Raw genomic sequence first — 576,716 nt, 5'->3', positions numbered from 1 at the left:
AGTTCAACCTCTGTTCAGGAAAGGAGGGAGACAGAAAGCAGTAATGATAGGCCAGTTAGCTTAACTTCTGTCGTTGAGAAACTGTATGGATATAGGATTGGTTAGTTAACAGGAAACAGTTGAGAAAAATCTATCATTTGCAGAATGGCAAACTGTAACGAGTGGAGTTCCACAGCAATCAGTGCTGGGGTCTCAACTATTTACAATCTATATTAATGACTGGGATGAATGAACAGCTGTATTATAGCCAAATTTAAAGATGATACAAATATAGATAGGAAAACAAGCTGTGAGGAGGATATGAAGAGCCTGAAAAGGGGTATAGATAGTCTAAGTGAGTGGGAAAAAATTGGCAGATGAAGCATAATGTGGGAAAATGTAGGGTTGTCTACTTTGGCAGGAAGAATAGAAAAGCAGAATATTATTGAAATGGAGAGAGACTTCAGAATGCTGTAATAGAGAGGGATCTGGATGTCCTTGTACATGAATCACAAAAAATAATGCTGGCACAGCAAGTACAGCAATTAAGAAGGTAAATGAAATGTTGGCCTTTATTGTAATGTGGATGGAGTATAAAAGTAGGGAAGTCTTGCTACAACTGTACAGCACATTGGTGAGACCAAACCTAGAGTACTTTGTACAGTTTTGGTCTCCTTGCATAAGGAAAGATATATTTGTATTAGAAGCAGTTCAGAGAAGGTTCAACTGGCTGATTCCACTGATTCCTGAGCTGAAGGTGTTGTCTTATGAGGAAAGGTTGAGCAGGCTGGGCCTATACTCATTGGAGTTGAGAAGAATGAGAGGTGATTTTATTGAAATATATAACATTCTGAAGGGACTTGACAGGGTAGATGCTGGAAGGATGTCTTACCGCTCATGGTGGAGCCTAGAACTAGGGGGTATAGTCTCAAAATAAAGTGTCTCCCATTTAAGATGGAGATGAGGGGGCAATTATTCTCTCAGAGAGCTATCAGTCTTTGGAATTCTCTTCCCAGAAAGCAGTAGAGGCTTAATCATTGAATATATTCAAGGCTGAGCTAGACAAATTTTTGATCTATAAGGGAGTCAAGGGTTATGTGGGGGGGCAGGCAGGAAAGTGGAGTTAAGGCCACAATCTGATCAGCCATGATCTATTGAATGATGTAGCAGGTTCAATGCGCTGAACGACCTACCCCTGCTCCTATTTCTTGTGATCTTGTGAAAATATTAAACTCTATCACCTGTTAGACACAAGGTGCACCATTAAACTGTTTCAGAAGATTACACGCTGAATTGCTGGACCCCTCTGCCATAACACCCAGCATAAACCCCAGTGCAAAGCCCAAGAAATAGGTCTGGATTATTGTGTTATTATAATGATATAATACCTTGGGTTTATTTACTGTACAAGGCACCGCTCACTCATAAGAGATTGGGTAAACATATTGTGGGTTCATTTATTAAGACTAGGCACATGAGAACAATTATACATCGGTATAGAGCTTGAATACATCAGAAATATGTGTGTGTGTGTGTGTGTGCTCTGCTCAAAGCAAAAGTGAAACTAAGGCTGGATCACATGACACACTTCCCTTCTAGTGATGTCTTGCTGATATGCCTTAAAGGCATATTACAACAGACGATACCGGATTGAAGGTACTGTACCTATATTGCCCGAATGTTGTCAGGGCCCGTAGCCTTTACAATATCAAGTTCCATCAGCTGTTTCTTGATACCACGTGGAGTGAATAAAATTGGCTGACGACTGGCATCTGTGATGCTGGGGACCTCCAGAGCACGCCATGATGGATCATCCGCTCAGCACTTCTGGCTGAAGATTGTTGCAAATGCTTCAGCCTTATCTTTTACACTGATGTGCTGGGCTCCCCCATCATTGAGGATAGGGATATTTGTGAAGCCTCCTCCTCCAGTGAGTTGTTTAATTGTCCACCACCATTCATGACTGGATGTGGCAGGGCTGCAGATCTTAGATCTGATCTATTGGTTGTGGGATTGTTTAGCCCTGTCTATTGCATGCTGTTTTGGCTGCTTACTATGCAAATAATCCTGTGTTGTAGTTTCAGCAAGCTAATACTTCATTTTTAGGCATGCCTTCCTGCATGCTTCATTGAACCAGGGTTGATCCCCTGACTTGATAGTAATGGTAGAGTGGGGGATATGCCAGACCATGAGATTACAGATTGTGTTCAAGTACAATTCTGCTGCTGATGATGATGGCCTACAGTGCTTCATGGGTGCCCAGTTTTGAGTGATTAGATCTGTTTAAAGTAATTCCCATTTATTACCATGGTCATGCCACACAACACGATGGAGGCTATCCTTAATGTGAAGACAGGACTTAATCTGTACAAAGACTTGTGCAGTGGACAGGTGTATCTGCGGCAGGTAGATTGGTGAGGATGAGGTGAAGTAAGTTTTCCCTCTTTTTGGTTCCCTCACCCCTGCCACAGACCCAGTCTGGCAGATAGGTCATTTAGGACTCAGCCAACTTGGTTGGTGGTGGTGCAACTAACCACTCTTGGTGATGGACATCCTTCAGCCAGGGTACATTCTGTGGCCTTGCTCTCCTCAGTGCTTCTTCCAACTGGTATTCAACATGAAGGAATATTGAATCATCAGATGAGATTGGGGGTGGATAGGTGGTAATCAGCAGAAGGTTTTCTAACCCATGTTTAGCTTGGTGCCATGGAACTTGAGGTCTGGAGTCAATTTTGAGGATTCCCAGGGTAACTCCATCCTGGCTGTAAACCACTGTGCTGCCACCTCTGGTGGATCTGTCCTACCAGTTGGACAGGGATACCCAGGGATGGTGATGGTGGTGTCTGGGACATGATCTGTAAGGCATGATTTGATGTATATGACTATGTCAGGCTGTAGCTTGATTTGTCTGTGAGGCAGCTCTCCCGGTTTTGACACACGCATACAGATGTTAATTAGGAGGACTTTGCAGGGCTGACAGGACTGAGCTTGCTGTTATCATTTCCTGCATCTAGTGATTCCTAGCTGGGCGTCCAGTTACATGCCAATGTTTTTGATGTTGCAGCAGTTTTGTGGCTTGCTGGAAGGTTTTGTGGCACGGTGGGCAGTGTCCCTACCTTTGAGCCTGACACTCTGGGACTTGATAGTCACAAAAAATGCAATCATGGCATGGCTAAATGTGTTGATTATCAACCTGCAAATCCTTCCAATACACCTATGGCAGCTGGTAACAGCAGGAAAGTCTCCTGCTCAGCCAGAACCTGGCAAACCATACAGTACTTTGCCAAGTATAACCAAGGACCAACACATGTAAGTCTATGGCTGTCAACACCCTCTTAAGGCATAGTACCTGAAGAGAGAGTGTGGCTTACTAGGCCATTTCAGAGGGCATTTAAGAGTCAACCACATTGCTGTGGATCTTGAGTCGCATATGGGCTGGTTGTACCATATGCCTTGCATGGTGTGATGCTATTAAGGTGTGAATTATATTTCAGCAGTGGTCTGGGGACAGCTCCAGTCATTTCGCAACATTTTAGCTTTGCACCAGCTCTAGTATAACTGTAGCCTTAATTGCTCAATGAAAATGAAAAAAAACAAATATAGAAGACACCTTTGATATGAATCTGAACATTTCAGATCACTGCAAGTATTGATGTTCCATTCTTCTGACAGTGCGGGTCCTTTTTGTCAATATGTTAATGTTGTTTCAATCAGAATAGAAATCTAACATGGCAAAAAGCTGAAATCGCTTGCATCAATGTGTTGCTGAAATGTAGAAGTGGGTTGATACAAGTCCTCCTTCAGATCCTCTTGAGTCGATCATTTCACTTCCAGAAATATTCATGCGATCCCTGATGGAAAAAAGGCATTAATGAAAATCAACTAGATACGGCACTTGAAGATTGTGCTCAATTTGACAAGTACCCAAGGGATTACAAACAATGAATAATACTTAACCAATAAGTATCTCTGCTACTAATCAGGTCGTAAAGTTTCCAAAGTGAGATATGATATATACTGACAATCCATCAACATCCTTGTGTGTGAAGCTGTCAGAAAGTATTCATATAGCGCTAGGAGCTTCGATAATCTCCAGGCAAACTTACAGACTACCTGAGAGATAACGAATGCACGAAGGGGAAAATCAGTGCTTTACAACACAAATGCTACGGAGTGATGATTGTCCACATCATTTAAAAGCTTGGAAGGCAAAAATTTATTCAGGTCAAGTAATACCATAATTTTGTTTCTCGAACTGTCATGCAGTTGTTTTACATTAGAAACGTTCTTGTTTAAATTGAGTTGTCCCAGATTAAAATATTTTTAAGCAGCATTCACCTCGATGCTGAGAAGGATCCTTGCACATAACTTTCTCATCACCTTGTAGCAGATGCAAATTGTTACTATTAGAGACTGAAGCTAAATTTACAAAAAAAGTTTCAAAAATCCTATTGTAGTAAGAGACATTGATGTTTGTTTATGAAATATATCTGTTTCAGGCAGTAATCCCAAGTCAAGAATAGCTCAGTATTGCAAAGCTCTGAATATAATGCTTCAAAAAAGGGCCTGAGGAGCAACCTGAGGAAGCACATTCACTGCATCAGCTTGACATATTTTTATTCCCAACACTAGCTAACCGGGAATGTCAATTTAGTGGCAATTTATGGTGAACCAGGGGCAGTTTGTACTCACTAGGAATTTGATTGGGACTACCATAAATCATTTAACCTGGAATCCATACAGCAAGCAAACAGGGGAGATGGTCATTTCACCTGAACTGAGGGAATTAGTAGCTCTTGTGGAAGTGGTACATCTCTTGTGTTTGTGTGCATTCTAGTGGGCTGCATTGTTGATACCATTTATAAGCTATGGCTCATTCTGAACCTTCATTATTCGGTATGGAGAAGAGTTATATGGCATCTTGCTGGTGTCACATCCATTCTGTCATCCTGTAAATGTCAAAATGACACCTATCCTCTTTGGCATAAGCAAACTCCCTTATCACCTCACTCATTGGTTCATCATGAAAAAAATATTGCTGTTTACTTGAATTCATTTTTTAAAAATTAGAACTTTGCACTGGCGGACCAAATTTTTGTTTCCTCTGTTCCCACACTCTAATTTGAAATATGATTATCATAAGAGCTATTCTATATTGAAGTTATTTTCACTTCATACTGCATATATTGGTCTTTGATGTGGTCTGCAGCAGGATGTCCCGCTTAAATTAAGCCCATTTTCAGTTGAAATAGGTGATAACAATTTTTACAAGTAGTTGCTAGGAAAGTGATCCTGACAATGAAATTACTCCAAGAATAAACCATCATTGTAGCGTCCACATCTGTGGGATGAACAGAGCCCGATCATTCTCAAATTGTACCACTGGATGACTTAAGTTTGACATGACACATACAAAAGACATGCAATGCACATCAGGCTCTGAGAACAGGAGCACAAGAAATGTCACTTTTACCCTTGCTTGCAGGCACTGTTAAAAAACAAAAGAGTTTGTGTGGGCTCACAGAAGAGAGTTAGAGACCTTTACTGGACACACACCATCCAACTGTTGACCCAAAGCAATAGTAACCTTTGTTCATTAATGAATTAGTATCCAAGCTGACTGAGTGGTCTGTAAGATGCCTTGTAATATGATGACATTGCTAGAATCTTTGCAATGTACTACTAACCTCTTTCTGACAATAGAATAGTTGGTTGCACAATGTTGTGATGTCTGCATTTGTAAGAGTTGATTGTTAATTTTCTATAGCAAGCATACCAAGCAGATGTGGAATGATTTCTGAAATCACTTTTTTATTTTCATTAATTTGGTCCCCATTTATATGTTCCTGTATACAATATGTTAAACTTCTTGAAGCTTCAGGCTTTATTAAAACACAGAAGCAAGAGTTCAAAAAACCTGAAACCACAGAAAAACATAAACAATGGTTTTGGAACACTGAATTAGGAGATCAATAAAATGAAACTTGATATGGATCTCATGTTTAAATCTTGAGTTTCCTTGTGTGGTCAAGTTGAACAGCTATTCTGGTATTGTAACTTTCAATAATGAACCATATCAAGGGTTGTATTCTTCTCTATCTGAGGATTTAGCAAGATCATCACCAGAGGGATCCAGGAATTACAGCCATGGCTTTTGTAGGGAGGCTTGAATAGACCTAATCAAAACCAGAAGCAAAAATAGACTCCAAAATGCCTCAGTAATAGGATAGTCTGGCAGCACAACTGAAAACATTTGAGTTGGAGTCTCAAGACTACTCATTATTCAAACTTGCTCTGTCAATTGCCTACTGTAAAGTGTTACAGCGGGAGAAAAGAGGCAAAGGAGAGAAAGAAAGAATTTGGTGCCTTGATCTATTGGAATTATAAATACCACTGTTGAGAAATATTACAAGTGATAGCAAAACCTGAGGTCTCAAATGTTACCTGTCCACTCAAATATAAGGTGACTAGCCAAGCAATTAAATTGTTGAAATTTGCTGTTGATGTTTTCAGGAATTGCAGGAAATTGATATTTTCATAACAGCAATTGATTTTCACTGCTTGGGTGGTGGTGAATGCAATGAGCAAAACTGTTTCTTCCAGCACCACCCTCAACCGCTGCCGTTCCCACCCCAGCTTCCCCCCTACCCCAGCCCCAACACCCTGCCCCTATCCTCAGATGTATGAGGAAAGCTAATTGTAAAGGAAATTCAAATAAATTGGGTGGAAAGGCTTAGGAACGCTTGCACATCTTGTGACACATTCTAGACAATACTCATACGGTAACAGTCACATCAAGATTCAAAAATGACCATTCGAGTAAATGGAATACTGCAAAATAAGTAGAGGTTACAGTAAGCTGTGGTTCAAGCTGGAGATGATTCATTTCATCATTTTGAGGCTTGGGGGTAGGGAGGCTATTTTCACAGATTACTTTAGATGTTAAAGAGGTAAAGATGGGTCTTATGCTGTATTACTGGCTTAGCCTACACTTAGTGGAGACACCATATTGGTAAAGAGGTTGAAGCCAGTGCTTGGGTGTACCTACATCATATAGACTACAGTGGTTCAAGAAGGCGGCTTCCCACCAACATCTTAAGGGCAATTAGGGGTGGGCAATAAATGCTGGTCTTGCCAGCAATTTCAGATCCCATGAAAGATTTAAAAAAAAAATCTGGTTGCAAACTTCCTCCATGTTATTATGAATTGAAATTAATATTTGTTGTTTCTTCCATTATTTATTTGATTAGTTTTCAAAAGATAATGAACTAACTTTGAAAGTTACTTAGTATGAACATTAAATTTACATTTTATCAATGAAAATGATATTTGGACAGTAAGGGGGTAGCTTTACAGTCTCCTGCCAGTGTATTTGCAGGTGGACTGTGCTGGGGGGAACGATGCAGAACACAAATAAAATGGTTGGCTAGCCCATCCGCCCTTTCGCCCACCCCTGCACTATCCCCCATATTACAGTCAGCGGGTAAAGTATCAGCCAGCCCGCCCACCTTTAGGCCAATTGAAGTCCTTAGTTGGCCAGTTTTTTACCTGCACTGCAATAATATGTGTGACTGGGGAAGACAGCAAAGGAGACCTGCCGCTACTTTTTGTCATTGCCCAGCACTTGTGTGGCATGAATGTTACTTTGTTACATGCTCCTTTTCAGCCAAGCCTCAATGTTGTTCAGATCTTGCTTCATATGGACAAGGATTGCTTCAGTATCTGAATGGTGCTAAACATTGTGCAATCATCAGCGAACATCCCCACTTTTGACCTTAAGATGGAGGGAAGGTCATTGATGAAGCAGCTGAAGATGGTTGGGTCTAGGACATTACCCTGAGGAACAGTGATGTCCTGGAGCTGAGATGATTGACCTCCAATAACCACAACCATTTTCTTTTGTGCTAGGTATGATTCCAGCCAGTGGAGAGGTTCCCTCCAATTCTCATTGACTCCAGTTTTGATGGTGCTCCTTAATGCCACTCTTGGTCAAATGCTGCCTTGATATCAAGTATGGTCACTCTCACTTCTTGAGTTTAGCTCCTTTGTTTATGCTTGGACAAAGGCTATAATGAGGTCAGGAGCTGAGTAGCCTTGGTGGAACCCAAACTGAATGTCAGTGAGCAGGTTATTGCTGTTTAAGTGCCATTGATGGTGCTGTCAATGACAATTTCCACTGCCTTGTTGATGATCGAGAGTAGACTGATGGGGCGATAAATGGAATTGGTCAGGTTGGATTTGTTCTGCTTTTTGTGGACATGACATACCTGAGCAATTTTTCACATGTTGGACAGATGCCAGTGTTGTAGCTGTACTGGGACAGCTTGACTAATTCTGGAACACAAGTCTTCAGTTCTATTGCTAGAATACTGTCGGGGCCCATAGTCTTTGGAGTATCCAGTGAAGACTGACATCAATTGTGTCAAAGGCTATAGACAGGCTGAGGAGGAAGAGGAGGGATAGTTTAATTTTATCACAGTCACATTGGATGTCATTTGTTATTTGATAAGAGCCTTTTCAGTACCGTGGCAGGAGCAGAAACCTAATTGGAGGAATTCAAACATGGAGTTCCGAGAAAGATGGATATGAATCTGGAAGTTGAAAACACGTTCCAGGACTTGGAGACAAAAGGGAGTTTGAAGGTGGGGCAGTAGTTTATAAGGACTGAGGGCTTAAGGGTTGTTTTTTGCAGAAAGGGGTGATGGTGACAAAATTGAAGGAGAGAGACAGAACCTGAGGACTTAGAACCATTAACAATTTCATTGAACTGTGAAGCCAGGGAGGAAAGGTGGGTGCCATTAATTTAGTGGGGTTAGGGTTGTGGGAGGGGAGGTGGATCTCATGGACAAGATGAGCTGAGAACGGGCGTGAGACAAGATAGGAGAAAAGCTAGAAAAGGAAACAAGTTCATCGCGAGAGTAGGAATGAGCTTTAGAGGAAATTTGATCTGGTGGGCTAGGGGAAGGGAGGTAAGCGACAATGTCAATTGATGAAATAGTCTTTATCCTGGTGACATAGAAAGTCATGAGTTTCTTGCACTTGTCATTGGAGGAGACAGGCAAGAGGGGTTTAAGAAGATGGCTTGCAGCAGAAAAGGTTAGGGGTCTTCAATAGGGGGTTATATTTGCATTCCAGGATAATCCAAAATTTTGGCAGGAGCAGAAAGCTAATTGGAGGAATTTGAACATGGAGTTCTGGGAAAGATGGATATGAATTTGGGAGGTGAAAACACTGTAATGGCTTGATGTACTGGATAGTTTTCAACTTGAAACAGATAACTTTGTTACAGGAAACTTTTCAGATGCTACATGCTTGAGCCAGGTTCTCAACAAGAAGCCCTGCCCTGGATTACCCGCACTTAGGGCTAAATGGTCGGAGCCTCCAAGAACAATCACGTGAACCCAGATAGACAGTAGGAGAGGTTACACCTTCAATTACTACACTCCATCCCCCTTTAGTTTTTTCTTACAGTTTTTATTTACAGAGAACATTTGAATATCCCCCTACATATACATATATATAACTCAGGTGATTAGAGATTAAGTCTCTGAGGTGGTTTCCTTATTCAGTTAGAGTGGCATAGCTCTACTACTTGATGTTCTTCCACTGGATCAACATGATCAGAAACTGCAGCACCAGATACATCATTAGAAAGTGGCAGTTCAGGATTAGGCAACTCTACAGAGATATCGAGCATGTCTATTCTAGGTCGATCTGTTACCTCAGGGTTAATGGTTCGACATTAATCACAGGCAGAATAGCTGGTTGTTGGAATGTCTCCCTATTCCTAGGATGATCCACATGTTTTCAAACAAATTGGTCTTCCACTTCCACCTGGAAGGACAAGGGACCAGTTTCTGAGACAAGTGTACCAGGAACCCAATAAGATCCACTTCCAAAATTCCACACGAAAACTGTGTCTCCTACAGTAAATCTTCGAGCTTTGCTATGAATACCTTGGTTCAATTTTGTTTGCCCTGTTTCTTCTCTACCTTCCCCTCTGAATTTAGAAGAACCTGACTTAACCTTGTACATAGGTGGCATTTCATCAATAATTCAGATGTGTTGAACCCGTAGTCAAAAGAGGCATTGTACAATAATTGAGAAGAAAGCGGGTAAGTCACATTTCTAGAGTACCTTCTGATAACCTTTTCATTCCAGATTTGAAAGTTTGCACAGTTCTCTCAGCTAAACCATTTGATCAGGGATGATATGGTATTGCTTTAATATGTCTGATTCCATTTAATCTTATGAATTTTTGAAACTCTGTACTGGTAAAAACTGTACCGTTATCTGAAATGATGACTTCAGGTAGGCCATGTATGCTAAAACATTGACGCAGCTTTTCAAAAGTTGTGCTTGATGTCAGTGATCTGACTTCATACACATCCATCCATTTAGAATGCACATCTATGATCAATAAAAATATAGTACCTAAAAATAGACCTACATAATCAATATGTGGGCTAACCCAGGGTCAACCAGGCCACTCTCATGGATGCAATGGAGCTGAAACAGGCAACTTCTGTTGTTGCTGACAATGGAGACAGTGTTTGACCATGCTTTCAATGTCATTGCCTATGCTTGGCCACCAGATATAACTTTGTGCAAGCATTTTCATCTTCAATATGCCTGGATGTGCATTGTGAAGCTCTGTCAAGAGTAGTTTTCTTCCTTGTAAAGGGATGATAACTCTTGACCCCCACAACAAGATCCCATCTTGACAACTTAACTCTGTTTTCCTGGCATGGAATAGTCTCATCTCTTAAGATACAGGTGAATTTAACCATCCTTGCAAAACATTGTCTCTGACTTTTGACAAAATTGGATCTCTTCGCACACACGGACGGGCAAAGAGTCCAAGAAATTCAGTACAAGCACAAGTTCCAATCTTCCAAGAATCCTTAGATTCTGGAAAAGTCCCAGAGGACTGGAGAACGGCTAATGTAACACCCTTATTCAAAAAGGGAGGGAGACAAAAAACAGGTAACTATAGGCCAGTTAGCTTAACATCTGTCATTGGGAAAATGTTGGAGTCTATTATAAAGGAGGTAATAGCAGAGCATTTAAAAATACATAATGTAATCATGCAAAGTCAGCATGGCTTCATGAAGGGGAAACCATGCCTAACAAATTTATTAGAATTCTTTGAGGGGGTAACAAGCAGGATAGATAAAGGGGAACCAGTTGATGTAATATATTTGGATTTCCAAAAGGTGTTTGATAAGGTACCACACATGGGGCTACTTAATAAGTTAAGAGCCCATGGTGTTGTGGGTAGTATATTAGTATGGATAGTGGATTGGCTAATAGAAGACAGAGAGTTAGGATATTGGGGGGGGGGAGGGGGGGTGGGCATTTTCAGGATGGCAAACTGTAATTACTGGAGTGCCACAGGGATCAGCGCTGGGGCCTTAATTATTTACGATATACATTAATGAATCAGATGAGGGAAGTGAACACACTATCGCCAAGTTTGCGAATGATACATAAGTAGGTGGGAAGGCAAGTGGTGAGGATCACACAAGGAGTCTACAGAGGGATAAATACAAGTTAAGTGAGTGGGCAAAAACTTGGCAGATGAAATTAACATGGTAAAATGTGAGGTTATGCATCTTGGCAGGAAGAATAGAGGAGCTGAATATTACTTAAATGGAGAAAGGCTACAGAGGGCTACAACACAGAGGGATTTGGGGGTCCTTGTGCATGAATCCCAAAAAGCTAACATACAAGTTCAACAGGTAATAGGGAAGACAAATGGAATGTTGGCCTTTATTTCAAAGGGAATGGAGTATAAAAATAGGGAAGTCTTGCTAAAACTATACAAGGCACTAGTTAGACCACATGTAGAATACTGTGAATAATTTTGGTCCCATAATCTAAGGAAAGATATACTGGCATTGGTGGCAGTCCAGAGAAGGTTCACTACATTGATCCTGCACATGGAGGGATTTTCTTATGAAGAGAGGTTGAGTAGGTTGAGCCTGTACTCATTGGAGTTTAGAAGTATGAGAGGTGACCTTATTGAAACATATAAGATTCTTAAGGGGCTTGACAGGGTAGGTGCTGAGAGGTTGTTCCCCCTTGTGGGAGAGTCTAGGACCAGAGGGCATAATCTCAGAGTAAGGGGGCACCCATTTAAAACAGAGATGAAGAGGAATTTCTTCTCTCAGAGGGTAGTGAACCTGTGGAATTCTTTCTCGCAGAGTGCTGTAGAGGCTGGGTCGTTAAGTATATTCAAGGCTGAGATAGACAGATTTTTAATCAGTAAGAAAATCAAGGGCAATGGGGAAAAGGCAGGAAGGTGGAGTTGAGGATTATTGGAATAGCCATCATCTCATTGAATGGCAGAGCAGACTCAATGAACCGAATGGCCTACTTCTGCTCCTACGTCTTATGGAGTTATGGTATAACTTCTTGTGGCACTAGAGCATGTACAATACTATCTGGTAATGGGAGATGACTGAGTGCATCCGCATTTGCAATATGCAAGCCATGACTGTGCATTAAGGTATACTCATATGCAAGTAATATCAAAACGTATTCTTGCTGATGCTATTAGAGGAATGGCTTTATCCTCACTAAATAAACCCATTAATGGTTTATGGTCCAACAGAATGGTAAAATGTCATCCATACAGGTACTTGTTAAATTTCTTCAATCCAAACATCTTCGATGAACCTTCCTTTTCTAGTTGGGAATAATCCTTCTTGGCTGTGGAGAAGGTTCTCGAGACATAGGCCGGGATTTTCTGACCCAGTTGTGGATGAGACCCGCTGTGGGTGAGGTGGTGCCCCACCAAGAAGCCCAGTGACTTGTGGCGGGACCGGAAGATCCCGGTGGCGGGCGGGTGTGGAAAATCCCATCCATAACCAATTGGCCTTTCTGATCCATCTTCCATCCTATGTGATAACACAGTTCCTACACCATAAGGAGACGCATCTCATGTTATTACCAATTCTTTTGATGGGTCTAATGTTCCAATAAACAGGAAGAATGTAATAGCTTCTTAGTTTTCACAAAGACTTCTTCCTGTTGTGAATTCCATGACCAACAATGATTCTTTCTTAACAACAAATATAATGGTGATAACGCTGTTGACATGGCAAGAAGCGACTATAATAATTGATCATGCCCAGAAAAGACTTAGGTTCGGTTACATTGGACGGAGAAGGCACCTCTTTGATTGCCCTGACTTTCTCTTCAACCTGATGCAAACCCATGGCATCCACCCTGTGACCCAGATAAGTGACGTCTGGTGCTTGGAATGTACATTTCTCTTTCTTTAATTGTACACTGGCTTCCAAGAATATTCATCGTACCTCTTCCAGCTTGGCCAAGTGTTTGGTTTCAGTTGGCCCTGTGATCAGGACATCATCGAGGCTTACTACTACGTGGGGAAGTCCTTGCAAAAGACTCTCCATTGTCCTTTGGAAGATTACACATGCAGATGATACTCTAAGGAGTAGGCGAGTATATTGATACAGACCCTTGTGCATGTTGATGGTTACATACCCTCTAGATGTGCTATCCAGCTCTAGCTGTTGGTATGGCTCAGGTCCAGTTTTTGTATAGGATTTGCCTCCAGCTAGCTTTGCATATAAGTCGTCTATTCTCGGGATAGGATATTTATCTACTTTGGTTGCTTTGTTCACGATCAATGTATAGTCCCCACAAATGCATATAATTTGGTCAGTCTGCACCACTGGGACCAAGGGTGCTGCCCATTCCAAAAATTGGATGGGTTGGATGATGCCTAGCTTTTCTAACCAGTAGAGTTCTGCATCCATCTTCTTCTTTAAGGCATCAGGTAAAGGTCTGATCTTAAAGAAATGGGGTGGTGCCTAAGAATCCACATACATTTTTGCTTGCAAGCCTTTTATCTTCCCTAATTCATCACAAAAACATTTCTGCATTTCCTTAGCAGTTCAGGAACTCCTCCTGCTGCCAAGTGAAACATTTCAGACCAGTTGAGCTTGATTTTTTTGTAACTAGTCTCAACCCAGAAGATTAGGTCCTTCACCTGTTATTATGATCACTGGAAGCTGGACTGTTTGTTGCCTATAGGACACAGGTACTATGGCGATGTCCTTTACCTGCATGGATTCTCCAGTGCATGCCTTCATCTGAGCAGTTGTCCATTCCAAATTGAATGGCTGGGTACCTTCGTTTAGGATTTAGGTATTTAAATGTGTGCGCTCCCACCAGTGTAGTTAAGGCTCCCATATTTACCTCCATTATTAATGGCTTCCCCTTAACTTGGATTGTGACAGTGATAGATTCAGTTTTTACAGAGGTGACGGTACAGGGAATAGATGTTAATATTGGCAGCTTAAGGTTCTATTGTATTAATCAATTCAATCATATTAGTTTGCTGCCTTATGCGCTGTTTCATGTTGCTCTGCATTGCTTTATTATGTGACCTTTCTTGAGGCAGTAATGGCATTCTGCCTCCTTGAATCTGCAGGTGACCGGTAAATGGTCACCCCCACATCTATAACAGGTTAACCTTGGAGTCACTGTTGAAGTATTTCTACTGCCTTTTCATGTTTCTAACAATGTATATTGCCTCCTGCTTTGCTGCTGTGTCTCCGGTTTTCGCACCACACCTGGCGGTAGGTTCCTGCCCCATGTGAAGAACAGTGTCATGTGAGTCTCTCACAGAACTCCCATGTCTAGTGCCATTTCCAAGGCATGCTTCAAATCAATGTTGACCTCTGTGAGTAAACAGCGCTGAATGGCATCTTCATGAACTCCGCAAACTAATTGGTCCTGCAGCATATCATTGACTGCGTCCCCGAAGTTGCAGTCCTTCAGTTAACTGCTTCAGCTTCGCTATATAGGTTGCGATGGACCCTCCCTGGGCCCTTAATCTGGAATTAATTTTAAACCATTGCATTATGACTGATGGCTTCAGAAATGCATTTTCACAAGGTCTAATAATCCATTAAAGGACTTAGAATTGGGCACGTTCTGGGCTGTCAGACTGAGGATGAGATTGTATGTCTTGCTACCACATACACTCAAAAGGGTTGCTTTCTGCTTCTCCTCCACGGTAATTTTGTTCCCTACAAAATAAAAACAAAGGTGCTCTACATACTGGCTCCAGTCTTCCATGGTTGCATTGTAAAGATCAATTCTGATGAAGAGTTGCGTGACTGGTGAGTATTCTTTTCTTTTCTCTTAAGATTTGATGTATTCACGTTAACAAGGCAAGGTGCAGCACCGGTGCTATTTTACCCTCATCGCCAAAGGTAATGACTTGACTTACCAGACAGTTTTCTACTTGGAACAGATAACTTTATTACAAACAGCTCTTCAGATGCTACATGCTTGAATCAGGTCCTCGACAAGAAACCCCACCCCCGATTACTCATGCTTAGGACTCAAAGGTCGGAGCCTCCAAGAACAATCAGACAGTAGGAAAGGCTATACCTTCAATTACTACAAACACGTTCCAGGATTTTGAAGAGGAAAGGGAGTTTGGAGATTGGGCGGTAGTTTGTGAGTGCTGAGAGGTCAAGGGTTGATTTTTTTATAGAGGGGTGACTTTTCCAGACGAGAACATGACCTGATAGCGCTTTATGTGATGCAATCAGATCTGACAGTGAATGGCTAAACCACTTATCCTCCAAACCTGTTCAAGTCTATGTCCTTTGGATGTAGGAGAGCGGTGATGAGGGTCACCATAAACAACAGCACAAACTAATTGGGCTGAATGGCTTGGTTCTGTGCTGTGTATTCTGTTTAATTTTATGCTATACTGAGTCAAGGCTGACACCAAAAACCTCAGTGCAAGGTTGGGTGGAATCAATAGAGCCAAACAGAAATAAAAAATAGAACTGAAATGCATTTGCATAATTTGATGTGCTCAGACATTGAATTATTGGAAGAGGAAGACTAGGGCAAAGTTTCACCAGCACTCATAGTTCGAGGGATTGATGCTAGGAGTCAGAAAGAGATTGAGCCCCCTTGGACCTCCCCTCATTCTGCACTGTGGCAAAATAGACCTGACAAGCAATCTCTCATGATTTTTGTTGGGAATGTAGAAGCCACTGAGTTTTCCCAGAGAAAAAGGGCATGCTCTGGACTGACAAGAAATTAGCTTTAAAGGAGGAGCTCATCTGTTTTGAGGAGAAAATGTGAGAGTGAAACTTGCCTTGTGTTGTTTTCACTATTCATTTTTGTCTGATTAATGTTTTGAGATTTTTGCCATGGTACCTGATTTTTAGTTGTTGCAAGCATCATTTTGGAAGGGGGTTTTCCCAATGAGGTCACTCGTTATTTTGTGTTGTTTGAAGCAAAGAGGATGAAAATAGACAAGTGATGCAGAGTATGCCTTCACTGTCATAGCTCCATATCCACATACCTTATCAAAGAAAAATTACCTTCAATTGCTCTAGTTCACTGGAGAGCTAATGACAGATTGTGTCATCTCTCATAGCCTGATCTCCCACCAAACAAAGGAATGACACTGCCAGTTACTGTCAAGGTCAGGACATTCTTTTATTTTTATGGGCCTGCTCATTGCAAGTTGCAACAGGGGACATCTTAGATATCAGTCAGTCTGCAGTTCATAGACAGCATCAATTGCTTGAATTTAAATAATGAATTTAACATAGTACCCAAGGTATTTCATAGGAACACTATCAAACAAAATTTGACAGAGCCGCATGAGGTATCCAAAAACTTGGTCAAAGAGTAGGTTTTAAGCATCATCTTAAAGGAGGAGAGAGAGGTGTTAGCTCAGAGAGGTTGTGAATTAAAGATCCTAAGGCCCAAGCAGCTGTAGGCTTGGATTCCAGTGGTGAATTGATTAAAATCGGGATTGTGCAAGAGGCCAGAAGAGAATTCAGAGGGCTTAGAGATGGAGGAGTTATGGAGATAGCAAAGGATGAAGAAATGAAGGAGGAAAATAAGGATGAAAATTTTAAAATTGAGGCATTATTGGACTAGGAGCCAATGAAGGTTAGTGAGCACGGGCATGATGGGTGAATGGGACGTATTGTGAATTTGAAAATGGACAGTATTGTTTTTGATGACTTCAGGGTGAAATAGGGTGGAAGATGGGAGGCCAACCAAGAGGCATTTGAATAGAAAAATGAAGAGGTAACAAGTGTGGGCGAAGCTTTCAGCAGCAGATGAGTTGCAGGGGGGCAGAGATGGGCACTGTTATGTAGTTGAAAATAGACAATCTTGGCGATTGAGCAGACATGTGAATGGAAGTTCATCATAGGGTCAAATAGGATACCAAGGTTGTGAGCAGTTTTGTTCAGCCTTGGGCAGTGACTAGGCAGAGGAATTGAGTCAGTGGCTAGGGAACAAAATTTATGGCGGGCAAAGAAGACAGATCAATGGAGAAGATTGATGTTTTATGCCGAAGGGCAAGCAATTCTATCATTTTCCCATGCCAACAAAATGAGATGTCTGTGCAATTTATTTGAACGGCAGGGTTCCTCAAGTTTCTAGATATTATTACTGTAGTTCTACAGATCCCAGCACAAAATCCCATTAGTGTGAACTAACTAATTGCCATTCCAAATATTTGCAGGTCGTAAAAGACCATTAAAACAGGATCATGCAAGTGAATGCCTTGTGAAGGCAGCAGTCATGTTGCCTTTATTTTTGGGCCATCCATGATGCAGAAGGCAGAGTGTAAGGCACATCTAGGGCACTTCATGCAGAGATAAGTCTTGACATCTCTTAGATAACTATGAACAGCAGCAGAGCACAGATACAAGGTCCAGGGAACCAACAAGGTTCTTACTAAACAGACTTGAGGGATCTTGAAGTCGTGTTTCAGATGCCTGGAGAGCTGAGGGAATGTACCAAGAAAACCATCCTGTGCTCCATTTGTTACAGTATATTGAAATATTGGCCAGCCTTGCCATGGCAGAATTTCTAAGGATATTAAAGTTTACTTTGTCCTCTTGTTCACTGCATTCAACCTTGCACCAAGCAATTTGGCTATCTCTTCAACGAATAAAATGACCTAGGATGTGAAGGAGACCAAATCTTGTTTGTTGTATTCCTATCATGAGCACCTCCAAAGATGCCTCAGAAATTGGAGGTCAACCGTGCCTTTTTCCATTAATTTCTCTTCTTGTACTCAACAAAGAAGCAGCCTCTTTGCATTGCAAATGCAATGTATTCACCCTTCCCCCTCCACTCACAGTCAACAGGTAACCCCGGACAGGCCCAAACAAGGCTAGGGACTCACTAAGAATAAAAGTGAGACCAAACTCAGGAGGTAGGCCAAGTGGAAGTTAGGTGAGTGTTACACTTCCTGCTCCAAGATATAACTTTAGTGCCAAGACTGGAATATTTATCTTAACATGATTGGGGAATGGGACATTTTAGGTACCCACAATAGTCCTACACTTTCTAGGGTAGAGTTTAGTAATAGCACCAAGCTCTCATCCAATGTAATTCAAAAGGTCTTACATATTCCTACATACATGCCAGTATTTTTCCATTCCCTGTGCTCAATCCTCAACTTCTTAATGATAAAATGCCTGATGAAGATGTTAAATTCAGGCAGCTTTTGTGCAAGTCTTGAGCTTAGACTGAGGCCGAGAGAACTTAATTACTTTGTCAGCATTAACAGTCATTAGAGAAATGAGATCTCAGGATGATTGAAAAGAAATACACCCCCAACCTTGCATAATCAACTAATTTTATGCTTGGTTAATTTATAATTAACTAGAGCTGTATAATAGTGGTTGAAATTTAGGAATTCTATTCCAAAAGCCTTTCTAAAATGATAAAATGAAATATTCCATTCTACTAAAGAGATGGTATGCTTTTAATTCCAAACTAAAGTGACCTGAACCTATGGGTTATGAAGAATGTCACCACAGTAACTTGTTAAAGCTGCATCAACTTCCATTTACACTGTCAGCAAATCCAGTTGAAGTAAACAGTCAGTTGGACTCTTGTTTTTGCTTTTCAATTTTATTTCCACCCTTCTTTCCTTAAAACAGTGATTTGTTGGTGAGGTGCAATTTCATGATATCAGTTGCCCTTCCCTCCCCAACTAAGAGTCTTTGGAATGCTTGTTGGCAAGCTACTCCACTTTGAGATGCATCGATACTAAATCCAATTCCTCTCCTCAGCCAACTTACAGGCAAACAAACTTCTAGCTATTGTTGTGGAACGGAGAGCAGGAGTCAGTAGCATGGCTAATATTTCACAATGGTGCAAAGGCAAGTTGTGCAAAATATACAGATAGCTTAACTAAATGAGCACAGACGGGCATTAAATCTGAGGCCTTTCTGGCTGGGGAGGCTAGCCACTCATTGGGTACACTTACTGCCCAATAGTGGGGTGGTGGGAGGATGGTGAAGGTGGGGGGTGGGGGAGTTATTTGTTGAATTTCTAACATTAGGCAGAATTTTCAATTTTATTTCCACCCTTCTTTCCTTAAAACAGTGCACCTGACCCACTCGAGCATGAAATGACACACGATGACGTTGGGCAAACGTCCTGACGTCAAAGTGCAGTCGCGCAATAGTTCAGTTGGCGGGTGCACATGGGACTTGGCAGCGCGCCTTCCGACAATTAGAAGACTCGTTAAGGCCACCAAAGTATCAATTAATTTGAATTTTTCACTGCCCGTCACACCTTATGGTTGACGGGCAGGCGAAAAGGCCACGCAGCCTTTGCACTTTTTAGAAAAACTCATCCATGGGCGCGGAGGTTTCCAACAGCAGAAAGAAATAAAATTAAAAATTTTACATTGCATTCATAACATGTCCTTGCTCATGTGACAGAGTCACATGAGGGGACCTTTTTTAACATTTAGAAATTCTGTATTTTTGTTTCTCAGAACTCTTCTCCCTGATGCAGCTCTATGCCTCAGGGAGCTTTTCCAGCACGCACCTGTACGCATGCGTGAAGTTCACTGCTCGCCCTCCTTCCCCCCGCACCCCCACACACACAGGCAGCACTGAGTGCTGCCGCTCGCGTTTCACACTGGGCAGGCCTTAATTGGCCCGCCAATGTGAAATTTGCGGTCTGGCCCCTATCGTGGGCAGCAGTCGGCTTCCTGACCACCCCCGGTTGTCCTTGATGAGCCACCCGACAAGGGCAAAATTCTGTCCATTTAATCAAACTTTCAGCCCTTAAGAGAACGTGTTCACAAGATCACAGGACAGCCAAGGAAGGTCATCTGGTCTGTTTTAGTTTATCTGCATGTAAGCACTGTATTTCATTCCAGCATTGTTGTTTCTTTTTCTTTATATCAGCTACAATTTTGGAGTGAATGTATGATGGAGCACCAGAGCCCAGCAGAGAGGACACAAAAGAAATAAAGCCTGAGGATGACAAGAGTGTGAAGGTGTATTTCAGCCATCATAGAAGGTATGGGCAGGGAGGGAAGATGGTGTGAACATTAGTAACTATTAGGTAAACAAGGATGTTTAATTCTCCACTTCTTCTAAAACAAAACTGTTCATCCACAAGGACTGTTGTAACTGATGTCTCACTTTAAATAAGTGACTTAAAAGGCCTGACCAGCGAGATGCACTTTTTGAAGGCTTTCACCAAAGTTATAGTAATCTAGGTTGATCAGCTTAACATTAGTGAAATTAGGAATGTACAAATTAAACGGAGATCAATATTAACAAAACATGAACAAAAATTACCATATACAGTACGTAACATTTTCTAACAGGGGTGATTTTAAGACATTACAATTTACTCAAATTGTATTTTATCCAATATTAACACTTAAAACATTCCTGAAAAAACTCTGATTAGTAACACAAAGGTACGAGGCAGGAAAAGACCTTCTGCCCCATCAAGCCTTCCTTACATTCATGGTGGCCAGAGCATCATGACTAAACACCTTTTCCTTCCACCCGCCTTCAGCCATGTTTCCTGGGAGAAGGCAAATAAACAGAAAAAAACAAAGCAAATAAGAAAAAAAAAGGAACTCTGGAAATTCCTCTCTGACCTCCCCAGTTGAAACTAATCTAGGAGATGATGTGCATGTTATCTGTTAATCCATGATTTTGTTGCAATCCCATCAGAGAAAGTCAGCCAGAATTCCAACTTCTGATCATTATCTCAAGACCCTGGCTGAAAATGCACATACGTAGGTGTTAATTGAGAAATGTGTCAGCCTTGAGTGTGATGTCTCAGCAGTCGAATAACTGAGCAAGACTCATTGTCGAGGTTTGCATTTTAATAATGGTTACTTAGTTGAGATACCAGAAGCCAGGTGACACTTAGTGAAGATGAACTACAAGAAGGAATCTTCAGATGGGGAGGGAGGAAATTATCTTAGACAATAGGAAAATAAATAACTCGAGCACTCCTCCAACCAAAGCTGGTCTTTTCCTGCCTTGTACCTTTGTGTTACTAATCAGAGTTTTTTCTGGAATGTTTTAAGTGTTAATATTGGATAAAATACAATTTGAGTAAATTGTAATGTCTTAAAATCACCCGTGTTAGAAAATGTTACGTACTGTATATGGTAATTTTTGTTCATGTTTTGTTAATATTGATCTCCGTTTAATCCCCCATAGCCACCCAACCCAGAATAGAACTGAGCCAGTGACACCAGGAAGGACAAGATTCATTCCTTGGTTTATGATGAGTAAATTGTGTTATGATAACCTTAGACATGGATAACTTTTACAAAGGTATTTGAATTTCCAGTGACTGACTGGAAGGACCACGCAAGGTTTCAACTTTTAAGACTTTTACTGTAACAAACCAAAAAAAAACTTGACTAAACACTATTCATAGGCAACTTAAACACTGCACTACAGAAAAGTTTGCTATTTAACTTTTAAATCAAAAATCCCCTTCCTTATACTTTACCCTGTCCCTTAGGTGGACACCAGGGAGCAGTCCAAAACTAGTCTCAGCTCCAGGTGGCTTACTTCCTTCCCTTTTTCTATCCGGATAACATCTAATCCCTGAATTGGCTTTCACAATGAGGGTTACCATGGAGATTCCTCCTCTAAACAAAGCCTGGTGAATCTTTTATCCTTATTTAAATCCTCACAAACATGGTCTCTTCAATCTGAGAGTGAATTCACACCCACATTCTGTGAAGCCTCTCTCTTTCTGCTCCCTCTCTCAGATTCTTACAGACTGACCTGTTCATGAGGTTCTGGGATTTCTTAAGAAATCCTACAACCCAATCCTATGATGGCTTCATACGGACTTCTCCCTTCCCAAAGCACATCTTCATGGCAATATGAATTACACGGGCCTTGTATCTAGATAGAAAAGCTGATTAACTGTGTTGTAACCTCCCCCAACTGCATTCTATCTTTGAGTTATGTTAATGTTTTAAAGTATAACCATTTATAAAACTCAACATTCCTAACATTTCCCTGTGAGCCTAAGGCCTGAATTTTCACAGAGATGAAGGGCTCCATGTCTCAGCCAAAATGGCGCCAGAGCCCTGAATCCAGAAGTCTTGCTCACTGTTCCTGTATTCAGCACACCCCATTTTCACATGAGGGGGGTGGGGAGGTGGTGGCGGGGGTGACTGCTGGTAAACAGGGGCGGAATGTGTTTTGCATATGTGCAGTTCATGGAGGCAGCGACAGATTTAAATAAGCAGCTACCTTCACTCAGAAGCAAATTTCATCATTTCTCCTTCTTTGTGACAGTCTGACATAAGAAATGGAAAAAGCAAAGCATGTAAGGCTTCCAGCTTCAAATAGGCCAGAATTTTACAGCCCTGTCACAGCAGGGAAAGGGCGATAAAAAGCAGCAAGCCATTCTGAACTCCATTGACTTTGGTGGGACCATAAAACCCTGCTGTTGTAAAATTCTGGCCATAGCCTCGCACATGTATGTCTGCTTACATACATGAACCATGTTCTCTAATGCATCAATGCCTAATGCTGAGGGTTAGGGAATGGGGATGAATGAATGCAGGGTAGCCTGGCTTTTGTTTCGGTCACTCCCCCACCACAAACTACCCTGCTGGTCTGCTCTCTCTGAGTCACATTACTCTGCCATGACAGTGTGCAACTGCGAGGGTTCTGAAAAGGCTCAATTGTATGGCCGCACCCTGAGAGATGGGTGGAAAGGGGATAGGTGGAAGGGCAAAGTTTCATACAAATGTAGTGTCCATAGTCATCCCCTGAGGCATTATATAAATCTGAGTCAATACAGAATATTGTGAGCAGCTGATGCTGCTAAGAGGTTGCTATTCCCATGGTTATGACTTGTGAAGCTTTTCCAAACTTAGTTTTGTGGAATGTGCTCCTTCATTACAAGTTGAATAAGCAGTAGCAATGATTGCATTTGCCTATGGAAAGCCCATGATGGGCCATTTCTTGTTGTGTCAGCAACCATTTGGACAACTATTACAGTTAGCACTCGCCTGTTTGTTGATCGATGTCTCTTCCAAGCAATTGCGTCCACTTCCTGCTTCACAGCAGGAACTCCTTACCAGCCTTCTTTTTATACTTCACCTGAGTCATTTAACCCACATTGGGCCCGCCTCCACATCTTCACTACTTCTGGGGTCAGTGGACCCAACTCCAGTGCAATCTCTGGCCCATCCCCTCCACCACAACCATCCCCACCACCCCCCCGCACCCCCCCCCCCCCACCCTGCCACTCCCCCAGAGCCAAAACCCAGCTGTTCACGGAAGTTTCTCCCAAGTTAAGTTTGGAAAGCTGGGAATTTTCCCGACTTGGAAACAAAAATTCGGTCCTAAAAGTGTCTATCCACCGCCAGCACAGCTGCTCTGGTCGTTGCTTATAGGTGTGAATATCTTGCACCTTTTTCTCCATAAGACAACCCGGGCCTCCTTTAACCTTTAACAACTAAGCCACACAAACCTGTTGGCAGCAGAATTCAGAACAGGTCTTATGGCCTCTTCATTCCACCATTTCACTTTAAATTAAAGAGACAGTCCCAAAACATAACAATCTTGAAAACTTCAAAATTGTAACAATTGATCTCAATCAGGGTAGTTAATGGTAGGGAAGCTACAACTTGGAAGCTTTGCTGAGCCAAGAAACGTTTTTTTAAAAATCAGCCTGGTTTCCTTCCTCTTATTTGCTATCAAGGGGATTCTGCTGGCTCTGTGGGTATCATGTGAAGACAGAAGTGGCATAAGGCTTATAATTCACCTTATAACTATTCCTGCTGACACCCCACACAAATTACATAAATTCAGCCTAAAAGGATTCTTCTTTTGTAGGGGATGGCTTTTTTTTAACTCCTTACTCTACTTTTCTCTTCTGCCTGCAGCAAGATCTAGAGAAGTAGCATTCCAGTCTTATTGCAACTTCAGGTGCATTATGCTTTGCTATTGCATTAAGTAAGAAGTTTTGTTACTTTGGATATGTCAAAGCAGGACCTCACATGCAAAGAGCTAGTTCCTTCACATTGAATAAGTTAACTGTTAGTTTCACTCAGTTGGTAACATTCTTGCCTCTGAATTACAAAGCTGTGGGTTTAAGCTGTATCACTGGGCACTGTGCCTTCAGCTGCCTCAACTTTAAGCATTGGAATTCCCTCCCTAAACCTTTCTGCTTCTCTACCTCTCTCTCCTTTAAGAAGCTCTTTAAAACCTACCTTTCCGACCAAGCTTTTGGTCACCTTTCCTACTGTGTTCTTAATTGGCTTGGTGTCAAATTTTGTTTAGCAAGGTCATCTAGACATTAAAGGCACTATGTGTTTGTTGTTCTTATGAACTTGAGCACGATAGCTTGCTGACAATTCAATGCACTACAAAGGGAATGCTGCATTTTGAATGAGATGCTAACCATGAGCCCATCTTCCTAGTCAGATGATTGTTAAAAGGTCACAAAACACTATTTAAAGAACAAGAACAACTAATTTACAGGATTATGAGGACAAATCCGTGGTGTGGGACTGCATTGGACAGCTCTTTCAAAGAGCTAGCATAAGCATGATGGGCTAATTAGCTTCCTTCTGTGTTGTAAAATCCTATCATTCTATGATTCTCCTGGCCAACATCATCAGGAATGAATTATATGGGCATAGACGCATCTACTCTTCGTGGGTTGGGCACAAATTGGCTGCTACATTGGCTTATATCAGCAATTGTACTTTAAAAGTATTCCCCTGGTTGTTAAGTGCTTTGAGACATCCTGTGATCATGATGATACAATATAAATACAGATTATTTCTGTAATCTATATTTTGAAGCTGCTGAGAAGCAAATATAGACTAAAATATTTGTTCTATATCTTCACTGGAATGAAGGTATCTTCAGTTTGTTGCTTGTATCAAAATTGTAACCGAGTCCTTTATGTATAAAGGACTGGTTTACAATATTGTTATAAGCAAAAGATGTAGGAAATGTACTCTCTAAGTGTGCACATTGGTATGCCCTGTTCATTTGAAAGGCATACAGCAGCTTCTCTCCAATGTTTGGGATATATTTTCATCTTGGCTGCCGCTGGCATGTGAACATTGTCATCCATCATGATCTTTCCCTTTGCTATTGTGCATCATCCACTCTTCCACCATTTAGGGTGGTTTGTGTGGGCTGCTAGTGGTTGCTTGAATATGAATGATCTTTCTACATAATGGGTGCTTTTACAGAAGCACAATTAGTATTTCTGCAAATAAAGGCAAAAGTAGAACTGCTAGTCATCGTATCCACAGTGGATGAATAACGCAAATATATAATGGTTTTGCTTCTAGAGTCAATTGAGAACTGACTGCTGCACACTTGCGTACACTCTCAAGGCATAGGTACCATTAGATTCTACATGTGCAAACCGATTAGTTCACTTGACAAACATACACTGAAGTGCTGGCACAGCTAAGCTTAACATCCCTGCCCAACAGTAACCTGTGGCCATTGACTTGTTGCTATTGGAACATGGGGCAAGTCCTAAGGGAAGTGTAAAAGGAAGTGTTAAAGAGGATGCACCAACTAACATGTGAAGGCAAGTGAAATGACTTAAACATATATTTAGTGCGTGATTGGTGTACATGTCATGGAATATCAAAGGACGTCAATTGAATTAAAGGTATAATTACAGGAGTCAGTGAGTCTAAAGGAACTTTAAGACAGCAAGGTGCACAATTAATCTCTACTTGGCACTTGGGCCCTCTCATCAAAAGAAGTGAATAAAACTACAGGTATATTTTGTCTGTGAACAGTATTCCAGCATTTTGAAAGCATTCTGAATCTGCCAAGTTTAAATCATTTTCCATAAGTGGTCAAATTAAGTATTAAATAAAAAAGATTTCTATATATTACTATTTGGTGTGTGATGCTTCAAGTAGAGAATGCAGTCAATACATCTTCATATCATCTGCCTTTATATAAAGAATCTTACTCTCTCAATGATTCTTTTTCAATTTCATAAAAAGGATGAGTTCCTTTAAACTTTTACTAGCGTGTAACTATATTGTGACAGGCTCTATAAAAGTCAGACAGCCAAAAATTCATTCTTGTCAGGAATAGAAACAAAAGGAAGATTTATGAATAGTAAACTGGTAAAACGTTTTACAGGGTGTGACTGAATAATTGTTGTTCATTACCTGAATAAGATTTATTATAATGAACCTAACATCCAGCCAGAGCCATTGTCCAATAACGCAGTGATGTATAATAACCAGAGACTAGGAACTGCATGTCCAGAACTGGAAGTCCTGTTTGACTAATTAATTGGATCAGACATGTCCTTGAGCAGTGCCTTAGCAAGCGATGCAAAGCTTATGTGAGCATTCAATATTAATTGATTGCTGAAACACAGGCACCTTTTTGGTACTGACCAGTCTGGACAAAATGCTTCCTTCTCGGCAAAAAACTGTATTATCAGTTTGCACAATACGTTTCTTCAAAGGTCCAGTTTCACCCTTTTTACAGCCATTGATCGATTTACATACACAACTTATTTTTCACAAAAGGCTGCAACAAGAATTAACACTATGAAGTCTCTCCATCCTTCTGATGTAATCATGCAATAAATCCAGTGAAACTGTGCCAAGAAGGCCAGATATTAGGCTGGGAACCAGACACAAGGTAGGGTAAGTGAGACGAGTGGCTATGCATTAGGGACACCTGTATAAACTGACCATATCTCTGCAACTAAAATATACCAGGTGTAGCCACAGTGATATGACTGAGGTCAGGCTCCTAGCCTGCCTGCCCATGTAAGCAATGTGGGCGCACTAAAGGGCCACCAAGTGCTGCAAACCTTACGCCCCCACTGCTACCCCCACCCCCTACCGCCCTCCCCCAACCCCTTGGCACGAGTCCACCATGATTTTATTGGGCTGCGGAGCAGTTGGACTGCACATGTTGTACAATCTCCTCGCCAACGCTGGCCATGTAGCAGTCACTGCTGGAGGTGTTCACAGCCCCTTGCAATTTCAGCATCCTGGTTTGGACCAGTGTCCCCCATGTCACAGATTGACAGGGCAGCCATGCAGCGCACTCATCTCAGGCCATCCAAGGAGGCTCACATCTACCACTTATTGCAAGACTTGGTGCCAAGGGGACATGGGCTTTAAACTAAATGTGGGGGGAAGGTTCATTTGTATGGAAATATAAAAAATCAAAGTTTAAGGAAAGGGTAAGAATGCAGGTTAGTGACGACGCTGATTGCTATCAAAAAGTGAAAGGAAGAGACAGAGTGTGTGAACGCCATATTGCACCAAAGAATCATATAAGAGTAGGGAAAATTGACAATAGGGCAAACTTAAAGGCTTTGTATCCGAATGTGCATAGCATTCGTAATAAAACTAATGAGTTAACAGTGCAAATAGAGACAAAGAGGTATGATTTGGTGGTGATTACTGAGATGTGGTTACATAGAGAATAGGTATGGGAGTTGAATATCCAAGGGCACTCAGTGTTTCAGAAGAATAGGCAGGAAAGAAAAGGAGGTGGTGTAGCTTTGTTAGTAAAGGAAGGGATCAGTGCTATAGTGAGGAATGATATAGGCACTGGAGAGCAAGACGTAGAGTCAGCCTGTGTAGAAATAAGAAATAGCTAGGGAAAGAAGTCCCTGGTGGGAATAATCTATAGGTCCCCAAACAGTAGTTTAGCAGTAGAGCATAGTATAAACCTGGAAATACTGGGAGCATGTAAGAAAGGCACAGCAATAATCATGGGTGATTTTAATATGCATATAGACTGGACTAATCAAATTGGCAAGGGTAGCCTTGAGGCGGAGTTCATAGAGTGCATTAGAGATTGTTTCTTGGACCAATATGTTGTAAAACCAACCATGGAGCAGGCTATTCTGGAATTGTGCAACGAGATGGGATTAAATAATGATCTTATAGTAAAGGATACTCTAGGGAAGAGTGATCATAGCATGATAGAATTTCAAGTTCATTTTGAGAGTGCAAAACTTGAATCCCACATGAGTGTTCTGGAGTTAAAAACCGGCATAAGGACAGATTTGGCCCTAGTGGGCTGGGCAGGAATACTACAAGGTAGGACAGTTGATGAACAGTGGCAGATATTTAAGGAGATATTCAATTCCTCCCAAGTAAAATATACCCCAATGAGGAAGAAAGATGGTAAGAGGGGGAAAAAGCATCCACGGCTAAGCAAGAAAGTTAAAGATAACTTACAGGCAAAAACTAAGGCATGCCAAATTCCAAAGGTCAATGTAAAAAGTGATAGCAAAAGCTTCTGCAAGTTTGTAAAAGGAAAGAGAGTAGCTAAAGTGAATGTTGGTCCCTTGGAGGATGAGACTGGGGAGTTAATAGTGGGGAAAGCAGAAATGGCAGTGATGCTTAATCAATATTTTGCCTCAGTTTTCACAGTAGAGGACACTAGTATCACCCCAATAGTAAGAGGTGGTGGAGAGGATATAGAGAAGGAAGAACTTCGAACAATCACCATCACTAGAGGAAAAACACTGAGCAAACTATTGGGATTAAAGGGTGACAAGTCCCCAGGACCTGATGGCCTACATTCCAGGTCTTAAAGGAAGTGGCAGCAGAGATAGCAGATGCACTGGCTATAATATTCCAAAATCCCCTGGATTCTGGAAAGGTTCCAGTAGATTGGAAAAATGCTAATATAACACCCTTATTCAAAAAAGGGAGGGGGAGGCAGAAAATAGGAAACTATAGACCAGTTAGTTTAATGTCTGTTGTTGGGAAATTGTTGGAATCTATTATTAAGGAAGTAGTAATGGGGCATTTGGAAAGTCAAAATGCAGTCCATCAGAGAGAGCATGGTTTTATGAAGAATAAATCATGTTTAACTAATTTTCTAGAGTCCTTTGAAGATGTGACAAGCAAAGTGGATAATGGGGATCCTGTAGATGTAGTATATCTGGACTTCCAGAAGACCTTTGATAAGGTGCCGCACAAAAGATTAATGTACAAAATAAGATCACACGGAGTTAGGGGTAATATATTAGCTTGGATAGAGGATTGGCTAATCAACAGAAAGCAGAGAGTCGGGATAAATGGGTCTTTTTCTGGATGGCAAGCTGTAACTAGTGGAGTGCCACAGGGTTTGATCCTTGGGCCCCAGCTATTTACAATCCATATTAATGACTTGGATTCAGGGATAGAAGGTACCTTGGTTAAATTTACAGATGACACAAAAATAGGTGGGAAAGTAAGTTGCAAGGAAGAAATAAGAAATTTACAAATGGATATGGACAGGTTAGGTGGATGGGTCAAAATTTGGCAGATGGAGTTTAATGTGGATAAGTGTGAGGTTATCCATTTTGGTCGGAAGAATAAAAAGGCAACTTATTATTTAAATGGAGAGAAGCTTCAGAATGCAGAGGGATCTGGGTGTCCCCGTGCATGAATCGCTGAAAGCTAGTATGCAGGTACAGCAGGTAATAAGGAAGGCAAATGGAATTTTGGCATTTATTGCAAAAGGAATAGAGTATAAAAATAGGCAAGTATTATTGGAACTGTACAAGGCATTGGTGAGACCTCACCTGAAGTACTGTACACAGTTTTGGTCCTCTTACTTGAGGAAGGATGTTGTTGCATTGGAGGCGGTTCAGAGGAGGTTCACCAGATTGATTCCAGAGATGTGGGGCTTCTCTTATGAGGAGAGATTGAGCAGTTTAGGCCTATACTTGTGAGAGTTTAGAAGGATGAGATGAGATCTAATTGAGGTATATAAGATGCTAAAGGGGATAGACAAAGTAGACGTGGAGCAGATGTTTCCCCTTCTGGGGCATTCTAGAATGAGAGGCCATAGTTTTAGGCTAAGGGGTGGTAGATTTAAATCAGAGATGAGGAGGAATTACTTTTCTCAAAGGGTCGTGAATCTGTGGAATTCACTACCTCAGAGTGTAGTAGATGCCAAGATGCTGAATAAATTTAAGGAGGAGATTTTTAATTAGTAATGTGTTGAAGGGTAATGGAGAGAGGCAGGAAATTAGAGTTGAGGTCAAAATGAGATCAGCCATGATCGTAATGAATGGCGGAGCAGGCTTGAGGGGCTGAATTGCCAATACCTGCTCCTAGTTCTTATGTTCTTATGTTCTGGCATCCCTCCATCTGTCTGTGACCTTTCATTCCTGTTGTGAGCCAGCTTGTCCTGCATGGATAGAGATGGGGAGAGTGTATCAGGACACCTGCCGGGCCAGATGATAAGTATGCCTGGCCTGTGTGGGCGGTAAGTGGTTCAAGAGATGGGATGAGGACAGTGACGGTGTGTTTGAGAGTGAATGGTGATGTGACCTGCACTGGCAGCAAGTGAGAACCCTGTGGGTGTGTGATGGGTTTGTGAGTGTGTGAGCTGGGAGTGATGAAAGGAGTGACTTACCCTGGTGGAATAGAGCAGACTATTCACCCTTTTGCGGCATTGGATGGCTGTCCTCCTCTGCAGGGTATTTGCGCTGACCACTGCTGCCACCACCTCCCAAGCCAGGTTGGTGACATTGCTACCCACCCTGCGGCCAGAGCTGGGGTGGAGCACATCTCGTTGGGCCTCCACAGCATCCAGCAGTCACTCGAGGGACCTGTCGTTGAAGCGGGGAACTACAGTCTTTTTGCCTTTGCTAGCCATGTCTCCTGCTGTGGTGGTGAGCTGGTGGTGATGAGCGCTTTGCTGGCGGCTGCCTTTTAAAGATGGCGGCCAACATGATACAAAAGGGGGGTGAGGGTGAGTGGGCGAGTGACAGCCCGCCCGCCATGGAAATGGCATGTTTCCCAGGAATGCATAAATAATGAGGCGGGCTCGTGAAGAAAGGGTGTGAAAACTCACCATTTTCGTTGACAGGTAGGACTCCATTTTACCTGCCTGCTATAGCACTTAGTGCAATTCTGGGAAAATTCCACCCAATGAGTCCACAGACTCTTGACTGCAGTGGTTAGGGCAATTTGGTCAGTTGCTCAGCAGAAGCGCACGGAGGATTCGTCATTGGATTGACCACCAAAATGGACTTCAGTTCGCAGGGAAGCTAAGCAACAGGCATTATCGTGAGTATGCACTATTGCTCAGTGGTTTAATACACGGGTATCCCCTTTGGTGAAAATTCATCCAAGTTGTTGTGTTGTTGATATCCAGAGTAAAAACAAAAGAATCTTTAGACCAGGTGGAGGCTCTTACAATAAGCCTGAGCCTCCTGAGCCACTGGTGCTCAGACATCACCAGGAAGACTTGTGCTGAGGGTGCCACTTCCTGTGACATGGAAAGCAGTGCTCATCCCCTCACTACTGTGGAACTGGAGGTGGTTAAGGAGGAGGCTGCTGCTGCAGCTGTACAGCTGCTGTTCCTGCTCCTGATGCAGTTGGTATGGCTGCTGCTGCTGCTGTTCCTGATGCAGCTGGTACTGCCCCTGCTCCTGATGCAACTGGTATTGCTGCTGCTTCTGCTGCTCCTGGTGCAGTTGGTACTGCTGCTGCTCCTGCTCCTGGTGCAGTTGGTACTGTTGCTGCTCCAGATGCAGTTGGTACTGCTGCTGCTGCTCCTAATGCTGCTGCTCTGGCTTCTGATGCAGCTAGTACTGGCTCTGCTCCTAATACAGTTTGTACAGCTGCTGCTCCTGCTCCTGGTGCAGTTGGTATTGCTGCTGTTCCGGCTCCTGGTGCAGTTGGTACTGCTGCTGTTCTGGCTCCTGGTGCAGTTGGTACTGCTGCTGTTCTGGCTCCTGGTGCATTTGGTACTGCTGCTGTTCCGGCTCCTGGTGCAGTTGGTACTGCTGCTGCTCCTGCTCCTGGTGCAGTTGGTACTGCTGCTGCTCCTGCTCCTGGTGCAGTTGGTACTCCTGCTGCTCTGTTCCTGGTGCAATTGGTACTGCTGCTGCTCTACTCCTGGTGCAGTTGGTACTGCTGCTGCTCTGCTCCTGGTGCAGTTGGTACTGCTGCTCCTCTGGCTCCTGGTGCAGTTGGTACTGCTGCTGTTCTGGCTCCTGGTGCAGTTGGTACTGCTGCTGCTCCGGCTCCTGGTGCAGTTAGTACAGCTGCTGTTCTGGCTCCTGATGCAGTTGGTACTGCTGCTGCTCCTGCTCCTGATGCAGTTGGTACTGCTGCTGCTCTTGGTGCAGTTGGTACTGCTGCTGTTCTGGCTCCTGGTGCAGTTGGTACTGCTGCTGCTCCTGCTCCTGGTGCAGTTGGTACTGCTGCTGCTCCTGCTCCTGGTGCAGGTGGTACTGCTGCTGCTCCTGCTCCTGGTGCAGTTGGTACTGTTGCTGCTCCAGATGCAGTTGGTACTGCTGCTGCTGCTCCTAATGCTGCTGCTCTGGCTTCTGATGCAGCTAGTACTGGCTCTGCTCCTAATACAGTTTGTACAGCTGTTGCTCCTGCTCCTGGTGCAGTTGGTATTGCTGCTGTTCCGGCTCCTGGTGCAGTTGGTACTGCTGCTGTTCTGGCTCCTGGTGCAGTTGGTACTGCTGCTGTTCTGGCTCCTGGTGCATTTGGTACTGCTGCTGTTCTGGCTCCTGGTGCAGTTGGTACTGCTGCTGCTCCTGCTCCTGGTGCAGTTGGTACTGCTGCTGCTCCTGCTCCTGGTGCAGTTGGTACTCCTGCTGCTCTGTTCCTGGTGCAGTTGGTACTGCTGCTGCTCTGCTCCTGGTGCAGTTGGTACTACTGCTCCTCTGGCTCCTGGTGCAGTTGGTACTGCTGCTGTTCTGGCTCCTGATGCAGTTGGTACTGCTGCTGCTCCTGCTCCTGATGCAGTTGGTACTGCTGCTGCTCCTGGTGCAGTTGGTACTGCTGCTGTTCTGGCTCCTGGTGCTGTTGGTACTGCTGCTGCTCCTGGTGCAGTTGGTACTGCTGCTGCTCCTGCTCCTGGTGCAGTTGGTACTGCTGCTGCTCCTGCTCCTGGTGCAGTTGGTACTGCTGCTGCTCCTGCTCCTGGTGCAGGTGGTACTGCTGCTGCTCCTGCTCCTGGTGCAGTTGGTACTGCTGCTGTTCTGGCTCCTGGTGCAGTTGGTACTGCTGCTGCTCCTGCTCCTGGTGCAGTTGGTACTGCTGCTGCTCCTGCTCCTGATGCAGTTGGTACTGCTGCTGCTCTGCTCCTAGTGCATTTGGTACTGTTGCTGCTCCTGCTCCTGATGCAGCTGGTACCGTTGCTGGTCCGTTATCTGTTGCAGCTGGTACTGTTGCTGCTCTGGCTGCTGATGCAGCTGCTACTGCTCCTGGTGCAGCTGATATTGCTGCTGCCATGCCTCATTTTTCTCAATGTCAGAGGTCTATCCTAAAGCTGCATAAGTGGCACCCAATGCTGAACTGCTGTTTGGCAGATGGAAGATGTATATTAGCTGCACAAAACTCCATTGTAGTGGAACTTATCTCCAAATAGTAAAAGCACACTCTCAGAACAAGTACTATTGCCTTTCAAGTGGACAAGGGAGCAAATGGGAGGGCCGAGCATGGATTTTTGCCTGTCATTTGTTCTGCTGATAAGTTTAAAATTCTAACCTGAATGTGGAATCAGAAAGCAAGAGTGATCTAGGCCACCATTGCTAGTCTTGTCACTTCCCACTTCAAACCTTCTGCAAATATTCTGTGGCTGCTTCTCTATATCTGTCATGCCTTCCGCCCATGTTCATTATCTTTTGATCTTCTTTCATAATGATTCAGATAAGCATTGGTGTTATGCCAATGTTTTCAATTCCATAGAAAGCAATCTGGCTCCTCCCAGTGCTGCAGGACACTATAAGAATTAAGTCTAACCAGAAGTAGAGTTACACCATAGTTTAGGCAGGTATAAGTGACAATGGATTAGGTTGCAGGAAGCAGTGTTTGAGGTGGGCATTGGGAGGTCATGAGGAAGGTTTGAAATGTATATCAAGCAAATGGTTTATGAACAACAGTTGGTTTTGTGTACAGTATTAGTCCAGTGATCTTGAATTGTAAAATATGGAAAATTAACAGCAAAGCACTGGGAGAGACTGCTCTCAAGTGACTCTTGGTGGTCTCAATATGATCTCTGAACAGAGAAATGGTATTGCTTTAAGAGTCATCTCACACAACACTAACTTACTGGGTCAGTCCTGAGCAACTTGATGATGGAGATAAGGTTGTGCTTTGGGCATAATTAGGAAGTTGGGCCCAAAATGTGCTTGAACGTTTATGGTTCGCTTGCAGTTCAAGTTCCCTCTAAAATTAATTTCCACACTTAAAATCTCTCACGAACCAGCCAAGTCGGTTATCAAGGAAAAGCTGATTTCTTTCTTTGTAATAAAAAGTATAAACTGATATAAGAGGGAGGGGTAGCCTGCTGCAATTTTATTAATATCGCTGAATATTGTTTCATCACAAAAAACCCATCTTTAATAAGATTGTCCTCCACCTGTGAGCAACCTGATTTTAAATCAATGAAGAAGGTTTAACAATACTATACTGAACCATTTACAAGCTTCACTGGTGTAACATTAGTCAATTTCTTAGTAAATTAAACAATTTTTAAAATGCAGACTTTTAAGTTGTGTCTGCCAATTCCTGCGTGCCAAAAAAGCGAGTTCAATTTAGAGATCATCCTTGAACATCCACAAGGAGGCGCAAAAGCTGTCCTTGTTATTTCTATCTGGGGGCGGGGCCAGCTTTATGAGCGGTACAGGCTTTGGGTGAAATGATTTTTAACCCAGTGTTAAATATTGCAAAAAAACTTGATTTACCCTCGATGCAATTTGCATTTAAAATTCCCTGAGCTCTTGCACTGGTTTGGACAATTTCACCTGGATTTCACTGAAAAAACTAGTGGGAACTCTACCCTAGTGCATTTAGTCAATATCTGAGTATGCTCAGACACAAACTCAGATGTAGCGGGAGTAAAAGCAGTAACAAAAAACAAGCTGCCATGCACTGTGACATAATGACTTAAAGTATACAGAAGGAGCATCAACTCACAGCTTTAATTACCAAGGAGTCTCTTTCCTAACTGTTTCGGTGTCACAAATCTGAGACTTTAACTTTATTAGCTTTCTAACTGCAATGAATCTCCTCCCTGTTTAAGCTAATAATTATAAAGATCTGTTCTGGCCTGAAAGCTTGCACTACATAGATCCTGTTAGAAGCCATCAAGCCCTTTTTTTGGAAATATAACATAAGTATGATTTACAAAAAAAAATCTAAACAAATACTTTGGCTGAGAATTTTCTAGCCCCTGTTGTGGCGAGATCTGCTGCACAAGGTTCGGTGGCCAGGCCAAAAATCCATTAACATTTGGCAGGACTGGGTGATCCCGGTAGCAGGCAGGGCACAAAAATCCCACCCTTTGTGTCTGTTTTCACAGAGGAAGACAGAAAGAAACCTCCCAGAAATACTAGAGAACCAAGGCTTTAATGAGAATGAAGAGCTGAAAGAAATTATTATTAGTAAGAAAGTGTTACTGGAGAAATTAACGGGACTGATAGTTGATAAAATCGTCTGACCTACTTCCCAGAGTGTTGAAAGAGGTGGCTGTAGAAATAATGGATGCATTGGTGACCATCTTCCATGATTCTGGAATGGTTCCTGAAGATTGGAAGGGAGCAATTGTAACCCCATTATTTAAGAAAGGGGGGGAGAGAAAACCAGGAATGCTGGAAACTATTGTAAAGGATGTGATAACTCGATACTTTGGAAATAATGGTAGGATTGGGCAGAGTCAACATGGATTTATGAAAGGAAATTCATGTTTCACCTGGAGTTTTTTGAGGATGTTACTTGTAGCATAGAAAAAGGCAAACCAGTGGATGTGGTGTATTTGGATTTTCAGAAGGCTTTCAATAAGGCCCCACACAAGAGCTTAGTAAACACAAAGACATGGGATTGGGGGTATTATATTGGCATGGTTTGAGAATTGGTTAATGGACAGAAAACAGAGATTAGGAATAAATGGCTCATTCTCAGGTTGCCAGGCTCTGACTAGTGGGGTACCGCAAGCATTAGTGCAAGGGCCCCAGCTACTCACAATCTATATTACTGATTTGGATGTGCGGGCCAGATGTAATATTTCCAAGTTTGTTGATGACACAAAACTATGAGAGTTGTGAGAAGGATGCAAAGAGGCTTCAAGGGGTTTTAGACAGGCTAAGTGAGCAGGCAAGAATATGGCAGATGGAATATAATGTGAAAAAAATGTGAAGTTACCCACTTTGGTTTGAAAAACAGAAATGCAGAGTAATTTTTAAATGGTGAGAGATTGGGAAGTGTTGATATCCAGAGGTACCTAGGTGTCCTTGTTCATGAGTCACTGAAAGCTAGCATGCAGGTGTAGCAAGAAATTAAGGAGGCAAATGGTATGTTGGCCTTTATTATAAGAGGATGTGAGTACAGGAGTAAAGATGTCTTGCTCCAATTGTATAGAGCCTTGTGAGAACATACCTGGAGTATAGTTTTGGACTCTTTACCTAAGGAAGGATATACTTGCCATGGAGGGAATGCAACAAAGGTTCACCAGGCTGATTCCTGGGCTGGCAGCATTGTCCCATGAGGAGTGATTGAGGATACTAGGCCTGTATTCTCTAGAGTTTAGAAGAATGAGAATCAATCTCATTGAAACATAGAAAATCGTTACAGTGCTCGACAAGGCAGGAAGGACGTTTCCCCTAACTGGCGGGAGGGTCTAGAACCATGGTACACAGTCTCAGAATAAGGGGCAGGCCATTTAGTACTGAGATGAGGAGGAATTTCTTCAGTCAAAGTGTGCTAAGTCTTTGGAATTGTCTACCCAGAGGGCTGTGGAGACTCAGTCATTGAGTGTGTTCAAGTCAGAGTTTGAGAGTTTTTAGATGATAAAGACATCAAAGGATGTGAGTGTGGGAAAATGGCAGTGAGGTAGAAGATCAGCCATGATCTAATTGAATGGCAGAGCAGATTTGAGGGGCCGAATGGCCTACTCTTGCTCCTGTTTCCTATGTTCCTATGTTCAGCACTATATATAACCAATGTAAAGTGACATGCTATCCTAGTCTTTGTGAAATGTGTTCCTTGTGTCTGGTTCTAAGTTGTAATTACCAAACTGGGGATGTCATTAATGCAGACTCAAAATCAAATTGCTGAATTGTTGCTGGGACCTGAAGAAAATTTAACTTTGAAGTTCAGGCCACATTCCAAAATGGTGTCTTTTTTGCTGAAGGAGGCATTGGGACCTATATTTTTTGGTGCCCAAAACAAGGGGGCAATTCCAGTGACAATGATGACAGCCTGCAGGAACAGAGAGGCTGGTGGATCAAACAAAAGTTGTTCTTGGGCCTCATTGTAATAATTCAGGACAGTTGCAGGTACCTAATAATTAATGACTTCTGGCCTGTCATTCAGCCAATGTCATGGCTATTTAGGTCCATAGGCAGACCTGTGCCTCCTATGAACTGAAACTAAATCTGAATATGGATACTGAGGACTACCATTACAGCCAAGCGTCCACCATGACCCTACGGTCGGTTTGTTTATTCATCCTGTCATTGTTCTCATACACAGAGGTCACAAGTACCTTGAACCTGTTGGGAAAATGAAGATGGTTAGTCTTGTACGACAGCAATGTTTCAGGGTCTCTTGCAATTCAAAGGCGGAAATCCAATCTCCACTTGCGAGATCCAGGTGAAATGGTGTTTGTGCCCTACAGCTACTGAATAAGAAATGGGAATGTTACCAATAAGCCAAAGACTGGCTACATATTTTATTTGAGCTCAAGGCACCTGATGCACTTAATTTGGAGATCACACTCTGGACCAGGGTAAACAGGAAATTGCTACATGTTTAAACGGGCAAGCATTGTCAAAATAGTTTCTGCTATATCAGTGTTCAGGGAAGATTTGTCAGTGTGAAGTGCCCCTAGGTTCCCAGATGCAGCATTAGAAATACTGTTACAGGATGTGAGGCTGAGGAGAGAGGCCTTCTGCATATGTGGTCAGGCAGTGCAAAAACAAAAATGACAGAAGGGTGGGAATGAGCAATATTATGTTCATTATCACCCTGTTTCCACCAGGCCACTGGAGTTCAAATTTCCAGAGAGAGAGAGAGAGGAAGAGTGAGAGAGAAAAAGTAAGTTACAAGAGATGGCAGTCACTAAACCTCTGACCTTTCACTTCCTTCATGGAATTAGTTCTTCAGCTCTGGGGAGGCAATGTTGAGTGTCAGAGATGGGGATGTAAAAGGGGAATGCGCCAGTTGCAGATCTATACTTCTACTTCTATTTTGTGTTATTGTACCCCACATAATACCAATTCCATATTCCCTGTATGTGTTAATTGAGACAAGGTCAACATTTATATACTGACAGGAAGGGCTTAATAAGAGTCTGTAGGAAGAGATGAGAAAGGAATGTTAGCAAACAGTTGTGGTGCCTGATAGTCCGGCTAGTGGAAGGGAGTGTGAAACATGGATAGTTTGCTGTGAATTGGATTAAGGAGAGATAAGAGAGTGAAGGTCATGTCTGACAGCTGTGGTTACTCATGTAGAATGAGCAATGGACAGAGATTGATATCATTGCACAGACACTTTAAGAGAACATCATTTGACATAGTGATGTGTTAGGTAAACAAAATCACGTATTCATTAGATAGGATGCATTGATATAGTAGTGTCACGTTAAGGAGATGTGCTATCCTTAAAAAGAAATGGTGCATCAAAGTCTCCTTAGAGGTTTTTAATTAATCCTGCTTAGGTTAATATGAGCAGTCAGGCCCTATGTACAGGCCCCATGACAGAGACCTCTGTGCTTCTTCCATTAATGTTCATACAGGTGACAATCTCTGGTATCATACAGGCCTTGAGTGTCAGATTAAAGAGGACTGTTGTTTAAGGCTTCCAAAGCATTCAGGACCGGACTGCATACAAGTATGACAATGATGCCACTGGAACCATCAGAGCTGCCTTTTTGTAGATAAGAGCTGAGCCAATGGTTGGTTCTAGTGTCATGGCATCAGTGAGGTGATGTGTGTCCTCTCTCTCTGGATAACAGCACGTGTGATATTGAACACAAGGACATGCTGCTCATGCAGTGGCAGAGTTGCCATAACAGCAAGTCTAGCCTCAGTATCTACTGTGAAATGAGAATGCTTCAGTTTGAGACATTCCAAAATGCTTCATTACTCTTACCATTAAAGCAGCACCATAGAAAAGCAGTAGAGTGAAGCTAAAAGAACATATTTTACACAGTGGCATCAACAGATAATATTGTGGTAAGAAGCGTAATGTTGCTTATCAAAATTACGGTTGCATTAAAGTAACACAAAGGTTTTAAAGTTTCTTGCAGTATGTGCATAACTTTGTGCTTGCTAAAATTTTAAAAAATTGTTCTTCTGATATATCTAACACTGACCAGTCTGCATTCATTGCATATCTCTTTTTGCCCAATAGTGTGGAAGCCTCCTTCTACAATGAACGACTTGCTCGGCTACCTCAATGGCTTGAAGAGTCAACCACTTAACATGGTAAAAAATATATAGGTCAGACAGGGTAGGGGCAATTTCTTTTCCCTGAAGGAGATTACTGAACCAATTTGGTTCTTCCAGCAACCTAGTCCAACAATGACCAGCTTTATTGAATTCAATTTCTCAACTTACGATAGTTAGATTTGAACCTATGACCTCTGGCATGCATCCACGACATAGTTAACGCATCTGTGCTATTGATGTCCCAGTAGTAGACTTGAATACATTAAAGTTAGGGACAAAAAGTTGAGCACACAACCTAGACTGAAACTGTAGTGCTACACCTTCCAAACCTGCAACCTCTACCATCTAGAAGGACAAGGGCAGCATGGGAACACCTCCACCTGGAAGTTCCCCTCCAAGCCACTCACCATCCTGGCTTGGAAATATAGCGCCATTTCTTCACTGTCGCTGGGTCAAAATCCTGGAACTCCCTCCCTAACAGCAGTGTGAGTGTACCCACACCAAATGGACTGCAGCAGTTCAAGAAGGCAGCTCACCATCACCTTCTCAAGGGCAATTAGGGATGGGCAATAAATGCTGGCCTAGCCAGCGACACCAATACCCTGTGAACAAATAAAAAGGAGTGCTGCCCTGTTGGAGATGCCATCTTTTGCCATGATGTTAAACACAGGCCTCTCCTGCCTTCTCAGGTGGATATAAAAGATCCTATGGCATCATTTCAAAGAAGAGCAGGAGAGTTCTCCCACTGCCCTAGCCGACATTTATCTTTCAGCTAATATCACTAATAAACAGTTTAACTGGTCATTCTGATATTACTGTCTGAAGGAGCTTGCTGTGTGTAAATTAGCTGCCCCATTTCTTACATTACAACTGTGACATAGAGTGCTTCATAGGCTGTAAAGCACTTTGGGATGTCATGAAAGATGCCATATAAATGCAAATTCTTTCTGTAACAGCCACTAGCTTTGAAATATCCTGCAGTAGAGCAGTTTGCAGCATAATACAGTGACGACTACCTTGGTTAAGTGAATACTTCATGGGCACTGCTTCTGTGATGAAAGGGTGTACATGTTTCTCTGAATGTACATTCTGCTGTGGTATTACCAGTGGATGGGCCTCCATTGACATCTGACCAGAATAGAATCCTTCCATTGATCTTAAACTTCATGTATAAAGCAAAGATTATGGGGTATTCCCAACCAGAAACTCACTGTTACTTGTCTTAATTGGAAGGGCTGCGGTGAGTGAAGAGAGGGCAAAGGAAGATGTCAATAATAGTTGCCACATCTGACAATTGAAAAATCTTTTGGAAAAATGAGCTAGAAGGAAGAAACTGATACTATCAATGTTGATGCTTGGTTCCTTGGTCATGTTCTACCTTATGGCTGCTGTACCTTCTCTTATGAATGAGGAAGATCCATTCAAGCCAGCAATATGACAATCATTTCACATGGGCATTGACACGCCAGTAGTTAATGCAAATGGTCAACAGTGCAATTATTTAAAGCAATTACATTTGTAGCTCTATTGGTTCTGACTCCAGAGATAATGGTTTTACTCTTTTACTTTCTTTATATCAGAGCAATTAGGGAAGGGCAACAAATGTTGCTTTTGCCAGCGACACCCACATTCAGAAAAGAATTTTAAAAAGGCCAGCAAACAGTCATAATGTGATATGAAGAGGTCTTACCCGTAATTTTGCCTGGAACCCTCAACATTACACCTAACGAAATAATGTTTCTGCTCTCATTAAGAGTGTTAATTGACAAATCATTTAGCCAGATACTTGTTGCAACTTGTCAGAATTTAATAATTTAGCAGGTTAAAAAATTGTCTCAGTGAAGCTCTGAAAAATCTATAAATTTTTGAAAATCAGATCTGTGGATTTCAGGGACTTTAGACATCTATGTTATAGGAAGAATTAGTTGCAATTTAAACCATGGATTTTTTTTACTAACTTACTATTCTCGCTTCCTGCTACAATTTCTGTATTTGAATACAATGTGAATTGTATTCACATTATTACATTAAAAATTGTAATGCCCTGTGGTAAAATATCTAAAATATTGATCATTCAAACGTCATTTGGATAGGGCTTTAGTTCCTAATATTATGGCTGAGTTAATTCATTGGCCCAGAACTTCCAATCTGGGTCAGAATCCCAATTTTCAACCCAGATCAGACAAAAGGTTACCTAATTACCTACCTACGATTATATGGTCAATGGATGGCCCTTCCAAACTCATGCAATATAACAATCTTGGCAGGGAGCAGAGGAGCGAATCACCGTAGAAGCCATTCCACTTTTTACGGCACGAGCTGCTATATTTTGAGAAGTAGAGAATTTAAATGTCCCAAAGCCACTTTGCAAAGCTATGGAGAGAAGGCAAGTGTGTAAGATAAGTATGCGAGGGATAGGGTGGCAGCTAAGTGGGTGAGGGGGTAGCTTTGCAGGTGGGTGGGTAAGGGTTTGGAGGGACAGGTGGATGGATGAGGGGGTAGATTGGCAGGTGGGTGAGGGGATAGGGTGGTAGGTGGGTGGATGAAGCAGAAGGGTGGCAGGTAAAGGAGTAGAGTGCGTCAGGGGGTAGTACGGTGGTGGGGGAATGTAAGAGTATGGGGGGGGTAGTTAGTCGGGTGATCAGGGTTGCAGTCTGATTGGGGATAGTCGGGTGTTTGGGGTGCAGTCAGGGGATAGTTGTGTCAGGGGTTTAGTCAGGTCAGGGTTGTTAGTCAGGTCATCAGGGGGTAGTTGGGGGTTAAGGAGGTTGTCAGGTCAAGTGGGTAGTCAGGGGATCCAGTGGAAAGCTAGGGGTTTAGGGGGAGTCAGTAATATCGTTACGTGCTTGAAATCAGGTCTTTTGTTAATAAATGCTTTAATTTAGATTTTAAAATTTCTAAAGGTGTTAGTGGACTCATTACTTCTGAATTCGGTGCACAAACCATCTCATAATAAATATAAATTGCAAAACTGTTGTGATAGCGTGGCCAAGTTTCCTTTGTGGATTTGGTCTGCCTGCCACACATCACCTGCCATGCTGTAACACTCACAGTTAGTTGCACAGTATGCAATGTTACAACAGGTAATTATTTCAAATTTCCAGCATCTGAAATTTTTTTCTTTCTATCTTTATAACTTACAATGCATTATCCAAGGAAATGATACATGTTATTTTTCTTCTTCCGAAACTTACTATCCACTTCCTTCCTACTTCCTTGTTTTTTGTGTATCAGACATCCTTAATTTCCATCCATTTCTCTCTTTCGCCCTTTTTCTCTCTACTTTGTGCTTGCCCCTTGTGTTTCACTGCCAGCTCAACGTCACCCTGCACCAAAGCGTGTAAAGTCCTAGTCCTTGAGTTTCTGTTTGCTGATGAAGCCGCACTGGCACCGCATACTGAAGTTCACTTGCAACAGCTTTTAGATCAGTTCTGTCAGGCCTGCAAGGAGTTTGGACTGAAATCAGCATCAGGAAGACCAAAGTTATGGGTAGGACATAAGGGACTCCCACTTCGATCAACATCAACAACCTCACTCTGGAGGTCATTGACAGCTTCACATACCTTGTGTCACCAATTACAAGCAACCAGTCCCTTCACGCTGAAATCAGCCCCAGGTTTGTCAAGGACACAACTATCATGTCAAGGCTGAGTAGCTGGGTCTGGATCAACAACAAACTAACTGAAAATACAAAGCTCTGCTTGTACCAGGCTTGTGTTCTCAGCATGGACAACTTCTGCAAGCCAAAAAAAGCAACTGAACAGCTTCCACCTCCACTGCCTCAAATGAATATTGGGCATTTCCTGGCAGGAGACACTACTGAATATGGAAGTACAACAGACTCAGGAACACTCAGCATGTTTTCCCTCCTGAGTTAGCGCAACTCTGCAACTCCATTGGCTGGGTCATGCGAGCTGAATGGATAACAGCCACATCCCCAAAGGCAATACCTATGGTGAGCTTGCTATTGGTAGAGGCCACAGGTCACCTATTTCTCTGATACAAGGATGTCTGTAAGTGAGGCCTCAAGTTGACCGGGTTCACATTTGATGCATATGAAGTCCTTGCTGCTGACCCGAGTGCCTGGAGGCAAGCAGTCAAGAAGAGCATGGAGAATGCAAAGGACAAAAGAAATGACCAGATGCCAGAAAAGAGGCCCTGCCAGAAGAGAAAAAACATCAGTCAACTTCTGACCAATGCTATTTATCTGTGCCAGCTATGGAAGGGACTGCCACTCACAAGTCGGCCTCCACAGCCACAACAGATGATGTTCAATCGAGAAATGATATTTGTGAAGGGATAAGAGCTTTCCATGATAGATAATGGGCCTGAACTTCCTTGGAGTGGCAATCAACGTTGTATTGTCACTCTGTGCTCAAACTTTTACCTGAATTTTTTTCAGATCCTATCTCACCTGAACTTCTGATTCAGGCCAGGCAAGTTCCAAGCAGCGCAGCACTTCCTCAAGGCCTAGCACAGAAGTTCAGTCGAGTTTTTTATGTCATTAGCTGCTGTAAACCAGGTAAGTTTACAGGTCCATTGAAATGTAAAGGCCCTTGATAGGCCAGGGAAAAAGCGCCTAAGGGAAGTGGATAGGGTTTGAGTGCTGGGCGAAAAAGACGGAAATTGGGGGCAGGAAATTTGAGGTTGGGGTGAATACGAGGCTGGAGGTCAGGTGTTTTGTGGGTCAGAGGTCAGGGGTCAGAGTTTGGGAGTCAGCGGTTGGGAGAGTCAGATGTCGGGTTGGGCCAGAGATGGAGAACTGGAGATCAGGTTGGGCCTTGGGGAAGGGCCAGTCCTCGGGGAGAGGAGTGTTGGGCCTTAGTGTAAGCAGACTGAGCCTCTTGCAGGTGGGAGGGGTCAGGACTCGGGTTGGGTTGGGCCTGCGGAAGGTGAGGTGGATGCGAGGGTGCCAGGGCTCAAGGCGGGGAGAGGGGAATCGGGCCTTGGGTCAGGCCCAGTCGAGTCTGTGGGTGTGTTGGTTGTGAGAGTTGGGCCTGCAGTGGGAGTGGAAGGAGTCCCCTGCGGGTGGTGAATCCTGTAGGGATGGTAGTTGGGAGGTTGGGAGAGTCCCCTGAGGGATCAGGGGTGCGGCTGGGAAGCTGGGAGGTTACGGCTAATTGCTGCCAATGATGAGACACTGAGGAAATTGGAGGAAAATTGAGTTGGGGTCAAGCATGCCGGTGAAGGACCGGTGGAAACCTAGCTCATGAAGAACCATTGTCATATGGCAAAGAAGAAATATATCTGGTATTTTGTGTTTCTGAAGACTTCCGTTCTTCCTTTTTAATTATCTTGAAGTGTGCTAGAGAAATGTGAACATTGTACTTCACATTCGATGTAGAAGATTGCTGGGCATGGAATAAATGCCAAATGTATTGTTGTTCTAATATTAACAGATACTGTAAAATATTAAAATTTCGCATTGAAACTTGAAGGTACTTCAAGTTTAATTTCTCAAATGCCTAACATGCTGTAAACAAACCTTAGAATATAAAACATGAATTATTCTATTCTGAAAAATTACTTTGAACAAGTTGAAGAGTTCAAGCTTTATCTTGTCTTTGTTATTTTATAGAAGAAAAAACAAATTCACTGTTCTAAAAATGATTTCCCTCGAGACTTTGAGTCTGGGTTAATTTCCTAAATATAAAATGCTGCTGGCATGTTCGCTGGATAGCAAATCTTGCTGTCAAATTCCTATGTACAGTTACAACCTAAGGATATTATCCTTCTGGATTTTATGCAAGATATTCCACTAAGATTAGTGCCATCAACCACACTCCTAAACGCACCTCATGTCCCCTGTAATCCAGAGTGTGCCTTAAATGTAACAAGACCCAGGTATCAGACAAATATCCCATGCCCATTATATGCCAATTTACTGGGATATCCTTTGTGCTGCCACCTGTTTCTCATCATTTTTGGTAGGCAGTTTTGAAAGTACACTTTTTCAGAGAGAGGTTTAGATTTTAAACCAACAGACAAGTAATTAAACTTAAAACATGTGAATAAACATTTAGGAATAAAATAACAGGAGGGATATTGAAGAAGGTTTGATGCGATCGATTTGGTAACCTGCATAATCTGTGGTAATGTGGTAAACAACATAGGAAAAATATTTTTTGAGATTTGTTAGTCACGCTCATGAGGATCACCTCAGAGATAGGAAATGTAATCTAATGCTTTGGGAAAGGAACAGAATGCACCAAGAAATTTGAGGACATAAATGAATAGCTTGGGGTAGAACAAGAGCCTTTACACTTTCAGAAATTATTGCTTCATTGTATGGAGACCAGGAGGGCATGTGAGAACAGGAAAGTTATTTTAACTGGCAACTTCATTCAATCTAATATAAGCCAGGAAGTCCAAATGGTTTAGACTCTAGAGTTATTAAGTGATGGGTGCATGGCACGGAATGTAAAGGAAGCATCAAGAGATAATGCTTAACCAGGCCTGATATGTGTAAGTTACCCAGACAGTGTATAGAAATGCCAAGCTTGAAGGACAGTGGCCACTAAGTGATTCAGTTCAACATTTTCTATGACCAATTGCAAAAGAGTCGATTTTTTAAAAAATCTGGGAATAAATTAATTATTAGTTGGGGTGGTTACTTTACAACACTTCAGTAAAAGACAATTGGAAAACATTTAAAGTTGTAGTGCTCCATATTAATGATAAATACACACCTCAATTCAACAACAACTTATATTTGCAAAGCGCCTTTAATGCAGTAAAACATCCCAATCTCACAGAAGTGTTATCTATCAAAATTTGATATTGTGCTACTTATTAGGACAAATGCCCAAAAACCTCATCAAAGAGACAGGTTTTAAGGAGCATAAGGATATGATTGAGCAGACTGTTAGCTCCAGATATAGCGATAAATCGTAGGTCAAAGACTGGGCAACAGGGAGAGTTAGGAATCTGAAATTGCAGTTATATTTCCAGAGATATTTTCCACAAAGAAGGAAGGGTTGGAAAGAGAAGGTGGCTGTGGGTGGAGAGGGATGCAAGGAAACCATCAGGGATATTCTTATCTATGATTGATGCAATGGGGTTGGCGAAATGGTAAGGTTGACCGAGATCCAGTTACCTCAGCATAAACAAAAATGATCCTAATGAATTAATAAACAAGTCAAAAGTTAAGTAAAGAGGAAATTACCTCTGTAAATCTTTCAGGAGTACTTGAAACTGGTCACTTTCTCCAAGTCTTCACCCATAATCTTTACACCTTCACTCTGATTCTCTTCCCTAGGCTTAAACTGAAGTCCATAAATTGGGTCTTTAGTTTACTGATCTTCGTACCCGTCTTTCAGTGCTTTTCTCCTGTTATCCAGGTACTCAACATGTTTCCTCCTCATCACCACCACATACCTCAATTCAAAGAGCACTAACCATGGCACTTCCTGTCCCCTGTCTACCGTATTCACTGCTCCCAATGTAGTCTCGTCTACACTGGAGACACTAAATGCAGACTGGGTGACCGCTTTCCTTCCACCACCAAGTTTCTTCTCCAGCCTTTATCCTCCCTGATGATCTTCCACACACTTCTTCACCAGTTTTCTTGATCAAATCTGCCACCGAGTTCCACCTGTCTTCCAAAGCGTCTGTCGTAACTTCTCCTATTTCTCTAATTAGCTGTCTCTCACTATCTGCTCTCTGAATTCCTCCTTCACTTGAGGACCTTTGAGCTTCTACCACCTGATGTTCTGTCCTCCTGTCAGCTGCTATTTTGTTTTCTTAACTTAAAAATGCATTTCTCTTAATACATTAAATTTTTAGATGTTCCACATTTGTCCCCCAGTTTCAAATATCGGTGATAATTGGAATTTATGCAGGTCTGCCCAAAAGAAAATGCCTTACACATGCTCACACAATAGAAAATGTTCTCCTCTTGTGCATATTTATCAAACACCTACCTTCATTCAGTATCCTACAGAAGTAAAGTGCTCATGATGATCAAAGAACACTCACCCTGCTTTTCATCTTACCATTTTATCAACAAACACACAAAGATTAAAGTATATGTGCACATACTGTGAACAGAATATGAGTATTAAAATCATATGCCCAATGACGTTGTGTGTGTTACTCATTTTTATTCATTAATCAGAAATGCAATTAGCCACATCTGGATTCTCAATTAACCACATGCAGCTAGTAGTTGATGTATTGACCAACAATGACTTGTCTATCCAGCTATCAAAGACAATATGAAATAGTTTGACCCCAATATTTCTACATTCAATCAACATTAGTATGTTAAAAATTATAGTACAGGTGCTGAAAATCTGAAACAGAAACATAAAATGCTGGTTACGCACAGCAGGTCAGTCAACATGTGTGGAGAGAACAGTCAAGTTTACAATTCAAAACAGATAAGAGATGGACAGGCATACAAATAAAATCAGAACAAGAGAACGGACATATAACATAGAGTGGAGCTGAATGGTCTCTGCTTTATAATTTTTATGTCATCCTGTATGATTATTATTTATTTCAGTATTCCATTCATGCTTTTTCTCTGGGTGTGCCTGTTTTATTCAAATATCCCCCTCCAGCACCTTTCATTGTTGCTGGTATTATTGGCCAGATGCCGAAGATGTTTGTATAACATTCCTCCGTCCCTTATTTTAATGGAATCATTAATCCTGTTGGAATTAAAGAGGTAATGCCTTTGTTAAATATTGAACAGAAAATGTTATTTCAAGCTGTTCGTTCACTAAGGTGGGAGGTCTTGTGATGTGGTGTGTAGTGTCCTTGCCTCTGAACCAGAAGCTCTGGGTTCAAGTCCTGCCCCAGGACTTGATGGCCACTGGAAGTGTGGTTGTAACGTGGCCAGATTGATTGTCGACCTGTAAATCCTTTCAGCATGCCTATAGCAGATGGTAAGAGTTGGAGAGACTTCTGGTTAGCCATGCTTGATGTGCAGTGGTATCCCTCAAGCTATAGCTTCAGGCTAATAACCTGTTCCAGGAGAAAAACAAGCTACTGAAAACAGGTATATGCAAGAGTTTGCCTGCCTCATGCATCTTAGATGGGGAAGTCTTCTAAGTCCACTCAATGCAAATAATTACTTAAAATCTCCAAAATGCTAATAAAAAGACGAAACTTGAATTTTTGATTCCTATAATATTTTCCAAATGCCTTTATTGCACCTAAATAGTTGACTGATTGGGCAATGAAAACAGCCTGTATAAAAATAGCTAATACTGTATTGTTTAATGGATATTCTTTCCCGTGACATCTTTATCTATATTATTGTGAATTAAGCTCTTTTTGCAAATGGTATGATTTTTTTTTCTCTAAAGGTCTCTTGAAAGGCAAATTAAGTTTTTTGTTTCATAATTATTGGACATTTTAATTTATTTCCAGCCCAGCATTTTTGATATATTTATTTTGTACAGTGTGAGATGGTCAAACTGGAATGAATACTTTTAACCACTGCTATTTACAACAACAACTTGCATTTATATCGCAGCTTTAATGTAAAACACCTCGAGGTGCTTAACAAGAACATTGGCCCAAATCTCCCAATCAGCATTGGAAGTGTTTTGTTTAATGATGATCAGACAGAAAAATGCACACTTACCTGGTTCTGTTTAAAAAGGCCAGACTTCCGATCCATGATGCAGAACTCCCTCAGTGCAGAAATCCACAAAGACAGCAGGGAAGAGAATCGGCGCAAAAGACACGCCCCCTTTTTATGGCACTGGCTGTCGTAAGGGGAGTTTAAATATCCAGTGTGAATGTTAGTGAAGGGCGATGGACGAATGAATGAATAGATAGTGTGGTAGGGTGAGTAGCTGTGTAAGGTAAGTGGCTGAATGGGGAGGGTGAGTAAATAGGTATGTCGGTTAGGTGGCAGGTGACTGAGGTGGCAGGTGGGTAGGATGGCAGATGGATAGGGTGGCAGGTGGGTAAGGTAGTTGATGGGTAGTGTGGTAGGTAGGTAGGCTAGTAAGGTGTCCGATGGGTAGGGAGGCAGCTAGGTAGGTTGGCAGGTGGGTGAAATGGGTAAGGTGGGTGAAGTGGGTGAGATAGGTGTGTAGGTAGGTGGGTCATGGCTAATTAGGTCAGGAGGCAGGGGTTGTCAGTTTGGGGGCCACTCAAGTTGGGTTGGGGGGGAGGCGGGAGGTCAGACGAGTAGTCAGATCGACCGAGGTTAATCAGGGGGTGGGAGGCTAGTCAGAGGGTCGATGGGAGGGTCAAAGGGGTTCAGTGTGAATGATTGGGGGGCTCAGTTGTTAGTTACCCAAGAGTTAGATTAGGATTTTTCTGTCTAACATTTCCTGGGTAACTATCCAGGTAAGTACCATGGAACTGGTCAAAGTCTCCGACTCTAGCTCCGAGTGCAAGACTTTTTCAGAGGGACCAGCGTGGGGGGCAGGGGAATTATCCATCGGAAGTTCAAACTTCCTAAGCAATTCCCACAAAGTCAGCTCATCAGGACTTCTGCAGGATCCTGATGTGCATCTTGGGTCGTATGTCCGGTCTCATACCATCTGGGGAACAGAAGATCTGGGCTATTATTAACCAATATTTTTGACAGCAAGCCACAGAAAGGGGTATCAGGATAGGTTACCAAAAGCTTAGCTTTAAGGAGCATTTTAAAGGAGGAGAGAGAGGTGGAGAGGCAGATTTAGGGAAGGAATTCCAGAACTTAGGGCCAAAGTAGATGAAAGAGCAGCCACCCATGGTGCAGTGATTAAAATCAGGATTGTGCAAGGTGCCAGGATTGGAGGAGCACAAAGACATCAAAAGCTTGTTGGGCTTTTAGGTTACAGAGATAGGCAGGGCAGAGGTGATCAAGGGATTTGAAAACAAAGATGATACTGTTAAAATTAATGTGTTATCATACCAGGGGTCAATCTAGTTAGCAAACAGAGGGGTGGTGTGTCAGTGAGAATTGGTACGAGTTAAAATATGGTTAGTGGAGTTTTTGATGAGACAGATTTATGTAGATGGAAGATGTGAGGCTGGCCAAGGAAGCATTGGACTAGTCAAGCCTTGAGGTAAAAAAGATATGGATGAAAGTTTCAGCAGTTGATGAGCTGAAATGGGGATGGAGCGAGTGATGTTACAGAGGTGAAAATAGGTGGTCTCAGTGATTGAGTGGATATATGGTCAGAGGGTCATCTCAGGGACAAATCCAACACAAAGGTTGTGAAATAAAAATAGGAAGTGTTGGAAAAACTCAGCAGGTCTGGCAGCATCTGTGCAGCGAGAAACAAAGTTAATGCTTCAAGTACAATATGACTTCTTCAGAACTGAGACTGTGAATTCTCTGGCTCAGCTTCAGACTAGGAGGCTAGGGAGAGGGATGGAAATGATGGATAGAGAATATAGTTTGTGGCAGGGACCTGGAACAATGGCTTCAGTTTTTCGTGAAAGAAAATTTCTACTCATCCAATCTTGGATATTGGACAAGCAGTGTGACAAATTAGGCAGTGGAAGGGTCAAGAGAGATCAATCTATGAGGTTTGTAAATAATTCCTTTAAAATGGTTCTGTCTTTACTATTCCTCATGTTCAGGCCACTGAATTCATTATTTTCTTGCCCTTTAGAAGCTGCTTCAGGTTTTTTTAAAAACTTGCACTACATGGCTTCTGCATTGATGCAATGACTTAAATCAAGGAAATCATTCCTATCAGCTTCAGAGAGGAAGCAATTTGACTGCAGAACTACCAGGCAGATTATTGTGAAAAGCAAAGCTGCATGACATAGTGATAAGGATAATAATTCTGAGCACAGTTGAATACAGAATGTAAGTAGATAGGTAGATAAGTAGGTGGGTGTTGCATATGCCTTTAGGGGATAGCAGCATGACACTGTAGTGTAACGTTGTTCAGCAGATCAAGGGTTAATGTGAGACTGGAGAACAGCACCGCCCCTGGTATGATGTGGAGAGTCACATGATTGTAGACTGTGGAGTAGAGTCTGGAAGGAGCCACCATTGAGGCAGCACCCATACATGGCAGTACCTGGGAAATGTACATAGTTATGGGTTAAAAATAAATGGTCTACATTTAAACATACAAGCCTCCAGATGTCTTAGTGAGAGACCAAACAAACCTTTACATTAGAAAGTAAGTAGTAAGGAAGGAGGTACCATTAACAGTGTGATGGTGAATGTGTTACAGGAAGTAAGTGTAGCACAGAAACCCCTCAATTTCAATCCTGTGGAGGGAGGTTGGTGGTGGTATTATGGTAATGCCACTGGATTAGTAATCCAGATGCCCAGGCTAATGACCTGAGGACATGTGTTCAAATCCCACCATGGCAGCTGGTGAAATTTAAATTCACTTAATTAATAAATCTGGAATTAAAATCTAGTGAGCATGAAACTATTGTTGATTGCAACTATGGTAAAAAAACCATCTGGTTCATTGATGCCCTTTAGAGAAGGAGGTCTGCCTAGATGTGATTTCAGACTCACAGCAAATGCCCACTGTAATGGCCTAGCAAACCACTCCACTGCACCAAAGCGCTACAGAAAACTCAAAAGGAATGAAACTAGATCGACTATGCGGCATCAACCTAGGCACCAGAAACGACAATGGCAAGCCCAGCCCTGTTGACCCTGCAAAGTTCTCCTCACTAACATCTGGGGTTTCAACATATACGTACATAAGCCATTGAAGATGGCAGAGCATGTTTAGAGAGCAGTTAATAAAGGCTTTATTATTGGGACATTCATTACAAGAGTAAGAAGGTCACGTTGAATCTAACCCGGGCAATTACTATCCCATCAGTCTACTCTTGATCATCAGTAAAATAATGGAAGGGGTCAGCCACAGAGTTATTAAGTGGCACTTGCTTAGCAATAACCTGCTCACTGATGCCCAGTTTGGATTCTGCCAGGGCCACTCAGCTCCTGACCTCCTTACAGCCTTGGTTCAAATATGAAAAGAAGAGCTGAACTCCCAAGGTGAGGTGAGAGTGACTGGCATTGACATCAAGGCTGCATCTGACCAAGAGTGGTATCAAGGAGTCATACCTAGCACAAAGGAAGATGGTTGTGGTTGTTGGAGGTCAGTCATCTCAGCTCCAGGACATCACTACAGGAGTTCCTCAGGGCAGTGTCCTCGGCCCAACCATGGTGTGACACATCATACCCTTCTGTTGGTATTGGTCTTACTAATTGATTTTTCTGACTATACCACCCAACTATACTGAGCCAGCTAATAGCAACACTTTTGCTGCCTGGAGTTGCTAACAACAGTGCCTTTTTGGTATGGCTCTTTATACGCCTGCTGCAGAACATTGGAACATAGAAGCAGGAGTAGGCTATTCAGCCCATCGAGCCTGCTCCACCATTTAATATGATCATGGCTGATCACCCACTTCAATGCGTTTTTCCCACACACTATCCCCTTATCCCTCTATGTCATTGGTATTAGAAATCTGTTAATTTCCGCTTTAAAACATACTCAATGGGCAGAATTATCCCCCTGATAGGGGGTACGTTGAAGAGCAGGCGGGGGTGTGCCGCTATTTTACATGGGCGGGCCAATTAAGGCCCGCCCAATGTGATGTCCGCACAGAAGCGCTTCCTGTGCGGGCAGGGGGTGGGGATTCCCTGAGCCGAGAGTGCACTCTTTCACGCATGCGTTTGAAATAGCGCACTCATCTCCCTGAGGCTAAGTGTTGCCTCAGGGGGATTGGCGCTACAGTAAAAAATGTTAAAAATACAAAAAAAAATTCCCTGACTTGGCCCCTCATGTGACACTGTCACATGAGTTGGGACATATCCATCACTTTTAAATACACTTTAATTACATTTTTAAAAACCTACATGAAACCTCATCCTGCCCATTGATGCGGTTTCATGCTTTCTCTAATGCCCGCCAGGGGTCCTGGCCTGTCTGCCAACCTTAAGACTGGACAGGCAGGTTCACTAATTACTTCAATGACTCTGTCAATGGCCACAATTGGCCATTGACAGTTCAGTGGGCGCACAGCTGATTCTGCTGAGCCCCCGCCTACCTGAAAATTTAAATGGGATGCGGCGACATTGAGAGTTCTGCCCGACATCACCACGCGTCATTTTACGTGTCGGCGAGCGGGCCCCGCCCACTACTCACTGATTGGGAAATCCTGGCCAATGACTGAGCTTTCACAGTCCTCTGGGGTCGAGAATTCCAAATATCCACAACCCTCTGAGTAAAAGAAATGATTCTCATCTCAGTCCTAAGTGGGCTTCCCCCTTATTTTGAAATTGAATCCCCTGGATCTGGACTCCACAACCAGGGAAAACATCTTACCTGCATCTATCCTGTCTATCCCTTTAAGTATTTTGTAGGTTTCAATGAGATCACCTCTCATTCTTTGAAACTCTAGAGAATGCAAGCCCAGTTTCCCCAATCTCTCTTCTTAGGGCAATCACATCATCCCAGGAACAAGTCTGATGAACCTCCACTGCAAATCCCCTATGGCAATAATATCCTTCCTAAGATAAGGGGACCAAAACTACACACAGTACTCCAAGTGTGGTCTATACAATTGAAGCAAGACTTTGCTCCCCCTGTAACTCTAAGTACAAACACCTTTCCATCTGTTCCTATTCAGATGAAGTTACATTGTTCCATAGTTTGCCATTGCGAGATTTGAACTCTTGATTTTGGGGTTACAAGCCCAGTACCATAACCTCTTGGCTATTTAGGCCAATCCCTTTGCTCCCCCTGTAAATCTTTCGAGTACAAACCCGTTTCCATCTGTTTCAGATGAAGTTACATAGTTTGCCATTGTGAGATTTGAACTCTTGATAATCTTTTAAATGAAAACAATTAAACCAAATCAACAAAATTGGGATAAATCAGGCACAGCCCCTAATTCAGGTCAGCTGTAAAACCAAGAACAAAGTTTAAAGGAAACTTACAAACTTTAAATCAAAATATGATTAAAGGGGTCAACAAAACACCCCAGTCCCCGCGGTGCCCACCGAGCACGGAAGGCCTCGAGAGTGCCAGCAGACACCGCGTGCTCCTTCTCCAGGGACATCCGGCAGCGAACGTAGCCACAGAAGAGGGACAAACAATCGGGCGGGACTCCCCCGTCGATTGCCCGCTGCCTGGACCTGTTAATGGCCAACTTGGCCAGGCCCAGGAGCAGGTTCACGAGGAGGTCCTCCTCCATCCCGACCCCCTTCCGCACCGGGTGCCCATAGATCAGGAGCGTGGGGCTGAAGTGCAAACAAAACATCAATAAAAGGTTTTTCAAATAACTAAAAAGGGAGTGCAGCCTACAACACCCTATGTATACATGGTCCACGGACTCCACAAGACCGCAAAAAGGGCACGTGTCCTGAGAGTCCGTGAACCTATGCATCCTCTTATTATAAGGGACTGCTGCATGCAACACCCTCCAACCCAGGTCCCCGATAGGAAGGGGGAGGACACCTCCGTAGAGGGTCTCCCATCGGGGGCCTCCGCCACCGGACGGCAACAAGGCACGCCAGGGTGTGTCCGGTCGGCGGACAAGGGCGAGAAAATGGAAGGTGTGCAGCAGCAGTCCGTACAAAAAGCCCCTCTTTGCCGTGCCAAAATTCACGGAGGGCATGTCCCCAAGGCGGCTCATACTGCGGGGCACCAGCACCCGTGGGAGGATTCGGGGCTTGGGGCCAATGTGGAATTCCGTCCGAACAGGGAAACATTCAGACGGAAGACCACCGCGCACCTGGGCCACCTCAAGACCCAAAATAACGTCGGGTCCGAGCACGACCGTTCTCAGGTCTTGGATGGCATCGGCTGCGACCTGGACGCTCACAGACGCGCATCGCGCCAACTCCTGCGGGAGTATCCAGCCCAGTCCTCCGCCACCCAGCACGTCCCTGATCCTGGTCACCCCTGCGGCCACAGCCCTCCTCTCCGCCAACCACTGAAAAGGATGGAGGGGCGGATTCCTGAGCAGCGGCTCTCTGACGACAGCCGCTACTCCTGACGGGGGAGAGCTGCGTCACGAGGCGACCACTTTCCAGACTTTGATCAGGTCCTGGTAAAAGACGGGCAACGCCTGCAAGGAGCCACCAAGGCCCAGCTGTTCTATAAACAGGAGCTGCACGTCATAATTCAGGCCGTGCACCTGACGGAAGAAATACGTCGTCAGGGCACACCATCTAGGAGGAGGCTCGACGTAGAGGTATCGCTGCAGGGTCTGAAGGCGGAAAGTCGCCACCTGTGTGTGTAGGCACACTAGTGCCTGACCACCCTCCCTAATCGGGAGACTCAGAACCTCGGCAGCGACCCAGTGCAATCTTTTGTCCCAGAAGAAGTCGACTAACAATCTCTGGATTCTTGTGACAAAGTCCGGGGGAGGGGTCAAAGTGACCAGCCGATACCACAACATGGCGGCGATCAGCTGGTTTATGACCAGAACTCGACCTCGGTAAGACAGCACTCGGAGCAGTCCTGTCCAGCGCTGCAGGCGAGCGGTGACTTTCGTCTCCAGTTCCTGCCAGTTTGCCGGCCAGGATTCCTCAGCGGGGCAGAGATGGACCCCCAGGTAGAGGAGACTGGTCCTGCTCCAGGTGAAAGGCCTGAGCTCCTCGGGTAGGGGATCCATCTGCCACTGACCGACCAGGAGTCCAGAGCATTTACCCCAGTTGATCCTGGCAGAAGAAGCGGCAGAGTAGACCTCCTGGCACTCACGCATCCTCCGCAGGTCAGCCGGGTCACTAAACATAAGGAGCACGTCATCGGCGTAAGCCGAAAGGACCACCCCGATGCCCGGCCCGCGCAGAACCAATCCCGACAACCTCCTCCGCAAGAGGCGCAAGAAAGGCTCCACGCAAATAGAATACAACTGGCCAGACAGGGGGCAGCCCTGACGTACCCCTCTCCCAAAGCGAAGGGGCGCCGTCAGGGACACTGGACACTCCGCGGCGGTGTACAGAGTCGGATCCGGGCGACAAAATGCGTCCCGAAACCGAACGCTCGCAGAGTTCCGAGTAAGTATTCGTGATCCACCCTGTCGAACGCCTTCTCCTGATCGAGAGACAGGAAGGCACTCGACAGACCAGCCCTCTGGGAATAATGGATGATGTCCCGGACCAGATGGATATTATCATAAATGGTTCGGTCCAGGACGGTGTAGGACTGGTCAGGTTGGATCATGTGGTCCAGCACGGCAACACGTTTCCATCTGTTTATACAGATGAAGTTACATTGTTTCATAGTTTGCCATTGTGAGATTTGAACTCTTGATAATCTTTTAAATGAAAACCAAATCAACAAAATTGGGATAAATCAGGCACAGCCCCTGATTCAGGTCAGCTGTAAAACCAAGAACAAAGTTTAAAGGAAACTTACAAACTTTAAATCAAAATGTGATTAAAGGGGTCAACAAAACACCCCAGTCCCCGCGGTGCCCACCGAGCACGGAAGGCCTCGAGAGTGCCAGCAGACACCGCGTGCTCCTTCTCCAGGGACATCCGGCAGCGAACGTAGCCACAGAAGAGGGACAAACAATCGGGCGGGACTCCCCCGTCGATTGCCCGCTGCCTGGACCTGTTAATGGCCAACTTGGCCAGGCCCAGGAGCAGGTTCACGAGGAGGTCCTCCTCCATCCCGACCCCCTTCCGCACCGGGTGCCCATAGATCAGGAGCGTGGGGCTGAAGTGCAAACAAAACATCAATAAAAGGTTTTTCAAATAACTAAAAAGGGAGTGCAGCCTACAACACCCTATGTATACATGGTCCACGGACTCCACAAGACCGCAAAAAGGGCACGTGTCCTGAGAGTCCGTGAACCTATGCATCCTCTTATTATAAGGGACTGCTGCATGCAACACCCTCCAACCCAGGTCCCCGATAGAAAGGGGGAGGACACCTCCGTAGAGGGCCTCCCATCGGGGGCCTCCGCCGCCGGACGGCAACAAGGCATGCTGGGCGTGTCCGGTCGACGGACAAGGGCGAGAAAATGGAAGGTGTGCAGCAGCAGTCCGTACAAAAAGCCCCTCTTTGCCGTGCCAAAAGGCACAGAGGGCATGTCCTTGAGGCGGCTCATATTGCAGGGCACCAGCACCCGAGGGAGGGTTCGGGGCTTGGGGCCAATGTGGAATTCCGTCCGAACAGGGGAACGTTCAGATGGAAGACCACCGCGCACCTGGGCCACCTCAAGACCCAAAATAACGTCGGGTCCGAGCACGACCGTTCTCAGGTCTTGGATGGCATCGGCTGCGACCTGGACACTCACAGACGTGCGTCGCGCCAACTCCTGCGGGAGCATCCAGCCCAGTCCTCCGCCACCCAGCACGTCCCCGATCCTGGTCACCCCTGCGGCCACAGCCCTCCTCTCCGCCAAACACTGAAAGGGACGGTGGGACGGATTCCTGAGCAGCGGCTCTCTGACGATAGCCGCTACTCCTGACGGGGGAGAGCTGCGTCGCGAGGCGACCACTTTCCAGACTTTGATCAGGTCCTGGTAAAAGACGGGCAACGCCTGCAAGGAGCCACCGAGGCCCAGCTGTTCTATAAACAGGAGCTGCATGTCATAATTCAGGCCGTGCACCTGACGGAAGAAATATGTCGTCAGGGCACATCATCTAGGAGGAGGCTCGACGTAAAGGTATCGCTGCAGGGTCTGAAGGCGGAAAGTCGCCACCTGTGTGCGTAGGCACACTAGTGCCTGACCACCCTCCCTAACTGGGAGACTCAGAACCTCGGCAGCGACCCAGTGCAATCTTTTGTCCCAGAAGAAGTCGACTAACAATCTCTGGATTCTTGTGACAAAGTCCGGGGGAGGGGTCAAAGTGACCAGCCGATACCACAACATGGCGGCGATCAGCTGGTTTATGACCAGAACTCGACCTCGGTAAGATAGCACTCGGAGCAGTTCTGTCCAGCGCCGCAGGCGAGCGGTGACTTTCGTCTCCAGTTCCTGCCAGTTTGCCGGCCAGGATTCCTCAGCGGGGCAGAGATGGACCCCCAGGTAGAGGAGACTGGTCCTGCTCCAGGTGAAAGGCCTGAGCTCCTCGGGTAGGGGATCCATCTGCCAATGACCGACCAGGAGTCCAGAACATTTACCCCAATTGATCCTGGCAGAAGAAGCAGCAGAGTAGACCTCCTGGCACTCGCGCATCCTCCGCAGGTCAGCCGGGTCACTAAACATAAGGAGCACGTCATCGGCGTAAGCCGAAAGGACCAGCCCGATGCCCGGCCCGCGCAGAACCAATCCCGACAACCTCCTCCGCAAGAGGCGCAGGAAAGGCTCCACGCAAATAGAATACAACTGGCCAGACAGGGGGCAGCCCTGACGTACCCCTCTCCCAAAGCAAAGGGGCGCCGTCAGGGACCCGTTAACCTTCACTAGACACTCCGCGGCGGTGTACAGAAGTCGGATCTGGGTGACAAAATGCATCCCGAACCCGAAAGCTCACAGAGTTCCGAGTAAGTATTCGTGATCCACCCTGTCGAACGCCTTCTCCTGATCGAGAGACAGGAAGGCACTCGACAGACCAGCCCTCTGGGAATAATGGATGATGTCCCAGACCAGATGGATATTATCATAAATGGTTTGGTCCAGGATGGTGTAGGACTGGTCAGGGTGGATCATGTGGTCCAGCACAGCAACATGTTTCCATCTGTTTATACAGATGAAGTTACATTGTTTCATAGTTTGCCATTGTGAGATTTTAACTCTTGATCTTGGGATTACAAACCCAGTACCATAACCCCTTGGCTATTTAGGCCAAGCCCTTTGTTCCCCCTCTAATCAAACCCTCTTGTGATAATGGCTAACACACCATTAACCTTCCTAATTGCCTGCTGCACCTGCGTGTTAGCTTTCAGTGACTTATTGATGAAGACACCCAGGTCCCTTTGTCCATTTACACTTTTTAATCCCTCACCATTTAAGAAATATTTTGCACATCTGTTCCTCCTTCTCAGGTGGATAACTTCACATTTTTCCACAATATATTCCATCTGCCATGTTCTTGCCCACTCACTATGTTTGTCCAAATTCCCTTGAAGCCACTTTGCATCTCCTTCACAACATTCATTCCCAACTAGCTTTGTGTCATCTGCGAACTTCGAATTTATTACATCCAAATCATTGATATATATTGTGAACAGCTGAGGGCCAGGTATTGATCTTTGCTGTACCCCACTAGTCACAGCCTGTCAATGTGAGCATGACACATTTATTCCTACTCTCTGTTTTCTGCCTGTTAGCCAGCCCTTAATCCATGCCAGTATATTGCCTCCAATCCCATGTGCTTTAGTTTTGCTAACCAACCTCCTGTGGGGGACTTTGTCGAAAGTCTTCTGAAAATCCAAGTACACTCTGCTTACCAATTCCCCTTTATCAATTCTATTAGTAACATCCTCAAACAAACTAAGGGGGAGGCGATAGCATAGTGGTATTGTTACGGGACTAGCGTTCCAGGGACCTAGGGTAATGCTCTGGATCCCACCACGGCAGATGGTGGAATTTGAATTCAATAAAAATCTGGAACTATAAGTCTGATGATGACCATGAAACCATTGTCAATTGTTGTAAAAACCCATCTGGTTCACTAATGCCCTTTAGGGAAGGAAATCTGCTGTCCTTACCTCGTCTGGCCTACATATAACTCCAGGCCCACAGAGCAATGTGGTTGACTCTTAAATGCCCTCTGAAATGGCCTAGCAAGCCACTCAGCTGTATCAAACTACTACAAAGTCACAGCTAAGGAATGAAACCGGACAAACCACACAGCATCGACCAAGGCACTGGAAACGACAACGGCAATCTCAGCCCTGCCGACCCTGCAAAGTCCTCCTTCCTAATATCGGGGGCTAGTGCCAGAATTAGGAGAGCTGTCTCACAGACTAGTCAAGAAATAGCCTGACATAGTCATATTCATGAAATCATACCTTACAGATAAGGTCCCAGACATTACCATCACCATCCCCGGGTATGTCCTGTCCCACCAGCAAGACATACCCAGCAGAGGTGGTGGCACAATGGTATACAGTCAGGAGGGAGTTGCCCTGGGAGTGCTCAACATCTACTCCAGACCCCATGAAGTCTCATGTCATCATGTCAAACATGGGCAAGGAAATCTCCTGCTGATTACCACGTACCGCCCTCCCTCAGCTGATGAATCAGTGCTCCTCCATGTTGAACACCACTTGGAGGAAGCCCTGAGGATGGCAAGGGCACAGAATGTACTCTGGGTGATGACTTCGAAGTCCATCACCAAGAGTGGCTCGGTAGCACCACTACTGACCGAGCTGGCCGAGTCCTAGAGGATATAGCTGTTAGACTGTGTCTATGGCAGGTGGTGTGGGAACCAACAAGAGGGAAAAACATACTTGATGCCATCCTCACCAACCTACCTGCTGCAGATGCATCTGTCCATGACAGTATCGGTAGGAGTGACCACTGCACAGTCATTGTAGAGACGTAGTCCCGGCTTTACATTGAGGATAGACCTCATCACGTTGTGTGCTAATATTACTGTGCAAAATGCGATAGATTTCAAACAGATCTAACAACTCAAGACTGGGCATCCATGAGGCTCTGTGGTCCATCAGTAAAATTGTACTGAAACACAATCTGTAACCTCCTAGCCTGGCATATCCCCCACTCTTCCATTACCATCAAGCCAGGGGATCAACCCTAGCTCAACGAAGAGTGCAGGACGGCATGCCAGGAGCAGCAGCTAAAAATGAGGTGTCAACCTAGTGAAGCTATAACACAGGACCACTTGTGTGCCAAACGGCATAAGCAGCAAGTGATAGACAGGGCTAAGCGATCCGACAACCAATGGATCAGAGCTAAGCTCTACAGTCCTGCCACATCCAGTTGTGAATGGTGGTGGACAATTAAACAACTCACTGGAGGAGGAGGCTCCAAAAATATCCCCATCCTCAATGATTGGGGAGCCCAGCACAACAGTGCAAAAGATAAGGCATTTGCTACAATCTTCAGCCAGAAGTGCTGTGTGAATGGTCCATCTCGGCCTCCTCCAGAGGTCCCCAGCATCACATGTGCCTGTCTTCAGCCAATTCGATTTACTCCACGTGATATCAAGAAATGGCTGAAGTCACTAGATACTGCAAAAGGTATGAGCCCTGACAATATTCCGGCAATAGTACTGAAGACTTGTACTCCAGAACTTGCCGCACCCCTCACCAAGCTGTTCCAGTACAGCTACAACATTGGCATCTACCCGGCTATGTGGAAAATTGCTCAGGTATGTCCTGTACACAAAAAGCAGGAAAAATCCAACCTGGCCAATTACCGCCCCATCAGTCTACTCTCAATCATCAGTAAAGTAATGGAAAGGGTCATCAACAGTGCTATCAAGCGGCACTTGCTTAGCAATAACCTGCTCACTGATGCCCAGTTTGGGTTCCACCAGGGCCACTCAGTTCCTGACCTCATTACACCATGGTTCAAACATTAATAAAAGAGTTGAACTCCAGAGGTGAGGTGAGAGTGACTGCCCTTGACATCAAGGCAGAATTTGACAGAGTGTTGCATCAAGGAGCCCTAGCAAACCTGGAGTCAATAGGAATCAAGGGGAAAACTCTCCGCTGATTGGAGTCAAAACTACACAAAAGAAGATGGTTGTGGTTGTTGAAGGTCAGTCATCTCAGCTCTAGGGCATCACTGCAGGAGTTCCTCAGGGTACTGTCCTCGGCCCAACCAACTTCAGCTGCTTCATCAATGACCTTCCTTCCATCATAAGGTCAGAAGTGGGGAGGTTCGCTAATAATTGTACAATGTTCTGCACCATTCACGACCCCTCAGATACTGAAGCAGTCCATGTCCAAATGCAGCAAAACCTGGACAATATCCGGGCTTGGGCTGACAAGTGGCAAGTAACATTTGCACTACACAACTCTCAGCCAATGACCATCTCCAACAAGAGAGAATCTAACCATCCTCCCTTGATGTTAAATGGCATTACCATCACTGAATTCTCCTCTATCAACATCCTGGGAGTTAACATTCACCAGAAACTGAACTGGACTAGCTATATATACACTGTGGCTACAAAAGCAGGTCAGAGGCTAGGAAGAGTGTGATGAGTAACCCACCTCCTGACTCCCCAGAGTCTGTCCACCATCTACAAGGCACAAGTCAGGAGTGTGATGGAATACTCCCCACTTGCCTGAATGAGTGCAGCTCCCACAACACTCAAGAAACTTGACACCATCTGGGATAAAGCAGCCCGCTTGATAGACACTACATCCACAAACATTCACTCCCTCCACCACCGACGCATAGTAACAGCAGCGTGTGCCAAGTATAAGATGTACTGCAGGAATTTGCCAAGGTTCTTTCAACAGCACTTTCCAAACTCATGACTACTACCATCTAGAAGGACAAGGGCAGCAGATAGATGGGAACACCACCACCAGGACATACCCCTCCAAGTCACTCACCATCCTGACTTGGGAATATATCGCCGTTCCTTCACTGTTGGGTCAAAATCCTGGAACACCCTTCTTAACAGCAATGTTGGTGTACACACACCACATGGACTGCAGGGTTCAAGAAGGCAGCTCACCACCACCTTCTGAAGGGCAGCTAGGGATGTGCAATAAATGCTGGCCCAGCCAGTGAAGTCCACATCCTGTGAATGAATTTTAAAAAATTATAAGACACTAGTTAGTTCTCTTTTGAAGTACTGTATCCTGTTCTGGGCACCATACTTGAGAAAGGATGTGAAGGCATTGGAGAGGTACAGTGGAATTTCACAAAAATGATTCCAGGGATAAAGAACTGTAGCTATGAGAATAAATCGGAGAGGTTGGGACTGTTTTCCTCAGAAGAAAGAAGGTTGAGAGGAGACTTGTTAGAAGTATTCAAGATCCTGAGGGGTAATGACAGGGTGAATAGTGAGAAAGTATTTCCACTCAAGACAGCAACAGGAGTTAGAGGGCATAAATTCAAAATAATTGACAAAAGGAGTAATAGTGATCTGAGGAAATTTTTTTTTCACCCAGAAGGTGGTTGGAGTCTGGAAAGAACTTCCTGAGAGGGTGGTGGAGGCAGATTTGATCGAAGTATTCAAAAGGGAATTGGATTGCTATCTGAAAAATAAAGAATGTGCAGGGTTATTGGGATAAGGCAAGGGAGTGGCCTAGGTAGAATGCTCTTTTGGAAAGCCAGTGCAGACTTGATGGATTGAATGGTCTCCTTCTGCACTGTAAAGATTCTGCTTGTGCTGTCCCACAGACTAGCCAAGCAACAGCCTGACATAGTCATACTCACAGAATCATACCTTACAGACAATGCCCCAGATGCCACTATCATTATGCCTGGATATACCCTGTTACACTGGCAGGACAGACCCACAAAGGTTTCGGCACAGTGGTATACAGTTGGAAGTGAGTTGCCCTTGGAGACCTCAACACTGAAACTGGAGTCCATGAAGTCTCATGGCATCAGGTAAATCATAGGCAAAGAAACCTCCTGCTGGTTAGAACCTAAGGCCCACTACCCCCACTGCCACTAACCCACCCCCCTCACCACCACCCCCCCTGCCCAACAACACCTCAGCTGCTGAATACCAATTAGAAGAAACACCACTGAAGGTGACAAGAGCACAGAATGTACTCTGGGTGGAGGACTTCAATGATTATCGCCAAGAGTGGCTTGGTAGCACCACTACTGACCAAGCTGGCCAAGTCCTGAAGGACATAGCCACTAGACTGACTCTACAGTAGGTGGTGAGGAAAGCAGCAAGAGGGAAAAATCTACTTGACCTCATCCTCACCGATCTCGCAGATGCATCTATCCATTGGTAGGAATGACCACCTTGTGGTCTTTGTGCAGACAAAGCCCTGTCTTCACATTGAGGATACCCTCCATCATGTTGTGTGGCACTACCACAGTCCTGAATGGGATAGAGTTTGAACAGGACTAATCACTTAAAACTGGGCATCCACAAGGCGCTGTCAGCCATCAGCAGATGCAGAATTATATTCAACCACAATCTGTAACCTCATGGCCTAGCATATCCCCACTCTACCTTTACCACCAAGCCAGGGGATCAGCCCTGGATGAATGAAGAGTGCGTGAGGGCATGCCAGGGGGAGCACCAGGCACACCTAAAAATGAGGTGATAATTTGCACAAGCTACATCACAGGACTGCTTTCATGCCAAACAGCTCTGCAGTCCTGCCACATCCAGTCATGAATGGAGGCAAACAACTGAACAACTAACTAGAGGAGGAGACTCCACAAATACTCCAACCCTCAATGATGGGAGTGCTCAGCACATCAGTGCAAAGGCAAAAGCAAAATGCTCTGGATACTGGAAAACTGAAATAAAAACAAAGAATGCTGGAAACCAGCAGATCAAGGATCATCTGTGGAGAGAAACTGAGTTAACGTTGCAAATCGAGATGAGTTTCATCAGAACTGAAGATAGGAATGTAAGAATTTTTAAGCCAGTGGTAGGTGGGGAAGGGACAGGAACAACAAAAGAGCAAGTCTGTGATATCTAGGATGGAGGGCAGGAGAGATTAGATAACAAAATATTTCACGATTTAACAGCCAAGGAGAATGATAATAGTGACAGTAAAGAAATAAAGGCTGTGGCCAGATGACACGTGAATGGCTACATAGCAACCACCTGAATGCAACATGAAGGGAAAGTTAAAAGGTCAAGACCAACCCAGCAAAAAACACACCAGATAAGATGAAGGCAGAGGTTATGATCTAAATTTGTTGAAACCAGTGTTGAGTCTAAAAGCTCCAATGCTCAAGAAGCTCAGGGTCATCCAGGACAAAGCAGCCCACTTGATTGGCATCCCATGCACCACCTTAAACATACACTCCCTCCACCATTGATGCATAGTGGTAGCATTGTGTACCATTTGCAAAATGCACTGCAACAACTTATCAAGTCTCCTTCAACAACAAATTCCATCCTCACAATTCTACCACCTAGAAGGACAAGGGCAGCAGATGCAAAGGAATATCACCACCTGCAACTTCTCCCCCAAGCCACACACCATCCTGACTTGGAAATATATTGCCATTCCTTCACTGTCACTAGGTCAAAATCCTGGAACTCCCTCCCTAACAACACTGTGGGTGTACCTACACCACATGGACTGCAGCGGTTCAACAAAGCAGCTCACCACCACCTTCTCAAGGGCAATTAGGGATGGGCAACAAATGCTGGCCTAGCCAACAAAGACCACATCCCATGAAAAGATACAGAAAAATAAATCAACCAGCAAGCTCAGGTGATGAAGCTATATGCTGAGTTGCAAATCTTCAGAAATTCCTGGTTGATTTACATCTCTCCATTGTTTGTTCTACACCAAAGGTATCCCACCCTTAACCACCCTCTATTTTTAAGAACTTGCTGGATTTGCACTTTAATTGCCCATTAAACTCACTACAGAGAATTAAATCTGGTGAATAAGAGTGCAAGTACCTGTAAAGGGTTAATGCTACTCTAATAATAGCTGCAGGTGCACAAGGGGCTACGTAATAATGATGTTAGATGAAGGAGAATGAGGAGAATCTGAAAGATGAGCAATGACTCTGTCCTAGTGTTTTGTAATCCTGTAGGTAGTTGAGTATCTAAAGAAAAGGTTATTTTGAAAAAGGATCTTTGCCTCCAGCCAGATCTCTTGCTAAGAGTAACTCCCAACAGTGGTGACCAGAGTCAACTGTGTAAAACAGCCGGAAACAGCCTGAGGAGAAGCCCAACAGAATCAGCGAACAGCGGGTGAAGAAATTTGAGGCCTACTCTGTAATTGGACCAGAGGGGAAACTGTGAGGACAGCCTAGTGACTGACACAGAAACCAGCATGGGAAATGGGAACCTCAACCCAGGTTAAGCAAAGACTTCTACCCTACCTCTCCTAGAATATAGAGGACCCTCACAGGCTGAGCAATTGCAAAATGGAGAAGATGTTTCACTCATTATCAAAATGCTTCAGGTCTTGCAAGTAAGGCTAACAAGGACCAGGTTAGTACCTTGTTATAATGTCATTGCTAGCATTGCAGATGATGTGCTGGCCAGGTAGGGGTGAATGAGGAGACAGCCTCCTAAGAGGATGTCATTTCAGCCTTTGACTTGTGTTTCAGTCTGTTGAAACATCATCATAGGGCAGGCAAAATTCAACCATCACAATCAGAGACCAGGTGAAGGAATCAATTCATTTGTAAATATTCTCTATCATTTGTCTGACAATTGTGAGTACAGAATGTTAAAAGGTGATTTAATAAGAGAAAGAATTGTTGTCAATGTTTTGGAGAAAACCCTGTCAGGCTTTCTACAACCTAGAGAAGATCTGACACTGAGCAAAGCAGTACAACTGGCTAGGCAGGCTAAAGTGCGAAAGTAAAACAGAGTATGGTGGAGAGGGGTGAGTGAGAAATCCTGTGGGTAAAGCCATTTGAAGCCATTCAGTTTATTGGATGCAAAGCTGAAAGAGCATTTTGGCAGCAATCATGGAAGTACACTGAAAAAGAGTGCCAACCACCATTTTATAATGTCCCCGCTGTGGCAAGAAGGTTCACAGGCACAAAGAACATCCCCCTCCCCCTGAACTGAATGTCATGGCTGTGGCAAAGTCAGTAATTTTAAAACAGCTTGTCATTCAAAAAAGCCAGTATACAAGAAGTACAGGAGCTAGACAGCCAGAAAATCACTTTTCGGTGAAATCAAAGAGAACAATAGCCAATACAGGAGCACTAACATTGAAGTTAAAGGACTTCATACAGGGTGTAAATTGGATACAGGAGCTAGAGTCTCATTTCTGTCTGGTAGAGTTAATTGGCTTTAATAAGTTACTCTGTAAGCTTCGTCAATCAAACTTCAAGGTCCAGGAAGAATCGAGATAAAAATCAAAGGTCAACTTGATGCAACATTAAAGTACAAAGGCAGAAAAATCTCTAAGATACCTAATGTCACTCAGAACCAGGAATGACCTTGTTGAGCAGGAAAGCTTGTATAGGTCTGAACCTACTCCTTAAAATTGAAGAAGTCAATGACCAAGAACAGGACAACGAATTTAGAAAAGAATTTCCAAAGCTCTTAAAGGCTTGGGGGAATTGAAAACTGTGTAGACATCACACAAAAGACAGATGCAAAACCCATTTGTCTGTTCACACCAAAGGTCCCACACCCACTTCTAAAACAGGTAAAAGTGAGATAGGGACAATGCTTCAACAAGGCGTTATTTCAACAGTTATGAAATCAACCAGGTGGTGTTCTGGTATGATACCATCAGAATCTGCATTGGTCTAACACAATTGTACAAGGCAGTAGAACAAGAGATACACTCAATGACATGTGTAGGCAAGAACCTAGCAAAACTCGGGAAGAGTACAATCTTTACTAAGCTCAACGCAAATAGCGGATTCTGGCAGAGACACTGGACCAGGAGTCAAAACTTCTAGCTACCTTCATAACACCTTTCGGACGTTGCTATTTCAACCATCTACTTGTTTGGCATCACATCCGCACTGGAGATTTTCCAAAGGATGATGTCCAACAATTAGAAGGTAAGGACGTCATCATATGCCACATGAACGATGTTTTAATCCATGGCTATTCAAAGGAAGAACATGACAATCGAGTAAGAGAGTTATTAAAAATACTGCAATATGCTGGATTAATACTCAATGAGAAGTGTGTGTTTTCAAAACCCACAATAAAATACTTAGGTCATATTATCCAGGAAAGAGGAATCACTCTGGACTGGCAGAAGACAAAAGCCAAAAGAGCATTTTCCCTGCCCAGGAATATTGCCGAATTCCAAAGGTTTAAAGGTATGGTGAATCAACCGGGAAAATTATTACCAAATCTAGCTCAAGAAAACGAACCTCTAAGACAACTTCTGATGCAAGATCAGGTGTGGTACTGGACTGAGCATCAACAGCATTCATTTGAGTGAATTAAAATGTTGTTGGCATCTTCAGAGATCCTAGCTCACCATGATCCCGAACTTCCAATTATTGGAGCAGCGGATCCATCAGCAACAGAACCAGGAGCAGTCTTATTCCAGATTCAGAGTAATGGGACACAAAGACCTACATCTAAGCCCTTAACTGAAACCAAACAGCACTATTCATTGCCACTTCTCTTCCAGGAATGCCTACCTTGAAGAAGTACTGCTCTTCGCTCCAACACGATTTCTGCATGTCTCTTTTGCCCTGTTCACCTTCATTGCTTTCCATTTCCCTTCTGATGTTTCACAAGGTGTTTACCAAAACTCGCTTTCACAGCCATATTTCCTTCCTCAGTGACTGTCTCCTTCTCCAGCTTATCCCACGTGAATTCTAACTGAAGTTCCATCCCTCATGTTTCGAATCCACCCAGGATTACAGGTATCTCTGGGACATGCAATGTTCCTCGGACTGCTGTTTTCGCCCCATCCTGAGATCCACATTTAGTGCCATGCGCTGGCATATGAACACACTCGACCCCTCCCTCCAGCAGCACTGACTCGCCCTATCTCAAAGCTGTCCTTGTCCCCAGTTTCATTTTGTTCTTCGTCTCATCTGACGCCTTAACAAGAAACTTTTTCTCTTACTTTCAGGTGCTAAGGAATGCAAGCTCCAACAACTCATTGATACCAATACACATCCAGGACCTTCCACCCCTTCCTGTCACTCTGACCACCCTCCGCTCCCCATCGTCTTCTAATCCCAGCCCTTTCTGTGTATACACCATACCGTCAGACCTTCCCCTCTCTGATGCTGAATGTTCAGTACTCAGCAAAGGACTCGGTTTCATACCCTTACACCCTCACCTCAACGAATTCTGAGCTCGGCAAGATGCTGAACTCTTCTTCCGTCACCTTCATCTCCACGCTCACTTCTTTGAGCAGGAGTCCTCCCCCCATTCTATGGATCTTTTCACCTGCCTCCAGTATTCTCCCTCCACCTGGACCCCTCCCTCTGGCCTCTTATCTGCTCTTGATCTTTCATTGAGAACTGTCAGTGTGACATCAGCCATCTCAATGTCTCTGCTCCTCTCACCCACTTTAACCTGTCTCCTTCTGAACTTGCTGCATTCCGTTCTCTCAGGTCCAACCCTGACTTTGTTATCAAACCTGCTGTTGTTGTCTGGCATACTAATCTCTATCTCGCAGAGGCTGAGCAGCAACCCTTAGACACTCCTACCTCCCCCTGGACCATGACCCCACCGCTGAACATCAAGCCATTGTTTCCAGGGTTGTCACTGACCTCATCTCCTCTGGAGATCTTCCCTCCACAGCTTCCAATCTCAGTCGCCCAACCCCAGCTTTTACCTCCTCCCCAAAATTCACAAACAGAGCTGACCAGGTAGACTGATCATGTCAGCCTGTTCCTGCACCATGGAACTCATTTCTTCCTATCTTGACTCCTTTCTCTCTCCCCTTGTCCAGTCTCTTCCCAACTGCATCCGCGACTCCTCTTATGCCCTACATCATATCAACAATTTCCTGTTCCTTAGCCCTAACCGCCTCCTCTTCACCATGGGTGTCCAATCCCTCTACACCTCCATGCCCCATCAGGATGGTCTGAGGGCTCTCTGCTTCTTCCTTGAACAGAAGCGTGAACAATCCCCATCCACCACCACTCTCCTCTGTCTGGCTGAACTTGTTCTCTCACTGAACAATTTCTCCTTTAACTTGTCTCACTTCCTCCAAATAAGAGGTGTGACCCACATGGGCCACAATTATGCTTGTTTCTTTATGGGGTATGTGGAACATTCCTTGTTCCAGTCCTACTCAGGACCCCTCCCAGAAATCTTTCTCCAATACATCGATAATTGTTTCGGTGCCGCTTCATGCTCTCATCTGGACTTGGAAAAATTTATCAATTTTGCTTTCACTTCCCTTCCCTTCCTTAACCTCTCTGACTTAATTTCTGGTGATAGGCTGTCCACCAATATTCACTACAAGCCCACTGACTCCCACAGCTACTGCAACTACAGCTCCTCACACCCTGCTTCCCGTAAGGACTCCATCCCATTCTCTCAGTTCCTTCCCCTCTGTCGCATCTGTTCCGATGATGCCACTCTCCAAAACGGCACTTCTGACATGTCTTCGTTCTTCCTAAACTGAGGTTTCTCACCTACGGTGGTTGACAGGGTTCTCAACCTTGTCTGACCCATCTCCCGTGCCTCTGCTCTCACATCTTCCTCTCCCTCCCAGGACCATGATAGGGTCCCCCTTGTTCTTGCTTTTCATCCAAACAGCCTCCACATTCATAGGATCATCCTCCGCCATTTCTGCCAACTCCAGCATGGTGCCGCCACTAAACACATCTTCCCTTCACTGCCCCCCTGTTGGCATTCCATAGGGATCGTTCCCTCAGGGGCACCCTGGTTCACTCCTCCATCACCCCCTACAACTCAACCCCCTCCTAAGGCACCTTCCCATGCAATTTCAGAAAGTGCAACGCCTGTCCCTTTACCTCTTACCTCTTCACCGTCCAAGGGCCCAAACAGTCCTTTCAGGTGAAGCAGCGCTTCACTTACACTTCCCTTAATTTGGTCTATTGTATTTGCTGCTCCCAATGCGGTCTCCTCTACATTGGATAGCTAAACACAGACTGGGTGACTGCTTTGTGGAACACCTTTGGTCTGTCCGCAAGCATGACCTAGACCTTCCTGTCGCTTGCCATTTCAACACACCATCCTGCTCTCATGTCCACATGTCCATCCTTGGCCTGCTGCAATTTTCCAGTGAAGCTCAAAGCAAACTGGAAGAACAGCATCTCATCTTCCAGTTAGGCACTTTACAGCCTTCCAGGCTTAACACTGAGTTCAACAACTTCAGACTGTGAACTCTCTCCTCCATCCTCACCCCCTTTTTATCCCCTTTTTTCAATATTCATTCTAATTTCTTAACTTTTATTTTTCATTTTTTAATTTTAATTTTATATCCACTTAATTTTATTATTTTTATTTATTTTAATTTTTATTAATTGTTTTATCCCCACCTTTTATCCTATTTTCAATCTTTTTTTCTCACCACCATCCCCTCTCCCACCCTAACCCCACAAGGGCCATCTGTCACTTGTTCATGTTATTCTTTCCAGAGTGCTTACCCTTGTCCTGCCATTGTCACATTCTGCTTTCTGACCTTAATGCCACTATTAGCACCTCCTTTAGCCAGTATCACTATCATTAACACCCCTTTGTCCTTTTGCCCATGACATCTCTGGAAATCTCTCATTTGCCTCCACCTATCACTGACCTTTTATCCAGCTTCACCTACACCACCCCCATTAAACAGAATAAATTTCATTACATTTTTATTTCTCTTTCGCTCTAAAGAAGAGTCAGAAGTACTTGAAACGTTAACTCTTTTTTTTTCTCTCCACAGATGCTTTTATGCCTGCTGAGTTTTTCCAGCATTTTCTGTTTTTGTTTCCGAACAGTACTATGCTGTAATAGAGAAAGAAGCCCTTGTAGCGACTTGGGCATATGTGAAAATTTTCTGGCTATGCCTTAGGCCTACAGTTCAAAATTGAAACTGACTGGTAACTTTACTGAATACGAAGGAAATCACAAAAATGCCACCCGGAATCCAGAGATTCAGATTGAGGTTGATGCGATGCAATGTTACTGCAGAGTATGTACAAGGAAAATGCAAAACTACTACTGACGCTCTATCACAGGTACCCACCAACTACCCAGAGCAAGAAGATACAAATGTTGTCAAGGCAGTCAACCTTAACCACTCAATATTTGCCAGCAATAATGTGGAAGAATTTCAGAAAGGCTCAAATGCAAGATGAGAAATGTGTGCAGATTCACACATGCTGCCTTGATTGCTGGCCAGAGTATGTTCCCAGTAACCCTGTCCAGAGGCAGTACTTTGAGCAACGTCTCCTCATCAGCATCAATGATTACCCCTTGTTCTATGATGAGAAGTTGGTGGTCCCACAAGCTCTCCGCCTGAAGGTCCTCCATTAGATACACCTGGGACATCTTGGTATTAGTAAATGTCGGGTCAGGATGTAATGATCTGTATGGCGGCCTGGTATATCACGATCTCTCGAAGATATGGTCTTCAACTGCGTCACCTTCACCATTCACAGGCAGAAGCAGAAAGAAACACTCCTCCCCTCCTCTTTCCCATCCAGGCCATGGTATGGGCCTATTCAAATTCAAACAAAAAGTAATTCTTATCTTTGTGGATTATTATTCCTGTTGGATTGAGGTGCAGAAAGATACATGGGTTCATGCCTGAAGCCAATATAGCCTCTACAAGGAGAACATTTTCCATGCACGGCTATCTCGGACCTTGTCGTTTCTGACAATGGGCTACAATTTCGCCAACGAGTGTTTCCAATCTTTTGCAACATCATATGGATTTGTCCACGTCACAAGTTCACCAAGGCACCTTCAAGCCAATGGAGAAGATGAGAGAAGAATACGTGCCATTAACGGCCTTCTCAGAAAAAACCCATAGATTTTGAGTTAGCCTCACTCAGCTACTGCTTAACGCCATTGCAGAACGGCTTTGCCCCATGAGAGCTTTTGATGGGCCGCAGGCTAAGAATCCAACTTCCTTCCCTTCCTCACACATTAACACCAAGAGTCATAGTAGAGGACCATGGCCACGCCCGACAGAAGGAAGAATGTTATAGAGCATGCCAACCCCGCCCAATCAACCAATGGCACAGAACTCACAACCTGCTCACACTTGAGAGAGATGGTGTGTATTAGGGACCAGCAGCGAGAAGGTGTTGTAAGGGAGAGATTGCAACAACCAAGATCATATCTTGTCCAGGCAGAAACTGGTATCATCCGAAGAAATAGGTTTCAATGAGCAAGAAGCTATTAGCCAGATGGGCTGCATGCCCTGATCCTCAGGAAGAAACAATGACTACACAACCATGGAAAAAAAATGACCACCCTCAGAGAATGTGTTTGGAGTGACCAGGCCCTCAACAACATCAAAAGAACTCCATACACATTCGAGGATATTGGTGAAACCGTCACAAAGATTAACTCTGTGAAAACAGAGACTTTGTGGGGAGGTGTAGGAGGATATGTACATTGCATGTAGAGATAAATAAATGGGGAAAATGTTGGGTAAAGGGTTAACTTAAACACTACTCCAACAATAGCTACTGAGCATGTGCATATGTAGCTATGTAATAACGATGTCACACGGAAGAGAATGAGGAGAAACCGAGAGATGAGCAATGGCTCTCCCTGTCCTCGTGCTTTGTAATCCTGTACATAACTGAGTATGTAAATAGAGGTTACATTGGAAAAGGATTTTTGCCTCCAGCCAGATATCTTGCTAAGAGTAAGACTCCCAACATCTTCTAAGGCGACCCAACAACAGCCATTTAACAATTTGATAATTGACCTCTCCAGAAAGGGAACCATTTAAATTGTTCAATCTCATTTCTGCATGCAGTAATTTTCTAAAGATTTTTAAAATGTAACATTTAAGAACATTTATATATTTTTCTTACTTTCCCAACTATTTTTATGGGCCCTGACACAAGATCCGGGGAATGACGGTGATAATTTACCCTCAAAGCGTTTGAATCAGCTGAAGGGAAGATGCCAATCTCTGTCATCTGCTACAAAGACACCAGTGACTACATAAGAACATCCAGAAATCAGAGCAGGAGTAGGTCATTTGGCTCCTCGAGCCTGCTCTGCCATTTAATAAGGTCACGGCTGATGTGATTAACTCCACTTTCCTGCCTTGCCCCCAATATCTTGACTCCCCTGTAGGTCAAAAACCTGTCTAATTCCTTGGGTAGAGAATTCCAAACATGAATGACCCTCTGAGATAGGAAATTCCTCATCAAATGGGAAGCTCCTTATTTTGAAACTGTGCCCCCTATTTCGAGAAGACCCCATGAAAGGAAACATCCCATTGGCATCTACCCTGTCAAGCCCCCTCAGAATCTTACGTTTCAATCATATCACCTCTTATTCCTCTAAACTCCAATGAGTATAGGCACAACCTGCTCAGTCTCTCCAAATAAGACAACCCCTTCAGCTCAGGAATCAACCTAACAAAACTTCTCTGAATTGTCTCCAATGTAAGTATACTCATCCTTAAATAATGAGACTGAAACTGTACACAGTGCTCTAGGTATAATCTTGTCAATGTCCCATATAGTTGTAGCAAGACTTCCTTACATTTATTAGTCCATCCCTTTTGCAATAAAGCCCAACATTCCATTTGCCTTCCAACTTACTTGCTGTACCTTCATGTTGCCTTTTTGTGATTTATATACAAAGACAGCCAGATTCCTCTCTACTGCAGTATTCTCTCTCCACTTAAATAAAGCTCTGCTTTTTCTATTCTTCCCGCCAACAGCCCAGAACTTGCACATGTAGAGTAACAATGATGGTCAGCAGTGGCTTGAAGCTTGGCTGCATTTCCCTGCAGGCATGCTGGATTGCTGACCAATGGCTGGTGTTGTGGGTGGCACTCGAAAAAACCCTCCATGCACACAACTCATTCAGCACTGCTTTCAGCTCAGCAGCAATCTACCAGAAGGCCAAATGCTGTGCTGTAGCATCACTTGTCTGAAGACTCATGCCAGTATTCACTGGTCTCTTCCCTTCCTGATCTGTGACTGCTTAACTTCCTGCACCGTCAGCCTTGGCATGGCTTGCTAACGGGTGGAGATATTAGCTGGGATTTTCTGGCTCCATTGTGGTGGGAGATTCGGCAGCCCAGCCAAAAGTCCGTTGACTTTCGGTGGGACCGGGTGATCCTGGAAAATCCTGCCCATTGTTTTAACGCTTGCTTATAGTTTTCTAAAGTTTTGTCCATCTCCTTGTGACATTTGCCCTTAAATGTTCCCATCCCTTGAAACTTGACTTGCAAGCAATTTATTCTTCTACCAGTGGTGCTATCCATAGATCCAAGTTGTACCTGAAGTTGTAAATAATTATGTAAAGAAGTTTAGGCCCAAATATTTGGACCTTAGGCAGGTCTTAAGGCAGCAAAAGTGAAATAATAGGGCCTAAAGATGAAAACTGCTCCCAATCTGTCAAGGAACAAAATGTACAACAACTGAACTAAACATCAGTCCCTCTGAAAAATCAATTTAACAAAAGGAAGTGTATGAATTCATGATGTAACTTTGATCTTGGATAGATTACCAGGGTAGAAATTGGTTTAAACTCATTTACAGGCACAGAATTGGCTCAGATATTAGAGCTCATGTCTGAATACATGAAAGTAACTAAGGGCCCAAATTGGACGACCTGTTCAAGTAGGGGGTGGGGGTGAGGTTTGGGGTGGGGGGGGTGGAGTCGTCAATGCCATACATGCTGCATGCAGGCAGCTCACCTAATCAGGTGTTGCTGCATGTAATGCATATTGCTGATGCTGGCTTCAGGCAACTGCCGCTGAAGATTCTTGATAATGGGCGGCAGAGAAGTTGCAAGTGCCGTTATCGTTGGAGGAGCATGGCAGGAGGGTGACATCTTTTATCCACCAGACAGCAAGAAGTCATTAAGGCAAGGTGCCCAGTTTGAACAGGTAGGTGGTTACAAAGTGATTGTCGGAGGTATGCCCTCCAGAACATAGCTGCAATACCAAAGTATGCTGTGTGATCTTATGAGGATGGCTGAGGCAAGCTTCTAACTCGTATCTCTCATTACACTCTGCTTAGCTTTGTATTACCTGTTTCCACCGTACTAAATGTTTAATTAGGATTGCTCTCCTTATGATCAATACAATACACTTTATCCCACCTCCTTCAGCTTCTACTGCAGCACTCTACATCTGCTACTCCCTTCATTATTACCTCCTTCTCCTCCTCATGGCCTTTCACATACCAGAAACATTATTCTATCCTGACAAGTGCACTGCCAAAGCTTGTCACTTCTCTAATATTGACTGCCCCTTCTTCCTTGCAGAGGAAGCAAAAGCAGGGAGCAGGCAGCAATGAAAGAACAAGTTATGGAGCAGAAGACAGATCATGAATGTGGCATTTGGTGAACATCTGGCAAGGCTGAAGGACAAGCTCCACAGGATTTTAATCTGTTTGTACTTCCTGATGCCATAAATGCGAAACCCTGCTTCCATTTCATACCCATTCAGAGGCACTGCACAGTTCTCATGAAATGTGAAACAAAGAGAGTAGTACAGCACAAAAGGAAGTGTCACTCAAAGTTACATAAGAGATGCTGGGCCGAATTTTCAAACTGCCACAGAGGTGGGGGTCAAAGACAGATGGGCCTGTGATTTCCTGCACAGGCCAGCATTCCAGTTTGCCAGTGTGGTAACGACAGGTTTATATAAATGTGCAGTATACCTTTATGAAGAATGCTGTTAAGGAAGATCACATGGTCTTGTGTAACCACAGAAGAGTAGCGCAGGCTCCCTCTATAGTCATCTGTAGTTAGTAGCCAGTAGTATGGAGATAAGGTTTAGTGTGAAAGCAGACATGTATAGCTGCTGAGTATCTTTGCAAATGAACAGAATGTGTTCCACCTAAGGAGTGTCTGCAGATTCACTCTATCTATGGTACCAACTCGGCCACCCCATAACAAGCGTGCAACTGGGATCTACAAAATCCAACAAACTGGCGACGAGGAAAAAGCAAGGATCAAGCAAGGAAAAAGTGAGCATAGAGCGAAAGGACAACAAACTGGCACCGAGAATAAAATGAGTTAATGGAAGAAATCAAGGGAAATGAAATCGGGCTGTACCTCACATGGTAATTGTAAGTAGAATTGCCGTCCAAATAGTCGAAGCAATCCCCTCACAGAACGCTGCAACTCGGAAGAATTGATCCTTCCAATCCAACCACAGGCGATCGGTCTCATTATATTGAATGCCTCATGTTCTTTTTCCAAGCGATCAACATTATGGGGGAAGAAAAGAAGCGAGTGACCCTCTTATCTATATGTGGAAATAAAACCTATGGCTTGATTCGTAGTTTGACGGTACCTGGTGCCCCAGATTTGAAAAATTTTGGTGAATTGGTGGACCTCGTGAAGGGTCATTACCAGCCAAAGCCCTCATTAATAATGCGACAGTTCAAGTTTAACTCAAGAAATGGAGCCCCGGGAAAGACAGTTGCTTGTTACATGGCAAGTGTGAAACAGTTAATAGAATATTGCAAGATTGGTACATCTTTAAAGGACACGCTCAGAGATCATTTAGTGTGTGATGTGAATGGGGACATGATTCTGAAGAGATTACTGTCTGAAACAAATTTGGATTTTAAGAAAGTGCTAGAGATAGCATTGGCCAAAGAAAGCACAGTAAAGGATTCAAAAGCCACGCAGGGAGTGTAAAATGGTGCTGTCCCCCATGTTGGCCAGGAAGCCCAAGCCAAAAAGGGCATGAAAACGCAAGACTTTGCCAAGAAGCGGGAAATAACCACTGCTAGCAGAAAAATAAAAATAAATCACTTAACAGTGAAAACAAGGAATAATTGCAGCAGAGGTGAAACAAGCAATCTTATAATGATTGGCAGTTAAACGTCCCAATGTCATCCCGTGCTCAGGTGATATTTTGGACGATGGGTACGTGCAAAAGTCGGAAGTGGCCCGCTGACAATTAAGAGGGCAATTAAGCCAATTAATGGAGCAATTGACTCTGATTTTTTTGCGGTTCATCCAACCTTATGGTTAGTGGTTGGCGGACGGGCAAATCGGCCAGGCAACTTTGCATTTTTCATGAAACCTCATCCAAGAGCGGGATGAGGTTTCTGTTATTAAATAAAATAAAAATAAAAATCTATGGACAGCATTTTTATCACCTATATGTTCAGATGCATGATTATGATGCTTGGACATTCTTTTTCTGATTTTCAAAACATTATTTTATGGTTTTCGGGTCTGTAGCCTCCTGAGGCAGCTTTCTGCCTTCAGGGAGCTTTCTCTCAGCGCTCGTCCACATCTGCGGAAATGTCATTGCCTGGCCATCTCCCGCCCCCATCCTGGCAGCATTGAACATCTCAGTGCATGTTTCATGCTGGCTGGCCATTAACTGGCCAGGCAACCTGAAATTGGCAGTCTGTTTCCCGGCCATTCCCGGGTCCATCGAATGCGCCCGCATACTGACCTGTAAATTCAGCCCATAGAGCGGACTCTGGACAGTTTGCTAGAAAATATGTTGTGGATCCAACCAGGGATCAGGCTATTTTGCATCTGGTAATGTGTAATGAGGCAGGTTTACTAAATGATCTGAGTAAAAGATCGCCTAGGAAACAGTGACCATAACATGATACAATTTAGCATTCAGTATAAGACTGAGAAACTTGAGTCCAAAACAATTGTGCTAAACTTAACTAAGGATAAATGCAATGGAACAAGAGCAGAGATGACTGGAGTGGACTGGGAAAGGAGTTTAGCAGAAAGGACGGTTGATGAATAATGGCAGATGTTTAAGAAAATAGTTCATGACTCACAACAGAGATACATCACAGTGAGGAAGAAGGATTCTAGGAAACGGATAAACCAACCATGGTTAACTAAGGAAGTTAAGGATAGAATCAAATTGAAAGAAAAAAAGCATACAAAGTAGCAAAGATTAGTGGTAAGCCAGATGATTGGGAAAGTTTTAAAAACCATAAAACATGACCAAAAAATAATGAAGAGGGAGAAAATAAACTTTCAGGGTAAACTAGTAAATATAAAAACAGACAGTAAGAGCTTCTTTAAATATATAAAAAGGAAGAGAGAAGCCAAAGTTAACATAGGTCCCTTAGAGAATGAGACTGAAGAAATGATATTAGGGAACCAGGAAATGGCAGAGGAGTTGAATAAATACTTTGCATCATTTACGGTAGAAAACACTAACAGCATTCCAATAATACTAAATAATCAAGGGAAAAAAGGCAGATGGAGGAAATAAATACAATAAGTATCACTAGGGAAGAGTACTAGGGAGAATAATGGGGCTAAAGGCTGATAAGTGCCCTGGATCTGATGGGTTGTATCCTACGATATTAAATAAAGTAGCTACAGAGATAATGGATGCACTAAAAGTAATGTTCCAAGAATCCTTAGATTCTGGAAAAGTCCCAGAGGATTGGAAAACTGCCAATGTAACACTCTTATTCAAAAAGGGAGAGAGACAAAAAACAGGTAACTATAAGCCAATTAGCTTAACATCTGTCATTGGGAAAGTGTTAGTCTATTATAAAGAATTAATAGCAGAGCATTTAGAAATACATCATGTAATCAAGCAGAGTCAACATGGCTTCATGAAGGAGATACCATGCCTGACAACTTTATTAGAATTCTTTGAGGAGGTAACAACCAGGATAGATAATGGGGAACCAGTAGATGTAACATATTTGGATTTCCAAATGGCATTCGATAAGGTACCACACATAAGGCTACTTAATAAGATGAGAGCCCATAGTGTTGGGGGTAGTATATTAGCATGGATAGAGGACTGGCTAACTAGTAGAAGACAGAGATTTGAGATAAGAGGGGCATTTTCAGGATGGCAACCTGTAACTAGTGGAGAGCCACAGGGGTCATTGCTAGGGCCACAATTATTGACAAAATATATTAATGACTTGGATGAGGGAAGTGAATGTGCTATCGCCAAGTTAGTGGATGACACAAAAATAGATGGGAAGGCAAGTGGTGAGGAAGACACAAACAGACTACAGAGGGATATAGACAGGTTAAGTGAATGGGCAAAAACTTTGCAGGTGGAATATCATGTGGGAAAATATGAGGTTATGCATTTTGGTATGAAGAATAGAGGAGCTGAATATTATTTAAATGAAGAAAGACTGCAGAAAGCTGCAGCACAGAGGGATTTGGGTGTCTACGTGCATGGATCACAAAAAGTTAGCATACAGGTTCAGCAGGTAATAGGGAAGGTAGATGGAAGGTTGGCCTTTATTTCAAAGGGGATGGAGTATAAAAATAGGGAAGTCTTGTTAAAAACTATACAAAGCACTAGTTAGACCACACCTAGAATACTGTGAACAGTTTTGGTTCCCTTATCTAAGGGAAGATACACTGGCATTGGAGGCAACCCAGAGAAGGTTCACTAGGTTGACCCCAGGTATGGAGGGATTTTCTTGTGAGGAGAGGTTGAGTAGGTTGGGCCTGTACTCATTGGAGTTTAGAAGAATGAGAGGCGACCTTATTGAAACATATTCTTAGGGAGCTTGACAGGGTAGATGCTGAGAGGTTGTTTCCCGTCGCGGGAGAGTTTAGGACCAGAGGGCATAATCTCAGAATAAGTGGTCACCCATTTAAGACAGAGATCAGGAGGAATTTCTTCTCTCAGAGCGTAGTGAACCTGTGGAATTCTTTACCACAGAGTGCTGCAGAGGTTTAGTCATTAATATATTCAAGGCTGAGATAGACCGATTTTTAATCAATAAGGGAATCAAGAATTATGTGGAAAAGTTGGGGAAAGTGAAGTTGAGGATTATCGGATCAGCCATGATCTCATTGAATGGCAGATCAGACCCAATGGGCCGAATGGCTACTTCTGCTCCAATGTCTTATGGTCTTAGGGACAGAGGTATTCTGGGAGGAGAGAGAGATTCCAGAAGTATTGTTCTTCATTGACTAACTGCCTTGCAGCTGTGGCAGCTCACAGCAACTTTGGTCTTCTTCTACATTCTTCAATTGCTCATCTCCTTCATTTTTCTTCTTCATTTTTTTCCCTTTCGGGCAGCTCCAAGCTTATTTGCCCATTATAAGATTGTGGAGTATGCAGCAAATGATTAAGAATCTTAATACTTTCTCTGGGAAGTACTGAAATTCCTGGAACCATTGTTTCAGAACACCAATGGTTTGCTAAACTCAGAACTCTTACCATTCAATGGTTCTTGGCATCTGTACTTGGTTTCCTGAGAGAAGCCATAAGCGAGTTGGTGAGAGGATAATCTTTGTTTGAGCAGCCTGCCATACAATGGTCTGTGAGAATAGGGAGGGTATTGCAGACAGCACAGTGTTAAAGCCTCATGACTACTGCAAGGAAACAGGGCACCCGCCTGCTTGGGTTGCTGCTTGTGGTAATAAACAAGCTGAGCATTGATTGAATGGAAGCCGGTCCTTTTGAAAAATAGTGCTGATCTGTGATGAGGAGCGCAAATGGCAAAATGCATGGCCTACACCCGTGGGACCCAGCAATGTGAGAAAATCTCAGTTCTCCCTCTTCCCACTTGTCGGCCTCCATGGGGAAAGTAAGGGATGGTTGATATCTCTCACAGAGTGCATCAGTGGACTGCCAGCTCCCCGTGTGCACTGCAAACTGACTGATATCACTGCAGTTCCTGGAGGAAGATTGGAAGGAAGCAGTGGAATAAATATTTTGACTCACAGTGACTTTCACTGCCACAGGCAATGCAGTGCATGTTCTGGTGTTAGATTCCAAATCGTCAGTGCAACATGTAGGACATATCTATGGCTGTTCCTCTGTTGAAACAAATGCAGATACTATAAACTGTGTTCCCTTGAGAAGTCCAAGTATGATGAATACTCACATCTTCTAAGGTCTGCTTTGCTGCAACCTGGGCAGCCTTTCCTTCCTTCCTAGCGGTTGCTCTTCCTCCTAATTTGGGGGCCTCAGTGATAAGCTCAACAGCATCCCCATGTTCATCAGGTGAGAGAAAAAATACCAAATCCTGTGAAACAGTTCTAGTTTTTGAACTTATGTGTGGTGCTTTCTGCTTTGTCCGGAATAGTGCAAGAGCTTGCATGCTGTTTTCCAAATCTCTCCTTGTGTGAGCAAAATAATTTTTTGCTGCCTGAAAAGCATCGCCTGTAAAGTACACAAACCTCAGGGGGCAGACTGACACTGAAACACTTCACACAGCTATTTACCAAAAGGAAATTACAGTTGCACAAATGATTGCTAAAACATAGGGAAAAGATGTGAAAAAGAAAGAAATGCAAGAGTAGCTCAAAATGTTAAAGCTTACAAATATAATTGCCCTCCTCAGCTATTCTCCATAATCCAAAAACAAGAGGCTGTCTTTGTTTTAGTTGAAGGGGAAAAACATGATCGTAAATGATGGGCTACAAATAGAGTGAGGCTGTCTAGAATGCTGCATATAAGCATGGAGAATCAGAATTGCATTGCAGCTTCTGCCTCTGAGCTTGATTTTAGAGAGGGCAGAGTGGTACAAAGCCAAACCTTTAGGAAAACGAGTACATCATTCAGCCCCTTGAGTTGTCTCCACCATTCAATTAAATCATGGGCAGAAATTTCTGGCTGGCGGGCGGGCGGAGTGGGAGAGGGCGAGGACCCGATCACCACCCACAATTGGGTCTGTGCCCCCATTTTACACGGGCGTGCCAATTAAGGCCCGTCCAGCGTGAATCACAGTTCCCGAGGACACTGGGAGTGGGCGGGCGGCAGCGGGACTGCAATGACCACCGGGTCCAATGGCGACCCATCAGTCTGTTTTAAAAAGCTGCTACAGCCTTTCAAAGGCTGCGAATCATGGCCAGTGGAAAGGCTTCCCAGTGCGCTGCTGGTGAGCAGGCCAGGCAGGTGGGTAGGGCAGGGGGGCAATGTGCCCCTCTTTTTTTGGACAATTGTCTTGCTGCCCTCCTTGAGGAGGTAGCAGCACGGTGGGAGGTCCTCATACCCCAGGACGGGAGGAGGAGGCCCCCCCCACATGACCAAACGTGCCTGGGATGAGGTGGCGGAGGTGGTGAGCTCCTGTGATGTGGTGCGGCGCACCTGGATCCAGTGTCACAAGCGGTTCAATGATCTCTTGCACTCGGGAAGGGTGAGTACCATGTTGGCATTGGTCCCTTAACCCAGCAGGTAGGATTTCTCCCCTTTGCGCCCCATGCCCCAAGTCTGAGTGTAGTGATTGCATTGAATCATTGGCGGCTAGTGTCCTTCGCTGGGTGGGTCAGCAGATATTGCCCATGCCGAGGTCACCCTGAGAGGGTGGTGAAGAGATGGGTTCTGCACCCACAGCATGTGGTACACTGAGACCCACATTACTGTTTTGGGGACAACCTGGAGGAGCTGCACCTAGGCGTAGTGCTGGAACTCCAAGACATGTCCAAGTCAGGGTGATGACATGCTGGGAGGGGAGCTTCAAGGTGGCGTGGCACCGATTGATCTGCTGTCCTCTTCGCTCCACGTGCTTGCGCTTCCTTGCTATGGAAGGTTAGACTGTGTGGTGCCAAATGTGATGTAGGCAGCATTTGTCCAGGAGGAGGGCTTCGGGTTGGGGGGGGCGGTGTGGGTGGGGGGGGGTGTGGGGGGTGGGGTGGACAGGCCTGGCATTTTGTGTGAGGGTTCGGCAGCAGCGGGATGAGGGGACAGGGAAGCCCTGCAATGTCCCACACTGGTTGGAGGGTGCCATCCATGAAGAGAATCCAGGTACAAGTAGCACTAATCAATGCTCTTCTCTCCTTTTCAGGAGAAGAATGTACATAATGCTGCTGAGCGGGTGAGGACTGGTGGAGGACCGGCCCAGGTGGCGATGCTTAGCTGGTTCGAGCAGGAGGCCCTAGATCTGGAGAGGCACCATGCGCCCAGGTCCACTGGTGTCGGTGAGGCTGGGGTGCCATGGGCAACTATGTTTGCTCAGCACTGAGGTCACCATTGTTCTCCCAGCAGCCATGGCAGTGCTGAATGCTCAGTGATTGAAATTTGCAACATGGCTTGACCATTGCTTATGCAAGGATGAGCGCATAATGATCCAGGGGACAGGGATGCACATTGACATTGTCTCCACATTAACTAATCAAATGTCCTTGTTCTTCCTTTCAGCATCAGCGGAGCAGGGTCGGGAGGAGGAGCAGCAGGGGCCCCCTCTCACACCTGAGGGCCCTGAAGTCTCGGACTAACCAGCATCACACCATCTTTGCCAGGCAGGCACCACCACAGATACAAGCACCTCAGTGGGAATTAGATCATCGGCTAGTGTCCCGGGGCACAGCGGTGAGGGCACTTCACAGTCACTGGAGGAGCTGGCGGAGATAGGGAGTGCCCATATCGCCAGCAGTCGGAGGACTGCAGGGGACCAGGCACATACTCAGTCAGTGGCTGATGATGTGCCTCTGGAGTCGTCCGCAACGCAGCAAATACAGGAAATGTGGTGAGGTGTGCAGGAGCATCTGGTGGAGATACATGAGGCTATACTTGGCTTGGTGTCCATGGAGGAGTCTATGCGGACCATTGCTGATGCAATGAATCTCATGGCTGAGCGCCATATATCCTCCATGGAGAAAGTGGCGACTCTCATGGAAAGGATCCTCCAGGAGACCAATCAGGGCTTCCTGGGGATGTGCTTGGACCCGCATCAGCACTGACCTCAGCTGGTCAGTGCCAGTGTGGGAGATGGCCTGGACACCAAGTTTCCCAGCTTGGTGCCCATCCATCCATGGTGAGCAGGGAGGTGCGAAGTGACCTCACGTCGGCGCAGCAGCTGCCTGTCATCTCCGTAGGCTCCTCTCAGGGTGCTCCGGATGAGGGCAGCTGCTCCTCCGCCTCTCTGACAGTGACCATTGCATCCGATGAGGCTGCAATGACTGGGGGGATGCCAGCTGTGGATCTGGCAGTTCCCTCCCAGGTGGGGCCAGCACAGGCTCCATGGTCCAGAGGGCAGCCGCCAAGGTCATCAAGGCCAACAAGACAGTAGAGTGAGTAGGCTGTCTCAGATCCCAGTCCTAGCGAGGGCTCAGCACCAAGACATAGCACCCAAAAACGTAAACATGAAGCACTTTAAGCACACCACAGATTTATCACTGGTGGTTTTGTGTTGGCCTGCAATGAGGTCTTTATGAATTGGTGTGATGTTGAACAATTTTGTCATTTTGTTCTCTTAAGTTCCTTTTGTTATACCATTTAATTCAGACATGTCATCATGACTGAGTGTGCCTCTTTTCTTCTGCAGGTGGATGGTGACCAATAATGTAATGAGTACTTTGTGGGACATGCACCTTTATTAACAAGGCCCTTAGATTAATGTTCCTATCCAGGCAAGTTTAGCACTCAGGAATCGAATATGGAGCCTACAACCCAGGCTTGTCCTGGAAGTCCATATGTGGTATGCTAGCTGAAGGTTCATTGGATTAAAGCCTCCAGGGTGTCCCTGCTTCCCTGGAGTACGCCCGGGTCAGCGTCTACCCCCTCATCATTTCCCTGTGCATGCTCATCCTCGGACTCACTGCTGGACTCATCATGTGCAGCCGCAGCCACTGCGTCAACATTTTCATTGTCCAATGCGTCCCCCTTTTCCAGCGCAAGATTATGGAGAGTGCAGCATGCAACCACTATCAGCGACATGTGATCTGGGGGGCACTGGAGTGCGCTCCCTGAGTGGTCCAGGCATTGGAAGCGCATCTTGAGAAGACCGAAGTATCTCTTCATCACAGCCCTTATGGAGGCATGGGTGCTATTATACCGCTGCTCAGCTTCTGTTCTTGGATGGCGGAGAGACGTCATGAGCCACCTTCTGGAGGGATAGCCCTTGTCACCCACCAGCCATCCATCCAGCCATGCTGGAGCACTGAAGAGCCCTGGCACCTGGGAGTGTCTGAGGGTGTAGGTGTCATGGGAGCTGCCTGGGTACCTTGCACAGACTTGTAGAACCTGCATCCTGTGATCACACACTATCTGCACGTTTATGGAGTGGAAGCCCTTCTTGTTGACAATGGCACCGGGCTCACCTGCTGGCACCTTGCTGGCCACATGTGTGCAGTCTATTGCACCCTGGATGCGGGGGAAGTCAGCAATCCAGTGTTTACAACTGCGTCAACTCTCCTGTTGAAAGAACTCAACTGAGTACTGATGTGTCTGAAAGATTGGGTGTACTTGCAAGAGTTGAGGAAACAGATGTGCAGATGTCCACTGAAGAACCTGGTGTTGGAACAACACCAGAAAAGCAGGTTCCTGACAAAATCAGGAAGTCAGCAATCATCATGAAGCCTCTGGCTTGCTGTGTCTGGCTTGCCTGTTCCCAATGGTAGTGGATGAATGTCAATGCATGCCTGAACAGAGCGCCTGTAACCTGCTTGACACAAATGTGGACAGCTGATTGGGAGACAATACAAAGATCACCCACTGACCCCTGGAAGGAGCCAGAGGCATAGATTTTGAGGGCAGCTGTAACCTTCAGAGACACTGGCATGAGGTGCTCACCTACACAGTGAGCGGAGATCTCAGGCCCAATCATCTGACATACATAGCTGACTGTCTCTCTTGAGAGGTGGAGCATCCTTTGCCACTGCACCTCAAACATATTGAGGTAGCTGCTTCGCAGCCTGTGTACCCTGGCAGCAGGATAGTGGCATCTTCTGCGGCCCCTTCTACCTTAGACTACCTCTTGGTCCTGCACCCTTGTGGCTGCGCATTTCCTCCCAAAGGTGCCTCCCCTGGAGGCTGAATGTGCACTCCTGGCCTCCTCCCCATTCTAGCCCTCCCTTCCTCCTCACAGGAGGTGCCCCTGGTGGAGAGTTCAATTCCCATTCCTAGGCTAAGGGAAGGCTTCCTGAATCCTGCAGGCCCCAAAACGATTCTTCACTGCAGAGTGCTGACCTGAAGGTTGTGATTCCAATCCAAGTAACTGGTATGCGTTTTGAAGTATTGCAGCTCACTCAGGCAAGTATCAGTAAATTTGCAAATTAAATATTTGACAAAGCACACTCGTGACCCCAGTGAGCTCTCTTATCCCACCTGTGGCTGAGGTTTATACAAATGTCTCCTACCCGCCTGCCCATTGCACCCATGCGACGACCCAAAGATCGCACAAGCGGCCAAAAATTGCCATCAATTTGCGCCTCAAAGGCCTTAAGTAGCCCGTTAATTAATGGCCGGTGCACATCAGATATCATCACGCGCTGACCCCCAATGAAATATCGCGATGGCGTATGGTGACACCGGGAAGCTTGCCCGACGCCACCACGTGTGATTTTACGTGTCAGTGTGCGGGGCCCGCCCCACATGCCAATGGGAAAATTCTGCCCCATGGCTCAAATTGTACCTCAGCTTTATTCACCCACTCCATGTCCTTTAATACCCTTACTTAACAAATTTATTGGTCTCAATCTTAAAACTCAAATTGACCCAGCCTTTTAGGGCAGAGAATTCCAAATTTCTACCACCCTTCCTTAGGTTTACTTGAGGTGAACAAAAAGACGCCAAATGCTGAAATTAGAATAGAAGTCAGGCAGTATCTGAAACAGAACAGGCCAATGGTCCCCTGCCTGCCTTCAAGTTGATCACAGACAAAATGTTAACTTCCCACAAAATGTTGACTGATGAGCTGTGCTCCTCACGCTTTCTGTTTTTATTTCACAAACGCGTGATTGATTCAGCTTCCTGCAGTTAAATCTAAACCATCAGAAGCCTGGAACAAATTGGCTTCAACTATCTGACTGTAATGCTTGCTCGCTATTGCTTAATTAACTCATAATGTAAATATTCATGTTTCAACTCTGCAGTGAACAGCTTTTACAACACTGAAAATAGCAACATTTAATTTCTGTGCAAATGCAGCAGTAATTTGTGTGGTTTTTTTTGCATGGAATCTTTTGCTTCCATTATCTATTGTTTTGCTATGAGTCGTCAAGAGTTTGGATATTAAAGGGCAAATTTGAGATTCGCGAATTCAACTTTACAAGGGATGAACGAGAGCTAATTTTAATACCCATTGCTGCTTGCTGTCTAATTATGCTTATCTTGATTGGACAGTTTAGTTTTCTTTAAAAAAATCCTCAGGTTTCATTCTCAAAGGAATTGAATGAAACTTATTACTAAGCTTGTAGCTATTAGATATGGAGACAGCAGATATTATCCCAGCATGAGTTAATAGCATGTGAATGGTCAAAACATTTGCTTGAAAATCATTTGCTTGATATTTTAGCAGAGACACTAAAATAAAATTGAGTAAAGCCTCTGATAAAATGGCAGGAAAAAGAATTTCAGAAAAAAGTATTAAGAGTTTCTATGCTTGATGCAATTTCAAGGTCGCAGTTTTCGTTTAATGGATTGAACGTTACTGAGCCCCAAAACAGCACTTTAGTGTTTGATAAATTGTTATGTGCCATGTAAACAGAAAAGGACTTGACAAATCTAGTTGGATTTTTGTTATCAGAATGGTGTAGACTATGAACATTGCCTGGCAACATTTCTGTGGTGTTTAGTTTGTTTAGAGGTTAATATTCGAGTCCATGTAATCCTATAGTCAGTTCGTTCATAAGTCTGTGCTTTGCTCTTAATGTCTTGCTGCAAGCTCTTTTATACTATATTATATATGATGGATTAATATCACTTAGCCACTTTTAAATATTGAATTGTTTTTAGATGTTAAAAAGCTTTAAATACAACCATTAGCAAACATATAACAATTAAAACAGTGTGCGGTGAACAGTAAAATCGGTCATATGTGGTATCAGAAGTCTGGCTTATACATAAGATAATTGTATGACTGCAAACATGACTAGCAAGACACGAATTGCCTTCTGTTCCTGCTTAATTTCACAGAACAGACATCATTTGCAATCCTTGCTTGCGGTGCTTCAACCTTGCTTCTTACATTTGATTTCACTTTGTTAAATGTGGCTCACTATTTTACAAGTGGTTGCATCCATCCAGAAATCTTAATGATCTCTAATACAGTCCATAATTTTAACAATTTAGCTGGACTTATTTGCATATGTGGCATATTACTCCACCAATTTTTGACACTAGTCAAGGATGGGCCTGATGTGAATAAAACCCGATCAGGGGAATTTTAACCAGGAGGCAGGCTTTGGTTTGGGTGCGTGTTTGGGTAGGCGTGTTGCAGAGCTGCTGTTAAATCTAACAAATATTTCAGTGTGCCAGACTTCCTTAATTAACTGGAGTGGGTTGGGTCGGGTATGTAATGTTTGGAGAGGTGATTGCCTATTAACATTTGTTAATCACACAACTGGAGTATAATTTCAACTGACTTAAATGTAACAATGATCTGGGGCTTTCTCAGGCTTTCTGAAAGTCACTGATAAAAGGTGGGACGAGCTGACTCAAACTCACAGAAGTATTACAATAGACACTCAGAGCTGCATCACCTATAGTGGAAAAGAGTTCGTTCTCAGTGCTTTTTCCAAGTTGTTACTTTCCATACAAAGTTTTCTTACTCACAAGATGGATGGCACTATGGTTGCCTTAGATCGGAGCACAAATGAGGGTCAGTGTAACTGGCAGCACCAGCAGCAGCAGCAGCCTGCTGTTCAGAGACTTGGAGCTGGACTGGAAAGGGGGCAACAAGAGAGATGGGAACAGCAGAGAAGGGGGCAGCAGAGAGGTGCAATGCAGCAGAGAGGGAAGCAGCAGAATAGGAGCAGCAAAGAGTGGGTAGCAGAGAAGGGGTCAGTGGTGGGGGGCGGGGGCTGTATAATATATTCCCAGATCGGGAGTGTTCACCACTTTGCGGAGTGTAATATGGGGCATAATGACGTTGGGCAACACTTCTGATGTCATCACACCTGTTTGCGATCATTCGATAGGTGGACAGGTCAAAAAGTCAGAAACCAGCTCGTGTTATTTAAATGAAAATTGAGAAAGAAACTAAGGTAATTAATGACCCAACTCACAGCAATAATATGCTTTGAACGCAATAATACATCTTCAGGGTGAGAAACACGATAGGTGGGCAATATGTTTTTTTGCTGGACAAGCTTGTTTGGGTGGTTTTAAAACTGCAGATGAGACCAATGTTTCAGCTTTGCAGTTAACACTTCAGTCACTCATGTAAATGAACAGAAGAACCTTTTGGAGATTGTTTCATCAGGGGGATCCTCCTCTGATTCAGAGGGCTGCATTCACTAGCGAGACCTGTATCACACTGGACCAAGATTGCTCATACTGATGCCATACTCACCCTGGCCGACCTCGTGAGGTCATTGAGCCTTCTGTTGCACTGGGACCAAGTCCTTCTAAATACGTCAACACTGTTGTCCTCTTTGGCCGCCTCCTCCCATGCAGCATGAGTCTGGCTGGACTTCTCCTCTTGCCAGTGGTTGGCATGTGCTGGTCACATCAATCATAAACACAGGAGGGCACCAAGGGCTGCCTCACTGAATCAGGGAGGCTAGTTTGGCCCTTCTAGAACACCTCTCCCCTCAGTCCAACGGCAAATGTGCAACTCCTCAATGCCAAAATGTGGGAGGCTTGTTGATGTTTAAAACGTCTGCCCCCAATGAAGATTGACACGGTTTGCAGAGATTAGCTATAATTTAAATGCACTTACCTGGCCAGGCTAAAAAATGCACAAATCTTCTCTCATGTTTAATAAATCCACTAAATTGTTCATCTTTTGGGTCATCTGAGATTGTCCCATGCCAGGGTTCCCTTTAAAGTGCTGGCCGTGATGTTGTTCCAAATCATTACCTGCAGCCTCCGATACCAGATATCCTGCCCTCCAGCACTCATTAGGCTGGATGAAGGTCTGTAGCCCACCCTTGCTGTTAATTGGCGACAATTGGTGCAAACTGATGGTGGGCTAAGAAGTCGGAACGCTGCCAACATCTGGGTGCGTAATGCGCCATTGGCATATTATTCAGCCTGGGGCAGCAGGAAAGGGGACAGCAGGGGAGTACTGTTTGCAGGAGGCATTACCTGTGGCACAGGCTGCAAAGGCAGAGGCTGAGTAATTGATATGTTAGAACATCAGTGTCTCAGGAAGCCCAGAATATCACATCAGGTGGCAGTTGATATTTGCAAGCCCCTAGCAAAAGGCCTGCTCCCTTCCAGACCTGGTAACCATACATTATCAGTAGCTGCGAAAGCCACCAGTGCCCTCTTGGGATCGTTCCAGGGCTCCATCAGGGACATATCCAGGATCTCCAACCCAACGGCCCACAAAGGAATAAGACTGGTAACTGATGGGTTGTTTGCCAGATCCAGCAATTTTGTGAACTTCACCTGTAGTGATGCCAATCAGAATGAGTAAGGGCTTGGGTTTACAGCTCTGGCTGGCTTCAGTATGCACCAGCCAGAGTCTCCAGCATGGTAGTGGTTTGCTGTGCTCGGTACAAAATTATGGGAAGAATGGCCATTACATGTGCAGTAGTGAGGTTTGGACCTGCAGGAAGAACAAGGTAAAGAGTTCAGATCCCCTTTGGGCAATTCTGAGGAGGTGAACAAGGAGGGAAAGGTGATGAAGACAATAAACTAAAAGCTGCTCACATTGCTATCCAAGGATATAAAAAAACCTACAAACATACAAAATAGGAGCAGCAGTAAGCCATTTGGCCCCTCAAGCCTGCTCTGCCATTCAATAAGATCATGGTCGAACCGTTTGTGTTTCGATTTCCACATTCCCATCTACCCCGATAACCTTTGATTCCCTCGCCTAACAAGAATTTATCTATCTCTGCCTTAAAAATATTCAGTGATCCTGCTTCCAAAGCCTTCTGAGGCTGAGAGTTCCAAAGTCGCACAACCCTCTGAAAGAAACATATTCTCATCATCTCTGTCCTAAAAGGGCAACTCCTAATTTTAAAACAGCATTCCCTAGTTCCGGACTTATTCACCAGGGGAAATATACTTTCCACATCCACCTTGTCAAGACCATTTAGGACCTTATATACTTCAATCAAATCACCCTTCACTCTTCTAAACTCCAGTGGAAACAAGCCCAGCCTGTCCAACCTATCCAAATAAGACAATCCGCTGATGCCAGGTATCAATCTAATAAACCTCCTCTGAATCTCCTCCAATGCATTTACATCCTTCCTTAAATAAAGAGACCAAAACTGCACACAGTATTCGAAATGTAGTCTCACCGATGGCTTGTATAACTGAAGCATAACAGCTTTACTTTTATGTTCAATTCCTCTCGTAGTAAAGGATAGCATTCCATTAGCATTCTTGATTACATGATATACCTACATTCTAACTTTTTGTGACTCATGCAATAGAACACATAGATCCCTCTGTACCTTGGAATTCTGCAGTTGTTCTCATTTAAGTAGTAATCTGCTTTTTTATTCTTCCTGCCAAAATGAACAACTTCATATTTTCCCACACTATACTCCATCTGCCAGTTTTTTGCCTTCTCACGCAATCTATCTATATCCATCTGCAAACACCTTATGTCTTCTTCACAACATACTTTTCTACCTTTTCTTTGTGTCATCTGTAAATTTAGCTACCACGCCTTCACTCCCCTCATCTAAGTCATTGATGTAAATTGTAAAAAGTTGAGGCCCCAGCACAGACCACTGCGGGACTTCACTTGTTGCATCCTGCCAATCAGAAAAAGATCCATTTATGCATACCCACTGTTTTCTGCCAGCCAGCCGATCTTCTATCCAATGTACTATGTTATCTCCCACACCATGAGCTTTTATTTTCCACAATAACCTCTGATGTGACACCTTATCAAATGCCTTCTCAAAATCTAAGTAGAGCATGTCTACAGGCTCCCCTTTATCCACAGCATATGTTACTTCTTCAAAGAATTCTGATAAATTGGTTGAACATGATTTCCCTTTCACAAAACCATGCTGACTCATCCCGATTACCTTGAGCTTTTCTAAGTGCCCCAGTTCTTTAGTGATCAATCTAGCACCTCCCCCACAACAGACATCAAGCTAACTGCCCTATAGTTTCATGTTTTCTGCTTCCCTCTCTTCTTGATTGGAGAGATTATATTGGCTACTTTACAGTCTGAAGGAACCTTTCCAGCATCTAGGGAATTTTGGAAAATTAACACCAATGCACTTATTGCATTATTAGCCAACTCTTTTAAAACCCAAGGGTGAAATCCATCTAGACACAGGGACTTGTCAGCCTACAGCTCCATCAGTTTGCTCAGTACTGCTTCCCTAATAATTGTTGTTTCACCAAGTTCCTCTCTCCGTTACACCTCCTGATTTACAGCTGTTACTGGAATTATTTTTGTATCTTCTATAGTGAAGACAGAAACAAAATATTTGTTCATTTCGTCCTCCATTTCCTTATTATCAACCCCCCGATTCTCACTTTCTAGAGGACCAACACTCACTTTACTTATTATTTTCCTTTTTAAATACTTCTCTATGCATTTTTACATTTCTAGCTAGCTTCCTCTCATACTCTAATTTCTTTCTTCTGATTAACTTTTTTAGTCATTCTCTGCCATTTTTTATATTCTGGCCAATCATTTGACCTGGCACTCATCCTTGCGCAGTTATATGTTTTTTCCTTAAGTTTATTGCTTTCCCTAACTTCCTTAGTTAGCCACAGATGGTTGGTCTCCCTTTAGAATTTTTCTTTATAGTAGGAATATACCTATTCTGTTAATTCTGAAATATCCCCTTAAATGTCTGCCCCTGCTTCTCTATTGATCTATCCCTTATCCCAGTTCACTTCAGCTAGCTCAGCTTTCATGCCCACATAGTTGCCCTTATTTAAGTTTAAAATACTTATCTTAGACCCACTCTTCTCCCTTTCAAACTGGATGTAAAATTCAATCATATTGAGGTCGCTGTTACCCAGGGGCGCCTTTACTCTGAGGTTATTAATTAATCCTGTCACATTACACAATACCAAGTCTAATATAACCTGCTCTCTGGTTGGTTCCAGAATGTGCTGCTCTAAGAAACTATCTCGAAAGCACTGTATGAACTTTTCATCTGGACTACCACTGCCAACCTGATTTTTCCAGTTTATATGTAGATTAAAATCACCCATGATTTTTGTAGTCCCTTTATCAAAAGCACCCAATATTTCTTCTTGTATACTATGCCCTACATTGTGATTACTGTTAGGGGGTCTGCAGACCACTCCCACTACTGACTATTTCCCCTACTATTCCTCATCTTCATCTAAACTTATTCTATATCCTAACCTCCTGAGCTAAGGTAATCTCTAATTATTACACACTTGCCATCCTTGATTAACAGTGCTACCTGTCAATATATCATAAGTCATATCCCTCTCAATATTCAGGACCAATCCTTGTCATCCTGCAGCCATGTCTCCATAATCGCTATCAGATCATATTTATTTACTTCAATATGTGTTATCAATTAACTTACTTTGTTATGAATGTTATGTGTATTCAGATACAGTCTTTAGCTTTATCTTTTTGTTTTCTTTGTAACATCTAGTCTTGATTGCTGGTGCGTTCTTAATTTTTTTTCTCTCTGTCCCTTCCTGCCAATTTCTGACCTTCATTTTCCATATTACTATATTTCCTCCCTCACCTTGCCTCTACTCTTTGATATACCACATCTTTCCACATTTGATCCCTTGTCCCCACTATTTAGTCAAAAACCTCTTTACTTCCCTATTTCTGCAGTTTGCAAGAACACTGGTCCTAACATGGTTCAGGTAGATTGTCCCAACAGTACAGCCCCCACTTACCCCAGTACTGGTGCCAGTGCCCCACAAACTGGTACCGACTTCTCCCACACCAGCCTTTGAGCCATGTATTCATCTCACTAATTTTATGTACCCTATGCCAATTTGCACATGGCTCAGCTAATAATCTAGAGATTATAACTTTGAGGTTCGGCTTTTTAATTTCATGCCTAGCTCCTTATACTCTCTATGCAGAACCTCTTTCCTAGTTCTACCTATGTCATTGATAGCTACATGGACCATGGCAACTGGATCCTACCCCTCTTACTGCAAGGTCCTCCCAGCCCTGAGCAGACGTCCCAAACCCTGGCACCGGGCAGACAACACAGCCACCTGGACTCTCACTTTTTGCTGCAGAGGACAGTGTCAATCTCTCTCACTACACTGCCCCCTACTACCACCACATTTCTTTTTGCTCAAACATATGAATTAGGAGCAGGAGTAGGCCACTCAGCTCCTTGAGCCTGCCCTGCCATTCAACAAGATCACGGCTGATCTGAATGTAACCTCAACCCCAAATTCCTGCCTTTCCCTGTTAACCTTTCACGCCCTTGTTAATCAAGAATCTATCTAGCTCTGCCTTATATTGGCTCCCCCCACTTGAATAGCTTCCTGTACCACAGTGCCATGGTCAGTTTGCTCATCCACCCTGCAGCTCCTGCTTTCATTCAAACAAGCTGAGAGAACCTCAAACCTATTGGACAATTGCAGATGCTCACACTTGTGCACTCCTGCCTTCTGGGTCTCCTTACCTGCCTTGCTTGCAGTCACAACCTCCTGTCCCTGACCACTGACCAAAATCAAAAGACCTAATTGTAAGTGGTGTGACTGCCTCCTGGTTAAAAGCATCCACATAACTTTCCCCCTCCCTGATGTGTACCAGAGTCTGCAGCTCAGCCTCCAGCTCAATGACTCTGAGCTGAAGCTCCTCAAGCCACAAACATTTACTGTAGACAATGTTATCCAGGAGCCCCACATGCTGCAGCCTTGACACGTCACCTGTCCTGCCATCCTTAATGCATTTTAATTAATTACTTAATTATATGGTTCTCTTATTTATGGTGTTTTTAATATGTTTTACTAACTTTACCACCAATTGGTATACCATTTTAAACCTTAGGAATAGAATAGACCTTAACCACCTACCTACCAGATATTCACCAAACAGCTAACTCCTTTCCCTGTAGGAGAGTAAGATTCAATTCCTACAGGATGAGAAAGATAGAAAAGCAAAAGGAAACAAACACCTCCAACCCCCTCTTCATCAAACTCCCCCACTCACCAAATTCTCAGGCTTGCATTTAGTTTTCTCAGCTGCACTCATTTGCCAAGGCTGCAGTAAACAACCCTACATTTAAAGCCAACTGGACTGGGGCTAGATAAACCAGATTCAACCAGTTAGCTAATTAACTACTCAGCTCTCACAGCAGAGTACGTTTACCCTGTCTAAGCTACAGGAAAGAAAACAACTTAGCCTATACAGTTCTTTCCAGTTATCACTAACTACAGACTAGATTAGATTTTAAGAACAATATTGCTCTTTAAACTCCCTCACTCACCAGAACTCTCAGGCTTGCACTCAGCTTTCTCAGCTGCACGCATTTGGATGGCAGGATAGCCTGATTAATGTAAGGTTCACTTATGTTGCACCAGTGGACCCATGTCAGAAGCACATTTAATGGCCACTCTTCCCACACCACCCCACCACCAATATCCCTGATACAAGCCAGCCCTGCAAACAACCAATCACTCCTTGCACATCTCTCCATTGGTCCTCAACAATTCATATCTTCTCATTTATTTAAAAGGTAGCTTACCACCCAGAAACCAAGAGTGGACAAGATGGATAAGGGTGAAAAAGAATAAAATTCAAATGCTTTAGCTAAATAACAGAAACATAACAACATAACATTTTATCATACAACCTTGCATATATCCATGTGCAATTACGAAGTCATACTCTTTCTTTCCTTACAACTTCTCAGTGGTACAATCCTTATGGTTTGAGCAGAGGTAGAGGCAGGCTGATCTGATCCTGCTCTGATTGTTGAGGTGATCTTGGACAAGTTCAATGGGTTTTGGAACGCATGTGGGCCCTGCCAAAGACTGCTCCACCTGCACATGTGGAGGGGCAATCTCCACCATCGGGAGATGATGCAGCATGTAAGCTGCAGGCTGAGCTGTGGGGCGTTGGGGGGATGGGAGTAGGCAATAAATGAGAAATGGACATGCATGCTTTAAGTGGAATCCGCACTTCCATGTTTTCACTATTATCCTTCTCATTTCCCAGCCTCACTTCACTGCTCTGTTGTGCTGGAGAGCACTTTGGTGCAGATCAGACCAGCATTATAATGCCAAGGCTGTATCTGTCATTCTATTTAAGGTGGAAGATATGTTAGCATGCAGGGCTTGCAGGGCTATGTTCAAGGTGTACAGAGACTTATTTGATTGGGGTGCCTGATGTTCCACCGAGCTGGCCACTCTGCTCCTGCAAGAAGAAATGATCGCAATGCCCCGTGACATCAACTCACTCATGTTTGAGGTGGAATCCTCCATTTCCTTTGTAATCTTGGTCTGTCAGTGCATAACACTGCCTGCTGTCACTCAGTGAATCACCTACAGCATTCGTGTCCAGTTGAGCTGGACTGCATCTTCCTATGCTGTCCCAGCCACCAACATTTCTTCTTTCTTACTGGTGAAGTCTGAGTCACCGTATGAAAACCCAGCTGCATGGTTCCACCTCAGTGCAAGTACCTGAGCAATTGTACGGCCTGCATAAATCCTGTGACAGTGAACCCAAAGATGGACTCAGCTGCTCTGAAGAATCATCATTGGTGACATCCTCTGACTGCTGCATGTGTAAAGTTCCTGTCAGAGATAAATGACATGAGTTAGTACTGGCATGGAAATGGTGCTCTGATTTATCATTATGAGGATGATCATGTTTCATTCACCATTGAAATAAAGTCAACATGACTTTCTGCCATGTGACATGTGGGTTGCTTGATATTTAATTGTGTCACCGGGCAGCTGGGAGCACCTTATCTCCCCATGTCCAATGGCCAAGAACATTATCTCCAGCACCCCTACCTCTGCACTTGTGAGCTGGAAAAGCTGTGAAGGCCACATCTGGTCCTCTTCTTCATGTTTTATGCTTTCTTCTCCTGCAACAGGAGAAAAAACTGGAGTGAATGTGACGGCATGTGCTCATCTGATTGATGCAGAGGATACTAAGAGGGAAAGGCCTGGAATTGTATGGGGGTAAGTGAGAGTGTTGGATAGATAGATGAAGATGGGGTGATGTGCATAGAAAGAAAAGGGTGGGTGGGTGTGCAAGTTAAGTGGTTGTGAGGAGTGATGAGATTGGCCAGAGTTAACAAGGCAAAGTGGGAGTGAGCAGAAGAATGTAGGTGACATGTTACTGAAACAAGGTGCTTGCTTTGAGCATCCTGATTCCGTAATCTATGATTGGTGTTTCTGTTCCAGGTATCCAAACTTCTGCACAGTCCATTTTTGAATTGGCCCTTTAAATACTGGAGATGAGATAGACTCTTCATTACATCCGTATAGATTGGACTGTAAACCCGAAAGTAAAATGATAATGAGGCGGTTGAGTTAAAAAGCAACCGACAAACACAATTAACTGACTTCCGAGTTTTCCACTCAATATCAGACATGCTTTCAACGTATCTCCCTGTAAATATTAGAGAACATGTGTCTGCAGTCAGATGCCTGCACAAAGCCTCCAGATCCTGGACACCATGTATAATGAAAATATCAATCCAATTATAAAGTATTCGGTTTACTAATCTTATTAACCGATAGTGCACAGAAGGAAAACTCCCTCCCTGGAGAAGAACTGTTGGGAAAGTCAGTCCTTCCAATTCGGTAAAAAATTCTAAAGCAGCTGCTGTGCCACCAGAATAATTTAAATAAAAGCAATTTTAGAAAGAGCAAATTATTTAAATTAACTGCTACTGGTGAATAAATGAAATGAAGTGAGACAGTTCTCAGTAGTGGTGCAGGTAATTTTACTGGTATTAGCCAAGGTAATACATTATCTGCAATCAAGAGGTGGCTGATGCATTGTACCAGAAGATTAACTATTGATTTATTTTTTTCCAGGAGTGCAGAGACACATGCTGCAGAAGCTGTAGCTTCTGACACTACTGCTACCTTCCCTAGGGTGCTGGTATGGTGGCTTTAACAATTCTGTTTTGTGGTATCTCTGATCCTCCATGTTTTAGATTGCAAGATTCCTTAATCAACAACCTGATTCAAAAAATAAGTGGTCAACAATACACATAACTAAAACTATCATGAGCACTTGAGAAAAAGTACTGAGAAAACTAATGTGATTAAAGGCTGACAAGCCCCCTGGACCTAATGGCCTGCATCCTAGGGTCTTAAAGGACGTGGTTGCAGAAATAGTGGATGCACCGGTTGTAATCTTCCAACATTCCCTAGATTCTGGAAAGGTCCCACCAGATTGGAAACCCGTAAATGTAACACCTCATTTCAACAAAGGAGGGAGACAGAAAACAGGAAACTACAGGCCAATTAGCCTAACATCTGCCATTAGTAAGTTACTAGAATCCATTATTAAGCAGGCTGTTGTTGAAATATGCCTTTAAGGGACAGCAGCATGGCACCACTAGAAGGGAAATATGTCATGTGATCCTGTCTCAGTTTTACTAACGCTTTGAGAAGAGCACACACACATACATACACAGCTCTGATGTCTTCAAGCTTTATACCTTTGTATAACTGTTCTCATGTGCCTAGTCTTAATTAGCGAACTCATGTTATGTTTACCCAATCCCTTATGAGCGATTGGTGCCTTGTGCCTTGTACAGTAAATAAGACCAAAGTCACTGTCCAGTACAAAGCAGCCTGCTTGATTGGCACCACATCCACAAACATTCACCCCCTCCACCGCCAACGCACAGTAGCAGCAGTGTGTACCATCTACAAGATGCACTGCAGGAACTCACCAAGCCTCCTTAGACAGCACCTTCCAAACCCATGACCACTACTGTCTAGAAGGACAAGGGCAGCAGCTAAATGGGAACACCGCTACCTGGAATTTCACTCCAGGTAACTCGCCATCCTGACTTGGAAATATATCGCCGTTCCTTCACTGTCGCTGGGTCAAAATCCTGGAACTCCCTTCCTAAGAGCACTTTAGGTGTACCTACACCACAGGGACTGCAGCTGTTCAAGAAGGCAGCTCACCACCACCTTCTCAAGGGCAACTAGGGATGGGCAATAAATGCTGGCCCAGCCAGCATTGCTCAAATCCTGTGAATGAATTAGAAAAAAAATTATATGTTTATAATAACTTGGCAGTAATAACAAGGCAATTTAGAAAATCATAATACATTCAGGCAGAGTCAACATGGGCCCAAATCTTCTGTTCAGGGTCAAAGTCCCTATTTCTAACCCTGATCAGACAAAAAAATACACACTTACCTTCTTCCGATTTTCCAGGGCAATCTCCCAATGGAGGTTCCTACAGAATTCAGTTTGTGCAGGAAACCTCAGAGGGAGCAGTGGAGGGATCCTGCACAGGACCCACAACCCCTTTTTATGGTACTCAGTATTATATTCTGCAAGTAAAGAACTTAACTGTCTCAAAGCTTCTTAGAAAAGATAGAGAGAGAAGGTAAGTATGGAAAGAAACAGGGCTGGGTGGGTAAGGATATTGTGGGTAAGGGGTAGGGTGCGTATGATAAGTGGGTAAAGCAGTGGGGTGGGTAAGAGGGTTGGGGTGGGTAATGGGGTAGACCAATAGGTGGGTATGATGGCAGGTGGGCTTGGGGTAGTATGGTCAGGTCCAGAGTATTTGTAAGGTCAGGGGCTAGTCAGGTCGAGTCAGGGGGTAATCAGGTGGTGGAGGCTAGTCAGGTTAGGTCAGGGCAGTCGGGGTTCAGGGGTGGTATATGGTGGGGGCTGGAGGGAATCGAAGGAGTGATCAAAGGGGGAGTCAGGGGGGTTCATTGGGGAGTCAGTTGTATAGTTACCCAGGAGTTGGGCTGGGTTTTTTTCTGTCTCACATGTTCGAGGAGACTTTTTCAGAGAGTCCTGGGAAGCAGGGGAATTGCCCATCAGAAGTTCAAACTTTCCAGGCAATTGCCACAGAATCCTTGTGTTGGGACTGTTGAGGGGTCCTGGAGCACATATTTTGGGTGTGTCCAGTCTCCAACAGAGATTGGAAGATCAGGGCCATGGTTTGGTGAAAGGGAAATAATGTTTGACAAGTTAATTAGAGTTCTTTGAGGATGTAACAAGCAGGTTAGGTAAAGGGGAACCAGTAGATGCAGTGTATTTGGATTCCTAAAAGGCATTTGATTAAAGTGCCAGATAAAAGCTTGCTGCAGAAGATAAGAGCTCATGGTTTTGAGGGTGATTTATTAGCATGGATAGAGAATTGGTTAACTAACATGAAACAGAGGCTGGATAAATTGGTCTTTTTCTGGTTGGAAAACTGTAACTAGTGGAATTCTGCAGCGATCAGTGCTGGGGCCTCAATGATTTATCATCTATATTAATAAATTGGATTTATCCCGCCTCTAATTCCTGTTAGTTAACCAATCCTCTATCAATGCTAATAAATCTCCCTCAAAACCATGAGCTCTTATCTTCTGCAGCGAGCTTTTATGTGGCACTTTAATCGAATGCCTTTTAGGAATCCAAATACACTGCATCTACTAATTTCCCTTTATCCACCCTGCTTGTTACAGCCTCAAAGAACTCTAATGAACTTGGAGGGACTGAATCTATTGTTGCTAAATTTACTGATGATACAAAAATAGGTAAGAAGGCAAGTTGTGAGGATGATACAAAGAGTCTGAAAAGGAATATAGATAAGTTAAGTGAATGAGCAAAAGATTGGCAAATGGGATATAATGTGGAAAGAATTGAGATTGTCCAATTTGGTAGGAAGAAGAGAAAAGCAGAATTTTTGTTTATTTAGTCATTCATGGAGTGTGGGTGTCACTGGCTAGGCCAGCATTTATTGCCCATCCTTAATTGCACTTGACAAGATGATATGAGCTGCCTTCTTGAATGCTGCAGGCCATGTGGTGTATCAAGAAGGCAACTCACCACCACCTGTTTTTTAACTGGAGAGGGACTGCACAATGCTGTGGTACAAAGGGATCTGGGTGTCGTTGTCTACAGTAAGTAATTAAGAAGGCACATGGAATGTTGGCCTTTATTGCAAGAGTGATGGAATATAAAAATAGGGGAGTCTTGCTCAACTGTGCAATGCATATTCAAATCTGAGGTAGACAGATTTATGATTGACAAGGGAGTCAAAGGGTTATGAGAGACATACAGGAATGTGAAGTTAAGGCCACAATCAGATCAGCCATGATCTTATTGAATGGTGGAGCAGACTCTTTGCTGAATGGTCTACACATGCTCCTATTTTTTATGATAACTGAATCAATCACATATATGGAGTATTGTGTACAGTTTTGGTCTCCTTACTTAAGGAGAGATATACTTCCATTGGAAGGAGTTCAGAAAACATTCACTTGGCTGATTTCTGGGCTGAGAGGGTTGTCTTATGGGGAAAGGTTGATCAGGTTGGGCCTATACTCATTGGCATTTCAAAGAAAGAGAGGTGATTTTAGTGAAAAATCTGATATTCTGAGGGGCTTCACAGGATAGATACTGAGAAGACATTCCCTCTCGTGGGGAATCCCCAACAGTTTAAAAACAGAAACAGAATTACCTGGAAAAACTCAGCAGGTCTGGCAGCATTGGCGCAGAAGAAAAGAGTTGACGTTTCGAGTCCTCATGACCCTTCGTCTGTCGAAGGGTCATGAGGACTCGAAACGTCAACTCTTTTCTTCTCCGCCGATGCTGCCAGACCTGCTGAGTTTTTCCAGGTAATTCTGTTTTTGTTTTGGATTTCCAGCATCCGCAGTTTTTTTGTTTTTATCTCTGAGTTTAAAAACAGTCGCTGGTGTTGGTTTAAAACTAAGAGGTCTCCCAGTTAAGATGGAGATGAGGAGGAATTTTTTCTCTCAGAGGGTCATTAGTCTTTGGAATTCTCTTTCGCAGACAGCAGTGCAGGCTGTTTCATGAATATATTCAAATCTGAGGTAGACAGATTTATGATTGACAAGGGAGTCAAAGGGTTATGAGAGACATACAGGAATCTGAAGTTAAGGCCACAATCAGATCAGCCATGATCTTATCGAATGGTGGAGCAGACTCTTTGCTGAATGGTCTACACATGCTCCTACTTTTTATGATAACTGAATCAATCACACCATATTCTTTATCTTTGACTTGCGTAACCTGGATCTTCTGTCAAGCATGTAGCCTTGGAGATAAGTGACCAAACCTTATATTTGTATCAGTTTAGACCAGGGATAGGAAATATAACTCCATCAGATAAGCTGTCTGCCTGTCTTTCATTACATTTTGCATTTTTTTTTTAGTGCAGCTTTGCAGTAATAACACAACATTATCCATTGCCGGTATATGTACCATCACGAAATATATGCAATCCAAATTTTTACTGTCACTGCCAGTATTACTGCTACTGTCCACCACCCATGTGGTGGTTCATATTTAAATGTTCATATTTAATGCTGAATGCTATTGTTCTACATTTCAGTTTATGCCTCCTTAATGAGGTATTTGAGATGGTATTTGAGATGCATTAATTCCTATGTAAAATTACCATATTAAGCATTGTACATGTTAGTTATCAATCAGAATTCCTACCTACCATTGTCATCCAAACAATGACCAGTAACTTTGTACACATTCATGTAATAAAGAATTATTATTCAATATTTTAATATAATACATTCATAATCTCTGTATTTTCTTGTTTTAATCTATGTGTCCCTTAACCTTCTTAAGTGCATAATTGCCTGTGAGTCCAGGGACAGGGAATAATATGCAAATGTTAATTAATAATCTTGATGTGAAAAAGGCTAGAGGAATCAACAGTGTTCTGTATTGTCTGGGTTTAGGCTACAGGAGCAGTTTGGGGTGTATCAGCAGGCTCAGTGTCCATGTTTATATAGTTAATAGCACTGTTTGTGCCAGGATAGAGCAGTGACTTGATGGTCAGCATTCTCTCTGTAATGATTACAATTTACACAGTGCTTTTGCCAGATCCTGGATGCTGTTATTGAAGAGGCTAAATGTCTCTGAATGACAAAACCCTCTCCAATATCAGCCTGCAGTATTGTCTGGGGAAATGGCCCCATATCAGATACAGTCACAGTTGGAGCAGAATCCAATGTTTCTTCTATAGTCTGTAACCATAAGTACCTATTGATTCTATAGAAGCTGCCATGCAGGAAATAATTCCCTGCCGATTACAAAAGCCTGCATTCTGACATTGCCTCCTAAACAGAAGGATATCTTAGGATGCATTTAGCCTGCAGTCACAAGGGAACTGTAAGTGATTCATCTTTTGAGTCATCTCCAAGTTATGATCAAGTACCCCTTGTATCTGGGTGATCAGCATTTCTATCATTTCTCCGTGCTCTCGACACCAATTCAGCTTAATTAAGACAGCTTGGCACTCGTGTGTACTTTTATTCCCAAAGACAAAAATACACATCACAAACCTGTGTCCCCTCTTGAAAATCTGGTCCAATTTGAAATATTGGGTTCTATCACATGCTCCCCACGTTGCTTGATTTACTTAATCAGGGGAACTTATGAGATACCGGGAGCATAGCTAGTCTCTTCCCATGTTCCTAGTGCCCTAAATAACTGAGGTGAATGTCTGTCTGTCAGTAATTAGCCATTACCCCAAGGGACTGTAAGCATTTCTTCTGTTTCATAGAGAGACAAGTGGTTAGAGCTTAGGGGACACCGTTCCACATAAAACATGGCTGAGCAGGAATCGCTCCCACACTTACCACCTGCCATGGGCATGTAGGAAAGATTAGCAGGTTTATTATCAACCTTATTTAGCCATGCCATCAACACATCTTCCCTGACCAATAAGTCTTGATGTGGGGCTTGAACTCAAAGCTTCTTGGTTCAGAGGCAGGGGCACTACCCAATGAGCCACAAGACTTCTCTGAGGTAGATATATACTTCAATATGAGATACAGGAAGTCAACGCACAATGGCATGCAAATTGTGATTTTCAATCCATGAATCTACAGCTGATTTCACAGAAACAAGACACAGAACAGGAGGAATGCACCCAACCCATTGTGTATAAGCCAGCTCTTTGGTAGAGTTTTCCAGTATATCCCACTTTCCTGCTCTTTTTTACATAGCCCTGTAAATACTTTCCCTTCAATTATTTATCCAATTATCAATTGAATCTGCTTCCTCTAAATCACCTTTTCAGGCAGTGCCTTCCAATTCACAGTAAACTCGCTGTGTGAAAGGAAATGTTTCCTCATGTATGGTTCTTTTGCCAAATATCTTAAACCTGCAGCCTCTGATCACAATCCTTTCTGCCACTAGAAACAGTTTCCTTTCAATCGTTTTATAACCTTCTGTGCTTTAAGGAGAACAACTCCAACTTCTCCTGTCTTTCCACATAATTGAAGTTCCTCATTCCAGGTATCAATTTAGTAAATCTCTTCCGCAACCTTTCTAAGGCTTTGACATCTTTCCTAAAGTGTGGTGCCCAGAATTGAATACCACCAGCTGAGGTCTAACTAGTGTCTTATAAAGGTTTCACATTTAGTTTATATTGCCTCTCCTCATTCTTCTAACCAATTTATCTCTGCCTCAGATTGCATCTGCCATGTAACTGCTCATTTTACCATGTCAGATTTTGTTCACCTGAAGTCTGTAACCGTGGCCTGAATTTTAGCCTCGGTACACCCATGCAATCGATGGGCCCAGGAACAGTTGCGAGATCTGCTGCTGTCAGCATTCAGATGCTGACCTCGATTCCATGCTGGCTGGCCAATTAACAACCAGACAGTGTGAAATGTGTGCTGACATAGGCTGAGCATTGTCAGCTGGGGCGGGAGCATGGTGGGCGCTGGGTCCAGTGTGGTTCTGGAGGAGGGATTTAAAAGTGTACATGGAGATCCCTGAAGGCCGCCAAGAGGTGCTCAGGAGCCTTAGGGAGCTGTCAGACATTTCCTGGAAGTTGTAACGAATTTCATGATTTATGGCCTCAGGACCCACAGCCCAACCAGGTGGGAGGGCAAAGCCCACGAGCACTCTGCCCCCAGCTTCTCAGATGACTGCCTGCATGCTCTGCTGGAGCAGTGAATGCCCAGCAGGAGATGTTTGTCCCTCGGGATGGTAAGAGGAGGCCCCCTCATCAAATGAAGAAGGCATGGACGGAAGATGGCTGCACTGGTGAGCCTAGCTGTGAATGGAGAATCAAGGCCTCCTTAGTCTCCCTGCCTCCCATAAAGTTCTTCACTTTGGCATGCACCTCCTCACCCAAGGGCTCCTCCACCTCCTCCTCAGACGCAGCATTTGAATCATCCTCTGGGCCTGTGGAGCAACATCACTGAGTTCATCTTCCAATGGGTCCCCCCTTGACAGAGCCAGACTGTGCAGAATGCAGCACACAATGACAAGACAATAAGACATAGGAGCAGAAATTAGGCCATTCGGTCCATCGAGCCTCCTCCACCATTCAATCATGGCTGATAAGTTTCTCAACTCCATTCTCCCGCCTTCTCTCCGTAACCTTTGATCCCCTTACCAATCAAGAACCTATCTATCTCGGTCTTAAATACACAATAAGTGAAACATGCTCTGGAGGGTATTGAAGTGCTCCCCTGTTTGGTCCAGGCCGTGGATCCTCATCTTGAGTAGCCCAATGGCCATTTCAATTACTGCCCTTATGGAGGCATGACTGCAATTATAGCTCTCCTCTGCCTCTGCCCTTGGGTGCCTGAGTGGTTTCAAGAGCCACCTTTTCAGAGAATAGCCTTTGTCATCCAGGAGCCAACCATCCAAGCAAGCTGCAGCGACGAATAGTGTTGGCACCTGGGAGTGTTGGAGGATGTAGGCATCATGACACCTTCCAGGATACCTGGCACATACCTGCAATATCTGAGTCTTGTGGTCGCAAACAAGCTGGACATTCAGGGAGTTGAACCCTTTTTATTGATGAAGGCAACCAGCTCACCAGCTGGAGACTTTATGACCACATGCATGCAATCTATGGCTCCTGAATGCAGGGAAACTCAGCAATTGCAGCAAAGTCTCTGGTTCGCTCAGCCTGGCTGGCTTTATCAGTGCAGAAGTGAATTAAATTACTGACCCGTCTGAACAGAGTGTAAGTGACCAGCTTGACACACCTGTCGGCAGCCAACTGGGAGACACCACATACATCTCCCACTGCCCAGAAGGGACAAACAGTTTAGACCAATAGCTTTATTTCCCAATTTTTACTGTTTTTTCCTTCTGGGTGAGCCCTGCAGAGAACCTGAGGTGAAAAAAATTCAGGGCATTTTTGTAACCTTAGGATCCACTGGCATAGGGTGGCCACATACACAGTTTGAGGTGATCTCTGGGCAATCATCTGTCAATTGGAGGTCACAGTGTCCCTAGAGAGGCAGAGCCTCCTTCAACACTGAACCTCAGACATGTCCAGGTAGCAAGCGTGCTGTCTGTAAACTCTGCCTGCTGGATAATGGCGTCTTCTGCAGACCCTTCTGCCTTGCATTTCCTTCCGGCCCTACACCCCTTCTGGCTGCGCCTCTCTTTCCACAGACGGCACTCTGGAATGCTGCCTGCAGATACCTGGCCTCCTCTCCCTTCTGGCCTTCTCCTCCTCTTCTGAGGAGGTCCCTCCAGTAGAGTAGACAATCCCCACTTTCTTAAAGATGATAGCAATAGTGTAGAAAAACTCTGCAAATGTTGAGAAATCAATGAGTTCTCCAGAACACAGAAAAAAATGTTGGAAATTGCCTGTAAACCAACTCCAGCCAACTTACAGCAAAACTGCTACCTACTCACCTTGCTAAGATCCTGTTGTTTGGATCAAGCTTTCAGAAAAAACATGAGGGCCGCTTGGCCGAGGGGTCCTTGCGCCGAGCGTAAAATCGCTGTAAAGTGCCTTTTTAATTTGCCTAATTGCCCCTTTAATTGTCAGCGGCTGGGCTTCGAACATCCATGCGCACCCGCCAACTGTAATATCGTGCGATGGCACGATGATGTCGGGATGCCCTCCCAATGTCATTGTGTACCATTTTATGCAAGATCGGGATTGCCGCACGCATGCTCCAACACCATAAAATTCAAGCCATTTTTCCTCACTGCTTACTGGGTTTCAGAGTTTTGATCGGCTGCAAACTTTGAAATTATGCTGAGTATACACACTGATGTGGAAAATTGCCCAGGTATTCTCTGTCCACAGAAAATAGGACAAACCCAATCCAACCAATTGCCACCCCACTCATCGGTCTATTCCCACTCATCAGCAAAATTAACTGTTCACCAGAAACTTAACTGGATCATGCATTAAGATACAATGGATACAAGAGCAGGGCAGAGGTTAGGAATTTTGCACCAATAACTCACCTCCTGACTCCCAAAAGCCTTTTGAGACAGACAAGTGTGAAGGAGGAAGAATGAGGAGAGGCAATAAAAGATGAAGGGTACACTGATAGCTTATCCCTGGAACCTTTATTCATCCTCTCTTATGCCTTCAAATCTTTCCCAAAGTGTGATGCCCAGAACTGGACACAATATCCCTGTTGAGGCCACACCAAAGTTTTATACAGGTTTATCGCAATTAATTGCTTTTGTACTCTATGCCCCTATTTATAAAACCAAGATTTCCATATCCTTTATTAAACACTTTCTCAATCTGGCCTGCCATCTTCAATTATTCATGCACATATACCCCCAGGTCCCTCTGCTCCTACACCCCCTTTAGAATTGTACCTTTTATCTTTTATTATCTCTCCTCATTCTTTCCACTTCACTCTTCTCTGCCTCAAATTTCACTTGTCACTTGGTTGTCACTTGGGCTCTGAAGAAGAATCATACAGACTCAAAACATTAACCCTGTTTCTCTCTCCACAGATGCTACCAGATCTCCTGAGCTTTTCCAGCACTTTCTGTTTTTATTTCATTTGTCACTTGTCTGCCTATTTCACCAACCTCTCTATGTCCTTTTGAAGTTTAACATCATCCTCTTTACAGTTCATAATACGTCCAAATTTTGTGTCATCCACAAATTTTGAAATTGCAACCTGTATACCCAAGTTTAGATCATTAACATATACCAAGAAAAGCAGGGGTCAGGACCCCTACTATGTACCTTCCCCCTGTCCAAAAGACAATTATTCACCACTACTGACAGGCCAATTAGTGGAGCTATATCAAATGCATTTGGAAGTCCACGTACAGCACAACTCAACCAGTAGCCTCAAGTATTAGTCAATTAACATAGAAAGATTTACAAAATGGGAGGGGACCATTCAGCCCATCATATCCATGCCAGCCAAAAAAGAGTTATCCAGCCTAATCCCACCTTCCACCTCTTGGTCAAAAGCTCTGAAGTTTATGGCATCTCAAATACATACCCAAGTTATTTTTTTTTAAAATGTAATGAGGGTTTCTGTCTCTACCGCCCTTTCAGGCAGAGAGTTCCCAGACCTGCACCATGCTCTGGGTGAAAAAATTACTCACCTCCGCTCTCATCCTTCTATCAATCATGTTAATCTAACTTTTCTGGGCTATCAACATCTCAGCTAATGGAAACATCTCAGCTATCCAACCTATTTAGGCCTGTCATAATTTTACGAATTTCAATTAAATCTCCCATCAGCTTCCTCTTTTCCAAAGAAAACAAGTCCAGCCTATGCAATCATTCCTCATAGCTATAGACCTTCATTCCGGGCAACATAATTGCAAATTTCTTCTGTACCCTTTCCAATGTGTTCACATCCTTCCTCTAATGCAGTGACCAGAGCTGTATACAGTACTCTAGCGGTGGTCTAACTAGTGTTTTCTATGATTATAGCATATGCTTCCTGTTCTTATGGTCCAGCCCTTGGCCATGAAGGAGAGTACCCTGTATACCTTCTTGCCAATCTTATCTACCTGTCCTGTACTTTCTAGGATCTGAGGACATGCAGTCCAATGTCATACTCTGAGTATTCCTTTGCATTTCTTAGAATCCTACCATTTATGTATTCCCTTGCCTTGCTTGTCCTTCCCAAATACATTACTTGCACTTGTCTGGATTGAATTCCATTTGTCTGCCCACCTGACCAGTCCATTGACATCGTCCTGCAACCCATGTCCTTCTTCCTCACTATCAACCACATGCCCAATTTTCATATCATTAGCAAACTTCTTAATTATGTCGCCTGTTGTAATATGCCTTTAAGAGATATCAGCATGACGTCAACTGGAAGGGAAGTGTGTCATGATCCAGTCTTAGTCTCACTTTTGCTTTGAGCAGACCACACACACAGCTCTGATGCCTTCAAGTTTTATACCTATGTATAACTGTTCTCATGTGCCTAGTCTTAATAAATGAACGCACAACCTGTTTACCTAATCCCTTGTGAGTGAATAGTGCCTTCTGTCTTGTATGGTAAACAAGCCCAAAGTATTTATAATAACAAAATATGGTGATCAGTGGTGATAAGACAGGCAAGAGTAGATATAGGTACAACATGGTGAACAGCCTTAGATCATGCCACATGGCATGAGATAACCCTCCACATTTTGGTTGGATAGCAACAAAACCACCGCATCAGAGAGTGTTGAGAATGCAGCTCCCTGACTGCAAAGAAAAGCATTGCAAAAAATATTTAAGTCTAAATCATTGCTATATACCACAAGCTGCAAAGGCCCAGTACTGAGCACAGTGAGTTCCACTGCTGGTGAAGAGCAACAGGATTCAGAAATTGTGGAGTTAGATCTTTCTGATCCAAAACAGCACATTTGGAAAACTGAGAGATAGGTTCTGTCCTTTGACCTGCTGGTCCTATCACTGGAAAATCGGAATAATGTCCCAAAGAAAATGTATGTTAACGTAGAAGAAGACATCCAGAAATTAGAAACACGTCAGGAGATCATGGGTCAGTAAACTTGAGGTAGAGATATTCAACTTGTGATCCATGAATCAAATAGAACTGGTAAGGCCCAGCAATCTGTCCCAGAATACCAGAAAACTCAATCCTATGGTTCGCAAATATTATCTGGCATTTGCATACTCTGGGCCTGGAAAGCACTATTAGCTTATTAATGGTTATATCCTAAATTAGAACATCATGGTCTACACTTTGAGGTGCAAGTAGTCCACAAAGACACACACTTGTACACTTTTGTGCTACAAACAAATAAATATAGCATTTTTTTTTTTGCTTCTCGTTAATTTAGGTAAGTAATATTTTGGATGAAAACTATTCTGGGCAATTCCTACAAATATAAAGAGAACTTCAGTAATTTGATTAATATGGGGCAATCCTAATATTTAACACAAAGGAATTGGCCAATACAAAATCTTTGCTAAAGACTTGTTGGCAACTTACAGTGTGAAATGTTGGAGTAGAAATGTATGAAAACATTGAATTGGAATTATCAAGCCAAAAGCTGCAATATCCTCAAGGGGATCAAAACTCATAGGTCGTGTGACTAATATTGAGACCAATAAGCTGTGCACTGAGTTGGTACAGATGTGATGTTTAATTACTAATTGTTACCCATATGTTCGAATTAACTGGAACTAAACCAAATGGACAGTAATCAGGGCTGGAATGGATCTTGGGGGTTGACATGTAAAATGGGCAACAGTGAATCAGCAGCTTGTTATATATTCCACACAATTCAAAGGGAATAAAAGCCAGAAGGGAATAAAAAGTTCCATCTCCAAGACCAAAGTATCTCTACCTCCAGAACATCGCATGACGCTGCCACAGCTCATCATCTATGCCTTTACTACCTTGGCCTTGACTACTCCATTGCTTTCCTGGCTGGCCTCCCATCTTCCACTCTCCACAAACCTGTGCTCATCCAAAATGCTGCTACCCATAAACCCACTCACACCAAGTCCCATTAATCCATGACCCTGGTGCTCAGTGACCTGCATTAATTCCTGGTTAATTGTAAGATTTTCATTTTTGTTTTCAAACTCTACAGCTTTGCCTCTATTGCTATAACATGCTCCAGTCCTGCAACCCTCTGAGATCTCTGATCGCCTCCAATTCTGGCCCTTTTTTCAAACTCAAATTGAATCACTCTAACATTGGTGGAAACACTTTCAGCTGCCCATGTCTTAAGCGCTAAAATTCTATCCCTACATCTCTCTGTTTCTCCACCTCTCTCTCCTCCTTCAGGACCCTCCTTAAAACCTCGTTGACCAATATTTTGGCCATCTGTCCTAATGTGGTTTCCTTATGTGGTTTGATGTCAATTTAGTGCTCCTGTCAAGTGTTTAGGGACGTTTTACTACATTAAAGGCACTATATTAACGTAAAACAAAAACAGAATTACCTGGAAAAACTCAGCAGGTCTGGCAGCATTGGCGGAGAAGAAAAGAGTTGACGTTTCAAGTCCTCATGACCCTTCAGCAGAATTATGTGAATCCAAGCAGAGAGGTGAAATATAAGCTGGTTTAAGGTGGGGTGGGGGGAGAGAAGTGGAGGTGGGTGGTGTGGTTGTAGGGACAAGCAAGCAGAGATAGGAGCAGATCATCAAAAGATGTCACAGACAAAAGAACAAAAGAACACAGAGGTGTTGAAGTTGGTGATATTATCTAAACAAATGTGCTAATTAAGAATGGATGGTAGGGCACTCAAGGTGTAGCTGTAGTGGGGGTGGGGGGAGCATAAAAGATTTAAAAATAATGGAAATAGGTGGGAAAAGAAAAATCTATATAAATTATTGGAAAAAACAAAAGGAAGGGGGAAGAAACAGAAAGGGGGTGGGGATGGAGGAGGGAGTTCAAGACCTAAAGTTGTTGAATTCAAAATGTTCCCGTTCACTAAATTAATGTAAGTTATTGTTGTGCAACTGCCGACTACTAATTCCACTCTTCATTGTTTTTATCAGGCCAAAGTGCTAGTTAATAACATTGAAAGAAGTAAGCCTGTTCAATACTTTTCAGGTAGAGATTCCTGCATTGATTTTCTCTCAGTTAGTTAAAAATCTATGTTTAATTTATTCTTTGTTTCCCAATGGAAGTTACTTGAGAATTTCATCAACATTACTCTTGTTTTACTTACTGGCTTCTCATCAATTTTAAATAGCATTGGAAGCTGAAGTCCCAGTGCCTTTCACTGAAGGAAGTGGATCAACTCTCTGGTATCTTGGTGGATTACTGAGTATTTTCTTTTTAAACTGAAGACACAAGAAGACAGCTACCTAAATAATTAAGGAATTGTGTCTTTTCAAATTCTATTGTTAAGTTTATCTATCCACAAATATAATTAGGAATATTTTTGTTTTTATTTGTTCATGGGATGTGGGCATTGCTGGCTAGGCCAGCATTTATTGCCCATCCCTAATTGCCCTTGAGAAGTGTATGGAACAGGGTAGGCCATTCACCCCTGGAGCCTGTTCTGCTACTCATTAGATCATGACTGATCTGCGGCCTCAACAGCTTTTAGGGGAGAGAATTTTGAGTTGCACCATGTCTTGTGTGAGAAAGTACTTTCTGACACCATCTCTGAAAGATCTAGCTTAAATTTTAAGCTTATGCTTTGCCCTGGGTTTCTCCAACAGTGGGAATAGTTCCTTTCTATCGACTCTATCAAATTGTTTAATCATCTTAAACATCTCAATTTGATCACCCCATAATCTTCTACACACAATTGAATGCAAGGTTAGTCTACACAAACTCAAAACTTAACCTTTTTAGCATTGCTAACATGCTGGTGGATCTGTGCTCTACATCCGATATCCTTTCTGAGTTACTGTGGCCAGAACTGAATGCAATACTCCAGAGGCTGACTAAACAGAGCTTCATATCGTGGTAGCATAACCTTTATATTCCAGCCCTTTGAGATGAAGGCGAATATTTCACTATAGACTTTTAAGACATTTTTTGTACCTAGTCACTAGTTTTTTTTGTGATTTCTACAGGCAAATGGAAGTCAAAAAAGGGAAAATGTTTTTGAGTGATGTTGAATTCATTGATGCCCCAAAGATGCACCAAAAGTAGCAGCAATTGATTTTTCTAGCTATGCAAAATAATTTTGGGTCATTTTTGAACAGCTGTTCTCCATGAATTTGAGCTGCCTTCATATTTCGGAATTTGTTGCAGTATTAAACAAACTTTATTTTCAATGAAAGGTGTACTTGATATGGAGTGTAAAGTGATATATAGCCACTTTTCATTGAATGAATTTCATCAACAGGCACCTTGATTCTGACTTTATTTTGAAACCTTTAGCTCCCAACAGGTGGTCAAATTGTTGGCTTTACAGGAATGAACCCCTCATCTGCATTGCGTGGAACTCGAGAATAGGAGTAGTTTCTTTCAGCCGTGAAGCCTGCTCCACCATTCAGTTTAATCATTCCTATTCTTTACCTCATCTCCATTTACCTGTTTTCACTCCATGTCCCTTGATATCCTTACTTATTAAAAAGTGATCATTCTCAGGGTTGAAAGCTCAAATTGTTCCACATGCATGGTCTTTTGGGGAGAGAATTCGAACTTTTTTGTACCTTTTGTATGTAAAATATCTTCCTGCTTTCCCTCCTATGAAGGAATTCTCCCCCTGTTGGGGTGAAGTTCAGGGGCGAGCGCATGCAGGCACGCCTCTGATTGGCGCCCCCAGTTGGGGGCTTGCCGCCATTTTAAGTGGGCGGGCAAATTAAGGCCCACTCATCGTGACGTCCGCCAGGAAGCGTTATGCGTTCCCTATGCAGGCTTGGGGGGGGGGGAATCCCTAAGCCGAGAGTGCGCTCTTTCGTACATGTGTCATCTCCCTGAGGCTAAGTGCTGCCTCAGGGAGATCAGTGCCAAATTTAAAAATGTGAAACGTAGACAAATAAAATTTCCCTGACATGTCCCCTCATGTGACACTGTCACATGAGTTGGGGCATGTCCATCACTTTTAATTCGATTTTTATTAAATTTTTAAAAACCTACATGAAACCTCGTCCCATGGATGAGGTTTCAGGTTTTTTCTGAAGCCCGCCAGGGCTCCCGGCCTGCCCGCCAACCTTAAGGTTGGACGGGCAGGTCCTTTAACTACTCAGTTAGTTTTTAAATGGCTTCAATTGGCCATTGACGGGTCAGCAGGTGCACAGCTGATTCGGCTATGCCCCCAGCGACCTGAAAATGTAAATGGGGTGTCATCGGGAATTCCGCCCAATGTCATTCCGCGTCATTTTACACGTTGGCGAGCAGGCCCTGCATCCCCCCGCTCGCCGAACTCAATATCCTGCCCTAAGAATCTGTCTTCACGCACAAGAGGAAATATCTACCCTATTAAATCATTTTAACATCTTAGACCTATTGAGCATGCCACCCCTTAATCTTCTGTACTCAGAAGAACATAAGACACATTCTTAAGCTGATAGAGAAAATAACACCAACAAGCATTGTTAGCAGATCCTTTCAGGGCTCCTTTGCATGGGATAGAATTTCAAATATTTAAACAAAAATTGTTTGTTGCTTATCATTTCCTTAGGCAAATATCAACATTTTTAAAATCCCTGAAAACAGGGCTCAGAGATTACTCTGCACAGCAAACTAAACTATACACTCTTGTACATTCTCTTAGTCCATCTCTTGCAGGTGATTTTGCCTGGATTCAGTGTTGTTATGCTGGGATACCCCAGTGGTTGCAGCATGGCTGGGAAAGGTTGCTGGTTTTCACTGGGCAGGACTGCGTATGGCCTTGCAAGGTGCCCTCAAACAGCTCTGGGTCTTGTGGGCCCAGCTTCAGATAGCATCGCCTCAACATGGGTGACAGCTGTCAACAGCAAGGACTTTGCCAAGTGGCAACTGTGGGAGCATGAATACCGTCATTCTGAGAAAGGAGAGCAGGTTCATGCACCATGGGGCCACTGCCACCTCTCTGGGGCAGTGCCTCAACAATCCTGTTGGAGCAAAGATTGTTGGACTGTTATTAGACCCAGCAAGCCCCTTTGTGCACTCGTATGTGCAGCCATGATAGCATCAGTTTGACTCTGCATGACACCAAGTTGGGCTTGCATGACAACGAGCTGAGATTTTGTGACTTCAGTCTGACCTTCCACTGCAAAACTGAGGCATTGGGTAGATTCTTCTTGTACTGCAGTGGAAGCTATAAATCACCAGACCACTGCATCATGGCTTGGTTCAGAATTGCTATCATGGAGTTGGCCACCATTTCCACGCTGGAAAGGATGGGCTCCAAGCTTTAGCAAAGCACTGTGTCAAGTTTCAGCTGAACTTCTCCATGCTCCTTGCCAGTGACAGCAAGCTCTGTGGATGACCTCCCAATGTAACAAACATCTCAGTGTGCATTCCCACCAGCCCTTTCCTGTATGCCGCCCATGAAAATACTCAGCTGAGTCCTATGCAGCAGAATGCATTTACAACCTTGCTTTTAATGAGCTAACACACAACCTATGCTTCCCCACTGGTGACTCACCAATCACAGCTTTATATTACCCTCTACAATTCATGCAGTGCCAATGTCTGAACTGGTGGCTGTGATTGTCAGATCAAGTGATGGTGTTCCTTTATCTGAGGTCTGGCGTAGTTTTCTTCCTTCCTCATGTCTGCAGTAGCTGACCAGGTGGCAAGCCTTGGGTATATGAAAGCATAAATGCAAAACGGGGGTTGGGAATTAGGCAAGATGGTGTGATGGAAAGCGAGAAGTCCATAGTCACAGCATCTGTCGGATAGCAGGTGAAGTGGAATTTGAGAAGCTGCTTAAGGCAGAAACATACCATCATCCTAAATATTTATTCTCAGTGATGGCGGATGTAACAGCTTCAGTCACAGTTGGCCCCAGGATACAGAGCAGTATCTCCTCCTGAGGGCTCAGGCAATGAATGTGCCCCTGTCCTCTCCTGGTTCTCTGCAGCTCTCATGGTTATGTGCCTCCTTATCCTGAGAGAGAGAGAGAGAGGGAAGAATGTAAGTGAATGTGTTACAACATGTTTGGGGATCTGCCTGCCACAGCTGAATAGCTGGAGGTATGTGGAAGTAGTGAGAATAGTTGTCGTTGTGAGGCTGACAACTGTGTAAACATGAGGTAGAACATCTGAATGTTAGACCTGAGTCTTGATTGCTATTGGGTGATGTTGGGGGCTATGAGCATTGGTGCTTTGAGCATTGTGAGATGTTCGTGGAATGTTGGGTAGGATATGGAATTTGAAGATGCATTTGCTGACCTTGGCTTGTGATATAGTTGAATCTTTCTCACACTGTTCACAGGTCCTCATAGCCAGATGCCAGGAATTGACACTCCTGGCTACCTATTCTTCTCAGGGTGTGCCTTGACAGCATCCTGGCACCCTGTAGAAACATGACATCTCTCCTCCCTTCCACCTTCATCACTAAGACTTCCAGCATAGCACTCAAAAGCCTGAGATCCTCACTCTGGTCTGTTTCTCCATTTGCTGTCCTTTACCTTCCAACCAATTGCCTTGAAACTATTGCAGCAGCTCCGATAGTATGAGTGCAGCTCTCCTTGAAGAAGGACAGGTTGTTTTAAGAGGTTCAGGCTAGCTATGTAACATGCTAGCCATGCATGCTGCTGGACCCCTTTCAAGCATGCTACCAGTTAGTACATGTTTCACACTAGGCTGTACACTGCAATCATTGAACTGAGGAGGCAGCACAAAGTTTCTGTACTGCACGTTTCAAGGGGACCGAGCATGGGGTAATAGCCCATTGTGATCCCCCACTTGAAAATGGGCCTTACTGAATTTTTCCATCTTCATCTGAAGCAAGTTAAATCCAACATCTACCAAATCCTGCAGACTTCAAACAACATCACAGGATCAAATTGCTAACTGATTTCTTTTTTGAATACCTTGACATGTTAGAATCTTTGAATGTGAAAGATTTTTAACCTAGTTTGATTGTTGCTGCCATCTCCCAATTTCTGTCTGCTTGGGCACTCAGCTTCAGTTAATGCAATGTAAATCAGTTTGTGCTTTTATGCCAGTGTGAGTTACTTTACATCAGGAAATAAAGAGCTCATAGAAAACAGTCATGAGGTGATGATATTTCAAAAATAACTGCACCATTGGCAGAATGTAAGTCAATCTGATTCTGCTTTAAGAAACTCAAGAAATAGGAGCAGGAATAGACCATATGGATTGTCAAGCCTGCGCCACCATGATCATGGCCGACCTAAGGCTTCAACTCCACTTTCCTGCCCACTCCCCATATCCCTTGATTCCCTGAGAGACGAAAAATCTGTCTATCCCAGCCGTAAATGTATTCAATGATAAAGCATCCACAACCTCCTAGGGCAGAGAATTCCATAGATTCACCACTCTTTTTAGTGAAGTAATTTCTCCTCATCTCAGTCCTAAATGACTAGCTCCTTATCCTGAGGCTGTGCACCCAGACTCCCCGACCAGTGGAAACAATCTCTCAGCATCTACCCTATCCAGCCACTTCAGAATTTTGTAGGTTCCAATGAGCATACTATTCCAGAAATGTGAAGTATTTTTACTCTCTGTGCTTTTTATGCATTTAAGCAACACACCAGATGACCTACAATGGTGTATAGCTTTAGAAATCAAAAGAAAATGATATAAGAAAATCTATGTGATCATTTAAAGGCGGCCCACAGTGTTAATTACATGTGTTGAGCAGCCCTGCAAGCAAAGTTTCTGACACAGTTTGGAAACCCCTTCCCTGGACCTCTATCTCCCATTGAGCATGTATCAATCTTTCACTAAAAGAGTAAGCATCTTGACAATCTTTCAAATCTGTGCCAGTAACATCCTAATCAAATCAAAAGCGAGCAAGAGTAACTTAACTGAAGCATTTCCTCTGCCTCTACTCAGGTGCCATCTCCTTCTGATGGTAAAGTTAGAGCAAGAACTTACTGTGTTTCAACACACTGAACATTCTAAACCTTAAGGTGGTAGCAAAAAAGACTAATTATCCAGATTTGATGTTTAAAACCTGTTGGCAGAGCCTAACACTGATCCATTTTTGTAGAGAGGCAAGCATTTTTCTGACTTGTGCTCAAATTAGCTTGTGCCATTTAAAATGAACAGTTGAAATAAATGAGTCAAGGAACAGCTAATTCTGGAAACTAGGCTTTAGCCTGAGCAGTTACAAACTTAGCATTCATATAGCTGTTGTCAGATGAAGCTTTTGAAGGAAATCTTTAACTGCCTTATCCCTAACTTTTATTTATCAACACACCAGCCTGGTCTCATGCCCACATGTCCGTCCTTGGCCTGCTGCAACATTCCAGTGAAGCTCAACGCAAACTGGAGGAACAGCACCTCATCTTCCAATTAGGCACATTACAGCCTTCCAGACTTAACATTGAGTTCAACAACTTCAGATCATTAACTCTCTCCTCCATACTCACCCCGCTTTGTGATCCCCTTTTTTCTAATGATTATATTTTTTTATATTTTTTTCTTTACCCACCTATTTCTATTATTATTTTAAAATTTATTTCCATCCATTGTTTCATCTCCACCTTTTAACCTATTTCGATCCCTTCCCACCACCTCACCCCCAGTAGGGCCATGTTACTTGCTCATCCTGCTTTCTACCCTTAATGTCACCATTAGCACATCCTTTAGCTAATATCACCACCGTCAACACCCTTTGACTTTTTGTCTATGACATCGTTGGCAATCTCTCCTTTGCCTCCACCTATCACTGGTCCTCTATCCAGCTCCACCTGTCCCACCCCCCTTAAACAGCTTATATTTCACCTCATTTCTATTTCTCTTTAGCTCTGATGAAGAGTCATATGGACTTAAAACGTTAACTCTGTCTTCCTCTCCACAGATGCTGTCAGAACTGCTGAGTTTTTCCAGCTTTTTTTGTTTTTTTTATTTATATAATTTTGTTCATTCACAATGATGGATCTTTTGCGACTAGGTCTGGGATTTCAGGTAACATTTCAACAAATATGAGGATCATCAACTTGATTTTCGCAAGTGGGGAAATGAGATTAGTTACAATGTAAGGTATGACTTTGACCATCTTCTGTCGGTCATTGGAGCTTGTTTGGCAATCATGCAGTTTGAAGCTAATCTTGGACTTGAATCTCCAGTAAATTAATAACAAATCCTTTTCTTATCTTTGAACTCAGCAGGGATTTTCTCTCTTTTTTGTTTCTGTATCTTTCTGTTTTTTGGTCAATTTTGCAGCAACATTTTCATTAAACAAGAGAGTGTGAGCCAATGTTGGTGTTTGGTTGTGGTATTTATCTAATTTATTCCTCCAGCTGCTCTTTTTCTATAGCCTGTTATGTGTTTACGAAGTGAAAACCTATTGCAATACTAGACATGTTTCACCTCTATCGGCCAAATCTCAACAAATTAAAAGTGAGTTTCAAATTGTGATCATCTGATAGGATCCTGCCCCACAAGGTACTTTGTCAAAGTTGAGCTGTTATGTGGCTTCACCTGCCAATTTTCTTAGGTCTATATACCAAGTAAATGCAAGTCATTTTGCTGCAGAATCAGGACCAAAAACTTATTGGAATGCCTCTTAAAATGCTGGCAAAAAATAGTGCAAAAGTCTGTGCTCCTGCTCCCTTGTGCTTTTTTTGCATGGGGTGAAGAGGTAGTGGGGAGAGAGGAAGGAAGCAAAGAAGAAAGGCTTGCGTTAAACTACTTACAACATCCAAAGGGCCTCGCATACAATTAATTACTTTTCTGTGCAGTTATTGTTGTTTGTGTAGGCAAATATGGCATCCATTTATCACGTAGCAAGATACCAAAAACAGCAATGAGATAATTCACTACTGTTGGTTTAGCTGAAGGGCTAATTATTTGGAGATACTAAGGCCTATTTTAGCTAACCAGCATAGAACAGATGGGCAACTCAAGAAGAAGAACTGGGCTGAACACAGCAATGTTACCAAATCAGAGGAGTTTCTGGAGGCTGCAGGAGGAGACGGTCTTGTGTCTGAAATGCCAGTTTGCAGCCTGTACTTCACTGTTACATGAGATAAAAAGAAACTTCTGCTGCATAATAAAAGATAATTGAAGTCTCTACAGATCGATTAAATCTTACATGGCAGGTAGTAGGGCTTGTTGCTCATTTTAGAGGGTTGGTACACCGAACCATTAGATACCCAGGCCTTATTTCCATTCTGCTGGAAAGCTGCAGTGCATCAATTATAGATGGACAGGAAACAGGTCAGCTCCTGTGGAGCCGGCCAACAGGCAAAGCCTGGGGAGGGTTGGGAAAAGCAATCCTTGCCAACTGTTAAGGGTGGGGGCGTGGTGGGGTGTGCTGCTCAGTGAGGCTGGCTGCAGCTGGGTCTTTTTACCGGGGGCCAGGAGGTAAATGCCTGCTCCTCCCGCACCCAGCCATTCCCCAAAAAACAATATTTCCACCTCTGTTTTGAAAGGGGCCTTTAAAGACTGTTGATAAGGCCATTCACTACCTGAAACAAATGGGAAGAACATGCTCCAAACGCACTCCATTTATTGTTCAAATAGCAGTCAGAATCCTATACACATCCCTTTATTGGGGAGGCGGTGGTGTAGTGCTATTGTCACTGGGCTAGTGATCCAGAGATCCAGAGCAATGCTCTAGGGACCAGGGTTGGAATCCCACCATGGCAGATAACATTTGAATGTAATAAAAATTTGGATTTAATTATGACCATGAAACCATTGTCAATTGTCATAAAAACCCAACTGGTTCACTAAGGCCCTGTAGGGAAGAAAATCTGCTATTCTTACCTGGTCTGACCAAATGTGACTCCAGACTCACAGCAATGTGATTGACTCTTAAGTGCCCTCTGAAATGGCCTAGCAAGTCACTCAGTTGTATCAAACTGCTAAAAAGCATAAAAGGAATGAAACTGGACAGAACACCCGGAATTGACCTAGGCACTGGAAATGACGATGGCAAACAACCCCGTCAATCCTGCAAAGTCCTCCTTACTAACATCCGGGAGGTTGTGCCAAAATTGGGAGAGCTGCCCCATAGTCTAGTCAAGCAACAGCCTGACATAGTCATGCTCATGGGATCATATTTACAGATAATGTCCCAGACACCACCATCACCATCCTTGGGTATGTCCTGCCCCACTGGCAGGACAGGCTTAGCAGACTTGGCGGCACAGTGGTATACAGTCAGGAGAAAGTTTTCCTACGAGTCCTCAACATTGAATCGGGATTCCATGAAGTCTCATGGCATCAGGTCAAACATGGGCAAGGAAAACTCTTGCTGATTACCCCCTACTGCCCCTGCCCAGGTGAGGAATCTGTACTCCTCCATCTTCAATACCAATTGGAAGAAGCAATGAGGGTGGCAAGGGCACAGAATGTCATTCTGGGTAGGGGATTTCAATGTCCATCACCATGAGTGGCTTGGTAGTGCCACTAATGACTGAGCTGCCCAAGTCTTTAAGAACAAAGCTGCTACATTGGGTCTGTGGCAGCTGGTGAGGGGACCAACAAGCAGGAAAAACCTACTTGAATTCATTCTCACCAATCTGCCTGCCGCAGATTCATCTTCCCATGAGTGTATCAGTAGGAGTGACCACCACACAGCCTTTGCGGAGAAGAAGTCCTGTCTTCACATTGAGGAACTGACCATCATATAGTGTGGCACTTACATCATGCTAAATGTGATAGGTTTCAAACAGATCTAGTAACTCAAGACTGGGTAATTATGGGGTGCTGTGGGCCATCATCAGCAGAACTGTACTCAACCACAATATGTAACTTCATGGCACGACATATACACCATTACTGCCAAGCCAAGGGATCAACCCTGGTTCAATGAAGAGTGCAGGAGGGCATTCCAGGAGATCCAGGAGATATACCAGGCATATCTAAAAATGAGATATCAACCTGGTGAAGCTATAAAACAGGACTACTTGAATGCCAAACAGCATAAGCAGCAAATGACAAACAGAACTAAACGATCCCAAAACCAATGGATCAGATCTAAGCTCTGCAGTCCTGCCATATTCAGTCGTGAATGGTGGTGGACAACTAAACAACTCACCGGAAGAGAAAGCTCCATAGATCCATGGTCATGATGGGGGAGCCCAGAGCATCAGTCCAAAAGGTAAGGCTGAAGCATCTACTACAATCTTCACAGGGGTCTACAGCACAGAAAAAGGCCCTTCGGCCCATCGAGTCTGCACCTGTCAAACAAGTACCTAACTATTCTAATCCCATTTTCCAGCACTAGGACCATAGCCTTGTATGCCATGGCATCGCAAGTGCACATCCAAATACTTCTTAAATGTTATGAGGGTTTCTGCCTCTACCACCCTTTCAGGTAGTGCGTTCCAGAATCCCACCACCCTCGGGGTGAACAAATTCTTCCTCACATCCCTTCTAAACCTCCTGCCCCTTACCTTAAATCTATGCCCCTGGTTATTGTTTCCTCAACCAAAGGGAAAAGTTGCTTCCTGCCTACCCTATCTATGCCCTTCATAATTTTATACACCTCAATCATGTCTCCCCTCAATATCCTCTGCTCCAAGGAAAATAACCCTAGTCTTCCCAATCTCCCCTCATAACTAAAACTCACCAGCCCAGGCAACATCCTGGTAAATCTCCTCTGCACTCTCTCTAGTGCAATCTCATCCTTCCTATAATGCGGGTTCCAGAACTGCATGCAATACTCTAGCTGTGGCCTAACCAGCATTTTATACAGTTCCAGCATAACCTCCCTGCTCTTATATTCTGTGCCTCGGCTAATAAAGGCAAGTATCCCATATGCCTTCTTAACCATCTTATCGATCTGTCCCACTACCTTAAGGGACTGGTGGACATGCACACCAAGGTCCCTCTGATCCTCGGTACTTCCCAGGGTCCTACTGTTCATCATATATTCTTGTGCCTTGTTTGTCCTGCCCAAGTGCATCACCTCACATTTATCCAGATTAAATTCCATTTGTCACTGATCAGCCCACCTGACCAACCCATCTCTATCCACCTGTAACCTAAGACTATTCTCCTCACTATTTTACAACCCCACGAATTTTCGTGTTAACCACGAACTTAGTGATCAATCCTCCTTACATTCAAGTCTAAATCGTTTATATGTATCACAAATTGCAAGGGACCCAACACCAATCCCTATGGAAACCCACTGGACACAGGCATCCAGTCACAAAAACACCCCTTGACCATCACCCTCTGCTTCCTGCACACAGCCAATTCTGGATCCAATTTGACAAATTGCCTTGGATCCCATGGGCTGTTAGCATCTTTATTAGTCTCCCATGAGGGGCCTTATGAAAAGCCTTGCTGAAGTCCAAGTAGACCACTTCAAATGCATTGCCCTCATCTACACACCTGGTTACCTCTTCAAAAAATTCAATCAAATTGGTCAGACTTGACCTCCCCTTAACAAAACCATGCTGCCCGTCCTTGATTAATCCCTGCCTCTCCAAGAGTAGATTAATTCTGTCACTCAGAATTGTTTCCAATAGTTTCCCCACCACTGAGGTTAGACTGCCTGGCCTGTTGTTCCCTGGTTTATCCCTTCCTCCCTTTTTGAATAACGATACTACATTGGCTGTCCTCCAGTCCTCTGGCACCTCTCCTGTGGCCAGAGAGGTATTGAAAATTATTGCCAGTGCCCCTGCTATCTCCTCCCTTGTCTCACTCAACAGCCTGGGATACATTTCATCCGGACCTGGAGATTTATCTATTTTTAAGCCTGCCAGACCACTTAGAACCTCCTCCCTTTCTATGCTAATTTCTTTAATTATATCACAGCCCTTCTGCTTGATTTCCAATCCCAAGTCATCCCTCTCACTTGTGAACACCAACACAAAGTATTCAGTTAGAACCCTATCTATGTCTTCCGGCTCCACACATAAATTACCACTCTGGTTCTTAATGGGCCCTACTCTTTCCCTAATTATCCTCTTACTCTTAATGTACTTGTAAGGTAACTTTATTTTACCAGCCAATGCTTTTTCATGCCCCCTTTTTGCCCTCCTAATTTCCTTTTTAAGTTCTCCCCTACACATTCTATACTGCTCTAGGGCTTCCGCTGTTTTGAGCCCTCAGTATCTGCCATAAGCCTCCCTTTTTCTCTCTATCCAATCCTGTATATCCCTTGACATCCAGGATTCCCTGGATTTGTTGATCCCACCCTTTGCCTTTACTGGAATATGTTAGCACTGTACTCTCCCTGTTTCCTTCTTGAATTAGTCCCACTTCTCTGATGTAGGTTTACCTACAAATAACTGCTCCCAGTCCATTCTGGCCAAATCATATCTGATCTTATGAAAATCGGCCTTCCCTCAATTTAGAATTCTGATTTCTGGCCCATTCTTGTCCTTTTCCATAGTAACTTTGACTCTAACAGAGTTATGATCACTATCTGCAGAATGCTTCCCCATTGATATCTCTACCACTTGCTGGCTTCATTCCTTAAAATTAAGTCCAGGACCGCTCCCTCTCTTATAGGACTTTTTACTTATTGGCTTAAAAAGCTCTCCTGGATGCATTTTAAGAATTTCACTCCCTCTAAACCTATCACACTATTAACCCAGTTAATGTTGGGGAAGGTGAAATCCCGCAATATTACTACCCTATTATTTTTACATTTCACTGAAATTTGCCTACATATCTGCTCTTCTATTTCTCTCTGACTGTTTGGGGGCCTATAGTACACTTCCAGTCATGTGATTGCTCCTTTTTCACTTTTCAGTTCTACCCATATGACTTCATTTGAGGAGCATTCTAAGATGTCATCCCTCCTTACTGCTGTAATTGATTCCTTGATCAATATTGCAATACACCCTCCTCTTTTACCTCCTTCCCTGTCTCACCTGAAGACCCTATATCCCAGAATATTGAGCTACCAATCTTGCCCCTCTATCAACCATGTCTCTGTGACAGCAATGAGATCAAACTTCCATGTGTTAAGTTGAGGGCACAAATTATCTGCCTTATTCGTCACTTCTTGCATTAAAATAAGTACCATCCAACCTTGCCAAACTCCCTTGTGCCTTAACTGGCCTATCATTTCTATGCCATCCAGACTCATTTGTTCTCTCTTCTAATTTTGGCTTTAGTGCATCCCTCAGCACGTAGTCCTGGACCTCGGAACGTGCCAGTCTGCAACACTCAGTCAGGGACAACTCTTTGTGCTGGAAGACCAACAAGTTTCGGGCAGATCAAAGAGCATCTTTCACCGAGTTGATAATCCTCAAGCTGCAGTTGATGTTTGTCTCAGTGTGTGTACCTAGAAACAGCCCGTAGAGCACAGATTCCTGTGTCACTGCACTGCTTGGGATGAACCTCAACAAAAACCACTGGATCTCTCTCCAGACCTTCTTTGCAAAGGCACAATCTACAAGGAGGTGAACAATGGTCTCATCCACACCACAGCCACCTCGAGGGCAATGTGCAGAGGGAGTGAGACTCCCGTCGTGTTGGAAGGATCTGATGGGGAGGGCCTTTCTCACTATCAGCCAAGCTACATCTTGGTGCTTGTTGGAAAGTTCTGCCAAATGACTTTGACGGTCTGCTTGGGGAACCATCCCACAGGATCCTTTTCCCGCAGGGCCTCTAAGATGTTATGTGCCGACCACTGCCTCTCTTGTTATTTTCAACAAGAACTGACTGCAGAACACTCTTCCCAGACTGCTTCACCACGATGCTGACTGAAGGACACTCTTCCCAGACTGCTTCACCGTGATGCTGACTGCAGGACTCTTCACAGACTGCTTCACTGTGATGCTGACTGCAGAACACTCTTCACAGACTGCTTCACCATGCTGCTGACTGCAGGACACTCTTTCCAGACCAAGCACTGAGTGGATGATTCATCTTGGTCTCATCCGGAGGGCCCCGTCATCACAGGTGCCAATCTTCAGCCAAGTCGATTCACTCTACATGGTAGCAAGAAATGGCAAAAGGCACTGGATACTGCAAAGTATCCAAAGTATCCTAACAATATTCCAGCTATAGTACGGAAGAATTCTGCTCCAGAACTTGCTGCACCCAAAGTCGTTCCAGTACAACCAAATCACTGACATCTACCCGGCAACGTGGAAAATTGCCTAGGTATATCCTGTACACAAAAAGCAGTACAAATCCAACCTGGCCAATTATTGCCCCATCAGACTACACTTGATCATCAGTAAAGTAATGGAAGGGGTCATCGACAGTACTATGAAGCGGCACTTGCTTAGCAATAACCTGACGACTGTCACTCAGTGTGGGTTTTGCCAGGGTCACTCAAAGCTGAACACCAGAGGTGAGGTGACAGTGACTGCACTTGACATTAAGGCATTATTTGACTGAGTGTGGCATCAAGGAGTCCTAGGAAAACTGAAATCAATTGGAATAGGGAGAAAGCTCTCTATTGGTTGTAGTCACACCTAGCACAAAGGAAGATGGTTGTGGTTATTGGAGATCATTCTTTTCACTTCTAGGACATTGCTGGAGGAGTTCCTCAGGGTAGTGTCCTTGGCCAAACCATCTTCAGCTGCTTCATCAATAACCTTCCTTCCATCATGAGGTCAGGAGTGGGAATGTTCGCTGATGATTGCACAATGTTCAGCACCATTCACAACTCTTCAGATACTGAAGCAGTCCATGTCCAAATGCAGTAAAACCTGGACAATATCTAGGCTTGGGCTGACAAATGGCAAGTAATGTTCGCTCCACACAAGTGCCAGGCAGTGACTATCTTCAGCAAGAGATCACCAGCATATGGGACACTTGCCTTTATCAGTCAAGGCATAAATTACAAATGTTGGGAGTTCATGTTGGAGTTGTGTAGAATATTGGTGAGGTCACGGCTGGAGTTGTGTGTGCAGTTCTGGCCGCCACATTATAGGAAGGATGTGATTGCACTGGAGGAGATGCAGAGGAGATTCACCAGGATATTGCCTGGGATGAAACATTTAAGTTATGAAGAGAATTTAGATAGACTTGGGTTCTTTTCATTGGAGCAGAGAAGGCTGAGGGGTGACCAGATCAAGGTGTACAAGATTATGATGGGCATAGATAGGGTGAATAGGGAGTAGCTGTTCCCCTTAGTTGAGGCGTCAGTCACAAGGGGACATTAGTTCAAGGTGAGGGGCAGGAGGTTTAGGGGGGATGTGAGGAAAAACTTTTTTACCCTGAGGGTGGTGACGGTCTGGAATGTGCCGCCTGGCAGGGTGGTGGAGGCGGGTTACCTCAGATCCTTTAAAAAGAATCTGGATGAGCACTTGGCATGTCATAACATTCAAGGCTATGGGCCAAGTGCTGGTAAATGGGGTTAGGTAGGTAGGTCAGGTGTTCTTACATGTCAGTGCAGACTCGATGGGCCAAAGGGCCTCTTGTGCGCTGTGCGATTCTGTGATCCTGCAGTAACTGTGGAACTTGAGTCTCAGGTGATGAAGGTATAGATATGGATAAGAGAGAACCCAACTATTGCCCCTTGGTGTTCAATGGAATTGCCATTGCTGAATCTCCCACTATCAATATCCTGGGGGTTATCATTGACCAGAAACTGAACTGGACCTGCCATATAAATACTGTGGCTACAAGAGCAGGGCAGAGGTTAAGAATCCTGCAGTGAATAGCTTACTTCCTGACTCTCCAAATCCTGTCCACCATCTACAAGGCACAGGGCAGGAGTGTGATGCAATACTCTCAACTTGTCTGCATGGATGCAGCTCCAACAACACTCAAGAAGCTTGGCACAAAGCAGCCCACTTGATTGACACCCCATCCACAAGCATTCACTTCCTCCACCACTGATGCACAGCAGTGTGTACTATCTATAAGGTGCACTGCAGGAACTTACCAATCCTCCTTAGAGACCACCTTCCAACCCTGTGCTCTTGCTCTACCATCTAGAAGGACAAGGGCAGCAGATGCATGGGAATATCATCACCTGGAAGTTCCCCTCCAAGTCATTCACCATTCTGACTTGGAAATATATCACCATTCCTTCACTGTCGCTTGGTCAAAATCCTGAAACTCCTTCCCAGCAGCACTGTGGGTGCACCTACACCACATGGACTGCAGCTGTTTAAGTAGGCAGCACACCACCACCTTCTCAAGGGCAATTAGGGATGAGCAATACATTCTGACCGAGCCAGGGATAGCCACATCACATATATGAATAAAAAAACGTATAACTCCAATTTGCAATACTAAACCAGTTCCCAGCTAATTCTAGTGGGTTTGTCGGTTGCCCTTGGAAATGCCCTGTACAAAATGATGGCAAACAGACATAGGTGAAGTACTAATTGGATGGAGTACTTAGAGTTGCCAACTCTGATTAAATGTATTCCTGAAGGTTTCATCATATGACTTGCCTCCATGCTGCAGCCATTAGTTGGCCAACAGCCTCACCCTTGTAATATACTGCCTTCCAATGCCAATTGGAAAGCAAAAAGACACATTACTCAATTCAATGATGCTTGACTGTCAGCTAATCAGCTGTTTTTCCCATTTTCAATACATTTTTTTTAATCTGGTAAAGAGAGTTGTTCAAGAAAATGATAAAAAATACAATCTTTTTAATGTCCTGATGTTTTTTCTCCAGGGTTGCCACACCAGTGCCCTGGAGATTGAAAATAAAACTTCAAAGAAGAGTCATATTGGACTCAAAAGGTTAACTCTGTTTCTCTCTCCACAGATGTTGCTGGACCTGCTGAGCTTTTCCATCACTTTCTGCTATTTATTTCAGATCTCCAGCATTCACAGTGTTTTGCTTTTATTATCTTGGAGATTGTTTTTCAATCCTGGAAACTCCAGGCCAATCCTGAAGGGTTGGAAACCCTAGGACCACTCCAATTTTGGAATCTCTAATGCCTCTCTCCTGCTAGGCAGACTGAGTGAAAATCATCTCTGAAGCCCTGCATATTCATCACATAGCTAGAAACGTTAATGAATTCCTATGGCCTCTGGTGTTGTGCATATTATATCACTGTTGAATGTGTTCAGTATTTTCAGTGAAAATTAATCAGAATAATATCTACCACAAATAAAATTGATGTGTCCCATTAATAATGCTATCACTTCTTCAAAGGAAATCTATTTTGAGATATGCAAACCATACGATAATATGAACGGGCTAGGACTCGAGACGAAAGAGTGTACTTATTAAAATGATCAATTCCATTACAGTCTCAAATTTCAAACTTATTTTGATGCAGGTCATGAGAGAGCAAAAGAGCACAATTCCACTGTTGATGTACTATTTTCTTCATCAGCACATTCTTATTCAGCCCAATGGCATCATAATAATGACTAGTGCTTCAGGTAGCCAATGGTTATATTTCTAAAATGAATCATTTAAACACAAGAAATTGCAAAGGCATAACAAAACCAACATTACTTCAATTACTGCATAAAGCAATTTAAGGCACATCATTAAGGGAATAATACAGAATGAATATGTTACCTCATGGGCCAGCAACATAATGATGACCTTGGCCTAGTATTAGTATAGATGGAGTGCATTGTAGAGAGGTAAATTATTATCTTGAAGCAGCTAACTTAGAAGTAGATTCAGAGAATGGCACAGTATGGTCTACACAATGTACTCCTTGAATAAGAGGCTGCACTCTTGGCACACAACATCGATGGGAGTACAGTTAGGAGAATCAGCCATGGAGGTTAGTGTATTCAATTTTCAGGTCATGGCTGAAATTTGAGTGCTGGAATTCAGAAGGATAATCCTGCACACCCAATTCTTCAATACAGGCTTTTGTCAATTGAGGCTCAGTGCTGTGAGTGCAACATTGCCGAATTTACCTTTGTCACTCTGCAGGTTGCAATTAACAGTCACAACAACAATTTACATTTATTTAGCTTTTTGCCATATTATTAAGCCTATCAGAGCTTAATCAGACAAAAAAATTGTATCGAGCCAAAGAAATGGACATATGTACAGTTGACCAAATCCTTGGTCGCAGAAGCAGGTTATAAGGAGCACCTTCTATTGTAGACATAATGTAGACATACATTGCTTGAGCCAGAAAAAATGATTATAAGTGTTCTCCTGTTGGGAAATAAAGGTCCCAAGTTCCTCTTGATGATGATTATAAAGCATTAGGGAGGTAAAACTTGCACCAGTGGGTGATTCTCACCACAAATGCAAATGTGGACTATGGAGTAAAGTAATCATTAGTAAGCAACAGGCTACCAACTTCTGTGAAAGAAACTGTCATACTTAAGACAGGTACAACATTCAGTATGTAAATGTTGCAATCATCTGATAGCATAACAAGAAAAGCTTAATTTAAAAAGATCTTTTACTAATAAATAACTTCTGTATATGACATGTTGAATCTATCAGCAGGAAGCAAAGAATAAATCTGGCAACATATAAGATCACATATTATTACAACAGGATTTAAACTTCTTAATATCTGTTGGATCCTTGTCACTAGTTTAGTTGGACAAATGGATCTGGGCGGCACACTTGTTTCGGGATGACCGAGTTGGTACCATAGATACAGCAGATCAGTAGATGGTTCTTATGTAAAACACATTCTATTTATTTACAAAGGGGCTCAGCAGCTACACTTGTGTACTTACCACTAAAACCCTGTCTCTGCATTACAGACTCTTACTCTAGACTACTCACTACAGACTACAAGGTAGCCTGCGCTATTCTGTCTTTTGTCATGTAATCATTTATTAGAATATTCTTCTTAAAGGTATATTACACAGCAGATTATCACAATATCTCTCTGATGTGGCTACAATTAATGCACTGAGGAAATCTTCCCGTCATGGAGTCAGAAGAAAGGAAATAAAGATGATGTTTCTAATATTGCAGCTAGCACCATATTGGTTTTATTCCTTACTTCCCCTAAGACTTTTCCTTACAAGACACATCAATAGTGAACTTATTTACTTCTGCAGGGACCACCCATAAGTATGCCACAGTCCTATGGTAATTACTTTAATTCTCCTCAGTTCCAGCTAATCTAAGAGGTAAGACTTTCATTTACTATTTCTTGACTGTGAATGCCTCAGTCCTTTATTCTGGTTACTTCTCAATACTCCAAGCTAATCTGCAGGGTGCTTTCTTTCGCCACAAGGTCCTGTACAGGGCAGAGTCATCCCAGATTTGCACAAAAGTGTGGTAGCGGGCGTGAAAAAGGACGTTTTAGCTGCCAGCCGCAACGATGGCTTTTGGTGCCTTATCGTCCCATTCCTTGTGCGTCACACCTCATTAATTATGCATTGACGGGGAACCTGCCAGATTGTTGGCGGGCAGACTTGGATTTGCCCACCACGCCATGACCTCAGCGCTTCCTCGCTCCAGGCGCTAAATTTAAAGCACACCAGAATGCAGCCTACTTCATGTCTACAGAGCAGGACTGCTCCAGGCGACATATGGCCCTGAAAGCAAAGAATACGGCAGCCTCCAAATTTAGTGACAAGTCTCTGGGGCACCTGCTGGAGGCAGTGGAAGGCCACCGTGATGTCCTCTATTCCCTTTCTGGCCGCAGGAGGCCGACCAGAGTCACCAATCTGGCCTGGAAGGCGGTGGCTGTGGAAGTCAGTGCCACAGGAGCACAGAGGAGGTCAGCCATTTAGTGGAGCAAAAGGATGAATGGCCTCATTGATTCCGCCAGGGTAAGGTAACCACCTCATCACTCTCACATCACACACTCACAAACCCATCACACATCCACATGGATCTCACACCTCAAGGGACAAAACCACCAACTCTCACACAGACCCTCACATCTCCATCAGGCTCATACCCTCTCGAACTCTCGTCCTCATCCCGTCCATGGCTCCACTCACCACACAAACATTTCACGCAGTGCCATGTGTCCTGCTCACACTCTCTCCATCTGTTTTTATGCAGGAGAAGCTGGCTCACAACAGCAGGGAGAGGTCCCAGGCTGGGGGGTGGAGTGGCCCACAGTAGACCCCTCACTCGCTTTGAGGAGTGTGCCATCGCGCTGACTGGTGAGGACGTGGACTGTGCCTGCGGCGAAGGTGAGGTCAGCAGTGAACACCCACGTAAGGATCGATGCAACCGTGAGTGCTCTCTCTCCTGCCTTTGATTCTGCTGCTATGCAATAACTATTTCTACGTTGGTTCACAGGGAGCTGTGCCAAGGGACCGACACCCTCAGCCAGCCAGTCCCTTAGCTCCATCCACATCCTTATCTCCAGCGAAGAGGACACCTCCTCCATTGAAGAGCTTAAAGTAAGTAACCTGGAAGACCCATCACAGCACTTACCCACACCCTGCACCAGCGCAGAGACATACAGCTCAATGGGACCGAGATCTAAAGCAGGCTCAGGTTCACAATCTGGTGGTCACCAACGGGCAGGTGTCCGCAGTAGGAGGAGGCAGGTTCAGCTGAGCTCCCCGGCACTTGGAGGACTGCTGGGGAGGAGGCATCTGTGAGGTCTGAGTCAGATGACAAGCCTCTGGATCTGGCCTTTCAACTCATCGTGGTCAGCAGAAAGTGGGGGAACATCACACAGAGCTGTTGGAAGCCCTCAACAGTGTGGTACACAAGTCGGAGGAGTGTGGCCACATGCTCTCTGATGAAGTGGTGCCCACATGTGTGCACAATGAGGTCTCCATGGGAAGATGGCTGATGTCATGGAGACCCTGGTGCAGCAGAATGTGGAGATGCGCGGAGACTGGAACTCCATCATGGTAGCCATGGGTGAGTTCTTGCAGTGGGAATGTGAGGGGCAAACGGGACACCTCGACACCAATCCAGGTGCTCCTTCCCCTCAAGGAGTCAGGCCAGGGCCCTCGAGCATCCAAAGGGAGGTGGAGCGGCAGCTGGACACCCCTGAGTCATCCACTCAGGAATCTTGGAAGCTGTTCTCTCCTGCCGAATTCCCTTTGCTTGTGACCCCTTCAGCCTCATCCTCTGTCACAGCAAAGGGAGCAGCTGGCCCACAGGAGGGCATCCAAAGCAAGTCGGGGCCCTCAAGGCCTCAGCTCTCCAGAGGACGCATCCCAAAGTCATCAGAAGCAACAGGGCCAACCATTGCACAGACTGTCTCCACGCACCCCCCCACCCCCCACCCACCCCCCCGAGGATGTCAGGGCAGCACCTAGAAGAAGTGATAGGCCTAGAAAAGGTAAGGAATTCTGATCACAAGTCATGGGTGAACAAATTTTGCCACTTTATAATCTGAAAATGTTTTCACTTTCACTGAATAATGTGTAATGGTGTCTTTTAGCTTCATTTACAGGCTTCACGTCTCTTTCCCCTGCATTACCCCCACCATAGGCAGTTCAGTTGCACACAGCCAGGCCATGAGTTATTCTGGAGGGTGAAGTGTGTGTGTGGCAGGGCTTTTTAGAGCCTTGCGCAAGCACTCCCCAATGCATGCAGAGCCTTTCTCAATTAGACTCATCTCAATATCCTGAGCATTTACAATGCTGCCTGCTGGGGCTCTCTTTCAGTTGTCCATCTGAGCCAAACTGCATCTCCGCCCACCCACTGATCACACTCCCATGCAGCACCTATGCCCATGCAACACGAGGCTCAGCTCACTTTCGATTTGAGAAAAATGGTAGTTGTCACATTTCTGCTCAGCTCCCCCATCCTTTCCCCTCCCCCAGTCACCCATGTATATTCCCCCATCACTCTTGACCCCCACAGGCATCACCTTTCAATTCCACATCACTTACAAACCAGAGCCCTTTTCTTTCCAGGATATCCAGGTGAACATATATGTTTCCTACCTTCCTGATAATCCCAAACCCATCCACATTGGACTCCTTGACCTCCTTCTTTCCATCCCCCAGGTCTGTGTCTGCCTCTGAGTCTCCATCAATCACTTTCCGTCTCTTCTACTGCCACCGTCGCACCCTCACCCTTCTGGCTCCCTTTGCCCCCTCTCGTACCCACTATTCTCTCCTACCATGCCCACCCTCAGTTTGGTCCCCAGGAGGCAGTTATTGACTCCACAGACCCCTCCCTTGCACATTCATCTGAACATCCCCCCGTTATTTCCTCCTACACCCTTACTCCTCTTCCCTCCTCCTCCTTCCTCTACCTGGACTCCTACCCCCTCCGAACTCCTTCTTCCCCCTGGACTCCTTCTCCCCACAAAGCCCTATCCCCCTCTGAACTCCCTTGCCCCTCGAAACTTCGTCACCCCCCGAACTTCTTCCTCCCTTTGAACTCCTTCCCCATCCAAGCTCCTTCCCTTAAACTTTGCTCCCCTCACGACACCTACCTCCCCAGTTGCCACATTCTCCACTGTTACACCCTCCTCCTCCATACCCCTTCCTCACCCCTCCCAACCTCACCTCCTCAATTCCTTCATGACCCCCGGTCCCAGCCTCAACCCCCAACACCTTCATCTACCCCACCCCAACCCCACTGCTCCAGTGTGACTTCCTCTCCCAGTCAAACCTAGACCTTTCTCCCCCAATCCCGCCCACTACAAGTACACTTTACTTTCCCACTCATAGCTGGACTTTACTCTCCCTGCCTCACCGATCTCCATAGCAGCCCATGGCCAATACTGTGATGTTCCAAAGCAAAACCGTGACACAATGGTGACCTTCCAACTTCTGAGAGCTAATTAGAGGCAGAGCCATGCCCATGAGAAGCTACCCAGTATGTGATGCATGTGTTCCTCCAGGGTCTGGTAGCTGTAGGGTTCCAGCATCTTCTGCGCCTTGGATTTCTGCGACGTGAGTCCCTAATTATAAGTCCTGACTTCTGCATATCATGCTTGTCTAGATGTGTTCTGGGCCGGCGTGTTTTCCCTCCGGCGTAACGGTAAATCCGGCGTGCGGGAAAGATTCCAGTAGGGCCTTGCTTTGCATCCCATTAACAGGCCCAGTGGAATTGGCGTTTCACCATGTGGACAATCATCGGATGATCCCACTGTGCTTTCATTCTGGCGTAAAACCGATTTATGGCCTTCTTGCCATATTGCCCCCTCCCCCTGCCCACCATGACACCTGATGCCAAAGGGGCTGGAAAATTCTGGTCATAGATTTTTCCTCTGGTTTCAAACCAGATAATCCTCCAGTTTCTGTTCACACACAAAATTCAAACTGAGATTAAGCCCTACCCACACTCCAGCTAGTGAATGATGACATTAGTATTTTCTCTGTTTACAGTGCAGGTCTAGCTAACAGCAATTTATTGTGTCTATCTTCTCTTAGTGAGCTGAAAACTGCACACCCCAGATGAAACTGCAACTGACTCTCTCAGCAAACATCCAGTTAAATAGAAACCAGAGTATCTCCCTAAACTCTACCCGTCTCTCTGACGATGTTACATACTCTGGGATGTCCTCAAACAGAACTTTATGTTAAGTATCCCTCATTTAAAAGTCTTTCTTTGATTGGAATAAAGAAATGGATTTTATAATGCTTCAGGATTTACTGAATGCTTTTAAACTAATTTAGCTCTAAGTCCAAAAACAAAATCATCTCTCTGGACTGCCTTTACTGTAAGGATTGCAGATGTTATGCCTCCGGTCCTTTAACTAAGTAAGCCCACCTGCTGTTTTATAGTTTTACCTTTCTAGTTGTTGACCCATTAAATTAGCATAATCCCAAATTTCACTCCAAGTTTGCTTATCACTTTCTTAGCCAGATGTGCTAATTTGTCTACATTTAACCTTTTAATCGACAACCTAAAAGTTATATTCCAAAAACTATAAGTTATATTCTAAAACTTGACCTCATCCTTACCAACCTGCCTGCCACAGATGCATCAATCCATGACAGTATTAGTAGGAGTGACCACCGCACAGTCATTGTGGAGGCAAAGTCCCACCTTCACGCTGAGGATACCCTCCATCGTGTTGTGTGGCACTACCACCGTACTAAATGGGATAGATTTCAAACTGATCTGACAACTCAAGACTGGGCATTCATGAGGCACTGTGGGCTATCAGCAGAAGCAGGATTCAAACACAATCTGTAACCGCATGGCCCACATATCCCCCACTCTATCATTACCACCAAACCAGGGACCCAGCGCTGGTTCAATGAAGGGTGCAGGAGGGCATGCCAGGTGCAGCAGCAGCATGCCTAAAAATGAGGTGTCAACCTAGTGAAGCTATAACACAGGACTACTTGCATGCCAAATAGCATAAGCAGCAAGTGATAGACAGGGCTAAGCGATCCCACAACCAACGGATCAGAGCTAAGCTCTACAGTCCTGTCACATCATGTCATGAATGGTGGTGGACAATTAAATAAGTCACTGGAGGAGGGCGCTCCACAAATATCCCCATCCTCAATGATGGGGGAGCCCAGCGCATTGGTGCAAAAGATAAGGTTGAAGCATTTGCTACAATCTTCAGCCAGAAGTGGGTGATTCATCTCAGCCTCCTCCGAAGGTCCCCAGCATCACAGATCCCAGTCTTTAGCCAATTCGATACACTCCACGTGATATCAAGAAACGGCTGAAGGCACTGGATAGTGTAAAGGTTAGGGGGCCTGACAATATTCTGGCAATAGTACTGAAGACTTGTGCTCCAGAACATGCTGTGCGCCTAGCCAAGCTATCCCAGTACAGCTACAACACTGGCATCCACTCAGCTTTGTGGAAAATTGTATACAAAAAGCAGGGACAAATCTAACCTGGCCAATTACTGCCCCATCCGTCTACTCTCGATCATCAGTGAAGTATTGGAAGGGGTCATCAACAGTACTATCAAGCAGCACTTGCTTAGCACTAACATGCTCACTTGTTAGGGTTTGGGTTCCGTCAGGGCTACTGAGCTCCTGACCTCATTGCAGCCCTGGTTCAAACATGGACCAAAGAACTGAACTCCCAAGATGAGGTGAGAGTGACTGCCCTTGACATCAAGGCCACATTTGAACGAGTGTGGCATCAAGGAGCCCTAGCAAAACTAGAGTCAATGGGAATCAGGGGGAAAACTCTCCACTGGTTGGAGTCATACTGATGGATCCAGTGCCTAGTTTGTGGGGCTAAAGGATCTATGTTGCACACTTGTTTCGGGGTGACCGAGTTGGTACCAAGGCAGGGAAGATGTGTAGACCGTTCTTAGAACACATTCTGTTTATTTACAAAAGGAACTCAGCAGCTAACTTGTGTGCTTACAACTCAAAACTCTGTCTTTACTTTTCAGACTCTAACTCAAGGCTACTGACTACACACATAGTCCACACTACTCTGCTATTAGGAATCCAGAGCATGTGAACTTATGCTTTTGTTTTAAAGGTATGTTACACATCAGATTACTACACCCTTCCCCTTTACTCAGAAATACATTTTACAATTTTTCTCAATATATCAAATTATTCACGCACAGTTAAATAATTTACAAAGTCAATAAAACTGAGGGTATACTTATGCATGTAGAACATCTCAGCTCCACAGATTCTGATGTTGATCCAGATGTCACTTTAGTTGTCTGAGCATCAGGCCCTTCAGTAGGTACCTGCAAATCTGTTTCTTTGACTCTTTCAGATACAGTCGGCTCTTCAGACACATCTGTACTCAGTTGAGTTCTTTCAACAGGAGACGTTGATTTAGTCATGAATACTGACGGAATTATCTCCAGGTATTTTGTTTCTCCTCTTCTTATATGGTCCAAATGTTTCCGTATGACTCGATCTTCAACTTTCACCTGGTAGGAAAGAGGTCCCGTTGCTGCACTTATTTCACCAAACAACCATGTTGGTCCTTCTCTAAAATTTTTCACAAATACTTTCTCTCCTACATTAAATGACCTGTCCTGACTGTGACAGTCATGTCCAATTTTTTGACTTCCCTGACTCCTTTCCACTAGTTTGGCATAATGAGACTCAGTCTCGATCAGAGACAGCACTTCACCAACAATTCCGCAGGGGTGACACCTGTTCTTGTTTGAGGAGTGGTTCTATAATGGAAGAGAAAACATGCTAATTTAGTTTCTATACAATCTCCAGGCAATTTCTTCAGACCAAATTTGAACGTCTGAACTGCTCTCTCAGCCAGTTCATTTGAAGAAGGATGGTTATGGTGAAATTATCATGAGTAATACTGTTGATGCTGATAAATCGGTGAAATTCAGCACTCATAAATACTGTTCTATTGTCTAAAATGACCACTCCAGGTAGTCTGCTGATTGTGGGCTGCATCTTCCGGTCGGTGAATGTGGTGGTGTGGGTGGGGGGGGGGGGGGCCCACTCACTGACCCGTAAAATGGCGCGGGGTGACATTGGGCGGCCGTCCCGACATCACCCCGCGTCATTTACATTTTCAGGTCAGTGCACGTGGAGCCGAGGCAGCTGCGCACCTGCCGACCTGTCAACGGGCACTTAAGGCCATTAATGAACTAATTGAACTAATCAATGAACCTGCTCATCCAATCTTAAGGTTGGCGGGCAGGCCAGGAGCCCTGGCAGGCTTCTGAACAAACATGAAAGCTCATCCACGGACAGGATGAGGTTTCATAAGGGATTTTAAATGTTTACAAAACGTTGAAATAAAAGAAATTGATATGTCCCAGCTCATGTGACAGTGCCACATGAGGGACATGTCAGGGACTTTTTTTTCACACTTCCAAAAATTTTTGAAACTTCTAGTGTTCTCCCTGAGGTGGCACTTTGCCTCATTGTGTGCATGCGGGAAAGTGTGCACTTCCGGCTCGGTTCAGAGAATCCCCCCCAACCATCGCCTGCAGAGGGAGTCCACAGAGCTTCTGAGCGGATGTCACATTGGATGGGCCTTAATTGGCCCACCTATGTAAAATGGCGGCATGCACCCCCCCCCCTCCCCGGGGTCGCCAATTGGGAACCTGCCCGCCCGCGCCCGCTCCCGCACGTCCCCCCCTATGGGGGGAAAATTTTGCCCTATGAAACATTGCTGTAGCTTGTCAATTGTAGCAGAAGATATTGGCGACCTCACCACATACATTCATCCATTTTGAATGTGTGTCGACAATAAGTAGAAATATTGTTCCCATAAACAGTCAATGTATACTCGTACCCATGGCCTTCCTGGCCATAACCAGGGGTGAAACTGAGCTGTTGCAGGTAATTTTTTTACTTGTTGACATTACATACAGCCCCTCACTAAATTTTCTATTTCTCCAGCCATCTTAGGCCAACACATATAGCTACATGCTATTGCCTTCATTTTGGAAATTCCAGGATGTGCACTGTGAAGTTCAGATAACAATGGCTTTCGTCCCTTGGAGGAACAATCACTCGTGCTCCCCACAGTAAAATACCTTATTGTCTGGTTATCGTATCTTCTCTGGAAATGCGGTTTCATTTCATCTGATTCTTGTTCTTGTGACCAACCATGAAAAACTTGATTTCACACTTTGTGTTAGACTGGGTCTCGATTTGTCCAATCTTTAATTTGTTTAGGACATATCAGTGATGAATCCAGGGAATTCAAAAATAAAATGATTCTTGAGGAATTGGAACATCCTCATCTTTTACTTGCATGGGCAAATGACCGAGTACAACTGCGTTTGCAATTTGACTTCAAAGATCAAAGCCCATCTTTGTACTCTTGCTGAGGCTAAAGGGGATATAGCCTTGTCTTCACTGAACAATCCTGATAATGGCTTGTGGTCCAATATGGTAGCAAAATGACGACCATGTATGTATTGGTGAAACTTCTTAACACCAAAAATGATTGATAGACCTTCTTTTTCTATTTGAGAGCATCCTTTCTCTGCAGCATTGAGTGTTCTTGATACATATCCTATAGGTTGTTCTGACCCATCATCCATTCAATGGGAAAACATTGCTCCCACTCCATAGGGAGATGTGTCACACGTTAATACCAACTCTTTTCTTGGGTCAAAATATACTAGAAGTGAAGATAATTGTAACAACTGTTTCACTTCTTCTGGTTTTGCTTGAGCAAGTAATACAGCGGTGCCAGTTCTGTCAACAAATTAGGCAATAAGTGTCCATAGGAATTTGTCATCCCCAAGAATAATATCAGTTGGATGTATTCTTTGGCACTGGGGCTTCTCTAATGGCTTTCACTTTTTCTTCCACTGGATGTAGACCTTGTGAATCTACCTTATGACTTTGGTAAGTTACCTCTTTCGCTTGGAATGTGCACTTTTTTTCAAAAACACTCTTACCTGCGAAAAACATTTCAAAATTTCTTCCAAGTTCATCAAATGTTTATTTTCAATGAATCCAGTCACGAGGATGTCATCCAAATAAACTACAACGTGGGGCAGTCCCTGTAGTAAACTTTCCATGTTCTTTGGAATATGGCACAAGCTAAAGATACCAAAAGGTAAATGTGTGTATTGGTACAATCCCTTGTGTGTATTTATGGTGGCAAACTTCGGGAGGCCTTCTCTAATTCCAATTGTCAATAGCATGACTCATATCAAGCTTTGTGCAGGCAGTACTACCTGTCAGTCTGGCGGACAAGTTTTCAATTTTAGGTATGGGATGTCTATCCAAGTTAGCCATTTTATTGACTGTGAATTTGTAGTCCCCATAAATTCGAATGCTTCAGTCAGGTTTGAGAACAGGTACAATTGGTGCTGCCTATTCTAAAAACTGCACTGGTTGTATCACTCCCAGTTTTTCTAATCTGTCCAGTTGACGTCTATCTTTTCCCACATTGCGTAAGATACTGGTCTTGCCTTCATGAATCTTGGTGTTGCCTCTGGATCTACATGAATCTTTGCTTGTGGCTCTTCAGTCTTTCCAAGTTCATCATTGAAAACTGAGGCATAATTCTGTAGCAGTTCTGATAGCCCATTATTTCTCAGTTGGAAGAATACAGTCCATTCCAATTTAATTTCTTTCAGTTAATTTCATCTGTGGACACTAAGTGCCTTGCCTGCTACCACTATCAAAGGTAATTTCATTGTTTGACCTCCGTAGTGTACTGTGACTTCATATATGCCTTGACTTGTATGTCTTCTCCTGTGTAAGTTTTCAATTTGGCATCGGTTTCTTACAAATTTTGTTTATGTTGCCCATGATTCAGGTAATTAAAAGTATGCTCAACAATCACCATAGTGGCTGCTCCAGTATCCACCTCCATTCTGATAGGCATCTCATTCACTCCTGATGGTTATATAGATAGGTTCTGTTCTCCCTAACTTTAAATTATATAATGAGTAGATATCAGCATCTATTACTTCAGGCTTTTCAAAGCTGTTAATCTCATTGGGTTTTTGCTTTTGTCTGAAAGTCTGCCTGATTCCATCTTTACAATGTCTTATGAAGTGTCTGTTTCAATGTCAGAAAAAAAATTCAATATTTTTAAACTGTGATTCATTATACGGTTGTCTGCTTCCACCTCTGTTACCATTATGCCATGCTTTTGCTGCTAAGTTATCTCTTTTAATTTGTCTGCTGCTGGTGGCTGCTTCCCGCTTCTGAATAAAGCTTTGCACTTTCACGCACTTTTTGGCTGAGGCTCCCCGCCCACCCAGTGTGGAAGACTGTCATTTAGAACTCTCGATATGGCTTTCAAGTCTCTCACTGCACCTTCCATTGCCAGAACAATTTCCAATGCCTCCTGAAAATCTAAATTTGTTTCAGACAGTAATCTCTTCTGAATCACATCTTCATTTTTACTGCACACCAAACGACCTCTAAGCATATCATTGATAGGTGTACCAAACTCACAATATTCAGTTAATTGTTTCAGACTTGCCACATAACAAGAAACTGATTCCCCTGCGCCTCTATTCCTTGAGTTAAATTTGAACCATTGCATCATCACCCTGGCTTGGGCCGGTAATGATTCTTTACGAGGGTAACCAGGTCATCAAAACTTTCCAAATCTGGAGCACTGGGTGCCAACAAATTCTGAAATGAATTCAAATGTCTTACTCCCACATGTGGATAAGAGGATCGTTCGCTTCTTCACCTCCCCTGCGATGTTCATCTGGAAGAAGAATGCAAGGCATTCAACATAGTGAGAACAGTCATCTGAGGTTGGATCAAAAGGCTCCACTCTTCCAAATTGCAGCAAGCTCTGAGGGGATTGCTTCAACGATCAGGAAGGAAATTTTTCTTTACTTACAATTACTGTGTGACGTATGGCCCGATTTTGGTTCTTCTGATATCCTTAGTTCTTTCTTGCTTTTTATCTCGTCCTTTTGTGTCTTTTCTTGCTTTTTACTTCCATCACCAGTTTGTTGGATCCAGTGCCTGGTTTGTTGGGGGTAAAGGATCCAGGTTAAATGCTTGTTTCGGAGTGACCGAGTTGGTGTCAAGACAGGGAAGATCAGCAGACTGTTCTTAGAATAAACACATTCTGTTTATTTACAAAAGGAACTCAGCAGCTACACTTGTGTGCTTGCAATACAAAGCTCTGTCTTTACTCTTCAGAGTCTAACCCAAGACTACTGACTACAGAGGTAGCCCGCACTACTCTGCTATTGGGTATCAATATCTTGCAATCTTACAATACAACATTTGTCTTAAATATATATTACATTTCAGATTACTACACATACCTAGCCCAAAGGAAGATGGTTGTGGTTGTTGGTGGTCAATCATCTCAGCTCCAGGACATCACTACTGGAGAACCTCCGGTAGTATCCTCGGCCCAACCATCTTCAGCTGCTTCATCAATGGCCTTCCTTCCATCATAAGGTCAGAAGTGTGGATGTTTGCTGATGATTGCACAATGTTCAGCATCATTTGCAACTCCTCAGATACTGAAGCAGTCCAATTCCAAATGCAGCAAGACCTGGACAATATCTAGGCTTGGGCTGACAAGTGGCAAGTAACATTCATACCACAAAAATGCCAGGCAATGTCCATCTCCAAGAAAAGGGAATCTAACCATTATCTCTTGACATGCAATGGCATTACAATCACTAAATCCCCCACTATCAACATCCTGGGGGTTACCATTGACCAGAAACTGAACTAGACTAGCTATATAAATACTGTGGGTACAAGAGTAGATCAGAGGCTGGGAATCCTGCCACAAGTAACTCACCACCTGACTCCACAAAGCCTGTCCACCATCTGCAAGGCACATTTCAGGAGTGTGATGGAATGCTCTCCACTTGCCTGGAAAAGTGCAAGAAGCTTGACACCATCCAGGGTAAAGCAATCCACCTGATTGGCACCACATCCACAAACATTCACTCCCCCTACCACTGATGCACATTGGCAGCAGTGTGTACCATATACAGCATGCACTGCAGGAATTCATCAAGGCTCCTTAGACAGCACCTTCCAAACCCATGACCACTACCATCTAGAAGGACAAGGGCACCAAACTGTTGGGAACATCACCACCTAGAAGTTCCCCTCCAAGTCATTTGCCATCCTGACTTGGAAATATATCACTGTTCCTTCACTGTTGCTGGGTCAAGATCCTGGAATTCCCTTCCTAACAGCACTGTGGGTGTATCTTCACCACAATAACTGCAGCAGTTCAAGAAGGCAGCTCACCACCACCTTCTCAAGGGCAGTTAGGGACAGGCAAGAAATACTGGCCCAGCCAGCGAAAAAATACCTAAACAAAGTAAATAAATGCAATACAATTAGCAGGATTTGTAAAACATAGCATTATCATAACAATTTAGTTTTGTTTCCTCTTGTTCCCAGTCTTTAACTCAGCAAAAAATAATTCATGTACGTCTACAGCCCAATCATCCATTTCATTCGCTGTAGGTGTAATTCCATCCTCAAGCTCATTTTCCAAACCCAAATGTGGTAAATTCTCATTTCGATTTAAAGTCAAAATGACATTTTTGTGCGCTAACATTTCATTTCTTCTCTGATCAAAATCTCTTTTCGCCTTTTCAAAGATGCTATTGAGATGCTTCTTGTGTTCATACGAAAGGGTTTTGTATTCCTGCATGGTTTGATATTTAAACTTTTTATGATATGGTTATTTCTCCAGATCCCATTTCGAACAGATCTTTTCTACTTCCCTTTGAGCAAAGTTGATTATATTCTCCCTGTGGGGTTTCATAGTTCGTTCCAACCCTTCAATTCTATAATCCACAAATTATATCATTCCAATCTTTTCCAGGTTTTGAATGGTCTTTTGCAAACTGTCCACTTGCCTGGATTCTAAGTGCTGTATTTAGTGTATTAGCACCAGCAAGCACTTGTAAATCTATCTCTCTGGCCATTGACTTTTCCAGACCATTTTGTGATATCAATCCTTTTTGTTGGCAATTCCTGATTTCCAATTCTGCTTGCACATTAGCTGTTTTCATATTGTCCATTACTGAGGTTGACACATCAGTAATTTTACTTGGATCAATTCTTTGCTCAACTGGACTACAATTCAGCAAAGAATTTTCATTCACAGGAACAACTTTGGAACCGTGACAATCCATACCACACATCTCTTTCCTTTCATCCAGTTTGCTTCAAAGTTCGAGAATTTCATTGCTCCTTTCACGACGCAGTTCTAAGAGTTTGTTTGTTTTGCATTCAACCCGTTCTGCAATTATTCTGATTTACCAACAATCGCTTTTCTTGTTCAAGGCATTTTCCCTGATATTTCATAACAACTGCTGATGCTTGAAGTTCATCAAGTTTTAACTGAAGATCGACCTTTGTTAAGTTTTCTATTACAAGTTTATCATTTGGACATTTCAAGTCCTCAGTCAAATGTTCTACTTTCTGCAAATGATTCTCAATTATTCTTACTAATTCTCTTTTTCATTAGCAAACTTCTCTTTCACACATGAAAGCTGGTTTTCTACTTTAATCAGGTTTTCTTTCAATTGCTTGTTATCTGCAATAAGTGTTTCATTTTTGGCCACAGTAGTTTTCTGAAGTTTGTTAAAGTTAACATGATCAACTGCCTGCTGCAATACAGGCCAATGTTACCACATTACTGTCTCTGCTAGCCAAATCATTACCCAGATAAAATTCCACCCCTTCAATAGGTAGTTTAGGAATAATTCCCACCATAACAATTGCATTTGCAAAGTGACTTTGTAAGTTAACTTTAAACAAAGAAACAGGTTCATAAATACCATTAATACCCATTATTAACATTTTTTCCTTCATAAATCTACCTGGAATACCATCAACCACCATCAGTGATTGATCTGCCCCTGTATCTCTCAAAACTTCAATCTGTTTACTTATTTTGTTGGAGGAGTAAGGGAACACTTCTCCCTTTGACACAAAACATCCAGGCCCTCTAATAGTCTGACTTCCTTCACCAGTGATCAAAGAAGAATTCTCTGGACTATCCTGAACCATATGCCCCTTTCCTGTGTGCTCTGAGGGAACAGGTTTCACCTGTATCATTGCTACAGTTTTAACAATTATTTCCTTTTCTGATGTAACCTTTCCTAAGAATTCCTTTGGCGTTCCTACTACTGCAATAAGTCTGACATTTAATCTCCAGCAATCTGCCCAAACATGTCCCTCCTTGTTTCTTGGGCTATTGAATGTCATTTCCACCTTCAGCACCTTCCTTTCTGGTCTGAGGAAAAATTTCTTTAGAGTTCCCAACTGTCTCTTCTCTTCCTTGACTACTTGCCTTCCCTTTACTTTCCCATCTTCTATCCTTCTTGAGTTTATGGGGATGACAGGAAAAAGATTTAGATTTATGGAGCAGTTCATAATCATCAGCCATCTCTGCTGCCTATTTCGCTGTTTTAACCTTCAACATGGGTTCTAACTACAAGAGTAAGTGAATCTTTAAATTCTTCAAGAGAATTATTTCCCTAATAGCTTTTTTTTCTCTATCATTAATGCCCATGTCCAACAGTCAAAATTACTTTGCTTTACCCACTCAAATCCAATATAGGTCTACCCAGGCTGTTTCCTTATATTCTAAATTTCCTGCCTGTATGCCTCAGGGACTAACTTATATGCACTCAGAATAGCCTTTTTTACTGCATCATAATCCATCGATACCTCTCCTAAGAGTGAAGCATAAACCTCGTGAGCTCTACCTACCAACCTATTCTGAAAGAGCAATGTCCAGATTTCTTTTGGCCACTTCATTTGCTAAGCCGCCTTTTCAAATGAAATAAAGGATGTCTCTACATCCCTTCCCTCAAACTTCAGAAGAGCTTGTACAAATTTAAACATATCTCCACTGGGTCCTGTTCTGGAAATAAGTCCTTCCTCCCGTACTGGTGTCTCTTTTTTAATTGCCAATATTTTAAGCTAGAATTCTCTGCCTATCTCTTTTTCTCTTTCCTCTTTTTCTATCCTCACCATTTCTAACTCCCTTCCCTCTTTTCTTTCTCTCTCCTGCCTTTCTGCCTGTTCCCTTTTAAAATGTTATTTTCTTTTCCTGCTGCCTCTAGTTCAAGTTTTTTCATTTGCAGCTGAATTTGAGCCCATTCCAATGAACCACCCCTTAGAGAACCTGATACCTGAGGTATTCCTGCCAGTTTGTCATGAAGCTATTAATGTATATAATATTGGAAAACATGTTTCTTTTAAAATAGAGTTTTAGTCTGTGGGTGTGTCTTAATTAGATTAAAGCCAGCTAGTCTGGGTGCTTTGATGTGTACTAGTTTTGATGTATAAGAGAGATAGAGTGCATTTGCATTTTTTTGAATAGAGCTTTCAAGAAGTGGGGTAAATTCTGGCACCTAGCGAGCAGAGACCAAGCAATATGTTTATATTGCTAATAAAATTGGTACTGTGAAAGGGGTTTTATTGTTGGAAGTAGCTGGTGATGCAATGAGAATTTACGTTCAATAGGCTGTGCTAGGTATAGCTTCAGCAGAGTGTGAAGAGCAGAGGCAATGTAAGATCCAAAGGTAGCTGCAAGCCTCCAACTGTCCCCACAGGAACCACAGTGAAAAGAACCTCATTTTGAATTTGTAAGGTGAAAATGCTTTGCCTGGTGTCTGGTTAAGTTTATGGGTTGCTGTTGCCTTAATGGAGATTAGTTTGGGAATTTGTTAAAAGCTATGACCGTAGTAATTTGTAGCCATATTTAATGTGTGTAAACTAATAAAATGTTTTATTTAGCTTAATATAAAATCTCTAGAGAACTGGTGGTACGATTCCTGAATTTAGAGTTCCATCTCAAACAGAACACTTAAAATGATAGATTATGACAGTTGTTTAAAGTTTCCCTCTGGGATTTTTAAAAACAACTCAGCTTTACCAACTGCTCGGTCATAACAAGTTTTAAATGCTGTGCTATTATCCCAACTATGTTTACTTTCCTCGCCCCTTCAGGTAATTTTAACTCCAGCTCATCCATCAATTCTATCAGCTTACTCTTGGTTAATTTACTGGAAACCAGCCAGAGTTACATTTTCCATCGGTAAAAAAATCTTAGTAAACTTCAACGCCATTTTGAATTCCAACCCATATAACATACCTCACAGCAACTCCAATTCCTATGTCCAGTACCTCTTTACCTCCACGTACTCAGGTCCACGCTCACAGGTCCCACCAATGTCAAGGATTTCTAGTCCCAGACCAATTATTATTCCATGTCCAAACACCCTCTATCCCACAAATTTCAAATCCCACAAGAGCCCTCACTTTGTTACGATCCCAGCTGAGGTTACCCCCAGACAAGCCTGATCCCAGAGTGGAATCCAGCTTGATAGATCCTAACTTTTATTGCTTTGTTTAGATAGGTGGAGAGTTGCTACTGAACGGAGGCACAAGAGTCAGCTGATGAACTTTTAACAAATAAAACATTTATTCAACCAGGGAAGATTAACTATATTAAATAGAAACATAGAAACTAGGAGCAGGAGTAGGCCATTCAGCCCTTCGAGCCTGCTCTGCCATTCATTATGATCATGGCTGATTATCCAACTCAATAGCCTGCTTCTGCTTTGTCCCCATACCCTTTGATCCCTTTCGCCCCAAGAACTATATCTAACTCCTTCTTGAAAGCATACAATGTTTTGGTTTCAATTACTTTCTGTGCTAATGAATTCCAGAGGCTCACCACTCTCTGGGTGAAGAAATCTCTCCTCATCTCAGTCCTAATTGGTCTACCCCTATATCCTCAGACTGTGACCCCGGGTTCAGGACTCCACCACCATTGGGAACATCCTTCCTGTATCTACTCTGTTTAGTCCTGTTAGAATTTTATAGGTTTCTATGAGATCCCCCCTCATTCTTCTGAATTCCAGCGAATATAATCGTAATCAACTCAATCTCTCCTCATATGTCAGTCCCGCCATCCCAGGTATCAGTCTGGTAAACCTTCGCTGCACTCCCTCTATAGCAAGTAAATCCTTCCTCAGATAAGGAGATTAAAACTGCACACAATATTCCAGGTGTGGTCTCACCAAGGTCCTGTCCAATTGCAGCAAGACATCCCTGTTCCTGTGCTCGAATCCACTTGCTATGTAGGCCAACATACCATTTACCTTCTCTACCACCTGCTGCACCTGCATGCTTACCTTCAGCTACTGGTGTAGAAAGGACACTCAGGTCTCATTGCACATTCTCCTCTCTCAAATTATGGCCATTCAGATAATAACCTGCCTTCCTGTTTTTGCTACCAAAATGGATAAGCTCACATTAATCCACATTATACTGCATCTGCCATGCTTTTTCCCACTCACTCAGCTTATCCAAATCACACTGAAGCATATCTGCATCCCCCTCACAGCTCACCCTCCCACCCAGCTTTGTGTCATCTGCACATTTGGAGATATTACATTTAATTCCCTCATCTAAATTATTAATATGTATTGTGAATAACTGGGGTCCCAGCACCAATCCCTGCAGTACCCCACTGGTCACTGCCTGCCATTCAGAAAAAGACCCATTTATTCCTACTCTTTGTTTCTTGTCTGCCAACCAGTTTTCTATCCATCTCAATACACTACCCCCAATCCCATGCACTTTAATTTTGCATGCCAATCTCTTATGTGGGACTTTGTCGAAAGCAATCTAAAAGTCCAAATAAACCAAATCCATTGGCTCCCCTTCATCAACTCTACTAGTTACATCCTCGAAAAATTCCAGTAGATTTGTCAAGCATGATCTCTTCATAAATCCATGCTGACTCTGTCTGATTCTGCCACTGTTTTCCAAGTGCTCAGCTATTAAATCTTTTATAATGGACTCTAGAATTTTCCCCACTACCGATGTCAGGCTGACTGGTTTATAATTCCCTGTTTTCTCTCTGCCTCCCCTTTTAAATAGTGGGGTTACATTAGCTACCCTCCAATCTGGAAGAACTGTTCCAGAGTTTCTAGAATCTAGGAAGATGACCACTATTTCTAGGGCCACTTCCTTCAGTACTCTGGGATGTAGATTATCAGGCCCTGGGGATTTATCGGCCTTCAATCCCATCAATTTCCCCAACCCCATTTCCCTACTAATACTGATTTCTTTCAGTTCCTCCCTCTCACTAAACCTTGTGTTCCCCAACATTTCTGGTATGTTGTTAGTGTCCTCCTTTGTGAAGACAGTACCAAAGTATGTATTTAGTTGGTCAGCCATTTCTTTGTTCCCCATTATAAATTCCCATGTTTCTGATTTTCCCCTTCTTAATCAATCCCTTGGTCCTCCTTTTGCTGAATTCTAAACTGATCCCAATCCTCAGATCTGTTGTTTTTTCTGGCCAATTTGTATGCCTCTTCCTTGGATCTAATACTATCTCTAATCCCCCTTGTAAGCCATGGTTTGATCATGGTTTTACTTTTGCGCCAGGCAGGAATAAACAATCATTGCAGTTCACCCATGCGCTCTTTGAATGTTTGCCATTGCCTACCCAACATCATCCCTTTAGTAACGTTTCCCAATCCAGCATAGCCAACTCGTGCCTCATACCATTGTAGTTTCCTTTATTAAGATTCAGGACCTAGTCTCAGAATCAACTATGTCACTCTCCATCTTGATGAAGAATTCTATCATATTATGGTCGCTCATCCTCAAAGGGCTTCGTACAACTAGATTGCCAATTACTCCTTTCTCATTACATAATACCCATTCTAGGTTGGCCTGTTCTCCAGTTGGTTCCTCAACATATTGGCCCAGAAAACCATCCCATATACACTCCAGGAATTTCTCCTCTATGGTATTGTTACTAATTTGATTTGCTCAATCTAAATGCAGATTAAAGTTAGCCGTAGTTACAGATGTTCCTTTATTGCATGTATCTCTAATTTCCTGTTTAATGCCATTCTCAACATCACCATTACAGTTTGGGGGTCTATATACAACCCCCACTAATGTTTTTCTCACCTCTACCTATACAGATTCCACATTGTCGGAGCTAATATCTTTCCCCACTATTGCGCTAATTTCCTCTTTCACCAGCATTGCAACTTCACCGCCTTTTCCTTTCTGTCTGTCCTTCCTAAATACTGAATACCCCTGGATGTTCAGTTCCCATTCCTGGTCACCTGCAGCCATATCTCCGTAATCCCAACTATATCATACCTGTTTGCATCTATTTGTGTGGTTAATTCATCCATTTTATTCCAAATGCTCCTCGCATTAAGGCACATAGCTTTAAGCCTTGTCTTTTTAACATTATTTGTCCCATTCCCATTATTTTTTACTGAGGCCCTGTTTGATTCTTGCCCTTGATTTCTCTGCCCACCGCTTTTCTTATTCCCCTTTCTGTCTTTTGCTCTTGTCCTTGATTCCCTTTCCTCTAACTCCTTGCATAGGTTCCCATCCCCCTGCCATTTTAGTTTAAACCCTCCTCAACCACTCTAGCAAATGTTCCCCCTAGGACATCAGTCCCGGTCCTGCCCAGGTGTTATCCGTCCAGTTTGTACTGGTCCGACCTCGCCCAGAACCGGTCCCAATGTCCCAGGAATTTGAAACCCTCCCCTTCAGACCATCTCTTCAGCCACATATTCATCTGATATATCCTGCTATTTCTACTCTGACTAGCATGTGGCACTGGTAGTAATCCTGAGATCACTACCTTTGAGATCCTGCTTTTCAACTTACTTCCTAACTCCCTATATTCTGCTTTTCGGACCTCATCCCTTTTTTACCTTATGTCATTTGTATCAATGTGTACCACGACCACTGGCTGTTCACCCTCTCCCTTCAGAATGTCCTGTAGCCGGTCTGAGACATCCTTGACCCTTGCACCAGGGAGGCAACATACCATCTTGGAGTCTCATTTGCGGCCACAGAAACGCCTATGTATTCCTCTTACAATTGAATCCCCTATAGCTATTGCATTCCCACACTTTTTACTCCTCCCCTGTGCAGCGGAGCCAACTGTGGGGCAACGAATTTGGCTGCTGCTACTTTCCCCTGAGAGGCCATTCCCCCCAACAGTATATAAAACGGTATATCTGTTTTGCAGGGTGATAGCCACAGGAGATTCCTGCACTGCCTGCCTAGTCCTCTTGCTCTGTCTGGTGGTCACCCATTCCCTTCCTACCCGTGGACTCTTAATCTGTGGTGTGACCACCTCTCTACACGTGCTATCCATGATACTTTCCACCTCCGAGGTGCTCCAAAGTATCCCCAGCCGACGCTCCAGCTCCGAAACCCGGGCTTTCAGGAGCTGCAGCTGGAGACACTGCTGGCCCCAGGCACTGGAAATGTTCCTGGCTTCCCACATAGAGCAGGAGGAGCACACAATAGCTTTGAGCTCACCTGCCATGACTTACCCCTTTAAATTAAATTAAACCTTTTAGAAGATACTTAATATCAAATAATATCAATTACTCTCAGGCCCTTATTCCCTGCTCCTTGTTGTTGCTGAATATAGCCTTTACAAACAATGAACCACAAAATAAGACCTTAAAAACTATAAGCAATAAAAGTAGTAAATACTTACCTGACCGTACTCACGGTACTCAAAGGATCACCTTGTTCCCGCCTCACGAACTCCCAAAACAGCACTCCAGTGCAGACTATGATGCTGACTGCAGGACACTCTTCTCAGACTGTTTCACAGTGATGCTGACTGCAGGAAATGCTCCCCAGACTGCTTCACAGAGATGCTGACTGCAGGATACTCTTCCCAGACTGCTTTGCAGCGATGCTGACTGCAGGACACTATTCACAGACTATTTCACAGTGATGCTGACTGCAGGCAGGATGCTCTTCCCAGATATTATGGGTCTCTCCCCAACTCTCCCCAGGCACTTATCACATCGTGGGCCAACCAGTCTCACTGAATTTCATCCTTCACATGAAGATTTCCAATCTCTACTCTCCAAGAACTCGCCTTGGAATCTTGACTCAAACTGATGCCTTCTCTCAGAAGCCTTCCGCAAGGTTTCACCTCCAGGGTTTCAAATTCTCCTTCTGCTGTTCCTTTTCCCTGGGTCACCACATGCATTCAAGTTGTATTCCATGCACTCTCTCTCACCAACTCAGCATTAGCAGTACACCACTGTTTCGCATGCCCATAGCAATGAGTTATCGACCTGCAGTTGTCTCTTTGGGCCTTCTTGCCTCTTGCAAGCTGTTCTCGCTTTAAATCTGCTTTCTCTAGCTTTTGTCTCCTTAAGTCCGAAGCTTGGAGCTTTTCTCTTTGCCACTCACTCTTAACTTCACTTACCTGGACCTTTTCCCATATTCCTATCCTTCCTTTGACTAGAAGGTCTTCTATGGACTTCCCTCTCTTCCACTCTCCTGGATTTGTCCCATCTAGTCTGCCTCTGCTTCACAACTGTCTTCAAAGCAGCTGAACTCCAACAGCTTCCAAAACAATAAGCTGTTTCTCTTCTTCTTTGTGTATTTCTGTGTGAGGGACCTGCCTCTCTGGCCCCCTGTTTCTATGTAACAACCAGCTATCTACTGTTGTGTTTGTTTAACTTCTCCTTAGGAGTCATAAAACTCCTTATTAGAAATGCAAGTGCCTTTTTAAAGGGAAACTAAAACTCCATTTCACCTTTCTTAACACACAGGTACAGAAATACAAATCAAACTTAAACTTTAGTGCTCCAACTCATTCCTCACACCTACAAATACCAATATAACTTACTTAAACTATCTCTATTTCATAACAGTCCCATTTTAAAGAAGCATTGTTCCCAATGTACTGAATGGCACCAATTGCACAATCAGGATAATCTTTGGGATTGTTTTAACAAACAGGAAATTGCATTTAGGTGGGATCTTCAGTATAAAAAGAGTTTCAAGGTTCTTCACAGAGAAGTGAATGGAATGAAGAGGAGATAAGCAGGGTGACCAAGAGTTCGATTCAAGAAGTAGGCCTTAATGAGAGTCCTGACAGGGAATGTTAAGTGGCCTTGTGTTGTTGAGTGAAAGATTAACATGTCAGAAACCTGAATCCCAACCCAAAAGTGCCTCCAATTTTAATACAGGCTATGATGTGCAAGCAGCTAACCAACTTCAAGGAAACTGAGTTTGCATTTTAAATATTACAGTGAGAGATTCAATGTTATTCACCATATGATATTTAATTATGGACAGCTGGATTTCCTGGGAAATCTGGTAACTAAATCAAGGGAGGACTCTCAGATCCAGGATTTGGAGTGCTGCTTTCTTTACTTGCTGGATCCAGCATGCCTGCCTTGTCAACACCTTGAGGTTACGTACATTTCCCCCCATCTTCCAATCACACCCCAACAATCAAGGCCTCAACTTTGCTTTTGAACCCTCCAACCTCCCCCTCTGTCACTCTCCAAGCCTCCAATTTCCTCTAGGTCCAATCCCCACTGGGCCTCCAATCCTCAATACGACATCAGAACCTGGGATCCAAACACCCCGTCCCGGGACAGGACCCTGGGAACATTTCACTCCAGACTGATCAAACCCTTCTTCTGCCCCGAATTCACCAACCTGAATCAGTCTCTATCCAGAATTGACTCTTCCTCTGCCCCTGAATTAGCCTCACTCCCTCTCCTGACTAGACCAATCCCCACCTAGTACCCGAGGGATTGCCCCTACTCCCCTATCCAAGATGTTCTTCCAACACTGGGACACAATTTACTTTGTCCTGCGAGCTCCACAAATCTTCTCCCCAGACAACAAGTCAAACTTGTCAATTATTCTGGCACCAGACAGGGGTATTGTTCAGTGATGTTACCAACTCCACACAATGTGGTCTAGGTAAGTTAAAATCCAACCCATTAAGTCCAGTTGCTGCAGTGCATCTTGTATATAGTACACACTGCTGTTGATATGCGTCAGTAGTGGAGGTAGTAAATGTTGAAGGTGGTGTATAGAGTGCTGATCAAATGGGCTGCTTTGTCCTGGATGGTGTTGAGCTTCTTGAGTGTTGTGGGAGCTGCACTCATCCAGGCAAGTGGAGAGTATTCCATCACACTTCTGACTTATATCTAGTAGATGGTGGATAGGCTTTGGGGAATCAAATGGGCAGATAAGCGGCAGATGGAATTTAACCCTGAAAAGTGTGAGGTGATACACTTTGGAAAGAGTAATTTGTCAAGGAAATAGTTAATGAATGGCATGGTACTAGGAAGTTCTGAGGAACAAAGGGACCTTGGTGTGTGTGTCCATAGATCTCTGAAGGCGGAGGAGCACGTTAGTGCAGTGATGAAAAAGGCATATGGGACACTTGCCTTTATCAATTGAGGCATAGATTACAAAAGTAGGGAGGTCATGTTGGAGTTGTATAGAACCTTGGTGAGGCCACAGCTGGAGTACTGTGTGCAGTTCTGGTCAGCACATTATAGGAAGGATGTGATTGCAGTGGAAAGGGTGCAGAGGAGATTCACCAAGATGTTGCCTGGGATGTAACATTTAAGTTATGAAGAGAAGTTGGATAGACTTGGGTTGTTTTCGTTGGAGCAGAGAAGACTGAGGGGAGACCTGATCGAGGTGCACAAGGGACATGGACAAGGTGGATAGGGAGCAGCTGTTTCCCTTAGTTGAAGGGTTATTCACAAGAGGGCATAAGTTCAAGATGAGGGGCAGGACGTTTAGGGGGGGGGATGTGAGGAAAAACTGTTTTACCCAGAAGGTGGTGATGGTCTGGAATGCACTGCCTGGGAGGGTGGTGGAGGCAGATTGCCTCACATCCTTTAAAAAGTACCTTGATGAGCACTTGGCACGTCATAACATTCAAGGCTATAGGCCAAGTGCTGGTAAATACAATTAGGTAGGTAGGTCAGGTGTTTCTCACGTGTCGGTGCGGACTCGATGGGCCGAAGGTTCTCTTCTACACTATGATTCTGTGAGTAAAGAAGTGAGTCACTTGCCACAGGATTCCTAGTTTCTGGCCTTCTCTTGTAGTTGCACTATTTATATGGTTAGTCCAGTTCAGTTTCTGGTCAATAGTAACCCCTAGGAGATTGATTGTGGGGGATTCAGTGATGGTGATGCCACTATATGTCAAGGGGCGAAGCCCAATTTTTAATTTATATTGAAATTAATGGAAATTAAATTGGGCGATTTCTATAATGGATGACAGATCTGTAACACCCAGGTGGCAATTTAACATCTACTCCTCCCTTTCTATTTGTTGTATTTCCCCAAGTTATCCACATCAAAAAGGTCTCTCCTCGTTTCTAAAATGTAACGACTTAAAAATTGGAACTTGTAAACAGAAAGTAGCATTATCAGCTGTTTCCTGAGATTGAGCAACATGCACTTGCAATCCAATCATTTTTATTTTAACAGTCAACTTGGAGGATAGAAATACCTGTTAAACATCAACCCATATCTGCTGTCCTGTTACAAAATACTATTGCCTATGGGAAGCAAGACTTGTCAATATATTAAACAAGATCCCAATAAACATGATCAGATTGTGTTCTATTTTCTAAATTAAATCCGTCACACGCCTATTTATAAAACCACGGAAATGTTTATTTATGAATTTCTGTCATATGTATATATATATATATGTCAAAGTAATTAAATCATTACTTTCAAAGTCTTGATTTATCTCATTGAATGTCTATGTTTGAGGTCTATTTGCTTTATGAATAGTATGACACATTCATTTTATATATTTTGTATGTTTTTGATTATTAAAGGTTTGATGAACATAGTAAGCCCAGAGGTTTATTCTTTTCAATGTCCTCTCCTCAAAACACTGGATCTTGCTGAGTTCCACTGTCACTGGAATCCCTCTCGTACCCTACAAAGATAACCATTCTTCATGTGTCCAGCCAGTGATTGTAGACAGGTTATTCAGGTGTTCTCACCAGGCAACAGTACCATGACACTATCTGGCAGGGAATAGCTATCAGGTCTCGAAGGGTCTTTCATCTTATCCTCTATAGTGTATAGCAACTGTAAGTACCCAAATACTTGCCAAGTTCAGTCAGTAGGAATTGAACCTTTGACTTTCTGGTCATGTCTAGCTTAGTTCAATACTGTACAGTTGTACAGTATTCTAAAATTCAGTTGTACTGTATTCTGATTACTACTGAGAGAAACAAAATCATTTCCAATCTCAGGGGGACTGGTGGGGGGGTATTATTTTGTCATATGGTAGGAGTTTAGACAGGGTTTGGGGATTGTCTAGTCTCCAAAAAGTATGTTGTTTAAGTCCATCGCCTTTTTAACAAGACTATCTATTTACAGCATGTATTTACAAATTTGGACCTCCACACGAGGTAAGAGCTTCTGCTCTCTTCATTTTCTCAGACATGTGATCTGACACCATTATGACATTAGCATCATGCATGCTTCTGATGTGAACCCTTTCTATCTTCCCCCCCACCCTCCAAATGCCCAGGTGCCTGGACCAATCTCCCTGATCTTGTTCTGATCTCCTTTTGAGGTAGTGAATACTCAGTACTCCCCTTTCTGTCAATGTGTGTTTTTTTTTCTCCTGAGTGACTGTTGAGCTTGTAGTCGGTCTTTCCTCTTCTTCAGCATCTGAGTAGTAAGCCCAAAGTTCTATTGGTTTTCTTTTCAAGGATATTAAGGCGCTGAGGTTCCTCCTTATGATACCCTGGCCTGTCCCAATCCTGTACAATCTTGATAGTGGAGTTTTTCAATGATTGTACCCTCCCTCTGTTGGTCCCAGACCCATACTCTCTTCCTGGACTTCAGTAGTGTTAACTCATGTTCTCTATGCCTGAGATTTAAGCTCTGAGTCTGGTTGCTACTCTTTCTTCCTCACGCTGTTTTACCCTCTCGTGGTTATTTGTGATGATGTTGGGTTTGAATTTTTGTGTCAGAGATGGAAGCTGTGTTCTAAATCTCCTTCCCATTAGTAACTCTGATGGTGAGAAACCATTCTGTACTGGTGAAGATCAATAACTCAGAGGAGCTAGATTAAGATATAATTTTTCTTTAATAACTTGTTAATGGTTTCTACCTCTCTTCCAGCCTCTGCATTTGCATGAGGGTAACAAGATGAACTGGTTGCCTGAATGAAGCCATATTCATTTGCGGAATTTTGGAATTGCTAAGTTGCAATTTGCGGCCCATTGTCAAACGCTACAATGTCTGAAATGCAATGTGTTGAATAAAGCCTCGATGGATTGAATGACTGCTTCTGTCATTATACAATGCAATCGATTTACTTCAAACACCATGATTAATAATCAATAATGATAAGGATGCTTAAATTCAAATAAGTCCATTCCCAGCACTCCCGCAAGCTTAATGGAAAATAAACGTTTAGTACTGGTTGTATTTGTTCCTGGCTGTTTATGGCACAAGCAATAGACTTAGAAATCATTTCCACAACAAAGTGATTAATAACTGGCCAACAGACTGTCACACCCTCGGATGGTACTTTGTAATTCCCAAATGTCCTTGGTGAAGTCTTTGAAGAACATCAAACCGAAGGGCTCTTGGTATGACTAATCTCTCGCGGGAGTCTAGTTAGTCGTCAATGACTGTAAGGTTCTTGTGCTGTTCAAAATACTGGCATAGTATCAGATTACTGGAGATATAGTCTAGCCATCCTTCCAGGCAATATTCTCAGATTTCAATACGTTCTTCATCCTGTTTCTGGGGTTGTTTTATTTCCTGCAACTTTCATGCAGTACCTGGTAAATGCTGAGTGATTAAGGCCATATATGCTTCGACCTTCTCAATGAAGTCTAAATCCTCTTGTTCAGTTCCTTCTGATGATGTCCATGACAGTAGACAGAATTTTCAGTACCCGCTGGCATCAGGCATGCTCGGTGGCATGAGCTGACAATATAGCGAGAAAGCCAAAAATCGGTTTCGTGACGTCATGATTGTCCACTCAGCCCGTCCATGGTGGGCTGCATTTCCTGCCATTGGCAGGAGCATCATTGTAATACATCACTATATCCTTATAAGGCCAGCCCGCTGGAATCACCCCCGCCCTCCCACCAAACCAGATTACCTGCACACGTCGGTATGCATTTGGTGGGCTGCACTTTAATGGGACTTCAGCGGCATTGTGGCAGTGACTTCAGTAACATTGCACAGCAATCACTCAGGTCACCTGTTGGACTTCAAGGTCGAGGCACATTGGAGGCGTGAGGGCAAGGGCTGCCCTACTGTTGAGGCGATTGGGGGTAGGACAAGCGCTGATCTGCAGTTCAGGTGCATTGGAGGTGGGGGCAAGGGCTGGCCTGTGGTTGAGGTGACTTGGGGGTGGGGGCAAGGGCTGCTCTGTGGTTGAAGGTGGTGCACAAGAACGTATGGGGTGGGGGAGAAGGAAGAGGCCATGCATCAGGGAAACCTTGTCTAAAGTGATCATTCCTCTGCAGCTGAGACAGTTCAGATGCAGCCACATTGATATGCGTCGAGCTGGGCCTCTAGCTTATCTGCCCACTCAAGCAATGCAGAGGAATGAAAGCACCACCAAGTGACCCAGATATTTTTATCCCTCGGGCACAGACTGCAAACTAATGAGTGTTTTAGTGGACTGCAGAACAGTAGAATGGCTGGGCACATTGTATTTTCTCCTTGCTAAAGCTGGTTGTGGAGCAGTCAGTTGTGGAGGCACTTATAGTCCCTTGCAATGTCATCATTCAGGTTTGGACTAGTCTCCTCCATGGTTCAAGGTAACAGCGCAGCCTTGCAGTGCAGGTTAGGAGAATGCCTGTACCTGAGCTGAGAGCACAGCATGCAGTCCAATGAGCAAAGCTGCTGCCAATCAGTCAGGTGGAATGGGGCGGAGCAGGGTGGGGTTTTGGGCAGCCATGAAGTGCACTAAACTCTAGCCATCCAAATGGTGGCCAGCACTCTTCAGGATGCGTTAAGAGCTTTTCAGGATTAAACAAGGGAGATTCTTATATACCCAAACTAACCCACGTGTCTCTCTCTTTCATTCTGCGAGAGGAGTACATCAGGAGCCTGGAGCTTTGTGATCTAGCTATATGCCTCATGGCATACAGAGAGTGGAGACAACAGAGAGAAGAGCGACAGAGGTGCCTAGCTGCGCATGTGGGAGACGCAGCACCCTTAGGAAGAAGGGGCGGTTGAGGCACTCACACACGCCACTGAAGAGCCACAGCGAGCCATCGCCTGTTGTTCCTAGCTAGACCCAGGGTCCAAAGACGCCGCCTTTCTTCCCTGCAGATGATCGACAGCTAATGCTGCTGAAGGCTGCGAATGTCTAGAGAACTAGTCGGTCACACCTGCCAGCTACTGCAGGATTTGGTGCCAAGTGGACATGGAGGGCATCCACTGCCATTGGTCGGGAAAGTGACAGCAGCGCTCAATTTTTAAGCCAGTGGCTCCTTTCATGGCTCCACAGGTGACCTCTGTGGGATATGACAAGCCTCCTCCCACAAATACATCCATGAGGTCAGGGATGCCTCTTTAGAGAGGGCACACAACTTTGTGCATTTTGCCCAGAGTCAAGAGAGCCAGGATGCAAGAGCGATTGGATTTTCCCAGATCTCAGGTTTCCCACAGGTGCAGGGTGTGAGCGACTGCACTTAAGTGGCGCTCAGATCTCCATCTCAACACACAGTCAACTATGTTAACCGTAAGGGCTTTCATTCTCTGAATATTCAGCTGGTGTGCAATCACCACAAACACATCCTGCAGGTCTGCACAAGGTTTTCAGGAAGTGTTCACGGTTCCTACATTCTCAGTCGGTCATAGATCTCTGACATCTTCCAGGATCCACAGGGGCTGCAGGGTTGGCTCCTCAGGGTCAAGGGCTATCCACAGAAGAAATGGCTGATGACACCCGTGCAGCGGCCTCACTCTGCAGCAGAGAGGAGGTATAACGAGGCTCATGCTGCAGCTCACAACTTGGTGGAGCAAACGTTCGGGATGCTGAAAATTGTGTTCCAGTGCCGAGATCAGTCTGGTGGAGCCCTGCAATATAATCCACAGAGGGTGTCATGCATCATCGTCTCCTGCTGTGCCCTTTACAACCTGGCACAGCAACAGTGAAAAGAGCTCGATGAGGAGGAGATGCAGGTGCTGGAGTCTCCTCTGATGAGGAGTATATTCACGGTGATGAGGGTGAGAATGACGGCGATGGGGCCCTCACACTGGTCAGACGAGGCAGGTACACTTGGGAGGCCCTTATAGCTGCTGATTTGTGGAGAATAATGACAACATGCAGTGGGGAGACCTCATAGATCCTTACATTGCATCTGTGAATGTTTGACTCCAGTCTGGCTTATGCAGCAGGAATACCCTCTGTGATAATGTTCCTGTCATGCAGATGCAGTAGAGGCTCTAATAGTAGCTCGATTCCAGGAGGATGATGATGACATGCAGTAAGGACATTCCATAGATTGTCACATAGCATGTGTGAATGTCCGACTCTTGTCTGGCCGAGGGCACTCGCTTGCACTCTGTGATCAGGGTCATATCATAGATTGCAGCCATGAAACTTTAAAAACATCTGATCCTTTGTCTGCCTTCAGCACCTGAGCCCTTCAGGAGCACAGCATCACTGGTCACAGATGCTAAAGAGATGGGGGCCAGCCCCACCTTAAAGGCGCCGAGAGGACACAGAGAGAATGAGAGAATTCTGTGATGCCTGCCCACGATATTCTGGCAGCAATGACTAGGGCCATTGAGGTGCAGGCATCAGTAATGTGTCCAGGGAGTGTGAGGCCGGATCATCACTTTAGTTTGAAGGCTGCACGGAGCACAGGGAAGAGAACCTGGACTGAGACACCTGCCTTTATATTGTGCAGAAAGGCTTCACATCTGAGTGACATGAACACTGCTCATCAGAACAAGGAGCCGTAGGCAGGAAGACATTGTTGGGAGGTTATTAACAATAGCGAACAGTGTGTACAAGTGATAACACCCATGCCCAGGCTGTACAATTACATCTTAACTTTCCTAACCCTGCCCCTACGTCTTGGTGCTCCGCAGACATCCACAGTGGAGGTGAAGGGAGCCTGCTGACTGCTACGCCATCTGTGATGACCTTGGCAGGTGTACTCTGGAGGGCCGAGACCTGGAGGCCCCGGCCTGCTTTTGGGATCCTGCTGTGTGGCAGTGGCACCTTCCTCAGCCTGTGGAGATGGAGCTGCTGAGGTCACAGGAAGAGGGGATTCGGATGGGCTGGTCCAGAGGCTCGTCATCTGACTCGGACTCAGCAAATTTCTGGCCTCCAGCATTCCTCCGAGTGCCGAGGACCTGGGAAGTCCCTGCCTCCGCCTGCTGTGGATCAGAAAGTGCATCATGCTCACCACGATTGTGATCCCGAGGCTACTCTAAAGTTAGGTCCCATCGAGGTCTGCGCCGGTGAAGGGTGTGGGTGAGCACTGTGATAGGTCTTCAGGGAGTCTTTCAGCAGATTCCTCTTCTGAGCTTCCCCCAGGGCTCAACTGGAGGCCCTGGGTCATGGACCCTGTCGGGTGTTTGGCAGATGTACCTGCGAAAGCAAGGGGAGATAATTAGTACATGGCAGTGGCCTGTGAAACAGGACACATCATTCACAGCATTGTTGTCTGATGGATGATGCACTGCTGGATCCTCACTTGGTAGAGCAGCGCCGACCCCACCATCAGCACAGGACCAGTTCAGATAATCACTGGCCAGCTGGATGGCTCTGTTTTCAAAGTCCATGAGGACCTTGATTTCAGGAATTCCTCCATCAGCCTGCGACCTTTCTCTCTTGTTGTGTGCCAGCTTGTCCTGCATGAATAGAGATGGAGAGAGTGTAAGCAGGACGCCTGCCATGCCAGCTGATAAGTATGGCTGGCCTGTGTGGGCGGTGAATGGTGCCATGGACAGGATGACGACAGTGAAGGTGTGTATGAGAGAATGAATGGTGATATCCCTTGAACTTGCAGTAAGTGAGGGCCTTGTGGATGTGTGAAGGGTTTGAGAGTGTGTGAGTTGAGAGTGATGGGAAGAGTATCTTACCCTGGCAGAATGGAGGAGATCATTTATCTTCTTTTGCCACTGGGTGGCTCTCCTCTTTTGCAGGGCATTGGCACTGACCACCGTTGTCACTGCCTCCCAAGCCGGATTAGTGATGTTGCTGCCCATCCTGTGCCCTGAGTGGGGTAGAGGACTCCATGGCGAGCCTCCACTGCATCCAAAAGGTGCTTGAGAGACGTGCCACTAAACCTGGGGGCTGCAATTATTTTGCCTTTCAGGGCCATGTCTTCTTTGCAGCAGCCGTGGGCTGGAAGCACTGAGAGGTGAATGCGTGGCTGCTCCTTAAGTATAGCGCCCATTGTAATGAAGTGGCAAGGTGATGGCGTGGCAGGCAAATGAGAGCCAGCCCGCTATGGAAATGGCGTGTTTCCTGGGAATGCATAATTAATGTGGCAGGTTTGAGACGATACGGTGTGAAAAGCAGCTATTGCGGCCGAAGGGTAAAACATTGTTTTACCTGCCCGCTACCGTACTTAGTGCAAATCTGGGGTGATTCTGCCCAGTGTGCCCGCTGTTGTTTGAAATTTTTCATGCATATACTCTGATGGAGTCATACCTCATCAATCTTAATCTGAATTGCTGGATTTTAGGCAGCATCCTTGCAATTTCTTTCATGTTCCAAAGTGGTTTATTGGTCTGTTTCGATTTTGAAACATAATCGTATAACATAGTCAGAAATTTTTTCACACGCCCACATTGCTACCAAAGCTTCTTTTTATATTGTGGTGTATGATTATTCAATTTCTGACAGTGACCTAGAGGCACAATAAACTGGTCTACGCTGGCCGTCTTTTTGCACTTGAATAAACCTGCCCTCAGATCTGTAGTCAATGTATCTGCTGTTAGTATGGTAAGCCTGGACTGTAAAGACCAAGATTTCAGAGGAGATTAATAGTTGCTTAATGCTTCCAAATATATTTTGCTAGTCTACATTCCAGCACCACTGTTGACCCTGTATCACAGGCTGTTTCAAGGCCTCCTTAACCTCTGCTAAACCTCTGTCTACTTGGTTCACCTTCCCCAGGAATCTTTGAAGCTCAGTTATGTTCCTGGGTTGTGCATATTCTCAAAAACTTTGCATTTAGCGGATTAACTATGATTCCTGTGGTTTGTACCATGTGACGTAGAAACTTAATCATGGGTTTGACAAACTCACATTTTTCATTCAGTGTTAGGTCTGCATCCTGTAAAGCTCTCAGGACTGTTCTGACTCTGCAATCATGCTCCTCTCTCATGGATTGATGTATGAGTATATCATCCATATGGCATGTTACTCCTTCCATGCCTTCTAAATTGTTGCACATCATTCCCTGGAAAATCCCTGGAGCAGATTTGATTCCAAAGGGCAATCTATTGAAATAATAATGACCGAAGTGCAATGAATGTGGTTGGTGATCTGGGTTCTTCACCCAGGGGCAATTGACAAAATCCATTGTTTACATCCAATTTGGTAAATAAAGTGCTCTTGTCTAGCTTTTCTAGGCCCTCATCCACTGAGGCCATTGGGTGGATCTTACGTTCCACTGCTTTGTTTAGATGAGTTAAATCCACATAGGTTCTTTTCGAGCCGTCTGTTTTTGGGTCCGTAACCATACATGAACACTATTTGTTGGCATGGTAACCAGTGAAGGGTTCTCAAAATTCCCACATTTTTCATATCATCAACAAGGACTTTTACCTGAAACCAGACAATGAGAGGAGACAGAATATGCATTCTTCCCTTTAAAACAATCAACACAAAACTAAAAGATAAAAACAAAAAACTGCGGATGCTGGAAATCCAAAACAAAAACAGAATTACCTGGAAAAACTCAGCAGGTCTGGCAGCATTGGCGGAGAAGAAAAGAGTTGACGTTTTGAGTCCTCATGACCCTTCAACAGAACTGGGTGAATCCAAGGAGAGGGGTGAAATATAAGCTGGTTAAGGGTGGGGGGGAGGTGGTGGTTGGGTGGAGGGAGAGAAGTGGAGGGGGGTGGTGTGGTTGTAGGGACAAGCAAGCAGTGATAGAGCAGATCTGCTCCCATCAATGCTTGCTTGTCCCTACAACCACACCACCCCCTTCCATTTCTCTCCCCCCACCCAACCCCCCCACCACCTTAAACCAGCTTATATTTCACCCCTCTCCTTGGATTCACCCAGTTCTGTTGAAGGGTCATGAGGACTCGAAATGTCAACTCTTTTCTTCTCCGCTGATGCTGCCAGACCTGCTGAGTTTTTCCAGGTAATTCTGTTTTTGAACACGAAACTAAAGCTCATTAAAATCCTGCATAAATAATCACTACTAACTATGGGGGCAGGAAGACACAATCAATGCAATTATGCGAACCCATCAATACTTCACACACACAATCACTTTCAGTTCAAGACTAGTTACGGGGGCATGAAGACAATGATAAACATCATTCAAGCCCATTAAAAACAACGAGACAACAATCACCTGAAGAGGCCCACCAAAAACCAGACAAAGAAATAACCTTTAATTGGATTGAGATAAGAAATTTGAAAAAAAAACAGTATAACTGGGCCAGCAGATCTGAGTGGGAGCAGTTTTGGGCAGGGACACAGAAGGGTGAGCAATTTTGAAAGCTGACACAAGGCAGTGAGCAGTTTTTGGAGTGGTTTTTACAGTGTTTAAACAGGGAGCTGAGCCAAGCAGAGGAAGGAGATCTGGAGGTTTGCAGGCCCGCAGGCAACATCACAGCGAGGGCCACGGGGTGGCAGGCTCAACCGAAAACAACAAGGCCGCAACCGCAGCCCTCCACAAAGATCAATCACTCTCAACCATGCCCTCCACCCAATTGAAGAACCTTCGCAGATTCCACAGACCAGGACCATGTGGGGACGGCAGGCCCCAGAGGACACAAAGAGCGTATCCCAAAACTGCAACCGGCTTACCTGGCTGGATTTTGAACTGTCATGGTGAGCATGAACCCTGACCTCTCCTAGTTCAATTTAGTTAGGCTTTTGGGGTGAGACAAAGGTAAGGGGATTAGTAGCATGATTTTCCCTCATTATGCTGTGTGTTCCTCATTCTTAACTAAGTGTACTTTGTAGATCTGTATAATATCAATGAAATCCTAATGTTATAAGTTCATTTGTGACTTCAGTAAACTCAGCACTTTTTTCTTGCTGCTACAATTTGTCACAACCCCCAAATAAGTCCAAGGTCTAGAACCCAGGGAGTGGGAGCGATTCGAACCACTCAGAAGTCAGAGGTGGAGCTGACACACACACCACCACCCCCTAGACCGTTGAGATAACCCCTTACTGCTCTATCTTTTCAATTTCACCCTTGACTTTGTCCAAATGTGGGTGAGGGACTTTCCTTGGGTTAAAGAGGAAAATTGGCTCAGCATCAGCTCCGTAAGATGATGTGGTACTCAGTCTTCAATTTTCCAGCCCTGTAAACAATTTTGGGAACTTGTTTTGGAATGTAGTGCTGTAATTCTCATCAGCAACTTTGTCCACTATCAAGATTAATTTCAGTTTTAGGCATACCTTTTTGCTTAGTAGAGAGCGTTCTTGATTTTAAATGACATGGACAAGTTCAAGGATTTCTCTATCTTTATATTTCAGCTTCACCATGAGGTGGCCTTTCATTTTTATTGTAGTCCCTCCAGGGTCTGGTAGTTTAATAGATGAGGGTTACAAAAGAATCTGTTTAAGCCATTTTACTTCACCTGATAAAATACAAACCCCTGCTCCTGTGTCTAATTTTGAAGTCTGTGGGGTGTCCATTCACTTCACGTTAATACCCCACAGCTTGCTTTCAGTGTGATTTTTTTCTCCCCTAGGAAGGTTAATTTCTGTTCTTGTGGGTTTTCCCACTTATTTCACTTGGTTCTGCTTTAACATTTTCTCCATCTTTTTACAGGTTATCAGCATTTTGAACGACAGTTTTAAAGTGCCTATTTTTCCACAGCAGTGGCACTCTGCCACCACAACGCCCCCTCCCTCCACACCACCTCCTACCCCGGATATTCTTCTCATATGTGTGGCTTATTCTTGCTGCACCAGAGACCATTTTAAAATGGTGGTTGGTGTGCATTTCCCAGATTTGGCAGGCTCGGGCTTCGGCGCACTTTCCAGTTTATGGCCCACGAATTAAATGGTCCAGCTTGATCTTCTCCCCGGGACCTCTACTGCCCAGTGAATGAACACCTAATTCTGTTTCCTAAGTTCTGTTTGTCTCGCGACATGCACTGCTTTCACCAGTGTTAAATCCTTTCTTGTCTATAAGAGATGTGATAATGTTTTATCTAAACACCTCTGCAATGACCCCCCTCGCCAATCAGCTCATCTTATAAATCACTTGTTTTAAATCACTCTGTATTGCTTTCAAGGTTACGTTTTTGGCAATAAAGCTGTTGAATTTGTAATGAAATTTGTGGCGTTGTAATTCTCAATCTCACGGACGTTATATCAACAATCAGGCCCAAAATTGCATGCTGAAACCAAGCTTTCAGACAGAGCAAGTCTTATTAGCACAGCACCTATTCAGTACCTGTTTTTACCCTTTCATCTTTCCCAGAAGTTTTATTTCCTATTTTAAACTTGTTTACCGCAACTATACAGAATAATATGATATAATATAAAATGGCTTCTTAAAAGCAATTAGACACTTGCAGCAAAAAGCTGGAACAATATTTCAAATATCAAAAACAATTGGTGCTTTCACTGAATAAACTCCAATCTCTGCAGATTGGCTAAATCTCTTAAATAAATCTTCCTTCCAAATGTGTTCATTAAAGCGTAAGCATAATCACAAAGCAACCAATATCACAGTGGTAATTACTTTTAAGAAATATGAAGCTAGTTTCAGGTGGTCTTCTTTTTGGAAAAATCAGGCAATAACACAAATTCTTTGGCCTCAACAGTCAGTGTCAAGATTTCAGCTATTTGTAGTTGAGTTGACAAATTGGCGCAAAATTTCTACTGTCTCTATTCTTCAACATTCCACCAGTCTGCGCCCAATATGAGCCCTGATAAAAATGAAATGCAGCATTAACTATTGCAAGATAAATTAACCAAGCCAAGATGGAATAGGAAAAGGCTATGTACGCGCTGCTTAAAATAAATGGATTAATGTCTGCATTAAAATAAGAGCCAAAGGAATATCTAGGTTATCATTATCTTTTTTTTTTTATTTATAGCCTTGTTGCCTTTTTTCATTTTATTTGCCCTTCATGGGTTTTTGCACAAGTGTGGAATGTATTCAAGATGTAGATTTCATGTCATTAAAATATTTAGCATTTGGAGTTAGATGCCTGACTACATGGGCTAAAATAAAGTTTGGGTCAATGAGTTAAGATATGAAACAATGAATAGAAAGTGATTGGAAGCACTGGCGATTTATTCCAACCAGAGATGCATGAATGATTTGAGATGTTTTTGGTTAATAAAACCAGCTACGTAAGCTCAAATGTTTTTTTAAAATACAGAGTGACCTCACCTAAGGAGGGGCTTTGGGCTGGACCCAGGATAAGACTAATTAGTTAACATGTGCATATCAATCATGCCATAAAATTATGGCACAGCTCACTATGTCCAGGCTAATAGCAGTTTAAATACTTTTCCTACTGCTGTTAATTTTGCACACTTCCACCGGGCACTAATTGTAACCTTATTCAAGCTTCTGTACACTATTAAAGAACATGCTGAAAGAAAGACTTCACTGACTGCTCGGAGAATTAAACCTAGTGAGCAGCCAAACAATATCAACAAGGAATGTTGGATCTATGGGCCGTGTTGAATTAGCTGATCTGAGTTGTGTTAGCAAGATGGGTGATTTAGGTAACCCTCCATGGTATAGAGAGAAACAGAGGTTCCCACCTGCTGATCCCCATCCAGCAGCCCCCGCTGGAAGTGTGCAACTGTGAGTGATGGATGAGTGCAGAGATAGGCCTAGTTGTCATCCCCTCAGCTCTGATATGATGTTCACTGGTGACTAAGGTTTAAACTACTCAGAATCATTTCAAACCCAAGCATTACAGGGACTAAGAAAATTGAGTTTCCATTCTAGCACTTATGTTTGAATTCAATCCCAGAGGTGGAACAGCATTGGTAACACAGTATGTGGAGAATTTTCTCCCTGTCAGGTGGGCCGGTTGGGAGTGGGCGCGGGTGGGGCTGGAGCTGACCGGCACCTGTGATCGGCTGCGCACTGCCATTTTACATGGACGGGCCAATTAAGGTCTACCCAGCATGATGTGCACCCGAAACGCTCAGCGCCACCTCTGCGGGAGGGGGGTGGGGGGGAAGGAGGGAGAGTAGGGGCCTGCACTCTTTTGCACATGTGCACGAAGGAGTGCAAAAATCCCCCTGAGGCAGCTCTGTGCCTCAGGGAGATTAGGTTCATATTTAAACTTTGAAATGAGGAGAGATAAAAACTATTCAGACATGCCCCCTCATGTGACAGTGTCACATGAGCCGGGACATGTTTATGAAGTGAACAAAATGTATTTATTAATTTAATAAAGCCTTCATGAAACCTCATCCCGCCCGTGGGTGAGGTTTCATGAAAACGTGAAGGCCGTTTGGGCCCTTTGCCTGCCCGTCAACCTTAAGGTTGGATGGGCAGCCCAGTCAATTGCCGAAATTAGTTCATTAATGGCCTTAACAGGTCTTTGACAGGTTGGTAGGCGTGCAGCTGCCTCTGGCCCTGCCCGCCAAACGAAAGATCAGAATGGCATGCGGTGACGTCGGAACGCACGCCTGACGTTACTGGGTGTAATTTTACACGTTGGCTTGGGGGTCCTGCCCCCGCACACTGACGGGAAAATTCTCCCCTATGACTTTTGATCATAAGATGCAGTTGTTTGGGAAAACTATCTTCATAGGGTGGATGTGGAAGGCTGTTTCCTCTTGTGGAAAAAATCTAGAACTAGGGGCCACTGCTAAAAATGAGGGGGTCACCCATTTAAAACAGAGATGAGGCAAAAAAAATTTTCTCAGAGAGTTGCGAGTCTTTGGAACTTTCTTCCTGAAAAGATGGTGGAAGCAGAGTCTCTGAATATTTTTAAGGCAGAGGTGGATAAATTCTTGGTAAGCAAGGAGGTGATAGGTTATCAGCAGTAGGCGGGATGCAGATTTCAAGTTCCTTTCAGATCAGCCATGATCTTATGAAATGCTGGAGCAGGCTCATGGGGCTGAATGGCCTATTCCTGCTCCTTGTTCGTATGTTTGTATGTAAGTCATAGGGCAGAACTTTCTGCCTGTTGGGTGAGCGGAGCAGGAGCGGCCAATTAAGGCCCTCCCAGCGCATTTCCAATTCCCGTGAATAGTGGGAGTGTGCGGGCTGCGGTGGGTGTGCACAGACCACCGGGTCCAATGGCGACCCAGCAGTCTATTTAAAGGAAGGCCTGACAGCCTCCTGCAGGCTGCTCACAATGGCCACATCCAGGTCACACCGCAGGGGTCTGCTGAGCAGGGCACACTGGAGGGAAGGGCAGAGGATTAGGTCACACTGCAGGGTAGGCCAACATGTCCCTCGCTTTTCTGATGAATACCTTGCTGCCCTCCTTGAGGAGGTGGCAGCATGGTGGCAGGTGTTGGTCCCCCAGGATGGGAGGAGGAGGCCCCCCTACATGACCAAACATGACTGGGAGTAGGTGGCGGATGTGGTGAGCTCTCGCAATGTGGTGCAGCGCACCTGAGTCCAGTGTCATAAGTGCTTCAATGATTTGTTGTGCTCTGGAAGGGTGAGTACCAAGTTGGCATTGGGCATTTAACCCAGCAGGAAGCCTTAGCCTTCGAGGCCCCTCCCCCGCCAAAGTCTTACTGTTGTGACTGCATTGAATCATGTTGAGCATTTCTCATACGATGGGTGGACAAGCAGATAGTGCCCAAGCTTAGATCAGCCTGGGTGGTTCATGAGGAGATGAGCTCTCCCCCACACCATGTGTTGCTCTTAGTCGCACATGACTAGTCTGGGGGCAACCTGCAGGAGATGTAGCTAGGCGCATACTCAGAACTCCAACACATGTCCTAATCACCGTGATGAGATTGTAGAAGGGGATCCCCATGGTTTTGCGGCCAAGAGCCATTTGCTGCCCTCAACGTTATATATAGTTGCGCCTCCTTGCTTGGGAGCTAAGACCATGTGTTTCCTCAAGTGATGGATGCAGAATGTGTCCAAAGCGGCTGTTGTTGGGCGTTGGGAGCAGGCGTACTATCTTTGTGTGACTGGTCAGTAGTAGTGGGGAGAAGAGACATTGGAGGCCTGACATGGCCCAATGTGGTTGGGGTGCGGCGTGCGCATGCAGAGTCCATGTGCGATTAGCCACAATGAATGGTCTTCTCTGTTTTTCAGGAGAAGAATGCTCACAATTCCTGAGTGTTCATGGACTGCAGGCGGCCAGGCAGATGATTTTAAGCCGCTTTGAGCAGGAGGCCCTGGAGCTTGAGAGGCACCATGCACCAGGTCCACTGGTGTCGGTGAGGCTGGGGTGGAATGGCCAAGTATTTGAGGTCAACAGTGAGATCCACTCTGTCTTCCCACCATCCACAGCACTGATGATTGTTTGAATTGTTGTTGTTGCAACATTGCTCAGTCACAGATTGATAGAGTCAGAGGTGTGGGTCATAGACAAAGGTACCTAGGCCCTTTGAAGATGCGCATGCCCAGCACCTTCCAAAGCCGCCTTATCCCATTTCTGACCACTATCCCCATGGCCTTGTATGCCATGGCATCGCAACTGCACATCCAGATACTTATTACATATTAGGAGGGTTTCTGTGTCCACCACCCTTTCAGGCAGTGCGTCCCACATTACTGTGTGTAAGAGTTGCTCATCACCTCACCAGTCAACCTCATGGCCCTTTCCTTAAATCAATCCCACCAGGTTACTCATCCCTCCGCCAAGAGGAAAAATTCCTTTCGGTCGACCCTGTCGCCCGTCATAATGTTATAAAGCTCAATAATGTCACCCCTCAAACTCCTCTGCTCCAGCGGAAATAACTCCATTCTATGCTATGTCTCCTCATAAGCCAAACTCTCCAGCCTAGCCAACATTCTGGTCAAAAACCTCTGCACTCTCTCCATTCCAATCACATCCCTCCCGTGAAGCACATATCACAACAGCATGCAGAACTATAGCTGTGGCCTAGGCAGTGTTTTCTGCACTTGCAACATGACCTCTCTGTTCCTATATTCTATTCCTCTGCTAATAAAGGCAAGTATGGCATTTACCTTCTTAAATGCCTTATGTGCCTGTCCCGCTACCTTAATAGGCCTGTCGACATGCACAGCAAGATCCCTCTGATCCTCCTTACTTTCCATGGTCCTACCATTCCTCGTGTATTCCTGTACCTTGTTTCTCCTGCCCAAGTGCCTCACACTTATCCAAATAACATTCCTTTTGGCATTCCTTAGGCCATCTGCCCAGCCCATCTGTATCTGCCTGGAATGTTAGGGTCTCCTCCTGACTATTTGCCACCCACCAATATTCATCTCCATAGGTTTTGGAAGGTTGAGTGCATAATGAGCCAGGGGGAAAGGGATGAAGTGTGTCACTGTGTGCACGCTAACTGATCCACTGTCCTTGTTTTTAATTTCAGCATCTTCATAGCCCGTCCACCAGGAACAATTGCAGATGCCCCCCTCACACCTGATGGCCCTCAGCTGTCACCTGCGTTACACCATTTCTGCAAGGCAGGCACCAGCGCAGATACTAGCACCTCGGTGTGCATTGCAACATCGGCTAGTGTCCCGGGGCACAGTGGAGAGGGCACTTCACAATCACTGGAGGATCTGGCAGAGACAGAGAGTGCCGATGGCACCAGCAGTCGGAGGACTGCAGGGAACCAGGCACATGTTGAGTCGGGATGTGTTGATATGCCCCTACGGTCATCCGCGATGCAGCAACTGCAGGAAATGCAGCCGAGTGTGCGGGAGCATCTGGGAGTGTTGCACGATACTATGCTTCATTTGGTGTCTGTGGTGGAGGAGTCCACGCGGAGCATGAGTGATACAATGAGCCTCATAGCAGATCGTCATGCTTCCTCCATGGAGAGAGTGGCGACTCTCGTGGAGAGGGGCTTCCAGGAGAACAAGCAGCTTCTCCTGGGGTTACACTCGAATGTGCAAGCCCTCGCTTCACCAGAGGTCACAGCTGGTCATTGCCAATGTGGGAGATGCTGTGGGCTTCAAGCTTCCCAGCTCATTGCCCATCCATTGGCGGTGAGAAGGGAGGTCCGGGGCGACCTCACATTGGCGGAGCAGCTGCCTGTCGTCTTTGTGGGCTTCTGTCATGGTGCTCCGGATGAGAGCGGCAGCTCCTCCGCCCCTCTCCCAGTGACTGCTTCATTGGGTGAGGCTGCGACAACTGGGGAGATGCCAGCTGTGGAACTGGCAGTTCCCTCCCAGCCGGGCCCAGCACAGGCTCCACGAGCCAGAGGACGGCCATCAAAGCCAACAGGACAGCAGAGTCAGCAGGCTGTCTCAGAAGCCACTCCGAGCGATGGGGCAGCACCAAGACAAAGCACCTGGAAACATAAGCATAAGGCACCTTAGGCACACCACGGGTTTCTCACTGGTGCTTTTGTGTTGGCCCTAGATTAGGGAATTATTATTTGTTTTTGCTTGGAAAACATTTTTGTTTGACTTTGTGTGACCTTATGATGGTGAAAATTAAAACCAGATGTGTCACCATGGCTGAGGGTGGCTCCTTTGCTCTGCATCTGTTTTACATACATGTCATGAGTGTTTGAGTGGACATTGAAGTTTATGTCCAAAGCTCTTAGTTGCAGCTGATGAAGTGGCAGATGTAACATTGAAGTGCCAAGTACGGAAGCGCCAGGCAAGGCTGGTCCTCCTGATTCATTTGTTGGAGCTAGCTGAGGGTTCATTGGATTAAAGTGTCCTGTAAGTCCCTACCTTCTTGTTGTAGCCCTGGGTCAGCGTTTAGCCCCTCAGCATTCCCCTGTGCTTCCTCATCCTCAGAATCAGTGCAGGACTTAGCGTGTGCAGCAGCAGACACTGCGTCAACGTCTTCATCGTCCATTGCGTCCCCCCTTTCCAGCGCAAGATTGTGGAGAGTGCAGCATGCAGCCACTATCACTGAGACACGATCTGGGGAGTACTGGAGTGCACCCCCTGAGCGGTCAAGGCACCGGAAGTGCATCTTGAGAAGACCGATGGCTCTCTCCACCCCAGAACCTGTGGAGGTGTGGCTCCTTTTTTAGCGCTGCTCAGCTTCTGTTCTTGGATGGTGGAGAGGCATCCCCACCTTCTGAGGGGATAGCCCTTATCACCCAACAGCCACCCGTCCAGCCAAGCTGGAGCACTGAAGAGCCCTGGCACCTGGGAGTGTCTGAGGATGTGGGCGTCGTGGGAGCTGCCTGGGTACCTTGCACAAACTTGTAGAATCAGCATCCTGTGATCACACACAATCTGCAGGTTCATGGAGTGGAAGCCCTTCTTGTTGACGAAGGCACCGGGCTCACCCGCTGGCGCCTTGATGGCCACATGTGTAGTCTATTGCACCCTGGACGCGGGGGAAGCCAGCAATGGCCGCGAAGCCTCTGACTCACTGTGTCTGTCTTGCCTGGTCCCAGCAGAAGTGGATGAAGGTTAATGCATGCCTGAACAGAGCATCTGTAACCTGCTTGACACAAGTGTGGAAAGCTGATTAGGAGACACTGCAAAGATCATCCACCGAGCCCTGGAAGGAGTCAGAAGCATAGAAGTGGAGGGCAACTGTGACCTTCAGAGCCACTGGCGTGGGGTGTCCACCCACACAGTTAGGGGAGATCTCAGGGCCAATCATCTGACAGATATAGTTCACTGTCCCCCTTAACAGTCAGACCCTCCTTTGGCACTGCACCTCAGTCATATTGAGGTAGCTGCTTTGCTGCCTGTATACTCTGGCAGCTGGATAGTGGCATTTTCTGCGGCCCCTTCCACCTTGGACAACTTGTTGGGCCTGCACCTCTAGTGCCTGCACCTGGCCCCCCAAAGGTAGCTCCCCTGCTAGCTGATTGTCCACTCCTGGCCTCCTCCTCATTCTAGCCCTCTCTTCCTCCTCAGAGCAGCTGCCTCCAGTGGACATGCCAGAACCCATACCCAGGCTAAAGGGAGGCCTCTGGAAAGTTGCAGGCCCGATAAAGATTGCTGACTGCAGAGTGCTGAGCTGAATGTTCAAATTACACAGAAAGCTGCTGGAATTCATTCTGAACTGTTACAGATCACGCGGGCAATTTTAAAAAACTTTTTGCAACAAATACTTGCAGACCAGATTGACAACCCCACTGAGCCCTCTTTTCCCACCCGTGGATGAGTTTTATTAAAAAGTCTCTTAATCGCCTGCCCATTGCGCCCATGTGCTGACCTAAAGATTGCACGGGCGTCTGAAAATTAGCATCGATTGACGATTTAAGGGCCTTAACTAGCCCGTTAATTAATAGCGGGCGTGTATCAAACTTCATCGCGTGTCTGCCCAACGAAATATCACGATGGCGCGCTGTGATGTCGGGATGCTTGCCCGACATCACTGCGCATCATTTTATGTGCTAACACGCCCTGCATATCAAGCAGAAAATTCTGCCTATAATTTTTAATAAGTCAAAGGATATCGATTTTCAGCTTGTCTATGCAGCAGAGATAATGGCAATTGCAGTCAACTAATACACAAGATGGTGTAGCTAAAAGCTGCAGGAACTAATTACAAGAACAAAAATTCATCTTTGACAGATTCACCTCCACATTTTCTCCCCAATAGAAATAAAATGTTTGCTCAAGAAAATGAAGGAATATAAAATCCTGTTGCAATGTAGTAGTGGTAATCAGCATTGACCTCACTATGCGACTCCAGTGCTGTGGAAGATGAGGTGCTCCTTTAACTTGTGTGGCCTTAATACTATACCCACTGGGACCAACTATTCCGAGTTCATCTACTGAAAAAAATGTTCATAGGTTGGAGCTTAGGAATAAAGTGTGGTTGCTGTCTTATCCTCAACAATACACTTACGCTGTCACCTAGGTTGATTAACACATTATTCAAACTTAACTTCGTTACCATATATTAATAAGCAACCAGAGAACAGTCACCAAGGTGTAGAGTAATGAGGTACAATGTGTGATACGTACATGCGCTAATATTGCTTTATACGAGTATGAAAGAAAAATATTTGTAGCTTGCAACCCGTCATTATATTTATTCCTATATTCTCTCTTGCTTGGTGTTCATCTTTTTCCTCTGAGATGCTCCTTACCAAAGGGTGAGTTTAATAACACAGCTTCTTGCTGTCTAAAGATGAACTGATAAATATGAATCTACAGATAGAAATGCTGGAAATGCTGAGGTCTGGCAGTATGCTCTGGAGACTGAAACAAAGGGCCGAATTTTCATGGAGTGTGGAGGGTTCTACAGACCTTCAAAAAATGGCAGAGGGCGTACCCAGATGTGGAGGTCCTGCCCCCATTTCTGACATATACAGCAGGGGGAAAGAGGTGAGATGTGATTCACACAGGCAGGAAACCCAAACTCAGCAGGGCCATTTGAACGTAATGCTGAATTCAAACATACTCTGTTTTCGTTATTCCAAGGACCTTAACCTAGACAAATTGATGGAGTAGACATAAATGCTCTTGGGGTGTTGATAAGGTCATTTTGAGTATCATGAACTGAAGATTTTTTAAAATGCCCTTTTCTATAACTTGATTTTAAAAATTGTCAGTGAGAGTTCAAAAACACTGTCAGCTGGATGCCTTTGATTATCAGGCCATCTGGTTTAGGTTCAAAAAATACCTTACCCTTTGTTTGTGCAACTTCAATAGAATTCTTTGTTGACATTTCCAAAGGGTTATTATTATGTCCTTATGAATTCTTGCCTTAGTTTCAAAATTATCTCAGTAGGGAGTTCTGAGTTCACAGTTTTATTGCCAATTTGAAGAGGCTATTAAAGTGTTATCTGTCTTTGATATGGGATCTAAATAGAAGGTTGTTTGTTTTTAAAAGAGATTGAGCACTCAAGGAGATTTAAAATTTTGAATATATTTCATGAACTGGAGTTTTTGCACTATCATGTGTGCACAAGTGAAAACTGTATTAGATTGTTGGAAGTTTTTTTTTGTCTCCAGATTGTTCCCGAGGTTTGCCCATGGTGGATACTGGGTGAGTGGCTACAGAGATGGCATGGGAGTATGAGGGGCCATGGTCATGAGTTGGCATGGACTATGGAACTACAAAGGGGCATGGGTGGGGACCATGAATTGGCATGGAGGGGCCATGAGGAGGCATGGGGGTGGGTGAGGGACTGTGAAGACTAAGGGCTAGAGAGCCTAACAGCTTCTAAAACATCTGGGATAAAGTCCTATAGAACTGAGGCAGGCCTTCTAACAAGTCCAACTTGGCACTTGCCCACCTCCACAGCTATCTCGGATCTGCTTCCAAGGCTGGAGGTTCCAAATCTATCCATCCCCTGCTTCCCTGGAGCAAAAATTGGATCTAATGGGGCCTTTTAAACTCAGGTGGGTCTGCCAAGTTGGGAAATTCCTGCCTTGGTAGGCAAAGTCTGGCCCAAAGTCAATGTTTCAGGTCAATGACCTTTCATCAGAACTGGAAAATGTTAGAAATGTGACAGCTTTTAAGCAAGTGCAGAGGTAAGGAGTGGTGGGGAGAAGATGCAAAAAAACAGAAGTAGAGATCTATGATTGGGTGGAGGGCAGGAAAGATTAAATGATGAAAGTTGCATTGGTGCAAGTCAAAAAGGGGTTGTAAGGGGACAAGTAAAGAAACAAAAATGGGCTTAGTGGAGATGTAAATAGCAACAGCACATCACTACCAATGCTTTCTGCCTAAAAAGATGAGAGTAGTGGCTGTGATCTAGAATTATTGCACTCCATGTTACATATAGAAGATTAGAAAGTGATAAATATTTATACTTCTTCTGATTAATCATGTCACTGCACAGTCAATAGGTTATACACATTGACCTCTGTTTACACACATGACTTATGGCAAAGCATTCAGGAACAGGATTCAACGAGTAGCTCATAATTTCAGTATATGTTGCTCTCCATTCCACCTCTCCTCTATGTAATTCTCTTACTTCTACAATTTTGTTCAGTGGTTTAAAATAACCTACTACTTTTATATCCTGATTAATTATAATACTTTCAGTTATAATGTTGCAGTCTCGGATTTTACCATTTTTTTTGTGTGTCTTGCCACTAGTAGATATAGTTTTGACTTACAAAGCCATTAATATTTCTCTGGAGGATCAGGATCCAACAAATAGACCAGAACATAAGGGATTAGTCAGGAAACCAGGGATACAAATGTGTTCAGCAGGGCAAATTACTGCCTCTTCGTGAATACTATAATGATGTGCCTCCTTAAACCAAACTTGGTGCTTTTGCAAGAGTTATCTTTCGGGTACTTTTGATGCTGAATTTAATTGCTTCTGGTTTTCTCATCCAATACCTTTCTAAAAAATAATTCTGTATCAGATAATTGAAATTACTTAAACCTTGAGACAGTAATAAACTGTGGACTAAATTTAATTGTATTCAAAGCATATACAAATTCTATATATACATATACACACACTGCAATTTCATGATTAATACACTCTCTTCTCTAGGCAGTCCCTCAGGTTCAAGGATGACTTGCTTCCACTCCAGTTTGAGGGGTTATGAGATGGCTGATAAGCGCAATGCGCGACCTGCAGACTCTCCACATGCTTCGAGGCTCAGGTGAATGAGTGGTTTGGAGGTTTATGCGCACCCTCCAATGCCTCAACCTCACTTCTGTACATTCCTGACGAAGTCTCTCAATGTATTTGGAGTCTTCAGGAATGAACTTTCTCAATTTTGGTTGGTCACAAGCTAGGGTCTCCCATGAGTCAACAGGCATGTTTGACCTCTTCAGGATGCTTTGAGAGTGTGTCTATTGCTGTCCTCTTGGGTATCTCTTGCCACAACCAAGTTCTAAGTAGAGTAGTTGCTTTGGGAGCCTGGTGTCAGGCATGTGAGTCACACGTACCATCCAGCGGAGCTGGTTTTGAGTGATTAGCACCTCAATGCTGGGTAAATTAGCTTGGTAGAGGATGCTGCTGTTAGATCACTTTTCTTCCCACTGGATGTGGAGGATCTTATGAAGGCAGCACTAACAGTATTTCTTCAGTGCTTTGAGGTGCCTGCTTTCGGTTGCTCAAGTTTCTAAAACATATAGAAGCATGGGAATCACTGCTGCCCAGTAAACCATGACCTCAGTCTCAGGTTTGAGATCCTGGTGCTCAAATATTCTTTCCCTTAGTCAGCTGAAGGCTGAGCTGGCACATTGGAAGTGAAGATGAATATTGTCATCTATGTCTGCCTTCTTCGAGAGGAGGCCCCCCAAGGTATAGAAAATGGTCCAGATTTTCAGTCACCGATGATCTGGAGTGAGCAGTTTCTGTGTGAGCACACACACAAGCATCGCCTGCAAGCTGAAGTTGAGACAGAGGTTGCTGTGGTTTTGGTTTTGAATTGAAGGTGGTGTAGGTTGAACAGTTCCCTGTCTGTTCTGTAGATTATCTCCACACCTGTGGCTAATTTGCTGGAGCTGAGGTACAGTATTGCAGTGAGGAAAATGGAGAAAAGCGTTCGTGAAATGACACAGTCTTGTCTGACCTTTTGTGACCAGGTGAGGAGGAGTGAACTGGCTTCCCTCTATTCAGCTTCCTCAGTTAGTCACAACAAAGGTTTAAGTTTCTTTTTCATGAGGATATGCCTTTTTTGAATCTTGTGTTTAACTACTTAAGCTGTGAGCAATAAGAAGCCAATCAAACAAGGAAATTTATTAACCACTAAGCACACATGCATACACACGTGCACACACACGCACACCAGAAACAAGGGAATGTAGAGTCCAGTAAAGTTGAAAGAATATATGGTTTAGTGCCCTTTGATTGTCCTTGAGGCTGATTTAGGCTGATTTTGTGGATGCACTCAGATGTAGAAAGTATTGCAATTATTACGAGATCTCAGTTTACTGGTAGATTTCTAGTAATGTTGGTTTCTGAACCTGGTAATATACTTATTCCAAGAGAGAGAAAGACCAGCTTTCAGCCTCTTTCCTCTACTGAAAACTCCTTTGAAATCTCTTTGCAGTGGCTGCAGCCTGGCCTGTTATACTTCACCCATTGTGTATTTCCGAAGGTTTTGGTGGGTCTATCTGTGGCAGCCATTGTTTCAATATCCAGTACTTTACATTTTAATGCCTCTTCCTTAGACAGTGACAAGTTTCTATGGGTGTATGAATGATAAGAAATGTCTTTTCCTTCACACCTCCCTGAAGGTGATTTGTTTGTTTTTCAAGATGCTTTGGAAGATGGCCGTACATTTTTAAGTAGCTTATGTCTCATTTCAAAATTTCCAGTCATTTGAAAGTTTAAATCCTATTTTCAACAATAAAGGGGGTCATGACTGACCCCAGTTTCACTAAGATAGGTTTTTGGTAGTTTCATTGGTGAGGATCATGTCTTACATGTCATCATGGAGTAGGCAGAGGATGGTAACACATTTCTGAGGGCAGTCAAATCTGGGGAGGATACTCCATAAATGCTCATGATTCATAGAACCAAAGGCTTTCATGAGGTTGCAAAAGGCCAGATATAGCAGCTGGTGTTGTTCCGTGCACTTTTCTTAAATTTTCTGCGCAGTGAAGATCGTGTCTGTGGCGCCTCTAGATAGGCGATAATTATGCTGCAACTCTGGAAGAAGCTCCTCAGTCACTGGGAGGAGACAATTGAGGAGAATCCTTGCAATGATCTTCCCTGTGGTGGACAGGGAGACTCTTCTGTATTTATCGCGATCGGACTTATCTCTCCTCTTGAATATAGTCATGATCACAGTGTCCCTGAGACCCCCAGTCTGCATTCCTCTTTCCAGATGAGGAATATGACATTGTGCAGCCGTTTCAGGAGTGTATCTCCACCATGTTTCAGTATTTCAGCAGGATTTCAATCTGCTCCATGGCCTTTACTGTTATCAGCTGCATATGGCTTTTTCAACTTTTCTCCAGACCAGGGTGTAGCCAATATTGAACCAAAGGGAGTACTGGGCCATGGATCATCTTGACACACTATTACTATCAGTATCCCTTACTCCTGCTTAGTTCAGTAATCCTCAGAACTAATTTGTTGAGTATATCGTAGTAGATCAGTTTTCTCCTGGAATCCTGCTCCAATTTATCTTGCTATATTGTTATTAGACAATCTTATCCCTTCCCCTATTTGAAACAAATGTGCATATATTCCAGAAACCATCAGGAATATTCTCCCAAAGTGTCAATTCTAAATGCAGCCATTTAACAAGCTTTTATTTGATTTATCTAATAGGAAATCTATCATATAAAGAGTTAGGCTCCCTTTTAAACTGGTGGCTTTAGGTAAATGGGATAGATATTAATTAACTATAATTCAAAATAACACATCCAGAAGAAATAGTTTCTAGGGCAACGTGAACCTAATTTGTTATTTAGACTCTACAGCAAAGTTCTGATAAGCGTTACTATGTCCATTTCTGAGAAATATTGCTCTTGAATTAGTATGGGACTATTGTCTCTCACTAGTAATGTTGGCAACTAAGGGTCATTCCTACAACAAGCAACATTTTAAGAAAATACTTGCAGGGCTACAGAGAAAGAGAACCTCTTACAGCCATTTCTTCATGTGATATTTTCCGCTGTCTGCAGTCAGATTGCAATTTCCTTTAAGAAGTGCTGGCTACCTTTAACGGATGTCAGTCAAGTTTCATCCCAACCTTGCCCACCCCTGCAAACAGGCATGCAGGCAGTGAATAGCATGGGTAGTGCTGGCTGCACAGCTGAGTCATAATAATGAGTTATCAGTGCCAAGATCACGTGATCCTTGGGATCACATAATCAAGCATGTGCAATGGGCAGCCTGCCCCTGTCCGCCTGTTTTCAGGCATGATTGAATTTCCAGGTCATAGTTTCAAAAATGCATTAACCGGGGAGATGACGGAACTGTTTACACCGTCCCTGTGATTTCAGCTTTAGATTTCTTAGCCGTCAAATATGGGGATCAATGTTCATTTGTAATGTAATCTTTTTTTGAGGCTCATATACAAACAACATGTGGAAGATAAAGTAAAATAAAAAAGACCCATCATAAAAGTAAGTAATTTTTACAGGTTACAAAAAGTGACAGGAGATTACAATGACAATTCTTTAGCTGCCTTGGTTGTCAATAGCCTGACGTATTGTTGTGTGCAATACATTTAGTGGACATTTTATTGATGAAATTGTAAAGTCCATTTCTAATTTGTGTTCTCTTTTAATAGCCTGCACTTTTTTCTTACACTGCTATCAATGAGTGTACAGTGTATGGCAATCCTTCATCTAAGACAGCAGAAAATGTAGCCCACATAAAACCATAAGCTTGGGAGGAGATACAGATGAAGAAATACAGATTACTTATGTTTTCTGCTCAAATAACACATAACATTAACAAAGCCTTAGCAAAAGCCAGCATTAGATTTCTTTGCAGATCGATTAAAGCTCAAAATAGATGACATTTCTGCATGTGAATGTGCTCTATATCTTTCAGTTTTGCCCAATTGACTTACAAAGGTTTAAGGGCTGAAGTATGTTTCAAATCGATAACCCAACTTCCTGCTTTAAGTCAGTCACAAAAGTATGCAAAGCACCAACATAGGAATGTCGGAACACGAGTAAGCCATTTAGCCCCTTCAGTCTGTTCTGCCATTCAATGAGATCATTTTTTTGGATTTGTTCTTGGGATTAGAGCGTTGCTAGCAAGTCCAGTACTTTTTGTCCACCCTTAAATCGCCTTTTAGAAGGTGGTGAGCCACCTTCTTGAACCACTGCGGTCCAACCAGTGTTTTGAAGGGAGTTCCAGATTTTGGAGCCAGCAACAGCAAATAAATGGCGATATAGTTCCAACTCAAGATGGTTGTGGAACTTGGGGCAGAACTTGCATGTGATGGTGTTCCCATGTGTCCGCTGCTCTTATCCTTCCAGGTAGTAAAGATGCTGTCATGGGTGCCTTGGGGAATTACTGCAGCACTTTTTGTAGATGGCACACTGCTGCCAATGTATGCCGCTGGTGGAGTGAATGAATATTTAAGGTAATGGATGGGGTGCCAATCAAGCAGACTGCTTTGTCCTGGATGATTTTTTGACTTTCGCAAGTGTTGTTGGAGCTGCAGTCATCCAGACAAGTGGAGAGTATTCCATTAGTGCTGACCTGTGCATTGTAGATAGCGGACAGGCTTTGGGAGTCAGGTGGTCAGTTACTTGCCTCAAGATTCTGAGTTACTGACCTGCTCTTGTAGCCACATTATTTATATGACAGGTCCAGTTAAGTTTCTGATTAATGGTAACCCTCAGGAAGTTGATTGGGGGAGATTCAGAGAAGGTAATGCTGTTGAATGTCAAGGGGAGATAAGTAGATTACTTTTTGTTGTAGATGGTCATTGCCTGGCACGAATGTTACTTGCCACTTATCAGTACATGCCTGAATGTTGTTCAGGTCATGCTGTTTGCAGGCACTGACTATTTCAGTATTTGAGGAAGTGCAAATAGCACTGAACATTGCAGTCATCAGCAAACATCCCCACTTCTGACCTTAAGATGGAGGGAAGGTCATTTGTAAAAAATTATTTATTATTTTCATGGGATGTGGGCATCACTGGCAAAGCCAGCATTTGTTGCCCATCCCTAATTGCCCTTCTTAGGCCAGTTCAGAGTGTAAAGAGCCAACCACATTGCTTAGGGTCGAGAGTTACATGTAAGCCACACCAGGTAAGGATGGCAGATTTCCTCCTCTAAAGGGTATTTAGGAGCTAAATGGGTTTTTACAACAATCAATGATAGTTTCATGGTCATTATTATCAAAACTAGCTTTGAATTCCATATTTTATTAAGTGAATTTAAATTGTACCCACTGCTGTGGGATTTGAACCCATATCCCCAGAGCATTAGTTGGGGTGTCTAAATTACTAGCCCAATGACATTACCACTACACTATTGTCTCCCTGTTTGCTTTGATGCAAAAGCTGATGATGATGATAGGATACTACCCTGAGGAACTACTGTACTGATATCCTGAGGCTGAGATGATTGATCTCCAACAATCACACCAACTTCATTTATGCTAGGTATGACTCCAACCAGTGGAAAGTTTCATCCCTGATTCCCATTGACTTTAATTTTGTTATGGCTCCCTTGATGCCACACTCATTCAAATGCTGCCTTGATGACTAGGGCTGTCACTCCTACCTCATCTCTGGAGTTCAGCTCTTTTGGGCCAAGGCTGTATTAAAATCTGGAGCTGAGTTGCCCTGGCGTAACCCAGTCTGAGTATTGGTGAGCAAGTGTCACTTGATAGCACTATTGACGACACCCTCCATCACATCATTGATGATTGAGAGCAGACAGATGGGACAGTAATTGGCTAGATTGGAACTGTCCTGATTTTTGTAAACAGGACATACCTGAGCAATTTTCTACATTGTCGGGAAGATGCCAGTATTATAGTTGTACCAGAACAGCTTGGCTATGGGTGCAGCAAGTTCTGGAGTACAAGTCTTTCGTGCTACAGCCAGGATGTTGGCTGCGCTCATAAAATTTACTGTTTCCAGTGCCTTCAACTGTTTCTTGATATCACATGGAGTGAATCAAATTGGCAGAAGACTGTGATGGTGGAGACCTGAGGAGGAGGCTGGGATGGATCATCCTTTCATTATTCTGGCTGAAGATGGTTGCAAATGCCTCAGCCTTGATTTTTGCAGAAACATGCTGGGCTTCCCCCATCATTGAGGATGGGGATATTGCAAAGCCTTCTCCTCCTACTGTTAGTTGTTTAAATGTCCACCACTCATGACTAGATGTGACAGGGCTGCATCTGATTTGTTAGGTGTGGGATCACATTGCTCTGTCTATTGCATGCTTCCAGAACCAGAAAGCGAAATAGCAGGCCCTGGTGCTTCTCCTGGTTCCAGGCCCTTTAGCCCTCACTCTTTAACTCTCTCTCTCTCACGTCCTTTGTGTGTCCAGACTTGGGAAGCATAGTCACTGTGGGGTCAAACTATTTTATATAGGTTTTGCAAAACTTCTTGGATTTTGTACTCTATAAAAGCCCATCAAAAGCTTAGGTTTCAAAATGGTACACTTTACAATCACAGCATTGTCAGACAATTGCACACAACCTGGTCATTCATTATGCAACCAGCTCTGCTGCTTTGAACCTGGCCCAGTTATTGCACTGAACAGCAACATCCAAAGGACTTGAACTTCACAAGCATTGCAAACAACAATCCCATGGACAAATTAGAGTATCTTGAACTAACAGTGACATATTCTATTAGCTCATGACTCCTGGTTTCACTTCCAAATTTAAAAACGGCAAAACCAACTATTTCACCTGCAATAATTTGCTACTGGTATCCACACAAGTGGGCTTCTTCTTCAGAAAAATTATATTTTGCATTGAGTGATAAATATGTTCTCATTTTAAATTGAAACTAACCACACTTACAAATGCCCAACATGGAGCATATGATAGGTGAGCAAAGTACAGCTGTTGCTGGAAATCTGAAATATAAACAGGAAATGCTGGAAATACTCAGCAGACCAGGCAGCATTGACTCTGTTTATCTGTGGAGAGAGAAATAGAGTTTATGTTTCAGGTCCACAATCTGCACTAGATCTGACGAAGGGTCACTGGCCTCTGGTTATCTCTGCATAGATGCCGCCAGACATGCTAAGCATTTCCAACACTTCCTGTTTTTACTGGAGCAAAAAATAACCCCTTTGCCAGCATTCTGTGAAAAGCAATCAGGCTCTTGTGAGCCTCTCATTCCCCCCAGCAAGAAACCCAGCAGCAGCTGCCTGAGATCTGGTTTGGCACAACATTAAACATGAATTTAAAAAAAATTAAGGTATGAAGAAAACATAAAAACTTGCTGAGCATAGAAAATTATAAACTTATAAATTTATAAAATTATAAATTTATAAAAAAGAGGAATTAATAAAAATGACCATTAAAAAGTGCCAAGCAGCAGAGCTAACTAATATAACATTTTTTGTCTTTTTGTTTAAGAAGCAGAGCTAGAGGGAGACAGACTAAGCCCCAAGTCCTAGTCACCAGGGAAGTGGGAGGGGAGCCAGGGCCAAGCTAATTATTTCAGTTTAACTAACGCCGACCTTGCATTCGCCTCCAGTGGTGCACACCCCAACATGGCCTCAGCGGAATTCAGACGAAAGGGAGGTTCGGAAGCAGATTGCCTTTAATCCTGAGTTCTCCTCCTCTCCCAGTCCAGTGTGTGGATAGGTCTTTATGGAGGATGAGGAGGGGGTGGGGGGCGATATATGTCTCTGCACCGTGTTTCCCAATCTTAGGGTTCTGTCTCTATAGCTCTCTCACTCACTCACACACACACACACACACACACATTTACTCACCCACTCTCACAAAGGGAAAGCCAGGGCCAGAGACTTACCATCGTCGAGGGCTGTGGAGAGGCCGAGAAGAGCCAGGGGTGCATACACCATCGACTGAGGGAGGACTCGGAAGAGAGGTTAAGAGGGGAAGGACCAGGGCAGGGCCACAGGCATCATCAACTCAAAGCAAGTAAGGGAGGTCGAGAGGAGAAAAGCCCAGAGTCACACCATTGTTGTGGGACTAAGGAGAGGTCACGAAGAGAAGGGCCAGAGTTACTTACACTGTGGACTTGAGGGAGGAGTTGGAAGGGAGGTCGGGAAGCCAAGGGCTGTGTGTAGTAAACTAAATATAGAGGCACTGGATGCTTTTCCTTACCTTACGCTTCTACAGCCCCCAGCCAGGTGTGAAAAGTTAAGAAAGCAGCACCTGACAAGGTCCAAACAGAACAGTCCACAAGGTAAGAAAGCAAGCAAGGACTGGAGAATCTCATGCATCCTACTCAGTCAATGATTGTTCAGAACAAGAGCAATCATTGGCTAAGTGGCCTGTCAATTGGAATGGTCTACTCACCAGATTGGTTGTTTTGGACACTGATCCCCCAGATTGAAAGGCTACTCAGCCAATAAGTCTGGGCCTTCCTAGAGCACAGACCCCAGTGTTTCATACCTTGTGCACCCCCCAGTACAACCAATACCACCTGATTAGTAGGACAACCATTAAGTAGGCCACCAAGCTTCTTAAGATGCGACTCTGGGGTTTGAACCAGTCGGGTGGTCCCCTCCACTACCCTCCTACAAGGATCTTGGTTATAGTAGTGGTCTGCATGCTCTCAAATAAGAGAGAGGTGAGTACAGTGAGGCCCTGAAATATAACAGCTTATCAGGGAGGAGCAGGAGGTAAGAAAGGAAGAGGAGGAGCAGGGAGATGATGCAAAACAGAGAGGTGCCCTGCTTCATGATGAGGTGGCCTCCTCTTGCCAGCCACCAGGAAGAGAGCTGGTGCACCCACTTGGTGAACAAGAAGGCCGACTAGGGCAGCAGGAATAGGGTGAGCAGCAGCTGCTGCCAGTGCAGCCGGCAAAAAAAACCGAACTTGAACTCAAGACTTTATGAGCAGCTTCAGCTGGCACTTAACATGTGTCTGAGGGCGGGGCACTATGCAGTTGCCTCCGAATCCAACCCTCCCTTCCCTGCTGACAGTCCGTCTCTCTGGCCAACAACAAGCAACAGCAGCAAGCAGGCGCAATTCTTTCCTGGTACTGCCCACCACCTGCTGCACATGCTTGCAGACTCCTGACCATTTCCCTTGCCTCGTGTGCATGTGCTCCCTCCATCCAATCTCATGACCCATTTGTTTTGATACCTCACTTTCACTCAGCTGCTCGCTGGCCTTTAGCTGCCTTCCTCACTTGTTTTTGTGAATGCTGCAGTGTGCAGCATAACGTGAACTGGCTTCTCTGCTTTCTGCTGTCACAAGTGCAGCTTTAAAAGCCATCTTGTGCCCTTAGACCGAGTCTGGCTGCCAGGCTAGGCTCTCTGCTGCACCCGCCTCACGGCCGCTCCGTGCTAGCTAGCCCAATCAGCTGCCTTCACACCCAACCAATTGCAGTGATTGCAGGCTGCAGCAGGAGGACCTTTCACTCCTCTGGTCTGCAGGCAGCTCAGTTTGGCTCAAATCAAAATCAACATAGCCAGGCAACAACAACCTTTAAACCGGAGATCATCTGAGAATTAATTAATGGAAAGTTGGAGCAGGCAGGAAAGTAGGTTTCCCAGAGGGCGAGTGCCAGTGAAAGTGGGATATGGCAAGATACAGGCACTGACAGTGTGTTAACATAGTGGTGAGCTTCAGCTTCCTCTAGTAGTCAGAGCAAATCCAGGGAAAACTCTTTATCTGACATGTCATCATGTCAGATAAAGAGAGAAAAAGATCGTCTGGGGCCTAATATCATAAATGGAAGGCTCAAAAGGAAAAAGAACAAGTGAAGCAAGAAGGTTCCTTTTTGAAGTATCTTTGTCCACAACATCAAGAAGATGAAGGTAGCTGCAGGTCATAGGATCAACCTGCTGAAACTGAAGTTGAGGTAACAGTCCTGCCTACAGTCTCACAAGTTGAAGCAAAGTTTGAATGTAGAAGATGATGAACCAAATGAAGAGGTGTGCCAGGAGGAGGATCAAGATTTGAAAAGATGTGGGTCTGCCACCAGTGTGACCAGTTTGAACTATAGTGACCCTGCTACTTGGCCCAAATGTGACAAGGCACAAAGACAATGGGCTGAACTTTACCAGGTCCTTAGGGACAAGCTTGGAGGTGGAAAGGTCGGCAAAATGGCATGGGATGGCAGCAGATGATGTGCTGTCCTGGAGCCTAATTGAACCATTCAACCCTGCTGTGCTCAGAGTGGGGAGTGGGGTGGCTGAGGTTGGGGGGCTCCGGTGGGAGATGCTTCTTTTAAGGCATTTTTTGGCCCATGGAGGACCGCACATCAGCAATGGCTATGCCCACTGCAATTATGTCACCTGCCCCCTAACCTCTGGAAGCCCTCAGTGGCACCTCCCTGATTAGCCCCTGTGCCCCCAGACCCCACTTACCTAACATTGCAGGTGCACAACCATAAATAACAACCTCGTCATGCAGGTGTAGTTCCAGCAGTGACCACCATTATTGATGGCGCTGCTGAAGTTACCCTCTAGTTTCTGATTGTAATGGCAGTTCTTGGGGTTGGGCTTTGATCCTTAATAGGGATGGCAGCCTCTTAATTGGCTGCAGCTGAAAAAATGTGGCCTCAGGTCCCACTGATTGTGAATGGAGGCTCACTCCCTGCCTTCGGCGCCAGCAGCTGCAGCCTACATAAACTTCAACACAATGGCTTCAATTTTCCCAATCCTTTAATGAGCTACTACTCATCTAATATTAGATGCCAGAGAAGCAGTGAGACAACTTAGAGACAGAGGTGGGGTCAAGGGAGGTGAAAGAGAGATGCAGCTGGGTACGATCAGCCTACATATGGAAACTGATTTCAGATGATCTTGCCAAGGGGCAGCATGCAAATAAGAAAAGTCAAAGTAGTCAATCGAATAAATCAACTGTTAAAATACTCTCTCATCTCATATTCCTTCACAAGACTCTAGCTGCTTTTTGACTTTCTTTCCTATAATATATATATAATCGGAATATCACCATTAGTGCTTTTAGAGTGCATTTAGAATCTCCTCCTGAAAGGTTTTGCATCTTTTTATAGTTCATTTTCAGTTATAAGACTGAATTAGCAATCTGTTATTACTACTCCACCTTCTACATGCACTTCTGAATATTTTAACCAGCTGTACAGTTATCCATCTTCTTACTGCTTTGGATTCTTTAGGGAATTAATGCCTGCGATAAACCAGAACATTCTCCCTGTCATTAAAATAGACTGGGCCACAAAATTGATTTCCAATTTTACACAGTACAATAGAACTGCTGCGATATGAATCAATGCTTTCATGCTTTTAATATTAATGAATCATATCCATTGTTTTTTTTCTGGAAAATGCAGGATTCAAGTACACATGATAACTGCCTGTAGAAGTGTTATGCTATCTCCAGAAGTTTTCTACAGTTTCTGTTTATCTTCACACTTAAGTAGCCTAAATTTGGCATTACCCAATATTTTTTGCAAAGTTGATCTCAGTCTTTAAGGGCAGAATTTTCTGCCTGTCGGCCGGGCGAGCCTGACCCAATCTCCAGCGGGTGGGGAGCCGATCCCCACCGGAGAAGCAGACCGCACCGCCATTTTAGGTGGGTGGGCCATAGCGGGAAACGCTATGCACTCCCTGAGCGGGCGGGGGAGATTCCCCAAAAGCAAGAGTGTGCTTTTTTGCGCAAGCGCATGAAAGAGCACACATCTCCCTGAGGCTAAGTGTGGCCTCAGGGAGATCGCCTTGCCTTTGAAAAATATTAAAAATAGAAAAACGAAACACGTTCGGACATGTTCATAATTTACAGAATAACTTTATTAAAATTTTTAAAACCCTGCATGGAACCTCATCCCGCTGCTGGGTGAGGTTTCATGTTTTCTCTATTTGCCGCCGGGGCTCCTGGCCGATCCGCCAACCTTAAGATTGGACAGGCAGGTTCTTTAATTAGTTAAATGATCCTGTCAATGGCTTCAATTGGCCGTTGACAGGTCGGCGGGCCTGCAGCTGATTTTGCTGCTCCCCTGCCTTCCTGAAAATTTAAATGGAGCTCGATGACATCGGGGGTTCCGCCCAACATCATCCCGCATCATTTTACGAGCCGGCGAGCGAGTCTGCCCCCTGCTCACCGACGGCAAAATTCTACCCTAAGGGTTTAACCTCCGAAAGGATTCTGATTTTGAGCAAGTCTTATGAAGGATTTCAATCAGACTTCAACTTTCAAGGCTGCCTGTTAGCCACCAAAATTATTATTGTTCCTGCAGGGGCTTTCTTTCTAGATGATCTACTCCCGGCCAACTGCTGATGATATTCCCCTTCTTCATGAATTCATTATATCTTAAGTCTCAAATACATTTGCTTATGCACTCAAGATAGTATAAACCTATTGGATTTGCACAGTAGGTACTTCTAATCATTGAAACTTTCTTCAAACAGTTTGCGTTTTCTCTCACTTTCCCCTTTTAATTTCTTCATCTCCCTGTTGTTCCTAACTGGTTGCTAATAGTTTTTATTATATTAATGTATTCTGCCAGATGACACCCCTTTCCTCTTTCAATCACATTTTGGTGCTCTGATCTTTTACACAGGCAAATGCTTTCTTTCTCCTTCACCAGTTGCTTAATTTAGTGTTTATTCTATGTCACATTTTGCATTTTAAAAATGCACAGGAAACATATGCGAAGGGGTATGGGGCCTTATTGTAAATCTGACAATCTCAGCATAAAGAGGCAGTGCTGAAAAAAGCAATGGAAAACCTGTAGCCTCACTTACACTCATATTCCAGCTGCTGCCATTTTGGAAGGAGCCTTTGAGTGCCTGTCTGTTTGTATCAGTATAGACCACTTTAATATGCAAATCAGGATGCTATAACATACATGGGACTCCATTTGCAGATTTGAGGGTGAAGCAAGCACAGTACACTCTGCTTATTTGGCCAAGGTGGCACTTTCAAAACAATGTTCCAAAAGATTTTTATTTTAATGCAGTTGGAACAGGAATGCTCCTTAAGACTATGCATGGCTGCTTTGGGCCAAAGTTGCCCAGTTTCAACCTTGCTTCACAATAGATTCCAACCATGACATATCTAGCCGCCTGCCATGGCCTGACATCCAAGCTGTTCAAGGTTTCTCCACTGGTTAACCTGTTTGGGACATGCAGCTCACTGCGGCTGTGCTGCTGAGGCTGTCCATAGGCCAAAGATTTCCTCATCATGTCAAGTTGATGACAATGCAAACATTTTTACCAAACTACTTGGTATTTTTCAGTAGAAGTCAGATAGATTGGAATTCTGGGTTTCATTGTTGAGTTCTTGGGCTTTTTTTAACATTAATGTCAGTAATATTGTAACAAGACTTCATGGCATAAATAGATGCATTTAATAAGACTAGTACTTTTTCCCATAGGACTGCATTTCAAATGCCGTAACATAGGAAAGAGACAGATGTAGATGTGAATACTTGCTGAATATGGCTGTCAACTGTAATATGATGTAATGAAGATACAGCTTTATTCCATGTTACTTCCTGTTCAAATTAATTACTTGTCTATAAACTCAAAAATAGTCAACCCACATGCAGTGAAATTGGTATGGCAGATGAGCTTAATTATTTTTTCCAGAAATAATACCTTGAAGAAGGATATGAGGAGTTGAAAAGGTTACAATGAATTTGTCACATTCTACAATTAAACAGTACTCCTATACCTTTGGATGTTTTGCTTTCCCAGTCCTGGCAATCCCATCAGTCCACTTTTTAAGTTAAAAGCCCAACATAGCCCAGATAGTGCCTACATTACAATAATGACTACAATTCAAAAGTACTTGTAAAGCATTTTAAGATACTCTGAGGTCATGCTATATAAATGCAAGTCGTTAATCCTTTCTTTATTTTTAGATATAGTTACAAAAGTTTTAACTATGGTCCTCACACCAACACTTGAAATTATAATTGATGGTGACTATAGGGTGTATGACCTTTCCTTAGCTATCTTGCAGTCTCATTTGCCTCAGCCATCATTAGGTGTATTAATAACATTTAATAACAGTAATTAACTGCATTGATTCTGGTTGATTGCTGGACACTGGTGGGAAGAAATGATTTAAATGAAATAACAGTAGCAAATCCAACAAATATGAATTAACCAATTCATAGAACAACATCAAATTGGGTGAGAGGATAATTATGATGTAGAAAGCATATGCATAAATCTTGGTTTGTCTGTTAGCAGTCTAACTAGCGTGGAGGTGACTCATTAACCTTATAGTTCTAAAACAATTGCACTCCAGTGCTTTAGGTTTCTTAGGTAATGAATAATGAATGCATCAAGTCAATTGGAATGTGTCCTTTGCTATATATTTTATCACAAATTTCTTTTATCACTTCTAATTCTGTTTGTCCAAGGGCGTTAGATGTTTTGATGTTACTTCAACTATGCCTGGAGCTTTTCCTGTACTCATCAATTTCAAAGCATTCTTTACTGATATCATAAGGTTTGGTTCTTCATTTGCCTCTATGACTGGGATTTTCCAGCCCTGACATCAGCGGGCATCATCGCAGGTGTGATGGGAAAATTTGAAGAGTCATTGACTTTTAACGGCTTCCAGGTTTTGCTGTCTCACCCACGATAATGCCCGCCAGTGTCGGGATCGGAAAATTCCACCTGTAACTTGAGGGCTCCCTCAATTTGGATCATCATACAATTCACTTATATATTCTGTCCATTTTTTTGCTACTTCACCCTTTTTAAACAATATTTTACCAACCATTTATTTTATGCACCCACTCTGTTGTTATCCCTTTATCTGTCAAAGGTTTCACCTTCTGGAGCATTACTCTCGTTTTGTAATTTCTTTCTAGATTCAATATACTTCATTACAATACTTCATCAAATGAGATGTTGCTGTTTATTTCAAGAGGAATGGAATGTAAAAATAAGGAAGTTTTGTTACAGGTGTACAAGGCATTGGTGAGACTACATCAAGAGTACAATGTACAGTTTTGGCATTAGAAGCAGTGCAGCAAAGGTTCACTCAACTGATTCCTTGGATGGTTGCCTTATAAGGAAATTTTGAACAGGTTGAATCTGTATCCATTAATAGATTGAGAGGTGATCTTATTGAAACATATAAGATCCTGAGAAGACTTGACAGGGTAGATGCTGAAAGGATGTTTTCCCCTTGTGGGAAAGACTTGAACTAGGGGACACAGTTTAAAGATAAGGGGTCTCCCATATAGGATGGAGATGAGGGGAACTTTTTTCTCCCAAAGGGTCATTAGCCTGTGGAATTCTCTCCCCCAGAGAGCAGTGGAGGCAGGGTCTTTGAATATATTTTAGGCTGAATTAGATAGATTCTTGACTGACAAGGGTGTCAAAGGTAGAGAGGGTACACAGGAACGTAGAGGCCATAATCAGATCAGCCATGATCTTTTCAAATTACAGAGCAGGCATGAGGGGCTGAATGGCCTACACCTGCTCCTAATTCACATTCATAACGCACATCTTATTATACCATTCCTCTTTAGCCTGTTTACATGCATTCTTTATTTTCTTTTCAATTTCACTATATGCAGGCGTGTTTCTTTTCTTCCCTCTATCTTAATCGTTTGTATCTCATCTTACATTCACTCCTTGTCTCTTTTTCTTTTCCGTTTTGGTAATATTTCCATTGCAGCATGTGTATATTCTAATTCTTGTTTTGTACATTTGCCTTTTATTTCTTGTCCTTCTGTATGTTCTGATTCTTCATTCCTGAGACTTCAGGAGTGAATGCCTTTCTGATATTCTCATCCTTCAACATGTCAAAGTCTAAATGGTTGCACATCTTTTCCTTTTTTTGCTGTTTTCAGCTTCAACTTAATTTTTGCCACAAGGAGACTATGATTTCAATTTATACCCACACTGGGATATGTATGAATGTTCTTTACATTGTTTATAAAACATTGATTCATCATCACATAATCTATCTGATTTCTCTACATATTGCCTAGACTTCTCCAAGTGTACTTTTCAGTTGCTTAAAGGTGTTTGCCACCATCAGATCATTTTCTTGCCAAAATTGTAACAGTCTCTTCCCTCTTTAGTTTTTCAATCCAACGCCACATTGACTGAAGTGTGTTCCTGATGTTCCTTCACTGATTTTAGCATTTATGTCGCCCATTACAATTACCACATCAGTTGACTTAACTTGATCAGAACACTTCAGGATGTCAGCATAAAATGCCTTTATTTCCTGCTCACTGTGATCTTGTGTCAGCTAGGGCATAAACTTGCATAACAATCAGATCAAAAAACTTTCCTTCAATATTAACCAGGATCACTCTTTTTGAGATTGGCCAGTAACCTTGAACTGATCTCCTGTATCTTACTTTAGCCAGGGTTCCTACTCCATTCCTATGTTTCTCACCTCAGGAGAAGTAAAGCACGTGATTCTTCTTTCCATCTGACCATATTCTAACCATCTTACTTCTGAAAGCCCTACTAAGTCAATACAGTGTCTATCCATTATCTGTTTACAGTAATTGCCTGATATAAAGTCCTTATGTTCCTGTTCTCAAAAAGATACCTGGTCATTGAGTGTAACAGGCTCAGAAGCTGACCTCTTTTGTGAGTTTAGGTCAACTTGATCATAAATTTGTTGGTTACTTGGTCATTGGGCAAGGGCATCTCCTTCCCTGTCACTATCTACAACAGAATCAGTTGCAAGGGGTCCAACCCCCTTCTGTATCTCTTCAAACTATGACATTACATGACTAACTATGGGGCTTATACTGTGTGAGGCCCCAGATGCCTCACAGGTGACTGGCCATATTGCCTTACTGAGCGTCTTGACTATGCCCCTTGTTGACTGTGTCACCTTGCTGTTCTCCCTTTCTGAGCCATTGTCCAATATTTGTTAGGACCTTCTGCATCTTCTGCCATTCACAGGCTTTGTGCACATTAGAAGGAGTGATGTCCCCACATCACAGCAGCTGAAGCTGATTGACTCCTCAATTAGTTTTGCACAACTGCTGAGTCGAGATCCTGGGGTATGACTGCTGATGTGCTTAACAAGCTGCTTGGAGTCATAAATGAGAATCCATCCTCATGCTGGACTGACAAGAGAGGACTAGAATGCAACCTCTAAATGCTAGGTTGATTTTCAGTGCGGAACTTACATCCAGTTGAAGTAACCATTGTCTCAGCGGTAACATTCCAACCCCTGAGTCAGAAGAGTTGGATCCAGGCCCCATTCCAGATAATCCAGGTAAGTGGAGATGGGAGCACCCAGCACTGAATACTGGGGATGCCTAATGGAGATACTTAAGCCTACTGGATGGGAGTGACTCCTCCTGATAAAGTGTAAATAGGGCAACTTAGCCTGACTTGTAGCCCACCTAGGGGAAGTTACGCCAAAGATAAAAGCTGTGAGGAAGCTAATGGCTTGACTCTAGGACATTTCTCAGAAGATAGCAAGATAGCATTCTGCATGCATGCTTGGCAAGAGGTCACAGCCTAAGTCAATGACATGTATCGCAAAAACTGGAATAGTGCATAAGGTAATGGCACATGTTAAGGAAACTGCAAATTAAGACCAACCAACAGTACCATTTTCCAGGTACACGACCATAAATTGTTACATATCAACCACATAAAATTTGCTGCTGATCCACCCTTTACTGTTGCCGGGTCAAAATCCTGGTACTCCCTACTTAACAGTAACAGCACTGTGGATGTACTTTCACCAGGTAGACTGCATTGGTTCAAGGAGGCAACTCATCACCACCTTCTAAAGGGCAATTAGGATGGGCAACAAAAGTTGACCTTGTGAGCGATGCTCACATCACATAAAATAATTATAAAAAAGAGGTCCTATGATTGAACCTGCAGCTTCAAGAACCCACCCTCCACCATTAATTGGACAGCAGACCTGCTTGCCTCATTGGCATGGCCTGGTGGTAAATATCAACAGGAAGAAAAATGGCTCAGCTACTCCTTCCTAACGTGGGGCTGAAGAATCTCGTATTAGATTTGTTGAATTAGGTCATGCCTAAGGGCAGAATAGATGGACACATGACCTACCCTTAGAAAGCCTGTAAAAAAGTTTGAAATAGAATATCTACAAGGAAAGGGTTCTCTCATCATGACGCCAGCAGAGATGGGCAGAAGTAGTGGAAGAACACACCAGAGAATATCCCCCCCACTTCTTTGCCCCTATATTTTTTCTAAGTGGCTTTATACATTTAATTGTGGCACACAGCCACTTAATTGCTGATGAGAGGTTGATTTTTCTTCCCTCTACTTTGCTGAGTGTAATGTATTCACAGATTATGAGTATGCCAAGTGCATGTAGACATGATTAAACATGTAAGCTAGCCATCTTGGTGTCTGTCCCTCTTGTCAAGTCCCTCCTGATGTACAACAGAATATGGTGATTGAATGGGATTCAAGTATAGACATTTTTACAGCAAACATCAGTGGGGACCATAATGAATAAAATAAACTGGTTCCCAGTGACCCAACTTTAGGATGGTGAAGATTTTTGACTAGATTGTGTTGAATCTTATTCTTTCTGAAAACATGTGGCTGCGCTAAGTTGAATAGGCTGCTGCAGGGTCCTGGTGAGTTTATTCAGGGTTAGGCTAAATTAGCTTCTATATCACTGTCACAGACAGCCACAATAAAGGGTTTGCTCTGTCACTGTTACATTTGAAAATGGGACAATATGGTTATGCCACAGGATACATCAGAAGGTTACAAATGTGTAATAGAACTCGAGGCCCATTCAGTTCAGACATTGGAAGAATAAACGTGTTCTGCAGAAAATGATGAGGCCCAGTCTAAGAATAGAGTCATAGAAGTCTACGGCATAGAAAAAGACCCTTTAGCCCATCGAGTTTGCACAGGTCAAACAAGTACCTAACTATTCTAATCCCATTTTCCAGCACTAGAATAAGACAAATCTTGAGCACAAGAAAGCAATTCAGCTAACAGAGATTGACCTGGAAGTGTCTGGAACACTAACAAGCCTTCTTGCTCCTAACAAGGCAAAATATATGCTATTCAAAATAATTATCACCATGTTGGAGGAATATTTTAAACCTAACCCACTAGATATAATGGAAAGATATACATTTGGAATCAGGAATCATAAAGTAGCGAAATAGTTGGTGACCACATTATGGCGCTGAAGAATTTGTTATTACATGACAACTTTGGTGCATTCTTAGACCATGCATTATGAGGCAGAATCATGTCTAGTCTAGTAGATGAAGGAATCTAGTCGAAGCTACTAAACACACAAAATCGTACATTTGAGCTAGTGTGTAAAATTGCTTTTACCATGGAGACAACATCAAAGAATATTCAGTAATTTTTACCTATGCAAATGACTAAGGACAGCTTCTGTCCACTGTCAGCAGGATTCTGCCAAGTCTAAAGTGGGAGATCTGATTAGAAAAGTGCTGCAGAGGTTTAATTGCTTGTTATCACTCTAATGACAACCACGTAGCACAGGCATGTCAGTATAAAAATTTTAATTGTTTTAATTGCCAAAATTGCAACTGCTTGCTGAGTGAAGACCAAAGCAAAAAAGAGAACTCATTCTAATGGTAATGGAAAACAGTGACATCACAAGGATGAAGTTCATAATCTTGAAGTGAATTCAGAGAGCTTAAACAAAAGGGAGCTAGGGTTATACATATTTATGCCAATAGCAATCACTTAAATTACAAAACTTTTTATATAACGGTGTTGGTAAATCAATAGTATGTCATCTTATGCATTGATGTGGCTGCAGATTGCTCAAGCATGAGTAAAGACACATACAAAAGCAAATTCTGTGATGTACTCTAACAGCTCAATTGAAAACCTGCTCAGGTGAGGTGCTAGAAATGTGAGGACAAATGGAGAGTAATGTCCAATATAAGGGCAAGTATCACAAGTTACCTTGTTGTGAGAGATATGTCAACAACATGATGTTAATGGGCAAAGACTGGCTTTGAGAGCTGAAGTTAGACAGGAAACATGCTTTTCAAGTTGAGATGGCCAAGAAGCTAAATGAGCTTTTGAATAGCTGCAGCAATATTTTCAAAGACAGTTATGAAGGTACAATCAGTGTGAAAGCACACATCCAAATCAGACCTGATGTAAGGCCAGTATATTACAAGGCTAGGCCGGTTCCTTATGCTGTCAAAAGGAACTGAAGAAGATAGAGAAATGGTGTGTTAGTGAAAACTGATCACAGTGATTGGGTAACTCCAATCGAAGTACTGCACATGTCCGATAAAACAGTGAGACTATGCAGGGCCTACAAATTCACAATCAACCAGACTGTTGATAATGAACAGTATCCCCACTAATGGCCTCTCAAGATTTGTACGCAAAGTTAATGGGATCCAAGATATTCACAAAGTTGGATTTGCCTCTTGCTTATGCACAGCTCAATGTAGAATGAGGGCGTCAACAGTATTTCACAATAAACACACATGGGGTTATATGCTGACAGGAAGCTGTCCTATGGTGTGAAGTCTTCTCCAAAAATCTTCCAGCTACCACTGCAAGGAGTGCCACTTATTTGTGCAATTAGCATGATTTGTTGATTGGAACTGCAATAGAGGAAGGGAATCTTTAAGAGTTGGATGAAGTGTTAAGAAGGTTCAATGATTATAATGTGAAGTTGAAAAAGTTGTTATTGTGCAATCTGAGGTAGTATGTTGGCCTGAAAATTAATGAGCCGGTGAAAGAGCAGATAGAAGCTATGGTCAATGCCCCAACAGCAAAACACAAATCCGAGCTTAGACCTTTTCAGCATGGTGCAATATGGCTCAAGATTTCTACCTGAGCTTGCAACAGTGTTAGCTCCATTACATGAGTTGTTGAAAAAAGATGTGAAATGGGAATGGTCTAAAGCACAACAAGATTCTTATGATGCATGTAATAGAAGCTTGAGCAGTAATACACTAGCCATTCATTGTTACACAAATTGTGACCAGCAGCTAGAGTGTGGTGCTTCAAACTATCGAGTTAGGTCTGTGATTAGTCATGTCATGGATGATGGACATGAGAAGCCCATAGCATTTGTGTCATGTACCTTAAAAAGATTGAACATAACTAGTCACAGATAAAGAGCCCTTGGAATTGTTTTTGGAGTCAAAACGTTTCACTAATTTTTGTTGGGTAGAAATTTCACACTAGTATAAGTCATAAACCCCTAGCAGCCATTCTTGTCCAACAGGTCAGTCTGCATTATCAATGATGGCGGCATCAAGGATGCAAAGGTGGGCTGTACTTCTCTTATAGTATGGCTACAACATTGAATGTCAAGGTTGAAAGGAGAATGCTATAGCTAACGTACTGCTGCTGCTTAAAGACTCAAAACTAAGTTGTGATTTGCAATCTTTACAATAGGAGTTGTGGATGAGGACTTCCCAGTCACTGCAACTGAAATTTCAGCTGAAATTCAGAAAGGCCTAGGCAGGGATTTTCCGTGCCCACCGGTGCCAAGCGTGTTCGGTGGTGTGAGCGGACAATATGGCATGATTGATTTCACAATGGCGCGAAACCAATTTGTGATCTTCCACTCGGCCCGCCATTCTCCACCATCGCATGTTGAGAGCCTTATTGTAATACATCGGCATATCATTATTAGGCCAACTGCTGGAATCATCCCCCCCAATCCCCCAAATTGGATCATCCGCCCATAGTGAGAAGGGGTGCGGAGAGGGGTAGGAGTAAGGTTTGAGGAAGAAGTGAGGCTAGAGGAAGAGGTAAGGCTGGAGGAAGGAGTTTGGGGGGGGAGGAACTAAGGGTGGCGGAAGAGGTAAGGGCAGAGGAAGGAGTCAGGAAGGGGGAGGGACTAAGCAGGAAGGGAGTCTGATGGGGCGGGATGAATAGGAGGAAGGGGTTCCAGTGAGGGAAGAGGTGTAAAGGGAGGAAGGGGTGAGAAGGGGGAAAGGGGTGCAGAGCGGGGTGGGTATGCAGGTGAATGTGCACGGCAGGGGTCAGATAGGTCCATGTCTGTCTCCTGGGAGGCAAACTGAGGGTGGGTGTGGTATGGAGGAGGGTGAGGCCGTACGGTGTGAGGCTGATGGCTCGACGGTAGTGATAGAAGGGGTGATGGTTAGTGGGGACTCAGAGGCAGACATGGACCCTGGGGATGGGAAGGAGGAGATCACAGGTGAATGTAGATGGGGGACTTTTGGGAAAGGAGGGAACATGCACATTAACCTGGACATCCCCGAAAGGAAAGGATAGGGGCTGGTAGGTAATGGCGGGGAGGTGGAATGTGATGCCAACGGGGTCAACTGTGATGTGGGAAAGTAAATGGGTGCCTGGGGGAAGGTAAAGGATGGGGGAGTGAAAGTAAAACTGACTTAGCGCCATGACATCCAAATCGAAAGTGAAACGAGAGTCATGGTGGGCAAGATCAGGTGCTGCATGGGAGTTTGATCGTTGGGTGGGTGGAGATGCAGGTCAGCTCAGATGGACATCTGAAAGCGTCTGGCAGCATTCAAAATGGTCAGGACATTGAGATGAGTGTGAAACATGAAGGGTCCATGTGCATGGGAGAGTGCTTGCACGAGGCACCAAAAGGCCCTGCCACACATACACTCTCCCTCCAGAAACACTCATGGGCCGGCTGCTCCCTCAGCGGAGATGGGTCTTCCAGGCTGCTTACTTCCACCTCTTCACTGGAGGAGAGGAGTCCTCTTGGCTGCAGATGAGGATGTGGATGGAGCTCAGGGACTGGCTGGCTAAGGATATCGGTGCCTTGGCAGAGCTCCCTGTGAAGCAAAGTAGAGATGATTAGTGCATGGCAGCAGGAGAGAGAGCACACACATTTGCATTGAAGGAGGGATGATGGGGTGCAGGATCCTCAGCTGGGTATTGGCCTCTGACCTCACCATTGTCACAGGGTCCACATCCTCATCAGTCACCACAATGGCATACTTCTCAAATTGAGTGAGGTCCTAATGTGGGACACTCCATCCTGGTCTTGGACCTCTCCCTGCTGTTGTGAGCAGGCTTCTCCTGCATGAAAACAGGTGGAGAGAGTGTGAGCAGGACTCATGGCACTGTGTAGAATGTTTGGTGAGCGGAGCTATTGATGGGATGAGGATGTGAGCGTGAGGGGATATGAGCCTGATGGAGATGTGAGGGTGTGTGGGAGAGTTAGTGCCATTGTCCCTTGAGGTGTAAGATCCCTGTGGATTTGTGAGTGTGTTGAGTGTGATGAGAAGGGTGAGTTACACTGGCATAAAGGATGAGACCATTCATCCTCTAGTGGCACTGGGTGGCTGTCCTCTTTTGCAGGGCATTGGCACTGATCACTGATGACACTGCCTCCCAAGACCGGATGGTAACGTCGCTGCCCATCCTGTGGCCAGAACAGGGGTAGAGGACATCACGGCGGGCCTCTATGGCATCCAGATGGCATTCCAGTAACACATCATTAAACCTGGGGACTGCAGTCTTCTTGCCTTTCGTGGACATGTTCCCTGCAGTTGCCCTGGCCTAGAAGCACTGAGATGAGTGCACGCAGCTGGACTTTCAACATGGTGCCTGGCGTGATGAAGTGGCGAGGTGATGGCAGGTGGGCGAAGAGAGCCCGCCTGCTATCGGAATGGCGTGTTTCCCGGGAATGCATGAATAATGTGGCGTGTTTGGGGCGATGCAGCGTGAAAATCTGCCATCGCTGCAAGTGGGTAAAACATCGTATTACCCAGCGACTATAGAAACATAGAAGCATAGAAAATAGAAGCAGGAGTAGGCCTTCGGCCCTTTGAGCTGACTCTGTCCAATTCTGCCACTGTTTTCCAAGTGCTTAGCCATTAAATCTTTTATAATGGACTATAAAATTTTACCCACTACCGATGTCAGGCTGACTGGTCTATAATTCTCTGTTTTCTCTCTACCTCTCTTTTTAAATAGTGGGGTGACATTAGTTATCCTCCAATCTGTAGGAACTATTCCAGAGTCTATAGAATCTTGAAAGATAACCACCAATGCATCCACTATTTCTAGGGCCACTTCCTTAAGTATTCTGGGATGTAGATTATCAGGCCCTGGGGATTTATCGGCCTTCAATCCCATCAATTTCTCCAAAACCATTTCCCTACTAAGACTGATTTCTTTCAGTTCCTCCCTCACACTAAACCCTGTGTTCCCCAACATTTCTGGTATGTTATTTGTGTCCTCCTTTGTGAAGACAGAACCAAAGTATGTATTTAATTGGTCAGCCATTTCTTTGTTCCCCATTATAAATTCCCATGTTTCTGATTTTCCCCTTCTTAATCAATCCCTATGGTCCTCCTTTGCTGAACTCCAAACTGCTCCTAATCCTCAGATCTGTTGTGTTTTCTGGCCAATTTGTATGCCTATTCCTTGGATTAATACTATCTCTAATCCCCCTTGTAAGCCATGGTTTGATCACCTTTCCTGTTTTACTTTTGCGCCAGACAGGAATAAACAATCATTGCAGTTCACCCATGCGCTCTTTGAATGTTTGCCATTGCCTACCCAACATTATCCCTTTACGTAACGTTTCCCAATCCATCATAGCCAACTCGCGCCTCATACCATTGTAGTTTCCTTTATTAAGATTCAGGACCTAGTCTCAGAATCAACTATGTCACTCTCCATCTTGATGAAGAATTCTATCATATTATGGTCGCTCATCCCCAAAGGGCTTCGTACAACTAGATTGCCAATTACTCCTTTCTCATTACATAATACCCATTCTAGGTTGGCCTGTTCTCCAGTTGGTTCCTTAACATATTGACCCAGAAAACCATCCCATATACACTCCAGGAATTTCTCCTCTATGGTATTGTTGCTAATTTGATTTGCTCAATCTAAATGCAGATTAAAGTTAGCCATAGTTACAGATGTTCCTTTATTGCATGTATCTCTAATTTCCTGTTTAATGCCCTTCTCAACATCACCATTACAGTTTGGGGGTCTATATACAACCCCCACTAATGTTTTTTGCCCCTTAGTGTTTCTCAGCTCTACCTATCCAGATTCCACATCGTCGGAGCTAATATCTTTCCTCACTATTGCGTTTATTACCTCTTTAACCAGCAATGCAACTCCACCGCCTTTTCCTTTTTGTCTGTCCTTCCTAAACACTGAATACCCCTGGATGTTCAGTTCCCATTCCTGGTCACCCTGCAGCCATGTCTCCGTAATCAAGACTATATCATACCTGTTTACATCTATTTGCGTGGTTAATTCATCCACTTTATTGTGAATGCTCCTTGCTTTAAGGCACAAAGCCTTAAGGCTTGTCTTTTTAACATTACTTGTCCCGTTCCCACTATTTTTCACTGAGGCCCTGTTTGTTATTGCCCTTGATTTCTCGGCCTATCACTTTTCTTATTCCCCTTTCTGTCTTTTGCTCTTGTCCTTGATTCCCCTTCCTCTGACTCCTTGCATAGATTCCCAACACCCTGCCATTTTAGTTTAAGCCCTCCTCAACCACTCTAGCGAATATACCCCCTAGGACAACAGTCCCGGTCCTGCCCAGGTGTAATCCGTCCAGTTTGTGCTAGTCCCACCTGCCCCAGAACCGGTCCCAATATCCCAGGAATTTGAAACCCTCCCCCTCACACCATCTCTTCAGCCCAGTATTCATCCAATATATCCTGCCATTTCTACTCTGACTAGCACGTGGCACTGGTAGTAATCCTGAGATCACTACCTTTGAGGTCCAACTTTTCAACTTACTTCCTAACTCCCTATATTCTGCTTTTAGGACCTCCTTCCTTTTTTTACCTAGATTGTTTGTACCAATGTGTACCACGACCACTGGCTGTTCACCCTCTCCCTTCAGAATGTCCTATAGCCGCTCTGAGACATCCTTGATCCTGGCATCAAGGAGGCAACATACCATCCTGGAGTCTCATTTGCAGCCACAGAAACATCTCTTACAATTGAATCCCCTAGAGCTAATGCATTCTCACACTTTTTACTCCTCCCCTGTGCAGCAGAGCCAACTGTGGTGCAATGAATTTGGCTGTTGCTGCTTTCCCCTGAGAGGCCATTCCCCCCCAAAATGGTATATCTGTTTTGCAGGGTGATAGCCACAGGAGATTCCTGCACTGCCTGCCTAGTCCTTTTGCTCTGCCTGGTGGTCACCCATTCCCCTCCTGCCTGTGGACTCTTAGCCTGCATATGCACCTCTCCATTCTATTCGTGGATGCTCCACAGTGTCCAGCTCCAAAACCCAGGCTTCCAGAGGCTGCAGCTGGAGACACATCCCACACACGTGCTGGCCCTGGACACTGGAAATGTTGCCAGCTTCCCACATAGAGCAGGAGGAGCACACCATGGCTTTGAGCTCTCCTGCCATGACTTACCCCTTTAAATTAAATTAAACCTTTTGGAAGATACTTAATATCAAATAATATCAATTACTCTAGGGCCTTTATTCCCTGCTCCTCATTGTTACAGAATATAGCCCTTACAAACGGTGAACCGCAAAATAAGACCTTAAAAGCTATAGCGATAAAAGTAGTAAATACTTACCCAACCGTACTCACAGTGCTTAAAAGGGTCACCTCGTTCCCTCCTCACCAAACTCCCTCAGTCACCTCTGCTCTTCCAGCTCCTTTTCAACTCCTGACTCCTCCCACTTTTCTCTTCAACTCTTGGCTCCTCTCGCGCTCGTTTTCAACTCCAGGCTCCTCTCGAGCTCCTTTTCAACTCCCAGCTCCACTTGTGCACCTCTTCAACTTCCGGCTCCTCTCACGCTCCTTTTCAACTCCCAGCTCCACTCGTGCTCCTCTTCAACTTCCGGCTCCTCTCGCGCTTCTTTTCACCTCCCTACTCCTCTCGCACTCCTTTTCAACTCCCAATTCCTCTCACGCTCCTTTTCAACTCCCGACCCCTCTCACAATCCTTTTCAACTCCCGACCCCTCTCACACTCCTTTTCAACTCCCGGCTCCTCTCACACTCTTCTGCTATGGCACTTGGTGCAAATCTGGGCTGATTCCACTGCTGGTTTTAAAAGGAGTCTACAATCAAACTTTACATGGTCGGACAGTGTTTGTTCAGTGTGCAGATGAGGAAATGAAAACATTTTACAATTGATATAATGAGTTGTCATGTGAACAAGAATGCATTAAATGGGGACACAGAGTGCTAGTGCCTCGTTTTTTCAGAGACAAGGTTCTGTGAGAACTCCATACTGAATAGAGGAACATAGTTATTTTGAAATCCATAGCCATAAGTTTTATTTATTGGCCTGGTCTAGATGGTAATCTAGAACCATTGGTAAGCAAATGTCACATTTATCAAAACTGCAGAGTAAGCTCATGGCCATGGTCATGGTTGACTCAATCATTTCAAAGTATGCATATAAACTTTTGAGAAAATGAGGAATATATTTTCTTGGTACTTATTAACACCTTACAGGTGGATTGAACTAAAGCCTGTAGGTTAAAACATCAACACTGAAAGGACAAAAGATCAGTTACATTCCACTTTTGCTTGTCACGGTTTAAAAGAGGAATTGTCTCAGGTAACATCCCTCAATTTCAGTCTGCTCCTTTCCAGAATTTCATAAAGCAAAGTGGTATCAAACAACTCCACCATGCAGCATCAAATAGAGCAGCAGAGAAGTCTGTAAGAATAGTCAAGCAAGCACTCTAGACCCAAATACTGCATGGGTATTCAAATTTCAACATGAAACAGAGATTAGCTATTTTTCAGCTGGAGCATAGAACAACTCCACACTCCACTACAGGCCATACACCTGTTGAGCCCTTAATGAAGCGATGATTAAGAACATGCTTGAGTTTAGTTCTACCAAATTTAATTGCTAAAGTTGAACAAAAATGGTTCAGTCAGAAATGTTAGCGTGACCCAAGGAGAACATAGTTTCAAGGGAAATGAACATGTTCATGTTATGAGCCACCCCCACAAGTAAGATATGGGCAATTTCAGAAACGTTTGTGCTGTTAAGAGTTAATTACTTGAAATTGGTATAGAAAAATGAAAAACGTTCACGTCGATCGTATGCTCCCAAGGAGGAATCATCCAAAACTTGAGCATGATCTACTTATGTAGTTGGTGTAACTGTAAATAATTTATGAAAAAAAACTTGTTTTTAAAACATAGAAGAAGCAGAGTGCTGTATTCATATATTATGATCATGCATAATGATGTAATTAAATGTGCGATATGGCTACCTTGATGCCTGTCTCTCTTTATAAGTTCCTCCCAATATATACCAGTGATTCCCAATTTCATGCTCAATCCATACTGCTAGCTTGCCTTGAATTTTAAATGAGGGCCAACCTCAGAATACCTCCCCGTGTACCTCCCCTGCGGTCTGGCCCCGGTCCTGAATTTTTCAATTGGCATATCTGTGATAATTTACTATAGCCTATGGATAGCCATAAAACTGGTTTCATAGGAAGAGAGGAATATGAATAACCCATTCAACCTCTTGAGCCTGTTCAGGAATTCAATGAGATCACGGCTGATCTGTATCTTTACTCCATCCACCTGCTTTTGATCCATAACCTTGGCTGTCCAAAATCTATTGATCTCAGGTTTAATTTTTTTAAATTGAGCTAGCATTTATTGCTTTTTGTGGGAGAGATTTTCACACTCCTACCACCTTTTATAGGAAATGTTTTCTAATGTCTCTCCTGAATAGGCTGGCTCTGACTTTAAGGTTATGTCCCTTTGCCATAGACTTTTCCAACTGTGGAAAGATGCTTCCATCTATCCGATCAATTCCCTTCAATGCCTCACTCAAATCACCCCTTTACATATTCCAGGGAATACAAGATTAGCATCCTTCCTCATAGTCTAATAGTTGGAGACCTGGTAACGTTCTGCTGAAAATGCACTGCCCTCCATTTGATGCTGAGAACCGCTCATTACACTTGTTGGGTGTAACCAATGTTGCCGAACACTGCGCATGTCTAGGGAAATGGTCGATCACATATGCCACCTGCTGCAGGATTTGCCACCACGGAGACATGGAGGGCATCTACTGCCAGTGACCGTGAAAGTGACCGTGGGACTCAATTTTTATGCCAGTGGCTCCTGTCCGGGTTCTCACAAGCCTCTATGCACAAGCGTATCCAGGAAGCCACTGACGCCACCTTCACAAAGGCATTGTGCATTTTGCCTGGGATCAGGAAAGCTATGAAGCAAGAGTGCTGGGATTTGCACAGATCTCAGGTTTCCCATGGGTGCAGGGTGCCATTGACTACACTTATGTGGCGCTTAGTGGCAACAAGCAGTCAGCTACGTCAACCATCAGGGATTCCACTTGCTGAATGTTCGGTTGGTCTGAGACCACCACAAACACACCCTATAGGTCTGCTTAGGATTCCCAGGGAGTGTCCATGACTCCTATATCCTTTGCAGGTCTTAGATCCCTGACATCTTCCAGGGCCTACAGAGGCTGCGGGGTTGACTCCTTAGGGGCAAGGGCTACTCGCAGAAGACGTGGCTGATGACGCCTGGGCAGTGGCCTCAGACTGCAGCAGAGCGACGGTATAACGAGGCTTATTTCTCATGCTGCGAACCAGACCTTTTTGGAGCAAACAATAAACATTTTGAAAATGAGGTTCCAGTGCCTCGACAGGTCTGGTGGAGCACTGCAATACAGCCCCCTGAGGATGTCGTGCATCATCGTAACTTGTTGCAGCTACACAACCTGGTGCTGCAACAGGGGAGAACCTGGCTGAGGAGGAGATGCAGAAGCTTCATGTCTCCTCCAATGAGGAGGGCATCAAAGGGGATGAGGGTGATGAGGTCCCTGAAGGCAAGGATGTTGGCGATGAGACTATTGCAGTGGCCAGACGAGGCAGGCGCTGGGATGCCCTCATAGCCATAAGATTCATGGAGGATGATGACAAGATGCAGTAAGGACAGTTCTGACATGTTCGACTCCTGTGTGGCTGATGACAGCGCACATACCGTCAGTGCTCAGTCTTTTATCATGGTGAAGCAGAGGAGGCTCTAATAGTCACTAGATTCCAGGAGGATGATGATGACATCCAGTGAGGACACCCCATAGATCTTCACATAGCCTCTGTGAATCTCTGACTCCTGTCTGGCTGAGGGCAGCTTGCATGTGCTCCGTGATCAAGGTCATATCATAGAGACACAGCCATGAAACTTTAAAAGTATCTGATCCTTTGCCCGCCTTCAGCACCTGAGCCCTTTGGGAAAACAGTGTCACTGGTCACTGATGCTGAAGAGATGGGGGGCCAGACCCACCTTAAAGATGCTGAGAGCACATAGAGAGAATGATGGAACTCTGTGACACCTGCCAACGTCATTCTGGCAGCAATGACAAGTACCATCAAGATGTAGACATCAATAATATGTCCAGTGAGTGTGAGGTTGGACCATCATTTTGCCCTGAAGGTTACACACTGCACAGGGGAGAGGCCCTGAACTGAGACACCTGCCTTTATTTTGTGCAGGAACCAAGGTTTCACAGCTGCATGACACAAACATTGCTCATCAGAACAAGGAGCCATAGGCAATGAGACATTCTTGGGAGTTTATTTACAATAGTGAATATTATATACATGTGATTAACACCCGTGCCCATGCTGTGCAATGTCTTGGTCCTCTCCCGATATCTGCAGCGGAGACGGAGGCAGCCTGCTGACTACGACGCCCTGTCTGCGATGACTTTGGCAGGTGTTCTTTGGAAGACCAGGACCTGGAGGGCCCCAGCCTGCTTTGGGTATCTTGCACTGGGCCAACTGCACCCTCCTCGGGCTGTGGAGCTGGAGCTGCGGCTTCACAGGATTTGGATCGGCTGGACATTCCCGGAGTCACCTGGGTGGATGGCCCCGGGGTTTTGAGCTGCTGGTCCTCCTCCCTATGGGTGCCCGACAGCTCCTGGCTAACTCCTTGAGAGAAGGGGAAGCTGGTGTGAGATCGAGTTGTCCGGTGCCCATCTCACTTCAATACCGTTGGACGTCAAACATGGTGTTAATGATAGAGTTCAGCCTGCGCAGTAGTGCAGAAACGATATCCTGGATCAAAGTCTTCATGGCAGCCGCCAGCCTGCCAGTGCTCACCTCGGACTGGAGTTAGATGGACTCCATCATCCTTTGAAATCTGAGGAGTGTGCCAGTCGTCCTGATATTCCCATGATTGTCTTTGCAGCTTCACCAGCTGATTAAGGACCAAGTCCAGGGTCTCATCATGACTCGGATTCAGCAGATTCCTTGCCTCCAGCTGTCCGCCGAGTGCCAGCAGCCAAGGATTTCCTGCCTCTGCCTGCTGTAGGGTGGTAGGTATGTAGGTTGGTAGGTGGGTAGGGTGGCAGGTAGATAGCGTGATAGATGGGTAAGGTGGTAGATGGGTAGGGTGATATGTAGATAGGGTGGCAAGTGGTTTGGGTGGAAGGTGGGTGAAGTGGGAAAGGTAGGTAGGTGAGTTGTAATGAAGTTGGCTTGGGTCGGGATGATCTAAGTCGGGGGGTGGTGCGGTCAGTGACGAGTCGATGATTGGGGGGGTCAGTGTGAGTGATTAGGGCATCAGTTCTGTAGTTACCCAGGAATTAAAGTAGGATTTTTGTGTCTAACATTTCCTGAGTGACAATCTAGGTAAATCCTACGGAGCTGTCCAAAGTCTCCGACTCTAACTCAGAGTCAGACACTTTAACGAAGGGTCCCGGGGAGCAGGAGTACTGCTTGTCAGAAGATCAAACTTCCTGGGCAATTCTCATGGGGGTCAGAGCATTTTGACTTCTGCAGGGTCCTGACGCACATACTGGGTCGTACGTCTGACCTCCGATGATCAGAAGACTAGAAGATCTTGGCCAAAACAGCTAAACCATTTTGCAATGATCTAATTAGTGCGTTGAGGTTGTATTCACAAATTAGGAATTCTCTGTAATAACAGCAAATAGAAAGGGGATTGTGTAAACTGAAATTCTATGCATAAATCAGAATGATTCCCCTATCAGGAATTTTTTTTATCAAGGTTTGACTGTACCCTTACATAAAAACAGAAAATGATGGAATAACTCAATAGGTCTGGCAGCATCTGTGGAGACCGAAGCAGAGTTAATGTTTCGTATCCATATGACTTTTCTTCAGAGCCGTGAAGAAGAGTCATTATGGACTCGAAACGTTAACTCTATTTCTCTCTCCACAGATATTGCTGAGTTTTTCCAGCATTTGCTGTTTTTATTTCAGATTTCCAGCTTCTGCAGTATTTTGCTTTTATTGACTGTACTCTTCATGCATTATATTTAATTTCAAATTGCTGTCAGTAATTTATCTTATAAGCCAGTGTATTTATTTACTGATTCTGTGTGTATGTATGTTTCTGGATCAGGAGCCTGTGACCCTTTGAAATAATTGGCTCCTTTTCAAAAATTTGGTTTAAACTGTGCGTTTGTTGCACTTCAATGAATAAATTGATTATTTTATGACACAATTGCATTAGTGATAAAATGAATCATGTTCTTTACTCACAAAATTTTGGAGGACTTTACAAAAAAAAGTAGCTAGTTACTGAAAAGTAGCTAGTTACTTTTTCCCTTTGTTGCAGCCATGTGAGGAGGGGTAAAATATGATTCCCCTATGAAACTGCCCCGAGCCTGACCATAACAGGTTTTGTTCAAGGACTTAGAAGGATGAAGGTATTGTCTTAATGTCTGTTTTTAACCATTTAAGTACTGATTGCAAAGAACCAAGTCTGATGCACTTTCTTGAGGTTCAAAGCAAAAAGGAGTTCATTTTTTAATGCGTCAAAAACCTACATGGATAAAGATATAAAAATATTTTAAAAGATAAACTTGCGCTTCTCAAACTTTCGAGACCCACATTCACACACACACACACACACACACACACACACACACAAGCATAAAGAATATACAAGTTATACTTTAGGTAGCTACTTTCTTAGCCAAATTAAAGTTCAATGCTGAAATAAAAAAAACTTGAGAGTTCACTGTTTATGAGTCCTTAGCTGGTCACAGTGGCTGTGGCAGAATTTTTTAACAAGTTCCTTTAGATTTCAGGAATTGAGTTGAAGCCTATGTAACTGAAATTGCCAGAGAAAATTTATTTTTAATCTTCAATCTGTCTCTTCCAGAAGCCAATGAGTTTTGCACCTGAGGTTCCTTTCATAGGAAAAATCACTATCTCTGTGCTGGATAGGGTCTTAACTTGGGAGAGAGAAAGGATCTCCTTATTGCTTCATTGGCAGCTTTTCCAGACTACTTACTGCTTCTGCCTTTAGCAGCTTGTATAAATAAATTTTAAAATGGCTATTCAAGTCACATGACCTCTCTCTCCCCATAATGATTTCAGAAGGGGTTTGTTTATCTGTTTTCTGAACAATGGTTGTTTTTGTTTCATGGCTGAGAGGTGAGTAGATTCTGTAATGTCCCAGCCATTAACCCCCTCAATGAGTTAGTATCCATCCTGATGAGAAAGGAAGACATATCTCCGTAGAATCATTATTCTAGCAGACTTTCTGTCTCTGCTGGAGAGGTAGTCTTATAGAAATGCAAATGCTATGTCCAGTATACTTCAGTAAATCTCTTTGAGGTGTCCCTTGACATTCTCAGGTGCCTAATTCTAGAGAAGGATGTTGTGGCATGTCTGAATTGCAATTCACTGGATTCTTTCAGAACCTGGTTAACTTGCAATACCAGACATCAGGTGATGTGTGGAAGCCACCTTTAGTTAGAGTCTTTTCTTACCTTTAAAAAAATCCCTTTTAAACAGTGCAGTATATGATTGGTCAGCTGGTGAAATTACAGATTAAAATCACTCATGCACAAACCACATCATTGTGACACCTTGCCAAACTATAACAAGCTCCCATGCTGAAATATTGGGCCAATGTTCATCCCCAATTTTGGCCAGGGCAGGAGCAGTAGCATACATAAGATTGGATACAAAATATCTCCCTCTTGACGCCTTGTTCTGCCCACTGCCAAATTGATTGGGGTCTTCAGTTAGGTGGTCAAGGTTGTTATGGGGATCAGGAATCCTATGTCATCAGTAGGAATGTGGAAATAAGACTAAGCTGTTCAGCCCTTTGCGCCTGTTCCACCATGCAATTAGATCATGGCTGATCTATATCTTAATTCCATTGGCATACCTTAGGTTTGTAACCTGTATAAAACATTTGCCTAACAAATAGCAATCAATCTCAGTTTTGAACTTTTCAATTGATGCCCAGCCTTGACAGCTTTTTTGGTGAAGAAGGTTCCAAATTTTCACCACCCTTTGTGTGAAGAACTATTTCCTGACATCAGCTCTGAATGGAGCCTCCTCTAAATTTGTTATGTCCCCTTGTTCTGGACTCCATAATTACAGGGAATAGATTTTCTCTATGTACTCTATCAATTCCTTTAATCATCTTTAACACCTCAGCAGCAGTAACAGATGTAGAGTTGCCTAACTGGTAGTTCATAAAGTGACCATTGGATTCTGGTCCTAAAACAGTGCATGTAGGTTTTCTAGCCGTACTTGAAAGATGGGAAGAGCAGTAATACTTCACTGGCCCTGTAAAATTCAAGTTGCTCAGTTCACACACACACACACACACACACACACACACACACACACACACACACACACATACACACACACACACACACACACCCCTTAACTCAGCCTGCTCAGCTTCACAAAAGAAACATTGGTTTCTCTGCCTGATTGGAGAATCATTATCCTGGCCATTTCAGTTCTTGAACTTGTCTCCATCATAGCTCCCACAAACAATGAAAGCATCATGAGATGCCTGGCCATTAACTGTCTATAGACTGTCTAATCACAGAATGCATATCTCAAGGATTTTTCATTGCGTGAAGCACCATCTATTTCCAATTTCATAGAATTTCACTTCCAACCACAGTGTCTCCCTGTGACTGATTTTGTTCTAAATTAATCAGTTTGATGTTTCATCTAACTGGTTCCTGAGGAAGACAATTGACTGTCTTTACCTGGGAACCAAGGTGGCTCGCCATCTCCATATGCCCACCAGGTGGACAGACCTCAAGTAGAAGCATTTCTGTTGCTGTCAGCCAGTCGGCCTTATCCATTTTCAGCTCACTGTCCAGTTATAGAGTGGTGGTATGACAGAGGCATTGAAAGCTGTGGAAGAAGAGCCTTCTGGAGAGAAAGCATCAATATTCATTGTATGTGATAACCTTCACCTCCTACTGACATCTCTGCCATTTTGTCAGGGGGTGCAAATAATGCCGAAAGAATCTGGTGGGTAATACTGGCATCGAGTGGAGCACTGTTTGTATACGCTCCCCACAGATTGTACTTATTTTTATGGGCCTTGGAAACAATTGGCCCAGCCAATCCGTATTAATAGTATTTTTGTTTGTCCAGTGCTTGATTGGGACAATTGAACTTTTCTTCCTAAATCCCTAAGTTTAATAGCAAAGCTGTTGGTGGCCTATGTTCAGAGCAGATGTAACAGTAATGAAAGGAATGTTAAGGTGTGTAAAACAGACAAAACAAGCATGCGGGAGATTAGGAAGCCATACAATTAACATGGCAGGAAGCAGGCAGTGTATTTTAATGATTTAAAATAAATCTCCAAACATCACAAATAGTTATTGTGGATGCCTAGAGCATGTTTTACCATCGATGTCATGGCTAGCTATGATACTGTGATATAGAACACCTGCACTTTATGAGGCAGAATTGAAAAAAAACAGTAACCCAAAATTTATTAATGTGTTTGGGGGAATTGTATCCCTAACTGGTGGGTAAAAATTTGGCATGTGGGTAGTTAAGCTATCAATAGTTTTGTGCCCTGGAAATATGCAGATTCTGGTCTGATGCCATCATTGGGACCCGACTGCAATTTTAACTCAGGCATAAAAGGCCAAGTTATCATGGCTTTCCCTTCACATTGAAGAGAGTAGGGATCTCTGAAGCAAGGTGAAGAGGCCCAGACAAATAGGCTTTCTGTTTGTCTTTGTGGGCTAGAAAAGAGTTCCTCTGCGAGTGCCCTGATCTCCTACCCTTCCCTCCTGTGAGATCTTCCTGGAACTCCCTCCCCACACAGTTACCTTCATGTAACCAGCAGCAGAGGCACAGGCCAATTTCCAAGAGACCAACAGTCACTTCCATTGGTCTGAGTAGGATGAACCAATAACATGCTAAAATAGCTTGGATCTCAATTTATGTCCAGTGAGTGTGTTTCACTTACACCACTGACCCCAAAACGGTCTGGAACTTTAATTGAAACTGGTAACTTTGTGTTCTGAATGCAAATGCACACATAGGATTTACAGCATTTGAGGTTGTCCCTTCTAATCACTTAGTTAGATTTTCTACCTATGACAGAGTAATTTTTTTCCCCACTCCTGTTGAGATCGGTTATATGAGATTAACCTCACATTATTGAAAAATTACTGGCCCATTTGATGGGTTAGGGCACATCTGTTTTTAAGCCATGTGCAAAAGGGCAGCAAGAGGCACTTGAATTATTTGAGTCTGGATTTTTATTATTTTTATATGTACAAAAGCAGAGTGGTTGTCATTATGGACTTGAGTTAAAGCAAGGACATCTGGGTACCTGGGGATTTCTCCACAGTTTCCTGACTCAATCATAACAAAAAGAATTAGACACATTACAAAGGAGTATCTCATCCTCTGCAGGTATCAACACAATAATCGATTAATTACCAGCTTAACAAATTAAACAGTAATATTACTATAGATGCATCCGATTGACACCTTAGTTGTAACATATCCAAGTTTACAGAAAGCATACCAAATTATACATGGATGTATATAAAAAAAAACCCTTATGTGATGTACCAAATGCATCCTAAAAAGTGGCATTGCTAAATTTCCCAGCATTAACATCAGAGTCTGTATTCACTGTAGTGTGGTATCCATTTTCATATCATTATTACAATCAAAAACATTCATTATCCTGAACGTTCATTTGCACGCTAAACAACTTTCTGTCATGGGGATAAAATTGATAGAGAAACCTTCTCCATTATTCAAAATCACTGTGCCTATTGTGGACACTTCAATTTCTTCAACATGAGCACTTTCATGTTCTTAGGAGGAGGAAAGATACTCAAGGCCTTGCGAGTGATGAAAGCACTTTCACTGGTTAATGGACCTTGTCCCATATATCATCTGCTACTTCCATTCTAAGAATCATTATGACCATTTTAACTACTGCAGATTTAAATGCACTTCATCACTGTTTCCGCTAAGTGCACCCATATTAGGGCCCCAGACCATACCCCAACTGCATTCCTAAATGTCGCCGTTAAAGCATTTACAGGATACTCACTCATGACTGACACTTTGCTTTACTGACCAGACAGCAATATACCATTTATTTTCCCCACTTTCTTTTGGGAGGAGCCAAGAGTCCAAGATTCCACCTAAATAATTCTTCAGGATAGCTGTGCTTTATCTGCAAGTGCTTGGTGATTTTCAGGGTGTGTTCTTTTAACAATGAAAGGGAAGTTGTTTGCAAAGCAAAGAACGCAATATCTATTTGCAGTAAGTTATAAACAAAATGCATTAGGTACCTTACTCTGAACAGCCCTCACAGTGGAACCCATGGGATTGCAGTCGAGCAGACAGGCGTATATTTTTTCCTGGTGAAAGGTCCAGCCATACTGACAGAAGGTGCTGTATCAGAAAGATCTCTGAATAGGCAATAGAACCAGATTAGACTCCTACCCACAGTATTTCCTCAGAGTTCTCCTTCAGGACATAATCCTGGACTCTCTTAATGGAGCCAAATGGTGCATGTTATTGAGGCAGTGGAGGTTTACCCTAACCCGAAACCTACTGTGGCTTGAGACACTTTGGGAAATATGCCAGTCCAAAGAAATCTTCTGCTCACTGAATTTGAATAAGGATCTACTAGAACATCTGTACTCTGTTCTTAGTCTACAGACAGACTTGGTCAGCAGGTTAGGGATATTCGCCACAAAAGCTTTAGGACCTGGCGATCTCCTTACACCTGACTCATCAAGACCAAATGTGGCAACAAACAATCCATGGAGGTACAAAGAAAAGCTACCAGATATTAATGCAACTGACAAATTCAACAGTGCCCACAACAGTGCTACCAATCTTTAAATTGAAACTCCAAGAATTTTCACAATCTGCCCAGCACCACCTTTAGATATAGGAAAGAGGACAAAGCACAATTGTAATAGAAAAAAAAATCTTCAAACAGCTCTTGGCTTCATAATGTCACATAGGTTGTTTAAAGGCTCTACACAATTTGTCCAGAGAGATGAAAAAATATATGGTTAGTTTGCACCTTAAACATCGCCTTGTTTTAAAGTAAAATTTCTTCAAAATATCTTTTTAAAAATGTGGTTATAGTGCACTTTTGTAGAGGCTTGAGTAGAACTAAAAATTTGATTGCATCTTACATTATTTTCTGCCTGCGACACACCAGCACAATGACCAGTGGCTGCAGAGTCTTGGCAACAGACACCAATGCCAAAAACAACAACCCACAACAACACTTGGTGGATTCATGGGCAACACTTGTGGCAGAACTGGCTTCTCAAGGATTGGACCCTTCAGTCATGAGTAAAGGTGCACCACATGAAGACACCCCCTCTGTAATGGATTATTTGCTGCATGTCCATCATTTTTCATAAATGGAAGAATGTTGGAACTGACATTGGACTGAAGAGGAGTGACAATCACCATTGGATTACCATTCTGTTCCTATTTACTTAACTTGCACAGGAGCTCCACATTTCTCGCCCAGGCTTCCAAACTGGGCCTTCTCAGAAATGTGGAATGCACCTGTTCAGGAAGCCTTCCTTCGTAAGAGGGGTTTCAGGGGAAGCCAAACCCCACCCTCTTTTTATGGCAATAGCTATCGTGTTCCAGTAAGTTTACATGTCCCAAAGCCACTTTGACAAACTACGGAGAGAAGGCAAATGCGTAAAGTGAGTGGCTGAGGGGTTCGGGTGGGTTGGGAGGTTTGGGGTTAGTCTGGCTAGAGGGGATAGTTGGTTTGGGGGTGTCATGAGGGGTAGTCAGATCAGGGGGGATGGCCAGTTAGTTGCAGTGGGTTGTTGGGTTGTGGGGTAGTTGGGTGGTCAGAGGGGTTAGTCATCGTGTCCAGTTGGGATTGGGGATGGGGTCAGTAGTTAAGTTATCAGGGAGATGGAACTGGTTTTATCCTTTTAACTTCTCCTGGTAACTATTCTGATAACTGAAGCAGAACCACCTGAAGTCTCTGACTCTAACCCAGAGCTTTGGAGGGTTCGAGACGCAGGGTAATTGCCCATTGGAAGTACAAATTTCCTGGGAAATTTCCGGGACATTTGAGGGGTCCCCCAGTGCATCTTAGGAGGGACCTCCAATGTACAACCATCCAGGAATAGGAAGTTCTGGATCATTATCTTCAACAATCATTGGTATTCTTCTGTAGAAACAAGTTTGGAATATAAAGCTTGACAGTATTCTTAAACTTTACAGGGTCAATTTAAACCCAACCTTGGCAGGAAAATGACGGGTCAAATCAGCCAGCCATTTTACACTTCTTTTGATTTTACTACCATTAAATTCAGTGAGTCACTAGCCCAATTCAATCCATCAGATTCCTGCTGGAGTGGTTCTGTTAATATTACCTTCTGCTCTTTCTATTCCGGTCAATCCTAATTCCAAAAAGGCAAACTCTAAACTTCTAAATTTTTTCAGTGAATAAATCCACCCTTCAGCTGAGAAGTTACTACTAAGACCCTGTCTACCTATTCTGGTAGTTTAGCTAGGTCTTGATGGTTCTGTGAAGAGTTCTCCATGTGACCTGGCCATCATTATTTCTCCAAAAAAATTGGACTAAAAGTCAGAATAAATTAGACAACTCTTTCAAAGAGCCAGCAAGATGGGCTGAATGGCCTCCTTCGGTGCTGTAAGTTTCCAGGTGGAATTTTCCGGTCCCACCAGCAGCAGGTTTCGTGGTGGGCAGGAGCGGAAAATTCGGATTGAGGCCAGAAGTCGGATTCCCGCTGGCGGAAAAACGTGTCGAGTTTTCCCCTCACCACATTCATGATGGCGGGTCAGTTTTCCCACTGATCCATGTCGGGGATGCCATTTGCATGCATTAGCATGTTATGAATATTCATTACAAATACAATACGTTGGAATCATGTTCTCCCACCCAATTACGTGCCCATGCCAGTGGAAAATTACATCGGTCTAAATCACGACCAGGTATAAGTGGTGTGCAGCTGTCCATCTTCACTTCATTTGTGACTTCAAGGTGAATGCAACATTCAAAGCCTAACTGTAACAGTGCTGCTCTGGTTCCTCAGTGATGCCACTGTTAGGTCAGACTGGTGGGGCTGTTCAGCTTGGCTGTCGTGGTTGTTGAGTTGGGCTGTTCACAGTGGCTATTGCGCTACTCTGGCTGGACATCATTGAATGCTGTGAGTCTCAGGCAGGGCTGCACTCTATAACAGAGGCCAGAATGAGCGACTGAGGAGAGGGGTAATAAGATAACAAAGACATGAGTGTGAAGGGGGTTGGTAGGATTGTGGGGTGGGGTGGGGGGGCGGTGGGGTGGGTGGGGGGCGGCGATGGCAGGCAGAGGGAAGATTGGGGGTGAGGAAGCTAGAGCCCAACATGGAATAGTAGAGTAAAAGCAAAATACTGCAGATGCTGGAAATCTGAAAGAGAAACATTAAATGCTGGAAAAACTCAGCCGGTCTAACAGCATCTGTGGAGAGAGAAACAGAGTTAACATTTCAAGTATGTATGACTCTTCCTAGGAGCTAAAGAAAAGTAGAAATGTGATGAAGTTTATACTGTTTGAGCGGGGCTCAAGCAGGTATAGCAAGATAGAAGGCCTGGGGTGGGGTGGTGGTGGGCGGGGGGTGGGGGGATGGCGGTGGGGGGCGTGCAAGGAGAGATTGACAAAGGTGTCATGGACACAAGACAAAGGGAGTTTTAATGGTAGTGGTAAGGGCTGAAGAAGGTGCTGATAGTGGCATAAAGGTGAGAAAGCAGAACGTGTGAAAGAACAACATGGAGCAGGTGAGACGTGGCTCTATTGGGGTTGAGTGGGGAAAAAGGATAGAAAAAGGGATAAAAGGATAAAAAAGGGATAAAACAATGAATAAAGGATTAAAATAAAAATAAGTAAATACATTTTAGAAAAGGGATTTAAAAAGGGGTGAAGATGGAGGACAGAGTTCATTGTCTGAAGTTATTGAACTCAATGTTAAGCCCAGAAGGCTGTAAAGTGCCTAATCGGAAGATGAGGTGCTGTTCCTCCAGTTTGCTTTGGGCTTCACTGGAACATTGCAGCCAGCCAAGGACACACATGTGGGCATGAGAACAGGATGATGTGTTGAAATGGCAAGTGACAGGGCGGTCTGGGTAATGCTTGCGGACAGACCAAAGGTGTTCTGCAGAGCGGTCATGCAGTCTGCGTTTGGTCTCCCCAGTGTAAAGGACATCACATTAGGAACAACGAATGCACTGGACCAAATTGAAGGAGGTGCAAGAGAAGTGCTGCTTCCCCTGAAAGTGGTGTTTGGGCCTTTGGACGGTGAGGAGGCAGGAGGTAAAGGGGTAGATGTTGCACCTTCTGCGATTGCACAGAAAGGTGCTATGGGAAGTGAATGAGATATTGGGGCTGATGAAGGAGTGGACCAGGGTGTCCCAGAGGGAACAGTCCCTACGGAATGCAGAATGTTTGAGGGGAAGATGTGTTTGGTGGTGGCATCATGTTGGACTGGGTGGATGATCCTTTGAATGCAGAGGCTGGAGAGGTGAAATGTGAGGACAAGGGGGACCCTATCATGGTTCTGGGAGAGAGGAAGAAGGAAGACATGCCAGTAGCATTGTTTTGGAAAGTGGCTTCATCAGAACAGATGCGACGGAGGTGAAGGAACTGAGAGAATGGGATGGAGTCCTTATAGAAAGCGGGTTATGAGGAGCTGTAATTGAGGTATCTGTGGGAGTTGGTGGGCTTGTAATAAACATAGATGGACAGTTTATCACCAGAAATAGAGACAAAGAGGTTAAGGAAGGGGAGGGAAGTGTCGGAGATGGGCCATGTGAAGGTGGTGGAAGGGTGGAAATTGAAAGCAAAATTGATAAATTTTTCCAGGTCCAGACGAGAGCAGCACCAAAACAGTCATTGGTGTACCCAAAAAAAAGAGTTGTGGGAGGAAGCCTGAGTAGCTCTGGGGTCTGGAACATGGAATGCTCCACATACCCCAAAAGAGGACTGGCACAAGTGGGGCCCATACAGGTATGTGTAGCCATACCTTTTATTTGGAGCTTTACCTGCTCCACTGACACCGCCCCCCGCATGCCCCCCCCCCCCCCCCCCCATTAAACAGTATAAATTCCATTACTTTCTACTTCTTTTTAGCCCTGAAGAAGATTCATGCGGACTCAAAATGTTAACTCTGTTTCTCTCTCCACAGATGCTGTGAGGCTGAAAGTCCAGCACTTTCTGTTTTAATTATAGAACAGTCAAACACAGACACAGAAGGGAGTGAATGGGGCTCAGTTTGCATGAACAGGTGGGGATGCATGCAAAATCTAGAGTATGAAGGTGGGGACGGGGGAGTGGTTAGTATGCCACAAGAGGGAAGGGTTGCATAGGGACTCATAGGGCAGCATTTTCTCTCCATCGGGGGGGGGTTGTGCGGGAGCAGGCGCAAGCAGGTGGGTTCCCGATCGGGGGCGCACAGACATTTTACATGGGCGGGCCAACTAAGGCCCGCCCATGTAAAATGGCTGTGCGCTCCCTGTGCAGGTGGGGAGGGGAGATTCCCTGAGCCGGGAGTGTGCTCTTTCGCGCGTGCTGCCTCAGGGAGATCAGTTACTTTTAAAAAGATAATAAAAGATGAAAAAAGTTTTATTGACACTGTCACATCAGCTGGGATATGTCAATTACTTTATTAAAAATGTAACACAAACTTTAAATCCCTCATGAAACCTCATCCCGCCCATGGATGAGGTTTCATATTTTTTCTGAAGGCCGCCTGGTCTCCCGGCCTGCCCACCAACCTTAAGGTTGGACGGGCAGGGCCATTAATCACCTTAACTACTTTTAAAATGGCCTTAATAGGCCGTTGACAGGTCATCGGGCACGCAGCCAAGGCCGGCTGCGCGCCTGCCGAACTGAAAATCTAAATGACATGGGGTGAGGTCGGGATGCACGCCCGGTCGCCAACTGGAAAATGCTGTCCACGGAGCAGGGGGACAGGAAATGCTTTTGTGATCACTCATTAAGGAGCTGGAGAGCTGAGTGGAAAAATCATAGACCCTGGACTGATACCAAGTGGTTGGGGTGAGAGAGTAAAGGCAGTCCTGAGGCTATGTGGATCTTGTAGTCATGGTGAGAGATTAAAGGCAGTCCTGGGCCTCAGTAGGCCATGTTTCAGGACTATGTATAGGTTACACGCCGTTTTCCCATTCCATGGATGTGCAAGGCCTGTGCATTCAATAGGGATCAGGCACAGCTTGGTGTGCAGGGCATGGTCATTGTCTCAGATTCGGCAGTGATGGGGGGTGCCTGGCTCAGTACTGGGCTGCAGATGGGATGGTCATGGTCAAGGGAGGCATCTGCTGCCTGTAAATAGAGAAAACATAATAAAGTTGGGTGGGAGAATACTCAAACCTTTCTTGGGTAGGTCACCTTTGTATGTGACCATACACACTGCCTCAAGATGGGGAGGGGTGAGGTCTACATGGGGCATGGGCACATCAACAGTGATGGGTTCAAGGGGGAGGCTGAAATGTCCACAATAATAACTCTGGGATCCAGGGTTACTGGGGGAGGCTGTAGAATCATTGGAGGGAGTTATACCTGCCCATCATGAGCTTCCAGGAAGATTGGGGGGACCCAAAATCTGACAGGGGTAGGGTCAAAGCTGGTCTCAAAGTAGAAATGTAGCACCAACATCTTGATACCCTGAAGTTATGATGCAGTTTAAAATTGAAACTGGAAAATAATCTGCATGGTAGGTGGCTGAGGCAGTGTGGGAGGAGCCTAGAGCTGGACTCAGGCTCACTAACAAGGGGCACCCTCACATTGCTTAGAGTAATAACATGGAAATGGAGTCGGTGCTGATAGAATTCAGGAAGAGGTCATTAAGAATGTGCAATTAGAGACATTGACATTTGGAGCGCATTAAAGTGAGAGTGCAGGAGTCATTGGGTTCAGAATTAAGTTGATCAATTTGAACATTAACAGAGAGGAATGTGAGAATGGAAGATGCTGCCAACCATGAAGGGAGCGCAGCTGCTGGATATCTGCAAGATGATCAATGAAAGCCTCTAAGGTTCTTTCTGAAATTGGCATGGCTAATGGGCCAAAGACCAGGGGGCATCCAGTTGTTTCAAAAGTGCAGGATAAGCATAATCAGTGTAGCAGACCAGACATAGTAAGAGTGCATTAGGCAAGGTTGGACATATCCTGGATGCACTCATGCCTCTACCAACCTCTCTGGGATTAAGATGTCAAGTATCTGGGGTGGCATCTTGGTCAGCTCGATGTGTGAGTTTGTGCCTCAGCTGGAACACTGGACCTGGGAAAGGTGAGTAGCATCGCTGCAGCTTTAGGGCATGACAGTAGCTTTCTGGTAGTGATTGAGAGATCCACTTTAGTTGCCCATTATTCATTAATCTGTTGAATCTATCTGTCCGCAGGGAGAAGGAGGATCGAATAATGGAGTCTGCGCTCAATGCTGCTTTCTTGATGACAATGATCCGATTGAGGAGGAGAAGAGGAGTCCAGCGCCGCCTAACACATCTTCGAGAAGAGGCGCGGCCTAAGAACCATGGTTCAGGGGAGCCCCAGCAAGACCCGGAGGATGAAGAGGTCAGACCCATCCCACAGAGGTGACTTGCACAACTAAGGATCTACCAACGACACCATTCCTATCTGGAGATGAGCGAGAGACAATGCCGCGCCCGTCTATGCTTGTCAAGAGATATGGGGATAATATCTGCTACATTCTGCGGGAGTATCTAATGCCCCATAGACTGGGTGGACATCCCCTGCCAGTGCCCCTGAAGGTCACCGCCGTGCTCAATATTTTTGCCAGCGGGTTGTTCCAGAGATCCACAGGGGAACCATGTGGCATCTCTCAGTCCTCAACACATAAATGTAACAAGGATGTGGCAGAAGATCTCTACAGTAAGGCTCATCATTATGTAAAGTTTACACTGGATGAAGCTAGACAGGCTGCTAGGTTTCTGGGTTTTGCTGGAATCTCTGGCTTCCTTAGAGTACGGGGTGTGATTGATTGCACACATGTGGCTTTGACACCTCCATGGTAGCAGCCCCTGATTAACAGGAAATGGTTCAATCACTAAACGTTCAGCTGGTGTGTGACCATCAGAAGCACATCATGTACATTTGTGCCAGATACCCATGACTCAGGCATGCTGAGGCACTCCCAGATATTCAAAGGGCCGTGGCATTTAAAAGGTTGGCTGCTGGGTAATAAGGGATACCAGCTGAAACGATGGCTCGTGACACACGTGCATCATCCTCAAAGAATCGCAGGGGAAAAATACAATGCGGCGCATTGGACCAGTTCAACCTGGTCCATCATAGGGCAGACCACTGGCATCCTGAAGATGTGCTTCAGGTGCTTGGACCACTCAGGTGGGGCTCAGCCGCACTCTCCCCAGAAGTTGTCCCCATCATCGTGCTCTGTTGTGCCCTGCACAATATGGTGATTCAAAGGGGAGATCACTTACCAGAGGGAGCCATGGAGGAGGCTGAGATCTCTTCAGACGATGAAGAGCTGGAAGGGCAGCAATCTGAAGAGGGCCATAAAGGGAAGCTTCCATGTGAGGATGCAATCAAAGCCGCAAGACACAGAAGAGGTGCCCATGACACACTCATAGCCACAAGGTTCCAGGAGGAGCGAAGTGCAGGCAAGTACATTTCTCCTGTCCCTTAATGGCATGCCAGTGATCTGAAAGGTCTTTACGACCACTAACATCGAGAGCAAAGTCAGCACTGGGCCTTGGAATTCCAACCCTAAGGTTTCACCAGGCCCTAATCTTTGAATAGATCACTAGCCAAAGCTGTATGTATCCGCTCTGGGGAGTGAAAGGCTGCACAGCAGCACAAAGCCTGAGTCATCGCCTCCTGAATGAGATACTTCTTGCTGCCACAGAGATATGCACACAGCTGGAGAGGCCATCATGCTGCAGGTCTTGTGCTTTGGCACAAACAATGAAGACAGCTATTTGGTGATGAGACAACATGAGTGGTACATGAGCACACATAACTCCATGGTGCCTCTTAATGAATATTAAACCAACACAATTTGCAGTCAATTTCAATAAAGGGGTTGATACATCTCCCTGAGGGGTCCTCCTCCTTGTGGGTGCCTGAGGGCTCCTACCTGACTCCTTGAGGAGAAGGGCATCTGGAGGGAGGTTGAGGTGTCCTGCACCCCACTCACCTGGCTGCTGATGGACCCCACCAGGGTAATAGAGTGCAGGTCCAAGCGCAATTCCGGCAGCATCTGCTGGACCAAGGTCTCCAAGGCAGCCGGCATCCTTCCCATGGAGACCTTGAGGCATTCCCAGGACAGAGTTATGACATAAGACAGAACAAGGGTGGACTCTTCCATCCTTCGCTCTAGTCAGTTGAGGGCCTCCGCCATTCTGCCTGATGTTCTACCATCTGTTTTTGCATCTCCAGCATTTTTGTGATGGCTGCTTCCAGAGGCTCACTATAACGGTCAGAATCAGCAGTTGGCCATTCTCCAGTGACCTGGTCTGTCACTGCCTCCGCACGCTGCAGAGATGTGTCAGTGAGGTGTTCCCCAAAATGTTACCTCAAGCCTAATGTAAATCTATGACCCACTGGGGTGTGTGTCTCTGAGCTGGTGGAGGGTGCGGGTGAACACAGTGACGTGTCTTCTTCTAATAGCTCCTCAGCTTTCCCGTCTGAAATGGCCTGGGGGCTGTGGCTTATGTTGCTTGTGCTGGTCTGTCTGGACCTGCTGCTGCATGTAAGAGTTAGCAGATAGATTTAGTTTATGAACAGGCTGAATACAACATTGCGTGTCACTCACTGGGAATGTCAGGATGTGATCAACTCATGGAGGAGTCATCCATGCTGGCTTACTGAGGGAGGCCGATATCACCTTCCCCACAGGAGAGACCTCTGTCCTCCCCTGCCAACTCGGAGGCATCCTCCTCAAACTTGGAGAGAACCTGGATATCTACCATCCCTCCTCCAGTCTGGGATTTCTTCCTCGTGTTGTGGGAAAGCTTGGTCTGCATGAAGACAAAGGGATGGAATATAATGAGAAGAGATGGAGGAGAGGTTGGGAAACATGCATGCCTGCTGTGTGTGCTGAGCCCTCCCCAGTAAGGGCTGAGGATGGAGTTTGTGCAGGATGATAGATGAGATGCTGGTGAATAGGCTTTCAATGCTGATATTTCCCCTGCTAATATTGTGTGAGCTCCCTGAACTGAGTGCGTAATGCCACTATTAGAGTATGAGTTTTGAGTCAGATAAATTATGACTTACCCTAGTGGTATGGATGAGATCATTCATCCTTTTCCTGCACTCCTTTGTGACCACCTCCCATGCCGGCCAGGTAAGATTGGTGAACCTCCTGGGACCACCCCTCGGCTAGAGGACACCTCGATGCTGGCACACACCACAAATAAATAACTCAAGGGAGCCATTGCTGAACCTTGGCACTACCTTCTTTTTGCTTGGAGACATCTCAGCCTTGGTCATCCACATTGCTGGGCTGCTGGGGGTAATAGGTGTGTTCAACTGGCATTTATAAATGCCGCTAGTACCTTTGATCCCATAAGATTATGGCGGTGGCAGACAAATCATTGGCCGCCCTGCCACGTGATTCAGAGAGATATTTGCTGATGCATAATTAATGAGCTTCCAAGCGTAAAATTGGGCATGATTTCCCAATCTCGCCAATCAGCAAAAACTCACTGTTAATTCCACACACCACTGTACTTAGTCTCCAGAGCAGAAAATTCCACCCTCTATGATTCCAACAAACTTCAGCAAAAATAAGTAACTCTTCTCTTGACAGTATATGGGAAATTTCTTTGTGAAAATACCTGCTGTCTTTACCTACAGAACAAGCTCTGCATGTCAAGCTAATTCTTTAAAGGTGAAACACTTAGAAATGTTGGTGAGAGCTATGACAAGGCACTATATTTATGTAAGTAATTCTATTTCATTAACTCAAGAAAGATACATTAAATGCAGTCAATGTGAGGCAGAGGAGCAGCAATGTAGATGGAATTGGAGCTGAGATCAGCCAATAGCGGTATATTTATAAATAAATAATATTATATAATTGTTTTGCCTGGCAAACATTCATCGGAAAAGTGAACTGTAACGACTTGCTAAAGCTCCAGAATATGTCCAAAGTAAACCTCTAAACTGAGGCTATTTTGCTAATTTACTTCCAGAGCTTAATTAAACTGTTAGGAAACACATTAGCCACAAGCGGGAATTCAGATTAAAAAGTTAACATTTTGGCCACTCTTTGCAGGCTTGTCTGGCAGTAAGGCACGCTAGTTAAATGTACAATTATAACTATGTACAGTTATCACAAGCTGACTGAACTCATTTTCAGCTCCAGCAGCTAGCAGTAAATCAGCCATCCAACTTCAGCAGATTGGTGCCTCATCTCTGGGTCAGGATGCTGTTGATTTAAGCCCTCCCCAGAGGCTTCAGCATATAAATTAGGTTCCTGCTGCGGGATTGTATCATGGGAGGTGCTTTTCTTCAGGGTGATGTATCTCATGGGAACTGTTGTTTCCCGGAACTAATTTTGACTCACCTTTTGGTGGTTGGAGAGGGATTTCTTTTAATAACCCATGTTATTTAAAAAAAAATTTCTTTCATCTCACAGGAGGACTGCAGATTTTACAACCCTGTTTAAAAAGAGAGGGAGAGGAATAAGCCCGGCAACCACAGTTCAATCAGCCCAATGTTGGGGGTGGGAAAATGTTGAGAGGTAATAATCCAGGTCAAAATAAATCAACATTTAGAACAATATAGGCTAATAAGTGAAAACCAGCACAGTTTTGCTAAGGACAAATCATGTCTGACTAACTTGCTTGAGTTCTTTGATGAAGTAATGGTGAGGATTGATGAGGATAGTGCAATTGATATTCTCTTAAATCTACGACTGTCAAATTACCAGTGGACTCCAAAATATACCGGTATCTGGATGAAGTTTTTTTCTTACACATGAGCCCCTTTGTCCATTGGTTTTCACTACCTTCAAAAAGTGTTTGACAAAGTATCACGTAATGGACTTGCCATTGAAATTAATGACCATAGAATTAAAGGACAGTGACAGGTGGGCAGAAAATTGGCTAAGGGACAAAATAAGCAGACAGTAGTGATGAACAGTTACTTTTCAGACCAGAGGGATGTGTACAACTGTATTCTCAGGGGTTGTTATTGGGACCTATGCTCTTTGATATATTTAATGGAACACATGGTAAAATTTTAAATTTTTAGATACAAAACTTAGAAATATAGTGAATAATGAGGATAGTAACAGACTTCAGGAAGACGTAGATTGGTAAAATTGGCAGACATATGGCAGGTGAAGTTTAATGTGAAGGCATGTGAAGTGATACATTTTGGAAGGAAGAATGAGGAGAGGCAATATAAACTAAATGGTACAATTATAAAGGTACAGATGAGGGAAGCCATTCAGCCCTTCCAGTTCATCCTTCCATTGTACCACATTGTATCTTACACGTCAACATGAGGTCTCCACTCATTTCAAACTCAAATTGTTCTAACCTTGCAATGTTAATAGGAGAGATTATCATTGGACAAGTAATCCAGGGCAATGCTCCGGGGATTCAGGTTCAAATCCCTTCATGGCAAATGGTGGAGTTTGAAAATCTGCAATTCAAAGTCTAATGAAACCGGACGGACCACTTGGCATTGACCTAAGCACCAGAAATGACAACTGCACACTCATCCCTGTCAACCCTCCAAAGTCATCCTGACTAACATCTACAGGCTAGTGCAAAAATGGGTTAGCTGTCTCACAGGCTAGTCAAGCAACAGCCTGACACAGTCATACTCATGGAATCATACCTTAAAGGTCAGGTCCCAGACATCACTGTCACCATCCCTGGGTATGTCCTGTCCCACTGGCAACAAGCCCAGCATAGCTGGCAGCACAGTGGCATAGAGTCAGGAGGGAGTTGCCCTGGGAGTCCTCAATAATGACACCGGACCTCATGAAGTCTTATGGCATCAGGTCAAACATGGGCAAGGAAACCACCCGCTGATTACCATGTACCATCCCCCCTCAACTGATGAATCAGTGCTCCTCCATGTTGAACACTAACTGGAGGAAATACTGAGGGTGGCAAGGGCGCAGATTGCACTCTGGGTGGGGGTTTCAAGTCCATCATCAAGAATCACTCAGTAACACCTGTAGCACTTGCAGAAATCATCAGCCAGAAGTATTGAGTGGATGATCCATCTTGGCCTTATCCTGAGGTCCCCAGCATCATAGATGCCAGTCTTCAGCCAATTTGATTCACTCCACGTGATATCAAGAAATGGCTGAACGTACTGGATTCTGCAAAGGCTATTGGCCCTGACAATATTCCGGCAATAGTACTGAAGACTTGTGCTCCAGAATTTGCCGTGGCCCTAGCCAAGCTGTTCCAGTACAGTTATAACACTGGCACTTACCTCGCTATGTGGAAAATTGCCTAGGTATGTCCTGCATACAAAAAGCAGGACAAATCAAACCCGGCCAATTACTGCCCCATCAGTATACTTCCAAAGTGATGGAAAGGGTCATCAACAGTGCTACCAAGCAGCACTTGCTCGGCAATAACCTGCTCACTGATGTCCAGTTTGGGTTCCGCCAGGGCCACTCAGCTCCTGACCTCATTACAGCTTTGGTTCAAACATGGACAAAAGAGCTGAACTCCCGAGGTGAGGTTAGAGTGACTGCCCTTGACATCAAGACAGCATTTGACCGAGTGTGGCATCAAGGAGCCCTAGCAAAACTGGAGTCAATGGGAATTAGGGGAAAACCCTCCACTGGCTGGAGTCATACCTAGCACAAAGGAAGATGGCTATGGTTGTTGATGGCTGATCGCCTCAGTTCTAGGACATCAATATAGGAAATCCTCAGGGTTCTGTCCTCACCCCAATCCTCTTCAGCTGCTTCATCAATGACCTTCCTTCCATCATAAGGTCAGAAGTGGGGATGTCCGCTGATGATTGCACAATGTTCAGCACCATTCACGATTCCTCAGGTGCTGAAGCAGTCCATGACCAAATGCAACAAGACCTGGACAATATCCAGGCTTGGGCTGACAAGTGGCAAGTAACATTCGCACCACACAAGTGCTAAGAAATGACCATCTCCAACAAGAATGAATCTAACAATTGCCCCTTTACCTGCAATGGAATTACCATCACTGAATACCCACTATCAACATCCTGGGGGTTATCATTGACCAGAAACTGAACTGGACCAGACATGTCCCCTTCAAAAATAAGACTGGTACTGCCAAATCTAGACCCCCTGGTTGTCTAGAGGAATACAGGGGAAGATCAAACAGAAAAAGAAAGCATGCATTAGGCACAAAGAACTAAGCACTACAGATAGCCTGGACGAAAATAGGAAGTGCAGGGACAAAGTAAAAAGGAAATAAGGAAATCAAAGAGAGGGCATGAAAAAAGATTAGCAAGTGAAGTTAAAGATAACCCAAAGAAGTTTTACCAATACATTAATGGTAAAGGGATAGTTAAGGAAAAAGTGGGACCTATCAGAGATGAAGATGGAAACTTGTGTGTAGATGCAGAGGCTGTGGGAAGGATTTTGAATGAATATTTTGTCTCAGTGTTTACAAACGAAAGGGAGGATGTAAATATAGTAGAGATAAAAACAAAAAAACTGCGGATGCTGGAAATCCAAAACAAAAACAGAATTACCTGGAAAAACTCAGCAGGTCTGGCAGCATCGGCGGAGAAGAAAAGAGTTGATGTTTCGAGTCCTCATGACCCTTCGACAGAACTTGAGTTCGAGTCCAAGAAAGAGTTCAAATATAAGCTGGTTTAAGGTGTGTGGGGGGGGGGGCGGAGAGAGAGAGAGAGAGAGAGAGAAGTGGAGGGGGGGGTGTGGTTGTAGGGACAAACAAGCAGTGATAGAAGCAGATACCTTAGGTCTTGAGCTCCCTCCTCCATCCCCACCCCCTTTCTGTTTCCCCCTTCCTTTTTTTTCCAATAAATTATATAGATTTTTCTTTTCCCACCTATTTCCATTATTTTTAAATATTTTAAAATCTTTTATGCTCCCTCCACCCCCACTAGAGCTATACCTTGAGTGTCCTACCAGCCATTCTTAATTAGCACATTCGTTTAGATAATATCACCAACTTTAACACCTATGTGTTCTTTTGTTCTATTGTTGTTGACATCTTTTGATGATCTGCTTCTATCTCTACTTGTTTGTCCCTACAACCACACCCCCCCCTCCACTTCTCTCTCTCTCTCTCTCTCTCTCTCCGCACCCCGCCACCCCACCCCCCCCACCCCCCGACACACACACCTTAAACCAGCTTATATTTCAACTCTTTCTTGGACTCGAACTCAAGTTCTGTCGAAGGGTCATGAGGACTCGAAACGTCAACTCTTTTCTTCTCCGCCGATGCTGCCAGACCTGCTGAGTTTTTCCAGGTAATTCTGTTTTTGTGTTGTAAATATGGTAGTCCAGGAGGAACACTGCAAGATATTGGATGGGATAATCATAAAGAGAGAGGAAGTACCCAAAGGGTTGAAATCCTTGAAAGTTGAAAAGTCACCAGGGCCAGATGGATTGTTTCTGAGGCTGCTGAAGGAAGTCAGGAAGGAGATGCTCTGAGGATGATTTTCCAATCTTCACTAGATACAGGGGAGGTACTGGAGGACTGGAGAAATGCAAACGTAGTTCCATTGTTTAAAAAGGGATCAAAGGAAATGCCAAACAACTATCGGCTAGTTAGTCTTACATCGGTGGTGAGCAAATTAGTAGAATTGATCCTGAGAGTGAGGATTAACTGTCATGTGGAAAGGCATGGACTAGTCAGAGGTGGTCAGCATGGATTTGTTAAAGGAAGATCTTGCCTCACAAATTTGATTGAATTCTTTGAGGAAGTGACAAGAAGAGTTGATGAAGGTAGTGCAGTGGATGTTGTGTACATGGATTTTAGCAAGCCATTTGACAAGGTCCCACATGGCAGATTGGTCAGGAAAGTAAAAGCCCATGGGATTCAGAGTAATGTGGCAAAATGGATAAAAGGTTGGCCTTGTAACAGGAAACAAAGGATAATGGTCGATGGATGCTGTTACGAATGGAAAGTTGTCTCAAGTGGTGTTCCACAGGGCTCAGTGTTGGGACTCTTGCTGTAGCTACAAGGAGAGATTGGATAGGTTGGGGTTATTTTCCTTAGAACAAAGAAGGCTGAGAGGTGACTTGATTGACGTGTACAAAATTATGTGACAAATAGATAGAGTGGACAGGATAAAATTGTTTCCCTTGGTGGAAATTCTAGAACCAGGGGACATGAATTCAAGATAAGTGGCAGAAGGTGTAGGAGGGGGCATGAGGAACAACTTGTTAACAAGGGCAGCAGATATATGGGAACACCACCAGCTGGAAGTTCCCATCCAAGCCAGTGATCATCCTGACTTGGAAATATATCGCCGTTCCTTCACTGCCACCGGGTCAAAATCGTGGAACTCCATCCCTAGCAGCACTGTGGGTGTACCTGCACCACGCAGACTGCAGCGGTTCAAGAAGGCAGCTCACCACCACCCCCTCAAGGGCAATTAGGGATGGGCAATAAATGCTGACCTAGACAGCGACGCCCACATCCCATGAATGAATTTTTAAAAATTGATCCTGTTATTATATGTAATTTTATACATAACATTGAAAAAGTTGCAATATAATCTGTCTTCTTCTTCAATGAAGAAGGCCTCATAATATTTGACAATTATAACTATGGTTCTTTTTCATTTATCCTGTAGGCTTTCCAGAATATGCACCCATAAGGACATGATTTAGGCTTTGCCACTTCAAAGTGTATAAATTATTTGTTCAAAAAAACACTCCAGAAGCAATCTACGCTAGGTGACCATTGAGAGCTGTCCTGACTGAAAGCAGCGTAAAATTTACCAAGACTCAGATGATAAGACTCTGACCTCTATCTGGCAACTAAATATAAAGTATAAAGTAATTGCAAATGTTCCTCTTCCTAGACCTTCTATGTCACATTCATGAGAGCTGCAATGATCTGCTTGCAGGTCATTGACAGTGCTGCCTTATGGCCAGTTATGTGGAAACAGACAGAGAACAGTGTGGGTTGAAATATCCTCTGGGATATCGACTAATCTACAAAGAGTGATCTCACTCATTCCTAACAATGACCTGACCAAGATTAAACTATCTTGTGTATATAAGTCCATGTCCTGCTGCTCAGCAATGCAATTTGTTCGCATGTTGTGCCACCAAACCACATGAGAGGAAATTTTTAGCATGGCTTCATTTTGTGGTTGTTGGGAGGGCCTGAGCAGCATTTATTTCATTCTATGCATTTGCAGAATAAATACGTACCAGCCCGTGGACTTAGTGGCAAATCGTTCTTTAACAACTGAGAGATTAGTGTAGAAATGCCCGGAGATATATGGCACATTCAATATTCTTTGTTTGATTTAATGCTGCATCTGCTGACAAATTTTATGTGGAACTGCAGGTGAAATGATCACTGATTTAGGCTGCTGGAGATAGTTAGAAGTGAATGCTGACAATATTACTAGGAATCAAACAAGTATAAACTCACTTTCTGGATATGAGATAAAGGAAAAAGGTAGGTTTGCATTTGTTTTTAAGTGAGATCTTGGCCTGAATTTTTCACTCGTCGGGCATATGCCATCGACGGGCTCAGAAGCGAATGGGAAACACCCCCGTCAGCTATCAGCCCCCAACCATGATTCAATGCTGGTTGGCCAATTAATGGCCAGCCAGTGTGAAACATGTGCTTAGAAGGGCTTAGCATTTCCGGTACAGGCAGGAAGAGGGTGAGCGCCGATGTTACCATGGGTGCTGGTGAGCACTCCCGCTGAGCTCCCTGAAGGCAGACAGCTCCCCCAGGGCACTGCAGACCTCCACAGAATAAACAAAATAACAAAATTGCTGCAAAATGTGTCCATGCAGCTCAATCTAGCACCTGAAAGCATACCTCATAAAAAAAGTCCCCAGATATCTCTTTTTATTTCATTTTTTCACGGAGATTTCATACCGCCCTGGGTTGAGGTTTAAGCAAAAATTAAAGGCCACCAGGCCAATTGGCCCATCCGCCAACCATAAAAGTGGACAAGCCACAAAAAATCGCTTTCAATTTCCTCCTTTATGGGCTTAATTGTTGGCGGGCACGCTTCTGACTGCCCCATGCACTTACCGAGCAAGATATCGTGCAAGTGCGCGATGACGTCGGGACACTCACCCATTGTCATCTCGCGCTATTTTGTGGCTGGATGGGTCAGGTGCACACCAGCTAGCGGGACATAAAATTCTGGCCCTATATTCTTACAAAGGTGCAGCCTGTCGGTATTGGATGTTGAGAATAAAAATAATAAAATTCATAAAAGCTCCAAGCTTTCTCCATGTAAGGCATTCAGGCGCTTGAGCAATGACACCAGTATTCTGCCAACAGGCATATCAGACTGCCTACCAGTTGACTCTACATTGAGCCTGGATGACACCCACAGGTTTTCTTCACGAATGTATCATAACTCTGGTTCGTATTGGACATTTGAATTCATCCCACAAGCTGCCTTCAACAACTTTGGACAACAGTTCTTTCCTGCAGACCTTCTAGACTGCATGTTTGCATTATTTCCATTACAGTTCTCTTGTTTTATGTTCCTGAAATCGATCTATGTTATTCACTTTCATACATGAAAGGGTAAGAAAGGCAACAATTCACAAGTTTTCATCAGTACTATGACCAAACATTAGGAAGTGCATACCTGTATCTTATTGTGAATGACTGATTCTTTCACCATCATTTTTGTGAGAGTACCCAACTTCCACTTGATACTTCTGCATTGGAACAATGAGCTTAATAACTTGTCATAGGAGTAATAGTGAATGCAAATCTATATTTTACCAATCCATATTCCATAGTATTTGATTTTCAATGTGCTATGACTTTATGCCAGCTTCTCTTTAATCTGTTCTGATGGCATTTAACTTTTGCTCTACAAAGCCTTTAAACCAGTTAAGCATTAATCACCTGCACATTTGAATAAAGGACTGGAGACATCTAATTCTAAAATAAAACTGTTGGTCTTCATCAATCCATTTTACAAACCATAGTCTTTGGTCACTTGGTATAACAGAAGTTGAATCTTGCTGAAAAGAGAGACATGTTGCCAATGATTTTCACTTTGCACTTATTAGGACAAATGTAGAGTGCAAAATTTCAAACAATCACAAAAATGTATAATGTTGCAAAAAAAGGTGCTGATTGGTTGGTAAGTCGACTCTGATTGGCCAAGGCATTGCCATGGAGAAAGCAATGGGGACCTATAGGCTCTCCATGCTCCCGGGTAATTCAAAAAATGGGCAAGGCTTGAATATATTTCTTCTGTATGCAGAGAACGGTCTCTACATATGGATGTGTGTCACTCTGTTGTGATGCTATGGCAGCTCCTCTTTAATCTAGTGTGTGGCATTCAAAGCCATTTAGTGAGGTAGGCATTAATCATCTCTAAGTTTGAATGGAAGACTGCATATGAACGTAAGGCCAAGCAAGCCTTTTCACACAGCTACAATGCAGCGGCTATGCGAGTGGTATTTTCTGTTAACAGTATGCTGCCGTCAGTCCAAAAAGACATTTTGCCTACCACACAATTGAGCAATGTCATGTATGAATTTCAGTGCCAGTGTGATGACAGACAGGTAGGCTGCATCTCCCAACAATTGGCTGATCTAATCAAACAGCATATTCTTTTGGTTGTTCATAATAGGGAGAGTACAGACCGCACTCACCTAGCCTGTGCTGCAAAACCCAAAACAAAACAATTACCGTTCGATGTGATTCCACAATTGGGCAACGTTAGCTGAAAAATCCTGAGTACACTAACAACTAATTTAAGTTGATCTCATAACGTGGCTCATCGACACTTGCTGGAAGTGAATTACATTTATACACAGGGACCCATCCTTTGCAAACAAAAGGGATATGTTCAAGCCTTGCACTTTCTTTGAATTAACCGGGAACGTGGGGAGCCTGTGATTCCCTGTTGCTTTCTGCATGGCAATGCCTCGATTAATCAGAGCCAATTTGCTTACCAATCAGCACCCTTTTCCCCTGTAGGATAAATTGTTGTGATCGTTTGAAATTTGACATTCTTGTGTTTGTCCTGATGTGTGCAAGGCTAAAAGCTTTGGCACCGTGTCTCAATTTTCAGCAATAGATCATAATGTGTTTGTTCTTACATCAAGTATAAAGGTATGAAGTTTCAACTACTGTAAAGGTTTAACCTTTACTTTGCCCTGAAGGTTTTAGTTTCTGTTTAGCAATCAAGAATTGGATAAGCAGTTGGTAAATGCAAATATTGTTCCCCATTCAGTTAACAATTGAACCATCTGTTGTGTGGTGAGATGCTCTTTCTGAAAATGAGCAATATTTTACAGTAAGATATCTTGTCTTTAAAGTACAGTCAATGTCCCCTATTCAGATAGCTATACTGTGTGACCATTTTGCAGACTATCACTCCTTTTCCCTTAGTCCAGGCATGCCAACATTAACTCAAGCAATGAGATTGGACTGACAAGCAATGCATAATTATATTCAATTTTGTCTGTTTTCATCACTGAGCCCAAGAGGGTGCTAAATTATCCATTCTCTACAGATGTCAGTGAGCTGTTTAAAATATACAAGCTGCTCAGCAGCAGAATCAAGTTTCTGGGTGAATAAGATGACTGGAATTTGCAAGCAAGGCTCATTGTTGCAACAGTATTTGTATCCCTAAAATGATGATCTTGATCAAGTGAGGGGATGTAAGGAAGGTGGCATATAGTAACTGGTGAGAAATATAAAAATGAAAGTGGTCTAAAGGGAGTGAGCTAATTGAGAGATTGTAACCAGATAAATGTAAATGTACGTGTGTACAAATGTACATGAAGTGAGAGTTCAGGTGGTGAAAAAGAAAGAGGTCAGGGGATAAAACAGCGAGCATTCGGGAGGTAAAACAGCAGGAGTTCAGGGGTTAAAACAGTGAGATTTCAGGAGATAAAACAGCAAGAGTTTGGGAGATAAAACAGCGAGATTTCAGGAGCTTAAAACAACGAGAGATCAGGAGACAAAACAGCGAGAGATCAGGAGACAAAACAGCGAGAGTTCAGGAGATAAAACAATGATAGTTCAGGAGATAAAACAGCGAGGGATCAGGAGATAAAACTGAGAGTTCGGGAGATAAAACAGTGAGAGTTCAGGAGATAAAACAGTGAGAGTTCAGGAGATAAAACAATGAGAGTTCAGGAGATAAAACCGCGAGAGTTCAGGGGACAAAATAACGAGAATTCAGGAGATAAAACAGCGAGAGTTCAGGAGATAAAACAGCATGGGCACAGAAACATAAATTTCTAAACAAGCATAGGGACAGTAAGAATTTAAAGGCACGGGAGAGGGAGCTGATTTTTGAGTAAGGGCGAAGAATTTCTATTTTCACTAACCTCCAGTTTATAGTTAACAGTACAAAGTGTAGGGTCAAAGTAAGTTAAAGTAAGTAAAAGTAACTAAAGATTAAGTAAAAAAGTGATTTAAAAGTTTAAGGTTAAGGCATGGCAGGACAGCTCAGCCAAGCAGAATGCCCACCCTGTGGCATGTGGGAAGTCATGGACACTTCTCGTAATCCAGACGAGCCCATGTGCAGGAAGGGACGCTGGCTGCACAAGTTAGAGCTCCATGTTTCAGAGCTTGAGGATCGACTGGAGTCACTGAGGTCTATTCATGAAGCTGAGAACTACTTGGATAGCACATTCAAAGAGGTGGTCACGCCACAAGTTAGGGGCAAGCAGGCAGATAGGGAATGGGTGACCACCAGGCAGTCCAAGAGAATCAGGCAGCTAGTGCAGGAGTCCCCAGAGGTCCCTCTCTCTAAGCGGTTTTCCAATCTGGATATCGGTGAGGGTGATGGATCCTAGGAGGAGTGCAGCAAAAGCCAAGTACAGCTGTACAGTAGGGGAGGAATAAGAGCGGAAGGACAGTACTGATAGGGGATTCTTTAGTTAGGGGAACAGACAGGCATTTCTGCGGCTGTCAACGTAACTCCAGGATGGTTTGTTGCCTCCCTGGTGCTAGAGTCAAGGATGTCACAAAATGGCTGCAGGACATTTTGGTGGGGGAGGGCAAACAGCCAGAGGTTGTGATCCACATTGGTACTAACGACATAGGTAGGAAGGGGGATGTGGTCCTGCAATCGGAATTTAGGGAGCTACGTAGAAAATTAGCAAGCAGGACCTCTAAAGTAGTAATCTCCAGATTAATCCCAGTGCCATGTGCAAGTGAGTACAAAGATAGGAAGATAAGACAGATGAATGTGTGGCTGGAAAGATAGTATATGAAAGAAGGCTTTAGATTCCTGGGACACTGGGACTGGCTTTGAGGGAAATAGCACCTGTACAAGCCAGATGGGTTGCACCTGAACAGAGCTGGGACTGAGTTCCTTGCAGGTCGTTTTGCTAGTGCTGTTGGGGAGGGTTTAAACTAACTCAGCAGGAGTGTGGGAGCCAAGCGGGAGTATTAGAAAGTAATACCAGGGTGCATAGAATGCTGGGAGAGGCAGATAGCACTAAAATAGAGAATAGGAAGTTAATAGATGGAGTCAGAGTAAGGGAGCAAGTAATGAAGTTTAAATCAGGATTACACTGCATGTATGTGAATGCATGGAGTATAGTTAAAGTTGCTACAAGCACAGATTGTCTTATGGGATAAAGATGTTGTGGTGATAACGGAGACCTGGCTTAAGAAAGGGTAGATCTTGGTGTTAAATATGCCTGGTTACAAGGTGTTCAGAAATGATAGGAAAGGGAAAAAAGGAGGAGAGGTGGTGTTTTTGGTTAAGAAGAGTATTGCAGTACGAGAGAAAGAGGATGTGTCAGAGGACTCAGGGGCAGAATTGATTTAGCTAGAGCTAAGGAATAAGAAGAGTGCAATTACAGTGCTCCATGTAATAGATAGACCATCAGCTGCTGGGAAGGATACAGAGGAACAAATCCACAAGGAAATTACAGAGAGGTGTAAACATCATAAGCTAGTTATGATGGGGGACTTTAATCACCCATATATGGTGGGATAGTGGTAGTGTAAGGGTCAGTGAGGGACAAGCGTTCCTAGATTGTGTTCAGGAGAATTCGCTACAGCAGTATGTGTCCAGCCCAATAAGAAAGGAAGCACTCTCAGACCTTGTTCTTGGGAATGAGGTAAGCCAAGTAGATCAAGTGACAGTGGGGGCAAATTTAGGGGACAGTGATCATCGTATCATAAGGTTTAGGATGACAGTGGAAAATGACATTGGTCAATCCAGAGTAAGAATAATCAACTGGCAGAGAACAGACTCCAATGGGGCAAGAACGGAGCTGGGTTAGGTAGACTGGAACCAAAGATTGGCAGGAAAAACAGTAGCTGAACAATGGGTTACCTTCAAAGAGGAGATGGTTTTGGCACAGTTCTCCTCAAAAGGGAAGGATAGAACAAACAAATCCAGAGCTCCCTGGATGACAAAGGAGATAGAAATTAAGTTTAAGAAGAAAACACGTGCTTATGACAGGTATCAGGGAGCAAATACAATTGAGAACAAAGCTGAATACAGAAGGTTCAGAAGGGATGTGAAATAGCAAATTCGAGAAACAAAGAGAGATTATGAAATAAAAAGACTGGCAGCTAACATTAAAAGAGATCCCAAAGTATTCTATAAGCACATCAATGTTAAAGGGTGGTAAAAGGAGGAGTAGGGCCGACTAGGGACCAAAAAGTGGATTTGCGCATAGGGGCAAGAGGCATGGCTGAGGTGTTAAATGAATACTTTGCAACTGTCTTTACCTATGAGGCAGATCCTTCTCAGGTCATGGTGACAGTGGAGGAAATTCAGTCACCAGAATGGTTTAAAATTGATAAGGAGGAGATATTGGATAAGCTGTTGGTACATAAAGCCGGGACCAGGTGAGATGCATCCAAGAATATTGAAGGAAGTGAGAGTGGAAATTGCAGAAGCACTGGCAATAATCTTTCAATGTTCCCTGGATTTGTGGGAGGTGCTGGAGGACTAGGGAATTGCAAACATCACGCCCTTGTTCAAAAAACATTGTAAAGTTCTGCCCTGCAATTACAAACCTGTCAGTTTAACTTCGGTGGTGGGGGAACTTCTAGAAACAATTATTCAGGATAGTATTAATAGTCACATGGAATAATGTGGATTGATTCGGAAGTGTCAGCATGGATTTGTTAAAGGAAAATCGTGTCTAAGCAACCTGCTGGAGTTTTCTGAAGAGGTGGCTTAGATGGTTGATGAGGGCAAGGCCATTGATATCGTGTATATGGATTTCCAAAAGGTGTTCGATACTGTGCCACACAATTGACTTGTGAAGAAAGTTATAGGTCATGGAATAAAAGGGCAGTAGCGACATGGATACAAAATTAGCTGAGGGGTAGGAAAGAAAGAGTAATGGTTAATTAGTATTTTTTGGGCTGGAAGAATGTTTGTATTGAAGTTCCCCGGGGTTCAGTATCGGGACCCTTTCTTTTCCTGATATATATAAATGATCTAGATTATAGTGTGCGGGGGACAATTTCAAAGTTTGCAGATGACACAAAACCTGTGACAATTGTAAACCATGAGGAGGACGGTATATAACTTTAAAAGAACATTGGCACATTGGTGGAGTGGGCAGATAGGTGGTAGATGATGTTCAATGTGGAGAAGTGTGAGGTGATGCACTTTGCTACAAAGAACATGGAATGATACTATAAAATAATGTATACTATTCTAAAGGATGTGCAGGAGCAGAGAGACCTGGGTGTATGTGGACATAAGTCATTAAAGGTGGCAGGACAGGTAGAAAGAGCTGTTTCTAAAGCATACAGTATTCTAGACTTTATTAATAGGGGCATAGAGGGCAAGAGCAGAGAGGTTATGATGAACTTATATAAGACACTGGTTAAACCTCAGCTGAAGTATTGTATACAGTTCTGGGTGCCACACTACAGGAAGAATGTGACCGCATTGGAGAGAGTGCAGAAGAGGTTTACGAGACTGGTCCCAGGGATGAGACAGTTATGAGGACAGATTGGAGAAGTTGGGACTGTTTTCCTTGGAGAGGAGAAGACTAAGAGGAGACCTGATAGAAGTTTTCAAAATCATGAGGGGTCTGGACAGAGTAGATAGGGAGAAACTGTTCCTGCTCGTAAATGGATCAAGAATCAAAGGGTACAGTTTTAAAGTGTTTTGCAAAAGAAGCAAATGCGAGGTGAGAAAAACATTTTCACACAGCAAGTAGTTAAGGTTTGAAATGTGCTGCCTGGATGTGTAGTGGAGGTAGGTTCAATTGAAGCAATGAAGAGGGCAATGGATGATTGTCTCCCTGGTGCCAGGGTCAAGGATGTCTCGAAGAGGCTGCAGAGTAAGCTGAAGGGGGTGGGGGAACAGACAGTGGTACATATTGGTACCAACGACATAGGTAAAAAAAGGGATGAGGTCCTACAATCTGATTATAGGGAGATAGGACGTAAATTAAAAAGTAGTGCCTCAAAGGTAGTAATCTCAGGATTATTACCAGTGCCACGTGCTAGCGAGAGTAGAAATAACAGGATATATCAGATGAATACGTGGCTGAAGAAATGGTGTAGGGATGAGTAATTCAGATTCCTGGGTCACTGGGACCAGTTCTGGGGAAGGTGAGGCCAGTACAAACAGGATGGGTTGCACCAGGGCAGTACAGGGACCAATGTCTTCGGAGGGTGTTTGCTAGTGGGGTTGAGGAGGGTTTAAATGAGAATGACAGGGGGATGGGAACTTGAGCAGGGAGACAGAGGAGGGGAAAACAAGGACAAAAACAAAAGATAGAAAGGTAAGAAGCAAAAGTGGAAGGCAGAAAAAACAAGGGTGAAAAACAAATGGGGTCATAATGCAAAATAAAGATGACTAACAAGGTTAAAAAGACAAGTATACAAGCATTGTATCTTAATGCGCAGAGCATTCACAATAAGTGAACAGCGCAAATAGATATAAACAGGTATGAGATAGTTGCAATTACGGAGACATGGCTGCAGGGTGACCAAGGATGGAAATTGAACATCCAGGTGTATTCAATATTTAGGAAGGACAGACAAATAGAGAAAGGAGGTGGGGTAGCACTGTTAGTAAAGGAGGAAATCAATACAATAGTGAGGAAGGATATTGGCTAGGAAAATCATGATGTGGAATCTGTTTGGGTGAAGATAAAAATTGCCAAGCAGCAGAAAACATTGGTAGAGGTTATCTATAGGCCCCCAAACAGTAATGGAGACATAAGAGAAGGCATTTAGCAGGAAATTAGAGATGCATCAAATAAGGGTACAACCATAATCATGGGTGACTTTAAGCTACATATAGATTGGACAAACCAAACTAACAATAATACTGCAGAGGAGGATTTCCAGGCGTGTGTATGTGATGGAGTTTTTAGACCAATATGTTGAGGAACCAACTAGAGAGCAGGCTATCCTCTACTGGATATTGTGCAATGAGATAGGGTAATTAACAATCTTGTTGTGCGGGGTCCCTTGGGGAAGAGTGACCATAAAGTGATAGAATTGTTCATTAGGATTGAGAGTGAAAAAGTTTAATCCAAAACTAGGGTCCTGAATCTAAATAAGGGGAATTACCAGGGTAGGACGCACGAGTTGGCAACGATAGATTGGGGAACCTTACTAAAAGGGTTGATGGTGGATAGGCAATGGCTAATATTTAAGGAATGTATGAATGAATTCCAACAATTATTCATTCCTGTCTGGCGCAAAAGTAAAACAGGAAAAGTGGCTCAAGCATGGCTTACAAAAGAAATTCGTCATAGTATTAGACCCAAAGAGGAGATATATAAAATTGCCAGAAAAAACAGCAAGTCTGAGGATTGGGAGCAGTTTGGAATTCAGCAAAAGTAGACAAAAATATTGAAGGGGGAAATGGAGTATGAGAGTAAACTTGCAAGGAACATAAAAGCTGACTGCAAAAGCTTCTATAAATTTGTGAAGAAAAAAAGATTAGCAAAGGCTTACAGTCAGAAACAGGGGAAATTATAATGGGGAACAAAGAAATGGCAGAAGAATCAAACATATTTTGGTTCTGTCTTCACAAAAGAGGACACAAGTAATTTCCCAGAAATGTTAGGGAACCAAGGGTCTAGTGAGAGGGAGGAATTAAAGAAAATCAGTATTAGTAAAAAAATGGTGCAAGAGCAATTAATGGGGTTAAAGGCTGAAAAAACCCCAGGGCCTGATAATCTACATCCCAGAGTACTAAAGAAAGTGGCCCTGGAAATAATAGACACATTGTTGGTCATCTTCCAAAATTCTATAACTCTGGAACAGTTCCTATGGATTGGAGGGTGGAAAATGTAACCCCACTATTTAAAAAAAGGAAGGAGAGAAAAAAACAGAGAATTACAGACCAGTTAGCCTAACATCAGTAGCGGGGAAATTGTTAGAGTCTATTATAAAAGATATGGTAACAGAGCACTTGGAAAGCATTAACGAGATTAGACAAAGTCAGCATGGTTTATGAAAGGAAAATCATGCTTAACTAATCTACTGGAGTTTGTTGAGAATATAACTAGTAGAATAGATGAGGGAGAACCAGTGGATGTAGTGTGTTTTGATTTCAAGAAGGCTTTTGGCAAGGTCACACGTAAGAGGATAGTGGGCAAAATTAAAGCACATGGAATTGGGGGTAATATACTGAGAATTGGTTGATAGTCCGGAGACAGAGAGTGGGAATAAATGGGTCCTTTTCCGGGTGGCAGGCGGTCACCAGTGGTGTGCCCAGGGATCAGTGCTTGGGCCCCAGTTATTCACAATATATGTAAATGACTTGGATGAGGGAACCAAATGCAGTATTTCCAAGTTTGCCAACAACACAAAACTGGGCGGGGTTGTGAGTTGTGAAGAAGATGCAAAGAGGCTTCAGGGTGATTTAGACAAATGGTGTGTGTGGGCAAACATATGGCAGATGCAGTATAACATGGATAAATGTGAAGTTCTACGCTTTGGTGTGAAAAACAGAAAGGCAGAGTATTACTTAAATGCTGATGTATTGGGAAATGCGGATGTACAAAGGGATCTGGGTGTCCTTGTACACCAGTCAATGAAAAGTAAATAGGCAGGTATAGCAAGCAATTAGGAAGGCAAATGGTATGTTGGCCTTCATTGCAAGAGGATTTGAGTTCAGAAATAAGGATGTCTTACTGCAGTTAAACAGGGCCTTGGTGAGACCACATCTGGATATTACGTGCAGTTTTTGTCTCCCTACCTAAGAAAGGATATATTTGCCATAGAGGGAGTGCAGCAAAGGCTCAATAGGCTGGGGATGGCAGGACTGTCGTATAAGAAGATATTGGTTCGAATGGGCCTGTGTTCATTAGAGTTTAGAAGAATCAGAGGGGGTCTGATTGAAATGTATAAAATTCTAACAGGGATAGACAGGCTGGATGCAGGGATGATGTTTTCCCTGGTTGGGGAGTATAGAACCAGGGGCCACAGTCTCAGGTCACGGGGTAAGCCATTTAGGGCTGAGGTGAGGAAAGATTTCTTCACTCAGAGGGTGGTCAACCTGTGGAATTCTCTACCACAGAAGGCTGTGGAGGTCGGGTATATTCAAGAAATAAATTGATAAATGTTTGGATATTAGGGGCATCAAGGGGTATGGAGAGAAAGCAAGAATATGACGTTGAGATAGAGGATCAGCCATGACCATATCAAATGGCAGAGCAGACTCGAAGGGCCAAATGGCCCACTCCTGCTCCTAGTTTCTATGTTTCTATGTTTGAATAGAAACAATGTGCAGGGTTATGGGGAAAAGGTAGGAGATTGGCATTAAGTTAAAATGCTCAGAGAGCGGGTGCAGACACAATGGGCCAAATGGCCTCCTTCTACACCATAACAATTCTGTGATTCTGTAATAACACAGCAAATACGGCTGAGAAGATGTAACATAGAAATTATTAATAACATAAAAATTAAAGAGATATATTTAATATTTCTGGAAGATATTTAAGGTTAAACAGACTAGAGAGAAACCACCCGGAGATAAACAGAGGACACAAAATGAAGCATACTAAATTAAATATAAGGTTATTTTAAAATTTAGTTCTGAAAAACAATTATTATAATTTAGTCTGGCTTTGAACTTAGAATTAAACAACTTTTAAATGGAACAAGTCTTATATGCATTTCAATGTAAATTGGGTTTGACTAATTCACCTTTCCAACCTAGCTTGGTACTTGATAGGTTTTAAATTATTATTAATAATATAATTACTTTTCATAGCTTGTTTAAGTAATGATCTACTGCAATGAAATGTATTATGTTTCTTAATCACTGTGTAAGAAGTCATCTTAGGGGGAACTGGATAGCACAGTGAACAAATAGGGGCATAGAGTACAAAAACAAGGAAGTTATGCTGAACCTTTATAAACACTGGCTAAGCCTCAGGTAGAGTATTTTACCTAGTTCTGGCCACTACACTGCAGGGGGAATTAAAGCCCTTAAAAAGAGCCCAAAGATTTACTAAAATGGTAACTAGAATGACAAACTTCAGTAATGTGAGAGATTAGCAAAATGAGATTGTTCTCTTTAAAGCAGATAAGGTTAAGGGGATAAAAACAAAAACAGAATTACCTGGAAAAACTCAGCAGGTCTGGCAGCATCGGCGGAGAAGAAAAGAGTTGACGTTTCGAGTCCTCATGACCCTTCGACAGAACTTGAGTTCGAGTCCAAGAAGGAGTTGAAATATAAGCTGGTTTAAGGTGTGTGTGTGGGGGGCGGAGAGATAGAGAGAGAGAGAGGTGGGGGGGGGGTTGTGGTTGTAGGAACAAACAAGCACTGATAGAAGCAGATCATCAAAAGATGTCAACGACAATAGTACAACAGAACACATAGGTGTTAAAGTTAAAGTTGGTGATATTATCTAAACGAATGTGCTAATTAAGAATGGATGGTAGGGCACTCAAGGTATAGCTCTAGTGGGTTTTTTTTTATTTTTTTTTAAATAATGGAAATAGGTGGGAAAAGGAAAATCTTTATAATTTATTGGAAAAAAAAGGAAGGGGGAAACAGAAAGGGGGTGGGGATGGGGGAGGGAGCTCACGACCTAAAGTTGTTGAATTCAATATTCAGTGTTATTCTGCTTCTATCACTGCTTGTTTGTCCCTACAACCACAAACCCCCCCCCTCCACCTTTCTCTCTCTCTATCTCTCCGCCCCCCACACACACACCTTAAACCAGCTTATATTTCAACTCTTTCTTGGACTCGAACTCAACATCTTGACAAGATTGCCCCTCAGTCTTCTATACTCAAGGGAAACAAGCCAAGTTAATGCATTATTCTGAATATTGAATTCAACAACTTTAGGTCGTGAGCTCCCTCCCCCATCCCCACCCCCTTTCTGTTTCCCCCTTCCTTTTTTTTCCAATAAATTATAAAGATTTTCCTTTTCCCACCTATTTCCATTATTTAAAAAAAAATAAAAAAAAACCCCACTAGAGCTATACCTTGAGTGCCCTACCATCCATTCTTAATTAGCACATTCGTTTAGATAATATCACCAACTTTAACTTTAACACCTATGTGTTCTATTGTACTATTGTCGTTGACATCTTTTGATGATCTGCTTCTATCACTGCTTGTTTGTCTCTACAACCACACCCCCCCTCCACCTCTCTCTCTCTCTATCTCTCCGCCCCCCACACACACACCTTAAACCAGCTTATATTTCAACTCTTTCTTGGACTCGAACTCAAGTTCTGTCGAAGGGTCATGAGGACTCGAAACGTCAACTCTTTTCTTCTCCGCCGATGCTGCCAGACCTGCTGAGTTTTTCCAGGTAATTCTGTTTTTGTTTTGGATTTCCAGCATCCGCAGTTTTTTTGTTTTTATCTCAAGGTTAAGGGGATGCTTAATAGAAATGTTAAAAATCATATAGGGTAGCAATAGAGAGCATCACTTGATTTGACATTCACAGCCACAAGCTCAGATAATCTCGCTACTCTTAGCTTGGAGACTAGTATGGAGTTGGGATTGGCACTTCATGAGTCACCAGATATGAGTGGCTGCAGCCAGGCCAGGAGTAAAGGATAGTTCATTGGGGGGTAAATTGGCAGACAAGTACTGCTGCAGAGGACTCAGAATGAAGTTCCCAACATGTGGCGGCGAGAAATGTGGCCCGTCATTGACAGGCAGGGTGGATGATTGCAAATTGGTTTCAGTACGGGGTAAAAATGATTTTTGACCTTTCTGTCATATTGTTCATGCCCGCCATGGCGCCTTTGCAAAGCCAAATGTGCTTTAGGGCAGGAGTATTATCTTTAGCCACTCAAAGCTACCCTGACATTCAGCTAGAACACAACTAATCTGCACCTTGCCTCTGTTTATTCATTTTAGTTACATTTACCTTCTTACGTATACATAATAAAAATATATAAATCTCAGTGCTGAAAGCTCTAATTGACTGAGGATCTGTGGCCATTTAGCAGAGACAGTTCTAATGCCCTTTGTGTGGAAAGTCCTCCTGATTTCCTTCCTAAATGACCCATCTCAAATTTTAAGCTTATGTCCCTTCATTCTCGATTCCTCCACCATACAAAATAGTTCCTCTTTGTCTACGCTATTGATTCGTGCGCTTCAACATCTTGACAAGATTGCCCCTCAGTCTTTTATACTGAAGGGAAACAAGCCAAGTTAATGCAAACCAAATAGTTTAACCGTCTAAGCCCAAACACTCAATTTAGTTAAAAACAAAAACAGAATTACCTGGAAAAACTCAGCAGGTCTGGCAGCATTGGTGGAGAAGAAAAGAGTTGACGTTTCGAGTCCTCATGACCCTTCGACAGAACTTAGTTCTGTCAAAGGGTCATGAAGACTCGAAACGTCAACTCTTTTCTTCTCCGCCGATGCTGCCAGACCTGCTGAGTTTTTCCAGGTAATTCTGTTTTTGCTTTGGATTTCCAGCATCCGCAGTTTTTAACTCAATTTAGTTATTTATTTGTAGATAAAAATTTGATTCACTTTAACATTGTATCACCTCAAGAATCTTTGCCTATTCCAACTTTGCAAAACAATCATTAAGGAGATGATCATATAAAGAATGATCTTTTCTGAGTTATTTTTTATTGTTTTGTAGCATTGCACTACCCTTTCACAGTGAAGCATTGGGACTTTCCCAATTGACTCAAAGAATTGTTGCAACTGAATTGAATGCTGCATGTCTTTTAGCATATTATAGATATAAATGTATATATCGTGGAATTTAGCATCTTTCTACAGCAGAATATTTAGCTGGAACTTATATTCAAATTCATAAGGTGACTTTATAGAGAATGTGTTTGTGTCTATATTGGATATAAATATAGATATATATATATATGTGTATATATATATATATATATATTTATATATATATAGACCGATAGAGATATGGATATATAATGTGTTCATATGTAATTACATATACGTATTACATATTTATTGTGGTAGAATTATTCTGAGCAGTTTTATTTATAAATGTTTAATGTGTCCATATCAAATTTTTCTCCCTGCAATTAAAGCAGTAGAGAGGAACCTGATAGAGATGTTCATATGATTTCATTCCCTGCTTCCTTTTAGCAATGTAATAAATTCATTAGAAAATTTCTATATGATTATCAACAGATGTTTCTGGCCAGCTACCTCAAACTGTGTTAAACTGTTCACCATCTGTTTATTTCATCAATACAAGTTATTGTCTAAATAGCAGACCAGTCAGTGCCACCTGTCTCAAAATCAAATGCCTACAGCGCGGCAGAAAAATCTCATAGATTCATTCTTTGCAATGATTGCAAGTTAAAAGTGAATGCACATCATGCTTTGGAATGGTCTGGTTAAGTCCTCAGAGTGTATATTTTGTTCATTTTTAATTTTCAAATAATCAATAGGTACAAAAGTAAAATAGACAAAATCAACAACACTTCAAATGTGCAAGAGACAGAAATGACACCACCTTGTTCCCAGAAGTATTATGTATATGTAAGGAAATACATTTCCTGGTTTGATTTGACAGATTGCAAATTTGGAATTTGGCATAGAGAGTGGTATCCAGCCTGTGTAATCAGCTAACTGTCATCTGATAAATTAAGCTTCACAAGTACCGTAACTTCAGGCATTTGGCATGCACGCAGTTTGACTAGGAAGATAATGATGAGCTATAATGTTTGTGAATATTTAATGAATCTGCCATTCACATACACACAAGCATAACCATACTCTCTCACACTCAAACACACACAAACATGCTTTTCCATATGGCAGCTTTGAGTGACCACATCCTCCTTCAGCTGTAGAAGCAGTTGCCTATCCTATAGGTGCCTCCATGGCCAACACCAAGATCTTAACACAATAGTCTAACAAATGGTATCTGCAACAAGGCATAAAGAAAGGTGAATAATGTAACTTTTGTTTCCTCTGGATTATGTGATGCAGTTTCCCAAGTTCTCCAACTCACAGCTGGCTAGAAACTCACTAAGTTAAAGTAGATTGGGACACATATCAGTCACGATCCCTGATGGTCACTTTATTTATGTTACAGCATGTGCAAACACAATTATGTGCCATCAAATAATGTTAATTAAATTTAATCACATTTATCATGTTTTATTCTATGTTCCAAGTGTCACATGCAAAATTATATGCAATTTTATATATTCTTCCACGTAAACAACCAGTTTTTAAAAAATTCAGTTAGGGCTTGACTTTGTTCAACAATGAAAATGGATGAAAGCAAATCATTTTTGCACTCTCCCCATTTTCTTTTCACTGACATATGCTGTTTTATACTACGGATCTATTCATTTGAATTTGATGTTATGCATTTAAAACAAAAATAAAACAAAGTATTATTGTGGATATAGTTAATTAATCAATACCAAATAACGTGTTATCAGAAGGAAATACAAATGGGAAGAATGGCAGCAGTGTAAATCAAACAATAGTGAATTGACAGTCTGTTTTGCATCTTTCCCAAATTTTATTTGTCTTGAAGCTATCACCTACTTATTATGAATTTGCAAAGTCATGGTAACTTCCAATCACTCAACATCTGACTTTTGGATAAAGACTTTAGGAGGAGTACGAGAATACAAGAAACAAGAATGCAAATTTCCTTGGAGAATGAATCACTCAATATTATTTGGGGAAATGTTGTCTTGTCTCTTTTCTACAGACAGTTTCCTGAAACTCTCAAACCTATCATGCATGCTGGAAACACTACGCAGTGTTATCATCACTTTGCTCACTTTTCTAAATAAGTTATTAAGACCTGGATTTTTCAGTTGGCTCGTATCACTTTTCCTCCAGGAATAACAACACTCAATGTCAGCACACATTCCAGTTTTTTTACAATAAAGCCCAAAGTGAAGATAAGCCAACATATTTTTTCCAAAAATCATGCTACTCCAGTGTAATCACACAGACCTTACTTTCATCTATTTCAGTGCTTCTTGTAGTTGTAACATGAAGCCCAGCATTATGATAGATGGTGGCTGCTTATATTCTACAAAAGATTCACGGGACTGAGTGTGGCCCTCCTGGTCCCTTCCTCTTGAAAGGGAGGTGCTTCTGCCTCCCTTCCTAGGTTTTGTTCCTAGGCTGCAACACCTATTTCATGAGTATGGTTCTCTGTGGGAATAGGTGAGAGGCTTGGTACCTGTTGCTGTATTGAGATGGCAATATCAGGAGGCTGGATTCCAGCCCTCGGCAGTTCACAATTTTCTAGATCAGCGTCCCTGCTGACCTCATGGCAACCAGCAGACCCTGAAGGCAGAGAGAAACAGCAGCATACTTTGTGGCCATCATGATCTGGAAGCCACTATGCTCTCCATTCTCTCCTCTATCATCAACAAAGCTGCACCCTGTGCTTCCATGGGGGTAGTGGCATCAACTGGTTTCTCATCGTCCTGTAGGTAGGGGTCTGCTGCAGATTTCAGTGAAGCAGCCAATCACTCAATAGGTGCCTGAAATGAAGAAGATTCACATGATGTTGCTATAAACTTAAGAGTCATACCTGTCTGTTGCTGCACATCTTTGGAAGGTGATTTTAGAGACCACACATTGTTTGATATTTCACAAACATCCTTCCTTGCAAGTGAGTATCAGAAAGTTCACCTTACCATAAGCCCAAAAATATAGGCAATTTTTCTTCCAGCTTCAGCTTGAAAGGTGGCACATTCTCACCCATTTACCACTAGTCAGTTCCCTCATGACCTGTGAATCACCAGATGCCATTTCATCATGAGAGATTTCTAATGCTCTATGAGCAAAAGTATTTAACTGCTGCATAGAAGTGAAGAAACAGGTCACACTGGGGTGAATTAGAGTTGGGATTGGGGCATAGCAACAAAAAGCAGGAGGTCTGTGCAAGAATATGAGGGGACTTGAAATCTGGTAGAGGGAAAGGTGAGTTTAGTCGTGGCATCATGTTGTAGATGGCTGAAATAGGACAGGATAATTTGTTGAATGTGTAAGTTGGTGGGATGCAAGATGAGGACAAGGGGACCCTATCATGTTTCTAGGAGGGAGGGGAAGGTGTAAGGGAAGTTCTGGAAATGGAATGGATGTTGTCAAGAGTCCTGTCAGCCACAGTGGAGTGTAATCCTCAGTTGAGGTAAAAGGAAGGTGTACCTGAAACGCTAGTATGGAAAGTTGCATCATCCAAACAGATATGATGGAGACAGAGAAACTGAGAGACTGGAATAGAGTGGAAGGAAGTCTAATCAGTGTAGCTGTGGGAGCCAGTAGGCTTATAGTGGATATTGGTTGATAGGCTATCTCCAGAAATGGAGACAAAGTCAAGGAAGGAAAGGGAAGAGTCAGAGATAGACCATATGAAAGCAAGGGAAAACTGGTAATTGGCAGCAAAGTTTCCAATTCGGAGTAAAAATGGGAAATGGCACCCATTCGGTCATCTTTTTATATTTCAGATTTCCAGCATCTGCACTGTTTTGGTTTTGTATTACCTGATCATGATAGTTAGATCTATGAGCAACAATTTACAGTTGTACTCCTGTAGATCTCATGCTTCATTGCTGATGTGAACATGGTGGTGATGTGATCTGCTTGTGATAATTTACCATATTTTTTAACACATGAACCTGGACCATTTCACTAAGGTAACAACATAGGTACAGATGAAGAAAGCCCTCCAAAGCATTCCGGCATACCAGCCTTACTATTTTCCCAAATTAAAATTCCAAAGATCTAAGCTCAACCATTATTCTTGGTAACCCATTTCTAGCTGTTGATTATTGTATAAAGACATTTGCACTCACTTTTGCCCTAACTTCCCCTTGACAGCTTTGAATCTTGTTGTTTGTGTTAAGTTTATCAATGCCAGTAAACATGGAATTTAGCAATGCACAACACAGTGTATTGTATTGCAAACATCACAAGTCAGATGATCTAATTTGAAGCAGCAGCAGAGAATCAGGCAAATGCATAATGGCTGAAATTCCAGTAGTTTCTGACTAGCCCTTAAAAGCAAATGTTACCATGTGTGCAGAACCAGTATTTGGGATTTCTGCCACCAGGAGTTCCAAACCTTGGAAGAATGGTGGACTGTGAGGGGGATAGTATGAAACTTCAAGAGGAAAAAGACAGGCTGTTGGAATGGGCGGAGAGGCAGCAGATGAAATTTACTTCAGAGATGTGTGAAGTGATTCATATTGGTAGGAAGAATGAGGAGAAGCAACATAAAATAAAGTGTACCATTCTAAAGTGGGTGCAGGAGCAGAGGGACCTGGGTGAATATGTGCACAAATCATTGAATGTGGCAGGGCAGGTTAAGAAAGTGGTTCATAAAGCGTATGGGATTCTGGGCTTAATAAATAGGGACATAGAGTACAAAAGCAAGAAAGTGATGACAAACTTGTTTGAAACACTGATTCAGCCTCAACTGGAGGATTGTGTCCAGCTCTGGACACTACATTTTAGGAAGGATGTAAAGGCATTAGGGAAGGTACCGAAAAGGTTCAAAAGAATGGTTCCAGGGATGAGGAACTTCAGTTACATGTTTAAATCTGGTTACTGAAATTGCAACTAGAAACAGTTTATCCTTGCTTAGGCTATAAAACCCCTTTATGAACACATCATTTCAGCTTTATGTGGATTGCCAAGTACACCTCTGGCAATACACTCAGCTGTTACTTTTTCAAGAAGTCATACGCAGTTTACACAGATAAACGGAAGATACCTTGCAGGAAGAGACCAACTTGATGATCGACCAGATTCATTAGGGTTCACAACCTTTTCCCCTTTCTCACCAACTCTATACTAGATAGTCTTCCACCTGAGAGGGTGTAACTCAGCAGGATATTCACTGTGTGAAGTACTGATAAATAATGAGCATGAGGATCTGGGAATGGAAAAGCAGGAACATGCTATTGCTCAATGAAGGATCAGGAAACAAATGTCCTTGGCTGAGGAGCATGCGGACACGGATTTTAAGGATCAGCCTTCAAAAAATAATGAAGTGTTTATATAAAGTAAATAAGAATAAATTGTTTCTAAAAGGCTGAAGAGTCAATAACCAGAGGGCCAGAGGTTATTGGCAAAAAAAGAAAGCAAATGTGTCATGAGGAAAAATGTTTTTCATGCAATGAATGGTTATGATTTGGAATGCACTGCCTGATAGGTGGTAAATACAGTTTCAATAGTAGCCTTCAAAAAGGAATTAGATAAACACTTGACAGAGAAAAGATTGAAGGGGTATGGATTAAGACTGAGAGAGATGGACTAACTGGATTGTTCTTCAATAGCCAACACTGAGTCAAAGGGCAGGATGGCTCCCTTCTGTTCTGTCACTTACCACCCCAGTGCTCTACCTCATCTCCTTCTTATACATCCACCTTTTAATATGGGGATGTTAGGATTTCCCTTTCCTTCATCACAATCAGCATCACCTGTTTAGCTTCAGAGAGTACCAATTTTTTCTGCATGCTGATATTCTGCAGAATCCAGCAAGGAAGAATGATTTTGGAGACTCTTGCAGGAGTTCCACCAGATTTATCCAAGTATCTGACTTGATGCCTATGATTAGCTCTATTAAAATTCTGGTAGTCCCATGGGCCTCATTATATTCATTTTCACCCTCTGACTGAAGATGTTTTACAGAAGTCATCAGCAGGGGTACATTCCTGACCACTAGTCAATCACCCTAACACATAGTTCTGAGTCATTAAGGTATGTACAGCAGATTGTCACATGATAAAAACATCCTAATGGCTTCAAGGGAGCAGGTATTAATATTCATGACAAGGTAGATGACATTATACACCAGGTGGAGGCTTAGTGAATAAAAGCATTTCCTATTAATGAATTGAGAAGAGTATTATACTGAGGTTTTCAATACTGCATGTGCTCCATCAATTGTTTCTTGCACCTACAGGAACCCTGACAATTTATAGCATTTGAATGCTCATTGCTTTTCTTTAGACAGTGGAGAAGGTAATAAGCTGTGAGGTTGCCTGAATTGAGCAGCATTGACCTTTGCACAATGGTGATCTGCTCTCTGACTAATGTAACAAAGATTGCCCAAGGCTTCCTGGAAGGAACCAGTCGCAAAAATAATTCACAGCAATGGTTGCTTTCAATGTTAATAACAATGCTTTTCTTCCAGTAAAGGTCTTCAGTCAGAAACGGCGATCGCTCCGTAACAGGCCCCAGGGGAAACTATATCCTTCTGAGGTATTATCAGGTGGAAAAATCCAAATAAGACCTTTAGGCTCGAAACTCCAACCTAATCCTTTCCATGTTCTTATTCTTCTCCTCTTTCCAGCACAAAAATAGAGAGTATTCCCACGAGGAAATCTATTTCTGAAGTCTGCAAATGTATTTTCTCAAGATTCAGAAAACTGTCAGGTGAAGTCTTGAGATGGACCAAAAGTCACAGTGCAGGCAATCACTGCAAACTTTAGTTAGGTATTACAGAAACCATCATTTCTAACCAAATTTAATTACACTGTAATTCAGAAATAGAGATTTCCTCTTATTTATGAAGAATAGGTTTAACCTTAATTGTTATAACTTTAAGAATAGCCTTGGTAATAAACTATGTTAACAAGTTAAAGCTATAAAAATTGCCAACGCTGGAAATCAAACTGGAATAGAAAATTTTGGAAATGCATAGCAATTTAGACATCTACAAACACAACCTAACCAAAATATCATGGGGGCCAGATTGAAGCCTCTCACGTATGGAAATAGGGTATTAAGATCCCAAAATGGTGTGAATAACTTGCCTGCTCATTCCAGCTGAATGTGTGGCCATCCCCATCTTAAGCAGGACCCACCAACAATTGAATCAGACAATGGTCCCATTCAATGTGTAAATCAGGTCTCAAGAACACCAACCACCATTTTAAGACAGTACTGAGTGCAGCTAGCATAGGCCACATATACATTCCGTCCTGCATCAATCTTCCAAATTACAGCATTTGTTATGGAAGTTTTACAATTTGCTGATTTTTATTTTCATCCTTATGCTTCTTGACCCTAGTTAGATTTCCACTACTAAGATTTTTGATCAGATTTGGTGACCTTTTGCAAAATGGGGCAAACTTCACTATAATAAAAGCAAAATACTGCAGGTGCTGGAAACCTGAAATAAAAATAGAAAATGCTGGAAACACTCAGCAGGTCAGGCAGCATCTGTAAAGAGAAAAATAGAGTTAACGTTTCGAGTCCAATATGATCCTTCTTCGGAACTGGGCAAACTTTACTTCTCGTCTTACAAGATTCCTGATTGACAAGAGAGTCAAAGGGTATGGGGGTAGACAGGAAAGCAGAGGTCACAATCAGATCAACCATGATCTTATCAAATGGCAGAGAAGGCTCAATGGGCCAAATGGCCTACTCTTGTTCCGCATTAGTATGTTTGAATGCTCATATGAACTAAAGAGCTATGTTCTTAGCAAGACTGTGTGTATTCGCAATGAGACTTTTCTCCTATTGAAGGTGTTTAGCTTTTATTCCATTCCTTTTCAGGGCCATACTCCAAGTTAGCTTTTCAATATTCCAATGTAGACAGTTCAATAAGTTGCCTAAATGTAAACAGCAGTTTTGAAACACAAGGCAAAGTTCCAACAGATGACTTCCCAGTAGAAGATCTTCCACGTGACAGGTTTCCTAAGGAGTTTTTTACAATTGAGAGCACATGCTGTTTGCAATGTGATTTCTCTAGAAAGCTTTAAAATGCATTTTGAAATGGAATTGAGAGTATCCTCTTTTGAACTTTCCACGCTTAAAGTAATTCAGTTAACCTTTCCCTCACCTCTCAGAACCAGAAACATTCTATATCCTTTTGTTTAGAAGCTACAAAATGTTACCAAGTATCTCAGTAGCTTAGTGTTACTGGGTGCATTACTGGATGTATTAACTTTTACCCAGCTAATTAGAGAGAAACTCCCAAGTGTTTTCACAGGTATGCTATTAATTTCACTTTAAGAGGTCTGCTGGGGATTGTCCCTCTATCAGTGAGGTGATAGTAAATGAGAGGCAATAACTGTCATATTATTGCAGACACCCACTGCACATGCCGACAATCAACAATCAAATAAAGCAAAATGCAGAAAGAGCACTTACTCTGAAAAACTTTTACACAAAAAAAACCACTGTGGTAGGCTACAGAATAAGAAAATGGTAGGAAATGCCAATGATCTTGGAGAATTTGGTTTCTTTAGACCAACCCTCTCCAAACATGCAGTGTCTTAGGCCAACCATCTTCAGCTGCTTCATCAAAGATATTTCCTCCATCATAAGTTCAGAAGTGTGGGTGTTTCCTGATGATTGTATAATGTTCAGCACCATTCATGACTCCTCAGATACCGAAGCATTCCATGTCAATATGCAGCAAGACCTGGACAACATTCAGGCTTGGCCGAATAAGAGACAAGTAACATTCATGCCACACAAGAGCCAGGCAATGAACATCTCCAACAAGAGAGAATCTAATCACCAATGGCATTATCATTGCTGAATCCCCAACAATCAACATCCTGGGGGTTGCCATTGACCAGAAACTGAACTGGGCCAGCCACATGAATATTATGGCTGCAAGAACAAGTCAGAGGCTGGGAATTCTGTGGCAAGTAACTCACCTCCTGACTCCCCTAAGCCTGTCCACCATCTACAAGGCACAAGTCAGGAGTTTGATGGGATACACCCCAATTGCTTGGATGAATGCAGCTCCACAACTTCAAGAAGCTCAACACCATTCTGGACAAAGCAGCCTGCTTAGTTGGCATCCTATCCACCACCTTAAGTTTTCAGTCCCTCCACCACCAATGTACACTGGCAGAAGTGTGTACCATCTACAGGATGCACAGTAGCAACTCCCCAAGGTTCCTTTGACAGCACCTTCCAAACCCCTGACCTCTGCCGCCTAGAAGGACAAGGATAGCAGACCCATAGGAACACCACCACCATCAAGTTCCCCTCCAAGTCACACACCATCCTGATGTGCAACTGCATCACCATTTCTTCACTATCGCTGGATCAAAATCCTGGAACTCCCTCCCTAACAGCACTGTGGGTGTACCTATGCCACATGGACTGCAATGGTTCAAGAAGGCGGCTCACCACCACCTTCTCAAGGGTAATTAGGGATGGGCCATAAATGTTGGCTTAGCCAGTGATGTGCACATCCAGTGTAAATAATACATTTTTTAAAAGATTAACAATGAACAAAAACACTGTTGTAGCCTAAACTGAATAAGAGGTAGGGTGGCAAAAACTGACCAAGAACCAACAGATGTGAAAGTGGAGGACTGTAGAGCCATTGAAAAGTTACAGTTCAGAAGGAGTCCATTTGGCCCATCTTGTCCATGCCAGCCTGAGGACACCCAGGTGCCCTTTCTAATCCCACCTTCCTGCACCTGGTCCAAAGCCCTGCAGCTTAAGCACTTTAGGTGTATATCCAGGTACTTTTTAAAAGAGTTTAAAGTTTCTGCCTCTACCACCAACTTGTGCAGCGAATTCCAGACACCCACTAATCTCTGTGTAAAAAAGTTCTTCTTCATGTCCCCCCTACACCTTCTGCCACTTATCTTGAATCTATGTCCTCTGGTTCTAGTATTCTCCATCAAGGGAAACAATTTTATCCTGTCCACTCTATCTATTCCCATCATAATTTTGTACACTTCCATCAAGTTACCTCTCAGCCTTCTTTGTTCTAAGGAAAATAACCTCAACCTCTCCAATCTCTCCTCGTAGCTACATTTTACTCACCCTGGCAATATTCTTGTAAACCTCCTCTGCATTCTCTCCAAAGCTATTACGTTCTTCCTGTAATGTGGTGACCAGAACTGCACACAATACTTCAGTTGTGGCCTCCCCAGTGTTTTATACAACTCTAACATTATATCCTTACTTTTATATTCTATACCTTTGCCAGTGAAGGAGAGCATTCCATATGCCTTCTGTACAAACTTGTCTAATTGAACTGCTGCCTTCAGGGACCTGTGTACTTGTACGCCAAGATCTCTTAATTCATCTACCACTCTTAGTATGTTCCCATTTATTGTGTAATCCCTGTAACTGTTTGACCTCCCTAAATGTATGACCTCACACTTCTCTATGTTAAAGTCCATTTGCCGCTTTACCGCCCACTCCACCAACCCATCTATATCATTTTGGAGATTATGGCTATCCTCTACACTATCCACTACTCGGCCAATCTGTATGTCACCTGCAAATTTCCCAAATCATGCCTCCCACGTTCACGTGCAAATCATTAATATATAACACAAACAGCAAGGGTCCCAACACTGAGCCCTGTGGAACACCACTTGAGACAACTTTCCATTCGCAACAGCATCCATCGACTATTACCCTTTATTTCCTGTTACAAAGCCAACCTTTTATCCAGTTTGCCACATAACTCTGAATCCCATGCGCTTTTACTTTCCTGACCAATCTGCCCTGTGAGACTTTGTCAAATGCCTTGCTAAAATCCATGTACACAACATCCACTGCACTACCTTCATCAACCCTTCTTGTCACTTCCTCAAAGAATTCAATCAAATTTGTGAGGTAAGACCTTCCTTTAACAAATCCATGCTGACCATCCCTGACCAGTCCTTGCCTTTCCACATGACAGTTAATCCTATCTCTCAGGATTGATTCTACTAATTTGTTCACCACCGATGTAAGACTAACTGGCATATAATTGTTTGGCATTTCCTTTCATCCCTTTTTAAATAATGGAACTACATTTGAATTTTTCCAGTCCTCCGGTACCTCCCCTGTATCTAGTGAAGATTGGAAAATCATCCTCAGCGCATCTGCTATCTCCTCCCTGACTTCCTTCAGCAGTCTCGGAAGAAATCCATCTGGCCCTGGTGACTTATCCACTTTCAAGAATTTCAGCCCTTCGAGTACTTCCTCTCTCTCTGTGACTATCCCATCCAATATCTTGCAGTGTTCCTCCTGGACTACCATATCTACATTCTCCCTTTCCTTTGTAAACACGGAGACAAAATATTCATTCAAAACCCTTCCCACAGCCTCTGCATCTACACACAAGTTTCCATCTTCATCTCTGATAGGTCCCATTTTTTCCTTAACTATCCTTTTAGCATTAATGTATTGGTAAAACATCTTTGGGTTATCTTTAACTTTACTTGCTAATCTTTTTTCAAGCCCTCTCTTTGATTTTCTTATTTCCTTTTTTACTTCGTCCCTGCACTTCTTTATTTGTCTAGGCTATCTGCAGTGCTTAGTTCTTGGTGCCTATCGTACGCTTTCTTTTTCTGTTTAATCTTCCCCTGTATTCCTCTAGAGAACCAGGGAGGTCTACATTTGGCAGTACCACTCTTATTTTTGTAGGGGACATGTCTACAATTTGTACAATTAGGATCTTGCTTTTTAGTGCTTCCCACTGGTTTTCCACTGTTTTAACCTCCAGCAGTGCTGTCCAGTTCACCTCAGCCATGTCCCTTCTCATTTCTGCAAAATTTGCCTTCCCCCAGTTCAAGACTTTTACTCCTGCCTTATCTTTGTCCTTTTCCATGGTAATGCTAAATCTAACTGAATTGTGATCAATATCCCTGATATGGTCGCCAACTGTCACTTCATCCACTTGCCCTTCTTCGTTCCCCAAGACTAGGTCTAGAATTACATCTTCTCTCGTTGTGTTTGTCACTAATTAGTTGAAGAAATTTTCCTGGACACACTGCAAGAAATTTTCTCCCTCAGTGCCCCTTATATTGTTTGAGCAGACTCTTAAACACACTCATACGGTGCTCTGTGTCGGCATCCTGCACTTCCAATGAAATACTCAAAATAAATGACAACACCAGATCTTGTCTGTGCTTCTAGCGCAAGAGCTATGAACGAACTTTAAGGCTTAATGTAGATAAGAAATCCACAATCTAATCATAAGGATTTCTAGTGAAGTAATTGCAATTCTGGAGTACTAATGATAAATGTTTAAGGTCTTTTGAAAGAAGATTTTTTTTTACCAAAATGATAGAATTGTTCTAAATGTTGCAGCTTATAATATATTTGCAATTACGAAGATCAGATATGGTTCAGTAATTCGATGCATCGACCTTTCACTTCTTAGGCCTAGAGTTAAATCTAGGCGAGATGAAAGCAATCTGTCTCTCCTAACGCTAAAATTTCTATATGAAATGATTTTGAGCCCTCATTATCTAAATCTAAGTAGGCTCACAGTACAGAATATAATTCAAAGAAGATTGACTCCAACTTTGAAATCTCATTCAGAGATTTTGTATGGATGACTGGCGCAAGTAATAGAAAAAAAATCAAATTGGTACTGCGTGATGCTTTCCTGAAGCTGAGTTTAAAAAGCATTGTTGGGGAAAAGTAGAGTGAACTCTACTCTGGGGATAATCCTGACTTCATTACACACTATTTTATATCTCTCCTGATTTTTATCCCAATTGACTTTAAGAGATGTAAAACAAGCTGCTGATTCAGTATTTTATACTTTTGCATAAAGTCAGAATGACCCCCTTCTATTTAGCCAGATTGTGTGTGGGCACCTTATTGATAAAAAAAAGCAACCAAAATGGCTAAATGAAAAAATCACAAAAGGGAGCAAGAATGTTCAATGGGGAGGTGAAGGTGTAGTGGCATTGTCATTGGACTAGCAATCTAGAGACCTAGGGTAATGTTCTGGGGACTTGGGTTTGAATCCCCCCATGGAAGATGGTGGAATTTGAATTCAACAAAATTTGATATTAAAGGTCTAATGATGACCATGAAACCATTGTTGATTGTTGTAAAAACCCATCTGGTCCACTTAGGAAATTTACTGTCCTTACCTGGTCTGGCCTGCATGTGACTCCAGACCTACAGCTATGTGACTGGCTCTGAACAAGGGCTATTAGGGATGGACAATAAATGCTGGCCTAGCCAGTGATGCCCACGTCCCATGAATGAATAAAAAATATATATATTTCCTCTATTGTAAAGTAATGGGGCGGCTTCAAGTCTGTACAAATGATTAGTGTAAATGTGCTCTTTGATGAACTTTATAATTCCTCACTGCAGTTTACAAGTTTGAGCTTTTGCTTCATCAATTTCCCATTCATTATCAATATTGCGAAAAACAGAGCTAGCAGCTGGTTCTGACTGGATCTGAATGATGAAGAAGAATTTGAACGGTTGAAGAACAAAATTTCTACCATGGCGTTAAGAACTCATAGATGCTCAGCAGGTGAAACAGCCTGCCCTAAAAACTTAGCTATACTCGAGTGAATTATTCAGTATATCTGCACTTTCCAAGGCGTTGTTCTGAAGTTTTTTTTCTTTTTGAAAATCACATAAAATGCAATTTGACTGAAAACATAATTAACACCTGGGGTAGCATGTCTGTATTGTCATTTCAAAGACCTTCTTGTCAAGTAATAGTGGAAATATGGCCTGCTGTGCTTAAAAAACAACAGTGTCTAATCAGAATGTATTATTTTATACTTGCATATCTCCTGTGATTTTGTTCAGGGCCAGATAGATGGTACATTTTTTTAGCAGGGCAATAGCATAATACATTGGTTGGATTTTGCAGTTGTGCAGTAATGAGAAAAGTCTCAGTGTTTACTGTCTGTGAAACTAACGGCAACTTCTTGGGCAGAATTTTTGGGTCAACAGGTGGCCGCAATGGGCGGGCCTGAGAACTACCGGGGAATGGGCCGCCACCCGCTATTAGCCCCCGACCGCGATTTCACACTGGCTGGCCAATTAACAATTAGCCAGTGTGAAGCGCACACGCGCCGCTGGGGTGGGGGCAGGAATGGGGCGAGCGCCGAAATTGGTGCGGGTGTGGGGGAGCGTGAAAGGAAACAATTTAAAATCAATTAAGACAGAATTTAAAATCTGGGAAAATGTCCATATATCTGAAGGGGTCACTTATGTGTGGACATGATAAAAATTCTGTGCATAGATTTTCTTTTTTTTTAAATTGAATGCCAGAAATATCATCCCGTCCTCGGATGACATTTCTTGATGAATGCAAACGACGCCTGGTTGGACCGGCAGTGAAAAATCCCTGTTAATTAATACTTTATGTCCTTAATAGGCCTCTTAATTGTTGGTGGGCATGCTGCCTGAAATATCGTGCTATTTTATGCCCAATCGGGTCAGGCACACGTCCTCCTGCGGAACGTAGAATTCTGCCCCGTGGGTCCAAACACGCTCAGGTCAATGTGGAAATCTGCAAGTTGCTCTCAGTGATTCCTGCTCCACCACAGGCTGCATTGTTAAAGTCCTTGCAAATGGAAATCAATTCCACATCACAGAATTGATATGAACTTCCATTTTGTACCTGCAATACTAGCTGTAAAAACCTTTGAAAAAGTTAAAAGCAAAATACTGTGGATGCTGGAAATCTGGGCCAGAATTTTATGTCTTCCGATCCGAACAGACGTGAAATAGCACAGGCTAAACAGGCCGGCGGGCAGCCCACTTTTAACGAAAACTCATCCAAGTGCGAATTAAAAAGGGTCTGCAGCATTGTCATTGTGAAGAGTAAGGAGTTTAGGAGATAGTTTGCTGCTGGTTGCTTATTTGAACTTGACAGCTTCAGCTCTGTTCTGAGCTTCAGTTTATCATTTCTAGGCTTCATTTCAGGACTCACTGGTGTTACCAAGCCCTCCGAGGGAATGTAGACCATATGGACCCTTCTAGGCACCAGACAGCCTTCTGTTACCCTGGTAATGGGGATTGTGCTCTCCGCTGGAGGCACCTCCTCTGAGGAGGAAGAGAGGGATCAAAGGGAGAGGAGGCCCGGTGTCCCAATGCATCTTCCAGGGGAGCGATCTGTGGGAGGAGAGGCGCAGGCACAAGGGGTGCAGGGCCAGCACGTAGTCCAAGGTGGAAGGAGCTACAGAAGATACCACTATCCTGCTGGCAGTGTTTACAGGCAGCGATGCAGCTACCTCAACATGTCTGAGGTGCAATGTCGAAGGAGGTTTTGCCTTTTCAGGGATACTATGACGTCCATTTGTCAGATGATTGGGCCTGAGATCACCTCCAACAGTGTGGGTGGACACCCCATGCCAGTGGCTCTGAATGTCACAGTGGCCCTCAACGTCTATGTCTCCGGATCCTCCTGGGGTCAGTGGGGATCTTTGTGGAGCATCCCAATCAGCTGTCCACAGTTGCATCAAGCTGGTGACTGATGCTCTGATCAGGTGGGTAATGACATTTATTTGTTTCAGTACGGACGAGGCCAGCCAGGCTGAGAGAGCCAGAGGCTTTGTGGCGATTGCTGGGTTCCTCCCGTGTCCAGGGTGCAATTGATTGCACACATGTGGCTATCAAGGTGTCAGCCGGGTGCCTTGGTCAACAGGAAGGGCTTCCACTCAATGAATGTCTAGATAGTTTGTGACCACAAGACACAGGTTCTGCAAATCTGTGCAAGGTACCCTGGCAGCTCCTATGGCGCTTACATCCTCAGACACTCACAGGTGCCAAGGCTGTTCACTGCTCCAGCTCGACTGGATGGATGGCTGCTGGGTGACAAGGGCTATCCCATGAAAAGGTAGCTTATGACATCTCTCTACCACCCAAGAACAGAGGGTCATGTCTCCACAAGAGTGGTGATAGAGAGGACCTTAGGTCTGCAGAAGATGTGCTTCCAGTGCCTGGACCTTACAGGGGGTGCACCATAATACCCCCCAGAGCAGGTGTCACTGATAATGGTTGCACGCTGCATTTGCCACAATCTGGCACTGGCACGGGGGGACCCACTGGAGGAAGGGGATCTTGAGGCAGCTCCACAGGCCAGAGAGAATGAATCCAGTAGGGAGTCAGAAGAGGAGCATGGTGAGGAGAACACTGAGGATGTGCAGGCAGACCTCTGGATCCTTCAGGGAGACAGTGACACCAGGGACACCTTGATCCAATGCTCCTTCAGCTAGGCTGCCAAAGATCTGCTTCCACCTCATGCCAGGGCTGCCGCCTCCATCCTGGATGTTTGAAATGACCCTTTAATTTGAACCCAAAGTCCACTCAGTGCCTGAGCAATAAAGTTTAGAGCCACTCATGTCCGGTATGAGATACTGACGTGCCCTACACCAATGAAAAAAATGAAGTATACTCAGGTCATTAAGACAAAAGCAAGATTTATATCATGTTGGCACTCACATCAAATGAACAGAACAATATAATGTGCCAATAGTCACACCAGTAAACAAATTGATGAAGCATGGCAGAACAGAAGATCACCCATGAACAGACCCTCTTGTGCTCATGCTGCTTTAAACTCACATTTGTGAGTGATGTGTCTCGTTGCGCCCAGCCATTCCACCCCCCCCTCCCCCCCCCGCCACCCCCCTGACTCGCTGGCAGCGGCAATGGAGACAGCCTGCTGACTCTGCTGTCCTGTGGCCAGTGGAGCCTATGTTGGCCTTGCCTTGTGGGAGATGGCCAGTGCCACGGCTGGCATCTCCCCAATCATCGCAGCCTCATTAGATGCCACGGTCACTGGCAGAGGGGCAGAGGAGCTACTGCCGTCATCCAGACCGCCCTGAGAGGAGCTGACAGGGACAACAAGCAGCTCGTGTGCCAATGTGAGGTCGCTCTGGACCTCCCTGCTCCACCATTGGGCACCTAGCTGGGATACCGAGTGCATCATCCATTTCCCACACTGACCACGTGAGGTCAGTGCCTGTGTGAGGGCTTGCAGGTCTCGTGCGCAGCCCCAGGAACCCCTGATTCTGTCCCTGGAGCTGCTTCTCGATGAGCATTGACGCTTTCTCAACGGAGGAGGCAGTGCGCTCGGCCATAAGGTTCAACACAATGTTCATGCTCTGTATAGACTCCTCCACAAGAGTTAATGGCATGCAGACCCACATGGATCACCGCCAGATCCTTCCGCACATCCGGCTGGGCATCCAGCATCTGCCACTTAATGGACAACTCCAGTGGCTCAAGATTTGCTTTCCAATTAGCATCATCATGGTCTCCAGCAGTCCTCTGACTGCTGTCACTTTGGGTACTCTCCTCCTCTGTCTGGTGCTCGAGTGAGTGTGAAGTGCCCTCACTGCTGTGCACCGATATTCTGGCCAACAATCTAATGCCCACCGAAGTGCTGGTGTCTGCGCTGGTGATTGGTGTTGAGAGGGGGTGTGACACAGGTTCATCTAAAGCCCAGTGGTCCTCTGGCATCAACGGTGGCTCTTTGGGGTCCTGTGTTCGTGAGCGAGTTGGTGATTCTAATGGAGAACAATGATATGTCATTTATTTAAGTCATCACACTATCACAGTGCATTCCAGGCACCCTGATGAGACAATGGAGTTCTGCATCATGGTGCCATCGTCTTTCAATGATCAATGGGGACTCCAGGTTTGAGGCTCCCATTAATGATGAGACTGAATGTTTGCACAATCCGACACTCTCACCTCTGTGCACTGCACTCTTACCATCATCGAAGACCCCCTGCTTTTCCATGACCAGCTGACCGAGGTGGGTGATGGGTCTCCAGGTCCAAGGCATCCATCTCATACCTCATCAGAATGAGAAGGCTTGTGGGACCTCCGCCTGTCTTTAGTTCTTTCGTTGGTGTTATGGCTTCTCTCCTCCTGAAATAACAGAGCAGCATTGATTTGTCCAATCTCTACCTGCAGCGCCATGGCAACCTGGCAAACCCCCCTCTTTGGGACACCTTACTAGGCAAATCTGATTCATGGCCCTCAACCCACAAGGCACTCAGATCAAGCAGCCAGGGCTCTCCCCCTTGGCCGGCACCAGCGTGAGTGACAGTTGGCACCCAGGATCTAACACTCCTGAGCTCCATGGGGGGATGGCCAGCCCTTAACACTTATCCACACTGATCCACACCAACTCGGTACTCACCCTTGCCAAGTGCAGCACATCATTGAACCATTTGCAGCACTGCACCTATGTGCGCCACACGACATTGTGGCCGCTGACCTCAGGTACCAACTCCTTCCAGGCTTTTTTGGTCAGGCGTGGTGGCCTTTTCCTGGGTACTTGAGTGTCCTGCCTGACACCTCCCGTGAGGCAATCATCTGAGAAACGGGGGAGAGCGGCCGAGTACCCATCCGACTTGCCCTCCCACCTGACATCTCCAGCCACTGGTGAGCCCATTGTCCGAATCCAATGGTTTCCTGGACAGACTCCAAAGATTTTCCCCTGACAGCCTTCAGGGAGCTGCTGTACTGGTTTTAAAATGCCCACTGGGTCGCCATTGAACCCGGCGCTCAACAGGCTCCCCCTACCACCTGGCCCTTCCCGAACATTGAGAGGACACATTTCATGCTGGGCGGACTTTAATTGATGATCCTGCGTGAAATTGCATTTGCAATGCAACTGCAACCAGGAACAGATTCCACATCTGCTTCCACTCCTGCCAACTTTGCGTGCACACCAAGCACGAAATTCAGGCCCTGGAATAAAAACAGAAAATGCTGGACAAACTCAGCAGGTTTGGCAACACCTGTGGAGAGAGAAACAGAGGACAGAAATGTCCCAAATTTTCAGTAAGTGCGGTTGCAGGCAGGTAAAACAACATTTTACCCACTGGCCGCAATGGTGGCTTTCCACACCGTCTCATCCCAAACCAGTTGCATTAATTATGTATTCCTGGGATACGCGCTGTTTCCATGAAAGGCATGCTCTCATTTGCCCACCATGCCATTACCTAGCTGCTTCATCATGCCGGGCACCACATTTAACGTGCAGCCGCACGCACACCTCTCAGAGCTTCCAGCCCAAGCCTGCTGCGCAGAACACATGGCCCCAAAAGGCAAGAAGGCTGCAGGCCTCAGGGTCAATGATGCATCCCTCGATTGCCTTTGGAGGCCCACCATGATTCCTCTACCCCGGTCTGTAAACAGGAGGGGCAGCAACATCACCAATCTGATTCAGGAGGTGTTGGCAGCGGTGGTCAGCGCCAATGACCTGCAAAAGAGGACAGCCACCCAGTGCCAGAAGAGGAGGAATGATCTCCTCCATTCTGCCAGGGTAAGTCACTTTTCTCATCACTCTCAACTCACATTCTCACAAATCCATCACACATCCTTCGGGCCCTCACTCACTGCCACGTCAAGGGACATCTTCATTGTTCTGATCCTGTCCTTGCGACCACTCACCACCCTGGTGAGGTATACTTATCATCTGGCCTGGCAACTGTCCTGCTTACACTGTCTCCATCTCTATTCATGCAGGACAAGCTGGCACACAATGAAAGGGATGCATGATATCAAGATCCTCACAAACTTTGAAAATAGCACCATCCAGGTGGCCTGCAAGGATCTGGACCATTCTTGTGCTGATGGTGAGGTCAGCAGTACTCTACCAAGTGAGGATCCATCACTACAATATCCATCAGACAACCATGCTGTGAGCGATGTGTCCTCTTTCACAGGCTGCTGTTAAGCACTAATTATCTCCCCTTGCTTCCACAGGCGAATCTGGGAAACAGCCAAGAATCCATGACCTAGAGCCTCCAGTCAAGCCCTTATGGATGCTCAGAAGAGGAATCCGCTGAAACCCTCCCTGAAGCCCTGTCACAACGCTCACCCACACCCTCCACCAGCGCAGAGACACACACCTCAGGGGGATCTAACTTTAGAATAGTCTCAGGATCACAATCTGGTGAGCACATCGCACTGTCTGATCCACAGCAGGCGGCAGCAGGGATTTCCCAGATGTCTGGCACTCAGAGGAGGCCAGAACTTTCTGCTGAAGGCCAGAAAGGGCTCATCATGTCTCAGTTGCTGGCGCTGCAAAGGCAATCTCGGGAATATCAGGAAGGGATGTCCACTGCACTCCGTAGATTGTAAGGCACAATGGAGGAGCCAATCCGCCTTCAGTCTGAGTTGATAGCACCAGCATGCCAACACACTGGGGTGAACACTGGCAGGATGGCGATTGCCATGGAGACCTTGGTCCAGAAAATCACTCCTACACCGCTGCATGGGCTGACCAACAATGTATATGTGAGAGGGGTGTGGGGCAGCCCAATCTCACTCCAGCTACCCCTTGACCTCAAGGAGCTGGCCTTGTTCTAATTAGCAGTGTTCATGTCACTGAAATGTGAAACCTTTCTGTGCAAGATAAAGGCAGGTGTCTCAGTCCAGAGCCTCTTCCCTGTGATCTGTGCAGCCTTCAGACCAAAGTGATGATCTGGCCTCACACTTGCTGGACACATTACTGATGCCTGCAGCTTGATGGTGCTTGTCATTGCTGCCAGAATGTTGTGGGCAGGCATCACAGAATTCTGTCATTCTCTCTGTGTGCTCTCAGCACCTTTAAGGTTGGGCTGGCCCCAATCTCTTCAGCATCTGTGACCAGTGATGCTGGGTTCCAGAAGGGATCAGGTGCTGAAGGCGTACAAAGCATCAGATGTTTTAAAGTTTTGTGGCTGTGTCTCTATGATATGACCCTGACCACAGAGTGCAAGTGAACTGTGCTTGGCCAGACAGGAGTCAGATATTCTCAGAGATCTATGGAGTGTCCTTACTGCATGTTGTCGCCATCCTCCAGCAACCGAGCGACTATTAGGGCCTCCACTGTATCTCAATGACAGGAGCATTATCACTGCCATAAGCCAGACTGGAGTCAAACATTCATAGGTGCAATGTGAGGATCTATGGGGTCCCCTCACGGCATGTCGTCATCATCCTCCACAAATCTAGCAGCTATGAGGGCCTCCCGAGCGTGCCTGCCTCAACTGGCTAGTGCGAGGGCCTCATTGCCATCATCGTCATCTTTGAGGACCTCCTCACCCTTGTCATCGTCGACGTCCTCCTCATTGGAGGAGACCTTCGGCTCCTGCATCTCCATCTCAGCCAGCTCCTCACCCCATTGCAGCGCCAGGTAGTAAACAGCGCAGCACATGACGACGAGGCATGATACCCTCTGTGGACTGTTTTGCAGGGCTTCAGCAGACTGGCCCAGGCACCAGAACCTCAGTTTCAGCATCCTGATGGTTTGCTCCACCAAGTTGCGAGTTGCAGCATGAGCCTCGTTATACCGTCGCTCTGCTGCATTCTGAGGCTGCCGCACGGGTGTCATCAGCCACAGCCTCTGTGGGTAGCCTTTGTCCCCAAGGAGTAAACCCTGCAGCCCCTGTGGACCCTGAGAGATGTCAGAGATCTGTGACTGACTGAGAATGTAGGAGTCATGCACACGCACTGGGAACCTTGCGCCGACCTGCAGGATGTGTTTGTTGTTGTCATGCACCAGCTGCACATTCAGCAAATGGATTCCCTTGTGCTTGACATAGGTGAACCCTCGTTGTGATGGAGATCTGAGCACCACGTGAATGCAGTCAATCGCACCCTGCACCTGTGGGAAACCTGAGCTCTGGGCAAATCCAATTGCTCTTGCAGCCTGGTTGTCTTGGTCCCAGGTGAAATGCACAAGGTTGTGTCATGAAGAAGGCATCTGAGACCTCATGGATGCATTTGTGGGCAGAGACTTGTGGGATCCCATAGAGGTCACCTGTAGAGTCCTAAAAGGAGCCACCAGCATAAAAATTGAGCACTGCTGTCACTGGCAGTGGATGCCCTCCATGTCCCCGTGGTGCCAAATCTTGCAGCAGGGGGCAGGTGTGATTGATCAGTTCAGCAGACATGCACAATCTTCAGTGACACTGGTTCTTCGTAATCCACAAGAATGTAAAATGGCATCTATAGACCCTGGGTCTGGCTAGGTGCCAACCAATAACGGCTTCCTATGGCTCTTCGGCGGCATGACTGAGATCCCCAGCTGCCTCTTCTTCTTGAGGGTGCTGGTCCTCCCTCTGCGCAGCCAGACACCTCTGTCGCTCTCTTCTCCCATCATCTCCGTTCTCTGTATGCCATGAGGCTAGTTCACCAGGCTCCATAATCCTGATGTACTCCTCCTGCTGGATGACAGAGAGAGACAAGTGGCTTAGCATGGGTGTATGAAAAACGTCTCTTGTTTAAGTTAAAAACCTGTTAACGCATCCCGGAGAGTGCTGGCCACCACTTGGATGGGCAGAGATTATTGCCCTGCGTTGTTGCCCGAAGGCCCAACCACCTTCATCCCACTCCACCTGACCGATTGGCAGCAGCTTTGCCCATTGGACTGCATGCTGTGCTGTCAGTTCAGGCGCAGGTACTCTCCTAACCCGCATTGCAAGGCTGCACTTTTAGCTTGAACCATGCAGGAGATTGGCACAAACTGGAATAATGACATTGCTCTGAGCACCTCCATCAGTGACTGCTTCACGGCAAGCTTTGGCAAGGAGATTGTACAATGTGCCCAGTTGTCCAATGGTTCTGTAGTCCACTAAAATGCAAATTAGTTTGTAGTCTGTGCCCAAGTGGTGAAAAGCTCTGGAGCACTTGGTGGCACTTTCATGCCTCTGCATTGCTTGAGTGAGCAGATAAGCTAAAGGCCCTGCTTCATGCATGTCAATGTGGCTGCGTCTGAACTTTCCCAGCTGCAGGAGAATGGTCACTTTATACAAGGTTTCCCTAATGTGTGGCCACTTATCTCCCCTCAACGTCGAATGTGCTTGTGCACTACTTTCAACCACAGGACAGCCCTTGTCCCCACTTCCTAAGTTTTTGAACTTGAAGTCCAACAGGCGCTATGCAATGTTACTGTGCACTCACCTCTGAGTTTCCCTCAAAATGCAGCCCACCAAGTGCTTGCTTAATATATGCTGTTGTGAAACATGCCAATGTGCAATCATGCCGACGTGGGTGGACAATCCAATGTTGGGGGGTGGGGGGCTGGGTTATTCCAGTGACTTAGCCTTATAATGATATGTATTACAAAGAGGTTCCCGACGTTTGATGGCAGGAAAGATGGCATCAATGGACTGAGCGGATGATCGCAAACTGGTTTCACGATGTCATGAAACCGATTTCTGACCTCCTCTCCATATTGTCCGCTCATGCCACTGAACACCCCCGGCGCCAACGGGCACAGAAAACTCCGCACAGAGTTAACATTTTGACTCTGTATGACTTATGTTTCACTCTTGAAAAAGTTAAGTCTTGCTGAATGAGGTGGAACCATTTTTTTTTAAACAGTGCACCAAGTCATAATTTTGCTGAGCAATCTCTCTTGTCCTGTAATTCTCTCTGGCCCTGAAAACCTATTTTTTTTATTTTTGGAATGTCAAATTTCCCTGTTCCATGATAAAAATTCCATAGTCTTTGAAAATATTTTTTTATAAAGTTTAATTATGATGTGGTAATCCCAAAGCTTGTTCAAATCCTTATTTTACGTTGTGTAAAATTGTAAAAAGTGAATGATGAAACTTGCTTATTACTTCTTGGTTTGCCATTGGTGCGAGTTCTTCAGTTTCATTGGTGCTGGGCTCCAGAGACCTCTTTGGCTGGCCCCAGAATCAAATTAATCTCGGGACAGGGGAAATCCAGAGCAAAGAGCTTGCTAGATCTTTGTGGGAAGCTTGCCTTGAAGTTGAGCACTGTCACTTTGCCACTGACTGTGAAAGCCAGTCCAAGGTAATGCAGAATGAGTATTTCTGCAGTTAAGATGCAAACTGCATGACAGCTGAGGGCTGGATTTTCAGGAACACAACAATCCCAAAACAGAATCGGGAAATGAACCATGCCACCGACTGCCTGGAATCTATTGCCACTGGGGCAATTTCTTGTGAGAAAAAATGGTGAACAAAGGATTGGAGGCATTCAAAATAGATGCTAATGATGGGATTTCATCATTTTACTGATGACCTTTCATGAAACTCTGATCAATGTAGAGTTGCTGGAATACTGATATACTCCTAAGAGTTCCTTTTCATTTATTTTTTATTACATTCATTCATGTGATGTGTCACTGGCATGGTCAGTGTTGGTTGCTCATCCCTAATTGTTCTTGAGACGGTGGTTGTGAGTTGCCTTCTTGAGTTACTTCAGTCCATCTGATCTTGGCACATCCACAGTGCTGTTAGGAAGGGAGATCCAGTATTTTGACCCAGCAACAGTGAAGGAGCGGTGATGCTTTTCAAGTCAGGATAACGTGTTGCTCAGAGGGGAGCTTGCAGTTGGTGGTGGTCCCATGTATCAGCTGTCCCTGTCCTTCTAGGTTATAGAGGTTGTGGGTTTGGAAGATACTGTTGAAGGTGCCTTGGTGAGATGCAGTGCATCTTATAGACGGTACACACTGCTGCCAATGTGTATTAGTGGCACAGGCATGAATGCTTATGTGGTAGATGAGGTACAGGTCAAGCAGCTGCTTAGTCCATGATGCTGTTGAGCTTCTTGAGTGTTGTTGGAATTGCACTCATTCAGGTAAGTGTTCTATCATATTTCTGACTTGAGCCTTGTAGATAGTGGACAGGCCTTGGTGACTCCCATAATCAGGCACAACCAACATGGTTTTGAGAAAGGGAAACCATATTTGACCACGTTATTAGAGTCCTCTGAGGAAGTAACAAATAAGGTGGATGAATGGGAACCTGTAGGTTTGGTGTATGCTTAGATTTCCAAAAGGCATTCAATAAGGTGTCACATCAAATGTTACTACACAAAAAAAGAACTCATGTTGTGGGGGGAAACATATCAGGATAGATAGAAGATTAGTTATCTAACAGGAAGCAGACAGTGGGGGTAAATGGGTCATTTTTCAGGTTGGCGAACTGTTACTAATGGAGTCAGTGCTGGCACCTCAACTATTTACAAACTATATCAATGACTTGGATGAAGGGACTAATGGTAGCTAAATTTGCTGATGATCAAAGGTAGGTAGAAAAGTATGTTGTCAAGAGGACACAAAGGGCTGAATTTTCATCAAGCTGGACTGTTTGATTTTCGGGAATGCCTTTAAAGGGTCTGGGCTGGTTCCTGGCAAAAGGCCACACCGAGCCCTCCCAACCTGGCTGGTTCCATTGCAGAGACCAGCATATCCTACTCCTCCACAATTTTCATGGAATTTGGCCAGATTTTTAAGGAGTCATGGTTCACGGCCCCTAGAGGAATCATAAGCCCCAGTCTGCATGAATAGACATTCTAAAAGGCTAGTTGCAAAGGTTGACTTCATGCTCCCCATGCCAAGATAAGGCCCCCTACCCCCCCCACCACCCACCCTCCCCACACCCCTATTGTCGCTTATGGCCCCAAGTCAAGATTTCATCAAGAGTAATGGATGTCTAGGCTTTCAGCCAAGCATACGTAATGAGGCTTGGCTGAAAGATGAGGGACCTTAGAGTGGGTGTGGCTGGGTGGAGGGCCAGGGCTTGGAATTGGGGTTTTGAGAGGCCATGGCAGAATGTGGAGGGGGCGTCATGGATGGCATTGCTTGGCATCTAGGCAAGAGGTGGCATGGATGAGGCATGGAGACTATGTGTGTTGGGGGGGGGTGGGGGGGGCACGTAGTTTGTGGTGTGAGTGGGGAGGGCTGGAGGGCTTTTGTCATTTTCTTTTAACTGGGACAAAGTCCCATGGCACCAAGGCGGGCCTTTTAAACATTCCATCTCCAAACTTAGCTGCTCCTCTGGCTGCCTCCGAACTTCTCCCTGAGTTGGCAAGCCCAACTCTAGCCTACACCTGCCCCCCTCCAGCAATAAAGATACTGCCTATGTTGGCACTTTCTCCTGAGGTGGTGGACCAATCCCCAATTCCCACTGTGAGGATGAAAATTTAGTCCAAAGCGTCTATAAAGGGAATTAAATAGGTTAAGTGAGTGTGCAAAAAAATTGGCAGATGGAGTATAATGTGGGAAGGTGTGAACTTGTCCACATTGGCAGGAAAAATAGAAAAGCAGGATACTATTTAAATGGAGAGAGATTACAGAGCTTTATGGTGCAGAGGGATCTGGGTGTCCTGGTTCATGAATCACAAAAAGTTAGGATGCAGGTACAGCAAGTGATTCGGAAGATAAATGTAATGTTGACTTTATTGCAAGGGGATTCAAGTATAAAAGTAGGGAAGTATTGCTACAGCTACACAGAGCTTTAATTAGACAGCATCTGGGGTAATGTGCACAGTTTTGTTCTCATTACTTAAGAAAGGATATAATGGAATTAGAAGCAGTTTAAGGAAGATTCACTTGACTGATTCCTGGGATGGAAGCAGTTAGCTTATGAAGAAAGGTTGAGCAGGTTGAGGCCAAACCCTTTAGAGTTTAAAAGAATGAGAAGTGATCTTATTGAAACATATAAGATTCTGAGGGGACTTGACAGAGTAGATGCTGAGAGGATGTTTTCCCTTGTGGTCGTGTCTAGAACTAGGAGAAACGGCTTAAAAATGATGGGTGTTCCATTTAAGAATGAGATGAAGAGAAATTTCTTCTCAGAGGGTCATCAGTCTGTGGAATTCTCTTTTCCAAAGAACAGTGGAGACTGAGTGAGATTTTTGATCAACAGGGAAGTAAAGGATTGCGGGTAGGGGTCAGACAGGAAAGTGGGGTTGAGGCCACAATCAGATCAGCCATGACCTTCTTGAATGGAGGAGCAGGCATAAGAGACCTACTGGAAGCAGCCACGCACTTGGAAAATCTTGTCAAGAGTGAGCATTCTTCTGCAGCTGAAACTGCATATGCACATGATTGGAGTCGGGCCTCTGAAGCTTTTCTTCCCACTCAAGCAACGCAAAAGCATGAAAGTGCCACAAAATGCTCCAGAACTTTTCACCCCTCAAGCACAGACTGAAAATTAATGTGTGTTTTAGGGGGAGCAAAACAATTGGCTGACTGGGCAAGCTGTACAATCCCCTTGCAAAAGGCAGCCATGGCACAGTCATTGGTGGAGGTGCTCACAGCCCCTTGCAATGTCTTTATTCAGGTTTGGACCAGTATCCTTTATGGTTCAAGCTATCAGTGCAGCCTTGCAATGCGGTTAGGAGAATGCCTGTGCCTGAGTGTAAGCACAGCTTGCAGTCCAATGGGCAAGGCTGACGCAAATCAGTCAGGTGGAGTGGGGCGGAGGTGGGTGGGGTTTCGGACAGCCATGAAGCGCACTACGCATTGGCCACCCAAGTGGTGACCAGCACTCTCCTGGACGTGTGATAGGGTCTTTAGACTTAATTAAGAGAGTTCTTAGGATATCTATGCTAATCCATGCATCGCTCTCTCTGAACCTGCAGGAGGACGACATCAGGATCATGGAGCCTGGTGATTTAGTGGTATGCCTCATGGCTTACAGAGAGCAGAGAAGAAGAAGAAGAGAACAGCGGAGGCACCTGCCTCAGTAAAGGGAGGAGCACCTCCCTCAAGATGAAGGGATGGCAGGGCCTGCGCTGCACACAGCTGAAGATCCAGAGTGAGCTGTCACTCATAGGCACTTCACGAGACCCAGCGTCTATAGATGGTGCCTGCCATTCCTGCAGATGACTGTAAACTAGTGGTGCTGAAGACTGTCAGCGACTGCCGCAAGGAACTGGTTGGTCACAAATGCCACCTGCTGCAGGCTTTGGCACATGAGGACATGGAGGGCATCCACTGCCAGTGAAAGTGACCATCGTGCTCAATTTTTACACCAATAGCTCTCTCGAGTGCTCCACAGGTAACCACTAGGGATCTTGCAAGTTTCCATGCACAAGTGTATTCAGGAGGTCATGGATGCCAACTTCGTGAAGGCACACAACTTTGTGTATTTCACCTAGGATCAGGAAATCCAGGAAGCAAGAGTGTTGGGATTTGCGCAGATCTCTGGTTTTCCACAGGTGTCATTGGCTGCACTCAAGTGGCACTCAGATCTCTGTTGCAACAAGCAGTCAACTACATCAACCACAATGGCTTTCACTCGTTGAATATTCAGCTGGTGTGCAACCACCAAAAACGAATCCTAAAGGTCTGTGCACGATTCACAGGGAGCGTCCACAACTCCCGCATTCCTAGCAGGTCTCAGATCCCTGACATCTTCCAGGGTGCAGAGAGGCTGCAGGATTGGTTCCTCAGGAACAAGGGGTACCCACAGAGGACGTGGCTGATGATGCTTGTGCGGTGGCCTCAGACTGCAGCAGAGCGACGGTATAGCGAGGGTCATGCCACAACTCGGACTTTGGTGGAGCAAACAATAGGTATCTTGAAAATGAGGTTCTGGTGCCTCAGCGGGTCCAGTGGAGCACTGCAATACAGATAACTGAGGTTAGCATGCATCATTACAGTTTGCTGCATGCTACGCAACCTGGCACTGCAACAGGGTGAAGAGCTGGCTGAGGAGGAGATGGAAGATCTGCACGTCTCCTCTGATGAGGAGGACATTGAAGGGGATGAGGTGATGAGGTTCTCAAAGGTGAGGGTACCAGTGATGAGGCTATCGCACTGGCCAAATGTGACAGGCGCGCCCAGGAGGCCCTCATAAACGTAACATTTGTGGAGGATGATGGTGAGATGCAGCAAGGAAGGTCCTGATATCCTCATCTTGCATCAGTGAATGTTTGACTCCTGTGTGGCTGATGGAAGCGTGCTCAGGCTTGTGTCTTGGAGACACAGCAGAGGCCCTAATAGTCGCAAGATTCCAAGAGGATGATGACGGAATGCAGTGAGGACACTCTGTAGATCTTCACATAGCCTCTGAGAATGTCTGACTCCTGCCTGGCTGAGGGCAGCTCCATTGCGCTCTGTGATCAGGGTCATACCATGGAGACACAGCTATGAAACATTAAATGCACCTGATCCTTTGTCACCCTTCAGCACCTGACCTCTTCAGGAGCACAGAGTCACCGGTCACAGATATTGACGAAAGGTGCTGAGAGCATACAGAGAGAGTGACGGAACTCTGTGGCACCTGCCCAAGAAATTCTGGAGCCAATGACAAGCACCATCGGGGTGCAGGCATCGCTAACGTGTCCAGTGAGTGTGAAACTGGTCCATAATTTTGGTGTGAAAGTTATACACTGCACAGGGAAGAGGCTCTGGACTGAGACACCTTCCTTTATCTTGTGCAGAAAACAAAGTTTCACATCTGAGTGACACAGACACTGCTCATCAGAACAAGGAGCCAGCAGGGAGATATTCTTGGGAGTTTATTTACAATAGTGAATATTATGTACACATGATTAACACCCATTCCCAAGCTGTGCACATACCTCTTCTTAACATTCCTAACCCTGCCGCTACATGTTGGTGCTCCCCCGACATGCACAGTAAAGGTGGAGGCAGCCTGCTGACTGTTATGCCCTGACCTTGGAGGATGTCCTCTGGTGGGCTGAGACCTGAAGGGCCCCATCCTGCTTCCAGGGCTTTGCTGTGCAGGGGTGGCACCCTCCTGGCCTGTGGTGCTAGCTGGAACTGCTAGGGTCACAGGAAGAGGGGATTTGGATAGGCTGGATACTCCTGGAGTCTCCTGGGTGAATGACCTGGGGGTGTGCACCTGCAGATCCTCCTCCCTATGGGTGGCTGAGAGTCCCTGGCTGACTCCCTGAAGAGAATGGGAAACTGGAGTGAGATTGAGCTGCCCTGCACCCCTCATGCATTGACACTGTTTGAGGCCATCTATGGCGTCAGCGATGGAGTTCAGCCTGCAAACAGTGCAGGACTTATGTCCTGGACCAAAGTCTCCATGGTGGCTGCCATCCTGCCAATGTTGACATTGGTGCATTGGCATGCTGGCGCTATCACCACAGGCTGAAGATGGACAAGCTCCTCCATTGTGCCTTGCAATTTGAGGAGTGCAGTGGACATCCCTTCCTGGTGTTCCCGAGCTTGCCTTTGCAGCTTCAGCAATTGAGGTATGACCGAATCCACAGGCTCCTCATCTGACTTGGACTCAGCAGATTTATGGTCTCCAGCTGTTCTCCAAGTGCTGGAATCCTGGGAAGTCTCTGCTAGGGATCAGAGAGTGTGATGTACTCACCATTTTATGACCCTGAGGCTACTCTAGAACTAGGTCCCACCGAGATGTGTGTCTGCGCTGGTGGAGGGTGTGAGTGAGTGCTGTGACAGGTCTTCAATTAGGGTGTCATCGGGTTTTTCTTCCGAGGTGGCTTCGGTGCTTGAGTCGAGTGCCTGGGTCATGGACCCACTTAGCTGCTTCCCAGATGTGCCTGTGAAAGGAAAGAGAGCTAATTAAGTGCATGGCAGGTGTGGTAATATACCTTTAAAAGAATGTGAACAGATTGACCACGTGACTGTATTACCCAATTGCTGTATAGCATGGGCTACAATGTTAAGCAGAAGTTTAGAATAGGGTCTGGTTTGAGAAGCACACATGTATTAGTGCTCTCATACTTATATTAATAAACAGCATGTGCTTCATTTTATATTGATCTTTTTTCTGCAGTATATTGTTTGCCAACTCACCCACCGGTGGATAGTCATGCAACAGTGCTCACGAGTGAAGCGACCCAACAGAAAGAACAGCAGAGAACTGCGGAACAGGGATCTGACTCACAGCATGGCTGTCTGATGGATTTTGCGCTGCTGGATCCTCACTTGTTTGAGCACCACTGACCTCACTGTCAGCACAGGAATGGTCCAGATCGTCGCTGACCAGCTGGGTGGCTCTATTTTCAGAGGATCTGTGATATCAGGCATTCCTCCGACAGTCTGTGACCACTCCCTTTTGTTGTGTGCCAACTTGTCCTGCATGAATAGAGATGGAGAGGGTGTAAGCAGGATGCCAGGCTAGGTGAGAAAGGTGCCTGGCATGTGACGGTGATGAGTGGTCCCACGGATGGGATAAGGGTATGATCTGCAAGGCAGATGAAGGCGTGTGGGTGAGAGTGAATGGTGCTGTCCCTTAAACTGGCAGTGAGTGAGATCCCTGTGGGTGTGTGTTGGGTTTGTGAGTGGAAGAGTTGAGAATGATGAGAAGAGTGGCTTATCCTGGTGGAATGAAGAAAATCAGTCATCCTCTTTTGTCACTGGCTGGCTGTCTACTTTTGCAGGGCATTGGCACTGACCAGTGCTGCCACCACCTCCCATGCTGGATTTGACACCTTGGTTGCTGGTCTTCGCCCAGGGTGGGGGTGGAGGACTTCACAGTGGCCTGCCAATCCGTCCAGAAAGCGCCCAAGGGAGGCGTCACTAAATTTGGGGGCAGCATGTTTCCTCCCTTTGGCAGCTATGACTTTACAGCAGCTTCTGATCCCTTAGAGAGAGCTAACTCTGTGCAGGGGCAGCCTTTAAATATGGCGCCTGGATTACAGATGTCCTGAGATGATGTTGGGGCGGGAAAATCAGAGGCTGGATGCACTGGGAAGAGGACAGTATGGTGCAAAAGGCCTAAAAATCCACAGAGCAAATCTCTCCCAGCCCGGCATGGAGTGAGTCACTTCCTCCCTCACCTTGCCCTGCAACCAGGTGAAATAAAGCGACTTCATTCATGCCCACTACCGCACCTCTCCCGACCCAACACAGAGCGCGTCTCTCCCGGCCCAGCACAGAGCGGGTCTCTCCCGGCCTTGATGTCAAGGGACGTCACTCTTATCTCACCTCTGGAATTCCACTCTTTTTCCTTTTTTTCTAGCAAAGCTTTAAACAGGTCTGGAGCAACGTATTCCTGCAGAATCCAAACCTAATCCAAGCACCAGTGAGCAGGTTGTTGCTGTTTAAATGCCTCTTAATAACACTGCCAATGACACCTTATATCATTTTGTTGATGATCAGGAGTAGACTAATGGGGTAGTAATTGGTTAGGTTGGATTTGTGCTGGCTTGTGTGAACAGGACATACCTGTGCAATTTTCCACATTGTCAGCTTGATACCAGTGTTGAAGCTGCACTGGCACAGCTTGGCCAGGATTGCAGCTAGTTCTGGTGCACAAGAATTCAGAACTATAGCAGGAATGTTGTCAGGGCCCATAGCTTTTACAGTATCCATTGACTTCAGCCATTTACCGATATCATGTGGAGTGAATCGAATTAGCTGACGATTGGCATCTGTGATGCTGGGGACCTTAAGAGGAAACAATATGGATAATCACTTCAGGCTGAAGATGGTTGTAAATGTTTCAGCCTTGTCTATTGCACTAATGTGCAGGGCTCCCTCATCACTAAGGATTGGTATGGTGTAAAAGTCTGATATTAGGTCAGCTCTACCTTACACATCTCCCCTGATTTTTTGTTACAATTGAAGTCAATGGGGATTAATATCAGGAGTGATGTTTAATAGGCTGGTTAGCTGATATAGCACATCCAAAGTCAAAATTACTCCGCACCAACTCCGGAAGCAGATCATAGTTCACCACGGAGGTGGGCAAAAGTCGAGGCAGGCTGGTTAGAAGGACTGCCTTGGTTCTCTTGGACTTCTTCCCAGTTATTTTAGAAGCTGTTAGCCCCCTACACACCCTCAAATACCTGTTCCCTCATACACTCCATTTCACCACCATAGCCCTTCACCCAGTATCTACCATGGGTAGACCTCAGGAGCCATGTGGAGATGAAAAATATAAACTTCTAGCAATCTAATAGAGGTCTCACCCATACACACCTGATAATGAGAAAAACTCCCATTCATGGAACCCATTCAAAACTTTCAAGCCTCAAGTGGTTAATCTGTTATAAAAATAAACACACTTCTTTTCAGTAGCCACATCAAAGACCATTAATCCTTGAATAGTTTCTTTACTCTGTAAATCAAACTGTGATTTCAGAACCCACTGCTGAGATAATACTTTTGTAGCTTTTGAAAATCATCCAAGAATTCATAATGATATAATAACATCCCTTGATAAATGTCAAAAAAGTACTCTGTTGAAACTGTGGATCAGGTGATTTTTTTTTTTCTAACCTACACTAGATGGCCTGTTAATCAAAGCAGTCCAGCAGACTCTCATTGACAACTTAAGCCTGTTTTGCTTTCAAGTTTAAAGAGTAGGGACATAAAAAACTACAGATCATGACATTTAAACAGGCATTATCAACACTTTAAGAGCATTTACATCTACCCCATCAATTCATTACTCCCTCACTGCAGATTATGACTCTTGCAAAATCGTGTCTGTTTGAACTCAGCACTAAGTTCAAATGGCCTTGCGGTGTTTGGATCCCCCATCTGTGTGAATCATGCCCCACCCAATACCTTTGTTGGCAAAAATTGGATCTGTCAGAAATAGAAGCAGAATGTCTGCATTCAAGTCCCACCTGCCATTTTTAAAGGTCCAAGGTATCTTCCTGACTCTGCAAAAATTTGGCACATAATTTCCTATCCTTATTTTAATTGAGCAATTAACTATCTATTGCTGTAGATCAAAGATTTCCTTTGTGGGCCGTTGGTGGAGGTTATAAACCTGCTTATTGTTTCACCAGCTTGTAGATAGCCCATTTGATTTCATCTTTCCAGAATGTTAACTTAAACATCCTCCCACTGCGGCCTTTGGGCTAGTGTATTGATCTTATCACCCATTTCATGCAACCCACGCCATCTGTCAATCACCTTCTGTGTACAGAAGTACTTGTCCTTCCTTGAACCTAACCATCTGACCTTGCTGCCTGGTAAACCCATAAGTGCAGCTCTGCATTTGTCTTTTTTTAATGACGTTAAGTGTCTTTGTAAAGTGCTCTCTGAGTTGTAATCTTTCAAAATATTACCACTTCAGCTTATCTAGTTCTTCTTCATGGTTTCTATGTTTATCACACTGTGTCTCAAATTATTAACATGCCGTACCCTAGAATGTTATTTTCAAAAATAAATTGATCTAAGTTTTATTTGAATGAATCAATAATAAATCGCTTCCATCATCTCCCTGGGAAACTTGTTCCACTGATTGACCATTTTCTTGCTGAAATATTAGGCTGAATTTTCCCAGCCATTTGGACACAGGCTGGGAGGTGAGAGGGCTGGCAATATATTGGGATAAGGCATCAGGAGGGGAGCTTGATGTCTTCCCACTGCTGTGACATATTCTCAGTGGCAGGAACTCAGCAACTGGGCCACCCGCTGGACGGCCAATTGAGGCATTTAATTTCCCAATAATGGACCACTTCCCTGCTCCACCAGTGTTTTGCCCCCGTCAGGAGGTGCACCATGTAGGGAGATCGCCAGGTTAAATCTGACAGCCACCCAGCGGGTTTCCAGGGGGGTTCCTCCTTGATGCCAACTCCAAAGCCCACCAAGGGTCTGGCGGCAAAGGCCATCCCCATGCTCAAGATATCACCACCAGGAAAACCCACCATGACACTCCCGATCACTACGGTATGCCTGTATGGCCCCAGCTTCTTCAAGAGTGCCTCAAAATGCAGGTCATGTCCTCTACTGCTCTGGACAAGTTGAAAATAGCTGTTCATGGTTTACGTTGGTTAGTCCCTTTCAAATTCAGCAGTCCATCATATCACCTGTCAACTTTCCTTTTAGCAGTGAGAACATAACCAATGGCCAGGATTTTGCCCTCGGAGATTTGGGGGCGGTGCCTGGTCGCCAAGGGGAAAATTAAGCGGGATGATGACGGGAGGAATGCCCGACATCATCCTGGTCCATTTAAATTTTTAGGAAGGCGAGTGGACAGTGAAATCAGCTGTCCCCCGCAGACCTGTCAATGACCAACTGAGGCCATTGACAGGCTCATTAAAGTAATTAAAGTCCTGCCCAGCAAACCTTAAGGCTGGCGGGCAGGCCAGGAGCCCCAGCGGGCTACAGATTTTTCATGAAACTTCATCCACTGGCGGGATGAAGTTTCATGTCCATTTTGTAAAAAATTATTAAAGTCCATGTGTTCTTTATTAACATGTCCCATCTCGTGTGGCATTGTCACATGAGGGGTGCATGTTAATTATTTTTTAATGTTTCTATTTTTAAAGTTTTTTCCACTCTCAGTATTCTCCCTGAGACAGGACTTTGCCTCAGGCAGAAGTGCGCTCTTTCACACGCATGCACAAAAGTGCGCACTTTGACACATGGGGATTCCCTCCCCCCACGGAACAGGAAGCCCACCCACTTAAATGGCGGCGGGCCCCGTTTTGGTGGCGGGCGTTGGCTGGCCGCCTGACATCCGAGGGCAAAATTCTGCCCAATGTAACTGATTTTTTTTTTCTGCAAAAATATACTTTATTCATAAATCTTCAACAACATTTCAAACCATTTCAAAATCCCCATTACAAAAATACAATCAGGTTCAACTATTACAACATGAATCACAAGGTGTATCAGTACAAACAATGAATATTACAATCATTGGCAGACATTCATTTTGAGCTGTACATCCCGAGGGGCTCTGCACAGTTCCCAGCCCCTCGGTGCACTATGGCAGAAAGGTCTTAGACGGCGACCCTTCCCCATTGCGCCTTTGCGGATCTGGTGTTAGGCAAGGTGCCTAATAGAAAAAATAAATAGCCTTAGAACATTACAGGCAACCATAACCAAGTCTGAGATATAATCCATTTTGGAAGAGGGTAGCTCATATTTTCTATATAGATTGTCGCTTGAAAGAGAAGAAAATAGAAAAGCATTTGACCTTTGGTCATTAAGTCACAAGTTTGAGCTCAAGAGTTATGCAAAAGGCAACTATAAATTGTGAAGTTAAATAGAGGTGGGAGTCCATTCTAATTAAATATATATTAATTTCCATAAATTGCATTAAAACAAATGAAGTCTTATTGTAATTCCCTATTTGAATAATCTTTGAAAGCAGGCATTATATTAATGGCTAAATGGGCCACAATATAATGATGCAATTATATAATTATTAATAAAGTCAAGTGTCTGCAAGCAGACTTAGGGAGATAGGTAGGAAATTGAAAAGCAGGGCTTCAAAGGTAGTAATCTCCGGATTACTCCCGGTGCCATGCAGTAGTGAATATAGGAACAGAAGGATAGAGCTGACGAATGTGTGGCTGAAGAGATGGTGCAGGAGGGAGGGCTTTAGGTTCCTGGGGCATTGGGACCATTTCTGGGGGAGGTGGGGCCTGTACAAGTTGGACGGGTTACTTCTGAACAGGAATGGGACCAACATCCTTGTGGGGAGGTGTGCTAATGCTGTTGGGGTGGATTTAAACTAAATTGGCAGGGGAATGGGATCCTGAAAGTTTAGAGGGGAGAGAAGCTGAGATGGAATTAGAAGTTAAAATGCTAGTAAGTGAATCTGGAAGGTAGAGAAAATATAGGCTAGATAAGAAAGAAGAGAGTTTAGCAAAGCTAAATGGAATATATTTTAATGCAAGGAGCTTGAGGAATAAGACAGATGAGTTGAGGGCACAGGTAGGCACATGGGAGTAAGGTCTCATCGCTATGACCAAGATTTAGCTAAAAGAAGGGCAGGATTGGCAGCTCAACATTCCTGGTCATAGGGTATTCAGACAAGATAGAGAGGGGGATAGAAGAGGAGGGGGTGTTGCAATATTGATCAAGGAATCAATTATAGCAGTGGGGAGGGATGACATCTTGGAAGGATCATCAAATGAGGCCATGTGGGTAGAAATAAAAAACACAAAAGGGGAAAACACACTGTTAGGTGGGTACTATAGGCCCCAAAACAGTCAGGGAGAGATAGAGGATCAAATATCTAATCAAATTTCAGAGAAGTGTAAGAATAGTAGGGGTTTTTAACTACCCAAATATTAACTGGGATAGTTTTAGTATGCAAGATAGGAAGGGAGCAAAATTCTTAAGTTGCATCCAGGAGAACTTTTTTTAGCCAGTAGGTAGAAAGCCCAACAAGGGAGGAGGCAGTTCTGGAACTAATATTCGGAAATGAGCTGGGCAAGTGGAAGGCATATCTGTAGGGGAGCATTTTGGAGATAGTGACCATAACTCAGTTAGATTTAGGATGTTTATGGAAAAGAATAAGGTTAGGTCGGGAATAAAAGTTCTAAACTGGGGAAAGGCTAATTTTATTAAGATGAGATATGATTTTGTCCACGTGGACTGGGAGCAGCTACTTGCAGCTAAAACTGTGTCAGAGCAGTGGGAGGCATTCAAGGAGGAAATAACAAGAGTACAGAGCAAATATGCCCCCGTAAAGATGAAGGCAAGTCCAGAGAACCCTGGATGCCAAGGGAAATAAAGGTTAGGATTAAGAAAGAAAAAGAGAAGTTTATGGCAGATACTGAAGGTTCAATATGGCTGAATCCCTAGAAGAGTATAAAAAAAATGTAGGGGGGACGTTAAAAAGGAAATGAGGAAAGCTAAGAGAGTGCATGAGAAAGCATTGGTGGGCAGAATAAAGGAAAAACCAAAGCGGTTTTGAAAAATATATAAAGAGCAAGAGAATAACTGGGGAAAGAGTAGAGCCAATTAGGAACCCTAGAGGTAATCTGTGCATGGACCTGGAAGACATGGGCACAGTTCTCAATGAATACATTGCATCAGTCTTCGCAATGGAAAAGGACAACACAGGTATAGGCATCAGTGTTTAGGAAATGTTAGAGGAAATTATCATAGAGAGAGAGGAGGCACTAGCGGGTTTAGCAGCCTTAAACGTGGGTAAATCCGCAAGCCTGGATGAGATGTATCACAGGCTGTTGAGGGAGGAAAGTGAGGAGATATCAGGGCCCTAGCAGTAATTTTCAAATCCTCTCTAGCCACAGGTGAGGTGCCAGAGGACTGGAGGACAGCTAACATTGTCCCATTATTAAAAAGGGAGGAAGGGACAGACCAGGAAATTACAGGCCAGTCAGTTTAACATAGGTGGTGGGAAAGTTACTAGAAAGAATTCTGGGACACAGAACATATCTGCACTTGGAGAGACATGGATTAATCAGTAAAAGTCAACACGGATTTGTTAAGAGAAGGTCATGTTTGGCAATTTTGCTTAATTTATTTAGAGGAGGTAACCAGGAGTGTTGATGAGGGTAATGCATTTGATGTGGCCTACAGGGACTTTAGCAAGACTTTTGATAAGTCCCCTCATGGCAGATTGGTCAAGAAAGTAAGAGCACATGGGTTCCAAGGCAAAGCGACATGTTGAATCCAATATTAGCTGAGAGACAGGAAGCAGAAGGTGATGGTAGAGAGACGTTTCTGTGACTGGAAGTCCGTTTCCAGCAGGGTTCCATAGGGCTCAGTGCTGGGGGCCTTATTGTTTGTGATGTTCAGAAATAATTTGGACTTAATGATCAAGAAGTACACGAATGACACAAAAATTGTTAGGGTGGTAAATAGTGAAGAGGATAGCCATAAACTGCAGGAGGATATCAATGGACTGGTCAGGTGGGCAGAGCCATGGCAAATGGAATTCAACCCAGAAAAGTGTGAGGTAATGCACTTGAAGGTAGCAGGGCGGGTAGATAAGGTGGTTAAGAAGGCATATGGGATATTTGCCTTTATTAGCTGAGGCATAGAATACAAGAGGAGGGAGGTTATGCTGGAACTGTATAAAATGCTGGTTAGGCCACAACTGGAGTACTGCATGTAGTTATGGTCACCATATTATAGGAAGCTTGTGATTGCAATGGAGATGGTACAGAGGAGATTTACCAGTTTGCTGCCTGGGCTGGAGGGTCTGAGCTATGAGGGAAGATTTGGTGAGCTAATGTTGTTTTCCTTGGATCAATGAAGGTTGAGAGGGGACCTGATAGAGGTGTATAAGATTATGAGGGGCATAGATAGAGTGGATAGAAAGGCACTTTTTCCATTAGTAGAGGGGTCAATAACCAGGGGACATGGATTTAAGGTAAGAGGTAGAAGGCTAAGAGGGGAGTTGAGGAGGACTTTTTTCATTCAGAGGGTGATGGGAGTCTGGAACTCACTGCCTGAAAGGGTGGTTGAGCCAGAAACTCTCATAACATTTAAGAAATATTTAGATATTCACTTGCATTGCAATAGCCTCCAGGGCTATGAGCCATGTACCCGAAAATGGGATTAGTGTAGTCAGATCTTTGTTGACCAGCACAGGCACAATGGGCCGAAAAGCCTCATTCTGTGCTGCAAATGTCTATGAGTCTATGAATATTGCTCATGGCAATCAGTATTTCCTGTATATTGAGAATGTGCTAATTTGGGGTTTTAATTTACTTGAGTAATATTACATTTCACATGTAATTATTTTCTTAAGGCTTATACTGTTCTTCACTGCTTTACTGTTCCAAGAAATTTGAAATGAAGAGCAAGCAATCAATAACAAGAAAGAATAGGCCATAATAAAAGTTAGTGATTTGGGGAAAACCAAAAGAAATATTGTTTAAATTTAAACAAATCTCAGAACAATGCAATGATGCTTCTATGGAGAAACATATAATAGAAGTCACTTATAACAAATTGCCTGCAAGAGAAAGCCCTTTTTGCAATGTTTTTCCTATTGTTTATTCAGGAGCATTTCATAAAAAAGAAAATCGCTCAAGGTGGAATATCAATCTGTTAAAGTCTTCAGAATTTGACCAAAAAAACATTTTCTTGCTTGATAGAATGAACTTTGGCTGCACTCAGATATCCAAAGATGATAGCACACCCCATTGCAACATATGTCTAATGCACAGCAACTGGTGCCTGCAGCAGCTGGCATCTTTCCACAGAGCAGCAGGGTACAGGGAGGTGTATTAGCATCAGGTTAGAGGCAACACCGTCTTGCTGTCCAATAATGAAAAGTAGGGTAAAGCTAAGTTAAGGAAAATTGCACAAAAGGTTAAATTCAGTAATCCTGTGCTTTTATCAGAGAAACATGCTCAAAGGGAATGCCAGTTAGAGACTGCTATGTTGTACTGCTAATTCTATACTTCAGCTACTTCTTTGTAAGCAGCGTGCACTTTATATCCTTCCATTTTAATGTTAACCTGTTCCAAGAGAATGTCAGCCCAGTACTTGGCTGCACTTAAAAGAAGGAAAATTAAGTAATGGATTTTGTTAGAGGAACGTCAGTAAATTTTCCATACAGAGTCTCCAAGCACCAAGCTTTGTGGGACACTTGTGCATATCACAAATTCAGCTGTGAAAATTGCATGATATTTTAGCTGGTTTTGCAAATCTTTGCTGCCCAATTCTCCAGATGTGCCTTCATTGGGCAAAGCTTTGAACTGGAAGCAGTAAGTTGTAAAAGAACCCCACCGTATGGAGATTATATTGCAGGAGCTGCTATATCAGTACACATGCAGCTAACTATGGCAGTGCATAATGGATGATTGTATTAATACATCCAGAGTTGTATCCACATACATATGCAATAACTGCAAAAGCAAATATTAGAACACACTAGGCCACATGTGTTGGTAACATAAGGCTTGCGAGTATCAGCACATGTTTTGGGATTGCATAAACGCATAGACGATCTGCAACAGCACATTTAGGGAGCAATTGCATCTACAGAGTGAAACTCATTGAAATGGATGCAAAAGTAGATAATTAAGCTAATTGGTTGCTTCTGGGTTTGCATAGATAGTAGATACATGGAGCTGACATCTACAAAAAAGAACAAGTTTGTTGGTCCCAAAGGCCATTGTCTGTTTCTAAAATAAAAGAAAATTACTGTGAATACTGGAGATTTGAAATAAAAACAATAAGTGCTGGAAAAGCTCAGCAGGTCTGGCAGCATCTATGGAGATAGAAACAGTTAACGTTTTGAGTCCAATTGATTCTGAAGAAGAGTCACATTGGACTCGAAACATTAGCTCAGTTCCTCTCCCCACTGCCGAACTTTTGCTAACACTTTCTATTCTTAGGACTGTGTCTGAATATTCGATTTCAACTCCAGCACTTACAAAATAGAATAAGCAAATATGCATTTAATAAAGATATGGAACATATTTGCTTCAGGTTATTCAGTTCCTTATGCCCAGGAACTGTAATTATCATCTCACACCTGAGAACATCTTATTGTTTTTGTTATAATCAGCATTTTGATAAGCTCAAGCAATAATGATTGCCTCCAAGGAGAGTCCATCAAACCTGAAGACCCACAAACTTTCAAAATCTTGCATAATTATATTTTCCCATCAGTTTGTCATGTCATGTAAGATTTTTCAGTTATATTCTACAGCATTAGGACAACTAAAAAATTGGTGAAATACAAATATGAGCAGAAAACATTCCTCCTATTCCTCTCACCTCCTGCTGACTGCAATCACAGAAAGGTCACATGATTGGTGAGAGAATGTGCCTCCTATAAATTACATCTGGCAGTACTGATTTTCTGCAGACACAAGACTGCATGTATTAAAAGATTTAACTAAGGATCAGTAATAGAACCCTGACCACAGAGTAGAAAGCTCAGCTTCAACTCCCATCCTAGAGACTTGATCATGCAATCTAGTCTGAAACTTTGGACTGCTGCACTGTCAGAATCCCAACTTCCAGATGGGGTGGGGTGAGAGGGACGGTGGTGTTAAATCAACACCCCATCCCTCCCTTCAGATAAATGTCAAAGATCTCATATTTTGAAGAAGAACAGGGAACATCTTCTGCTGTCGTGCACAACACTTATCCTTCAACAGTACCTAAAACAGATGACCTGGTCATTTATTTCATTGCAGTTTGTGGGACCTTGCTGTGTGCAAAATAGCTGTCACATTTCCTACATTACAACACTGATTTCAATTCAAAAGTATATCATTGCCTGTAAGCGTTTTGGGACAGCCTAAGGTCATGATATTATGAGGAACAGGTAAATCGAGAGAATCTATTTCTACTGGTTGAAGAGACAAGGGGGCTTAATCTGAAAATTAGATCCAGGCCTTTCAGGATTCAAATTAGGAGATGCTTCTACACACAGAAGATGGCAAAGCTTGGAACTCTCTTCCACACGCAGCAATTGATGTTAGACCAATTGTAATTTTTAAATCCTGACATTGATGGGCTTTTGTTATCCAAAGGTATTAAGAGATATAGGGCAAAGGTTTTAATAATCTCACTAAATGGCAAAACAGGCTCAAGAGGTTAAATTGCCTCCACCTTATGAAGTTTGTTCAATAAATGCAAAAGTCCCTCAATCGGAGACTATGCACTTGTTGAACAGACTAGCTTTTAGACTAATTTTTAAAAAAGAAACCATGCTAAGCCATATAACTAAATCAGATTGTTGACAAAACAATTAAAAAGCATTTTTAAAAAATGTTTGTCTTTGTTTTTTTTAAATACTCCCCTTCTTCTTAGATAGAGCAAATGAAGATCCCAAAAATGTTCAAAATGACATTTAACTTAAAATTGTGTCTATTTTTGGGACACACTTGAGTATTAGTCAGTCATCGTAAGCTATCTAACTTCACCAGCACAAATCTTTAAAAGTGGGAGGTGTTACAATCCCAGCTGAGGTTACCCCTGGACAAGCCTGATCCCAGAGTGGAACCAGCTTGATGGATCCTAACTTTTATTTGTTTATTTAGATAAATGGAATGTGGCTACTCAGAGTCACATGAGTCAACTGATGAACTTTTAGCCAAAGAATAAAACATTTATTCAACAAGAAAAGATTAACTATATTACAATACTCCTTCACCCACAACTATACCTTTACAGATATATGCAGATTTCTAAGGATAACACAAGTTACAAAAGCTATCTTCTGCTTTAATGTTCACAGTAAGTACATAGGCACCCTGTGGTCAGACACCCCACACTCTGAAACCAAGTGACAGATGCCACCTCAACCAGGTGCAATTGATCTCTCCACGACTACCCCCAGATGCTTGTCACCAACCAGTCTCACTGAACTCCATCTTTCACACCAAGGTTTTCAATCCCCACTCTCCAAGACCTCACTTTGGAATCTTGTCTCAAACCAATGCTTTTTCTCAGATGCCTTCCGCAAGGGTTTACCTTCAGGGTTTTGAACTCTCCTTCTAATGTTCCTCTCCCCTGGATCATCACATGCATTCAAGCTGTCTTCCATGCACTCTCTCTGTGGCTCACCTATCAATAGTGCACACTGTTTCACATGCCCATAGCCAAGAGTTACAGACCTTTGGCTGTTGCTTTGCACTTTCTTGCCTCTTGAAAGCTGTTCTCACTTTAAATCTGCTTTCTGCAGCTTGAAGCTTTAAATTTGAAGCTTGGACCATTTCTTTGCCCCTCACTCTTAACTTCATTAACAGAACTTTTTCCATGTTCCTGTCCTTCCTTTGACTAGAAGGTTTTCTTGGACTTTCTCTTCTTCCACTCTCCTGGATTTTGGGGTTTTCCTTAAATTAGGACTGGCTATTTGTCCCTTTCTACTCCAGTCTCTGTCTGGCAGCTACTTTCAACCAACGTTAGCTTGGAACTGGCTATATGCCTCTTCTAGGCTGCTCCTGCCTGGCAGCTCTCTTGAAAACCAGCTAAACTCCAACAGCTTCCAAAATAAACTGTGTGTCTGTGGAAGGGACCTGCCTCTCTGGGCTCCTGTTGATAGGCAACAACCAGTTTTCTACTGTTGTGTTTATTTAACTTCTCTTTAGGAATTGTAAAACTTATTAGAGATGCAGGCACCATTTTAAAGTGAAACTAAACCTCAGTTCGACAGTTATTTTGGAAGCTGTTGCAGTTCAGCTGGTTTTGAAGATAGCTGCCAGGCAGGGGCAGCCAAGAAGGGGCAGATAGCCAACTCCAAGCTAAAGAAAACCCCATAATCCAGGGGAGCGGAAGAAGAGAAAGTCCAAAACAGTTCTTAACACACAGATACAGAAATACAAATCAAACTTAAACATTAAAGCTAAAACTCATTCCTAACACCCACAAGTACAAATATAACTTACTTAGACTATCTCTATTTTCTAACAGAGAACAAATTCACAAAATTGTAAAAGAAAAGATAGGTGCATGGGAGTTTTGCTTTTTAAGTGATAGAAGAAATGAGTATAAACATGATAAAGTAATAATTAAACTGTACAACTAATCGGTTAGGCTGCAGTTAGGCTATCATGTCCTTACAAAAAGGAAGATGTCAAGGCAATGGAGAGATTCAATAAGATGACACCAAGGAGGAAAGGCTTTAGCTATGAGAAGAGATTAGAGAAATATGGGCTGAATCTTCAAATGCCGTCGGATTACCATTTCACTCCTTTTTACTTACCCTTGACTGGAGCTGAACATTTCTCACCCAGACTTCCGACACAGGTATGCTCATAAATATTCAGCAAGGCAGCTTCAGGAGTTCCTTCAGTGCAGTGCAGGGTCGTCAAGGGAAGTGAAGCCATACCCCCTTTTTATGGCTCTAACTGCCACAAACTGGCAAGTTAAACATCACCAGCCCTTTTGACAGGAGAGGAGGTAAGTGTGTAAGATAAGCAGGTTAGATGGGTCAGGTGGTCGGGGGGGTGGTGTCGGGTGATCAGTCCCGTTGCTGGGGTGGGTGTTGGGGGGTGGGGGGGTGGCGGATGGAGGTAGTCAGGGGTTGGATTGGTTGTCAGGAGAGGTGGGGTAGTCAGGTGGTCAGAGAGATGGGAGGTAGTCAGGGTGGGGGGAGTCCGATGATCAGGGGGGTGGGAGTGGGTCAAGTGGTCAAGAGGTGGTGGGAGGTGGGTCAGGTGATCAGGGGCTAGTCAGGGTTGGGGAGTTGAAGGTTGTGGGAGGTAATCAGGATGGGTTCAGTGGGTGGTTGGGATGTCAGTTGTATAGTTACCCAAGAGTTGGAAGCGGTTCTAATCCTTCTAACTTTCCTGGGTAACTACTCTGCTAAGGGAGGTGGAACCATCCGAAGTTTCCAATTTAAATCAGAATTTCAGAGGGTACCAGGAGCAGAGAGATTTCATCCCACCCTTGAATGAGGTTTCATGAAAAATGTAAAGGCTGCCTGGCTGATTCCCCTGCCTGCCAACCATAAGGTTGGACGGGCCATGAAAAATTGGAGATAGTTGCACTGTTATTGTCTGCCTTTGTTCTTGCTGCTTCTTAACATTTTGTGTCTTTCCAAATTGGTTCTTTTTGAACTTTAATGATATTTTAATCTCTCATTTAGTCACATAATCTTCACGCAGAGAAACTCTGTACATTTACTGAAACTCAATGCGTAGATATTGAAAATTGTCCTGACACATTTCATCAACACAAGACAGAAAGATCCTGAAAATCAAGTGGTGGATTTTCAATGGGCCAGGAGGCTGGAACCCAGTACAGGCAGGATTTCACAATTGTGGTTATGGTGGTCGTCTCAGGATCCTAATGCCTGCAGGGCAATTGTGAATTTTCAAAGAGCCAGCAGCGGGGAAGAAAGCAAGAAATACTTTATCTGCCAACCCTTAAAGAGCTGGCTAAGGGGCTTGTCCATTTAAGATTGCAATTTTTAATGTATTTTCTGGTGAGCTGAAATGGTCTTGTTCACAGCCATGGGGATCCATTAAATTTCTTTGCATTGTGTTACAAAATCAAATTTGAGGGGCCAGCTACCACTGGCCAAGCAATGCACAGTAACTGGGTGTCCATGGCTGCTTTCTAAAATATTTGACCTCGTCACCTTCTGAGGAGCTGCCTGCTCTATTTGGCAAGGCAGCGTCAACCCACAACATGACTGCTGTCTGGCTATATCGCAGCCACCACACAGGCTGCTCCCGCCTCCTGGAGAGCTCAATGCCCAGGCCCTGAATTCATCTGCATGCCAGGTTTTACACTTTGAAAATTGAGCACCAAGATTCTGAATACTATGTTTTACAGACTTGTATCTGAAGAGTGAAGTAAAAAATACCTTTAGTATATAGAAGAAAGGAAAGATCATCAAAAAACATTTACTAGAAAAAATAGTTTTCCACCTTCTGACTTAAGTAGTGAGTTTTGCTGAAAAAGAGAGACATTTTTTTGTCGAAACTTTTTGCCTTGCACTCATCAGCACAATTCACAAGAAACACTCTTCTCATACAGTATAAATATGTTGTTTTCCATGACATTGGTATTGTTTTGCGAATTGTCCTGATGAGTGCAGAACAAAAAGCTTTGACAAAAAAATCTTTTTTTCAGCAATAACCTTTTGATTTATTAGAAATTATCCTTACTTATGTCAAGAGCCAGTAATATCTTTAAACTATTCTTCTAATGTTTGACCTTCAGATGTTTTTCTTATTAACAAAGAGTTTTGGATTCAAATGATGTGTTGTGCATGTTTAAGACATGCTGTGATTAGGAGCCTTGTTGACTAGTGAGTACGAAATCACTTGACAGAGTCACTGGGGACATGTCCCCAATTAAATAAAACTCAGAAAGTAAATTTAGCAAGCAAAGTGATTATTAGGCACTCAACCATTCAGAACTCCTAGTTCAAGAAGTTGTTGTGTGACGCAGACGTGATCCAGAGGGATAATGGCCCAGATTTTGCTGCCAAAGTAACTGCAATTTTGCTATGCATGGCATTATTAATGTGTAAATCATTCAGCAAATTCTGGTGAGGAAGAGATGCCTCGTGAAATGCAAAACTCCAAAAGATGCTGGATAATTATCCTTGTGAAAACAACAGCTCGACCACAAGCTCCTGCTATGTGAAACTGCTAGATTTGCACATTAATTGCCCATTAAACTTGCATCAGAAAGTTAGGGCTGGAACTTAGCAGCGTAAGTATCCTTTTTATGGTGAGATTTATGTCCCTAGCAGTGTCACTCAACCACTCCTGTTCATAAATAGAGCAACTGAAACTGTGAATTCTCAATTCCTACAGATAGTAAATTGTTGTTAAATTGTTGTTAGAGATGTTTTAAATTTAAAATGCATTTTTTCTACTTTGCTACTTTTCTGTTTCTTTTCCCCCTTTCCCTTAATCCCATCTTTATTTCCTTCTCATTATTTCTCCTTCCATACCACACTTAACTCTAGCAGACCCAATTTTCTTCTCCAATGTTCCAGTTTCTTTCACAATTCTTGGTTCAGGAGATAGGCTGTTAATTCTGTCAATCACCAAGGTCCCAGATGCCTTGTGGTCTTGCTGTGTACAGCCAGGGATTTTCAAGCTAAAACAGTGAGGGAAACAATTTAATGGGCATATTAGATGCCTTGCTTCATAAAAATCTTGGTAATTATAAAACATGTTAATTGGTAACATACTAAGAAAGAAAATAATGGAAAACACAAAAATTTGTTGCACAAATTAACACAATTACCTGTTTATTTTGAAATCTCCATGTTGTCAATTATTGGTCTCCTACTTGTCAAAAGATATTAGATAGAAATATAACATTCTGTTTGCTGTTTATGTATTAGAAAAGCATAACTCACTGGTATCTCCGGTCAAGTCATCATTTGAGAAAGAGTTGCATACCAGTTAGTAAGCCTAAAGTTACCCCAAAAACTTTAGTACAATAAAAAGTATGCATTCCTTGTTTATCATTTAGTACTCCCTCCATTCCACAAAGAAGAAATAGTCAGAATCTTTCTCCAGTTTAGTCATCTGTGTTGTGAATACAGAATGAACCATCTCGTGAATTCTTCACTAATTTAGAAATGGAACAAGGACATAAGGTGCTGGGTGAATTTGCCAACTGCAAACAGAGACCTATGAGCTTCTTCAATACACAATAAAAAAATGAGTTAAGTAATGTTTCAGTAAGTCTTTCTCAGGCAGGGTAAGAAAGAAAGGACAATGGCCTAGATTTTCTACTGGTGGTGTAGCTTTGAACCAACAACAATGACAATTTATATTTATATACATCTTTGGTGTAATGAAAAGTCCCCCTTCACAGGAGCATTAAAATACAAAGTATGATACTAATTAACACACATAAGGACATATTACGTCAGATGAACAAACGCGTGGTCAAAGAGGAAAGTTTTAAGAAGTGTCTTAAAGGAGATAAGTGAGGCAGAGAATCCTAGAGTTTGGGCCCTTGGCAACTGAAGGCATAGCCACCAAAGGTGGAGCAATTATGATTGGGAATGCACAACAAGCCAGAATCAGAGGAGTGCAGATATCTTGTAGGATTGTGAGGCTGGAGGAGATTACATAGATAGGGAGGGACAAGGCCATATGGAGGGATTTGAAAACAACAACGACAATTTTAAAATCAAGAGTTTGCTTGACTGGGAGCCAGTGTATGGTAGAGGCGGTGGGGGCATGGTACTTGCTATGAGTTAAGAAACAGGCAGCAAAGTTTTAGATGACCTCAAGTTTACTGTGAGTGGAATATGGGAGAACAGCTAGGAGCGTGTTGGAATAGTTGAGTCTAGAGGTAATGAAGGTAATGACCCAAATGATTCTTGGTGGGTTTTAGAAAGACTGCAATGGAAGCAGGTTATTTGCATCTTATTTTCCAAGGTCAGTTCATTAGTATGCTTCTCCTGTCTCCAACTGCAGTCACAGGGACAAAAGGTTGCATATTTTAAAAGTAACTTTCACAAAGTACAGCCTGTGTTACTAAGATAGAGCCATAAAAAACAACAATGGGGCAAGTCTACAATTGATGATTTGAGCAGCCCTGGCAGGATAATATAATGCCAGAAAGGTAACTTTTTTTCAGGATGTAAGGAGCAAAGGAAGGATGGGAAGATATAGATTCTTTCTTAAACAAGAAAAATTGGCAAACCTGAAGGAATCAGATAACGTAAGCTAGATGACAATTACAAACTCCAGTTAAAGATGGAGGCTCAACAGCAGTATACATAAATGAAACCACTTCTACTAACCGACTGTGTTATGTCACTTCCAGTGTTACCATGGTGACATAAAAACAAAAGTTATAAATCATGATCCTCCACCAACCATTCTTTAGGTGGTGATATTTATTTATTTGAGATGTAGCAATCTTCATACCCATTCCTGAAATGATAATTATCTCACATTATGGTACGAGATTCAAATTTCTATAACAAAGATCTGAATTTTACGGATGGCAAGGTTTCCCTTCCTGCCATCCTGCCCAGCAGCCATTTTGCACTCGAATGAGTGTCAGTTGGCTGCAGGCAAGACTTCCGCCATTCACTCAGGAGGAATTCCAGCCTTACAGCCTTGCCAGCCAATTTGATTGACAGGCAACTTTCCAGTTCCTTCAGTGAAAAGAACTGCAGTGAACTGAAGAGGAAGTACACCAACATGCCTGAGCCTAGGTCTTAGAACTGGAGGACAAGATAAGTTTAAGGGTTCCCATGGCAGAGAGGGTAGGAATGGCCTGGGGGAAACACCTGGGAGAAGATCGAGGTGTTAGGCGAAAGGCTGGGGCCAGGGGCGGGGGGGCGAAGGGGCCGTAGATTGTTGATGGAGGTCCAGCGGCCAATCGACATTAAAGTGGGGTGGGGGTGTGGTGGAGGGGGGAGGTGGTGCTGGTGGGGGAGTGCCCACAGTCAGAAAAGGGCTTCTAATAGAGGTAAACCCCACCTCCCTTCCCATCCCAGGTCTAGGCTCATTCATTTTTGGGCCTCCCCCATGCTAAGTAAATCCTCCCGACAGCCTAAAAATTGAGGCTGGATGGGAAACAGCCCTTAAGTGGCCAATAATTAGCTACTTAAGGGCCTCAATTAGGGCAAGGGCAGGCTTCCTGTCCTTGGCCTTGCCCACCCCAGCGTAAAATGACTGCATGTTTGGGGATGGTGGGAACCTGGAGGGAATCCCAGCCCTTCAATTTCACACTCCTCCCCAACCTAAAAACTGGTTGGGGTGTATGAAATTCTGGCAGAAGGGCTGATCCCAATTGGACCCTCAGCTCAGTGGAAGGGGGATGGCTGGAGGTGACCTGCATGAGGTTTCCATTTCTCAGGACAGTCGCAGATGCCAGAAATCCAGCCCTTGTCCCTTCAGTGCACCAATGTGAGTGCATCTACTGCATCCTACACTCTGGGAACTCAAAAACACCAATGAACTGGTTGGCCTGATCTTGCTGCTCTCCAACACTCCTAAAAAGTATATCTGTTAGCTGATGAAAGCATGACCAGAGGCACCCTAGCTAACATATTGTACAGACTCATAATTGCTGCTTGAAATGATTCGGCGGCAAAAAAAGAAATAAGCGCAGTTGTTGACATCAAGGCCACACGCAGTGCTGTCTAGGCAAATTCAGAGCCACATGAGGTAGCTAATAAAGCTAATATGTTGAGCTGAAAATCCCATTGCCTCAATGCAATGTCCAGGATATGCCCAAAACAATATAAGACCCTGGGTTGATGTGGAGAGGATGTTTTCTCTTGTAGGAGAATCTAGAACCAGGGGGTCACTGTTTAAAAATAAGGGGTCACCCATTTAAGGAGAAGATGAGGAGAACTTTCTCTCTGAGGGTTGAGGGTCTTTGGAACTCGCTCCCTCAAAAAGCAGTGGAAGCAGAGTCTTTGAATATTTTTAAGGCAGAGGTAGATAGATTCTTGATAAGCAAGTGGGTGGAAGGTCATTGGGGGTAAGTGGGTTACAATCGGATCAGCCTTGATCTTATTGAATGGTGGAGCAGGCTTGAAGGGCCGAATGGCCTATCCCTGCTCCTAATTCGTATGTTTGTATGTTCATAATAAGTGCAGAGCCTGTACCTTTGTATATTTTATGGTCGTTTCTCAGAATCCAGGGTTTCTGGTCGGAAATGCTTTGGTTAGGAATAGTCATTTGAGCAGATAATTACCATAGCAACCAAGTATGATACGGAAAGCGTGACAGGGAAATTGTGACAGGAGAAGCGCTGTAGGAGGTGCAACACTTATCGAGTGCATGCCAGACTTTGATGATATAAATAAAATGAACTTATTGTATGTGTGCATGTACTGCGCTGGCAGATGTTGTGCATGTACATGTGATTGTGTATGTATGTGTCTGTGCGTGTGTGTCTGTGTGTGCACACGTGTTTGTTTTTGCCTGTATTTCACTCAGCCAAATTCTTCAAAGAAAACTTGTAGTATTCCTTATATTCAGAGATTTCTATTTTCACTTAAATGGACAGTATTACAATCTAATTTGATCACAGTTCTTCCTAGGAATGGAGACAAGGTAGAGAAGATGAGTGTCTTTCAAAAGGTGATTCTGATGATGTTGTAAATCTATTGGGATCTTTGTGAAGTTTGTGGCAGAACCTCTGAGTTCTGTGTTTCAGGAGAGAGATTTTCTGAAATATATCAAGTGCAGTATGTGGCAAACTTAATATTCTGTCTGATAGGAATAACAGATTTGAAGCAGTTATTTGATTCTGAGTACATCGTTCTTTTGATTGATTGGTGAAACCTTATACTTAAATGCAGGTAGTGGAGACAGATAAATTAGTGCTCTTGATATATGAACCGTTATACTGTGTAAAATATGTAGCTGGTCTTCTCAAGTAGCAAGAGCTACAACTGTTTGAAAAAAAATGCACAGGAATGAAATTTTAAAAGGAATATAATACACAAAATACATATATTCATTTATCATCTATCAGCACGGTAGCCAAAGGGATGATGGTCCTTTCATTTACTTTTTCAGCTGACAGATGGTGCTTCAGTGTAATCTATACATCCTTATTGTGGATAGGATTCATTTGAGAGTTCCTTTATGGATGAAATTTCCCTAAGTAGCAAGTAATTTCCAAAGCCTTTAAACCAATTGATGAGAGATATTTTTAAGACTGATTTTGTTTCCAAGATATCCCAACTAACAAGCTTCAAACATACCAATTTCAGACTCAGGGCCCTAATGCAAAGCTCTATCCACAGACCTTCTGTTTCATGGCTAACTACAATCTGTGTCAACTGACAGCTTGCGTGAATTATCTCCTTTCATCTGAATGATGATGAACTATTTAGTGCACTTTCATATAACCAATAAAAAATAATGAATAAGAATATAGATCCCTTCATATCCTTTTCATTGATACTTACTTATGAGCAATGGTTTTAAACTGTGTAGTTTATCATTTTAAATTCAAGGAGATGTGAGAATCCTAAACTAGAACACGTTGGAGATTTAGGCCTAAATTTTCACCACCACAAACAGCCTTTCCATTGTGGCAAAAATGGTGGAAGCAGCTCGAATCCAGGGAGATAGAAACATAAAAAACAAGAGCAGCAGTAGATCATTCAACCCTTCTAGACTGCGTCACCATTCAATAGATCATGGCTGATTGTCTATCTCAACACCATGCTCCCACCCTCTCCCCATACCCATTGACGTCTTTAGAGTCCAGAAATATATCTATTTCCTTCCTAATTATATTCAGTGAAAAGGTCTCCACAGCCTTCTGTGGTAGAGAATTCCACAGGTTCACCATCCTCTGAGTGAAGAAGTTTCACCTCATCTCAGGTCCTAAATGGCCTGCCCCATATCCTGAGGCTGTGACTCCTTGTTCTAGACAACCCCCTCCCCCCCCCCCACCCCCCCCCCCCCCCCAGTCAGAGGAAACATCATCCCTGCATCCAGTCTGTCCAACCTGTCAGAATTTTCTACGTTTCAATGAGATCCCCTCTAAACTCCAGTGAATACTGGCCTAGTCGGCCCAATCCCTCCTCATTTGACAATCGTGCCATCCCAGGAACCAGTCTGGTGAACCTTTGCTGTAGTCCCTCTAGGGCAAATATTTCCTTCCTTAGGTAAGGAGACCAAAACTGCACACAATACTCCAGGTGTGGTCTCACCAAGGCTCTGTACAGCTGCAGTAAGACATCCTTGCTCCTGTACTCAAGTTTCTCGCAATGAAGGCAAACATACCTTTTGCATTCTTAACTGCTTGCTGCACCTGCGTGCTTGCTTTCAGTGATTGGCATACAAGGACACCCAGGTCCAGTATTCCTGTGGCCATTTCATCTGCTTAGCTATCTGCTCAAAATGAAATAAAGAACGCTTCTACATCTCTTTCCTCAAACTTTGGAAGAGCTTGTACAAACCTAAACATCTCCCCACTTGGTTTTAGATTAAAGACATTTTTATCATCATAATTCTCCTCAGGATTGAGATCCCTTTTTTTAAACTTCCAGCCTTTTAAGCAGGTATTCTCTCTCTTTCTTTCTTTCTTTCCCTTGCCTTCTTACTTTATCCTTCTCTCTTGCCTGAAATTACAGTACCAAAGTTGTTTCTTTCTCCTGCCTTTCTGCTTGCTCCCTTTGAAATGCCCTTTCTCTTTCCTTTGCTACTATTTCAAGTTTTTTCAGTTCCTTTTTGCTTGTTTAAGTTCAAGCATCTTCAATTGTAACTGAAGTCTCACTACCTGTAGCGGTGATTCACTAGTGTCAGGTATCACTTCCAACTGTAGATGCTGTGCTATACCTTTAATTATATCTGCTTTCTTCACCCCTATAGGTAACCCTAATTTTAACTTATCTGCCAGCTTATTCTTGGATACGTTTTTTTAACCCAGAGTTATATCTTCTACTCCCAGACAAGTCTTAGGAATTGCCAAAGCCATTTGCAGTCTCACCACTTACAAAAAACCTCAAATTCTTGAATTCAAAGTGCTTCTTGTACTCATAACCTTAAGATTCACCAATTCAAAACCGATCAAGGCATTACAAATATCATCCTGCCAAGAGCCCCCAATTGTTATGATACAGCAGCTGGTAAAAGCTAAGTTGTTTAAATCCCAGAGGGAAATTGAACAACTGTCATAACTTATATTTTCAATTGGTACATTTGAGATGCAGTTCAGAAAAAAGACCATCGAGACTCAAGAGGTATTTTATATAAAGCTAAATTAAACATTTATTAATTTATCAACAAATTAAGCATGTCTACAAAGTAGTACCATAATAACTTTTAAACAAATCCCCAAAATTAATCACTCGCCAGTAAATTTCCACCAAGGCAACAATACCCATTGGCTTTAAACAGATGCCTCACAACTTCAAAATGAGGTTCCTTACAGTTTGGTTCCTTTGCAGACACAGTTGTAGGCTTACTGGCTGGTTAGATCTTAAATGCCTCTACATTACACACAATCTCCTTTCCCTCTTTATAATTAGCTTCCCCTTCAAATGTAAATTTTCAATTGTATCACCAGGCGTTTAACTTCTAACAATAACATTTTCATCCCACTAATTTTATTAGTAATATAAACACATTGCTTGCCGCTTCCCAGCTAGATGCAAGATTTTACTTCCACTCTTGAAAGTTTTATTCAACAAATGCAAATTTACATTTTACCTCTTACCCTCCTTACATTTATCTAATTAACTTCTCAAAACTACTTTACATCAAAGCACCCAGACATACACAGACACACACATAGACACAAACCCCCTGCAATTCCATTTTAAAATTAATTTCCAATAACATTATAGACATTAATATCTCTTTATGACATTATAGAAGCTTTTACAGTCCGCTTTTATGTTCCTTGCAAGTTTACTCTCATACTCTATTTTTCCCCCCTTAATTAATCTCCTTCGCTGAATTCGAAATTGCTCTCAATCCTTAGGCTCACTACTTATTCTGACAACTTTACATGACTCCTCTTTGGATCTAATTCTATCCTTAAGTTCTTTTGTTAGCCATGGTTGGGCCACTTCTCCTGTTGTGCTTTTGCATGAAAAGAGAATGTATAATTGTTGCATGGCAGACATTTGTTCCTTAAATAGTAGCCATTCCCTATCCACCATCATGCCATTTAATGATGCTCCCCAATCGATCTTAGCTAGCTCACAGCTCATACCTTTGTAGTTTTGTTTGTTTAGATTTAGGACCCTAGTTTCAGATTGGACCACTTCACTTTCCATCTTAATGAAGTATTCTATCATGTTATGATCATTGTTCCCTAAAGGAATCTGCCCAGCAAGATTATTAATTAACCCCTTCATATTGCACAATATCAAATCTAGGAAAGCCTGTTCCCTATTTGGTTCCTTGACGTACTGGTCTAAAAAATCTCATACACATTCCGGGAATTCAGCTGTCACAGTATTATTGCAAATTTGGTTTGCCCAGTCTATCTGTAAATTAAAGTCAACCATGATTACTGTAGGACCCTTCCTACTTGGATCTCTAATTTTTGTTTAATGTCATCCCCCACCTTGCAATTGCTGTTTGGAGTCCTATAGATGACTCCCACTAATGTTACTGCCCTTTGTTGCTTCTAAGCTCCACCTAGACTGATTCTACATGTAGGTTTTCTGAGCCAATATCCTCGCTCACTATTGCACTGATTTCATCCTTAGCTAAGAACGCCATACCACGTCCTTTTCTTTTATGCCTGTCCTTCCTAAATATTGAGTATCCTTGGATATTCAATTCCCAGCCTTGGTCACTCTGCACCATGCCTCTGTAATCACAATCATATCGTACCCGTTTATACCTATTCATGCTGTTAATTTGTCTAGCTTATTGTGAATGCTCCATGCATTCAGAAACAGTGCCTTTAGGTTATTTTTTTTGTACTATGGCCCTCTTTGGTGCTTGCCCTTGTTTCCTCTGCCTTCCACTTTTGCTATCTACTTTTCTGTCTTTCATTCCTACCTTTGTTTCCCTCTCTTGACACCCTGCTCATTTCCCACCAATCCTGCCAATCTTGTTTAAACCCTCCCCCAAAGTAGTAGTCTTGATCCTGCTGGGGTGCAACTTGTCTATCCTGTAAAGATCCGATCTTCCCCAGGTCCCAATGCCTCAGGAATCTAGATCCCTCCCTCCTACACCATCTCTCCAGCCACACATTCATCTGGTCTATTCTCCTATCCCTGATCTCGCTAGCACATGGCACTGGGAGTGATCCTGAGAAAGCAATTTTTGAGGTCCTGCTTTTTAATTTTTTTCCTAGCTCACTATATTCTGCCTTCAGGACCTCATCCCTCTTTTTACCTATGTCATTGGTACCAATATGGACCATGACCTCTGCCTGTTTACCCTCCCCTTTCAAAATGTCCTGCAGCCACTCAGTGACATCCTTGACCCTGGCACCAGGGAGACAACATACCATCCTGGTGTCACACCTGCGGCCACAGAAACGTCTATCTGTTCCCCTTAGTATAGAATCCCCTATCATTATTGCTCTTCAACTCTTTTTTTCTCCCTCCACTCCCACCACCACCCCCAACTGTGCAGCTGAGCCACTCGTGGTGTCACAGACTTGGCTTTTGCTGTATTACCCTGAGAGACCATCTCTCCCAGCAGTATCTAAAATGAAAAATCTGTTAGAGAAGGAGATAGACCCAGGGGCCTCCTGCACTGCCTGCTGAGTGCTTTTACTCCATCTGGCAGTTACCCATTCCCTTTCTGCCTGTGCACTCCTTACATGTGGTGTGACCACCTTATTGTACGTGCTATCCATGAAGACCTTATCTTTGCGGATGTTCCACAGTGACTCCAGCCACAGCTCCAGCTCTGAAAAACAGATTTCGAGTAGCTGCAGCTGGAGACACTTACTGCACATATGGTTGCCCTGGACACTGGAAGTGCCCCAGAGTTCCCACATTGCACAGGAGCTGCATTCCACTTGGCCGAGCTGCCCTGCCATGACTTACCCTTAAATTATACCCTTTGCTTTTACTTCCTCTAGCTTAGAGAATATTATGGACAGAAGAAATATTCACCAGGTCCTATTTACCAAGGCTGCCACTGTTTTTACACAGAAAATGTAGAAAATGAAAGGATCTCTCCTTTCCTCTTCACCAAACCCCCTCTCTCACCAAACTCCAAATTTAGCACTCTAATGCAGACAAAAGCAGCACTGTGGATGGCTTGCTTTTATGCTGTCTGAATCTAGCTTCTGGAAAGCTGTTTAAGCCAGTTAACTAACTAGCTGCAGCTGCAAGTAGAACATGGACATCCTCTGTTTTAAAGCTGGATTAAAACAAATCTTCTCCTAACCCAAAGAGGATATTTTAGTTGGCTGCTAAATTAAAGAAAGATTAGACTTTAGATAGAAATTAACCCTTAAAAGTCCCTCTCTCACCAAACTCCAACTTAAGCACTCTAATTAAGCCCAAAGCAGCATTCCAGTGCAGATGCAAGTCTGCACTGGAAGAAATCCCCCTGCTGAATGTGGCACCTATCATTTTTGTAGGAATGGGTTGGCCCAGGTTGGCAACTGCACATGCTCATTTCATAGGAGGCAGCTGCCCATAAAAGCAATCAGCAGCCATTTCCCCTCATGACATTTTGGTGTGAGGGGTATCTGAAACCCAATGAGCACTGATTAGACCTGGTAGGGGCAGGTCTGAGCTTTGTCGGTTTGTTTGGATAGCCAGGGAACCCTTTTGGAGGGATATGATCCTGGGACACATTTTGGGGAGGGGGGGAGTAGGGGGGGTCAGGTGCCCTTTGAGAGAGGTCAGGTGTCCTTTGAGATTTCCAAAAGTGAGCACGAATGTGCTTATAAAGTGCACAAACTCTTTGGAACTGCAATGCTCATTGGAACAGTCAAAAGTGTGAAGATGAAGTGTCAAAGGGAGCTGTCAAGCTGCCAAGGATATTAAAACTCCTGCCCTTTAACTTTTTGAGAAAACTTTTTGGCGTGTTAAAAAAACGAATCCTTGCTATTTCACTCTGTCCGGTGACATAAGCCTTAGGGATTCCATTACATAACCATCCATTATCACAGTAGGGTGCCTGCCATTTCACAGTTTGATTGACAGCTGCAAGTAGTTATTTGAATTAGGGCTATGAACCCCAATGTTGTTTTTATAAGTGATTATACAGTTGAATGAAATGTTTGTTGTTGTAAGGGATAATGTAGTTGAAGGAATGCAAATATAGTAAATAAGTTTTTATGAATGAGAGTGTTCTTTTATAAAGTTTGCAATAGACACTTGGAACTTTATTTAATTTAATCTTAGCATGGGTCCTGAGGTCTGCCCATGGTGAATACTGTGCAAATTGGCATTTTAAAATAATTTGTTCATGGAATGTGGGTGTCACTGGCTAGGCCAGCATTTATTTCCCATCCCTAATTGCCCTTTTTCAGAGGACATTTAAGAACCACATTGGTTGTGGGCCAGGCCAGGTTAGGACAACAGATTTCTATCCCTAAAGGACATTAGTGAACCAGATGGGTTTTTTCAACAATTGGCAATGGTTTTGTGGTCATCATCTCCAGGCTTTTTTTGGGTTCAAATTCCACCATCGTCTGTGGTGGAATTTGAACCTGGGTCCCCAGAGGATTACCCTGGGTCTGGTCCATTGACAATACCACTATGCCACTTCCTCCCCCTATGCTGCATGGTAGGTGTAAGGGCAAAGTGTGATGGATGGTGGCCATGGTTGGCAGTAAGTTGGCATAGTGGCTATAAAGGGTCATGGGAGTGGGCAGAAGGGCATATGTTGGAATAGGGGCTATAAAGGTTCATGGGGTGTGAGCAGAAAGGCATATGAACTATAAAGGGCCTTGGACGGTGGGCAGGAGGACAAAGGTTGGTAAGGGGTAATGACAGGCCATGGGGCTGGGCAAAGGACATGAGTTGGCATACGTTGGCATGAATGGGACATGGAGTGTGTATAGGGGGGTTGAGAAGGTGTGAGGGGTGAGGACTGGAGGGCTGTTTTATGTTGATCTTTTTCTTTAAATTAAACTTGAACACAGTGCTGGAGCACCGAGGCAGGCCTTCCGCCCAACTCCCTTTTATACCCGGCATCCTCCGCATTAGTTCTGGGGATGCCTGGCCTGAATCCCAGGGAACCCCAACACCCCAGAACAAAAATTAGATGTTCAGTCAGAGATTTTTAGAAGTTGGGTTCGTGGAGCCAGGAATTCTCCCAACTCTGAGCAGCCGATATGTGTGCGAAAATCTTGGTCATATAATTCTAAGGTGGTGAATTAAACTCACCAGAAAAATAATGCATCATCAGGATCTGTTCTGGAAATGTGCAGTTGTGTGGAAGCTCAACAACTCATAATTATATGCAAAAATTTGAATGAAATATGCCTTTAATAATAACGCTAGAAGCTGTTAACAGTGACTCATTCATGTTCATTTAAACTGGGCTCATAACTTATGGTACAATATTAAAGTTTTGCTTTCAAGGAATATTCTGAATTGTTGGTCCCTTCTGATCATTTTGAAACATTTACTTACCTTGTTCTTTTGACATGTGTTGAACAATATAGGATTGGTGTCAGCAGTCTATAAAGGTAGCAAGGAGCCTAACAAGATGGGAGCAAGGATCAGAGAATCATGGCTGGAGGACACCCTGCCAGTTCTGCCATGTTCTACTTTTCTGCTGTTTAATGTAAGCTTCATTATCTTATCTTTGTCTCCAACAAGAAAACATCTCAAAATTCAGCTGATACAATGATTGAAAAAGAAATTATAAGTTGAGGTTGGAAAGTAGAGAGAGAGAAAGATGCAATGGGACCTCAATCTGATGGGCTGAATGATACGTTGTGTCAGGGTGGGCGGGATTTGCACTCGGAAGCGGGTGGCTTTCCGACTCCCACCCCCCGACCTCCCCATCAAACTGCACTATATAAAATCACAATTATCCAATTGCGAGCCTGAGGGTGGGTTTACAGCCTGCGAGTCTGAATGTGTTCTGACATCTGCCCAAACGATGCTGGAGGGCAGGATGTCCAGTGTCCACAGACATTGGCCGTGACCTATAAGGAGGTCACAACCACGCATTTAAAGGGTCACCTGGCATGGGGCAGCATCAGGTGACCCAGCAAATGTGTGAGTTCTCAATACATATTGTGAATTTAATTCTAGGATATCAGGTTTGGTTTCAGGTAAGTGTGAATGTTTTTAATATTTGTCTGAAATGAGCATAGTCTGAGTTGTTTCTTGCCAGTGACCACAGATAGCATTCAATTTGAACATGAACTTACTTTTAAGATCTTAATATAGAGGAGCTGTCCAGCTCTAGCATATTTTCCTCCATAGATGGCTGAGGCAAGGGAGCAAGGGGAGAGTCAGGGAAGAAGGCCAAGAACAGCCCCTAGGTACGATGATGAATCCCTCTGTGCCCTCCTGCAGGGTGTGATGGTCAGGCATGAACTCTTAATGTCAGCGGACAGGAAGAGAAGAGCCCCCCTCTGTGACAAGGTCAGCCTGGGAGGAGGTAGCAACAGAGGTCAGCAACATGGGTGTTGTACATCACACATGGACACAATATAGGAAGAGGCTGAATGACCTTTTGAGGTTGGCCAGGGTGAGCAAGTTCTCATTATGTGTATTTATGTGCCAGGAAGCTACAGGAAAGACACAAAGCTGCTGGAGGCTTGTGAGGATGTCTGAGGTCGAAGGCAGCATTTTGCAGCAAATGGCACTGTTCGTAGCACCAATGCCTCTGTGGAGTTGATATAGTGATATCATTGGGAGGAGTGGGCGGAGTTCATACAAGAGGAAGGCGCACAGTGTCTTGGCTGTCAAGCACAATGCTGACCATGCATTTCTTTGTTACCTTGGAGGTAGGATGATTTCAAGTAACCTAACAGTGTTAATCATTGCAATGTAACACCTACTTTCAGGAAAAGCAGGTCCACAGACACAGGGAGAGAAGCTGGATCGGAGGTAGAGTCCCAGACCTGGCCATCCTAATGCTACAGGAAGAGGAGGTTCTCCTACTTACCTCAGCAGAATCTGCACAATCATTGGTAGAAGTGAGACTGGAGGAAGGTGTGGGTCTGGTGAGATTGCAAGTGACTGAAGCAGGGACACTGGGTAGGGATGGTGGAGGGCAAGTGGGAGGGGGACTGATGCTTGGCATGCATCGACAAATGTAAAATTTGTTGCCTCAGTGCTCAAAGGGAGGGAAGCTTCCTAGCGGATACCTTCTGATGTTGCTGCAAGTGTGGTTTAATGGTTGCAATGTGTCATATCTCATATTGCCTATGATTCTAATGGCACTGAGCATTGTGACTTTGCGCACCTATTGATTGGTTTCCCATGCCAAGAAACATTGTTTTTCCTCTGTCTCCTGTGCAGGTGAAGCCTATTCTGTGGAAGACGCCAGAGGTGTCGGACAGACAATTGCCTCAGATTATGAAGAATCACCTTCAAAGGGTGCAGCACCACGTCCTCTCTCTGCGTCAAGCACCAGTGCAAATATTGGCACCTTGGCAGGGATTAGCACATCGGGACAAGGGTAGGCACAATCTGGTGAGGGCACTTCACAGTTGCACATGCAGCTGCTGGAGAGTATTGTGGAGCAGACCTTAGGCTGTTGGAGGAGTGTTCAAGGTGAACCAGAGACTGATTCTGATTTGAATGATGAGCTTCTGCAGTTGTCCGTTAGGCAGCAGGTGCTGGATGTCTAGCACGAGGTGCGTGGAGATTTGGTGAACATACCAGAGGGTTGTGTGCTTTGACCCAGACTGTGGAGGTGTCCATCCCGACCATGTGCACTGCAATCACCCACTCTTCAGAGTGCCCAGCCTCCTCCTTGGACAGACCAGTGACTGTCCTGGAGGGGCAAGCATATTGCAGACACAATCATTGGTATGTGCTCCAACCTGCACACCATCACCCTGGCTCTGAGCTCAGGAGCCCAAATCCAGGGCAATAGGGGGACTGGGAGCCAGGACACTGAGCCACCTCCTGGGACCTCATAGTAAGGCAGGGAGGGCCAATCGGCACTAGTGGCAGATGATGAGCAGCTGCTGTTGCCATCTGGAAGCAGTTGTCAGGACTGTTCTGATGGGGGAAGCCTCTCCTTCGCCCATCCATCATTGTCATATTCCTCATCCGTTGCTCCTCAGAAGCTCCTCCTGCCACGCTGCAGGCGTCTTCTAATGTGGCGTGGCCCTCATGGCCTCAGCCGCAAAGAGGATGCCAGCCAAAGTCATCCAGGGAAGGGAAGCAACAGGTCAGCAGCCTCTCTCCAACTCAGCAGCAAGTAACGGCAGAGCACTGCACCCGAACACGAGGAAACAATTTAAGAAATCTCCACAGTGGTCACTAAGTGGGTCACATGGGTGTGTTTTGTATTTTTGTTCATTTGATCTCTCATAGTGATTGTTAATACACCTTACATTTTCTATCCCTCATCCAGAGGTTCATTCAATATGTCATTGCCATTAAACTTCCTTTGGGAGATATATATGAGCTTTAGTAATCAGAGGCAGAGCAGGATGTCTTTAATGTCAAGGACTCAAAACAGTGAGTATGCTGACAGAACTTTGTCAGGAATCTCACATTCCACATGCAATGATATTGCGACACATGCAGTGTACGCATCTCTGAGGCTGAGACTTCCTAACCTACTGGTTATTGCCTTATCGAGGTATCCCTTGTGTATTGGCCATCCATGCGGTCACTTCCAGGACCTAGGCTGGGGTGTTCCCTCACCAGTTTCTCAAGGGTATCCCCTCTCTGAATGGTGAGGTTATGGAGGTTCAGCATACTACGGTTATGAGTGACACGCATGATGGAGTACACTGCAATAATCCTTCTGATTTGTCAAAGATGTTTGAATCTTATCTTCAGTATTGTCTGCTCCATGATGGCCCTAGTGCTCTCATGGCTGTCACTGTAGCTGCTCTCTGCATCTGTTCTCAGTGCCCTCATTGGAGTCATGAGCCATCTCTTCAAAGGGTAACCCTTGTCACCTAGGAGTCAATCATCCAAGGATCAGGTCTACTGAACATGCCTGGAGCCTGGGAGTTAGGCAGAATGTACAAGTCGTGGCTGCTGCCCAGGTACCTCAAGCATACCTGCATAATCCATCGATTGTGATCACAGGCATGCTGGATGTTCAATGAGTGAAATCACTTACAGCTGGAGCCTTTATGGTAACATGCATAATGTCAAACACTCCCTGGATCCTGGGGAAACCTATGATTTCCGCAAACCCTCTGGTTCTTTTGAGTTGACTCTGGTGGTCCATTGGCAATGAAATGTAATTACCTGTTCTTCCGAACACTGCGTCTGTGAAGACCTTGATACAGTGATGTGCAGCAGGTTGCGTAATACCACTGAAGTCTCCACATGCAGCCTGAAAGGATCCTGTTGCAAAGAAATTCAGCGCAACAGTCACTTTTACAGCAACTGGCATTGGGTGACTACCAACATAGTTGGAAGAGATCTCCCCTGCCAGCGTGCCACAGAGGGAGGTCACTGTGACTCTTAAGAGCCTGAGCCTCCTCTGGCACTGTGTCTCAGTCATCTGAAGGTAGCTCAGTCCCTGTCTATATACAGGAGAGTCAACATAAGTCCTTCTACACCTCCGGTGATACATCATGATGCAAGCATCACCATCTTGGTGCTGCACAGATCTGCCAACCTCATGCACATCAATCCTTAACTTCCCGATCTGCTCTTCTGCCTCTCGCGCTCAACCTCCTTCTCCTGTCCTCACTGGAGGATGTGTCTCCCATAGAAATGACTATTCCCATGTTCTCCCTGGTAAGAAGCTGAAGTGCTGTTGAGGGTCTAAATTCACCTCACAGCAGGAAGAACGAGGCCTCAAAATAACAAAAGTATAACATGGAAATGCTGCTATTTACATCAAGCACTGCAGTCACAGCACGCTGAACTGCTGAGTTCAAACTGAGGACTCAGCTGGAGACTTTAGACCCGCCCTTATAAGCTTACTGTTAAAAAAACCGAGATCCCCACCTGGCGTGAATCACTCTCTCCAAGCATTTTATTGCCCCCATCATGTAATATTTAGGTCAATTGGGACATTAACAAGCTTAAATATCTAAATTAATTAATTTTGAATAAGGTGGGTAGGCTCCTGATTTCTAGGCCCACACACTTGCTATATTATCCGGATCGGGTGTGATGATGTTGAGAACGTGACCGGACATCATCGCACAGAATAATACATCAGCACGGGTGCAGGACAGCCTTGTTTTTGCACTGTATTATTAACTTCCTTGAGTCAGATCCATCTCAGACTGACAGGATGAAAATTTCCCATGTCTATTGTTTGTAAAAGTCTTATTAGAAATGAGGCTGAGCAGTTGAAATATGTTCTTATTGGGCTTGGGGCTCAGGACTCAACAATTCCTAGTTTGGTACTAAATAACACCAAGATGAAGAACTGTTCTAACCATTATGGGTAGTGAATGAAACTTTGAAAACTATTTTAATGCATTATGATGTTACTACACATTTCAACCAAAGCAATTCTTACCCTAGATTGGCTAATCACTTAGAAATTTCACAAGATGTAAGAAATAAAAATGTGTTAGAATCAGCAAGGACAACTTCACTTTGCATCTCACCCATGGGAATGCTTGTAAATGAGGCTTTTCTTAATTCACAATCTCATCCTGATTGAATCTATTATCATCCTTGATCTGACCAAAACCATGCTTGCTGCCGGAGGCTCTTTCTGCCTCAATTAACTGGGCCCACCTAGCTGCACACCTTCAGCCCAAATTATCATGCCTCTCATCAGCAAGTCACACCTAGGCACTCCCCCATTTCTTGTGGACTTTCCCTTTTTTGAGTACTCTATCCACATGCATTCTTTCTTCACCTCACATTTTCCACCTCCCATTAGTACTTTGCCTCATCCTCTTCCTATTTCTCTTTTTTTTTGCCTTATCCTCATTCTACCCTCTCTTCTTCATCTTCATCCACAACTCCTGCCTCTTTTTTAAGGCTCTTGCATTCTACCATCATTCTAAATTTCTGGCAATTTCAACGCCGAGATTGTTAATAAGGAACATTAGAAACAGTGTAGTTTATCCTTTTAACTTCAACGAAATGAGCAACTTGATGCAGAATACATTGATATCATTCTAACATGATGAATTAAAAACACAAGGAGAAAAGTTACATCTCTACTTGAGGAAGTAAAATTTAAAATCTCATGATGACATAATTCATCTCTTTAGTAACACAAAGTTAAATTACTTTTAATATTGAGTGACTTATCCAAGTTGGGATAGTGTTCAGTTCCCAGCATTAATGTTCCTGAACTTGTGCACAGTCATCAATGTAAATGAAAAAAGTACTATCGCTTGCTTCCCTTTAAATATGAATATTAAAACCATCATAGATTATGAACTGAGCGATCAAGGTTGAACCATGGATAAGTGATCCTTCACAGCATTAAAATAATAAAATATAATGTGAAAAACAGTATTTTGTATTCAAAGATAGATTGAAAGTGACAAAAACTGAGGAAATAAAAAGTGAAATATCAATGGCTGTCTCAAAACTTCTCCTTCAGTGTCTTTAAGTTCCAATAAATGATATGAAAGTGATTATATGTGCACCCTCACCAACTGTGCACCACGAAGAAGCAACTTTTCAAAGAGAATTTGATTTTCAATGGGTAAGGAAAAATTTACAAGGTTATTGGGAAAGAATGGAGGAGTGGGACTAATTGATTTGCTCTTTCAAACAACTGGCACAAACACAAAGGGCCAAATAGCCTCTTTCTCTATGCTGCATCATTCTATCTTTCACCAGGACCTTAATGTACACAAAGGGCAGGATATTGAGTTCAGTGAGCGAGGATCAGGGCCCACTCGCCGACACGTAAAACGATGCGGAATTCCACCTGACACCACCCCGCGTCATTTAAATTTTCAGGTCGGCGGGGGCGCAGTTAAATCAGCGGTGCACCTGCCGGCCTGTCAACAGCCAATTGAGGCCATTTAAAAACTAATTAAAGTAGTTAATGGAGCTGCCCATCCAACCTTAAGTTGACAGGCAGGCCGGGAGCCCTGGAGGGCTTCAGAAAAAGCATGATAGCTCATCCATGGGCAGGATGAGGTTTCATGTCGGTTTTCAAAAATTTTATAAAAGTTGAATTAAAAGTGATGGACATGTCCCAACTCATGTGACAGTGCCACATTTGGGGACATGTCAGGAAAATTTTATTTGTCTATTTTCATATTTTTGAATTTGGTGCTGATTTCCCTGAGGCAGCACTTAGCCTCAGGGAGATGAGTGCGCTCTTTCCTGTGCATGCGCAAAAGAGCGCAGTCTCGGCTTACGGAATCCGCCCGCTAGCACAGGAAGCACATAGCGCTTCCTGGTGGTTGTCTTGCTGGGCGGGCCTTAATTGGCCCGCCCACGTAAAATGGTGGTGCGCCCCAAATTGGGGCATAGATCGGAGGCGCGCATGCACGCGCCTGCTCCTGAACATCCCCCCCTGATGGGGGGAGTATTTTTCCCAAAGTGATGGTGGAAACAGTGAGCCAACCTCTGACAACATTCCCTTTGAACATGGATCTTTGGTAGGAATGAAGGATCAGTGAATAATGTTTCATGATTAGTCAACAAAACCTCTGCATTCAAAACATTCACTCCATTTCAGGTGATGACTCTCATGCAGAGTCATTCCAGTAAATTATGATTTTTATTCCAGATTTTAAAAGTTTGCAGAGTGGATCATGGTGAGCAGCAGTCTGCTGCCCACCTTTGAGCTTACCCTGGTCCTAAGGTTGGGAGTAGGCTTGTGGAAGAGCCCTTGGTATTGGGGGTAGTATATTAGCATGGACAGAGGATTAGCTAACTAATAAAAGACAGAGTTGGGATAAGAGGGGCATTTCCAGGATGGCAACCTGCATCTAGTGGGGTGCCACAGGGTTCAGTGCTGGGGCCACAATTATTTACAGTTTATATTAATGGCTTGGATGAGGGAAGTGAATGTACTATAGCCAAGTTTGCAGATGACACAAAAATAGGTGACAAGGCAAGTGGTGAGGATGACACAAAGAGTCTACAGAGGGATATGCACATGTTAAGTGAGTGGGCAAAATCTTGGAATATAATGTAGGAAAATGTGAGGTAATGTACGTTGGCAGGAAGAATAGAGGAGCTGAATATTATTTAAGTGGGGAAAGACTGCAGAAAGCTACAGCACAGAGGAATTTGGAAGTCCTCGTGCATGAATTACAAAAAGCTAGCATACAAGTTCAGCAGGTAATACGGAAGGCAAATAGAATGTTGGCCTTTATTTCAATGGGAATGGAGTATTAAAATAGGGAAGCCTTGCTAAAACTATACAAGGCACTAATTAGACCACACCTAGAATACTGTGAACAGTTTTGATTTCCTTATCTAAGGAAAGATATACTGGCATTGGAGGCAGTCCAGAGAAGATTCACTAGGTTGATCACTGGTATGGAGGGATTTTCTTATGAGGAGAGTTTGAGTAGGTTGGGCCTGTACTCATTGGAGTTTAGACGCATGTGAGGCGGCCTTATTGAAACAAATAAGATTCTTAGGGGACCTGACAGGGTAGATGCTGAGGGGTTATTTCCCCTTGTGGGAGAGTCTAGGACCCAGAGAACATAATTTCTGATTAACGAGTTATCCATTTAAGACAGAGATGAGGAGGAATTTCTCTCTCAGACAGTAGTCAATCTGTGGAATTTTTTACCGCATAGGGCAGTAGAAGTTGGGTCATTAAGTATATTCGAGACTGAGATAAACAGATTTTCAATCAGAGGGAATCAAGGGTCATGGGGAAAGTGGAGTTGAGGATTATCAGATCAGCTATGATCTCATTGAATGGTGAAACAGACTGGATAAGCCAAATGACCTACTTCTGCTCCTGCGTGTTCTTATCCTGTGTTTTCCTATATTTTGTATTTTGAAAATGTTATTAAAAGAGAAAGAATCAATTTTAACCTTTCTTACATAGAGTTGGGAGATTCAAGATTATGTGCTACAAAATACAGTGTAGATTCACTTCATCTATCTGGAGCAGCAGTCTCCAATTGTAATTCAGCAAGCAGTGCTTTTGTGCTTTAATATTTGGCTGATATCAAGAAACAACGTTCAACCCACACATCTCTTTAATAAACTCACTAGGAGGTGTCTCATCTCTGGTGACCACTTCATCTTACTAATTTTTCTTCCGTTTCAAGTTGTGAATATAGAACAACTCGAAAGAAGAATAAACCTATTGATAACCTTGAGTGTCATCTCCCCAGGTAAAATCTGAATATGCCAGAATATCTCTTGTATATTTAACTAATGATGAATGGCTCAAAGCAGCAGACTTGTGAAATTAGAACAACTTTTTAGGTCACTAGAGAGTGTTTTCTTCATGTGTGTGCGAGCATGTGATTGTTACATTTTGTCCCCAGGTATCTCAGAATGATAAGCTGATCATATGCAAAAGGACTAAGCAGGTAACCTATCCCTTGATCTCTGCCAATTGCGCCTTTGAACCAGCTGTTAGGAGGCACATGAGAATGGCTGTCAGAAACTTCAGATTTTTCTTTACTGTTTGGAGAAGCCCACCTGCTTGCTGCCTTCCCTTATCACTATGGCTGTGATCATGAACTCAGTGACAGGGAAGAATGATATCCCAATGGTATGGCATTATGCCACCCACTTGCAAGTTCCGTAGGAGAAGAAAGGAAGCTTTCTGTTTAAAATGTATTTTTTTGGTTTCCTTTTTTGCTAATTAAAATACCATGCACATTTTAAATTTATAATGAATATATTTAGAACCTGTGAATATATTTCCACTTTACAAGCCATAGAATCTGCTGAAACAGAGCCTCGTACCTGTCTTATTTTTACCATTTGCTTGTCGCCCAGTATCTTTTCGTAATAAATATACCCTGCATAAGTATGTTGAAATTTAAATTTACAGTCCTCCAAATAAGTAAACACATTTCACATTCATTGGCCTCTACTCAGATGAAGCATTAATATTGTTTATGTCGGAAATATAAATTCGGTACATCATTTCTATCACACAGTTTTGGCACTGAGACCAAAAATATGTAACAGTGTAGAATGTGTTGTATAAATGGTGTTTTATTCTTTTGCTCTATTAATAAAAGGACCCATAAACAATGCTTACTGAATAAGAATAAGTCTTACAGCGACAGGCTGATGTACCCATTCATCAAATTAGTATCTTTTCCAAATTTAGAGCTGTACTTAAAGGCCTAGGCATTGAAAAGATCAGAAGATTAATGCTCACAGCATCGGCCTCAAACAATATTGTACAGTTACCAGAAGAATCAAAAGGAAAACGCTTCATGCTGGCATGCCAACAAAAATTGATTGTGTGGACTCATTGTTTGAAACAAACCAGAATAACAAAGTCAATAGACACACACTTCTGTAGCTGTAGTTTATTGTTCCTTCATCATAGCAGCTTTCTTATTGATCTCTATGGTGGCTATATGTTCGATGTCAGCATGGGCTGCCAGTTGGAGGTGTTCCACTGTTGGGACATCTGTTCCACGTCACACTGCCAAATAAGTGTTGCTTTCCCTCTGCCAAATCTCCTCCTTTACCTTCTCCACTGACTGAAATGTATTCAGATATGAGGATGAATAGATAAAGAGCTGTATATAGGATGAGAAGGCACATTATATGGGATCGAAGAGTTAACAGCAGTAAAAGAGACAAGTTTCTGTTCACAGTTCACGGGAAAACATTGGGCCCAGATTTTCGGTCCCAGGTTAGGCGTGCGGAGATGGGAGAATTCACAGTTCTGCAACCCGGCCTTTAAAAATGGTAGCCCGTAGTTCTGGTTTTCACTCCAGGTGGGGAGTGGGGGGGTGGGTGTGTGGACAGGGGGTGCTGGATAACAGGTCAGGCCCGTCGCCTCCAGAACAGGTGGGGAGGATGCTGGAGGTGGAGGCAGGCTGTGTTGAAGGCCTGCCTCTGTGCTCTGGCACTGTGTTGAATTAAATAAAAAATTGATTAAAACATAAACAGCCCCCAGCCTCCAGCTCTCACTCCCCTCACCCCTACACACTCCTCATGCCCCATCTACAGCAAGCTATGCCTCCTGATGTCCCCAACCAGCCCCCCCATGGCACCTCATAGCCCCTATGTTAACTCATGTCCCCACTTCATCCCCATGGCCCTTTATAGTCCATATGCCAACACATGCCAACCCATATCCCCCACCCACCACCCTTTTCGCTTACCCCCTCCATGTCAACACACCTAATATCTATCATGGGTAAACCCCAGGAGCCATGCTGACATAATAAAAGTTGTCAATTGATGATGTCACTATTTAAAATTAAAATAAACACTCTTATTCAAATATATTCAATACATGTAAATTCCTTCAACTAATTTCCGCACTTTTTGAAAAATTTAAAGCCCAGCAGAGATAAATCCCTTGATAGTTCCAATAAGTTTTGACAGTTCTTTGACAACTTTGACAGTTCCTTGACAGTTCCAGTGAGTTCATGCACTTTTTTATGCACAATCATGTCCAATTTTAACAATCCTAAAGGGTGCCTTACCTAGCCCAAAAGGACCACATCCAAAGGGGTACCTTGACTCTCCAATGGGGTACCTGGGCTATCCAGATGAATCCACCAAATTCAGGCCAGCTCTTACCTGGTCTAATTTGCACACAGCGGGTTTCATGCTCTTGGCTTACCAAAACCCCACTTTAGAGGAGGCAGCTGATGATTCAAATGGCCAGCTGCCTCTGTAACCCCACACAGTCCAAAGATTGCAGAATTTTAACCACAAATTACTTTCAGCACAGAGTTTCCACAACCTTTGCACTAATTTAAATACATTCGACCAGAAGCCCCAACCACAAAACTGTCCACGTCAGCTGATCTAATTAATCATAATTGTGAATTTCTACTAATTGCACTTATTTACAGGTTTTTGAGGAGGTTCTAAAAATTAAACTGGATCTCTTGGGTGCAAGGACAAGAATAGGCCTTTTTTAAAAAGCTTTTATAAAAGCAGGGATGTGCTGCTGAGGCTTTATAAGGCTCTGGTCAGACTACGTTTAGAATATTGTGAGAAATTTTGGGCCCCGTATCTCAGGAAGGATGTGCTGGCCCTGGAGACGGTCCAGAGGAGGTTCACGAGAACGATCCCAGGAATGAAAGGCTTAACATATGAGGAACATTTGAAGACTCTGGGTCTATACTCGATGGAGTTTAGAAGGATGAGGGGGGGATCTGATTGAAACTTACAGAATACTGAAAGGCCTGGATAGAGTGGATGTGGGGAAGATGTTTCCATTAGTAGGAGAGACTAGGACCAAAGGTCACAGCCTCTGAGTAAAGGGAAGACCTTTTAGAACAGAGACGAGGAGAAACTTCTTTAGCCAGAGAGTGGTGAATCTATGGAACTCATTGCCACAGAAGGCTGTGGAGGCCAGGTCATTGAGTGTATTTAAGACTGAGATAGATAGGTTCTTGATTGGTAAGGGGATTAAAGGTTATGGGGACAAGGCGAGAGAATGGGTTGAGAAACTTATTAGCCATGATTGAATGGCAGAGCAGACTCGATGGGCCAAATGGCCTAATTTCTGCTCCTATGTCTTATGGTCTTATAGAGTCCATACAGGACTGATGCTGTCTGAACTTTTTAATCTAATAAGAAACTGACTCTATACACCAATCTAACTAGCAAATGGTTTTGTAACATTTTTAAAAGTAATTTTATGTTATTTAAAATCAGTTACTAACAGGCAATGACCTAAATATTCTGATTAAATACTTATTTTTGTGATTAACCCCCTTTCTGCTATATTGGTCAAACTTGCGCCAAGTTACCACATCTTTATATCAAGGAATTTTTTTTAATCGCATAAACTTTGAAAAAATTGCATTCTAAAACGTTGCCTGATTTTAATGGTTCATGGCCTATTTTACACTTGTTAATATGAGTTTGAGGAGAAGTTTATGAAGAAAAAATTTCTCAAAACTAGCACAATTTTGGGCATAACTTGAGCTTGGATCCTGGATTGCATTCAAAGAAGAAACTCTACCCCTGGGAGTTTGAAGACCTACTTAACTTTCCTTATGACATAACCTCAAAGTGTCCTGATTTTTGACGTTATTCTCACATCTTCCTATGAAGGCATTGTCTCTTTATGGGGATATGACTCCTTTAGGTGCTGGGACCTCTGCGGCACCTCATCCAAATGGTTGCTATTTATGTATGAACTTTAACAGTGAGTGCCAGCAGCCTATCTGTTCATGGGGATGGGAATTATAATTGAGCTCAATCTTTTCCTCACTGAACTTTGCCTCACATGAACTTTTAGCTTGGCTACCAGATAGTGCTTGGGACTGGATACACTGTCCAATATTCCCTTCCCCTAGTCCAGTTGAAATGAAGTCACTGCACCTAACTAACTCAACAGAGACTGACCTGGATAGTGGCCAGTATGGTTTAGCCACTCAATGAGCCATGGAGGGAGAACATTGTTTGGTATGTTAACATGCACAAATGATCAAATTTGTTATATTGCTAACCTGCAATATCATATGCATCAATTGAGTTGTGTGTACAGTAAATATTTGGAGTGTACAAGTTAATGAGGCATTATAAAATAGGGCAGAATTCTCCCTTCGGCGTGTGGGCCCCACCCCTGCTCACCGACGTGTAAAATGACGCACACTGGCGTCAGGCGGGCCTCCCAACGTCATTTAGATTTTCAGTTTGGCGGACGCACAGCTGACTCGGCTGCGCACCCGCCAAACTATCAAAGGCCTATTAAGGCCTATTGAAAAGTAATTAAAACAGTTAAAGGAGCTGCCAGTCCAACCTTAAGGTTGGCGGGCAGGTGAAGAGCCCAGGCGGCCTTCAGAAAAAACATGAAACTTCATCGACGACCGGGTTGAGGTTTCATGAGGGATTTAAAATTTTGGTTGTATTTTTAATAAAAGTAATTGACATGTCCCAGCTGATGTGACAGTGTCACATGACGGGACATGTCAATAACATTTTTCTAATCATTTATTATCTTTTTAAAAGTAACACAGATCTCCCTGAATCAGCATGCGCGAAAGAGCACACTCCCGGCTCAGGGAAATCCCCCTCCCCGCCTACACAGGGAGCACATAGCGCTTCCTGGCACACGTCATGCTGGATGGGTCTTAATTAGCATGCCCACAGGGGCGCCGATCAGGAACCCACCCACACTCACTCCCGCACAACTTCCCTCGATGGGGGGAAAATGCTGCCCATAAAAAAAGTTGATAAGAACATAGGAGCAGGAGTAGGCCATTTGGCCCTTCTGTCCCACCATTCAAAAAGATCCAGGTTGATCCTTTACCTCAACTCCACTTTACTCCCCTTTCCTTTAATTCCCTTAGAATCCAAAAATCTATTCATCCCAATATTTCATATACTCAACAACTGAGCATCCATAGCTCTCTGGGGTAGAGAATTCCAAAGATTCATAATCCTCTGAATGAAGGCATTTCTCCTCATCCCTTACCCTTATCCTGAGACTTCTTCATTTAAGTACTAACTCACATTCTACCCAATAGGTTAAAGCTGTAATGTTGTCAGGAACTGTTTTGCTTTATTTTCAGGGAATGTGTGTGTTGTGGACAAGACTCTAATTACCCTTGAGAGTCTTCTTTTTGAACTGCTACAGCCTGGCTGGTGAAGATGCTCGCACAATGCTGACCATTTGGGAGTTCCTGGATTTTGACCCATTCTGTATTGGAGTAGCTTAAGGATTTGGCTAGTTCAGGAGAAGGTTTCTTCAGCACTACATTAGCAGGTTGTTAGGACCCATACCCTTTTCTGTACCCAACACATTCCGACATTTCTTAACATCATGTGCAGTAAATAAAATTGACTGAAGACTAGCACCTATGATGGTGGGGACCTCAGGAGCAGGCCAAGAAGAATCATCCTTCTGGCTGAGGACATATGAAAATACTTCAGCTTTGTTATTTGCACTCAAGTGCTGGACTGCATGGTGATTGAGGATGGACCCAGTAATGGACCTTTCTTCTCCTGTTAATTGCTTAATTGAGGCATGGTTACAGAACAATACCAGTTAGATTTTTTGATGGATAGCAAAATATGTTTACCCTTCATATGCTGTATAAAATATATAATACATGATCTAAATTATATAATTAATATTACTATGAAGGATAAGCACCAGCATAGACTAGGTGGGTTGAATGGCCCATTTTGGTGTTGTAGACTCTGAGTTGGTTTATAAGCCTAAAATGAATAATACATTTCTTGTCCTCAGGAATCAACTAATATGAAATGGATGCAGTCGCAATTCATGCTTGTGAAGTTAGTTTTCCTTTCACCCAGTTATTGTACACTCTATCAGGAGGAGATGGTTGGTGGTTTGAACCATAAAAAAATTTAGTTGACTAAATACATCTCACTGACTGAAATGATGAAATAAATTCAGGCAGTAATATTCAGAACTGGTATTTCCACTTCTATAAAAGTAATGGATTTGTACCTCCTGCACTCACTTATGTGCATTAAACCACACCACAACTTATTAAAAGAGTTATTTTGTTCTTAAAAATCTATTGTTAAACTTTTTTAAAACCAGAATTGGAGTGATGATGTATTAACCGTTTTATCTACTTCGACCACTCATTAGCTTGCCATGAAATGGAGGTTATGAATAAAAATACAAACTTTTACCCCAGCTTCGACAAGGCTTGTACAGGTCGCCTACACTTGTTACAGTGTCTGATTGGGAGAACGCTACGGTAATTTAACCACCATTAAAAGGAACTCAAATCTCAATTTCACCTTCTCAGTTGAATAAGTTTTTTTGGAAGAAAATTTTTGTATGTTACCTTGACACACCATTTGTGATGTGAACGTGAGAACCACCAAACATTAGCTGTACAAGCTATCCTTGGACAGGTGTGGCTCAGTTTCCATACAATATTTCAACATTTGAAAACTCTGCGAGCACCAGCATTGTACATGATCATCGCCATTTTGCACAGGCACTTTTCATTGGGTCAAGATTATTTTCTTGAAGGAGGTGCCAGCTGAGGAGACAGGCACAGAAGACTCTGAGGTGAAGCATTTCTCTGCTTTTAGAGGGTGTTTCAGTGCGATCAGCAACCACGCCCTCAACTTCCCCTTTAAAAGCAAGCTGCTACACTCAAAATTGCTGCTTTTATATTATTCCTTCTTCTTCAAATAATGTGGACACTTTAAACAACCGCATGGTAAAAATATCACAGATGTTTCCTGGATCAGGCACACTGATGCCAGTATGGCTTGACAGGATCCTGTACCATGAAAGTTTCATGGTGTGGCAATCCTCACTTGCACACAAAAAAAACGGGCCATCCTTGACCAAAACGTTTTCTATAAGTCAATGGGTTGGTACAATTCTAAGGCAGCCTCCCTTATGAAGTGGAGGTAGGCAAGTCAAGCCTTTTATGAACTGAAGCATCTTTGGATACAGACCCCATGGTCACAATGGGTTCTGCCAAATGTTTCAGGTATCATTGTGCTTATGTATGTTGGCCCCTCAGAAGTTCCCTTTACCTCATAGCAATTATGCTGCATGGTCAGAAGCCTCAAAAAGAACAGCCCCATTGGGCCGAATTTTTGCTTGCAAGCCAGGAGCACAGAGTCAGGAAAATTCCTGACTACGCAAACCCGACAAAGGGAGGAGGTGCCTAGGATCTTTGAATATTTATTCCGGAGTGGGTGATGATGCTGGAGTTAGTGGAAGTCATGGCGCTGGCCCTGAAAGGAGTTTGGAGGCAGTAACAGGTGCTGCCGGGTGCCGAGCCAGGCTGTGTGAAAGGCCCACACTGGTGCTCTGGGACTTCCTACTAGCTATAAAAATACAATGGGCAGAAGTTTCTGTGCCCACTGGTGTTGGGCATGTTCGGCAGCGTGAGTGGATAATATGGCGAGAAGGCCAGAAACTGGTTTCACGAGGTTGCATGTCAATGGGCTGTTCTCTGGGTGAGGCGACTTTATTGGGCGGGGTGGGGGCAAGGGCTGCCCTGCGATTGAAGGTGGTGCACAAGCACGTGCGGGGTGTGGGTGGGAAGTGGCTATGCATCAAGGAAACCTTGTATAAAGTGACCATTCCTCTGCAGCTGAGACAGTTCAGATGCAGCCACAGTGATATGCGTGGAGTTGAGCCTCTAGCTTATCTGCCCACTCAAGCAATGCAGAGGCATGAAAGTGCCACCAAGTGCTCCAGAGCTTTTCACCCCTCAGAAACAGGCTGCAAACTAATGAGCGTTTTAGTGGACTACAGAACAATTGGACGACTGGGCACATTGTACAATCTCCTTGTTAAAGCTGGCCATGGAGGAGCAATCACTGGTAGAGGCGCTCACAGCCCCTTGTAGTGTTATAATTCTGGTTTGGACAAGTTTTTCCATGCTTCAAGCTAACAGCGCAGCCTTGCAGTGTGGGTTAGGAGAATGCCTGCGCCTGAGCCGAGAGCACAGCATGCAGTCCAATGGGCAAAGCTGCTGCCAATCGGTCAGGTAGAATGGGATGGAGGTGGGTAGGGTTTCAGGCAGCCATGAAGCGCACTAAACTCTGGCCATCCAAGTGGTGGCCAGCACTCTCCAGGAAACATCAAGGGTCCTTCAGACTTACCCAAGAGAGATTCTTAAAACACCCAAGCTAAACCTCACGCCTCTCTCTTTCATCCTGCAGGAGTACAACATCAGGAGCATGGTAAACTAGCTGTATGCCTTGTGGTGTACAGAGAGTGAGGACAAGTGAGAACAGAATGACGGAGGTGCAGCAGCATCCTCAGGAAAAAGGGGTGGCTGGGGCTCTCACACACGGTTCTGAAGAGCCACAATGAGCCATCTCCTGTCGGTGCCGTGCTAGACTCAGAGTCTATAGATGCTGCCTTTCATCCTGCAGATGACCGAGGACCAGTGTCACTGAAGTCTGCGCATGTCTAGGGAACTGGTCAGTCACATCTGCCAGCTGCTGCAGGATTCAACACCATGGGGTCATGGAGGGCATCCACTGCCCATGGCCATGAAAGTTACCAGCGCTCAATTTCTATGCCAACGGCTCCTTTCAGGGATCCACAGGTGAGCTCTGTGGGATTTCACAAGCCTCCACTCACAAAGCCATCAATGAGGTTATGGATGCCAACTACGCAAGGGCACACAACTTTGTGCATTTCACCCGGGACCAGGAAAACCAGAATGCAAGAGCAATTGGATTTGCCCAGATCTCGGGTTTCCCACAGGTGAAGGGTGCCATCGACTGCACTCATGTGGCGCTCAGATCTTCATCGTAACAAGCAGTGAACGACATCAATCTCAAGGGCTTCCATTCACTGAATGTGCAGCTGATGTGCGACCACTACAAACACATCCTGCAGGTCTGTGCACAGTTTCCAAGGTGTGTGCATGTCACAAACATTCTTAGTCAGTCACAGATCCCTTACCAAGGTGCACAGAAGTTGCAAGGATGGCTCCTCAGGAACAAGGGCTACCCGCAGAGGCCGTGGCTGATGTTGACCATGTGGCAGCGTCAGACAGCTTGCAACATGGTGGAGCAAACCATCGGGATGCTGAAGTTGAAGTTCCTGTGCCTGAACTGTTCTGGTGGAGCCCTGCAATATAGTCCACAGAGGGTGTCACGCATCATCGTCATCTGCTGCACCCTTTACAACCTGGTGGTGTAACAGGGACAGAAGCTGGCTGAGGAGCAGATGGAAGAGCTGGAGGCCTGCTCCAATGAGGGTGGGCGGTCCTTGAAGGTGACGATGATGGTGATGCAGCCTCGCACTAGCCAGAAGAGGCAGGGGCACTTGGGAGGCCTTCATAGCTGCTAGATTTGTGAAGGATGATGACAACATGCAGTGAGGAGGCCCCATAGATCCTCACATTATATCTGTATAATGTTTGTTTGACTGTAGTCTGGCTTATGGCAGCATGCATACCCTCTGTGATAATGCTGCTGTCATGGAGATGACATAGTGGAAGGCCTAATAGTCGCTGAACTCCAAGAGTGAGGGCACTCCATAGCTCCTCACATAGCCTCTGAAAATGTCTGGCTCCTGTCTGGCTGAGAGCAGCTCGCTTGTGCTCTGTGATCAGGGTCATAACATAGAGATGCAGCTGTGAAACTTTAAAAGCACCTGATCCTTTGTTCGCCTTCAGCACCTCAGCCCTTCAGGAGCACAGTGTCACTGGACACAGATGCTGAGGAGATGGGGGCCAGTCTCACCTTAAAGGTGCTGAGAGCACACAGAGAGAATGAGAGAACTCTGTGATGCCCACGAAATTCTGGCAGCAATGACAAGCACCATCGAGTTGCAGACATCAGTCCAGGGAGTGTGAGGCCAGAGTATCACTTCGGTCTGAAGGCTGCACAATGTACAAGGAAGAGGCCTTGGACTGAGAAACCTGCCTTTATCTTTTGCAGGAACCAAGGTTTCACATCTGAGTGACATGAACACTGCTCATCAGAACAAGGAGCCATTGGCATGGAGACATTCTTCGGAGTTTATTTACAATAATGAACATTATGTACAAGTGATTAACACCCATGCATCTTTTAACCTTGTTAACCCTGTCGTTACATCTTGGTGCTCCCCAGACATCCACAATGGAGGTGGATACAGCCTGCTGACTGTGATGACCTTGGTGAGCGTCCTCTGGAAGGCCGACACCTGGCCTGCTTTCAGAGTCCCGCTGTGTGGCAGTGGCACCCTCCTTGGCCTTTGGAGCTGGAGCTGCTGGGGTCACAGGAAGAGGTGATTCGGGTGTGCCTGACTCTCCTGGAGTCACCTGGGTTGATGGCGCCGGTGTGTGCACCTGTGGACCCTCCTGCCTTTGGGTGCCCAACAGCCCCTGCTAACTCCTTGAGGAGAAGGGGAAGCTGGAGTGAGATCAAAATGTTTTGTACCCCTCTTGCATACACACTGTTGGAGGCCAACTATGGTGTTAGCGATGGAGTTCAGTCCATGCAGCAGTGCAGGACCGCTGTCCTGGACTAAGGTCTCCATGGTGGCCACCATTCTAGCAGTGTTGACATGTCGCTCTGTTGGCATGCTGATGCTATCACCTCAGCCTGAAGGTGGACAAACTCTTCCACCATACCTTGCAATCTGAGGAGTGCAGCAGACATCTCTTCCTGATGATCCTGAGCTTACCTTTGCAGTGAATCTGGCTTGGATTCAGCAGATTTCTGGCCTCTTAGAAGCCCCTGCCACCACCTGCAGTGGATCAGAAGGTGCGATGTTGTCATAATGTTATTGAAATTTATTGTAAAATAGAGTCTGTGTCTATGGAATGAATCTTCGGGTCGGTGAGCGGGGCCGATCTCCGCTTGCTGACGCATAAAATTACGCGCGGTGACTTTGGACGTGTGTCCTGATGTCACTGCGCGTCATTCAGACCGGCAGGTGCACACCGGAGTCAGCTGCGCACTTGCCAAGATGTCAAAGGCCTGCTAAGGCCATTTAAATATCAATTAAAAAACTTAACTTAGCTGCCCGTCCAACCTTAAGGCTAGTGGGCAGGCAAAGACCCAGGCAGTCTTTGCATTTATCATGAAGCCTCATCCACAGGCAGCATGAGGTTTCATGAAGGTTTTTAAAGTTTAATAAAAATTTTTAATAACAATCATTGACATGTCCCAGCTCATGTCACATGAGGGGACATGCATGAATATTTTTTTTTTGTCTTTATTAAAAGTTTTATAAATCAAACTAATCTCCCTGAGGCAGCGCTGGAAAGAGAGAGCTCAGCGCTTCCGGGTGCGTGTCACACTGAGTGGGCCTTAATTGGCCCACCCACATAAAATGGCGATGCACAGTTGACTGCGGCCAGCGATCAGCTGCATGCCCGTCTGTGCCTGCTCCCATCCAACCCCCCCAACGGAGAGAAAATTCTCCCCTATGTGTTTAAATGTATGTTTATGTGTGTGTGTATATGTGTGTGAGAATTAATTAAATTAGAGGCATCTAGTCTGGGTGCTTTGATGTAAGAAGGGAAGTTACATTTGGAATGTTAATTAGGTAAACATGGGGAAGTTTTAGAATTGAAGTGTAAACAGGGCAATTTGCATTTTTAAATCAACTAGTGTGGCTTCAATTCAAAAGTGGGGGTGTAATATATACCTCGCCAGCAGAAGTAGTAAGAGATAGTGTGTTTATTTAATTTTCCCAAAGCTTACAAGTAAGATTTAGTGCTATGAGAATTTTTTTATTATCAGGAAGGTTAAGTCTGAAGATATAGTGATACAATGGGTATTTGCATTCAAGGGGGAAAATATTTATAAAGGAGCAAAGGCTGTGTGTAAGGAAGGTAGTTTAAGATTCAACAATAATGTCCATTTTCAGCCTGTATGTACCAAACTGCTGCCTTCAGGGACTGAAGTTAAAAGAACTCACTTTGAATTCGACTGTTCAGGGTATTGTTTACTTTGCCTGGGTCTTTTAAAAACATGTGTCTTACTTTTGCCTTAACAAAAGTATAACCAGGAGTCAGACTAAATAGGCAATTTAGAAGTTTTCATAGTAGTAATTTGTAGATCTATTTATGCATTTAAAGTCATGTCTTCTATTAAAAAATGTTTAACCTATTTCTGTAAAAACCAAGAAGACTTTGTGTTCTTATTACTACTGAAGTCAAGGCACGCATCTCAAAATTTATACAAATTGCAAAACAAGTTGTGGCAGTTGTTTCAGCATTTACCATCGGCTGTGCTAGAATAATGTGCTCACCAGATTGTGATCCTGAGGCTACTCTAAAGCTAGGTTCCACCAAGGTGTGTGTCTCTGCGCTGGTGGAGGGTGTGGGTGAGCACTGTGATTGGTCTTCAGGGATGATGCCTTAGGTTTCTCTTCAGAGGTTTCCTCAAGTCTTGATTGGAGGCCTTGGGTCATGAACTCTGTCTGCTGTTTCCAAGGTGTACCTGAGAAAGCAAGGAGAGATAATTAGTGCATGGCAGTGGCCTGTGAAACAGAACACATCACTCATGGTATGGTTATCAGATGGATGTTGCTTTGCTGGATACTCACTTGGTAGAGCACCGCTGGTCTCACCATCAGCACAGGAACATTCCAGATCCTTTCCAGGCACCTGGATGGCTCTGTTTTCAAAGTCGGTGAGGACTTCGATTTCGGGCATTCCTCCATCAGTCTGCGACCTGTCCCTCTTGTGTGTCTGCATGAATAGAGATGGAGACAGTGTAATCAGGAAGCCTGCCAGGCCAGATGATAAGTATGCCTGGGCTGTGTAGGTGGTGAGTGGTCCCATGGATGGGATGAGGTCAATGATGTTGTGTGTGAGAGAGTGAACCATGATGTCCCTTGAACTGGCAGTGAGTGAGATCCCTGTGGATGTGGGATGGGTTGGAGAGCATGTGAGCCGAGAGCAATGAGAAGAGTGATTTACCCTGGCAGAATGGAGATCATCATTCATCCTCTTGTGGCACTGGGTGGCTATCCTCTTTTGAAGGCCATTGGTGCTGACCACCACTGTCACTTCCTCCCAAGCTGGATTAGTGATGTTGTTATCCATCCTGCAGCCAGAGCATGGGTAGAGGGCATCACAATCTGCCTCCGACTGCGTCCAAAAGGCATTTGAGGAACGTGTCATTAAACTCAGGGGCTACAGTCTTTTTGCCTTTTGGTGCCATGTCTTCCATGCAGCAGTTGTGGGCTGGAAGCACTGAGAGGTGTATGCATGGCTGCGCTTTAAATATGGTGCCTGTAGTGATGAAGTGGCGAGGTTTTGGCTTGGCAGGCAAATGAGAGCCCGCCCGCCATGGAAGTGGCGTCTTTCCCAGGAATGCATAATTAATACAGCAGGATTGGGGCAAAATAGCATGAGAAGCAACCCCTGCGGCCAATGGTTGAGACATCATTTTTCCCACCCGTTACCATACTTAGTGGAAACCTGGGATGATTTTGCCCAATAAAACAAAAACAAAAAGCCCTCTAGCCCTTATTCCTCACACCCACTCCAAACTCCCTTTGTCCCCATCCATGCCACCTTATCCTACCCCATGCCTGCACTGCCACCTCATAGCCCCTCATACCCTCCATGCCAACCTAGAGCTCTCTGCCCTACCCCATGTTCTCTCATACCCTCCATGCCAACTTATGTCCCTCTACCCACTCCATGTCCCTTTATAACCCCTCCGCTAACTTAAAGTCAACCCATGTTCTGAATTTCTAGATATCTATTACAGACTTCGCTATTACAGGCTTCATTGATAAAAACCCACTCACTACACTTAAATCTTTTCAAGTACTTAATTCCTCCTAAAACACACATTTGTATTCATAGCCCCACCTAAAAGATTGGGTGCAATCAATCAAACTATGATTTTACAAGCTCCCAAATGTGATAATAATAAATTGTAGAATCAAATTGTAGAAATAATTATATAATGATAACCCTCAGACTTATGTCAACAGATAGCCCCTGAAATTGATTTTTTTCAACTGCAGAGTACTTTTTTTTAAAATAAAGAGATTGGGGATTTAAGTGCCTTGACAGCTTGACATTTCCACTGAGTTCATTTTTTCACACATTTATGTCTATTTTTAACAATCCTAAAGGGCATCTGGACCTCTCCCAAAGGGTTACCTGGACTTCTCCAAATAACTGAAGCAGTTTTAGACCTTCTGCTCAAATGTCTAAAGCCCATGAGTCATGTTTTGGACATCCCACTAATGAAAATTGGATCTGTTTGGAGGCAGCTGCACTTTAACATTTGCAGCTGCCTCCATGAATCCTAAGTGTGCAAACTATGCCCCACTCCCATTCCACACCCCCCCCCACCCCCCACAGTGAAAATACCAGTTTGGGGTGGGACCTCAAAGCAGGGCTCCAATGCCACTTTGGCTATGGCACGGAGCACTTCTGACCCCATCAATATTTGGCCCTTATGGTCTTTGAATGACAATTTAAAAATCAGGAGAAACCAGGAATAACAAAACAAACACTTAAAATTTTCATATCACTTGTCTATCAAGCTTTTTGACTGTGCATAATTAGTCAGAAATTCTTCTTAACAGATTTTAAACATGGCAGGGAATTTATTTTTATATCATCGCTGCCATAGTCTTTGCTTTATTTTGGAATGTACATTGAAAATTTATGATGGTGGAAGATTAAAGCAATAATAAATTCCCATTCCATAGGTGTGCAATTCATCCTTTCTAAGCAGATGGAGTAGAGATTTACCCATTTTACCAGCTGCACCAAGCTAATGGCTTTGGGTTACTAAACAATGTGTTCATAGCAACTGGTTATTAATATACACTGCGTCATTCATTTGTACTGATGCAGTCAGGACTAATCATAGTCAGTAATTAGCACCAGCAGGCACAATGCTACATGATGAGGGCACCAAATATGAAACTAGCTCTTTACATTCATGTTACATAAAGCTACCTGTTTTGCTTTAAAAATGCATACTGGTGATGCACACCAGGAAAAAAAAGCATTTATATAGCACCTTCTAATCCTCAGGACATCCAAATGTACTTCACAGCTAACAGCTTCTTCTAACAAAATGCAGCAGCCAATCTGTGCACAACAGGGTCACCCTGAGCAATGAGGTTGGCGATAAGTAACCTATCTTTGTGGTGTTGGTCAGGGAGTAAATGCTAGTCAAGGTGCTGGGAGAATCCCCCTGTTACTCTTTGAACACTACTGTCTGTTCATTCATGCCCAACAGAAAGGCCAGTGGTTTAATGTCTAATTTAAAAGATTGCAACTCTCAAAAATGCAGAACTCTCTCAGCACCACATTGAAATGTTAGCTCGAGCCTCTGGTAGGAGGGCTCGAATCCATAACCTCTGTCACAGAGATGAGAGTGTTAACGTAGTTCCAAGGCTGACAGTTAAGACTGTGGGTTAATCTTGTGTCTGAATTAATTAAGATAAATGCAAAATCCAATAATCACTGTTGCATAAGGGAATGGGGTGGATATGGAAAATGCACAGTGCCAGCCAGCCAGAGTGAACTAGCAGAGGAAATGATCTCTGCATCAGAACATAGGCCAGAGGCCCAATCAAAATTGGACCTCAGGCCTCATTTAAATTAAGCTGGTGAGTTGTGAGCCCTTGCTGCATGTCCCCAGGTAGCTCACCGGTGAAACAGGAGGTGAATGTCGGTCTGCTACAATGCCAGCAGCAGGCCTCAGGGAGGTCCAATAGGGCAAGGATCATTGGAGGCAATCAGAATAGGGGCAATGACCTGCAAATAGCCTTTGAGAGAGCTGCAGAGCCAGGAAAAACAAGATTGCTCCTCTGGGTTAAGAGAACAGTTTATTTTTAAGAAAGGGTATTTTAGTGGCTTACCTCATTTTGATGTCAGCCTAAGCAATCCAAGAAAACCCAGTTCAAAAAGGGTCCTTTAATGTGTTTAAGGCCCCTAATTTGCATACTCAAGAGTCCTTATACTTATTTTAGGTGTGGGCCTGAGTTGCCTGAAATATGGGCCCCATGAATTTAGGAGTGGGACCAACACCATCACAGATTGGGCAATGGCCATACCATTGCTGGGTTGGCATGCTTTGCAACCTTTTCCCATTAATAACAGTCTGGGCATACCAATTTCTATTCCCATAATAACTTTTTTCTCCATAAGGAAGATGCTAGTGATCAACTAATGAGACATGATTTCAATTATGTAAATTACATTTATTGATGAAACATTGAAACATTTCACTGACAGGCACAGTATTCCGATCATGAATTAAAAGGAATTTTAATTACTTTTCCCGTAATTATACAAATCTGCTATTTTTTTGCAACTATGTCTGGGAAAAAAAATCACATGGTGAGACAGTACTAATGATATCATTAGGACTGACACTAATCAGCTGAAAATTGCTCAAAGGGTATCTAAATATATCCCATGTCGCAGTATTCTAAAAGAGAAAATTACTTATATGAGGGGAAACATAAGGCTGGAATTTTCTGGCTAGGCCCTCCGCCAGGATCCTCTGGCCCTGTCATAAGTCAATGGACTTTTGGATGGTCCACTGCATCCCCTGCAGTGGCTCCCACCATGGCAGGGCCAGAAAATCCCAACCATAGCATTTTCACGCCGTCCAGCATTTTCAATGGAAATTACCTGCAGCCTTTTTGGCCTGGTCCCACAATAAGTCAACTGGAGTGTTTCAGAAGCCCCCCATATAGGGCCAGGACCTGAATGTTCTTGGACCATGGCTTGTGTTGGGGATTCCTTGAGCGTTTGTTCCCACAACAGCAACTTGTCATTATATTGCATCTTTAGCGTAGTTAAACACTGCCAGACATATGATCATTAAAAATAGGCTCAGGTGTAGGCCATACAGCCTGCTCCTCCATTCAATAAGATCATGGCTGACCGGATTGTAGCCTTAACTCCACTTTCCTGCCTGGTCCCCCATAACTTTCGACAGCCCTTGTAGATCAAATTTCTGTTTAGCTCAGCTTTGAATATATTCAATGACCCAGCATCCACTGCTCTCTGGGGAAGAGAATTCCAAAGATGAATGGCCTTCTGAGAGTAGAAGTTCCTCCTCATTGCCATCTTAAATGGGAGGCCCCTTATTTTTAAACTGTGCCCCCAGTTCTAGATTCCCACACGAGGAGAACAGCACTTTCAGCATCTACCCTTAAGTGTTTCAATAAGATCACTTCTCATTCTTCTAAACTTCAATGAGTATAGGTCCAATAGGTCCTCATAAGCCAACCCCTTCATCCCAGGAATCAGCCTAGTGAACCTTCTCTGAACTTCTTTCAATACATGTATACCTCTCCTTAAGTAAGGAGACCAAAAATGTACACAATACTCTAGGTGTGGTCTCACAAATGTGCTGCACTGTTGCAGCACAAATTCCCTACTTTTATACTCCGACCCTCTTGCAATAAAAGGTCAACATTCCTAGCCTTCCTAATTACTTTTTGTATCTGCATGGTAACCTATTGTGATTCATGTACCAGGCCACACAGATCACCCTGCACTGCAGAATGCTGCTGTCTCTCTCCATTTAAATAATATGCTACTTTTCTATTATTCCTGCCAAAGTGGACAACCTCATATTTTCCCATATTATACACCATATGCCAAATTTTTGTCCACCTACTTAACCTACCTATATCCCTTTGCAGACTCTTTGGGCTGGATTTTTACACTTGAGGCAGTTAGTGCAAGTTGGGGAATTTCCCAGCTCACAACATCCACCTTGAGTAAAAGCATCCCATCAGACCTGATTTTCATACCACGGGAAAAGAGCAGCTGTGGGATGGAGTCAGACCAGCTGGCCCCCGAATGCAGATCAAAGGCGGCCGCAGGGCTGCCAAGTGCCTTTTGTAAAGCCCACCTCAGTTCCCTGGGGCTAGGTTCCAGTTCTCTTTGCTAAATGTTACACCCTCTAGCTATCAACCCTCACACCCTATCAAACTCCCCAACCACTCGCCATGCCCCCTCCATGCTAACTTATCTCACCCAGCTCGTGGCCCCCACCCTCCCCCTTGGTCCCTTATAGCAGCCATGCCATATTAAAATAAACACATGTCAAAACCTCCACCTTCTGGCCTTACGTGCTTCATACCAACTCACCTAGTATCCACCATGGGCAGATCTCAAGAACAATGTTGAGATGCAATAAAATAAAAGGTCTAAATATTTATTATAGCATTTACTATTGTAATAAAGAAATGCTCCCATTCATCAGGGCCCATTCAAAATTTTAAAAAAACTTCAAATACTTAATCCCTTATAAAAACAAATAGACTTGTATTCATAACCTCACATCAAAGATAAGTAATCCTTTAATACCACCTTTGAGCAGTCAGTCAAACTGTGAACTTACAACTTCCCCGCTGGGAAAATTGTAGGTTCTGGGAATCAGCCAAATAGTATTAATGATACAATGATAGCTCTTGAGATAATATCCATAAACAGCTTTTGAAACTGATAGAACAGATTTTTTTCAACTCCCACTGACATAGGCAGGCTGTTTATATTTTAATTTTTAAAGGGCTGGGCACTTAAATAGTTTCACAGCTTGAGTGTTTTTACCCTTCCTGAAACTGGCCCTGCTGAGTCCAGGTTTCCCTCATGTGTGAATCACACCCTGTCCTCCTTCCCTTACTGGTGTAAATGAGATCTACTGGAAATAGATGGCAGGACATGTGGATCTGGATTCCACCCACCATTTTTAAAAGTCCGGGAATCCCCAAGCTCCACGAAAATCTGGAACTTTGTATCTTCCTCACAATTTGCTCACTAACCTATCTTTGTATTGTCAGCAAATTTGGCCCCAATACAGTCAGTCCTTTCACCCAAGTGTTAATATAGATCTTAAATAGCTGATTCACCAGCCCCTATCCCTGTGGCATTTCACTAGTTAGTTTGCCAACCTGAAAATGATCCATTTACATGGTTCTTGTTAGTCAGTCAATCCTTTATTCATACTGATACATCACCTCAACACCATGAGCTTTTATTGTGACGCCTTGTCGAATACCTTTTGGAAATCCAAATACACTACATCTAAGGGTTTCCCTTTATCTACCCTTCTTGTTAAATGCTTAAAGAACTCTAATACATTTATCAAACATGATTTCCCTTTCACAAGCCATGTTGACTCTGCCTGATTGTATTACAATTTTCTAAATGTACTGCTACTATCTCCTTAATAATAGGTTGTAGCAAGGATGTTTCACAGGAATGTTGTTGAACAGAAGACACTGAGTCATTTAATTAGATATTAGAACAGATGATCAGATGCTTTTTTTCTAGAGGTAGATTTTAAGGAATGTCTTAAAAGATGGAAACTGAGTTGTCAGGGAGATGAAGAGGGTTAGTGATTAAATTCCAGAGCTTGGGGCCTAGGTAATTGAAGGCACAGCCACTAATAGTGGATTGACTGAAATAGGGGATGAGCAAGGGGACATAAATGAAAGAGTGCAGAAATCTCCGAGGGCTGTAGGGGTGGAAGGTTTTAGAAAGACCGGAAATGTCAAGGCCATGGAAGGATTTGAAAATAAAGATAAGAATTTTAATATTGAGACATTGCTGGACCATCAGCCAATGTGGGTCAGCAAGCAAAGAGGTGATGGGTGATTGGGACTTGGGACAGAATTTAGTGTTGGCGATAGGGGCCTGCCTATTGGCTGGAAAGCTGCTGGGAACCCTGTGTTGTTTTTCTTCGACACTATTCTAAGGCAATCAGGCAACTACCTGGGCAGCATCGGGTTTTCTGTCGAATTAAACACCGAGCAGGGTGGAAAGCCCACATCTCACAGCTGCCAGCCAGCTCTCTAGTACTGGCACTGCCACAGAGAGTGGTGGTCACTGCCGGTACTACACACAGGCCTTCAGTGGGTATTGTCAATAGATCCCTGGAGAGAGATGAATGCGGGCAGGATTGAGGTAATGGAGGTGGTGGGTACCAGGTGGTGGGCTGAGGAGGTAGAGGCATTGGACTGAAGAGGAGGGTCAAAAGCAAAGGTGGCCGGGGTGGCTTTCTGTGGGCCCTCCTTTCCAATGAAGGATCCATTGATTGGTCACAGAGTGCCTGAGAACTAGGGACCCCACCCCCCCACCCCCTCCCCACCCCCCTCCCCACTAGGCCACAGGCAAGCAAGCAAGGTTTGCTAGGCAGCCTTCCTGGATCGCGAGTTTCCCACCTGCCACTGGTTGATTACCAGTGATGTTAGGATTAAACCCTTAAGGCCTCATTAGCCTTCAGGTGGTAAGGTTGCCCTCTAGCCTTCCCACCCACAGCTTGATTAGGGGGCAGTTGGGAAGTAGTTAGGGTCTCAATTCCACACCCGCCTGCCTTACCAAAAGCACCCCCACCACCAAACTTGCCTCCAGCGAGTCATTCAATTCTGCCCTTGGTTTGAGTTAGGGTATGAACAGCAGAGTTCAAGTTTAGGTAAGGTGGTGGATGGGAGGTCAGCCAGGAGAGCATTGAATAGGCAAGTCTAGAGGTAATAAAGACATAGATGAGTGATTGGACACATGAGCTGAGTTGGGGCAGATTCAGGTGATGTTATGGAGGTGGAAGTAAGCACTCTTTGTAATGGAGCTGATATATGGTTTTAAATTCTTCTCAGGGTCAAGTACGATATGAAGGTTCAAACAGCTTAGTTCAGTTTCAGACACTTGCCAGGAACAGAGAGTTGACAACGTCCTCAGCCACCAATATTCTGTTGAAGGAAAGTTCTGCCCATCCAATACTGAATGTTGGAGAAGCAGTGGTGGGGGAAACTTTTAGAAACAATTATTCAGGATAGAATTAATAGTCGCATGGAAAAATGTGGATTGAATTCGAAGAGTCAGCATTGATTTGTGAAAGGAAAATCATGTCTAACTAACTTGCTGGAGTTTTTTGAAGAGATAACAGAGATGGTTGATGAGGGAAAGGCCATTGATGTGGTGTGCATGGACTTCCAAAAGGATTTCAATAGAGTGCCACACAACAGACTTGTGAGGAAAGTTATAGGTCATGGGATATAAGTGACAGTAGCATCATGGATACAAAATTGGAAATAGAGAGTAATGGTTAATGGGTATTTTTCGGGCTGGAAGAAGGTTTGTAGTGGAGTTCCCCAGGGGTCGATATTAGGACCCTTGCTTTTCCTGATATATAATAATGATCTAAATCTTGGTGTGCAGAAGACAACTTCAACGATTGGGGATGACACAAAACTTGGGAGAATTGTAAACAGTGAGGAGCACAGTGTAGAACTTCAAAAAGACATTGACACATTGGTGGAGTGGGCAGATAGGTGGTATATGTTCAATATGGAAAAGTGTGAGATGATGCACATTGGTACAAAGAACATAGAGAGACAGAGGGCGTGCAGGAGCAGAGAGGCCTGGGTGTATATGTATATAGGTTATTAAAGGTGGCAGGACAGGTAGAGAGAGCTGCTTCTAAAGCATACAGTATTCTAGGCTTCATTAATAGGGGCATAGAGTATAAGAGCAGGGAGGTTTTGGTGAACTTATATAAGACACTGGTTAGACCTCAGCTGGAGTATTATGTACAATTCTGGGCGCCACATTATAGGAAGGATGTGAATACACTGGAGAGAGTGCAGAAGAGGTTTATGAGAATGGTTCCAGGGATGAAACACTTCAGTTATGAGGAATGATTGGAGTCATTGGGATTGTTTTCCTTGGAGAGGAGAAGGCTAGAGGAGACTTGATAGAAGTTTTCAAAATCATGAGGTGACTGGACGGAGTAGATATGGAGAAACTGTTCCTGCTCGTAAATGGATCAAGAACCAGAGGGCCAGTTTTGCAAAAGAAGTAAATGCGAGGTGGAACATTGCAGCAGGCCAAGGACAAATATATGGGCATCCTTTTTCCGCAACTACACAACCACCCCCCCACCCCCACCACCACCCCAGCAGGCAAATCTGTCACTTCTTTCTATATTGTGCTTTCACAGAACGCTGATCCTTGTTCTGCTATTAAGGCATTCTGTTATCTTACCTTTATGCCACTAACAGCACGTTCTTTAGTCTTTAACACTACCATTAGCACTCGTTTTTTCTTGTGTCCATGACATCTTTGTCAATCTCTCCTCCCACCTAACCTGACCTATTTTTCTCCACCTGCTCCACCCCTCTTAAACAGTACAAAACCCATTACATTTCTACTTCTCTTTAGCTCTGAAGGATAGCCATGTGGACTTGAACAGTTAATTCTGTTTCACTTTTCACAGAAGCTGTCAGACCTGCTGAGTTTTTCCAGAATTTTCTATTTTTATTTCAGTTTTCCAACATCCACGCTATTTTGCTTTTATCTTAAAGTTTAGTTACAATTTGACATAGGGCAGGATTTTATACCCCACAGGTGGGCGCACGCCCGACCCAATTGGTCATAAAATAATGTGCAATGATGCCTGGCAAGTGTCCCCATGTCACTGAGGAATCGAGTGATATTTCAGTCAGTGGGCCGCGGGAGAGTCGGCAGCTCGTCCCCCAATAGTTTAGAGGCCTATTAAGGCCCTTAATCAATTAACTTAATCCTATTTTTCGCTGCCCATCCAACCTTATGGTTGGCGGGCGGGCAAATCGGCCAGGCGGCCTTTTGATTTTTTTGAAAACCTCACCCACGGGCAGGGTGAGGTTTCCATAGTAAATAAAAAATAAATCTAAATTATTGGGCAGAACTTTTATTCTGTTGATGGTATTGTGGGTGAGTCCCATGCCGGGACAATTTTTTCAGATTTTAAAAACCTTTATTTTTAATTTTAAAATTGTCCAGCCTTTAGGGATCTAACATTGCACGCTCCTCCACGCTCGCACTCCTCCCGCTCCCATCCCAGTCATGTTGAGGTTTTCAACCTGCGTTTGACACTGGCTGGCCGTTCATTGGCCAGCCAACGTGAAATCGCAGTCAGGGGCCGATTGTGGGCAGCAATCCATTTCCTGGCCATTCCTGGGCCTGCCCACCATGCCCTCCTGACAACCCGAAAATCCTGCCCATAATGACGGAGAGAACGTGAGTGGATATTGAAGGGTGCATCTCCCAGGTGCACTGGACCCCTTGAACTTTATAGATCACATTTGGTGATCAGAGTGGAATTTCCCAGGCTTATTGGGTCTAATTGCTTTTTTTAGCTTCTCCCAGATCATGATTGCTCTTGCATAAGGTAGCACCAGAGACCCATGTTGACATGCTGATACACATGAGCAAAGCACAGGCAAACCAGCTAGACATACCGGCTTGGGATTGGAAAGACCTTATCCCTGGATTTTAATGGAATTCCTCAACTCCAAAGTCAGAACTCAAAATAAATTTTAAATTCTGCTGCAAGTTAGTATTATGTTCTTATTTTACTTGTTTATCTTTTGCTTTCCCATTTATTTTTTTTCACGCTAATCCTCGCTATTACATTTATTTTACTCCCTCATTTTTATTTTATCCTTTTCTAGTTTCTTCTTAATGGTTTCTTTTAAAATCTGTTTCCTCCCTTCCTAGTTGCAATTTGCCCTTTTGTTGTCTGATGAACAATTCCAAAATAGCTTTAGAAGGAACATAACTAATTACTTCAATGTTCATCTGCTAAATATGGATAGCATCTTTGTGACCATGGTAGAGGACAAACGCTTTTCATTGTTTGGCAATAAATTAAAACATCGCATCTGGGTAGTTTTTCACAAGGAAAGTACACTGCTATAAATTAATGCATTGTGAAGCTTTTGGAATGACCACTCTGTGAAATACCATCACTGGTGCGTGAATGGATTCAATCATTCTACTATCAGCACTGACTGTCCTGAACTTTAAGCAACCTTAGGAAAACAAGTAGACTGATTCCAGGGGCCTTTATATTTGCTTAATCATTCCTGGAACATGAGTGTCAATAGCAAGGCCAACATTTATTGCCCATCCCTAACTGCACTTGAGAAGGTGGTGCTGAGCCATCTTCTGAAATGGCTACAGTCCATGTAGTGTAAATACACCCACAATGCTGGTAGGGCGAGAGTTTCATGTTTTTGACCCAGCAACAGTGAAATAGTTTCAAGTCGGGGCGGTTTGTGTCTTGAAGGGGAACTTGCAGCTAGTGGTGCTGCCATGCTTCTGCTGCACTTGTCCTTCTAGGGATTGAACTTGCGGGTTTGAAAGGTGCTGTTGAAGGAAGTTTGGCTAGTTTCTGTGGTGCCCCTTGTAAATGGTACACATTGCATCCGCGCTGTACCAGTGGTACAGGGAGTGAATGTTTAAGTTAGTGGATAGGGTGCTGATCAATTTTTTTTTTCCTTGATGGTTTTGAGTCTCTTGAGTGTTGTTGGAGTTGCACTTATCTGAGAAAGTAGAGAGTATTCAATCACGCTCCTGACTTGTGCCTTGTAGATAGTGCAAAGGCTTTGGTAAGTCAGGACGTGAGTTACTCACCACAGAATTCCCAGCCTCTGAACTGCTCTTGTAGACACAGTGTTTATATATCTAGTACAGTTCAGTTTCTGGTCAAAGGTAATCCATGGGCTGTTGATGGTGAGAGATTCAGTGATGATCATGCCAATGAACGCCATGGGGAGATTGTCTGATTCTCTCTTGTTGAAGATGATCATTTGCCTGACACTTGTTGGTGTAAATGTTTCTGACATCTGTAAGTCAGGGGGAAGCAGTGGCGTAATGGTATTATCCCGGGACTATTAATCCAGAGACCCAAAGTAATGTTCTGAAATTTGATTTCAATATAGTCTGGAATTAAAAGTCTAATGATGACCATGAAACTATTGTTGTTTGTTGTAAAAAACTGGTTCACTAATGTCCTTTAGGGATTGAAATCTGCCGTCCTTACCTGGTCTGGCCTACATGTGACTCCAGACCCACAGCAATGTGGTTGACTCTTAAATGCCCTTGGAGATGGTCTTGCAAGCCACGCAGTTGTATCAAACAGCTAAAAAGTCTAAAAGGAATGAAACTTGACGGACCACCCGGTTTTGACCTAGGCATCAGAAATGACAACAGCAAATTCAACACTGTTGCACCTGCAAAGTCCTCCTCACTAGCATCTGGGGGCTTGTGCCAAAATTGGGAGAGCTGTCTCACAGGCTGGTCAGACAACACCCTGACATAGTCACACTCACGGAATCATACCTTACAGATAATGTCCCAGACACCACCATCACCATCCCTGGGTATGTCCTGTCCCACTGGCAGGACTGACCCAGCAGAAGTAGTGGCACAGTCGTGTACAATTGGGAGGGAGTTCCCCTGGGTGTCCTTAACATCAACTCTGGACCCCATGATGTCTCATGACATCAGGCTAAACATGGGCAAGGAAACCTCCTGCTGATTACCACATGCCACCCTCCATCCCTCAGTTGATGAATCAGTGTTCCTCCATGTTGAACAACACTTGGAGGAAGCACTTAGGATGGCAAGGGTGCAGAACTGACTCTGGATGGGGGACTTCAATATCCAGCACCATGTGCGGCTTGGTAGGAACAAAAATGACCAAGCAGGCCGAATCCTAAATTACATTGCTGCCAGGCTGGGTCTGTGGCAGCAGCTGAGGGAACCAACAAGAGAGAAAATCATACTTGACCTCATCCTCACCGACTTGGCTGCTGCAGATGCATCTATCCATGACCATGTCAATAGGAGTGACCACCACACTGTCATTGTGGAGACATTGGGAATACCCTCCATCGTGTTGTGTGGCACTACCATGGTGCTAAATGGGATAGATTTCAAGCAGGTCCAGCAACTCAAAACTGGGCATCCATGAGGCACTGTGGGTCTTCAGCAGCAGCAGAATTGTACTCGAACACAATCTGTAACCTTATAGCCCAACATATCTCCCACTCTACCATCCCATCAAGCCAGGTTCAATGAAGAGTGCAGTGGGGCATGCCAGGAGCAGCACTTGGCATACCTAAAAATGAGGTATCAACCCGGTGAAGTTATAACACAGGATGACTTGCATGCCAAACAGCATAAACAGCAAGTGATAGACAGAGATTAGTGATCCCTCAAACAGCAGATTAGATCTAAGCTCTGTATACCACCTGTGCCACCTCCTCTGCTGGGTCTGTCCTGCTGGTGAGACAGGACATACACTGGGATGGTGATGGTGGTGTCTGGGACATTATCTGTAAGATATGATTCCGTGAGGATGACTATGTCAGGCTGTTGCTTGACTAGTCTGTGAGACAGCTCTCCCAATTTTGGCACTAGACTCCCGATGGTAGTAAGGAGGACTTTGCATCGTCGACTGGGCTGAGTTTGCTGTTGTTGTTGCTGGTGCCTATGTTGACGCTGGGTGGTCTGTCCTGTTTTGTTCCTTTTTGTAGCTGTTTGATACAACTGAGTGGCTTGCTAGGCCTTTTCAGAGGGCCTTTAAGAGTCAGCCACATTGCTCTGGAGTCACATGGAGGCCAGACCAGGTAAGAATGGCAGAATTCCTTCCCTAAAGGACATTAGTGAAAGAGATGGGTTTTTACAGCAATTGACAATGGTTTCAAGGTCATAATTAGACTTTTAATTCCAGGTTTTGTTTTTTTGAATTCAAATTCCACCATCTGCCATGATAGCGTTCGAACCCTAATCTACAGAGAATTACTCTGAGTTCCTGAGATACTGGTCCAGCAACAGTACCACTACACCATCACCTCCCTGCCTTACCCCCCAACCCTTCTCAAGGGCAACTGATGATGGGCAATAAATGCTGGCCCAGTGAAGCCCACGTCCCATGAATGAAACAAAAAAGGTGGTGAGGGAACCAACAGAAGGGAAAAACATACTTGACCTCATCCTCACCAACCTCCCTGCCACAGATGCATCTGTCCATGACAGTATCGATAGGAGTGATCACCTCACATCCCTTGTGGAGACAAAGTCCGATCTTCACATTAAGGATATCCTCTATTGTATTGTGTGGCATGACCACCTTGCTAAGTGGAATAGATTTTGAACAGATCTAGCAACTTAATACTGGGCAACTATGAGCCGCTGTGGGCTATCAGCAGCAGCTGGACTGAACTCAACCTCAATTTGTAACTTCATGACCAGGCACATTCCCCCACTCTACCAATACCATCAAGCCAGGAGACCAATCCTAGTTCAATGAAGAGTGCAGCGCCAGGCATATCTAAAAATGAGGTGTCAATCTGGTGAAGCTTCACCACATGACTACTTGCATGCCAAACAGCATAAGCAGCAAGCAATAAACAGAGCTAAGTGATTCCACAACCAATGGATCAGACCTAAACTCTGCAGTCCTGCCACATCCAGTCGTGAATGGTGGTCGACAGTTAAACAAATCACTGGAGGAGAAGGCTCCACAAATATCCCCAGCCTCAATGATGGGGAAGTGCAGCCCATAGTACAAAAAATAAGGCTGAAGCATTTGCAACAATCTTCAGCCAGAAGTGCTGAGTGGATGATCGATCTTGGTCTCCTCCAGAGAACCCCAGATTCCAGCCTTCAGCCAATTTGATTCAATTCATATGATTTCAAGAAGTGGCTGAAGGCACTGGATACTGCAAAGGCTATTGGCCCTGACAATATTCTGGCCAAAGTACTGAAGACTTGTGCTCCAGAACTTGCCATGCCCCTAGCCAAGCTGTCCCAGTCCAGCTACAACACTGGTATCTACCCAGCAATGTGGAAGATTGCCTAGGTATATAAACAAAAGGCAGGACAAATCCAACATGGCAAGTTAGCCCCATCAATCAACTCTTGATCATCAGAAGAGTGACGGAAGGGGTCATCAACAGTGTTATCAAGTGGCACTTGCTTAGCAATAACCTGCTCACTGATGCCCAGTTTGGGTTCCACCAGGGCCACTCAGCTCCTGATCTCACTGAAACCTTGGTTAACACATGGACAAAAGAGCTGAACTGGCGAGGTGAGATGAGAGTGGCTGCCCTTGCCATCAAGGCTGAGCAGGGCCACTTGACCAAGCATGGCATCAATGAGCCCTAGAAAAGTTGGAATCAATGGGAATCAGGGAGAAAACTCCACTGTTTGGAGTCATACCTAGCACAAAAGAAGATGGTTATGGTTGTTGGAGGTTAATCATCTCAGTTCCAAGACATCACTGCAGGAGTTCCTCAGGGTAGTGTCCTAGGCCTAAGCATCTTCAGCTGCTTCATCAATGACCTTCCTTCCATCATAAGGTCAGAAGTGGGGACGTTCGCTGATGATTGCACAATGTTCAGCACAATTCACGACTCAGATACTGAAGCAGTCCATGTCCAATGCAGTAAGACCTGGACAATATCCAGGCTTTGGTTGACAATTGGCTAGTAAAATTCAAGCCACACAAGTGCCAGGCAATGACCATCTCCGAAAAGAGTGAATCTAACCATTGTCCCTTGACATTCAATGGCATTACCATCACTGAATCCCCCATTATTAACATCCTCGGGATTACTATAGACCAGAAACTGAACTGGACTGTGGTCAGAGGCTAGGAATCCTGAGGCAAGTAACTCACCTCCTGACTTCAAAAGCCTGTCCACCATCTACAAGACAAAGTCAGGTGTGTGATAGAATACTCTCCACTTGCCTGGATAGATGCAGCTTTAACAACACTTAAGAAGCTTGACACCCTCCAGGACAAAGCAGCCCGCTTGATTGGCACCCCTTCCACAAACGTTCACTCCCTCCACCATCAACACACAATGACATCAAGGTGTATCATCTAGATGCACTGTAGGAACTCACTGCTTAGACACCACCTCCCAAGCCCATGACCACTACCATCTAGAATGACAAGGGCAGCAGACATGTGGGAACAACACCACCTGCAAGTTTCCCTCCAAGTTACTCACCATCTTGACTTGTAAATATATCAGCGTTCCCTCACCAACACTGGGTCAAAATCCTGGAACTCACTCCTTAACAGCACTGTGGGTGTACCTACACTGCATGTACTGCAGCAGTTCAAGAATGCAGCTCACTACTACCTGCTAAAGGGCAATTTGGGATGAGCAATAAATGCTAGCCCAGCCAACGACTCCCATATCCCATGAATGAATAAAAGCAAAGTTGCAGATTTATTTTATTATTGTTATAATCCCTGCAGCTAATTTAGTTTCTCCCCAACAATAAAGATCCACACTTCACACTCTTGCATTGTTCATTAGCTTGGAGCTGGTGTCTAATGGTCATGATTGAGCTTTATCATTGGACATTTAGACTACTCAATCACCTGTTTCAAAAGTAACTGTAAAATATACTATATTTAAATTCTCCAGTTGTGCCTGCATCATCTCACTAATTGGGATTTTCTTCCAATCTCTCAGTACAAGAGATATAATTGATCTCATTGTCAATCTTTCCTTGGCCAATGTGACTACTGCTGTCTATTGATCATTATTGAAAAACCAACACACCTACGTTATTAAAATGCTCCTAAAAGACAGTATAAATATAATTACTTTATTTAAGTAGAATATTTCATATTCATTATTATATTTTTTAATTGCCCGTACCAAAAGGGGCAGTTTGTTTAATGATGTCAAAGCTCACCCTACCTACCATATCACACCTAGAATGGTGCTTGGACCATGAAATAATAAATCTGCATTCCCCAACATTAACAAGTTCCACTGTGGAGAACATAAAAAATCCTCCACTACCAAAATAAAGGAACACAAACATTAAATTCAAAAATAAAATCTCTTTACTGCATTTTTTTAATATTGGTTTTACATTTTCAGTTCTGGAAAAATCAGTAGAGACCTGAACAAGTTCCATTCAATTATTAGGGTACAGTAAGTAAACCAATAGGTGTTTACATAGGGTAATTTTAAAATGCACATACACTGCAAAGAGCATGTATCTGATTCAATGAATTTATTGATACTAACATTCAAATTTTGATTGTCATGTTGCTCAGTCAGTGGCGAGGAAAATAATGAAATAATTTCATTATATTGATCCCAAGGTTTTATGACATGTGACAACTCATTCCAAAACAGATAAACAATGAGGCAGTATTTGAACAACCTTCCTGGAAGTTTGGCTGCCAAATTAGACAGGGCCTGAAAACAGGTACAGGTATTGCAAGTTGTAATTAGATTGTGCCCCTTGCTGCCGACGCAGGCAGCACACCAACTTTGTGCTGCCTGCTGATTTACATGATAATTGCATGCAGTCAGTGCTAAACGTGTTGCTGAGTGGCTGCATGCCTGAACAAGGGTCACAGGTTTGTGCAACACCAGCACCACTTAAAGCAGGCTTCTAACTCTTAAGATGGAGGTGTTTTCTGGCAGGAACAGGTGCATGCTGGAACTAACTGCAGAACAGCGTGTGAGCAAGAAGAACACTGAATTATGGTGCAGCAGGGCAGTGACCATGCTGGGCTCTCAGATGCTGGATGGATTGGCAAAGGAGATGGACGGGGAAAGAGAAGTCCTCTATTCATAGGGAGCCAGGAGGCCCTCAAGACAAACTCTACAAAAGTAATGGGAGCTGGTAGCCCTGTTGGTCAATAGCAGCATTCTAGTCCCAAGGACCATTAGTGTCATAAGAAGCTGAATGACCTCATACCAATAGTTAAAGTCAGTGAATTCATCTTCTAATGCCTTATCCCACCACTGGCCCTCACAGACTGTTCCATTCACCAACCCCCGTCATCCATCTACCAACAACCAACCATGGATCAGGCCTCACATTCATAGTTTCACTTTACCCTTACATACTTAATAATGTTGCAAACCTTGCATTGCATAGCTTGTCCATGTTGCCAACTGTTCAATCTAAACACATTGACCGCACTCATTGACACATTCCCTCAGTGGCACATAACCACAGCAGCAGCACCTATTGGGTGGGGGTAACACAGGTCTTGTGTGTCCTCACCTTCCCCGATTCAAGATACAATGCTTAACATCAATGGACCAGTCATGTCTGAGGCTATGACCAATGATGTGGCTGAAACCATCAAAGACAATGGTGTCTTCATCCTCTTCCTCACATCCCACTTCCTCCTCACCCCACACGGTCTTCTAATTTAAATTCTGCAAAATGTGCAAGTATGGACCTCTTACTTGTCATCTCGAACCCATCATCACCATCCCCACACTCCCATCATCATGACATAACTCTTGTGCCTTTTTCCTTTCTGAAATAAATTTATGTTGATTTTTGTTTTGCATTGCGACCAAGAGGAGGTTGTGATGATCAGTAACAGAGGGATGTTAAGGTTTGATACTTGACAAATGGGAATTGGGTTTTGTTCATTAGTACTTCAGTCAGATCAGTCAATCATGGACAACCCAGCGCACTAGGGCTTTGGTCACCTCCTCACTTCCTCCTCCTCTGCCTCCTCCTCCTCCTCTTCAGGTGCTCATTGTATGGTGGCAAGAGCTGTACCCTCATGATGGTAAGGGAGTGCAGTATATTGTAAGCCATCATGAATCTTCACATCCGCCCTGCTAAATGCTGCAATGCTCTTCCAAAATGATCCTGGCAGCTGAATTGATGTTTAAGCAATCCAACAGTTTGCTTGATCACATTGTGTGTGGCAATATTCACACAATGATACAGCACAGAAGGAGGCCATTCAGCCCATTGGCTGATGCCAGCTCTTTGATACAGTTATCCAATTAGTCTCACTCTCATTCCACATTGCCCTGTAGATCTTTTCAAGCATATTTATCCAATTCTCCTCTTGCAAATTCCTATTGAATCTGCTTCCACTGGCTTGGCTTTCATTAAATACATGTTGCCCACATGTGTGTTACACATCAGAGTCATGAGCCATCTTGTCATCCAGTGGTCACCATTTGGTTTGTTGTGGCTTAAATGCATATTAGCAAGTGCACTGCTGCTGAATGAAGGCATCATGGCCAGAATTTTTAGCTCGGCGGGCAGACGTGCGCATGACCTGACCAAGCGTGAAATGGCACGGGATGACATCAGCCGAGTGTGCCAATGTCAACGTGCAGTCACGCGATAGTTCAGTCGGTAAGTGCACGCCAGAGCCAGCAGTGTGCCCGCCGACAATTAAAGGGCCTATTAAGGTGATTAAGTTATCAACTGAGTTTAATTTTTCACTGCCCATTCAATCTAACTGCAAAAAGGCCAAGCAGCCTTTGCATTTGTTTGGAAACCTCATCCACAGGTGGGGTGAGGTTTCCAAAAGCAAATACAAATAAAATAAAAACTTCATTTTCAATTAAAAACATATCCCTGCTCATGTGACAGAGTCACATGAGGGGACATATTTTATTAAACTTTTCTGATTTTCAATAATTTTTTCAAAATATTCTTCATCTCCCTTAATCTCCCTCAGGGAGATTATTCTGTGCTCTCTCACGCGCATGTGCAAAGTTCGCGCTAGGCCTGCTTGCACCCCTCCCCCCACCCACTCAGGCAGCGCTCAGCACTGCTGCTCGCATATCACACTGTCCAGGCCTTAATTGGCCCATGTAAAATCATGGAGCGCTGCCAATCGCGGACAGCAGTCGGCTTCCTGATTGCCTCTGCCTGCCCCTGCCAATCTCACATGCTAAGGGCAAAATTCTGCCCCATGGCTACTGCCAGGATACTGAGCATTGACCTGTATAATACATTTACACAGTGGCTAGATATAAAGGGAGTAGAATTCTTTCTGGTTGTGATACATCTCAGAGTTGACATGCAGCATCCGTAATGAGATGTGTATGCCTCAATGGCATTCTGCACCTTGGGGAAGCCTGCAACCCTCGCCAAACCATGTGTTTGCTCCATCTGCTTCTCTTTGGTAGTAGAGTATGAAATGTATTCAGTTATCTTTGAATGCAGAGCCTCATGATCTTCCTTATGCAACAATGGATGCTGAACTGGGAGATCTTACAAATATCGCTTGCTCCTGCCTGGAAGGAGCATGACACATGAAAGTTCTTAGCCATAGTCACCTTCACAGCTCACTCTGCTCGGAAGATACAGTTCAGATTTCAACAGTTGGCAAATGTCAGTGAGCACATTCTTAGTGATGAAGAAACATCTGACACATTGGGTGGAATTTACCCAGTCCTACTGAGATGGGTTTAAAATTAGGGCCGAGAGCAAACCTGGACATAAGGGCATTGGGCCAGTTCCCATATCCAGGTAATGTTGCTGGAGTTGGGATCAAACTGGCAATGGTGGGTGGCCACTTGTGGCCAGTTTGGAGAGGCCGCTGGGATCGCACCAGTGGTGGACAGGTCCGCCACTGATGCCAAATTGCAGCAGATGGCTGGATGCAGCCTCCTGTTGGCAGGTTATGGGTAGCCAGTAAAGCCTCCATTAACTCTCCCTCCCACACCCCCAGTGCTGCACCTGCCAGGGGGTGAGAGCTGCACCACAGGCATTATACATAGTGTTAACACATTCATTTTAAATGGATGAGCACCAGCTTTAAAAACATCCCTATTTAAAAAAGCCTAGATTACAGACTTAGAAAGAGACACAGAGAGTGTAAATATGCAGATAAAGTAAAATGTACACATCGAAGGAAAGACAAAGACATAAAGAACCAGAGCTGGATGTTCAGCATTGACTCACTCACAAATCCAACTTATGTTAACTCATGTTACAAGGTTGTCACAAAATCTAGGTGCATTTTGGATTTGCACTTCCAGGTCTGTTTTTCTTAGGACAAGAAAATACATAATGATCTCACATTCATGGCTGTTTGCCATGATCACATACACAACTCCTGAGCTAAGCGTGCACAGTGATGGCCTTGCGGCTGTGGCCACACTTATTTTAAAATATTTTTAATGATTTCAGAGGACACCTCTATGTTGAGGCGCCCCCGCTGTTTATCTCCTACATGGGCAATGCCCACCTCTCCCAGTGGAGCAGCCAGAAACCCAGAGCCTCCAGCCTTCTCATTGGCCCTCCCACCACCTGCAGAGCACCCTGCCATCCCTAACTGGAGAGACTCTCCAGAGGCAGCTTCTTAGTTGGGAAAGTTCCACAGATGGCCAGGACTTACAGACTATTGGAGTCGGGACCCATGTTTGTCCTCAACGGGTGATTATTTTCAAAGGAGGCAAGATTCCACCCATTGTTCTTCGCTGAGGTTCACTAGGAGAATTGCTCACTAAGCATTCGGTGTGGATATGGCCTCCTGCTAAGATCCCTCAAACTTCCTCCTCCTAATCGCTCTTTCAGCAGTTTGTGATTATGAGATGTGATTGATAGAGATTATTGATAGGTGAGTGTTGAGGGTGTGATACATTGAGCTTCATATAAGTCTAGTATTACAGTTGGTAAGATGTAGCATTTGAAGACACCTTCACTGATCCTGATCACTTGTGTCAGATCATTGAATTATTTTGCAGCAACACAGCCAGGTTCTTGAGGCTAGATTCCTGGCAGTGACTATCATGGTCACCTGGTCCCACAGCCTTCACAAAGCTTGTCTGGAAGACCTCCTGGCCTCTTGTGGATAGATGCCATCTCTCCATCCTGTCCACCTCCTCCATCAAGGACTACAGTGTAGCATCAGAAAAGTTTGGAGCCCATTCACTCTCATGTTGTGCCATTGTTGTGTGTTCCTAACATCAAAACCACTTTTAGGATGACTACAACACCTGTTCCATCTACAATGCACCTCCCCTTTAAGGGGTTTAGGCTGACTTTAAGTAGTGCAGGCTAGTTTTAACTCATGCTAGCTCTCGCAATTTTGTGTCCCCTGTTCACACATGCAGCTACTCAACTGTGCTTAGCACTGGGCAATGCATGATAGCCATCTAAATTTGAAGACCGTATGAACTTTTCATGCTGCTTGCTTTGGAAGCGATGGACACAGTATAATACTGCATCTCACTCCCCGTGCCCGTTTTCAGACCCTGTCCTATTTCACGGCCTGCATGTTGTGGTGGGGATTTTCTAATGTCACAGATAGCACAGATCCCCAGTCGAGGGTGCCGCAGCCAATTAGATGCTGGTTTAGAGCAAGTCTCTATTCAAAACCAGTCTTTCTCGCCTTCTCAGTTGATGCACCTTACTCACAATGAAGAATGGCTCTCCTACCTAGTTATCTATGCAAAATATCTATACCCATCTCTGCTCATGGTCTTGCTTCAGATATTGCAATGTGGATGGAATTGCTGGCTGCACATCTCTCTAATCCCAGAAGTTGATTCCTGACACTCGCTGCATTTTAGAAAAATAATTCAGCTTCTCTGTCAACACCATTCTTTAGCTGTTGATACTTTAACTATATATTTATGTTGCCTTCTTTACCTTGAACCCCAGCTCCTGACATGAGGCCACTACTCATTCACACCTTACTAAATATATCTTTTGTACCTACAGTTTAGCTCCTCATCTAATTATGGGCAATCATCCCTCCTTTATAATTTCCTATTTTTTTCTCACCAATGCTCCCACTTGCAATCTACACAAAGTAAATTTTAGTGGGAAAAAACACTGGATAGTCAGATAAGCAGCTAACATGATCAGTGTAATCCCAAATTGAATATGATTGGGAAAAAGTCAACGTTCAAAATGTTTCATCATCATTCATTGGAAAATCAAACACATTAGAATTTAATTGGTATTTCTGTGACATCTTGGAATGAAAAGGATGTACCAATAAACATAGCATCACTGAAATCAGGACCAGACATTTTTGGTTCAGTTATTAATTAAGTACATAATTTGAGGAGACAGAACAAGTGTTTCAGATTTGTCATGAACTGATTAAGCATCTAGGCAGTTGATTAAACAAAAGGTTAGTGCACAGCATCTGTTTTCTGAAAATCAATAAGAATAGCATCAAAAATATTGGAAGTGCAGTAAAGTACATCAAATTAAAACATTTGTCAACAAAATAGGGCATTTAATGGTACCATTATTAAATGGGGTCCATTTAACCTCAGCCAAGTGTCTTGCCCACTAAAAGGCTCTGAATCTCTTTTAATCGCCAGAATTAATTGAATTCAGGACCATTGGATATCAAGATAAGAAATCTTGCTGTGCAATGGGTAACTTCGCTTGCCTCTGAACCAGAAGCTCCTGGTTCAAATTCAATGCCAGTACTTGATGGCCAAGGAAGGTGCATTCATAACATGGTCAAACAGGTTCAGTATCAACCTGCGAATCCTTCCAACACAAACCCATGGCAGGCGGAAAGAACGGGAGAGATTCCTGGTCAGCAATGTGATGGAAAGAACATTGGAGTTTTTGCTGTCACTACTAATGGCTCCAGACTAAAATGTGTATGTTGGCACAACAACTTAGAATCTCTGAGCAAACTGTAACACACCATCACCAGATACAAAGATAACTTATTTTTCAACATATAAAACAAGTTGTTGCTTAAATAAATGCAGTCACTGTGTAGTACAGAACTTGAATATTGCTGAAAACAGATATGTTGCTGAAGCTTTTTGTCTCATCAGGACAAACCAAGGATGTCATATTTCAAAGAATCACAACAATTTACACTTTAGAAGAAAAGGGTGCTGATTAATTGGCAAGTAAACTTCGATTGGCAGAGGCATTGCCATGGAGAAAGCAATAGGGAACAAAATGAATATGTTCAAGCCTTGCACCTTTTTGGAATTACCTAGAAACTTGGGAGCCTTTAGGTCCCTGGTGTTTCCTCCATGGCAATGCTTTGGCCAATCAGAGCTAACTTGCCAAAAATCAGCACCTTTTCCTCCTATAGTATAAATCGTTGCGATTGTTTGAAATTTGGTATTCTTGTGTTTGTCCTGATGACTGCAAGGCAATAAGCTTCAGCAACATCTCTCTTTTCAGCAATGTTCAAATAAATGCATCCAATTTATCTGTAAACCATTCTAAGTTAGAGTAAGGTACCCTATTCAAACAGCCAGAGTTATAGTTATCCGTTTTCTACCCCACAATCAGCAGGCCAAGTCAAAAGTGACATCATATAGGTTAGGACATCACATGCACATTGAGTAGACATTTGTCTGGGCTCATGTTCCAGCCCAAATTTGGTGGTGCATGACTATCACATGTCTGAACCAAGAAGGCAGAGGCCAGTCCTAAATTGGGCATTGGGGCCTCATCTAAATATTCCGAATGAACTGCTGGAGTCTGCCACAGGTAGCTCACCCATTAGGTGAATGGAATTTTAGGCTGTTTTCCTCACTAGCAGTAGCCTCAGATAAGTCCGGAAAGAAGGGGAGGGGTAGAAGAACAGCAGCAGTGGGGCCAATCAGGACTTGCAGCAGCCAGCCAGATTGTTGTACAGCTTGTTACCCAACACTGGCTCCCAATCCGGCAACTCCATTTTAAAACATTCATCCTCCTTTTCAAATCTCTCCAAAGGCTCATGACTCCTTATCGCTGTAGCCTTACAGTTCTCTGTGATATCTGTGCTCTTCCAATTCTGGCCTCTTGTACATCCCCTATTTTAATCACACCACCATTGTTAGCAGTGCTGCCAAGGCCTTAAACTCTGAAATTCCTTTCCTGACTTGAGTACAGAAGCAAGAATGTCTTACTGCAGCTGTATAGCTCCTTGGTGAGACCACACTGGAGTATTGTGAGCGGTTTTTGCCTCCTTACCTAAGAAAGGATATTCTTGCCATAGAGGGAGTGCAGCGAACATTCACCAGACTGATTCCTAGGATGGCAGGATTGTCATATGAGGAGAGATTGGGCCAACGAGGCCTGTATTCACTGGAGTTTAGAAGAATGAGAGGGATCTCATTGAAACATATAAAATTCTGAAAGGGATGGACAGACTGGATGCATGGATAATGTTTCCTCTGGCTGGGGTGGGGAGTCTAGGGTAAGGGGTCACAGTCTCAGGATACAGGGTAAACCATTTAGGACTGAGTTGAGGAGAAACTTCTTCACTCAGAGGGTGGTAAACCTGTGGAACTCTTTACCACAGGAGGCTGAGGAGGCCAGGTCACTGTGTATATTCAAGAAAGAAATTGATAAATGTTTGGATATTAGGGGCATCAAGGAGTATGGAGATAAAGGGGGAATATGGCATTGAGATAGAGGATCATCCATGATCATATCAAATGGTGAAGCAGACTCGAAGGACCAAATGACCTGCTCCTATTTTCTATGTTTCTATGGACCTCTCCTCCTCTCTACCTCACTTGGATGCTTTAAGGTGCTACATAAAAAAACACCTCTTTGATCAATCTTTTGGTTATCTCTCCTAAAATCTCCTTATCTAACTTGTCATCAATTGTGTTTTATAATGTGAAATACCTTGGGATGTTTTACTATTAATTGTATAATTTGTGTTTACTTAAATGTGGGTGGAGGGCATTCACTTGAATACGTGCAAAGAGACACTGACTGACATTGTGAGGAAAGGGTGGTTGAGTTAAGAGCTGTATGCTGGCAATGTTTCACTCCCTAAGTAAATGTAGGACTGAATAAAAGTTGACTCCAGTATCATCCTTTATCAACTGGCTTCCTGGAATAGAATTTACTACATTGATGAGCTATATCAATACAAGTTGTTGTTGTTATTGTTGTATTGCAGGATGACTTAGATATCGATTAAGATACATTGTTGGGATAGTTTGCAGGAAAGTTTCTTCTACATCTAACGCATACTACACATGGCACTGCTTCAAACAATTGGATATGACAATAAAGAAAGAGAATTAGAGAGGTTTAGGGAAAGAATTCCAGAGCTTAGAGATTTGGCAGCTGAAAGCAGAGTGATCAATGGTGCAATGATTAAAACCAGAGATGCTCAGGATGCTAGAATTAGCATAGTGTACCTTGGAAGGTTTTGGGGCTGAAGGAGGTGACAAGGAGCGGGGAGACCAAGGAGGGATTTGAAAATGAGCCAAGCTGAGTAGCAAAAAAAACTGCTTTTAATTTTTTTCAGAAAAATGTAAAAGCGAGCACAAATACTGTTCAAAACATTATGATAAAAATGAATTGTGGCAGTTGACTTGTTAAGGTCAACAGTGATGAACAAGATCATTGCAAATTCATGTTCTCTGTGAAGGGAATTGGCAGATGATCAAACTTCACTTTTAATCAAGAGAGAAGAGACTCTTAGCTATCCGCTTCAGATATACATGAAAATGTAAATGTGATATTCAAAGTTTTAACTCTGGTATACAATTTAGTAAATGGACTAAAGATTTACAGTAACATTCTTAATTACTGATTTCAGAGTTTGAACTATAGATCACACACATCAATATTTGTAGAAGCATCACACAGAGCCTTCAGTTCATTCCTGCCACTTTCTGAACTCCTAAAGGTAGATCCTTTTGATAGATCAACACTGCCAGCCACATTCTCGTATCTCCCTTAGCCCCTTTTCTCTCTGGATATACTTAGCCCCGAGGCCCATTTATCATTATCTTCTTTTCTTCTGTGCTTAGTGATACAGAAAACAACCCATTTCTTCCACTAATTTAAATCCAGCTCTGGATCAGTTCCATAAAGAACTTCCTTTTTACATGGATATTTGATCAGCCTGACCCATGCCTTCCTACCAGAACATATGGCTAGATGTTGCACTCCGCTCCCATTGGATTTAAGTATCCCACTGGATGTCATCCTAGTATTCCATGACCAAAACTTTAATCTCTGCTTGCTGGGACTGTCTGGAGTGGGGTACAAACTCAAAACCTTCTGACTCAGAGGCAAGATTGTGACACTGAGCCAAAACTCAGTCCATTCATACAGTACAAGAATGTGACTGAGGTATTAAAAAAACCTAATCAAAACACTAAAATGAAAAGAACGCCTACATATTTTTGTTGAACACTGTCGGTTTTAGTTGTTACAGCAAATACATAATGGAAAAGTAGAGCACCCTCACACAGATTTCACATCAACGTTAGCATAGATCCAATTTTTCACAGATATCCTATGTTTAAAAATAAAGCTATATTTCTCAAAATATTATAGGAGTTCAGGATTACTAAATAAATTTCCATTAAAGATTTATATCATGGGCCAAGTTTTAAAAAAAATGCATTTCTGTAGTCCCCTTCCCGCAAGTACTTCAAATTTGCACCATTATTAATTTAGAGACATGTTATCAAAAAATCAATGTCCCCATCTTTAAATAGTGAGCATTTTGTAGGAAAGATTGTTATATTTGCAAGAATTGCATGAAAACCCAGAGTGATGACATAACTATGAGCTCCTTTTATGACTAATCACAACTAACATACTTGTCAACTTTGCAAATCACAATCTCTCGACTGCAAAATAATCAAAAGTGCAAAATACTGCGGATACTGGAAATCTGAAATAAAAACAAAGAATGCTGGAAATACTCAGCAGGTCTGGTAGCATCTCTAGAGAGAGGGGTTAATGTTTCAGGTCCAGCATTCCCTACTTCCCTTGCACCAAACAATGGTTTGTTGTATGCATGTTGTTGTGGGAGCCAAACGGAATAGAATTTCCTTTTAGACTGTAGCTGGACAAAATTAATCAGTAATGTTCATCAGTGGAAATGTACTGGAACAAGAGAAAATAAGATTGCTGAAAACACCATCATTGGAGCTGATTATTGCATCAGAAAGACTCACATTAATCCCAAGTGCATTTGGATATCATTGGCAGTGTTACATGCGTTTCACTGATACAGAGCCAAAAAGCAGTGAGAAAGGGAAATTCATAACTATGAATACATGTGATCTTATGCTATTTCATATGGAACTATGTTAATATATATATGCTTATATTCGTATTTCTTTCTGTAGTTGAATTATCGTGTTGTCTGACTTATCCATTTCATGGGCCTTCTTCAACCCTATGTAATTATTTTGTGTGGAGTGGCATGAGTTGATAGTTCTCAGGCTCACTCTGGTCAATTTAATCATAAAATTTAAGAACCAGATTTTGGTAAAACCATTGATAATATCTATCACATTCATTTATTCTTTCTCTCTCTTTCTGTTCCTTTATTGTCTCCCCATTCCTATTTACACTCTTTTTTTCCATTTTTTTTCCTCCCTTGTCTTTTTTAATTTTTGTGTAGCTGAACCAGAACAGAGAGAAGATCAGAGGAGTGAAGCCACCACTAAGGTTCGATTGCTTTGCTCGAAGATGATAGGCTCCAAGGGCATACGTGCATGGCCTTCCCATCTTCTCCCAGTGCAGTGCCTTCTCTGCAAGAACGACACGAACATCCTGGAGAGAGGCGCTCAAAAGTGATGAAAAGAGAGACTGATACAATGTGAGACCACAACAGCAGGTAAGCTGCTCCTCACAGCAGAGACCTGCAAGGGTGAAGCAATCTCACCTCAGCTGTTGTCAGGATTCTTACCAAAAAGCAGCAAGAAGCTACTGCAGACTGTAACCTCTACCAGACAGGATATCAGCATTTCTGTGATGTGGTTATCGAGGGAAGAATTGAAAAGTCACGAGATTCTTAGAATGACACAGCTAGACAGTTTGTTTAAGAAATGAATCCTGGAGAAAGAAGGTATTAAAGCTTCCTCATATGAGACCTATAATCTCATTGTAAGAATGTCAAAGTGTTACCCCTTCCCAAAATTTCTCAGATCATCGCAAAGTAATGAGAGTGATCTTGTCTTTGTTGAAGATCTTGCAGCAGATGAAGTTGTTGATGAAGCAGTCAGAGATATGTCTTCAGAAGCAAATGCAACCAAGATTGATAAAGATAGATACCAACATGGATTTTGGAGCCACAGGTCCCAGAATATAAAATTCAAACTTTAATTCTCATATCTAATGAGCTGTTCAATTTCCTTGCATGGGCAACAGGAATAACAAGAACTCCTGGATGACAACTCGCAGGTCCCAGTAGATGAAATCAACAGCCACAAGATCCTTGTGCCGAAACATCATGAACCTAGGATTGAAGAGGAGGAGGCTCATGCCAACACAATTGGCTCTGGCAATGTCTGTCACGCACATGACTGGCTCAGTGCAGGTAATCAGACATCTAAATGGTTTAAGGCACTGCCCTTCAAACTCTCAGTTGTTATAGAATACAGTTCAGCACTGGCTGAGCTTCAGATTCGATGAGGGGAGAAGTATGTCCCACGCAATAGCAAATCCAATGTACACACAATGCTAGTCTGGGAAAATGATGACTTCGGAGAGGAGACATTGTCAGGAAAGGGAACAACTCAATACAAATGGCATATCAATTCAAGGGGATGAGTCAGCCAGAGCAAAGCAACTTGTCCTGAAGAAAACTAAAAAAAAAAATCCCTACAATCACCAACCCCCACCCCCACCCCACCCCTCACAAATATTGATTTGTTTAGTGGAGGATAAAAGACAAATTCACAGCTGTTTGATGAGGGAGTACAATTAGAGTTTGAAAATCATAAGCATATCAAAAATACAGCTTGGATAATACAGACTTCCTCAGCAAGTTGCCATAAATGAATGATGATGTTTTGCCTGGATGGACTGGTTTCAATATCCTGCTTCAGAGAACTTCAATCTCATGGAAGTCAAACATTGACTACCTCCCAGTCATTAATGTCAGCCCGACTAAGCTCAGTACAGTGAACACAATCTTGCAACAAAGCATTGATATTGCAGACACACTCAGACTGGATAAGATTGTCATGATAATGGACCAGACAATTTACTTGAAGGCCCAGGAGATTTGTTGGAGGAACACCCTGTTCATGCAATGACTTATCCTTCACATAAGGTAGTTTCAGACTGCAATGGTATTTCTAGCATGCATCAGGAAAAAATGTGCCATTGCTGGTCTTCAGAGCATCATCATTGAACCTGAATTGGTTGCAGCAGGTTCTGTCAATGGCGTTGTAAGTGGCCATCATTACAACGGGACTGTTAGAACTCAGAAAGTTGTGTGTGAAGCTCTACAAAGGTTGAGATGGCAGGTTTACAGCAACACTACGAGATGATGAGCAAGGCCTGGCTTACAATCTAGCAGTTGAACTTCAGATACCCTTCCCAAATGATGATTTCGATGACATTCTCAACTGTCTGAGAGATTCCAGACATTCATTAGTTGCTGCAGCAACTTTGTTAATAACAGCAAAAACAGCATGACCTTTCAGTTCCTGAGCAGTTACATCAATATGGTAGAAGAATTGCTGCTATCCATCAGAGAATCCAGGGTAGCCAGCTGGGAACTTCATCTTTCAAGTTAATGATTGAGTCAGCTATGCCAACTATCTTTCAGCATATTGGTTTGAAAGGTGCAGCTTGAAAGTAAGTCACCCTGGTATCAATGCAGAGTTACAAGCAAGGCAATTTGTTGCCCAGGGTCAACAAGTGTGTGACTTCTCAGGCTGCATGTGATGATGTTTTTGAACAGACGGCTAACAACAACCCCATGACAAAGGGAGTTTTGACAGGATTTCTCAACAAGGGCACTGTAAAAAATGGACCTTGCCGCATCATGAGAGGGCTGCTATAAGCCGAACCTGTCAAGGGATGGCTGGTCACAAAACATCAACGAGATCTCACATTGACTTGGACAAGACAAGAAGGGAGCATAATGAAAGGGATGCGAGGAATGTCATTGACACCATTCAAAATATGGTTAATCCTTTTGATCCTTCCTTGGAAACAATCAGCTGTATCACATCACATCAGGCCAAGTTGCACCATTACCTGTAGTCAAGGACTTTATAGAGGCCAAGGAAAAGGGAAAGGAAGCATTAACAAATCTAGTGGTGATACCAGTCCCAGTCGCCAACCAAGAAGAAGCTGACACATGACTAGTGCTTCATTGTGCATTTGCACTCAGTTCCAGTGAGCATGTCTTCATAGATAGTCCTGATACTGATGTATTTGCATTGTGCTTGACATTCTGCAAGGAAATTGATGCTAAGCTCTACTTTCGCACAGGAAGAGAAGACAACACACGTACAATTGATGGCCATCGCACCTTTGATCACTTTGGTAGAGATGTGTGTGCTGCTTTTATTGGGTTTCACCATTTTGTTGGGTGTGACATGAGTGCCCTGCATGGAATGGATAAGGTGAAATCAGTGAAAGAGCACTGTGCAATATTTGAGAAGTTGGGGATATAATTTTCTCTTTTACAATCTCTATGTGAGGAACTAGAGGTAGACACTCGTGAACTCTGTGGTCAGCTGGATGCAGAGATGTGAACCAGGTCAGATGTCAAATGTTCAGGACTGGAAGTTATGTAGAGACGCTCTTACCACCAAACAAAGATTAATTGTACAAACATATATAGCGTGCCAATTACCAGTCTGCAAGGGCCATGGGTGGAAACTAGAAAATAGTGTACTTGTTATCGGTTTCCTCCATCACTAGCAAGTGTAATGGATCTTGTGCATTGTTCATACACAAAGGCACAGGCCCGAATTTTATGTCCTGCGGGCAGGCGCACGCCTGAACCGAACGGGCGTAAGATCACGCGAGATGACATTGGGTGAGCGTCCCGACGTCATCACGCACTCACTCGATATTTCACTCGGAGGCTACATGCAAAAGGTGGAAGAGCACCCGCCGACAATTAAGCAGGCAATTAAGCTCATTAACGGCCCAATTGTAAGCGATTTTTTGTGACTCATCAAACCTTACGGTTGGCAGACGGGCCAATTGGCCAGGCGGGCTTTACATTTTTGATGAAACTTCATCCAAGGGCGGGATGAAATCTCTGTTAGGATTTAAAATAAAAAGAAATACCTGGGGATTGTTTTTTTTTATGAGGTATGCTTTCAGATGCTTGATTATGCTGCATGGACATTTTTGCAGCATTTTTGTGCTTTATTTTATTATTTGGAGCTGTTTGTCTTCAGGGAGCTCAGTGGAAGCAATCACCAACACCCTTTTGACATCGGTGCCCGCCCTCTTCCTGCCCCCACCGGCAGTGCTGATTTATTCTCAGGGCGCATTTCAGGCTGGCTGGCTGTTAGTTGGCCAGCCAGAGTGAAATCTCAGTCGGGACCAATCACGGTGAGGGGAACGGTTTCTTATCCACTCCAGGGCCCGCCAATCACATGCGCCTGATGAGCGCAAAATTCAGGCCTCAGTGTACACTAAAACTTCTCGGCAAACTACCTTGCACTGACATCTGCTTGTGTGTCCATTGTGAGAAAGTTACATGTTTGCCTGAGACTTCCAGGGCTCAGGAAGTAGATAGTCTCGATTCAAATGGTGATGATTCATGAATATGCAAATGCGCAAAATAAGTAAACAAATAATAAAGAATGAGAAATATAAGTGTGGGGAAAGATTTCCCTCCACCCATCCCCACCCCAACCACCTTGGCTACCAATCTCCACCCCCCTCCCCTTTATGACTTAAGAACTGGTTACAGCTAAATAGGTGAATATGAGAATGTTGGATGATAAATAAGTGCAAGTGCACCTCTGAAGTGTAAATGATCTTGCATGCAATCTATGATTGCTTTGCTAGATTTCTTCCTTAGTAATGGATATGAAAAATAACTTGTATGAATGCACTATAAGATAATTCCATATCTCAGATATCCTCAGTTTTTTTTGACCTTTTCTTACATTGCCGTGTTCAATATTTACCAGTAGTGGTGATATGTCACTGGTGCTAGCAAAAAGAAAGTCCAGAGTAGTTTTATGTTTTTCACTGTTTCTGGTCATTTCTCAGTAACACTCGATTCTTTGCCTTGGGGACATGCAGCATTTGCTTCAGATACATATTTAGAACATATTTACATTGGTTCTAGGTATTTCCCAGGTGGGGACTAAGGAACTCAAAATCTAGACAAGAAATGAGGCTTCGATCCACAGTCCAATTGAATGGTTGACAGATTATAGATGATATCAGAAACAGGTTAAGGAGTGATTATCTTTTATCAATGTTGCTTTCTTCACAGACAAAGGGTTTATCCGGAAACTATATTGAGCAACATCTTAAATACTCTCTCTTTCAATGTAATTTCAGTATTGCAATGAAAAATAAGGGATCAAAACAGTTTTATAGAGTCACGGAAAGAGGCCCTTGGACCCATTAGGCAGAATTTTGCCGTCGGCGAGCAGAGGGTGGGGCCCGCTTGCCAACACATAAAATGACACGGGATGACATTGGGCGGAACCCCCATTGTTATCCCGGCCCATTTAAATTTTCAGGAAGGTGGGCCTGCCACAAAATCAGCAAATTAAGATTGGCGGGCAGGCCAGGAGCCCCGGCAGGCAATAGAAAAATCAAGAAACCTCATCCACCAGTGGGATGAGGTTGCATGGAGGGTTTTAAAAAGTTTAATAAAGTTATTATGTAAATTATGAACATGTCCCATTTCATGTGACATTGTCGCATGAGGGGGACATGTTAGGAGACATTTTTTTTCTATTTTTCATATTTTTAAAAGTGTAAGCGATCTCCCTGAGGCAGCACTTTGCCTCAGGGAGATGTGCGCTCTTTCGTGCGCATGCACGAAAGAGCGTACTCAAATCCCCTCTAAACGTCCTGCCCCTTACCTTAAATCTGTGCCCCTCATTATTGACACCTCCACTCAGGGGAAAAGTTTCTTCCTATCTACCCTATCTATGCCCCTCATAATTTTGTACACCTCAATCAGGTCCCACCTTGGCATCCTCTTGTTCTAAGGAAAACAACCTTAGCCTATCTAGTCTCTCCTCATAGCTGAAATGCTCTAGCCCAGGCAACATCCTGGTGAATCTCGTCTGCACCCTGTCCAGTGCAATCACATCCTTCCAATAGTGTGGCGACCAGAACTGCACACAGTACTCCAGATGTGGCCTAACTAGCATTTTATACAGCTCCATCATAAACTCCCCGCTATTGTATTCAATGCCTCAACTAATAAAGGCAAGTATCCCATATGCCTTCTTAACGGCCTTACCTACCTGTCCTGCTGCCTTCAAGGATCTATGGACATGCACACCATTAAAATAAATGCCATCCAGCCTTGTCATGCTCTCTTGTGCGTTAACTTGACTATATGTGCTCTACTTTCCAGACTGACGTGGTTTCTCTTTTATACTTGTCTGTACATCACCTTCTACTGTACCTCCACTCCTGATCCCATCTCCCTGCCAAATTAGTTTAAACCCCCATCAGAAGCACTAGCAAACAGCCCCCCTGCAAGGATGTTGTTCCCGTTCTGGTTCAGGTGCAACCTGTCAGACTTGTACAGGTCCCACCTTCCCCGAAATGGACCCAGTGATCCAGGAATCTGAAGCCTTCCCTCCTGCACCAACTCATTAGCCACGCATTCATCTGCTCTATCCACCTATTCCTATACTCACCAGCAAATGGCACCAGGAGTAATCCAGAGATTACAACTTTTGAGTCCTGCTTTTCAATCTGCTACTTAGTTCCCTAAATTCTTGTTGCATTCCTCTTTCTACCTATGTCATTGGTACCTATGTGAACCATAATCTCTGAATGTTCGCCCTCCCCATTCAGCATGTCCTGCAGCCATTCAGTGACATTCTTGACCCTGGCACCAGGGAAGCAACACACCATTCTGGAGTCATGTCTACGGCCGCAGGAACATCTTTCTGTACCCCTCACTATTGACTTTCTTACCAATATTGCTCTTCCTCTCTTTCTCCTCCCCCACTTGGGCAGCTGGAATCTGGCTGCACTCCCCAGACGAACCATCACTCTCACCATTTCCCAATGCAGGAAAGCTGTTCTTGAGTGAGATGCACTCTGGGGCTTTCCTGACTACCTGCCTGCTTCCTTTCTTCTGATTGGTGGTCACCCATTCCTTCTCTGACCACACGTCCTTAAGCTGCGGGGCGACCACATCTAAAAACGTGCCATCCGCATAACTCTCAGCCTCTCGGATGCACTGCTGCGCCTCCAGCCAACTCTCAATCTCTGAAACCTGATGCTTGAGCTGGTCAAATCGGTGGCACTTCCTAAAGATGTGGTCATCCAGACTGCCAGGAGCATCTAAGACTTCCCACATTCTGCAGGCCATGCAACACATGGGACTAAGCTCCTCCGCCATACATTTAGTTAAAATATTCTTACCCTAATTTTAAGCCAAGCAGAAAATTATTTAAGTTTCTTTCTTTTTTTAAAAAAAAGCTAGAACTCTTACCTTTCCTTAATGTAGCTTTAAAGTAGAGAAAAACAATTTACCCACTACCTACCAATAAGCTCTCTGCTTTGCGCTCACATCACTTTCGTCAGCCTTTTCGAATTCTGGCATGCTTCCTGTTGGGGTTAGCTGCTGCTCCAACTGGCTCAATCTGGGCCTTGACCCTCAGGCTTTCGTTCAGAAGCTCAGCTGGCGCCATTCACGCCCAGGTTTGCCACTGTCCACTGCCACTGCTGCTCCAACTGGCTTGATTTGGGCCTTGATCCTCAGGCTTTTATTGAGAAGCTCTGTTGGCGCTGTTCACCCCCAGGTTCACTTTGCTCTGCTCTGGCTGCTGATCCAACTGGCTTTCACAGCCCCTTTGTCATCTGTTGGTTATCTCAATGTTTTGACTTTTCTACTAACATTGAATATCAGCAATGTACAATTTGTGCCTTGGACCCCCCCCGCCCCCCCAACCAGATCTTCACATCTACCTTCATACTATTTTCAATTTAATGGAACAGTTCAGGTTCGCACTCACAGAATCATAAAAGTTACATCACATAAACCGGCCACTTGGTCTATCAGTTTGGTGTTGTACACAATATGAACCTCCTAATCTCAATTAATTTCCCTACATACTTTTAAAATTATTAGTTTCAATTATCTTACTAAGTTTTAAAAGTATTTATGGATTTGGCTTAAATAAGGAAAGCGTTCCATATTCTGTTCATGCTCTATGTAAAGAAAGTTTTCCTTGCCTCCCTTCTGATGCTTTTTGCAAAATTTAAGTTGGGATGCTACAATAGGGTAAGAAGGGGTAGAATGTCTCCCCTCATGTAACTGCGACAGTTTTTATTAAAAGCATATGCTTGCTAATTCAATGAATGTTTGACTGTTCAAGTGCTGTGACTGTAAAAAGCACAAACATACAGTTTCCCTTTCAAGTTTTTAACAAGAAAAGAGAGTGTATTGTACTTAACCTGGTCTAAGTAGAAATCTTGTAGGCTGATGGGAAATTGGGTGGATTCAAGCTGAGTTTGGTGGTCTCCATGATTCCTTATGTCAAGGTGGTTTAAAAATGTTGACAAACAATTTATATCTGCTCTGGTGGAGTCAGCAGCTGCTGGCTTATTTCTTAAATAACAGCCTGTGGCAGGTAGATGCAACAAACAGGGCTCAAACTTGCAGGAGGGATGGAGACAGAAAGAGAGCAAGGGAGACAGAAACAGAGGGAAAGGGAGAAAATAGAGTGACCCACTCAGAGTTGTTGCTTCTCTGACACCTCATTTGCTTCTGTTCTTGTAGCTTGGTATAAAACAGGTTTTTTTAACCATAAAAGAGATTTGGCTTGTTACATGACCATCTCCCTTCAACTGACCACTTACCCAAACATGGTTGAGGCTAGTGGATTCTAGATCCATAGTTTACATGGTTAGATTATGGCTGGGTGAATTCCTTTCTCAGCCAGATTTCAATGGCTGAGGTGATTGAGGTGATTACATCTAATGCTAGATGGGGCAAATAGGGCTCAAACTTGCAGATGGGATTGGAGACAGAAAGAGAGTAAGAGAGACAGAGACAGAGACAAAGGGAGAGAGAGAAAAGAAGAGTTACCCACTCAGAGTTCTTGCTTCTCTGACATCTCTCTGTTCTTGTAGCTTGGTGGAAAACAGGTTTTTTTTAACCACAATAGAGATTTGGTTGGCTTGTTACATGACTTTCGCTCTTCAACTGACCAGTTACCCAAACATGGTTGAGGCTAGTGGTAGTACCCAGCCAGGTGAATAGACAAGTGCTGTAATTTTCTGCCCCATTGGCATTGGGCATCATGGCGGAGATGAGCAGACAATATAGTGAGAAGGTCAAAAATCGGTTTTACACCATCATGAAACCAGTTTGTAATTGTCCGCTCCACCTGTTAATGGCGAGCTGCCTTTCATGCCGTCTAACATCAGGAACCTAATTCCAATGTATTTGCATCTCTTCATCTTGCCTGCTCACTGGAATCATACCTCTGCATCATATTTATCGCCCACGTCAGCAGGAAAACACGCCAGCCCAGAACACATTTGGACAAATGTAACTTGCAGAAGTTGGGACTTACCATTAGGGCCTTGCTCAGATCACAGACAACTGAGGAGCAGAAGCTGGAGCACTACAGCTACCAGACCCTGAAGGATCACATGCATCGCATGCTGGGTGGATTCTCATGGACATGGCTCTGCCGCTAGGCAGCTCACAGAAAATGGGAGGTCTCCATTGATGTCAGGGGTCTTCTTCGGGACTTCAAGGTCATGACCATGGGCTGCTATGGATGATCATGAATGGGAGGGGGAGAGAAAGGTCCAGCTGTGAGTGGGAGGAGAAGGCGTATTGGGGGGCGGGTAGGGGGGTGGGTAAGGTTGAGTGGGGGAGGGACTGTGGGGGCAGAAAGCTGTAAGGGAAGGACTTTGGGGGGGAGGAAGGATTACAGTGGGGAGGAAGGGCTATGGGGTGGAGGAGCTCGGAAGGTGAAGGAGGAGTCTGGGGGGGAGGAAGGAGTAAGACTGGAGGACGGAGTAAGGGTGGGGGGCAGTTCCAGGTGAATGTGCGAGGGAGGAATCTGTGGAGTGAATGACTGCCTCCTGAGAGTGGGAGTGGTAGGAGGGAAAGGTGAGAATGAGAGAGGGTAGAATGAGCCGGAAGGGTGTGAGGCTGCGATGGCATGAGTAGAAGGGACGGCGAGGGTGGTTGATAGGGACAGGGAGACAGACAAGGACCTTGGGGGTGGGAAAGAGGAGGTTGGGGAGATCAATGTGGATGGGATGGGATTTTTAGGAAGGTAGGGAATGTGCATGTTCACCTCCACCTCCCAAAAAGTAAAGGGTTCGGGTTAGAAGGTGACAGTGGGGAGGTGGAAGGTGATGCCAGAGGGGTCAACAGTGATGGGGAAAGGACATGGGTGACAGGGGGATTGGAAAGGATGGGGGAGCTGAGCAGAAATGTGACCATACCCATTTTTCTCAAATCGAAAGTGAGCGGAGCCTCGTGCTGGACGGGCACAGGTGCTGCTTGGGAGTGTGATCAGTGGGTGGGCGGAGATGCAGCTCAGCTCAGATGGACACCTGAAAGCAAACCCCAGCAGGCAGCACCGAAAATGTTCGGGATATTGAGATGAGTTTGATGTTGGAAAGATCCGCGTGCACGGGAGAGTGCTAGCAGGAGGTTCCGAAAGGCCCTGCCACACATACACACTTCTCCCTCTAGAATCACTTGTGGGATGGCTGCATGCATCTGAACTCCTAGTGAGCAGGGTGTGCGGGGGATGCAAGGGGAAGACTTGAGAAGTCTATGAATGAATCAGAAAGACACCATTACACATTATTCAGTGAAAGTGAATATATTTTCAGATTATAAAGTGACAAAATGTGTTCACCCATGACACCACTTGTGATCAGAAATTATTAACTTTTTTAGGCCTACCACTTCTTCTAGGTGCTGACCTGCAGCAAGGGTGGAGACAGCCTGTGAAATGGTTGACCCTGTTGTCTCTGATCACTTCGGTGTGCGTGTTTTGGACAGCCAAGGCCTTGAGGGCTCCGACTTGCTTTGGCTGCCCCCCTGTGGGCCAGCTGCTCCCTCTGTGCTGACAGAGGACAAGGTTGAGGGGGGTCACAGGCAAAGGGGACTCAGAGGGAGAGGACAGATTCTGAGATTCCTGAGTGGATGACCCAGGCATTTCCGTTGGAACTCCTCCTCTCTTTGGGTGCCTGAGGGCCCCAGCCTGACTCCTTGAGGGGAAGGAGCACCTGGAGAGACTTTGAGATGCCCCATTTCCCTCTCTTGTTGCCACTGCAGGAACATATCCATGGCTACCGCGATGGAGTGCAGGCCTGTGGGTGTCTCCGTGTTCTGCTGGTCCAGGGTCTCTATGGCATCCACCTTCCTTCCCATGGAGACCTCCATATGCGCACATGTGGTCACCACTTCATCAGAGAGTAGGCAGACGCACTCCTCCAATGCATGCCACTCTGTTGAGGGCTTCAAACAGCTCTGCATGATGTTCCCCTGCCTTCTGCTGACTCTCCACGATGAGTTGGAAGGCCGAATCCAGAGGTTCATCATCTGACTCAGAATTCATAGATGCCTCTTCCCCAGCATTCCTCAGAATGCCAGGGAGTTCAGCTGAACTTGCCTCCTACTGCTGTGGACATGTATCCATATGGTGACCATCAAATTGTGAATCCAGGTCTGCACTAGATCTAGGTCCGACTAAGCTGTATGTCTCTGTGCTAGTGCAGAGTCTGGGTAAGCGCTGTGATGGATCTTCCAGACTGCTTATTTCCAGCTTTTCAATGGAGGAGGTGTCCTCTTGACTGAAGGTGAGGACCTAGATGGAGTTGAGGGATTGGCTGGCTGAGGATGTCTGTCGTTTGGCAGAGCTCGCTGTGAACCAAAGTAGAGATAATTAGTGCATGACAGCAGAGTCACAAGCAGAACACAGAGCACTTAAGTTGCATTGAAAGAGGGATAATGTGGTGCAGGATCCTCACTTGTTTGTTTGCCGCCAACCTCACTGTCGCCGCAGGCACAGTTCACGTCCTCACCAGTGAGCACAATGGCACACTCCTCAAGGTGAGTGAGGGAACTAATGTGGGCAATGTGGTTTCCATTTTTTAAAATTCAGTGGTTTTCAGCCAGTATATCCATAAAGTCATTTTCAATATCAAGCATGGCTTTATAACATTTTCTTGCTGAAACACCCACCAGCGGAAATTATCCATCTCTATTTATCTTAAAAGACAACTCTTCACAATCTTGAAAACCTCCATCAACTCCTTCCTTAACTTTTCCAGGTTTATTAAAAAATAACCCTAATTTCCCAAAGTTCTCCTCATAATTGTAACTTCTGATTCTTGACATCATCCTTGTGCATCCACCTTGCATCTTTTTCATTGGTTTTACACTTTCTTTTTACCTTTTTACCCAAACTGCTCACCATGCTCAATTGACTTGTATAGCATTATTCTTTGCCCTAAGATACAAAAAACTAATTCTATTTGACTTTCAATGTCCTTATCTAGTTGTGTTATCCCCGTTAATGATCTGTGTGTTTGCATGCTAAGGTCCTTCTGCTCCTCTGCTCCATTTAACATTTTCTGTACATTGATTCTCTTATAAAAAGTGTTCTAACTGTCAGCCTGAAATGCAGTGCAGACATAAGCACATACACATGAGCAGCTGATTAACTCAAGCGTCTGGCAGGCTGAACTAGTTGATAGAGATACTGTGCGATACTCAGTAGCAAAGTATAGTTGAGACACAACACTAAACTCCAATAAGTCATTTGAAGCATGGCCTACATGATTGGTCCTCAGTTTCCATTTTGTGAATTTTTTGAGCTTTACTGGTTTTAAAATTGAAGGTGAAAGCCAAAAAGAACAAACACCCTGACTGCCGTCAGCCTCAAAATCAGACCCAGTGTTAGGGAAATATGGTTGGTGGTTTTGAATTTATTGGCAATGTGGTAATCTGATGTGTAATATGCCTTTAAGAAGAATGTTATAATGGAAGATCACATGATCTTAGTATCTAATGGCAGAGTAGCCAGTTGTCTGTAGTCAGTTGTTAGTAGCAGCAGAGTATATAGTGTTTGAAATATAAGCACATGTTTAGTTGCTGCTGAGTATCTTTGTAAATAAACACAGAGTTTCTACATACAAAATGTCTGCTGCTCAACTCTATCATTAGTACCAAATCGGCCACCCCTTACAACAAGCGTGCGAACAGGATCCAACAAACTGGTGACTAGGATTCAACAGGCCTGATGTTGATATAACTTGATAAAGAATTTGTTCTGTGTAGTTTGTCACAACTAGACCTGGAGAACACCATTCTGAAAAACATTAAGGGTGGTATTTTCAGTGCCTGCAGGTGTCGGGTGTGATTGGTAGTGTGAGCGGACAATATGGCACGATTGGTTTTATGACGGTGTGAAACTGGTTTGAAATCATCTGCTCAGGCTACCAATGGTGGGTTGCATTTCTGCCCATTGGAAGTTCGGAACCTCATTATAATACATCAGCAAATCATTATCAGGCCAGCCTACCAGAATCATTCGTCCCCCACTCCCTTCCACTGGATTGTCTACCCACATCGGTGGAAAAGCATGCCAACATATTTCACAACAGTACATATACGGTGTGCACTTGGCAGCCTGTACTTTGCGGGGAACTTGGAGGTGAGTACACAGTAACATTGTGCAGCACTCGCCAGGGTTGCCTGTTGGACTTCAAGCTTCAGGGATATGCGAGGGTCAGGGTTAAGGGCAGCCCAGACATTGAATATAGTGCACAAGCATTCGGGGTGGGGGCTAGTGTGGGTGAGGGAAGTGGCCATACATTAGGGACATCTGTATAAAGTGACCATTCCTCTGCAACTGAAGCAGTTCAGGCGCAGCCACATTGATATGATTGGAGTCAGGTTCCTAGCTTATTTGCCCACTCAAGCAATGCAGAGGCATCAAAAAGTGCCACCAAGTTCCCTAGCGTTTCCCCCAACCCCACCTCCCCCCACCCCATCCCCGGCACAGACTGCAAATTCATGAGCATTTTAATGGACTGCAGAACAGTTGGACAACAGATGGCTCCTTGGGGACAGGGACTATCCGCAGAGGCCGTGGCTGATGACACCCAAGCGGCAGCCTCGGACAACAGCAGAGCGACGCTATAATGAGGCTCAGGCTGCAACTTGCAATTTGGTGGAGCAAACCATGGGGATGCTGAAAATGAGGTTCCAGTGCCTGGACCAGTCTGGTGGAGCCCTGCAATACAGTCCGCAGAGGGTGTCATGCATCATCGTCATCTGCTGTGCCCTTTACAACCTGGCACTGCAACATGGAGATGAGCTGCCTGAGGAGGAGATGGAGGAGCTGCACGTCTCCTCCAATGAGGAGGACGCCGATGGGATGAGGGTGAGGGAGTCCTCGGAGGTGACAATGACAGGGATGAGGCTCTTGCACTGGCTAGATGAGGCAGGTGAACTCGGGAGGCCCTCATAGCTACTTAGATTAGTGGAGGATGATGTCAACATGCAGTGAGGTGACTCCATAGATCCTCACATTGTATCTGTGAACATTTGACCCCTGTCTGGCTTATGGCAGCACGAATACCTCCTATGATAATGTTCCTGTCATGGAGACACAGTGGAGGCCCTAATAGTCGCTCGATTGCAGGAGGATGATGACGACATGCAGTGAGGACACTCCATAGATCTTCACATTGGCTCTGTAAATGTCTGACTCCTGTCTGGCCGAGGGCAGGTCACTTGCACTCCATGATCAGGGTCATATCATGGAGACATAGCCATGAAACCTTAGAAGCATTTAATCCTTTGTCTGCCTTCAGCACCTGAACCCTTCAGCTGCACAGCGTCACTAGTCACAGATGCTGAAGAGATGGGGGCCTGACCAACATTAAAGGTGCTGAGAGCACTCAGAGAGAAGGAGAGAACTCTATGATGCCTGCTCACTACATTATGGTGGCGATGACAAGCATCGTCGAGGTGCAGTCATCAGTAATGTTTCCAGGTAGTGTGAGGCCTGACCATCAATTTGGTCCAAAGGCTGCACAGAGCACAGGGAAGAGGCCCTAGACTGAGGCACCTGCATTTAGCTTGTGCAGAAAGGTTTCACATCTGAGTAACACAAACACTGCTCATCAGACCAATGAACCATAGTGAACAGTATGTACAAGTGATTATCGACCATGTCCAGGCTGTGCAACTAATTCTCCTTAATTGGCCTAACCCTGCTGCTACATCTTGATGCTCCCCAGATATCCATAGCGGAGGTGGAGGCAGCCTGCTGACTGCTACACCCTGTCTGTGATGTCCGTGGCAGGTGTCCTCTAGAGGGCTGAGACTTGGAGGGCCCCAGCCTGCTTTTGGGGTCCTGCTGTGTGGCACTGGGACCCTCCTCGGCCTGTGGAACTGGAGCTGCTGTGGTCACAGGAAGAGGGAAGACGGATTGGCCAGACACTCCCAGAGTCACCTAGATGGATGGCCCCGGAGTGTACACCTGTTAATCCTCCTACCTATGGGTGCCCGGGGGCCCAAGGCTGACTCCTTGAGCAGCAGGGGTAGCTGGAGTGAGATCGAGAGGCACCCCTCTCACATACACACTGTTGGAAGCCAACTATGACATCAGCGATGGAGTTGGGCCCAAGCAGCACTGCAGGAGCAAAGTCCTGAACAAAGCAATCATCTCACCAGTGTTGACCTCTGTTCTTTGGCATGCCGGTGCCATCACCTCAGCCTGAAGGCAAATGGATTCCTCCATCATGCCTTGCAATCTGAGGAGTGCAGCGGACATCCCTTCCTGATGTTCCTGAGCCTACTTTTGCAGCTCCAGCAACCGTGACATCACAGAATCTACGGGCTCGTCATCTGAGTCGGACTCAGCAAAGGTCTGGTCTCCAGCTGTGCTCCGAGTGCTGGGGACCTGGGAAGTCCCTGCCTCTGCCTGCTGTGGACCAGATGGTGCAATGTGCTCACCAGATCGTAATCCAAGGCTACTCTAAAGCCAGATCCCACTGAGGTGTGTGTCGCTGCACTGGTGGAGGGTGTGGGTGAGCATTGTGACAGGGCTTCAGGGAGGGTGCCTTCAGATTCCTCTTCAGAGGTTTCTTCTGAGCTTGATTGGAGGCCTGGGTTGAGGACTCTGTTGGCGGTTTGGCAGATGTGCCTGCGAAAGCAAGGAGAGATAATTAATGCGTGGGAGTGGCCTGTGAAAGAGGATACATCACGCACAGCATGGCTGTCTGATGGATGTTGCACTGCTGGCTCCTCACTTGGTAGAGCAGCGCCGACCTCACCGTCAGCACAGGATCGGTCAAGATCCTTGCCGGCCAGCTGGATGGCTCTGTTTTCAAAGTCCATGAGGACCTTGATTTCGGGCATTCCGCCACCAGTCTGCGACCTCTCCCTCTTGTGTGCCGACTTGTCCTGCATGAATAGAGATGGAGAGAGTGTAATCAGGACACCTGCCGGGCCAGATGACAAATGTGCCTGGTCTGTGCTGGTGGTGAATAGTCCCACGGATGGGATGGGGTCAATGACGGTGAGTGTGAGAGAGTGAACGGTGATGTTCCTTGAACTGACAGTGACTGTGAATGTGTGATGGGTTTGTGAGTGTGTGAGTTGAGAGTTATGAAAAGAATGACTTATCCTGGCAGAACGGAAGAGATCATTCGTCCTCTTGCGGCATTGGGTGGCTGTCCTCTTTTGAAGAGAGTTGGCACTGACCACTGCTGCCACTGATTCCCAAGCCATTTAGTTCTGTTGTTGCCTATCCTGCAGCCAGAGCGGGGGTAGATGACAGCCTGGTGGGTCTCCACGGCATCCAAAAGGCACTTGAGATTTGCGTCGCTGAACCTGGGGGCGGCAGTCTTCTTCAGTTTCAGGGCCATTTCTTCTATGCAGCAAAGGTGGTCTGGAAGCTCTGAGATATGTGCTTGTGGCTGGACTTCAAATATGGCACCCGGCATGATGCAGTGACGGGGTGATGGCAGGCAGTCAACTGAGAGCCCACTTGCCAAGGAAACGGCATGTTTCCTGGGAGACCATAATTATTGTGGCGGGTTTGATACAATAAGACGTAAAAACGCATCATTGCAGCTGGCAGGTGAAACAATGTTTTACCTGCCCGCTCCCACACTTAGTGCAAATCTGGGATGATTCTGCCCTAAGACTTCAATTGTTTTTTCACATAGGCATGTGTATTTTTTGAGTAAGCTACACCAGTAGTGTCTGGTAAAATTTTCATCTGCGTTTTTTTGCAATAATGTTTTACCAACTTTGGACGAAGCTTCCCCACTAATAACTCCCAAACCTACAGCCTCCACCACCTAACGGAACATGGGGCAGCGGGTACATGGAAACAGCAAGATCCCTTCCAGTCACACACCATCCAGGCTTAGACATATATTGCGATCCTTAATTGCCACTGGGTCAAAATCCTGAAACTTCTAAACGAACAGCACTGTGGGAGCACCATCATCCCACAGACAGCATTGGTTCAAGAAGAAATCTCACTACCATTTTCACAGAGAAGTTTGGTAGGGGAGATGGTGGTATAGTAGTAATGTCACTGAGCTTGTAATCCAGAGGCCTAGGTTACTCAACTGAGGACATAGGTTCGAATCCTACCATGGTAGTGGGTGGAATTTCCTTTTGGTTAATAAAATCTGGAATTAAATGTTAGTCTCTATAACAATTAAGGAAATCTACCCTCCTTACTTGGTCAGGCCATCATGTGACTCTAGGCCCACAGGAATGTGGTTGAATCTTAATTACCCTCTGTAATGGCCTAACAGGCCACTCAGTTCAAGGGATGGACAACAAATGTTGACCCTGCCAGTGACACCCATATCCCACATGAAATAATTAAATATAAATAATTAAGATAATAAATGCTGTGATGTCCATATTCCCAGGATGAATCTTAAAAATGGTGCAAAAATTTTCCATAAACACCATAAGATGGGAATTGGTAATCCAGGATCAAGAGGCTGTATGGTCGACTCATGTTTTGATACTCCTGAACACGGCATGTTTTCCAAATACAATTATATTTATTCATACTATTCTAACTCACCCATTTAATATTTTCACCCAGAGCAGTAAGCTGGCTTTTCTTTTTACAGCCCAACAGATACAAATGAACCTGCTGGGTGTTTATGATGCCCCTTTTTGGCTTCTTTTTATTCCTCACACTAGGGGGTTACAGGGAAATATGCTATTGCTCACAATTTTCAATGGGCTAGAAACATTTAAGTTTATACTTTTCTATAAGTGGTGAATGGAGAAAATCTGTCCTTGGTCGACAGCCTGGAATCATTAGCAAATCTGGTGAGTTACTAGAATTGTCCTTATTGAATATAATTTGTGGATAATAGAAAAAAAAACACATACACTTTGACCCAGAATAGACCCCATGAAACCCCATCAGTCACTGGTCCTGACAAAAAATTTCTATAAGAATTTAAATCTAATTAGCTAATTTGGCTTTCAATCTTTCGATTTATCAACATTTAAATCCCCAGATGTAGAACTTTATCAAATATGTCTTTTAGAAATCTGATAAAATGATTTCACTCCTGATCTTTATCTGTTGATTAAATTGCTACCTGATAGAATTCCAGTCCCAGTTGGACTGAAATTCAACTTTTGAATTCAATGGACAGGATATTGGGCAGCATGGATAATGAATGGGCAGTGGATTCTCTATTGCCTGTTTTGCATCTCTGTAAACTCTACCCCTATTGTTTGTAATCATCCTGGAGTAGCCTTAATGACTACATTTTTTTGGGTGAACTGGAGATGTTAGACTAACTGGTCTAGCTACAATCACTTGTTTCTCATATGAATATCAGCATTGCATTAGTTGTCCCATAATCTTTAGATACTCAATGCTTGAGCTGATTGAAAACTCACAAAGAGAGATCAACTATCCCACACATTCTTATTTCTTTGTGAATTCTCAAGTATTTTCCATTAGCACTATGGGGCCTGTGGACATTTCGGAACTGATTTTAACTGGATGCCAAGTATTACCTGGACAGAAGACAGAAAGGAAAATCTAGCTGGGAGGTTTGGAAGCCTCTTGCTAAACCTACAAATAATGACCGGCAGGAAAAGACACACTGATTCATTTATCCTGTCCCACACAACTGCAATGCCTTATTAAAAACAAAAAACAAAAACAAAAAACTGCGGATGCTGGAAATCCAAAACAAAAACAGAATTACCTGAAAAAACTCAGCAGGTCTGGCAGCATCGGTGGAGAAGAAAAGAGTTGACGTTTTCAGTCCTCATGACCCTTCAACAGAACCAGTTCTGTTGAACGGTCATGAGGACTCAAAACGTCAATTCTTTTCTTCTCCGCCGATGCTGCCAGACCTGCTGAGTTTTTCCAGGTAATTCTGTTTTTGCAATGCCTTATTGTCTATCATAATGTATAGACCTCGCACCACACCAAAAAGCTACGTGATCTTCTTGGAGAGGGGCAAAACCTGACAAAACTAAGGGAAAAATAAGTTTGAAGATTCTTTTTTGACCTCCTTAACAATCAAAGCTAGTGGAGATCACCTTGGCACAGTTAAAGTCATGATTTTAACATACTGGGTTCTGTTAAAGTGAGAGAAGCTCATTGCCAGATTTTTTTCCTTGCACATTATGTAGATTGATTATGCAGTGCAGGCCTGAGGGAGTGCTGCAATGTTGGAGCCGTCATCTTTTGGGTGAGACTCTAAACTGAGGTGGATGTAAAAGATCTCATGGCACTATTCAATAAAAATCAGGGGAAACATAAACATAGAAACTAGGAGCAGGAGTAGACCATTCAGCCCTTCAAGCCTACTTCACCATTCGATATGATCATGGCTGATCCTCTACCTCAGCGCCATATTCCCACTTTCTCTCCATACCCGTTGATGTCCCTAATATCCAAACATTTATCAACTTCTTCCTTGAATATATTCAGTGACCCAGCATCCACAGCCTTCTGTGGTAGAGAATTTGACAGGTTGACCACCTGCTGAGTGAATAAATATTTCCTCTTCTCAGTCCTAAATGGCCTGCCCCATATCCTGAGACTGTGGACCCTGGTTCTTGACTTCCCAATCAGGGGATACATCCTCCCTGCATCTAGTCTCTATAGCCCTGTTAGAATTTTATATGTTTCAATCAGATCCCCTCTAAACTCTGGCGAATACAGGTCCAGTCGAACCAATCTCTCCTCATATGACAGCCCTGCCATCCCCGGTATCAGCCTAGTGAACCTTCACTGCACTCCCTCTATGGCAAGTTTATCCTTTCTTAGGTAGGAGACCAAAACTGCACACAATTCCAAGTGTGGAATTCTCCCATTGTCCTGACCAATGCCTCCAAAAACAGATAATCTAGAGATTTATTGCATTGCTTTTTAAGATACCTTGCTATGCACAAAATTAGCAGCCACCTTCCTTACAATACAATGACTAATTCAAAAATATTGGCTGTGAAGTGTGTTGGGACATTTCAAAGTCATAATAGTTGCTTTATAAATATGAGTTGTTTATTTCAAAGTCCTAACTTTGTTCAGCTTCAGCTTAATTTAGCCTCTGGGCACTTTGGCACTTTTTGAAAACAAACAATGGTATTCTTGTGTCAAGGAGCAAAATGGCTTCTGGCAATTTTGGTGCCTTGTCATTAATTATCCTGTTGCTATCACAGCTGGTGAAACTGTAGTAATCATGGATTTATTTAGTGTGTAATATACCTTTAAGAATTATACTTGTTAGGAAAGATCACATGATCTGTGGTAACCAATAGGAGACCTGCATGTGCTACCTCAGCAGTCAGTGTAGAGATAGAGTTGGAGTTGAAAGTACACGTGTAGTTGCTGCTGAGCATATTGTAAATACACAATGTTTCCACTTAAGAAGTTTCTGCAGATCACCTCTATCACTGATAGTACAGCTCGGCCACCCTACAACAGAAACACAAAGAAAGATAAAGATATAGGCCTTGGTCTTCCTGTCAGCAGCAATGTTGGGTGTATTGCCAATGCCCACGAAGATTTTACAGCCCCAGTGTTACTGCCCATTTCTTCCTGGATCATCCAATCCTGACTAACAGAGAAATGGGCAGCGCAGCATCTTCCGGGTAAGTCCAAAGGATGATAGTAGAGTCTGGGGGAGGAGAGGATACGCCCCCTTATTATAGCACTGGCTTTCATATTCAGGTAAGTGTTTGAAGATCCAGTCTTTTAATGAATGAATGTGGGTTAGTGAATGGGGGAGTGGATGAACGGGTGAATGGTTGAGTGACTGAATGTGTAGGTGGCTGAGGTGAGCGAGGTGGATAGGTGAGTGAGGTAGATAGGTGGATGAGGTGGTTAGATGGGGGAGTGAGTCAGTGGCTAGTCAGGTCGGGGGGTAATTAGATGTTGGGGTGGGGCACAGTCTGGTCGGAGCATAATCGGATCAAGTCAAGGTTAGTGGGGTTGGATCAGGAGTTAGTTGAGTCGGGCTGGGTCGGGTGGGGGTAGTTATGGGTTCGGGAGAGCTGGTTGGGTTGGGTTGAGGGGCTAGCCTGGTCAGGGGCATATTTTAGTGGTCAGAGAGGTAATCGGATGATTGGGGGAGTGATTGTGAGGGGACAGTTGTGGAGTTTTCCAGCTGTTAAAGCGGGTTTTAAACTGTCTATTATTTCCAGGGTAAGTACACAAGTAAGTCCTTTGTATCTAGCCCAAGTCTCCTACCTGAGTTCAAAGGAGAGGGAAATTTCCATTGGAAGTTTAAACTTCCTGGGCAATTTCCACACATGTCCATGCATCAGGATTTCTGCAGGGTCCTGAAGCGTATTTTCCAGTGTACGCCCACTCTCCTACAATCTGGAGACTGGAAGATTTGGGCCTTTACCTTTTCTTTTAAGTTCGCTGTCAGTTGACTTTGTGGAAAGGGTTATAACCATTTCTCTGCCAGTTAGTCATCATTTATCAGGCATTACTATGATATGTTTTCCCAGCAGTCCTATGCTGCATATATATTATAACTACAGCATCAGAGTGAAGCAGTTTCACTTTACTCTAAACTAAGTAGCTGCAATGTAAACCCTGGGTCACAGCCCAGCACTCTACTCACTCACTTACGCCAAATCATTCCCTCACGGGCAGAGGGCAGTCTCAGATATTCAATCAGGCCCTATCTTGAATTGATGCATTCTACTTGTTAATGTGGATTGAAGGTTCAGATTCTAGGCTATTTTTAATCAATTAAAGCAACGAATAAATTACATTTTCTGCTGGATTTTCAAATTGGGATTGGGAACCCGATACCTGAATAATTGCCAGCACCTGACCTGATGCTGCAACTGCCTGTGTCACACTATCTTGAAATGCAAATGCCCCATTGGGTTGGAGGTGATCTCAGTGCCCAATTAGTAGCCTAGAAGCAGGAGGTGGGCAATGCCTGCAGAGTGCGAGCAGCAGAGGCAGACGTACGCCACGATGGGGCCTATGGCTGCCTTGTGAAGAGAGGAGACAGCACATCAGCGGACCAGCAGCCCCACTGAGCACAAAGATGTCTGAATGGTCAAATTCAAGGTAAAGCGCATTATCCGGCACAAGATATCCCAGCTCCTGAATTTTTTCAACAGCCAAAAAGAAATGTTTACTTCTCCCTTTGAACTCGACAGCTGTGCAGTAGTATGGAACAGGCTGTTGGGGTTCAGTTATTTCAAGTTTGAAAACTGCCATCTTATCCCCTTTAGCCAATCAACAAGCTCCTCAAGGAGCTTAATAGACCATTAATTGGAGGGAAGCGGGTTCCTCATTCCCTTCCCCCCTTCCACCTCCACTGGCCTCCCTTTGAAAATTATGTCCCATTCTGGATGTAGCGGTATCCAGTGTTGCTGTCAAGGAATGCAATTTTCAAATGGTGCCCTTACCCCTTCTCGACCCCACTGGCAATTGAAAATGCCAGCCCTTGTACCAGCAAAGTCAAATCCAGAAATCCTAATCACCCATCCCCTGTGATCCCTGCTGTTATAGTATCTCACTACATATTATGTTGCAGGAACAATTGCAGTGTAGTGCCCCTCGGATTTACTTAGCAAAGTAAGAATGCATTAAGAACTTATTTTTAGAACATGGTATCATTGGGTCACTTTCAAAAGGATTTGAGAGTTGGCTAAGTGTTATTGGCCATGTTCTACAAGTGCTATTATTGATGTATTTGGCATCAAGTGCTCCATGTTTTCATTTTTGTAAAGGCTGATGTGCTGAACAAATTGATCTTCAGTAAGTGTAAAAAAAAAAGTGAGTTCTGAAGGAACTTCTGGACACAACTAAACTGTTCACCTCTTCAGTTTACTGGCAGACTTTGTGAAATGGTTGGAAAAGATTAGTTGATTGCTTCTGCATAAGTGCCTCTAACTTCTGGTTTCATTCCATAGAATCAGAAGTGTCCTCCCCATTGTTAAACTATTTTTACAATTGTCCAAAAAAATCTAGACAAATTCTACAAGAATGTAACATTTTCAGCATCAGACAATCTGCTTAAGGTAACATTTAATTTATTCTTTATACCCAAGGACTTATTTTCTAAAAATCAATCTTTTTTTTTACGAATTTCAAAGCAAGTATGATTTATGCGTAAAAATCTGTCTACAGACTGTCAATTACCAAATGGGGTAATTTTTCCAAGATACTTTATGTTGTAATATGTCTTTTAGGAATATCAGCATGACAATATTACAAAGAAATGTGTCATATGATCCAATGTTACTTTCACTTTTGCTTTGAGCAGAACACACACACACAGCTCTGATGTCTTCAAGCTTTATACCTATGTATAACTGTTCTCTTGTGCCTAGTCTTAATAAATAAATCCACAATATGTTTACCCAATCCCTTATGAGTGATTGATGCCTTGTGTCTTGTACGGCAAATAAGCACATTATAATAACATGACACTCTAGACCTTAAAGAGCCTCGAAGGTGGCCAAAAAAGGGGTCTTAAGGTGTAACGCCAGTTTAGCTTGAATTTAGCGTAGGATGCTAGGTTGGTAAAAGAGTTGAAGTGTGTGCTGGGAACAGTTGCTCAGAGGATCGTTAAGGGGCTGGATACTTAAATTGTCTGCTAGCACTTATTAAAGCAGCTGTACAATATTTTGGCAGCGAATTCTTCAGTTAATGACATTTCCTAAAAACAGTCAGCAGTACAGGAGTAAAGAAGTTGTTGCTGAGGATTTCAAACTCTAAACTATGCTTAGCTTTCAATAATCAGTTGCTACTGGAGGTTGACTTTTCAAACAGGTCGGGAGTTTTTTTAGGGCGCTTTGCCAAAAAAACTTCACCAACAGCACTTGTCCCATAAATGCTCTCAGGACTTTGACTAAAAAGAGATTGAGTGCTGTGCTGCTCTGCCTTATTCAATATCTTACAGGGATTACCAGGAGAAAGGGAGTGCTTGGTCACAGGCATCTTGTTGATGTGTTTATCTTGGTCTGGAGGTTGGCATGGAGTGCAGTGGAGCAGCACCAGCTGCTGCATGAGAGAGGGGCAGGAGAGCGAGGTGGACTTCAACCTTGTGTGGATACAGAACACCCCCCTGTCCTCTGGAACTCCTCCACCAGGGCCTCTATTGGCATGTCTGAGAACTAATGCATCCACTCCCTTGATTCTGTTGTGCTTCAACCAGCACACTGCAGACCCTCAGTTGAAGTGATACGATATATATGTGTTTAAATAAGCAGGTTAATATCCTTACTAAAATAGCAGACAACAGGAATTTTTATGAATATGTGAACACAATCATTGCTACACCAGGGTTGATGTTCATTTAGATGATGCCAATATCAAGGAATGTTTCCTGATCAGAGTTTAACAGAGCAATTGTAAGTTACTGCCAGAGCAATAAACACCAACTGAGACAATTATTCGAGGCCAATTCAATTAAGTAATTGAGTAATAATACCTTGTGATATATTAGAAATACACAGTATAGGAAGCCACCACTCGGTCCTTGTGCATGTGCTGGTGGCCTTTTTTAACTTTTAATGATTAACCTTTTAAAGCTGACATATGTCCCAATTTTACTGAGATCTAATGCCATTATTGAGCTAAAACCTGCTGTTTGAAGCTAAAAATGAAAGAAAGAGGGTGGGAGTGCCCGAGGAGAAAGCTGTAACCCCTAGAGCTACAAGTCTGCTTAACAAAAGGGACATCTTAACTATGGGAGGTGTGTGCTCATAGAAAGAACATATTGGGCGCCGACCATGGAACAGAATCTATTAACTTAGCTGTGACAAATTTACAAATGGATTCTGTTCATCATCAAACTGCAGATAGTTAAATTACTTTAGTAGCCATGGCTCATACACTTCATCAGCCCAAGACTTGTAACATTACAACTTCTTTATCCTCTCAGTGTCTTCAACTGAAAGGCATGAATTTTGATGAGAACCATTCTTATCAAAACTCATTTCATCTCCCGTGGTGTTCTTACCTGTTATACAGGACCTGGGGTCACTATTTACCAGTGTGCCATGATGGTTTAAGCATTACAGCAGCTTGGCACCCTTCCATCCACTAAAATGATTGAAGTAATATATCACAGGAATAAAAGGAAGTAAAAGGTCACACACGGGGTTGATGCTGAAAATGCCAGCTTCATAGAAGTGATAAATTAGATGTTATTCACTTACCATTGAACAAAAAAAAACTGCCTAAAATGTAAGCAATCCTTTTCTTCACACCTCAAAAACTTTTATTCTTAGTTACTTACATTATGCTATATTTGTGAAGTTTGGTGGTGAGCCATTTCGCTAGCCAACATTAGTGTCAAAAAGAATATGAGTTTCAACTCTTGTTAAATTTATGCAGTAATATAAACTGCCACATTTTATTTAATGCATCTTACTAAACACTGGTCTGAATTTCAGGCTTAGCTTGCGTGGCAAGTCAGCGGGAGAGAAGCGGATGTGGAATCTGCTCCCAGCCGCGGTCACGTTGCAAACACAATTTCATTCGGGGTGGCTAATTAAGGTCTGCCCAGTGTGAAATGCGTCTTCTCAATGGTCGGGAAGGGCTGGGCGGGGGCCTGTCGAGCGCCAGGTCCAGTGGCGACCTGGCAGGTGCTTTAAAACTGGCAAAGGCAGCTCCCTGAAGACTACCAGGGGAAAATCTCTAGTGTCGGTCCAGAGACCGGAACAATGGCCTCATCAGTGGCAGGAAATGTTAGGTGGGAGGGCAAGTCGGCTGGACACTCAGCCCTCTGTTTCCCGGATGAGTGCATCGCATTCCTCATGGAGGAGATCGGTGTCAGGAAGGACACTCTCGTACCCAGGGATGGCAGGAGGAGGCCACCACACCTGGCTAAAAAAGCCTGGGAGGAGGTGGCAGCTGAGGTCAGCGGCCACCGCATTGTATGGTGCATGTGGGTGCAGTGCTGCAAAAGGTTCAATAACCTGCTGCTCTTGGCAAGGACGAGTACCGCATTGGCATGGATCAGTGTGGAGAAGTGTTAAGGTCTGGCCATCCCCCCCACCCCGTGGAGCTCAGGGATGTAGGAATCTAAGTGGCAGCTGTCAATGATGCCAAAGGTGGCCAAGGGGGTGAGTTATGGCTGCATTGACTGAGTGCCTTGCGGGTGGAGGGCCATGACTCGGATGTGCCCTGCAAAGTGTTCCTCAGTTGGGATTGGCCAGGCCGCAATGGCACTCCAGGTAGAGAGTGGATTAATCAATGCTCCTCTGTCCTTTCAGGACAAGAGGAGCCAAAACAACACTGAGAGGTCATGGGCAGGCAGGGGCACCCCAAACCTCCTAATCATAATGAGGTTTGTCATGAACACTTTGGAACTGGAGAGCTGCCACTCACCTCGGTCAGCTCATTATGGGGAGGCAGGGGTCTCTGATGAAGGTAAGAACGCAGCGCACAGAGGTGAGAGTGTCGGATTATACAAACATTCTTGTGTATTCTCATCATTAATGGGAGCCCCAAACTTGGAGTCACCATTGATCATTGAAAAATGATGGCACAGTGATGCAGATCTCCATTGTCTCACCAAGGTGCCTGGCATCCACAGTGACAGTGTGATGATTTTAACTAATGACATGTTGTTGTTCTCCCTTAGATTCGCCAGCTCGCACTCATTTGCAGGACCCCAAAGAGTCACCCTGACACCAGAAGACCGCGCTGGGCTTTAGATGTACCCACTCTCTGAATCAGACACCAGCGCAGATACCAGCACCTCGGTGAGCATTGGATCATTGCCTAGAACAGCAGTGAGGGTACTTCACACTTGCTTGAGGAGCAGGCGGAGGCAGAGAGTGCGCAGTGCGCTGCCAGGTGGAGGACTGTTAGAGACAAGGATGATGCTGAGACAAAGGCAAATGAAGAGCCTCTGGAGTTGTCCCTTAGGCGGCAGATGCTGGATGTCCAGCAGGATGTGCAAGAGGATCTGGCAGAGATCCATGAGGGTTTGCTTGCTGTGATCTCTGTTGTGGAGGAGTCCATGTGGAGCATGAGCACTGGGTTGACCCTCACCACTGAGCGCACTACCTCCTCCATTGAGACAGTGGCGATTCTCATGGAGAGGCAGCTCCAGAGATAGAATGAGGGGTTCCTGGGATTGCGTCAGACTTGCAAGCCCTCACACTGGCAATGGCCTCAGGTGGTCAGTGCCAGTGTGGGAGATTGATGAGGCACCTAGTATCCCAGCTAGGCGCCCATCCGTCAATGATGAGCAGGAAGGCCCAGAGCGACCTCATGTTGGCACATGAGCTGCTTGTCGTCTCTGCGGGCTCCTCTCAGGGTGCTCTGGATGATGGCAGCAGCTCCTCCGCCCCCACTGCCAGTGACTGTTGCATCTAATGAGACTGCAATGATTGAGGAGATGCCAGCCGTGGCACTGGCCGCTCCCTTCCAGGCGGGGCCAGCACAGGCTTCACTGGCTCGAGGACGACCTCCAAAGTAATAAAGGCCAACAGGACACCAGAGTCAGCAGGCTGTCCCCAATGCTGGTGCCAGCGAGGCAGGGGGGAGTGGAGTAAGGGGGGGTGGGGGCACCAAGGCGTAGCACTTGCAAACCATGCAAGGCACCATGAGCACAACAGGGACTGTTCACAGGTGATCTTCTGTTCTTCCATGTTTTAACATGGTTACTGGTGTGACCATGAACACCATATATGGTTCTGTTCATTTGTTGTGAGTATCAAAATGAAATAAATTTTGTTTTTGTCTTAATGGCCTGAGTATGCATCACTTGTTTTATAGGTGCAGGACATGCCAGTATCTCATGCTGGACATGAGTGGCTCTAAACTTTATTGCACTGAGTGGACTTTTGGTTCAAATGAAAGGATCATTTCAAACATCCAGGATGGAGGCAGCAGCTCTAGCATGAAGTGGAAGCAGATCTTTGGCAGTCCAGGTGAAGGAGCGTTGGATCAAGGCACCCCTGGTGTCCTTGCCTCCCTGAAGGATCCAGAGGTCTGCCTCCATGCCCTCAATGTTTTCCTCACCCTGCTCTTCTTCTGACTCATAGACTGGATTCATTCCCTCTGGCCTGTGGAGCTGCCTTAAAAACCTCTCCCTCCAGTGGGTCCTCCCTTGCCAGTGCCAGATCATGGAGAGCGCAGTATGCAACCAGTCAGTGACACCTACTCTGGGGGATATTGTAGTGCTCCCACTGAACGGTCCAGGTATTGGAAGCGCAACTACAGAAGACCTATCGTCCTCTCTATCACAGCCCTTGTGGAGGCATGACTCCTATTATAACATGCTCTGCCTCTGTTCTTGGGTGGTGGAGAGGCATCATAAGCTACCTTTCCAAGGAGTAGCCCTTGTCACCCAGCAGCCATCCATCCAGTAAATCTGGAGCACTGAATAGCCTTGGCACCTGGGAGTGCCTGAGGATGTAAGCATCATGGGACCTGGCAGGGTACCTTGCACAGACTTGCAGAATCTGCACCTTGTGGTCACAAATTTTCTGCACATTCATGGAGTGGAATCCCTTCCTGTTGACGAAGGCAGTCAGCTGCCCCGCTGGTGCATTGATGGTCACATGTGTGCAGTTGATTGCACCCTGGACGTGGGAGAACCCAGCAATTACCGCAAACCCTCTGGCTCGCTCAGCCTGGCTGGCCTTGTCCATTCATGAATAAATGTCATTACCTGCCTGAACAGAAGTGTCACCAGCTTGACGGACAGCTGACTGGGACACTTCACAAAGATCCGCCACTGACCCTTGGAAAGAGCCGGAGGCATAGAAGTTGAGGGCCACTGTGACATTCGGAGCCACTGATATGTGGTGCCCACCCACACCGTTGGAGGTGATCTGTTCTGTGCTTAATCATCTGACAAATGGAGGTCATAGTCTCCCTGGAGAGGTGATGCCTCCTTCGGCATTGCACCTTGAACATGTTGAGGTAGCTGCATCGCTGCCTCTAAACCCTGGCAGCAGGATAGTGGTGTCTTCTGCGGCCCCTTCCGCCTTAGATTAACTGCTGGCCCTGTGTACCTTATGCCTTCTCCCACAGGTCGCTCCCCTGGAAGCTGCAGTGGGACACTGGGTCTCCTCTCCCTTCTGCCCTTCTCTTCCCCCTCAGAGGCGATGCTACAAGCAGAGACCACAATCCCCATTACCAGGATAACAGAAGGCTGACTGATACCTGGAAGGTTCCACATGGCCAAAATTCTCCATGGTCCTTGGCGATACCAATAAGTCCTGAAATGAAACCTGGAAATGCTAAGAATTAAGCTCAGAACAGAGATGAAGCTGTCAAGTTTAAAAAGAAGCAAACTATCTCCTAAAATCCTTACTACTCACAATGGCAATGTTGCTAACCCTTTTTATCCCGCCCTTGGATGAGGTTTTGTTAAAAGTGGGCTGCCCCTGTGATAAGCGCGAAATCACGCAGGAAATGTAAAATCCAGTACAACTGGCTTTTTAATCGCCTTAAGTGGCACTTTAATAGTTGGCGGACGCGGCTCTGACACCCGGGCTCACCTGCTGACCTGATGATTGCTTGCATGCGGGATGACGTCGGGATACTCGCCTGACGTCTTCTCACGCTATTTCATGTCCGTTTGGGTTGGGTGTGCATCCACCCCCCCAAGGCATGAAATTCTACCCACTATATTTTGCTACTATGATGAATTAAAATATTTAGCATAAATGAAAGTATGTTGCTTTACATAAATATATCTTACTTTTTTTTCCAACTTTCTCTAATAAGTAAATTGATACTTCAGCACTATGATTATTTTTTAAAAATTGGGGCGTTCTTCCACCAGAAGTTCTAGGGTAAACATGCTTTTCATTTCTGCTGGTATTCCTTCACATATAGCTGTGAAATGCTGATGGGGATCTTGTTCAACGCCTCCCTTCATATTCAGCCACTAACATCCTTCCACTCTGCCTCTTGGTCCAAGTTACATAATTTCTATTGTCACTCCTGTGAACTCAGCCGGATATGTTGTCAATGCTCTTGATTCATGCTTCAACCACCTTTACGTGAGTAGATTCAGCCAGATATGAAAATGGTAATAAATTATTTATCAGTATTTCCCAAAACCACTTACCACCCTCTTGCTTCTTGCTTTTGGATAGAACCGAAACAGAAGTGTCTGGACAAAATTGGAAATTTAAAAAAAAATGGGTCAAAGAAGCATTAACAGCTGAAAAATCATACAAGAACCACAATGACAGTAAAACAGAAAAAAGAGAATTGTGGAGTGGAGAATACAAAAGGAGCACATCGCATAATGCTAAATTAGTCTTTAGCATCCATTTTAAAGAAACCTTTTTTTAAAATCACGTGCATTTAGAAAGAATCTATAAAACATAGTTAAATTTGGGAACTTTTCGATTTTTTTTAAGGTCACTTGTCATGCCCAGTAAAGGCTTGTCATAGTCATAACTTTTAAAACATAAACTGTACTCCACGTGGAATCTTCTGGAACTGACTTTTCTTTTTACAATGGACAGACAATGATGGGTTGCAAAAGATAGCCACCGAGGGTCACCTGACTCTGGGGCTGTGGATTCCAATGTTGCCACACTTTCTCGAAAGGACCAAAGGATGCATTCCAGACTAAAGGTGTCACTATCCATCTCCCGAAACCACCTAAAAACGTATTTCCTGACTTGAATGGGTCATTCTGAAAACAAGACGGTAATTGTCTCAAACCAACAGGACGCATGTCTGCAAACAATAACCTAAGTCCCGTTGTCATGTTTGGAAAGGGGAGCTGTGAGAAACCATTTGGTAAGGCAGCCATGCTGGTCTCCCTATTTAAATCTTGAAGTATTGTCTGCTCAGCAAATACAACAATACCCTGCGGGATCTCCATGCCTCCTAGCAAGAGTTGCCTGTCTCTTAACAGGAATCTTTCAAAGTCTGGCACAAGGTTGCCTCTTAACAGGAATATTTCAAAATCTGGCACATGGTCTTTATATTCAATCAGTTCTGTGGAAGAATCATGAGGACTCGAAACATCAAGTCTTTTCTTCTCCGCCGATGCTGCCAGACCTGCTGAGTTTTTCCAGGTAATTCTGTTTTTGACATGGTTGCCCTTTGCCGGAGTTCTCTCCCATCAGGACTGGCAGCTATCACCCGAGAGCTGCTACTCAGGAATCTGCATCTCTACCAACACAGGTTCACATGGCTGCTACTGTGCCCAGAGTCGAGGTCTTTCTGAATAGTGGAGGAGCAGGCTGGATAACACTGCAAGAACTTGACCACCGTGCGTCTGTTGATGTCCAGCTCACAGCCAAAGCCATGCAGAGCCTTAAAAACATGGTGCTCAGCCCTGACTGCACCAGTGGTGTCAAGGTGGCTCAAACATGCGGTAGGCACCCATCTGAACTGACCCCCATTCACAATTTCAGATCTATCAACCGTCCAGACATGCTATGGCTTTTCATCCTGCCATCTGGAGGCGGTAGGGTTCCCCAGAGGGAGGCTGTCTATGCGGCAGTCCTCCCCTTTTCCATTGGGGATTTGGCGTGGAGTGTGTTGCAGGCAGCAATCCCATGCAATAGAGGATTAAGATGGTTCACAGACACACAGGCTGCCTTTGTTTTCTGCGGCCTTGAGGAATACGTGTTCCATGTTTATGTATATTGTCCGAGGTTGCAGCCCTTTTCTATTTGAGGGGGCTGCTCCTCAAGTTTTCCTTGCACTTCAGCCCCACGCTCTTGATCTTCAGCCATCTGGTGAGGAGGCAGATCGGAGAACCCTCTTGTTTACCTGCTCCTGGGCCTGGTCAAGGTGGCCATTAACAGGCCCAGGTAAAGGGTGGTTTACAGGTTCATTTGGTCCAACTGCCCCTCTTCTGTAGCTACATTTGTGCCTGTGTATCCCTGGAGAGGGAACATGTGGTGTCCGCTGGTATGCTTGAGGCCTTCCGCGACCAGAGGATGCCGCAGGGGTTAGAGTTCATCATCAGCCTCAGGAACATTATTTTAATTTGATTTAATAAGTTTCCATTGAAGTTTTGCTTTTGTTACAGTGTCCCTTTAAGGGGTTGTACTTTAGTTTTCCTTAATTAATAAGTTATTTAGTTTTATTGGCTATGCTCAAAGGAGTATAAAGAGACAAACATAACAGCTGTAGAAACTAGAAAGGGCAGCAACATCTATGATTTAAGTGATAGAGATTGTAACACCATAAAGTCTCCAAGCCTTTTCCTTTTCATGTCCTCCCATACAGCAAACTAACCTCCTGGTAACAAGACTACAAGTAACTAACTCCATAACCTGCAGAAAGTCCATTTCTTTGAAAGAATCCAGCAATGACTCTGGTTTATGACTTCAGCTATTGAACCCAACTACATATCAGAAGTAAAGAAAACATCTTCTTCACCAGGTCTGCACTGTGTGTTTTCTGAGATGAGTCAATCACGTGAATTATGATCTAATCTTTTGTTATAACTTGTAAAAGTGCACTGTTCTTTTTAACTGTATTTTCCTCGTGTGTGTGCATAAGAGAGAGAGTGTGTGTGAGTAAATGAATGACAGAGCATTATATTTTCAGGGTGAACATGCGAATAAACAATCTTCTTTACTTAAACCCACAAATAGCTTACTGCTGGTTCTTCAAAATATCCACATATTCAGGGATCAAGAAACACACACATCTTCTTTCTCAAAAATGCTTATTACTGCAGACAGTAAGTGGAGGAGACAGGGAGTTCAGTTCTCTCTGATTCCTGTCCGTAACAGACTAACCTTTGTATTTTACTTTAGTATCTGACTTAAGCTGATTAAATGTTGCATTAACTGTTGTTGCTTGGGTTTCATATGTTGTCGTGGTTTGTTGAAATCATATGTGGATAGGAACACAGTATAATGTTAAAAGTGTTTGAAGGTTTTCACAATGAGACAGGTCACGTTGACTAAGATGATTTTGCAGTTGCACCATGTGAAATTTGCTCTGGAAAGAGCAGTTGCTATCATAAAATAATTCCTTAGAAGAACTGGTAGGCCTCAATGTTTCAGGTAGCATATTTTACCCATCATCTGGAGGAATGACTGGAACCCTCTGCCCAATCATATTATGGTTTTCTAAATGCTCTTTTACTCTGTCCTGAATAGTAATAGATTTCAACATGAGTTGCGGATGTGATTGAGCAAATCAATAGCTGCAGAAATGCTGTTGCAATGAAAGGCCAAATGCTAGATAGTTGGGAATTTGAATTGCTTTAGGAGCTTGGGAGAGTTTTTTTTCAGGGATGGACATAGAGGAAAGTGGGGTTTAGAAGGGAAAGGAGATGTGGAAGGAGAGTCATTCGAGGAGGTTTTTAGAGATGTCCTCACCTATGGTTGTCACAATGAGAGTAACAAAGCAATGTGAGGTAGCAAGGTTGAGGGGGAGACCATGAATATGGATTGGGAAATTTACATGGAGGGAGAGATTAATGGAGGGTAGAAGGACAGTGAATTCTAGAGGAGAGGGAGAGGATATGGAGCATTGAGATAGAGGTTGAAGTCACATAGGCTGAGAACTCACTCAGTTCAGAGGCTGAGCAGTGAAGATATCAGTGAGAATTTTGGTAAGATGCTCGGGTAGCTGGTATTTAATTCAAGACTATCTACAAACTGTGCATATTATCCATTTCATTTTATATCTATCCATAGTACCTTAAACTTTTATTTTCAATTTCATCTCTAACTGTTTACATTCCATTAAAATATTTTTCTAATTCATTTATTAGGCCCTTGGAACTCATTTTATGCTTTGCAGAAGTTAATTCTCAGAATGAAACCAAAACAACTTCTCATCTTGTAGTGTGAATGCATTATTAAGGACTGGATTTTACTGTGGGCTTTGGGGCTCTGCTGTTGTGACAAAATGGTGGTCCTGAGCCAACACAGCCAGCAGTAGAATAGTCTCACCTGTTTTTTTTAGAGTTGGCCTTTGATTAAGGACCGTGGGCAGGATGTAGATGCTGCCGGTCAAGCAGAGGGCCAGCAACCCTTAGGCCCTCTGCAGCCCCACCAAAAGAGAAAAGGGTGCTGCTGAGTCAGGTTGGAAATTGAGAGGTCAGTGAAGTAAGCTTAAAATTAAAGTTCCGATGGGCCAAGCAGGCAGAATCCTCTGCATGATCCAGTGGGGTGGCCTTCTCTACCGCTGGCATCCACTTGGGGCACAGAACCACCAGCTCCAATGGATCCCTGGATGCCCGTAGGGAAGCAGCCTCCATGAAAATGATGGCCTCCCCAAGAGGCAAGGGACTGCATCCTGGTGGCCCAAGAAAATTCTCCTTAAGTGGGAAGCCAAATCAGAAGACCTGTTGCCATGTCTGGCCAGCAGCCATGCTGGGAGAGTTGGGTGCTGAGCAGGCAGGAGACTGCAAGGGTGCCTCAAAATGGAGTCACTCGCTGCAGCATAGTGAAAAATTAAAACTCATGCATGACAACAGCTGTCTGGCCATTGTTGAGGGAAAACAGGATGGCTTGCATGGAGGCTGTGGCCCTGGCATCCCAACGGGTCCTTTCTGCGGTGATGGAGACGAGACATCAATGCCCCTCTGGTCTGCTGCCAGGAGACAGACTCCCATTTCAGAGCGGAGGGGGTCTGTGTACCTTTGGTAAGATACCAGTGTGCCATCTTCTTTCCCTCAATTGACCCATTAATGGGACTAATTGGCTACCCAGCACTCTGTTACATTGACCCTGCTCCATCAAGAGTGATCGGAAGTGAAACGTATTGCATAGCCGACCCGATGCATTAGATTCTGACTTTGGTCCCAGCCCCGTCTCTTAACCCTTCTCCCAGGGACTGGTGCCAAGTCTATTAACATCCCTTGACCTCTTTCAGTCTCTTATTTACTTCAAGACCATTCAATGAGTATGTATAGCAACCCTTTTTTTTCTTTCTATGCACATTAGTTTATACTTTTATCTACAATTTCATCTGTAATTGTCCTGTCCATTTACATATCCCCTTAAAATTCATTTCCAAGCCCTTGGCTATATCTTCATATCTGACTACAACACCTAGAACCTGCTAACCTGACACGTCAGCTATAAGTTTCTCCAGGACACATGAAGTTTCCACAGCTAAGTTGTTAATATAAATCAGAAACCGTACAGGTTCCAATCCTCCAGCCAACACATTCAGACAAGTAATTCCCTCCCCTGACCTTCCACAAAGTATCTGCTGGCCTCCGTTCTCTAAAACACAGTGTAACATTTTATCTTAGTGCAAGTTGCTGGGGTTGTAAAATTATTTCAAATTATTTTGTAGCAACTGAAGGAGAGCAATTTTTGTAGTCAATTGAGCAGCATTTGGAGTAAGACTATCTGCATGCAAATTTCATGCAAAGCTGTTAAATGTGTTTTTGATTCACTAAAGACCGCTCCTAAACAATAACTCATATGTTGCACCATTATATATGTTGAACTTATAGACAGTAATAGCACAGACACTGTGCCGCTGAGTTAGACAAAGACAAAACCTAACCTCAGATCCAAAGATCAAACAACCTCATTGCTGAAGAATCCTGCTTTGGACACCAGGCTTCATAGTGGTGAGTATATTAACAGCAAGTCTTAATCAACAACTCATAACTTGTGCATTTATACAGTAGAGATACAGGTATGAAGTTGACTCCACCCTAGGGGCAGAATCGTGCCAAATTTACACTACGTGTAGTAGTGGGCGGGAAAAAAACATTTTAGCTACTGGCCGCAATGGTGGTTTTTCAGCATTATCATCCCAATCCCGCCGAATTAATCATGCATTCCCAGGAAACACCGTTTTAATGGCGGGCGGACTCTCATATGCCATCACATCATCACTCCACTACTTCATTACGCCAGTGCCACATTTAAAGTGCAGCCACGTGCACACCTCTCAGTGCTTTCAGCCCAGAACTGCTGCACAGAAGACATGACCCTGAAAGGCAAAAAGACTGCAGCCTTCCGATTCAGTGATGCATCCCTGGAACGCCTTTTGGATGCGGTGGAGGCCCGCTGTGATGTCTCTACCCCAACTCTGGCCACAGGAAGGGCAGCAATCTCACCACTCCAGCTTGTTGGTGCTGGCAGTGGAGATCAGTGCTAATGCTGCACAGAAGAGATTGGCCATCCAATGCAGATAGAGGATGATCTCATCCGTGCTGCCAGGGTATGGCAACCGTTTCATCACTCTAAACTCAGACACTCAAGCCCATCACGCATTCACTAGCATCTCGCTCACTGCCAGCTCAAGGGACATCACCATTCACTCTCTTACACATAACTTCACATCTCTATCTGGCCTCATCTCCTCTGGAGACTGCCTTCTCAGCCCTCAGCTTCTTGAGGCCGCTTGCACAGATCAACACGTGCCTCTACAAACACCCTGGGTTTCCTCCTTCCCCACTATAGCCCTAGCTCTGCAGCCTCTTCCCTTGCCTGAGATCACTTCTGCCCCCTCCCCAAAAAAGTGCTAGCCCTGCAGCCATTGAAAAGCCACCCCTGCCTAATGGCTGATCTGATAGGTAGAGACCTGCCCATGACCACTGCCCCCCCCTCCCCCCCCCAAAAGTGATATGGTACTGTCTGCGAAGCCTGGTGCTGAGGACTGTGAGTGCTGCCAAAGCAAGGTAGGCAAACAAACCTCGAAGTCCCGGGCGAAGTGCAGCCTGCCAGCTGCACGTTGCTTTTGTTCAGTTGTGAAACCATTGGCATGCAACCATGCTGACGTACTTGGATGACCAGCATGGGGGGATGATTCTGGTTTGCTGGGCTTCCAATGATATGCAGATGTATTACAATGAGGTTCCTGACATTCAACGGTGGGGAACACAGCCCACCATTGACGGGCAGAGTGAATGATTGCAAACTGGTTTTGCAACGGCATGAAATTGACTTTTGGCCTTTCAGTTTCAGTTCAGAATCCACTGAAGGTATCGCTTTTCTCAGTTTTTCTGCATTCTTGTGAGGATAAAGACTTTTGATCCAAACACTGACACCATGAAATAGTCTTGACCATGTTAATAGTAAGTCTTTATTTACAACTCACAACTATATACATTTATACAGTAGAAGGTACAGGTATGGAGGTGATGTCATCCTAGGTCTTAACACATCTATGTCTATCTCTAGGCTGACTCTGGCTCTGGTCATGTGCCTTCTTACATCACTGTGTACTCAGTCCCATGGTAACCCTGTATGTACCAGAACCTACTACTACTACAGTGCTCGTCACCTTTAAGCTGTCGGGAAACAGGAGGCAAAAGTTTCCCGTGCAATGTTGACTTAATCTTGAAGATAGGACTTAATTTGGTGAGTATTTAGTGAATATACATTGAATGCAAATGTCTGGTAAATATGTTCCCGTCACTGGGCAGTGTGATGGCTGCTCTGCCACTGCATCGCCACACACTGAATTTCTCACATTCAACCTGTTGTCGGGAAACCAAGATTTTGGCTCCCGCCCAATTAAATCCCCCCTCTGCCTTGTTTCCCACATTTAGAAGCCCCATTAAATATCACCCTATGTCACAGAATTGTGCCAGACTGTAGTCTGTATTACACCATCCCTGTGCCCAATAAGAATACCTTGGCCTTGACACAAGCTCAAAGCAAGTCAAGGAAATGTATTGTTTGGATAAAGATGGATTGCAGGCAAGCTTTTGACAAAATTAGACTTTGCAGTTCTTCCTCCCTGAAGGTAGTTCTTTGGTTTAGCATGTATTGAAAATACATAAAGTAGACAAAATAAATAATGTCAATTTCCTCTTCTAAAATAAATATGAAATCCATTTTAATGTTGAGTAATTTATGCAGTTTTTAAGGCATAAATATTTTCTAATGTGTAACAGAGAAATATTGGGCTGGATCTTTCTTGAAAAATTGCTGTATATTATTGTTGCACGCCTTTATTAATGCAAAATCTGCCAGTAAATTTGGGGGCTTAAGAGGTATGCTGTGAGTTATGACTCTCCAGAACCTACTTGTGCATTTGTATCACTTCGCTGCTGCTTCACACAAACTGCATGCTGCCTTTAAACTTTCTGTTGTTTTTAAGAGCATGTTGGATTCACATAATAATTATCCATTAAACTTGTCTCAGAAAGTTAGGACTGGAACTTAACAGCATAAGTTCCTTTTTTAACAGTATGATCGTTGTCAATGTACTGTGAAGCAACTTTTCTGGTCCGCAAAGAGAATAATTTAAACTGATCAATCACATTCCTGCATGTATTTACTTTTGTAGAGATTTTAAAATGTCAATATTTTATTTTTTACATTTTGATCTTACTTTTTCCTTTTTGTTTCACTTTTGTGATCTAATCTCTCCTTTCCTCTCTATCTCTCTTTCTGTTCCTGATTTGACTCTAATTCACCATCTTTCCCTGTCATTCTACTGCTTCTTTCTAAATCCTTAAAACTTATTGGTTATGGAAATAAAACGTTGACCTAACCATTCACTAAAGTCAGAGAGTCATAGAGGTCCACAGCACAGAAAAAGGCCCTTCAGCACATTGAGTCTGTGGCGGTCAAACAAGTACCTAACTATTCTAATCCCATTTTCCAGCAGTAGGCCCATAGCCTTGTATGCCATGGCATCGCAAGTGCAAATCCAAACACTTCTTAAATGTTCTGAGGGTTTCTGCCTCTTCCACCCTTTCGGGCAGTGAATTCCAGATTCCCACCATCCATTGGGTGAAAAATGTTTTCCTCAAATCCCCTCTAAACCTCCTATCCCTTACCTTAAATCTATGCCCCTGGTTATTGATCCCTCCACCAAGGGGAAAAGTTCCTTTCTGTCTACCCTATCTATGCCCCTCATAATTTTATATACCTGAATCATGTCCCCCTTCAATCTCCTCTGCTCCAGGGAAAATAACCCCAGTCTATCCAATCTCTCCTGTTAACTAAAACTCTCCAGCCCAGGCAACATCCTGGTAAATCTCCTCTGCACTCTCTCCAGAGCAATCACATCCTTCCTATCATGCAAATTCCAGAACTGCACGCAATACTCTAGCTGTGGCCTAACCAGCATTTTATACAGTTCCAGCATAATCTCCCTGCTCTTATGTCCTATGCCTCAGCTAATAAAGGCAAATATCCCATATGCCTTCATAACCACCTTATCTTTCCTGTCCCGCTACCTTAAGGGACTGGTGGACATGCACACCAAGGTCCTTCTGATCCTCGGTACTTCCTAGGGTCCTACCATTCATCATGTATTCCCATGCCTTGTTTGTCCTCACACTTAAATTCCGAATTAAATTCCATTTGTCACTGATCAGCCCATCTGACCAGCCCGTCTATCTCCTCCTGTAATCTACAGCTATCCTCCTCACTATTTAGCACCCCACCAATTTTCGTGTCATCTGCAAACTTACTGATCAATCCTCCTACATTCAAGTCTAAATCATTTATATATACCATAAAGTCCCAGATTCCCCATTACCCTCGGTTATCAGCTTGCGCTTCCAACAAGTTACATGCAATAAAACCTTGAATGGTGTTGGGCAAAGCCTAACTAATGGTGTACACCGTGAGATGCCCCACTGCAGCAGGATCTAGCCTATTATTTATATTCCTGTTTGGCATGGAGCTATAGGAATAAACTGAATCATGGATTAGTCCTTTCAGTCAAAATATTTCTGAATAAGCTAAAACTATAAAATATGGCACCCAGTAGAATCATAGCTATTTCAGCAAAGGAGGAGACCATTTGGCCCATTGTGCCTACTATGCACATTGCCAGCCCCATGAGAGCATTCAACTCTCATCCAAGTTCCTTGCTTTCTCTCAGCAAATTACTATTTTTACTTTCAGCCTGAAAAATTCACATGTGATTATTTTTAATGATTAAAAACATGAACTGTGTTTTTGCATCAGCTCAGTGTATTTCTTCTTCACATAATGGTGGCTAGAAGTTTTTGGAAGTTATGAGGCTACAGAAGATTCACATCGTGATTGCAACAGATCTTATTTCTACTTCCCAATTATGAATAACATGTTTTCTTTTGAACACTGAGTGATGGATATTGACATCAATATTAGGCCACTTCATCAAGTTTTAGGTGGAATAGCTCATTGGGTTTAGATAGCCAATAAAACACAGAATTGTTACGGTGCAGAAGGAGGCCATTCAGCCCATCATGCCTGCACCAGCTCTCTGAGCATTTTAACTTGGTGCCAATCTCCTGCCTTTTCCCTTTAATCCTACACATTGTTTCTATTTAGATAATCATCCAATGCCCTCTTGAATGCCTAAATTGAACCTGCCTCCATCACATTTCCAGACGGCACATCCTAGACCCTAACTACTCACTGTGCAAAAAAGTTTGTTCTCACCTCGCATTTGCTCCTTTTGCAAAACACTTTAAAACTGTGACCTCTGGTTCTCAATCCATTTACGAGCGGGAACAGTTTCTCCCTATCTACTTTGTCCAGGCCCCTCATGATTGTGAAAATTTCTTTCAAGTCTCCTCTTAGCCTTCACCTCTCCAAGGAAACACTTAGCAGGCTGCTGCTCCACTTCTACAGGATTTGAAATCATCAAGGAAATCATTAAAAAATAACAGACCGAGAAGTGTTTTTTCTGTAGCAGCCAGCACTCAGTAAATATTCCTCAGCAGGATATGAAATGAAAGTCTCCCATATAATGTGTTGTTACTATAGTGACAAAAGCTTGACAATGTGTTGAATGCTAGTAGAATTATTGATTATTTTCTTCATATTGACACATCTTAATTGTGCAAATGTTCCACATTTATTTATCTTACTGCTCCTGGGGAGATAGAGTAAGCTTATTGATTTTATATTTATTCTTTTAATGTGGACAATGCTATAGAAGGCCTCATCTATTCTCCTTCCCTTCTCTGAGAGTGTAATGGTTAACTTTCTCTTTGAAGGACTGCATTATTGTGGCCATGTTGCTCCTATAATGGTATTAATTTAGGAATTAAGGATTACTAACCCAGCGACAATGAAGGAGTGGCTATACATGTCCAATGAGGTAATGGTTATTCTCACAGGATTGTTGCTCTTTTCCTTCTTGATGATAGTGGCAGGTGCAGTCAAAGTAACCTTGGTAAGTTGTCACAGTGCATCCTGTAGATTGAACATACCGCAGCCACAATGCACCAGTGATGGAAGGAGTAATAATTAGTGGAAGAAGCACAAACCTAGCAAATTGCCCCATCCAACACACAGTCAAGCTCATTAAAATTGCACAAAACCACTTGAGTGGTGAGTATTCAATCAAATTCCTGATTTAAGCCTTGTGGTTGGTAAAAAAAAAACGTCCTGAGATTAATACAGCTGACACTCACTGTTGGGCTTATGCCTGGGCAGCTGAAGGCACAGCCACCAGTAGTAGAGAAATTAAAACTGGAGATGTGTAGAGGCTTTTGGAGCTGGAGGAGGCTGCGCAGATATATATATAGCATGATGCCATGGAGGGAATTGAAAACAAGGATGAGAATTTTAAAATTAAAGTATTATCAGATCAGGAGCCAATCTAGGCCAGTGAGTGCAGGGGTGATGAGTGAATGAGTTAGGATAAGGGCAGCAATTTTGGATGCACTCAAATTTACCAATTGTGGAAGATGATGGGAGGCCAGCCATCAGCAGCAGTTGAACCTCGATTTGAGGTTGACGTCTACTCAGGGTCATCTGTTTCTGTCATGGGTCGTCTTGTGACTGAACAGGCTGATTCTTGACCCACAGATCTTTGCATACATGCATGGGATTGAATGCCACACAAGGTATTGGGATCTGGAGCGCAGGATTTTCTTCCTTTACTTTCCTTCTCTGACACCACTCTGCCTCAACAATTTGACTCAAAGCATGATGCAGCTTGATGGGCAAATTGTCGCCATTTTAAACAAATGGTAGCAATCTCCCCTCAGTCATTAACGTCAATGCTGCTGAGCTTCAGGATGTTTTTGAAGCATTTTCTTTGTCCTCCCCTGGAACATTGGCCATTTGAAAGTTGAGAAAACAGGACCTGGGTGGGGGAATTATTTTTGGCCATCCAGAGACTGTGACCAGCCCATCAAAGTTGATTTTGTGTGAGTTTTGACTCAATGTTTGTGGAGCTGGCTTTAAGAAAGACACTAGTGTTTGTTCAACAGTCATCCCATTGAATCCAGAGGCATCGCTAATGGGAGATCATCCAGGAGAGTATTGGAATAGGTAACAATTGTATGGATAAGTCTTCAAACAACAAATCAGCAGAGGCAGAGATGAAGTTGGACATTGTTAAAGAGGTGAAAATAGGTTGTCTTAGTGATGGTAAGGATATGTGGTAGAAAGCTAATCTCGGTGTCAAATGCAATGTCAAAGTTGTGAACAACTTTTTCAGCCTAAGACAGTATTCAGGAGAGAGGTGTAATTGGTAGCTAGTAAACAGAGTTTGCCTTGGGAACTAATGGCCTTAGCTTCAACCTTCCCAATATTAGCTTACAGAAAACTCTGCTTATACTGAATGCCGGACAAACAAAATGGAAATTTGCAAAGAGAGAGGGTCCGGTTTTTTTGGAGTAGAAAGATCGTGATGGCAGATTTGAAGGAAATGGGGTTACATACCTGAGGAGAGAGGACTGTTACTAACATCAGGAGCGAGGAAAGTAAGCTGTGTGCTTAGCAGTTCACAGAATCACAGAACTGTTACAGTGCAGAAGGAGGCCTTTAGGCCCATTGTGGCTGCACTGGATCTTTTTGTCCCATTATCCTGCCTTCTCACAGTAACCCTTCACATTCTTCCTATTCAAATATCAGTCTAATTGTCTCTTAAATGCCTCAATTGAACCTGTCTCCACCACACTCTCAGGCAGTGCATTCTTTCATGAAAGTATAATAAATCTCATAATATTATTGTGATTTATTGTAAAAGTATGTTAATCGTGGGGTTTGGATAGTTTCTCTGTGTGTATCTGCGTATGTAGGATTTAACTGAATTGGAGATAGCTGGTCTGGAGGGTTTTGACTCATCAAAAGAAGCTAGGTTTGAAATGTTAAATACATAAACATGGCTGAAGTTTTAGAATGTGAGGTGTGAGGATAATTTAAATTTAAAGATAAATTCGGGTAGTTTGAATTTCAAAAAGATGGTAGGATGTTACACATATCCAGAAGAAGTTAAGCCAAACAGTTTGTTTATTTTTACCAAAGGTACTGATAAAATGTCTGCTATGAGAATAATAATATTACAAGAAAGGCAAAGTTCCAAAGAGATATCGGAACAATGGAATTTGCGTTAAAAAGGGAGAAACATGTATAAAGGCGATGAGGTTATGTGTCAGGGAGAAGACATTCAAAGATCTAACACAAGTGTGATAAAGCCTCCAGCCTTTGTACATTAAGTTGTTGTCTATAGGAACCGAAGCTGAGAAACCTCACTTTGAATATCACTGTCCAGGGTATTGTATTGCTTTGCCTGGGTCTGTTTAAGTCTATTTGTTTTTACTGTTGCCTTAAAGGGGTGTAACTGGAAGTCAGATTAATTAGGGGTTTTAAGAGTTATTATAGTAGTAATTTGTAGACCTATGTATGTACTTGAAATCTTTTCTTTTGCTAATAAATGTTTAATTTAGTTTTCTAAAATCCTTTGAAGTCATTGTAGTTTTATTACTTCTGAATTCAGGGCATGCATCTCAAAATAAAATACAAATTGCAAAACAGTTGTGACCACGTGATCAAGTTTCCCTCATGATTTTATCCACCTGACATACATCATCTGCCGCATCATAACAATTCAGCGTTCTTTGCGGGATATTTGAAATTCCTTGATTGGTTTGGAGTTGGTGAATCTTAAGGTTACAAGTATGAGAAGGGTTTTGAATTCAGTAGTCGGTGTAAGGTATTTTTAAAATAATGAGACTGCAAAGATTTCTGTATCCATGGCTAAAACTTTTTTTGGAAGTAGGAGATATAACTCTGATTGGGATACAAAACGTACCTAAGGATAAGTTAGCACTGTTGGTGGGTAAGTTGCAGTTGAGGTCACCTGTAGGAGCAAAGAAAGCAGCCATAGTTGAGATAATAGCACAGCAGGTAAAACTGGAAGGGATACTAGAGAGACCATGTCCTCCAAGGGGTGAGTCAATTCAATTGGCTAAGATCCAATAGTAAATGAAGCAATATGAGCATGAAAAGGAAGTGAAAAAAGCTTGAGCTGGAGGCAGAAGAAAAAGAAAAGGAAAGAGAAAGCACATTCCAAAGGGAACTGGCAGAAAGGTAGGAGAGAAAAAAAAAGATAGGAATAGGAACTTGAAATGGCGAGGTTAGAAAAGGAAGAAATAAAGAAGGAAAGAAAGCAAAAGTATCAGCTTAAAAATCTGGACTTTAAAAAGAGATCTCAGATGCTGAGGAAAGCCCTGATGATGAGAAAGCCTTTAAACTAAAACTTAGTGGGGGGTTGTATAAGTTTGTAATTTATACTATGTATAAGTGAAAGCTGTTCCAAAGTTTGAGGAAAGCGATGTGGAGGTGTTCTTTATTTCATTTGAGAAGATAGCTAAATGGATGAAATGGCTCAACAATACTGAACATTGTTGTTACAATCTAGTTAAGTGGGTAGAGCACATGAGGTTTATGTTTCACTGTCCGATTAAATGTCAGTGGACTATGATGTATTATAAAAGGCTATATTGAGTGCATATGAGTTGGTTCCTGAGACATATAACTTATATTGGGTTTGAGAGAGTAAAAAAAAGTAATATTGACTGGTGGATATGGGCAATAAAAATAGAGACAACATATGCAGCTCCTAGAGAAGTAATTTTTTTCGAAGAATTTAAGACTCAATTCCTTCGGTAATGAGAACTAATGTGGAGGAACAGAAAGTTAAAATTGTAAAACAAGGAGCAGAGGTAGCTGATGATTATGAGTTAGTTTATAGATCTAAACCTTTTTCTTGTCAACCTTTTAAATCAGAGAAGGATAGAAAGTGGGAAGGTGAAAGGAGGATAGGCAGTCAGTGAAGAGGAGTTGGTGGAAATTCGCAGCAAGTTTTTTTCTCAGACTAAGAAGGAAGGCACTGAGTGCAGAAGTGGCACTCGAAAATTGAGGTGTTTTCATTGTTATAAAGTTGGGCACACAAAGTCAGTGTGTTAGAAATTACAGAGAAAATCTGTTGGGATTATTGGGATGCTGAAAAGTTCTGGAAGTTGAAGTACTGTGGGTTCTGAGGTTCAGGCATAGGACAAACCAATGGTTTGTGTACAGGTAAAACAGGAAGAATCAGTGGTAGTTAAAGAAGTGGGAATATTCACAATTTACCCAAGAGAGTTCTGAGGAGCAGGTTGCAAAAATGTTTAAATATTTTGTCTGTGAGGGCGAAGTCTTTCTATATGTACAGAGTGGAGTAGGTAAAGATTTTAACATTTTAAGAGACATGGGCTAGTCAATCCTTAATGTTGTGGGATAGTGCTATTTGTTGTCTTGTTCAGAGGGAGTAATGCAGGAAAAGGTGATAATAAATGGAGTTCATGGAGATGCTAAACCTATTCCATTATGGAAGGTAAATTTAAAGAGTAAGTGGAAAATAGATGTGGTGGTTGCTGGTGTAGTGGAGAAATTGCCCATTGCAGGGAGTTCAATTTATTTTAGGTAGTGATATAGTTGGGTCACGGATGTGGATGATGTCTGTAACAGTTGAGCAGCCTGTGTTTTCAACAGAAATGTTGCAGAAAGGGCATCCTGGATTGTTTCCATATTGTGTGGTGACAGGATCACAAGCTCACAGGTTAAAACAAGAAGAACAGGAAGTTAAAAGGCAGGGAGGAGGTGTGGAAGTCCAATTAGCTGACACTGTGTTTGATAAGATTTTTCAGGAAGAAAGAATGGAGGATAATGCAGCTGAGGTATTTAGCTCAAGGCAAGACAGTGTTACAGGAAAAGGATCAGCACATAAGACACTTGTATCAGACAGCTTACTCAGGAACAGAGGCAAAATGTATTTCAGAATGTTATTACCTTAGGGTAATGTGTTAATAAGAAAGTTGTGACATTTCATGTTTCAGAAAATGAAAGCTGTAGAGAAGTGCATCAGATTGTAATACCTTTTGGATATAGAAATGAGATCCTGAGAATAGCTCATTGGGGGGACATTTAAGAATTAGAAAGACACGGGCTAAAATACAAAAACATTTTTATTGGCCTGGATTGCATAGAGATGTAGTAAAATTCCATATAACATGTCACACATGTCAAGTGGTAGGGAAACCACAAGCAGTGATTAAGCCGGCACCGTTAATTCCAATTCCAGCATTTGAAGAACTTATTGCTAGGATTACAATTGATGTGTAGGACCCCTCCCAAGGACTAAAAATGGATATCAGTACTTACTAACACTCAGATATATGCCTACAATGTTTCCTGAAGTGATATCTTTAAGAAATATTACAGCAAGAAAACCTTTGGAAGAATTGACTAAATTTTTCACAAGATACAGTTTACCAAAAGAAATACAATCAGATCAGGGTTCAAATTTCATGTCACAGCTGTTTAAGGAAGTAATGAATAGTTTGGGGATAAAACAATTTAAGTCAACTGCTTACCATCCTGAATCAAAAGCGGCTTTGGAAAGATGGCATCAAACTTTAAAAACTATGATGAGGGCATATAGTCAGGACTATCCACAGGATTGGGTCCATCTTTTATTTGCTATTAGGGATGCTCCTGATGCATCAACTGGATTTAGTCATTTCAAACCAATCCACGGTCATGAGGTAAGGGGACAACTGAAATTGATTCATGAGAAATTCGTGGATCAAAATCGGAAACTACTCTCCTGGGTTACATATTAAAATTTGGATAAAGATTGGACAGCACATATGAGTTAGTTAGGGAACATTAAAAGATATCACAGCAAGTGATGAAAATGAAGGCAGACAGGAAATCTAGAGCTCATAGTTTTATTACTGAGGAAAAAATGCCACTTTTATTATTAGTACTGGGTGACTCATTAAAGGCAAGGTTTAGTAGACTTTACAAGATTGGAAAGAAACTGAGTGAAGTAAATTATTTAATAAATGCTCCAGATGGAAGAAAGAAGCAGATGGTGTGTCATTGCAAATATGCCTAAAATGTACTTTGACAGGGAACAAGACTAAAAAGAGTTATTAGTGGTGGTAGATATGGAGAAAGAGGTAGAAATGAAGGATTCTGAAATTGATTTTCCTCTAATCATATTGGATAATGAGGGGGTACTTGAAAATTTAAATGTGTTATTGTGTTACCTTCCAGACAAGTGTTAAAGTGACTTGGAGAAGCTATTGCAGTCACATAAATCTATTTGTGGGAATAAGCTGTGGAGGATAAACTTAGTTTGTACATGATGCATGTGTTGAAGTTTCATGTTCGATATGGCAACATCCTTATAGATTAAACCCAACAAAGTTATCACAAGTACAGAAAGAAGTTGAATTCATGCTTCAAAATAACATCACTGAGTTTAGTTGCAGTAACTGGAATTTACCTATACTGCTGGTACCGAAACTGGATGTAACATAAAGACTGTGTATCAAAAGATGAATGCAGTGAAAAAAGTGGATTCATATTCAATACCACAGTTGTCAGATTGCATTGAGAAAGTGAGAGAATCAAAATTTATCACAAAGATTGACTTGCCAAAAGGATATTGGCAAGTACCGTAATCGGAGAGAGCAAATGAGATATTGGCTTTTGTGATGCCAAATGGCGAATAATTGAAGTAAAGTCATGCCAATTGGTATGAAAAATGCACCAGCAACACTTCAAAGACTGACAAACAAAGTAATTACAGGGCTGAGTAAATGTGCTGTTTATATTGATGACTTGATAGTTTTCAGCGAAACATGGGAGGAGCATTCACAACACCCAGAAGAATTATTTAATTGACTACAAGGAGCTAATTTGGTGCTGAACTTGGCTAAAAGTGAATTTGTAAAAGCACAAGCTACATATCTAGGCCATCCCATTGGACATGGTAAGGTGGCTCCAAGAGATGTGAAAATCATGGCTATCGTGGATTTCCCCATGCCTACAACAAAGCAAAAAGTTTTAAGATTTCTGGGTATGAGTGGTTTTATTGGAAATTTGTACCAAATTTGAGCAGTGTAGTTGCTCCATTGACTGAACTATTAAAAAAGGAACAAGAAGTTTCAATGGACACAGGGGTGTCAGAAGACATTTGACAGTTTAAAAACTGTATTGACTATGACACCAGTTTTGGCAATACCAAATTACACCAAGCAATTTAAGGTGACCATTGACATAAGTGATGTAGGCATTGGGGCTGTACTGTTATAAGAAGATGAAACTGGAATTGAGAAACGGATAGGATATTTTTCACGGAAGTTGATTGCATGACAGAAAAAATATTCAACAATTGAAAAGGAGACTCTGGGGTCTGGTGGTAGCACTGCAGCATTTTGAAATTTATGTTGCAAACAATTCATCAGAAACAATAGTTTATACTGACCACATGCTTTAGAGTTTCTGGACAAATTTTGAGACAGAAGTGCAAGGCTGTTTAGATGGAGTTAATTACTGCAACCATTTAATCTACAGATTATACATGTGGCTGGATGAGAAAATCTAATTGCAGATGCACTGTCAAGAGTTTGAAGCATATAGGGAAAATTGGACATTTAAAAATCTGGACACTGGACTGAAATGACTTCTGTTGATTGCAAGGATTTGTGTATATATATATGGAGGTAGCATAAGGTGGGTTAAGAAAATGAAGCCGCCTTTTTAAATTATGATGGTTCATTTTCTCATAAGGAGGGGGGTGTCATGAAAATATAATAATTCTCATAATATTATTGTGATTTATTGTAAAAGTAGGTTAATAATGGGACTTGGATAGTTTCTCTGTGTGTGTCTGTGTTTTGGATTTAATTGAATGGGAGACAACTGGTCTGGAGAGTTTTGACTCATCAAAAAGATGCTAGGTTTTAAATGCTAAATACGTAAACATGGCTGAAGTTTTAGAACATGAGGTGTGAAGAAAGTTTACATTTATAGATAAATTCGGGTAGTTTGAATTTCAAAGAGACGGTAGGAAGTTACACCTAACCTGAAGAAGCTAAGCCAAACAGTGTGTTTATTTTTCCCAAAGGTTACTGTTAAAATGAGGACTATGAAAAGATTTATATTATGAGAAAGGAAAAGTTCCAAAGACATATCAGAACAATGGAATTTGCGTTAAAAAGGGAGAAACGTGTATAAAGGAGATGAGGTTATGTGTCAGGGAGAAGACATTCTAAGATTTAACACAAGTGTGATAAAGCCTCCAGCCTCTGTACATCAAGTTGTTGTCAATAGGAACCGAAGCTGAGAAACCTCACTTTGAATATCACTGTCCAGGGTATAGTGTTGCTTTGCCTGGGTCTGTTTAAATCTAAAACAAAAACAAAAACAGAATTACTTGGAAAAACTCAGCAGGTCTGGCAGCATCGGCAGAGAAGAAAAGAGTTGACGTTTCGAGACCTCATGACCCTTCAATAGAACTAGGAACAGAACCTTCTCCGCCGATGCTGCCAGACTTGCTGAGTTTTTCCAGGTAATTCTGTTTTTGTTTTTGTTTTGGATTTCCAGCATCTGCAGTTTTTTGTTTTTATCTCTGTTTAAATCTATTTGTTTTTACTGTTGCCTTAAAAGGGGTGTATCTAGAAGCTAGATTAATTAGGGGGTTTAGGAGTTATTATAGTAGTAATTTGTAGACCTATGTACGTGCTTGAAATCTTTTCTTTTGCTAATAAACGTTTAATTTAGCTTTCTAAAAACCTCTGAAGTCATGGTAGTCTTATTACTTTTGAATTCAAGGCATGCATCTTGAAATAAAATACAAATTGCAAAACAGTTGTGACCACGTGATCAAGTTCCCCCTCATGATTTTATCCACCTGACACGTATCATCTGCCACATCATAACAATTCCTTAACCACTTGTGTGAAAATGTTTTTCTCATATTATCTTTGTTTCATTTGCCAATTACTTTAAATCTGTACCCACTGATTCTCGATCCTTTCACAAGTGAGAACAATTACTCCCTATCTACTCTGTCCAGAATCCTCATGATTTTTAATACTTCTATCAAATCAGCTCTTAGCCTCCTCTTCTCCAAGGAAAACAATCCAACTTCTCCAATCTATCTTCATAACTGAAGTTCCTCACACCTGGAACCATTCTCGTGAATCTTTTCTGTACTGTCTCCAATACCTTCACATTCATCATAAAATGTGGTGCCTAGAACTGAATGCAATACTCCAGCTGAGGCTGAACTAGTGTCTTATACAAGTTCAAAATAACCTCCTTGTTCTTGTGCTTTATGCCCCTATTAATAAAACCTAGGATACTGTATGCTTTATTAACTGCACTCTCAACCTGTTCTGCCACTTTCATTGTCTTATGCAAATATACACCCAGGTCCCTCTGCTCCTGGGCCCGCTTTAGGGTTGTACCCTTTATTTTACATTGTCTCTCCATATTCTTCCTACCAAAATGAATTACTTCACATTTCTCTATTGAAGTTCATCTTCCACCCTTCCACCCATTCCTCCAATATTTCTATGTCCTCTTGAAATTATACACTATCCTCCTCACAGTTTGCAATGCTTCTGAGTTTTGTATCATCTGCAAATTTTGAAATGGTGCCTTGTATACCAAGATGTAGGTCATTGAAGGGGGAGGTGAACAATGGACAGAGAAGAAGCTTTGATAAGGCACAAGCAGTCTTGAGTCACAGAGACAAAGATCAGGGCCCATGTGCACACGTCTCGATCCTGATTGGATACTATAGCCACGTATATATGCCTGAATATATTTGGATAGTGTAATCATGTATACGTGCCTTGAATATGATTGGATAGCCTAATCATGTGTATATGAGCTCAATTGGGTAGAGATAGTAGAGTAAGAAGAGTCATTTACTGATTTGTTGTATTCAAGTGAACTATGATAAGCAAATAGTACACAAGTAATGGAATGCAATCAATAGATGAGCTTGTACGTCATTTTGTTGAATGGGTGCAGCTGCCTTGCAAATGAATGAATAAATCGGTGAAAAGAAGCTTGAGTCTCGTGTGGTTGCTGCGGGATCGGATAGTGCCTGGGCTCCCTTTCAGTCATCAATATATGTTTGGAAAAGCAAAGGTCCTGACACTGACCCCTGAGGAGCTCCACTACAAACTTTCCTCCATCCCAAAGAACAACCATTAACCACTACCCTGATTCCTGTCACTCAGACAATTTCACATCCATGTTCCTACTGTTCCTTTTATTCCATGAGCTGTAACTTTTCTCACTTGTATATTGTATCAAACACCTTTTGAAGTCCACGTTGGTAAGAACAGGACTGAGGGAGCAGCAGGTTCGTCCCATGAATAAGATGAGCTCAGAGAGGATATGGGAGAAAATATGAGAGAAATTAGAGAAAGATGTACCTCAAAATGTATATCAAAAAGAGCATTACATCTAATGTTGACCCCTGAGGGATACCACAATATACTTTTCTCTAGCCTGAAAAATGACCATTCACTGCCCTTTGTCCCTTAGAAATTCATAGCCACGCAGTCACTTCCTCTTTAATCCCATGAACTCCAGTTGGCTTTCAGCAGAACCAGAGGATCCCGGCAGCAGGTAGGGCCAGTAAATCCAGCCCATCATCTTTGTTTAATGATTCCAGACATTTCTCTGACCCTTCTTTCAAATAGTAAACATTGGAACTGCTTATGCGATAGGTTTTAAGCATGTGAGATAGTTAAAAAATTAAAAACATTCACAATTTAAAACACCATGTGCATTTAACTTTGGTTGCAGCAACAAGGAACAAATAGATTTATTTCTGAAACTATGACATGGGCTACAGGATATTGGGCGCAATTCTCCCATCCCATCTGCAGTGGGTTTTGTGGCAGGTGGGAGTGGAGAATCCAGCAGGATGCAAAAAATCGGAAACCTGATGTAAAAACAGATAGCAATTTTCCCGACAGTGTGTTCATGGTGGATCGGTTATTCTGCCAACTAGTGGCATGAATGCCATTTGCATTCATTAGCATGTCATGAATGCTCAATAAAACAGCTACCTGCCGGAATATTGACATGCCTACCAATCTTGTGTCGCGCCTTCGGGAAATTACATCAGTGTCAAACCCGTTTGAAAAAGGGGTGGCGTGCTCAAGTCGGACTTCAGTTTGCTGGTACCTTTGAGGTGAGTGGAACATACCTGCCATAGCGCTGTGCCGGTCTTGTTGTGATGAACGACACTCTGTGGGGCCGTAGGGTTGGACTGCTCCTTCTCTTTGCTTTCTTCCTCCCGAAGAACACCAATGTGCTCCGGTACTCATGCAGGCCTCCACTTTCAGAGACTAGCACTTCGACTGGGAGTGGTTTTTGAGGCGAGGGGTCGGACTGTCAAACATGAGAGGGTCAATGGGGAGGGAAGGCTGTGGAATGGTAGTGAGAGGGAGGGGAAAACATGAGGAGGTCACCCTCCAGACCCTTGTTGCCACAGGAATAAACGGGACTCTGCTTGGAAAGAAAGGAGGAAGACCTTCTTGCGATGAATGCACTGAAATCCAATGGCTTCATTAATGCTGTTAAAGGGCTGCTCAGAATTCAGTGGCTTCACATCACAGTTGCTGCATCTCAAGTGTAACACAAAGCAGTGTAGAATTTGGGAATGCAGGCAACAGTGAAGGAGCACAGCTGTATCATATATGGCATTCCATCAGTGAAGACCGATCACTTGTTCAGCAGATATGACACTCCTAATGGGCCAAAGGGTATCCATTCATTGCACATGAGCAACTGATTGGCCATTAATATGCCACATCAGAGTTTGGAGCACATAGCTAGGTTGGGTCAATCATCTCACTTAAACTTTAGCATCCCATGCAGGGCTGAAGATGCTACATATCTGCAATGCCATCTTGGTCATCTTGATGTGTGTGCTAGTGTCTCAGGGACAAGGTGGCATCAGCCACCATGCAAGTAGGACAGGAAAAACTATGAACCCTTTCAGTTTCCAAACGTGTCTTCCTCTGAGCTTAACTTTTTTGCTCCTTGAATCATTAATGTCTTCAATGTTTCCTTTCAGAGAGAAGGGAAAGGCAGATATGGATTCAGAGCTCAGTGCTGCCTTTGACAGGGTCCTAATGCAATGGAGGAGGCGAAGGAAGGAGAGGCGACTCCATGTATAACTTCATCAGGAGGTACGTAGTCAAGCGGAGCCAGAGCATGAACAGGAGGGTCACGAGGAGAGATCCAGAAAATGGAGTGACTCGCCGGACCTAGGGTTTATCGTAGAAGAGTCTCCTATTTACAAATGAGTGAGAAGCAATGCTGAACATGTCTACACTTATCCCAAGCTCTGGTACATCATATATGCCAGATTCTTCGTGAAGACCTGATGCTACGTGGCAATGGAGGGTATCCCCTGCCAGTGGCTTTGAAGGTGACCGCTACACGGAATTTCTTGACCTCTAGTTCTTTCCAAGGATCAACAGGCGACCTCTGAGGCATCTCTCAGTCCACATCACATCGATAGATAAAGGAGGTCACAGATGCCCTTTACAGGAAGGCCCATCATTATGTCAGGTTTGCTCTGGATGAAGACAGCCAGGCTGCGAGATTAACCGACTTTGCCGCCAACTCAGGCTTCCCAAGGGTGCAATAGACTGCACCCATGTGGCTATACGAGCTCCATGGCAGCAGCCTGTAATGTTTATAAACCACAAGGGCTATCATTCCATCAATGTACAAGTGTAGTGGAGTGAGCCACTTGAGTGGTCCAAGCATCTGAAGCACATCTTCAGAATCCCTATGGTCTGCTCTATAAGGGAGCGCATGGAGTTGTGAGCAGCTTAGTACTTCTCCTCAGAATGACCCTGAGGGTGACACACTGGTGTCATCAACCAGTGCTTCAGTGGGTACCCCTTATCCCCAAGCAACCATCCCTGCAGACGTAATGGCCCCTTGAAAATCTCAGGTACCTGGGAGGGACTCAGGATGTAGGAGTCATGGAAACGCTCAGCGTACAAACAAGCAGAATGTGCTTCCGGTGATCACGCACCAGTTGTACAGTGATGGAATGATAGCCCTTGCAGTTTATAAACATTAGGGCCTGCTGCCATGGAGCCCGTATAGCCACATGGGTGCAGTTTATTGTACCCTACACTCCTGGGAAGCCTGAGATAGAGGCAAAACCAGTGAATCTCACAGCCGAGCTAACTTCGTCCAAAGCAAAAAGGATTGTGTGCCCTTCACAGCCTGGCAATGCAAAGAGGTGACCCCCTGCCAAACGATGAAATGGAGGAGGATGAGAGATTATCGGATGATGATGATCCAGAGGCCCAAGGACCTCAAGAGGCTGCTGATGTTCAGTATGAACGCTATCGCGCCATGGAGGAAGGAAGATGTGGGAGACGTGCCCGTGATACATTAATTGCTGACAGGTTCCAGGAAGAGGGCAATGCTCTGGAGATCTGGTCTCAAATCACACCATGGCAGTTGGTGAATTTGAATCAATAAAATCTGGAATTAAAAATCTGATGATAGTCATGAAACCATTGTCGATAGTCATAAAAACCCATCCGGTTCACTAATATCCTTTAGGGAAGGAAATCTACTGTCCTTACCTGGTCTGGCCTACATGTGACTCCAGACCCACACAAATGTGATTGACTCTCAATGGCCCTCTGAACAAGAGCAATTAGAGATGAGCAAAAAATGCTGGCCTAGCCAGCAACCCCCACATCCATGAAAGAATAAAATAAACATGCGGGAATATGGCTACATCTCTCCTAGCCCTTAGTGGCCTTTTCTTTCAACTCAGGAGATGCCCACCTACTTGCAGTGAGAACGAGTCCCGCATTCGCAGATGCACATTCTGGCCTCATGGATCACCAGGTCATGATCTTTGCTTTGGTCCATGGGTCCCTGTGAGTGAGCTCACTCTGGGAACTGAGATCCCACTTAGGAACAAGAGCGATGCAAAAGAAGGCTTGATGCCTTCGCCGCTATCTAATGATGCCAATACCTCTGCGACTGAGATGTGGACATGCCTAGGGCTCTCCTCCTCCTGTGCATGTCTTTTCTTCTGCCACTACCACTGAGGAGACACAAATGCCACTAGAATATCAATGTTGATGAGCTGCCCTCACTCAATGGTGTTCTTTGAGGAAGAAGGGTGTGAAATGCTTTTTTAAAAAAAATGTTCATGGGATATGGGCATCGCTGGCTAGGCCAGCATTTATTGCCCATCCCTAATTGCCCTGTTCAGAGGTCATTTAAGAGTCAACCACATTGCTGTTGCCTGGAGTCACATGTAGGCCAGACCAGGTAAGAAATGTAGATTTCCTTCCCTAAAGGACATGCTTACATCACACACTTCCAATTAAGATTTAAACACATCTCCCTGACATCACAAAAGGGGTGTGGATATTGTTCAACTGAGGTTGACATCACAGGAATATAAATCTCACAGTGGGACACGGTCACTGAGTAGGAGGAAGGCTAAACCTCGGAATAGGAGGATTCCAAAGTACAAAATCACAACGCCTTCAGCTGACAGGAACATTCACATAACCATTAAATTATTTTAAAAAGTACAATTTAGTTACATATTTAGCACCCCATGACCCAAAAGTGACATCAGCTTTGCTTAACTTTCCTAACTCTACCACTACGTATGGGTGCAGCCTTGACATCTGCAGCAGAGGTGGAGGTTGCCTGCTGACTGCTATACCCTGATATCTGTGATGAACTTGGCAGATGTCCTCTTGTGGCCCGTAACGTGCGGGGCCCCAGCCTGATAAGGGTCACTTGCTCTGGGGCAGAAGCGCTCTCAGCGGCCTGAGAAGCTGTGTGAATGGGGTCACGGGTAGAGGGGGCTGTGAGTGGCTGCATACCCTTGGAGTTTCCTGTGAGGAGCCCTGCGGGGTATCTGGCTGAAGTCCATCCTTCCTGTGGGTTCCCGATGGCCCAACCCTGACTCCTGCAGGAGATGATGCACCTGGAGGGGAGTTAAGATGCCTTTTCCCCATATCAACTACATCCTGATGGTGCCCACCAGGGTGTGTGGCAGGGCTAAGCACAAATCCAGCAAGACCTGCTGGACCAAGGACTCCATGGTGCCAGCCTTCCCATGGTGACCTTGAGGCGCTCGCATGTCGGATCCACAGACAGACCACAGACAGACTCCACCATCATTCGCTCTAGTCTGTTGAGTGACTGTCGAATCTCTGCCTGATGTTCTGCTGCCTGTCGGTGCATCTCCAGCATTGATTTGGCGGCTGCTTCCGGAGGCTCATCATCTGACTCGGAACGAGCGGTTGGCTGGTTTCCAGTAGCCCTCCGAGTGCCAGAGATCTGGACTGTCCCTGCTTCCAACTGCTGCGGCAATGTGTCAGTGAGATGTTCCCCAGAAAGTGAGCCCAAGCCTAATCTACATCTGTCGCCCACCGATGTGTGTGTCTCTGAGCTGGTGGAGGGTGCGTGTGATCGCTGTAACGGTTCTTCTGGAGCTTCCTCCTCGGATGAAGTTTGTGGGCTCACACTGGTACTGGACTGGCTTGGGGGCCTCGATCTGCTGGTGCCTAGAAAATAGAAAAGAGAATTTCAGTTAATGAGCATAAGCTGGATAAGACTGCACGTGACTCAGTGCGATTGTCAGGATTTGAAAAAGTGATGGAGCTGTGAACTGTACAAGGTTGTTGAGAGAGAGGGAGAGGCTGATTTCCCCTTCCCCACAGGAGTGATCTCTGTCCTTCCAAGCCAGTTTGGTTGCAGACCTCCTCAAATTCACTGAGGGTAAGGATGTTGGCAGTCTCTCCCCTGGTCTGAGCTCTCTTGTGACTGTTGTGTGCCAGCAAGGCCTGTATGAAGAAGAAAGAAAGGCATGTGATGAGAAGAGATAGAGTAGAGGTTGGTTGAGATACATGTCCCCTGTGTGTGATGAGCCCTCCCCAGAATAGAGGATGGAGTGTGAGCAACTTGATAGATGGGATGGTGGTGATGTGAAAGTCTCAGTGAGAGAATGGGTGTTGATATGTGTCCCCGCTAATGGTTGTGTGAGGTCCCTGAAGAGAGTAGCCATTTGAGTACATGATGCTATAATGAGCGTTTAATATTGGAGGTAGTTGAAGAATGACTTACCCTGGCAGAGCGGATGAGATCATTCATCCTCTTCCTGCACTGGGTGGCACTTCAGGCACGGGTGTCAGCCACACTGAACTGCTCTGTGACGGTGTTCCATGCCTGAGATGTGAGGCTGCTGTGCTTCCTGCAGCCATCCATGGGGTAGAGCACGTGTCTTTGTTCTTAGTACCCTCTGACCAAGACCTGGATGGCCTGGTGGGTGAAGTGGGGTGCAGACGTCGTCTTGAGGCTCTCGGCCTTTCTCTTATGGGCTGTAGACATCTCTGGTGGGCTGGAGAAAGTGCGAATGTGTGTTAGACTGGCATTTAAATATGGTACCTGGACCTTTGAGCCTGCCAGCTCACGGCGGGTAGATGAATCATCTCCAGGTGATTCAGAACCTTTGCATAATTAATGAGGCTCCAAGCGTTCTCAGACCAACTCTCTGGCATCAATTCAGGCATAAGTACATCCCTTTACTCTTTACTCATCACTCATTTACACAATGGGATAGAGGTGAGTCCTGAGCTGAGTGAGATGGCCAATGTTTTGATGCAGAAAATGTTAGATAGGTGAGCTAGACAAAAGGAAAACAAAGTCCCATGGCCCTATGTATTACATCCAAAGATCTTGAGGAAGATGAGGGAAGGAACTGCCCTAAGGCCCTAGAAATTATGCGATGAATGTCCATGAGACCTCTTCTATTATCATAGATTCAGCAGATTTCCGCAGATACCTAGTTTATGTATATAAAAGAGGTTTCGGCCAAAGTAATGGCAGAGAAATTGGGAGCAGATTCAAGGGGATTCAATCCTTATGTTTTGGGACTCTATTGAGTATGGATGTATGCTGGAGACTGAACAGTGTGGTACCCATTTTTAAACAGGGAGATTTAACTAATTCAAGGAAATACAGGTCAATTAGCTTAACATCTGTGTTTGAGAACATGTTCGAGTCTTTGAGGATAAAATAACCACATAGCTAGATAAATTAAAATATTTAATAGTAACCAGCAAAAATTGAGCTTCACAAATTCTTTAATGAGGAATGAAAATGGGGGATGTACAGTGGATATAATATACAAGGACTCTAGGCAAGCCTTTTATAAACTACCAGATTAGAATTACTGCAGGGGATTAAGGGATATGGAAAGAGAAGGATAGCAAGCTGGATTACAAATTATTTACAAGAGAGAAAACAATAGGAGTTAAGGGCAGATATTTTAAGAGTTAAGGTTTGAAGTGGATACTTGGGCCTGATGGGGTTCAGTGCTGTGGCCACTTCTGTTTACAATGTATGGTAATGGGCAGAATTTTCTGCCTGTCGGGTGGATGGTGTGGGAGAAGGCTCGGGCCCACGATCAGGTCCGCACCGCCATTTTACACGGGCGGGCCACTTAAGGCCTGCCCAGTGTTAATCGTGGCTCCCGAGGACTGCAGGAGTTGGCAGGTGGCAGGATTGCAATGCCTGCTGCATCCAATGGCGACCTGACAGCCTGTTTTAAAAAGTTGGTACAGCCTTTCTAAGGCTGCGAATCATGGCCAGTGGAAGGGCTTCCTAGAGCGCTGCTGGTGAGCAGCCCAGGCAAGAGGATAGGGCAGGGAGGTCACTGTGCCCCTCGTTTTTCAGACAGTTACCTTGCTGCCATCCTCGAGGAGGTGGCAGCACAGCGGGAGGTCCTCGTACCCCAGGATGGGAGGAGGAGGCCCCCACATGACCAAATGTGCCTGGGAGGAGGTGGCGGAGATCGTGAGCTCCCACGACATGGTGCGGCGCACCTGGATCCAGTGTAGTAAGTGCTTCAACGGCCTGTTACACTCAGGAAGGGTGAGTACCATGTTGGCATTGGTCACTTAACCCAGCAGGTAGGCTTTCCCCCCCGGCGCACCACATCACCCCCACCCCCCACCCCACCCCCATCCCACCAAGTCTGAGTGCAGTGACTGCATTGAATCATTGACGGCATGTGTCCTTCGCTGGGTGGGCCAGCAGATACTGCCCATGCCGAGGGCACCCTGAGAGGGTGGTGATGAGATGGGTTCTGCACCTGCAGCATGTGGTGCACTGTGACCCACATGTTTTGGGGACAACCTGGAGAAGCTGCACCTAGGCACTGTGCTGGAACTGCAGGACATGTCAAAGTCAGAGTGATGACATGCTGGGAAGGGAGCTTCAAGGTGGCGTGGCACCGATTGATCTGCTGTCCTCTGTGCTCCACGTGCTTGCACCTCCTTGCTATGGAAGGTTAGATCGCGTGGTGCCAAATGTGATGTAGGCAGCATTTGGCCAAGGGGGAGGGTGGGGCGGGGGGCACAGGTCTAGCATCTTTGTGCGATGGTTCAGCAGCAGCAGGGTGAGGAGGTTTGGAGCCCTGCATTATCCCACTCTCATTGCGGTGGGCCTTCCGTGAAGAGAGTCCAGGCACAATAAACACTAATCAATGCTCTTCTCTCCTTTTCTGGAGATAAATGCACATAATACCACCAAACGTGTGAGGACTGGCAGTGGGCCGGCACATTGCTGATTCTCAGCCTCTTCGATCAGGAGGGCCTAGATTTGGAGAGGTGCCATGTGCCGAGGTCCACTGGTGATGGTGAGCTGGGGTGCCACGGGCTGGTATGTATGCTCAGCAATGAGGTCACCATTGTTCTTCCAACAGCCATGGCAGTGCTGAATGTTCAGTGATTGAAATTTGCAACATTGCTTATGCAAGGATGAGCGCATAATGATCCAGGGCACAGGGATGCACATTGACATTGTCTCCACGTTAACTAATCCAATGTCTTTGTTCTTCCTTTCAGCATCAGCAGAGCAGGGCTGGGAGGAGGAGCAGCAGGAGGCCCCTCTCACACCTGAGGGCCCTGAAGTCATGGACTCACCAGCATCACACCATCTCTGCCAGGCAGGCACCAGCACAGGTACTAGCACCTCGGTGGGAATTAGAACATTGGCTAGTGTCCCAGGGCACGGCGGTGAGGGCACTTCACAGTCGCTGGAGAAGCTGGCTGAGAAAGAAAGTGCCCATGGTGCCAGCAGTCGGAGGATTGCAGGAAACCAGGCACATACTCAGTTGGTGGCTGATAATGTGCCTCTGGAGTCATCCGCGACACAGTGAATGCAGGAAATGCGGCCGGGTGTGCGGGAGCATCTGTTGGAGATACATGAGGCTATGCTTGGTTTGATGTCCATGGTTGAGGAGTCTACACCGACTATCACCGAAGCAATGAGCCTCATGGCTGAGCGTTCTGTGTCCTCCATGGAGAGAGTGATGACTCTCTTGGAGAGGCTCCTCTGGGAGACCAATCAGGACTTCCTGAGGATGTGTGCAGACTAGCAAGCTCCCACGTCGGCATTGACATCAGCTGCTCAGTACCAGTGTGGAAGATGGTCTGGGCATCAAATTTCCCAGCTCAGGGCCCATCCATCCATGGTGAGCAGGGAGGTCCAAAGCGACCTCACGTTGGCACAGCAGCTACCTGTTGTCTCTACCGGCTCCTCTCAGGAGGCTCCAGATGAGGGCGGCAGCTCCTCCACCCCTCTGCCTCTGACCATTGCAGGGTGTGATGACCGGGGAGATGCCAGCTGTGGAACTGGCAGCTCCCTCTCAGGCGAGGACAGCACAGGCTCCACGGGCCAGAGGACGACCGCCATGGTCATCGAGGCCAACAGGACAGCAGAGTCAGCAGGCTGTCTCAGATGCCACTCCCAGTGAGGGGGCAGCACTAAGATGTAGCACCCGAAAACATAAACGTAAGGCACCTTAGGTACACCATGGGTTTATCACTGGTGCTTTTGTACTGGCCCGCTTTGAGGTGTTTATGAGTTGATGTGATTTTTAAAACCTTTGTCATTTTGTTTTCTTAAGTTTCTTTGGTTGTAATATTAAATTCAGACATGTCACCATGGCTGAGGGTGCCTCTTTTCTTCTGCGGGTGGATGGTTTCCAATAATGTTACGAGTGATTTGTGGGGCATTCCGCTTTATGAACAAGGCTCTTAGTTAATGTTCCTATCCAGGCAGGTTTAGTACTCAGGAATCGAGTATGGAGCCTGCAGCCTGGGCTGTCCTGGAGGTCCATATGTGGTGTGCTAGCTGAAGGTTCGTTGGAATAAAGCCTCCCAAGTGTCCCTGCCTCCCTGGAGTATGCCTGGTTCAGCGACTACCCCCTCAGCATTTTTGTGTGCATGGTCATCCTCGGACTCACTGCTGGACCCATCGTGTGCAGCCGCAGACACTGTGTCAATGTCTTCATCATCCACTGCGTCCCTCCTTTCTAGTGCCAGATTTTGGAGAGCGCAGCATGCCACCACTATCACCGACACACAATCTTGTGGGTACTGCAGTGCAGTTCAGGCTTTGGAAGTGCATCTTGAGAAGACCAATGTCTCTCTCCACCACAGCCCTTGTGGAGGCATGGCTGCTATTGTACCTCTGCTCAGCTGATGATCTTGGATGACGGAGAGGCGTCATGAGCCAACCCGTAGGGGGATAGCCCTTGTCACCCAGCAGCCATCCATCCAGCTGGGCTGGAGCACTGAAGAGCCCCGGTGCCTGGGAGTGTCTGAGGATGTAGATGCCATGGGAGCTACCTGGGTACCTTGCACAGACTTGCAGAATCAGCATCCTGTGATCACGCACTATCTACACGTTCATGGAGTGGAAGCCCTTCCTGTTGACAAAGGCACCAGGCTCACCTGCTGGCGCCTTGATGGCCACGTCTATTGCACTCTGGATACGGGGGAAGCCAGCAATCACTGTGAAGCCTTTGGCTCGCTGTGTCTGACTTGCCTGCTCCCAGTGGAAATATATGAAGGTCAATGCACCCTGAACAGGGTGTCTGTGACCTGCTTGACACAAGTGTGCACAGCTGATTGGGAGACACTGCAAAGATCACCCACCAAGCCCTGGAAGGAGCCAGAGGCAGAGAAGTTGAGGGAAGCTGTGGCCGTTAGAGCCACGAGCATGGGGTGTCCGCCCACACGGTTCACGGAGATCTCAGGCCCAATCATGTGACAGACGTAGTTGACTATCTCCCTTGAGAGATGGAGCCTCCTTCAGCACTACACCTCAGACATATTGAGGTAGCTGCTTCACCGCCTGTATAACCTGGCAGCAGGAGAGTGGCATCATCTGCGGCCCCTTCCGCCTTAGATTACCTCTTGCCCCTTGTGCCTGCGCCTGTCCTCCCAAAGGTGGGTCCCCTGGAGGCTGAATTTGCGCTCCTGGCCTCCTCTCCCTTCTAGCCCTCCCTTCCTCCTCAGAGGAGGTGCCTCCAGTAGTGAGTTCAGCTCCTATTCCCAGGTTAAGGGAAGGCTGCTTGAAACCTGCAGGCCCAAAAAAGATTCATCACTGCAGAGTGCTGACCTGAAGGTCGTGAGTCCAGACCAAGCAGCTGGTATGTGTTTTAAAGTATTGCAGATCATACAGGCAAGTATCAGTAACTTTGAAAAAACAATATTTGACAGAGCACACTCATGACCCCAGTGAGCTCTTTTATCCTGCCTGTGGATGAGGTTTCTACAGATGTGTCCTACCTGACTGTTGCACCCGAGCACCGACCTGAAGATTGCACGGGCACTGAAAAATTGATGTTGATTGGAGCCTCACGAGCCTAAAGTGGCTCATTAATTAATGGCGGGCGCGCATAAGATATCATCACGCGCCCACCCGACGAAATATCGCGATGGCGCGTGGTGATGTTGGGACGCTTGCCCGACGTCACCGCGCATCATTTTACATGCAGACATGGGGGACCTGCCCTGGCGTGCCAATGGGAAAATTCCGGCCAATTATTTGAATATCAGTCAGATGAGAGCGACGTTAATAGTTGCAGATTGAGATCAAAGTATAGTTAATACTTCAGAAATTGCAAAAACACATTGACAAGATGGTAGAATAGGCTAAAAAAGAGTAGCAGATGGAATTCAATGCCCTGTGCCTCTATGGAGTGCTTTATTTTGGCAGGAGATCAGTGTTGTGGAAGAAGAGGAGGATTTAGGGCTGCAAAGGGTGTTAAAGGTAGCACCTCAGGCTGATAAGGTTATTGCAAATGCTAATTAAAATTCTAGGTCTTATCACAAAAATGAACATAAAAGCCAAAAAAGAATGATGATATTATATAAAATGTTAATCAGATTTGAGTAGTGTATTAGTCTCCACAATATGGGAAAGATATTAAGCATTTAGAGAAGATAGATTGCAGATATACTATGCTATTGTCTGGTGTGTGGAATTAGAAAGAAAAAGAAAGTTTAGAAAAATTGGGGCCTTCTTGTTAGGAAAACACTGATTACGAGGCAACATGATAGAAATGTTTAAAGTTGTGCAAGGATATGGCAAGCTACAGAGACTGACTATTTCCAATTGTAGAGAGATCTGTGGATCTAGAATGAGGGGGTCATAAATACAAGATTAAATTTAAGAGATTTAGAACAGGGAGTAAGAGAAATATACTTACATCCTGAGTTGTGAGATTGGTTGAGGAAGAGACTATGTCATCATTCATGATTAGAATTAATAGATGGATGATGAAAAGGGGATTGATTGCTAAATAGGGGAACAGGGTGTGTAAATGAGATGAGGATTATTTGCACCCATGGAATCTAAATGCTGGCATGGAATGATTGGGCCAAATAGCCTGTTTCTATTCTGTTTTTTCTACACATTTGTCAAAATTTCTTCCAAATCAAAATTAAAGCCAAATCCATTGTTTTCAGCTCCTGCCATAAACTCACTTGTCACTGATTCCACTCACTTGCAGGCCACAGATTGTACCTGACCACATAAAATCTTGGAATCCTATTTGACCAAAACCTGAGCTTCAAAGATCACAATGAACCATCACAAAGACCATCTACTTCCATCTTCACCATCTCGTCCATCCTGAAAATCGTTTCTGCTTTCCATCAACTCTCACCTGGAATTCTCCAATATCCATCGTTGCTGGTCAACCATTCTCCTCTCTCTATATAAACACTAATTTGGTCAAAAGGAGACTACCCGTATCTTGCTCTCCTATTCTCCCATCCTTGCTAATATATAATGGCGCAAAGTCTCCCAACATCTTGAATCTAAGGTCCTTGTTTTTAGATCCCACCATGGCCTTGTCCCAACCTATCTATATAATTGACAGAAATTACAATGTGGACAATCAACCCCAACAATTGGTGTTAATGTTTATCTCCCACACAGGAACTATTTCTCATTACATGTGCCCATCTATTCCTACAGCTCTTTTATTTTTCTTGCTGTCAAACACCTATCTAACCTTAAATGTCTCTGCAAAATCCTCCTATCCTATCCCACTCCTATCATTTCTCTCATTCTAGCCTTTGTGCATCCAGCTCTCTATTTGTCCACTGCTGATTTCAGGGCCTTACTCACTGGACCTCTCTCCCTAAACCTATGAGCCTTTCTATTTCATCTTTTGGACCAAGTTTTGCACAATCTTTTCTATCTGTCCATCCACAACTTAGCATTTTGTCTACTGCAGTCGTTGCTCCGAATGCAGTCTCCTCTACATTGGAGAGACCAAACTCAGACTGGGCGACCGCTTTGCAGAACACCTTCGGTCTGTCTGCAAGAATGACCCAGACCTCCCTGTCGCCTGTCATTTTAACACTCCACCCTGCTCTCTTGCCCACATGTCTGTCCTTGGCTTGCTGCATTGTTCCAGTGAAGCTCAACGTAAACTGGAGAAACAGCGCCTCATCTTCCGACTAGGCACTTTACAGCCTTCCAGACTGAATATTGAATTCAACAACTTTAGATCATGAACTCACTCCTCCATCCCCACCCCCTTTTCGTTTTTCCTCCTCCCTTTTGTTTTTTCCAATAATTTATATAGATTTTTCTTTTCCCACCTATTTCCATTATTTTTAAGTCCATACCTTTTATGTCCTTTTATTCTTATTTCACCCCACCCCCACTAGAGCTCTCTGTACCTTGTGTGTCCTGCCATCCATTCTTAATTAGCACATTCTTTTAGATAATATCACCACCTTCAACACCTCTTTGTTCTTTTGTCTGTGACATCTTTTGATTATCTGCTCCTATCACTGCTTGCTTGTCCCTACAACCACCCTGCCCCCACTTCTTTCCCCCCCCCCCACCTTAAACCAGCTTATATTTAACACCTCTCCTATTTTTACTTAGTTCTGTTGAAGGGTCATGAGGACTCGAAATGCCAACTTTGTTTTTCCCCGCCGATGCTGCCAGACCTGCTGAATTTTTCCAGGTAATTCTGTTTTTGTTTTGGATTTCCAGCATCCGCAGTTTTTTGTTTTTATCTTGGCATTTTCTCTTCTGTCAATTTGTTTCTACCCGTCTTGGGCTGTTTTTTACGTTAAGGCACTATATAAGATTTAAATTGTTATTGCTGTAGAATTAAGAACTCCTCAAACCAAACATTGAGAAAACCAAGATCATTGTTTTCAACTTGGACCATGGTCTCACCTCTCTTGCCATTGATTCCACACGTCTCCTTAGTCAAACTTAGGCTGAACAATGGAATGTGTAAAATCTTTGGCAACTTATTCAATCTGGAGCTGTGCTTCAAGTCCCACTTAATATCCACCACCACCACCTTGTACTTTCATATCTGTTAGAAGCCCCACCCTTGCTGAAACCTTATTCCATGCGCTTTTCACTTCCAGGTTTAATTTCTCCGATATTTTCCATTCCAGCCTGTTGAATTCCACCTTCCATATATATAAATATATTCAAAAGTCAGCTATCCATGTATTGTTCTACTTAGTTATGCTTAGTCCATTTTTACTAACCGACATTAGCTTTACAACACTCACTAAGTTCAAAGTCCTCCTCGTTAAATCCCTCCATTGTTTCATCATAGCCTTTTGGTGTAACCCCCTCTAACTTTCTATCTCCTCCTATATCATTCAGATTCCAGTGGCCTTTTTCCTTCACACTCTGACTGGCAGAACATGCAATGGCTTCAACTCTACTTTCTGGAAGTCCTTCTGCTCTCTCGACCATTTTCTTTTGAAAGAGATGGAGAAAGAAAAAAAGATGAAATACTAACATTTTAGGGCAGATGTTTCGAGGTGATAGGTAAGTAGTATTATAAACATTTTTGAGCCTTTATAACTTTTAGGATCAGTTTCATTTGTGATATATTTACCCTGTACCAGTCCTGTCATATATTTGGAGAGAATGTTAACATTTTGACACAGTAGGATTGAAGGAGGTGGGGCAGACTTGGGTGTCCAATAGTGAGTGGGAAATCCAGAACCCTGTGTTTTCCCACATGCCAAAGTCAGTCTGATTGGCAAACTTGGATTCCAGTCAGGTGGGAAATGCTCTGGAGCAAGCCACAGGACTAGGTAGGCCTGATTCCTAGCCCTATAGGGAGTTCAATTGCAGTGGGGGCTATAATCCCCTACCCCAGCAGGGGCTCAGTGGAAGTCTTCCCTAGGGGTGTTAGAGGGTGGTGATGTTGGTGCTCTGATATTTGGGGAGCTTTGGGTGACAGGCAGCAGTATTCCTGCTCCTCCTCATTCACAAACAGTGCTGTGAAGAAATTTACCTTCCCTCCCAAAGCTGTCCTCGCCTTGCTGCAGCTGTCAGCTTTCCCAATCGAAGCCTGGGAGATCCAACAGGCCATAGCTAAACCAGAAAAGCAAGTTAAATCAGAAGCTTCCAGCTTCATTAACTTTGATAAAATACCAACCACCTCCTGGGAATGGGTCAGCTGCTCGCCTGTTGTCCTGTCCAAGTTAAGCTCGGAAGTCGGCCTGTTGGAGCCGGAGTCCTGAGACACTTCCATTCTATGTCCATTTACCCACCCCAACCCCTGCCCACCCGAACTGAAACCTACCGCCTCAACCGTTTTAACATTTCCTGAAAGTTTCAGGGAATTTGCTGTATTACAGGAAGAGAAACACCGCTGTTGTATTTAGCTTGCAATCGAGCCATGGTAAACAGTGGAAACCAGGGCAGGCTATCTGGGGGCCACACGATGGAATATTAATTCATGAAAATTGAAAGCAATATTTGAATAGTTCAGATTTGTAATTAACCATATAATTAGGGCTTGTCAGTTGTACTGATAGATACTCTTAATTTGATCAGTATGAGCACCTTTAATACAGTGTCCATCAAAGCAAAATTTTCCATTTTCTCGTTCTGCTTGCCGTCTCCTGGATAACACATGGTATAAGTTGTAAACTCACCACTCACAAGTAGTCATTGATATTGCGAAAGCATATCTCCAATTTTGAATTCCGGAAATTGTTCATCAAAGATCGCATTGTATTTCATATGGATAACTGGGCTTCGAAAAGTGTTTTTTGTGCATCATAGATCTGCATCAGTTTGTATTTCCGTAGTTAAATCCTTCTAATTATTTTTCTTCCAAAGATTTGTTCATGTTTTACTGCAATGATCTATTTATTGAGTTATGCTTCAAAATAAGATTGAGCAGATAAAATGTACATTCCCCCTGTGCACCATGTGTAACAAAATCATAAACACATTCTTTTTAAACATGAATTAATTACATAAAGTGCATGGAGGAAATCTTCCCCCATGGAGGTTATTGATTATATAACAGCTTAGGCAGGTTGCAACTGATAGGGGTATGAGAAATGTAACATGTATTGTTCAAAAAAGTGCAGTTCACTGCAGGCATCAGGTAAATAAAGAAAGAACTTGCATTTATAAAACACCTTTCACTGCCTCAGGATGATGCAAAGCACTCCACAACCAATTCATTACCTTTTAAAGTATAATGCAGGGAAACACAGCGGCAAATTTGAGCACGGCATGTCTAACAAACAGCAATGAGACATAGGCCAGAGTTTTGCATTCCCCCACTGGCAGGTTTATAGGCAGTTGGGTGAAATCAAAGGGATGGGATTCCCTCCAGGTTCCCGCCCACACCGAACACGCAGCGATTTTATGCCGGGGCAGGCAAGGCCTCGTACGGGAAGCCCATCCTTACCTCAGATGAGGACCTTAAGTGGCCAATTATTGGTCACTTGTGAAAATATCCAGAATGAGAGGGCACAAATTTAAGTAATTGGTAAATGAAGCAAAAACAACATGAGGAAATTTTTTTTCACACAGCGAGTGGTTCATGTCTGGAATGCACTGCCTTGAGAATCCAGTTGAGGCAGATTTATTTGAAACATTCAGAAGGGAATTAGTCTGTTAAGTGAAAAGGAAGGATGTGCAGGATTATGGGGAGAAGAAGGGAGAATGGCATGAAGGGATTTGCTCATCTGGAGCTGGTGCAGACACTGTGGGCCGAATGGCCTCCTTCTACACTGTAACAATTTTGTAACTGTGATTCACACATGGCCAGCACTCGTACAATGAGAGACACACTGCCACAAGGAACATCATTGAAAAGACAATTGGGATACTAAAGCAAAGTTCTGCCATTCAGAGTGCTCCAGAGGAGCACTCCAGTACTTGCTGGACCGACTGTGCTGATTGTGGTAGTGTGCTGCATCCTCCACTACCTAGAAATCATGAGGGCATTGTCCTTGCCATGGTTTCATGATGACCTTAGGTGTAGGGGGTGGAAGAAGAGGAGGAGAAGGAGGGCACAGTTGGCACATGCACATTCTGGACTGTCCATATGCGCCTAATTCAACTCTAGTCCCCCTGAATACAATCTCAGATCCAGCTTGTCCCATGCCTTACTGTCCCTCAGTAATGAACCATCACAGTGTCTGCCTTAACAAAATTCCTGAAATTAAAGTTGCCACAAAACAACCAATCTATACTAACTTTATGCAACAAAATGTCCAGTAATCCACATAAAACTGAACCAATTGCCCATTGTGCATTTGGTGTGCCTGTCTTTTGTGCACCTTTGATTGCCCCAGTCTTCCTATGCAGTGCTACCCCTGTGGCTGCAGCATGTCTTACAGGACAATGTTGAGCATGTTGGCTGAATACAGATGCTAGTCTGTGATGCTGACACAACCAAAGCCAAAGCAGAAGAAGAGCGCACAGTCATTCACCACTTTGGCATGGGAGGCAACAGCCTAGGCTAGCTAGCTGACAGGCAAAAGCAAGGCTACTGGCAGGGTGGCAGTGGTGGGAGTACAAACATTGCTATCCTGAGGGAGAACAGCAGGCCCAGGCTGCACAGTGCTACCCTTTCAGTGTCTCAGCAATCCTAATAATCTGATGAAGCGCAGGTTGATGGACCTGCAATAACACCTTGTTAGCCTCTTTGAACTCTGGTGTCTGCAGCCAAAACGACAGTAGTCTGAGATTGCGTGGCACCTGCTGCATTGGAAACTGAGACACTGGCCATCAGATGCTGAATCTCATTTGCGTTTGGAAGTGCTCTCATGGAAATGCTTATCACTCCCACAGTGGAAAGATTGGACTGCAAGCTCTGCATCAAGCCCAGCTGGGCTAAATTGGGACCAGAGTCCTCCATGGCAGACTTTGTGTAGGCCAGACAATGCATTATGTATTTCTGCACTCATGCCCATCAACCCCATATCAAAGTCCTCACCCGAGTCCTCTGCAGAACTTGTGTGTGACCGTGTGCTCCACCATGTGCTCTGGGGTGTTGGTAACCGCCCTATCCTTTCCCCCTGCCATGACTGCAGGCCACCGTGCTAGCTGAGTTATCATGTGCAAATCCTGTCTGTATACTCTCCTGTAAAATTCATGTAGCGTCAGTATCAGAGCTAATGGCTGTGCATCAGATCGAGTGATACTGTATCTTTCTCTGCCCCAAATAGGCCTTCAGCCTTCTTCATCACAGCCTGACCAGGCAGCTGTTCTTGACATTTCTAATGCATAATGGCACAAGGACAGGGTTGAGGTGGGGAAAGGGTGGGGGGAAGCAGGGTAGAGAAGCAAAAGGTACATGGTTACACCATCCGCAGATTGTAAATTGTAAATTATAACAGATTGCTGGATAAGAGTGAAATAGGTTATGATGACCAGAATTTAGTGCCCTCCCCCGGGATAAGGTTGGCGCCAGAGGTGGTATGAGATCGAGTGAGTGCTGGGACCCCCTCCCGTTTTGCCACCTCTGCTAGTTTCACATGAACCTGGGTGCCCTGGGGAGATGTGCAGCCACCAAACAGTAGACAGCTCTGGCCCGCTCACAGACGTGTAAAATGACGCACGCCCAGTGTCACTCCGCGTCATTTAGATTTTCAGTCGGCCACGCCAGCCGAACTATCAGCGGTCATTAAGGCCTTTAAAAAAGTAATTAACCTAATTAATGGACCTGCCTGTCCAACCTTAAGGTGGGCAAGCTAAGAGTCCTGGCGGCCTTCAGGAAAAGCATGAAAACTCATCCACGGTCGGGATGAGGTTTCATGAGGGATTTAAAATGTGTGTAAATTTTTTCAATAGAAGTAATTGGCATGTCCATCTCATGTAACAGGATCACATGAGGGGACATGTCAGGAATATTTTTTTCTGCCTTTAATAACTTTTTCACATTTGAACCGATCTCCCTGAGACAGCACTTAGCCTCAGGGAGAGCTGTGCGCTCTTTTGTGCGCATGCACGAAAGAGCACACCTCTGGCTCAGGGAATCCCCCTGCCACCTGCACAGAGTGTGCTCAGCACCTCTGAGCTGGGTGGACCTTACTTGGCCCGCCCATGTAAAATGGCAGTGTGCCCCCAATTGGAGGCGCTGATTGGGAACCCGCCCGCCCACTCCTGCTCCTGCACACCCCCACAGACAGGGGATGGAAAATGCTGCCTAGTGTGTTCAGTGCTTGATTTCACAGAGCAGCACAAAGTTTGTATGCCTGCAACAGTTTAAATGGGTTCAGGTTAATTGCGCATCACGATCCCTGTGCCTGATTTCTGGGATGATCTAATTTAGCCTCCCCTTCTCTTTTTGCTTACTGCCGATATATTACTACAGCTTTGGCTTTTCCAACCTTCCCATTCTGTCCAGCGAGTGTGAATTAAATTATTCCTTCTTAACAATCCTCTTCAAGGATGAAAAGTTGAAGTTAATATAAAAGAATAAGCTGCCTAATTCTAAAGATATCAATGCCACGAAGCGAGGACTGCAATCCTAACTTATTTATCTGATTATCAACACTGGCTTTGAAGCATAGAGGCTATGCAATATTTTGTGAAATGATTGTGAAGGATGGAATTATGGAATGGACTGTATGGAAGTTTTAGGCTCTGTGAAGAGTTTATAGACTTTCATGAGTTTCTATGCATCACTAACTGCATTTTAATTATGGAGGCACATTGCTAACACTTCTCCAAAATGCACCCAAATTGCCTCAAGGATTTAAGCAAATTGCATATACAGGAGGTGTGTGTTACTGGTGGAAAGGAACATTCCGGATTAAAATAAATATTCAAGAATAAGCTCTTATGTGAGCGTTTTTGTACTTCAAAGGGATTGTTTATCTGTGATATTTGATACTTCTAGATCAGAGGCTGTACTTGGTTAGTCAATTAGCTTTTCACCTCAGAGTCATGTAGAAAAAATACAAATAAAATAAAATAAAAGTTAAATAAGTGGTTTCAACAACATTTGCTTCTTTATTCTAATAACTATAAATAAGGTCACACAAAGTTTCTATTTCTGTTCAATGTATGGCGAAAGAAAGCAGAAAATTCGAGGGGGATGCCAAGTGTTGGATCCCTGCCGATCAGAGTGTCATGAGAGATATTCCACTCCTACCCCCTCCTCCCCCACAGTTAGCAGAGGTCTTGGCCAACCCACTGTGCTGAATTTTCTGTTTATCGGTGGGGGGGGGGGGGCGGCGGAGCAAGAGCAGGCGTGGGTGGGCACGGACCCGATCGTTGCCTGCGATTTTACGTGGGCGGGCCAGTTAAGGCCTGCCCAGCATGATGTCCAACTCCCGAGGAAGGGCTCACCAGAGGGGAGGGGAGGTGTGGCCCAGGCCTAGCATCTTTGTATGAGTGTTCGGCAACAGCAGGGTGAGGAGGCTTTGGAGCCCTGGTATGTCCGACTCTGGTTGGGGTGGGCCGTGGGTCAAGAGAGTCCATGTGCAATTTTCATTAATCAATGCTCTTCTCCCATTTTCAGGAGAATAATGCTCATAACATGGCAGGGCGTGCAAGAACTGACGGCGGCCAGATGCAGATTACCATTCTTCGCCACTTTGAGCAGGAGGCCCTGGATTTGGAGAGGCGCCATGCGCCAAGGTCCACTGGTGTGGTGAGGCTGGGTTGTCACGGCCAACAGTGAGGTCAGCCTTGTTTTCCCAACAGCCATAGCACTGCTGAATGTTAATTGATTTAATTTTACAACATGGCTTGACCATTGGTTATCGAAGGATGAGTGCATAATGATCCAGGTGACAGGGATATACTTTAACATTGTCTCCACTTTAAATGATCCACTGTCCTTGTTCTTTCTTTCAGCATCATCGGAGCAGGGCTGGGAGGAGGAGCAGCAGAGGTCCCTTCTCACACCTGAGGGGCCTGAAGTCTCACCAGCGTCATACCATCTCTACCAGGCAGGCACCAGCGCAGATACTAGCACATCGGTGGGAATTCGAACATCGGCTAGTGTCCCGGGGCACAATGGTGAGGGCACTTCACAGTCGCTGGAGGAGCTGGCAGAGACAGAGAGTGCCCATGACGCCAGCAGTCGGAGGATTGCAGGGGACCAGGCACATGCTCAGTCGGGGCCTGATGATGTGCCTCTGGAGACATTCACGATGCAGAAAGTGCAGGAAATGCAGCTAGGTGTGTGGGGGCATCTGGGAGAGATACATGAGGCTATGTTTGGCTTAGTCTCCGTGGTGGAGGAGTCTACGCAGACGATCGCCGCAGCAATAAGCCGCATGTCCGAACATCATACGTCCTCCATGGAGAGAGTGACGACTCTCGTGGAGAGGCTCCTCCAGGAGACCCATGAGGCATTAACCTCAGCTGGTCAGTGCCAGTGTGGGAGATGGTTTGGGCATCAACTTTCACAGCTCGGTGCCCATCCATCCACGGTGAGCAGGGAGGTCCAAAGTGACCTCATGTCGGCGCAGCAGCTGCCTGTCATCTCTGCGGGCACCTCTCAGGGCGTTCAGAATGAAGGCAGCCGCTCCTCCGCCCCCCTCCCAGTGACTGTAGCATCCAGTGAGGCTGCGACGACTGGGGAGATGGCCTCCCCAACGGCACCAGCACTGGCTCCACAGGCCAGAGAATGACCGCCAAGGTCATCGAGGCTAATAGGACAGCAGAGTCAGCAGGCTGGCTCAGATGCCACTCCCAGCGATGGGACAGCATCAAGATGTAGCAACCAGAAACAAAAGCATAAGGCTCATTAGGCACACCACAGATTTTCACTGGTGCTTTAGTGTTGGCCCGAGGTTAGGTCCTTATTATTTGTTTTCTTTGGTAACACTATTTTCTTTTTTTTTGGAATAAGTTGGTTTGCTTGACAGAATAAATTCAGATATGTCACCGTGGTTGAAGGTGCCTCTTTTCTTCTGCCTGTGTATGGTTTCCAAAACTATAATGTGTGCTTCGTTGGACATTCAGCTTTATTACCAAGGCCCTTGGTGACTATTCCTAACCTGGCAGGTTTTGCACTTAGGTGTTGAGTATCGAGCCTACAGCCTGGTGGACCATCTGTGGTGCGCTAGCTGAAGGTTCGTTGGATTAAAGCCTCCCAGGTGTCCCTGTTTCCCTGGCGTAAGCCCGGGTCAGCGTCTACTCCCTCAGCATTTCCCTGTGCATGCTCATCCTCAGACTCACTGCTGGACTCATCGTGTGCAGCCTCAGCCAATGCATCTATATCTTCATCATCCACTGCGTCCCCCCCCTTTCCAACGCAAAATTGTGGAGAGCACAGCATGCAACCGCTATCACCGACACACGATCTGTGGGGTACTGGAGTGCGCCCCCAGAACAGCCCAGGCATTAGAAGTGCATCTTGAGAAGATCGATGGTTCTCTCCACCACAGCCCTTGTGGAGGCGTGGCTCCTATTTTACTGCTGCTCAGCCTCTGTTCTTGGAAGGCGGAGAGGCATCATGAGCCACCTTCTGAGGGGATAGCCCTTGTCACCCAGCAGCCATCCATCCAGCCGGGCTGGAGCACTGAAGAGCCCTGGCACCTGGGAGTGTCTGAAGATGTAGGCGTCATGGGAGCTGCCGGGGTACCTGGCACAGACTTGTAGAATCAGCATCCTGTGATTACACACTATCTGCACATTCATGGAGTGGAAGCCCTTCTTGTTGACGAAGACATTGGGCTCACCTGCTGGTGCCTTGATGGCCACATGTGTGCAGTCTATTGCACCCTGGACCCAGGGGAAGCCAGCAATGGCCGTGAAGCCTCTGGCTCACTGTGTCTGACTTGTCTGGTCCCAATGGTAGTGGATGAAGGTTAATGCATGCTTGAACAGAGCATTTGTGACCTGCTTGATGCAAATGTGCACAGCTGATTGGGAGGCAGGCAAAAATCACCCACCGAACCCTGAAAGGAGTCAGAGGCATCGAGTTTGAAGGCAACTGTGACCTTCAGAGCCACTAACATGGGGTGTCCACCCACACAGTTAGCGGAGATTTCAGGCCCAATCATCTGACAGGTATAGTTCACTGTCTCCCTTGGGGGACGGAGCCTTCTTCGGCACTGCACCTCAGACATATTGAGGTAGCTGCTTCACTGCCTGTAAACCCTGGCAGCATGATAGTGGCATCTTCTGTGGCCCCTTCAGCCTTGGACCACCCCTTGGCCCTGTGCCCATCCTCCTTGGAGGCTGATTGTGCACCCCTGGCCTCCTCCCCCTTCTAGCCCTCCCTTCCTCCTCAGAGGAGCTGCCTCCAATGGACAATTCAGCTCCCATTCCCAGGCTAAGGGAAGGCTTCCTGAAAGCTACAGGCCCAGAAAAGATTACTCACTGCAGATGCTGGGCTGAAGGTTATGAGTCCAGAAAAAGCAGCTGGTGTGTGTTTTGAAGTAATGCAGATCACACAAACAAGTTTCAAAAACTTTCAGAAATAAATGCTTGACAGTGCACACTCGCGAGCCCAGTGAGCCCTCTTATCCCGCCTGTGCATGAGGTTAATACAAATGTGTCCTACCCGCCTGCCTGTTGTGCCCAAGTGCCGACCCAAAGATTGCACGGCACTAAAAAATTGCCATCGATTAGCCTCTCAAGGGCCTTAAGTGGCACGTTAAATAATGGCAGGCGTTTTGGGCATCATCGCCCACCCAGAGAAATAACGCGATGCTGCACGGTTACATTTGGACGCTCGCCCGACGTCACCGTGCGTCATTTTACGTGCCGACATGCGGGGCCTGTCCCCGCATACTAAATGGGAAATTCAGCCCACTGCATTTTATTAAAGGCAGAGGACTGGCCAGAGAAACCAACTAATTGCACTGCTTCCTCACTGAAATTTGGCCATCCCCAGGTACCCACAGGTTGATGAGGATTGACATGTTCATTTTGAGGGCTGGGCCTCGTTAACATGCATCTGGAAAGCAGCATACCGAGAACAGGCATCTTGCTGTCGCTCGTTGGCTCTGGGCTGGCACACTATGTGGTCCAAAGGCTGATTTTGTTGGCAGAATTTGATGGGAGGGTGTCATCACTAGCAGTCACACAGACTGACATCATAGTAAAATTTTTAACCTTTTTAGGTTTCTTTTTCCTGTCCACCAAGCTCTAATGAACAGAGTATCCACAGTGAAAACTCTCTCCCTGAGACCTTTAAAATTACTTTAGGATGCACGAGTGATTCAGATGGCCATCTATCAGAGGAATGTCCTGGAAAATTTGACAACAGACCATGTCAATTTTAATTCTGCTATGTCTGCCTGTGAGGAGTTTAAATCCCCCTAATGACTTTCTCCTGGCCAGAAGAAAGTCCTCAAATTAAGATGACGTTTCAGTTCACCACCAAGGGAGTGCACCCTTCTTGATTGTGTTGCCTTTGAAGAGCTGATAAACTGCAGCCCCACCTGCCCTCCCAGTTGGACATAAAAAAACCCCAATGGCACTATTTGAAGAAGGGAGAAGATTTCCCCAGTGTTCTGATCAATATTTATTCCTCAAACAAAATCACTAAAAACAGACTATTTGGTTATTATCTCTTGATGTTTTTGGGAGTTTGCTATGTGGAACTTGGCTGCCACATTTCTCCACAGCAGTAACTACACTGCAAATACTAATTCATTGGTTGTAAGGTATAAAATGGCTGGCTTCAGATGTAGCCTAGGAAATCATTAGGTTGTATCCAGAATAGCTAGGCAAGAAATGCTGACCTTGCCAGTGATGACAATTTCACCAAAATGACTAAAAGGAGTTATATAAAGGCTATGTGATCCACCCAGACTATGCTCCTTTGTGTATATAGCATATATTTGAAATACAGTATGAAATTGGTGTGTTAAGTACGAATGCCCAGAATCTGCTAATGACATGTTCATTTCATACTAACATAAAATATGAATGACTCCAGCACTCAAGCCTCAGCTTCTGAGGGTTCCAATGTATTATGAAAATAGATGGGAACTTTTTCTTTGAAAACTATATTTTGGCCACAAAATGCGGTTCTGTAGTACCTGTCTTTTCAGCATTATGAGTGCTGTTTTTGGTGCAAACTGGCATTCACACCATGCATGCTCAATCCTGAAGTAGCCCACACCAGATGTCATTTTGGTAGGGCATTAGGAACATGCACCAGAAGCATGCAGTGCAGACAGATTATGATATGAATCAGTGATTTGATGCCAGCATTGCCATTTTCATTTCCAATGCTCCAGCTAATGCCCCCTCTTAAACACACACAGCTGAACATGAGTCCAGCAACAGGAAGGACTCACCACCAGAGCTATTTAAAAGGATCATCAACTGCTTTGAGGTTATTTGCTGATTGATTTCTGCTGACTCTGTTTGAGTTTGTGGAGGGGCTCAGAGTTTTCTGGTGTTGTTTAAAATTGGTGACGTCGACAGTGAGTGGTGTTGCACATGGTGAAGGCCTGGGTTCTCACTTCACATATTCTGATCAGATCACTTGCTCCCAGCCATGGCTGCTGTGGTTACCCTCCCTCAGAGGTCAAGTAGATTTCCCCTCTTGTTAGCTCCCTCACCACCTGCCACAGATCCAGCCTAGTAGCTATGACCTTTAGGACTCAGCCAGCTCAATAGTGGTGCTACTGAGCCACTCTTGGTGATGAACATTGAAGTCACCCAAACAGAGTACTATCAATGCTCTTGCCACCTCCAGTGCTTCTTTCAATTGAGTGGTGGAGGGGTGATAGGGCAGTAGGTGGTAATCAGCAGAAGGTTTCCTTACCCATGTTTGACCTGGTGCCATGAAACTTAATGGAGTCTGGAGTTAATGCTGAGGACTCCCAAGGTGACTCCTCCTGACTGTATACCACTATGCCGCCATGTCTAGTGGGTCTGTTCTGCTGATGGGACAGGCCATAGACAGGAATTAGTAAGGAACACTTTGGAGTGTTGACAGGGCTGGTTTTGTCATTGTCATTAGTCACTTAAGGGCCTCAATTGGGACTAGGGCTGGTGGTCCACCCTAGGCATCATCCAGCTACCCCTTTAAAATTATGGACATGTTGGGGCTGGGCAGGAGGGTGGTGAGAAGGCCACTCAGAGAGTCTTAAGGGCCTCCCTGCCTGCAAACTCAACAGCGGGGAACTGTAAAATCCTGCCCTATGACAGCTATACCATATTTGTCACTGTGTTTATTAATAACATGGATAATGAGATATAAAACCACGATCTAAGGTTGTCAGTGACACAGAGGTGTATAGCACTGTAAGCAGCATAGATGGAAACAGAAAATTACAAAGAAATATAGGTAGATTAAGTGAATGGGCAAACAATTGCAAAGGATTTCAGTGTAGGTAAGTGTGAGGCCATCCACTTTGGATGGAAAAAGGATCAAAAGAGTATTTTGTAACTGGTGAAAAGCAAGAAAGTGGAGCTCCAAAGAGTGTTGGGGATCCAGGTATGCAGATCATTAAAAGATAATGAAAAGCAACAGAAAATAATCAAAATGGCTAATGGTCTTTATAACTAGAGAACTCAAATTCCAGGCAGTAGAAGTCATGTGTAGCTGTACAAAGCCGTGGTTAGACCTGGTTAGCTTGATTACAGAGGGCAGTTCTGGACAAGACACATTAGGAAGGTTATATTGACATTGGGGGGAGTGTGGCGTAGATTTAACTGATTGATACCTGAATTCCAAGGGTTAAATTAGAAGGCGAGATATATTTTCAGGGATTTAGCAAGCTAAGGGGTGATTTAATTGAAGATTTCAAGATCTTAAGTGGAATACATATGATAGATAGAAAGAAGGTAAATCCACTGGCTGGGGAATCTAGGACCAGAGGGCCGGGTGCAGAAAAGTAGAGCTCAACCTTTCAGAAATGAAATTAGGAAATATTTCTACACACAACGGGTAGTAAAAGTTTGGAAGTCTCTTCAGAAATGGCAATTGCTGATAGATTAATTGATCATTATGAAATTGATAGATTTTTGTTAACCAAAGTTATCAAGGTATAGGAATTAGAAGCTGATCACCATGACCTCACTAAATGGCTGAACAGGCTCAAGGAGCTAAGGGGCCTATTCCTGCTCCTATATTCCTATCTTCCAATACATTGATGTATTCAATTTAATTGCCCTTTGATGCTTTGCAGTAGAACTCAATGCAAACAATATTAAAGAGAATTTGAGCTTCTTAAGGAATACCAGAACCGGTACACTGAACAATTGTCTATTACATGTAAAATCAGGATTAATGCAATTCGTACTGTTTGTACCACTGGAGAGAAAAAAATACTCATCACGGACAATTTTTCAGGTTAACTGGAAATCTTGCTTATTTCTTGCATCAAGAAATCGTAAGCAGAATAATTTCTCTATTTATGAAAACTGGCAGATGAGTATTTCCAGAAATTTTCGGGAATCCTATTTTGGATGGTTTAACAATGAACATAGATTTCTGTTGTCAATGTGCCACTAGGCCAATGTAGAAAACTTACCTTTTAAAATAAAGCAGGCCGTTATGATATTTGGGAAGTGTACATTACATCTAACAGCACTGAACAATCTGATGACTTACATTGAAAGTGGTTTAGTAATAGTAACCACCTCATAGGTATTACATAATATAATGAGGACACTTTAGATTACAATTTAGTAAATGCAATCAACAAATTTAAGATTATAGTTTACAGGGTCAGTCTAATGTACTGTGGAGACAATTGTCTAATGCACTATGGAAATGATTGCCTCAATCTAGCACATTAAGGAAATGATTGCCTCTGGTCACCCTATCAGTGAGATTCCTTATGTTTTGTATTCCTAGCTAATTTGTAAATACTTTGAAAAAGAATACTTTAACAATTTATGTCAAATAGTGAACTTTGGAGATTTTACTTGCATGCTTCCAAAAGCCTTGAATTTTCTCAGGAGTTGTAACTCCAGCAGGAGTCTGGCAGGACCCACTAGAATGTGGCAGTGAGCCAGTTGTGCTAGGCCTCCATGGTTTCCAGGGTTCTCCAATTAGCCTTGTATGGTATGGAACCCACTGGTATCACTGCTGTAGATTTCCCAGGCCAATACCTCTAATCATAGCAACCAAGAGGGTGTCAGCATCTAAGAAAAAAAGAAAAGCTGCACTGTAACATTTAATGGAAGAAGAAAAACTATAATCACTTTATACACCCAGAATAAATTGTTCTCCCTCAGTTCGAAATTAAACATAGTTAACTGGATTTGAACTTTTGACCCATGATACTTGAAGAAACAATGTACAATATGGTGTGGGTTGATTGGTCATTCAATTTCCCTTTCCATCTGGAAAAGCTTGACAATGCCACTTGGCAGCTCCTGAAATGTCCCAGCTTAGGATGGAAATGCACCACGCAAGTGGTATTGCTAAAGATTTTGTGACGTAAGGTATAACATGTATTGAAAATGGGCATAGCTCTTACTAGATAATACATTTGTTTTTGTGAGAATTGAAATATAAGAAAGTTAAGTGGCAGTTAGTCAATCTGGGTAAACTCCACATTTATATTCATATGTCAACCAAGAATCACAAACATTTTAAGAGTGTACAAACTCCACATGTACTGATAAGAGATAATATCCTTGCAGGTCCAACAATGCTGATGTTGACCCAATTTTACAGAAAGTATTAGAAAAACTATAACAAACACCAAGGAACTTTTTTTTTAAAATGTATAAACTGCAAGTCAGAAGCCTTTTAAACAAAGTTTGTAACACTTGAAAACTAACTTTCACAGCATAGATTTTTGTATTCATAATCATGTAAAAATACTGTGCCGCTAACAGCACTTCCAAGAAAAAGAAAATTGAAGGTTCCGGGCAATAACAGAATGGTCATAATCATCAGGGAAGAAGACATATTTTGTGTATACAATCTAACTTGCAAAGCTACCAACTGAGTTGAAGTGAATAGTACTTTATAGCATCTTCATCCTTAACGTTCTCCTCAGAAGCAGTACAATTTCAGTTACATCCATGTAACAATTCTAAAAATTAGAGTTGACCTAGTAGATTTAGAAGATACCTATAAGGCATTAGAAACAGAATTATGGTTGTTTCTGACTCTTTCTTTTTCTCAAGTTTGCCCGGCCCAGTAAAGACATGTCAAATTCATAAGTTTAAATGTGGACTGTATTCAGTATAGAATTTTCTGGGACTGCCTTTTAAAAAAAATGGACTTTAAAAGGCAGCTAAGATGACTGCTGAGGATCAAGTCACTTGTGTAATTTCTGCACAGACTCAGAAGTAGCTCAAGTCTCTGGAAAGTTCCTGAATGAATGACTATGGCTAGAATTTTACAGGCCCATTGTGGCAGGGGCAGGGCAATAAAATGCGGCGAGCCATTCAAAAGTCCATTGACTTCGGCGGGTCTGTAAAATCCTGCTGGTGTAAAATTCCGCCCCATGAGTGGAGAACTTGCCTTTAATGGATATACCAAGACTATCTCATTTATGAAATTCACACCTCCCATTGTTTGTGGACTTACCAAAACTCAAAATCTATGGACTCCAAGACCCACTTTCTTTGAGTTTGATATTTAACAAAAGAGAGCTGCAGAAACCAGTTAAATGTAAGTAGTTGTGAATGGCTTCAAACTTCAAATCATTCTGGGTGGATAATAGAAGTATTGGTCTCATGACAGAAACTAGCCACAAATAACAAATTGTATTACCCCAAGAACCAGGGAGAAACCAGTCAGTCTGCAAACCAATAGTAAGAAGAAGCAGCAGCAAAGGCACCAACATCTATGCCTTAAAACTGGAGACTGCAACATTATAAGGTCTCCCATCATGTTTATTTTCAAGTCCACCAGTAAAGAAACTTGACCTCCTGGTAAGAAGACCACAAGTAACTAACTTTGTGACCTGCTGAAAGTCCATCCCTTCAAGGGATTCCTGTGATAATCCTGATATACGACTGTATCAATTTAAATTGGAAATGAATCTTTAAAAGGATAAAGATTCAAGGCCACATAACTATTCTCATTCAAATGGTAATCACTTCATAAAATCCTCCATTATCCTCCTTTTGTACCTGTCGATCTCTGTGAATTGCACAAAACTAATGCATTGATGTACTTTGAATATATCAAACTTGGTTCTCCCTGTCTTGTCTTTTAAATTGACTCATAGAAGTACTTAAGATATCAACCTTTTCCTTCAGCTTAAGATAGAAGTCCCTATATGAACCCTAAAGGCTGAGGAAATGTATTTCAAGTTTTCCTTCCTTTTTTGAAATTTTTAACCCCTTCATTAACCTCTATCCCTCATGTCCTGGGGTTTAAAATTCCCCCCATTATGTCAGAACACCATCCAATAATATCAAGAAAGAGGACAATGTTTTCTTATTTAAACAATTTTATTTAGACAACCTAGACAATAATGCAGATCAGCACTGCTCTGAAGTGAAGTTACTCCTTCCTGTTTGAGAAAGCAGAAATAAACACCAACAGTAAGTGACAAAGGACTTACCGTATCAAATGCTTGATGGAAGGAATGGGCATAGCCAGTGAAGCCCTTCTTGCATGGCATAACTTTGAACTGGATACTTCAAATAATTCAAACACTTTGGCTCTCCATCATGGCCAATTCCTGGAAATGGCCAAAAAATTCTAAGTCCCACACACAAATTTGGCATTTTTCATCTTCACAAGTGTCATACTGGAGTCTGGCCGGTATTCGCACATGCTCTGTTTATGAAGACAGCTGCTAGTTAAACCATAGTTGCCTCCAAGGAAGTGAGATTTTGGAAGGCCAGGAGTGTGAAACCCAAGGTGTGCAGATTAGAACAGGTAGAAAGAGGTCTGAACTTGATGGATATCTTTGGATAGCCGGGGTACTTCATTGGAGAGGTAAGGTACATCTTTTGAAAGGGTCACAGGACACCTTCGGGAGAGGTAAAGTACCCTTTAGCAGAGATAAGGTACCTTTTGGGACTATTAAAATTAAACATGATTATACACATTTTACGCACAAACATATTGAAACTGTTAAGCTGTCCATGAACTATATAGCTGTTAAAGAGCTGTCAAGGAACTGTGCAGCTATCAAGGAACTGTCAAAGAGCTGTCTAGCTATCAAGGAGCTGTCAAGGAGTTATTCAGCTGTCAAGGAGCTGTGACGGAGCTGTCCAGCTGTCAAGGAACTGCCTAGGAACTGTCCAGCTGTCAAGGAACAGTTAAGAATGTGTCAAAGCTGTCAAGGAAGTGCCCATGAATACTAGGTGAGTTGTCAAGGAGGCAGTAAGAACAAAGGATGGTGGGTAAGGGCATAGGTTGTCATGGAAGTATTAGGGGCCAAAGAGGATGGGCGGGGCATAGGTTGGCTTAGGTTGGCATGGATGAGGCATAGGAAGTGTGTGTGGGGGGGGGGTGTGAGGGTTGGGATGAGGGTTGAGGGCTAGAGGGCTGTATTTTGTTTTAACATTTTCTTTTATTTATTTAAACACAGTGCTGGTGCACAGAGGCAGGCCTTTCACTCAACCCACTTCCACACTTGGCTGCCTCTACACACGTTCAAGGGTCACTGACACCTTTTATTTCAGCCTGCCTCCACCACCCCCAGCCCAGACCAAAAACCCGATCTATGGGCGTCACTTTTAAAGGTCGAGACTGCAGAGCCAGGAAATCTCCTGAGTGCTCACCAGACCCAGAGAATGCAATCTGGACGTTTATCTAGAATGGCTCCCAGAGTGAAGGTAATTGTGTGTCACAGGATTAAAATAAATAAAATTATTTGACATCCTTGGGCAGAATTTTGTCCTCCTTGGGCGTGTTCGGCAGGGGTGGGCAGGGGAGCTCGGGAAGTCGACCGCAGCCCGCGATCAGGGCCGGAAGGCAATTTCACGCTGGCAGGCCAATTAAAGCCTGCCCACCGTGAAAGCCGGCTGGGGAACCTCCGAAAAGGAGCGGGTGGGGGCCTGTTGTCCAATGGCGACCTGGCGGCCAATTCAAAAGCAATGCAGGCACCCCCAGGGAGGCTGCCTGTGTCGGCGTTGCAGCAGCAACATGGCTACGACCCAGGAAGGAGAATCCATGTGGGAGGTGAGGTCGGCGGGGCAGTCGGCCCCACGGTTGTCCAACGAATGCCTCGCTGCCCTCATGGAGGAGATGGCTGCCAAAAGAGACACCTTTGTCCACAGAGATGGAGGAGGGGGCCACCACACCTCACCAGGAAGGCATGGGAGGAGATGGCATCCTGGGTGAGCAGCCACGACGTGGTGCAGCGCACCTGGGTGCAGTGCCGGAAGCACTTCAATGCTCTGTTGTGCTCAGGAAGGATGAGTACTGCATTGGATTGGGTCAGTGTGGAGAACAATTAAGGGTTGGCCATCCCCCCATGGATCTCAGGGGCGCTAGAGTCTGAGTGGCACCTGTCAATTGCGCCAAAGTTAGCCAATTGGGGTGAGCCCTGGCTGCTCAGATTGACTGCCTTGCGGATTGAGGGCCACATATCAGATGTGCCCTGCAAGGTGTTCCTCAGATGGGGTTTGCCAGGCTGAAATGGCGCTGCAGAGATAGAGAGTGGACTAATCAATGCTCCTCTGTTCTTTCAGGGGAAAACATCCCATAACAGTGTTGAGACGTCGCAGACCAGAGGGGGACCATCACACCTCCTCATTCTCACCCGCTATGAGCAGGGGGCCTTGGAGCTCGAGAGGCGGCATGCACCTCGATCAACCGGCCATGATGAGGTTGCGGTGTCATATGACGGTAAGAGTGCAGCGCACTGAGGTGAGAAATTTAGACTGTGCAATTATTCTAGTGTAACCTCCCTGGAGGTTACCGAGGTCCACCTCCATGCCCTCAGTGTTCCTTTCACTGTTCTGTCCTTGGACTCTCTACTGGACTTATCATCTATTGCCTGTGAAGCTGCATCAACATCCTCTTCCCTCTTCCTCCACTGGGACCCGCTTGCCAGAGCCAGATTGTGGAGAGTGCAGATTGTAACCACGATCAGTGACATGGGATCTGGGGGGTTTTGTAATGCGCCCCCGGATGGTCCAGGCTTCGGAAGCGCATCTTGAGAAGACCAATGGTTCTCTTTACCACCGCCCTTGTGGAGACGTGGCCTCTGTTGTGCTGCTGCTCAACCTTTGTTCTTGGGTGGCAGAGAGGTGTCATGAACCACCTTTTGAGGGTATAGCCCTTGTCACCCAGCAGCCATCCACCCAGTCAGGCTGGAGCACTGAAGAGCCTTGGCACTGGGAGTGACTCAGGATATAAGCGTCATGGGAGCTGCAAGACTTACAGAATCTGCATCCTGTAGTCACACTATCTGCACATTCATGGAGTGGAATCCCTTCCTGTTGACGAAGACACCCAGCACACCCGTTGGCACTTTGATGGTCAAGTGTACAGTCGATTACATCCTGGATGTGGGGCAACCCAGAAATTGCTGCAAAGCCTCTGGCTCGCTCTGCCTAGCTGACCGCGTCCATACAGAAATGAAGGAAAGTCAATACCCGCCTGAACAGAGCTTCTGTCATCAGCTTGACGCAGCTATGGACAGCTGATTGGGAGACCTCCGCAAAGATCACCCACTAAGCCCTGAAAGGAGCCAACGGCATAGATGTTGAGGGCCACTGTGACCTTCAGAGCCACTGTCATGGGGTGTCCACCCATACAGTCAGAGCTGATCTCAGGCCTGATCTTCTGACAACTGGAATTGACAGTTTCCCTGGGGAGGCAGAGCCTCCTTCGGCATTGCACCTCAGACGTTTTGAGGTAGTTGCATAGCCGCCTGTAAATCCTGGCATCTTCTGCCTTGGACTTCCTGGTGGCCCTGCAATCCCCCCCCCCCCCCCCCCCCCCCCCCCCCCGCCTCCCCCCTTGTGCCTGCGCTTCTCCTCCCACAGGTCACTCTCCTGGAATGTGCACCGGGACGCCTGGCCTCCTCCCCCCTTCTGCCCCTCTCTTCCTCCTCTGAGGAGGTGCCTCCAGCAAAGATCACAATCCTCATTACCATGGTTATGGAAAGCTGTCTGATACCTGGAAGGGCCCACACAGTCTGAATCCTCTGGGGACCTGGAAGACACCAATGAGTCCTGAAATGAAGCCTAGAAATGCTCAAAATACAGCTCTGAAGCAAGATGAAGCTACCAAGCTCACAGAAACAACCAACATACACGATCTCTAAAACTCCTCACTACTCACATTGACAATGCTGCTGACCCTTCTTATCCCACCTGTGGATGAGCTTTTGCAAATTGTGGCCTGCCTGCCTGTTTTGCCGTATGGCGGCTGAGAAATCGCTCAGGCTAAGTAAAATTGCTGACATTTGGTGTTGACAATTGGGCCTTAACTAGCCTTTTAATTAATAGTGGATGCACTTCTGTCTCCTGTGCGCGCCCACTGACTGAAATATCGTGAGAGCGTACATTGATGTCGGGACGTTCGGCCAATGTCAACGCGCATTGCTTCACGCTCGAGCAGGTCGGGCGCACACCCGCCTGCCAAGTGAAAAAGTCTGCCCTTTAAATTACATTTTAATGAGGCACGTTTAACTTTCGGTGCTGACGCAAAATGGACAATATGGGATCAGTCATCCATCATAAACTACACCCAATTTTGTATTCACTTGTAGCTAATGGAAAATAGAATCAGGCAGGATGTATAATGGTGGCCAATCCAATTCGATAATGTCTGTTTTACATCATCGCATACGTTAAAATTACCCTCAATTTAAACTGGTAAATTCCTTTCAGTTGTAATAACCCTGTACTAAAACTCTGCAGAACGCAAACGTAACCCTCTTTATGTCCCAGTATTTGTAGAAGTCTCTATTGTCTTAGGAGGGCCACAAATATCAATCTTAACAGAAAAGCAGAAAAGAATGCTATATTTTTCCCCCATCTCATAGTCATCAGTTAACTTTAGATGTTCACATCCAGAACCTTATATGTCAGTCATGGTTCAGGTGGTAGAACTTTTGCCTCAGAGTCAGAAGGCTGTGGGTTTAAGCCCCACTCCAGGATTTGAGCACTAAAGTTTCAGCTGACACTCTAGTGCATTACTGAGGGACTACTGCAGTGTTGAGGATGCTGACTTTTGGATGAGACATTAAACTGAGGCCCCATCTGCCTTTATAAATGATCCAATGACACTATTTTAAAGAAGAGTAGGGTAGTTATTCATAGAGCAGGATTTTTGGGTCATCGGGCAGGCATGATGGGTGGGCCTGGGAGCGACCGGAAAACAGTCTGCTGCCCACGATTGGCCCACGGCCACAATTTCTCATTGGCTGGCCAATTAATGGCCAGTCAGTGTGAAAGGTGCACTGAAAGGCTCAGCACTGCCGGGCTGGGGGCAGGAGGAGTGCAAGCGCAAAAGTCTGCGCATGCGCGGTAGAGTGCGCACTGAAAGCTCCCTGAAGGCAGGGAGCTGCCTCACGGAGCTGAAGAATTTTAAAATCAAAAATAAATATTTTTACAACCTGAAAAAAATGTCCTGACATGGGACTAACTCAAAATAACATCAACAGAACAAAAAGTCTGCCCAAAAATGGATATTTATTTTTTATTTAATTGTGGAAATCTCATCCCGCCCGTGGATGAGGCTTGCTAAAAAAATCAAAAAGGCCGCCCGGTCGATCCACCCGCTCACCAACTGTATGGCTGGATGGGCAGCAAAAAATAGGTTTATGTTAATTGATTAAGGGCCTTAATAGGCCTCTTAATTTTCAGCAGGCACACTGCCGACTCTCACGCATGCCTGCTGATCGAAATATTGTCCGAATGTGCAACGACGTCAGTTCGCTCGCCCAACATCATCAAGCTTTATTTTATGCCTGATCAGGCCCGGCGCACGCCTGCCCGCAGAACCTAAAACCCTGCCTCTGGTGTTCTGACTCATGTTTATCTCTCAATAAACATCATAAAACATGGATTTTCTGGTCATTATGACATCGGCTTGAATTTTCCCTCGTCCGATTGGGAAACGGGCCCCTGACCGTGATCGGCCCCCGACTGCGATTTCATGCTGGCTGGCCAATTAACAGCTAACCAGCATGAAACATGCGCTGAAAAGCCCAGCACTGCCAGGGTTGAGGGCAAGAGGGCGAGCGCCGATGTCACCGCAGGCGTGGGTGAGCGCTTTGAGAGAGCTTCCCGAAGGCAGATAGCTGCCTCAGGAGCTGCAGACCTGCAAATAATAAAGTAAAGCATAAAATAGCTGTAAAAAAATGTCCATGCAGCACAATCAAGCACCTGAAAGCATACCTCATAAAAATGGTGCCCCCCCCCTCCCCCAGATATTTATTTTTATTTTATTTCCTGATGGAGATTTCATCCCGCCCTTGGATGAGGTTTCATCAAAAATGTAAAGACCGCCTGGCCAATTGGCCCCTTCGCCAACCGTAAGGTTGGATGGGCAACGAATAATCAATTAATGGGCTTAATCACCTGCTTAATTGTCAGCAGGTGCGCTTACGACTTTTGCGCCCACCCACCGGGCGAAATATCATGTGAATGCGCAATGGCATTGGGACACTCGTCTGACTTCATCTTGCACAATTTTATACCCGTTCAGGTCGGACGTACACCCACCTGCAGAACATAAAATTCTGCCCAATATTGTTGTTTGTGGATCTTGCTGTGCATAAATTAGATACTGTGCTTCCTAAATTACGATATTGTTTGTACTTCATTGACTGTAAAGTTCTTTGGGATGTATGGTGGTCATGCAAGGTGAGATATAAATACAGTTCTTCCTTTCTTTCCTTTCATAATGGCTCGGTCCCCTAATCTCCACAAACTGTGGGGTAATTATGACATTGAAGTCACGTAAACATTGAGAGAGATTTATAACATTTTACTCAATTGCACAAAGTCAAAATTACCCCCGCTGACTTCATATTTCCAGATGTTTCTCGGCCTTTTATAATGAAGTACTACTTTTTATTTTTATTTTTAGAAAAACCATTGAGTCTCAGTCACACATTCTCATTTCAACATCCACTTTTCCTTGAAGTAATCTGAAGTTCATCAGCCGTAAGCCTCAATTTTTTACAGCTCCCGTGCCAAAGAATTGGGATACTGATGCCAATGCTTAGTTCATTTAACTCTCTGCTGAGCTTAGTTCAACAATATTTAATATCCTTAACTTTGAAGGAATAGATAAGCTATGTCTTATTCTCATTCTCCAACTTCTGAACTCAACTTTAATTCAAAAACTTGCAAAATGGACAGTCGGAGATTCACAAGGTTTAGAAGAAATTACATCTCAATTAAAGGCAGATAAGAGGATGCATTTTAAGAAAGTGCACAGCCTGAGACTTGGAAAAAAGAACATGCAATTCTATTGAAATGATCTTAAGTTCATAGACATCTTGAGAACAATGAGTATCCATTTATTTACATTTTATTCATCATGATCCCTAGCACTTTGACTCATGTATATCAAGTTATTAAGGCTTGTGTGGCCTTGCTAATTAACACTGTAAGGTAGTGCTTAAATGAAGGTAATATCCAACATATGAATTATAATGATACATACACCTCATTCCAATGTGTACCATGTAGTTTGCTCTCTTAGAAGCCAATAATTAATCAAGGTGCAACTGCTGAGGCAGCACAAAAGCTGACTGCCCAAAATTGAAGTGGATTGCCTACAGTGGAACAGCCTGAAGAAAATCCTTGCCACTTAATATGGAATTTTAACCACTGTACCAATATAGGTGAGTAGAGAAATGTAGTCGCAGAGGGAAAGTGCTGGCAGTGATTTTCAGTTCTCTGTTGGGAATCAGAGGTGAAGCTGGATTCAAAAAGACAATTCTGGTGAATTTTTGAGTAGAATTTCATAGAAACTGTGGCATAGGAAGAGAATATTTAGTCTGTTCCGTTGTTTGCGCTCTGTAATCTCCTTCCCATTGTAATTGCCCATTTTCTCTTGAGTTGGCCTGTGAATGCATGGGGTCAATAGCTGTGCCCTCATGATGGAAAGATCATGGAAGATGTAACAGGCCACCTTGAACTTGGCCAGTCAGGGTGCGCCATGCCGACAAGTTAAGAAGTGCCTGCAAGTATTACAGCCAACATTTTTTTCAGCTCAGAATTTCTGTAGTGGCAATACCAATGGTGCTATGATGCCCAATTTCACAGCCCAGATCTGCAATTACTGAATCCAAATCATTTCCTCATCTGGTAAAGAGGTGGGATCCCAGAGCACATCCCATGCTCTGCCAGTCTGAGAATGTCCTTTAACTTCTACCTTCAGTTTCTGTTTTGATATCACCTTTCAAATCATTCCACTATCTGGTCCCTGACTCCATACGCGATGATCTTTGTTACACATCTGGCACATTATCCTAGGCTTTCTGTGCTTTCATGTATGTAAAGAAGGTTATAGAAGTTCAAGCTATATTTGCTAACCAAAGAATTAAATCATTTGTAATGTAATATGTTATAGAATTGATAATTATAGTAATTTGACAGGTTTTAGAATCACAAAGCTTTAAGATTTGCACGAAAATGATTGTGAGAACAAGGAGAACAGGAATTATTTCACCATTATCCAGTTTCCAGACAGTGCTTGATGTACACCCACTGGTAGGTGCTTTACCTTCCATGTGTTATTAAATTTGAATCATAAGAAACTGTATTTAATGTTTATTTCTGATTATAGTGCAAAAGAGTAAGGGTTTTTGCTGAAGAAAGAAACATGCTGTTGTAGCTTTTTGTCTTGCTCTCATCAAGCCAGATACACAAGAATACCAATTATAATGGGAATAACAATTTATACTGCATGAGAAGATAGTGCTTATTGGTTGTCAAATGGACTCTGATTGGCAGATATCATGGAGACTGCACCAGGAAAAAGTTAAGTGCCAAGCATTTGTTTAAACCCAAACTAGGCAGGTCAACTCTGATTGGTCAAGGCATTGCCATGGTGAATGAACCAGGGAATAGCTATCCCCAAAGCTTTTGTTTAGTTGAAAAAGGTGCAATATGTGGACATGTTCCTTCTGCCTGTGAAGAACAGGAGCCTGTCTGTGAATATATGTAGCTTCTAGCATGTGTAAGTGAGCCACACTGCAAGCCTGGTGTTCTTGGTATTCTTGCCTGTCCTGATGAGTGCAAGACAAAAAACTTTGACAGATTGGGCGGGATTTTCCACTCAGTGTACTAGTGCGGTGGCAGGTGTGAAAATTGGCGTTTTATCCGTTGGCTGCAATGGCTGGTTTTTGCGCTGTATAGTCTGCTTCCCTGCAACACATTCCCTTGCTTCAGGCCAGTTTCCTCTACCCCAGTGGAGGCCTTACCCTGCAGCACATTAAAAGCCACCCCAGCCTTACTGCTGGTCTGGTAGATACAGACATGCTTTTGTCTCCCCCCTGAAAGCGACGGGGTGCTGCCTGCGAAGCCTGGCACTGAGTCTGAGTTGCCACAAGCGCTGCACCATGCAAAGTAGACGAACAAGCCTCAAAGTCACAAGGGAAGTGCAGGTCGCCATTTGCAGGGCGCTTTTATACCCTTGTGAAACACGTCATTCTGCATGCCGATATGCCCTGATGATCCAGCATGGTTGGGGGGGAGGTGGGGAATGATTCTGACAAGTAGCCCTTATAATGAGATGCAAATATATTAAAATGACGTCTGTTACGTGCCACGGTGGAAAACGCAGCCTGTCATTGACAGCTGGAGCAGACAATCCTGGGCTGCTTTTATAATGGTGAAAACCTGATTTTTCCAATCTCACGATATATTCCACTCCTGCCCGCCATGAGGCCCACCACAGGCTGGGTGGGAAAATCTCACTCCATAGATAGAATCATCCCAGAATCGCACTAAGTGCTACAGCAGGCGTGACAAAAGCCATTTTACCCGTCCGTTTTCACGCCATATTGCCCCATTCCCGGTGCATCCTGCCTCATCAATAGTGGATTCACAGGAACCACTCCAGATCATTGGTTGTGGGCTTGGATTTTCCCGCCATACCATGACCTCAGTGCCTCCTTGCTCCAGGCACCATATTTAAAGTGCACCAGAACGCAGCCTACGTCTTGTGTCCAGACCAGGACTGCTGCAGGTGACAGATGACTTTGAAAGCAAGGAAGACGGCAGACCCCAAATTTAGTAACGCTTCACCTGCTGAATGCAGTGGAAGGCTGCCGTGATGCCCTCTATCCCTCCTCTGGCCTTAGGACGTCCACCAGAGTCACCAATCTGGTCTAGGAGGTGCTGGCAGCGATAGTCAGTACCACCAGAGTGCAGAGGAGGTCAGCCATCCAGTGCAGCAAGAGGATGAATGCTCTTATCCTTTCCGCCAGGGTATGTCAACCACCTCATCACTCTCAACTCACAAACCTACCACACAACCACATGGATCTCATACCTCAAGGGACAACACCACTAACTCTCATACACATCCTCACATCTCCATCAGGCTCATATCCACAGGAGCTCGCATCCTCATCTTCATCCCTCCACTCACCACACAAACATTCGGTGCAGTGTCAAGCTTCCTGCTCACACTCTCTCCATCTGCTTTCATGCAGGAAAAGCTGGCTCACAACAGCAGGGAGAGGTCCCAGGCCGGGGGTGCAGTGGCCCTCATTAGGCCCCTCACTCACTTTGAAGAGTGTGCCATCGTGCTGACTGGTGAGGATGTAGACCATGACTGTGGCAACGGTGAGGTCAGTGACAAACAAATGCGTGAGGATCTTGCACAACATCATTCCTCTCTCAACGCAACTGTGAGTGCTCTCTCTCTCTACTGCTTTTGACTCTGCTACCACACGCTAATTATCTTTACTTTGTTTTACAGATACATATATCTCGGTGGGATACAGATCTAGAGCAGGCTCAGGTTCATAATCTGTGGTCAGCACACTGACACGCATCCACAGCAAGAGGAGGAAGGTTCAACCGAGCTCCCCGGCACTCGGAGGACTGCTGGGGAAGAGGTACCTATGAGGTCCGAGTCAGATGACAAGCTTCTGGATTCGGCCTTCCAACTCATTGTAGAGAGCCAGCAGAAGGTGGGGAAACATCACACAGAACTGTTGGAAGCCCTCAGCAGAGTGGCACATGAGTCAGAGGAGTGTATCTGCCTGCTCTCTGATGAATTGGTGCCCACATGTGCATGTGTGGAGGTCTCCATGGCATTAGGAAATAGAGATAGTTTAAGTAAGTTATATTTGTATTTGGGTATGTTAGGAATAATGTATATCATTAAGTGTAAGTTTTAGTTTTAAGTTAAGTTTAATTTGTATTTCTGCATTTATGCGTTAAGAAAAAGGAAAGTTGAGTTTCAGTTTCACTTTAAAAGATGCCCGCAACTTAATAAAGATTTTACGACTCTTGAATGGAAGTGAAACCAAATACAAGATTTTAAAAAACTGTGCTGTTGCCTGGCAACGGGGGTCCAGCAAGAGGGACCCACAGGGACAAAGACAACTAGAAAAGCAGTTTCAGTTCAGTTGAAGCCAAGCCAAGATTCCAGAGAGGCTGGACATCAGAGGGACAGAGAGCAAGTCCAAAACTAAAGCAGAAGCCAGCTTTCAGGAGAAGCAGGACAGGATAGGAAACTGCAGGAGCAGGACCCAGAAACTAAAGAAGAAAGTCCCCAAATCCAGGGGAATGGAACAAGAAAGTTCCCAAGAGGATGGTCTAGTCAAAGGACAAGTACAGGAATTTGAAGAATTCTTTGGAAGTGAAAGTAAGAAACAGAAAGGCAGGCTCCAAGCTTCAAGCTTAAAGAGAAAGATGCAGGATGCAGATTTAAAGTGATATAGGCGTGCAAGAAGCTGGAAGATCCAAGGGGACAGTTGAAGGTCAGTAACTCTTTACTATGGGCATATGAAGCAGCCGTGTTCTGTTGGCATGGCTGAGTCAGTGAGAAGGAGTGTGTGGAAGAAAGCTCGAATGCACATGGTGATTCAGGGGAGAGGAATATCAGAAGGAGAGTTCAAAACTCTTGATGTGGACCCTTGTGGAAGGTGTCTGAGAGAAATCATCTCTTAGGAGAAGATTCCAGAGTGAGTTCTTTGAGAGTAGAGATTGGAAACCCACGTGTGAAAGACGGAGTTCAGTGAGACTGGTTGGCTCACGATGTAACAAGCATCTGGGGGAATTGCACATCTATTTGGGTGGCATCAGTCACTTGATTTCAGAGTGTTATGTGTCTAACCATAGGTCACCTATTGGTTTCCATGGACTATGCACTTACTGTGATCATGAGAGTATAACATTGCTTTTTTAACTTGTGTTGTCCTTATGAATCTGTATATGTATGTAAAGGTACAACTATAGGTCAAGGAGTATTGTAATATAGTTAATCTCTTCTTGTTTAATAAATGTTTTATTCTTTTGTTAAAATTTCAATAGCTGACCCCTGTGACTCTGTTCAGTAGCCCCTCCCCACATATCTAAACAAAAAAATGTTAGGATCTATCAAGCTGGTTCCACCCTGAGATCTGGCTTGTCCAGTAGTAACATCAACTGGGATCATAACAATAAGGAGGATGGTGTTCGCCATGAAGAACCTAGTCCAGCAAAATCTGGAGATGCGCACAGACCTGCACTCCATCGTGGTAGCAATGGGTGAGTTCCTGCAGTAGCAATGCAAGAGAGAAACGGGGACCTCAACATCCCTCCAGGTGCTCCTTCCCCTCAACAAGTCAAGCTGGGGCCCTCGGACATCTGAAGGAAGGAACGGCAGCTGGACACCCCTGGGTCATCCACTCAGGAATCTTAGAGGCTGTCCTCTCCCTCCGAGTCCCCTTTGCTCATGCTCCCCTCAACCTCATCCTCTGTCACTCCAGAGAAAACCACTTGCCCACAGGAGGACAGCCAAAACAAGCCGGGGCCCTCAAGGTCTTAGTGCTCCAGAGGATGCATGCTGAAGTCATCAGAGGCAACAGGGCCAACCATTGCACAGACTGTCTCCACCCATGTGCAGACGTCAGGACAGCACCTAGAAGTGGTAGGCCTAGAAAAGGTAAGAAATTTTGATCACATGAGGTTGCATGGGTGAGCACATTTTATCACTTAATAATCTGAAAATGTATTCACTTGCACTGAATAATGTGTAATGTTGTCTTTCATCTTCAATGACAGGCTTTGCAAGTCCTCCCATTTCATTCCACCCCCCCACCTCCCCTAGCTGTTCTGCTGCACACAGCCAGACCACAAGTGCCTCTGGAGGAAAAACTGTGTGTTTGCTGGGTCTTTCAGAGCCTCATGCAAGCACTCTCCCATGTGCATGGAGTCTTCCTCCATCATACTCAGCTTACTGTCCTAAGCATTTTCAGTGCTGCCTGCTGGGGTTCGCTTTCAGTTGTCCATCTGAGCTGACCTGCCTCTCTGCCCACCCACTGATCACACTCCTATGCAGCACCTGCCCATCCAACACAAAGCTCCCCTCACGTTCTATTTCGACAACCATGGTAGTAGTGAAGTATACTGTTAGTTCTCCCCATCCTTTCCCCTCCACCAGTTACCCATGTCCTTTCCCCCATCACTGTTGACCCCGCTGGCATCACCTTCCAATGTCATCTACCAATACGAACTCTTGGCTTTCCAGGGTGTCCAGGTGAAAGTGCACATTCCCTACCTTCCTGAGAATTCCACCCCCATGCACACTGACCTCCCCGACATTCTCCTTCCCACCTCCAGGATCCATGTCTGCCTCCAAGTCCCCATCAACTACCCTCGCTGTCCCTTCTACCATCGATGCACCCTCACCCTCCTTGCCATCGGCTCCCTCTTCTCCCTGTCATACTCACTGTTCCCTCCTCCCACACCCACCCTCAGTTCACTCCCCAGGAGGCAGACATTGACACCACAGACCCCTCCCTTGCATGTTCACCTGGACATTTCCCTCACCTTACTCCCTCAATGCATGTTTTCCTCCAGGGTCTGGTAGCTGTAGGTCTCCAGCACCTTCTACTCCTCGGATGTCCTCAATCTGAGCAAGGTCCTAATGGGAAGTCCCGACATTTGCATGCCACAATTGTCCAGACATGTTTTGGGCCGGTGTGTTTTCTCACCGGTGTAATGGCAAATCTGGCGTGGAGGGATATTTCCAGCCAGGCCTTACTTTGCATCCCATTCCTGGGTTGCAAATTGGGTTCATGCCAACCTCTAGCAGGATTTGCATTCCATCATTGAGGACATCATCAAATTGTTGAATTTTTGGCCTACCCTCCACCATGATGCCTGACGCCAATGGGATCAGAAAATTCCAGCCCATGTCTCTCTTCTTTAGCAATACTCAAGTTCTGTACTACCAAATGACTAAAAGAGATTTCTCTTCAAGCATTTATTGACCAGCGTGTGTTGTACCCATTTTCTGAATGCTACATAGCCATCAAATGTTGGTTTCAACAGAAAGCAACAATGAAAACCAAGATAAAGATTAATGTTGCCATGCAGTGATTTGAAACTTAAATTAAAACCTATTGAATTGAATTGTTCTGCATTCATATAAATTGATGAAAGGAAGCTCAGGATGGACTCCAGCAACAGAGAATAAGTAGCACAGCAATTCATTAGCTTATTCAGCCTTCCCATTCATTTACAATCTTAACCCATGCTAGCTGTTTGTTTGCTGATTTACCTAAATTTGTTGCTTTTTTTCAACTTTATGGTGTCTTATAGGATGGAACCTTGTGCCCTCTCCTGTGGCGAGTTTGGTGGCAGTGGGGACATTTAATCAGGCAGGAGAGTGGCAGGTGGGGTCCTGCCACTTTCCTGCCTCCACCCCAGTTAAGTCTATAGTGGGCAGGACCGTTGATGGCCTTCCCTTCCTGTCGTCAATGGAGCCCCCTCAGTGGGTAATTAATGTGCTCCCACTTAGAGGTCTCACCCTGACACATCTGACATTACCCCAGTGGTGAGCGGGGACTTGCCAATGCACGGAGCACAATAAACAAACCCCGGCATGTTCGCTTGCGGCCTCCTGGGGTGGGGAGATGTTGGGGGGAGGTGGGCGCGGTGACAATCATTGTTCAAAGGCACTCAATGCCTAATTGAGGGACCCAGCATTAGGAAGAAGGAGCCCACTGAAAGCCACTCCCCTGCTCTTGCTGCCGACCCCACGACCCCCTCCCTGCTATAACTCAGCTGTGCCTAAGTCCCCCTTCAATCCGAGTCCTCAGGTGGGTAAGGAGGCCGGCCTCTGCTTGGCTGACAGCTCTCAGTGAGCGGGACTTCTGCCACTGGGGTCCTTGATCATGCGGGAAGACCCGCTGCTGGCCAAGTGGCGCAGGATGCGGCTGGCCTTCCCGAAAAGAGGCATCGCAGGGCAGCTGAGACCATCCCCCCACAATCAACCCCCATCACCTTCACAAGATTCCTAGCATGGGCTTTTTCCTTCATCTGCATTTACCATAGAAGCTCTTAAGAAACGATTGAAAATAGTATCGTACAAGACCAGAATAAGTCATCAAAGTCCATTTGGTTTCTGTAATAAATTTTGAATATTGTTTCAAAAATTTAAGCCAGGAGGGATGAAACCAAGCTAGTTGCCATGGTAACATGAAACACATTAGCTTCCAAGAGAAAGAAGCACAGCTGGCCCCTAATGGCAGTCTCAGAACCCGTGCTGCTTGTTTATCCAAGTTACTATAATGTGAAAACAATGGGCAGAGCCCGGCAATCAGTTAGGCTATCTTGACCTCAGAACACTGAGAAGCAGCTTGGTCCTTTAACAAAGATGGCCTTCTTTGTTTTCCATTGATAACAGTGGAACAATCATAGTAAAAAGAAATCGCTAAAGGCAAATTGCCCACACACAGACCTATGGCAGTTGATAGAGAACTCTTCAGGACGTAAGGATTGTTTCCAAGTGCCGATCCCACTCCCAGGGAAAGAGCAGCCACAGCCCTCGATTTTCATGGAGGCGGACTGTTAATTGGCTAGAGGGCATATTGGGCCGCCAATCTGCAGCTGCCATTTCATTGCATTACCTGCTGTTAGAAAGATGCTTGGGAAAAGGCAGAGGCCTGGGAGCCATGGTACAGCAGCCTTGATTTGCAAGTGTGAACATGGAGATCCTCCTCAAGGCTCTAAGGGAAAGGAGGGATGACCACCTCCTGGAGAGTGGCAGGAGGAGGCCACCCTCCTAGACCAAGCAAGCCTGGATCAAGGTTGCCGAAACAGTCAGCACATGGAGTGTGGTGCATTGAAACTGGATCCCATGTGGGAAGAAATTCAATGACTTTATTTATTCTGGCAAGCCGAGTGCAATCTTCAGGTCAGGCTCTGGGTCAATATACCTCAGGGTGCAAGCTGCCCTTGAACTTGGGAGGAATGTATGACCAGGGCACTTATTAACCCCTCAGAATGGTTCAAAACTGCGAGCACTGATACATGGAGCTTTTAATACTTTTTAATGCTGACATAGGGGACAGCAATGCCTTATTTTTGTTCTTGTAGGAGAAATGGGCATATAATGCTCAGAAAAGAGCCCAGATTTGAGGAAAGGGTCCATACCTGCACGTTATCACCATCATGGAGAAGGGAGCCATGGACATTGCCAAGGTGGCTGATCAAGAGGAATTTGGGCAAGGTGAGATGTACATTTTTGGATCAGCTGGTGATCACTGAGGCCTTTACTAAGGGAATACATCGCACTCCAAATCATCCGATAGCATACTGTAAGCTGAGCTGCATCAGGAAGCTTCAGTGTTGCAGGGGCTTTTGATCCCCAAAACTAGTTCTCATGACCTCTTCTTGTGTCTTCCAGAGGTGCAGATATTGAGGCAGTGAAACCAATTCCCTCACCATCACCAGGCCAAGCTGAGTTCAGGAGATGCACAGTCACACCTTGAAGGCTCATCTTCCATCATCCCAGATACAGTCACCTTGATGGAACTTTGCACACAGATAGGGTGGTACTAGGTGATGTGCATGGCACATGCGCCAGATACAGCTGCGGGCAGTCCCCTGCAGATGATGGAGGACAGATACAACCCTGCTCAGCTGGGTACAGATGCAGAGCTTCAGGATTCACAACAAATGTGCTCCTGAGGCAGTGTGGAGTCATAGGCTGAGAATGGAGGAGCCCATTCAACTCATATGCCCTGCCACAGCTCAGGGATTTGAGTGTGTGCACTCCACCATTCAGGAGTGGCCAATTTCATGGAGAGTTATATGCGGAGGTGCTTGGAGATCATGAAACTGCATACTAACGTTCATAGGATGCATGTCACACTATTTAGCCTTGACCGGTCAGTGGCAAGATGCTGCTGGGATATCTGGAGGGGTGCAAATTGCACCCCAGTTGGCAGACCCCTCCAACAATCTGGAGTGCCAGCCAAAGGCCGAGGCAGTCACTGAGGAGGATGGGTGTGCCTCATAGGGCATAATCTCCATCATTAGCCTCATTGTCGCTTCTGATGGATGGAGAATTTATGCAGTAGGGCTCAGTGATGGAGGCAGCCCGTGCAATAATGCCAGTGCAGCAGTCTAAGGAGATGTCCCCACTGGCACCTCCATGATGTGGATGCCACATGAGGCCAATGACCAGGCTGCCTCCAACTCCTACTAAGTCATGAAACACCATGTAGAAGTGGGCAAGAGTGGAGGCCACCACATCAGGCAGAGTATCACATGTAACTGTGCACTTTTGGTCTTTATGAGCACCATGTAAATAATGACACATGAAGCTAGATGTGTGCACCTTCTTTTATTAATGGAGTGACAGGAAAAGAGAGATGAAGTGCTGAAGGAGAGCAAGGTTCATGTACACTGACAGTGAAACCTCTGGGCACATGTCCATCCTTCATTGAAGGTAAGAATTAAACTGTTTCAGGCTGCATCTTCAAGGAAATTCAAAGTGAGTTCCAGAGTATGCCATTCCTGCTGGGTCAGAAAGCTTCAGCTGAAAGGAGCCTGAATCAGATGATCCCTGTTGTTAGTGGCATCCTGATGAGGTGTTTGAGCCCTGTGCTAGACTGGTTATCTCACTCTGCATCTGGAGAACCTTTATGCTCTGCATCTTCCTTTTCCTCCTCTTCATCCTAATCTTCTTCCATGCCCTGCTTCTCTTCCTTCTCCTCCAAGCTATGTCAAATAACACTTTACCATCTTCAATGCCCATACTTCACTGGAGGGCTACGATGTGGGGAGTGCAGCTGACCACCACAATACACAAGACTCATGCAGATGTGTACTGCAGGATGCCACCTGACCATTCCAGGTAGCAGAACCGCTCTTCAGAAGCCCGATTGCCTGCTCAATGGTAGACCTTGGGAGCAGAGGGCTGCATTTGCCGGACCTCTATGATTGTGTCTCAGAGTCCTGTAAACAGTTGGGCAGTCAACTCTTCAAGGGATAACCATCTTCCCCTAGAATCCTAGGTGGGGTTGGGGCTGGGCGGGGGGGGAATTGAATGAAGAGCTGTGGGACCCTCAACTGCCGGAGAATGAAGGAGTCACAGCAGCTGCTAGGAAACCAAGCACACATGCAGGAAGCTATTGTCGTGGTTGCAGACCAGTTGAACATTAAGGGACTGGTGGTCAGTCAGTGTCTTGATGGCCATATGGACATAACCGATGAGGCCCTGTATCTGGAGGAATCTGAGACCCACTTCCCTCTGTGCCTGCAAGGCACCCATCGATCAAGAATTGTATGTACTGCCAAGCTTTAACAGACACCATTAGTAACTTTTGAAATATAGTGGTGTGCAATTGCTTGTGAGACACAACCAAGATCCACAGCTGAAGACTGGGAAGAGTCAAAGGTGAAGAAGGTCAAGGCCACAGTAACTTTTATGGCCACAGGCAGGGCATGGCGAGCAGTGCTGTGAGGTGTGAGGTCTTCAGTGATGAGGACACAAATCTGTGTGCCATCTCTGTTGTCACGTGCCTGGAGAATCACGGTCTCCTGCAGCATTTGTTCTCAGCCATCTCAAGGTAATGTTGTCTTCAGTGATGGATCCTATGCTGAGGGCCTGGCCTTCATTGCCTTCTAGCCCCTCATCCCTTTCCTCTGCCCTCTTTATGTGTGAGCTCTGCCCTTCCTGTGGAGCTTGCTGCCCCTTATCGTTATTGGATCTGAAATCCGAGCTGTAATGCTCCCTTTACCAGCTTCTGCCTTCCTTGTGCCTGGGTAGAATCCCACTTGTGTTTGGAAGGCTTGTCCTCTCCTCATACGTCCTTGTGTTGCATTTTGGGGGCTTTGCACTCCCCCATTCCCCCCACCCCCCGCCAGCCCCCAAAATGCTCCCTGTGCACTTACTGATCAATCTATGCTGATCCAATGTCACCTGTGTACCAATGGCTGCATTTCCCTTTGCGCAAGACATAGTGGCAGGAAACCAGCCTGCCAGCCAATGTTGGTATTTTTATCCCCCTGTCACCTCCATTCCCACAAAATGTAGCCCTTTCTCTCTATTAGGCAGTTAATAATAATAGAAAGACTTGTCCACAGGATATTTATAAACACAGCCAATAAAGTGGACTCACTGTTGTGATATAGGAAATGCAGTAGGCACTTGTGTACAGCAAACTCTCACAAACAGCAATGTGAAAATTACCAGATTATCTTTTTTTTTGGTAATGTTGGCTGAGGGATAAATGGTGGCCAGGACAGCAGGGATGACCCCCTTGTTCTTTATGAAAATAGTGCCATGGAATCTTTTACATCAATATGAGAGGGCAGATGGAACCTGAGCTTAGTGCCTCAAGACAGCATCCCAGGTATGGTGGTACTTTCTCAGTACTGCGCTGGACTGTCAGTCTAGATTTTGTGCTCAAGCTCCTGAAATGGGGTTTCAAAATCATCTGACTGAAGAAGCACATGTGCTCTCTCTGAGCCACAGATGACTGAAGGGTTGTTCCCATTTTTCTGATTTGATTGTTTAGTCACACCAAGGTAGAGATAAACAGCTGGGACATTGAGCTTTCTTTCAGGCCTCCTAATCTGGAGAACCTCATAGAAAATGTAAAAATAGCCAATAGACACACCTAATTTTAAGAATGCAATGATAAACATATGAATTAGGAGCAGGAGTAGACCATTCGTCCCTTCAAGCCTGCTCTGCCATTTCATATGATCATGGCTATTCTGATTGTAGCCTCAACTCTACTTTCCTGTCTACCATCTATAACTTTTGACCCCCTTGCCAATCAAGAATCTATCTAACTCAGCCTTAAAAATATTAAATGACCCTGCCTCCACTGCTCTCTGGGGAAGAGAATTCCACAGACCAATGACCCACTGAGAAAATCTCCTCATCTATGTCTTAAAAGGGACACCCCTCATTTTTAAACTGTGGCCCCTAGTTTTAATCGCTCACACAAGGGGAAACATCCTTTCAGTATTCACCCTGTCAAGTCTCCTCAGGATCTTTTATGTTTCAGTAAAATCACCTTATCCTTCTAGACTCCAATGGGTATTGTCCCAACATGTCCAACCTTTCCTCATAAGATAAGAGTCAAGTTGATTTAATTACAGGACTATTATAAGCTTTTCACTAATCTAAGTCAGACTTCAGATGGATTAATTTATATTAACTTTTTGGAATATGGTATAATATGAGACACGATAGGTGAATTTAATGCTCCCCTGAAGGATAGTTTGGAGGTGGGGGGTGCATTTTATTGGGCAGGAGGATATGGGATGGGTGCCCCACTGCCTCCCCACCACCACCCGATTAAGTCTGGAATGGGAAGGCTCGTGGACAGCCTTTATGCCCTGAGGCAAACTGAGGCCCACTTAAGGGCTTCATCCCACTGCCACTGGTATTTGACCAATGGTAGGTGGGGGTGGAGGAAACTTGCTATACGGGGCGACCGATAAGCAAACAGGGAGTTCCCTTATTGAAAGACTTTCATTAACGAAAGCCACTCCCCTGCCCTTTCTTTCAAAAACCCCACCACTCCCCCCCCACAGCCGGCAACCCCTCACCGCCCTCACTAACCTGTGGCCTGGGGCCCTCGCCAATCCTAGGCCTCTCCCTGGGAGCTTTACCAACAGCAGCTACCTGTCCCACCGGATATCTGATTGGCTGGCAGTTCTCAATGGGTGAGATTTCCGCCTGTGTCTGATGGATATTTCATTCCATCGGGTCTTCCCAACGGAGGTAATGCTGGACTCCTGTCAGTTCTCCAACTGAGTGGCAAGACCTCCATTGCCAAGATTAAATTCTGTCCAACCTATGGGGAGTGTAATATGCTTAAAAGAAACAAGTGACTTTGGACCTACGGTTCCCAAAACACTCCACGATTTGCAACAACAGGAGGGATGAAAAAATCATTAAGAAATTGGGGTCTTTGCTCCTGGATTTGTCTAGTGATTTATGCTGGAAAGTGTGCACATCTGGATACAAAGTAAGGATCTGATGTAATATTCCTATTCTCCCCTAGTAAAATAGCAAGAGACAAACGCAAATGACCACTTGACAAGAGGTACAAGGGAGTACCAGCACTTTTGGAAGCAAGAAAGGAGGCAAAGAAGAGAAAAAAATGTGGAAGTCAACATTGGGTTGCTTTTACCAACTATTTTATTGCACTTTTAGGCAAACCCAATATAACATACAATGTCCAAGGAAGCAAGGATTTCCCCCCCCCACTAATGTTGAAATCTAGATAAACCAGTGTAACAGTTTGATATGTTTTAACTTTCCCATAAATTACTGGCCTTTTTTTCTTGCTTTCAGGACTAAGTAGCAAGTGTCTCTGCTCATTTATCTAATGGCTGAGCTGCAAAGCTTAGGCACTCGTGCCAAGTCACTCTTAAAAGTACATAATGCCATCAGACTAACGTGATATGCTGTTCCAGAATGTGCATTCACATTCAGTAACAAAGGGTACTGAAGTAATGAGTTGTTCCTGTGTGGGCAGCAACACTGTAATTCAGTGGAACAAAATTTCACAATTTGGGAACACTAGGCTTGACAGCTACTAGAGGGTAATGATCGTCTTTCCATTGAAGGTATAGAATTTACATATATCAGTTGAAAACGATAACAATGTACAAAGAGAGGATCAAAAGAAAAATCAGTGGTCTTTTTTTTCCATTTAGCAAATTAGGCACTGCTTGATTTTCTGTGGTAATTGGATTTTAAATGAACATTCATTGAATTACTCGGTCATTCCGAAATTGCAGTTTTATTCTCCTTTCAGCAAGGTAAATGTGATTCTAGGAAATGAAATACAGTACAATAAAGATTAACATCAAACTTAAAATGATCGCAACTAAAGAATGCAGCTAGAATGTTTCACTAAACACAATAGAAGTTAGTCGCTTTATTCAAATTGATGTTAGGCTGAGCGTAGGTGTATCAGCTACAAAAGAAAATAAGCACTGGAAGTAATAGTGCACGATTAACAAATACTGACAAATGACATAGGTTCTTGACTGGAAAGGGGATCAAAGGTTACGGGGAGAAGGCAGGAGAGTGGGGTTGAGAAACTTATCAGCCATGATTGAATGGTGGAGCAGATTCGATGGGCCGAATGGCCTAATTTCTGCTCCTACGTCTTATGGTCTTAGGGTCTTATGTTGTGCAGGGAAAGCTTCATATTGATTTCAACATCTATTTAATAAATGCTCAAGCTTTGGCTAAGTCGTTTCCAATGAAAGTACTTTTTTGCAGCATTGGCAGATCAATTTGTGGAATTGCTTAATGATAACCATGCTCTTTGTGCCTGGTGCACCTTTGTGGGCAGTGCCCCCTCGCCCCCTTCATTTCAAAAGGTTGCCTATGTTCCCTAAAAATGCCTTTCCTGTCTCATTCGGTGAAGCAGGCACTCCTCTGTTTTTGTTGTGGCTTTCCTTCAGAGGTTTAATTCATCCCACAGCTGGCTGAACAATTTTTTTTATCAGTCAAGTGCCAATTCAGCTGCTGGAAAGCATGAAATGACCATTATTATAGGTGTGTTCTGATTAGCCAGCTTTCTTTTATTCTTGTAATGAATTCATTTTCCACAGTAATCTGTAATAGAATCAGGGCAATTAGTGTTTTTTTTTGTAAAAAGATAAAAATATGACCCTTAATCTTAATGGAAGTTTGTGTATTTAAAAAGGTTTGTCAAATGCAAGTAATCATAAACCCCACTGAGTTCAATGCCACTAATTTCACAGCTTACTTACTGGTGAAGGTGGTGATGAAAATGATCCATTTTATGACAGTAATTATGGTATAAAACTCTTTTTAGTAGAATTGATAACAGCTGTTACATGTCTATTAGTATTTCTTGGAAGCTGGAGAGGTGATGAGGAGTGTGTAAGCTGCAGTCGACAGTTTTGACAGCAAGAAAAGTTTTTCAGTTGAGTCTAAATGAGGAACAGCTTTGATACAAACTTATGATTGGGCTTTCTTCTAAGTTTTGTCGGTTCAAGCATTGTCAGGTCAAGTTGTTACCCGTTGAATTTGGTGATATGAAATTTGGCTCTTCATTAGATTGTTGGAAAGAATAGCTTGTTGGACTGCAATATTTATCATCCTACAGAGCTGAAATACTGGTACTGGATTCCATATGTCACAGACTCATAGACATTTACAGCACAGAAGGAGGCCATTCGGCCCATCATGTCCGCACCAGTCAACAAAGAGCTTACTATACTAATCCAATTTTCCAGCACTTGGTCCATAGCCCTGGAGGCTATGGCAACACAAGTGAATATCTAAATACTTCTTAAATGTTACAAGAGTTTCTGACCCAACCACCCTTTCAGGCAGTGAGTTCCAGACTCACTGAAAAAAATTGTCCTCAACTCACCTCTTAACCTTCTACCTCTTACCTTAAATCTATGCCCTCTAGTTATTGACACATCTGCTAATGGAAAAAGTGCCTTCCTATCCACCCTATCTATGCCCCTCATAATCTTATACACCTCTATCAGGTCCCCTCTCAACATTTGCTTTTCCAAGGAAAACAACCCCAGCCTATCCAATCTTTCCTCATAGCTCAGACCCTCCAGCCCAGGCAGTATCATGGTAAATCTCCTCTGCACCCTCTCCAGTGCAATCACATCCTTCCTATAATGTGGTGACCAGAATTGCACACAGTCCTCCAGCTGTGCCCTAACTAACGTTTTATACAGTTCCAGCATAACCTTCCTGCTCTTGTATTCTATGCCTTGGCTAATAAAGGCAAGTATCCCATATGCCTTCTTAACCACCTTATCTACTTGTCCTGCTGCCCTCAGGGATCTGTGGATATGGCCACAAACGTCCATCTGACCTTCAGTGCTTTCCAGGGCTGTACCATTCATAGTGTAACCCTTTGCCTTGTTAGCCCTCCCCAAGTGCATTACCTCACGCTTTTCCGAGTTGAATTCCATTTGCAAATGCTCTGCCTATCTGACCAGTCCATTGATATCCTCCTGCAGTTAGTGGCTATCGTCCTCACTATTTACCACAAATTTTCATGTCATCTGTGAACTTCTTGATCATAACCCCACATTAAAGTCCAAATCATTTATGTGCACCACAAACATCAAGGGCCCCAGCACCAAGCCTGCAGAACCCCACTGGAAACATGCTTCCAGTCACAAAAATATCTTTCTACCATCGCCATCTGCTTCCTGCCTCTTAGCCAATTTTGGGTCCAACATGTCACTTTGTATTGGATCCTGTGGGCTCTTACTTTCTTGACCAGTCTGACATGAGGGACCTTATCAAAAGCCTTACTAAAGTCCACGTAGACCACATCAAATGCATTACCCTCATCAACATTCCTGATTACCTCCTCAAAAAATTTGATCAAATTTGTCAAACACAACCTTCCCTTAACAAATCCATGCTGACTCTCCCTGGTTAATCTGTGCAGATATATCATGTCCCTCAGAATTCTTTCTAGTAACTTTCCCACCACCGAGTTTAGACTGACTGGCCTGTAATTTCCTGGTCTAACGCTTCCTCCCTTTTTAATAATGGGACAACGTTAGCAGTCCTCCAGTCCTCTGGTGCCTCACCTGTGACCAGAGAGGTTTTGAAAATTACTGCCAGGGCCCCTGATATCTCTTCCCTTGCCTCCCTCAACAGCTTGGGATACATCTCATCTGGGCCTGAGGATTTACCCACTTTTAAAGCTGCTAATCCCACTAGTACCTCCTCTGTCTATGTTAATTTAATCTAATATTTCACAGTCCTCCACCCTGATGTCTATAACTGCAACATCCTTTTCCATTGTGGAGACTGAAGCAACATATTCATTGAGAACTGTATCCGCTTTCTGGGTCGGTACGTCGATTACCTCTATGGTCCTTAATTGGCCCTATTCTTTCCCGAGTTATTTTCTTACTCTTAATATATTTAAAAACCCCTTTGGGTTTCCTTTATTCCATCTACCAATGTTTTCTCATGCACTCTCTTAGCTTTCCTAATTTCCTTTTTATGTTCCCCCCTGCCCTTCTTATACTCCTCTAGGGACTCTGCCATATTGAGCCCTTGGTATTTGCCATGAGCTTCTCTTTTTTTCTTAATTCTAACCTTTTTGCCCCTTGACATCCAGGGTTCTCCAGACTTGGACCTCCACTTTGTCTTTACGGGAACATATTTGCCCTGTACTCTCGCTACTTCCTCCTTGAATGCCTCCCACTGCTCTGACACAGTTTTATCTGCAAGTAGCTGCTCCCAGTCCCCTTGGGCCAAATCATATCTCATCTTGAAAAAATTAGCCTATCCCCAGTTTAGAACTTTTACTCCCAGACCAACCTTATCATAACTATCCTAAATCTAACTGAGCTATGGTCACTGTCTCCAAAATGCTCCCCTACTGATACACCTTCCACCTGTCTGGGCTTATTTCTGAATATTAGGCTCAGAACTGCCCCTTTCCTTGATCATTCTATGTACTGGCAAAAAAAAAGTTCTCCTAGATACAACTTAAGAATTTTGCTCCCTTCTTACCTTGCACACTAAAATTATCCCTATTAATATTTGGGTAGTTTAAGTCCCCTATTATTACAGCCTTATTATTCTTACAGTTCTCTGAAATTTGATTGCATATTTGATCCTCTATCTCCCCCTGACTGTTTGGGGGCCTATAGTACACATCCAACAGTGTGTTTTCAGCTTTTATGTTTTTTATTTCAACCCATATGGCCTTATTTGATGAGCCATCCAAGATATCACCCCCCTCACTGCTATAATTGATTCCTTGATCAATATTGTGACTTCCCCTCCTCTTCTATCTCCCTCTCTATCTTGTCTGAATACCCTATAACCAGGAATGTTGTGCTGCCAATCCTGCCTTTCTTTTAGCCAAGTCTCGGTCATAGCTATGGTATCATATCCCCACATGCCTATCTGTGCCCTCAGCTCATTTGTCTTATTCCTCAAGCTCCTTGCATTAAAATATATTCCAATTAGCTTTGCTAAACTCACTTCTTTCTTACCTAGCCTATGTTTTCTCTACCTTCCAGACTCATTTACTAGCATTTAAACTTCTAATTCCATCTCAGCTTCTCTCCCCTCTGAACTACCTTTCAGGATCCCATTCCCCTGCCAATTTAGTTTAAATCCACCCCAAAAACATTCGCAAACATCTCCGCTGGTCCTGTTCCTGTGCAGGTGTAACTCATCCAACTTGTACAGGTCGCACCTCCCCCAGAAATGGTCCCAATGCCCCAGGAATCTAAAGCCCTCCCTCCTGCACCATCTCTCCAGCCACGCATTCATCTGCTTTATCCTTCTGTTCCTATACTCACTACTACGTGGCACTGGAAGCAATCCAGTGGTTACTACGTTTGAAGCTTCAAATATCTGGGAAGCTCAGGACTGGACGTGTGCCGGATAGAGGGATTTTCTGGATTTTGGGTTGGGTGGGGATTGGGAATAGGATAATAGTTAATTAAAACATAAAGCCGGGCTGATTTCTCCACCAAACCGGACCCAGCTGGGATGTGAAGGGAAGGACTAAGGTGGGGAACTAGGCCAGCTTCCACGTCATTAATCCTGACATGAAATAAATAAGGCTGGGCCCAAAGAGCAGGGGATCTGCATGCCGTGACCCGTATATGTAGTGTACCTGAACTACCCCCATCAGCAACGCTTCACACAAAACAAAAGTTTTAAAAATAAACAATAAAAGAACTAATGAATGGTTAGGAAAATAATTGTGTTTGGCACCATCAATAGAATCCTGTAAATTGACCCTTTGTTAATAAAAGAAATGACTGACAGCAGGGTCTGATGGGGATTGTACACTAGTTTCTAGGGTGGGAATGTTGCCAGCTTCGAACGTAGCTGCTTTTCAGGTCCTTTCAGATTTTGGGACGCAGGATGAGGGGTCCAGTACCTGTAATGAATTGGCAATTTAAAGTTGGCTACTAGCAGGACTAAGCAAAAAAAACAAGGCAAAAGGTTTTCAAGAGAAAAGACAAGAGGAAAATGATACGTTTCAGAGAACAGAATTCTATCTGGAAATGGTTCTCTATGCTTATTAAAATGCATCACTGAAGATAAGAAAGAGGAAAAGTAAACAGGTGGAAGAAAATCTGTATTGGACACATAATAGACACTGACAGAACTTCTGATAAAGAATCGAGGGAAATATGTCCCCTAAATGTTTTAGTATGTATTGTATTCTTGCTGTCACACTAAATCTCCAGTTACTTGTATATTGCTCCTCCAAATCTTAATAAGTGATTATGCCCCTGAATAGAAATAGCTGTTTGCAGCACAAAGCCAAATCATGAAAATGTTGTCCCGACCACAATTATGTTTTAAAGGAAAGCAAAAATTTTTGATTGCAGTTAGGTTGCAGGATTTTCTGTTTGTGAAAGAATATATAAAAGATGCTGAAGATTAAGAAGAGTAAGGGCAGAACTCCCCCCGCCACCCCCACCCCCAACGGGGGTGGGGGTAGTTTAAGAGTGGGCGTGCGGAGGCACTCCTCCAATCAGTGCCCCCAATTGTGACCAGTTAGGGCCCGCCCAGCCTGACATCCGCATGGAAGCACTATACGCTCCCTGTGTGGGTGGGGGAGGATTCCCTGAGCAGAAAGTGCGTTCTTTTGCGTATACGCTCGAAAGGGCGCACTCATCTCTCTGAGGCTAAGTGTTGCCTCAGGAAGATTGGCTCCACATTAAAAAATCTGAAAAATAGAAAAAACAATTCCCTGATATGCCCCCTCATGTGACATTGTCACATGAGTTGGGACATGTCCGTAACTTTCAAATACACTTTAATTACATTTTTAAAAGCTTACATGAAACCTCATCCCGTATGTGGATGAGGTTTCATGCTTTTTCTAATGCCCACCAGGGCTCCCAGCCTGCCCGCCAACCTTAAGGTTGAACGGGCAGGTCCATTAATTAGTTTAATGACTCTGTCAATGACCTCAATTGGCCACTGATGGGTTGGCGGGTGCACAGCTGAGCCCCCGTCTACCTGAAAATTGAAATGACACGGGGTGACGTCGGGAGTTCTGCCCGACGTCATCCCACGTAATTTTAGGCATCAGTGAGCCAGCCCCACCCCCCACACTCATGATTGGAAAATCCAAGGAATTTTATTGGGTGACAATGATACCAGCTCAGACACTGAGTCATGCAGCAACAAAGCCAATTTTACATTTGAAAACATGTATTTGGACATAAGATTGAAGTGAGTGTAGCACTAAATGGCAGAGATGATATTGAAACATCTCAGTTGATGAGAATGGCAAGATAGGTTATCAGAGCTGGAAAGAACAAGGACTTGAATCAAAGTGAACAATTGTAAACTGCGAATTGTCAGCTGAGATACAAAAGGGGGTTATAACAGTAAATGTAGAACAAAAGGCTTTCATGTTCTTCACAAAACCAACAGAATATGGACCATCAGCACAAAAGCATGAAAATACATGCAACCAGTCTGGACTGCAAAAGGACACAAATACAAAAATGCTCAAGGGGTTGAGACGGCTTGACACATCAGTTTATAATGCTAAATAATTTGGCTTCCTAAGCCAGGAGAATAAAGAAATTCTTAAAAATATTAACCTCAGAATAAAAAAAATAAATTGAAATGTAATCCAAAGCAATATACTGATGATCTTAATACTCAAGCTCTGTTATCTTAAATTACATTTAGATAGGTAAAAAAGAAAATGATAAAATCTTTAATAATGTCACAGGAGCAAGCATAAGTTCCACAATACAAAGTAAATTCAATTCCTTTAAATTTGAAACAATTAAACATGGGAATAAAGGACATTAGAATGAATCTAAGGTGAATCCACACTGAGAATGTGATAAGTTAAATTTAACTATCTTCTTAAGATCTTCAATGAAATCTGGGAGTTTTTTTTAACATTGCAATCAACAGACAAGTTCTTAGTAGACTCACTTGAGATGGAAAGTAATGGTTTTAAAAATAACATACATCTTGAAATTATAGGGATGCAAGTTTTTTGAACATCAGCCTCTTATATTGGTAGCCTCTAGTTATCCTGTTCCCTACAAGAGGAAACATTCTCTCCATATCAATTCTATCAAAGCCTTTCGTAATTTTAACTATCTCCTTTGGGTTACCCCTCAGCCTTATTTTTCCAAGAGAGACATCCAGCCTGTCAATCCTTTCCTGACTTGTATCCCCATACATTTCTGGTATCATTCTTGTAAATCTTCTCTGCACCCTCTCCAGTGCCTCTATATCCTTTTTATAATATGGCGACCAGAACTCTTAAGTGTGATCTAACCAAGGTTTGATACAGGATTAGCATAGTTTTCCTACTTTTCTCCAAATCTATCCACCTGAAAAAAAAGCTTGGTGCTTAGTTTGATTCTTTTAAAGGCCTGTGCTGCAACATTTAGTGATTGGTGTACTTGCGCCCCAAGATCACTTTGTTCCTCTAACCCATGTACACTTGGATCTTCCAACTGATAAGTGACTTCCCTCCTCTTCCTACCTAAATGTACTATCTCATATATATCTGTGCTGAACTTCATTTGCCAATTATTTGCCCATTCAGCAAGTTTATTAACGTCCTCCTCTAATTTGTTGCAGTCCTCCACAGTATTGACTAAACTCCCAAATTGATGGCATGCACAAATTTAGAACTTGTGGTTTTGGTTCCAAAGTTCAACGTACATTGTGAACAGCAGTGGTCCCAGTGCTGATCCTTGTGGAACATCACTTCCCACCCTCTGCCACTCTGAATAACTACCCTTTACCCCATTGTCTATTATCCTCAAAAATTTTATATGATTAGTCAAGCAATATGTTCCCTTTTGAAATCCATGCTGACTATTCATTAAGGCAGTCTTTTTTGTTTCTAGGGGGAGAATTTTTAGTTTGGCGTGTAGGCGCACGTCCAGCCCAACCGAGCATAAAATGATGCGCAGGCGTCCCAATGTCAGGCAGTGCATCTGCCAACATTTAAAAGACCTATTAAGGCCATTAAAAAGCTAATTGAGAGAATTTTTTTGCTGCCTGTCCAACCTTATGGTTGGCAGGCAGGCAAAAAGGTTTATGAAACCTCATTCAGAGGCAGGATGAGGCTTCCAAGAAGCAAATAAAAATAAAATCAAAATTTTAAAATGTAATTAATAACATGTCCCCATTCATGTGACAGAGTCACATGAGTGGACATGTTTTATAACATTTTTAAAATCTTTATGTTTTATTTTGAAAAATGTTCATCTCCCTGACGCAGTTCTGTGTCACAGGTAGCTTTTCGAGCGTGCACCCGCGCTCATGGGCGAAGTTCCCCACTCGGCCTTCTGCCTACCCGCACAGGTAGCGCTGCCACTCGTGCTTCACGCTGGGAGAGCCTTATCGCGAGTGGCAGTTGGCTCCCTGACCACCCCCACTGAGCCCGCCCAGTGAGGGCAAAATCCTTCCCTGGATGTTTCCTATTCTCTCTTTAGTAGGGATTCCATTATTTTTTCTACCACTGATGTTAAAGGTGAATCATCTAAAATTCCCTTGACATGTTCTCTCCCCTTATATATTGGAATTACATTAGCTAACTGTTGCATGATGTTATATGTGCCTGCATGCCATTGTAATGTAACGGTACTCAGCAGAGCAAAAGTTAATGTACGACTGGAGAATAGCACTGCCCACAGTATGATGTATAGAGTCTCATGGTGATAGGCTGAGTGAACAGTCTAGGAACAACACTCTGGAAGCAGCCTGCATAGAGGCAACCGCCCCATGCATGAACATACCTTGAATCTGAAAATAGTTAAAGATTAACAATAAATGGTTCATGTTTAAACATACAAGTCTCAAGATCTCATCATTGAGACATCCAAAGAAAACAAGATACAACATTAACTGCCAGTCTTCTGTAACTGCACATTTTTAAATGAAGTGCTAAATATGTGTAGTAATGTCTCTGCCATCTCTTCTCTAGATGCTTTTAAAATATGTGGATACAATCTATCTGGACCAGAAAACCACAACTGTACCTTTCTGTAGTGGAGGATCCTCCAGATCAAAGTCAGAATTAGGACTACTCTTTTTGTTCCAGGCACTACCTGGGTTTTGATCCCAGGCAAGTAGAAAGAGATGGAAGTTTGGTATGTGTTGTCACAGTTAAGTGTGTTGATATAAAGTCCTGTTGTTTACAGTTATGTGTTGGTATCCATTTACAAAATAGATTGTAGGCATCCCTAGTTTCAGAAACCTCAGTAAGTCCCTGGATGTTTCTGCTACTCCCAGGCTTATTCTGTAAACCTCATCCTTACGCTGTAAACATCAGCCATCTCCTATGTTATTGTTGGTTTATATTTTTATTGTTGCTGGATATTGTGACTGTTGCGGTGTTCACATTTAGCATGAGATACTATAGGTTTTTTATTTGCCATTAGTTTAAGGATATTTTGCCCTTCCCCTTCCTTGGAGGCACATATATCAGCACATGTTTACCAGCCTTTTGATAGTTTACCAAGTAGCTTTCCTTCTACTCAGCCCAGAGACGGTAAGGGCAATTTCAACAACTTCAGTTGAGATCAGGGGTGTTAAATGACTCCTACAAACAGTAGCTGGAGGTGTGAAGCTTCACCCATCCATTATTCCTCTGGATCTTGTTCCATGCTCACAATCCTGTGACTCTCCACAACCTGTAGCTTACTCTCAGGATTATCCTGAGGTCCAGCCCAAAACCCAACTCTTGCCACATTGAAAATGGGGAGAAGAACTGCGGGAGAGAACAGAACTGAGATCAGCTGCAACGTGCACTGTGGAATCAACTGATGCAAAGCTCTCAGCCATAGTAACTGATGAACAGTTACATGAAAAGAATGTGGGCCTGTAACTTCTGCGCTCCCAGTGTTGGATTTGGGAGATACCCCAAAGATGTGCTGGGGAATCTGGCAAGTTCCCAGTTAAGTGTTTGCACTGCAATTGTCCAGAAGTGCTAAATTTCCCTGGACAATTGTGCTGCATTGGGAACCATCCAAAAATGCAATTTAAATTGCAAACTTCGTATGGTTCCACTGGGGCTATACCAATAGTTACCTAGGAAAAGCTAGAAGTAATAGCTCGCCTAACTTCTGGGTAACTATTGTAAAGAACCAGACTGACCCCATGGGACTCCCAACATCCCCCCAAACTTTGACCGCATCACCACTGCCCCCCCATCCCGGCCTTGGAACCCCCACCATCCCCTGCTCTGGACCCCCCCAACCCCTGACATTCATACCTTCAGACTACCCCCCCAGTCCCCCCAACCCCTGAACCTCCAGAACCCACCCCACCACCACCACATAACCTCCAGACTCCACCCCCCCGATTCCCCCAAACCCCCCAGACGTCCGGACACCTCCATCGCCAAATCCTATCCATTTACCTTAGACATTTACTTTCCCCTGGCCTGTCAATTTCCCTGGCCCTTTAAATTTACCTGCTTTGCAGCAGCAAATGATGTAAAAAAGGGGGCGTGATCTCTTTGAATCCGCTGGATCTACACTTCGCTGGGGCCCGCAAAGATTCTTTCGACGAAGGCCCCAAGCAGCTCCGGAGAACGGAGGTGGCAATGCAATTTTCAAGATCAGGTAAGTTTGCATTTATTTCTTCTAATTTTTGCGGGCCAGCACTTTCCGATGCTAGTCAGAAGTTACAGATCATTATATTTTCTATTTTTACTGTATGATACTGCTGACGGAAGTCATACATTTCATGATGCTCTTAGTCCTTAGTCTCCATAGAGCATGTGTTCAACTGGAGCTTGATCAAATGTAAATGTGATATGAAAAGTGATTCATCATGATCTTGTATACCCAATACAGCATGCTACCATTGGATGGTTACATTAGAAAAATTTTGTGCAGGTTTCTCGTAGAACCCTGTACGTGTCCCTGGTTGAGATATGATGAACTGGGGATCAAATCTACTACTTTGTATTGTTCAGCATCGCACTGTGTTGTATATTTACCCAATCAACCACTGACAGATCTGGGGAGCACAGTAAATCAATTAGGCACTTAATGGGAAACTTGCTATTTAAAATTTAAACGGGGTGTTAAATTTCATTTAATGAACAGTATCAATTTAAAGACATGTTTGATTGATGCCTAAATAGCCAAGTGGTTATGGTACTGGGTTTGTAACCCTGAGATCGAGAGTTCAAATCTCACAATGGCAAACTATGAAACAATGTAACTTCATCTGAAACAGATGGAAACGGGTTTGTACTCAAAAGAGTTACAGATGCTGCCAGACCTGCAGGAGTTAGGAGGCTGGTAAAAGACCTGGCTTTAGCCTGCTTAAAAGTTGTTACTCTTCAGGTAGCAGTTCAAAACATTGGCAGTATCCTTCTTATATCTAGCTCAAAAATTCCTGACTCAGCAATGTTGCTGTATAATTGTGGACAGCTGGAAAAGGTCAGAATTTGCAAGTTAAAATGGTCCAGGCCACTTTGGGTGGGCCTGTCGCTGACCATTTTAAGCCCACATTCACCTCTCATCCCAGGTTAAAACCTGAGCTAGTAGCAGCAGGGTAGGAACCCAGAGAAGATATCATAGGAAAACGTCATCCTATCCTTAACCACACACATTTGCTTTTCAGCAAAAATCATTGGATAGAAATTATTTTATGTTTTAAATCAATAATATTGGATGCTAATCAGGAGGGAGGACCATGGGTGATGTATTTTCACTTTGAATATTTCTCTTACACTTTGCTGTTAATAACCTGCTTTATAGTTCAGGCTTATTTTTATTGTGTTCGTGTCACCTTTGTTTAGTTTTAACTCCACAAGCATATAGCCTAGCCTTCTGCTTGCATGAGTGCTGAGGGACTGCAGGATCATTGGGGTGTACTGTTTTTACAATCAGATATTAAACAATTTATATGGACATAAGAAATTCCTTGGTACTATCGCAAGAGACCAGGTCATTCTCCTGGAAGTTCTGAGATCCTGCAGTTGCGTTTACCCACATAACCACAGTGACTGCAAACAGTAATAATCCCCTGGCTGTGAAACAATTTGCAGTAACCTGAAGATGTGAAAGGCACAATATAAATGCAGGTTCTTTTGTTCTTAATTAATTCCTTTAATTATTACCTAGAGCAAATCAGTATTTGGCAGCATGTTTAAAAGTGATCTCCAGGGCAGAATTTTCTGGATGGCTGGAGGGGGGGGGCATGGAGCGGGTCCACGCTGCCAATTTACTAGGTTAGGCCAATTAAGGCCTGCGCAACGTACTTTACCACTCCCGCGCATAGCGGGAGTGGGCGGGCGGCGGTGGAAACACTCAGCCCGCTGGGTCCAATGGCAACCTGGCGGCCTGTATAAAGGAAGGCCTGGCAGCTTTGGAAAGGCTGCTCACAATGGCTGGGTGAAGAGCTCTGCAGAGGGGCAATGGAGGTTACGCAACTCCGGAGGGTAGGCCATCGTGGTAGGCCAGGCCAGGGGGGGGATAGCCCTTGTCACCCAGCAGCCATCCATCAAGCCGGATAGGAGCACTGAAGAGCCTCAACACCTGGGAGTGTCTGAGGATGTAGGCATCGTGGGAGCTGCTTGGGTACCTTGCACAGACTTGTAGAATCTGCATGCTGTGATCACACACTATCTGCACGTTCATGGAGTGGAAGCCCTTCCTGTTGACGAAGGCACCGGGCTCACCTGCTGGAGCCTCGACGGCCACATGTGTGCAGTCTATTGCACCCTGGACACGGGGGAAGCCAGCAATGGCCGCGAAGCTTCTGGCTCGCTGTGTCTGGTTTGCCTGGTCCCAACAGAAGTGAATGAATGTCAATGCACGTCTGAACAGAGCATCTGTGACCTGCTTGACGCAAATGTGCACAGCTGATTGGGAGACACCGCAAAGATCATCCACCGAGCCCTGAAAGGAGTCAGAGGCATAGAGTTTGAAGGCAGCTGTGACCTTCAGAGCCACTGGCATGGGGTGTCCACCCACACAGTTAGCGGAGATCTCAGGCCCAATCATCTGATAGATATAGTTGACTGTCTTCCTTGAGTGACGGAGCCTCCTTCAGCACTGCACCTCAGATATATTGAGGTAGCTGCTTCGCCACCTGTAAACCTTGGCAGCAGGATAGTGGCTTCTTCTGCGGCCCCTTCCATCTTGGTCTACCTCTTGGCCCTGCGCTCTTTGTGTCTGCGCCTGTCCTCCCAAAGGTGGCTCCCTAGGAGGCTGAATGTGCACTCCTGGCCTCCTCCCCCTTCTAGCCCTCCCTTCCTCCTCAGAGGAGGTGACTCCAGTGTAGTTCAGCTCCCATTCCCAGGCTAAGAGAAGGCTTCCTGAAACCTGCAAGCCCTAAAAAAGATTCCTCACTGCAGAGTGCTGAACTGAAGGTTGAGTCCAGATAAAGCTGCTGGTATGCGTTTTGAAGTATTGCAGATCACACAGGCAAGTATCAGTAACTTTGAAAAATCAATACTTGAGAGGTCACACTCACGACCCCACTGACCCCTCTTATCCCATCCATGGATGAGGTTCATACAAATGTGTCCCACCCGCCTGCCCGTTGCGCCTGTGCGCTGACACAAATATTGCACAGGTGCCGAAAAATCGGCTTCGATTGGTGAGTGAAAGGCCTTAAGTGGCCCATTAATTAATGGTGGGCATGAAGAGGATGCAATTGCGCGCCCGCCCAATGAAATATCATGATGGCGCATGGTGACATTGGGACGCTAGCCTGACGTCACCATGTGTCATTTTACACATGGACGTGCGGGGCCCACCCCCCGCCGACAGGAAAATTCTGCCCCAAAGCACCACATGGAGATTCCAGTGAGGAGTCTTGCCTGAGAGTCAATGGCTGGAATTTTCCTGCCACTCACACAGGCGGGATCTTGCAGTTCCGCCAGTGTGAATGGAGATTTCAATGGCTCACTGGCCCTGCCACAGGGGAAACCACCGCGGGAGGGCTGGAAAATTCTGCCCAGTGTGTCCAAATGACAGTGCTAATGGTTTTGTTGCTATTGAAATAAATGCATATAAATTGGGCCTGCCACCTCCAACCCCTTGAGATTTCCTGATTTCCTCTCCCTTCAAACAAGAATCCAAATTGGCAGTGGAGTCTTGCAAGCTATGGGCTCAATTTTTCACAGCTCTCTACTTGGCTCCATGTATAGTATCTGCTTGAATTTGCCAGACAGCCTTATCCCGGTGTCATGTAATAGAAATAGCTCTCTATATGATATTTGTGGGAGAGAAGTAAATATTTGTGAAACCAAGCAATTGTGCACAATTTAGGTTTTGGAAAGTCTTGCTTAAATTTTTCATGTGCTACTTATAGAGTTCTGTTCAATCATGATTCTTGAATCCAAAATGATCTGATGTGCTGTTCTCAGAAGCAGTTTAATTTTCTCTGAATAATTGAACTGCAGTTGTGTTGGAAATTGTTCAACTACATTACACTGAAGCTAGTTTTACTATGGAGTAAAATAGTCATATACAATACATGTCATGTTTGGTGACAACCTTGATTCTGTTTATTGATATGCTATTATTGTATAACCCATCTATGATTACACTGATATCTTCTTTTTCAAGCTGCACAATATCAACAATATTACCTGGAGATTCTGGCAGTGTTGTTGTGCAGTGGTGTTTGTACAGAGTGGACCTGCTGTCTTGCTGCTTTGATTTTACCTGACCACATTCCCAGGAACCAATGGGTCAGGTGACCTCCAACTGTGGGAGCACAATAGAGGCTCCCAGGCTGTGTGAAGACCAGAATTTCAGAGCAGGGATGTGCCACTCCTAGAAGGAATGCCAGGAACCAGATCAGATTGAAGTTGAAGATGACAAGCTTTTTAGACAATGGACATTGGCAAAAAATCAAATGGTTAACTATTCCTTTGGAATCAATAGACTCCACCTGCAGCACAGAATAACATCTATGTCTATTCTCAGCACACATGAATATCACTGGGCATGGTGGGACATAATTGGCAGGATTCCCTGTGTAGCTCAGGAAAACTATCAAATTGAAAAGGGAGGAGGTGGATGTTGAGGAAGTGGTTATTGTGCAGGTGGGGCTGGGGGTGGAGTAGCTGGACCTCTTGTCTGGGTCCTTTCCCTGATTTCTACTCATTCAGCCAAAGGAATTTCTGCATTTCTGTGCAAAGACTGTTCTGCCATGCCTGGGCCTATATCTTTTTATGTGAATTCTTAGTTAAACCAAGGCACCAGATTATTTGCAATGAATGTCAGGACAGCTCTTTGCTCACTGTTATGACGAGTTATTTAAAATAAAACCCAGAGGGAAACTTTAAACAGCTGTCATAAACTATAATTTTAAGTGTTATGTTTGAGATGCACTCCTAAATTCAGGAATCAGACCACCAGTTCTTGAGAGATTTTATATTAAGCTAAATGAAACGTTTTATTAATTTACACAAGTTAACTATATACACATGGCTACAAATTACTATCATAACTTTTAACAAATTCCCAAACTAATCTCCATTATGGCAACAGCAACCCATAGACTTAACCAGACACCAAGCAAAGCATTTTCACCTTACAAATTCAAAATGAGGTTCTTTTCACTTTGGTTCCTGTGGAGACAGTTGGAGACTTACAGCTGCTTTTGGGTCTCACATTGCCTCTGCTCTATACACACAAAACTGCTGAAATTATACCTAGCACGGCCTATTGAACGGAAATTCTCATTGTATCACCAGCCTCTTCTAACAATAAAACCCCTTTCATTGTACCAATTTTATTAGCAATATAAATGTATTGCATGGTCTTTGCTCTAGTGCTACTAGGCACTAGAATTCACCCTACTTCTTGAATACTCTATTCAAAAAATGCAAATGTACTCTACCTCTCTTACGTCTCAAAACTAACACACATCAAAGCACCCAGACTAACGGGCTTTAATCCAATTAAGACACAGCCACAGACTAAACCTCTATTTCAAAAGAAAAATATTTTCCAATAATATTTTATACATTAATAGCTTAATGACACTCAGCTTCTGTTTGCCTTGATGGGAGCACCTGTAGCGAAAGTGAATAAACAACTCATCAGGCAGTCAGGGGAGATGGCCTTTTCCAATGTATCCAAAATGATAAGAAAGAATTGATATTGATAAACCACTACCAAATATTCATCCTTAATCAATTGCATAAGAAATTTAATTACTGTTTTACCAATCTGCCTACTTAACTTTCTTCTGCACACATTTCTTTCCAGTAATACACAACTTATAGTTTTACGTGAAATTAGCCTGAAATATCTGGTTAGCTGTCACTGCATATATTCAGGATCTCGATGTAGACCTCAAGGGCTCTGCTCTATGCTATCTATACTAAGTATAGACTGACAAGGGTTCTGGTCGAACACAAGTATCTGAAGTTTATTACTAATAACTACCATATACAGCTCTGCACAGGCCTTGATCTGGTCTGGGTCCTAACAGTTACATAGGCTGATTATTTAACTATATGCCTCATGCATAAAATATACATAGAGCCTGCTGATACAGGGTCACAGGCAGTACTGAGCAACTAACATGGAGGCTGTACTTTTATACTCAAGCCTCACAAACAGTGATGTCACACTGATGTCATCATGCAGCCTCTTAAAGCCTCTTAAATATATATATATATATATACACACATATATATAGATATATATGTATGTATGTATATATATAGATATAATATAAAGAGAAATTTATACTTATATTTGTGCATGTGATCTGAGTGTCACTATCTTGTAGCGCATTTCTAATTGCCCTTTAGAGGGTGATGCTGAACTAACTATTTGAACCATTGCAGACTATGTGCCTTAGGTGGTGGGTTAGGAATATAGGATTACTGGAAATAGGAGCAGGAATAGGCCATTCAGCTCCTTGACCCTGCTCCACCTTTCAATTAGATCATGGCTGATCTTCTACCTCAACACCATGTTCCCACGCTATCCTCACACCTTTGAAGTCTTTATTATCTAGAAATCTATCGATCTCAGTCTTGAACACACTCAATGACTAAGCCTCCATTGCACTCTGGATTAGAGAATTCTAAAGATTTACCACACACTGACTGAAGAAATTCATCCTCATCTCAGTCCTAAGTGGCCTACTTCTTATTCTGAATCTGTGTCCCCGATTCGAGATTCCAGCCAGGTGAAACATCTTTCCTGCACCTTGTTAGGTCCTGTAACAATTTTGTATGTTTCAATGAGACCACCTCTCATTCTTCTAAACTATAAAGAAAACAGGCCCAGATTCCTCAATGTTACCTCAAAGGACAGTCCCAAGACATATTTACTCCTGGATTCAAACCCTCTTGCAATAAAGGCCAACAGACAATTTGCCTTCCAAATTGCTTGCTGCACCTGTATGTTAGCATTCAGTAACTCATGAAAAAGGACACCCAGATCCTGTGGACTTCAACATTTCCCAATTTCTCACCATTTAAGAAATACTCTGAATTTCTGCTTTTCTGACCAAAGTGGGTAACTTCACATTTCTCCACATTACATTCCATCTGCCATGTTCTTGTCTACTCACTTAGCCTGTCTAAAACCCCTTGGAGCTTCTTTGTATCCTCCTCACAACTCACATTCCCACCTAGTTTTGTGTCATCTGCAAATTTGGAAATATTACATTTGGTCCTCACATCCAAATCATTGATATAGATTGTGAACAACTAGGACCCAAGCACTGATCCTTGCGGTATCCGCTAGCTACAGCCTGCCACCCTGAAAATGACCTGTTTATTCCTACTCTCGTGTTTTCCCTCCATTAACCAATCCTTAATCCATGCCAGTATATTACCCTGATCTCATGCTCCCTAATTTTGTTTACTAACTTCTTGTGTGTAATCTTATCGAAAGCCTTCTGAAAATCCAAATACACCTCATCCACTGGCTCCCTCATCTATTCTGCTGGTTACATCCTCAAAAAACTCCAGCTGGTTTGTCAAACATGATTTCCCTTTCATAAATCCACTCCAGAATGAAAAAAACAGTAAAAACTGGGAAATAAGAAAACTAGTCCGAGCTGGTCTTATATACCTTAAAATGGAACACAATTAAAAACTGGGACATAAATCCGAACTGTTTTATTCCTAATGGGATGTTGACTCCACCCACTCCTATCATTATTTTCCAAGTGTAGTGTTATCATATATAATAGATTCTAGCATTTTCTCTACCACTGATGTCAGGTTAACAGGTCTGTAGCTCATTGTTTTCTCTCTACCGCCTTTCTTAAATAGTGGGGTTACATCTACAACCTTCCAATCTGCAGGAACCTCTTCCTTTTATTTAAGTTCCTATATTTTGTCTCAGTGACAAGAAAGAACAGTGATATCTTTCTTAGTCAAAACGGTGCGTGACTTGGTGAAGAACTTGGAGCTGATAGGGTTCTCATGGTTTGAATTTTGCACTCATCATGCATGTGCGATCAGTGGGCCCAGAGGTGGATGCAAAATGCGCTTCTGGCCACGATCACAACTGGCGGGTGATTTCACACTGGCTGCCAGGGAGGGGATGGCGGGAAGAGGGTGCGCACTGAGGCAAGTGAGGGTGCGGGCGGGTGGGTGGTTTACAACGAGCACCCTGAAGGCTCACAACTGCTCTGGCGCTGCCTCAGGAAGCTGAAGTATTGTTCAAAGGATATTTGCACAGAAAAAATGCTACAAACTATCTTTAATGCAACTACAAATAACTGATAGCAATACTCATAACTCCTCATCTTCTGGGCATTTTATCCTGCCCTGGATTGAGACTGATGTAAAAACGTGAAGGTCACCCAGCTGTTTGGCCTGTGCGTCAAATGTGAAATCGCATGGGCCACTAAAAATCCTAGTTTTATTGCAGCTTAAACTAGCTGAATTGGATCTTAGTTGGCAGCACGCTTCTGACTCCTGCAGCTGTGATATGGCGTGATCTCCCTATCATGCCCACACAACATTTTGTCGCATTAGTTCAGATCAGCCACATGTCCGATTCTGGGCCATTTGGCTGCTGCCCTTTTCTTTCTAGGTGATAGAGGTCACAGGTTTGGAAGGTTTTGTCAAAGAGCCTTGGCAAGTTGGTGCAGGGCATCTTGTAGATAGTACACTCTACTATCACGGTGCCCCAGTGTTGGATGAATTAAATGTTTAATATGGTGAATGGGGTGTCAAACAAGCAGACTGCTTTGTCCTGGATGCTTTTAAGCTTCATCTGTGTTTTTGAAGCTGTACTTAGCCAGGCAACTGGAGAATATTCCATTACAATCTGTAATCTCACGGCCCGCTATCCCTCACTCTGGCATTATCATCAAAGCAGAGCATTTTGACTTATGCCTTGTAGATGCGTACAGGCTTGGGGAGTCAGGAGCTGGGTCACTTGATACAGTATACCCAGCCTCTGATCTGCTCTTGTAGCCACAGAATTTATGGTTGGATAGGTTAGGTTTCTGGTCAATGGATGTTGATGGTGTGGGATTCAATGATGGGAATGCTGTTGAATGTCAAGGGGAGGTGGTTAGACTCTCTCTTATTTGAGATGGTCTTTGCTTTGCACTTGTGTCGCATATATGTTACTTGCTACTTATCAACCTAAGCCTGAATGTTGTCCAGGTCTTGCTGCGTGCATGCATGGACTGCTTCAGGATCCCCCTCCATCTAGTCATTTAAATGTCCATCACCATTCATGACTAGGTGAGGCAAAACTTGATCCAACCCATTTGTTGTGGGCTTCCTTAAGTCTGTGAATAGCATGCTGCTTCCTCTATGTACCATGCATATGGTCCTGTGTGGCAGCTTCATCAAATTGGCACCCCATGTTTTAGGAATGCCTGTTGCTGCTCATGACATACTCTTCCACACTCCTCATTGAACCAGCATTGGTGCCCTGCCTTGATGGTAATGGCAGACTGAGAGATATGCTGGACCATGAGGTTACAGATGGGATGGCATACAGTTATTTCACTGATATCATGAAAAATAATCTAAAAGATGCTTCAAAGAAATGTAATCAGACAAATATTGACACCAAGTCAAACAAAGAGGCATTGGGAGACGTGACTAAAAGCTTGGTCAAAGAGATCGTTTTTATCAAGGTCTGGGGAGAAAGTGGCTAAATGCACTTCTTCCAAAGGTAGAGCAAAGGAAGGGGGATGCAGAAAAGGCCAGACCTACAAGGAAGCAGAGTTATGGAAGGGTAACAAAACTGGAGAGGTTATCGAGAGCATGAAGATTTGAAGATAATGAAACATTTAAATTGGAGGCATTGAGAAGCCAAGAGCCAATGTCAATCAGCAAACATTGGGAGTGATGGTGATTTGTGCATTGTGCGAGAAGGGATACAGGCAGTAGACTATTAGATGAGCTGATGTTTATGGTGGATGGAGGATAGGAAACTGACTAAGAGAACAGTGAAATAGTGAAGGCCGGAGGTGACAAAGATATGGAGCAGATTTTCAGCAGCAGATGTGCAGGGACAGAGGTAGGTGTTATAGAGAATAAATACAGAGTTATGATAGCAGAGCCCTAAATGAAGCTGGTAATAAGGCATTACTGGGTGTGCAGATAGATAGATCTAATTGTACTCATTGAATGTCAATTGGTTCTCCCATGAAAATTACAAAAAACAGTGTTAGTTTTCCTGTCTATTATTCTGTGGTATGTTCCTTTAGGTCTTCCTAATTTGTTCTTTTATGTATTGACAGCTGCTGTAGCATATTTACTCACATTGACTTTATCGCCTGCATAGTGAGAAACTAATGCTGTGTGACTGATTACCCTGAAAAACCAAGTTATAGACAAATATAACAGCAAGCTACAATGATGGGGCTCTTTTGTTCAGTGTGTGTTACACCTAACAAAAGAGCCTGGGTATACCGTTGTCTTTACACATACACAGTTTATAATATGCATCTAGGCAACAATATAAAAACTTCTGAAGGCAGAGGGAAATAACTGCTGGTCCTTTGTGAGAAACTCCGAATATCAACTCGATACCAAGCAAATCCTCAATTTTAGTTGCTGTTAAATATGTGAATTTCTGTTGGTTCAATGCTCCCTCTTGCACTGTCTGGTTGCAATTTAGCTACAACACATTGGAAGTGTGCTCCATCAGGACATTTACCTCACTGTCTGTCATTCCTCTGGACCCAAGATAGGATATTTCAGGTGCACACCAGACTTAGAACTGGCAGCAGATGCACAGGGATAAAGTAATCCGAATGCTTCTCCGCCTTATAAGGAGTGAATGGATCAGTAGGCTGTCGTTCTGTCTATGACTTCAACCCAGAAAATCAGCTAACACTTCAGTGCAGGACAGTGCTGTTCGAGTTGTCAACTCTCAAATGAGAGATCAAATCAAATCTTCCTCTCCAATGGATATAAAAAGATCCCATTGCACTAGTGCAAAACTGCACAGGAGCTGTCCTCGGTATTCTAGCTAATTTATCCCTCAATAAACACTACCAAAAACAAACCACCTTGCCTTCATCTCATTGCAATTTGTGGGGCCTTGCTAATTGGCTGTCCCTTATAGTATTTGGCTTAAAAATTTATCGATGTCACACCTCTTTTAAAGATGTAAAATGGGAGTTCAAGAATTCAGTACACACCAGAAATTAGCAACTATCACATTGTCAAAGTATAGGTGTCCAGGTTCCTCGCCTGAATCAGGCATTAGGTCCCTAACTGATAGGTGATCTAACAATGGCATCTGCAGCTCATTGGAAATTGAATCTTGGGCTTCAGGCACAGTGTCAGTGTATCATCAATAGTGCTCGGTTTGCATCTGGACTGTACGCAGAACTGGTAGAGGAAACCTATGTGCAAAAACCCTGTAACATGCATGTGCATGTGATTTACATTGCTGCACCCACTTCGGGTCAACCAGTTCCAGACACCAGAAAAGCCACAAAGAAAGCTCATGTGCAATGTGTATCAGGAGCAGAATGGCAACAAAGTGTTACCATTGAAGGGTTCTCAAAATTCCCACATTTTTAATATCATCAACAAGGGATATGACTTTTGGACATTTATGGCAGAGGACCCAACTGCTGAGTTAAGTGTAGAACCTGCAGACAGGAGGCTAGGTCGATGAAGGCCTGGGAATGGACATGCCCGGTCTTGTTTAGTGCAGTGTGGATTGTTACCAGAAACCAGACAACGAGAGGAGACAGAATACGCATTCTTCCCTTTAAAACAATCAACCCAGAGAAAGACTTCATCTTACATGAAACTAAAGCCCATCAAAATCTTGCATAAATAATCGCTTCTAACTACTAAGGCAGGAAGGCAGCAATCAATGCAATTATGCGAATCTATCAATACTCCACATATATAATGGCTTTCAGTTCAAGACTAGTTATGGGAACAGGAAGACAACGATAAACATCATGCGAGCCCATTAAAAACAACGAGACAACAATCACCTGAAGAAGCCCACCAAAATCAGACAAAGAGCTAACCTTGATTTGGATTTGGATAAGAAATTTGAACAACAGTATAACTGGGCCACCAGTTACGAAGGAGGGGAGGGTGAGCAGTTTTGGGGCAGTTGAAGCAGAGTTTAAGCAGGGAGAGGTAGCTGAGCCAAGCGGAGGAAGGAGATCTGGAAGTTTGCAGGCCCGCCGGCAACATCACAGTGAGGGGCATGGGGTGGCAGGCTCAACCAAAGGCAACAAGGCCGCAACTGCAGCCCTCCACAAAGATCGACCATTCACAACCGCGCCCTCCACCCAACTGAAGAACCTTCGCAGATTCCACAGACCAGGACCACGTGGGACGGCAGGCCCCAGAGGACACAAAGAGCGTACCCCAAAACTGCAACCGGCTTACCTGGCTGGATTTCGAACTGTCAAGGGACCCTGGTTGGTGAGCATGATCCCTGACCTCTCTTAGTTCAATTTAGTTAGGTTTTGGGGGTGGGACAAGGGTAAGGGGATTAGTAGTGTGATTTTCCCTCATTATGCTGTGTGTTCCCCATTCTTAACTAAGTGTACTTTGTAAGTCTGTATAATCTCAGTGTAATCCTAATATTATAAGTTCATTTGTGACTTCAATAAAGCCAGTTTTTTTTTTCTTGCACCAAAACCAGTTGTCTGTTGCACTTTGTCACAACCCCCAAATAAGTCCAAGGTCTAGAACCCAGGGTGTTGGAGTGATTCAGACTGCTCAGAAGTCAGAGATGAAGCTAACACACACCACTACCCCCTGCTCCGTCCATGGTTCCTGTAGTAATTATACTTTCGATAAAGGTAGGACTGTAGCTTTAAGAGTAATCCTATGTTGTAAGGTCACATGGTCTGCGTAAACCAATAGAGTTAGCAGCGCGGTAAACTTCTAGTGGGGAGTTCTTCTTTAGTTATAGAGTTTGATACACGCGTGTAGCTGCTGCTGCTGTCTTGTAAATAAAGTCCAATGTTTCCACCAAGAAAACTTGCCTGGAAAATCAATTCTATAGCAAACTGGTGATGAGGATAAATCAAATCCCGTGTTGTCCCTCGTCCAGTGATTGTGAGTATCTAAGATAATTAAAAAGAAAGGAAGTTACATTCACCCAAGATGCCACAGTTTGGCAGAACAAAACTCTTTGAGCTAGCCACAGATGTCTCAATATATTGAACCTTTTGCGTTCTAATTTCAAGCCAACAAAATCATGGGGGAGGAAAAGAGGAGAGTGGTTCTCCAGAGTTTTTGTGAGAGCAAAACCGACAATTTAATTTGAAGATTGATGGCTACAGATTCAAAGACTTTCAGTAAATTAGTAGACCTTGTTAAGGAACATTTTCAACCCAAGCCCCGAGTCACAATGGAGAGGCTCAGGTTCAACTGACAGAATAGAGCCCCAGGAGAGACCATTACTACCTACATGGCGAAATTAAAACAACTAACGGAATATTATGATTTCGGTGAAACCCTGAATGACATACTCAGGGATTGTGGCATGCAGGAGGATGCTGCTCAGCGAAGATTGCTGCCTGAAGTAGATCTTGATTTTAGGAAAGTGTTAGAAATAGCACTTGTGATGGACAGTGCTGTAAGGGATTCACAAGCAGTTCAAGGTGTGCAAAATGGCACCTTTTTACTGGTTGGGTGGGAACAGTCACCAAAAATGATGCGAAAAGCTGGGATTCCACCGTGAAATGGGGAACAGCACCTGCTAACCGAAAGTTTAGAATAAACTGTTCATTAGATAAGTCAAAAACTAATTTCTATCGACGTGGAAACACTCATACCCCTAACGATTGGCAATTTAAAAAGGTAGAGTGTTATTTTTGTTACAAAAGTGGACATATATTGAAACATTGCAAAGCAAGATTTAAACAGGTTTCCAGGCAACAAACAAAGTCCAATAAAGTATATAGTGTGGAAGAGCTGGAAACAACCAATTCTGACATTTATTCATTATTCAACATGAAATTTGGGAAGACAGAGCCAATTATTGTCACATTGCAAATGAATGGTAAACCCTTAAAAATGGAAGTAGACATGGGTGCTTCTACCACTGTAATAGGAGAACACACTTTCAGATATTTAAATAAAGATGCTCAACAATTAAATTTGGAACAAATATCTGCCAAGTTGAAATTGCATACAGGTAAAAGTTATCACCAGAGTAACTGTTCATTATAGACATCTAACATCGCATCTACCAGTGATGGTATCAGAAGGCAAAGGACCAAGCCTCCTAGGTCAAAATTGGTTGAGGGAAATTCACTTCGATTGGTCAGTGAGATTTCAAAAGGAAGCAGGAAGAGCCCCTGAGTTGAGAAAGGAACAAGGCAAGATACTCCAGAGAGAGCCTGGAGAGTCCAAGGACCACAACAGGATGAAAAAGGAATATGCAGCCATTCAGCAACCTGAAGAAGTGAAGATGTCTTAAACAATGACAGGAAAGAGCAGCAGAAGAAACCCAAGGAGACCCTGCTGAATTACGGAATTCAACATGAAGCGAGTGAACTTCACAAAGAAAAGGGAAACCTTCACATACTGCAAGGACCCCTCAAGTCAAAGTTTGTGCCTCTAAAAGTTACGAAGAGAAACAGGAAGAATTTATCTTCACTCTAAACAAATTGAAGAACCAGTTGGCAGAGAAGACACAGCAATGTTTAAGGATCCAGAAGGAAGCCAACAAATACAAGAAGACAGAAGAGCTGAAGAATCAGCTGAATGATGCTTAAGAGGCTTTGAAAGTAAAAGTTGTAGAACTTTCCAAGATGTGATTAGATAATGAAGTCTTGGGTAGCTCAACTACTGAACTGAAACAAGTTGAGATTTTACCTGAGAAAAGTTTGGCCAACAGTGAAATCGAGAAGAAGGCCGAGACTAAACTCTGTGGTAAAAATTAGAAGACACATAGGAAGAGGCTTCAGAATTACTGATGAGGTGCCATCTTCAAACAAGAGTAAGCCTAGTACTTCTCAATTTGGAGAGGAAGGTGAAGAAAAGTCAAGGGAACCAAAAAGCGACTCATGATTTGCATAGTTATGAGTGACAATTTACTGTTGGTGAAGCAGTGTATGTAAGGAATTTAAGTGGAAGACTGAAGTGGTTACCTGGTAAAGTAACCTCTGTGACTGGACCATTGTCATACCACGTGGAAGTGGATGGCTGGAGCACCCGTAAGTATGCGGGTCATTTAAGAAGAAGGGAGATACCCCAACAAAATGCTGCCTGCCGACAACATTCTGGCAGCAATGATAAGCATCATCGAGGTGCAGACATCACTAATGTGACCACTGAGTGTGAGACTGGACTATCGTTTTGGTCTGAAGGCTGCACAAAGCACAGCAAAGAGGCCCTGGACTGAGACACCTGCCTTTATCTTGTGCAGGAACCAAGGTTTCACATCTGAGTGACTTGAACATTGCTCACCAGAACAAGGGGCCATAGGCAGGGAGACATTCTTGGGAGCGTACTTACAATAGTGAACATTATGTACAAGTGATTAACACCCATGCAAAGAGTGTGCAACTACAACTTCCTAACCTTTCTAACCCTGCCGCCACGTTTTGGTGATCCCCCGAAGCCCTGTCTTGAATGACCTTGATGGGCATCCTCTGGAGGGCCCCAGCCTGCTTTCGGGGTCCTACAGTGAGTCAGTGGCACCCTCCTTGGCCTATGGAGCTGGACCTGCTGGGGTCACAGGGAGAGGGGATTCGGATGGGCCGGAAACTCTTGGAGTACATAGGGCGCAAGAGCAAGGAGGTTATGCTGAGCTTATAAAAGACACTAGTTAGATCTCAGGTGGAGTGTTGTCTACAGTTCTGGGCACCATACAATAGGAAGGATGTGAACGCATTGGACAGAGTGCAGAAGAGGTTTACAAGAATGGTTCCAGGGATGAGAAACTTCAGATATGAAGATGGATTGGAGAGGTTGGGACTGTTTTCCTTGGAGAGGAGATGGCTAAGAGGAGTTTTGAAAGGGGTGTTCAAAATCATGAGGGGGTTGGACAGAGTAGATAGAGAGAAACTGTTCCTGCTCATTAAAAGATCGGGAATAAAAGGGCACAGGTTTAAAGTGATTTGCAAAAGAAGCAAATGTGACATGAGAAAAAACTTTTTCACACAGTGAGTGGCTCAGGTCTGGAGTGCACTGCCTGGAAGTGTGGTGGAGGCAGGTTCAATCGAGGCATTCAAGATGGCATTGGATGATTATTTAAATAGAAACAATGTGCAAGGGTACGGGGAAAAGTCAGGAAAATGGCACTGAGTCATAATGCTCAGTTGGAATGCCAATGCAACATGATGGACTGAAAGGCCTCCTTTTGTGTCATAACAATCCTGTGATTCTGTGACCCTGAGTCCCTTGGCTGGATGGCCCTCGGGTGTGCACCTGCTGAACCTCCTCCCTATGGGCACCTGAGGGCCCCTGGTTGACTACTTGGGGAGAAGGGGAAGATGGGAGTGATAGCAAACAGCCCCACAGCCCTCTTGTTTTGACACTGCTGTAGGTCAACTATGGCATCAGCGATGGAGTTCAACCCATGCAGCAGTGCAGGACCGATGTCCTGGACCTCCCTTCCTAACAGCACTGTGAGTGTACCTACACTGCATGGACTGCAGCGGTTCAAGAAGGCAGCTCACCACCACCCTCTCAAGGGCAACTAGGAATGGACTATAAATGCTGGCCCAGCCAGCGAGGCCCACATCCCGTGAATGAATTTTTTTAAAAAATCACCATTTATTCTCTCACACGCACCTTCATCTGCCCTGCGGGTTGTGTCCTCACCTTATCCATGGCACCACTCACCATCCATACATACCAGGCACTCTTCTCATCTGACCTGCCAGGCATCCTGCTTACACTCTATCTGTCTTCATGCAGGACAAGCTGGCACACAACAAAAGGGAGAGGTCGCAGACCGGTGGAGGAATGCCTAAAATCAAGGTCGTCACGGACTTTGAAAATAGAGCCATCCAGCTGGCTGGCGAGGATCTGAACCATTCCTGTGCTGACAGTGAGGTCAGTGGTGCTCACCCAAATGACAATCCAGCAGTGCAACATCCATCAGACAACCATGCTGTGAGTGAGTCCCCCTGTTCTGCAGTCCCTTGCTTTGAGCAAATTATCTTTTGCAGGGCATTAGCATTGACCACTGCTGCCACTGCTTCACATGCAGGATTGGTGACCTTGCTTGCTGGTTTTCAGTGAGAGCAGGGGTAAAGGACATCGGAGCAGGCCTCCACATGCCCAGTAGGTGCCGGAGGAAGGTGTCGCTAAATTTTGGGGAAGCATGATTCATCCCTTTGGCAGCCATGACTTTGCAGCAGCTTCCGACACCTTAGAAAATGCTAGCTCTGTGCAGGGACACCCTTTAAATTTGGTGCCCAGGTTATTTAAGGTCTGAGATGACAGTAGGGTGGGTGAATCAGAGGCTCAGCGTGTTTCCTGGGAGTGCATTATTAGTGAGGCAGGATGCACTAAGAATAGGGCGATACGGCACAAAAAGCCACCATTGCGGCCGGCGGGTAAAACATCTCTTTTCCCACCCACTGCTGCACTTTGTGCAAATCTGGGTCAATTCCACCCCTAATGTTTAACAAAACAACTGGAACAAAGTCCCAGAGAACTGCGGCAGACCTTCTAGCCAGCCAATCCCAGCCCTCAGCAGTTCCTGTGACCACCTCCAAACTGTGTCCGGGAGTGGCAGGCCTGACTCTGTCCAGCACCCGCAACCCCAGATCAGATATCCTGCCATTTGGGTCATTTTTTCCCTGAGATGAATGGGCAGAGCTGGGAAATTTCCTGACTCAAGCTGCTCACTTCAGGGTGAAAACCTGGGATGTTAATTCTGTTTCAGATGCTGCTTAACCTGCTGAGTATTTCCAGCATTTTCTGCTTTTATTTCAGATTTCCAGCATCCTTAGTATTTTGCTTTTTTACTAATTTCCTTTGTTTGCTATTGTAAAGATGGGTTTGATAGTTTATGAGGGGTTAGGGTGTTATTGTACACAAATCAATCACAACTACAGAAAGCTAATAGGAAGGCAGCTTATGTATGTTAGCCTTAACTGCAAGGGGATTGCAGTTTAAGAACAAGGAAGTCTTGCACAAATTATATAGGGCTTTGAGGAGACCAACCTTGAGTACTGTCTACAGTTTTGGTTTCTTTACCTAAGGAACAATATACTTGCTTCAGAGAAGGGTGCAAATTTATGACTGGAATGAGAGGGATGTCCTGTCAAAGGAGATTGTATAAAATGGACCTTTCCCGGATTTAGGAAAATGAGACCACATCATTGAAATGTATAAAATTCTTAGCCGGCTTGACAGGGTAAATGCTGAGTTATTGTTTCCCTTGCCGGAACGTAGGACTAGGGGTAATCTGTCAGGATGAGGGCTTGGTCATTTGGACTGAGGTGAGGAGAAATTACCTCCTTTGGAGGATTTCTGTCTTTGGAATTTTCTTTACAATTGAGCTGTGGGTGCTCAATTGTTGAGCATATCCACGACTAAGATCCATAGATTGTTTGGGCACAAAGTGAATACAGGGATATGGCGATAGGGTAGCAAAGTGGAGTCGATGTGGAAGATCAGCCATGATTTTATTGAATAGTGAAGCAGGCTCGAGAGACAATATGGCCTATTCCTGCTCCTCTGTCTTACGTTCTTATGACCGTTGCAGACTTTGTGCAGAAGAGAACCACCTGGGTGGCAGAATTCTGTGTTAGTTGAAGTTTATCGGGGTCTTTGCATATACGTTTACAACCTTGATATGAATAGCCAAAAACAGTAAATTTCTGATACCAAAAGTTCATTTTAACTGGCGGGAAATCAACAGGGTTAGACGAAGAGGCCATTTTACACCTCACCCAGATTTCCTTTCCATTGACAATCAAGTATTGATTATTATTCACTGCAAATATCAGCAAACATGGATACAGCTGAAGGCAACCAAAGATCAGATGGCGATTAGATGATAATTGAGAATATTGCACCTAGCAGTGAACAACCAGGAACTGGAAACAACACATGCATGGCCATCAAGGATAAAGAGAAACAATTGTAGTTAAATTCACATTCCCTGTTCTCAGTTGGTTTGATCTGAAGAGGAAGTGATACTGGTCCCTGCTCAGGCCTCATGTACAAAGCGCATGTGGTCACCAAATTTTGACTTCTATAATTACAAAGGAAGTTTCTGTCTGGGCTTGCATTTTTGCTGCACTTTTGTCAGCCAAATTGGGAGGCTAAATTCCCGGCTCCATCTTAATCCCCTACCCATTTTATTCTGGGTGCGTAGGAGGGGAGCATGGTGCAGAGATTGGGAAGTGGGGTGAAGTGGTAACATTCCGCCTAGTTGATCCAAGTCCCAGCCCACAACTGTTGATATTGGAGATGTCACCCAACAACAAATGAGAGAATTTATATATTCATTTACGGGATGTGGGCATCGCTGGCTAGGCCAGCATTTATTGCCCATCCCTAATTGCCCTTGAGAAGGTGGTGGTGAGCTGCCTTCTTGAACCGCTACAGCCCATGTGGCATAGGTACACCCACTGTGCTGTTAGGGAGGGATTTCCAGAGATTTGACCCAGTGACAGCGAAGAAACAGCGATATATTTCCAAGTCAGGAATCGGCCATATGGTGTCTTGAGCCTGCTCTACTATTTACAATGGAAATATTTTAGATTGACAACATTAACCTGAAATATTACCCCCTAAGGAATGATTAATGAATGAGTTATTAATGGCAGAAGTTATTAATGCAATTTCTTTAATCTGGATATGATGAAGTTATTAATGACATTTTACCAATTGTTCTCTGCAGGTGATAGTTTATTTTGATTCTTGTGATATGATTGCTGTTGCTAAGTGGGTATATTGGTTGCTATCAATATCATCATGGCAACATAATGTAGAATCTGCTCTTTTGGGAAACTGACTGAAGATGAACCCTACTTGTTTTTTTAATCCGTTAATGGGATGAGGGGTGTTCGCTGGATAGGCTGGAATTTGTTTCCCTTCCCTAATTACCCTTGGGAAGGTAATGGTAAGCCACCTTTTTGAACTGCTGCAATCAATGCTGTGTAGTTACAGCCACAATGCTTTTAGCAAGGGAGTTCCAGGATTTTGACTCAGAAACAATGAGTCAAATGGGGTGTGACTTGGGGTGGTGGTGGGTGGTGATGTTCCTACACTCCTGCCTTCCTTATTCTTCTAGGTAGTAGAGGTCATGGATTTGGAAGATGCTGTTAAAGAAGCCTTGGTGAAATGCTGCAGTGTACCTTGTAGCTAGTACATACTGCATTCATCACACCATTGGTGTATTCACTACATCATTGGTGCACCAGTGGCAGATGGATTGAATGTTTAACCTATTGGACATGATTTCAGTAAAGCAGGCTACTTTGTTTTGGATTGTGCCAATTTTCTTGAGTGTTGTTGGAGTTGCACTCATTCATGTCAATGGGGAGTATTCCATTACACTCCTGACTTGAGCATTGTAGATGGTGGACAGGATTGGAGAATTCAGATAGTGCATTACTCACTGCAGAATTCCAAGCCTCTGACCTGCTCTCATAGCCACAGCATTTATATTGCTGGTCCAATTAAGCTCCTGGTCAATAGTAACACCCCCTCGCCCCTTCGGATATTGTTGGTGGGAGTTTCAGTGAAGGGCGATGTCATTGAATGTCAAGGGGAGATGGTTAGGCTCTCTCTTCTTGGAAATGGTCATTGCCTGGTACTTGTGTGGCACAAATGTTACTTGCCACTTATCAGCCCAAAACTGAATGTTGTCCAGGTCTTGGTAGGCAGCTATGGACTGTTTCATTATCTGAGGAGTTGTGAATGGAACGAAACACAATCATCAGTGAACTAGAAGATAAATATTCACAATGCAATAATTTCTCTCCCTTTGTGTCACACACCTATAATGCCTACAAATTCTCCTACCTGTTAGGAGAAATCATCTTTTTAATTGTAACCCCATTCCTTCATGGAAACCCTTCATGTCAAGTTGTTACAATTTGGGTAGGGATCTTCCTTTGTCCATATTATGTTGATGTTAGGCATCACTTTGGTCAGCAAGTTGTTACATGACATTGATCAGCATTTCTTTATTTCTAGCCTAGCAGGTGGCATTTCTTTCTAACCAGTGAACTGGCACTCAGCAACATTAGAATGGCTAAGAAGAAAAAGAATGAAATAACTTGCATTTATATTTTACCATTCATGACCTTAGGACACCACAAACACTTTTACAACTAATTAAGTACTTTTTCTAGTGTAGTCACTGTTACAATGTGGGAAATGCAACAGCCAATTTGCATACAGCAAGGTCCCACAAACAGCAACCTGATTGTGACCAGGTGATGTGCTTTTAATGATATTGATTGGGGGATAAATGATGGCCATTGCACCGAGGTAACACTGCCCTCCTTCTTCAAATAGTGCCATGGGAATTTTTACGCCCATCAGAGGGAGAGCTGACGGGACATCAGTTTACCTCTTCATCTGAATGGCATCACTGCTGGTGCTCCCTTAGTATTGCACTGGAGGGTCAGCCTGGATCTTGTGCTCAAGTAACTGGAATGGAGTTTGAACCCTCAACCTTGGATGGCTTGGGCTTTTCTAATAGAAATATTTTGTCTATTAATTGATTTCATCCTTTTTTAATGTTACTATTAAAACTGCTGACTAAAGAATTTCATACAACTGCATTATAAATTTATGGAGTACTATTCACAGAGTGGAAACAAATTTAAAACCAATTGTTCCACTACTAATTCCTGCATTGTCACTTTAAGCACTTATTAACTGAAATTGTGATCATGGCTTTCATCCGACCAGAAGAATGGAGTCCCCTAAGATATCTAACAAGGGCTACATATCACAGTTCTTCAATCTAAGCTCCTCAGACTATGGTGGGTCTGCAAGAAAATTCCAGAGGGACCACAAGGCTATCTGATTTCTGTCCATCTTTCAATAATTTCATATATTTTTCCTTATCTGTTGACATACTATTTCTATTGCTGTATATACTAATAAATTACATTTATTGCAACAATAGCACAGTTTTCCTTTGGGTATTTGAATCTATCTTCAGATGTTAGTGTGGGCCTTTGTCAACTGTAGGAATACCCATAGAAACATTTGATAACCATTTATATAAATCATGACTCATTACAACAGGGAAAGTGATTTTTAAGGCTTCAAGTATTGGAAACAATACAGGGGAAATAGTCTGCCTGGTATGTACTTTTCCTCTACAGTATTGAGTTACATTAAGGAATTTAAAGGCAACTCCAGTGTGTTTGTTTTTGTAGCTGGTATTAATATTGATTTGTTATCTAACCAAACCTATGTCATTCCATTCAATGTGAATAAAAAACAGAATGAATCACTTGTTATAACAGAAATTGTTCACCAAGTTGTTAGTCTGTAAATGTCCTTGCAAATGCATTCTAAATCAATTGCTTGCTCGTTATTCCAATATTGTGGAAGTTAGATTGAGTAATTGACAGGAATTCTCTACTAGTGGTTGGCAAATCCCTAGAATGTCTTAAAGCGGCATTTTCCAAAAAATGCATTTTGATGACTTTGAATTGTAGCTTGTAGACCATTGGAAACTAATGTGATATGCAACAATTATTTTTCTATGATAAATATTGAATACTGTAATTAATCCTGACAGTGAGTTCAGACTGCAACTTGCAGAGGGGGGAAAATGAATGTCTTCACTTTCTTAAAGGGAATATAACTCAGATAAGCTGCAATGTGGATTCTTTTTTTTATTCAAAAGAACAAACAGCATTCACCAAATAGGATTGCTCTGTCAACTGACAGTAGAGTTGAAAAGTAAGTTTAAAAAATTCCAGTATAATTTAAAGTACAAGCTACTCATTTATTTGCCTAAATTAAAACTCAGGGAAAGCCTGATATGAATTGCTTGGGTTATCTGCAGGAAAGCAGCAAATTTGATTCAAATTCTCAGGCCTTGGTTGTTATAGATTGTATTTTTCAAGGAACTTGTTCAGTAACAATAAACCCCACACTTTAATATCACCTTATTATGGAAAAAGACCTATTGGGAAGAGGCATTGGCAGGTCCCGCAGTTGTTCAAAAAACTCTTCCAAATCTTATTTAGTATCTGCTCTTAACTGCAGTGCAATATTGTAAATCAAATTACATTCAAGGTATGACTGCAGGCTGGTACTTAAAACAAACAAAAGCAGTTGGGAACAAATTGTTTAGTAGGCTGCATGAAAACTAATACCTCAGAAGTTAGTTTAATCGTTAATCCAACTAATAGGACAATTCTTCAGGCATCCTTGGATCTACCATGGAATTCATAAAATGAAAGGCAAGAGAAACTTCTCACTGTACTCATCCAGGACTACTTCCAAAGGAATTTATTAATAAGCCCCAAAGTGTTGCCATCATACTGTGTTTATAATGTTAATAGGATAGATAGTAGAAGCTGTTTTATTTTCCTGTGGAGGAAATCAAGAATAAGGGGACAAAATATTGAAATTAAAGCTAGACCATTCAGCAGCAAAATTAGGAAATACTTATTTTCACACACAAAAGGTAGAATTAGTTTGCAACTCGCTTTCTCCCAAAAGGCAGGAGATGTTGGGACATTGAAGCATTCAAGACTCAGGTAGGTAGATTTCTGTTGGTCAAAGGCATTAAGGACATATGGCAAAGTCAGGTGAGTGGAGTTGAGCTGCAAATAGCCATGATCTAATTCAGGGGTGGGGTAGGGTCAGGTCGTTCAATAGCCTCCTTCTGTCCCGGACATTTGTGTTCCTATGTTCCTAAAATTACAAATAAGTCTATTGCAGGTGTCTGTATACAAATGAAGTGTAGACTCTATACTTTTTGTTTTTTCTCATTATTTAAAAGAAAAATATCAATGCAAATTAATGGATAGGAACTGACAAAATTTGATCAAATATCTTCTCACCTGGTATATATAATTCCCAATGTCATTAAAATAAATTGGAATGATCATGTAAAAATGCATAACAAATATGCTTGCAGAAAAAGTTAAAGTATATTCGTTACAGCCTTGGTCCAAAACATGGATAAATGAGTTGAAAGTCAAAGGTGAAGTGTTAGGACAGCCCTTGACATCAAGGCAGTACTTGAAATGGGGCAGGCAAATCAATGAATTCAACACTATAATCAGTTGACAGCTGTGCACCTATAATTTCTGCACAGTTGTCTTACCACCCCATAGGATATCAATGTTATGAAAAACAATTCCAGATTTTAGGTCATCTGAAAATTCAGCAACATTGTTCCAGATTTCTATACTTTGCCAACATTGTGCAAACAACATTGGACAGTCTGCAGGCTGATAGATGCAGAGGAGATAAATGCAGAGGGTTGACAGATGCCCCAGACATTTGGGGGATGGGGTAAATTTTTATGATATGTATTGTTTATTGGCAGGTATAAGGATTTGAGTACTCAAAACTCTTACTCAATTTGGATAGAATAGCACTTGCTCACTTCCAACAGATTAATAATGAGCTTGAGAACTCAGGATTACTGGTGGTTAGTCAGTGGTTACAGATTATGAACAATCATTTTAATTGCTGGCCTTCCAGTTAGGAATCTGGCAAACCAAACCTGGAGAAAGAATTCACATGAATCATTTAGTGATATACATGTGGTTAGTTTAAAAAGTCAGCTGAACAAGTAGTATGTGATTCCAAGAAAATAACATGTGTGGATATTTACCTCATTGGGCAGGCACGACGGGCGAGCCTGGGAGCGGCCATGAATTTGACCGCTGCCAATGATCGGGTCCCGACCACAATTTCACGCTTGCTGGCCAATTTAACAGCCAGCCAGCGTGAATTGCGCACTGAAATGCTCAGCCCTGCCTGAATGGAGGTGGGAGGAAGGTGAGCGTGGAAGTCAGCAAATGGGCGGGGGTGCACTCAGTGAAAGATCCCTGAATTAATGGGATAAACAGCCCTCTTAATTGTTGGCGGGTGTGCTGCTGACTCCCACGCGTGCCCATCGACTGAAATATCGCGTGACTGTGCAATGACATCGGGATGCTTGCCCGATGTCGGGCACAAACCCACTTGCTGAGCTGAAAATCTAGCCCAATGTCATAGAAAAAGCCCATGTCCAAATGATAAGTAATATTTTTAACTCAATGGGGTGAAATTCATAAAACAGAGTTGACTTTATTACAGTTATATCCCTGGTTTTGAATAGGTACACTGAAATTGATAACTATTCTGTTTGGAGGATCTTTTACATCCCACTAATTAAAGTTTTGAGAACTAATAAAAAAGGAAATCTAGTTAGTTAATGCAGGGTCATTCTAACTTGCAACCTGAAATTTACAAGCACTTTCTATTCTGAAATGTTCTATAACTACACAATAATTAATCCCTGATTGACTGATGCCTGTGCTTACTAAAGAACAGTGGGACTTTGGGATTTTATGAGGAAACTGCTCCAGTTTATCAGCAGAATAACATGCAGTGCATTGCTTGGTATACACTTCTGTCCATATAAAACAGCGTATTATTGGACTCACCATAAGTAACCCCAAGGGGCAACCACTAGCATTGGCAAATATGAAAATGTGATTTTTATTACTGTACGTGCAGTCGACAAACTATTTTAGTGCACTATTAGTCCCGTTGAATGTCATAAAGTGGATCCATTTTAAAAGTGATGTTTTACATGAGTGTCTGAAATCTGAGCTTTTAATTTTTCTGACAAAGAGAACTCAAACTGATGAAGTAACTCAAATGTAGAGTTTGAGATCCTGATGGGTGAAATATATGAAACTCAACTTGCAGAGAAGGGAGTTGCAACATTATCTGTTACGTATTCGGAGGTTTAAGGAAATATCAGGAAATATCAAATGAAGCAAACTTAAAATCATACATCTACATACAAAATTTCAATAAATATAAATAAAATTCAAGGGGAGGTTAAATAAGCACATGAAGGGGAAAAGGAATAGAGCGATGCATGATGGGGTTAGATGAAGATGGGTGGAGGTTGTGTGGTGGATAAACACTGGCATGGACCTGTCAGGCCAAATGGTCTCTTTTTGTCTCTAAATGCTTTGAAATGTCCTGAACAATAATCCATTCAAGGGGATTGATTCAGTTAAAAAGGAGAAATTTAGACTGAATATAGCTATAACAGTAGTTTATATCCTGCAGCTCGAAATACTAAATTTAGAGAGTTAAGTAATTGGCTGACAATCTTCTAGTCAAAACTGATCAGAGAGCTCAATTTCCTTTTTGTTAGTTGGCACTCTCAATGTCTTCTTTTGCCATTTGAAAAATAATCTACATTAAGTTTTTTTAATCCCTTTTGCTTTTTTTTGTTTGATATTCGAGATATCCTCTCTTAAGACTCTAAAATCAACAGAAAGCTAACTAGAAATATAAAAATAGGCAGTAAGAGTTTTTCCACATACACTGAAAGAAAAAGAGCAGCTAAAGTGAGTGTTGGTCCACTAGAGGTGAGCCTGGGGAATTAATAATAGGAAACAAGGAAATAGCGGAAGCGGTGAACAGGTATTTTGCATAAGTCGATGCTATATAAGACACAAAAATCATCCCAAGAATAGTTGAAAACCAAGAGGGAAAAGGAAGGGAAGAACTTAAAACAATCTCAATCATTAGGGAAAACTACTCGGTCTAAAGACTTGACACAAGTGCCCTGGACCTGATGGCCTGCATCCTTCGATCTTAAAGGAAGTTGCTGCAGAGATAGTGGATGCATTGGTGGTGACCTTCCAAAGGTCCCTAGATTCTGAAAAGGTCCCAGTGGATTGGAAAACCATATAGCTAACATCTCTATCCAAGAAAGGAGGGAGGCAGAAAGCAGGAAACTACAGGCCCATTAACCTAACATATGTCATAAGGAAAATTCTTGGATCCATTATGAAGGAGCAGGACATTTCGAAAATCATATTACAATTAACAGAGTCAACACATTTTTGTGAAAGGGAAATTATGTTTGACCAATTCATTAGAGTTTTGTCAGGAATTAATAAGCAGGGTAGATAATGGGAACCAGTTGATGTTGTATATTTGGATTTTCAAAAAGCATTCAACAAGGTGCCACATAAACGGTTACTGCACAAGACAAGAGCTCATGCTGTTGGGAGTGATATATTGACAGAGATAGAGATTAGCTAACTAACATGAAACAGAGAGTGAGGATAAATCGGTCATTTTTGGATTGGCAAAGAGTAACTGGTGGAATGCCAAGGGGATCAGTGCTGGACCTTAACTTTTCACAATCTATATTAATGACTTGGATTTAAGGACTGACTGTATGGTTGCTAAATTTGCTGATGACACAAGGGTAGGTAGGAAAGCAAGTTCTGATGAAGACACAGAGTCTGTAAAGGGATATAGATAGGTTAAGTGCATGGGCAAAAACTTGACAGGTGGAGTATAATATGGGAAAATATGAGGTTGTCTACTTTGACAGGAAGAATAGAAAAGGAGCATATTATTTAAATGGAGAGAGCCTGCATGAATCTGTGGTACAGAGGGATCTTGGTGTCCTGGGACATGAATCATGAAAAGCTAGCATGCAGTTACAGAAGTAGTTAGGGAGACAAATAGAATGTTGGTCTTCATTGCAAGAGGAATGGGATATGAAAGTAATGGAAATGTTGCTACAGGTGTACAGGGTCTACCACATCTGGAGCACTGTGTACAGTTTTGTCGCCTTATTTAACTGCATTGGAATCAGTTCAGAGAAGGTTCACTTGGCTGATTCCTGGAATGAACGTGTAGGCTTATGAGGAAAGGTTGAGCAGGTTAGGCCTCCACTCATTGAAGTTTAGACGAATGAGAGGTGAGTTTATTGAAACATATCAGATTCTGAGGGACATTGACAGGGTGGATCATGGAGGCGATTGCAAGCAAAACCTCATGGATCTCCGGCAGATCCTCCCACACATCTCACTGGACATCCAGCATCTGCCGCTGAATGGACAACTCCAGAGGCTATTCATCAGTCTTCAACTGAACATCATTCTGGTCTCCAGCAGTCCTCCAACGGCCGGCACCCTGGGCACTCTCTGCCTCTGCCTGCTCCTCAAACGAGTGTGAAGCGCCCTCACCAACGTGCACTGATACTGACATGCTGGTATCTCCGCTGGTGCCTGCTTCAGAGAACGGGTGTGATGTAGGTGCAAATGATGCCTGGTGTTCCTCCAGTGTGGCCCTTCGGGGCCCAGAGAGCAAATGCCTACTGGCAAACCTAAGAGGGAGAACAAAGACATGTCATTAGTTAAAGTCATCACACTGTCACTACGCATGCCAGGCACCCTGGGGAGACAACGGAGATCTGCATCATGGTGCCCTCGTCTTCCAATGATCAATGGGGACTCCAGATGCGAGGCTCACATCAATGAAGAGACTACACTAGAATGGTTGCACAAGCCAAAGTTCTCACCTTGTGCACTGCACTTTTACCTTCGTCTGGCACCCCTGCCTCGCCACGCCTGGTTACATATGGAGCATGCCTGCTCCTGACCTCTGGGGCGTCTTGCTCATATCTCGAGAGGGTTAGAAGGCTAGCGGGGCCTCCGCCATTCCATGGCCTTCCTATATTGATGTGGGCCATCTTCTTCTGAATAACAGAGGAGCATTGATTAGTCCAATCAGCACCTGCAGCGCCATTGTAATCTGGCCAACCCCACCTGAGGAACACCTCGCAGGGCTTAAAGTTGTGGCCCTCAAACTGCAAAGCACTCAGCCGAATCAGCCAGGGCTCACCCACTTGGTCAACTCCGGCGTCATTGACAGTTGGCACTCAGACTCTAGCGCTCTTGAGGTCCACTGGGGGATGGCCAGACCTTAACACATCTGCACTCTGACCCATGCCAACATGGTACTCACCGTTCCTGAGCACAACTGGTCATTGGAGCACTTCCAGCACTGCACCCAGAAGTGCCACACCACATCATGGCTGCTGACCAGTGCTGTCATCTCCTCCCTTAGCCTCTTGGTGAGATGTGGTGTCCTCCTCCATCCCAAGGGACAAGCATGCCCTCCTGGAAGGTGCCTCCTCCAGGACAATGGTGAGGTATTCATCAGAGAAGCAGGGGGTGGAATGCCCACCCAACCTGCCCTCCTGCCTGCTGTGTCCAGCTACACTCGAGTCCATCATGCCGGCTCAGAGAATATCCTCCATGGCAGCCTTCCAGGGGCTGCCTGGGCTGCTTTTAAACTGGCAGCTGGGTCGCCATTGGACTCAGCGGCCAACAGGCCTCCACCCCCGCTCAGACCTTCCTGGCCAGAGCTGCGTTTCACACTGGGCGGGCCTTAACTGGTCTGCCAATGTGAAATTGCAGTCGGGATTCTATCGCGAGCGGCGTTCCATTTTGCGGCCGCTCCCAGGCCCGCCCGCTGTGCCCAGCAAAGGGAAAGCTCTACCCTATTACTTGGACTAAGCTTCTGGGTAGTGTAGTTATTGGAGGTAAATGGTAGAACCATTTAAGAGATTATGGATGTTGTGATGGATAATTCTAGCCCTTGCTAAATAGATAAGTTAAATTGGGGTAAACTGCCTTTATCACTAATGTTTATCATGGGGGAAACTTTCTCCCCATCAGGGGCATGCTCACAACAGAATGCAGAAATCTCCCTGAGGCACAGAGCTGCCTCAGGGAGATTAGTTTCACATTGAACAACATTGAATAAAGGGATAAAAAAATTCTAAGGACATGTCCCCTCATGTGAAACTGTCACATGAGCTGGGACAAGTCCATTAATGTTAATAAAAATTTTTCCAACACTTTAAAAGCTTTCATGAAACCACATTACGCCTGTGGATGAGGTTCCATAAAAAATGCAAGGGCCACCTGGGTTTTTCGCCTGCCCGCCAACCTTAAGGTTGGACGGGCAGCTCGGGTCAATGATTTAATTGATTGTGAAATAGCCTTAATACTTAATTCCTAAAAGTTCTCATGGTCCTTATAAATTTAATGTTTGTCTTTTCACTCATCCACCTTCACCCCCTATCTCAGCAATATGTATCCTGGTACTCATGCTATTTATTTCTTTTACCTCACCTTTAATTGCCTGGAGTACCTTATACCTCGCATCAGCTGTTTGTACGTTAGAATTTTCTTCCAACCGATATTACTTCACAATGTCCTCTATTCAAACCCCTCTCTTTCTTAACTGAACACTTCCTTAATTAAATTCTTTCCTGTTTATTTCATTGTTTCCCATATACTTTTGGCAACTCACTTGCCATTTGAATTAGTACACTCCTGTTTCCTTGTAATTCTTCAGAGTCACAGGTAGCTGTTAGATCCTCGTTGCACAACTCTCCAATTCCATTCAGTGTTTCTTACACTGGGCATTTACTTGCTCCTTACCTGCGTCATTTATTTTAAACTGTGTCTCGGACTAGTCAAGAATGTTACTTTGACAAGTATAAGCTGTCATCAGGGTGATGGGTTGACACAGATGATATACAACAACATTAATGGGTAAGCTTTAGTAATTATTTCTAATGAGTAGGTAGGTCACTGATGTTTATCTGTTTAAAAAGGGACAAGCTTTCTGGGCCTAATGGCCTTTAAGTTCTAAACATTTTTACAGTCCTTCTGTATTTAATTGCATGACCCTTCACTCTCATCACTTCCTCTCTGCAATATATATCTTGGTCTTCACAATTGATAGATAGCAAGTCCTGAACCCAGAACTTCAGTTCAGTTTTAATTTGTGAAGTGGACAATTTCTAGATTTTTTTAAAAAATTGAGAAGCACAACTGCCCTATTGCATGAGTTTTTAACTGGTTTTAGAATTTTTTTTCATCTGAAAACAACAATGTAAATTTGATTTCTAAAATAACTCTAAATTAAAAGGAAGCATATTAGCCTTGTAATGCCTTTACCTGCTGATTGAGGGGGTTTGATATATGTGGGAACTCAGTGCTCTGCAATTGTCTGAGACCTCAAAACAGGCTTGGGAAAAAACAGCTTATCTTTCTGTCTAGGTGAATCAAGACTGCAGTGGTGAGAAAACAAACTCCTTGGTGCATAAAACCGACATGTTCCACAATTGTACATAAGCGACATGCACTTTGCTCAAGACTTTAAGGTTTGTTTGCCTACTTTGCTTTGGGCAGCACTCGCAGTCATCAGTGCCAAGCTTCACAGACAGCAGCACAGCACTGTTAGGGGGGCTCTGCAGGCCTCTAACTACCAGACCAGCCATTAGGCATGGGTGGCTTTTCAACAGCTATAGGGCTCGGACTTGCTTGGGGAAATGGGGGAAGTGATATCAGGCAAGGGAAGAGGTTGCAGGGCTAGGGCAGTATTGGGGAAGGGGTTATCCCAGGGTGTGCGTGGGGCACAAGCTGATCTGTGCTCTGTGGCCTCAATATCGTGAGGTCTGGGGAGGCAGTTCCCAGAGAAGATGAGGCCAGATGGAGATGTGAGGGTGTGTGTGAGGGAGTGAGCAGTGTTGTCCCTTGAGCTGGCAGTGAGTGAGATGCCAGCAAATGTGTGATGGGCTTGTGTGTGTGAGTTTAGAGATATAAGATGGTTACCTTACCCTGGTGGCACAGATGAGATTATTTATCCTCTATCTGCATTGGATGGCCAACCTCTTCTGTGCAGCAATGGCATTGGTCACCACTGCCATTGCCTACCAAGCCAGAGTGGTAATGTTGCTGCCCCTCCTGCGGCCAGAGTGGGGGGGTGAAGGACCTCATGGTGGGCCTCCATAGTGTCCAAAAGGTGCTCGAAGGACCCATTGCTAAACCAGGGTGGTTGCAGTCTTCTTGCCTTTCGCGGCCATGTCTTCTGCATGGCAGTCCTGGGCTGGAAGCACTGAGAGGTCTGTACATGGCTGCTCAGCATAACGAAGTGGTGAGGTGATGGCATGGTGAGCGAATCGGAACCCGCCCACCATCAAAACAGTGTGTTTCCCAGTAATGCGTAATTGATGAGGCGGGATTGGGATGATACGGTGTGAGAAACCACCATAGCAACCGGCAGATAAAACATTATTTTTCCAGCCTGCTACCACATTTACTGCAAATCTGGGACGATTCCACCCATAGGTTAAAGAGGTACAAGTTCAATTTTTAAGAAGTGTTTGGAAATCCCTTTGTTTTACTCAGATGGAGAGGAGAGTTGTACATCATTTTGCCATCACATCCAAACTATGTGTCTTTCACGATTTGTATCAGCAATTCATACATTTATAAACAAATAAGTAAAAAGTTTGATGAATAGATATTCATGAAAGCAGTGGTACTTTAATGGGCCTGGTGTAGAAAAAGAACGTTACAGGGAAATTAAGTGAGGGTTTGGTACAATAAGAATCCCAGCAGTAGTCCACATTTACTTTGAAGCCATCAAGAAGAGCTTCCCACAGGACATCATACAAGATAAAGTTAAAAAAACATGGGCCTGAATTTTTCAAATGATGGGGATTCCCTTCCCCCCTTCCAAAGAGTCTGCAGGGAGCACATCCCTGTCGACTCTGAGTGCCCCACAGTCATATCATGCTAGAATGAGCATCAATTGGCTGCAGGCGGAATTTCCGCCCCTCATTCAGGAGGAAGTCCTGCCTTAGAGAGCTCCCAGCCAATCTGATTAGCCGGCAGCTCTCCAGCCCCTGTGGTGACAAGAGCTGCAGTGTACTGAAGATGAACTTCAGGAACAGCCTAAGTCTCAGGACCAGAGGACAAGGTACGTTTAAGGGGTCTGAGGGCAGTGAGGGTGAGGAAGGCCTGGGGGGGGCGTGACAGGGTGTTGGGGGAAAGGCCGAGGGGTGGGGCGTGGCAGAGGGAGGTAGAGTGGCCAATGAACCTTAAGGGGGGGGGGGGGCGGGGGGAGGAGGTGGGGGAGCACCAGCAGTCAGAAGGGGGCTTCTGATGGAGGTACCTTCTCCCCTTTCCGGCCGAGATCTATGTCCATTCATTTTCGGGCTCCCCCTCACCAGGTAAATCCTCCTGCCAGCCTAAGAATTGAGATTGGGCGGGAAATGGCCCATAAGTGGCCAATAATGGCCATAGCATAAAATTGCTGTGGGGCCAGGATGGGCGGGAACCCAGAAGGAATTCTGTTCCTTTAATTTGATGCTCCTCACCCCCACCTAAAATCCCACCAGCAGAGAAGCATAAAATTCAGGTCATGAAATCATGCTGCAATTTTTATTATGCTGCCTAATGTTATGAGCAATTATAGATAACATTTTTCTTATATAAGATTGTCAAACTTGATAGCATTTTCTTTCCCAGTCTTTGTGTGCACCATTCTAATTTACTCAGGCAACTTCTACCCTATTGGAATCATACCTTCTCCACCACCTCGCACCCAACGTCCTAGCCCAATCTGAATTATTTGTTACACTGTCAACCTAAATATACCTTTTAGGGAGAGTTTCAAGGCTTAAAAGGTCATCAATAATTTTCAGCCCAGTCTGGAATTTGTGATCAGAGTAAAATAAGACCTTCAGAACATGGTTAAAGGCAGAGTAAAAAAAACATTGAGAATAATATATATATTTTGATTTAACATTGAGGGAAAAATACATTTCCATATTAAAGTGTGTTAAGGTTCTCAAACTTCACAAGGGACAGTTACCGAAAAGACGGAAGTTGCATTTAATTATGTGATTGCCAGCCTACTGAGAGTTGGACACTTGTTTCCAAAACCATTGCTCAGTTCCTTACTTTCAGACATTCCAGCATCTTTTCTCTCCCTTGGCCTGTCTGCTGATATGAACTTATTAACTTCAGCAAACAGTGGTTTAAACACATTCCATTTTGGAGATATCGATTTGGGAAGTTTGCTGAATATAATTGTAATGCAATTGCTTTTCAGACCTCTAATGTTCAAAGCTCAGCTCCCTCAACCTGCAACTTGGGGATTAAATCAAAAATCCACATTTCAATTTTTGAGCTGTATGGGTCATACATTCAATATTCCATCTGCATGTGCAAGATGCCATGATGACACTTTCTGTTTAGTAGACAGTACTGCTGGAAAACACAATCACTTAAAAATATTTTCAATATTAAGGTATTAATGTTAGTTTCTCTGCCCAACACTGAATTTAGCAAAACTATAAAAATTATTAACCGTTAACCTGTAAGTCAAAGAAGTTGTTTTGTTAAATTTTCACTGTCAACTTATTGCAGTATCTCTCCGTAACTTTATCCACACGGATGGAAGTATACCAAAAAATAATAAAATTGAACCTTAAATGGAAAAAGTAAATAAATTAACATTTTACTCCATCTTATGCCAAATTAAATCTATGGAGTGAAATTGTGCAATGCAGTATTAGTTACAAATGTATGAGCACACTCATGAAATTCCTTAATTTGGTACTTTAATGTTGGAGGTTAGTTTGTTTATTTTGAATGCCTTATGGGCTTCATTATGGGGGTCTTGTGGCGCAGTGGGAAGCATCCCTGTCTCTGAGTCAGTAGCTCCAGACTTAAGTTCCACTCCAGGATTTAATGGCCAAGGAAGATCTGTTCACAATGAGGCCAAACAGGGTGATTATCATCCTGCAAATCCTTCCAATACAAGCTAATGGCAGGCAATCAGACCAGGAGAGATTCCTGGTCAGCCATGTGATGGAAAGAAAGTTGGACCCTGTACCATCACTATCCATTTCTCCCAGCTACAACATGCATGCTGCCACAGCAACTCAGACTTTGTGAGTGATCTGTAACACATCACCATCATCATCTCATTCAAAAAAACCTCAGCTTCATCTACAGATCAAATTGCACAAACTGGGCTCAGTCCTAGATCACTCAGATAGGCAAAGCTCTGAATACAGTTAAGTAACATTTGTGCCATTCAAGTGCCAAATAATGACCATCCAAAAAGACAGAATTTAAACAGTTTCCCTTGATGCTCAACAGTATAACCATCACTGAATACACCATTATTGTTGTGATGTGTCAGGTGATGTGTGCCAGGCAGACCAAATCACAAGGGAAACTTGGCCACGCTATCACAATGGTTATATTATGAGAAGACTTATGCACTGAATTCACAAAAAGTGAGTCCACTAACACCTTTAGAGAGGTTAAAATTAAGTTAAAACATTTATCAACAAAAGGAAAAAATAAAACAATAGACACACACAAGATTATAGTTACACAGTTATTTAGTCTTAAAAGTTCCCAAAATTCTTAATTAAACAGGCTCCCAACTATACACCCCCTTTAAGGCAACAGTTTAAAATAGATCTGAAATTATAAAATCAACCCAGCAAGGTTACCACACCAACCACTTGACAGTGGAATTCAAAGGCTTGTAGCACGACTTTAGTTACTGGACACAGCAGACTTCTGCTAAAGTGGCTGGAGGCTTTTCCCCAAGCTCTGCTACACACAATCTCACATGGCTACACCCATTTCATACTTCCACCCCTCTTTGTATATGTTTTCTCTATATTTAGTCTGGAAATTCCATTGTTCTACAGGCCTTTGAAAACTTATTTTTCCCGTAATATAAAAACCTTTTATGTTCTCAATATGGCCTCTTTCCTTTTGGGGAAAAATAACCATAATAACCCTGCCCTATTTATCTTGTTAGCTGTAAACATCCTATCATCCCTTTGAAATCCAAAAATCTTTCCAATTATCTTAAAAACTTCATTTGCACCTACATGCCACCCTCTTGCATGTTTGCTCATTAGCATTTCAAATGCCTTTTTACACCTAACTTATTTTGTTAATTTCAACCTTTCTGTCTATCTGACTCTAATTCAATTGAACCAGTCACACAGACAGAACCATCCACACTCACACCCATAAGCCTGCAATAATATTATGAAAAATATTATAGTTTTGTGACAATTATCAACATCGTTGGTGTAACCATTGACCAGAAACTGAACTGGACTAGTCATATAAATACTCTGGCTGCAAGAGCAGGTCAGTGGCTGAGAATTCTACAGCAAATAACTCACCTACTGACTCCCCAAATCCTGTTTACCATCTACAAGGCATAAGTCAGGAATGTGATGGAATACTCCCCAGTTGCCTGGATGACTGCAGCCCCAACAACACTCAAGAAGCTTGACACCATCTAGGGCAAAGCAGCCCATTTAATCAGCGCCACCTTAAACATTCACTCACTCCACCACCAGCACACAGTGCAGCAGTGTGTACCATCTACAGGATACACTGCAACAACTCACCGAGGCTTCATCAACAGCACCTTCCAAACTCAGGACCTCTATCACCTAGAAGGACAACGGCAGTAGACACATGGGAACACCACCATCTGCAAGTTCTCCTCCAAGCCACTCACCATCCTGACTTGGAACAACAGTGCCATGGCTCAGAAACCTGAAACTGCCTTCCTACCATCATGTGGGTGTATCTCACATGTAGTAATTCAAGAATACGGTTCACTACCAGCTTCTCAAGGGCAATTAGGGGTGGGCAATAAATGCTGGCCTTGCTAGTAATGCCCACATCCCATGAACAAATACAAAAATCACAAATTAGACAAAGTTCTATATACAGATCACTCAAACTCAGCTCAGATCAATGCACTGATCACCCAGAATATAGGCAGAGTTCAATGTATAGATCACTCAGACTCAAATCAGTTCAGTGTAGAGTTCATGTTAACAGACCAAGCAATCTTTCTCATATAATTAAATTAAACAAAAGTTTTAACCTATAGAATGCCATCTGATATTATGATTTTTCCACCTCAATAGATAGAATAGAGAATGGAGTTGGCAATATTTACCAATTTGATGCAAAATAGCAGGATAACAAGGTAATTACTAATAGTGCAACATTCTGTTTCCATTCCTCTTGTGGATTCGGGAATTTCAGTTTCTAGGAGATACAGGGTTACTTCTGAAAATGGCCTTCTGTGCCCATCAATAAAACGTATGGGAAATTAACTCAAACCAGAAAATCTCTCTCCTCCCATACCAGCATTCCAAGCCTGTTGTCAACATAAGTAAAAGATACAAAAGCGTGTGCTATGGATGCGAACGATTTCTACTCCACATGATAGAAACAGAATACCTACCATTCACAGAATTATGTCTGCTTTGTGATTTGGACCCAGGCGCTAATTGTTATCTTTAAAATGGGTACTGTCGTGTGAACACCAGTACATCATTAATCTCTTCTATCATACTTGTGATACTCTCCTAAAAATTATAAGAACTGAAGTGAAATGCTTGTATGAGGAACAGATGGCTGTAGAAGTTTCTGATCAGGCAAAGGCACTATGAACAGATTTTCATCTTGTGCATGATTGCTGAGAGGAGCCTCAGAGACCTCAAAGGATTAAAATTATGCCACAATCATGGGCACATCATCACCAACATCAGAAAATGTATTACACTTGTATGCAAGGAAATTCAAGGTTATGGCTCTCTACAGGCATTTACCCCAAAACATTCTCATAATTGACACCCTAAATCAGCAGAAAGGGTCCCTTGAGAACAACAGAATGGCTGCAGTTCCACATCTGAGTCTGGGATACAACAGAGATGCCTCTTGCTACATGATTCACTAAATCAAAGCAAAATTAGAAATGCTGATGATATGATCTAATAGCTACAACCACAATCTCAACTAAAACATACTGGATGCAACCTATCCTTTAATACTGAGATGAGGAGATTGTTTTTCCCTCAGAAGGTTGTTAGTATGTGCGATTCTCTTCCCCAGAAAGCATTGGAGGCTGTGTCATTGAATTTATTCAAGGCAGATTTAGACAGACTTTTGATAGACCAGGGAGTCAGGGTTATGGGGGGGCAGACAGGAAAGTGGAATTGAGAGCACAACCAGATCAACCATGATCTTGTTGAATGGCGGAGCAGCTTTGAGGGGCCAAATTGCCTTACTTCTGCTCCTATGTCTTTTGTCCTATGTCTTGTCATTGTGGTATCGATCAAATTGATAAATTGTTAAAAGACCTTTCCGCAGCGATTTTAGTAAATTAAAGAACACATATAAAAAAGAATTATGGTCCAAAAACATGCCAAGATCTGCATTTATAAATATAAATAATATTAGCATTGCTATAGGCGAAATGGTGGGAACATGGAAGGCAGCAGAAAATCTATGGGAGGCCATTTTGAAAGCAAATACAGAATAAAATTGAAGAAAGGCCAAAGAAACATATTTGGTATTTTTTGGACAATTTGATAACCAGTACGTTTTCTCCTTTCTTCTAGTTAGATGTACCCTCATCCCTTTATCAATGTGTTACTTATTTTAAAACATCATTCTGATAAAATTTCATACAAAGAAATGAAAAACATTGATAGGTAAAGACTCACTGCTCCATCTAGCCTGTTCTATGTAGGTGATGTTACTCTATGCATCACACTCACTAATAGTCTTCTCTGGAAGGTGAAAAACTGAATTAAAAACCCTGGCCAATTAGTGGGAAAAATAATCTAATAAGTCCCTCTCCGACCCCTTCATGTGATCAAGATGTAGCTGGGAGACCCCTTGACCTGATTTGTATTGCCAGAGAGTTCTTATAAAAGTTGATCTCGACCCCATTGAAAGAACTGCATGATGAGGCAATCACAGCACAAACCTGCTCCATAGGTCCTGGGAGAAGAAGAATCTGCTAATACCCAGCCTAGTTTTACTTCTGTGTAATTGTAAGCATAAATATCCAAAATCCAGTGAGTACTGCTGGAAGTGTAGGTGGAATCAGTGTGGGCAAGCTTGGGTTCACTCAAGATGCTTAGTAAATGAATAACGCAGAGCTGATGATCACGTAGACATAGACATAGAACATCACCTGTGTGTAGTAGTCCATTGAGACATGAGGGAACCTGGTCCTTGAACTCACTGAAACATTATGGGGAGCACAGCCAGAACACTTTGCACCACAATTGTGGCCCTATAGTCTACTCTGCTGCAGAATACTGCTCTGCCACACGGTCCTGCAGCTGCTACACGATGAGGGCAGATCCTCTGCTCATTTCTCCAGATCTCGTAGTCGTGTGCCTTCCCCTTTGAGGCTCCCATTAACAATTTCAATGAACAATATGACCAGGGAAAAGAATACATAAGCTGATTTCCTATTGCCTTTTTTCCTCTGTGCTCAAAGGAGAATCAAGTCCTTTTCCTCTGCCTGTAAGCAGTCATTGCCCTTCGAGATTCTAGCTCTTCTGCCATCAGAAGCAAAAACTTGCTGGTTCTACCATTGGTCATGGCTGGTAACCCTAAGCATGGGACCATTATCTGGGCCTGCATAGGCCAACTTGCAAAAGGGCAGGGGCAACCACTGAGGCCTCAGATGAGCCTAGAGGTGCAGTTAAATGTCATGAGGGTCGCGTCAGAGATGCTTAAGCCGAATGCAACTGAGTGGCCTGCAGTGCTGTCCCGCATTGTGAGGATGCCATTGTGCTCCATGAGTTAGAAAAGGGTCACGAACAACACTGGCCTTCCCATTCATGAAGGCTTGAAAAACCCACCACAAAATCTTAATGCTTAAAATCGCACATGTCATTTTGGGGAACAGCAGCTAAAATTCACACAACTCGTATCAATCCACTATCTGGTTGGATATAATCGTGGGATACTTGCAACACAAAGGACCAGCATCTCATTGCTGATTCAACAGCAGAGGTCCTTAGCTTTGACCTCCCTCAAATGGAATCCACACAGAGCAGGGACATTGGGGCCACTTGTTCTATAAATGGAAAATGAGGGATGAGAGACAACCCAAAGTGTGATTGTGGCATAAGCCCCAGACCATGAAACACATCACATGCAATCTGCCTGGCATTCAGCATCTCAGCAGGTCACCAAATGGATAACTAAACTAGACATCCCAACATAAACTTTTCCTGTTGTACTAAAGTAGGAGCAGTATGTGATTTATGCACCCTTTGGTGCCAGAGCATGACTGATGCTGATGGAATTGTACCACAGCAAAGAATTTACAGCTTCATCATGGAAGGGGGAGGAAGAAAATTGGCAGAGGACAATTGATGACATGATAAAGCCCATTAGCTTTAAGTGAAAGCTGAGTGATTGTTTACAGGGACTGGAACTAGAATGTTGTCTGGTTACACCTGATAACCTGTAAGAGTGGGCAAAGCAGGGGGTTTCATGTGTGATAAATGCTTGTGATCTAAAGCATAAAAATAGCTGAAATGGTTTCACGTGTCATCTTGACTCCTCACATGAACTTTCAGCCTTAATGAGCAATTGATGTTTGACTGATGTGACACATGGAACATATTTCATGGCATTATCCTAAGGGAGTCAGAATATATAACTGCTTGGTGTAGTACAATGAAGTTGTTGATTTTATGGCTGTATCTAACAGGACTGAATGCTTACTGTATAGCTTGAAGTTGAAGGGTTTGAGAGTATTTGGTACTGATAAGGTCCATCTATCTACTGTAGAACAATCAGTTGACTTATCTGTACATCAATTCCACTCAATCATAAAGGTTGATGCAAGATTTTAACTTCCCCACTACGTTTTGCTCAAACCACAACAGAAATAATCTCAGTCAAGTAGCCCTCTTCCATCCAGTGAGCAAAAGAAACATCTGTATTTGTATAGTGCCTATCACATCCTGAGGCCATTGCAAAGCATATCATAGCCAATGATTTACTCTCAAATGCAGTTATACTTTTAAGTAGGCCAGTGCGGTATTCAATTTACATACAGAAAGGATCCATAAATAGCAAAAGAGCAAAGTGACCAGATAATTGATTATTTAGTGGCAATGACTGAGGGATGAATATTCATCAGCACGTGAGAAGAATTTTGTGCTCTTCCTCAAATTGGTCCAGGAATCTCCTGCCTGAACAGAGAGACAGAACGGTTGCAATTTAATGTTATATCCAAGAGACAGCACATCCAAGAACGTGAAGCTCCCTGCAGCATCACAAAAGTTCCTGCTATGCAGCCTGAACCCACAAGCCTGCAACTCAGACTCAGGGCAGTTACAACTGAACCAGACCCTCACGAGAGCAGTGTGGAACTCAGCTGAATCCAATGAATTGGAATTCAGCCAACAGGCCAAAAGGATATTCACTTGTTCACGAATCTTAGCAAAAAGACTTAGGGCAGAATTTTACTTTGGCTTGCGGGATCGGCGGGAGTGGGCAGGTGCAGCTGGGAATCCAACCACCGCCTGCGATTGGTAGTGCCCTCTGATTTTATATGAATGGGCCAATTAAGGCCTGCCCAGTGTGATATGCTGCCTGGAATGTGGGTGAAGGGGCGGGCGGGGGCAGGGGCATGATCTCCGCCGGGGAAAGTGGTGACCCGGCGGCCGATTAAAATGTGGCCTCGACAGCGCCTGACAGGCTGCCACCGAAGGATGTGGAAGTGTTGCCAATCAAGACTGTAGCAGGTGGACACGGCAGGCAGGAGGCAGGCCGGCGGGGTCCATTTTTCTTCATTTTTTAATGGTGTGATGGAAAACATTCTGTGACTTCTAACATTCACAAGTAACTGAGATGTTATTTTGTGCAATTGGCCTCTGTATGCTTCACTTGTTCTGTAGGTGCAGGGTAGGCCATTACATAATAATGGACATGTGTCTCCTGAAACTTTATTGCAAAGGCACAGAGTGTATGTTGCTGACCAAGGAATTGGTCTTGTCAGGGATTGAGTATGGAGCTTGCAGCCATGGCATGTGGTGGTGGTTCTTATTTGATAATCTAGTTGAAGGAGCAATGGATCAATGCGTCCCCAGTGTCCCTGCCTCCCTGTAGGTTACCCAGGTCAGCATCTATGCCCTCAGCTTTCTCCTCGCCACGCTCATCGTCAGACTCACGACTGGACTCATCATCTGTTGCCTGTTCAGCTGTGTCAAGATCTTCTTCCTCCACTGGGTCCCCCTTGCCAGTGCCAGATTGTGGAGAGTGCAGCATGCCACCAATATCAGTGACACACGATCTGGAAGTATTGCAGTGCGCCCCCTGAACGGTCCAGAAGAGCATCTTGAGACCTATGGTTCTCTCTGCTACCGCCCTTGTGGAGGCATGCCTCCTGTTCTATCACTGCTCGGCCTCTGTTCTTAGATAACAGGGAGGTGTCATAAACCACCTTTTGAGGGGATAGCCCTTGTCACCCAGCAGCCATCATCCAGTCAGGCTGGAGCATTGAAAAGCCCCGGCACCTGGGACTGTCTCAGGATGTATGCGTCTTGGGAGCTGCCTGGGTACCTTGCACAGACTTGCAGAATCTGCATCTTGTGATCACGCACTATCTGCATGTTCATGGAGTGGAAGCCCTTCCTGGTGATGAAGGCTTCCACCTCAGCCGCTGGCACCTTGATGGCCACATGTGTGCAGTCGATGGCATTCTGGATTTAGGGGAACCCAGCAATCGCAGCAAAGCCTCTGGCTCGCTCTGCCTGGCTGGCCTCGTTCGTACGGTAATGAATGAAAGTCAATACCCACCTGAACAGAGCATCTGTCACCAGTTTGACGCAACTGTGGACAGCTGATTGGGAGACTCAACACAGATCCCCCACTGACCCCTTGAAAGAGCCAGACGCATAGACGCTGGGGTCCACTGTAACCTTCAGTGCCACTGGCATGAGGTGTCCACCCACAAAGTCGGAGCTGATCTCAGGGCCGATCCCTGACAGAGGGAGGACACTGTCTCCCGTGAGAGGCGGAGCCTCCTTCGGCATTGCAAGTCGGACATATTGAGTTAGCTGCATCGCCACCTATAAACCCTGGCAGCAGGATAGTGGCATCTTCTGTGGTCACTTCCACTTTGAACTTGCTGTTGGCCCTGCACCCCTTGTGCCTGCACCTCTCCTCCCACAGGTTGCTGTCCTGGAAGATGAATAGGGGCACTTGGCCTCCTCCCCCTTCTGGCCCTCTCTTCCCCCTCAGAGGAGGTGTCTCCAGTGGAGACCACAATCCCCATTACCAGGGTAAAGGAAGGCTGTCTGATACCTGGAAGGCCCCATACAGTGTGAACCCTACAGGGGCCTGGAAAACAACACTGAGTCCTGAACTGAAGCCTCTAAATGCCCTGAATGCAGCTCTGAAGCGAGATGAAGCTGTCTTGTTCACAGCAGCAACCAGCAGCAAGTGACACCCTGTGCTCCTCACTAATCACTTTGACAAGGCCACTGACTCCTCTTATCCTGCCCGTGGGTGAGGTTTTGCAAATTGTGGCCTGCCCGCCTGTTTGTTTTGCCCGTGCAACGGCCTAAACATTGCACGGGCTATGTCAAGTCAGAGACAATTGGTGTCTCAAGGGCCTTAACAGGCCACTTAATTAATGGCGGGCACTCCTCCATCTTCATCGCAGGCCACCTAGCGAAGTATCACGAGAATGCGCATTGATGTTGGCATGCTCCGCTGAAGTCAATGCGCTTTATTTAACACTTGAGTAGGTTGGGCGCATGCCCCTTAGGGCAGATTTTAACGGTCCCATTGCAGTGGAGACAAGGCCATAAAATGCAGCAAGCCATTCAAAATTCCAATGACTTCAGCGGGAATGGAAAATCGCACCGGCGGGAGGAGTTGTAAAATCTCGGCCCTAATAAAAAGGATCGGAAGATTGGAAAAAGTGCCAATGAAATAATTGTCAACATTGATCACTTTTCCTGGAATTATTGCCTAAACAACTAGAGTCAAAAACAAGTCCATCAAAAAGTTCTTAAAAATGGCCATTTAACTCACTATAGTCTTTAGGAATAATGTGAAGGCATTATAGACGGTGCAAAAAAGATTCACAAGAATGGTTTCTGGGGTGAGGAACTTCAATTAAGTAGATAGATTCGAGAAATTGAGACTGTTCTACTTGGACAAGAGTAAGTTGAGAGGAAATTTAATAGAGATATTCAAAATCATGAAGAGTGTGAAGGAAGTAGTTAGGGAGAAACTGTGCCCAGAAGGATTGAAAACCAGAAGGCACAGACTTAAAGACAAAAAAAAACAATCAAGCATTTGCATTATTTAAAGAAAGGAACATCATTGCCCTTAGCCTTTTTTCTACATGGACATTCTAAGCAGCCATAGGGGACATATCATGAATCAGCCACTTTGGTGTCAATCACATTATTAAAGAGGTACCTCAACCTGTGTCACAACATATCCAGTTACATACATCTCAGTAAAAGCTGGCAGTAAACCAGGCATGGAAGCAGGAAGAGTGGTTATCAAGGATTTAGTTGCCTAATCCTTACAATGAGTTCTGCAATTGGGCATTTCTTCTGGACATATTGGGACCAATTCTTTAAACCAAAGTAGACTAGGGCCATGATTTCCGAGCTCCGCAGCGTGGATTGGGGGATTACCCCAAAGATGCACTCAGGAATCCCTCTCGGAACTTCATAGGTAAGCATTTGCATGAAATTACCCAGAAGTGCACCCTTCCTCTGGAAAATTATGCTGAGCTGGGAACTATCCGAAAATGCAGTTTAAAATGCAAACTTCAGATGGTCCCAACAGGGTTACACCAATAGTTACCCAGAAAAAGTCAGAAGAATTAAACCTCTTCTAACTTCTGGGTAACAATTGTAAATTGAAGATCCAGGCCAATCGCCCTAGAATCTCCCAACACCCCTGACTAACCATCCCCCCACAATATTCCCCAGTCCCTGACAACCCCCAGCCCCACCATGGAATTCCCCCAACCTGACTGGCCCTCCCACCCCCATGTTCCAAGCAGACCCCCACCTGCCTGAAATTCCAAACACCCTACCTGCTCCTGAAATCCGACTTCCCCCAGTTCCCCAACCCTCTGCCTGTCCAACATCCCCACCCACCGAAATTTCAAACCCCCCACCACCCCAAATGTCCAACCCCTCCATCCTCGAATGTCTGACCCCCAGCCCCCCATCCTACCGAATGTCTGACCCCCCCACCACTTCCCGAATTTCTGATCCCCCAGCCCCTCCTGATGTTCGATCCCATCCCAGCCCCTCCTGATGTCTGACCCTCCCCAGTCCCTCCCAATGTCTGACCCTTCCCAGCCCCTCCCAATGTCCGATCCCACCCCAGCTCCTCCCAGTGTCCGACCCTCCCCAGCCCCTCCCGATGTTCTACTCCACCCCAGCCCCTCCTGATGTCCAATCCCACCCCAGCCCCTCCCGATGTCCGACCCTCCCCAGCCCCTCCTGATGTCCAATCCCTCCCCAGCCCCTCCCGATGTCCGACCCTCCCCAGCCCCTCCTGATGTCCAATCCCACCCCAGCCCCTCCCGATGTCCGACCCTCCCCAGCCCCTCCCGATGTTCTACTCCACCCCAGCCCCTCCCGATGTCCTATCCTACCCTAGCCCCTCCCAGTGTCCAACCCCCTCCTGATGTCTGATCCCCCAACCTCTCCCAATATCCAAAACCCTGCCCCCATCCAGACCCAACCTCCGAATGCCCGCACCCCCCAAATTCTATCCACTTACCTTCTCCTTGGCCTATCAATTTCAATATAACCTTTAAACGTACCTGCTTTACGGGAGCTAGTGCTGTAAAAAAGGGTGGGGGGCATGTCCTCCTTTAATTCGATGGTGCTGGATTGTGACAATGGGCTTCAGAGGCAGCTGCGCTGTCTGGATCTCACCTGGCTTGAGTCAGAAACTTGGGCAAGACAGACACGGAAGAAATTTGGCGTAGGTAAGTGGGCACGGAGCAGCAATCTGACAATGATTGCCACACTGAGGAAGTTACGGCCCTACATCTATACAGGCTCGAGGGCACCTACATTCCCTAACTTCAGACATTAACATGGACTAGCAGAACCTCAGAACAGCTTTGCCCTCTGACTGGGGATACTGCTGAAAACAGGGGCAGAGCTGTTGGCCAGGCTGGGGCCTGGCAAAACAGATTTCTGCTTCCTTTCCCTGTATTCTGAGCAACTGACATTTAACACTGTACAGTGACAGAGTTACAGGCTGCAAGATAAAATAACTACGATTTAATTTAATTAAGAGACACAGTGCTGGTGGTGTACGTCTTTAATGGGTTTATCCAATTCTGTTTGCCTCAAGTGATTATCTTTTCCATGCTGGTTATGAATGTGAGCTATTACTAATTGGTGCCCTTGTTAAACGGAAACACTCAAGGAGGACTGCAAATTGAACTGTAGCGATAAGGGCGATACAGAAGACCCATTACCTATATCCGATTGACACTGCTGGACTTGCATCAGTGCCCAGGGTTCCTTATTCATCGTGCTGCAGTATTTTCAGAGGCTGTGCTACAACAATTTGTGTAGAATGGCATGATGGCACAGAAGTGCTGCTCTCAAATGTGTCAACCAGATGTAGAAGCTATCCCTTCCTCACCACTACTCGGTGTCTTACTCTTAATTCTTCAATCATATCACTAGCTACTTGTCCCTTTATGTGTGTAGTTGTACCAGGGTTTGCGCCAAGGGAATTGGTGACCACATTGTATGGTGCTCTTTGGTCATGGGTCATGATCCGCTAGTTACTAATTGCTCTATAAAGAGAGCAGATGGTAATTTTTTAAGTTGAATATTCTTACTATGAATAAAGGAGAAAGTTATAAACACTTGTTTCAGAGAAGCCTGAATTTAAAAATTGAATTATTGATACATGGAAATTAATTCAGTTCTAAGTATCGTATCATTCCAACTTCACTGATTTCAATATTAGTGCCTTTTATTTCCTATTGATACTGTGTAAAAAACATCAATACAAATGTATTTCCATCTTCTCCAATGTTAGCATCAGTGGACATCTTGTAATTTTTGCCTTCAACCATGAGAGCAAAAATTAGACTGGTGTTTAACAGTCTTGAGCCAATATAGCACATTTTTCACTTTTGTCTAAAGTCACAATTACCTCCATTCATTTTAAGATGTAGAATGCCATCAGGGGTGAGTAAGACCATTGTGAGGGATTTTTTTACATCCTCTAAATGCTATCTTCCCTTTGACGAATGAACATCTGCTCTCACAGGATGCTCAGTTCACACTTGACACCATGAGGAACTGAGCATGTCTTTTTTGCAATTTCAGTTTCATGAAAACGTCTCAGGAATTAACGTGCTACTGACAAGGTTTTAAACCCAGTTTTTTTCTCTCTCTCTCTCTGCTACCTTTCATCCCATAAATTGACATTATAGGCCATTATGACTCAGTAAAAGCCAGCGAACACCACACACAAAAAAACATTTTTTGAGTTAATTACATGGAGAAAGAGGACCTCCTGTTGAAGCTACAGGGTATAAAGGCAATTCAAGCAGTTTGCATCTGTAAGTGAATAGGTTTTCTGGCCAGCTGTTAACATTGGATATTCTGAAGCATTGCATTTTAATTTACCAATGGTGATGCACTGTTACACCTAATTACAGTACAGTGTAAGAATCACAGTTAAAGACTTGTACAAGAATAGTTATTGGCACTGATATCAGTTATAGATTTTTTTTAATGAGTCATGAGAGGTGTATTCAAAATGTCTGGACAAAGGTCCAAAAAACTCCAGCAAAATCTAGGTGCCAGGTGAAAGCTTAAAGCTGGATAGGATTGTCCATGTTACAATTTTAAGTTTTAGTGCATGGCCAATTCTAATTCTTCTGCATGAGCATTGGCCCATTTCATCAATACGCTTGGAGTTAATTTTTAACTTAGTACACTTTGAAAGTATGAAGAAGCTAGCTCTGGAAAGGCAGAATGCTTCTGTTTTGTTTTATCTTGACCCTGAGTTAAATAACTCAAATCCTGTGGATTCGAGTAAGCCATGTGCCCTGGCTATCCCTTTTTACACTGTTTACCTCCAATCCTTGGACAGATTAATTTATTAAATCAGTAGCCCCAACCATGAAATCCTCAATCTTGAAGGGTGAGAAAGGGGTGAATGCATGCTGCCCCTCAGCCACTTGTTGAGCAATCTTGATACTGTTTTTTCCCCCCTGCAGAAGCCCTTTACTAAGTGGGTCAGCACTGAGAGAAGCAAAATACTCTCTCTTGTCGAAAATGTTGGCACACCATTTGTTACCCTTGGTTTCTTTTGTCTGGTAGTTTATTTAGTTTCTCAATGTCAGTCAACAATGAGGTTTTGGACTGCTTCTTAAAGCTGTTCAGTACTGGCATCATAGGATCAATTTCATCAGTGTCAAATTACATGGCTCAGCAGGGATCCTGAAGGGATAAAGCCAATTCTTCTCTATTAACATGGACAGTGAACTAGTTATAGTGTATACAATACTGGGGTAAGTGCCAAAGTATTAACATAGGAAGTAGTCTGGGGTATGCTGGCGCATTCTCTCCACTTCAGAAAGACAGTTCCTGGTTTCCCTAGTACCATGATGGCACATGACTTACCCAATACTGCAGGTTTTAATGGTGCTCATATCTTCTGTGTTTTCATGGGCTCACTGCTGAAGTAGATGTTATCTTGAAGGATAACTTTCCATTTTTGCCATTAGGACCAACAGAGAACCCTTGATAATAAAACAAAATCAGTTCTGATGAAAGCTCACAGACCAGAGGCGTGACTCTGTTTCTCTCTTCATAGATGCTGCCTGGCCTGCTGAGCGTTTCCAGCTTTTAATATTTTTATTCTAAACTAATAGAAATTCCACTCATTTTGTTATGGATGAAAGATAATGGGTGCATTTTGATTGACTGCCAACATGTTGAGTCCAAGGTAAACTTGATGCAATATTGGAATTCAAAGGAATGCAATGTTGATTTTTACTTTTTTTTTCCTCCTTTTATTAAACTGGATTCACTGACATGGCAGTGAACTTATAATGCAAAATCCTGGCTTGTCAACGAAACAGCAGGGAGTTGGTTAACAACCCATTGGCAACAGCCCAGGAAGCAATCTTCCTGTGATATAGGAACGAGAGCTCATGTGCATGATGCAATGCATATGTAAAACATTGTACATTCATCCCCCTGAGCTTGGTCCTATAAGCATATCAGGAATTTTGGCATGAAGAAGGATTTCTACTAAAAGTAATACCTCCCTACACTGATTCATTGTATCTATTTTATAGAAGGATGGACAGGTGAGATGAATGGTATAAATTCATTGCAGGAACTGAAAGGATACATTGATATAATTCAATTTTATGGTTGGTTACAATTCTTTTCATTATTGTAATTTATATCTGTCAGTAAGGTTTATTACACTTCTTTGGCTTGCCTTAAAGGTCATGTGTGCTGCACTTATTTGTAAATATGACAACATATGTGGCCCAGAAATATTATAGGAACTTGGCCACAAAGTGACAACTAATGTCATTAGTGATCAGTCACTTGTTTGGTAAGAATCACAATTTCCCTTCAGAAAGCCTCTTCTGTATAATCATTCCTTTCACACAGTGCCAAGGAGACACAAGCTGCAGGCTGGAGATTTCATATTTAGATAACCAAAGATAAGCAATTCCTTCTTTAGTTAAACAACATCCATTTCCATCTTAATTTCATTTGTATTATTCTTTGGAAGTTATGTTTACATTTCTGTCTCATTGATGTGGAACATCTGTACATGTGTCAATAATGAAATACATGATTCAAGTGATGTGTTCTATGCATGAGAAAGATGCTTATTGGTTAACAATAAGCAGATGTGTACAGAAAAGCATCTGTCATCACAATTCTTGGAAGCAGTGCAGAAACTTGGGTCCTCATTTTGTTGCATAGATCTTTCATTCCTTGAACAGAACAGAGAATTTTTTTATTCTATGGGCATGATTTGAAGTTCCTCTCCCCTAGATTGTTTCTATTTCACACATGAAATTTTGAAGACTTATTTAACACAACCAACAACAGAGTTCTGCACAGGAGCATAGTATTACTGGAATATACTTCAGCATGCACTCAATCTTCTGCTTGGAGCTATGGGTTCATTGAATCAATACAATGTCTGTCCAGTGATAGTGACATCCAATAGTTCCTTCATTCATCTGAAAGATTATAATACCTTCCTTCTACACTATATACTTACAGGACCAAATTGTGAGAAAGCCAAGTTTTCATAAAGAAATATTAATAATAACAAGCACTGCTGCATTCTACGCTGATAAGTATCCTTCAAAGTTATTCAGACAGAAATTGGCTTTTCCCCAAAACAGTTGTAGATAGTTGTTAAATAATTGCTGATATGAGTACAAAAACAAGAACATTATGATGAACGTTTATAGAAAGTTGGTTCAGCCTGAACTGGAGTATTGTGTCCAATTCCGGGCACCACCTTTTATAAAAGATGTGAAGGCTTTAGAGAGGAGAAAAAATTTACAAGAATGGTGCAGGAATGAAGGATTTCAGATAAGTTTGGAGAAACTGGGGTTGTTATCCTTAGAAAAGAGATACTTCAGCTACGAGAAGTCATCCATTTAAACAGAAATGAGAAGGATTTTCTTCTCCCAGGGAGCTGTGAATCTTTGGAATTCTCTTCCCCAGAATGTTGTCAAGGCTGAGTCATTGAATATCTTCTAGGCTGAGGTATACACAATTTTGACTATAGGAGAAGCAAGGGTTAAAGGGAACAAGTAGAGTTGAGGCTAAGATCAGATCTGTCATGATCTCATTATATGGTGGAGCAGGCTCGAAGGGCCTTGAGGTTTACTCCTGTTCTTATTTCTTATGTTGTTATGTTCTTAGATTCAATTATGGCTTTCAATATGGATTGGATTAGCGCCTGAAGAGAAGATTTTGCAGGTTATGGGGAAAGACCAGGGGAGTTGCAGAGTTGCTCTTGCAGAAAGCCAGCATACACATGATGGGCCTCATGGCCTCCTTCTCTACTATCACCATTCTATGATTCTATGATACCACACTTGCTCCTCACATTGTTCAACGATTTCACCCATCAGTAGGAGGCCTGATATCATGGGTGATTAGCCTTACTTAAAGGCCTCCTTTTTCCACTTCTGCTTTGGTTGTTTTGTCATCAGAGACTAATATCCATATTCCACCAACATTTATACGGGTAGCACTAGCTCAGCCAAGCATGGCCTGTTGAAGTGGTAGTCCTGATAATGAAACATTTCTAAACGGAAATAATCTGAAGATGGGCTTTGAAGGTTTCCTTTGACAAATTGTTCCATTTTGGGATTGTCCTTGGGAAGAAAGATTGTTGATACATTCTCTTTGTAGTTTGCATCTTTTGAAGGGGAGGTGCATTGTGGCTGCAAGAAACAGTGTGAGTTTTTTCAGAAGCCAATCAGGTTTGCAATATGTTGAGTTTATGGCTGAATATGTGGGTGAATGAACACCAAGGCTTTCACATAGTGCTCTAGAAATCATGGGAGAAAAGGTGGAAAAAGGAAAAGTATCTGCAGAGATTGTGTGGGAGAGACTCTCCAGACTTATGTTCAGGAGACAGTGGGAACAAAGTGACAAAGGTCAATGTCACGAGAGTGTTGCCCCAAGAGCACAGATATGTTGCAGGAAGAAATTCAACAATTTAGTGAGTTGCCAAGATGAACAAGTTCATCTTCAAGTGGCACATCCTACCAACTGCACCATTAACCTCACTCACTGTTCAATTCACTACACACCCATCAGCCGTTTACCAACAATCTCTACTAATCAGTACTCAACCCAAAATTCATATGCTTTATTTCATCTTCACACAGAATTATTAAAGGCTCACATGCATAATTCATAGCATGCACACACTGGCAGCTTTTTAACTATGACAACCACAGCACCCAAACATATTAGATTTCTCATCATTCTTGCAGGAGGAGGTGATGCTTGACAGGAGCAGTAGCAAAGGAATTGGAGAACAACATGGGCATCTGCACCTTTTCATCCCCATGATGGAGACAGTGCTGGCCACCTTAAGAAGGGACATGACTGTGGCTGCGACCACTGGCAGGGTGAGGGGTTGAGGTGATGTCTCAATTGTAAAGATATCTGCATATCCAATCCATCTTTTTGCTTTGCACAATCTCTTCTCATTCACAAACAGCAGATTATGTCAGCACCCACTTTCTGCTTCCTCCTCTCCCCTCACCACAATGTAAACTTTGTCCTTTTCATTTTAGAGAGCCAGGACTGTAATTGTCCTAGTCAATGGAGAAACAGGAAGAAGTCAGTGACAATGAGGAGACACAGTAATCTTACACAAGCAGGCACTAGCTCAGAAACTGACACTGCACATGGTTTGAAGTTACGATGGATGAGAGATCTGCCTGTGGTAGGTGCACAGGGGCTAGGGGCAGGTGGTCACACAGCATAGCACAGATGTCAGTTCACCAGTTTGCCAGGTCACTTACTCACCCTGCTGTAAAGAAGTGCTGAGGACTTTGATGCAGCAGGGTGCCGAAGAAGGTTGTTGATGGATGAGGACAATGTAATGGTCAGTAAAAATAGATAAAGAGTGTGGGATTGTTGGTGCATGGGATGATGTGGTTGAGATTATTCACATTATTCATGAATTATTTGATCCAGTTGAGACCAGACAATAAAGGGCAACCTATGTTTTGGCTTCCTATTCTCTTTGAGTTCTTCTGTTTCCCATCTCCGTCCACTGCCTCACGGCTGAGTTTCTCAGCTTCTCCTTCAATAGTGGTGGCAAGTGCTGTGCCCCCACAATGACCAGGTTGTGCAGCATGCAGCATACTATCACAAATTTTGATATCCACCCAGCTGAGTACAGCAGGGCTCCTCCAGAATGATCCAGGCAGCAGAAATATTGCTTGAGGAGGTTAGTGGTCTTCTCTATAACATTGTTTTAGGCAGCATGACTCTAATTGTAGGCCATACAATGCGGACCAGAGTCATGAGCGATGATGTGAATGGATAACCCTTGTTGAACAGTAGCCAGCCTTTGACTTGCCATATGGTGACTCAAGTACAAGTGCCACAGAACACTCCTGCAGTATGAAGAAATCATAACTACTGCCAGGATACCAGGCATTCATCTGAATGATGTGCTGCCTGTGGCCACACACCAACTGCACATAGAGGGAGTGGAATCTTTCTCCATTCATGAAATTGGCTGAGTTCTCATGAGGTGAAGATAATATGCACACAGTCAATGGCACCCTACAACATGGAGAAGCTTGCAACTTGTGCAAAAACTCATGCTCACTCTGACTGCTTGTCTCTGGCCAGAGGGAGGGAGAGAGTGTCGATGATACCTCTGTGTCCTCCAATCTGCAGAATGTTGCATACATCTCTAGCAACCGTCTGGAAGGAACCGGACACATAAAAATTAGGAACCAGGGCCAAAGAAAATGCTATTCTTTTCCTACTTTAAGGTTGCAGCTGGTAGTTTTTATTCCCAATCCTTTCGTGAAGCAAAGGCATCTCATGTACTGGTCATCACTGAAGTTGAGATAAGGGAATTGCTTGCTAAAGACCTTCAGTGAATATGGCTTATTTCTGAGAGCCCTCTTCCTTGTCCTCCTCTTCTAGCAGCTTGTCTTACTCTGTGTGACCTCCCTTTATTTTCCCAGTCATGCTCAATTCCCAGAGGAAGCCGTGCCAGACCATTCATGTCTGGGAGCAACTTGTTTCAATACAAGCTTTAAAGCTAGCAAGAAACTACTTTAGCACCAGCCAGACCACTCCTTGTGAAATATTGAAACTCCAGCCTAATATAGGAAAGCTCCAAAAACATGGACAATTGCACCAGCAGCCAGGAGACATAACACAGTAACTAACTTGTCAGTAGTTCAAGAACCCTTTAAATAGTAGGAGGGAATATCCAACATTTCAATGAACATGTGTTTAGCTGTGCAAAGTTAAGACAGAGCATAGGCTGGAGTGAGGAATTCAATACAGATATACTGCCCAATTTAGCCACACTCCTAGTATATTCTTGAATTGTATTCTAATTAAAGCATGTTAAATATTTTTTCATACAAAACCACTATTATTGTGCCATTTCCCTTTGCTGTTCTTATGCTGTGACCATGAGTAAAATGATACTGGACAACCCACTTGCCTGGACGAGTGCAGCTCCAACATCATTCAAGAAGCTCGACACTATCCAGGACAGAGCAGCCCATTTGATTGGCACCCCATCCACCATGAAAACTTACTTTCCCTCCACCACCAACAGACAATAGCAGCAATAGCAGCAGTGTGTGCCATCTACAAAATGCACTGCAGCAACTCACCAAGGCTCCTTTGATAGAGCCTTCCAAACCCATGACCTCTACCACCTAGAAGGGCAAGGGCACCAGATGTGTGGGAACCCCACCACCTACAAGTTCCCTTCCAAGTCACTCACCAACCTGACTTGGAACTACATCGTTGTTCTTTCACTGTCACTGGGTCAAAATCCTGGAACTCTCTCCCTAACAGCACCGTGGATATAGCTACACCACATGGACTGCAACAGTTCAAGAAGGCATTTCACCACCACCTTCTCAAAGCAACTAGCAATGGGCAATAAATGCCCACATCCCATGAATGAATATATGTTAAAAAAATCCATTGCCTGCTCTCTTATAGCCATCCTGAGCCCACAGCTGGGAAATACATTGATAGGCCCGGACAAGATTCCCTCTGGGATTTTATCCCCTCTCCTTTGGAGGTTTGTGGCGCCTCTCCAGAGGAGTAGAGCCAAAATTGCAGATTCAATGGAGATAGAGAAACTGAATATGAACTCCACCAATTAACTTGATTAGAGCTCAGATTCCCTAGTAATAGCCCTTTCAGACCAGGGAAGCAAAGCCATCATTTCAATTGCATTAAAAATGTAGTAAAGTTCTTTAACAATCAATGGGGATTTTATTTAATAACCATTTGTTGATTAAATACTTTGCAATGCTTTGCATCACTCAGTTAAATGAATTCTAGCATAACTGTTGAAGAGAAATTTACAATAAAATCCTTGTCTTAACTAATTGTATTCATCATTAAACCCATCAGATTGACATTTCATTCCTTCAGTTTTACATATTTAATCATTGCAATTGTCTTCAATATTTTCCCCAGCTGTTTTTCCACAATCGCCAGAGAGGGGACATTGAGCTCCTACTGGCAGCTCAGTCTATCCTCAGTGCCAACTCTGCATGCAGTCAGCAGTGAGACATTGCAGGATAAGCAGTGTGTACAAATGTTAAATGCAAGCTGCATTACTACAATCTCTGCAGCAGTTTAAACATTCATAGATGTATATGGCTGGAAAAAAGTGTTGTTGATATAATGGGCAAAATCTCAATGCATTTGTATGATGTTTCCTTTCTCCAATATTATAACTGAGGCATTAACTCAACAATGTTTACGAAATGAAGGCCTTTCTTTGGGTATTCTGTTGAAGTTAATCACTCCCCAAAGCATCTTGCTCTGCCCATGTTCTGCAATATCTAACTAAATAAGGACATAATCCAGCAGCAATAGTATCCCTGAGTGATACTTGTGTCTTTTGCTCATACGCTCTTTTCATAGGCAGACCAAGAAAATACTTGGTAATAGGGGCCCAGACAAACATACAGACCAACAAAAAGGATCATTCTTTCAGCATAACTTGTCTCATGTAACAAAACAATGTGATGAACACACCATTCTTTTCCATAGTGAGTTATCTCACTTAATACAACCCAACAGAAACTTATTGAAGCTGATATCAACATATCAGATATGAATTTGTTCTAAAATTTAATCATATTATTTGCATTTTAACTTAATGATAGCAAATTTATATTTACCATTATTATTGGTACGATAGAGTATAATATTAAAATTGAATGCTATTTTCATCACAGTTATTAGTTCAAACAGGTGATTAAACACATACAAAAAATTATGCCTTGCTTTGTGAAATGATTTAAGTGCTTAACTAAAAGGGCAATTTTAGCTCTTTGATTGAAGCCTGCCAAATGGAACTAGATCAATCACCATTCAGCAAGGAGGAGAATAGTGTGAGCTGTGGGCTAGGAAGAAGGTGTCAATAACCAAAACAGCTCCTGAAATCATGATAGTGTGTTGTGGGGCGAATAGTTTTTATGTTGTAAATTCCTTTACCCTATTCTCTTAAACTTCAGGTAGTTAGTAGTGTCTTGTCATGCTACATTCTATAGTGGGTAATAATAACATTTGTATTTATACAGTGTCTTACTCTCTTGAAATCTTTCAAAGCACTTCACACAATAATTATTCCAATGGAATGCAATGACAGTCATTTTGTAATGCCACTGGATAAAGTTAATTGTTGGTTGCCAAAAGTATTGGTAAGCACTGAATAGCCATTCCATAATGGAACAATATGACAAAAGCTCATAACTCAGTGACAATTATATTTTCAATGTTTTTCATGCCAGTGACCTTCAACTATGAAGTTTTGTTTGCCATCCCTCCAATTATTGTTAGGCAAAAGAGTTTGGCACAGAGCATGGCTCCTCAGCCAATCCTATCAATTTCAATTCTTATTCACAATGGCATTACCTCCCAGCCTGCCTATGTGATTTTGCAGCAAGCCTCCCAGCTTTGTTGGGAGGCCGGCATGATTCTGCTGAATTTACTTGTGTGTTTAGTGCTACTATAACCTTCCTAAGCACAATAGGAAAATTATTGGATGCCTGCAAGTTAAGAAGTTTTCCAAGGCTTTCTCTTCACCAGCATCCTCCAAACCCAGGACTTCTATCAGCATGAAAGATGAGGGCAGCAGCCACATGCGACCACCACTACCTGCAAACTCTCCCCACCAAGTCACACAGCAGCCTGACTGGAAAATATATTACCTTTCCTTCACTGTTGCTGGGCCAAAATCCTGGAACTCAATCTCTAACCGCACTGTAAGAGTACCTTCACCACACAGACTGCAGCAGTTCAAGAAAGGTGCAAAGCACGACTTTCTCAAGGGCAAATAGAGATAAGCAATGAAGGCTGACCTTGCCAGCAATGCCCACATCCCATGAATGAATTAGGGAAAAACTATTTCCTGGTCAAAGGCTCTAATGTCAATTGTCCGTCTAATGTCAAAAGTCATTTTATCCTGTCACAGCATGTGCTTTTCCTCACTGTTAACCTTGAATAACAGTGGCTTTGTAATTTTGATGTCAAGTGTCCTTGTAACTTTTTCACCTTATTTCACAGTAAAAGGGAAATGAATTGAAAAAGCCTAGATGGGTTGGCTGAACCAAGGGAAATTGTAACTATATTTGTCAATATATAGGTCAAAGGCTCAAAGCACAGATATCCAATGGTGCCTATTGTTGTAAGCTTCTTATGAACAAGCCAGCTATATATAAAGCACATGTTCTGTAGGCCAGAAGAAGCTGGAGAAGCTGGTCTTGGAGCGCAGTGCACCTCTGTTCTCCAGACTGAGATAATGGCACCATTTCTGTATTTTGCAACGTTGCTAGTAACAGAAATGTTGAGACAATATTTGGTAGGAGCTTCATTATTTAATGTACAAAACTATAAGGCTCTGGTCATAATGAGTCCATGGTTGGCATCCAACATGGAGCATCTGTAATTAGTATCATAAGAAGGCAGAAAGGGATTAAGGATCGCAACCAACTTTTTCTGAATCTAGGCAACTAAGATGAGGGAGGCTTCAGTCATAGCTACGTTCCTACTGTACCCTGTATTTGCTATAAAACATGGGTTTGATAATAGCTCACTGGTCAAAATGCCGACCAACTATAATAAATTGCAGATTAAAATATCTTAGTGACCATGGACATCTGATTTTTCACTAGATGTTATGCATAAAAATGATCCTTGGGACCATGTGTTCATTGTTCAAGCAAGTATTATGGAAAGGAGGGGGAGTTAGTTTAAATTTCTCCTCTCACCATCCCTCTGTAAACAGAAAGGTCTTTTGATTTGTTTCTCCCTTTATAAGCCGTGGCGCATTTTGCAACTCCTGGGTTTAGTGTGATCCAATGTCCTGTTAATAACCCCCAGCAAACTCAAGAGAGGATGAACTCAAAGAGTTAGTTTACTTGCGCACACCCAAAATGCAGGAGGGTTGCAATGTTGCCTCCTTTGCATTCATACAGTAAAAGAAGGATAGAAAAATAAAGATTTACAGCGTAGAGACTACAGAGGCAAGAAATATTGCTTCACATGGGTTCCATTGTCCAGAATCAAAGCCAATGAGGTATTCCTTCACAAAGGTCAGTGGCCTGAAAACCAACACTGGATAATTCACTTTTCCGGTTGTGTTGACTTCACATGACAAGATAGGCATGCAGAAATGAATCAGTCTTATAGGCGATGGTACATGCTTTCCAGTAAAAGCAGTGTAGATGGGGCTAGGTGTGAACCTGAGCCAGAGCTCCTTGTCTGTGATGCTACAAGTTAGATGGTAAAATGACAGACTGAGACTTTGCAGTACAGCAAGGCAATATTACTGGTTCCAAAAACCAGAGGTCCATGTCACATGAATCCCTCTTCACACTCTCTTTGATAAAGGGTGTGTATCCCTCATCTGAGACCCTGAGATTATTGAATGTCTCAATCATTAACAATTGACAGCAGAGTTGTGGGGCCCCTTGTTTTAGCAGACGAGCAGACCCCTGTTGGTCAGCCTGGGTTATGAAATGCAAATAGTCTTTGTATAGCTCTTTTTGAATTTGGTCTGTGCAGCTTACAAGGGTCATTCGTGGCTCTTCAGAGATAACGATGTGTGAGTTTCCCTGATACTACCAGGTAACTTCTTTTGTTCGAGGGTCACAGGCAGACATAGATTCAGCCATTTTAGGTCTTTCTCCAGCATTACATTGTTTTAGAGCTAGCAATGAGCATATCTCTTTATATTCTATAATAAAAATATACAGGGTGAGGTCTTAGTGTCTCACATAAGCAATGCGAGGAGTGAAGGTAGAGCAGAAAGTGAAAGTGGTTCAGGGATCCTGTATGGTATGTGTGGCTCAATAAAGTCAATCTTCTGAAGGAATAGTTAAAGGGTCGGTGTAAGGATTATTATGAATATTTCAGTCACAGAAAATTGTTCATCTCCAAGGACTAAACATTTTGGAAGAATTTGTATTTTAAAAAGCACTGTTTCTTAAAGGGGGAGCCAGGAGAGGCAGTGAAGTAGTGGTATTGTTGACAGAAAGGGGTATTATCACTGAACTAGTAATCCAGAGACCCAGGGTAATACTTTGGGGACCCAAGTTCGAATCGCACCACGGCAGATGATGAAATTTGAATTCAATGAAAAATCTGGAATTAAGAGTCTAATGATGACCATGAAACCTTTGCCAATTGTCAGAAAGATGCAAAAGCAAAAATTGCTGGAAAAACTCAGCATGTCTGATAGCATCCGTAGAGAGAAAGACAGAGGGCAGAATTTTTCCATTGGCCAGCTGAGGGCGGGGCCTGCTGACCGACGTGAAAATGATGTGGGATGATGTTGGGAGGAACCCCCGACGTCATCTCACCCCATTTAAATATTCAGAAAGGTGCGCGCACAGCAAAATCAGCGAAACAATTAAGCCAATTAAAGGCACTGCCCATCCAACCTTAAGGCTGGTGGGCAGGCCAGGAGCCCCAGCGGGCTTCTGAAAAAACATGAAACCTCATCCACCGGCAGGATGAAGTTTCATGTATGTTTTAAAAATCTTTAATAAAATTTATGTGATATTTATTAACATGTCCCATCTTGTGTGACATTGTCACACAAAGGGGACATGTTAATAATATTTTGATTTTTCTATTTGTGAAGTTTATAAAATTTTCAGCGCTCTCCCTGAGACAGCACTTAGTCTCAGGGAGATGTGTGCTCTTTTGCGGGCATGCGTGAAAGAGCGCACTCTGACAGTTGGCGATCCCTCTCCCCCCGCACAGGAAGCACATAGCACCCCTTTGGGTGGCCTGCTGGGTGGGCCTTAATTGGCCTGCCCACTCAGAATGGCAGCAGGGCTCATTTCGGTGGCGGTGATCGGCTGCCCGCCGGCCGCCGAGCCGGTGGGGCCCACCTGCCCATCAAGGGCAAAGTTCTGCCCAGAGTTAACATTTTGAGTCTGATATGGACTTGAAATGTTAACTCTGTCTTCCTCTCATAGATGCTGTCAGACCTGCTGAGTTTTTCCAGCAACTTTTGTTTTCGTTTTAGATTTCCAGCATCCACAGTATTTTGCTTTTAGTCATAAAGATGCATCTGGTTCATTTATGTCCTTTAGAGAAGGAAGTCTGCTGCCCTTACTTGGTCTGGCCTACATGTTTCTCCAGACCCACGGTATTGTGGCTGACCTTAAATGGCCTAGTAAGCCATTCCGTTCTCAAGGACAACTAGGGATGGGTAATAAAAGCTGACTTAGCCAGTGACACCCACATCCCATGAATAAATAAAAAAATGCAAGAACTCCAATTGCTTTTCTTGGAAGAGACATCCATTTATAAGAAAAAATAATTAAACAGTTGTAAAGAAACTGAAACCTCTTGATCCTGGTGAATGGTGGCCAAAAAGCTGAATATGGAAGTGAAAGAACCAGAGGAACCTTTAGAATCAGAAGGAGACAAGTTTACATGGGCACAATTTTAGTTAGAACAGAAAAAGTTGCAACTAGAGTTCCAGGCAAAGGAAAAGGAAATCATTTTAAAGGGAGCAAACAGAACGGCAGGAGAGAGAGAAGGCAAGCAAATGAGAAGAAAAGGAGAGATAAAGGGAATACCAGCTTGGGCTGCTGGACCTAAAACAAAAGGCAGGCCTTGACTCTAGGGGAAATATTAATTGGGAAGAAACTACCAAAACAAAGCCCAGTGGGGAGATGTTTAAATTTATACAAGCCCTTCCAAAGTTTGAGAAAAGGGCTGGAGAGGCAGTCTTCATTGCATTTGAGCAGGTAGCTAAGCAAATGAGGTGGCCAAAAGAAAACTGGATATTGCTTCTACAGTGTAGCTTGGTGGGTAGAGTTCATTAGGTTTATGGATCACTTTCAGAAGAGATTTCTGTGGATCATGATGCAGTAAAACAGACTATTTCAAGTGCAAAGGAACTTGTCCCCGAGGCATACAGTCAGAAATTTCAAAACATAAATTCACAGCCTGAGCAGATCTATACTGAATTTGAGAGGGTAAAGCAAAGCAATTTTGACTGTTGGATATGGGCATTGAAAGTAGGGACAACATATGAGGCTCTTAGGGAAATAATTCTCCTGGAATAATTTAAAAATTCATTCCATCCAGTAGTTGGAGCCAATGTTGAAGACCAGAGGATTACAACAGCTAGACAGGTAGTGGAGATGGCTGATGATTATGAGCTGGTCCATAAATCCAAACCCTTTTTCCATCACTCCCACGAATCCAAAAATGATAGAAGGTGTGAAGGTTAAAAGAAGGCAAGTAGCCAGGGAAGAGAAGGGACAGCTGGGAATTCACTGGAAGCTTCTCCTCAGACCAGAAAGGAAGGTACTGAGGGTGGAAGTGATATTCGAAGGCCTAAGTGTTTCCTTTGTGACAAGGTGAGACATGTTTGTGCAGATTGGTGGAAGTTGGGTGGAAAATCCATGGGACTTATTGAGGTATGCATGGGCAAATCAGGAAAAGGAGCCCTGACTAAAATACAACACTTTAAGTTGTAATGTTAACTACAGTTGTGAGACTGAGTGTGAACACTGCTGTGAGTTCAGGAGAGCTATGAATGAGATACATGAGACTTATAAAGAATTTTTGTTGAGAGGAAAATTAACCCATATTCCTCAAATGAGACAGCTAAACCTCTAGTTACATTAAGAGATAGGTGAGCCACTCAAATACTTTTTCTGGGGAAAGACATATCTTTTCTACTGAAGACCGCTTTATAGCCAAAGTTTTAATAAATGGCATTGGCAGGGAGTATATACCCATATCTTTGAACCGGGTGCCCTTGAAATGTGACCTAATGTCTAGGAAAGTGACGGTAGAGGTTTTTCAGAAGTTACCTGTTGACGGAGTTGAGTTACTCTTGGAAAATGATTTAGCCGGAGTGAAGGTTGTAGCTTCTCCCATAATAACAGAAAGCCCAAATGAGGTTAAAGAGATGGAACAGTTACAAGAAGAAGTTCCAGCAAATTTTCCTTCATGTGTGATGACCTGAGCAATAGGTAAACAAAGTCCATCATCCGAGGTCAAAGTGATGCCACTGACAGATATTTGGTTAGCTGAAACCTTCTTTAAAGACTTAAAGAATCTGAAAGAGATGTTTAATAAAAGGGTTATGGAAAACTCAAGCATGGATAAACCAGCATTGTTAATGACCACATCTTCATAAACACATGGTGCAGTTTTGTAAAACGTGCCATAAATGTCAGATGGTGGGAAAACCACAACAAGCAAGCAAACCGGCACTTTTAATCCCCAGACCAGTTTTTGAGAAACCATTTAGCAGGGTTAGTAGACTGTATGGGACCATTACCAAAAATAAAAGCATGGCACAAATATATCCTTACAATTATGGATATGGCAACTTGAATTCCAGAGGCCATCCTTTTAAGGATGACTACAGCTAAAGTAGTGCTAGAGAAGTTAACCTCATTTTAAACTGGATATGGATTACTGGTGGAAATGCAGTCGGATAAGGGTTCCAATTTTATGTCAAAAATTTTTCAATTTGGGTATAAAACAGTTAAAATCCAAAGCATATCATTCACAGGCACATGGAGATTTTGAGCAGTACCATTAAATTCTATAAAACATTATAAAAGTGTATTGTCATGAATATCCCCACAATTTGGCCACAGGACTGGATTTTCTTTCAGTTGCTACCCGAGATTCACTGAATGAATCTACTGGTTTTAGACCTTTTGAATGAATTTATGGACTTGAGGTAAGAGGTCGTCTGAAATTAATCAAAGAGAAGATTTTAGGACAGAGGGACAAATCCCCTATGTTAGACTGTCTTTCCATGTTCCAGGAATGGCTCATGGGAGCATGCAAAGTGGCTCAAGAACATGTTAGGTGAGAATTTTCTCCCTGTGGGGGGAGTTGGTTGGGAATGGGCGCGGACGTGCAGCCGATCACCGCCCGCTATCGGCTGTGTGCCGCCATTTTATGTGGCTGGGCCAATTAAGGTCTGCCCAGCAGGATGCGCACCAGGAAGATCTGAGCACTCCCTGTTTGGCAGGAAAAGGAGGCTGAGTCGGGGCCTGTGTGCGTGCGAAAGAGCACAGAAATCTCCTTGAGGCACAAAGCTGCTTCAGGGAGATTAGTTTGATTTGTAAAAATTTTAGTGAAGAAAATAAAAAATTAAGACATGTCCCCTCATGTGACAGTGTCACATGAGCTAGGATATGTTAATGAATTTTATTTAAAATGTTTATTAAACTTCAAAAACCTTTGTGAAACCTTATCCCGCCCATTGATGAGGTTTCATGATAAACGTGAAGGTCGCCTGGGCTCTTCGCCTGCCCCTCAACCTTAAGGTTGGACAGGCAGCCCTGTTAATCATTTTATTTGGATTTTAAATGGCCTTAATATGCCTTTGACAGTTTGGCAGGAGCGCAGCCAACTCCGGTGCGTGCGCGCACCGAACTGAGGACCTGAATGACACGCAATGACATCGGGACACACGCCCGACTTCACCACATATCATTTTACGCGTTGGCAAATAGGGCCTACCCCCCCGCACCACCCCCCCCCCCCCCCCCCACCCCCCCCACCCCCTCCCAATTGCTAACCCAAAGATTTTGGCCTTAAAGTTTCATAAACAAAGATGAAGGAAAGGGCAGATAAACAAGCTGCAAACCGAACATTACAAGCACGGATGAAGTGTTAGTGTCATTGCCTTTACAGGACGAACTTCTGAAAGCACAGTTCAGTAGACCATACAAGGTAATTAGGAGGGTTGGTAAAGTAAGTTATTTGATAGACACCTCAGGTCATAGGAAAAAAATTGGCTATATTCTATCAACGTGTTGAAACAATGTCATCATCAGGAGGACGATAAGAAGGAGCAAGTATGTCAGGCAGTAAGCACAATGGAGAATGAAAGAGGCAGTGAGGTTGAAGCGGAAAGAGATTTGGACAGTTCAAAAATTGAACCTCCTCTTTGGATAACTAATGCTGAAATATTAGGACAATTAGACACCATATCTTCATACTTAGAGGCAGGACAATGACAGGATCTAGTGAGGTTACTTACAGGGCAGAAATTTGCCCTTGGTGGGTGGGCTCGGTGGGGTGAGTAGGGGCGGTCGGGAAGCCAACTGCTACCTGCGATCGGCACCAGACTGCATTTTCATACTGGTAGGCCAATTAAGGCCTGCCCAGCCTAAAACACGCCCGGCAGCGCTGAGCACTGCCTGTGCAGTGGGGGAGGAGGAGGACGAGTGGGCCAAGCATGAACTTCATGCATGCGCACTAGTGAATGCTTCATTATCTCCCTGAGGCACAGAGCTACCTCAGGGAGATGAAGAGATATGAAAAAAATGTCACTGCTCATGTGACTCTGTCACATGAGCAGTGACATATTATTAATGAAAAATTAAACTTTTTATTTTATTTTTATTTGCTTTTGGAAATCTCATCCCATCTGTGGATGAGATTTCCAAAAAAATGTAAAGGCCGCATGGCTTTTTCGCCTGCCCGACAACCATTAGGTTGGACGGGCAGCTAAAAATTTAAGTTAATTAATTACTTAATGGCCTTCACAGTCCTTTTAATTGTCGGCAGGTGTGCTGCTAACTTCGGCGCATGCCCGCCGACTGAACTATTGAGCAACTGCGCATTGACATCGGCACGCTCAGCCGACATCAACAAGCATCATTTCACGCTTGAGCGGGTTGGGCGCACACCCGCTGCCGAGCTAAAATTTCTGCCTACGGAATGTAAAGGAATCTGTAGGGACAAACCAGGCTGTACAACCTTAGCTACATGTGATGTGGATGTAGAAGGACACTCTCCTATAAAACAGCATCCTTGTTGCTTAGGGTCGGAGAAACAGGCTCAGGTGAAAGCAGAGATCCGGTACATGTGAGAAAATCACCTCACTGAACCCAGCCAAAGCAACTGCAGTTCCCCTGTTTTGTGAGTGACTAAACCAATGTTTCAACCAGATTCTGTATAGACTGCAGAAAGGTCAAGTCAGCAATGAAAGCATGTTCCTACCCAATTTTTCATTTGGAAGACTGTATTGACAGAGTGTCATGTTTCTTATCAAAATAGATCTGTTAAAGCAATGTTGGCAGGTTCCTTTAACACCCCGAGCTAAAGAAATATCAGCCGTTGTCGCACCGGATAGTCTTTTCCAATGCCGAGTGATGTCATTTGGGCTAAAAAACACACCAACAACTTTTCAGAGACTAATGAACCAAGTGGCAGCTGGTGTTCCTAACTGTGTGGTTTATCTTGATGATGTACTGATATATAGTGACACTTGGAAACACCACTTGAAACAGTTAGAAGCCCTGTTTAAAAAAAACACAGTCTGCTGATTTGGTAATAACCCTTGCCAAAAGCGAATCAGTGAAAGCGTGAGTAAGTTATCTAGGGCACATCTTAGTGCAAGGGCAAGTGTTGCCAGGAACAGAGAAAGTGCAAGCATTGGTGGAGTTCCCAGCCCCTAAAACTAGGTGAGAGGGCATGAGGTTTGTGGGGGTATGTGGGTTTTACCACAAATTTGTACCAAGTTTCAGCACAATAGCTACTCTACTGACGCACTTGCTACAAAGGAAAGCCAAGGTAATGAGGATGGAAGAGTGCCAAGCATCGTTTGAAAGGCTGAAAGCAATTTTGATCAATGATCCAGTGCTGACTGCTCCAAATTTCACAAAGCCCTGCAAAGTAACAATTGTCGCTAGTAACCTGGGGGTAGATGCAGTCCTGTTACAAGAAGATGAATTAGGCAAAGAAATGCCGGTGGGTTACTTTTCCAAAAAGCTAAATCAGCACCAAAAAAGATAGTCAACAGTGGAAAAGGAAATCCTGGGCTTGCCATTGGCTCTTAAGCTTTTGTATGTCTGCCATGGATATAGGGAGACACTGGTATATAATGATCACAATCCATTAGCAATTTTGGACAAATTTTAAAAACCAGAATGCCAGACTATTTCGATTGAGTTTATAATTACAACCCTTATCACTTAAAGATTGTCCACATTGCAGGGAGAAACAATGTAATTGCTGATGTTTTGTCTAGAATTTACTTTGTTGTAAATTTGCAAAAGGCTGAAATGATACAGAGAATAAATGTATTAGCTTTGTACAAAAAGTGAATGAATGAGTGTGCGGTTGTGTTTTAAGGTTTTTATTTCTGTTTTATTATTTACTTTGTAATGAAATGCAGATAAAAATGGCGTTTCATTTCTCCAAGGTGGGAAGTGTCATGAATACTTCAATCATAGAAAATCGTTTCATCTTCAAAGACTAAACATTCTGGAAAAATCTGTGTTTTAAAAGACAATGTTTCTTAAAGGGTTAATGCAAGAATCTGATTGCTTTTCTTGGAAGAGACATCCATTTACAAGAAAAAGTAATTGAACAGTTGTAAAGAAGCTGAAAGCTCTTGACCCTGGCAAGCTGTGTACCAAGGGTGGGAGGGTGGTGGAGTGGGGGTCACATGGTATTTTATAGTCTGAAAAAACAATGCCCCCAAACCAAAAAACTGTGTTTAAAGACAAAGTTTAAACTTTGTCCACAAAGCCTAAGGGGTTGTGATCGGTGTATACCAGTGTCTCCCTGTATCCATGGCAGACATACATGTCAAAATGTTTTAGAGCCAACAGCAAGCCCAGAATTTCCTTTTCCAACGTAGAGTATATTTTTTGGGGTTGATTCAGCTTTTTGGAAAAGTATCCCACTGGCATTCCTTTGCCCAATTCATCTGGGTATTGCTTCTGAGGAGAGAAGGACCAGCTGCCTATGGGGAAGACAGCAGCCTTTTTGCAGTCAATAGCCAGTCCACAGTTGGAAGTGGATATAAGCTGCTCCTAAATTGTTCTATGTGATGGGATTGAGTGCCCTCGAGTGTTCCTTGGGCCCACCTGGAAAGCAATGCAAGAGTCATCGATTGTTTCGCGGATCAGCACTGAGAGACCAACCATATAACCCAGATGCTATTTCAAGGACTCTAGTTATCCATTGCCTTTTGGACCATTGACTTTTAACCTTTGTCAGAATTATTTTCAATTTGTATTTAGTTTATCTTTTTTGTGTGTGTGTGTGTGACTTAGGGTATTTCGAAAGAGCAATTAGTATATCTCCATAATTCATTTTGTATGTTAGTAAGCTTTGCCTTTCTATTCAACCAGACTGGTTTTACAATAAACTAATAAGTTTGATGTTAACTGAGGAAACCTGGTCAGTGAGTGGTCATTCTGAGATTAATAGGGAAAGCACATTTTTGGTCACATAACTAGCTGAAAACAGCATTTAAATATATGTTATGACCCATGGAGTAGTGGGACTAGAGATAGATAGTGCATTTCTTCCATCCTGGTCATAACAGGATTAAAAGGCTAGAGACGGGCATTAGCAACCTGAACAGAGCTCTCGTCCATAACTTAGATGGTCAAACTTACTGACCCTAAGAGCCACATACGATAATCTTTGGATGTTTGAGAGCCACGAGACATGAAAAAATTTCACACAGGCTAATTACTCATTTTTATTCATAAAATTTACACGGGTTGAACACTTAAAGCTAAAGAGTAAGGGGCACATGATCATGGAGGGGAGTCTTCGGCCTGAGTGAGACAGAGACCGAGTGCGTATATTTGGGAATTTAGTTCAAAGTGTGAATTCGGTGCATAAGGGGAAAGAGGTGCTTTAAGTAAAGTTTACTACAAGCAGTAAAGTTTGCTGAGTGGGGAGTTTGGTGAAGGGCGGGGAGGAGGTGTACTTTTTCTTCTACTCTTTTTTAGCTTCCAGTATTCGATTTACACTTTGGCACAGCAGAAGAAGCAGGTAAACCAGTAACTGGTATTATTAGTTTTATCAATATTGTATGTACTGTCTTGTTTTATCAGTATTGTAAAGTTTCACTGACAGTGCCAAAATCCATTGGGAAATGTAGACTTTATTAATCATAATTAATTAGCAATTATCCATTAATTAACAGATATTAGAGATGGCAGAGCAGGTAATGTGCTGCAATTGCAGGATGTGGGAGCTGCTGGATAACAGCATGATCCAGGGTAAATACAACTGCAGTAAGTGTTTGTGGCTGCAGGGACTTTGGCTCCAAGTTATTGAGCTCCAGGGCCTGAATTTCACACTTGGCATACGTGACAAGTCAGCAGAAGCAGAAGCAGATGTGGAATCCGCTCCCAGCTGAGGTCGTGTTGCAATTGAAATTTCACACTTGATGGCCAATTAAGCTCTGCCCAGCTTGAAATGTGCCCTCTCAACGGTAGGGAAGGGCCGGGCGGGGTGGGAGGCTGTTGGGCGTTGGATCCAATTGTGACCCGACAGGCACTTTAAAACTGGCAGAGGCAGCTCCTTGAAGGCTGCCAGGGGAAAATCTCTGGAGTCTGTCCAGATGACTGGAACAATGGCCTCATCAGGTGGGAGGGCAAGTCAGGTAGGCACTCAGCCCCTCTTTCTTGGACGAGTGCCTTGCGTTCCTTGTGGAGGGGGTCGGTGTCAGGCAGGACACTCTAATACCCAAGGACAGCAGGAGGAGGCCACCGCACCTGATCAAAAAAGCCTGGGAGGAGGTGGCAGCTAAGGTCAGCGGCCACCCACGTAGTGTGGTGCACTTGGGTGCAGTGCTGCAAAAGGTTCAACGATCTGCCGCACTCGGCAAGGGTGAGTACCATGTCGGCATGGATCAGTGTAGAGAAGTATTAAGGTCTGGCCATCCCCCCGTGGAGCTCAGGGATGTTAGAATCTGAGTGCCATCTGTCACTGACACCGGAGCCAACAGAGGTGGTGAGCCCTGGAAGCTTGGCCTGATACTTGCGGGTTGAAGGCCACGACTCGGATGTCCCCTGCAAGGTGTTCCTCAGGTGGGGTTGGCCAGGCTGCAATGGTGCTGCAGGTAGAGAGTGGACTAATCAAAGAGAAGAGAAGCCATATCACCGTCAAGAGGTCAAGAACAGGAGGAGGCGCCCCCCAAATGTGATGATTCTGATGAGGTACAAGATGAATGCCTCGGAGCTGGAGAGCTGCCACTTACCTCTGTCAGCCGATCGTGGAGAGGCAGGGGTCTCTGATGAAGGTAAGAGTGCAGTGCACAGAGGTGAGAGTGTCGGATTGTGCAAACATTCAGTCTCAAACCTGGAGTCCCCATTGATCATTGAAAGACGCTGACACCATGATGCAGGTTTCCATCATCTCACCAGCGCACCTGGCATGCACAGTGTCAGTGTGATGATTTAAACTAATGACATGTTGCTGTTTACCCTAGAATCGCCAGCTCACACTTGAATGCAGGACCCCCCAGTATTCCAGCTAGGTGTCTGTCTATCAGTGGCAAACAGGGAGGTTTAAATGACCTCACATTGTCTCACGAGTTGCCTGTTGTTTCTGCGGGTTCCTCTCAGGGCACTCTGGATGACAGCAGCAGCTCCTCCTGCCCTCTGCCAGTGACCGCAGCATCTGATGAGGCTGTGATGATGCCAGCACTGGCTGCTCCCTCCCAGGCAGGCCTGCAAAGGCTCCACTGGCCACAGGGTGACCGCCAAGGTCATCAAAGTCAACAAGATAGCATAGTCGGCAGGCTGTCTCCAATGTCGCTGCCTGCAGGGGTGGGTGGGGGCGGGGTGGGGGGGCGGAGTGCGGCATCAAGACTCAGCACTCGTAAATGCAAGTTTAAGACACCATGAGCACCAAGAGGGATTGTTCATGGGTGATCTTCTGTTCTGCTATATTTTGTTAATATATTTACTGGTGTGACCATTAACGCCATATATTGTTAGGTTTATTTGATGTGAGTGCCAACATGATATAAATTTTGTTTGCTAATTAATTAATCATGATTAATAAAGCATACACTTCCCAATAGGTTTTGGCACTGCCAGTGAAACTTTACAACACTGATAAAACAATATAGTGCTTACAATACTAATAAAACAATATAGTACTTACAATACTGATAAAACTAATAATATCAGTTACCGGTTTACCTGCTCCTTCTGTTGCACCAAAGTGGAAATCGAATATTGGAGGCTGAAAAAGAGCAGAAGAGAAAAGCACCTCCTCCCCGAAGGCCCTGAACTCTCCACTCAGCATACTTTACTTCTTGCAGTAAACCTTACTCAAAGCATCTCTTTCCCATATGCTCACAGACAAGCATGCAATAGATAGGACCCAACTAAACTAAATAATTATAAATAGATAATAATGTATGGAAAATGAATTTTAATCGATCCGTAGTTGTACATGCAGTATTGGGCATCACAATGTCCTTGATGGAGACTTGTTCAAAATTAGAAGCAGTTCAGAAAAGGTTAATTAAACTAATATCAGGAATGGGCAGGTTGTCTTATGGTGAAAGGCTGGATAGGCTAGGCTTGTATCTGCTGGAGCTTGGAAGAGTAAGAGGTGACCTGATTGAAACATACAAGATCCTGAGGGGTCTTGACAGGGCAGATGTGGAGAAGATGTTTCCCCTCGTGAGGGAATCCAGAACTGGGGCTCACTGTTTAAAAATATAGGGTCGTCCATTTAAGAAAGAGAGGAGGAAAAAAAAATTCTCTGAGGGCTGTCTTTGGAACTCCCTTCCTCAAAAGGCAATGGAAACTGAGCCTTTGAATGTTTTCAAGGCAGAGGGAGATAGATTCTTGATAAATAAGGGGATGAAAAGGTATGTGGTGTAGGCGGGATGTTACAGTCAGATCAGCCATGATCTTATTGATTGGCAGACCAGGCTCGAAGGGCCGAGTGGCCTACTCCTGCCTCTAACTCATATGTACCTATGTTTGTAAAATCTTTTGAAACCATAGAAAAGTCAGCCAGCAGGGGAGCTCTCCTGGGTTATTGCCAATGTGGGGAAAAAATTAATCTAAATCATCAGTGGTAACAGACAATTGTGCAGCTGGGTCAGATATGGATCACATTGGCTACAAATATTAAATAGGAAGGAGGGGAGTGCCCAATTGTGTATTGATTAAGCCTAGCCATACCAAAGGGAAAAAAATGGAAAGATGCAAGGGGATGGAAAGATTTGCAGGGCTATGGGGAAGGAACAGGGAAGTGGGGAACAGAAATGAATGGCCTCCAGATCTGCTGTAAGATGCGATGGCAGTATGAGAAAAGGATAGACTTTAAAATTTTACCCTTCACTTTAAATGTGTGCTGACTTTAAAGTTCTCCTTCGAGAAAATGTTCTCCCCTCAATTAAAGAAAAAGATTGAAAAGGTGGCAGACCTTACTTATCTGTACAAGGCGGAGGTTGGCAGCTCGCCAGGGCTACAGTATCCATAGTACACCAATCCAACCTGTGAGTATAATCCCTCTCTGCCAGAGTCCAACTGCCGCAGCAGTCAATTGAATATGCAACTGAATAAATATTGGAGATTAGTCAAATCCAGTGACACTCTCTGTTCTTGGGTTCAAACTAATTGAGAATCAAATATTCATCAGTATAGCACTTTCTAATTAATTGGGTACCTTATGTATTGTACAGGATTTGAACAAAAAAATTATTTCTGATGCATTAGGCAGCTTGTGTCTGGCCAGGATGGGTTTCCTGTTCTGTACCAAAAAAAATTATTATTTAATTGGCAATATTTTGTATTCATTACAAGCAGCTGTCTGATAAAAAGAAACAAAAATGGAAGAAAAGCTAACAATTGAGCTGAAAGAGAAACCACCAGCCATTTCAAAACATTTTACTATTTGAAGAGTAGTCACTGCTGTAACGTAGACATCATGGCAGCCAGTTTGCACACAGCAAATCCCATTGACAGCAATGGAATAATGATCAGATAATTTGATTTGTGTGATGTTAACTGAAGGATAAATATTGGCCAGGACAATGGGGATAACACATCTGCACTTGTTAGGAAGAGTGCCATTGAAACTTCTACATCCACCTGAGAAGGCAGATGGGGCCTCTGTTTAACATCTCAGCCAAAATATGGCACCTCTGTTGGTACAGCACTCCCTCAATACTGCATTGGAGTATCAGCCTTGATTTCTGTGTTCAAGTCCTGGAGTGGGCCTTAAACCCAGAACCTTGTGACTCAGAGGCAAAAGTCTGGACCTGGGAACCTGGCAGCAGTGCCACAAGAAGTTTAGTGACTTGACAAGCGTGTTCAAGGTCAGTCAATGCAGCTTCACATAATGTCTCCTACCCACCACAGTGGCAATCTCTCCACACTGCCATCATTCACCCAGCACCATTCTCAGGATTCACAGCTAATATTGAAATACTCCACACCTACCAATGCTGCCAGTCTCAGTCCCATTTCTCACTGCCTCCTCATACTTCCAGCTATCCTGCTGCTGCAAGTATGTCATACAGATACAGTGGGCTGGACTTCATGGAGCCAGAGAGACTCCTTGGAGGGGTCAAAATGACAGTAGGTACTAGATCCCAGGATTCCTGACCTCATTCCGGGTTTCTGATTTTCAACAGGGCCTTTTAAGTGTGAGAGTTGGTTTGGGTCACGAGCCTGCATCCTGTATTCCCAGCCTAGCCCGATCCATTGCAGGAACCGGCATCTCATAGTCCTTTGCAATTCCATTGAGTCAGACCAGCTTTTGAAAGAGCTGTGGTTCACAGCATTGCAGAGATGTCATGAACCATCATCTGCATGAAGGAACTTTTAAAACGCAAGTTTGAAAGGTACTCCACCTGCCCCCTCCCACATGCCAAGCTATGTCACACCCACCCCAAGACCCCTCATGCTGCATGCAATAGGATGTGTAAAAAAAACTTTTTAAAAAAACCATTCATTGATAACTGCCCATTTTCTTAAAAAAAACTCCTTTTTGCTACAGCCCAATAGAAGTGTCAATCATCTAGACCCTTGAAGGCATCAATTGTAGAAATTCAAAGCACTTGAAACCTCTTTGACTTGCATAAATAAACATTGTGAAATTTACAGAAGAGATCAGAGAATCAGAGCTATTAATCAATCAATGTTTTACCTGAAGCTTATATGTTTCAACAGTCTAATGGATTTCTGGGTTGCCAAGCCTCATTATGTATTCTTGGGTAGGTGGGTATATTATGTATAGGTGGGCATGGTAGAAGGGTGAATGGATAGGTCGGTGAGTTTGGTAGGTATTTAAGGCGGGTAGGTTGGTAAGTGGATAGGTGGATGGGTGGGTGGATAGGTGGATATTTGTGTGAGTAGGTAGTCAGGTGGTTAGTTGGATGAGCCGGTTATGTATTGAGGTGTTTGGTGGCAATAGAATCAAGAGTGGGAGTAGTCGGGTGCTTGGGAGGTAGTCAGGTCTAGTCAGGGGGAGCTGAGTGGTCAGGGTCAGAGTTGAGTTGGGCCATGGGGGTAGTTGGCTGGTTGGGAGGTGGTCAGAGGGTAGGGTTAGGAGGGTTGTCAGCTCGTTAGAAGATAATCGAGTCCAGTCAGGGGGTAATCAGATGGTTGGAGGGCAGCTGGGTGGTCAGGGTTAATTGGGTGGTCAAGGGGTAGTCGGGTTGATAATCCAGAAAGCGGAAGATTTGGGCCTTGATCTTTGTTAAGTGGCATGCAAATTCATTGAATGGATTGGCATGGCTCAAATTTGGAAAATGGACATTGAAGTGTAAGGGTTTCAGGCATAGCAAGGGTTAATGTAGGACTGTGAAACAGTACCACCCACAGTGTGATGTAAAGAGACACATGACCTGAGACTTGGGTCAGTTGTGTACTGGACAGAGACCTGTGTAGAAACAAGCATGAAGTTAGCTCAAAGTTTCAGCTATACCCTGTACATACCTACATAGTTATGTGTTATCAATAAACACTTAATGTTCAGCCATACAAGACTCAGAACCTCTTCATGAGACACACTGAACATACAACATGGTGGCAGCAAATGGAAAAACCCAGAACCTCAGAGAAGCTGGAGCAGTAACTCAAACACAGAAAAACTAAAGGAGCAGCATTCTGATCTGTTTAAAAACAACTGAAGTAAAGACAGAGAAAGAAAGATTGCCTGAAAGAAGCTCCATTGCAGAATTGGTAGCAAAGAGACGGAGGAAAAAATTCCATTGTGGAACGGAGGACTCCACAAGATCTCTTGGAGGCCCATTTTGAATGCCCACAGAGTCAAAGGACCTGGCAGAAGTAGGCAAAAAAAATCAGTTCTAAGCCAGGCCTGGTTTAAAAAGTTTCAGTGCTGTACAAAAGACAGAGCAGCCTATTTCCGAGGGCACCACAGCCAGTCCGGGTTCAGAATTGACACCAAACCATGTGGCAATCAAGCTCATTGTTAGAAAAAAAAGAAATAGAAGGTTTAAAAACCGCAGCCAAAGCCCGGGATCCATTGCAAAACACCCCAAAATCCTCTCATATCACAAAGAAGACCCCAAATCACTGATTTAACTGCAAAAAAACTAAACCCCAAAGAGATCAGGGCTGCCATCCTCGTGAAAGCCGGCTAAAATATGACAAACATTGGAAGACTCTTTGAAAAAATGGTTACTGGGGCACCATCTTTAAAACCTGCTCAGCATTTAAAACTGCACTCACCTGAACTTTAAAGCAACAAGGAACAACAAATCAACATTACCAGACCAATTTGGACTGATCCAAGGGCCAAAGTAAACACAACAGTGGGGACTTTGGCAGAAAAGATTCTTAAAGTACTTGACAGCTTCAGGATTAGATAAAAGGACAGAAGCTGAACAAGTGAATACAGTACTTTATTCAGTAGGTCCAATAGCCAATGATATTATTGCGAGACAAGGAATAGGCAAATGCTCAGATAAATTTGATGAAGTTCTAAAATAATTTGATACATATTTTAGTCTAAGAAGCAACAAAATTTTCGAGAGAGCAAAATTCAACAAATGTATCCAACAACCAAGGGAACCGGTTGACCCTTTTATAAACAAATTATACAGAAAGGATGAAGGCTGTGACCTTAAGTCAGAACTCATAAGGGGCAGAATTGTTGTTAGAGTGGCTGACATTGCCCTTTCAGACATACTGCAGGAATTCACCAAGGCTCCTTAGACAGCACCTTTCAAACCCACGACCACTACCATTTAGATGGACAAGGGCAGCAGATAGATTGGAACACCGCCACATGGAATCTCCCCACCAAGTCACTCACCATCCTGACTTGAAAATATATCGCTGTTCCTTCACTATCGTTGGGTCAAAATCCTGGAACTCCCTTCCTACACTACATAGACTGCAGCAGTTCAAGAAGGCAGCACACCACCACCTTCTCAAGGGCAACTAGGGATGAGCAATAAATGCTGGCCCAGCTAGCGAAGCCTTCATTCTGTGAATGAATGAAAAAAACTGCATATAAGATCCTGAGGAGTCTTGTCAGGGTGGATGTGAAGAGGATGGTTCCTCTTGTGGGAGAGTCTAGAATGAGGGGTCACTGTTTACAAATAAGGGGTTACCCACTTAAACAGAGATGAGGCAAAATTTTTTCACTCTGAGAGTTGTTGAGTCTTTGGAATTCCCTTTCTGAAAAGTTGGAGAAGCAGAATCTGAATAGTTTTAAGGCCGAGGAGGATAGATTCTTGGTAAGCAAGGGGGTGATAGATTATCGGGGGTGGGTGGGATGCAGATTTCAGGTTACTATCAGATCAGCCATGATCTTATTAAGTGGAAGAGCAGGCGTGAGGGGCTGAATGGCCAACTCTTGCCCCTTGTTCGTATGTTCATATGTATAAGGAAGATCTAGATCTAGAAATGGCTATCCAAATAGTCAGTCTGAAATCTGCCATCAGAACCGATTCATTTTAAGGAACGAAAGCAAGCCATGGTACAGAGAAACCCCAACTGTCCAGCCAGTAAAGTAACAAAGGGGAAGGGAGAATCAGGCCAAGGAAGAAAATACCCAGACAAACCATTAGAAGGTGGGCGATACGTTTGTCACATGGAGTCAAACAATCTCACAGGCGAAAGCAATGTCCAGCAATCTCAGTGCAGTTTTTCAACTGCAACCACCTGGGACATTTTGGAAAGCTATGCAATGCTAAGACACCCAGATAAGTGGAGGATCCCAAGACAATCCATGAGATTGAGGTACCACACCAGGAAGAGATCCAATCATGCTTCTATGGTGATGTTAAGGATCCTGGATTCTCTTTTTGGAAAATCAGTAAATGGTCACCTCACCAACTTTAAACAGTAGGAAATTTAAAAACAATTTGAAAAACTAATTAAATAAAATAGAGATGCAGGGCCAGGTGATGTGTTGTAGCTGTATGATGTGGGAGCTGGTGGACCCCATTGTGATTCCTAGTGACCACATCTGTAGCAAAAGTTGGTAGCTCGAAGAACTCCGGCTCAGAGTTGATGAGCTGGGGTCTGAGCTTCGGACACATCAGGGAGGGGGAGAGTTACCTGGACGCTGTGTTTCAGGAGACAGATGCACCCCTTAGATTAACTACCTTAAATTCGGCAAGTGGTCAGGGACAGGAGGGTGTGATTGTGAGTGAGGCAGGTAGAGGGATCTAGGAAGTAGCACTGCAGGAGCCTCAGCCCTTGCCCCTCTCCAACAGCTTCAAGATTCTTGCTCCCTGTGTGGACGAGAGTGGGGACTGTCGGGAGGATGAACAAACTGATCAAAGCACATTGGTACAGGGAGCCATTCAAGTGGGAGGAGAAAAGAGAAACGTAGTTGTAATCAGGGATGCTATAGTTAGGGGAATAGATACTGTTCTCTGTAGCCAGGAACGAGAGTCCTGAAGGCTGTGTTGCCTACCTGGTGCCACGGCTAAGGATACCTCAGCTGGGCTGCAGAGGAATTTGGAGTTGGAGGGGAAAGATCCAGTTGTCATGGTCCACATAGGTACGAGCGATATAGGTAAAATGATGAAAGAGTTTCTGCTGAGGGAATATGAGCAGCTAGGGGCTAAATTAAAAAGCAGAACCAAAAAGGTAATAATCTCCGGATTACTACCTGAGCCATGAGCTAATTGGCACAGGTTCAATAAGATTAAAGAGGTAAATGTGTGGCTCAAAGATTGGGGTGGGAGAAATGGGTTTGAATTCATGGGACATTGGCACCAGTACTGGGTAGAGAGGGAGCTATTCTGTTTGGACGGGCTCCACTTGAATCAGGCTGGGACCAGTGTCCTGGTGAATCGCATAACTAGCGTTGTAGATAGGGCTTTAAACTAAATAGCGGAGGGAGGGTTCAGTTGCATGGAAATATAAAAAATCAAAGTTTAAGGAGAGGGTAAGGGTGCAGGTTAGTAACGAGGCTGATTGTCACCAAAAGGTGAAAGGAAGGGACAGAGTGTGTGAATGCCATATTGCACCAAAGAATCATATAATAGTAGGGAAAATTGACAATAGGGAAACTTAAAGGCTTTGTATCTGAGTGCGCGTAGCAATTCGAATAAAACTAATGAGTTAACAGCGCAAATAGAGATAAATAGTGGCGATTTGGTGGCGATTAATAAGATGTGGCTCAAGGAGAACAGGTTTGAGAGTTGAATATCTATGAGTATTTAATGTTTCAGAAGGATAGGCAGGAAGGAAAAGGAAGTGGTGTAGCTTTGTTAGTAAAGGAAGAGATCAGTGCTATAGTGAGGTATGATATAGATGCTGGAGAGCAAGATGTAGAGTCAGTCTGGGTAGAATTAAGAAAGAGCAAGGGAAAGAAGTCCCTGGTGGGAGTAATCTATAGGTCCCCAAACAGTGGTTCAGCAGTAGGGCACAGTATAAACCAGGAAATACTGGGAGCATGTAAGAAAGGCACGTCAATAATCATGGGTGATTTTAATATGCATATCGACTGGACTAATCAAATTGGCAAAGGTAGCCTCGAGGGAGAGTTCATAGAGTGTATTAGAGATTGTTTCTTGGAGCAATATGTTGTGGAATCAACCAAGGAACAGGCTATTCTCGATATGGTTTTGTGTAATGAGATAGGATTAATTAATGATCTCATAGTAAAGGATCATTTAGGGAAGAGTGATCATAGCATGCTAGAATTTCAAGTTCAGTTTGAGAGCAAGAAAATTAAGTCCCACACTAGTGTTCTGGAGTTAAACAAAGGTAACTACATAGGCATGAGGGCAGATTTGGCCTGAGTGGACTGGGCAGGAAGACTAAAATGTAGTATAGTTGATGAACAGTGGCAGATATTTAAGGAGATATTCAATTCCTCCCAAATAAAAAATTCCAAAGAGCAAGAAGGATGGTAAGAGGGGGAAAAAACATCAACGGCTAAGCAAGGAAGTTAACGATAACATTAAGGCAAAAACTAAGGCATACCAAATTGTAAAGCTCAGTGGCAGACTGGAAGATTGGGAAACTTCTAAAGATCAACAAAAGATTACTAAAAAAATTTTTAAAAAGAGCAAATGTAAATTATGAATGAAATCTAACACAAAATGTAAAAAGTGAAAGCAAAAGCTTCTACAAGTATATAAAAGGAAAGAGAGTGGCTAAAGTGAGTGTTGGTCCCTTGGAGGATGAGACTGGGGAGTTAATAGTGGGGAATGCAGAAATGGAAGAGATGCTTAATCAATATTTTGCCTCAGTTTTCATGGTGGAGGACACTAGTACCACCCCAATAGTAACAGGTAGTGCAGAGGATATACAGAAGGAGGAACTTAGAACAATCACCATCATTAGAGAAAATGTACTGAGCAAACTATTGGGATTAAAGGGTGACAAGTCCCCATGATCTGATTGCCTACATTCCAGGGTCTTAAAGGAAGTGGCAGCACAGATGCATTGGCTATAATATTCCAAAATGCCCTTAATTCTGGAAAGGTTCCAGTGGATTGGAAAAACGTTAATGAACAGTGGCAGATATTTAAGGAGATATTCAATTCCTCCCAAAGAAGAAATATTCCAAAGAGGAAGAAAGATGGTAAGGTGGGGGCGGGGGAGTAGGAAACTATAGACCAGTTAATTTAACATCTGTCCTTGGGAAATTGTTGGAATCCATTATTAAGGAAGTAGTAATGGGGCATTTGGAAAGTCAAAATGCAATCCATCAGAGTCAGGATGGTTTTATGAAGAGTAATCGTGTTTGAACATATTGCTAGAGTTCTTTGAAGATATGACAAGCAAAGTGGATAATGGGGATCCTGTAGATGTAGTATATCTGGATGTCCAGAAGGCCTTTGATAAGGTGCTGCACAAAAGATTAATACACAAGAAAAGATCACATGGAGTTAGGGGTAATGTGTTAGCTTGGATTGAGGATTCACTAACCAACAGAAAGCAGAGAGTTGGGATAAATGGGTCTCTTTCTGGATGGCAAGCTGCAGCTAATAGTGTGCCACAGGGTTCGGTCCTTGGGCCCCAACCATTTATAATCTATATTAATGACTTGGATTCGGAGATAGAAGTTACTGTAGCTAAATTTGCAGATGACACCAGAATAGGTGGGAAAGTTAGTTGCAATGAAGAAACAAGAAATTTACAAATGGATATGGACAGGTTAGGTGAATGGGCCAAAATTTGGCAGGTGGAGTTTAACGTGAATAAGTGTGAGGTTATCCATTTTGGTCGGAAGAATAAAAAGGCGACTTATTATTTAAATGGAGAGAAACTTCAGAATGCTTCAGTACAGAGGGATCTGGGTGTCCTCATGCATGAATCGCTGAAAGCTAGTATGCAGGTACAGCAGGTAATAAGGAAGGCAAATGGAATTTTGGTATTTATTGCTAAAGGAATAGAGTGTAAAAATAGGGAAGTGTTGTTGCAACTGTACAAGGCATTGGTGAGACTGCACCTGGAGTACTGTGCACAGTTTTGGTCCCCTTACTTGAGGAAGGATGTAGTTGCACTGGAGGCAGTTCAGAGGAGGTTCACTAGGTTGATTCCACAGATACGGGGCTTGTCTTATGAGGAGAGATTGAGCAGTTTAGGCTTATACTTGCTGGAGTTTAGAAGGATGAGAGGAGATCTAATTGAGGTATATAAGATACTAAAGAGGATAGACAAAGTAGACGTGGAGTGGATGTTTCCCCTTGTGGGGCATTCTAGAATGCGAGACCATAGTTTTAGGCTAAGGTGTGGTAGATTTAAATCAGAGATGAGGAGGAATTACTTTTCTCAAAGGGTCGTGAATCTGTGGAATTCACTATCTCAGAGTGCAGCAGATGCTGGGACGCTGAATAAATTTAAGGAGGCGATAGACAGATTCTTAATTAGTAACGGGTTGAAAGTTTATGGGTAGAGGCAGGAAATTGGAGTTGTGGCCGAAATGAGATCAGCCATGATCATATTGAATGGCGGGGCAGGTTCAAGGGGCTGAATTGCCTACTCCTGCTCCTAGTTCTTATGTTCTTATGTATGTTCTTAAATTAGGCATGGGGGCCAATGTTATGGTCCTCTTGGATAAGGAACCATGGCTGGTGACATAATGCCTGATGCCACCCACAACATCAAACATCAAGTTCCCAGTTAAAGCTACATTGCATGCGACACTCCAATACAAAGATAAACAAATACGGGAGACAAGTGTTGGAAAGTGCAGGCCCGCAGGAATTAGAAGAAATAAATGAATACTTACCTGGCCTTGAAAATTGCGTTGACACTTTCGTTCATCGGAGCAGCTTGGGCTTGCATCAAAAGACTCCTCGCAGGCCCCTGCCAAGCCTAGATCCAGCACAATCAAGGAGGCAACACCCCCTTTTTATGAAACTTGCTGTTGTAAAACAGGTAATTTTCAAGGGCCAGGGAAATTGACAGGTTAGATAAGTGTCTAAGGTAAATGGACAGGATTTGGGGTTTGGGGGTTGGGGGTGATCTGGGGGAGAGGGTGGGAGGTGGGTCGGAGGTCTGGGGGTGTGGTGGTGGGGGGGCAGTGGGTTAGAGATCCGAGATAGGGACATGACAGGAGGCTCATGGCTGTCTTAGAATGCTTGCACAAAGTGGGGTTGACACTAAACAAGAAATCCGAGTTCTGCAAGACCTCTATTCGGTTCTTAGGATACATTGCCAACAGCAATAGCATCATGGCAGAGCCACAAAAAATGAAAGCTTTCAGCAAGTTCCCAACCCCATAATCTATTCCAGACCTCCAGAGATTCCTGGGCACGGTGAGCCAGTCAGCAAAATTTCTACTCAACCTGGGTAGAATCTCTGTGATACCTTCTCAAAATAGTTCAGGCACGGTGCTGGGATGTGCACCAGGTGCAAGCTTTTGGGCACATCAAGGCCATGCTGCTCTCACCCAATACCCTGGCTCATTATGACCAATTCCTGCCCACTGCTATAGCAGTGGATGCTTTGTTCACAGTCGTAGGAGCAGTTTTATTCCAGGAACAATTGGATGGATGTCACTGACAAAGATATTACACATCTAGAGGACTGTCAGACATGGAAATACAACAGGCTGTTAGCAAAAAAGAAGCTCTTGCAGTCACATGGGATTGCAAGAAGTTCTCTGACTACATTATCGGCCTGAAAGTCACCATTGAAATGGATAGTAAACCATTGGTCTCACTGTTGGAAGGGAAGGAACTTGCAAAGATGCTCCCCAGAATTCAAAGATTCTGTTTGTGTCCCATGAGATCTACATATTAGATGCTATATATCCAAGGGAAACATCAAGTGACTGCAAACAAACTTCTCCAGGGCCACGGTTAACCTTCCTGTGACACATGACGTCAACCTGGTTGAGCAGCTCGAGTCGTATTCCCAATTGGCGTGGAGACAACTGCTGGCTACCTCAGGGAAACTTGCACACAGTTCCCCAGCAGGCCATGGGGTTACACACACAGTTACACAAAGGGGGCAGGGTGTGAATCAGGGACCTTGAAACAGAGGGTGCTATTGTCTTGAGAGATGATGACCAGCCATGGCCACACCTCATCCATTCACCAGAAGATATGATCAGGAGGAATAGAAGGAGCCTCCTCCTCATCCCTCAAGGCAACCCTCCTAATATACACTTGAGCAAATTGGAAGAAGGCAATCAAGTGCCAGAAATACAGGCTACAACTCAAATTCTGAATCAACCAAGGTTGCCCAAATTAGAAGAGCCTACCACACCTCCGAATGTGACTAGAACAAGATCTGGGAGAATTGTCAAGCCTCCAGGCCATCTGAATTTATAAATTCAGAAACTTGAGGAGGGGAGAATGGTATCATGATTTTAATGTATATATATTGGGTAAAGACATGGAAAGATGTAATATAAGAGTTTCTGGCATAGCAAGGGTTAATGTGGGACTGGGAAACAGTATCCCCCACGGTGTGATGCAAAGAGATACATGGCCTGAGACTCAGGTCAGTTGTGGACTGGACAGGGACCTGGGTAGAAGCAAGCATGGAGTTAGCTCATCCTTAGACTATATATGTACGTAGTTAAGTTATCATTAAACACTTCATGTTCAACCGCACAAAATTCAGAACCTCTTTATAAGACCTATTGAACGTACAAGAGGCATCACATCAGCTAATAGCTGGTATGACATCGGAATAACCCCAGTTCAATTGCTTCCAGTGTTCACAGGGGATGCCCACGCAAATGCCCTTCCCAAAGTGATAATGTGCTGGTAATGTGTCTCTTTATGGGGTATGTGGAACATTCCTTGTTCCAGTCCTACTCCCGCCCCATTCCACAACTCGTTCTCTGGTACATCGATAATTACTTCGGTGCTGCTTCAGCTCTCATCGGGACTTGGAAAAATTTATTAATTTTGCTTCCAGTCTCCACCCCTCCATCATTTTCATGTGGTCCATTTCTGACTCCCTTCCCTTCCTTGACCTCTCTGTCTCAATTTCTGGTGATAGACTGTCCACCAATATCCATTACAAGCCTACCGACTCCCACAACTACCTCGACTACAGCTCCTCACACCCCGCTTCCTGTAAGGACTCCATCCCATTCTCTCAGTTCCTTTGCCTCCGTCGCATCTGTTCCGATGATGCTACCTTCAAAAACAGTTCCTCTGACATGTCCTCCTTAACCGAGGTTTTCCACCCATGGTGGTTGACAGGGCCCTCAAGTGTGTCCGGCCCATCTCCCACGCATCCGCCCTCACGCCTTCTCCTCCCTCCCAGAAACATGATAGGGTCCCCCTTATCCTCACTTATCACCCCACCAGCTTCCGCATTCAAAGGATCATCCTCCGCCATTTCCGCCAACTCCAGCATGATGCCACCACCAAACACATCTTCCCTTCACCCTCCCGTCGGTATTCTGTAGGGATCGTTCCCTCCAGGACACCCTGGTCCACTCCTCCATCACCCCCTACTCCTCAACCTCCACCTATGGCACCACCCCATGCCCACGCAAAAGATGTAACACCTGCCCCTTCACTTCCTCTCTCCTCACCCAAACACTCCTTTCAAGTGAAGCAGCATTTCACTTGCATTTCCCCCAACTTAGTCTCCTGCATTCATTGCTCCCAATGTGGTCTCCTCTACATTGGAGATACCAAACGTAAACTGCACGACTACTTTGCAGAACACCTGTGGTCTGTATCCAAGAATGACCCAAACCTCCCTGTCGCTTGCCATTTTAACACTCCACCCTGCTCTCTTGCCCACATGTCTGTCCTTGGCTTGCTACATTGTTCCAGTGAAGCCCAACGCAAACTGGAGGAACAACACCTCATCTTCCGACTAAGCACTTTACAGCCTTCCGGACTGAATATTGAATTCAACAACTTTAGGTCTTGAACTCCCTCCTCCATCCCCACCCCCTTTCTGTTTCTTCCCCCTTCCTTTTGTTTTTTCCAATAAATTATATAGATTTTTCTTTTCCCACCTTTTTCCATTATTTTAAAATATTTAAAAATCTTTTATGCTCCCCCCACCCCCACTAGAGCTATACCTTGAGTGTCCTACCATCCATTCTTAATTAGCACATTCGTTTAGATATATATCACCAACTTCAACAACTATGTGTTCTTTTGTTCCGTTGTCTGTGACATCTTTTGATGATTTGCTTCTATCACTGCTTGCTTGTCCCTACCACCACACCACCCCCCTCCACTTCTCTCCCCTCATCCAACACCCCCCCCCCCCCCCCCCCCACCCCCACACACACACACACCTTAAACCAGCTTATATTTCACCCCTTCCTTGGATTCACCTAGTTCTGTTGAAGGGTCATGAGGACTCGAAACGTCAACTCTTTTCTTCTCCGCCGACACTGCCAGACCTGCTGAGTTTTTCCAGGTAATTCTGTTTTTGTTTTGGAAATGTGCTGGAACTGACTGGTGACTCAGCATGCATTCCTATTGCTTCTGATCCTAACCTCACACCCCTCGTTCCCTAAACAACTTGTGGTGTATCTGGCTCCTTCCTCAGGACAATTTTGCAGAGTGTGATTAGTAATTAACTCTTCAAGTTGCATTATTCAGTGTAATGAAGCTGCTAATATTTATTACAGAGTTTTAGTTTTCAGGTTTAAGATGAGTGTATATTAACCAACTAACAAATCAGTTTCACTTTGTTAATGAAATTTACTTAAGAATCTTTGCAGTTCGAGCTTCCAAGTTCCATTTCTTGCTAATAATTTGCTTGTAATTACATAAACACCAGAGGAACACCTCAAGTCTTACGCCTTTATTTGTAGAATTACCACAAACTGGAATAAGGCTTTGTCTCTCCAAGGCCGAGATTTTAATCCATCCAGTATTCTTTCTCAGTCACAATGAGCAGGATTTCACCCTTTAGGTTGAGATCCCAATGTCGGGGTTAAAAGGGTGGGGTAGGGGGCATGGCGGGGAGAGTGAGCATCAGAACCTGACAAAGTACGGGAAACAGTCACTTCAGCAGTGATATTCCCCAAATTGGCTATTTAGTGGCCAGAGGGTGGGCTCACCATCTAATTCAGGCCAGCAGGCAAGCTTATGAAACTGAAGGACCAATAGAAGGCGCTCCAGCACTGAAGAAACAATAGGCTGCCCTTTTAGGTAAGAGAGGGGTGCCTCAAGGTGGAGGCACCCTCTGTCCAACCTTTTAAACTTGACAATAAAAACACCCTCAGTAGCTGGGCCACTAATGTGGAGGCGGAACCCCTCCAAGGGTAGCCTACATCCGCAGCTGAAGACAGGCAGGCAGAGAGGGCCTCAAAACCTGCCTGGAGCAGTGGCTCCCCTGGTCTGCCTGGAGGTCACCTAATGCATTGAGGGGCCTGGAAGTTGGCTGGAGCATTCCAGTCAGCCCCTACAGTAGGGCCAGTATTCTCTGGTGGGAATCAATAGTGGCGGGACGGAAAATTTGATGGACCAGCCAAAAGTCCATTGAGTTTGGGCGGGAATTTCTGATTGCATGGCAGGTGGGACTGGAAAATCCCCACCTAGGTATTTAAAGAGCCTTAACTGTCTATCCACTTGGTGCGGACAGATCGCGTTACCACCTCCCAACCTGCCTCTAGCAAAATGACCCAGAGCTGGTTAATTGGGAAGAAGTTGCTAGGTTGTATAGCAGCATAACAGAAACATGCAATATGATAGGCTGTGAACCACAAGAATGACAGTTATGGGAGTCAAGGCTAATGGAAGCCCAGAGCTTGATGGTTTTGAATGCCACGAAGTCTCTGGATTCACATAGGTGAGTGACTTCAACACCAGTCCAAATAATACTCATAGGATATGTAGGTCCACTGGAGAGGATGAGACTGTGTTCTGAATGGTAGGTGAGGGGCCAGTTTGAATCTGTGAGCTGGATTTTCCCAGCCCTGTAGGAGTTGGAGGCAGGGGGGTGGGGCTGTGAAAATAGGAGGGGGCTGGATAGGAATGGTTCCACAAAGCATCCTGTCCCCTTGCCCAGGGTTGGACTGGTAACAGATTTGACTGCCCATGGCCATGGAAGAGAGTAGCCAACTCGAGTGGTTAAGGCCCCAATCAGGGGTGATTTTGTGGTGTTGCTAGAATTTTCCCAATGGAATTGAGTGCAATTGTCATGTGGAAAGGCTACCAGCTCATTGGATCTGATCTACCTCAGCAGTATTCACCTCTCTCAGTGGAGCTGCCAAGAGCTGCTGGCCCTCTGATCAGGCCTTCAGCCTCGGGAACCTGCCTACTGTCCTTAATAGGATGGCATGCTCGGTGGTGGCCAGTTAGGACATTGCCCCCCAGCAGAATGCACCATTAGTCTTTCTGTTGGCAAGTACGGGCTTAGGATTCCCATTTGGTCCCAAAATCGGAGTCCAGATGTAAATAAAAATGTTGTCCTGTGACTCTAGGAACTGAACGGGAGGGAAACATATTGCATACTAATATCAAAGCACAAAGGAATTGAGCGGGGTGAGACTACAGATCAACAATATAATTAATTTAATGAATCTATGAAGTGTATTATTCTATAAAACTATATCAATCAATTAACGTAAAAGCTATAAGTAGACAGCTTGATAAACTACAAAAAACATAATTTATATATTGTTTAATTAATCAGAATTACAAACAGTGTTGGATTAATTAGGTCTAGGGGAAGAATGTTAAAATTAAATAAAGAGGGATAATAACACTAAAGGATTCCTAATTTGTCAGTAAGATAAATTCTGAGATAAATAAATAATAAGAGTTAACTAAAATGCTTTAGTTTGCCTCCCTAAAAAAAGAATTGACATTAACACAAAGGAAGGAGCTGATTGGTGAGGAACTGGTAAGTATTTGTTTAGGTCTTATGGCTATTTTTCTTAATAGGCTAATAAATAAAGGTATGGTGGGACAGCTCACTTCCATGGAATGTGCATCCTGTTTCATATGGGAACTTTAGGACACTTTTCATGGCCTGAAAAACCACATGTGCAGCAAGTGTTGTCAAAAAGAAGAGCTGGACCTCTGGATTTTGGAGCTGCAGCAAGATCTGGTATCACTGCAGTATATCTGCAAGGCTGAGACCTTTATGGATTGCATGTTTCTTGATATCATCACAGCACAGCTTAAGAAACTGCAGGCAGAGAAGGAATGGGTGACCTCCAACAGTCAAGAAGATCATGCAGAGAGTGTAGGAGTGCTCTGGGTACAATTCACTAATTAGCAAATATTCAGTTCTCAGTACTCGTGAGAATGATGGGTTTCTCTGGGGAGTCGCAGCCAGAGTACAGAGGGACAGCAGGAAGATTGGGAGAGCAATAGTGAAAGAAGATTTTATAGTTAGGGGAGCAGACAGGTGTTTCTGCAGCCACAAATGTCAATCCAGGATGGTATTTAGCTTATTAGTGCTACAGTCGAAGGTGTCACTGAGCAGATACAGAACACTCTGAAGGGGTGGAGGGGGGATGAATAGCCAATTGTTATTGTCCATTTCAGTACCAGCAACATTGGTAGAAAGAGAGATAGGGTCTTGTTGGCAAATTTTAGGGAGCTAGGGAACAGATTAGAAATCAGGACCTCAAAAGCAGCCATCTCCAGATTACTCCTGGTGGCATGTGGAAGTGAATATAGAAATAGAAGGATAGAGAAGATGAATGCATGGCTGGACAGATGTTGCAGGAGGGAAGGCTTTACATTCATGGATATTGGGACAAATTCTGAGGGAGACAGGACCTGTGCACTCCATACAGGTTGCACCTAAACAGAACTAGAACTAATATGCCTGTGGGATGGCTTGCTAGTTCTATTGGGAAGGAGTTAAACTAGCTTGGAAGGAGGAAGGTCACCAGAATGTAGCATTAAAAAGGAGAAATGAGATGCATGAAGATTTGGGAGAAATCAAAAGCACTGGATAAAAAGTAGAAAGGTATAAAGTATAACAGAATCACAGAATCACACAGCGCAGAAGAGGCCCTTCGGCCCATTGAGTCTGCACCGACACGTGAAAAACACTTAGCCTACCTACCTAAGCCCATTTACCAGCAGTTGGCCCATAGTCTTGAATGTTATAATGTGCCAAGTGCTCATCCAGGTACTTTTTAAAGGGTATGAGGCAACCCGCCTCCACCACTCTCCCTGGCAGTGCATTCCAGACCGTCACCACCCTCTGGGTAAAAAAGTTTCTCTTCACATCCCCCTAAACCTCCTGCCCCTCACCTTGAACTTATGTCCCTTTGTGACTGACCCTTCAACTAAGGGGAACAGCTGCTCCCTATCCACCCTGTCCATGCCCCTCATAATCTTATATACCTCGATCAGGTCGCCCCTCAGTCTTCTCTGCTCCAATAAAAACAACCCAAGTCTATTCAACTTCTCTTTATAACTTAACTGTCTCATCCCAAGCAACATCCTGGTGAATCTCCTCTGCACCCCCTCCAGTGCAATCACATCCTTCTTATAATGTGGCGACCAGAACTACACACAGCACTCCACATGTGACCTCACCAACGTTCTATACAACTCCAACGTGACCTCCCTACTTTTGCAATCTATGCCTCGATTGATAAACGAAGTGTCCCATATGCCTTTTTCACCACTCAAGTAACATGCACCTCTGCCTTCAGATATCTGTGGACATACAAGGTCCCTTTGTTCCTCAGAACTTCCTAGTGTCATGCTGTTCATTGAATACTTCCTTGTCAAATTACTCCTTCCAAAGTGTATCACCTCACACTTTTCAGGGTTAAATTCCATCTGCCACTTATGTACCCATTTGACCATCCCATCTATAGCTTCCTGTAGCCCAAGACACACAACCTCACTGTTAACCACCCAGCCAATCTTTGTGTCATCTGCAAACTTACTAATCCTACCTCCCATATAATCATCTATGTCATTTATATTAATGACAAATAATAGGGGACCCAGCACAGATCCCTGTGGCATGCCACTGACACTGGCTTCCAGTCACTAAAGCATCCTTCTGTCATCACACTCTGTCTCCGACAACTAAGCCAATTTTGAATCCACCTTATCAAGTTACCCTGTATCCCATGTGCCTTTGCCTTCTTTATAAGTCTGCCATGTGGGACCTTGTCAAAGACTTTGCTGAAATCCATATAAACTACATCAACTGCACTACCCTCATCTACATACCTGGTCACCTCCTCAAAAAATTCAATCAAATTTGTTAGGCATGACCTCCCTCTGACAAAGCCATGCTGAATATACCTGATCAAACCTTGCCTCTCCAAGTGGAGATAGATTCTCTCTTTCAGAATTTTCTCTAATAGTTTCCCTACCACTGATGTGAGACTCACTGGTCTGTAGTTCCCTGGCTTATCTCTACAACCCTTCTTTAAACTACATTAGCTGTTCTCCAGTCCTCTGGCACCTCCCCCATGGCCAGAGAAGAATTAAAATTTGGGTCAGAGCCCCTGCAATCTCCTCCCTTGCTTCCCTCAGCTGTCTGGGACACAAATCATCCGGACCTGGAGCTTTGTCCACTTTTAAGCCTGCCAACACCTCCAATACCTTGTCACTCCCTTTATCAATTTGCTTAAGAACCTCGCAGTCTTTCTCCCAGAGTTCAATACCTTTATCCTCATTCTCTTGGGTGAAGACAGATGTGAAGTATTCATTCAACACGCTAGCGATATCATCTAGCTCCACCCATAGATTGCCCCCTTGGTCCCTTATGGGCCCTACTCTTTCCTGGGTTATCCTCTTCCCATTGATGTACTTATAGAATATCTTGGGATTTTCCCTACTTTTACCAGCCAGAGCTTTCTCATATACCCTCTTTGCTCTCCCAATTGCTTTCTTAAGCTCCACCCTGCACTTTCTGTACCCCACTAATGTGTCCGCTAATTTGCTTCCCTTGTACCTGCTCTCTTTTCCTTCTCATCATAACCTGAATGTCTCTGGTCATCCATGGTTCTCTGGGCTTGTTACTTCTTGTTATCACCCTGGAGGGAACACGTTGAGCCTGTACCCTTCCCATTTCCTTTTTGAATGCCCCCGACTCCTCCTCTGGAGATTTCCCCACAAGTAGCTATTCCCAATCTACCTTGGCCAAATCCTGCCTTATTTTACTAAAATTCACTTTCCCTCAATCCAAAACATTTTTTTGTAACTTGTCTAATTCTAACAAACTTAAACTGTACCATGTTGTGGTCGCTATCACTAAAATGCTTCCACACCACCACCTCAGCCACCAGTCCGGCTTCATTCCCCAGAATTAGGTCCAGCACTGAGTCGTCCCTTGTTGGACCCTCTACATATTGACGTAAAAATTTCTCCTGTACACATTTCAAGAAATCCACTCCATCCAAGCCCTTAACACTATGTCTATCTCAATTAATGTTAAGTAGAGTCAGACTGAGAGAGAATGCAATAAAGTCTAAATTGAATTTACAGTGCACCTACATAAATGCACAGAATGTGGTAAATTGGAGAGCTGCAGGCACAGACAGTCACATGGGGACGTGATGTTGTGGCAATAACAGAGGTCTGGCTCAAAAAAGGATAAGATTGGGCATTAAGTACTCCTGGGTCCTATGTATTCAGAAAAGATAGAAAAGAAAAGAGGAGAAGTGAAAATACTGAGTAAGAAACACACTGCAGTACTGGAGAAAGAGGATATTCTAGTGAGTCAAAAACAGAATCTAATTAGTAGAGTTAAGAAACAAAAATGGTGCCATTACACTACTGGGTGAATTCTATAGGTCATCAACTGGTGGGAAAGATAGAGAGGCACAAGCTTGCAAGGAAATTACAAGGGAATTAGCAAAAGCCAAAGGGTAATGATAATCGAGGACTTTAATTATCCCAATATAGGCTATGATAGTAATTATGTAAAGGGCAGAGAGGGGGAAGAGTTTATGAAATGTGTTCAGGTATTTTTTTTTTGGATCAGTATGCTCCCAGACTAACAAGGGAGCAGGCATTGCTGGATCTGATTCTAAGAAATAAGCTAGGTCAAGGGGTTCAATTGGCAGTAGGGGAACGTTTTAGGACCAGTGATTATAACATCATAAGGTTTACATTAGCTATAGAAAAGGTCAAGGAGCTTTTGGTGTAAAAAAAAACTTAGTTGGAGGAGGGCTAATTTCAGCCGGATCAAAACAAATCTGCCACAGGTAAATTGGAATGAAAGATTGGCAGGCAAAACTGTAAAGGAACAATGGGAATGCCTTTCAAACAGGAGATGCTTCAGATACAACTGAGGCTCCTTCCCACTCGGGGAAAAGGTAGGGCAACCAAAGTCAGAGATGAAGCTGATCACATTTTCTTACATTAACTTTGATAGCAGCAGATCTCCATTTGACTGTATTGAGGACAGTTTTCACTTTGGAATGACACTGTCTCTGCCTGTGTTTAATAAACACAAGAACGTGTTTCACAGCTCACAGTATCAGGACCATGATACTGATTAAATACCTACATACCCCAGACCTCCTGGTGCATGATTCAGAGAAAGAATGTGGGAATTTTGACAGGGAAGCATGAGCAAATTGGGTGTTGGGTGCACCGGCAATGTACCAAGCTCTGGTTTGACTGAGACATATTTTTCTTATTCTTTCACATTATGTGGGTATTGCTGGCTAGGCCAACATTTATTGCCCATCCCTAATTGCCCTTGAGAAGGTGGTGGTGAGCCACTATAGTCCATGTGGTGTAGGTACAGCTACAGCACTGTTAGGAAGGGAGTTCCAAGATTTTGACCCAGCGACAGTGAAGGACTGACAATATAGTTCCAAGTCAGGATGATGTGTGTCTTGGAGGAAACCTACAGGTGGTAATGTCTCCATGGATCTGCTTCCCTTGTCCTTCTAGGTGGTAGAGGTTGTGGGTTTGGAAGGTGCTGCTGACGGAGCCTTGCTGAGTTGCTGAAGTGCATCTTGTAGATGTGCACATTGCTGCTACTATGTGTCAGTGGTGGAGGGAGTGAATGTTTAAGGTGGTGGATGGATTGCCAGTCAAGCGGGCTGCTTTGTCCTGGACAGTGTCGACCTTCTTGAGTGTTGGAGCTGCACTTACCCAGGCAAGTGGAAAGTATTCCATCACACTCCTGACTGGTGCCTTGTAGACAGTGGACAGGCTTTGGGGAGTCAGGAAATGAGCTACTCACCACAGAATTCACAACTCCTGACTGCTCTTGTAGCCACAGTACGTGTGTGTGACTAAACCTGAACAATGGAGTTGGCACATACATCGTTTCAGGTCAGTAAGAAATTAAGTGATCATTTGAGCTGATAATTGCATGTAGATGAGGGGCTTCTAACATGAATTTAACTTCCTTTGGATTTAAAGCTACAGCATTAGTTTCCTGGGAAACTGACCAATTCTGGCGCATTCTCAGGGGGGCCTATTAATATCAGATTGCCCAAACTCAATGACAGATCCATTCTTACAGCTTTTCCAGTTCCCTCTGTAGAGTTCTTGTCATCATACTGGCATTCGAGACATTTGGAGGCTATCAAACAGACACTAGCAGGATGGGAAGTGTCTTGGATGTTTTTGACAGATGTTAGGAACAATGTATAGCTTTAAATTTAACTTATATTTTGTATTTTGGTGTTAAGAAAGGTGAAACCTGGTTTTAGTTCCATTTAGAGGTTTTTGTTAGATGGGTGTATGGAAGTGTGGGGGCCTGTTTGTATATATGCATTTTTAATGAGGTTTTAGAACTCTTAAAATGAAGAGATGGGTTACCAAGGGCTTAGTAGTTTAGTGAAGTTAAAAAAAGGGAAAAAAAAGCTGTGCTGTTGCCTAGCAACAGGGGTCCAGAGAGACACAGAGAAACAGCAAAACACAGAAGGTCAGTTAGTGTATGCATACCAAAGAGTGCAGGCAAAAGGTCTAATCTCTCCAATAAGAAATCCTGCAAACCCGCTGGGGAACTGATTTTAGGGAACTGATGGTTTTGCTCTGAAGTTGGAATAATAGAGTTTAGATTGGGTTTTTTGGTTTCTCGGGCAGAGATGCCAGCTGAAGAAAAGCATCAAATGAATGCTCAGAAGAGCACCGGAAGAAAACTGTTTGAGACTGAGCTAACCCAAGCAAAAAACCTTGGTTAAAAGCAAAAAACTGCGGATGCTGGAAATCCAAAACAAAAATAAAAATACCTGGAAAAACTCAGCAGGTCTGACAGCATCTGTGGAGAGGAACACAGTTAACATTTCGAGTCCTTATGACTCTTCATCAGAACTAAGGAAAAATAGAAAGGAGGTGAAAAACCTTGGTGTTGAGACAGTGGTAAATCTTCACTGGTGTCTGGTATCTGTAAGGGTTACTGTAATAAAAGGAATAATGTGAGTTTGAATCATTTTCTGGTGTTTGTATTGAAATCTTTCCAACCTTTCAGTCTAGTGTAACAGAGTTCATTTTTTCTTGTTCAATAAAATATTCTTTTTTTGTGTATTAAGATTGTATTGGCAGACCTCTTGTGAATGTGTTCAGTGACTGACCTCTACAGTTTCTAAAAGAATACAGTATCTGACCTCCATGGTTTCTTAAAAAATAACAAAGTTAGGATCTACCAAGCCAGTTTTCACTCTGGGATCTGACATGTCCAGTATTAACATCAGCTGGCTTCATAACACAGTACATTAGAAAAGGCAGAGCATTATAAGCCATGGGAGTAATGATGTGCCATGGTAGTATCAGCATGTGCACAGGAGAGAGGTACATAGGAAAGATACACGCTGGAGATATGAGACTGGCAGTGAGGCTGAGATTACAGGAGGCTTCCCACCTAACAGGGCATACAAAAAGAGGTTCTGAGTTCTGATGAAAGCTCATCAACCTGAAACTTTAATTTTGTTTTTCCCTGCGCAGATGCTGCCTGACCTGCTGGGTATTTCCTACACTTTTGGTTTCCAGCATCTTCAGTATTGCTTCAGTTATAATATTGAAGGAACTGTACTGTGGGATCTCCCCGCCTAGGCCATTATTTATATTGGAACCATTAATTCCTAGAAATAAGAAAGATCTTAATGTGGTACAGAACATGAGCAATAACAAGAGTATGCTGGAGAAACTTTAAAATCCTGGAGATAGTTATCTTTTTCATGGAGAGATAGGTTTTAAGACTGGTCTTTTAGGATTTTTGGTAACAGTTCAAATTATGATTTCCTGCCATGTTAAGGCTAAGTGTAAACATGTGGTGCTATATCAATTTGCAACCTATTTTTTTCCTTCTCAGCAGCAGAATTCTCTTGGCACTGCCAGCTCACAAGTGTGAAGGGAGTGAAATTGGGAGCTGAAGTCCAACAGTGGGTGTGATTCTGCTGTGTTTGCTAATTTACTTAGTGCTTTTATACACTTATTGTTCAGTATAGAAAATTATTGTTTTTGTGGACGAGGTTACAAAATTTGAAGGTCAGTCTAGGGTCACACTGATCAAATGATCTAATGCCAATTGTACCCTAATAATATCTAATATTATTGATTGATGCTATTAATCACATCTCAAGTGATGTCTTTCAGTTTATCAGTCCATCATGAAGAGTCACATTAGACTCGATCCGTTGTGCGGAATTTTCCATGCCTGCGTGGCATGAGTGGACAATATGGCATGATCGGTTTCACGATGGTGGGAAGGCAGGTCGCAATTGTCCGCTCAGCCCGCCAGTGATGGGCCGTGTTTCCCACTATCGGTCATCTGGATTCTCATTGTAATATGTCAGCATATCATTATCAGGCCATTCCACCAGCCTCTTGCACACCTGCTGGATCGTCCGCCCACATCGGCGGGAAAACACACTGACATGCTTCACAATCACACGCAGGTGATGTGCACTTGGCACCCTTCACTTCGGGTGAACTGGAGGTGAATGCACAGCAACAATCTGCAGAGCTCGCCAGGGCCATCTGTTGCTTTGCAGGCTTCAGGGGCACTGGGGTTGGGGGGGGTGGGTGTGGTCGGGGTTAAGTGCTGCCCTGCCTTGGAGATGATTGTTGAGGGTCAGGGGGAGTAGGTTCAGCCCTGCCTCTCAGGCGAATTTTGAGGGCGAGGGGGAGCTGGGGGCAAGTGCAGCCTTGCTGTTGAAGTTGCTGGTGGCGGGGGGTGGGGAGGTGGTTAAGGGCAGATCTGCCTCTAAGGTGACTGGTGGCAGGGGGGTGGGGTGGGGGGTGCAAGGGCAGCCCTGCCATTGAATATAGTGCATAAGCATGCAGGGTGAGGGAATGGGGGAGGCGGTGGGGGGGTTGGGGGGATGGAGGGGTGGTGGTAGGGTGGGCGAGGGAAAAAACCTTGTATTGGGAAACCTGTAGAAATTGACCATTCCTCTCCAACTGAGGCATTTCAGGCGCATCCACATTGATATGATTGGGGTCAGGTTCCTAGCTTACCTGTCCACAAGCAACGTAGAAGCATCAAAGTGCCACCAAGTTCTCCAGCCCACCCATTCTAGCACCCCCTCCCCCTGTTCCTTGGCACAGACTGCAAATTCATGAGCACTTTAGTAGACTGCAGAGCAGTTGGACTGCACACGTTGTACAATCTCCTCATCAAAGCTGGCCATAGAGCAGTCACTGCTGGAGGTGCACACAGCACCTTGCAATGTCAGCAACCTGGTTTGGACCAGTCTCCCCCATGGTTCAAGCTAAGAGAGCAGCCATGCAGCACACTAATCTCTAGCCATCCAAGTGGTGGCCAGCACCCTCCGGGAAGCGTTAAGGGGCCGTCACACTTAACCAGGACAGGTTCTTAGTAAACCCATGCTAACTACGTGTCTCTCACTTTCATTTTGCAGGAGGGGTACATCAGGATCATGGAGCCTGGTGAACTAGCTGTATGCCTAATGGCCTACGGAGCATGAAGAAGACAGAGGAGAGAGCAACTGAGGCTCCTGGCTGAGATAGGAGCAGCAACCTCAGGAAGGAGGGGTGGCTGAGGATCCCACACATGCTGCACAAGAGCCATTGCAGGCTGACACCTAGTGACACCCAGGGCCTATAGACACCGCCTTTCATTCTTGCAGATGGCTGAGAACCAGTGTCACCAAAAACTGCGAATGTCTAGGGATCTGATGGCTCACATCTTCTACTTACTGGAGGATTTGGCACCAAGGGGACATGGAAGGCATCCACTGCCAGTGGCCATGAAAGTGGCTGCAATGCTTACTTTCTGTGCCAGTGGTTCCTTTCAGGGCTCCAAAGGTGACCTCTGTGGCATCTCTCAAGCCTCCATCCACATGAGGTCGCGGATGCCATCTTTCCTTGGGCACACAACCTTGCGCATTTTGCCCAGGACCAGGACAGCCAGGGTGCAAGGGTATTGGATTTGCCCAGATCTCGCATTTCCCACAGGAGCAGGGTGCGATCGCCTATACTCACGTGGCACTATGATCTCCGCCACTACACGTGGTAAACTATATCGACTGCAAGGGTTTCCACTCGCTGAACGTGCAGCTGGTGTGAGACCAGCAGAAACATATCCTGCAGGTATGTGCACAGTTTCCAGCGAGTGTGCACAACACCCATATCCTCAATCAGTCACAGATCCCTGCAGTCTTTCAGGGTCCTCAGAAGCTGCAGGGATGGCTCCTTAGGGACAAGGGCTATCAGCAGAGGCCATGGCTGATGACACCTGTGCAGCGGCCACTGATACAGTACAATGAGGCTCATGCTGCAGCTCGCAACTTGGTGGAGCAGACCATCAGGATGCTGAAGATGCGGTTCCAGTAACTGGACCGGTCTGGTGGAGCCCTGCAATATAGTTCGCAGAGGGTGTCATGCATCATCATCATCTGCTGCGCCCTTTACACTCCAGTGAGGAGACAAGCTGCCTGAGGAGGAGATGGAGGAGCTGCACATCTCTTCTGATGAGGAGGATGCCAATGGGGATGAGGGTGAGAAGGTCCTTGGAAGTGACAATGAAGGGGATGAAACCCTCATACTAGCTTGACAAGGCAGGTGCAGTCGGGAGGCCCTCTTGGCTGCTAAATTTGTGGAAGATGATGACGACATGCAGTGAGGTGACCCCATAGTTCCTCACATTACATTTGCGAATGTTTGACTCTAATCTGGCTTATGGCAGCACAAATACCCTCTTGTCATGGAAATGCAGTGGAGGCCCTAATAACTGCTCGATTGAAGGAGGATGATGACGACATGCAGTGAGGACACTCCACAGATCTTCACATAGCCTCTGAGAGTGTCTGACTCCTGCCTGGCTGGGGACAGCTCGTTTGCACTCCAGCATATCATAGAAATTCAGCCATGAAACTTTAGAAGCATCTGATGTTGTGTCTGCCTTCAGTACCTGAGCCCTTCAGGAGCTGGAGCACAGCATCACTGGTCACAGATGCTGGTTTGATGGGGGCCACACCCATCTTTAAGGTGCTGAGAGTATGAGAGAACTCTGTGGCACCTGCCCACTACATTCTGGCAGCAATGACCAGCACCCCGGAGGGTGCAGGTATCAGTAATGTTTCCAGGGAGTGTGAGGTTGGAACATCAGTTTGGTCTGAGGGCTGCAAAGAGCACAGGGAAGAGGCTCTGGGCTGAGACACCTGCCTTTCTCTTTCACATCTGAGTGACACGAGCACTGCTCATCAGAACAAGGAGCCACAAGCGGGATGACATTCTTGGGAGTTTATTGACAGTATGTGATTAACACCCATGCCCAGGCTGTGCAACTAATTCTCCTTAACTGTCCTAATACTGCCTCCACGTCTTGGTGCTCCCCAGACACCCACAGTGGAGGTGGAGGCAGCCTGCTGAATGTGACACCCTGTCTGTGATGACTTTGGCGGATGTCCTCTGGAGGGCCCTGACCTGCTTTCAGGGTCCTGCTGTGTGGCAGAGTCACCCTCCTCTGCCTGTGGAGCTGGAGCTGCTTGAGGTCACAGGAAGAGGGGAGTTGGATGGGCTAGACACTCTCAGAGTCACCTGGATGGATGGGCCCGGAGTGTGCACCTACGGACCCTCCTCCCTATGGTTGTCCTTGGCCCCCAGGCTAACTCTGGAAGAGCAGGGGTAGCTGGAGTGAGATCGAGGTGCCCGGCACCCCTCTCACATACACACTGTTGGAGGCCAACTATGAACTATGACATTAGTGATGCAGTTGAGCCCACGTACCCTGGACCAAGGTCTCCATGGCAGCCACCATCCTACCTGTGTTGACCTCAGTCCATTTGCATGCTGACGCTATCACCTCAACCAGAAGTCGGATAGACTTCTCCTTCGTGCCTTGCAATCTGAGGAGTGCAGTGGATATCCATTCCTGATGTTCCTGAGCTTGCCTTTGCAGCTCCAGCTACTGTGACATGATCGAGCCTTGATGCTCACCATCTGACACGAGCTCAGCAAATGTCTGGGCTCCAGCAGTCTTCGAATGCCGGACACCTAGGAAGTCTCTTCCACTCCCTGCTGTGAATCAGACAGTGCGATGTACTCACCAGATTGCGATTCCGGGGCTATTCGAAAGCTAAGTCCCCCGAGGTGTGTGTCTCTGCGCTGGTGCAAAGTGCGAGTGAGCATTGTGACGAGACTTCGGGGGGGTGCCTCCAGATTCCTCTTCAGAGGTTTCTTTGGGGCTTGATTGGAGGCCCTGGGTCATGGACTCTGTTGGCTGTTTGTCAGATGTGCCTGTGAAAGCAAGGAGCGATAATTAGTGCAGTGGCCTGTGAAAGAGGACACATCACTCACAGCATTGTTGTCTGATGGATGTTGCATTGCTGGACCCTCACTTGGTAGAATAGCACCGACCTCATCGTCAGCACAGGAATGGTCCAAATTGTAGCCGGCCAGCTGGATGGCTCTGTTTTCAAAGCCTGTGTGCACCTTAATTTCAGGCATTCCTCCACCAGTCTGCAACCCCTCCCACTTGTTGTGTGCCAGCTTGTCCTGCATGAATAGAGATGGAGAAAGTGTAAGCAGGATAGCTGACGGGCCAAATGATAAATGTGCCTGGTCTGTCCGAGTGGTAAGTGGTCCCATGGACGGGATGAAGACAATGACAGTGATCATGAGAGAGTCGCTTGAACTGGCAGTGAGTGAGAGCCCTGTGGATGTGTGATGGGTTTGTGATGAAAAGAGTGATTTACACTGGTGGGAAGGAGTAGATCATTCATCCTCTTGTCGCACTGGGTGGCTGTCCTCTTTTGAAAAGCGTTGATGCTGACCACCACTGCCATCGCCTCCCAAGCTGGATTGGTCACATTGCGGTCGGAGCGGGGGCACACGACATCCTGGCAGGCCTCCGTGGCATCCAGCAGTCGCTTGATGGACATGTCAATAAATTGGTGGGGGGGCTGCAGTCTTCTTGCCTTTGAGGGCCAGATTTCCTGGGCAGCAGTGGTGAGCTGGAAGCAATAAGCTCTGTGCTTGCAGCTAGCCTTTAAACATGGCGCCGGCGTGAAGCAGTGGTGGGGTGATGGTGGGCAGGCGAATGAAAAGGCCGCGCACCATGGAAACAGCTTGTTTCCTGGGAGTGCATAAATGATGAGGCTGGACTAGGATGATATGACGTGAAAACACGCCTTCACCGACAGCAGGCAGCATGCCATTTTACTCGCCTGCTACTGCACGTAGTACAAATTTGGGAAAATTCCACACATTAACACTGTTTCCCTTTCCACAGATGCTGTCAGGCCTGCTGAGTTTTTTTAGAAAATGACAAAGATGTGCACGACAAGCCAAAGAGTGGTAAATATATGTTTCACACCATCAGTCTCATAGGAACATGAATACCATCATACCATCTGAAGCGTTCGTCAAAATTCAAATTATCTGTCCTAAGATAGTTGGCAACTACTCATTATTGGCCAAGATTGACAAGTGCCAACATTCTACCTCTGCGGATTCTAAAAGACATGTATCCACAGGCATGGAAGACCATAACAAAATCTACTATTGCACAACTTTCAGCGTACAACAGTTCACTAATTCCATGTGCAGAATCTATAGCCCTAGGGTGCAAATACAATCAATCCTCCTGGGTGTCACAGATGTTTTACATCATGGAAACTAAGGTCCCAGCAACTGCAGGTATATGGCATGCCATGACCTCACACTAGTGACAATCCATGGAATTAGTCAGACATCACAAAGCAGTTCAACCTCAGAAACTACCCCTATCACCTTAGCTCACAACCTAACATTAATATATCCAGATAAAAGCAAAATGCTGTGGCTGCTGGAAATCTGAAACAAAAACAGAAAATGCTGCAAAAACTCAGCAGGTTTAGCAGCATCTGTGGAGGGAGAATCAGAGTTAACATTTTGAGTCCGTATGACACTGAAGAATTGTTCATCTGGTGCATTGATCTGGTACATTTCACGTGGCGCAAATGCTAGCAGCTACAAGACTTGCATTGCCGTAGCGTCCAGGGCTATGGGCCAAATGCTGGAAAATGAGACCAGTGTTGTCAGATCTTTGTTGACTGGTGTGGACAAGATGGGCTGAATGGCCTCCTCCTGTACTGTAAACACCTATGAGCCTAAGAAGAAATGGTGAAAGATTCTACACTACAGAATCTGTAGAAAACCATCATTGAAGAATGGCCTGATTGAATTCAGCATGTCTGTGAACACATGAAACCATTTCAGCCTTACTGGGATGAGCTAGGCATCTTCTGGGGAGTCGTTTTTAAAAGCAGACTGAACATCATACCTTTGTGACCTGATATTCTTCAACAACTTCATCACTTACATAGATCAGTTGAGAAGACTTGTAAAAGAGACAGCCTATTGGGTGGTTATGAACAATAACCTTGAAGTCGACGTCAAGAAGAGTGAGGCATGTCAACAGCATATGTCAAGTTAGCACAAAGAACCATTCATTCCACATGAAGTTCCTACCCATCTTTGGTCCAAAGTCACATCCAACCTCTTTGATGCTTATGGCACTGACTTCAGCATCATCGTTAATTATGACACCAATTACCCCATTATTTGACAATTGCACAATAATTCAAGAAGAACTGTTGTATGCACTAATTTCAGTTTATTTGGTGTGCCTGGAGAGATTATTATGGATAATGGATTGTAATTAATTGATAAGCCATTTTAGGATATGTGTGAGAAGTGGAATTTTGATCATACTACTTATTCTCCTCATTACCTTAGATCTAATGGCCTAGTGGAACAAATGATTACATAGTGAAATCCCTAATTCTCAAATTGACCAATCAAGATCTTCACATTGCAATGTTACATCTGTGAGTGATACCTTTAAGTGCAATTATTTCATCACTGGCAGAGCTCATGTTTGACAGGTCTGTGTATACCAATTTACCTATTCATACCCGTTCTACTCTCTCAGAAACTAGAGAACAACTTTTAAAACTGAAAGAGAAGATAACCTACGTGCACAATAAAAATGAGGGTATAGAATTGCCAATTTTACATTTCACATCCAGGCACAGACAGTACGTGGCAACCAGCCGAGGTGGCAAGGATTTGTTCAGAACTAAGGCCTTATGAGGCTGTTATGCACAAAGGTGCAACAGTGAAGCGTAACCAAGGACAGTCAGATCCATTCCAGCTCCTCAACCACCATAAAGTCCTATTGCATTTAGGACAGGTACCAAATGCAACCAGGAACAACATCCAAGAATGAAAATGCAAAAGATCATTGTGAGCCATTAAAGAAACATCCAGACACAGTTAACATCACAAGGTCTGGGCGTAGCAGCAGATTACCTCTACACTTTAGAGACTCATAGTTTCACCAGTCCCACATACTTACTTAATGTAACTAAACATGAACATGTATTGTAAATTGTTATACTTCTTTGGAAAGGGGGAAAGTATCTTTAAAAAGAAACGGGAGATGTTGTAATATGCCTTTAAGGGATAGTAGCATGACATCACTAGAGGGGAAATGTGTCACATGATTCAATCCCATTTTCATTATGGCCTGTAAGCAGAATAAAGCATTCACAGCTTTGCTACTGATGTCTTCACACTTTCTACCTTTTTATAAATGTTCTCATGTACCTAGTCTCACCATATGAACCCACAACATATTTACCCAATCCCTTATGGGTGATAAAAACACATCTTCCTTATTGATTTTAAAAATACCTGAAATCATTAATTTTATTTGGAAACTGCAGAAATAAAAAAAATACTGCTTCTGCTGGTATTAATTTTGACTAATATTAGCAAGATCTGTCAAATTTCTCTAACTGTGTCTATAAATTGAAGTTTAATAATTCTCTGAAATGCAGCAGTGGTCATTAAAACTGTTTTTTAATATTATCAAATTATAGTGAAGGAACAAATTTTCCATATAACTTTTACTAATTCTGGTTGAAAGCAACTGTTCTGCACAGTGTCAAAGACAATTTGTCAGTGTGCAGATGCAAATTACCAGGATAAATTTGGAACTCCAAAAGTACATCTTCCTCGAGGCTCATTTTATACATGAACTAATTCAGATACAATGCAAAACAACTGTTATATTGTGCAACAAATTTACTCAGCTCCACCTAACTGTCTGCCCATCATGCCCACAAACAGTACATGCATGACTACATGTCATTGTGTTTTAGACTATGGTGAACTTGTGCATGTTTGTAACTATCAGATCAGATTTAAATATCTGGCCTTTATCAAAGATCGCCCAATGAGCTGACGAGGTATGTTTTGGAGAATTACGTATTGCTTCCCAGAAGGAAAAAACAGTTTAACCAGAACAGGTAAAGCAGTTGCCAACCAGCATATGAGATCAGTTGGCAACAGTTGGTCCCAGCTGCCAGGCAGTTGACTTTCCCCAGTTAGAAACAGCTGGCATTGGATGCTGGCCAGTCTGCCATTGCAGGTTGGAAATGGTCATCACTGGTCAGCTTTCCCCAGCAAAAGAAACAGTTGTCACCTATTGTTTTTGCCAACTCATGTTCAGTGGATCAGATGGAATGCACAGATGGGTTTTTACGTCTCTGCACTAATTTTTGTCAACTGGGCACAGGCATGTGACTCAATGCCTAATTTCCTAATTGTTTTAAAAATGAACGAACAACAACAACAAATTACCTTTCTATAGCACCTTTAATGTTGTAAAGCATCCCATGCTTTACTTAAGAAGGAAACATGTCAATGGGGCTGTGCTGAAGCAGTAACCATGATACCTATATGTCCCAATATGTAAGTTAGAACTATTAGAAAGATGAACAAGCATAATGAGTTTTATCTATAAGCATTTTGGAAAGTTAATGGCCAGGATTTCATGGCCCTGCTGTGTCATGTCTCCTCCCCTGGCAGATACGGTGAGCCATTTAAATGTCCATTCAGTTTGGCAGGACCATGATGTCCTGCCAGGTGGGAGGGGCCATAAACTCCTGGCTAATGTTTTAAAATGTTAATGGCGTAAGGATTCAGATGTAAGAGAAATGCTCAGTATATTCTGTCTATTCGAAGCTGCATCTTTATAGAAGTTGTTTACTTTATTTTGAAGTGCGCATTCCTTACTTACTTAGACCTACAAGGGGTAATTTTAACCTAACATACCGTCTGGGAAGCCGACAAGTTTGTGTCACCTGGATTTACCACCTGCTGAAGTCAAAGGAGGGTAACATTGAGCATGTTGTAAAATAAGAGTCCACCCACATCTCGTCATCTTCCCTCTAGAAAGTGAAGTTAAAATACCCCTCGCAGCCTGAAGAAATTAACTGGAGATTCCATAGCGACCTAGTTAGCACGGTTCCTTTTCCATTGTAGGATCACCCCTCACACAACAACATTTGCCACACCTGCAGAATTATTGATGAAATGAGATGAGGTTTAGCTTAATAATGCCAAATTTAAGGGAGAAGATGGAAAGGAGTCAGGGGAGTCAGAAAACTGGGCATGACTGGCATAGCCATGAAGGAAGTTTACCGTAGGAGAGATGGTATATATGAAGAATTTTGGAGAAGGATCCAAGTGGTTATCGGGTGAAATAAGTGTAGTGATTTGACCTCTTTCTTACTGCATGAAAGTGGAGGACCGAGTTATACGGAGACAAGTGGATCATATGAGGAGGAGAGAAACAAAGTACCAAGAAACTATACCAGCAGTGTTCACGACTGAGTCAATGTCTCCTGTTGAAAGAACCCAACTGAGTACAGATGGGTCTAAAGGGTCAGCTGTACCTGCAAGAGTTGGGGAAACAGATTTGCAGGTACCCACCGAGGAACTTGATATTCAGACAACTTCAGAAATGGAGGTTCCTGGCAACATATATGAAGCTGTAGAGCTGAGACATTCTACAGGCATAAGGAAGTGACCATAAAGACTGAATTTGTAAATTACTTATCTGTGTAAATAATTTGATATTTTGAGAAAAATTGTAATTGTGACTGTAAAACATATTTCTGAGTAAAGGGAGAAGGATATGGTAATCTGATGTGTAATATACCTTTAAGAATAATTTTATAATGGAAGATCACATGATCTTAGTATCCAGTAGCACAGTAGCATGGACTATCTCAGTTGTCAGTAGTCAATATCTTATTGTTAGTGTCTATAATGTAGAGACAGGGTTTGAGTTGAAAGCACACAAGTGTAGCTGCTGAGTTCCTTCGTAAATAAATAGAATATGTTCTACATAACAACTGTCTGCTGATCTACTCTGTCTATGGTACCAACTCAGCCATCCTGAAACAAGCGTGCAACTTGGGTCCATAAGTCCAACCAAACTAGTGACTAGGATCCAACAGCCATGATCTAATTGAATGGCAAAGCAGGGTCAAGGGGCCAAATGGCCTTACCTGTTCCTATTTCTTATGTTCTTATGTCAGATCCTCACTTACACCAGAAACTCAGTAACAGAGGTGGTAGGCATGGATTTCTTCCCATCCACTGAGCTGTCTTGTGAGGGTTTAATCATACAAATTGACTGTAAATTTGCACGTGTCATTAATTAGTTGGTAATGGTCTCAGTTTGTCATCATAAATCTGATGTCAATTAACCTGAACTATTGCATGTAAAAATTCTTATAAGACTCCGGATATTCTGTTTGATATGGGGTGCTACTTATTAGTCCAGAATGAACACGTTCCCTTTAGGGAATTCTTAGTTTTAGATCGAGATCTGTATTACACACTGCTGTATGGAATCCTCCAGTTTCCATTAAATGAAATGATGGATACTCTTGATTTTTAAGCTCAATACAAAAGAAACTAATAGAGCAATTAAAAGCTCACAAATTGCTGATGGATATTATTATGTGCACAATATTATTTTAATCAGTGCCATCTGCTTACTCATACTTCATGAAATTTTTAATTGTGCCACGTTAAACTTTATGATGGTTCTGTCTGTGCCTTATGGTGAGATGAAAAAAAATATTATTTAATGTCTGTAGTATGAAGAAAAATAAACAGGTTCTATGGAATTCCTTGGCATTATACTAGATTGCAGCTTGCCATGTACACTGGCTTACTCAGATACATAATGCAACTATTCTCATTTTTAAAGAGAACCATTTCAAGGAGTGACATGTTATACATTAATTTCCAGTATTCTTTGATGTAAGGGAAAGAAATGTAATGGTATTCTATTTCTCGTCTCAGTGGTTAATTGGTAGCATGGTAGGCAAAGAAGTAGAATAGAGTCTTACTGAATTTCAGTGGTTGAGTGATCAATCTACAGGGACCGGACCCCATATCTGGGAAGCTTAGGACTGGACATGTGCCAGATTTGGGCCTGGAATGCAGTTATAATACACTAAGTATGAAAAATAAAGAATAAAAAGATTTTATTCAAATTGCTACCCAAGGCACCTGTTTCAAATGGTTTTTGAGTCCTTCTGGATTTTGGGACACTGGATAAGGGGCCCAGTACACATATTTGATTCATAAAGCTTAAAAACAGGTTGTGTGGAGCAAGTATTATGTGGGCATGTAGCTGAATCTGATTTACAGAAAAAATGATAAAAAAAACTGCATCTAAATTTCTGTGAAAGAGGAAGAAAATAACTGATGTCACCAGTAATCATTTATGACCCATGTAGGGAATCCTTCCTTTCTAACATTTCATTATCTATTTATCTAGTATTTCAGAAGTTCATGGGAAAGAGTTGCACATCT

This window comes from Carcharodon carcharias, chromosome 8 (assembly GCF_017639515.1).
Source record: "Carcharodon carcharias isolate sCarCar2 chromosome 8, sCarCar2.pri, whole genome shotgun sequence".
In the NCBI taxonomy this organism is placed as follows: Eukaryota; Metazoa; Chordata; class Chondrichthyes; order Lamniformes; family Lamnidae; genus Carcharodon; species Carcharodon carcharias.
This window is presented reverse-complemented; position numbering follows the sequence as displayed.